At 41.6% G+C, this 452,328-nt stretch overlaps 5 protein-coding genes and 2 long non-coding RNA genes across 12 annotated transcripts; 5 read left to right on the forward strand and 2 right to left on the reverse strand.

Moving 5' to 3' along the window:
• Positions 1-15,999: 15,999 nt before the first annotated feature.
• Positions 16,000-34,523, forward strand: DESI2 (desumoylating isopeptidase 2). 2 transcript variants are annotated; one of them, XM_068676366.1, is made up of 7 exons: positions 16,000-16,125; positions 22,791-22,863; positions 24,706-24,799; positions 25,527-25,668; positions 27,566-32,488; positions 33,274-33,399; positions 33,527-34,523. In XM_068676366.1, exons 1-5 carry the CDS (start codon positions 16,015-16,017, stop codon positions 27,797-27,799), a joined length of 654 nt encoding a protein of 217 aa, XP_068532467.1. In that variant the 5' UTR covers positions 16,000-16,014; the 3' UTR covers positions 27,800-32,488; positions 33,274-33,399; positions 33,527-34,523. The 2 variants fall into 2 exon arrangements, with proteins under 2 accessions (XP_068532467.1, XP_068532468.1); XM_068676367.1 differs by lacking the exon at positions 16,000-16,125 and adding an exon at positions 16,462-16,867.
• A 13,811-nt stretch (positions 34,524-48,334) lies between these two features.
• On the forward strand, positions 48,335-51,874 carry COX20 (cytochrome c oxidase assembly factor COX20). 4 transcript variants are annotated; one of them, XM_068676371.1, is made up of 4 exons: positions 48,335-48,489; positions 50,221-50,335; positions 50,473-50,536; positions 51,120-51,874. In XM_068676371.1, the coding sequence occupies exons 1-4, from the start codon at positions 48,457-48,459 to the stop codon at positions 51,259-51,261; spliced, it is 354 nt and encodes a 117-aa protein (XP_068532472.1). In that variant the 5' UTR covers positions 48,335-48,456; the 3' UTR covers positions 51,262-51,874. The 4 variants fall into 4 exon arrangements, with proteins under 4 accessions (XP_068532472.1, XP_068532474.1, XP_068532475.1 ...); XM_068676373.1 differs by lacking the exon at positions 48,335-48,489 and adding an exon at positions 48,998-49,176 and having other exon boundaries at positions 50,459-50,536; XM_068676374.1 differs by lacking the exon at positions 48,335-48,489 and adding an exon at positions 49,204-49,313 and having other exon boundaries at positions 50,459-50,536.
• A 5,749-nt stretch (positions 51,875-57,623) lies between these two features.
• On the forward strand, positions 57,624-66,334 carry LOC137853695 (uncharacterized). The gene is made up of 3 exons (XR_011094663.1): positions 57,624-59,743; positions 59,903-60,026; positions 65,157-66,334. It is a non-coding gene; the product is annotated as an uncharacterized lncRNA (long non-coding RNA).
• On the reverse strand, positions 62,671-76,258 carry HNRNPU (heterogeneous nuclear ribonucleoprotein U). The gene is made up of 14 exons (XM_068676368.1): positions 75,249-76,258; positions 74,557-74,668; positions 74,394-74,467; positions 71,981-72,120; positions 70,388-70,487; positions 69,192-69,304; positions 68,495-68,758; positions 68,148-68,267; positions 67,555-67,683; positions 67,017-67,185; positions 66,241-66,480; positions 65,569-65,771; positions 64,188-64,259; positions 62,671-63,795 (listed from the first exon to the last, which is right to left on the reverse strand). Exons 1-14 carry the CDS (start codon positions 75,979-75,981, stop codon positions 63,742-63,744), a joined length of 2,523 nt encoding a protein of 840 aa, XP_068532469.1. The 5' UTR covers positions 75,982-76,258; the 3' UTR covers positions 62,671-63,741.
• Positions 76,259-96,518: 20,260 nt separating this feature from the next.
• Positions 96,519-128,261, forward strand: EFCAB2 (EF-hand calcium binding domain 2). Its single transcript, XM_068676369.1, has 7 exons — positions 96,519-96,703; positions 115,404-115,488; positions 119,690-119,762; positions 124,402-124,484; positions 126,343-126,385; positions 126,488-126,554; positions 127,574-128,261. Exons 1-7 carry the CDS (start codon positions 96,619-96,621, stop codon positions 127,702-127,704), a joined length of 567 nt encoding a protein of 188 aa, XP_068532470.1. The 5' UTR covers positions 96,519-96,618; the 3' UTR covers positions 127,705-128,261.
• A 1,554-nt stretch (positions 128,262-129,815) lies between these two features.
• Positions 129,816-132,818, reverse strand: LOC137853696 (uncharacterized). Its single transcript, XR_011094664.1, has 2 exons — positions 132,623-132,818; positions 129,816-132,241 (listed from the first exon to the last, which is right to left on the reverse strand). It is a non-coding gene; the product is annotated as an uncharacterized lncRNA (long non-coding RNA).
• A 14,638-nt stretch (positions 132,819-147,456) lies between these two features.
• On the forward strand, positions 147,457-440,518 carry KIF26B (kinesin family member 26B). 2 transcript variants are annotated; one of them, XM_068676375.1, is made up of 15 exons: positions 147,457-148,621; positions 148,697-149,098; positions 237,931-238,464; positions 267,815-267,981; positions 333,391-333,574; positions 373,994-374,200; positions 375,393-375,486; positions 377,581-377,843; positions 380,809-380,992; positions 385,917-386,076; positions 414,372-414,534; positions 415,640-419,075; positions 431,818-432,020; positions 433,304-433,454; positions 434,408-440,518. In XM_068676375.1, the coding sequence occupies exons 1-15, from the start codon at positions 148,559-148,561 to the stop codon at positions 434,554-434,556; spliced, it is 6,360 nt and encodes a 2,119-aa protein (XP_068532476.1). In that variant the 5' UTR covers positions 147,457-148,558; the 3' UTR covers positions 434,557-440,518. The 2 variants fall into 2 exon arrangements, with proteins under 2 accessions (XP_068532476.1, XP_068532477.1); XM_068676376.1 differs by lacking the exons at positions 147,457-148,621; positions 148,697-149,098 and adding an exon at positions 180,469-180,581.
• The last annotated feature ends 11,810 nt before the right edge of the window (positions 440,519-452,328 follow it).

Genomic DNA, 452,328 nt, shown 5'->3' on the forward strand with positions numbered 1-452,328 from the left:
ACAAAATTTGCATTATTTTTGCCTTTTGAAATATTTCATTTATTGTGGTAAGTCTGGAAGTTGATAAATCTGTTGACAGAACAAACTAAAGTGAGTTTGGGGTGTAACAACGTGTTTCCAGTAATCCAGCATCCCCCTTGAGACCACCGAGCCCGCAGACTAATTCAAATTCTAGGCAGCCTGGACAGGGTGATTATCACGGTCTGAAATTTCAAACTCAGAGAGAAAAAGAAACAAAACCTGTCCTAACTGAGCTGCTGGCATTTTTTACTTTAGGGGCCTTGGATAGATTCCTAGTTTCAGTAAGTATTTACTAAACACTCAGCAAGAGGCTCTTAGGCTTCTTAAGTCTCCATTGAAAGCAGCAGCTTCCTAGGAAACTCACACAGTTCATAGGAATAGGAAAAGGTCCTGTCCTGTATCGCATTTTCTCCAGAAACCAAGCTACAAAGCTTATACTCTGCTTTATATGAATTGAATTTTTCAGTTTTTAAGTTTCTGTCAGCCCTGCCCCGATTATCGTCTGCAACATGGTTTTGTGTTAGCTCTTGTTAACCTCTTGTCTTCTACACATTCCAAGTAGCTCAGTGGAGGTTATGGAGGAGAAGGTGTTCTCGGTAATGGTGAAAGCTGTATTATTCCATGGAGCTATAATGTTACAACCATTCATTTTGAAGTCCAAATGCTCTCTTCTCAGTGAGATCTCACAGACAAGTACAGTTTCCAAACACCACCGAGATACAGAATATATGTGGGTTTTAAGCTTAGAAATTAAAGTCCGATAACAGGCACATTTTATTTTTTTTTCCTAGTTTTTGATTTCACTGTCTACCTTCTAAAATTAGAAGAAACTGAAGAAATAATTTTGTACCACCGTTGGTGCAATTCTTCTAAGAGTGTGACACTAATCATTTACCTCAATTTCTTGCAGTCAGTTCAGTAAGTTTTCACACTGCTACCCTCTTTTCTCACATGAGATGATATATGGTAAGACTGCTAGAATTGAAATGCTACATTGAAATTTATAGTCATTAAAATCAAGTTAAAGAGTTTGCCTTCCTTCTTCAAAATGTGCTTCTATCTATACCAAGACTTCCCTTCTGTCCCAATGACATCAGGATTCTTAATAAAAAAGAATTCCAGTTGACAAAGGAAATGATCCTGCAAGATTCATTGTTTGTTCGTTTGTTTTTTTAATGGGATTGAGACTGAAAGAGCAAAAGATATGTCTGTCAGCCACTATCAAAAGACACTGCTCTAACCTGGGGATGTTTTATGAATGAAGTACATGCAGATGCTAGATAAAATAGATAAGAACTATAAGAAAAATAAAGGCAGCCATAATCCCTTGTAAATTAGAATTATGCAAATGTGTATTTCTGCTTTCCTTCTTACTACTTTGGGAATTTATTGATAAAAATAAAACATAATGTCTTACTTGCCACAGGAACTGGCTTGAGAAGACTAGTAAAGCCTCCTGTGTGGATAAGTAGGAGGAAAAACATGATCCTTTATTAGAATCCATCTGCTAATGTATGTATACATGTATTATTAACGGATGGTTCTAGAATATACCACCAGATTTATTCTTGGGACATTGAAATGTTATGGCCTACATTTAGCTCTGAAGACTCTAGCTCAATTGCAGCTTTTCAACACAGCATGGATTTGAATGCCTTCTAACTCGACATGAGAGATAAAGTGACTTTTTGGTCTCTGACGCCGTGGCTGTAAGTACACCTCTGGAAGGGTAGGGGCCTGACCTGCCATGAAGAGAAATTATGACAAATCAGAAGCGTCTGTGTGCAGAAGCAAGGAAAAGACAAGAGACGGGAATGAGGGTGCTGAGTTCCGCAGTCCTTGAACACACATTCCAGGCCTGACAGTGCTTTTATTTGCAGATGTTTCAGGAAATACCTGCATGGCTTAGGTTGACAGTAGACCTCTTGAGTGCTTTTCCCAAAGGAATCTGAAGATCCTAGAAGTACTGAGAGGTTCAGGGCTTAGTCTTTTGTGCTTGGGAATTTGTCTTAATTGCATGAAAGCTCCTGTTTTGTGACATGCACCCATCTGTAGTTTAGGCATCTAATTTGGGGTAGATGAATCCCAGATACAATGTTTAGGCAAGTCATAACCACATGAACAGAGAAGAGATTCAGCCTCTCATTTATGGTTGGTACTGTGAAGTGATAAATGAAAATGATAAGTACTAATTCTCTTATCCTCACTGTTGTTTTGGATTTGCAGACAGGTTTATTCAAATATTTTCTCCGTTTCTAAAACTGCTGTTGACACTCAGGTTACTCAAGAGAAAGTTCTGACTGTCTTCCAGACTATTAACCACCTTGTTCATGGAAGTGCAAATATCTCTTTTACAAGCAAAATGTAAAGGATCCAGCAGGCTTTTTTGTTTGTATAAGGTAGAGAATATGAAGAAGAACTGAAACGATCGATTTGCATTGGTGCATAGCATTGATAAAGCTGAAACTAATACAGTTGTGTCCTGTTCTGATACTCCCTGTTCAAAAGGAATGCACAAAAGTGGGGAAGGATTAAGGATCACAAAAATGATCTGCTGAGTGAAGAAAAAGTTTTACAATGTGAGGCCTAAGAAATCGGATTGTTTCTCGTATTTTGATAAAAGAAACATTTCCATAATGCTTGCAACTTTGCACAAGAAAATTGATCTAATTTAATGCCAGGCTTAGGTGTTCTATCAGCTATGCTGTAGGAATCAGAAACGTGTGGTTTTCCCCAGTACACAATGGCTAAATTACTGTGAGGTGAAGGCCTTTCTTTGACTTCATCTTTGAACCATCAGTGCTGCAATTCGCCGGCTTTGGAATTCTTATCCCAGGATTCAGCCAGATAGTCCTTCACCAGGAGCCACCAGACACTGCTTCATTCTGTTGAGGAAGGCCACCATTAATTTAGGATACCAGATGATTCTGAAACCTTCTTCATCAATTAGCATGAAATGTATACTTTGGCAAGCTGTTGTGTACACTTCTGCATTCTGCTACCAAGACTCACAGGGAACTCACTGCCAATGAATGAAGCAATCTCAAAGCTATCAGTAAGTCTATCATTGGCAAGCCCCTGCATCTTCCATCCCCATTTCCAAAGAGAACAAGTCTCGGCAGAGAATACCATATTCATCTTTAGCTACAGTGGTAATCACCTGTGCCATTGATAGTAACAGTGATGCAGAGAAAATCCAACATTTTCAGGCTGCTTCATGCAACCCGAACTTGGGGAGCAAGTTGTAATCTCTCACTCGGGGAGAAAGTGTAAGGGACTGGATGCCCAGAGTTAGCACACACATTCCTGTGTCCTTTTAAATCAGATTAGTAAATTTATCAAGCCAACTTTATAAGCAGAAATTACTTGTGGTTTTTTGAGATAATTCTGCTTATGTTTTGCTCAAGCACCTCTATGCAGTCAAATCTTTTTGCTTGCAGGCCTGTGACTTCCCTAGTCGCTTTTGTGAGGTAAATCCATGGTTGAGCCCTTCCTTTAAAGATTTGATTATTTCAGACTTCCTCCTCCCTGCTCCCTCCCCACAGCATGCTGCTCAGTTTCTCTTTCAGTACCACTCTCACCTGCAGTGGTGGCAGGGTTTTTAAAATGTCTGTGCGTTTCTGCCATTCCACCAGTTTCTTCCTCCACCCAAATCAGTCAAAATGGATTGCTCTTGGTAAGTTATAGATTTCATGCAGTTGATTTCAGGAGAAGATTCAAGGACAAAGGTCTTGCCATTAATATATTGAAGCATAGAGCCTTAAAAAACCCTGTGTGCATCCGATGATATCATCACTACGCTCTGCATCAAAGCACAAAGTAGCCTGATTATTCCCTTGTCAGAACCAGTTGAGCTTTCAAAGTTTTCAATCAAGCTGCCAATTCAACTCTTAGTATTCTCCTTCAAGGGCTGCTAAAAATACTAGTGAACAAGCCTTGCCCTTTCAGACTCTCAGATCACAGATGGGAAGTACAATCAGGTGTCTTCAGGAGTGTTTTCAGGGACTGATGATTTTCTGGAATTGATTTCTTTATGAAAAACTACAGTAGCAGCACCCAGCTAGGTACTCTGGTTTAGGGCTGCCTGAGTCAACAGCCTCTGACCAACAGATTTCAGATTCAGTGCCACAGTAGGTTGTCTTATGCCTGTCATCTTACCTCAGTACAAGCCCGAGTTTACAAGTTTACAAAGAGTGAAACTGGGTAAGATCTCTGTAATTCTGCTTATTTCCATCTGCCTAATTCCAGGCTGCACTGAACGTGCTAAAGGGTTCAATAGCAAGCCCACATCTCTCCTAACAGTGATCAGTCTCCCCTCCAAACTTGACCTTTCTGCATTTCACAGTATGAGTTGTCTACAAATTAAAAATAAATAAATAAATAAATAAAAGTGTTATTTTCCTATAACCCTCTGAACTGTTTACATTTGTGATGAGAAGTACAGTACTATCAGTACACTACTATCAGCTCAAACTTCATTCTTGTACAGGGATTTCTCACCTATCAAAAAGCTTAGGAAGGTAAAAGCATATCCAGTAGATCTTTTTTGCCTTTAGAATTAAATTAAAGTTAGTCTAAAGTTCACCCCAACAAGCCAGCTTTTTTGTATTTTCTTTAAAACTGCATATCCTTAAAAGAATCTTATCTCAAAGAATAACTGAAGAAAAAGTAAGTTTCTACAAAAAAAAAAAAAAGAAAAAACAAGGTAGTTTGTTAAATAGTCCAGAAGTGGAAGCCTTGGGAACTCTGTTCTAATGGTTTGCATAACAACAAACTGGAGCCATGTTTGCTTGTTACTCGTAATTGAAGCACAGCTTCTGAAAATCAAGATTTAGACATATTTAGGATGGTGTATATAGATGTATATGTAACAGCTTTCCGGCGTTCCTAACCTGAGGTTTGAAAAAAATCTGTTGTAGCATCAATTTTAGCTTGGCTAATGTGGATGGAGCTATTGTAGTTTTTACTTGCTGATGTGAAGGGTTAAGTGGATGTGAGATTTAATTCTTAATAAAATAATTTGATAACATACTGAAATTATTGGAACGGGTTTTTTTTTTTGAATACAGTTCAGAATACTAAAATAATAAATGAGAATTTATTGTACAAAAATTATAATCCTTATAGCTTATAAAAATGAAAAATAATGTATGTTTGTGCAGTGTGTACATATTAAATGATTCATAATTAATTTATGAATACCATATTTTCTTTGTTTTTAGGGCCTCAGGTGTAGTTTGTATAGAAAGACGTTATTTCTCTACTTATTCTCTACTAGGACAGTGGCCTGATAGAATCAATGCAGAAAACTATTGAAATATTTTTTTTCTTTACTCAGATTACTGTCTGAAATAGCTGCAAAAGCATTATTTGTACTTCATCCCAACAGGCTGCTATAGTTGAAAATTTCACCCAATGTGCTGTTAAAAGAAAAAGTTAAAGAAACAAACAAAGTAAAGAAACTGGGGGCTGCAATTTTTCTGTTATCAAAATTTTTAGTTATGTGTTCTGGGTAATGTTGGTATCAGTTGTTGGCTACAAATCTTTAGAACCTATGGTCATCTTTGAGTAAAATTTTTAAAACATAAGGAAGCTTAAACTGTATAATAGAAAGACAGACTTGCTGCTTTTGTTTTTAAGTCAGAGATTGGCAGGTTGAATTCTTTCTACCTAAACAATTGACACTACGTTGTATCAAGATAAAATAAGAAGTTTAACAAAATGATTGTTGATTTTTGCCTTTCATTAGGAAATTTCTGTGGCATCCAACAGGTAAGGACCAGGTGATAGTTGCAGATTTCATTCTAGTTGGGCTGCATATATATTAAAAAAAAAAAGAGAGCAGTATAGCACAATATTCAATGTATGAGTACAACTTCTCTCTTTTCAGATAGCCTGTTATGACTGGGACGAATATAGTTGCCTAATGGAACTTCAAATCAAGAGCATTTCCAACCTGTTATTTCCTTGTAAGTAAATTGCTGATAAGTTGTGAAGCGCGAGGAAAACATATTGTGTGCGGGTATGAAGCTGAAGAAACTATCCTGCTCCAATGGCAAGAGTAATATTATCAAACCTATGTTCCTTCTTGTACATAGCACAAGAAGCTGGTGGGTACTGTTGCACCACATCAATATTGTAATTCCAAGATGCTACTCTAAGCCCTAGGACGTCTTAGAGTAAGGCATCTTGTCAGCACACTGCCTACCTGTCTGATCCTCTGCAGCAGCAGCAGCTCTACATGCTCTCTTCATAGCATGCACAGTTATGAATACAAATGCTGTTTGTGTGCTTATGCTGTTCTACTGAGATACCACCTTCCTTGTTCTACAGATAGGATGGCGATTTTTGTTAGAAATGCAGAAGCGAATTTTATATTATGGGAGATGAAAGGCAGAACTGACTAAGATTATACTTCATCCATCAAAAAAGTAAGTCAACCGCCAAGGATGCAATTTAAACGTTTCATGCATAGTGGTCCACATGCAAAATATCACTGTTTTTACATGTGTTGAGACCTCTTTAGGCTGAATGGATGTATTTAGCAGCTTAACATTTTAGCATTTAATGTAGTGGATTTAACATCATACACTATTCAAAATTAAGCAGTGGGAGGTATCAAAACGATACACTAAACAGAAGAGAAACCTACCCATGAGAATATGGTTTGGGAAATGAAACTTTAAAGATCTCTTTGAAATTTCAGACTTCCTTCTCTCTAAAGAGAAAAAACAAAACAAAACAAAGCAAAACAAAACAAAACAAAAAAAAAACACACACACAAAAAAAAAAAACAATCATGGTCATGGTCTTGTCAAAATAAGTTCTGCCCAAACTCTTTACATCTAAGATGAACACATTGCTTCCTTTTTCAGGAGAATGGCAAAGGATATTTAGGCCAACTCCTCATCTACATACAGTAGTAAGGGAACTTTGATGGCCCCCTCTGACAGCCCAGTTTATGAAAGAAATGGTTGGAGCAGTTCTGGAGGTTTGGACATGATGGTTGATACTTACTCATTTGCAACCCTGACAAAGACAATTATCTCTTAAAGAGAAGTAAATCAAACATACTGAAGCATGATACCGCCTTTTTGTGTACCATATTTGCAAATGATACACATCTGAATTTCACATTTTTAATCTGTTCAATTTCTGTTTTTAACAGGAAGGTTGTCTGTATAAAGCACCGTCTTGGCCCATGATCCTTAATGAAAGTAAAAACTTCACATTGGATGAAGTATGGGTCACGCAGGTACAAAAACATAGGTTTAGAAATAGCTTGTAATACTGTGAATAAAATGTATTGTCATCTTACTTCGTGTTGTTGCATTGCTGATATCCTTGGAGGAGGGGCTATGGACAAGCACTGACAAGGTGGAATAAAGCTCATATGACAATACAGCCTTGATTTAGTCATACTCAGAAAAGATAGTTTTATGCCAAAAATATGTTATTAGCATTGTTATATTGCGACAAAAGCAAAGGTATCACTTAATGCTCAGCAAAGCATTCTTTGTGGGCAACAGTAGGAACAATTAAAACACTTTTGTAATATAAAGAGTAGGACACAAGGAAGAGTGCTAGACAGGAAGCCAGAAGGGGATTACAGAACTAAAAAAAATCCTTAGATGCAAGCACACAGCAAGAAGCTGATAGGAGAGTAGGTTCAAGCCAATGGAAGTGGAATAAGCAGCAAAAACTCTGTACAACTTTCCTAAAAATTAAAGGCAAAGAAAGAGTTATTTTTTTGTACACAGGGCTGGAGTATCTGGCTTGAAATTTCTGCAAAATCCTGTGTTCTGTATGTTGTTCAGAGACATATTTGTTTGACATCTTCTCCACAGTGAAGCCAGAGACAGACTTTGTTTTCTGATGCCAGTTCAGAAAGGACTCCATTTGAATATCCTACTTATCAGTAGTTTCCTTGGCAGTTAGGTCAACTTCATAGTGTATTTCCCATCTGAAAAAGTTTCTTTCACAGGACCCCAAATCTGGGCTTTTGCTCAAAGGGGCGGTAATGTAATTACAAATCAGTAAGCTTTTTTAGTAGTCCATCTGTGGTCTTGACAGTAGAAGCACAGCTATAGCTACATTTAGGGTAAATCTTTTGAAATCTATTTCATCATTAATCTATCTGTTTACAATACTTTTACTATCCGAATTCTAAAAGTGTTTTGATTAGAAAAGGACACTCAATTCTAGCTATTATAATGTAGCTGTATGTAATACTAGCTAGAAAATATTGCAGCTAAACATGTTTTATAGGCAATCGATGTGCTAAGGTGCTTTGCTTGTGCTGACATGTGCAGCAATTTCCCAAGCTAGGAGACCCACAGTTAAAGCCAGACACGCTATTCACTGTTTTTCTCCACTTTGTCAAGTCCTTCCTAAATAAATGATGGACAGGAGATCATTGGCTTTGACTGAGACCAACGACCAAATGATTTTTGGAATTGCCAGAGCCTCTGGCTTTCGGAAGGAGGGGAAAAAAACATCTGAACCCTTTCATTTGAGTGACAGTAATTCCTATACAGAGTCCTCCCCCTAACGTAACAAGTCACCATCAAAGGAGAGTAAGAGAAGAAAGCCTACCTAAACACCAAAAACTTGCATCACCAGCAGCACACGTAATTTGAAAATCCTCAGTGGATGATGTATTGGCTATCACAGACACATACATCTGACCATCCAGACAGTTATGATACAGACGAAGGGTCCTTTAAGTTTTACAGTACAGCCAGAAGTTCAACATTATGACAGCCAATGTATGTAGAGCCTGAACAGTGGAAACTTTCTCTTCTATCTTCTGTAGCCTCACAACTTTCTGATACCTCTTAAAATATAAAAGAACCTTCCTTCAGTATTGGCCTTTTTTTTTTTATCTCCCAATAGGCACAGAATGTTATTAATAAAAAAGTGACTTCACAGGACAGTCATTTGAAGCTCTTTTTGGAAGCATCTTAATCTTTATTTGACATCTTTCATCAGACTTTGATTTAGAAGCCATCATTTCCAGTTAATCCTGTCCTTTGGGATTCCACTCATCTGATCTGGCAAAACTCACTGTACTTCAAAGTTACATCACAAAACATAGAAAACAGTTACTGTATTGCACCACTAGCAAGTGTCAGTTACGGATCCCATTAAGAAAGGCACTTGGACTACTTTAGGTATTGATTAAAACAACATTTATTGGCGATAAGAAAAGGTAAAAGGGGATAGTGTAGATACCCTACATCCCTTCAGATGCTGGGAACCCCAAGTTGTACAGCATTGGCTGGACCTTTTAGTCAGGGCACAGCCTGCTGCACAGATACCATCCGTGGTGAGATGTGCCAGCATGGGAGTCTTTAGAGCTATTATGGGATTTTCTTGGAAGTAACCAACTCTATTTATCATTTCTATTCTCAAGTGAAAAGATACGTGAACATGCTGCTTCATGTCAAGATAAGACGAGACGTGCCAGGCCAGGTGCCAAGAAAAAGCCACGTATAGCCTTCTCTGCTGCAATTAGTAAGTTCATCCAACATCCAAGTGATACGTACAGCACAGCACACGCATGTGCCTGCTCAAGTCAGCTGTTACGTGGGTCATTAACTCCTTGATGTACAACAGCCTTCTGGTTAAGGCCACTACAAGCACCTGTTCCTGCAGGACACGAGCCTGTCTTCACACAGCCTCATTAGCTGCCTCCTTAGTGGCAGGGGAAGGAACATCTGGGACAGAGCCTTCATGATAATGAGGACCTAAAGCACATCGATTGCCTGTAAAATACGCTCCCCCCCACACAGTTCCATATCAATCTGTTCTTTTAATGGAATCTTAATTAAATTTCTGTATCTGTTGAAAAGGAAATCCTTTGACTACTTCTAAACTTGTCCTCTAAGATAACCTCTTCAGTAGTCATTACCTTGTCCCATTAACTTAGGTGAGAGAGTCAGTTCCTCATGGCTAACCTTTCTTTTGTATAAAGACAGTGTGACTTTTAGAACATACATAAAATTCTTATCCTAGATGGTTTTTGACATTTAGCTCAGGAAATCTTTGTATGCATCTTTTTTCCTATAAAGTTCATTCTTCTTCTCTAGAAGCACCCCTTCATATCTTATATGTTAGTGTATCTTATCTATATTAACAGGACAGTTTTCTAACAGATAGAGTTTACGTATACATATGGATGGTATTAATGTAGACATGTATATACAGACAATAATATATCCTGAGAAGAAACTTTGAGTAAGTAATTTTTTTTTATTTTTTTTTTTTTTTTGCTGCTTGATTGATTAGATTCCCACTGGAAGCCATATCAGGAAGTCATAAGCGTTTGAAAGAATGTAAAGAGAATATATGAGCCACTAAGTCTTTTGCTCTTTTTGTTGGTGGTTGTGGTTTATTTTTGTATGTTTGTTTTTTTAACCTTCAAGTAGCCGAGCTGGATAGGAAATGACAGAACACGTTATATAAAATCCACAGAGCTAGTACTTTGTCCTGTCTGCCCAAGATGTTCTTGTCTGGACTTCAGCCATAATTATGAAGCATCTTCGTAACTCTTTCAGATTAAGGAAAATATTTTCTGAAGCATCAGAAGTAAATTCTGAGGCACTTCAAAGTTCCCTGTCTGTTTTATATTCTGTCTTTTCTGTCCAGTAGTAGTCTTGAGATCTGTATAACAGAGACTGAGTATGATACACTGAATGCAGACTGACTTCCAACTGTAAGATCAGCAAGTTCTCTAAGATGTCATCTTAAGGAGAGATACATGTTTTTTAAGGACTGATATTTGTGTTTGGTAAATTACTGGTAGTTTCTTAATAGTGCTGTGAAGGGACTGAATTACATAATTTATGTTCATTGGACATTGAATTTGTGCTCAGTTGAACATTTACATAGCAGAATCCATTTATCATTTTTAGCCACTACCTGTATATTAAATAAAACAACAATAAAAAACTGTGTCTGATTGTTTTTCAGAACTACCTCAGAAGCAACTCTTTTTGTTTCTGTTCAGAATTACAGATCTTGTTTTGAGTTTCATGAGAACAGAACAAATGAAGCAGAAAGTATGAGCAGAATCAAATTTTAAATAGCACTTCTAAGAATTACATTGTTTGGGCTTCTAGTCATAATGCCATTTATGTGTTCAGAGTGGGGATATTAGACCCAAACTACAGGTTATTGTCTTCTTTAATGTGAAAAAGTGTAATGATATGGGGCAAAAAAAAAAAAAAAAGATAAAATGCTGACCATTCGTATTTTAAAAATATTTTTTCCTCGGGATTTCCTTTTGCTTTGGTGTTAACAATGTTTTCACTGTTCCCTAGCTCTAACTTAGAAACGATTCTGGTATCATTCTCAGAATTCTTGACTTCTCCATTTTTCAGATTAGTCCACAGCATAAGTACTTACTACATAGTCTCAAAACAATGAGGCAGCTACAAAAAAAAGAACCATACTGTTCGTAAATAAACACAGGTAATCTGAAAATCTTTAAAATGGCCTGTCGTGTTATGTTTTTCAAGAACTTATGAGAGTATAGTTTCTACTGAAGAATTTTTGCCTTTCTTTTGCATTAAATTAACAATTTTGTATTTTAACATTTTCGTCCACTACCAAAAAAAAAAAAAAAAAAAGTTGATCTGTATAATATTCAGTGTACTACCCCACATTCCATATACTTGGGGGAATATACAATAGATCTGTAAATTCTAATGAGTCAATAAAACAAACATTGTTCACGTTTCCTTGTTGTGTATTTCTAACAGCTACCCTTACACTTGAAACCAAAAAGTTTCCTGTGCCAGTACCTTTTTTCACAACCTGAAAAACGAGAGTTTAAGCTTTTCTTCTCCTTTTTCAAGTGTACATGCTTGAACCACCAGCAGAGAGGTCAGTCTGAAAACAGTGAGGACTGGTTAATGCACTGCAGTTTCTGCAATATTCCTTGCTTACACTAAACCTACAGTAAAGAGATGACTGTTAGCAAGCTTTCTCTAACCTCTCTCAAAGCTGTATGTGTTCCTTTGTATCCTGATTTATGAAGAGACATATTACCTCATGGTTAAAGCCCTGCGGATAGTGCTGGGGTGACTCTTGTAGAAAGCGCTTTTTCCAAGGCATGGCACATGTAAAAATCCATATTTGCACACCCGAATGCTCACAAATGTTGACTCTACTGCAGAAAAATTAATCATAACTGCAAATGTAGTAAAATTTTACAAAATAATTCAAGCGTTACTTATAACTACAGAAGGATTTAAATAATTTTAATGCTAATTCTAATCTGTTTAACAAGAACTCAATTTTTTCATTAAATATGCAAGGATGGGTGATGTTGGGTACTGGACAGTTTCATAAGATTCTCTGCCTTTGCTCTCAATTATGAAAATAACCTAACAGCTTTTCTTATTTCAGTGTTTGTGATTTAATAGCATTCTTTGCAGTCCATGCACTAATAATGGAAAGGCATCAGCTAGTAAACATTTCTAAATATGACTATTATTTAATATATTAAATTTGTTTCCTGTGTTCTGTACAAAAGATACATGGTATTGGTAAGGTTTTTAAACCAAATGAACTTCTAAATACCCCAGTACCTTTTATTTAAAACAGTCTTTATTCTTGAACCGTAATCAAATGAATCTTGTTTATTAAAGGATGGTTTTGTAAGCACTTTTAATATCTCTATAATATTATATTATTTCATTTATTTAGTTTCATATATAAAGGGCATGCTAGTCAATATAACTTTAACTTGTATGTTAAAGGTCAGTGGTAGCTACAGGTGTGAGCCTCGTGCTTGAGTTAGTTTCACCTCTTTATGGCTTTCACTGGCTTACCTGAGATATTAGCATTACTTTTCAATGTAAAGTCTGATAGAACAACTTGTGCAAATTTTCCACTCTGTAGAAGGTTTGCAGCCAATTCAGTTACAAAATTGAGTAGCACAGTGCACAAAGGGAATATTATATGTTCTTGAAGACTTTTTTTTTTGATACTGCATGTTTTACTGATATTTAACAGATGTTAATTCTATCTTAATAACATGTATTTGGATTGTATATCCTCTCAAGCTTATTCACTCCTTCAGTATATAAAAGTAAGGGTTATAATATTTGTTATAACAGTTAAGTCTTACTTGCATCTACTTTTTAATTCCAGATGAAGACATTTTTGCACTTCTAGCCAGAATTTTCTTATTGTCAAGTTAAGGTACCTTGCAGAGCTTATGCTGTTAATGGCATTTTTTCTATTTTTCCTAAAATAGGTTTAATTAAACCCGATAGTGAATAAATGGTGAAATTGTTACAATCTAATTTGATGTTCACAGTTTATGAAAAAAATCATAAAGATTATGAAAAGCTGTAGAAATCTGGCTTGAATACATGCACATTTTTAAACATTGTTACTGATTCATTTTGCATGACTCATATCCCATCTATTTCTGTACAGTTTGTACCAAGACTGAAATCAGAAAAAAAAAATGGTAATCAACTTAGAAATCTCACCTGCAGTGAAAATCTGTTCCTACTGAAGCCAGCCTTCCCTTAAAACAGGTTGGTCCATGGGCTGAAGTACAAATTAGAGCCCTCCAGTTCCTCCTGGAGCATTTGCCCATCTGTGTTCCACCTTACCTGTGAGAGTGTCTGATGTGTGGGATGCACAGGAGGTTTGCAGCAACACCTGTGTGGGGCACTCTGCATTTCTCTGTGACTCTAAGCTGCCTTGGTGTTCTCTCAGTTCTCCGTTACGGCTGAAAACTGGTGCTCCTCCACTGTTTCTGTATCTTTGAAAACAAACCAGAAAATGGCGTTTTCCATAAACACAGGAACACTGACTGCTCTTTTAAATGCATTTCTCCCGTACAAGCAATTTAAAATGTTACGGTATAAACTAAATGTAATAAAACTTCACAGACGGACAGACAATTATTTTGTTTTTTGTTCTTCTCTGAGGAGATTTTCTAGGTTCCAATTCAAGGCCCAAGCAGCTTGGCTTTCAGTTTTACAAAGCAGAAGCCCTGGAGTTCACACATTAACACTTCTTTTGAGGTAACAGTGTCCACTGCTGAACACTACCCCCTAACCTAAGATGCCTAAAGTACAGGCTCAGGGGTCCTGGAAGTAATATTTTGTAGGAGACTTATCCTGAGCAGCCTGTGCTGCATCCTGACATGGAAAGAAGAGCTTGGCCTGACTCCTCTCCACCACCTTCTCATAAGACTTTCCAAACTGTAGCTACTTAGGATCAAAAGTCATCTTCAATGAACAAAGACCCCATGAGCTCAAGAACTTTGGTTACCACAGTTACTCAGCCAAGGTGTCACTGATTCTGTGCATGCCAAAGCAGCAGCATCAGTTTCAGCTCCTCTATGCCATCAGCATGCAGGGCCTGAATAGTCAGCAGCTTTTTTGGGACCTTACTTACTGGGTACTTACTGTTCTATCATTGCAATCTTCTGATTTCTCATCGGTAAATCCTAAACTGACAGCCATTTCTGTAGCACCTCCACTTTGGTACCAAATGTGATAGAAATTTATACAGTAGAAAGAGTTTTTTTGTGTACTTTAGTGCCACGTACTGTAGTATCACAGGTCAAAGTATGTTTTACCATCACCACTGGTGGATATCCCTGGATTAGTTAGTAGTCCTGTAGTTTCCACTGTTGCAGAGTCCATAATATTGTCCTTATCTGCATCCATACTAAGCCTCAGGAAATCATGGTTTTCTACCCCTTCATCACTGGAGAGGTAAGGTACAGGTTGCAGATATGGAGTGAGATCTTGAAAATCATATGCTGTCCTCTGATAATATTTTAACATCCAAATTGCCAAACTGATCATAGTATCTTGAAGTAGCCCCATACCATACTTGCTCACTCTCCAAACTAAACCTATAAATACAACCTGGTATGAAATACACCATGTAAGGCATAACTTTCTGCAGCATTCACATATGTTTAACATTGTGTCTGACACCTAGCTAATCTCCAGTCTTTTTGCTCAAAAGGATTTTCCTGTCTTTCGCAGATAATGGCACGAAAATATCACTGTATCACTGAGGAAGAGAGAGATATAGCATTATGGTACTACTCTGTGTAGTAAGTCTAATATTTAAATACCAAAGTTCAGCTTCCAAGTCAAATAAATGACACCTTATAACTTTATTTTTTCAGCCTTCTTCAAAAAATATGGATTTTATCTCTCTCCTATCACTATAGGCTAGAAGTTATGTTTTCCTCTTTCTTCTTCACATTGCATCTTGTAGACAAGGAACAAGCAGGAGAATGAAGAAAATCATTCGCTAGAAGTCACTGCAGACTTTTGTACTTCTCTTTTCCAGTTAATGCATACTGTTAGCTGGAAAAGAAGTCCCTGCCTTTTCAGAGAAGGTTTTTGACCCCTGCTGTTTTTAAGATACAATCATATTTTCCACAGTATTCCCCGATATGGAAGCAGCCTTCTTTCCACAAAACCTTTTGGTTTCGTAACAGCCGGCTTGTTTCCTAGCTGCCGGCCAAAGGAGCAGATGAAGAACATGACCCAAAGGAGTTACAGGCATCCTGTCCACAGGCTTACGGTTTCACTGGCCAACTAAGGGATTACTGCCAGCAGCCCTCAGCAGCTCAGATGGACCTGAGGTTTATACATCAGTCTCTTAGGCTGGTGTATAAATTTTCGTATTTGACAACCAGCAGCCAAACCTTTGGCAGGTTTTTGCAACGATACCATTTCCTCTAACCAAAGATCACTGTCTGAAGAGGGAATGGCCTCAAGTTGCACCAGAGGAGGTTTAGGTTAGAAATTAGGAGACATTTCTTCTCAGGAAGAGCAGTCAAGCAGTGGGACGGGTTGCCCAGGGAGGTGGTGGAGTCACCGTCCCTGGGGGTGCTCAAGGACAGGTTGGACGTGGTGCTTGGGGACATGGTTTAGTGGGTGACATTGGTAGGGTGATGGTTGGACCAGATGACCTTGAGGGTCTTTTCCAACCTTTATGATTCTGTGGTTCCATGATGCTTTTGTAACTGTTTCAGTCGCCCTGCAGTACTGGAGGGAATGGAGCTGTTCTGCATGCCAAGGGGCTCTCCCCCGGGGGGCACTGCAGGTGAGGGTAACAGGAGCCAGAGCGCTAGTGGGGTGAGGTACATCTTCTCAAGGGGGCACCCTATTGCGAAGGGTGCCTTTTATGTAGCAGTGTATATGCTTGTAAACGCAATTCGCGCCTCAGATTAGGCGCTGCAAGACAGAAAACATTTGTCCTTCTCCAGAAACACGCACCCGGGCCGGGCCCCAGCGCTCCCCCACACAAGATGGCGGCCGGGAGAGGGGAGGGGAGGGGAGGGGAGGGGAGGGGAGGGGAGGGGAGGGGAGGGGAGCCCCCTGCGCACACCTGCGCGGCGGCGGCCGTGCGCGGGACACGCCGGGAGCTGTAGTCCCCGGCGGGCCGGCGGAAGGCGGGGGCGGGCCGCAGCGGCTCCATTTTGCGCCCACCGGAGGGGGCTGCCCGGCGGCCGCCGCCGCTCGCCCCTCGCCGCCTTCTCCCCTCCCTCCCTCTCCCGCTCCCTTCTGGCCGCTGGGGCGGGGCCCGCTCCCGCTCCCCGTTCTCTCTCCCCCCCCCCCCGCCCCGTTCTCCGCCCGCCCGCCCGCTCCCGGCCCCGCCGCCGGCCGCGGGCGAGGCGCCGTCCCCGTCCCTCCGCGGCGGCGGCTCCATGGTGCCCGCCGCCCCCCGCCGCCCCGCAGCAACAGGCAGGACGAGGAGGAAGCGGCCCCCGGGGGTGCCCGCGCCGCGGTAGCCGCCCGGCGGGGCGATGGCGAACCAGCTGGTCGTCCTCAACGTCTACGACATGGTGAGGGGCACCGGGGGGCTCCCCTCTGCTCGGGGAGAGGGAGGGAAGGGGCCCGGGGGGTGCCCCCCCCGCTGGGGGCCGCTGCGGGGAGAAAAGTTGCTCGGGGTTTGAAGGGTTCGCGAACAGCCTCGGTGTGGGCAGAAATGAAGGCACTGCCTCAGCCCGGCTCGTGGTCCTGTGCCCTGGGATCTGCCCGGGACACCGGCGGCAGCTGCGGTGCTGCCCGGGGTCCGGCTCAGCCGCCATGGTAAGGAGTGAGGTGTGAGCAGGGCACAGGCCCCGCGGATCAGCGATGTGAGGAAAATATTATCCGCTAATGCCCGTCAGCCGCTGGGAAGGAGGACGAGCGCCGCGAGTCCTCCTCTGCCCGTGTTTTGGGTCACCTGGTGCGGGGACGGTGGCGCCTCACAGCCAGCTCCAGGTAGCAGCAGTGTTTGCCTTACTTGGCTGGTTTTGGAGAGGCTTTCCCCCTGCCGCTGCCACCATTTTAAAGTAAACTTTTGGTGTTTCGAAAGGGCAAAGGTGTGGAGTGTGGGGTCTGGCTGCTGGCAGAGAGAAAATGCATCTTTGTGCTTGGGAGCACTCAGGCTCAAGTGCTGGAGTGTTTGCTAGCAGTTAGCAGGGAGCTGCTCACATAAAACTATGTGAAATTATAGCAGCTACTCTGATCCCCGTCACTGGTTTCTGTGGTAAGTATTGGAGCGGAAGAAAGTAACGTCCCTGCCAAAGGATTCCCTGTGTCACCTCCCGTGCCGGATTTCTGTCACCAGCACGCGTAACCTGTTAGTCCTGCTTTGGTTTCCCTTCCTCTCCAAGAGTGGGGGGGAAAGGCTGGGGACAGGAGCAACACCGTCACTGTGACCCCTCAGAGGGGCAGAAAGTGGGGTTTTGCTCACCTGGTTGTGCACATATGGGATGCCGTACGACAAAGCCAGCGTGCTTTATTTACGGGAGATTTGGAATGGATGCTTTATGACACAGGTATGCATGACTTCTTTGGGCTACAATTTACAAACGTGCATAGGAGGAGCTCCTCTAGCGTTAAGAGAGCTGTTTTTATGTATATTAACTATGAATACTTGTACAGAGGAAGAAGCAGGACTTTACTTTCAAGACTCATACCCAAGATGTTATCTTCAAAGGCAAAGGCTTGACACACCTCTGACTTGTGAATGGGGAAGATCCAGTGTCCTTGCAGAGACATGCATGGCCGTGCCAGGGGTTGTCAGAGCCCTGCTTACAGGCAGCTGTGAAAACTAACAGAAGAGATGGCCTCATGTGTAAACACCTGCTTAGATGGTGATGTGATGGTCTTACAAAATCTGTTCTCACTGTGAGAGCATTTGCGGGCGGGGGGTGGCTTCAGTGCTGCTTCAGTGCTTTGTCACTTATTTTTGAGACATCTTTGCAGGAATCTGCATCCTCCAGAGCTGAGTCTGGAGGTGGGTTTTATTCACTTCCCCTAGCAGGTCTGACAGGAGCAGGGGAAGCAACAGGAAGGTCGTGCTCGTAAAAACTAGCCCTGGTTTGTGCAGAGGGCTCTAACAGCTGTCCTGTTGTGCTTGGGAGGGCTCTGCCCACAGCAAGAAGTAGAGGAGTCTGCAAAGCCACCACCTCTACTCAGCGCGCACTGTCCAAAAGAAACAAGCAACAAGCGGCCTTACTAGTGGATGTCTGGTCACATAGGGGTGGGTTTTTGTGTGTTGGTCTGCAGCTGTGGTACTTGTCAAAGCTGTACATCACCACAAATTATACACAGTGCAAGCTGAGACCCCTGAGCAAAATATTGCTTTATCCTACTTCAGCTGTGCTTGCTGTTTTATAATGACATCTATGTTATTTGACAGCTAGAGAAACAGTTTTCCTTATAACTGGAAAGAAAAACAGAGCTTCTGACAGTGTCTGAACGCCACTGTCTGTGCCCAGCCTCGAACTCTTTCACAAACAATGTCTCAGTCTGTTTTAAGCTGGTTTGAAGCAGGAGCCTAAACTAAAGCCTGACTTTCATGTTGTATAGCATTTGTTACCGCATGAAGGAAGCCTACTGAAATCATCGGTAATGCATCGTTTGGAGCACTAAGTGCGAGGGGGGAGAAGGGAAGAATCTTTTATTGCAGCCGTTCTGAAGTTCTGCTCCTTCATCAAAGGCCACCAGTTGTGTGTTGAGGCCCTCGCAGGTTTGCTGCTCTCGCTTCTGGTGTTTCACAGCACTTGGAGGAGTTCTGGGGGAGTTTGGGCTTTGTGGGGTTGTTATTGTTTTGTTTTTTTTTTTTTTTTTTTGAACCAGAGAACACTATTAGTCACTTGTTGACAGAACCAGCACTGCTGTAGCTTCAGCAGTTGTAGGAACAGCTTCATGTTAACCCGGGTGCTAGCTGTAGCTCAGTTCCCAAAACAGCCAGGTAGATATGCAGGGGACTCATGGGTGACCTCGCTGCTGCTGGAGCTCTGTACGGGACTGAGTTGGTTCGCTTCAGAGCATGTACCTTCTGCTTTCCTTAGCATTTGAGAAGGAGAAAATCTGGGATAAAACCAGAGGCTGAGGAGGGGTGTGTATGTGTTGTGCTTGAGAGTTTACTTTCTTGTAGTGGCAGCTTCCTGGAGGGAAAGAAACTTAAGGACATGTTTGTGTGCTTCTGTTCATGCCTTTGAAAACTTCTTATAGAAAGGGTCATATGAAAACAGTTACAGTGTTTTGAGAACTGGAGTATTTAATATAGTAAAATTGCTTTCTTTTTTTTTTTTGGGGGGGGGGGGGAGGACTCTATTTTTTTTTTGTGCCCAAAGTAGCACAGTCTTTTTCACTCATCAAGTAAAGCTGTAACAATCTAAAGTATTAACATAAATGAAAGCTCTGAAGAGTGTAACAAAGATACTTTTGAAGCACTAGGATTAATGTGTTTTTTGTATCAGTGACTTGGCTTTATTGCCCACATAGAAAAATGTTTCTAATTTCTGTTGATACGAGCATTAAACACCAATCCCTGTTTCACAGGACTGACTGACTGCAAAATACTGAGGATGTGGGACAGTGCTCTTACACGTTCTACTGTAGTTAAATTCAGATCAAAACTAGGTGAAGGGAGCCTGTTCTGTGTAATGAAAGCAAGGATGTAGCTTTTGGGATCGGTTTGGGATTCCAGAGTTTGTCGTGTTACTGAACCATTGAGCTGTATATATCTCATTTACGGGCAATCTCTATTCTGTAAGTTGTACCTTCCCTTGCCAGCTGCAGCCAAATTCAGCACACTTGAAGCTGCGTTTTCCCGTGTTCCTTTCCTCAGTGAGATAAAGCATTTTGCTCAATGAGAGGATGTGACCCACCTTCCAATAACTGATCCAGATTAAGTAATAATTAGATCTAATTACTGTTCCTAGGGGAAAGTAATTCTGCAGTATTGAAATTCATCAGTTAACCTACTCGGTTCTTGCTGTAAGTGTTAAGTGCAGTGCTGTAGGCACTTCTTTCAAGCTGCTAACACTTGTTAAATTTGCTACCACTGCTCAGTTTTTGGAGCCATATGAGCCCCTCATACTGAAGTGCTGCCACTAACCAGGGCTGCTTACCGGCTCAGTGTGAGGTTACAGAGACTTGGACACATTCTCCCTAGGCAAATAAACTTTTTTCCTGTGCTGACAACTCATGTGTTGAATATTCCTGTAGTTCTGATTGTAAAAAAAGTAAAACTATTTTGAAACAGTGAGCTGCAGAAGTGAGGAAAACTGGCTTCAGAACTGAAGCAGGTCTGCATTTGGGACTCTCTTGCATTCTCCTGTAAGTTTTAATTTCCCTTCAATGAACGGTCTATTTTTTATGCTTGTGAACTCATTAAGTTATTTGGGCAGTTTTACCTCTCTCCTTGCATCCCCTGTTCTTCTCTCCTCCCTGTTCCGTCATTCTGTACAGAGCAAACCTAACCCCACGTGTTTCTGGAGGTAGCTTGACCTGAAAAGGCTGATTAGATGCATGTGGATGAGCGCTCTGCTCTCTCTTCTGGAGAGAGGGAGGAGAGAATTGGGAAGCCTTTAAACAGATTAAGGTGGTGATTTACTGTGGTCATCTATACCATGCTCACTAGCACAGTGATCCCTTAACAAAGCCGAGTGTGAAGCTTACTCTGAAGCAAACTGTGCCCCCAGATCTCAGTGACTGCTAGCTTTCGATAAACACAAGGAGCAAGACCTGCCTGCTGCTAACTCACATTGACAAGATTTCCCACAATTGGCATTTCTGGAGACATGATCATTAAGTCCTTAGTCGCTGAAGTCCCGTGCCTGCAGCGCTGCTGTCAAGTTTAGGCTGGAAAAAATGGGGTGCTGATGTTTGGCTACTGCGGGTAACCGAATGTGGGAGACCACTGCCTCTAGGTTTGACAATCCTCAGGGTAAGGCTGATTGTGAAAGCCAAATGCATGCATTTCTGATGCCTGAAAACTTGTAATATGTGGCCTGACTTGCTCTTTTTGCCATTTAACTTCCTTTGATTTTCACAAAGAAGCTTCTCAGTCCAAAACTTAGTGAGAATGATCCTCACTGGAGGAAAAACGGCTCATTCTCCCACTGCACGTTAAATGCCAGGATGACTAAAATGTCTGTAAATTATGTACCAGCCCCGGCTAGTACACATCAACAGTGTGACATCTGTAACCTTTTACATTTATATCATCGGTTGTGATGTTTTAATAGTGACTTCACATCAGAAAGCGCTTACTGTGTCAACAGTTTGTGCAAATAAGATGGATTTTTCTCCTTCCTGTTTACGAAACAAGTAATAACTCGCTGAGGATGCTGCCTCAGTCTGTATCCTGACTGCCAGCTGACTCTTTGAAGTCTGTGGTGTGCTTCAGGTCTGGGTGACCTGGGAGGAAAGTTGCCACTACTGGAGTAATTGACAAAATAATGTTTTTCATGTATTTTTGAGAGGTTTTCCTTGCTAGCCAATTTCAGCTTTAAGGATGCTGCTTAGACTTTTTTCTTTGAAGCCTTTGTTTGAGGTTCCTCTTTAAATTGTTTCACTCGGAAATTTTTTTGCTCCTTGGAGACTGATATTTTCAAGGTGGTGATATAGCCAAGAAAAGGCAGTAACGTTGAGGTTTTCAATTTTTTCAAACTCTGTATGCCTTTGTGGTGTTGAGGATAATTGTTAGCTCCTGATAGGCCCTCACTGCTGCTACTTTTTAAATAGAAAATAGTGACAAGAAATTTTTTTCTTTCCTTTTCCTTTTTTTGGGGGGAGTGTGGTTTGTGTGTTAGAATTAAAAAAACCCAGGAAGTGATAACTTTGAAATACAGCTGCAATCTGTTTTTTTATCATAGAAGTGATATGCTAGAAACACATACCAGGTGTCTGCAAAGGTCTTGCACTTGATGCGTGGAGACAGATACGTCAGGAGGCTGCTGAGAGTTTAGGCTATTGTATGGTGATTACCAATTGAGTAATCAAAGACGTAATACAAGGTAATTTCATCTTAAATATCTCTGAGCGTCTTATCATCTGGTCATAAGAAAAAACGGTCATTGCTCTAAGGGACAATTGGTGTGTGTATGTTAGTCCTACGTTTTGATGTCCTTTCCAAAAAGAAAAAAAAAGCGCTCCTGTAAAAATTTTTGTAGTTGATTCCAGCATGTAGTCAACTCATGGGAAACTTTTGTAAGCTGTTGACAAATAAAGTTGATCTGGATTTCTCCCCAATATGGTCTCCTTGGTTGACAGGCACTGACAGCACTAAAACATCGAGTAAAACCTAATGGAATTAATTGACTGTGTATAGTTGGGGAATTTTAATAGCGTGTCCTGTTCCTGTTAAAAACTGGGTTGTGCAGTTCGGTTTTGTGGTTGGCTTTTATGCTTTTGATGTGCTGTGAGGAGACAAATCTGTATTGGAAACTAACTAGAGCCTTTTTGTTCTTTTTTTCTTTTTAGTATTGGATGAATGAGTATACTTCTTCCCTTGGAATTGGAGTATTCCATTCAGGTATAGAGGTGTATGGCCGAGGTATGTACAAGAAAACCATAATTTACTCTTTTGTTTGTCTAAGTAACGGTATTATTCAAACAAAAATTGGTTTGGGGTAGTGAGGGAAGGCTGGTCCTGAAACCTGTTGTTTTCAAGTTCTCATCTCTTCTGCCTCTGGGGAAAAAAACAAAAAACACTTGACTATCAGATTACTGATATGCATCTTGCGTTCTTGTGTAAAGCTATATAGCTGTGAAAAAGTGTACATTTTTTTTTCCCACTAGAAATAGCAATATTTGGCTTGGGTTTAGAAATACCTATTGTTTAAAAAAAAAAATGTATGCTTCACACAAGCATGATGGATCATGTTTCGTCAGTATTCTGCCAGCGCTTCTGCAAGGAGTTAATTTTTAACTATAGAGACTAATCTGTTGCGGTCTGTTCCTTATTAGTAGATTTATTTGTTTTAGGGAGAGTTTATTTAAAAAGTATCTTATGCATACTGTTTATTTACGAAAGATACACTGCTGATAAATAGAGCGATATGTCCTGATTTTGCCCAGTGGGTTGTACTCTGGGAGGCAGCTTCCTGATTTACGCAGGCCACTTTCAATTCCAGTCCCGGCCAGAAGGGGTGCAAGCTTCGGTCTTAGACATACATACCTAGAAGTAAAATCCCTTTCTGAGGTGATGGTGTTGCTAAAAGTAGTCTGATTAGATGTATATTTACATATACTTGTTATTTTTCTTTTATTGGAATGTGTTTGGAGGTGAGGAAAAGCAATGGGGGTTGTGAGCTGATCCAAAGGCCCCATTGTGCAAGTATCTTAAGCTGTAGGTGTTGCAGCCACCATAATAGTAGCGTTGTAACTGGGTTTGCAGGTGTTATCAGAGGAACGGGGAGTTGATGAAATACAATGCTTACAGTTAAAATCTTCTTTGAATTTCTTCTAATCCAAACCAGAAGGGCCTGACTCCTAGTAGTGGTGTGTGTGAAACCCAGTCCTTGCGCTGTGCCAAATCCACGTCTCCCTTCCTGTACAGCTTGTAACAGCTTTCTCATATTAGGTCGTGCCCCTGCTAGAACAATGACTTGCATTTTTCACAGTACCTCAAACTTTATTTATTAACCTGTTTTAAAAAAGGTTATCCACAAAGCTGAATGCTAGGCTTGGATGATGTATTTCAAGTTTTTAGGAAAGGAAGTGTGAAGTCATGCTTAAAGCTTTTTATTATACCCGGGGTGTGGCGTGGTGTGTTATCTTACAGACACAGAAGGAAGTTAAAGCACACTGATACCTTCATGAACTGTAAGGGCTTGTGCCAGCAGATGTTAGGTGCAGACTTCAGATCTGTGCACTGGTTTACTTTCTTCTTAGAGAAGAACACAGGATAGTTGAACTCTTGCATATCAAAAAACTCAAAAACCTTTTAGGCCAATACTAGCTGGCAACACGTACAGCTGTAGTGTACCATCAGACCTTTGAGGATGCTGTACTTTGAATCCCTAATCTCTAAATATTTAAGTAGACTTGTGGAGCTAAGCGCATGTAAAAAAAAAAAACATTGCTTTCATTGTATAAGTGAAGATTTAAAAGTTAAATTGAAAATCCCACCAGTTATATACACTTATTAATTAAGCCTGCATGCTGATATAGCAAGTTTTTTGTCAATTTTCACTTAGTTTTATTAACTTAGAAGTCAACCTATTAGTTGGTCGCTCTTTGCATTTGTTGCCCTGGTTTCTAGGTTTAGGTCCTTGTGAAGTTCTCATCGACTAGAAGATCCTTGCAATTGATATACCAGTTGATGAGGTCTCTTGTTCTTTACTGTCATCTTATGTCATTATTATTTTTTTTTAACCTGAGCTTTCTTTTTCAGAATTTGCCTACGGTGGTCATCCATACCCTTTTTCTGGAATATTTGAAATTTCACCAGGAAATGCTTCTGAGCTAGGAGAAACGTTTAAATTTAAGTAAGAAAAATATCTATTTTCTCGTTTTTGAGAAGGTATGCTAAAAGGACAGCTTGTTGAATATATTTTTAAGGGTAAGGAAATAAGGATTTTTAAGTGTGTTAAATGGTACCCAAGGATTTCTGACTTAGTGAGATAATAGCGTGTTTTCTTTTCTTTGAAAAATGGGAAGAGGTGATGGCAGCAAAGAACATTATTTTTAGCGTACTGTTAAATTCCTTAAATGTGCATAAATTATGTGGACTCATAGCTAGCTTTCTATTATTCTCCATATATACAATGGGGATAACTCTTTCAAGGTAGTGAAATTTTTATACAAAGGTAATGGTGTTGCTTTTCAAGGTTTCCACGTCTTTTTTTTTTTTTTTTTTTGTGGTTTCTCAGTGTGGTTGTCTTGACCCTTCCTTGCATTATAAACCCCTGCCTATTCCCAGCTGTCTTTCGTAAACAATATCCTTTGGAGAAGAAGGGAAAATTGCAGCCTGCACTTCTGTGAGTTAAGCTGCAGAAAACTTAAGTGGAACAGAGGTGGGCAGTCAGCAAGAAAATAATGTCATGTAAGATGGAAGTGGTGCTGTAAAATGCAATAGAAAAAAAAGTATGTTATTCTAGGAGGGCAGAAAGATTTCCCCACCTTCAGTAGGGTAATTTTTGAGCACTTTGAGAACAGTTATCTACTTATTTTATGGCAGCCTAATCATTTTCTAATCTCTGTTTCTCTTTCTAGAGAGGCTGTGGTTCTAGGCAGTACTGACTTTATGGAAGATGACATAGAAAAAATAGTAGAAGAGCTTGGAAAAGAATTTAAAGGAAATGCTTATCACCTAATGCACAAAAACTGCAATCACTTTTCTTCAGCTTTATCTGAGGTAAACAAACACGAGGGTCTATAGAAAGGTGCATCCCAGGTGGCTACAGAGCGTCATCTCCTTCCTGTCCTTTGGATTGTTTGGCATAATTTCCAGTGTCTTATCTTTGTTACCTTGGGTAAATGTCACCATTTCTTCAGATTTTTGGGCTTACGTCCAAAATGCAAGATTATGCTGCCAAAAATGCTAGACGTTGTTATACGTAGTTTGAGGTCCAGAAGGGGGGAGGTGTTCCTGTTTGAGAGACCTGGTAAAGCAGGTATTAACAGCATTGCAGGACCCTGTCAAACTCCTCATAGATCACTACAGGAGACAGAGCCACATGCTGCTTTTACCAGTGTTCCCTCACAGAGCCCTCACACTGAAAATAATTTCTAAAGTTACGATGTACTACTAAAGAACAACAAAAGCCTTGAAGGTTCAGAAGTGAATCTGCTGTCTGAGAGGCTTTTGTCAAGTTATCCCTCTGCCAGCACCTGTGTCCTGGTCATGTAGGTAGCTGTGTGGGTGTGCAAAAGTATCTGGTTGTGGAATTGAATGGGCTTTGCTTTTCCCCCTCAGCTTTATTTTAACCTTACCAGTTTGCCAGTAGGATTGAGTGCTTGATCACTCACGTGCTTGTACCAACACAAGAGGAAGGGTGAGGAACAAATAACCCAGGACAACGAGGGGAATGGCACTTGTGTTTTCATTAGTGGTTGCTAACCTGTGCTTGTCAGAATTTATTCTAATGCTCATTGAGGCCTTCCGAAAAAGGGATGGTTGTGTTTTCCATGGCAATCTTCCATAAAACTTAACTGTTCCAGAGGAAGAAGAAGGGAAAAAAAAAGTTAATGGCATGCTCACTGTATAGCCTTTGCTTTGTGTAGGCTGATCTTCCAGTGGTGCTGGAAAATTTTGAGGTGGATGATTTGCATGCAGCACTGGTACAAATTAGTAGGGTGGCCCACTGGTGAAGCTGCAGTTGACGTGACATCTGGCCCATATGGCCAGGCACTTGCCATACCCTTGAACTGCATGATCATGTCGTTTCAGTTTTATCTCATGTCCTATTCAGTGTTCAAGCTGACTAAAAACCAGGGATATAATTACAAATAAAATGCTATTCAGTTACAGCAGAGTAGCATTCCTGTTAGCTGTGATTTTCTCCGGATTTGCATTGGAATAAGTAATGCTCGAAGTGAACATGGAGGCAGTTAAATAAAATAGGTCACTCCCTCAATAGTGACAATGAAAACATTTAATGACTTGCTGTGTAGTAAAAACAAATATTTAATGCAAATTTATATATTTTTGAGGGGTTGAAGCTAGCTTTGTGTTGTATTGCTTCTCTTGTTCTAGGGATCTTAGCAGCCTGTGTGGTGTGAGATAGTGATCTCTGGTCCAGAGTCATCAGAGACAATCATAGTAAATATCCTGGGCTGTGTGTGTAACTCCACGTAGCTGTAATACTAGCAGTGTTTTTTTGACTGCTTGATTTCAGGGTGCACATCTGTAATAGTGAGCTTTCTCATTTGGCCGCTGTTCCTGAAGGATTGTCTGTGAATACAAAATAAAGCTGAACTCATTTCTGTGCCTTTTATAGAAACTATTCAAAAAGAGCTAGGTGTTTGGGCTTTTCAGAACTCAAAATAAAAATACACCCCCTACTTTCCTTCCTTACAGAAGGAAAGCAGGACCACGTGTCAAACTTAGAGTGAAAAACAAGTCTCTGCAACTTGGGTTGGTGCTTTTACTGATGGACCAAGTTGTCTTAGTGCAGCCGAGTGCTTCTTGAATGGTGTTTGTGATGCATAAATCTAAGAGTGCTGCAGCCTTTGCTTTCTCTTTACAGTCATGTAGCTTTGCTGCTGAACCAAGAAGACAAGTTAATCCTTTCCTTCCCCTCTTGCCCTAGATTCTGTGTGGAAAGGAGATTCCACGATGGGTGAATCGTCTTGCCTACTTCAGCTCTTGTATACCGTTTCTCCAGAGCTGCCTGCCGAAGGAATGGCTAACTCCTGCAGCCCTCCAGTCTAGTGTTAGCCAGGAGCTACACGAGGAGCTGGAGGAAGCTGAGGATGCAGCAGCATCAGCTTCCTTGGCAAGCTCAGCATCTGGGTCTAGAACTGGACGTCACACCAAATTATAAGTCCTCCTCCAAAGTAACAATGGTTTGAAATACTTCAGTTTAATCTCTCCAGCAACTGACTTCCTGACAGAACATGAGAGCTGACTCTAGAACATTGTTTTTATATGCAAAAACGGCTCTCATCAGCCCCTGTTTCAGCTCAGGATTACTTACGTAGTGAAAAGAATTGCTGGGAGGAAAGGGAAGGATCTTATGTGAAGCCACCCTTTTCATTTTCACCTGTTTGATAGACCTGAGTTAACTTAACATCTTGTATAAAGCAGAACTTAAATTATTTGTTTACAGTATGGTGTACTGCTGTTTACAAGTCCTGTAAGGACTCCTACCACCATGGAAGAAGAGAGAACATGTGTTTTATTAACTGTTGGTATAACTCAAAGGCAGTAGTATTATGCCCTGGATGAACTCTCCCCTTTGTTTTCAAGATATAAGGCAGGCGAAGTTTAAATTTCTGAGAAATGTAGAAACTGCTGAATACTATATATGCGAACAGGGTACTGTACACTTAAAGTGGCTGATGTAAACAGGTAGATTCCGGGATGTAGGGAGACTGATTTTGTCGAAGATCTCTTATTGAAGAAGTATGACCTCTACATTAACGAAACTGTGGATTTTTGCACATATGAAGGGAAATTTCTATCTCATTACACTGCACATTGATCCCTAATGTGTTTTTTTTTGTTTTTTTTTTTTAACTTAGCCGTGTAGTTTGCATCCTAACTTCCGTCTGTATTTACAGTCTACTTCAGCCAGGATTTAGACATGTAAATATCACCTGTTGAAAGCATCAACAACTTTTTTTTTGCCATTTGCTTTACTTGATTTAAAACTTGTATATAAAAGTTAGTACTTGTATTCTTTTTTTTTTTTTCCCCTCACGTAGTTTGAACAGTATAATACAAGCCATTTATGGTTGGGGAATGGCCTTGCTTTCTGCTGCTGATTTTTGCTTCATTTGAGTTTGTAAACATTAGTGTTTTTTTTTTTTTTTACTTACATATTACTGCCCAGTCGTGCAGATTCGCACAAATTATAGAGAAATCCTAATTTATTTTCCCGCAGTTTCTGTCTGTGGCATTAACTTTCTTGTCAGATGTAATGAAGAAAAACCTGAAAACTGCTTATGCACCTGCGTGTTTACACAGCAGAACCCACTAATCTGCACACATAATTATATCTGAAGGTAAGAGATGCTATTTTCTAAAACACAGAAGTATGTTTGCTGGTAGATTATAATTAGAGCTAAATTATAATTAGTGATCAGAATATATAATGGAATGCCTTATTCTTGTTCACTTACCAAGAGAATTAATGGTTCTTCCAGTTATTAGTGTAAATTAGTGAGGTTCTATTGTGCACATGAGGATACAGTAGCACAAACATGAGGGAGGTAAGACTTGCTGCCTTAAACTGTAACAAAAACATACCATCTGTAAACTGATCAGCTCTCAAAGACGTGTGCATTACTAGAAGTATAAATGATTTTTACAAGCTTTGGCTTTGATTTGTTGCTGGGTTTAATTTTTCCATTAAGTGAAATACTGACTCTACAGTTTGTTACTTAAAAGGGGAAAAAATATCCTCTTAAGAGGCAAGAATGCTTAATGTTACGTACTCTCCTAGCTATGTGTAGTCAGTGCCGTTGAACCCTTCAGGAAGGCGCAGTAGGTTATATTCTAGTAAGAATTCATATGATGGCCAACTCCAATTCATGTTAGAAATGAGCGAGAAGTCTTTCTGCTTGCAGTTGGGCCGAGTCATTTGTAGGGCAGTTGAAGCTTTCACTGAACTGTGGTACATTGTAGTGACAGAAAGAAATGCTAATGTTTGGTTATGGCGGGGGGCAAAAATCAAGTGCTACTTTTTTCTTGAAAGAGTGGGATAATGGTAGAAGTCTTGCTAACTGTGCTTTGGTACGTGTTCTTATAATCTCTTCTACCAAGTGGGAAATGCTTAAGACTGACAAGTCTATCATGTTATCTATTTGGTCTCTAGAAGTTGGACATACTGACTCTCCCTGATTGTTTTTTCTTTGATCCTGAATCTCTGAATTTGAGTTCTTTTTTTTCCTGTTGTGAAAATGAACATGGTGGTCTCCAGTCAACTCTCAAGCATTACAGAAGGAAAGATCACACTACTTACAGCGAAGGTGACAGACCATAGATAAGTTTTGTCTCTCCTGTGCAGCTGCGGTAGGAGTGTGACTAAGTCTCTTGGTCAAGGCAGGTCCTTTATTTCAGCTCAGGGTTGAGGCCACTGATCTAGCAATGTACTGTAGCTCTTCCTAGGCTTTAGGAAAAATAAATAGAATGAATTTTCATTGCTACCTAACTTTTATGTACCAAAACCAGCTTTCTAGGCTTCTAATATATCCAGAGCTCTAGGTCACAAATCTCTACACCTTCATTAACCCACACAGTTGCAGCATGTACAATGCAAGAAAGCGACAGATCACAGCACAGTTTTTATTTAGAAGTAAAACTAAGAATATTTTTTATAAAGCAGACTGGAAAGTTTGTAACAAAAAATGTTCATTTTATTGGTAGCTGTACAGGTGAAAATACTGTCTTATGCTCCATTTTTTTTGTTTAAATACCATCCATTTGTAAATCCTGTGAGGAAACTGACACGTGAACCCTGAAGGCTGTTGGGTATTGCATCAAAGCAAGTGGTACTGTAACTTCAACCATGTGCTGTGAACTCAGCCTCTGCTGGATGCCTCCAAGAAGTCACCCTGCCAGTGGTTACTCCGATTTGTTAGCAATAGAACAAGTTACCTTTCACCAGCATTACTGCCAAGCAGGGATTACTTTAGTCTACTAACAACCACACTGTGCTAGGACTAGGACACTCCAAAATGCTGTGAGAAAGCTGGACACCTGTGGAGTCTTTTCCATCAAAACGGGTAGAAAAATAATTCACTACTTCAGGGTTCTGCTCTGTTTACTTTCTCATTGTTGTTTAGTTTTCTGTAAGATAGTACTTTTGATACGTAGTATATTCTTTAACTCGGTCGTTTTATTTAAATGCCATTTTCTGTTCAGCAAGCCAAAAAAAATCCAATGTACTGTCAGTGTGCACCAGTAACTTCAGAGTGGCTTGGTAAAAATATACTTGCATTACTTCTAAAATTTGCAATGCAATTCTGATCACTATTGATACATGATAATTTTCACTGTTGGAAGTTGGTTACAAGCTGAATATTCACTGATGCATTTTTGGTAAACTTGTATTCAAGTTTACAATACTACATAGTATTTGTATAAAATTCAAAGAATTTTGACTTTTGTTACCTGTACATGGCAACAAGTTGTCTAGCATCTTAAATCCATCAGTTTATTAAAAATACTTTTATAAAAAAGACGGTTGGCTGTGGTTCTTACTCTCCTGGTACCGATAGCTCATTTTATCAATGCTGTGCAAGCTGACTTGTCGTTCTGATGTTTTATTTGAAAGGTAAAGGTATGAAACCACTGGATAGTTGTACTATAGCTACTTAAGCTATAGGCTATATTCTGACTTGGGTGGCTTGGTTTGTTTAAGGTACTGTTAAAAGCCATTACTTTTTATTAGGCTAAATTCCATTTCTTTCATGTTTGGTGTGTCAACCACAGACACTGAGATATGCAAGCACTTGTGATTCTGTAAGTATGCTTGGGACGTGTTGCTGGTAATTATGTGCCACCTTCCACAAACATGAAGCCCAGATCTGTATCTGGTTTTGTACCAGCCAAAGCAAACAGGGAGTACTGCCTTAAATGGCTCAGCTGTTGGTAATCTCGTGAATTACTGACAGCTAGTGTGGAGCCTGTGTTTTGCTGTGCTGTGCTTGCAGGAAGTGGCAAAGGTGGTCCCCAGACCGTGGTGAAGTGCTAAGAGCAACACCAACCCATTGCAGCCTGCGCTACGCCTGCTCCTGCAGCAGCAGTGCCCCTGGTAGTGTGTCCCAGCCCTGGCACGGGCTGGAGAAACTCCTCTGGCTGTTTAATTAAAAAGCTGCCAAGCTGTTTCAGAGCAGGTCTGGAGCAGGGTCCCAGCATGGCTCCCTGCAGCCTTCTGTGGGGCTGTGGCCATGCCTCTGCTCGAGGCTGTAGGTACCAGGGCTTCTGGCTGCTCCTCGCAAGCCTCGGGGCTGTAAGGGGGCAGCCACGCAGTGAGCCAGCCAGCGAAGCCAGAGCTGGGTTAATGAGACGAGACATACAGCCTCTACTTTATAGGAGGCTGCGGAAGGCAGGTGGGTGCTCAGATTTTAACGGGATGGGAGTGTCTCTGAGCCTGGTGTCTCCACATCTGCTGCTGCTGCTAAGGATGGGTGAGGATGTGAGTTGCTGGAGAAGCTGCTGAGACACAGCAGTTCCTTTGCCCACCTGCTGCTGGACCCAAATAATGGTTAAAGTTGCGGGAGGGTTTGAGGAGCTTTAACTTAGTTGGATTTGTCAAGTTGTTTGTTTTTTTTTTTTTTTCCAATGAGTTCTTCAGCTGAAACTGATGTGAACATAAGGATCTGTCTCGTCTGTGGATTTTCTGCTTTGAAATTTTGAAACTAAATGAGAGTTAGTGTTTGTACAGCATGGCCTGCACTGCTGTTCTAGGCAAACACACCTGCAACATCCAGTGGCCAAGAGTGCTTATCCACTCTGGGAAGACATTCAGTATGCAAAACATACACGCTGCATATTTTGTTGATGGGTGAGTAGCTGAGTTTAACTGAACTGTTCCTGAAGAAATAAGAAATGTCTCAAATGAGATTTCATTTTCTGAAACTCGCTTTGTGTATGCAAGGTTTACATAACAAATTTGTTATTGGAACAGCTGCTCGCTAGGTAAAGCTTTCTTACCTCTAGAGGTCCCTTATTACATTGCTCCACTAGTATAAATGTTTTCCTTCAGAGTACTTAATGCATTGGAAATGGCTATTGAATAGTTTCTGAATTTGCCTAATGTCCTTTGGTTTGATCTAAATCAGATCATAAAAATAAATGAATGAACTTTTCAGTGTGATAAGTTGCCAAGGAATCCCATAGCACTACTTCGAGGAAGCAGCTGTACCCCTTCACAGTTCCTTTTTCTAGTGGACTATGGTAGGAATCCCTTATTTCTCAAAAGATTTGGTCCACAAAAGGTAGCATATCACAAAATAAAACAGGGTCCGCATGGCAAAATGCGAGATTCCTGCACTGGTGCAATCTTAATTTTCTTTGGGGCAGGCAGAGGGCTGCAGGTATCCCCGGTCTCCCTGGGGAGGGAGGTTGCTCTCACCAGCACTGGCCCCGCTGCCCGTCCACCGGAGGGTGGCTTTGAGCAGCAGCAGCAGCCAGGCAGAGCTGGGCTAGCGCCCTTCTTGCCATGGGTGGGTGGCTGGGGGTTCTCCTGCTCTTTGCAAAGTGCTGTGTTAACCCTGTGATCCTCGCAACAGAGCCTGCTGCGCTTGACAATTACTTGCTGTGCTTTCTCTTGCCCCACATGGTTGAAAGCGAAGAAATCGCTCCCAGTATCTTCTGGAAGACGCTGAAGAAACTGAAGGAGAGGGGCTTCACAGATGTCTCATGAGGACTGGTCAAAGTAAACCCAACAGTTTCAACTCTAAGATTCCTTACCAGGTAGCTTTTTTTTTTTTTTTTTTTTTTTTTTTTTTTTTAACCTCCTTATCCCCTTTTACCTTTATACAAACCCAACCAAGATGCCCAAATATTGCAGGACTCAGGATGCTCCTTTCTTGGGTTTCAGGTCTGGTCCTAGCACAGTCTGTATGGGTCTTTGGATAAATGGTGTGTGTCAGCTGTGTCCCTGCTGGGCTGGGCACTGGCAAGTTTGGTTGGGCTCTAGCTAAATGTGGTCAACCCCCAGAGCATATGAGAGGACGGGAGGAGGACACTGCTCTCAGTAAGTGCTCCAGTGCGATGGTGAACATGGGTTAGGCTGCTTCCCTCGTGTTTCCCAGGTCTGAGTGGTCATTGCTGTTTGCTCAAGCAAAGCCAGGGCTTTCCTCCCAGAGTAAGACTGAAGCCCTATTAAAACCACCTAATGATAACACAAATCATGTTTGAAACAAACAGAAAGTAACTTGTGTTCCTTGCTTGGGATTTTGAGGGTTGTGGGTTTTGTTCTGCTTTTCCATTTCCTAATTTGCCTGTGGGAAACTCTTGTCTCCTCCCAGCCTTACCAGCACAAGCACACAATAGCTTGTTGTTTTTTTGCTTGGAAGGAGTTGCTGAGTGTTTGAATAGCTGGAATTGAGTTTATTTTTCTTCTATACTTCAGCTCATTCATCACTACAGCATCCTAAAAGTGAGGATTTCCAAGAGCATTGGAATCTTCCCTCCTTTTTTTTTTTTTTTTCCCTAAAAGATGCTCTGCATCTTAAATTTCAGACCCCGGCCCCTTGTTAGAATCACTAGCTAATACTGCAGTGAAATGCCAGCTTCAAACAAATGATTTCATGTGCCATTAAGCAAATACGAGCTGAGTAGAAAGGACTAGAAAGATCCAGTAATAATGTAGCCAGCTCAAATGCAAATGTAAAAGTCAATTATTTTTTATGTTGAAGAAACTTGCAAAGTTCAGTGAAAACAGTGAACAAGAACTGATGAAGAAATAGGCTGTGCAGCTCCTGTACCCACTTACTATTATATAGGCATACTTTGGGCTTTTATAGTAAGTGGAAATCAAAGTCCACATGGTGCTTAGCAAAACTCAGCTTAAAATAAAGCACTTCCTAAATCTGCCTGCTGTTTGTAATGACTTCCAAGTTGTCTTGTTTCATTGTCCTAGGTTTCTGCCAGTACCAAACCAGATACTTGCCTACCAAAATACTGTGTCGGGAGCTACTTTTTCAGTTTTTCTCCTCTGAACAGCATTGGGAGATAGAAAGAACCATGAGACAGGAGACTGATATTTTTTTGTGTGTGTGTTTGTGTGTGATTCTTTCAGCTTTTGTTCCTAGGTTTAAAAAAAATCAGGAAGATACAGCAAGGCACCCAAACTCCTGCAGGTCTCCCAAAGCAGCTCACCCTGGCAGAGCAATGCCTTGGGGGATTCTTGAGCCTTGGAGGATGCTGTCACCTCTTTAAGCTCCTTTGCCCTTCGGGAGCCTTACAGCTTCCATGCATGTTAAGAGGTTTAAAGGCAAGGTGCTGCTGCCCCACTCACAGCCCAGGCTCCTGGCTGGTGCCCCAGTTACACACCATCCTGCAGGAAGGGGTGCTGCACGCCCCCCATGCTGCAGGGTGCAAGAGTAAGCATGGGAGCATGGAGCCCATCCCTCAGGGAGAAAGGGAGCCTCCAGCTCCTGGCTGGATTGCGCTGATCTTCAAGGGCTTTTTGCTTTGACATGCAATAGGTAATGAGGACAGAAACAATCGACTGCTTTTGGCAAAAAGCACTGTCACTTGCTTCAAGCTCATTTAATCCACCAGGGAAGGGACAACAGCAAAAACAAGTAAGGATGCTACTCCATACACCTTTCTCCTTATTTTGGGGGGAGGCTTATTGAAAAATGTTTTGAAGTACCATGAACAGCAGAAATGGGCTTTTGTTTCATCTCCATGAGTGGCAGCTTCCACAGTGTGTGCCTAGCGGTCAGGAAAACCTTGGAACCTTGGCTCTGTCCCTCCTTGCAGACCTCCTAGGTCACCTTCTGCCACCAGAAACCACTGTTGACTTTAAGTTGTGTCTGTAAGCATGAAAAAAAACATGTGGAAGTAGGTTATTTTTAATGGATCAACTCCATAAATTTTAATCTTCCATTTTTATGGGAGAATACCTGAACAATGACTGAAGATACTTCCTAAGAGCAGTCGCTTTGGTGTGGCAGGGAGAGAGAATGCCAGGAGCATTCACAGATCACTCACAGCACACACCACCCTGGTATTGCTCTGAGATATACTCGTTTAACAGCTTAACCTACAGGAATACGCTGTGTGCAGCACGATGAAAGTGAAGGAAACACCTCAGGTCGAAGGCTCCAAAAAGAGGGGATTTTTTTCATTCAGAGCAGCATTCAGACTGAGCAGTCAGGGCAAAATTCTGCACTGCTTTTCAAATATCTGGACTCGAATCTTCAGGCTGTGCTCTAGGTATGAAAATAATTGTTTTTAAAGGTAAAACAAATGCTTCTGGGGTGGGAGCAGCAGGACAGAGATGGAGGAGCATGGTCCCTTTGCACCCCCCACTCCTTTCTCCCCCAGCATTTCTCAGGGAAGGTGGAGCCATCCTCCAAGCCCACCCAAGAACAGCCTCTGCCTTGTGAAAGTGCAGGTCACAAACCCTGCCATATCTGCTGGGGTGGGAGGGGGTGAAGGCATCTTGGGACCTTCCTCATCCTTCCATTGCTGTGGGACAAGCTGCCTGGGGGGTGTGATGAGGAGGGTGGGAGGCAGGGAGAGGCACGCAGGCTGCTGCCCCCTGAACAGTTTGAAGCCTTTGAACACATCACAGACACGAACAATGTGGGTATGTGAAAATGGAGCAATGAACAGGCAGGGCAAAAGGAGAGATGTGGCCATCATGGCAGTGTGCTGTGGCATGAGGTAACTCGTGTGTAACTCATCTTGGCCCTCCTGTGCTCGCAGCGGCAGGAGCTGCAGCTGTGGGCCCGCCTGCCTGCCTGCAAACCCACACGTGCAGCCACGACCGGATCTTCTCCACCTCCTACGGCATTCTGAGAAAACTCCTGTGGTTGTGCTCTAGGCTGGGTTAGCTTGAGTCACCTGCTCTAAAAATGCTGAAGTAGCTGTGACAAACCTACTGGGGATGATAAAAGGATGAGCTGGTGCCTTTCAGTTGCCGCAGCCCAGCAGTTTTGGGGCTGGCTTTTGCAGGTGGCAGCACCCTGGCCTGGCCCATCCATGACAATGCCTCACGCTGCTCCCAGGGAGCCCTGTGGCCTGCCCAACATGAGGGGCCGGCAAGGGATGGCAGCCCAGCCATCTTGTCGCCTGCTGTGGTGAGGTGCTTCTTGGCCTCACCCAGCAGCTCTGCAGGTCCCCAAGACAAGCTGCAGAAATGGGCACTGCATCGCAAGGCCCAGGCAGGGGGAGAGGAGGAGGAGGGAGCAGGGCCCCAGCACTTCCAGGCCCCCGATAGCCTCTTGTGGGCGTGGGTCAGAGCGATATAAACGGCACCAAACTGAGCCAGGCTTTGATGGAGTAATGGTTAGGAGAAAGTGCAAAATTTATAAAGCTTAACTCTCCCTACAGATCATTAATTACTCAATCAAATTTCACAGAATTGCATTTCAAGCGGAAAGAGGCCACAGAAATACAGAGAAATGTTTCACCTCATAAGAGAAACACCAGGGCACTAATAAGTGTTCACTGCTGAGAAGCTTGCATGTTCCTTCATGCAGAGAACACTACGTGATCATAAATGAACATTTTTCTGCATCTCTTCTGTGAAATCTACTCAGGATGACTCTACCGAATTTACCCCTGACCCCATTTCTGGAGAGACTCCCACAGCGAGGCTCTACAAAACTTAAGGAGATAAAACGAGAAATCCTCAGAGCACAATCCTTGCTCTGTAGTGGAGTGTTTCATCTCTTTGTGCAGTGTTAAAGCACTGCCTTGCAGGCCTCAGGAACATAAACGCTAATTACTATAGCTGTGCAACTGAAGCCATAAAGAAATTTACAGTATGACTAATAAGCAATTAGAAGCTAAATTAAGAAGCAGAATTTGGTGGTCAACAGGCCATCAAAGGAGGAATAAAGCCCCAAAGAAAACAGCTATGGTATTTTATGGGAGAAACATGGGTCTTAGAAAATGCCTCGATATGGCATTTATACACAGTGCGAATAGCCTTGTGGTGCTGGCAATGACTTGTCTTTACATGTATGCTTAGTCTGCCAACAACATGATTGAAAAGAACGTTGGTGGTCATTCCATAGATGAGGACAGCAAAAGAAGAACAGATATACAACATATAAGATGCCGATTAAATGTAGAGAGCTGTGGCTCGGGTTCTTCAGAATCAAGCTGCTGAACAGTGAAGGCATGATTCAGTTGCCTAAACTCAGCTGCACTGGGTCCCTCTTGGTTTAGCCACCCAACCATAAGGTACTTTTCCAGCTGATTTATTACTGTCTTGGTAACAATGAAACTCATGTATACGTGAAAGGAACTTGTTTGGCATGGACAGGGTTTGCAGGATTGAGTAAGCTCTCTGTCAGGTAGCATTTCCCAGACTCCCTTCTGAATTTTCCCAGCTCACATCTGAAGCAGACAGAGCATGAGATTTGTTTCCAAAATTTTCTTTATTCTGTCTCACGTGGTAGTCCAGAGAGTTGTGTTGCCAGACTTAATTACTTTTTTGTTCTAATAAAACGTAACTTAGACAGCCACGTGAAGAGAAGTGAGGAAGAGAGGGGTGACGCTGGCTCACACTCCCCACGCAGGCAGCAGCACCGGCTGGCCAGGTTGCAATGCCTTCTTTCCATTTTGCTTTGCTGCCACAGCCTCTAGCTGCCAGAGTTAGTCAAACCCTTAGATCAGGACACACATACAAACGCTCATGCCTGACACAGATTGTTCAAACAAACACATTGACTTCCAAGCCAAATTTCAGTCTAGAACTTGCTTGACCTGCAGTCCTTATAGGAGTGGGGACAGTGGGTTTCAGAAGTTGTTCCCCGTGTTCTTTTTCAACACCAGCACACAGAGTACAGGAAAATCACCCAGCAGCCTTGTAAAGTGCCTCTTATGCAGTTTGTTAAGTGAAAATTGTCTGAGACATTAATAAATCCAATTTGATCTAAATTACACAGTGATGGGTGAACTCCATCCTGTATCACAATAGTGGGCTTCTGATGGGTCAGTGAACATTTTCTTTGTAGATCTATCTTTTCAACAGTAACGTGGTTTTTTAGTTCACTGATGCTGCTGTGCAGCCGCTGTCCTACAGCATTAAGACTTGAGTATCCTCAGCAATGTGAGAGGAAACGGGCTGGCAGGCCCAGAATTGCTGCAGGCAAACCAAACAAATGAAATATGCAACTAAGGATGAAATCCATGTGTCCTAATGAGTGATAAAACAAGGGAGTTTTGTTTTGTTTTGTTTTGTTTTGAATCTGACTCATGCATTCATTTCCTCTGTGTAGGGCACCATGCAGGTGAGAACAACTTCATTTTCAGTACCTAGAAGAATTTTTCCCCAGATGGAGCTTTCTTGGTCAATTACTGCTGGCACATAGCCTGGGGGATTTCAAATAATTATTCTAAAATAGTTTCTGAAGCAGGAGGGGGCTCTAAAAGGGAATTAAGTTGAATATTTCTGAACAGATGAGCTAAGCCTGTAATAAGTGTGTCACCCCTTAACCATGCAATATCAATGGTGAGATCTGTAGGAGGGCCTCAGCATTGCTGTGAGGGAACCAGAACATTATGGCGGCACCAAGGAGTCTTCATAGCATTTGAATGCTTTTGCTGACCAACCAACCGCTGTAACTATATGTCTGATCTTTGCTTACAGATGCACACTTTCCTAGTATGCTTACCCTTTGGGGGTCCTGGCAAGGGAATATGGTCCAAGGACAAATAGAGACAAAGCCTTTGCTTGTGGTGTGGGAAGAGAAAGTTTCATAGCTGAGAAGGTTCCTTCATACCCTCCAGGGCAGGAGACACCAGCTCCACCTCTTAGCTCTCTGCCTTTATCAAATTTCCCATTTGTGGCTGTTGCTTCAAGAGCCACTGTCGCGCTTCTCTCCAACCACCGCATTTCCCATCAACTCCTTTCAAAGGAGCATTGGAGCAAACAACATTTCAGCTTCTCCTCCTGTTCTGTCACCTCTTCACAAAGCAGCATAACAGCAGTCTTCCACCACTGCCTTCTCCTGAGCTAAACATCTGAGCCTTTTGGGCTGCTTCCTTCTGTCCCATAGGGTAGGGTGCCAAAGGCTGGTGAGGGCAGGATGGTCAGAGCTGACAGGCTTTTGGGAAGACTGGCACCATGGTTGTTGTCTAGGATCCACCCTTTGGCAGGGAGACAACTAAGCACATGTTCAGCCTCCACACTGCATACGGTAAGGCCAGAGGTAAACACAGCATAGGCTTTATTTTTATTATTTTTTTAATTGCATACAGGGGTATGGTCCTGTGAGGTGTGGTGTCTTCTGTGACATAAAGGGGCACTGTAACATCACAAATGATCCCTTCTCTGCTTGGAGACTCTAAGGACCATGTGCTCCTTATAATTCTTATAATCCTTATAATTCTTCTGGTGAAGCCTACCATGTTTCGTAATTTATGTGAGGTGAACCACACAAACATCAGCTACTTTTATCTACTGATCCAGTCCCCCCATTGCCCTGAGTTACTTTCTCATGCAGCCACAGCTCCAGTAGCACAAAGATCACCCAACACCAAGCAAAACTCTGGCAAATATTCTGCTGGGAAGATGGTGGGGAGGCCAACAAAGCAACCTGTGGCAATTCTGCTCAGACCGCCCAGGTTCCTGCTCCATGCTGGCAGCCCCAACCAGCCTGACTCGAATAGAAGACATACAGGTCTTCTATTTTCTTCTAAGAGGTACCTTTCTCTCCAAATCACAGCTTTCCTAGCAGTTTGACTTACTCAGCTCGGACACATTAGCTGGATCAGGCTGCATCAACAGGATCATATACATTGGTACTAAAAATTAAATATATTGGTACTTTAATCTTTCTTTCACATTGGTATTTTATGGAGGCATTCGTTTATGGTGATATCCTGAAAGTGTACTTATGCAAGGAGGATGCTAGAGGCAGAAAGGACTTGTGTGGGTTTTTCTCTACTCCATACTTCCAAGACAACTCTGGGCAAATGACTGCAGCTTCTCTGTTTCTCTGTTCCCCAGCTGTTCACAAAGGGGATCAGAGAACTTCATATATTGTGAGGGCAACTAGGCAAAGTCCAAGAAGAAGGAAGCTGCTGTTTCCTTTCTGGATATTACCAACAGGCTGTTGGGTTTTTATGTTTCTGTGTGAGGAGCTCTTCAGATTGAGCTAGATCCTTAACTGAATCAGCCACATGTGGTTCCTAACGAGCAGAGATGGAGATGGATGAGGATGAGGAATCTGCTTGAGTTCCCAAGCACCCCACTGAAGATGATGAGAAAGGCAATAGGAAGCATTTCTTTGTGAAAAGGGCAGCAGGGAGGCTGCAGAATATCCCTCACTGAAGGTCCTAAGGTGGACAGTAGAAAAACTGCTGTCAGCGATGTGGCAGGAATATTTGGGTTTGCCCTGGGACAGGAAGCAGGACAAAATGAAGTCTCAGAATCTCTTCCAGACCTATTTTTCCCAAGTACATACTGCCATTTAATGCTAACCTCATTGTTACTGGAAGAGAGGCCACATAAAGATTTATTCTGGACAAGAAAACAGGGTTTATTGAATTATGCCGTTCTGTACTGATTACATGATATGATAGCACTTGTCAAAATTCCCAGTGTATGTACTCTCACCTCTTTATTCCCCCGAAATCACCAATAACCTCAATCAATGTGAAGCTATCAGATGGCTACAGGGATATGGAAAGCTTAGTGTTTTGGTGAAATACTGAGTCGTGTATGTTAAAATGAATTCTACAAACTTCCCAGCAACTGAGCTGTATTGATTATGAACAATTTAGGCTTAACCAGAATTTATACAACTGTGAAGATTCTGGACAGTTTGTAGCTGATATGCCTTTAAAATCAACTAAAATCAGTCCATATGTCATTCTTTATAAACAAAAATTGCACATGAATGTGAAATTAATTTAAAAAAAAGCAACACACGTGGATATCAGCAGTGTCAAAATGTAGTGTTTTTCTCACCTAAAATCTGCAGGAGTTCATCAATTACCTGCCTTAGCTTTGGATCTGGTGAGTTATATTTTCAAAGTCAAGCTCACTTAAAAGCACACTGACAGGTGACATTATTAGGTGACATTATTACTAGTTAAGGAGTTGATGGTTATTAAGTTTAAATTAAATCAAAATGCTTAAATGATACTCCTCTGAATGCCTGGCAGCCCCATTTTTTTCTAGAGAAGATCTAATAAACAAATGGTGAGGCTGTGGGAACTGTTTCAGGGTTTGACTTATAAATAACAGCACAATGCCTGAAATTCTTTTTAGGGACTGTTCTTTCACCAGATCTTGTCAGAACAGATAATTATGCCAGTTATAGATAAAATTTTAAAGAGACATCTAATATGTTCCAAATGAATCTGAGACTTGCCTGTATTAGGTTGGAGAAAAACAACTTTGAACAGCATTACTTGGTAATTATTCATGAACAAATATCTGAAAAGATGGTGGGTTTAAGATAAACTGCTCTATCACAACAATCATCGTGATCAACTAATTTAAAGTGTCCTCACAGGAGGTAAACAAATGTAAAACGGAAACCATAAACTATCAGAATGTAGACGTCACTCCCAAGAGCGGGGACGGGGTGGGAATCAGATGGAACTGACACTGTTACTCAGAATTACGCTGTCACATACCCAAGCTAGCACTCTGAAGGACCATTCATCAAAATAAGCACTCCTTTCCCTTCCTCGTGTTAGAAATGGCCCCTCCTTTGTCTTAGAAGCACTGGATTTGATGAAGTAAGCAGTGCAGCTTTCTGCCAACACACACTTCTCCAAAACTGGAAGAATAACTTACCACAACTGCCATTAGGCTATTTTAGCTTTAGCAGACCAGAACAACTCATCTATTAGACATCAATTATATCCAACTCTGTAAGAATTTTAAACAGCTTATAAGTGAAGTAATTAAGTGTATGTTTAGTTTCTATTCTCATTCCTGCAGAGGTACTGAGAAGGCACGAGTTTGACATGCTAGGAAAATAAAACCACCAGCATGGGAAATTATGGGGAAAAAAGCCCTACCAGGGTAAATAAAGAAAACCCTCTGCACAGATCAGCAGCCACAGCATGGATGTCCATGCCCAAGAGCTCTGCAACTGAATTTACTGAGCAGCTGGCTGTCTTGCTGGTGAGGAGAATGGCATGGGTGAGGATAATAACCCTCTGCTAAGGGCAGGAGACTGCGAGGGCTTCCCCAGCAGCATGGCGGTGCAGAGCGCACACAAATCCCACCAGAACCCTGGGAACAGTTCCCCCAGCACCCAGAGAGCTCCGGCTCCTCTACCAGACCTCAGAGCACAAACAGCTTCTGCCCCAGGCTGTCTTGCATCAGGTGGTCTGTAAGTTCATAGGTATTAGTGATTTTAGCCCAGCACCTGATGCTGGGAAGCTAGGAGTCTCCAAAATTGAATTCTGACAGAAGGTCACAGCCCTTTGTAGTCAACCACCAGCAGACTGACTCAGACTTGAGGCCAGGTCACAGCGTGGCATCAGAAAGAGAGAAAAAAATACTGGATTCAAAAACACTAATACCAAGTTTTTAAACTCTGATCCTTCTCAGAAAGCAGGGGAATTCTCATCATATATAGAAATATTTATATGCTAGACATTAAGTCATTCCTGTCACTTACGGAGAAAAACCTTGAATTCTTGCCAGGGAATCTGAGCACCACAGTGGGACACCTGAGGTGTCTGCAAATCTGCAACAACTGTTTGGAAACAATATATTCTGCTATGCTTTGATCTCTCAAATCTCAGCCTTAAGGATGAGCCATTTCTTATGAGATCCTTCTGGAGCCATGAGCTTTCTCTTCGCTACCACTTGCCCAAGGGGCACTATTTGGTATAGGAGATCCTGCTCTAGCATACTAAAACTAGTCTTTTAGCACAATGAAAAAAATGTATGCTGACATTTCTGAATCTCTTAGTGTATTTTGGATGGCAGCTGTCTTAAAAGTACACTTTATTACTTAAAAGTACACTTTCCAGTTATTTCCAGTGGAACAAAGCACTTTGCAGCTGGCATGACTACCAGAGGACAGTCACGTCACCAGGCAAGGTGGGGATAAGCCAGTGAGCGTACTCTAAAGTGTTTGGTGCTTTATTACAAAATTGGAAACAAAACCCAGAAACCCTTACCCTACCCCCACTCACACCTCCTTCCCCTCCCCCCCCCCCAAAAAAAAAAAAAAAAAAAAAGCAAAAATCAGCACAATACCTCCCTGTATAGTGCTGATTATACACCTGCTTTAACAGCACGTTGCATACAAAACGCAGCGTCACAGCAGCTCCTGAACATCACTTCTCTCCTCTTACCCTTTGGTTCAGTGATCTCATTATATTCTAGCACTGTCTGTGTTAAAAATGAACCAGTTGCCGAGACCTTAGTGTATTAATGCAATAAGGACGTTTTTGCCTTCTCCAGGCTTTTATCTCAGGAAAAAGTAAAGAGCCACGGTGATTAATGCAAAAAGTTACTTTAGCTAGTGTTGGATATACAGGGAAAAGTGTAAGGACAGGAGAAGCACGTAGTAATACTTACTCATTGTACCCTAGCACTTGTGGTGAGGGAATTCTTAACCCTGAGAGGGTGCCTGAGTATTTAACAGCCTTTGATAGATTTTTCTTTTCCTCTGAATTTTGCAGTGCTGTTTAAATAGCTTATTTCTACATAAATTTCTTACTGGCGTAATTCAGTTTGTTATGAATTTTCAGAAACCACATCCCAAAAGAAACAATTACCATACAAATATCTTATTAGTTCTAGTCTTCAGTTTTCTCTGAGGAATTAATAAAGATTAAACCTGACACATTCATATGACAGACATGGAACACGAGGCTTAGAGTTCATAATAATACCCCTCCACGCTATTCCTGATGGAAACCTCAGGACAGCTACTCTAGTTTGAAAAAATTAAGATGTGAAGTGTTTCTGGGACTCATTGGCAGGGATAAAAGCAGCAATACTCTGATTTGGAAGATCTAAATATATAATGTTCACAGGTTCAAAACCATGACAAAATACAATTTTGATTGCAAAGGACTGTGATTTCACTGGTAGAAAAATAAGAAATGTAACATATATATATGTATAAATAATAATAATTTTAAAAGTCATATGACCACAATATAGCAGATTTCTGAAATAATTCATTTTCTGCAAATTGGCCAATTGTTGCGATCTAATTGTTGGGTGATCTAAAGCCTATTACAGTACCCCTTTAATAATCTGTTAATATAATTTCAATTTAATTGCAATTAGAAAACAGATTGCTGAGAGAAGCTGGAGAATCCCTGCCTGTGGAAGTGTTTTAAAAAACTTAGACAAGTTCGTCAGGGATGAGACAGCGTAAGTTAAGTACCTGTGGGGCAAAGGAATGGACTAGCAAACCTCTCATGTTCCACACTCCTATTGCTATAACCCCATGATTACTAGGTCATTATTACACAGATTTCTTTCAGAAGTAACACACATCTCCTAAAGTCTTCAATTCCAGAAAATATATTCTAGGTCTTAAAAGGCTGAAACTTAAAAAGAAATGGACCAAAGCAGACAATTAAATACTACCATTGTCTGTGTGAAGGGGATTACAATGTCATATAAGAAAGCTGTCTTTCTGCATTCACCAATAATAAATTTAAGACATGCTTTATAAGCAAAATAGAAAACATTTTCATTATATGAAAGATGTTGTTTAATTAGGAAAATGTTGGTTCTGTTTTTAGTCTGGACTTTAGCATGCTTAAGTCCAGTTGCTACCAAGAAGTCAGGAAATTCTAAAGGTAGCTCTATCTCTGACAGTTTAACTGAAATTATAACTGATAAAGTTTTATATGTCCTTTTTTTTTTTTTTTTTTTTTTTTTTTTTTTATAGAACCCCCTTGTTCTTTTTGAATCATACACCTGAATAACATTAAAAGATCTGGCAGAAGAAATAAAGCCATAGGAGCCTGCCTTCATTTCCTAGGCTTTTAGAGGAGTATGTTGAATTGACGGCTCATGTTGTAGCTAGAAAGACCATTTGTACAGAAACATCATTTGTACGGGTAACTAGGAGTATTGGAACACTGCTCTGCGCTGGTGTGGCCTCACCTCAAGTACTGTGTGCTGTTTTTTAAACCACAGCCTAAGAAAGACATAAAAAGAATAGAGAGTGTCCAAAGGAAGGCTACAAAGATGGTGACAGGTCTAGAGGGCAAGACTTTTCTATGGAGCAGCTGAGGTCCCTTGGTTTGCTCAGCCCAGAGCAGAGCGGGCTGAGGGGAGGCCTCATGGCGGCCTGCAGCTCCCTCATGAGGGGAGCGGAGGGGCGCTGAGCTCTGCTCTCTGGGGACAGCGACAGGACTCGAGGGAACGGCATGGAGCTGGGACAGGGGAGGGTCAGGCTGGGGGTTAGGGAAAGGGTCTGCACCCAGAGGGTGGTTGGGCACTGGGACAGGCTGCCCAGGGCAGTGGTCACAGCACTGAGCCTGCTGGAGTTCAGGAAGTGTTTGGACAGCGCTCACATTGGGGTTAACTCCTACGGGGTTCTGCGTCGAGCCAGGACCTGGACTCGATGGCTTTTGTGGGTCCTTTCCCACTGAGGATATTCTATGATTATATGATTCTGTGTTAGTCAAAGTCAACCTACAGAAGCAATCAGCAAAGCCAGCCTGGAATAAAACTGGCTTGCAGTTGAGCCTTAATTTGCATTAGTATTAATGCTGGAATAAAAAAGGCAATTTGTTTTAACTGCATGAGCGTGGTTCCCGACTGCCTTGGCAGCAGTAGCCTGCACACACTCTTTGTGCCTTCTCCTACAGGGAGCAGTTACTCTGACATAACCTGCTAGATGGTATCTCTACAACCATCATAGTAAATATTTACCACCACAAAACCATCAAATACATAAATCCTACACACCTGAATCTAATAATATGACGTCCTCCTCCTGAAGGACAAACACTCTTGTGAAATCCAAGGACATGAATGGAATAACCATCCTCTTCCTGACTTCTGGCAATGTTAAGTAACCCTTGCTTACACTGCTTACAACATGGTACCTGGTCACCACAGGCAATTGCTTGGCTTCTTTTTAAGCAGCTTCAAGCTGACCATGGAGACAGATAAAAAGTCCTACAAGATTTGTTTCAAGGGTGCCTCCACCGCTAGCCCAGGAATCTGCCAGCCTGCTAACTACCAAGCAATGCCTGTAGCAGAGCAACGTCTTGAGGCGCTTATCTGCTCTCAGAAGAGCAAACGTATGTCTCCCCTTATGTTCGATGGTGACAAGACTGCACGTAGGTTCAGACCCCTCAAGAAAGTGCTCAGCATGATGAAGGAAATTAGCGCTGAAGTCAGCAAGCCAACATCAATCCAATTCTTCCACTCTTTTATTCTTCAAAATATTAACTTCTGCACGCCAGGCCACATCACCACCAGTAAAAGCACTATCTACTTTTTACCAATTTGGCCCTATTAACCCCAGACATATCAGCACACTCCTGTGATTTCTTACTATACTCCTCCATGTTTGTGGTTATGCAATAAAATGCAATTACACAATGATTTTTTTAAACCAACTAAAATAAAAACATACATTACAAATCCAAAGAAGAAAATATGCCAATAATTTTATTTCCACATTTTATTATGGTAAATGCCCTGTGTTTTTACATACATAATACACATTAGCTTTAAAAGGATTAGATACAATTCCAGATATGTTTATTGATCTTTTTAAAATTGCAAATGTATCGGACCAGTTTGTTCCATGAATTCTGAACATTGCCTCTAGAGACTGCAAAGATGATAAAGCAATCAGATTTGGGACTGCTGGGAAGGAGTGAGACTTGTTTCTAATCTGTTAAAGATTTCAAATAACCCATGCAAATGTAAAACAGCACTTTCCAACTAGTAATATATCAATTCTGTGTAAAAGTACGTTGTTTCCAGAATCCTGAAAACATGTAAGTAATATAAAACTCAAACTTAAATCCAGTGAGTGCAAAAGACCATTCTATTCAGCATAGAATTCAAAATAAAACATCCAAAATTACACTTTAAAAGGTCTGAAGATAGCTAATTCCTCCTAGGGAAACAATGTTTCAGGACTTTTTTTTTTTTTTTAATCAAAAAGCAATACTACACATCTCTCGTCCTTGTTTTTCTTTGTTGCTGTGACGTAAAAGGTCCTAAATTGAACCTAGCTGGCAAATTACTACTTAGGAGGTAGAAACTTGTTTTCTTCCAGCAAAACGTGTTTTCACAGTATGTCAGAACTACAAAACGCTGTCCTGAGTCACTTAGCAGCGTTCACCTCTTCAGATTTTACTCGTGGTAACATTTAACTTTTGAAGCATGATTTCCAGTGTGCGGACGCGCTTTGGCACAGGCTGCCCTAACAAACGCACTCGTGTTTTATCCCATTTGGCTGTAATGGCCCAAAGAGTGCCACCATTTCAGAAGCCTATTCTGCGCAGAGTAATTCCCCCACGCATGCCCCCCTAGCGCCGCCATCGCTGCCCCCCCCCCCTTTCCCTTTCCTTTCCTCCCCTCCCCGCTGCGCGCCCTCGCGCCTCCCCCTCCCGCCACGGGCGGGCGCGCGCGCGCACGCACGCACGCAGCCGGGCGCACGCGCGCGCGCCCTCGCTCCGTGACCCATTTCGGCGAACAAAGGAGCTCGCGGGCAGCGAGGCCCCGCACCTAAAATGGCGCCGGCGCCTCCTCCCTCCCCCCCCCCCGCGCGGGCACCACAGAGACGGGGCGGGCAGAGCGGCGCCTCGCCGCGGCCGCTCTAGGCGCGGCCCTTCCCCGTCTCGGTGGTGCGCGGGCGCTGTCGCGTCATGGCGGGCGAGGGCGGCTCTGAGGAGGGGAAGGTAATGGCGGCTGCTGGCGGGACGGCGGCCGTTCGCTCTCCGTATTTAGTTTTATTTATTTTTATTATTATTTTTTATTTTTTATTTTATTTTAGTATTACGCGCTCCTCCACAGGGTTTTCTCTTTTGGGGTTGAAACGCTGTCGTGACCCTCGAGCCTCCCCAACCGCCGTAACGGTGGCTGGAGTCGTGCCGAGCGGCTGCTTGCCCGTGTGGCAGCGGGTGAAACCCTGCTGTAACGGGGCACAGCGCGGGTGCAGCGCGGGCAGACTGGCTTCTTCCACAAGAGAGTACTTGAAATCGTTAGGGCAGGGCTTTCTGTCCCGCTGGCACAAAGGGATGGTGTGGGAGCAGCTGAGGGCTGTTCACAGACAACAGAGATTAAATTATTAATGGAGGTTCCTTACTTGAGTGCAAATCCATTTGCTTGCCATCCCTCTATCCACAGTCGGGCATCTTCTCAGTGACTTCCCTCAGTGTTGCCAGCCCTTTGTGGATGGTTTATGGTGGTATCCCATCTTTAAAATCCAATCGGTCCAACTATAGCAGCTTTCAAAAAAAAAAAAAAAGTAAATCATTGTTAATAACTTCAGCTGGTACTGTTGCACATTGCAGTGTTTAATGGTGTTTAATGATTTAAAGTTAATGGAATGGTTGAATACAGAATTACCGCACCACCAATAACAGGTGAGTTAGGAGGAAGAAGGGAGATTTATTACAGTTCAGGCCCCTTCACTCTGACCATGTTGTCTCGAGGCCTCTGCACATGCAGTTTGCCATTCCTGCTTGTGACACCAACATGCACTTGCAAGGATGTTCTTCAGGTGGGAGATATGAATTGTAATCAAGTTAGAAGATCTCCATCATACTTACGCCAACGTAGGCTTCTCAGAAATCAAAAATATATTTGTCCAGTCCATAGTTGCATGTATGCATGGCAATATGTAATTGCCATTTGAAAAGTAAATAGAAATATGGCAGAAAAAAAGCTAGTGTGGGTTATAGATGTGAGGCAGAATATTAAATAATTAGGGTAATTTTAACCAGTAGATTCATTTTAAAATCTATGTGTAGAATATAGATGAATTTACATGAGTAGCCCCTATGTTTAGGCATACATGGGATTAAGTTAAAAATGGTGGTTTTAGTCTTTGTTTAATATAAAGTTCTCTGGTACCAGCATCATCTTCTCCAATAATTTCTTTCACTCTTTTTTTTTTATTGTTATTATTTTTTTTTTTTTTAATTTTAAACACATTTGCCTTTTCGGATGTTACAATTACGTGGCATAACCTTACCTGGTTGATTGTAACCTCACCTGTTATACAACCTGATGTATGTTGGTTTTAAATAAAGGAGCTGGGCTCCTAAGGGTATTCTCCCTACCTTTTTTTGGGAGAATAAAGGAAAAAATGAAATAATCTTCAATAGGAAGGACAGAAGAACCATAAGCCACCAGGCTTACAAAAATGATGTTGCCTAAATCAATTGCTAACTCTTTTAAAGCAGTTCTTGATACAGCTGTGCATATTCGCTATGTATGGTCATCTTTTGCTCAAGTATAAATTGATTTTGCTCAAATATAAATGTATTCCTGGGAGCAGGAAATCATTCAGTTTTTATTGTTGACTACTAAGATGAGTCAATTTTACAGGGAAATAGGCTACTTTTACAAAAGTAGTTTTAAATTAATATTTTAATGTGTTGTTTTTGTTTTCTTTTTCCTTGCAGTCCTTTAAACTCCTAGGATTTCTTGATGTTAAAAATGTCCCATGTGCACGAGAATCAGTGCTCTATGGCTCTGTGGGATCTTTAGTTGTGGGTCTTGGACACTTTTTAGCAACCAGTAAGTAATTACACCTTTTGTTTCTTTTATGTGTTATTTGTAAGGTGAAATTCATTCTTAATTTCTATTAAGCTTTATTAATAATGGGAAGCCACCCAACTTTTTTCCTCTAACTTTTTGGAGTATTTTTGTTTCAGGTAGAGTTAAAAGATCCTGTGACTTTGCAGTCGGTGGCTTTATTTGCACAATGTTAGGATACTGGTATGTAGAATGTTTCTTGAATTTTGACAGACCTATGTTGGCTGTTTTGTACAACACAATCCTTGTGTGACCTTTCATACTCTTTTTTGAAACTCCATATATGACTTGCCTAGCTAACTGTCCTCTTCCTTCTCCCCCAAATCATTTTAAGGGAAAAGAGTTCCATGCCTTCAAATTTTTATTTTCATATATTTAAAAAAACAAAACAGAAGTTGCTCATTTCTTGAATTCTCAGAGATCAGACCATCCAGTTATCTCCTTTCTTCCTTTTTTTCCTTCACATGTGCCATTCTTCTGCCCTAATTAAAAAAGCAGCATATTAAACGTTCACGAGGTTAAGATCCAAATCATGGAAGTGAGCATTTTCCATTGGAATTGTATATCCTGCTCCTCAGTAGGAGCTGCCTAATGCCTGCCTTAAAGAAACAGCAGGTACCCTGGTATTTCCATTATGCGTTATTTCATACCAAATTTTACTACCATTATTGTATGTGGTTTCAAAATTTCAACTGGCTGAATAACTCTGATTTGATACTGTCACACATGTAAAGAGGGAATCATGTTTTCTTTTTGTCTCCTCTAGGTTTTACTGCAGGTACAATTTAGCCAAACACAGGATCCGGCAAAGAATGCTTAAAGAAGGAATGAGAAACAAAATTTTATTTGAAGGCAGTTCTTTTGATCCAGAAAAAAAGCAAACAGACAGTGAAAGAAGCAATTCATAGTCTGCTCTAGAAGAATCTGTGGGCTAATACAGCTTTGGGAGAAGGTGGTCCAAAAATGGTGGTGTTCCCTGTTAACGTGTGAGGTAACTGATAAATCATGCTGATTTTCCTAGAAAATTCAAGTAAGAAATTCAGTGTTAAATCAGTATACAAGCCTTTCTTTGTTTCATGTATGTATGTATATGACTATGTACACGGTCAGGAATGACCTCCATGGTTTTGGCTTGTTAAACATTTGGGAATTGATGTGGTCTGCTGCAGGGTCTTGGAGGATTAATGATGACATTTTGGGACTGCTTGAACTGTATTATAAACAGAATGGTGCATTTTAGCAAAGTTGTAATTACGTCTCATTTAAATACAGGCAAATATTTCCATCAGCTCTTCTCTGAGTAAATGCATCTTTCAGTGCTGCTGGTAAGCATGCTGTTTGTAAAACAGGAGTATTTAAACAGTCGGTGAATGCTTTGCCTGTGCAAGGTGGATATCAGTAGCTTTTGTAAGATTTCAGCTGCAGAGCAGTGGGCAACTTCAAATAATCTATATATACTGTGAGCTTCCATCTGTGTCTGTGCAAAACGAAGAATAAAACCACGCTTCAGGAGGAACCTCAGGTATTTGTGTAGTATCTTTTGACTTGATCAAAAATCTTCTCTTTGAGACGTTTCCTTAACAATGACTGGAATAATAGTTAATATTACAAGTAGTAACGGTAAGCAGTTCATGGAAAAAGGCATGTTCTGTTAATATATTTCACTGTAAATCTTAAGATAAAAATATATCTACATGCTTTAAAGGAAACATTGTTTTATTGGGAAATAGTGTTAGATCTAATGGCATATGGGCAAAAAGATGAATGATGGCATAGTATTCCTTTGCTTGTATGCTTCTCTTTACACCAGTGAGGATGCATTTATGTTTTTTACAAAATGATTTACCATTTTTGTTTACAAAATGATTTATCATGTTACAAGCACCTTTTTGGTCTAAAGTCATTCACTGAGCACAAATAGTACCCTCTGCTTAGTCTGAGAGAGCTCGTGATCTGTCGGTGCTGGGGTTATGTGGAGGAGTGCAGATGTAAACAGCAGCATTGCTCTACTTAGTTAATTTGGAAATATGCTTGAGAGCACTAAACAAGCATGCTGTTTACACTAAGGTAATTGAACTTTTACCCTCTCTGGTTTAGCCTCTTAGAAGAAAACAAACCTGTATTCTGTACCATTTATTCTTGTTCCCTATTCCTCCTGTTTCTTCTGAAGGGAATAAAAGAATGAAGATAAGTTTTATGGAGAACTTTTAGTTCAGTAATTTATATTAAAAAGTCTCCAGAGAGCTTGAGTTAGTACAATGAAACACTCTCTGTCCACACTGGAAAGTTCAAGCTCAGAATTCAACTCATAGGTAGCTCTAACTCACAAGATAAAATGTTTTCTGTAGTTTTATGCTGGGAGGTGAAGAGGAGAGAGAAGCTCCCTCTCTTTGGATCGTGTAGGAGGCGTTGCCTCATGAAGCCCTTTGAGTGGCAGTGGGAAACTGAGCGAGCCATGAGCAAGTACTTAGCAAGCTCCTATTTTAACACATGGTTGAGTTCTTTCCTATCTGACATAAGAAAAGGAGCTGCAACCTAAGCAGGGGGTCTTTCGGCTGTGAGGCCATAGTTCAGTTGGGGAGTTTAGAAAACAAAAGCATCCGGGTGAAAATCAGGTAAGTTGTTGAGAAAAGAATGTGGCTCTGTGCCGACAGGAAAGGAGGCAACATGCACGGAAGGGCATCCTTTAAAATGTGTAAGTACAGTGACCATGACGAGGGGAAAACAGCAGGATTAATTTCTCTACAGTGTTAATTGGCTGTTGTTTTAGGCTGCTGTATGTAAGGACATGAGCCCAATAGCAGCTTATCAACAGTACTAGTGATTCTGGCCAATAACAACCAAATTCCAGGTGTATCCGATGGCTTAAATCATCAGTCTAATGCTGCCTCCCCATACAAAACATAAAATGAGCGTGCCAAATGGTAACAGAAAAATGGGGAAAGAGATAATATGCAGGCAGTCTGGCCAACGTTTAATTATTGAAAAACAGAGGTAAAATTGAGCCAACCAAAAGTCAGCCTCTGCAGAATGGGGAGTGTGGGGAGGAGGAATCGGTGAGCAGGACTCAGCTGGCAGGAAAGGGGAGGGTCAGCAACAGCAGAGGAAAGAATGCAGATAGTTAAACATGGCTCAAAAAAAAGGCGGACAGCTCTTCAGAGTGCCAGCTACAGCTGCTTCTGCATCGGCTATGGAAAGGGGATTGAAAGTGACTGATGGGTGACAAACCCCTGTTGAAAGGATGAGCAACTTTGTGAGGGACAGGACAAAACCCCAAAATCTCTATTAGCTGTGGTAAATTGAGGTAAATACATAAGAGAATAAAGAGTGTAATAACTTAGCAGAAGTAATTTTAATGTTCAAAAACAAAGTCCTAAGTATTCCTTAAATTAGTGAGCTATATTCTTATTAATACTGTTGGCTTTTTTTTTTTTAAGCTAAGTCATTCATAGAAATATGTAGCATGTACCTCTGTTTTATTATTGCACTTTATATCTCTGTTGCTGCTAGTGACAGATGTGATAGCTCTTGCTTTATCAAGGTTCAAAATACCCCTCAGCTTAATAGATAGCTAACACAGAAGAGAAATAGGAGGACTGAATATGTTTTTCTGCACTCTGAATGAGCCTGCAAAAGGAGAGAATGAAGTGTAACACCTTTAAACTTAGAGACCACTGGAAAAAAATCCTCTTTATTGCACTGACAGTTGCCTTATTTGGTCACCAAACTGTGACTGAGCAGAACACATTTTTTTGCTCTCTGAAGTTAATAAAATCCTCTCTACTTTTAAAGCAATGTAAAATACCACCAAAGTAAACAAATGGGTTTGTGGCACCTTGCTCTCACAGTGACTGGAGCACACTGCACAAGGGAGGGACATCCTCCAAGCCATTCAGGCACAAAGTCTCTGTCCAGGCATCCGGCAGAAAAGTGGCAATCTAAGGTTAATTGCCAACTCTGTTATTGGAGGTGTGTGATCAGGTTGCCTCTGCTCTCCAGAACCGTTTGCTATAGCAAATGTCATGTTTCAGCCATCAACAACTGTGACAGGCTCAGAACCTAAATCTTTTAAGTTGACAAGAGAGGCACTTACAGCTGTTACCCCAAACTTGTCGGTTGCATCTTAACCCAAGCAGAGATTTTTAGGAGATGTTGGCTTTGCTTTCTTGTTTCATTTTTCAGGCTTCCAGGCTATTTTGTGTACTGCCACCCAACCCAAGTCGTAGAGTGCTGGAAAGGGAAGTTCACCTGTCACTCATAAATGAGTCTGGCTTTTGGTGGGGTGATTTTATTCTAGGGTGGGGGGAGTACACTGCTTATTTCTGGTGTAAGCAACACAGCTAACAATGGAGCACCGTGCGAACTTGGTTGTAATGAATTCCCAAGTGAAAGAATTACCTCAGCTTAGTACATTAATTTCCATGCTTCCCTCATTCCTGTATTCAGGATCTTAGGTCAAGAGCTTGGTGATTACTAGTGAAATTTTGAAGCAAATACGAAGTAAAATTACCATGAAAAATTGGTCAGAACAAGGTTCTTAGAGCATGTTCAGAAGATGAAGATGACAAGCTTTTGATCAATTCCTTTGAATTTGAAGAACCAAGAATTAATGTGTCAGACGTAGAGCTGAGTTCTGGTTAACGTGACTCGAGGCCTTGGAACGTACATCATTCTTAAACTGGGAACATTGCACTCAGCAAGTACAGCTGGTGAACCTTCAAAGGAGGCAGGGGAACAGCTGGATGAAGAGAAGGTAGAGCCTTGGTGATGTGAGTAAAATGCAGACTCACGGCTAGCAAAACCCTGCCTAAAGCTGTTCTTAAGGCCCTAACCTTTTCCCGCACTTTCTGTATTTCTTCTGTATGTGGTTCATAGTTTGCTCAGGAACAGTCCAGCGGAGGGGCTGCCTGCTGCCATGTGAGCAGGTCACAGCATCCCTGTGTCTTGTGTAAAGACTGAGGGCACTCCTGCTCTGGGTGATGAGGAGGGTAGTTTAAGCCTTCCAGCTTCTGTCATCAGCAAGAGAGGGCACAGCCCTCAACTGTTCTGGATGTGCCAGGAGCCTGCTGGGAGTACGTCATGTTTACCCTGGGAGCAGACAGTTCCCATTATGGAGCTCTTTTTCCTCAGACTGGCCAAGCTTAATAATACCCAGACTGTATATTGTGGTGATGTATGTAACAGAACCAAAGAATCCCCTTCTGTCTTCATGCTCTGAATAGAATGAAATGCGTTCTTTGATTATTTTTCAAGCTTATCAAATGCTGTTTCAAGGAGCAGCCATGTGCCCTCAGCCTACATAGATTCTCTTCCCTGATCTCTCCACTGATGGCAACCAGCTTGTGATCAACTCCAGTGATCGTGGTGTGTATTTATCTACAAGAAGTCCTGGCCTTCGGGGCCATGTAGACACGCATGACGGGTTTTGGGGTTCACCTACAAGCTTTACAACTCTGGCTAATAGTCATGTTTTTCATTATCTGGATCAAGAGTTCTTACTGTCTTTACCTTTGGCAGGCAGTCAAATCCAGTGAGAGAGATCTTTCTCTACCACCTCATCACTCACGCTTTGCACAGATGCTGTGGAAATGGGGTGAGATCTCTTTGACCTCTTTGCCTATGGCTGCTGCTTCTAAGCAAATGCACTCAGGAGCCCATAGCCCCAGCCACCAGCCTATTTTGGTTATGTTACTTAAGAAATTAAAAAAAAGTAACATTCCCCTATTGTCAATAAACATTCAGGCTCTGGGTGAAATATCAGTAATATCAGTGAAGGTGTAAAGTCGATAACTGATTTATTATTGGGCGGATAAAATGTCACAAACAGCTGTTGCAGTTCTTCAGACCCAACATACAGCAAAATTTTCTAACAGCCTGTTCCTCGATAAAGAGATTCTCTGTTCAGGCACCCCAAGGAAATCTGGAACTACCAGTGCCTGTTACGTGCTTTGCTTACAGCATATTCATCCAGCAGCTGAAGCCCTGGAGGGTCATCCTGAGGCAGCGCTGGGAGACCCTGACAGAACTTGTTCTACTTGGCTTTTAGATCTGATATTATCTAAACGCAATGTTCTTTCGTAGCCCTCTACTCAAACTCTGGATAAAAAGAGCTCAGCTCTTTCTTCCTAAACATCAGAATGTCCCTTCAAACCACTACCACGGAGGGCTTCATACTCCCGCTAGAGTAGCAAGAGTAGAGTAGAAAAAAAAAAAAAAATGTAGAAATGCAAGATGGGCTTTTCAACCCAGAAACCCATTCACTGTTTCTAGTCATCGCTTTTTACATCACTGTTCATTCTGGGAGCACCATGCTTTGGCTTGTATGCCTCTACCACCCATGTTTGTGTTCTTGAGACCTCCACCTAAAGCAGTGGGTGACCCAGGTGCTCTTTTTCTCTATGCTCCCTGTGGTACGAGGAAAGAGGCGTCCACATATTCAGGATGTGGCAGACACAAGGCTCGTAATGCCCCGATCAAGACTGGGCATTTCAGTCTGTTCCTCCGTGGCTGTGTCTGGCCGTGGGGAAGACCGCAACATCTTGATCTTGTCACAGAGCCTCTGAGCAGGTCACACAGTGCTTTCTCTCCTACCACACAGCCAGAAGGCCTCTCCTGCACAGTGACAAGTGTAGCTCAAGCTGCGCAAAGGATGCACGCAGAGGATGCATCCCCACTCCGTTTTGGGAGCTCTCAGTCCCTGGGAACTGCAAGGCTGTGACAGAAGTGCTGCAAACCACAGCTTTTTATTAAATTGCATACTCCTGCAATTGCAAAGCAGACAAAACGGGGAAGAGTTCTGTTACTGATGCATCAGAAACACTTTCCATCTGCCAGGTGTCTCCAGGAGGATCCCTGTTAGCTGGAGCTCCTCAGATACAGCCACCGTTCAAGGAGGAAACCATTTGCTCCCTTCCCCCACCAACACTCCAGTTGCTTTCAGTGGTGTAGTTCTCGCTGTTCAGTTTTGGAACCAGAGGGGGATGCTTGGACTTAGTGCTTGCTGGGTAGCCTCCTTTCCAAGGCAGTAAGCATGTACAACAGCAAGTTCACTCCTGAAAACACCCAGCGCCTTCAGTTCCTGTAACAGAGTCTGCCGAGAGGAGCTGTTGGAGTCCATCATTTCCCTTTCATGGCTGTTTCTTGAAAAAAAAAGAAAAGAAAAGAAAAGCACTGGCAAACTGCCAAGCCATGAGGCACAGCGATATCCCGGGGCTGAGCCAGCGCCGCCGCTCAGTAACAGCAGCAGCCCCTGGCTGAAGAATGCCCTCTGTCTGCGCCCCCCGGACCCAGCCTATGGCCTCCACGTTCCTCTTGCCGCGCAGGAGATTGCAGGTTTTCCTCAACAAAAAGCCGGGCTGCCCCTGCCCTGGGGGCTCGAGCGCTGGATTTCGCTGCTCCTCTTGGCCTCGATCCTTCAGGGAGAAGGGATCCTGCCACAGCCACGCCGGCTCAAGCACCGGAAGCCTGCGTAGTGCGCAGCGGCCCCGCATCTCGGAAATCCTCCCTCCTCTCTGTGGAAAGGAGCAGGCCCGTTCCTACGAAGACTATGGCTGAAAGATTGTCTTAGGTCTGGAACCCAAATGCTTTTTGTAACACTTAGCTATTGCGTTCTCTGGTGTGTAAGTACTACAGCAGTTTTTGTTACTCTAGCGCAGTCTCCTCCTCTGAGGTCTCCCTGAGCCAGAGGGAAAACACACAAGACATGTCACTTGCACAAGTGGTTTATGGCTAATGTTGATTTTTGAGGTGCTTGACTTCCTGTTTAACAGCTCCGTACCACCCATGGTGATGATGATGTGGCTGCTTGTACAGCAGTGCACAGTAGAGGCTGGGAACCAGGCGCCCTGCAGGAACAGCGCTTACAGTGACTGCCAAGTTAACGTGGGCCAGCAGAGTTCTCGCTGCGAACACAGCATGCCGCAGGCTGGGCTGCATCGGGGGGCACGCGGCCAGCAAATCCACGGGAGCACTCACCCCCAGTACGCCACACTGTGTGCAATGTTGCTGTCCAGCTTTGGCCTCTTGGCTGACGGAGATGCTGAAAAGCTGCGGAGGGTGCTGTGAGGTGGTGGTAGAGCCAGAGTGCATGTCCTCTGGGAAAAAGGTGGGAGGAGTTGGACGAGGTCTGAGGAGGAGCAGGCTACGGGGTGCTATATAAGAAATAACTGCCTAAAATGATCCGCAAGGCAATTGCAAGGATGGATCCAACCCCTCTTGGTAGTGGCAGATGACGTAGAGGGGGCAATGACCACAGACTTGGGAGCTTCGGAGCAGGCGGCTGGACAAAGCCATCAAACATCCCTCCAAGAAGACACTCATTTCCTCTCCCCCCTCCTCTACCACCTTCTTACCATAAAGGCAAAAGTCCTTTTATAACACAAGGGCTTATCTTATCAGCTTGCTCAACAGCCCCACAGAGCTGAAAGTTCAGCAGGGCCCAAACATAGCTCCAGCCTGTGTCACAAAAAAAAAAAAAAAAAAGAATCAAGTCCTTTGTGTGTCTCTCACCTTGTAAACAATTACTGGTACTTGAAGCATCCAGGTACAACTGGGGAATTCTTTCAGGGAGTGCTCAGTACTGCTGAACCTTTTTATTTTAAAACTGCTTCAGGCACCTGCACCATTGCAGAGCCAGTGCTCTCCCTGAGCACCCATCTTCCCCTCTAATGCAAGTCAGTTTGCTGGGAGAAAACCTGAGCAGAGTGCTAGAAGAGTTAATGTAGGTGAATGCGGCAGAAGCTAAGGTTTCATTTAGACCAGACAATGCATACAGGTGTTTTTCTGCCACCTCAGTTATCACAGGTGTCCCAGTAAGCAGCAGCAATAATCTGCTGCTGATTAGGCAGCAGATCCAGCTTCATTATTTTGTGTAAATTGCATCTTCCCTTGACATCACATCATGAAACTTCTCTAAGTGTGAAAAAGTTTGGCCGAGCTCTCTTACCCCTGGTTTCAGTAACTTTCAGGACCAAAATGATTCTGCAAAGGTTGTTTACTAAAACATGAAACGGAACAAAAACAAAAGCTTGCTCTAAGGTTATGCTGGTGCAGAAGGGCCAATGGCAATGAGCCAAGCATTAGAAATTGTACTACAAGTTTTCTACCTTTGCCTTTGCTCTTTCTCCTTTGAAGGTGACAATATGTTAAATGTTTAGCATCTTTTTTTTTTTTTTTTTTTTTTTTTTTAAAGCCACCGCTGAGTTTATGTAGCTATTTACTCCTTGCTGAATTTTCCTGCCCCTCCCAGCACTGGCAGAGAGACGAACTGAGGCGAGTCCCGTACAGACGAACTGCTGGCCAAGTCCTGACTTCAGCTGACTGATTCCCTGCAACTGCCAGCTCCAAAAACGGGAGGAGGCACCTCAGTGTGCACGCACTCCTGCTAGCAAGGTACAGCGAGGCCTCCTTCCCCCTCCACCTAAACGCAGCCACTCTGTCTAGGAGTAGGTGAGCGCTGCATGACCGGGGTGCTGCTCTAACTTCACCACAACGGGTCTGTTAACCCTTGAGTTATAAAGCTGCCCTTCTAAATTTCTGCTTCCCTTGCAGTGGCTTTTTGTGATGACCTACAGCTGTCCCCATCCCCTGCAGTGTTTCAGGCTGTAGTACAGGACTGAGGCGTATGCACACTTCACTTGTGAGTCTCAAATTTGGCTGCTGAACATCTGCAGAGGTATTAAAGCACCTCGCGTCTGTAACTGAGCTCTGTATCTTGGGGCATAGTCTGAAGCTGCACTTCTAGAAAGCATTGGTCTGGTTTTCCTAAAGGTCATGGATAGGGAAACCACATCTTAGAAAATGACTTCACAGGCTATTTACATTAAAAACAGATAGTGTTGTAGTAGGAGGTTTGGACAACCTAGTGGCTTACACCACAGTTTGTTTTTTCTTTTAATCCAAGTGGCATGGGCTGCACTTGGCATTGCCAGAACGCTGGTTGCATCACTCCCACTGTCAGAAAGATTGGGCAGTATTGAGGGAGAAGAGCAATTTCTGACAGTTTTAGCTGACCAGGAATTATTCTGCAATGGGCACCCAAAGGAACTTGTCCAATAGAGGTGCCACGTGCATGGATGATGGCACACACACATGCTCACACCCACAGCACTGCTGAGGACATCCCACACAGCCCAGCAGTGTGACACCAAGAAAGGGCAGCTCCTTACAGCAGAGCCTGCTTCTGAGCACAGGGGTCTCATAAGGCACCTCACAGCAAAAGCCAAACCCCGACGTCCCCCAGGGAAGCGTTTGCAGGCACCTGAGCGCTTTGGGGTGAGCCCAGTATGCACAGAGCCCCAGGGACACAGCCCCTTGCCAACACCAGCCCGTCAGGGAAAGGCCCACCCTTACCCCATGTGTACAGGTACTCCAGGGACTGCTACCAGCTAGGGCTGGAAGACCACAAGCGCTTTGGGTTGCTTTGGACATGGGAACTCCCCAGCCCTGACCTGCCTTCAGCTCAGGCCATCCCAACACAGGGCAGCAGCAGTGCAAGGTGCAGGCAGCTTCACGAGGCCGCTACAGCTGCTAACACGAGCATGGGCAGCACCTCCCAGCGCTGCTGCCACCACCCCAGGGCTGAAGCCCTCCAGCTTTGAACAGCTTTCAGAGCCCCCCTATGCCCCCACCCTACACTACGTGCCGCTAGCATGTGCGGTGCCCCTGCCAGCAGCACAGCTGCCGTGATCCAGGCGCTCTGCCTCACGTAAACAAGTCCTTATAAGCTGCAAGAAGTTGCTCAATGTGACAGATGGCCCCAGCCTCCCATCTTGACAACATACAGCTGGGCTTGCCTTGCATTTGTGTAGCCACTAGCTTTCCCTTTTTTAACCCGCAATTACTTTAATATTAGTGACTGCCTCAGTAACAAGCCCTTTTCACACTAAAATAAATCCCTTTCATTTGAGTAAGTGGAGCTAAGGTAACTTGAAGGCTTTTTCCTTCAGGGATGAACCCAGGCTGAGCAAAGCCTTACCAAGTGAGGCTCTGATCTATAGTGATAAAGTGTTTGGACTTTCTGAATTAAATGTACCTCCATGATGCTTAATGTTGGAATGGCTTGGTTTCTGCAACTCAGAGCCCAGACAGCACATACTGCTGAACAACTTGAGGCATCTTTTCCTCACACAGGAGTATTACTACATACTCCTATGGCCTTTGTGTAACTCTTAAAGCCCTTCCTCAGTTGTGGCATTATTAACACCGTATGTTGAATAGAAAACAAAACATCCCAGACTTTTGAATTAAAATACAAACTTTACAAGCACATAGTAAGCGTAGGCTCTTATATTTAAGACTATATAATTCTATAGAGTACCAAAATAAGCAAAGGATCAGCACTCCATACAAAGTGTTAGGTTCTTAGGAGGAAGGCAGAGGGGACATGGAATTTAATTACACTAATGTTGTTTTTGTCTAAAGAAAATTCCATTTCAGCAAAAACAGAGTTGGGTTTATATTTCCCATACTTCTAGTTCATTAAATAATGCTTCTTTAAAGACAACTTACATTTTTCTTGTTCAAAGTAAAGGGATGATTTAAAGCAGTATTAACAAGGAGGTGGTGCTGTTAATGTTTAATGTCAATATGCAATGTCATCTGCTATAAAGGCTAGAAGAGCAACACAACTTTATCTGTACTTCCAAAGACTATAAGAAATCGACTAACATTGGAGGAAAGTTTCAAGCACACTACACTGCCTCTAGGTCTATGCTGCTGCTGGTAAGCCTCTGCTAGTCTGTACACTGCCAGTACAACTCGGCACAGCACTCCCACCTCCCCGCTGCTGGCAGTAATGCCTTCACACGTATACTGTCAGTCCAATTCACAACTGTTACGTCCCTTCCCTGGTGCTAGGATGCAAGTAAATCATTAGCTAACATTGCCACTACAGCATTACAAAAGCGCAAGTCTGAGCAAAGTAGCAGTTAAAACAAATTGAAGCGCTCTGTTCCAGCTCCGGGTTTCGTTCTGTGACAACCCTCCTTCTGTCCTATTCCCGGGGTGGTTTCTTCCCCCACTCCTCCCCTGGCTTCTATTTTACAATAAATAGATTTAAGTGGATTTACATGATGCAAGTGCAACTCAAAAGACTTTTGCCCTACACACATAACCATGTTAAATTGTGAGATTATACATGTGATACATCTCTAACAGAGCAACCACCGGTTTAGATTTGTAAAGAAACACAAGTTATTTCAGCATGTACACAGTAATGAGTTTAGAACTGTCCAACATCAGCACTTCCATACATTCTCTTCCTCTTTATAGCCTTAAAGGGATTTTAGACCTTGATGGCGACAATCCCAAAACAAGAGTAAAATGAATTTATTTTATTGCAAACAAACGTCTAGAGTTAAATTTCTCCACCCACTTTCTTTAAAGAGAAAAAGGAATCAGCAGGCTACGGAGATACACCCATTTGAGAATTGACATGATTAAAAATTAGATATAAAATGGGTGACTCACAGTTTCATTAGCTTACAAAATGGTGGAGTAACTACTACAAGCACACTAGGTATACAGTATTTTGTGGGGAAAGTTATACAGACACACAGCTAACTTCATATAGATCCCATTAGACAACTGGATTTACAACAAGTTTTGTTTAATAAGAAATGGGCAAAGCCAGCTTCTTTTCAGAATCAAAATGCAGAACAAATGGAAAAGAAATTATGGTGGTGTACCTTCACAAGTTTGAGCCTCCACAAGTAATGCAACCAAAGTTTTACAACTTTAAGAGCTTCTACATACACTCCACCTTCCCTATTTAGCTCCAGGTTTCCTCTTTGCCCCCAAAATCTTATTGAGCTCCAAGTGTTACAAAAGAAGTCCTAGTTATTGCCAGAAACTTTTACCTCCCCCTCCTCCCCTCCCCACCCCAAAGCTGTATAGAGAGGATGGAGTGTAATACGGAGCTTTACAGTATCTCATGGCATTCGTGAGGGCTGCTCAGGAGCCTCCACACGAATCTGGTTGCTAACATTTCGATCGTATTGTGACATGACTCACGACTGTTTCTTAGAAATTGGGGAATGGGGAAAAAGGAGAAAATTCTTTAATAAAAAGACACCAGGTACAAAGCAACGTTTTACTTTTGTTGTGGTAAAAAAAAAAGTCACATTTTACAGATAAAATGTAGAACCCTGAAATACTGACACATTCTCTTATCGTGCACAATGCTGAGGTTCTCTTACGAATCACTTTAAAACTGCAATTAAAAATGTACAAAAAAAGAAAAGAAAAAAATCAACCCACAAAGCTTCTAAAAAAGGAACCCGCAGGCACTTCCTCTTGTGGAATGTTTAAAAAGTTAGCCTACTAAAGAAAACAGTCGACTTCTTGTGAAGGTTTTGGAGAAATATGTATCAGTTCATTTATTTGGGTATTCAATAGTATCCTTGGTGATAATGCTGACTCCATGGCTTCTGACCCCAGAATTGCTGCAATAAACGGATAAATAGTTAAAATTAACTTAGCTCCTTACAGAAGGAACATCTTTAACAAACATGCAGTCCTCCTGATTCAAGTCCTCCCAAACAACAGCGAATTCCTGAAGAACTGAAGACAGTTAAGTTCACTTCACAGTAGCAACATGAAGCCAAATACTTCATACCATTAAGACCAATAAGCCATGGCTGATATTTGATACATCAAGACAGATTAAGCTTTGCAGAGAAAACTATTTATAGCAATATTACCTGGCATTAGAAGATTATGCTATCCAGTTCTGATTACACATCTACTTCTGATTCTTCTAATTATTTCAGACAGCATTTTCAAACACTCAATTAACAATCAGCGAAAAGGAACAAGTTTAGTTGTTATTACTTACACCCTGCTGCCACTGGTTGTAGCCCTGAGATTGGTTTTTGTAGCCACGATTATTTCCCCTTCCTCTGAAGTTCTGAAAGAGGACAACAGTTTTGAACTACTACATCTGTGGAGATTTTTATTTTTTTATTATTATTATTATTATTATTATTTTTTTTTTTTTTAGAAATACACCACTACCAAGTCTTTCTATTGCCACTAGAAGATCACATATCATACAGCATCTTCCAAACACAAGGGATCAAGTCTCGGTTAAAGGATTAAAATAAAAACAATGCCAAAAGCCTCCTCCAAGCAACTGATTTTTAAAACATGGGTCAAAACCACTAAAACTAATACGCTAGCTCAAACTATTGTTCCCAGTGGTCTGGAAAGCTGGCTAATCCAGTTTTGACTCACCCTATTTCCAGCTGCTAAACTGCACCAGGACAACTAAAAATACTAGAGCTTGCCTATTTTTAGTTAGGAAAGGCTGTCGTAGTTACAAGGATGTTATCTGATCAGACAAAAGGATACGGCTCATACAACTGGAAATAGTTCATCCACAAAACTTTAGATAAAACACAGCATTTCCCCTGTTTGTCAGCATTAGACAAACCTAATCCATGTTTACTAGCTTGGGCTCCATCTGCTGGCTCTTCAGTAATCAAAATTATGTTTTCAAATACTTTCACTGATATTCCATCAGTTAAGACCGAGGCTGGCATGTCTTTAATTGGTGTTTGACATCAGACAGCAAAACAGACCCTCTCCAGGGCTATTTTCAGAAAGTTCTAAATGCTCCTTGCTTTTCTTTCTACTTGAAGACACACCTTGACCCTAGGGCCAAACAAGGGTTATTGCTATTGGGGGTCAGGTGGGGACTTGTAGGGGAGGGAATAGGCAGTAATAAAACATACCAAGTTTCATGCACAATGTGAAGTTACAGAAATACCTTTTTTTTTTTTTTAACCTACTCATTCTTAAATAGGTATTTGCACACCTTGCGTAGTGGAACAAGCCGTGCCTAGTTCCAGCTCAACTGAAGGTGCGGAACTAAACCAGACCTGAGTGTTTGCATCCTACATCAACTGCAAGAGGCAACTCTCACCTGTCAGAGCACCCAGATCCAGGGACTGCTAAATGGAACCCAAGCCCTAAAAACGTTCAGCTTAACAGAACTCAGGTAAAGTCTTACCAGGAAACCACTGCATCCATGTTAGAGTTTCTTAGACAATGTTTAGAGCTCTAGGCATGTGCACAAAACTAGAAGCCAGACCTTTTACTGTGGAATTAGCGTACCACAACCACCAGGTCTGCCACAATTCACAGCTACCAAGTCTTTCACACAGCGGTGTCCACAGCACTGCCCACTGACTGTTAAGCACTCCCCAAAGCATTACCTGGTTGTAGTTTCCCCTGTTGGGCATTCCTCCTCTGTTATAGTTCCCTCTGTTTGAGTAGCCACCTCTGCTTGGAAAGACAGGGCCACGAGGATACGGGTAGCCAATTGCACCGCTGCTGCCACCGCCGCCGCCACCACCTCCACCACCTCGCTGAGGCATGTTGCCTCCCCTCCGGTTGTATCCACCACGATTGCCAGGGACTGCAGGGAGAAAGGCACTCACATCAAGTCACTGTTAGGTCTTCAGTGTTTCTTATGGGAAGATCATTGTTCAAAGCAAGAACACAACCACGTTATAGAAATATGTAGCCAAGTTCAGAACAAAGACTTCAATGCAAAGATTTCAAGTCGAGCTTGGTCATAGTAAAGAAATATGAGCATGTAAAACCCCTCTAATAGGGTCTCATGCACGAGCAAACACCAAACCTACAACAGAGACTTGGACATTGTGTCTCAAACCACATGAATAGCATTAGAAGTGAGGACCATCATCAAAATCCTGGATGAAGTTGTAAAACTAACTTTGCACTACATGTCAGGGTATTAAAAACTTCCTGGAGTTGAGATCAAGCTTACCACCACGCAGTAACTGCAAATGAAGTACTGCACAACAGGTTTTTTGCACAGCAGGTACCATCTCCAGAATTTACAGGCTTATTTCTAGGCTCACCTCCTCCTCTGAAGTTGCCACGCATGTTGAATCCTCCACGTCCCCTCTGACCTCTATTAAACTGATTTTTATTGCTCTTCTTGTTTTTCTTTGAGCCAGTGTTCTGTTTCTTTTCTGGCGGAAGAGATTTCTTACTTTCTTCTTTATATTGTTCCAAGAGCTTCTGAGCTTCTTCTTTTTGCAACTCTACATAGATTATTTCATCAAAACATTCTGCTACCTCTGGCAGTGTGAAGTTCCCTATAATTGCAAAAACACTGAGTATTCAGCATCTCCATTCAGCTACAATTCAAGCCGTATTTAACCACCTTTCTCCCATCCTGCCTCCCACCCCCTGCATTCCCTCAGCATAGGGACAAGATTAAGTAATTTGAGCATTTTAGGTATGTAAGAGTGACAAAAGAAATAAACGGGTCTCCATGGAGTTGCCAGTACTGTTCCAAACCTTGAAAGCATTCTGCCTATATCTTTTTTTTTTTCTTTTATAAGCCTCCACTCAGAACACCAGTTTCTGCCAAATATGTCACTTAAATAGGGCACTTTATGCCAAGACAGCTTTGTGCATCTGCATGAAGCATATCAGCATAAATGAGTAGTGTTAAGGACTGCAGCAGAGGGAACACAATATAGTGTTGTCCTACAAGTTACAGTAGTCTTCCAGTTTTGTTTAAAGTACAACTGTTTAAGATAACGTGAATTTTTAGATTTCAGGTTTACTTAATCCTTTAAGCAGATACTCAGCATCCTAAAACACAGTATAGGATTATGTTCCATGCCTTTCATTTTGAGAACTGCATGCTCTGGAAGATCTTTTCCCTCCACCTCTGCCTTCTTTTGTGTTCTTTGCTTGTAGTCTTCATCTTTTGGGCAAACAACAACTGCTTTGCGCTGGAAGCCTGCAAACAGGCACATTTTTCTCCTCTGCGCAGCTGCAGACACATTTGTCTGAAAAAAATGCAGTAACTTACTACACGTAGCTGTCATTGTAAGAGTTAAGGAAGTCAACTTATGGTGTATAGACTTCACCTCTACAAGAGCTTGCAATGAAGTTTACATATAACTGGACATAAAGATGCTGCATAATGCAAAGTTACGAGTTCATATCCAAGTGTTACAACACTATGCCTCCCACATCCCATAAATCCAGAGAAGTTCAGACAAGCATTTGTAGCAGTATCACAACTGTGCCCCCGGAACCAATATTACATCAATTAAGTGCAACAACTGCCATTACAACGTAACTTTAATCCCATTTAATTACTACACTAGAGCCTATAACAGAATTCCAGAACAATTTTTTAGTGAAGCTTCTACCTGATCCAAAATGAAATTCCGCTTCTTACGAGCTGCAATCTCAATGAACTTTCCAAGACACTGCGGAGCTCTCTGCAGCAGTGTGTTAAGTTTCCCGGTGTCTGCCATCTGACGCTTAAAACCTGCAACCTACAGAGATTTCCCAGAGTTAGATTAGTCCTTCTATGCATGGTTCACATGGTTTTACTCACTGCTCTTCTGATTTGGCCTCAAAGGTTATTAAGGCCACAGCCACAAACTCATAACTGAAATTCCCAAAGCCTTCATAAGCTGTACAGCTTTATAAAGAATCTAGGTGAATCAATGCAGCTGAATCTAACGTATACTCATTACATTCAAAAAGCTGCATGTTCTGAGGACAATAACAAATAAATGCAAATACTTAAACTTTTTATACAGTACAACAATAGAAAGCCTTCAGAATCCTGCTGAGAAGTAGCTCAGCAAGACAGTAGACTTAGTGGTTACTAGCAGTCACAAGCATCTGTTTCTTTTATTTCTTACATCCAAGAGAATCCCCTGGCAGCCAAAGACCTTGGATTGACTGCCAGCCTTTAACATATCAACATACAGAAGGTTGTACTATCACTTACCATCATTTTGTCCATAATAGTATTTGTCCCAAGAATGTTGTATTTCCCAGGATTTGCTGCTGCATGTTTAGTAACCCATGTAGTCTTGCCAGCTCCAGGCAAGCCAATCATCATCACCACCTATTACGACAGGTTCTATATTTGAGATACTAGTTCACAGATCTTTAATATGCAACTAAGACTAGAAGTGTAATGGAAATTGAGAATGGGGAAGAGATAGTCATGGGATACACCAAGTATTAAAGTATCCAAGCAAAAAGGGAAAATTTCTATTATAGTACATATAGTACTCCACCACTTCTGCTCATCTCTGCCTCAACAACTTGGAAATAAAACAAGAAACTTACCTCACAATCTTTCTTTTGCTCAGGCCCCTTTGGTCCTCGGACCCTGTCCTCCAGGGGGACCTTCTGGATGAAGGTGTACTCTTCAGGTACAGGAAAGTAAGGTTCTTCCTTCTGACCAAAGTTGAACTCAACTGCACAGTTATGGCAGAGAACATGTGGGAAGAGTGGGCGCCCATCAAGAGCTTCCTTACTGATTTTGAATGCAACTCCGAGCTCTTGTCCATTCTTGGAATATGAGAGTTCCACTTCATCACCATCAAAGTTCTGTTTTGCAGACAAAGCATTAGTTTGCACAAAGACACCAACCTTGTGTTGTACAAGCCACATTAGTCATTTCACTATACTAGTTGCATTAACTTAACTTGCATAACCACTTATATCATGAAGTAAATCCTTAAAGGCTTTCTCTCAAACTGGTCAAATCGATCACGATCTCTTATATTGATCATTTCCTCTTAAATTGGTTTTAGTATCTGAGTATTTAAAGCCTTAGAAGACATTGCCTGTGAGTGTGAAAACAATTGAGAGCAGCAACTGGTTTTTATACATTTTAAATACATGCTATTTCTACCTCCTCCCTATGTTAAGCAACTTGTCTTGCTCCATGTTTTTGGGGATTTCATTTACTGCTTCCCACAAAGCAGCCTGAAAATGCAAGGATGTTTTTCCTCAAGAGAAAATTTAAGAGAAAACTTACAGCAAAACATCCAATCACATCATTTTCATCAAACTTCTCACCAAAGTCTTCAGTCTCACAATTGCATGTCTTTATTCCTTTTAGAGAATATCCATAAGAAAACTCTTCTTCACCTGAAGAAGAAATTTAAACTTATTAACATGCATTTTTACCTAGCTGTTTAGAAATGCAGTCACTTTACAGCTACTTAAATGAACTGTTTTTCAGGATGCTTTAATTGATGCTAAAACAAGCTATGACCCCCCAGAAGAGCTACAGCTTATTCTTGCATTTAAGTACTCAACACACTCAATTTGAGATTGAACAGCAGCATTTCCCCCACCCTTGTCTTAAGAGCCTTATGCTACTGGTTCCACATTCACATTGACATAAAGTTGAAACACTAAAGACACGAGTAAGTATTTTTAAACTCTGAAGACCTGTTTATGCACCAGTATACCTGTAATGCAGCTGGTCACAAAGGCTTTCTGAATTAAGTCTCCAGTAGCACTTACCCCTCCCCATTTTAAAGGGAGTTTAGTAGACATTCAGCCTATGGGACAGCTGAGGATGAATGAAGCTGCAAGGAACAAGCTAACAGCAAATGTCAAACACAAGAACTCAGGTGGAACTTAAGTACTTCAGTAACTAGAAAGCTGCTGCTAGGAGAATATCCCTACTCATATGTGCTTCCCACAGACATATCTCAGCAGCAGGTATTAGTTAAAATACCATAATTATCTGTTCCCATTTATCTAATTAAGTTGTTCATTGTTCTAGCTACTTTTAGAAATGAGAATTCTTCCCTTGCTTTGAAAGAATGATAATGTTATCATGTAGCCTTATACATCTTTCTTTTTTTAAAAAAAGCAGAAAATCATCTTCCTATTTATGACATTACATGAAAAGGAGATGCTTAACCTTGTCAAGTCTCCAGGAAGGTTCTCCACAACCCACACTTGACCACCGAAAGAATTAACTCAAATCATACCCTCCTGTATAAGCCTGAATACTTAACCTTGTTTGGTCCTGGTAATAAACTTTCTCCCACAACACTCAGAACGATCCAAACTGAGACCACTTTTCAGAACACATCGATTAAGATCACTAAGCTTTTCCTACCCAGTTAAGGGTAAAAAAAAAAAAAAAAAAAAAAAAGACTACAGATTTCAACCACATACACAATACAGAGAAGTAACCAAATGTTTAAGTCTTACCCAGCAACATTCCGCTTGTGTTCAGTGACCAGCCAACTCGCACTTCATGTATGTCAATGTCTTTTGTATACAGGTGTTTAACAGGGATCTTTTCTGTAACCTATTTTTAAATTATTCATTAAGAAAGTTAATGCACAGTACTTTTTAAAAACGCCAATAAAATGGAAACAATGCAAACATCCAAAAGCTTTATACTTTGGTTAAATCTTGGCCTAGTCTGAATAAACATCTACAAAAATGTAAGATATGCCAAGTCTGTGAGAACACAAACCAATTGCTCAATACTCCCATCTCTTGCCTGATGGAGATGCAAGATAACATGTATACCTTCGGAGATCTTACTCATAGCAGTCCCTCTTAGTGGCCAAAAACCTCAATCCTTGACACTATTAAAACTGCAGTCTACAAAAAATTCTTAATGTAATTTAGAAGAACAAAAGGCCAGAACTTTGGGATTAACAGTAAATTACTTTGCCAATACAGTGTGGTATTAGATGAAAACAGTTTTCTAGATAGATATGGAAAAATATTACACTCATCCCTTTCCACAGCAAACAGAGCTATCGGGCAAGTTGCCAGCTTCCAAACAACATAACTGGAATCAAGCTTTTTTTTTTTTTAAATAGATTTCACCAAATAGAGTGGAAAAACTGACCACTATCCCACCAGTTTCCATGAGTACTTGAGTCAGGTAACCAAGGTGAAACCTTAACCAAGCTTATTTAGAAGTGAACAGGGCAATAGACAGTGACATCAGTTACACTTCATTGTCCTTCCAAAGTTATAAGCACCAACAGGCACAGAAATCTCTCAATGCAATAGCGCAGAGAATGGGATCACTACCCCGTCCTCACGGTAGCAGTTGGGTTTGCAAGTACTGGAGGAAGAGAACAGAGTAAGCGTGTGTACACACATCATACACAAGCAAGGCTTTAACATCACTAAAAACCCAAATCAAGGTTTGTGCATCCTGCTTTTCTTCCCTTACCAGGTTGGAGAAATCTGTTTATTGCAAGGCTGGAAGCTTTTCCATTCTTACCCTTGAAGGGAACTCTTGCTCTCTAAGCTGAAATGCCCAGCTAAATACTCACATTCATTGTGTACACAACCCAGAATCATATGGGTTGGAAGGAACCTCTGGAGGTCAGCTATCCAACTTCCTGGTGTAAGTGGTGCTTTGTAGGTGCTTTTTTTTTTTTTTTTGGTTAAATCCAAGTTTTCTGTGATCTTCAGAAAACATAAGCAAACGTCTGACTTGTGTCTTAAGTCTTTAAGTTCTAATGCATAAAGTGCAAAGTGAAATTCTTGGTTCGAAACTAAAACCAGAAGTTACACATTCGGGTCAAGCACAGCTTTTTTTTTTTTTTAAAGGAAGTCCTTTGAACAAGGAAGCAGTTTCGCTAATTAAGTCATCTTCTATTGAGAACCATTTCACAGACTCATGACAGAACGATTTCAGAAAGCTCTTAAGCTCTCTTTACCTGAATTAGTTCCAACTAAGTAAAAAGAGGACTGAAAGAATGGCAAGTATAAACAGTGTTATTATATTTAACTACTTAAAACAGTCTCCCACAAAACATCAGTCTAACTCACCTTCATCTCAAAGCAGACTTTGCCTTTAGAAACTCCATAGGAGGCTCTCCCACCAGCCCAAAGGAAAGCAAAGCTTTCCATGGTCAGTGAGGAAGCACTAAACCGGTCTCTTGAGATTTTAAAATGCAGGTCACAGTTATCTGTTAACAAAAATCATAGTTTATTAATAAAAATAAAGCAGAACTCTCAAATTTTATGCATTAAGGGGGATTTCAGCTTTCACAAGTATAAGCCTCCACTTATTTTAAGACAAATAGCTGGCATTTGGCAACTGTTCACCATCTTTCAGGAAAAGAAATGAATACACGCCTAAAGCTGCAGCCTGAAGCTCAGCCAAAACCCCGGGGAAACCTAACTAACAACAGATTTGATTTTGAAGGTACTACCATGCTCTGTCACCAAATTCCCACTATTTTGTCTTTGCTCCTTGAGTGGTTTGCTAGGCACGGTTTTGTCAAGTCTTATCCCTCATACCCAAACCTAAGGGCAGCTATGTAGGTAAGTACAAACACAAGTATTTTTCTTTAAAGTACTGAAAGCAGCACCATCTTTGGTGAATACAGTCCTTTAGCAAGTCCAATTAGATTAAGTCAATTAGAATAAAGTCAGTTCAATCAAGTGCCAATAGGTTAAGCATGCAGAATGTGGTAATAGAACGTTTCACTCAGGAAGTGTGATCTGCAATATGAATTCACCCATCATTCTAAGAGAACCCCAGGAACCTTACACAGAACCTTTGTTGTATGGGTATCTTCAAAGCTGGAGCACCACCAAGTTTCTCATGTCCTAGTAGCTTTCAAAAAGTGACAGTGCAAAACAGTCACATGAGGTGTGAGACATGGCCTTGAATGCCATAGAGCAAGGAATCCACAGAATGAACTCCAAACCTATTTGATATTTATAAGAAAGGTGCAAAATCAGGAAGCAGAGACTATCTTCTGCCCTAGTATCTGCATGGTGCCCGAGCACATGCACTAAAATGCAGTCTTCCCGGTATTACTGGTAATTCTCATGCACAAGATCTTGTTTTGTTTGCATGAAGCCATCTCTGGTTACAGCTACCATGTTTGTGACTCAAGTGTTCTCATTAATACGTTTTTGTGTTTTGTAGCACTAATTTGTTGCATGAAAACCAAACAAAAGGAATATACAGTAGAAACCTCGCTCTGTAGGTTAATTTTAGAGCAGCAAATGGGAATCAAGTAATAGCCTTCTTATGTGACAGGTAAAAAAAGCACTTGAGAGCACTAAACCTCTTATATCTGGCCTGTTACAGTCCAGTAGAAGGGAGCCAAACTGCTACACAATTCAGTCTTGAAGACGTGGTTGATTCTGTGCTCCAGACAACCTGTCAACGCTTTTAAAATACAGTTCATCCAGTAACAAAGTTTTCTGCTAGGAATAATAATCTAATAATCAGAAGTAGCTACTAGTCAATTATTGGAAGAATTACGAACTCCCACAGAGATTGCTACTCACCCAGTCTGCAGCTAGAAGGTTGAAATTTAGTTAACAGAATGTCAAGGCTGGCATATACGTGGCTGTAAACTCATGCATCCTTGAATTTCTCAGGAGGAAAAAAACTACTAGGAAACATGCCATGCCAAATAAAGCCAAAGCTTAGAGGTTCTCTTCCACGGCATTTTAAGCCCATGAGTTAACACATTACCTGGGTTTAATTCTGTAATAGTTCCTTATACTTACCCTCAAGAATACAAACGTTTGTCCTGGTCACAGACTGTTAATGTTGCTACTATCGTGATATACTGCCTTAAAACCCTCTTATTGGTATCTTTTTTGTCAATCTGTGTTCTCTGGACCAATTCTCTCTGGCACCCATTTAAACAGATCACTTCTACACCAGTCTCAACACTTGGATTGCAAAAATAGTCTTTTTTATTCCTGAAGGCCTAAGTCATTTGATTAATTTATCAGAAAAAAAATAAAAACAAGTGTTTATTTATTGCTGAGAAATAAGCAGGGCCTCAGCAAACTATGCAGGAAGCTTCCTCTACAGGTTTTACTACTCTAACTATGTATCACTGGTTCTTTGACTTCCCGAAGTGAGTATTTCATGTGCCAGAGAATGCTTCTCACACTGTTGAGTGTGATCTATGCTCACTCTACACTCAACCAACTTAGTTTGTAGGCTAGCTTGGTGTTCCAGTCAAGATTTCTTCAGGAAATTGTATGATGCCACAGGTTTTGTGGAGAAACCTCAACTTACTGCTGTTACTATGAAGACCCACGTGTCCTTTTGTTGTTTTGGATGCTGAGAAGCAGTGAAAACACATTTCTATGTTACTTGGCAATTCAAGTTGAACACATTTGCCCTGCGTTTCACAAAGTGCAGTTTTAAGACTGCAAGCCTAACCCTTATCTCTGCGGACAGAAGGGAAGCGCGGCTACTCACAAGTATCAAGACAAACGACCGTGTCGTCGAAATGCTCATCCTCCTCTTCCACAGGTGGCTGAGGGGACTTGGCCCTGAACAAAGGGAAGGAAGGTTAGAGGGGGCGGGTTTCCGTAGGGTGAGCGCGGGTTGCCCCCCCCGGCCCCCCAGCCCCTCCCGTTACCTGCTGTACTTGTTCTCCTCGATGTACTCGAAGTACCCGCGCCCATGGTCCTCCCGCGGCCTCTTCACGCCCCTCTTCTTCTCCCCGGGCTTCTGCTCCGCCTTGCCCTCTCCTGCGGGGACGCGCGGCCGTCAGGCAGGCACACACCGGGCCCCTCTCAGGGGGACAAAGCCGCGGGAGGCGCCCCCCCCCCTCCCTCCCCCCCCGTGCCGTGCCCGCCGCCGGGCGCGCGCACAGGAGGCCGCTCCCTCCCCCCCCTCCCTCCTCCCCCGCCCCCGCCCCCCCCCCGCGGCGCCATCGTGCCCGCGCGCGCCTCCTCCCGGCGGGCGGGGGCAGGGCGCGAGCCCCGCGCGCGCGGGGCCTCCCCCCCCTCCCCTCCTCCCGCCCCCATTGTACCCGGCCTCCCCGCCGCCATCCCGTGCGGCGCCCCGGCCGGAAGTGACGTCAGGCCGCCGAGCGGCACAATACAGCGCGCCCCAGCGGCCCCGCCGCCTCCCCTCCCCCCCTCCATCCCCTCAGGCTCCGCCCCCTCCCAACGGCCCCTCCAGGACCCCCCCCCCCCCGCGGGCTGAGGGGGGGGGGCACCACGCGCCCGCCTCGCGCGCCCCGGAAGCCGCCCCCCCCCCCCCCCCCCCCCCATCCCGTGAGGCGGGGGGTTAACGGCCGCCCCCCCCTCACCCACACGCACTCACCCCCGGCGCCCTGAGCCCCCGGGCGGCCGCCGCCGCCGCCGCCTTCCGCTTTCTTCTGCTGCTGCTGCTGCTGCTTGGCGGGGCCCGCCGCGCCCGCCGCTGGGGGGCCCGAGGCGCCGGCAGCGCCGCTCTTGGCCGCGGGCTCCTTGGCGGCGCCGCGCGGCGGGAGGAGCGGCGGGGGCTGCTGCTGGGGCTGCTGCTGGGGCTGCGCCTGCTGCTCGCCGTGCCCGTTGGCGTCGCCGGCCGCGGCCTCCTCGTCGTCGGCCAGCTCGTCCTCGCCCTCCTGGAAGCCCTGGTCGTCGCCGTTCTCGTCCTCCTCCTCCTCCTCTTCCTCCTCCTCGCCGCCCGCCTCCTCCTCCATCGGGCCGCCCCCGGCCCCCGCCCGCTCGCCGTTCTCCTCGCCCAGCTCCATGGCGTCGCCATCGGCCGCCTCCAGCCCTTCCTCGTCGTCGTCCTCCGCCGCGGAGGCCGCGGCCTGGTCGGGGCCTCCCGCCTGGCGGAGCTGCGCGGCGCCGCCGCCGCTCTCGGCCGCCTCCCCCTCCATGCTGCCGTTGCCAGGCTCGGCCGCGCTGCTGGCGGGGCCTCCCCCGCCGGCCTCCTCCTGGTCCAGCGCGGCCTGGAGCCGCTCCATCAGGTCGGCCTTGAGGCCCTTGTCGGAGAGGCGCCGCTTTTTCAGCTCCTCCTTCAGCTCCGACACCTTCAGCTTCTTCACGTTCACGGGCGAGCAGCTCATGGCGGCGGCGGCGGCGGCTCGGTCCCTGGGCGGCGCGCGGGCGGCTCTGGGCTCGGGCAGGCGGGCTGGGGCTGGGGCTGGGGCTGGCGGCGGCTGCAGCAGCGGCTGGGAGCCGAGGCCCCGGCGGCGGGCGGCGGCGGCGGTGGGTGGGTGGCGCGGCTGGGCTGCTGCGTGCGGCTGCGGCAGCTGCAGAGCGGACCCGCCTGGCGCCAAATCCTTTCACCGAGCTCGCGAGGGAGACGCGCCTCGCGGGGCCGAGCACGCAGCACTGCCCGCCCCGCCCCCGCGCACGTCGGCCCTGCCCCCCCCCTCCCCTCCCTCTCCTCCCTCCCCTCCCCCTACCCCGCTACCGTAACGGCCGCCCGCGCGCGCGCCCCTACCGTAATTACCCGCCCGCGCGCAGCCGCGCCATGTTGCCCCCCCCCAGCCCGGTTACAGCGGGGAGCGGCGCTCGTTCAGGCGGTTGCATAAGGGCAGGAGGCACGCACGGGTCTGAGCATAGCTACACCGAGCTGCCCCGCAAGCCGCGGGGCTGACAAAGGTGTTTCCAGCGCCTTAACTCGCCGCCACACGGGAAGCGCCAGGCAGCGCAGCGCTGATCAGAGAACCGACTGCAGCCACACTGCTCGGCTTCTCCCGGCTGTCCCTCCGCCTTGGGCCTTCTGGGCCCAATCGAAGCTGTCCAGCGGTTGAATTTTTACACTTTCGCCAAAAGTTACTCGAAAAGAAACACTACAGAGCACTGGAGATGAGCAGAAAGGCACCACTGAGAGACAGTTCTGCTTCTTTAGGGAACCTGAACAAAAAGCTGACTTTCACTCACATAAGTTTAAAAAACAAAACAAACAAAGAAAAAAAGCAGGCCAAGCAACTAACAGATAAGTATAAAGTACTTAAGGTGTGGAGTTGCCTTGTATAGGAACACGTCACGTGCCCTTCTGAACCAGAACAAATCACATTTACCTGCAGCCAGCGGAAGGGAGGAGAGACGAGGAAGTCTCTGTTTAAAGGTAAGTGCTCTTCTACACACACACACTGCTCTGTCTTCAGTCAGGCTGGATGCCTTTGGAGGAAACCTGGCTCACTTTGCAAGGCTAGCTCAACCCATCACTACACAGAGTCTTGCTGGAACAGAGACAGGAAGAGTTCCCTCATGCAGTATGTCCAGATTATGAAATTTTCCCTTAGTATGAAGGCAAGCTGGTGATTTTATCTCAATCTACTAGCTCAGAGTCATCTAAGTAGAGAAAGAAAAGGGTAAGAGTGCACGAGTACCACAAAAAGGTCAGTCTAGCCGCACAGATACAAGTCATTACCTTTCTTCACAAAAGAGCTATCTAAACTAGTCTGCTGAGGTACTATTGATACTGCTGTTCTGCGAAGGTGGGAACATAACCAGGGTTTATCTCGTTAATATTGCAAGATGACTTATAGCCAAAGCTTATCCAAAACTGCATTAATTTAGATGCCATCTGCCCGTCCAACCTGTATGTTTGTTTTATAGATGTAAAAATTTTACACAGAACATACAACACTAAGTCTTTATGACATTTTATCTCAATCTCTGAGCCCTACATTGAAACCTTGATCTGGCACGGATCACATGTTGAGCCATGTTTCTAGAAGAGCTTCGTTGAACTAAGCTGATAATCCCCCTCACCATAGCAAACTTTCTGGGGGCAGGGGGGTACATTCTTTTAAACCAGTTTTGGATCCCAGAATCATGCCTGAAATTAGCACATCTGCACACGTTCACAGCACCTCTGTTGGAAAAAATGGCCTCAGTCAGACTCATCTGAGAGCTGGAATCCTCACATGTAATCCCATTCCTAACCAATGTCATGTCTGCCTACTTCAGGAACACACTCATACTGCTTTACACTCCCGTTACCATGGAGAAACAAAACAGCTAACAGCTTTGAGGCACATTGAGAGCGAGCTTACTTATCCTAAAGCATTCAGGCCTCTATATGAAGGTTCAAGTACATAAACTAAGAATAATATTTTTTACCCCCAGAAATGTAGTGCTACCAGCCTGAAAAGTAGTGATGTTATTGTTGTTTTTGAAGATGTTAAAAGCTCTCTCTTTATTAAACCACAAAGGCGGCCAAACTTTTTTTTAAAGGAGATTAATTCACACTATAATAAAGGTACTATCTAACCCCACGCTATCAAACAGATATTCATAAGTGTAGCAGGAGCATGCTTTCTGACTACAGTATGTTGTTATCCATTATTATAAAAGTGAGAAATCTCAGTTCATTTTTCAGACGCCAGGTGATTTAATTGTTCTAAGAACAACACTTCTTATAAAGCTAAGTACATAAAGTACATAAAATAAATACAAAACTGAAATGGATGAGTACTATTATAACTGCTTCTTTCTGTAAAATGAAAATTAAGGCTTTTTGCTCTTTAAATTAAATATATTTCTTACACATTTGTCTCTGGGAACATTTTGGTAAGATATCTCACTTGCCCTCTTTGAGTCCTATGTTTCAGGAGTTCATATCTTCCCTATTCATACTCTAAAGGAAGAAAAAAGTTAAGAGGGTACAATCTCCTCATTGTTGTACACTCATTTCAGAGGGTAAATCCTTTAACCCAGCATTTCCTGTATCATGCAGATACCAGCCACATCAAAAAAAAAAAAAACAACAGCGTTTGGTAATGCAAACTTCTGAAACAAAGTTCTAGAGGAAAACACTTCAGCTGTAACTTGCAAAGATATTACCTGCATAATGATGGCCACATGAAGAATGTAACATTAGTGGTGACAAACACAAATATCCTTCCATTAAAATTGCCTTTTCTTCAGCCTTCAGTATTGCAGGAGGACCCAGACGTTTTTCTTTGCCTAGTTTTGCTCTCTTACGGCCTTGCCTGTCCTTTTCATGCCTTACCCTACTTCTGACCATTACAATGCGCTCATGGTCTTTTCTCCACGTCCTCAACCCATCTACCCTCAATTAACACTGCCTTCAGAGTTCAACATTCAACACACCATTACTTTTAAAGAGAATATTCTTGCAATACTCTGCTGCCTTTTATGATAGCAGGGAGCATGTGGAGCAAGTCTTTTTCTTTCTCTCTTTTCATCTCTTCTCATGAAATCCTCATTAATCATTATTAAAGCCAGTCAGGACTTTTCAGACATTTTTTAAGTACTAATTTGTCACAAGCAAGGTTGCCTGACAAAGAATCAGTTCTGATGATTTGTCAGCCAAAAACAACTTACGTATCTACATAAATAGAGCCAATAGATTGAGACTACCAGGAGGCTGGGAGTCTGCTTTGGACTGGCATCACTGGAGGCTTGCACTGTTCTCCCCTTCCTGTGACATGCACTACTGCTCACCATCAGAATCAGGCTGCAGAACTAGACCTTGTGCTATCTATAATCTCTTCATGATATTTTAATACCCAATGAGGGCCAATTCATCTCAGAAACAAGAAGGCCATTTGCCATAATAAGGACTATTAACTGTATGAGAACTAGATCCTTATCTCAGCCCTAAGGATGTTTAGTGCCCGATTACAATCAGAGCTGACAGTGTTCAGGGGACTAAACTCCAGGCTTCTGGCACTGGCTTGGTTAGCCAGTTACTCCTTGGTAGCACCTTTCTCCTATTACAGTTCTGCGCAGTGCTTCCCTTCCTGCCATCGCACCCTTTGGGCCTCCAGGTGGCTGTGTGTTATATTCAATATACAGCTCCTTTTTAAGTTACTGATATTATTTTGTTTTTCCCACACTACATTTAGATGAGGGTTTGTTGATGTAATACTTCAGCAATCCCACCAAGCAGCACAAAGGGTGTCAAAGTTACGTTGGGACCACCAGTTGACCCTCGGTCCCTCAGCAGTCCTTCCACATATGCTAGCTTTCCACATTCATCCCCTAAAGCAGCAATTAGCAAGAAGCAAAAAGGTTGAAAATGGAAGAGAAGTAGTGATGTGAAACAAGGAATAAGGGTACATTTGTGACAAATAACGAGGAAGCACTCCCTCCCCTTCAGTGTCAGCAGGAGCACTTCACAATGACTAAAGCAGATGCATTTTCATCACTCAAATTAACCCAAGCCCATGTCTGTCACCCTTCAAAGTTCAAGAACCCAGTGACCCTGTAGAGACAAGAATCCCCCTTTGCCCATTTTCAAGAAGTAGTTTCATTTGGTTAAAAAAAAGAGAAACAACAAAACACCAGGAGTCTGATGAATAGTTTCTCAACTCAGAGCATTCAGATGCTCATACCACTTCTAAGCCCGGCCTTGGAGAAGAGGCTGTATCCTCCAACATCAAGAACAGGAATCATTTTGGCTTTCTTCTGGGTCATTTGGAAGCTTACTGGTCGCGTAGATACCAGGTGTTACATACAATCTAATTCATCAAATACTCAGTTCAGAAAGATCAGACACCTACCATATATAGACACACACTAGAACAGGGCTATGAGCTTGGGAAAGTTATATTAACTAAACCCCTCTGAATAGAGGGCAGACTGTGAAAGAGGAGGTAGCATAGTGAACCAACTTCCAAATGTTTTCCTGAGTGTGTGAAACAACTATTTCAAGAGAGTAACAAAAATTTTCTCTAAGGGACTATTAAGACAATCCAAAGCAGGCTTCAGTGCCAGCTCCAGTGTACCTGAAGAAATACACGGTCAATACATTTACATAGAACTACAGGATCTCACAGGCACAAACTAAGTGGGGCAATTCAACAGGCAGCCAACAGACCAGCTCTTGCCTAATGCAACTTCTTTGATCAACCTTTTAATATTTATGTTTTAAACAGGAAAAAAGCCACATTTAATGTCCCAGTGACTATCTTCTTGGGTTTTCCTTCCCTTCCTCCATCCCTCCCTTACATTTTGGCTGCTCTACAGTACACACACTGCATTCTACACTTCTATCATCATTTCACTCTTTGAATACACATTTCTTTTCCCCATCTTCTGATGCTTTGGACAAAAATAAAAATAATAAAAAAGGAACCAGTGGCACCAGAGCACCATGAGGTATTAAGCCATCCGCCTATTTCCCCTCAGCCCCAGTTCAAAAAATTCTTTTCACAGATTGGGTAAGGTCTTGCTAAACAAACCAACATGAAAACCCTACAGATTAAAAAAATACTGTACGCTAACAAAAGTTACTACCGTGGTCCAACCCCATACATTAAATCTGCAATAGGCAGTTCTGAGTAAGCAAGCTAATTTTGAATATTCACTGTCCCCTGCTAGCATGCTTTCAAGATGGCCGTTTCTGTAGTGTGGGCTTGCCACAGGGCTGAAGCACTGCACATTCATGGATTTACATATCCCAACAACAGGAAGCTTGATTTTATTCTTCCTGAAGCTGTTGGTTTCTTTCCTTTAAGTGCCACAGCCTCAGAAGGCATACATAATGTTAGAGGCAGTCCCTCCAAGTTCTCCCCAGGACTGATTCCTACATAGGAAACATATCCAGTACATTTGGGATGGGGAAGGCAAAAACAAAGTAAAAAGAATAGCTAGATGTCAAGTTTTCCCTGTCCAGGCACTTCTCTGACAGTCCCACAAGGCTGGTGCTACAAAATGGTAAGGTCTGCTGGGGTAAAAAGCATCAGAAAAACACATGGAAAGTACAAAATTGCTTCCCCCTCACAGTCTTGGTCTCACATCTTTTCACTCTTACCTTTGGAAGCAGCATCCTAAAACCTAGCTACATTGCCATTAAGGCCCAGAATAAGCCAGCACAAAAGAATAGGAAAAATACTCAGCATAACTGCTGAAAAAAAGAAAACAGAGACTTCTTTTTTCTGTCCACTCTCCTCCAATCATACATACATTGGCTCAGGAAGCTACAGAAATACCTAACTATGTATGAGCAAGCAAAGCACAACCATTAGTGGCACGTAATTTTAAGAATTTATATACTATATCATCTTTAAGTCAAATAGGATAAAGAAATGAGAGTTTTTTTTTGTTTTTTTTGTTTTTTTTTTTTTTTTTTTTTTTTTAAAGGAAATTACTCTCTATCCAATTAAGTTTACCTCAGTGAAGAATGCTACTTGGAAAGAAAGCCATTTTGTATCAGGACAACTTTACATAGACTGTTTAACCTACTCTGCTGGAGCAAACCTGCTCTGTCTATCTTTATTTTTAGGAGGAGGAAAACCAGCATTATTTCACATGACAGACTAGCAGCAACAGAAACTCTCCATCAAAGCAACAGAAGTGCCTGCTACCAAATGGCTACAGGTAATTTCCTAGGAAAGCATTCGAAGCCGCAGCAAGCCCCCTGCTACCTCTGTCAGACCAAAGAGCACTCGTACATCGCCGCACCCCCGCCAGAACAAAAGCACTGTCACTTAACCTTGGTGCTCCACATCCATAGTCTAGGGCCACTCCTAGGAGCGCACTGCCAGAAGGCAGGCAGCCCTTCCAGCAGGTGTTATAACCCACAGGTTCCCATCAGCTCATGCTACTTTAAAGAAACAGCACCCTGCAGGCCAGGGAGAAGGGTGCCATAAAGAGTTTTCCTGCAGCTTTGTCCTGTGAAGTTGCTAATCCCATAGTTAATGAGCTCCTAAACTCTCCAGTTAATTTTTTTTTCTGATACCAATCATAAAACAAAGCAGTTTTTAAAATAATATCAGGCCTATGTGTTTCATGCAGCACCCTGATTATCGGTATTTACAATCCGAGGCTCTTTATCTTAGGGCTTTTCCTATGTCCCGGGGCCCCGTGACTCTGCTGAGTTCATTACGGGGTCAGGGCCTAAATGAGATTCTGGATTTTATGAGCTCTTTTCATGCAAAAGAAAAAAGAACCGCCTGGCAATTCCTCTATGAGATAAGGCATCTGCACTTGTTTCTCCTGTGCCTTCCCTCTCCGCTTACTAGCAAAGTAAGAGATCACCAACAGGAAGCATTAAAACAAATAAAACCAAATAAATAAGAAGCGAGGTGAGCACAGCATGCTGGTCATAACAAGGAACTGCCTTAGCAATCCTATTGTCATATGTAGGACAGTGTTTCTGTAATAAAATAAGAGCTTGTTGCTAAGTGACAATACCCTGCTTGTCTATCATAACATTTACAAACTCAAAAACTTAAAAGTATAGTTAAAAAGGCAAGAAAAATACACATATGCTCCAAGTATAGCTCTTGCACTTTCAAAACAGAGATGAATCTGAATGCCCACAAAGAATCCAGAAGATTATTTTTTTATTGCCAATGTATTTCACATCGAAAAGGCTCAAATACTCTAGCTATGGACAGCACTCTGAAATTCTAATGCACTGGCGCATAAAAGGCAATTAAAAGTTACAAGCCAAAACAAAACACTAAAGACTTGAAGCTATTACAGGAGAAATAATTAATGTTATAACTGATCAGCTTTAAATGATACAAATGCCCAGTGTTCAGATGGCAAATCTTTAAATGAATGCTTAAAGCCAACTTTTTTCCTTTATCTTCTGTTTCTTCTCTCTCATGGTAGGGAGAATCTGGACTCATCTAAAAAGCCAACAGGTTTTTTTTAACTCCATAGTAACTAGATCTAGCAATCCTAGTTCAAGTTCATAGGCTGGACAATACCAGGGTTTGCGCTTAATGCTATGCTTTAGCAACCAGCAATAAATCAGAAACCAGATGTAGGGAATTTGGTCTATTGTTTATTTGAACAACTTTTATTACCAGGAGATCTTTCTGGTAACATTTCCTTTTGTTCTTTCACATTTCCCCTTTTTTTTTTAATATGTATTTCTTCCCTACTAGTTTATAAATTACTCTATATTCCCTCCCCCACTTGTATTTTAAGTAGTTTCGTATACTCCAAATACGTTAGGTTTATCACACTTGTATAGAATTCCACTTTGCTGGGATGTTGAGATGCCTGGCTGGCACCTGTTGTGTACTTGCAGTGGATTGCAGTGTGTGGCAGCCCCCTTGCAATGAGGTGAAGATCTCAGCCCGCTTCCAAGTGAGCACGGGCTGCTTTGGAGAGCCCTACCCCAGATAAATCCCAAACTGACAGCCAGAGAGCGAAGCGAATGGACATGGGTCCTCCTTCCCTTTTCACCTTTTTTGCTGTAACATCCACAGAAGCCCACTTGGATACACAGAGGTGAAACCTGTATAACACTGAAGATACTCCTCCTTCTGCCATGCCTTCCTCCTCCCCCACACATCCACCTACACAAAGAGTCCTCCGGGTTGGAACTGGGAGCCGATGTGATGGGCACCACAATGGAAACTTGTGCTGGTGCAGCTGGGGACAGAGCACTTCCCTGTGCAAGACAGCTAGCTGAAACCCTTCAGGGGCAAAGGGCTGGTGTAAGCTCATCAACCACAGCAGGAAGCACATTGGGCCTGGTCTGCCAGGTGCCTGGGAGGCCAAAGCCACCTCTGAGCCAAAGTTATAGAAAGTCTGAGGCACGACAGGAGAGAATTGGTTGGGTAGGTGGGGAGGTAGGAGGGCTGTGCCTTTACAGGGAGGCTCTGGCTTGCAGGCTGAGGGTGGGAAGGAAGCGCATGAAGCCCAGGTGGTGAGGCAGCCCACCCTGCATGGGCTGAAGCAGGAGGGGTGACGGAGCAGTGAGGAGCCTGGCTGAACCCACTGTTGGCAGCCTCATGCTTGGGTAACGTCCAGAGCACATCTGAATGAAAGAAAGCCCAAAAAAACACTGAATAAATACCAGTGGTAAACAACGTGCTCTTCCAGAGTGTATTCTGGATTTTAATCAGTTGTGTTGAAACATAAAATTCACTTTGCTTCTTTGGTCAAGTTTGTTAAACTGATTTATTACCACTACTTGTAGAATCTGTTAAGAGATTTAGTTATTCTAGAAAATAACAAAAATCAGCGAAGTCCTTAAGAAAAATAATTTTGCAGAATACAGTATTTCAATTAGCAATTAGGTTGCTTGTTGCAGGGCACCAAGATGTCTTAAAATACTAACAGCCTACATTTTAAAATAAAAACATTTAAAACTGGGTAACAGTATATTAGCTTCCCCCATTTTACCTTTCAGGTACATTTGGAACCACATTTGAAATATAAAGGAAAAGTATTTTCTTTTAGTGTTTTTAACAGTCTGATGTTTTATCTGAATTGGAAATTGCATTTGAGTTCTGTCTTCTTGTCTTTTTTTTTTTTTTTTTTTTTTTTTTTTTTTTTTTCCTCTAGTCTTTACTGTGGCTGCATTTGCTGAAACTGGGGGTGGAAAGAGGGAGAAGTGTGATTTACACTGGTGGAGCTAGCTTACTGCTGAACTCACTGGTGTTACTTGTGTGAGGTAAAGCTAAGCATACATATATATGCTTCATGGCTGGGATTTGAGTATGAATATGTGCCTCAAGACTGGGATTTTTTGATTAGCCATTTAGGTCTGCTGACATTTTGGATCACTTTTTTTTTTTTTTCCGAAAACTTAAAGCTGCTTTTATATCATGCTAACAAATACAACTTTTCTATCCGATTATCTGTATTCAGTTTTTCTTTCATCCTTTTGTTTTCTGATGCTTCTGCTTTCTGTTTTCAAGAATTTGACTATTTTCTCACTTCTGTTCTTTGTTTTGTTCTATTTTGAAATCCTCTCATTTAGGTTTCATTCTAATTCTTCTTCTAACAGTTACCTCACAGATCTTTTCTCTTCCCAGTACATATTATCTGTCTTTCTTAATAGATAACGCATATGCTCTCTCTCCAGCTTCCAGATATTAGCACTTTTATTCTTGATTTCCAAGTGACAATAGAAGTGATTAATTCCATGCAATTACTTGCGATCACTGAGTTGACAAAAAGCAGTCTTACAAGCCAGGTTCATCTGTGAAACCTTATGCTTAAAATAAAATCAACCCTTATGTGCTGCAATCCACCAGATTATTGAAGGATGTTGTTGGGAGGATGGACAAAAGAATTCTTTAAAATGTTCAAAGAAGCCATCTTCCCAAAATCAAGAGCCATTGGGTTGCTGCTGATGGCAGTGGCTTTTTCATAACCAACCATGTCTTATGCAGATCCAAATGCCAGGCCTGGAGCTTTGAGTGATCTGTGAATTTATGGAGCTGCCTTTTTTTTTTTTTTAATTTTCCCCTTCGTAATTCCTGAAAAAAAGAGATGGGTATTTAGTTATTCCAAAGCCTGGAATCATAGATTCTCTGTGTTTCTCGTTTCTCAAATCTATAGGGAAGCCAATAGCTCTAGGCTGATAACTTTATGCATTCATATTTTATGGCAATGAATATAAGTCGGAAAGTGTTAAAAACAGAGCCCTAAAAAGCATCTCCTTCCTTCTACGGCTGAAGCGAAGTAATCCTACAAAGACAGAAAACCTCTCATAGCCCTGCCTGGGACTGTAACATTTACCTGAGGAGGTCCCTTCAGTCACCTCTGGAAACTGGACTTTTGAAAATGTGCTGAAGATTTTGTCTGCTAGGATTGTTTAGGAGAACAAGAGACTCAGGCTTCTAAAATTTTAGATCAGAAGAATTGTGGATCTCCATGGCTACGGGATCAGTTTGTGAGCATCCTGTCAGATTTCTGGTAGCCATTTTGGAAAGTTTCACAGATCAGCTGCCTAGCCATGGCGGCTTCCTAGTGAGACCAAGGCTGTGTATATTTTACTGTCAGTCAAAAGGGAGGACATGTTACTGCACCACCTTGCTGTTTGACCTTGTTAAACTTGCTGGTGTCAGGTTAGAGATCAACACGATGGCCCATTAGTGTCTTGTGACCTGGCTGTCACGGCCTTGTCTACGTCTTTGTGCAGTCTGAAGCAGCGTGCAAACATTGCACTGTAGGCAAATGGAGAAGTGGTGGTGCCGCCACAGGGCGGGTGCCAGGGGTGTGTCTGCTTTCAGGATCATCTCTGGATCTTTACAGAGGCACAGAGGACACAAAATGAGATCCTTTTCAAAAAGCTTGGCACTTGGGTATGCCATCTGCCCTAGATCCCACATTCCTCCCACACGCCTCCCTTCTTGCTGTCTGCTCTACTTTTACTTATTTCTGTGACTACAAGCTAACCTCAGCCTCACCTCTTTAATACTGAATTTTAGTTCTCTCTTCGATCATGTACCTTCAACATATCCCGTATGTTCCACACTATATCTAAAGAGACACGCTACTTGCAAAGAGGGTAGAGAGAGAGGCACAAATGCTATCTTAAAGATACTATAAAATATACAACACTAACACTACTTACTCAGCCTACATGCAATTGAAATATATGATACCACTTTTCAGGTAAGAAATTACAATCTTTTGGAGCTTTGGTCTTAATCCTGTAACTAATTAGAGGTGAAAAATCACTTACATGTGTTAGTGTTAGAAAAATGTGTGTTAAAAGACTTATCCAGGGTCACAGCTGAGGTCTGCTAACAGAGAAACTTCACTTAATAATTTAACTGACAGGATCTGTCTAGTGCAGCTACAGTAGTTCAAGACCTTGTCCCAGCAGCTGCAGCACTTGAGAAGTGACAAAACAAGATGTGTGATCATTCCCCGGGTCACAGCTTAGTTTATCAATTTAAAGGATCAAATGTGCTGTGCTGTGCTGAACAGCCAGGGTGAGGTGAAAGGAGGCAGAAAGAGATGCACCCGGGGCATCCACACCCGTTGCTATCTGGTTCTGCTGTTACAGAGGGGAAGATGGCAGCTGGCGGAGGAAGGTAAGGTCACCAAGTGTTGCCTCAAATCACTACAGCGAGTTTGGTCTTTGGGCTTCCAGTCCCTGTGGTTTAAAGAACTACCTTCCCTCTGAGACTCTGCGCTTGGCTGAGCTAATCTAAGCTGACAGTAACTGTACCTCTCAAGGTGGTGATGAAGTATACAGCAACGCCAATGAATGCTGCTGTATCATGAAGTATGTATAAAACAGAGAAAATACATGTTCTGATTAAATCATACACTTCAGTAAGCAATTCAGAGCAAATAACTGTCTGACACTGTAAGTGATACCACTGTTAGGTGTATTTGCAGTTATCCTATTCCCGATGGTAAATAACGGTGCTAATGACATAAAACTGGACAAGATAACCAATCTACCATTTACTGATCCTCAGTTTAAGATGGGTTATTAAACTTGTATTTCCACTTTGTAAAGTTCAGTTAGCAGCTGAACTTGCAGTTAAGACGTATATATATTAGTAGTCCCTTTTCACTGTCATGCATAATCTTAGTCATAACTTCCTTAAGTGAGAGGGTAGTTGATCACAGCTATCCTAATATTGCAAATATTTACCTTTGCAATGCAGTCATACTCACCAATGATTGCTGTGTCTATTCAGCAACAGCGGCTTAAGCAGTTGTCACTCCCTGCATTACTCTGTGCAAGTATTTATATGGCTATTCAGCAACCGAGAACTCATCTCGTGGCGAAATAACCCATTACTATTTTGTTGTCTATTTGTTTTTCCTGGGTTATTTTTCAGGTTGTTCGTCATTTCCCTGGTGTGGTTCATTGCTCTACCCCATAAATACTTAAGTGATGCAGCACTGAATGTCCAATCCTAAGACAATTTAAATGTCTTAATCAGGATCTTTAAGTCCCTCTTCCTGTTAAATCTTCTTTATCTGCATCTATCTGCCATATCTAGTAGAATCAGTTTATTATGTTGCAGTTTTCACCACTCCTTAGGCCTTTGTGGGTGATAACTGCTTGTCTTTCTGTCCCACAAGGCTAATGTCCTGCACCTTGCAGGTACAACTAGACTTTTCCCTTCAATCATCTGAATCCTTTAACATAATAAAGCTAAATTGGTTTGAAAGCAATTGCTACCATATTCTGTTCAAGGGGTGCAAAATATATTTCAAAGCTGAAAAGGGGTTCATATGTCTAAAACCAGACTTTTTTTTCTTCTTTTTTTTCCTAGCTTTGTCATCTAGTCTAATAAATGATGATGCTTCGCCTTTCAAGCCCCAGTTTTGCTTCCTCATGGGCCTCCACATGAACGGAGCATGACTGAAGCCAGTTCAGAATGGCATGTACCTGAGTGAGAAGAAAGCAAATCAGCAGTGGCCCAAAAATTGCTTCCACCTTCCTGATGGAGGATTGTGTCCAAAATCCCATGCTGGTGCTTGGTGGCAAGTAGGAGTTCCCTCAGCCCTAGTCTTATGCTGCTCCTTCTGCTTCACTGGCCTAGCTACCACAACAGCAAAAAAGGGTATTTTTCACCTGAATCAGTTTCCTGCTCAGATCCTGTCATGGCCATGCCCAGGAACATGGCAAGCAAGGCAATCCAGAAGTAGGTGATGCCACTGCTTGTCCTTGCACAGTGCCACTGAAAGCCCCTGGCCAATCCTATGTATTTGTTACTCCTCTCGTCTTGAGTTACTGTCTCTAAGTGGCTCAGTAGACAAATGCTTTCCAATTCTAGACTTATGATATATCTAAATAGCTACAACGACAAAATTTGAAAGTGGAAGAACCGTTTTCCTGTTCCCTAGAATGAAGAATACAGCAAAATGTCAACTCTTCCTGGTAAAATTGGCTGAACTTCAGCTTTTGACAGTATAACAGTCTATTGTGTTATGAATATTTTACATTCACAGCCAGCATGCAAAGTCTCTGAGCACAGATTAGATTTCCATTAATACAGTTATCTATCTTTTGGCCACAGTGCATCAAACTCCTCTATTCCTCATGAGGGAATCAAATAGGAGTTCAATTTCTTTCTTATCCTAAAGGTAGAGATAATATTCATTGGAAGTGTCTTAGTTCTTTCCCCCCCCCTCTTACAGCATTAAAGTTTATTTTTAACTCAAACTGACTTTCATATTACAATTGTGAGTCTATATAGTAAAGTTTACAAAACATAGTCTGTGCAGTATGTCTAGTTAGATTGGATTTAACATTATTTAAATATGGAAATGAATTTAAGCTCTGCAAATTTAAAGCTTATTTTTAAGGAAAAGAAAATATTGGGAACCTGGAAAACTTGGAAAGAAAAAAAAAAAAAGCTAGCCATGCAATCAGCCCTTTAAATAATAATAATAATAAAAAAAAGACAAACACTGAGATGAATGAGCACTGAGATGAAGCTTATGTTATAAAATTAGCTTTAATCCTGTGCTATTTGTGTCAGTGGAGATGAATAAATTGTGAATCAAATTAAGTACAATCCCACAGACTTCAACCATATTCCCACTTAAATTCTAAGTTAGCATAAACAGGTAGTTTATGTGAAGTGAAATCTTAAACACATTTAAGTTACTGGGACTTGTTATGATTTTCTCCATTACTTTCTTACTGTAGATTTAAAATGATAATGCTACATAAATTCTCAAAACATCATCTTCACAAGCAGATGGTCTAGACTTGTTTTTTAATAAATGAAAACTTGCATTCTGAAAAAAAAAAAGAAAAACAGAAAAATTTTAAATGCTTAAATCAATGGGTTTTCTTATAACCAGATTAATTTTGGGTTTGATTATTAATAACCTGGTGAGTACAGCAATATTTCCCTGTCTAAATCATCTTAACTGAAGATCTAAAAGAAAGTAGTTTTACTACTCATATACTAGGACGATTTTACTGAGTATTAAAAATCATTCCTCATCCCAATTGATTAAGTGCCATATATGATCACGCAGATGTATAACCTTACTTCTTCCTCTCAAAGCTGTGTCGTGGCTGATGGCTTTCCAAAATGTACTTTAGGCCTATTAACTCAAGCTGTGGCCTTTCTTTGCATCCTTAACTTGAATGTTATCATATAACAACAACAAAAAAAAGAGCTCTTTTTTTAAAGGCTAGATTCATGATATTGGTACTACAAACATAATTCCAGTGTTCAATATTCTCATTCAATTGCGATTGTCCAAATGTCAGTCTGAGACCTATGGTTTTGTCTATTTCTGTCATATATCTCTGCTTTTACACAGCTTCTAAAGCACTATGTTATTAAAGGGCCACCCTTAAATATTAAATTACAATTAATGAGCACTTCTCACTTTTAAGAACACAAAGCCAAGCCTTGTAGGTCAGATCAAAGGTCCATCTCTTTGAGTATCTTCTCTCCTACTGTGACCTAAAGCAGGTGCTTGAATATTCTCTCTCAGCCTCCTATAAATGTTTTTTGGTTCAAGGACTGCCTGAGCTAGCATTGAAGAGTATTTCCATATATTCAAATATTCAGTACCAGTCGTGGATTTTTCTTCCTAAGTAGGTTAATTCAGTGATTTAATAGTATTTTATCTGGGGATGTTTTGGAATGGTATTGAAAGGTGTGAAGGACTTTTTCTAAAGAAACAAAGAAAGGAAAAACAGAGTTTGTGTTCCTCAGGGGCTGCCAACGCCATCTCTTTCATCTCCTGTGGTTCCACCGATGAAGACTTGCTGCTCTGAAAGTCCTGCCTCCCTCACCTGTGAAAGTCACGCCACTGCCTGGCACCTTGTAGGGGAATGCAGGTGCCTTGGGTATGGAAACCAAGGTCTCCGCTGGAGGAAGCAGGCTTTCTTTATCAGCACCGGGCCCTTGAACTTGGCTTGGTGTTCAATGGCGAGCCACCGCTGAGCATGGAGCATGGGGAGAAGTACTCATGGCAACCTGTGTTGCTAGGCAGATGGATTATTGTGTTTTGTTCCTGCCACAGTGTTCTCAGGGATCCTGGCTTCATTTCTAGATATAATTAATTGTAATAAAGTCTGAAGGTTAAAATATGTGGATCTCTAGGGCCGTTTCTGTGCCTGGGTGGGATGGGGAACAGCAACCTGGCACTTGCATGTAGAAGTGAGAGCTTTTTTCTGCTGCAACTCTTCAAACATTGTCCCAAAGGCTAAGCACTGTCATTAGTTCCGTGACATTGAGGAATCTTGCTGAGGGGAAGAAGTGCTACTCTTTTCCTAGTAATTCTTTTTAACGTATATTTGGCCACTTTTCCCCAAATGCAACTTTCTTGTAACAGGACAGGAGCATCTAAAGATCCATGGGATCATAGCTGTATATAAGCAACAAGCGGTATTTACCAGGGCAGTTCCAATGGACTGAGAAGGATTTCAGATGCTGCCATTACCAGCAGACTTAGAGCCTATTTTTCCCTTCTGAGTTTTCCTTACAGACTCAGCAAATAACTGAGCTTACAACCTCTAAACCAGCATCTCACCTTTGCTGCCTTCATCCCTATTTCTTCCTCACTTCTAATTGCGTGGTACAACTTCCTGCCTGGGCCACCTCAGATGCTTGACAGACCCTTTGCCAAATTTCTTAACATGGCAGAAGCCTATTCACGTTTTGATGGATTGTTTTTCTACTACTTCGGTGACTCATGTCTTCTCTCAATGAATGGCTCAGCTAGTACAAGGTAGGAGGAGGATGTGTGGCTGGCAGTAGTGAAGGAAGGCCAAGAACTGAAGGAACAGCTGGATTCTTCCTTTTCAGCATCAATGAACTCCTTGTGTCCCATGGAAATACACCATCTGATACAATATTTAAGGGATCAGCTTTTGGGCTTCAGGGTGTAAGTACTTGTTTGTTACCTGTATGAAGAATTAAAGGAACTTTCTTGTCAATTTATGTGCTTTTTGCTGTTCTGTAGGTCAGAGGAGGAAGATTTTTCTTTTTCAAAAAGAAAACAGTAAGATGACAGAAAAGGTTAATAAGAAAATGCCAGCAATCTGGAAGAAGTCAATGGTAGAACCATTAATGGGATGCTTTTTGTCTGGCTCTACCACTCTCTTAGACTTCTTGTCATCTGGTCCAAGGATCAAGGTCTGCGGTAACAAGGCAAACAAGCCAAAAGAGAAGCTGTGTCCCCTACCACGCGTCAAGGAACAAGGTAGCTGCTCCTAATGTAATTTACCCAAAATTTGAAGGAAGGACACAGCTGAGGCAAGGTATGATGGAGTCTTTTTCTTATTTTTATCTGCTTGCTGTATATCGTTTAGGTCAACAGATATGTTTAGATAATACTCTGTTTTGAAGAAGCTGTTTCTGAGTCACTCAAATCAGCAGCTGATCCCAGAGAAAGAGTGGAACAGCTATGCAATATGCACTTGGTGAAAAATGGTTCTGCAACACAGAAACACCTTCTGATTGGTAGGGCTGCGCCCTTTCAGCTGCAGAGGAGTTAAAGGTAGACTCCCGTCACAGAACCATAGCTATTACTTTACTTTCTCTCCGATGGAAAAATTAATACACTTACTTGTATTTTCAGTTTTTCAGTCCCAAAGAACCCACAGAGGGAGTTCCATACTTAAAGTCTTCAGCAACTGGTCGGAGCAAAGATGTGTCCAAACACTGCAATCCCGAAACCATGGGGGAACGGTCCTTCACGAGATGTTACTATTCCTCCTTGAACTACTTTATTATATCACTTCTCCCATTTTAGAGCTGTTTTTTGTGCTGAGCAAAATTTCTGAACATATGCATGGAAAATACACAAAACGTGTGATAAGACCCTGATAGCTGAGAGAAATGTATGCGATGCAATTAGGCGCAGAGGCAAGGGTACCTTACCGCTGTTAGACGTCAGTGGCTTCAGGCTTTGTATCAGCAATGCTGGTGCCTTCCGTATTTTTCCCTGAGATATTTTTTGACATTTTTAAAATGAAAAATTACAAGTTTAAAAGGGTATGTTCTCTTCAGAGGAGCTCTTTAAAGATCTTGCATGCAGCAGCTGATATTTCAAGCTGTTGAATTAGTAGTTCTGGGTTTCCTTTTGTACTTGCCTGTGCCAAAATGCGATTAGTTGTTTCAGCCCACTCATACCCTTGGTTTGAGATGTCTGTGCATTAAGTTAGAAGGGAAACAGTCATGTGGTTCAGGTCCAATATTTGATCTGCATTATAATTGTTAACATTTTTTTCCTACATAGATTTTTCAAGATACGTTGCCAGGAAATTTTAAAGTGGTGAGTTCTCATTTTGAAGTGCTTTCTCATTCCATATTTTGTTCTGCTTCTGGAGACAGACAAGACATCAAAACCTTGTATGTCAGGAATTGGGGGGAAGAAAGGGAAACAGGTGCTGACATTTGGCTGCAAGCTATTCAAAACAAAAGGAAATTCTGGGCTGGAACATGCGATACAGACAAAGCACTTGGACTTACAGTAATTGTCCTGAGTGGAACCCCAACAGCATAGGCTGAGTGTGAAATACTGTTTGCTGAAATTAGTAATAGCTGTAAGGGACAAAAGATTTTGCAGCTAGGCTAGGGGTGTCAAACTTACCAAGTATAAAATTCCAGGATTTGACTAGTACTTTTATATGTTTGGAATAAAGCTCTCCCAAAGGAGCTATTGTAGCAGAGAATAAGGGTCTGAGTCAGCTGCTACAATAGGACATACCGTGGTGAATGCACCATGACATATCTGTTGCGTACTTCACAATTTCCCTTTTCTTTCCGGCTTTTACACCCTGTTTTTGTTCCAATCAGTCTTGGAGGAAACTGAGATAAGTATATATGAAATATGGAAGTCTGGTGAGGAAAGCCAAGTCGAAGCCCTGGTGAAATTGCTGGGAAGATGTTAAAACTTAAGTGTCCTGAGTGGAATGACTGCCTTACCACTTCACATTTGTGACAACTCACATCAAGCCAAAAACTACTGTAAAAACACAGGATTGCTCTTTGCTAAATCAGATAAATGACAGGACAAGGGGGAATGTGTCTAAACTAAAAGAGGGGAGATTTAGATTAGAGGTTAAGAGGAAATTCTTGACTCAGAGGGTGGTGAGGCACTGGAACAGGCTGCCCAAAGGAGCTGTGGATGTCGCATCCCTGGAGATGTTCAAGGCCAGGTTAGATGAGCCCTTGAGCAACCTGATCTAGTGGGTGGCATTCCTGCCTATGGCAGGTGGGTTGTAACTAGATGATCTTTGAGGCTCATTCCAACCCAAGCCATTCTATGATTCTATGAAGACTCTCAATAAATTTACACAATAAGCAATGTCTGTATGTATTCTAAAGCTGAATGTTGTTCTGGGGTATGGGTTTGGCATGAAAACCTAAATGACTGTAAAAGTATTTTTTAAAGCATTTATTAGGGGAATCTGGTAAACACTTTGAATTAACTTGACATTTGTAGAAGAGCTCTAAATGTCCTATGATGAGTCAGGTGATCTGGAAAATGACATAAGAAGTATAATGCTTGGGTGCAATACTGAAGAACATGAAATTTCACATTTAGAGTTGGAGAGGGAAGTAATAAGAAACAATGTATTTTGTACTTCTGTTTGGTTTCAAACATACTGCTGATCAACTACAATAGATCTACAACCATAAAAGATGAAGGTTTTGTGTGTAGAGGTGTTGAGGGAATAAGAAATGGGACTGCAAACTGAAAAATAAGTGCCTTTCCTTCAGCTGCTACATTCTCTACATTTGGCTTCTGTGTTGTTCTCACCAAAACTTCTGTTATCTGCTTGAGAGGAAACAAATCCGTGCTACTCATGTCATCAAACACATACTTTGAAATATATGGTTACTTTAATAAACTGTTAAAGTCTATAGATAACCATTTGGAGTGATCAGCTTTGTTAGAGAGTATAATCATGCGTTTTCCCCACTGAGTAATTGCAAGTTCTCTTGGGTATCTATTATATCCTCTTTACTCTGAGCTATGTTCAATAAAAACACAGAAATAAGTGGCTGAAAGGCACTGAAGGCATTGAGGATTGCTATTTCCTGCAAATAACAAATCTTGTTAAAAAAGTAAGTGATTTTTTAGAGAAAAGAAGCCCTATTTTTATTTTATTTTAATTTTTATTTGTATTATTCTAGTCCTACATTAATACTGAACACCTCGAAGCTGTCTGTTCAAGAGGTGGATGTGAGTGTGTGAGGAGGCATTATCCAAATAGGTTTTACAAAATTTTAACATCTGACATGCAAGCACCTGCTGTGGTGAGGACATTCTAGTTCTAGGAATTTCCTCCCCAGATTTCTGTGAGTGTATGGCTGCATCTTGTTGGAACGTTCATATTTGTATTTTTTTCTACTTTCATAGTTGTTTCAGAGTTGGAAGAACCATGCATTGCAAATACGTCTGCTAAAATACACAGCTATATTTAAACTGCGAAGTTTTATTTAATATCACTGAGAATATTTTAGCTGTTTCAGAGCGATGGTATTTAGAATAAAATGTTCTTTCACTTTGCAAAGCCCAGATACACAGAAATCTCTGCAGTTGCTGGGAAAACGAGCAAGAAAGGAGCGTTGTGAAATGGCAGAGTGCTGGGGCTGGCCCACGGCCTCCCTGCCAGGACAGCAGCGTGAGCACCTGCTCAAGCCTGGTGTAGGTTTTGGTGCTGCTTTCTGTTTTCTGCCACCTTGCATGGCAGGAGCGATGCCCGAAACCCTGCTTGGGATGGTGGGGACCACGGGTGTGGGGTTCCTGGTGGCCGCGGGCCAGTTGCAGCCTGCACGCCCAGGCTCCAAGTTTGGGGTGCGATGGATGTTTTGGGGTGTCAGTGCCTGGGGCTGTGGCTGGCTGCCCTTCAAAACAGGCAGTGCAATATCGGAGCTGTGACACGCGGATCAGCCGTACTTTTTTTCACTTTGCTCTGAGCAGCCTCCATGAAGGCCGCAACTGCTCGCCAGGGCTGGGGGAGGCGAGATGGCCGCGCCTGGCAGCCGACACCGGGGCGGCGGCCGCGGCCCTCCTCAGCCGCCGCTCCCCGGGGGCCGCCCGTCCCCGTCCCGCCCGGGGCAGCCATGGCGAGAGGGCCGCTGCGGCACGGGTCGCCATGGCGACGGCGGGGGGGCGCTGCCATGGCGGAGCAGGAGGGGAACGGCGAGGGTAAGGGCGGGCGGGCGGCACAGCCCCGCTGCCAGGGGAAGGCAGAACCTGTGCCGCCGCTGGCACCGGGGCTTATTTATAGAGGCAGGCGCGTTGTGCTGCCAGAGCCTGGGTTTGTGGGGTAAAGGTGATGCCTCCTGGGGGGGCTGAGTGTGGCGGCGAGAAGAGCACGCTGTCTGAAAAAGGGTGTTGGGGATGCCTTGATCCCTCCCTGCCACAAACCGTGCGAGGCGTAATACCGCAGGGATTCTGAGTGCTGCATTCAAAATATTGTAAATAATGGATTATTTCACATCAATTAGTAAAGGCAGTGCTCTCTGTAGGAAAGTCCTGTGTAAGGCACTGTGGATAATGCTGAACGAGTGAGTTGAGCTTGGTAGAAGTATCTCTACGACATGCTTTGCAATATAGATACACTGGATAAATTAAGAGTTAAGACCGATGCCCCTTCAATGAGGTCGGTTCTAACTATGTTATCTCTTTTGTATTGTTTTTCACGTATGTTTTGTCTTGGAAATGCATATTTTTAGCATCCTTCCAGCGTTACAAAAGAAGCTGAGGCACGGTGCTGGCAGAGGTAGCTAGAGATTATAGGCTAAGAGTCTAGAAGTCTGCTGAGCCATCTGAGAGGAGGGAGTCTGGCCTTCTGGCAGGGTAACAGGGCTGGGAACTTCTGCCTTCATACATATTTTGGGCAGCTGTACATACGATATTGAGCTCTTGCACCATTTTGTTAATCCATGGACAGAAACTCCTGGAGTAAGAAGATGGCTTTTTGATTGCTTGATTAATGGCCTTTAATGTATTTTTTATAGTTCAAAAATACTTTTAAAGAAATTGAAGTACTATATTTGTAAAGACAGACTCTTTTGTTGACTTTTTTTTTTTTTATTTACTTAAAAGTGTTCTAACATCCTGTAAAACAATATTCCCGATAGAGCATAAGATGTAATCATCTAGAGGAATATTATGCTGTCATCCTAAATAGCTGTGACCCCAAAACTCAGTTACCAGCCTTTCCAGACTTCCCAATAGATCATGGGAAAGTGACATACCAGGGTTTGGCTTCCTCTCTGCAGAATGAGGACAATGACCCATGCCACACGGATAATGCAAGGACGAGGCACCTAGCTTACCTTCAGGCACTCGTCAGAATCTCACTCTGTTAGTAGGCAGACCAGTTGCTTATTGCTTTATGAAGGCAATTATAAAGAAGTCTCGTTATTATAAATGTGATTGAGGCAAACTAACAGTCAGTGTCTCATTAAACTGCAGAAGCAATCCCATAAAAGTAAGATGCTCATATCCATTTCAGAATTGCTATTAGTCTTCTTGCAGGTAGCAGTTTGAGGGTTAATTAGGATCCCAAGTTCTGGATTCACGCACTGATCACGCTTGCTTCTGACAAGCATTCCACATATACACAAACTGCAGGTTTTACTTTATGATGTCTCAAACCAAACAATAACATTAGTTGTATTTTCAACTAATTAGTCTTTAGGGTATTCCTCTTGGTTCATCGTAGAACTGCAGTTTCACCAACTTTCATGGTAAAGGTTTCCCTTAGGTCCTATTAGTTTCAAGCTTTGTCTTCTTCAGAGTTAAAATGTCTGCTTAAATGTTTTACAGATGTACAAGATGTACACAAGAAAAAAAAAAAAAGTGAAAGGTCAAATGCTGCAACCTCTTGTGCATAACATTGCTCACATGAGTGTTACTCCCTAACTTACATAGTTCTCATGAATAAAATCTTGCTTGTGCGTGTGTTAACACCATGCCCATACTGTCTGGAGCTGTATGTTTTATGCATGAATTTATGTCCCTACATTTGTGCTTTCAGCATTGTTGAATGTTTTTTTATATCCATCTGATTACATTAGACAGTTTGCTTCATCTTTCTCTTTTACATATTTGTTTGTATCCTTTTTCTATCATTCTATTTCTTTCATTTTTTTTTCTTGCTACTTAATTCAGTCTGTCTGTTCTTCCATTTGCTCTCAGATACTTTCTTTATAATTTGACAGAACATGTCAGATTTTCTAAGTTTTAATATCTCTGATCTCAATACTGATGTTACTGGAACCTGAAAGTAAAATGTCAGACCGGTAGTGCCTGAAGTAAAACTAGACAGAAGACAAGACATATTTTTCTCCAGCTGGGATTTAAGAAATTCCATGAGAGTACATAAAAGAGAGAACGCTCAGTGTTCCTGTATCATCACGGTAATGTTGTGTAAGTGATCAGTATTAGAGTTTTTCTAAGACCATATTCTTTGTGCCAGCACGTACTTAAAATGCAATTTATACGTCACGAATTTTAATCCAAAAGGAAGTAGATTAAATAGTCTGAGCTTCTCTTTCCCACACTTAACACCCCTATGAAACTGAATAACTGTTTCTGGATAATGGAGATCTTCCAAAAAATACCTGATGGTGATGTAAAGACGAGGAGATGGAGAATAACTGTTCTGTGGTGATTATTTTCTCTGGTAAATAATTACTAGTTGTTCTGGGTAATTTAAATTACAGCTGCAGCATGTAATCAGTCCTCACAGATCCTTTTCCCCACTAGTGAAACACTCACACTGAGGCTGTCAGCGGAGATAGGAAAGAATTTTTACCTCTCTTTTAGTGCCTGAGATAAATATAGCAACAATGTGTTGAGTCATACATATATCTGCTCTTTAACTGCCCTGGTTTGCCACCTGGCACGCTGGTGAAATCAGAGATGTACTGCAGTTTACATTTGGGAGGAACAAGCTGCACGGCCCATTCAGCTATTACCTTCTGGCAAAGAGGCAGAGTTGCCAATGCTTCGCTTGCCCCGCTCGATCTTCCTACACTGGGGGATCTAAACTTTCCCTTTGCCTGTATCGCCGTGGTCTGCGTGGAGTCTGTCTTTGCTGCAGGGATTAAAAATGCTCTCTTGCTGTTCGTTCCATTTTAATCGTTGTGAGTCCAAGCGTAAAGGGCCCAGTGGCTGCCACGAGCACTGTAGGCAGTCGCAACCACTAATTCTGCTCAGAGCACACTTAATTAACACAAGAGTTTCAAACCTGACACAGCAAAGTGCTTAAGCTGCGTATGGCTTTGGGGAATCCCACTGAATGCGATAACATGATGCACGTAGTGCTAAGCACATGAGTACATCTAGGTGTCTTGCTATGCTGAGGATTTTAAAATGTTTTCTTTGGTTTTCATGAGTAAGCATCAGCATATGAAAGTACAAAAGTTACGGATTAAGTACTCTCAACAAACCTTCAAGCTAAAGTAGTTCATCAGATAAATTCTTTCTAATTATGAAAGTGACTGTTTCGTTTGTGCCAAAAAATACAAAACTAGTGTAAGTTGTTAAAACAAGTAGCTTTCTTAGGGCTCAAGCAAGGAATATTTCAACTGTAGAAGAATTTCTATGGGAAGAATATATGAGATCACTTAAGAAATCACTTCGGAATTTACAGATGGACACAGTGAATATTTTTATTTCTTCTTGTTGATATTCCTGTGAGAAGCTATTTGAGGAGAAAGGTTTATAGCTTTCATTAGACAGTAATGCAGTTTAACATGCACCTTGACGTCAATTTGAGTTATATTTTGGCATTTTATACTTGAGACTGAAATAAAAAATAAATTATGTCCATCTTTCCTGGACAAACACAGGCGGTAGATCCCTGATCCTCTGGGCTCTACTGCAGTAAAAGTTACCTCAAATGCATGTAGAATAGGTAGTTGCAGATTGACAGGTTTCTTGTTTCCATAGCACATGAAATAGCAGAAGTTTTCGGTTTGGTTCTACTTCTAGCTGACTTACTGAATACAAAATTAGCTGGTTTGCAGAAAGGCTTTAAACTTTTTTGTCTTTTAGACAATGCCAACCAGCAGATATGCAGTGCTGACAGGGAGCTAGAAAACTCCCACAAATTCTCTCTCCAACAATAGTTAGCATGTTATTAAGAATTTCCATGTCTACATACTAATTATTCTGAGATCTGAGTGTTTTTTTTTTTTTTTTTTCTTTTTCTCCCAGTTCAGGAGCACCTATACTGTGTGTGAGCAGATACAGTTTCATTGCTGTTGGCAGTAAGGTTTGGCAGGGGGAAGGCGATGGGAAGTAAATGTGCAAGTGATGTCCCAGCCCAGCCTGTGCAGAGCCTGCAGGGGTAAAGGGCAGGGGGTCCCCAAACCCAAACCTGGCTCTGGTCAGTTTGGAGGCTGGACTGTGTGCTACATGACAGGTCCCACAGGGGATTTTTATGCACGGTCTTTAACTGTAAGTATCAATCTTTAAAGTAGAATACAGATTCTCTCTCTTTGGGTATGTGAGATAGCTACTGCTCAACGTGATGTAGGTGCAGGTAGTACATGATAGCCCCATGAATGTAAGATTGGAAGGGATTTCCTTGTGTCCAGCCTGCTGTTGCAAACAACTTTTACAAGTCACTTTCACAGACTTACCAAGCTGCATCTTAAAATTGATAAGGATTTTTGTGTTGCTGGTTTAAGTTGACAGAAGTTTCTGGACTGTTATTGCTGATGATCAGGTTAAAATTAGACAAGAATTCTGAAATGTATCCACGGACAGCTTGTATTCCTTGGTTTTTATTTTTTGTACTTGCCAACCTTCTTCATTTCGTTATAGAAATGTTTTATCCCCCATTGACGGTAAATGTAAATGTCTTAAATCTGTCAGCTGAAAAGCTGTTCATATTCAAACTATTACTCTTAGGCAAACAGAAAACTGGAGGTTGATGTTCATTCATGATATGTACAGAAAAGTGGTTTAGCACTGCAAGCGATGCTTTCAAGGCAGCTCCTTAAAAGCAAGCAGCTGCACCAAGCCCCTGTAAATCCCTTGCCAGTTCGTTTCACTTTCACACTCTTCCTTTGGTCCAAGTCCTCACCCCAGAGCAGAGCAGATAGAATTGCAACCAGTATAGAGGTGGTGTTTGTTAACCCATTTGAGACCCTGTCAGGAAACTTCGAGGAGCTGAGGTACGTAGCAGCATGGTAGCAGCAGGTCTTAAAAGTCATCCTGAAAAACCCTGGTTCTCACCTTGTATCTTTGACAATTACATGTCTTTCAGAGGGACAAAGTTCACACACTGCTCTATTCTAGCAGCGCTATTGTGCTGCTGTAGTTAAACTTTCTGCTAGTTTATGTTGGAAATAAATTACTTCAAGAGCTCTAATATCCATGTGATTCTCATCTCTGCTTCATGACCACCTCAGCAGTCGGGTCAGCAGAGGCAGTTTGCTGCTTTGCTGCAATTTGGTGTGAATTTGGTCTTGGAGTTGTCCCTTGTGGCTGTGCCACCCGCTTCTGTGGCCAGCCCTGCAGAGAGCCCAGGGAAAACAGAGGCAAATGCCTTCAGGGACCGTGCAGTACGGCAGCACGGGCTGCTTTCTGCCTCTGCTGCAGCCGGTGCTAGCTCTTACCTTTCAGAGGCAGCTGGAGCTACAGCGAGGCTCTGAGCATTGCCAGCAGAGCTATATATCCTTGCAGGGCACTTTGCCGCTGGTGATGAAAGAGAATATAAGTATGGGCGAGACATCACTCTTTCATTAGCTCCCAGGTGTGGCTGAGATGAAAGATACAGAACAAATTGCAGCGGTGGAGATTGTTGTTTTTGCCAGCTCGGAGCTGCAACAGGAGTGCTGACTGGAACAACTGCCAGAGTTGGGAATTTAGGGATGTGCAAGACATCCCTAATGGAGATTTATGCTGAGCTTATCTCTGCCTGATGAAAAGGGAGTCAGCGTGCACCTGGTATTGACTTTAAAATAAGTGTGGCAATTATTTTTGCAGTCTAACAAACCTCAAGTGCTGGCATTTCTTTCACTTCACTCTAGGAAGGATAACATCACGACTTTCTTCAGGAAAAGAAGAAGATATTAATTGTATATTACCTGTGAATCACAGGTGTACAGGAGGCAGTCCAGATCCATGCACAGATAGGTCTTTTCGTGCTCTCTTTTGATGACTGGAAGCACATTTCCACATCTTCTGCTCAGCAGACAAGTAAGGTTTTTATAAGAAAAGGAAATTCCCCCCATTGTTCTGCAGGTTCCTATGAAAATCGTGCTGTTTCACTGCCCTCCATGCCGCCTGTATGCAGTGACAGGTACTTGGCAGCTTGTCTGAGGGCACCAGCTAGCAGAAGGAGAACCATACCCCTAGAGCTGGACCCGTGCAAGCGGTTATGGTGAGCAGCATTACTCAGGGCTTGCATTTTTGGCTCGTGCCGCCCTTGGCTTCCTGAAGGCAAACCCAGCTACCACTTGAGTAGCTGCGGAATTGATGCTATGCCTGGCTGGCTGAAATCCACATCCTAATTGAGACCTGTTAGGCCCTATTTGGCCACGTGTTTCCTGCAAATCCTTACGGTGTGCTGCTCCCACACTCATCATCTGCAGCTGCTGTGGGCACCCAGTGGGTGGGTTGGGAGCAGCAGGGAGCAGAAGGGGCCTCTGGGCCTAAAGCAGCGTGGCTGGGGCCGGCTGCTGGGGAGGGCAGGTGGGGCCTGGCCTGGGATCTGCAGCTGAACACCTCGTGCTGCGTCCTGGCTGGCACTCTAAAAATGCTGCAGATACTCCTGACATTAAATGCTTGACAGCTTATCAACTGAAAATGCGTGTTGTTAGGATTCAGGGCTCTGTAGCCTTTTTTGTGATGTCAGGTCACTCTAAGTGTCTCAACCCAGAGTATTGAGGCCTGTCCCATTTGGCCCTTCTCTCCAAGAAATGCAAAAAGGCTATACAGATACATGTAGAAGGTGAAAAAATGTGAATGGAAGGAAGGAAGGAAGGAAGGAAGGAAGGAAGGAAGGAAGGAAGGAAGGAAGGAAGGAAGGAAGGAAGGAAGGAAGGAAGGAAAAAAAGGAAGGAAAAGATCCTTTTTTTTGCTGCGGGACTCTGCAGCAACAAATGCACCCAGTATGGGCAAACAGACTTGCATGAAAGCTGGAGAAGCCACTAGGGTCACGCTAGGTGCTGTTATGTTTTGAAAGGTGCTCATGAGAACTGCCAGGCATTTCTGCTTTAAGTAACGAAGATTTCAGATTCTTTGAAACTGAGATTATCCCTGCTTCTTGTATAGGGGTTTGGACGCCCACAGGACATACCCTGCCTGCGTTCCTTCTTGTTCCCAGTAGGGCGCATTCCCCAGAGGACAGCAGTAAGCTCCGGGTTACTGTTGGCAGCCTTGCCCTCCTTAATGCGGGGCTGACAGTGGGCTAGGACAGAAGGAGTAAGGTGCTTACGAAGGTCAGGTCAGGGCATTAGCTGTCTCTGTTGACCATTGCAGAGCTCAGAGAGACTTTGTACTCGGCATGAGACAAGTCTGTGAGCTGTAGCTGCAGGGAAAGGAGCAGGGCAGGGCACAGGGAAGGTGCTCGTTGTGGGGCACTGGCAGCAGTGCCCCCAGCAGCCGGGGGCACGGTGGCAGCTCGGGGCTGTGGAGCTGCACACAGTCCTCAGCACCAGCACCGCGGGAGGCTGGACCTGGAGGGCAGCTGGAGGGCACGTATTTGTGCACTTCCCTGCTACTTAAAGGTAGTAATCCTGCATGCTGTCATCCCAGCTGGTCAAAGCAGAGAGCAGAAAACCCGCCTCTGCTGCTGCACACATTGGGGTCCAGCTTGCACTGTCACTTCCTGGTGGAGGGCCTGTGCCTACGGACACCATCATATGGGGATGACCACCTCCACTGGACCATCGTCCTTGCAGATACAAAAGGAATGCTGCAGCGTGGCTTACAGATTGCTCTTAATTTTAACCTGAATTAGTTGAACACGTGGTTTTCTTTTCAGACTTTTTTTTTGTCCAAGGCCTGGACTGGCTGATCTTGGCTGGGTTCTGCCATGGGATACTGTCTGGAATTGCCTCAGGTCGGGAATCCCGTCCTGCCTCCAGAGCCTGTCTCACCTTCATTGCTTGGACTGGGAACATGATGCAGCCCTGACATACCAAGCAGCCAGCCTCTGCATCTCCGCTTTTCCTCCGTGGCTGATGCAGACCAAGGCATGAGTTTGTTTTGTGGAGTGAAAATAGGAAGGACTCCTTCCATACCATCCCACCAAAACCAAAACCAAAACCAAAACCAAAACCAAAACCAATCACTTACATGTTTGAGAAAATTGAACTCCAGTGGAGTATAACCAGGTAGTATTCCTTGATAATTTCCCATGGTTGTAGGCTTCTTAGGAAGATCAGTGCTTCATTACCTGTAGATACAGCATAGATACACAGATTGCGTACAGTAAAAGCATCAGGGTATATTTTTCTGAGCCTTCCCTGAGTTGCACAAAGTGCATTTTGGACGTGGATTGATACATGCCTGTGTTCATCACTCAGATGAGCTGCCTGCAAGGAGTGGGATTTTCTCTAGCAAATCACATGTCTGTAGCATCATTCTCCTGTACGTCCCGGAGTTGTATAGACTTAGCTTGCCATCACCAATAAGCTGCTCAGGAGCTCTTCGAACAGCAGAGAGGAGAGATTATCTTGCCTGTAGGGCAAGGGAGAAACTAATCACCACCTTCTTTTTACTGGAAAATAAGTCTCATCAGCAGGATCTCAGCTGTTAAGGATGCAGGCACACATTGTGCCTGAAGAGGTGAGGGTATGGTGACACAAGTAAGACATTATAATACATATGTGCAACATTATATATATGTATATATACATATATACACACACATATATATACATACATATATATATGTATGTATATGTATATTATATATGTTTATATATATATATAAACATATATATAAACATATATAATATATATAATATATATTGTATATAACATCATATATATATATGATGTTAGCAGGATTCCTGCTGGGACCCAATCCCACTCAGCCACTCTTTAACAAGCAGCCCCTCCTTCCCTTGATATTCAAGGTCTGCTCGGTTGTAAATACTTTCAGTAAGTTTAGAGTATGTTTGGTTTGCATTTCATATGTATAAATATTTTTTATATGTATTAATATTTTATATTTATATGCATTTACTGCTTTGATTAACAAATTACAATCCCCTTTTCTGGTGGCCTCCAGAAAGAATTGTGTAGATCCAGGCAAATTAATGTCTCTATTTCAGAAGCCTGGGCTTAGGGAGGCTGCCAGGGGTCGTAGTCTAGGAAGTGATGCAGAAAATAGCATTGCTCCCCCACAACATATGGACAATTTTATGTTACAGCAAGCACCTGTCAAAGAATTTGCAGAGGTAGCAAGGGTATCCCTCAGTATTGAGGGATATCAATCAATAGTGAGGGATATCATCAACATGGATCCTGGTGAGGAGTGGGAGTCAGGTGTAATACAGCAGCTGCTCAGGCGGCTGTATCGCTGTGAATCAGGGCACATAGGTATGGGTTACTGAGCGCTGAGGACACAGGCTAATACTCTGTGTGGACTGCTGTGGGGGCTGTTTGTTTGCCCAGTGCAAACCAGGCAAAATAATGGCACCTTGCAGGAGCAACCTGAAGTGACAGCAGTAAAATGGGTTTGATGACCCTGGCACAGGGATGTGTACCACGAGGGAAACTTTTTTTTTCCACTGCTGCAGAACCATACGAGACCTAGAGGGGAGGTGACAAAAGATGGCGACTACTTACGGCTTCTTTTCCGGCTTGAAATGGTGTCGGCCACAGGCTGGTCTGTTCTGTTACAGCATCAGATCAAGGATTTTATGAGCAGCTAGGAGCTGGACTTCATAGCATAGCAGCAATGGTTTCTATACATACTTTGTTTCTCAACAGGTGAAGCAGTTTATTAATTGTCCCAGTAGTTCTCTTAGTTTTGGTTCCCACATGTATTTAAACTTCTGAATCTACGGTAGGTTAGAATGCCATAGAATTTAAAATACCCTCTACTGAACAATCAAAATGTAGGGGAATATTCAAGGCAACTTGCTGCATCAGCTGAAGTTACCGGCAACTTGTAGCCCCATTCATTGCTGCCAATGGACTGTCACAAACTGGATATGCTTTGCATTTTACAACTTGGAGGTTGAAACAGTTTTTATCACAGAATCACAGAATCACAGAATTTCTAGGTTGGAAGAGACCTCAAGATCATCGAGTCCAACCTCTAACCTAACACTACAGTCCCCACTAAACCATATCCCTAAGCTCTACATCTAAACGTCTTTTAAAGACTTCCAGGGATGGTGACTCCACCACCTCCCTGGGCAGCCTGTTCCAATGTCTAACAACCCTTTCAGTAAAGAAGTTCTTCCTAACATCTAACCTAAAACTCCCCTGGCACAACTTTAGGCCATTCCCCCTCGTCCTGTCACCAGGCACGTGGGAGAACAGGCCAACCCCCACCTCACTACAGCCTCCTTTAAGATATCTGTAGAGAGCGATAAGGTCGCCCCTGAGCCTCCTCTTCTCCAGGCTGAACAAGCCCAGCTCCTTCAGCCGCTCCTCGTAGGACTATACCATTCTTTTTAAAGAATTATACCATTCTTTTTAAAGCCTTTAATGTATTTCTCAACTTCTAAATGAAATAACTGAAAAATTTCCATTGTGGTTGATCCAAACTTTAATTTTTATTACTGTCATTGTTCTATAAAATAATCACATTTCCATAGCTAAAGCTGGAGTCAAGACAATGCTTAAATTTTCACTTCACTTTATTATATATTTTGCCCATATTACAATTGTCTTGCATAAAGAAGACAAAAAGGAAAAAAAGTGTATTTAATATTTTTGAGTTGGAATTTGATGTAGCTTTTACAGTTCACTTTGCCACTGCCTGTATCATCAAACTGACAGCCTGCATTTTATTATCAGCCATCAAGTTAATAGCTTGAATTTTCTAAAATCTTATTTGCTGGTGGTGGTTTTGTTCTCATCATGGGATGAGGACATGTTCTCATGAGATGTTCTCATGCCACAGGGCTGTGCAAAGATTGTTCTGATTGCTCCACTCTTGAGTTCTCCACATTGTGTATCTGTTTTTGAATATATAGGCCCTCTTTAAAGCATCTTTTATTCATTTTCCATAAGGCAGCCACTGTGATGAAAACAAAATATTATTTTTTCAATTCTCACATATAATGCCATTAAGAAAAGAAGTGTAACAATAGGGTGAGGTTATGCACTTAGCCCAAGGTTGATTACATACATGGTGGTGGGTGTAGGGTTTTGGTTTTGTTGATTCATGCTGGTGAGGGGGTTTGCCTGTTTATGTCGATAGCACATGGTGTGTGCTGTGACAAACGTAAACAACAGGGAGCGATCATATGGCTCGTCCTCAAGAATTCTGGAAGACAAGAAAAAGCTCTTACTGTTCCTGAGATTTAATTTTTACTTCCTTGAAAATGCTTGAAAGAGACCTCTCCAGAAACCAGTTAAGCTTTTTTCTCCTTCTACAGGAGGCAGACTCAAACTGAGTTTGCTAAGTGCCGTCTGTGATAACATGGGATGCTTCTCATCTCGGAGGGAAAGCATTATCCCTTTCCTGAGTCTGCAGACCATAGCTTGGATCCCCATATGGGACTAGGTAGCACTGTCTGTGAAGATTTCAGCTCAAACCTTTCTTGGGACCTGCTGTATACCAAATTTTTTGAAGCTGCTTCTTTAACTCTTCATTCAGTTTGAACAGCAGAACTCAGGAGACGTTTCCCGTTGGTGCCGTGAATACTTGGGGTTGTTCCACATCCCAGTCCTTACATCATGGTTTTCCCTAGAGACTACAGATTTCATAAGACTCCTTAACATCCCAGCCTGCTTGAGGATGACGAGCAGTGTGAAAGTCTTGCTTAATGCTGGAGAGTTTACGTGGCAGCCGTGTGAGGTCCCTGCTGACACGGGGCCCTTGGCCCGGCTCCCTCGCAGTGGGAACCTGCTGCCTGGGAGCTGCACGTTCGAGGCACGGAGATACAGCTGGAGCTGTGCTTAACGGGAAATGCTTCAGCTGCTCAGCTGCAGTGTATATAGTTGCTAGGAAAATGTATTACCGGATCTTTCCCTGTTCTGCCTCACAGATGGCTAGCAAGGTATTTGTTGTAATTATGAGCTGGTAGAAGCATTTCCTAGATTCCCCCTAATTTACTGTCTGGATGGATTAACCCAAATCTTACATATCCTTAAACTCATGGGATGTTAGTTTTGGCTGCAAAGAAGCATTCTGCAGATAAGGTTCTAAGAAAAAAACTTTCTAGTGTCTATTGAACGGAGTCCTGAGTTTTGCTTTGCACTCTTTTGAGTCTAGGGAGTGATCTGATCTGTTTTCTTCAGACTGCAATTTAGGACCAGCCTTATCCCTTCTTTGGAGGAACTGAGGTGCTTTATAAACCTCTTGTTTTAATTCAAAATCTTTTCAGAATTAAGATTCTTTTCAACAAGCATATATTATGTCATTATATATCACAAGACACAAAGACATACTGGATATTCTGCAAGCTTAGAGCTCAATCACATCGTTCCTTCATTTCTCATTATTTACTGTATTTGTATTATGCATTTTATTGGAGTTTAGAGCAGAGAAGAAAATACTTGTCTTGCCCACCCATTTCTAGAGCGTAGCACACAATTACTGTTTCAGCGTATTAGGTTGGCTGTACAATAAGCTTTCTCTGGAATTAAGGTCACTAGCCAAAATCTAATGTACACCTTTCCTTCAGCAGAGAAGAAAGGTCTTGCCAATAAGTCAGATTCAAATGACCTCAAGATTATTTTCTGGCTGTATACCTTTTCCTTAGTAATTTCCTTGAAATAGAATTAGTTAAATGCTGTAAGTTTTACTTCTTTGGAGTGGGGAGAGGTTTCTGATTTATTTTTAAGTGAGTCAAGTTCCCAAATACACTTCATGAGGGCAAAATAAACATTTGTGGCAGAATAATTTAGGGAGTGGCATACTTTGCTTTGGAGTTAGGAGAAAGAAGCAGTAGCATAGGAACACCTTATGCTGATATAATCTCTAAGAATTCATCTTATGAAACTGCACTGGCTTTCCCTTTGTGCTCTGGAAACAAAATGCCTTAATAAAACCAATGAGCTTATTTGAGAGGGTTTGAGATTTCACCTGTGCTGGTGATGCTGGGTGTTATGACCGCTTTTTAAGATCTTGACCCAGGTGGTAGTTCAGTTAATGCTTGCTTAAAAGCCTGATTAGATCTCATAAGAGCTAATTGATAGCCTCTCCTGAATTGCAGTTGTGAAGCCTATCATTATAATTATTTTTTCCCTCCATATCTAGGAAAATATTCTTTTCATTAGGACTACAGTCAGATTTATTTATTTATTTATTTATTTATTTATTTATTTATTTAAATTTTTGTGCCCTTATTACATTAGTGTTGTGGATAATTTTGGAAGAGCTCAGGTGAAACAGTGGCTGGAAACATCAAAAAACAATGATTTTTGCTTTTTTTTTTTTTTGGTTAATTTCTTTCATCCTTCTGCCTTGTACACCTAGCGAATAAATTGGGAATTGCCCTTAAAGGGAATGTGTACAGGTTTCACATCTTCAGGAACAGCACCATTCTCCCTCTGTACTGGGGAACTGTTACTGCATCTTGACACATTTCTAGGATTTGAACTCTGTATTAAAGCTGTTGATCATCAGAGGGGTAAGAGCTGTTTTGGCTTTCTGCTTGTTGGCCAAACCCTTTTGTGGATCATGCTGAGCTCAGATTTCAAGCAGAGACTTCATGCTTACTTTTTTGTACCTTTTCCACCTCCAGCTGGCGGAGATACTCCCCAGAGCCCAACCACCTCCTCACCTCTCCTCTTTCATTGGCATTATGTGGCAAGACAGGTTGAGCTGCTTGTGATTTGGGGGGTGATGGCCAGAGCTGGGATTTGCAAAGGCAGGGGTCTTATGGAAGCTCATTGGAGCGGTGTTAGCAGGGTGGTTGTAAATACCACAGCTCGGATCTGTGAGCAGAAGGAGAAGTCTCACTGAAGATGAGTGGCAGTGGCAGGGGGCTTGAACACTCATGTTTTTTCATGTTTCTGCCTACACAGTCATGTCCCCTCTCATGTCCATTGCCCTCTTAAAAATGTTCTTCTTTCTTCTTGGCCGTCTTCGCATCGCATTCTGAGTGTTTGAGCCTATAGGATCAAGACGGCTGCTATTTTTTGGATTGAAATAATGGCTAGTGGGAGAGAGAAGAAATGGTGCTGGGGTAGTAAGAGGGCTTAGGTGTATCCACTGGTACAATTCTGTATTAAAATATTTGTAGATCAGTGTTTATGAAGGTAGATGTTTCAGGTTTGTTGAGCAGTAACATCGAGGAATAAAGTCAAGCCCGTGGGTGCTTCTGTGAATCAGAATTCAATCTTAGTCTTTATGTGGTTGAGTACCACATTGTATAAATAGGTTCATCAAGCTGCATTGAAATGAAGTCTTTTCCCAGGAGCAGCAAATACTGCTCCCTAGCATTTTTAGAAGTTGTTTAAGGTTGGCCTTCATATTCTTTTGATGCCACTTTTTTCTTCAGGTGGTTTCTTCTCTGTGAAAGGAAGGGTTGGCTTTTTGAACCATCAGAGCAACTGGCCTGAAGGAAGAAAAGAAAGCAAGCTTGTACAGTTAAATGAATGGTAGAATCTAGCAAATTTTCAAGTATTTTCAAGCTTCTAGTATCATCTAGAAATCACTTTTTAAAATGCTTATTACTCAAGGGTCTGGCAGAGCCACTTCTGTTTAATTGCTTCTGTTCCCTACGAAGACTGAAGCTGTGGTCTTTGAAGAAGAAATGTCACAACAGGGACAGGTGTGCAGTTCATGGGCTGGCTTCAAATGGCCCTCAAGTGCTAGGGAACAGTCTGGACAACCTGGAGAGGAAATAATTAGTCTGAAGGAACCAGATGAATTAATCTGGGAGTCCCAGTTCCCTGCCAGTCTTACTTAACTGGCAGTGTCTAGAGCTTTATCTGGTTCATGCTAAACAAACTGGGAAAAATAGGAAAGGATAGTACGGGAAAGGAGACTGGTAGTGAATACTCTTTTTGGTTAATGTATTCGAGGGATGGATTTTAAGACATCCAGTCTTCTCATTGCTTATGTGATAGAAAAATAAATGAGAATGAGAAAATGAGAAAAAAAACACACAACAAAAACACCAGTGGAAATAGTCTGGCTTTCCTAAGCAGAGCATTTGTGGCACTAAGTAGTTGTATGTACTGGAATCTTCTTTGGCACAGTATGTTTCAATGTTTGTTTATTTAAGCCATTAGAAGTAATCAGATTATGTTTGTTTTTGATATGATATATTGTTTTTCTAATTAGAATTACTGAACGAAATCTTTTATTTGACCATAGCTTAGGTATTTCTTTCTTAGAAACTGCTGAAAAATTGCAGTTCAACATGAAATCTTCATTGATTTACCCACGGAGCACAGTCCCCTCATGCAGAAAAATTTCAGTACTATAGGGCATCATATCTGCTGAGATAACTGCATGTTTCATCTGTTGATGGCCTTCTTGAAGGTACTGTTTTAGACCTTTATCTATCACTTATCCTAGAACAGCAATCTGTCTTTTTTTTTTCTCTCCCAATGTGAGGTTTAGAGTGAATCACAGAAGTCTTTCGATAACTAGCTTTGCCATCCTGAACTCTGTTGAACTTTGTTGGCCTCCATTCCTAGAGGAACGAGAGAGATTTAGGCAATAGTTTATTAGGTGTTCACTCAACTTTATGGAGTCTTTGAGAGGACTACACTATATTTTATTTTCTTCCATGGATACCGCTCTTGATCACAACTTTCTCTCAGTTCTTGGAAGAAATATAGATGAGCTGGTATCTAGATTAAATCATCATTTTCGTGTCATTTCAGGACATCTCTTTGCCAGGCCTCTTGAAATGGGTAAAATTAAAGTGTAGTATTTTAATGGATGGCAAAAGCTTGAGAAGGCTGGATGGCTACATTGTTCCAGCACTGGAAATGTTTCCCTGCCCCCCCATGGTTAATTTTTATTTCTACAGAAGGATCAGTCATCAAGCCAAGAATGTACAGCTATAAATATTCCCTCAGCATTTCTCTGTTGCAAGACATACTGTACAACTGAAGCACCTGATCTCATGAGGATTCAACTCTAACAGTGTACACTGGAGACTGGATCCAGGACTGTCCTGGTTTCAGCTAGGACAGAGTTAATTTTCTTCCTAGTAGCTGGTAGGGTGCTATGTTTTGGCTTAGGATGAGAAGAGTGCTGATAACAGGCCAATGTTTTAATTGTTGCAGAGCAGTGCTTACACCAAGCCAAGGATGTTTCAGCTTCTCACTCTGTCCTGCCAGCGGGCAGGCTGGGGGTGCAGCAAGAGCTGGGAGGGGACAGGCCCAGGTGACCCAAACTGGCCAAAGGGGCATCCCGTACCATATGGGGTCATGCTGAGCAATATCTAGGGGTGGCTAGCTGGGGGGGATGAGCCAGCTGCTCAGGGTTAGGCTGGGCATCGGTCTGCAGGTGGTGAGCAATTGCATTGTGCATCACTTGTTTCGTACACATTATTAGTAGCAGTACTATTATCATCATTATTGTTATTATTACTGTTCTTCTTATTATTGTTATTATTATTTTCCTGTCTTAATAAACTGTCTTTATCTCAACTCACAGGCTTCATTTTCCCATTTCTCTCCCCCATCCCAGAGAGGGAAGGGAAGGGTGAGTGAACGGCTGTGTGGTATTTAGCTGCCAGCCAGGTTAAACCACAACAGGTACTCTTTGAAGGCACTGAAAAAAAAATCCCATCAAATTAGTTTGAGAGTAAGTATGTAGGGCCTTTTCCACAAGGAATCAGGTCCTCCTAGATTTACCTCTGTTTTTTGGAAAGGAGCTATATGTGCCGTATGTACTGCTTAGGCACATAAAAGGCAGGGACTATTGTCAAGCTGCGAAAAAAATACAGCTTGTCCTGTGTCTGGGCACTGAGCAGGGCTCTTCTTCCTTGATGTGCTCCAGTCTCCAGCTGATTGCACATGTACCTGCCTATGCTTCCCTCAGGGGACTAAACTCAGAGGGGAACACTGGATATATTGCTACCTCTCTTCTCTTGAATATCCTCTGGGGGAGTTCGATGCCAAACCTGGGCAGAAAGCAGCAGACACCTGTGCCTTTTTAATGGGACACAGCTCTGTTCAGTATTAAAAAGAGCTTTCTTAATTTTGTGTTGATCCATTACTATATTGAAGTTCTTGAAGCCAGTGGTGGGTTGACCATGGCCAGCTACCAGACACCTACACAGCCGCTCTCTTCCCCTTCTCAGCAGGACAGGAGGAGAAAATGAGTTGAGAAAGGTCATGGACCAAGACAGAGATGGGGAGATCACAAAGCCAATGTTGCTTTTAGTTATGTTCAGTTCTGATACACCCTTTGCCCGAAAACAGATATTTCTTTCATGAGGGCAAGAGAGCAAATGGAATAAATGGCTGCATGCTGCAGACCCTGGGATTCCCAAACTGTTGGGATTGTAGAAAGCTAGGTATGAATTTGTTATGTTTGTAGAAACAATGTCCAGTGGTTTAGTGTTGGTTAGAGCTGCTCACAAACACTTTTAACACCAGATGAGCCTAAAGAAGAAAGTAAATCTGTTCTAACACAGAAAAGTTATGGTGTATTATTATGCTGAAAATACAGAAGAGAAGTGTGAAAATGAGAAAGCAAACTCAGAGTATACCAATAGCAGTGTGATATTCAGGCTGTCACTCAGGTGTTCCGTGGGGTGTTTCTGTGGAGGCCATTACAATGGCTCACAAAACACTGCCTTCTGGTCCTGGTCTGCAGGCTAGAGGTTGGGGCTGTATTTTGCCACAGGAACCAAAAGGTTGACTCTATATCACTTTGCTTCCTATAGTCTATTTTTTCTTTTGGAGTCAAACTACAATGTTAATAAATGGGCTAACTGGTTTGCTCTTTATTTGCTCCTCCTTGCCAGGGAGCTTGAGAAGCACCCTGAGGGCATATTTCTTTTTGCTGGAGGTGGAAGCCTCCCTCTCTTCACATTTTTTTTCTTCAGAATTTATTTCCTGATACTTTTCTTACACTAGGAATGCCATTTCTGGATTTAGATGAAGTATAACTGTGATAACTTGTGGTTCTTCTTTGCCCATTCTTTGAGATATGACAAGCAAATGCAGCAAATTACTCCTTCCTCTTCCCTGAGAACTTCTTCCTTTCCAAACTGTTGCAATAAATTATTAACTAAGAGACATATTCACTGTGCACATCTCTGCTGTCGTTGTTCCTGGTTCTCAGCCTTTCATGTTATGGCTAACGTAGTGGGCACGTGAGCACTTACATTTCCTGGACGCAGAATCCTGAACAAAGTGACTTACCCCATCTCAATGCAAGCCTGGGCCCGTATTCTCTCTCCTTGCTCATTCCACTGGCACCAAGGTGTCCAGGAAGGGCTCAGGCACGTATTACAGAAAGAGCTGTTGCACACTTTTAGCAGGGCCCACACCTGGCCAGCCAGGTGATCTTGCAGCTGAGACACACCATCAGCACCAGACTTGATGTAGCTGCAGAGCCATAGCAAGGCCATGTTGCTAATATAAATGTCAGACTCTGCCTTTACAGTAGGGTTTTTCAGAATAACTTCTGCTTCTTCAAAGTACCTCTCCTGTCTGCCCCGCTATCTGTTCTGGTGCTTCTGCTGTCACAGTACTCAAATTGGAAATAAATCAATTGGTAACAGCTCAGTGAATCTTTCTTTTGCTTTTTCTATGTTTCTTTTTGCAGATGGCGCAGTAGCTGAAATTGAGAAGAAGATTATAGAAGCTTTTGAGGTGTTTGACCACGAATGCAATAAAACTGTGGATGTCAGGTTTGTAAATACCTTCACACAGAAATATTACAGGCTCTACTATGGTGATAAATAACTCTCCAAACTTGTGTCTGCTTTACCAGAAAATGTAATTGAAACAGTCTTTTTGGCTCTGATTTTACAAGTATGTCTTTGCTTGTTTAATAAATGTTTTGCATTGTTCTGTAGTTGAAGACTGAGGCTGGCTTGAGAAAGGGACTCACTTGGCTGGGACTGGTGGAGCCAAGAAGCAAGAGGAAAGTGAGCCTAGACAAGAAGTCTAAGGCTATAATTATTAGTAGGAAACCTCTGTTCCAATAGCTCGTTGGTACTGTGTCCTGGTCCCAAATAGATTCCTTCACTTTCAGATTAGTCCCAGCACATCAAGGAGTGTCCCTGCCCGTCTGTGTTACCTGCTCTCTGTAGGTGACCCCAGCTGCAGCTCACCCCACACATCCCTTGTCCTCTGGGGTACGGTAAGGAGCGGATATTGTTCGGATGAGGAGGTGTTTTTAGGAAGCCTGGAAGAGACTTGCATATAAGTTGATTATATAACAGTATGTAATAATGCAGATAAGGACAATCATACTTGATTGTACCAGAAGTCCATCTGGCTGAGTACCCTCACTGATCTACTTGAGAAAGGAATAGAAGGAATTGAGCAAACACACAGTATTTCTTGTTTATTGTACATCTGCCACGTGGATTTGAGTGACTCCTGACTTTCTACCTTATGTTAGATAGTGAATAATTGTTCTCTATCAATCTTATGTATACCACTGATGATTTCATAGCTCTCTGTCACATCCATCCTCTGTCACAGTAGCTGAAAGCCAAAGAGTCCAGATGCATTTCATCTTTAATACGAAGCTGTTCCATAGCTGTTTAATAAGAAGCTGTTCCTCGTCATTTGTTTTTGTGCTTCTTGTTCAGTTGTTTTATTTTTGAAATGGGATGACCAGAACCGGGGGAATGGGCTGACCAGGTGGGAGTCAGGAAGGAGAACTGCATGTGCAATACTTTCAGCGTGCAATGTTACGGAAATACAAAGAAAATATATATCTGAGCAAGTAATAAAAAGTTCAGTGAAAGATAGAAACATGGACTCTTAGACTCCTCAGGGCATAACTGGATAAAAGATAAAGAGATAAAGTAATTCAATTTTTTAAATTCCTAAATAATTTTAATTCTGATATTTTAAAAGTTTGAATATTTGACAGTACTACTTCATTTTAACATAAACATCCACCACATATAGCAATATGGCTTTTGTTATAAAAATATAAAATACATATTTATATCTTATTGAGCAGGTGCTGAAGTTGTTATGAGCTGTTTTCCTTAAAGCTTACTAAAGGAATTTTTCATATTTCGAATTACTATTTGTACAAGAATCTCACCAGATCTTTTAATTATAATTCAGTTAATGAACATAAACATTACAAGGAGGAGAACTGGTGAAATTATGTCATCATTAGACATTCCTCACATATTGTGTAATAAAGCCAAATAGGAAAATATCCTCAAATGTTCCAGAATTCTTTTCTATATATAAAAACAAAAACAAAATCAAAAACAGAGGAGAGACAGGTGCAAACTGTTTATGTGATGGTTTTAGCAATGCATGCTTACTACTGCTTCTAAATTTAAGAAATTATGGTGACTTTCTGGAAGTAAAATGATTATTCAGTTACTGTAGATAGGGAGAATTTCAGGACATGTCTCTACACTTGGCACAATTTTGTTCCATACTTTATTGAGCTTTTTGTGAAGATTGCTCTGTTAAATCTCGTGGCTCATCCCCATCTCCAGGGAGATGCCCAATGCCCACGGACCCAGCCTGGTGTCCTCCTGGCTGCCTGCTCCTGGCTGGGGCGGTGGGACCCCAGTTCATCCTGTGGAGCCCCCAGCCCTCACTGCACCACACCATAACTGTTGTTTATTTGTCTTTTATTTGCATCTGGAGTCTTGTAAAGTCTGCTACACTCTTCACTCTATTCTATAATGGATATAGAGCTTGAGAAAAATATTACATCAATGAAATGATATGAATAGACTTTTTAATTTCTTTCATTCAGTTAGTATTGTATTCTTGTATTCAATATATTTATATATAATGTATTCAAAATCTATTTAACATAGTAAATGCACTATTTCACACTATTTTTTTTTATATATCAAAGAACAGTTTTGACAATGAAAAACAATTTATTTATAGCTATGTTATTCCTACGTTCATACTGCAGGGCTGTATCACAATACAGTGATTATTAATGGCTGACTATCTTGTATCAGAAGGTGGCAGCACAGCACAATTCTTAGCCACGATTGTAGAAATACGAATATTATTTCCTGAAATATTGGATACCTGTGAAGAATATGGAAAACTACCCTGGCTTGATAAACCAACACCAGGATCTGATAATTCCTAATGCAAATACAAATTAGTAAGAACTTAAGCCTGAGGAAGGCAGTCTTGTTTCATTCTGCTTGTGACACACCCTGAGCCAAAGGTATCCATGACTCTGCAAATCTTGTAATTGAAAATATTATATCTGGGGTGAAAACCATGACACAAAATTTTAATGTGTCTGCATTACAAAACCTGTATGAACAGAAACTCATTTTAACCATCATTTTTGTCAGCCGAAAACTACACAATAGAAACCGAAGCTGCTGAACTAAGTCAGAGGAAGTGGCTGAGAGGAAAACATAATTATCTATCCAGGTCCCTTACGCTCCACGCTACTACCCAATGTGGCCTGTAGCTTTCTGGACCAGAGGCACTTCAAACCATATCCTCACGCTGACACAGGCACAGACGGTGCGAAACAGCACCCAGCAATGCAAGCTCTTGTAGGGGCTGGGTTACTTTACTTACATTGCAGTTCTGATGATGTGAGGGCTGAGGCAGGAGTGTGATGGCAACTTTCCTGTCTCTGGCAGTCTGGGATATTGGAAGCAGTGTGGGACAGCTGGGGGGGCATGATTGGTGCTGGGTGTTTTTCTGGGGCAGATAAGAATATTTACAAGAGTTTTATAGCTGGTAAAAATGAAGGAGTACAGGAGTGAGAGCAGTGTATCCGTACTAGAAATAGGATGCATGGACAAGAATTATAAAAAATAGGACTAAATAACTGAGGTCATCGAAGCCAAACTTCCAGTCACAGAGGGCAGGGTTTCACTTAGTCATCTGAGCAGAAGTCTTAATTCCGCAACAACTCTGTGTGTGAGATTGGGTGTTGCTTTGTAACTATTTTGTGCAGCCAGCCTTATCCTCTCTTTTGTGTATCGTAGTGATTCTCACAGTTTCAATCGGAGTGGGAGCTCCTCAGGACCTATCTCAGGAGGCCAAAGACCGACCTGCTCACTTTTACATGTTTGGTGTGCTAGGTTTGAGGTCTTACTGTTGTACTTTGATTTTACAGAGATTTTCTCCTGTCTACCATTTTTGTTCAGCAGTCTGATTTTCCAAATGTACTGGTGAAGGTGAGGAAAAGAGTTTTGAAACGTGGCAGGCACCATTGCTGTGGATAGTTTTTGAAATGTACTTCTCAGTACTTTTGCTTCTAGTCTGCAGTGTTGTTCAGCTTTAACTTTTTTTTGGAGCATGTTTAGAACCAGAGAACAGCTGCACCAGGTTCAGCAGTAAATGCAAGCTATGAATATATTTAGCAGCAGGAACAGTGTGATGATAAGCCAGTGGGTTAGTCTGTTTGACTCTTGGAGCACAGCAGGGGCATGGCAGGGCTGCCTCACTCCTGACCTTTTGTAATTGTTCTCTATAGCAGTTAGAATTTGTATCTTTATAGTACTTAATGTAAACATATATTTTTATTTGTCACCTTTCATCTCAACAGATGTCAAAGTGTTTTGTTAACTACGTAAAGGTAGACTTTACTGAATTTCAGCCTAATATTTAGAAGATACCAGTTGAAAAGTAACGTGCACACAGTACACTGTAACACAAAGGTAATGCAGAATTTTTGGGGAAAGCCACAAGTACAATTATACTCTTCCAAAAAGCTTCAGGATATTTAATGTCTATAAAAGTAGGCATTGCTTAGTGAGACATAATCTTAAAAGTCCACATACAGATGCTTGTGCATGTGTGTGCTTGTTCATGCATGCTCCTACGTGCAAGCTCTGAATCAGTGGCTGTGTTCTCCACAGCCACTTGTATTGCAAATGTACTGACACAGATGTTCTCTTGTTCTTACAGAGAGATTGGTTCAATTGTCAGATCACTGGGTTGCTTCCCAACTGAGGCAGAACTTCAGGAACTGCTTGCAAAGGTAAAAGTTTTAGATCTTTTCTGTACTCTTCTATCTTAAACTTGCACAAGTTTGGCACTTCTGCCCTGCTGTGTGGGAAAGCTAAGCTCTTGTCCCACATGTGAAGTGTCCTGGAAGTGAATCAGGCAGTCTCTCAGGTTGCCCTGAAGCGAACGCTTAGGCTGATGAGGAACAACAGTGATGGATTAAAACAAGGAGTCTTTGACTCTCTTTTACCCTAGAAGGTCACTGTGCCAAAGTGAAGGGCGATTTGTAGAAAATGGAGAAATGTTTTTTGGCTCATTGGAAAGATTGCCCTAAACCACAGCCAGATTAGGATATCCAAATCCTTACTATCTCACTGCTCTGGACATGCCATAGGCAGACACTGGATGACTAAGTAACAAAATCTGATTCTTGTCCAGATGTTAAAAACATACATTACATTCCAAAAATATGTAGAGGGAAGGTTTGCTGTTTTTCTTCACTACATGTTGCCACTACATCTTATAGCCAAATTGCTCAATTTTCTGACCTTCCTGAGGCCTCTCCCAGTCTTGAGATCTCTCAGTTATAGCTAAGTAATCTTCTCTTGCATGATTACTTAAGCTTGTAAGTCAGAATTCAGACATGCAGACTCTCGGGAGCTAGAGGTACTCCCATTCTCCCCATGATGTGCAGGGGTAAGGAACATCAACCATATTTCTCCACTGTTTTTTCCTACACAGTCATTTTTATTTCCTCAACCCATGCTTGTATCAGAAAGGCTGGTGTGATGGTGCCTTGACAGGGTATGGTTAATAAATTGGACAAAGAAGTGGGAAAAAGACTTCACATTGTTTTTACAAAGTGGTGTGCCTTAGAGAGGTGAGAGAAGGATCTTTTCTTTTTCTCATCAGGATGCTGGAAATTGGTGTCTCTTGCTCTTTTCCCCTCTCCAACACAAATTTGGGTGATTACAGGCCTGTCTCTCCTCAGAGGCTTGTCTAGTCTCTTGTAGATAACAATTTAGTGTGAGAAATCTTGTGCTAAGTCTTGTGAAAATGACACAACTGCTTCAGATGATGATGTACAAGGAATGATCAGAGGAAAAAGATTTTTAACATGATGCTGCAATCTGCTGTGGTTCTGTACTCTCAGTACCAGATTGTCCCAGCTTCCACTCACAAAGAGGACAAAGGGGAAAGATAAATTATTGTGTTTAATACAGATATTTTTAGTGGCCCACAGAGTTTTTTGTTTGCAGTAAATGAACAGTGTAACTGACTCAAGATACAGAATTAAGAAAAGGATGTTTTGACCTTCCAGCCAGGGGAACATGGAGATTTTAAGGCCTGCCTCGCTGTCGCAACTTATTTTTCCCATTTTTTAGCATTACTGAACATTTGAGATAAGTAATGTAACAAAGTATGGTGCAATGCAGCTATGAGGTGGAAAATTCTTGAGATTAGTTTGCCCAGAGAAGCTGTGGATGCCCCATCTCTGGAAGTGTTCAAGGCCAGGCTGGATGGGGCTTTGGGCAACCTGGTCTGGTGGGAGGTGTCCCTGCCCATGGCAGGGGGTTGGAATTGAGTGATATTTAAGGTCTCTTCAAACCCAAAGCAGTCTATGATTCTATGAGATGCAGTGGTATAACATCTATGCAATTCTTGATTATAAGAGTAGGAAATTAAAGTGCAAATAATGCAGAACGAAAGAATGCATTCAAGAGTAATGGTTAACCTTAGAGAATGCTGAACTGGAAGTTAAATCTCAAAGAAGGTTTCATGGTGTTTGTAAATGAAACCTTGGCATCAGTTCAGTACCAGAAGCATACATCTTCTTGCAGAATCCTCAATGTATTATGCTAATCACTAATATCAAATTATCTTAATTTATATAAGGTACCATTACCACTGACTATGGTAATACCATTTTATCTTAATCTAGATAAAGTAAAAATTGTCTCTGTAGGCCAGTTTGTAATCATGCTATTTCTCCATTATTTCTGCCCTTTGTAAGCTGTGGTTCATTTCTGTTTCTCATTACCTGTGTCTCTCAGTCATCTATCTTTCTATTAGCCTCATTTTAGCTAACTACCATATGTTGCCTCCAAATTATTCATATCTGCCAAATCGCTATTTATATAAATATTTAATCTCTAAAATTATCATATACTGTTTCCTATGTTGCCTTATGCTAAATACTGTACTAAGTATCGTATATCTAGGCCTACTAAGAGAGTTAAGATTAAATGACAGGTCTAGAGATGGTGAAAGCTGATCCAAGGGTTACTACAATGCCTGGAGTTTGAAATCCCAAATTCAGTTCACTGCTCCACCACAGACCTCCTGAATAGCTCTGGAAGATGGTTTTATTTCTTTGTGACTCACTTTCCCAAGTGTTACCTGGACAATAACTGTATGACTGCGAGAGCTGAGATATGAAACAAATGAACACTACAATGCAGCTGTTAGGGGAGCTGTGGATGTTCGCAAAGGTGGCGAGGTTAATATATATTTGGTTTACTCACATATCTATCTAATGTTAGAAATAAGATTAATTTTTACAGTTTAAGACATTTTTGAGCCTGTAGACACACTGAAATGGTAGCGGTTTTTTCCAGGTCAGAGGGAGCTGAGGTTGCTCATCACCTCCCAGGACTAGATCTGCTGTCAGGAAGGAAATGTTTCTTCACAGACTGCTTTCTGAAGGCAAAATACAAACAGCATATTTAAAAAAGAAAAAAAAAGAAAAAAAGAAAAAAAAGAAAAAAGAGACAGATAGACAAATCTGAGGGCTGACACTTTCACAGGTATTTGTTATGTTGAGTTCTGGAGAGGTCGTTACCAATGAGCTCTTCTGGTATGAAAATTAGGGTAACATTCAACTGTTTGGAAGAGCAGATCAAATGTTTTCTGACTCTTATATATGGTTTATATAACTTAACATCTTAATAGACATTTTGGGTCCTCTTTTCTTGTTGTCCTGCTTTATATAAGATATATTTACTTGTTTCTGATATATAGCTATCCTACCTCTTTTTCTGTCAGTAGAATTGTGAACTAATACTAGTTGAAGCACAGATGTTCCCTAAACCATTCTGTGTGCTGATAGCTCTCAAAATTTGTGATGCATGGGATAGTTCAGTGTATTGACCAACTGTTATGTCATTGGAAAGAAATTTTGCCAGGTATTTTGTTACATCTTTTCAACAGATTGAGCAGTAAAACAAATTACTCTGTAATAGTAAAAGGTACCATTTCATTTAGAAAGAATTAGGCAACAGCTTCATTTCCTACCTAGAGATCCCTTCCAGTAGGCTCACCAAAGTGCTTTTTCAAGCCAATTTCTGCTCTAAAGCAGCAAGAGTTGGTGGCTTCCTGCTTCTGGCAACCAAAATCCTTCAAGAGCACTGGGAGAGAGCAAGCAGCAGCAGTTGCAGCTCTCCGTTGAAGCAACTGGGTGCATCAGGCATCACCCTCTGCTCTGACCCAGCTCCCAGGAGGAAGCTTCTGGTTTTGTCTTTCCCTGGCTCTGTTAGGAGATTTCAAATCAGTGTCTGTTTGAGTCTCCTTTCAATCTGAGCCGTGTTTGTGAAGGCCTAGCAGGGCGTCACTTCTGCCATGTGAGACTGCAAGGCAGGCATCCAGTTTCAACACAGACAGGAATGGGCTAGTTTCAATGAGATGACTCCTTTGGGGAGTAAAACTTTAAATTTTCAGGAAAGAGATGCACTTGAGTTATGGGTAGCAGTTTTTACCATGTTGTTATTCTCCTATGGAGTATAGGAATGCCATGAGAATGCTGCCAGAAGTCCATGATGTTTTGGGACTAATCTGTTAATTTATTTGGGAGGCAAAGGGAAGCTTTTCTTCATGTAGTATTTTATGGGCTGCCTTATGACTGCTTCAGCCTGCCCTGAGTCAGTCTGTCTGCCTCTCTGGTCCTTCCCTTGGCGACTCTCTCTGGCTATGAAACATGTGGAGGCAACAAATTCCATCCTTGAGGTGTACTAAACTGGGGCTATGTCCAAATTAGCACATTAAATGTGCCCAGAAACGTCCTTGGGTACTGAAGCCAGCTGGCACAGAGCAGCCCTTGTCTGTGCTGGCGGATGTTCCACGCGGAGCGGCTGCACCAAACTGCCCGCTGGGGAGAAGGGCCCACGGTCCCAGTGCCCAAACTGGGCCCAGGAGCTAACTGCTGGGGAGAGGGTTTGGTGGTGTGGGCCGAAATCATGCTGGGGGACATGCTGACAATTTGCTGTGATGGACGGTCACATTGCATGGCTTGGGGATGTTCCAGGTCACACTAGGCTTCACTTGTATGAACGCAGTCCAAATGTGTAAACCTCTACGGAGTTCCTGTGGAAGATAAGATCGGTTAGTAGGCAGTTCTTTTGCATGAATGGTTTCTAAGCACAAGAGGGCAATATTGAGTTGCTGAAAGTTCATGTAAGAGCAGGCCTGTTTTGCCTGGGATATTATTTCTTCCTCTAATTTCTTTCTATTTGATCACAAGCATTTCACCCAGATGTTATGCTGATATTAAAAACCTGACATAAATACTCAAAGTCCAAATCTGTAATTTTAATACAGGACTCACCCCCAATTTTCTGGTTTTCCTATTAGTTTGCTAATGAGTCATATAGCCTACCATGCTTAAATTTTATTTTTAGGTGGAAGAAGAAGAAGAACCAACTGGATACATTCATCTGGAAAAATTTCTTCCAGTGATGACAAAAGTACTTCTCGACAGAAGGTAATGGAAAGTAGATTTTCTGTGTCTGTAGTTTATTTCGGACTGACAGGGTTGATTCTCAGTGAATATATCTACAGCAATTTTATGTAGCTGGAAGGAGTACAGACTTTTTTTTTTAAATTTAAACTCAGTCTACGTTAGTGCGATAGTGAGATTTTAGTTCAAAATGACTTAGTTTACATAAAATTATGTTGTACCTTTGGTACAAATAATACCAATTTATAATCATGAATTGTGATATTGTGTAGTTTCTGTATTTCGTATGTGAATCAGAATTAACTTGCTATTTAACGTGCTTTGTGCAACTCTGAAAATATTTTATATGCAAATTAAGGTCATAACCGTTACTTTCTCTGAATGTACGGGTTAGGGTTGCTGAGAAGCACGGTCTGTTACAGTGCATTTTTAATAAGTTGTGTAAATCAGCTACATGTTCATGTCTCAATGTGACTGTCGGATACAGTTGAATATACACAACCAGCACTGATGACTAAAGACTGATGAAAACCAATAAAATATTGGTTGATCTAAAAGTCTGGAACAAGAATGCTGTTCATTTTTCAAAGGTACATAGAAATCTTTCCGTGTACACAGGAACTTGTGCTGTTTTGATATGTTTGCACTAAAAGTAATATTACCTCTAGCAAATGTACATTTCTTTTTCAAGATAGTAACCCAGGGTTTGGGGAGACTCAGTCTGGTCCAATACTGGGAAGCTGTTCTGCTCACAGAGCTCCTTTGGTGTTCTATGCATGAAATAGATATGGGGTTTCCCAAAACTGTCTGGCAGCATCCAGTGTCAGTGGCCACCCATGGAGCTATATCTAAGAGTCTTTGTGCCTATGCCTGGACAGGCAACCAGGAGCATTGGGTCCCAGTGTGGTAGTGCAGGCACGTTGCCTTCCCAGGCTTCTGCACCTTTGCTTTCTCTGGCCTTCATGGCACGTTTCTGGCTCCATGCTGGTGTTTGCCCCTTCACAAAGTGATGCCTTGCTGCTCCGGGCTCTCTCCTCCTCCTCCACCCCCCTTCCACACAAACACACACGCACAAAACCACACTTTTCCCAGGCTAGTGCAGACTTGTCAAGACCCACGTTTATCTTTTGGGGCTGTGTCTATAGTTCACTTATCCAAGGGCACATGAGATGTGGATCAAAAAGAACAAGGTCTCTGCTTAGCACGTTTGATTTTTAGATAATAAGAGTGAGGCGGGTCTGGGCGAAACAGCCAAGCATTTAGAACCTGCCTGGCTTTAACATCTCTTCAGTATTTTGGGATATGGTGAGAGACTGCTAGGATGTGGAAGGTCTCCACTGCTGTAGAGGGTTTCCTTTCCAGCTGTGAAATCAGGCACACATATACATGCACACACGCACGCAGTGCTGCTTTCTCTTTGAAATTGTTAGTGACAGGCCTTTTTTTTATAGCTACCAGCCTCCTTTGCTCATCATCAGCTCATTAGACTGTCAAAGTCCCACTAGGTGATCTGTTGCCTAGCTACCGGCCTACCTGGACAAAACTTTGTTTTCTTGGTTTGGCAATTCTCAGTTTAGTGCATGTGCTACGTGGAGTGATTCAGCTATTATTGATTCCTACTAACCCTCTCAGCCAGCCTGGACATGCACAAGCCATTCATTTGGCTGCTTAGCACAAGGAGAATGAAAGAAGAATAATATGGAAGACACAAGGGGTAAAGGTATGCACAGTTCCAAAAAGTCAAGCTGGAATTAAATGTGTGACAGACTAACTGTAGAAAGTAGGTTTTCCCTTTCTTCTAGTACTCATATTTTGTTATTTCAGAATAGTACAGCAGCCTTGCAAACAACGACTCTTAACTTTTCTGACTTAATGGTTTCAGCTACCGGCCTATTCCAGAAGATGTTCTTCTACATGCATTTGAGGTGTGTAACTAAATATTCAAGTACCTAATTGCTGCAAAGAAGTTGCCGATTCTTGATTCACTGTGCCTAAAACCACAACAGTTTATTCTTTTTCTTTTAAAGGCTTTAGATGAGAATAAATGTGGATATCTTACTAAAGACGAGCTGGTAAAACATATGACTGAAGAAGGTAACGTGACTTTTGTAATATCAGTATTTAAGTAAATAAACATTACATGTGTATATGGCACCTTGATGTCCTGATTCTGCATGCCAAAACTTGTAGGAGTAGATACAGTCTTCAAACAATCCTGCTGCCTCGGTGAGTGGCTGCAGACTAGAACATTTCACTAGTGAATAATGCAGGGAAAGGACACTTATCTGCCTTTTTGCAGATACTATAAAATAAAACTTTTTATTGGGTCATAATCCAGTCTTGTGTGAATATTTTATAATTCTGTGCATGTCTTTGAGTTCCGTAAGGATGTGACTCCTTTTCTGTCCCCCCTGTAAAACTTTAGTTTAGATTTCAAAATGTTTCAGGGAGTTGCAGTGCTCATTCATTCCTACATTATCTTGATCTTAATTCTAGTGCCCTACGCAAACAAAGAGATTCAAAGACCAGATTTAAGTTGTATATCATGTAATCCTCAATATCCCTTGAAGAGCCTGCTTTTCTTGCATGGCTGAGTCATGCTTGCCTGCCTCAAGTACAAAATGACAAACATGCTTTGTGCAAGACTTTCCAAGACCTATTCTCAGATGGGGACCTTGTTCTCAAAGAGGGATGCAGTAGGCCATCAACAGCTTTGAAGCTCCTAAAAGAGCAGAAAACAAGGGCCTTTCATGGTGTAAAATACGAGCAAAAGGAGAGCCAAAAGTGAGAAATAATAGTACTAAAGTAGACATTAGAAGAATTAACTCTGACAAAAAGCCTTGCTTTGAAATCCCTGTGGCAGTGACAAACAGGCTGTTTTGGAGCCTGTGAACTAAATGGAGATCAGAAGATCCAGGTGCTCTGTCTCCTTTCCCTGAAACCAGCTGGCTTGGCATGCAGGGCTTTTACATGTGCAAAAGTAATGGAACTGGATCCTTTTATCCTCTTCATGAGGACAGAAAGGAGAGCCTTGCAAGGGAAAAGCAGGGTAAGTTGCCAGCCCTGAAAAGAATATTTATCAAGACAAAGGGTTAATGTCTCTTCTCTTTCAGGTGAACCCTTTACTGAGGAAGAAATAGAGGAGATGCTCTCCAGTGCTCTAGATCCAGAAACAAATACTGTTCACTATAGAGATTACATTTCAATGATGATAGTAGATGAACCTGAAGATCTTCCCCAGTAAAGTTTGAGATGACATTTGGTAACAGCAATGTAGCTTGGCAGTTGGTTGAAATTTGAAGTATAGCAAATCTCAGCTTGTGACCTTGTGCTTGTAATTAAAATAAAATCTGTGGAGCTATATTTCCTTGGTTCTGTATACGTTCTGAAGTACATTCACACCTCGAAAAAGAGCTCTTGACAGAAATATTGTGTAAGGTCTGGAAAAGAAATCATGGAATTTGGTTTGAAAAATAACAGGAAAAATAATGTTAATGGAGTCAAGAAATGTCCTTACAATTGCTTCTGAAAAAAATAATGGAAAAGTGAGACCTGGGAAATGGGGTAATAAGTAGGTAAGCGAGTTCTTCAGGATGACTGAAATTATGAAATCCAGATAAAACTTTTATATTTAAATGTAGGCCTTTTTTGTGTTTAACTAATGAGGCACTGGGTAGATTACTGCTTTTGAAATAATACCACAGATCAAATAAACTTTCTATAGTTTCCAAATTTTGCCAAATATTTGTGTTTTGTTCACTATAGGCAATTAAACCAGTTAGTTCCATTTTATGTTACTCATCCATTGGCACGTAGTGTTTTGCTTCCATTTTAAACATGCAGGTAACACCCAGACCAATGTTGGAGTCAAATTTACAAACAAAATAATCCTTAGAACATTTCTGTTCAATAATCAGTTCCCCTTTCATAACCAGTTTGAAAGTCGGGAGCTTAAATTGTTAAAAAATTAGGAACATAGGACTGGAATTTGATTTTCATGAATGTATGAAGCAGTGTCTTTTGAAAGATGTTAGTGTAGAATACTTGTCTCCAGTACCCTTGATGAAAGACTGCTGCAGACCTCAGTGCTCTTAATCATTTTCTCGACTGTTTGTGTATTTTAAGGGCACAGCAGTCCTCATGTGACGCCTTTTGCTCTACCCAGTTGTTTCACTTGAGCTGGAAACTCAGAGGAGCTGTTCTCAGACACAAGAGAGCTGCTGTGCTTCACAAGAAGAGGTTAGCACGATCTAAATGTTGTGATGGAAACAGTTTGAAGGAGACCTTTTTTAAAATTCTCTTTTTGTCTCTATCCCAAGTTGTCTTTCACTGACATTGTCTTAAGCAGTAGGGCAGCAAAGAGTTAATGCAAATGAACATTTACCTGCTTCTTAAATGGGTTTCCATGTGGGAACTACTGTGGCACTTGTCCTAAGACTCAGCAACGCACTGTTGTTAACACATTTACTGTGTATTTCATTTCTTTGTCAGTAAGAATGAAAACCAAAGGTAATCATTAGGGCTATAATGTGTGAAGATGCAGATTTTTGAAGATTAAAGCAAGAGCAACAAAGACCCATTAAGAAAATATATTTTTTATGAGTCTTCTTTAGTTTCTCTTTGGAAGCTGTAATTATTTTCCCTAGGTGAATCCTTCTGTTTGATATACAATGTGTTGTTCTGGATCTTAAACGCAGCTGGTGTGCATACAAGTTTCATTCATATTCTGCAGTCTGGGAGCCCCTGTCAGCCTCATCTTTGTCAGCAGGAAGATGCTCATTGCAGGAAATCATTTCGTAGCTCACAGTGCTCCAGAGAGCACAATTTGTGTCTGGTGGTGCTACCCCAGGGGCCACCTCAGCTACTGCTGCATCAAATCAGGATGCCCATGTACAACACAGTTACATTTCATAGTACAGATAGGATCTTAACATACGTCCTCTGATGATACATGTAATTTTTATCCTGCAGTCCTCACATGAAAGGGAATTTGTGCAAGTGAAAAGTGGTATTGTGTCTGAATTTATCACGCAGCAACTGCTCCAGCCCCAGCTTTTTATACATCTCTTGGGGAAAGATAACGTGCAAATACAACAGATAAAGGCACGTTGCAGTCTCGACTTTGGGCACAAGCAACCACATTCAGCTGCCTAGAGGGTTTCCAAGCTGCAGGTGAAAGAAGGGGCAAAAAAACAATCTCAGAATCTGTAAGATCCTAAAATCAGAGTGCTCCCTGCTGGCTAGGATCACAGGGAAGTGATCTGACCAGCCTGTGAAGGAGCTGCCCCGTGGGCTCCCCAGCAAGCAGCCAGGCAGTGCTGCACTTGACTCTTGCATTGCACTTGTCTCCCTTCCATGAGCTGCCAGCCCCTGTTGTGCCCAGGGTTGTTGAGGAGGCTTAGTGAACCATTTTGCTATCACCAAATAAACTTCTCGTCTTTAAATTTGAAGGGACAAAGGCATTACTTCGTTCTTGTCCTTGAGATGGACAAATTGAAGTTCAACTACGCTGCTGAGCGGTCTGGAGCTGTCTCTTGCTGCATGCCTCTCCCTGCTGGCTGTTTTGCCTCTTCCCTCAAGATCAGGAACCAAGATACAGGAGCGGATTGCACTGGGAAGCCTCTGGGGAGAAACCAGCCCAGCACCTGGACTGGATCCACACAAGGAGGCAGAGCCAAGGCTTTGAAGAAGCTGGAGAAGTCAGAGGCTTTTTGACCTAGTTGAAGGAGGGAGAGGGAAGGGAACTCATTATGCAGACATAAAAAAAAATATAAAAAAAGAAAAGAAATCAAAGAAGCAAACATTGGAAGCCATCTACAAATACAACTGAATCAGCAGGCTGTTTACATCACGGCATTGGAGGCTGGACAAGACTTTACTTGTTTAAAACACGAAGTAGGTTCAGCTGTGTCGGGCCACATCTGGTATATAGGGAGGCCTTCTCCTTGGTCTTGCTGATAATGTGGAGAAGCTCCTTCAGCTGCTGAACCTGCATGTGGGAGCCTAGCTGCTCACGTTGCAGGCAATGTATTGCTTCTTATGTTTCCCTCATCACATTCAGAGCTGCTTTTCCAAAACACTTTTCTGCCTGCTAGTGGCAGTCCCATATATATTCACGTTTCTTTATTGGCTTCAATATTTTCCATTACAATGCATACCAGGATGGTATTTGCAGTTCCTGGAGACTCTCCACTGACTGTGGTCAGAAACAGAAGGTGCAGGACTTCTTCCACCAAGATGCTGAAGGGCCAGCATCAGACCTGAGACTTGAGGAAAGGAGCTGGGCTGTTCCCCTGTGCTTCCTTCACACATCTTTTCACAGAGGTAAGAGCCAACAAAATGTTCCCCAGGTTACTGCTCTGTTAAGAAACTTCCTTGAACTTTACTAGTGCAGGTCTTGTTGCCTTGCAGCTCCCTGCAAATTTTATCTCATGACAGGCATGCCTAAACTGTGCCAGGTGTGTCTGGCACTGCTTAGAAGGGCAAGGACTGTCAGGGGCAGGCACCACATTCAAAGAAGATTGAAGGTCTCTGAAAGGGGCCAGGCAGGACTGGTTAGGGGCTGGGAGGTGCAGCAACAGGTTTTCATGGAAGATGAGGCGTGTTTTCTAAGACTGGAGAAAGGACAAACAACAGGTTATTTTGGAGATATCCACTGATTCTTGAGTTAAAAGATCTGTGAGCCTGCACAGCCAGCTCCTGGAGCCAGTGGCTCTGCCTCCCATCCAGAGCTTTTCACAACTTTGTCACAAAATGTATTTTCTCTCCACTGCCCAAGGGGCTGACATTATCCATCGTCCCAGGGGGAAGCACTGCGTTCCTGCTTTCTCCCTCAGCCTGATCATTGCAGCAACTGCCTCTGAAAGGTAGAAAGTGTGGCAAAGACAGGCATTATAAATGTGGACAATTTATAGGGAAGTCCCATCTCCCAGCAGTTTCACTGATTCACTTATGGGCAGGGCTGCCATACAGAGAGACCTAGACAGGCTGGAGGAATGGGCTGACGGGGGCCTTACAGAAATCAGAAAGAGCAAATGCTGCTCTCAATAGCTGGAGAAAGAAAAGCTTTGCAGGTGCCAAACAGCAGCCCCCAGTCCCTACAGGGAGGGTATGAAGAGGGCAGAGCCAAGACCTTTGGTGGTGTATGGTGGGAGAACAGGGGACAGATGGGATACAAGGAAAAGCTTCTTCACCCTGAGGACAGCCAGGCAGCGGAGCATACTGCACAGGGAATTCGTGGAGTCTTTGTCTATGGATGGTTTCGAGACCTAAATGAATAAAACTCTGAGCACGCTGGTCTGATTGCAAAGCCAACCCTGCTTTGAAAAGGATTTTTGACTGGAGACCTCCTGAGGTCGCTTCCAACCTGGGTCATAGCACGATCCTACAATCTGGGGATCTAGTCAGATTCTTCTGACTAAATACAAGCATAAGGAGAAGGTGTGAGAACATGGTCTCTGCTGGCTGGAGACATGGCTTGATCTGGGGGATACTCAACTGGTGTTGCACAACCTTCCAACATTCTCTGGATTTAGCTGACACAGTATTTGCATCTTTTGCTGGGATGGTCTTCTAGCAATAACTGGTAAGTCTTCAAAACCGTTGTTTCTCAAAGGACACACAGCCTTGTGCTGACAGTCTTCCCAAAAAGATAAATCTTTCCTTCAGTGAAGGCTTCTCCTGTCACTTTATACTTATCCTGGGGAGATCCACTTCCAGGTAACATGCCCATTGGAAGTTCTTCTTTATAAGTTCATTGTCATTTACATCTTTTTAAACATCTGAAGATGAAGGAAAGAAGGGATCAATAGCTCAAGGACTACAAGATGTGATGACATTTAGTGAACGGAATACACATCTTGGAGAACCTTCTCTTTCCTAGCTCACCACTAAGGAAAACTTTATGGCTTTGCCCTCACAAGAAGGACTACAGGAAGATCACTACAACTTCTCCCTCACAAAAATGCCCAGCTAACGCCTCCTATAATTTCTGTTCCTACACAACAAAATGTTGATGCCACCACCAGGACAGTTTCCATTAATCACAGTGTTCTAAGACCAGGGAGCCTCCCCATCTGTTGCCTGCTCCTCCATCCTATGAAGCAGGAATTTATTTTGCCTACATCTTCAACTGAAATCCACTGCTGGGTCATTCAATCTACCTGTATCACAGCTCTGTGAAGAAGAGCAAAGGAGCCTGAAGACTGTTCAGGGCCTTTCTCAGAACAGAAAAGAACTTGTGATGTTTTTCCTTCTTTCTCTTGTTTTGGTCTATCTTTTCTCTTGGCTCTCCTTTACCTTATTTCATTAATCCATTTGTGTGACAACCTGTGAGGGTTGAAAAAGCAAGACTTTAGCTCTGACCCCACACTGTTGATGCCCTACTGCTTGTTCTGACAGCAATTACTTAAAACAGTATCAGCTGCCCACATCAGGTGTCATTTATCACTGGGTCTAGACTTGCTGCCACTGAAATCAGCACTGGCAAAACTTGTCACCAGTAAGGGGAAGGACCTGGGGCTTTGGTTTAAGGGGAAGGGTGGCTGGGGTCCTGCCAAGTCTGTAACTGGAATGGAAAGCTATGATTTTTTAAGTCCTGTAATATCCTGTTATCACTGTGCGAGAGGGGGAAGCATAGTCCTGACGGTAGGGCAGCAGGTTGGCAGACAGCTTTCATTCTAAGACTTTAGAGTGGCATCAGGTAAGTCATGTAATCTCTCTCCAGCTGAACTTTCCATCTGTAAAGTCAGAATAATTGCAAGGAGTAGGAGCCAGGGAATCTATCTTATCTACCTGGACTGTCAACGTTTTGTATCACTAACTCTGATGGTTGCACAGTGTCTGGTACTGTGCAACCATTTTTCTGATGAAAATCAGCGTCTACAAACCTCCCTCTCATATCACAAAGTTCTCAGCCTTCAGGTCTTTTGTTTCAGACTGTGCACTCAGGTCACAACTTTGAAACAGGTCAATCTACAGCAAGTATGTTTGTTTTCATTGAACTCCACTGTTTCATAGTGCCTCACACCATGATAGCCTTGACTGTAAAAGAAACTATTGAAACATTTGGCCTTGCTGTTGGAGGGGTTTTTAGGGCACGTCAGTACATGGCACAGGGACTGGGCTGGTTTAAAAGCTGATGTTGTAGGCTGAAACAAAGCAGATTCTCCTGCTTAACCCATTTTGAATCCCTGGGGCTACTATCTGGCTTAATATAGTTCTGAAAGCCAAGAAAATGTTATTCATTATGCTCAAAAGATTGATCACAGCATTTATATCCCGAGGCCCGAATCCTGAAGTCCTTATTCAGACAGAACTCCCATTGACTTCAAAGGGCGTTCTGTCTGCAGAAGGGCTTCAGAAATAGTGATGTACTGGCTCACAAGGCCCTGTAAAAACCTTTTAGTCTCTATAAAAGAAGCCTCATCTGTGGAAGATCTAACAGATGTACAACCAGCACGCAAGTTGTGTCGCTGAAATGACCAGAAACATAAAACCATGGGAGCGGGTAGTTAATTCTTCTCTATATTAATGCAAGCAAGATTCAACAAGAGTCAGCAGACAGAACTTTTCCGTATTGTTCAGACTACAAAAAGTCAAATCTAGGGATGATACTGCATGAAGGCTTAAAATTATGTCTTCCTGCCATTACCCTGGAAACACTGCAGCCATAAAAACACATACATGTTGCTTCTGTGATTTCACAGATTAAAAATTCCTTTTATCCTGGACTCTAATTAGTCCTTTCAGAAGTTCTTTTAGAACAGGCCTTCCTCTTCTAAACACCTGCCCAAATGAGAGCATAAAAGGAAACAGTGTGAAATGAGATGCTTTCTTCTACATGAAAACCTTTGAATATGTCCTGCCAATATGTCCAGCAGTCTCTTTCCTGACAAGGTAGCAGCATCCTTGGATGGAATGGGTCCTAGGCTTTACGTTAAGGTATGCAGCTATGGCCTCCTCTAGAGACCAACCTTGTGATTGAAATAACCTGAGTGGAGTTCTCAGGCTTTCAGAGGCGTGATTTTTGGAGCCAGTGTGCAGAATTTGAAGCTATCTGAGGTCTTCCACATTGGCAAGTTGTCCAAATTTTATGCAATACAAAGTTTAAGTTCTACAGTGATGGAATACTGAGGATGTGGTAGAGTCCAGCTGGAAATTAGTAGCAAAGGCTGAAATTTAGCTTAATTTCTAGTAAGACCATGAAATCAAACTCAATAGTTCATCTTTAAGGGTATCTTTGCTGATGTTTCTGTTTGCATAGAGAAGCTGCACTCAGTATTGGAGAGGCAAAACTGAAAAAAAAATAAACAAACCCACCAGTAGCCAGTTTTCAAACGATGTCAAGGTGTTGCATTGAGAAACAATGCCATTCTTCAGAGCTCCCCCAAACACATCTGAATTCAGCTCAAATTTGGTGGAAAACTGAGAACCTGTCTCAGGGCTTCATCAAAGTTTCAGGGACCATTTGTTAAGCTAAATGCAATGTTTGGCTATCAACTGTTGAGATCATCCGGGCTGAACTACCTGACAAAGTTGTGTGACGAGGAGTGGGAGGCAGAGCACTGCAACTAGAGGGTCCTTGCTCCGTTGCTCCACCGGAGGCAGTTTGTAGATTTTTCAGGACACGTGTTACATGACATGTCTAGCTGTTCAAGTTTCCATTCAGTTTACAGAGGTTGGTTTGAGTCAAACGTGTAGTTGTTTGAATGTAGTTTGCTCTCCTTGAGAGCTTCCTCTGGTGCTTCATTATCTGGCGGCACAGTGCAGTGCTGCTGGTCTTCATCTTTCCTAGTACAGGAGCCCTATGAAGTTCAAATTGGGAACAGTTTCATTGTGGTGTATGCTCTAACAACAAATGTTATCTAATCTAAGAACATATAAGATGCAAGGGAGGGTGGGGCGACAATAAAACCAGTTACATAGTCTTTTTGTAGTTATATCGTTTCATGTAATTACAGTAATTTACAATTTCCATAAACAAGTTATGAGTTTCCTCTGTTGCTCCTTTGCCAAGACAGGTTTCTTTCTGATGTCACACCAAGTATGTACACTGAAAGCATCTGTAAATCTGCACTGGAAACAGAGGCACAGGGAACTGTTGAAAGCATGCAACCACTGGTTTTACACCAAGGTGAAGAAAGAGGTTCTTCCTTTCCTACTGGCAGCGTGCTCTTGGGCTTCCATAAAGGTGTTCTCGCTGAAATCTTGTGACCCAATGGGGTCAAACTGAGTGACCATGAAGAAACGAGGCATGTGAAAATGTGTCCTTTGGATTTTCTCATATAAAGGGCTGAAACTTTTTTCTCCATCTTCCCCAACAAGAAGGGATACAATGCCTTCTGGCGAAGTAGTATAACATGAGTTGCATTTGCTGGTGATATCTCTGCTTTCCTCTTCAGAAATGTACCATCCCTCCTGCATAACACAGGGGATTAGTCGGAGTAGGGGATCTTTCCCAAGAACTTACTCTTTAAAACAGGTAAATGAATACCGGGGACAGTAGCAGACATCACAGAGGTATAAAAGACCAATAGGGATATTTATTTATATGGACTTTTTTAATTGCCAGAGGCACGTTCTGGCAGAGATGATTTAGCAATACACACTGAGGGGATGAGCTCTGGCATGTAGAGGAGAATAATGACAATGCTTCTTTTAGCAGAGATGGCAGAATTTTAACAAGGGATTCCCACAAACCCCATAAGGTCTCTCTGTAGCATCTGTGTTGTGGGATGTGCCTCTTAAATATTCTGAGAATGGCCTATACCCACAGACGTTAGTCCCTGTTTGTGGAAGAAGGTGGTCACTTTGTAAGCCATACTGCCAAGCCCTTGAGAGCCAGAAACCGTTGTTCCCATAGGAGGCAACACCAGCTGGGAGCATACACCTGTGAAATGAAGAGAAAGGACGTGCTTCCATTTCCACATGTTCACATTTTCAACGCAGAAGTTGAGCACCATTGCTTGCTCCCTACCTGTTCTCACTAAGGAAACAAAGGCTTTGCAGTGATCCAGTCACAACAGGGAAACAGTGAATGATAAACACGAGACATTTGGGACGGAGACAGAAGTTAGAAAAAAAAAAAAAGTCCGTAAGTAGAGGTGTTGAACCTGTATGCCTTTTACATGCAAAGATCACACCCAAAGCAGCTAATGTCTATCATATTCAGCTTACAAAAAGATGATTTCAGGAACATACATTTAAATTCGGAGAACAAATTCTTCAAACACAAATCAAGATGGGAAGTAAGGTCCAATTAAGTGGCAATGACTTGCTGAATAATGTCCCTACGAAATAGGCAGAACCGACACCTGCGTTCAGAGTCTGAGACACCCAGGCAAACAGCGTCTGCATGGGCAGAGGTGACAGCTTCAAGAGATCAGTAGCCATGGAAATGTCAGTAAACAGAATGAATTTTAAAGAAACTTTGTCAAGAGGGTAAGCAGTAACTGGAGAACCCTTCAGAGGCAAAAATACATGTACGGCCCTCTCCACGGACATTTATTGTACAAACAGTTCTTATTTTTTAGATACACAACATGTTCTCACTGACATCAATAAGAAACTATCTGGGGCAAAGACTTTGTAGTATCTCCTTTACAGAGTAGCCACAGTTTTGAATTGGCGAAAGCCCTGGTTTTAGAAACTTACAGTCAAACTCACTCTCAGTTCTCATTTAATTAAGAAATAATCTGCTTTCCTAACTTCTGGCAATAGCTTCAAAAATAATAACAACCTGAAAGTAAGTAGCACTGGAAGACTACAGCATGCTTTTCTAACCACAGCTCGCGTGTGTTGCACTGTCCTTTGTTGGAAGCCAAATTCTGATTCCTGCTGTTCAAACATGATTCACATTTCTGCAGTCAGTGAGGTCTGTGAGGTACACCATCAGAAACGGCAGGTAAACAGTGATGGGGAAAAAGGCAGGAGCGTTCTCAGACGCACACACAGAGCTTGCCTGGCCTTTCGTACAGCTGGCAGAGCACCAGATCTATGAATCAGCTAATGAATGTATCTCAAGAAGCAAGAGACGAAACAATGCATTCATCACTGCTAAAATTTAACTTTGTAACTTAGCTTTCGGCAACAAAAATTCATAACAAGGATAATAAAAAGGGCAACAGAGGAACATTCTTCTCCTTTCTTTATTGGAATAACTTGCTGTTTGTCCAGCACTCATGTGCACCGAGCTGAGACCAGCAAGTTCACTTTCCTTTTGTTATACTGCAAACTGAGTATAGACCATAAGGTAAAACCTTGTGCACTAAACGTCTGCTCTGCTGGTGAAATCTTTACGCCTTACAGCAGTTGTTTTAAAGCAATAGATCAGATTCTGTTTGCATGGCATTTTTTAGATAGCATGTGGATTAAATGACTGTTCAGAGATGGCTGTCTCCAACCCCTGCTGATCAAGGAGTGCTCCCCCGCACAGCAGCATTTACAGACCCTGCTGTGACACACCTGAGGAGAAAGCCATGCTCTCTCCACCCTACAGCCCCACTACAGCTGCTCCGGCAGACTCCTGGTAGGTAGAGCTGGCCCCAGTTTTCATATTGCCACTGCTGCTTCACTGACAATGCCAACAGTGACTATCGAGAACAAATTAAAGACAGGCCAGGCTGCAGAAAGTCACATTCTTCTCACTTGGGATTGTAAAAATGATAAACTCTACATTCGTTGCTGCTTTCATAGTACCAATAATGTCATTAATCTGCTGCAGTACTCCACTGACCACCTAGTATCCATCTCACAGAGACAGAACTGTGTTTTTCATCATCCTTCACCCTCTTTCATACTGGGGGTGCATGCATGATTGGAGGCATGGGGGTACCTCTGCGGATGCCAGGAAGGGGTCTCAGAATTCCCCTCTCCCAGGTCCTTGGAAGAGGGGCCCACAATTAACATGATTGTATTCAGCAAGCTCTGTTATCTCCTGCGTTCCCATCATAGACTTGCTTTTCTTACAAGCCCGAAGTCAGATTTGTAATACATATATATATATTGGCCTTATCAGCATGTTGTCTTTTAAAACTATGTGTACCTGGGATGGATGTACAGAGTACAATTTGTATAAGTATTTTCTGGCCCATTAACACTTGTACTATTGAATGCAGGAATAGGCTGTTGCTGGAGGGGCAGGTATGTTATGGAATACAGAAGAGCACCTACACCACTTTAGTTGTTGTATCTCTAACCAACATCAGTGTGCAAAGGTGCAAATGAAGGGATCTGCATGGTGTTTAGCTCGGAGCCTAATTTAATGAGTTGTTGTAAATAAAGTCTGTGCATTGCTAGAGCAGTTTGCTGGAGACAAAAGAGCTGTACCAGAGGCAAAGCAGGTCAATATGGTTAACCTACCGAATTTCATGGTATTGTGTAGATCTTTCTCATTGCTCTAAAAACTTAGTACTTATGTTCCTTTGCGTTGTCTTTGCCTGTCCTGACTTCTGGGATGTGCCAGACCTATGCAGTAAGGGAACACACCGTGCCAACCTGCTCTCTCGTCGTCTCCTACCTGTCCTCACACTGGTGCATCCAAAGGACAGCATTATTTCTGACACTGGAGGAGCAAGGAGCAAGCTGTGCCTTCTTCAGCAGGTACTTGCTTGGGTCAAAGGTTCATATGTAAGAGCATACTTTTGGCTGCCATCTTCCTCCTTCTGGAGAGAATGCCTAACTCTGCAGGAGTTCGAGTGGCGTCAATAGCATACTTTGGATGCCTGCTAATTACAAGAATCTGTAGATCTGCCACGCACTGCTACATTCACAGATTAGAAACGGATCCCATTTTTGCAGAACAGTCCCTCAATTATTCATTAATTGGGGCTCCATGTGCTTGCCAACCTAGTCCAGGGGTCAAAGGAAGTTACTTCCTTGTAAGCAGAGTTGCTTGGTGCGGATCTTTCATATTTATTCCCCTTACTGGCATCTTCAAGACCCTAAAAAGAAGTTGGGCTTGAGAAGGAAGAGAGGCGGTCCGTGCCCTTTCTTGCTATAGGTGTGATGTCAAAGTGCACCAACAAACAAGTGGTATTAAGATGCCACATCCCATCTCCAGCCACCTGGCAGTTGTCCTGAATAAGAAAATGAAGACCCTGTTTAAAAGCAAGGGACTTCTTATCTGCTTGATGAAGGCAAGCAGAAGAATTTCAGGATTAGACTTGCACTCTATTGAAAAAAGCATCTTTGTGGATCTGATGCATGCAAGGTGTCTTAATTTATGAAGACAAGAGCTGTAAGGTCCTTGAGTTTTAAGGATTGCTGTTGTCAGTATGCCATGTACATAAAGCTCAGAGAACTACCTTGAATATATAAGACGTTGGGTTTACTTAGAAAACTGACTTCATGAGTGCAATCCATTAAAATACACCTCCTTGGCCCATCACACAGAGGAGTGTGAATCGCCCATTATTCAAGACTGGTTTACAGAATTATTACTGGTAATGATTACAATTAAGACAGGCATAAAATAAGTACAGATACTGCAAGTATCTGTAATGATTTCTTGTTTCACTTCTTAAAGTTTTCATATCTCCTTAGTAAATCTGAATACAACTGCAGTGCTTAATTAACCCCGGTTTCGTTTCATTAGTATGCTGTAAACAAAAAAAAAGAAACAGGTGTCTAGGCAGGTAGGTAACCTTCATAGTAAACAGTTCATCATAGGAAGAGACGTGTTTTTGTTTCAGCACTGAAAATGGTAAACACAGAGACACACAAAGAAACACCCTCCCCCCCCTTTGCCAGATTCCTGGATGCCATCAGGACCTTCCCCTGGAGAAGCCTACAAGCTCGTAGCCTTCATTTTATTGCAATTATTTGTACGTTGTTATTTGCATGGCAATTAGCAATTATGAGGTTGCCATATGGCCCTAGCTGCCCATTCTTTTCTGGATTGATTCAAGCTACGTGTAGCAATTTTTTCTTCCTGGTTTGTCAGAAACTCATCCAACAAGGCCTCTTCAACTCACGTGGACCCCAGCTCATCAGCTAGCATCTGAGCAGCTTCCTAAAACACTTCCTTAAAAGGCTGCAACTTTCCTTTTAAAGTCTAAGAAAATCTGATCCAGTCAAGCATGTGAAAAAATGTGAACTACTGGTCAGATATTGCACACACAGAAAAAATGTAAGTCATCTGTCCGTATCTGTCAACCAGAGACTTTTTCTTTCCAGGTGATGCTGAGAAGCACCTTCCTGTGAGGTCAGCCTTTGCAAGCAGGAACAGGATGGCTGTCAGGTGGATAGGCTGCCTCTGCTCCACACAGGCTTTCTGAATGCAACCTTGCAGCTGTGTGACAGGTAGGAAGACAGTTTCAACTGTAGAAATTTGGCAATACTTTCAGTTCTGGAGCTTTTTTCATCCTTTTCAGCAATGGAAATGTTTTATCCATGATAACTAACAAGTTTAAAGCCCAAATAAGACGGAGATTCCTTGAATGAAACAGCCTTGCATCCATTCCTCTCCAGGCTGTGATCCTTACATCAACTGTTATCACCATCCTGCGGCAGAAGGCAGCCTTTCCTAGAAAAAAATCAGAATCACTACACTCTTCCTTTTCTGATTTAAGACCTAATATGCTACAGAGACACTCCATTTCTCTTGACATCCTCCACTCACTGGTACTGGTGTGTTTATTTATTTGTATGTAAACAACCTTGAAAGAACACCCCTCCCAGGCTTGCAGTATCTCCTCCACCTAGCAAAGATACAATCATCACACAGACTAGAGCATGAATAATGCGGCAGCAAGCCTCAGCCTCCCACTGGCAACAAGAACACAGATCAGTGCAAAGTCACCTGAGCCTTGGGGACCCAAAAGGCTCCTGTCCTCCGGCTGCCTCCCCAGCCCTGCTCTGTTCCTGCTGGTGAATAATAAAGCCACGGCTGTCCCTGGCAGTGTGGGATGCCCTTCCGTACACGTTCACAAACACAGAGATCTTACAGCTCCAGGGCACAGATTACAGCTCTTTTGGACCAAAAGCCTGTTTCAGTCAGCAGTCGCATTATGAAGATAACTGCGTACATTTACTGGTACTCAAGGCTTCTAAGTAAACATTAAAATTATTAAAAAGTGCCCTCCCCTTGTCAATGTTCATCCCAGAATCTTGCTCTGTGTTTTCAGAAGGGAACGGTCTCAGCCATCACTGCAGCATGTCATGCTGAATACCTGACTGCTATCCAAAACTTCTTGTTTACCCAGTGGTACCTGGACTTTAAATGCAACATCAGATGCTTTCCAGACTCTCACTCTGCCTGAGTGATTTCTAGGAAATGTGGGTGAAATTACTTAATGTAAATTGATGTCATTGCCCTACTGCAGCTCATACTGGGCAATGAAGGCAGTAATGAGGCCAGTGCTGGTTAAAACGCCCAATACGACTAATGGCATGGGTAAAGATTTATTTAATATGGATGAGTTTAAAGAAAAAAATAAAATGTAAGAATACTTGTATGTTTATATGGGTAAACATTTCTTATTATAAGTACTTTGAAGAGCTCTATGCATAAAGAGACATCCTGCTGGGTCTGCAGTGAGGGAAACCTCTGAGAAAGGGGCAGTGAGGAGCAGTGGGGGCAGTGAGTGTCTGCCTCCTCTTCCACCAGCAGACTTTTGCCAAGTATCCATCTTTCTACACTGCAGTTATGACTGTTACATTAAATTGGCCTTGTCAAACCGCTGCAGATTTATGTCTGAGCATTGCCACCAGCTTAAAGATGGCTCGCTCCAGTTGAACTTGCACCTGCTCATACAGGGTTACAAGCTACACAGGCACAGGCTAACCACAGCAAAGCAGCTTTAAATCCAGATAACCACCCAAGAAGGACATGCTGATGACCATTTATGTTAAATTGGTAAAACATTCACAGGTAGATATGCTCTCTCTAAAGAATAAAAGAACCCACTTTCTGTTAAACTTGGGAGCATGGGGAAATGTATTCCAGCCTGCCATGCTTTCCAGCAGGGAGGAAAAAATGTCTATCTGCTGCTGCCAGCCAGCCTCAGAAGCGGTGTTTGTATCAGAAGCTGCCAAGGTGTGGGATTGGTTTCCTTCTGTCATGGTGTTTGACAGAATAATTGTGGTTCAGAAAAGAGCCACATCATGAAGGCAGAGGGTGAGGGCATGCTGCTGAGCACAGCTGCCCCTTGCTCATGTTGCTTCCAGGGACAGAGACTCCTGAGGCTCCCTCACGCTGTGAGTATGCCAGCCCTGAAAGCACACAGCACTTCTTCACCCAAGCCTGCCTGTGAACACGGCCAGGCTGTGGGAGCGTGGAGTCATCTACCCCATGCTGATGTCTGTGCTCAGTAACCACTCATCTTTTTAAACCTGCACAGCTCACCTGGAGCACCAGCCTCACAGTGTCCCTCAAGCCTGAACATCCCTTGGGGGGCAGACAAAAGCGTGGCAGCCCTTCGGGTCCAGCCGTGAATCCTCCTGGACTCCCCTGATGTAGCCAGAGCATTCTGTATTCAGAGCAGGAGGTTGTGAACAAGCCACAGGAAAACTCATTGAGGTGGATGGGGAAGGGCAAGAGGGCAGCCTGCACCTTTCTTGGCCACTGACCTGCATCCACAGGAGGTGCCAGGTCTAGCCGTGGCTCTGCCTCTCCAGCTGCCAGCGAGCTGAAGGTGTGGGTACGGGGACCAAGCTGTGACTTTCAAGGCAAAGAGAAACGAGGGGCAGGTAGCAAAGAGGTGCGAGAGAAATGGCAGGCGGATGAGCCCAGCATCAGCCTGTGTGGCTGCTTTACAAAGAATATGGATGGAGTGACGTAGTGGAGAAAAATGAAACATAAAATCTTTTGGAAATCTGCATGCTATAAAGTTTAACTTTAACCCCAAGCTTGGTGATAAACAGAATGTATGAAATGTTTGGAAAAGTGTTGAAAAGACTATCAGACTAAACGGATGCTCACAGATCTGGAGTGCCTACTGCCACAAAAATCTCAGGAACATAGTGGGGTGAGACCTGTGCCTTAGCTTATGATGAATGTAATTCTCTGTTGTTTGAGCACTGATGAGCTGAGGGGCAGAAAGAAATGCCCGCTGCTTTTTATACAGTGCTTTATTTAAGGCATTTACACATTCAGTACTTCGACAGGCTAGCGCCTGTGATGCCAGCTCGGTTGTTGGTCTGTACTGCTATAAATTGCTCCCGCAGCAAGGCAGGATGCAGCATAAAAATGTGATGATACAAACACTTCGCTGTTTGTTGCTCAGGGCTGCCTGTTCACTTTGCTGTGTTATCTCTGCCTGCCCCCCTTCCACACCATCTGCACCGCGTGCCTGCGTCCCTGGCTCCTGGGGCAAAGCACGCTCAGTAGCTTTGCTCTTGCTGCCCTCCAACAGCCACTTTGCCAGCTTTCTAACTGCGGCACGTGCTGGCCTATGTTCCTCCTGTTAATAATATTTCTTAGTGTGATTAATACCATCTTCTCCCCTCTTCTATCCAAAGATTACTGAGCATAATTCTTTGGAAGACACATTTTTCCTCGCCCCTGAGATAGCGAAGAGAGTGATGATTGTTCAAAAGGACTCCTTTGCCCTCTGCAATATCCAGCTGGCGTCCTGGCATTTGGGACAGCATTGCTGGCGTTGTGCTGGGGCCAAGTCCGAGCAGTTCAGGCTGCCGTGGCCCCCTCAGCACGGCTCCTCAGGCCGAAGTAGCCAGCAGCCGTCTTCACTGGGGGCTTCGGTCACAACCCACCGATGCTGGATGCTGCTATCGCGTTATCCGGGAGGCGGCTCCACCTAGCCCAGCACAGCAAGCAGGCAGTGGCTTTTCCGCGTGCCTGCAGAGACAACAAGGGTTTCCGAGTGAGAAAAAGCTCACGTCTTTCTCCTTTTGAGGCTGAGACTCTGCCTGTTGTTACTCCTGCATTCTCCTGCCCTGTTGCTGTTCTGCGTAAAATTTATATTGGTAGGGCTCAGCACCTGGGGAGCCACAGGTACTCGCCGTTTCATTTTTCAGACTTGTTCTTAGTTTGGAGTTGCAATGAATGCTTATTGTGTCTGAGTAACAGAAAATGGGATTCTGTCAAATTCCAGCATTTGAATTTATGAACTTAACAGAAATTGGCTGCAGACTTGTCGTTGCAATGCATCCCACTGCACAGAACGACTGTAAACGTCTCCATGCAACCCTGCTCTGTGAGTATATGTACGTGCACGACACCGCATCCTTTATTACTCATGAAACACATATCAATATTGTATTAATAAGTAGGCATTGATTTTCTACTGAGAACATAAAGATTTATGAAAGTAGGTGGTGCTGTGTGGCAGAAACTATGAAAGCAGTTTCTAGAAAATCTATGAAGCACTTTATATTTGAGATACAGAAAAATTTTCCATTCCAAATAAATCCAAATAGACAGTCCTTTGTGAATAATAGATTGCTTTCATATCAGGCAAGGGCAAGATTTAAGGGCATCTGGTTTGTGACAGAATGCAAATCTTGGTCCACATTTGAACACAAATGGCTTCCTTCGACATTACGGAGGGATTCAGGGAAGCTCCCAGTGGAGCAAGGAAAGTACAGGCTAAACACCTGCGCAATGGCCCTGAGGCAAAAGGGCCAAGCTAAGCAAGCAGGGAGACATACCCCTGTCAGGCTGACAATACAACTCTCTGGTGGTCTTCAGAGTAGGAAAAAGTGTTTAAAATGTACCGATGCAGATCTGTTGCTAACAGCAAGAAGCAGAAGCTGTAATTAGGACCATTTAGAGTTCCCTGTCCATATTACGTCTCCCAGAGCTAGGGATTGTAACAGGGCATGAGATGTACATGTCCAGTGCTTGTCTTTTTTTATGCTGACACACAGGGTCAGTCTTAGGACTTAGAAATTCTGCTACAGAAATACCTTAGAAACCAGCTCATGGTTTCTGAGGTATTGGTTTCTGGTTCATGGAAACGCCCTGTCTTATTTCTCCATGATATCATACTCAACAGTTGTCAAGAACAAGTAGAAGAATACACCCCTGAAGCCTGGCATATCCCAGATACTCCAAAAGAAGCATTATAGGCAACACAATCAGAAGTACAACTGCAGTCCCTGTATCTGATTTCTTCCTGTACTGCATGAATCCTTAAATCCTGGAGAATATGCAGGCTGTGGATGTGTGTGTTTCTGCTGTGTGCGCTACACAAAAGGATAAAGGACTTGGTGTGCTCTTCACAGAGCTTTCTGCTGAAGTGTTCCTATACTTCAGCAAGGGAATGGGAACAAGAACTGGAAAGGTTTTAGAGAAGAAATATGTCAAACTAGAAAAGTCCTGGTAGTTTTATTTGTAATTAGCTGTTTCTATCTTTACAATTAATTCTTTGTCACTGTTACCACAAATGCCTTCAATTTCCTCTCTGTCCCCCAATGGCCTCTGAGTCATTAATATTCTGCTTTAAGCAAGTATCAGAGCTGTCATGAATTTCAAATCTCCCCAAGGAAGCTTTTTAAAATTGTAAGTAAGACCTGATACTGAGACTTATTAGCACCAAACTTGGAAACAAAGCTTCTGTGCAGGCAGTGATGACTCTTCAACTTACAGTTGCTGTCACCTTTTTTATCCTGAGATTTATAATAAATGTGAACACCTCAAAGGATTTCTTTGATGCAACCAACATTTCCAGCTCTCATAAACTGCTGTTTATTGATAGAACTGGGATGGTGCCAGCATCTCAGATTTGAGTGATGAAGCTGAACTTCTAGGTCAGATTTAATTGCACCCATACTGAGATCTGTTCAGAAGAAATCCATTGAAAGTATCAGAGTGATAGTACACCAGAGCAAACACACTGCTGTGTGATAAAGAAACGGGATATGTGTATACTAGCTAAAAGACAGGTTATAAACTCCAGAGAGGTGCAATATCTAGATTGAGATCTAAAATTATCTACAGGACATAAAGTCTTTCCTTATTAACTAAATGTCTTCTGCAGCCACTGCTTATAGGTGTTTTAAACTAGTACATCAGTCTGCACCTGGGATCACACAGGTGCTAAATCACCTTAATGAGCTCACTCCAGAGAGGGTAAATCTCTCCCCTTGCTTGAACTAGAATAGCTGTGAGGAAGGAAGGTCCCAATGTGAGATGATTACTAGAACCTATAGCAGAAGCTTAAGCGCCATTGTGGCCCCGTCTAACAGCTGTTCTGAACTGCTGGTGTAAGTGATTTGCAGCACAAGATATAGGTAAAATTGAAATAGAGAGGCAGCTTTGGGGGGAGCTGTGTGTCAGTGGCGTGCTGATGACGCTGCTAACTAAACGTCTTTCCTTTACAGAATCACACAATCATCTAGGTTGGAAGAGACCTTGAAGATCACCCAGTCCAACCTCTGATCTAACCCTAACCAGTCCTCCACTAAACCATGTCACTGAGCTCTACTCCTTGGTGACACATGGAGCAGAAGGGGTTACGAGAGGAAACCTCATGAACTTCCACACGAGGGATCCCAAAGAGATGGGAAAAAGCTTGGCTGCTTCTCAGAGCAGGTGTTAACCCAGAGACAGGGTTCTTGGTAGGGCTTCTTGCTGGAGCGACACTATAGTGTCTTGTTCTTTGGCCACCACAAAATAACGAGAGATGCAAAGATTTTAGCAGCAAGATCTCTCCAACTGGAGATTTCGGTGCATCTCAGCTTCTGAAAATCCTCGCAGTCTATTTTGAATGACCCAAACCACCGACAAACACCGTCACCCGTCAGGAGGGAGAGGCAGCTGGCAGCCGAGCCTCCTCAGGCTGGGCAGACCTGTGTGTTTCAGCACACCCCGAGCCCCTTCCCTGCCTGGAGGCGCTATGGACCGAAGGAGCCGGACCTCGCGCCACCAACGGCCAGCAACGGCCGCCAACGGTCGCCAGCAACGGCCGCCCGCAGAGGGCGCTCGCCGCCCGCGAACGCCGCCGGCCCCGCCCGGCTCCGCAGCCGCCCCTGAGCGCATCTCCCCGCGCCTCCCGGTGCTGCCCGCTGGGCGGCACGGGGCACGGCTCGGGGTGTCCGGGCTGCGGCTTCCCCAGCAGGAACGGCCGCGCCGAGCCGCGGCAGCGGAGAGGCAGCGGGGCACCGCTGAGGGCTCCCCGCCGCAGGGCTGCGCTGCTGGGGGTGGCAATAGGAGGGTGCGAAGGGGAGCGGGTCCCGGCGGGATCTGCCCTCTGTATCGCACCCCCCCTGCTTTGGCTGTCCCAGGGGATCTGGGTTCGGCTCTTTATGGCACCCGTTTCTGAGAGAATCAGCAAGTTGAGGCGAGGGGGAAGATCTCTGAGGAGTGGTTGTGCTGTCTGCAGGGCTGGAGGTGAACAGGGAGCTGCGGCCAGATGCGCGTAGCCCACAGCCTGCAAACCGTGATTGTGGGGAAAGATGAACAGCGAAACGAGACCGTAGGGTTTTATTGTTAGGAGCTCAATTTATGACGCCCTCGGCCGCGAGTTAGATTAATACACGCAGGATCGCAACACGGCGAAGGGCTGCCCGTGCCCGTCGCGGGGAGAGCTCGCTTCTTCCCTCGCAGCTCTTCGGGGCGGACTGCGAGCACTCGTGAAAGCCCCGAGCAGCGGCGAGTGACCAATAACTGCGGTGCGAGCAACACGGTCCCCCCCCTACACACGCACACCCACACCCACCGCCCGCCCTTCGCAAGAAAAAGGGGGGCAAAAAATCTCCGGTGCCAATCAGGGCGCACCGCAAAATCGCAGGGACCCTCCCCGGCAGCGCCTCGCAGCCCCCGGCCCCTGCCCGAGCGAGGCTGCGGGCACGGCAGGAGGAGGAGGAGGAGAAGGAGGAGGAGAGGCGGCTCCTCCTCCCGGGGACCGGCTCCCGGTATTTTTTTGGAGGCTTTGCTCGCAACTCGGTGACGGACCTGAAGGGGGGCACAAGTTGCGGCCGTAGCGGGGGCGGGAGGCTCGGCAGCCGCTGCGGGAGCGGCGGGGGGCGATGAGGACGAGGCGGCCGGGGGACAGCCCCGCCGCGCAGCCCCTCGCCGAGCACTGAGGGCGTCTCGGGGCTGAGCCACCCCGCGGCGGCGGAGGCGCTTCCCCGGGACCGCCGGCGCCCTCGGATGCGGCTGGGAGCCCGCTGGCACCCGGCGCTGCCGAGCCACCATGACCTCGGTGGCCGGGACCAAGGAGCGGGGCGCGGGCACGGCGCGGAGCAGAAAATACGGGGTAAGTTGGGGCGCGGGGCGCGGGGGGGAGCGGGCTGCCGGCCCCGCCTGACCCGCTGCTCCTTCTCCGCTGCAGGTGACCGAGCCCTGCTCGCCCACCAAGCCCGGCGCCCCCTTCTCCCCCGAGAGCTGGTACCGGAGGGCGTACGAGGAGTCCCGTGCCGGCGGCCGCCCGGCCCCGGAGGGAGCGGGCTCGGCGCTGGGCTCCTCCGGCACGCCGTCCCCGGGCTCCGGCACCTCGTCGCCGGGCTCCTTCAGCGGCTCGCCGGGACCCGCCTCGCCCGGCATCGGCACCAGCTCCCCCGGCTCGCTGGGCGGCTCTCCGGGCTTCGGCACCGGCTCGCCGGGCTCCGGCAGCGGCGGCGGCTCCTCGCCGGGCTCCGACCGCGGCGTCTGGTGCGAGCACTGCAGCGCCCGCCTGGCGGAGCTCAAGAGGCAGGCGCTCAAGCTGCTCATCCCCGGGCCCGTCAGCAGCAAGGTGAGTGAGGAGCGCGGCTCTCAGCGGGCTGCCCGCTGCTGGGGCGCGGTGCTCTCACCCGTCCCTTCCTCCCGGGTCCCGTGGGGTACGGCAGCACCCTGAGATTGCGCCCTGTAGCCCCCTTCCCCTGCATCACAGGGGGTTTTGCACCGTGCTGTCCCGGGTGGGTGCTGTTGTGCCCGCTGAGGGGTGGGCAAGGGTGGGGATGCCACGCGGGAGTCGTGGGAGCCTTCCCCACCTGCTCCCCTTGATCCCTACAGATTTACAGAATGGCCTGTCACTTGGCAGCCAGTTCAGAGGCAAGGTATGTATGGGCTGGTGACTGCACAGCCAGGTGCGGCAGAGACCCTCCTGTACTTCAGATGAGACATTGACATGCTGTATGAACCCAAAGGCCAAACAGGGAGGCTGTGACAGACCATGACATCCAACCTGGCTTTCCAGGGTGTTGTTAACGTAAGGACAACTTGGTGTTCTTACAGAGAAATGGTAGATGACATTCTTTTTTTTTTAAGAAGACCAAAAAATACTCAAAGCTTCTGGACCCAGAGCATTGGGTTGAATAATCCAGTGCCTAAAAAGCATGGAAGCATTTCTGAAATTCGTCGTCAGGTTGTAAGAGCTGATTGATCAAGGGTAGGAGCTGAAAGTCTTTGGGGAGACCGGACTGCCAACAGAGGTAGAAGGCAGACATTCTAGAATTCCCTGATTCAGTTTTGATTTGCAGTTTTTTTCCTATTTGGTTTGCATATAAAGATCAAGACCAACAGCCCTCGAAGGGTCCCCAGCAGCCAGCCCTTGGCTGACCCCGTGCTACCAAAACAGTGAGCGTCGGGCTCCTCCATAGCAACCCTGCGAGCGTTGTATTGTGAACGGGTCTGCAGCTCCCAGAACATAATACAATGCAATTTTGTTTGCCCTTTTGGGTTCAGGTGCTATCAAATGGTAATATTTACTCTTCCACTTCAAAGAGTTTTCATTAGTGGCTGCGATAAAGAGGTATCGTGGATCAGAGCTGAGTGCTGAGAAAGGGTCCTTGGTATTACTGTTGTTATACTGCCCATTATTTATTTATGTGCTGTTTGAGAGGGAGTTGGTGCTGCCTTGAACAAAAGACTAAAGGGCTGGTCGTTACCTTGTCTCAAAAGCTGGCTTAATTGAATTAATGAAAAGGAAAAAGGAGGAACCATAAAAATTGATATCACTAAATTGATAGTAGTGGTTGGTTCCATGGAAGGGACTCTGTACCAAAATGTTTACAAACTTGAAGCTGTGTGGTTTGGCAGCGTTTACCGAATCCTCCAGAGGCGAGTATACTACGTGGGAAACCGGATGCAGATATGGGAGTCATTGGAGCAACTGAAATTGGCCATGAGGATAAAATATAAGCAGCAAGGCGTTGTATCCCTTGCAAAGTGTTAGCAATAAACCACTTTTGCAGTGACATAAAGATGTGTGTGGGATTTCCTTGTTATAACAGCGGTAGTTGTTGCCTGTCCTAGCCTTCCAGAGATGTTCCCCTCCTGTTACTGTTGTTAATTGTTCTGTTGTTCAGAGTTCAGCTGATGGTGTTGACCAGGCCAGTCTCTATTCACATCAGTACTAATCCTTACTTCTTCATTTTCAGCCACCTTACCCTATGCTCTTTTCTAACACCTCTCTGTGAAGCCTTCCAGTTCTGTAGGTCTGCCCCTTATAAAACTTTCTATCCAGTGTGAAGTTAGGGGGGAAGAAGGAGGCATGAGTAAGTTGGTCTCTGAGGGTTGTGGTGACCCTCTCCCCTGTTCTCTGTTATAATAGTACTTGCAGGCTTAAGCCTCTTGAGGTTCTCCAGCCTTTCCCATGCAGATGGTTGGTACCTGGCTGTGGCTGTTGCAGAAACATCCATTTTTCTCATCCTTTCTGTATTTACAACTGTTAGGAGCTCTTGGGCTTTCTGCCTTCAGCAGTGGCAGCCCAGTGCAGTGAGGCTTTGGTTTAGGTAGTGTAGGATAAAGGTTATTATTATGGCTATTGCCCTGCAGGCAAATGGCCCTGCGTCTGGGGAAAGCTTGCTTCTGTTTGGATTGAGGCTGGAGCCTACTGTGCGGTGCTAGTGTCACTGGTGTTTCTCAGGGTCCTCTGAGGAACCCTCTTGACTGCTGCTGTGGGAGCAGGTGTTGGGGTGGATCTGATCCAGCTGCAGGGTTGGGTGCAAGAAGGAACTGATCATGTTTTTGAGTCTGGGGGTTCCCTCCAAAATTGCAAAGCATCTGACAACTTAAGACTATGGTGTCCAGTATAGTATTACCAATTAGTTGTGTCCACCTTTATTAGAAGGGAGCATTTAAAATGTCAACCTTCTTTCTGTCAGCTAGATCTTGGTAACTTGCCTGACCACTCTTGTTGGTGCTGTTGAAGATGGCCTGGAGATGTCATTAGCATAATAAATCAGTGGCACCTGTTTCACATCTGTGTTGTATTTAGGGATGCATAAAACCCTGGGTACTGTGTATTGCACAACAAGCAGAATGTGAGGGTATCTGTGTTTTGACATATATCTTATAGCAGATACTAGAATTTGCAGTAACCTATCTGAATGTGAATATACATTTGCTTTCCACAGCATATAATCATGTAAAGGTTTGTCTATATCTGCAAGGTATAACAGTACGCTTAATTGCTGCATAAACAGACCAAGCTTTATGCATGAAGCTATGCACCGAAGCTTTTCATTTTGATACAGAAAAACAACACTTAACCTGTCGCAAACCACGCTCACTAGCTCATTGTTAGTGCTGAGGTGTAGAGCTTTCAGTTCCTAATGGAAACGTTTTCTCCTAATATGTCAACAGGATGAGAATTTAGTACTTTTTTTTGAGGGGTGAGGGCAGGATGATGAATATACAGCTGTAGTTGTGCTGCTCCTTTATTTTAACTATTTCAAATGTCATGCTTCCTGACAAACAGAAAAAGAAAAATGCTAATGTTTGGTTTTTTTCCCCTTCTTGTGATACAGATGTGCCTAAATGTTGTACAGCAATTATCTGCATACAGGGGGTTTTGTGTTAGGAGAATGAAATCTTATTGTAACCCCTGTGTGAAGCATGCCCATGGGAAGTGACTGGCACAAGAGGCTGTTATAGTTGCATGTTGTAGTCTGTAACTGAGAGGATTGTAGAGCATTTGGTGGCCATTGTTTGTTGTTGTTGGAATCAAGCACTTGTATGGTAATAAGAGCTGTTTCAAATTACTGTTTTTTTTTTTTTTTTTTTTTTTTTTTTAAACAATTTTAAGCTTGTTCTTGGGCTATATTGTCTATATTTTGAGACAGGCATCCCTCAAAGTTCTAGCATAGAAGCTTATGGCATCACTCTCTGTGCTTATCAGAATTTGTGAGATCTGCTTGCTGTCACTTCAAACCTGTGATAGCCTCTGGCTTCATTGGAAAACTAAACTTGTGGGTGTCCAACAACGAAATGATCAGTGGGTTTAATTGAGGAGCTGCTATATTTATTTACATCAAATTATATTGTGTGTAAACAATCAGTTGAATGCTAATAATGAGTAGTCCCAAGCCACTGCTTATAATTTGTTAATATGGAGTTGGAAAAAATAATGAATGCAGCCTTTAAACCTAGAGGTAATTTTGGTGTGCAGGCACTAATATCTGCTTTGGTGTGCTGTGATTAGTAAGGATGCTGATTAAACACTAGAGTTGGATAGCATTGATGTTGTTAGGTGACGTATTCTGCACCATCCTCTGGCTAAAAGGTCTGTGCTTGCAAGTATAAGAGATGGGCAAATTCTGGCTTAGCACAGTGTGGCTGTGAATGGAGGAGAAGTTGCATTCAGGGTGGTTCTGTTTTTCCCCTGCAAATTTACTGTCACTCTTGCTTGCGTGTTGTTGAATTAGCCTTTTCTGTTCAAGGGGCGTTAAGTAGTCAAAGACTTGACTAATAATTATTAATAATGAAGAAAGCCCTGAAGCTGGCCTAATGAAAAATAGGTTCCTGTTAACTTAGAGCTGCTCTAGAAACATTCCCAGTAGACAGGACAGTAATGAACCCTTCCTCAAAGCTTAGCAAGTGGCAGAATAATGGAATTTCATTTCCGTCCAGACCTTTAATTTGTGAACAAGCACGGCCAGTCTGTATGGTTACTTAATTCGCTGTGCAAAAATCTCAGGCACCTAATCATTTCATCCTAACTCATTGTAATGCAGATAGGATTATTGCATTAGAAATGTGATTTTAAGTGGCCTGGGGCGGTAATTTGTCAGCATTTGGAAGGATTAACTCTATTAAAGTTTAGGCAACAACAACCATTCTTTTGTGTTGCATCACAGGTCACAATACCAAACGTTTAGCATAACTCATCTGTGAATCTTTTTACAATTGTATGTTTCCTGGCAAGTTGGGAAACCACAAGCGACTTTGTTTGCCCTAGAATTACAGCTGCTTAGCAGTCCAGAGTAGGCAAGAGGATATGCTTTTACCTCTGACAAATTCATGTCAACCCTTTTCTAGAGGCAGCTGCAAGTCACCTGTCTTACTGTCAGTGTGTGAAATGATGTAAATATTTATCTCAAGCTTGCAAATGTCTTGTGAGGTAAAGGTGAAGATACTGCATATTAAAGACTGTTTTCTGGAGGCTGTCAAAACTGCTTGATCTGCAGCTTTCTCCATGGGATCATAAGAGTCGCTCTTGCTGAGTGCCCTGGAAACTAGGAACAGGCCTGTGATTAGGTTTAGTGAGTTTAGACTATGGCGTTTTTCCTATCAGAAAAGAAAATACTTTCAGGAGACCATAGGCTGTGTGGTTGAGGGGGGGGGGATATTTAATTTTTTGTCTGAGGTAAATCTCTAAGGGGGAGCAAAATTTTGGTCAGACTGCTCTTTCTAGAGGCTTGTCTGTGCATCTAAAAATATTGCATTCAGAAATACAGTACCTAGTCTGTAGCTGTCCTTTTGGTGCCAGGCTATCATAAAGACAGGTTCTTCAAGGTGCTTCATGCCTGCCAAGAACTCTAGAATGATTTCTAAAACCATCCTGTATTTTCAGGTAGTTTTGTTATCTGCCTGGAAGTATGAGTTGTGATGTGGGTAGTATTCTTGTATAGTAAGCGCAGGATTTTGGTGTACAGTTTTGGAAGGGGAGGAGAAGGAAAGGTAGCCTGTTCTGAATTCCCTGAAGAGCATTAAGAAGAGTGTTGTGCGTCACCAGTAGAGGCCATTGGCATGTAACAGGACTCATGCTGGTGTCAGCAGGTTATTAGAAAGCTACAGTGCTGTGTCTGCAGGGTTGAAAGACGCTTGCAGTTTGCCAGATCAGTGGTGTGTAGCCTTCGATATCGCGTCATTGGGGTGCTTCCAAGCATGGAACTTGCAGCACGCCACTGCAGTGAACTTTACTGCTGCGATCTATGCAATGATGTAGTAGGGACTGTAGCATTTTGTGATATGTGGTCTGCATGTCAAAGGTGTGTGGGATGTTCTCACTTAAAATGCTGGCTTAGATCTTAGCAAAGTGTCATACTGTAGCTTGAGAGGCATGTACATTAGAGTGTGAGGAATACAAGCACGTGGGCTTCTCTTCCAGTATTGGATAAACAATGCCTACTCCATGTTGTTTGTTGCTGAAGCTGCAATTCAAGAGCTATCCCTGATTGCAGGAAAGCAGCTTGCATGTTTACTTTGAATTAAGCAAGCTTCAGTATGTAACGACCACCTGGGGAACCAAATGGTATCCCAAGAGTGAGAAGTTCTAGAAGTGTCTTTCAAAACCTTTCCTATTATTGGTCCAAACTGTGGTTGAACTGTGACACTGATTGAAGCAACAACCGTTAATTAAGGTATTAATTAAGCTCTTCTGGAAAGCAGTGGCAGGGTAAAGCAGTGGAAGGTTAGTAACTACAAACTGCCTACTGCAGTCAAACTCAAATGCTGCTTTTCTTTGGGATCTTTATCTTGCAGGTTTGAAAGAAATGGCAGTGTTTCACTGAGCAGTTCTTTTAACAAGGGGGTGCTTTTTGGAACAAGGTTAAGTTTAAGGCGATCATACTATGGCTACATCCTTATTCGTAGGTTTATAAGACTCAAATCCTCAGTGACTCTTGCTGCCCAGTTTTATTTTCAATTGCCTTCTGTGCAACCTTCTTACATTAAATCAGGGTTTAAAAAAGTGAACATAACTAGGCTGCCAAGGACTGTTTAGAATGTCCAATAAGGACATTCATATGTATTTGCTTATGCTTATTTCTTTCCCTTCACCTTTTTAGCTTAACATAGCTTTGAGGTATAGATTAATAATGTTTTGAAGACATTTTTGAGGTTTCTCCAAGCAAAAGCATGGACCCTCACAAGATATTTAATAAGGCAGTGTGATGTTGACTGGACTGTTCTGATGAGCTTGGGATGGAAAATCTTTGGAAGATCCTGCGAGAAGTGTTGAATATTGAAAACTCTTTTTTAATGAGCTATGTCTAATTATGTGCAGTAAGAGCAAAGAAGTGGGAAGAAGAGGGAAGTGATGGTCCAGATCTGAACTGTCACTCTTGACTTGTATGAAATTGGCACTGGTGGCTGGATTTTGACTTCACCAAAATCAGCAGGGCTACGTTTAGGCCACAGCTCTACCTATTGCATACCTTGATCAGGAAGTGCATGCATTTAAAGCAGCAGACAGATGCCCTGCTCAGGTTGAGCAGGGCTAGGAGATCCTGGACCCTTCCGAGCTTCCTGAAGTGTCTTTTCTTTCTGTTTTCCATATGAAGGTCATAAGTTAGCATCCCTGCCGGTCTCCTCTGTGAATACATGGTGGTTGCTCCCTGCCTTAGTTCTTATCAAAATGATAGATAGTTCAAACACTTTCAGTAGTGCTGCTTTCTAAACTCAGATCCTTTTGATTGAAAGGTCAGGGAGTGACTAGATGTGCTTTTATTACAGCAGATGTGAGGAGGCCATGATCTCTGAGAAGGGTAGTGATGAGAACTGCACAATGCATCCAACCATAACCTCAGTTGCAACCAGTACAGAAGAATACAGGGAGTATTTTTAGTTACTTATGAAAAAGAAATTAAAAGGAAAATAAGAGATTACCTAGATAAAATATATTTTCTAAAAAACTGTTGTTTGATTGCACCTTGGATTTACTTTTATGGTGTCAGAATTAAATTTATTGGTTTTGCTGTGTAGTAAGGTTGTTAAAAGTTCCTTACCGTTTCAGCATTGGTATGGTTCTTAAATTTTATTTTCATGTTCAACTGTTTGTTTAGTCATTGCTAAGACCTTCTGTTCAATCTGTACTATTAAAATGTAGTCTGTGGTTGATCTTGCATTTCTTATTATAAAATGTTTTAAGTTTTCTGGGAGGGAAGAAGAAAAACTTCAATCTGAGAACCCTTCAGGCTGTTTCCTCTTCTCAGCATTCCCCTGAAACAGTATTCAGTAGTACTCTTTGTACAAGGGAAAAAAATAAATGCTAAGGAAGTTCTGTTTCAGAGACCTGAGGGAGCTAAAAGGGCCTTAAATTGGTCTTGGCTTGCAAGTCATGACAAAAACAGAAGAAAATCCTCTCCTCTGAAGGAACTGGATACCTTTAGATTCTAATAAGTAAAGCCTGTGCTGGTAGGAGATTTTTGTATTCCATATTTAAACTTGTAGTACCTTCCTCGAACAAAGCAGGGCTGAGTCTGCTCACTTTCTCCAACAGGTTGGAGAAATTTACTTAAAGACCCAACAGTATGTGTTTTGTTAGTAGGTGGTGAATGATCTTATTCAATGATTTGGTGATTCAGAAAAAGCATCACATGCTTTCTTAATTGTTTTATTCTAAAACAAAGAAACAAAAAAAAACCCACACTACTAAGCCAGTATGAGTTTGGCTATAGAAAACACGTTAAATGGGTGGTGGTGTGTCAGAGGAACTGTGTACGCAGGAGATGCAATGTCTGGCTCCAATGTTATATGACAGACGCGAAGCATCCATCCAGGTCCAGTGTCTATAGGAAAATCTTAAATTAGGAATAGGATCTATTGAAGCATTTGGTTTCCAAGTGAACTTCAAGTGGAATTCGCTTTATTTTTTCTACAAATGTTTCAACCTGCAGATTTTCTGTGATCTAAGAGCAAACTTATAGTTCGGTTTATATCTTGCCATGCACCTGAAATCATAAATATTTTGACATGATCATTTATTTGCACTTGGGTATTCACAACACAGAACTTTCTATTCCATGGGCTTGCACAAGAACAAAATTCTACTCACATGAATGTTTGGGGGGAAAACCAAATGAAAGGGGACTTTGACAGCTGTCACAGTAGATGTGTGGGTTACTTTTTTTGAATGAAAAGTGAAAAGTCAGTGGTTTCAGGGTGTTCAGACAGTTCCAAACAAAGTTGAGCAGACCTACCTCAACAGTGCAATTAATTTTCCCAAAGTTACGTGTTCATTCCCTCTTTCTCTCACCCTCACAATTAACTGAAGAAAAATGAGAGTTCAGGAATACAGCCCCTCAATTTCTGTGGGGCCTTGTGTGGTTCTCTTCGGAATTGCTTGTTCCTTTGATCACCACAAGCGTATTGCAAGATGTGACGGAGGTTCCTGCAGTGCTGAAAAGGATGGTTGTTCTGCAGACTTCTGCTAAAAGTGGGGCAGAACTTGGCCTCTGCACGTTTCTGCTCTGGCTCCTGTAAGAGTCGCTTGGGCAAAATCCTGCCCTACCAAAGCCAGGCTTGGGCTTGGTTACTCTGGACCTACTTGGAGTATGGGCTTTTGCCTTCTAGCTGGTAGCTTGAGTGATTGTATGCTATTATTTCAATTGGGTGCTTTTATTTTTCTGTGCCTTGTAGCTAAATGAACCTCTGACCTGCCAAGTGCCAAATGGTGGAAGAATTACCCACTGACTCCATACACCTGATGGACTCCAGCAGAAAGCCTGGTGGGCAATAAGGCTGTCAGGGCTTTAAGCAGGCACTGAACAGCAAGAAGAGAAGTCATTACTCTTCATTTCTCTATTAGTTTCACTGCTCATTTAATAGTGCTGGGCAAAGAAAAACATTAATATCCTATTCAGCAGCCAAATGCACCGAATTGGGAGTTGTGACTCGTGTGTTTTCCTCTTTTCTAATGGGTATCATTAAAATTTAACAAGTCATCTAAATCATGTTAGTATTCCCAGGGTTAATATCGCTGAAATTGCTGGCAGCATTCCCACAGGAAGAGTTAACAGTTGCTGAGGCTGGTGGCTGGCATTTGTTGCTGGGAGGGAGGTGTGGGGACTGGAGGAGCCCTGGCGCTGGGAAGGCACAATGAAGCCTTTGGTGACAAGGGGCATTTGCAATACACATACATATTCTTTCCTTTTCACCTCTCCCTTTTCACTCCCTTCCCCCCCTTCTCTCCCCAGCAGTCCTAAAGCTGTCATTTCTCTTCATACACATTAGATTTCTAATGGAAATGCTTGACAATAAGCCTGCCTGCATGTGAACCGAGCAGGAAGGCACAGAAGTGTGCTGGTGCGCTAGTCAGCGCGAGTGTCAGATTTAAGAGATTGTTAGACCGTAGATGGCTTTTACTGGAGGTCGAGGAGGCTAACAAAGTGGGAGATGCAATTAAAATGGTATTCCTTGGAAAGGAATAGCTAGCTGTCTGGGCAGACTGAACCTAGGGAAATGATGGGTAGCTGGAAGGCCATTAGTGATGGCTTTGTAAGCAGTTTTGCAGCATGGGTGGTAAACCTAAATCCAGAGCTGCTCTTTTAGCATGCCTAATCAGACCTCTGTTTTCTCCCGTGTGTCAAATCCACTTTTGAATAATGGATTTGACAAATTATGTGAATTTTTTGGGTTAGATTTTCAGGTGGGAGAAAAGTTGCAAGTAGGGAAAAAAGAGGGGAAGCTGGCATAAGGGAGGTTTTGGGTGCATTCTCCCACTACCAATAAAACAAGGTTCTGGATTTCGCAGAGCTAATTTTTTTTTTTTTTTTTTGGTGTAAAGTCGTTGATCGAAAAAGGCAGGCTGATGTAGAATATGATAAATGATTGGACAGGCAGCTCATTAAAATGCCTGCTCATTTTAAATGAACAGTTGGGATCTGATTGCTATAAATTCCCAATAACAATTATGATATTTATGTTTGTATTAAGAAAAGTCTTCTTGGAATTGCTTTCCTCTCTGTGATCCCTCTTAGTTGTCAGCGGGATCTGGTCACATCTCTCCTCTGTGCTTTTCCTGGCTGGAGAATGGTTGGGTGTTCGGTTTCAACATCAATGCTTTTTTTAAATTCCAAGGGGTAAGGCACTTAGAGCAAATTGACCAAACATCTTGGTGTCTTAAGGGAATTCTGATGTCCTGCTCTTCTGGGTGCCTTATATTTCTCTTTTAGGTATGGTAGCTGCAGAGTGGAAGCTTGTAATTCTTCTTCCTTCTGGTGATGGAGATGTGTGGCATGCGCACGTATCCCAGGACAGAAATAGCAGGCAGTGGCACATATAGTTAAGGAAACTGCCTCATGTGGTTATTCTGGATGCTTTAAAGCCTGAAACAGCCAGTTACCCAAAAGGAAAAGCAGAGGGGAAGAGACCTCCACAAAACCAAAGCAGATTAACCAAACAGCATGTGCATTAGTTGTGGTGGGCATGAGCAAACCCACAGCTGTGCTCAGCTGAGCCATGGCCCATCCCTTCAAGCCTGCAGTCAGCTCCTCTGGTGAGGGGTGTGGGATGCGAGATCAGGAAAGGCACACAGCGAGGAGAGGTGCCAGACTTGGAGAGGAAGAAGGCAGGCTGTGGAGACAGAAATGAAGTGGGAAGCAAAGTGTGCCTTGGATGGGCCAGGCAGCAACGGAACAGGGCTTGAACAGAGCTTCTGTGGGAAAGCTCCACGCTGGGGAAGTGGGGAGAAATGGCTGGTAAATGCAAGTTCTGTAAGGAGAGCTTTCTGCTGGGATGCTCTGCTGGCATCCCAAAAGCTTTATGGAAAGGCTCTATATGAGGATTGTGTGTATTTTATTTATTAATTTTTTTTTCCTTTTTTTCTCTGTATTAGTCTTCCTCTCGTTTTCTGAGCTCTAGTCTTTAGTTTAGAAACCAGCAAGCAGCCAGAAGAGCAGAAGGCAGTTTGGGGGAGCTGCCTTTGGTTTAATGCATTTCATATTTTAATTCTGAGTTAAGCCTTGCTATAAGGCACTTGTTCATCCTATGATCTAAAATTATAACTGGATTTTCTTTCTTACATCTAATTCACTTGTTTCTCTTTTTTTTTTTTTCCCCAGTCAGAAAGGACCTGTACAGTCCATACTGTAGATTTGAGGCTTGCTATAAAACAGGGACTCAACCCATTGCATTAAGAGCTTTGCCCAGCACAGCAATTAAATGGCATATGTTTTACTGTATCGGTAGTAGGGTAGGAATTGACATTCTGGAGTGTAGTTATGAATTCAACTTGGTTTTCACTTTCCATACGCCAGTCTCTGAAGGCAAGAAGGCCTGGCTTTCAGATTAATTTAAATCCTTACAGTATTGAGTTTACTAATTTTGTAGTATTATTGTATTGGACACTCTAAGGTCATGCTATTAAGCAGTAACTGTTCCAAATACTTTACAAGCAATATAGAAAAGACGTAAGGTGTGAAAGGAAAGCTCAGGAAAGGGAGGGGGGTTATTCAGGAAGGGAGGGCTGAGTGCACTGGCACTGATGGCTTCTAAATGCAGCACTTTATGGTTCGGAGTGCTTTAAATTGCCAACCTTCTTTGTCACTCCTAGTTACTTAGTTCTTTCTAGCTTGGTCTGCCTCTGTCTTGCCTGTTTAATATTCCACTTAAGTATAATGAGAGATGAAACACGCAGGATGCCGGTATCCTCCAGGAGTCAGCTCTACTGGCATGAATACTTGTGTTAGCTGTTTATAGGCAATGAACTAAACATGGGTATAAAGAGGAGGGGGAGAAGGAGAAGCAAAATTGTTGTGACTTCTCTTAATTTGCTATTTCTTTTATCAGCAAAGGAAATAAATTCTTTTCCTTTCCCACTCCAAATGCACGCACTCTGGATAATAGGAATCATTTCAATAAGCACACACTGGTAAGGCCCAGATAAGGGTTATTTCTGTGCCTGAAATACCAGGGCCCAGAGTGTGCTATGTGGGAAGCTTGTGTGGAATCGTGCTGCCGAGGAAGCAGTGTGTAGTAATGTGCATGGGTGACACTGATAAATGGCTCCTCTAAGCAAGCATCTGCAGCAAATTGTCAGACTGAGACTTCCCAGCATACCCTAAACCTCTGTATGAATGAAATCTCTGTTGTGCCGTTATTTACCCACCTCTGTATGAAATGACAGGATAGGATTCATTACTTCAGTGTAGCTTTTACATGATTCTGCTCTCCTCGTATGTGTGTATATTTTCTGCACCATTTTGGCAGTGATGGCTGCAGAACTCGGAGTGTCCTCTCACTGACTAGCCATACAGTTCTTTGAAATGGGACAAAGCTACTTTCAGCGTAACGTACAGGTCTTTGGTTTCTGGAAGCCTTAAATGAAGTGTTGTATGTATTCTTTGGCCAGACGCTTAAAACTGAGGCAAATAATAAGTCTGGTTTGGTATTGTTTTATTTTGTGGTGGTCATTCTGGTAGTGGTGACTGGGGAAAAAAGAGGTTAAAGCTATTGGATTTTTTTTTTTTTTGTAGGAATCATGATTATTTTCCTCAAAGGGCAGTGAGACAGTCTGCAAATCTCTTTTTTGCACTGAAGTAAAGCTTCTCCTGTGTTACCACTAGACATCATTGATGCATGAAAAGGATTGGACTTGCTCTTTGCCTTTCTTCAATATATATTCTTTTGGACTTGAAACCTTGGTGATTTTGCTAGAATAACTTGTCATTGAAACTCAGTTAATTTAAGCTTTGGAAAGGCTTCCTGGCATCAGGGTAGGATTTCTGACCTGATTTGAAAACAAGCTGAGACTACCTAAGGTTTGGAAGTTAGCATAAACATGCAGTTAATGCAAAGGTGTCAGTACATAAAGATAGGTTCCCTGCTCCTCTTAATTCCATCTGATACATCAAACCTCAGGGCTCTGAGAAACAAACTTCTGTGGACTTAGCTGCAAGGATGTAATATGGGAACCCTCTGACAGAGCAGCAGAAAGGTAATGCTGTCAGGACAGAAGAGCACATCCTGCACACATACCTTAGCTACCAGATTTCACTAACAAGCACCTCAGCTGAAGTTTGCCTTCACTGGGAAAACAAATAAATTCAGCAGGAAGCCTGGGTGCAGCTGAGGTGTGGATGCTCGTCTTGCCCTGTTGTGGTGTTGGTGGCTGTCCACAGCTGTCTGCTCCACCCTGCTGCTGCAGCTGTCTTAAACTGGTGCTTGGCTATTACAGCCCTCAGCCTCTTGCTATAATAGCCTTTGCCCTCAGGCTACTCTTGTCTGCCTTGCTGTTTTTGTAAAAAAAGCCTTAATAGCTGTTTGTTCGTGATGTGGAATGGTTGTTTCCCTTCAGAAGCTTCCACAGTAAAAAGACCTTTTCCATCGGTCAACAGAAGATGACATGCTGCTAGGGGTAGACTCCAGTGGTTTGTAACACTCGTGTTCATGGAAGTTGCAGGACTTCACATAGTTGCAAATACTCATGTTGACATACCCATAGGTATGGAGTACTGGAGTACTTGCATAGATCTCATCTCCTTAAAGTGTAGGGCAGGGCTGCTCCTTCCATTTTTACAGCTGAGGAGATGCAGAAGCATCTTCTCCTAGTCCTGGTGAACTGGTTGTGTAAAACTGAGTCCAGGTTTCTTACATGCCTATGCTCTTGATGAATGGGCTTTCCTCTCTTGCTAATACTGCCGCCTCATTCTGCAGCAACTCTTGTGTACTGGCTCAGTGTTGGTTCTTTTGACTCTGTACAGAGAGGAGTTGTGGTTTGCATTTCAAAGCTGTCAGCCTTAAAGGGGGTGGAATATGGCAGTTGAATATATGGCAACTAATTACCCAGTTATGACAAAGTCTTTAAAAAGACCTTGACTTCTGATTCTGTGATTGGTACCAGAAGCTAGCTGTTAGCTCAACAAAAAAGAAAAATGCTGCTAATGGTGTTGGATTTACTCTTGTGGTATGGCTTTTTTTTTTTTTGGAAGAGTGTTTATTTAATTTTCTTCCTTTTTTCCTTCTACCTTGGACAGTTCATATCTATGAATAATTTAATTGTCCTTGGCTGTCTGCTGTTGTGAATGGCATGCTGTTAAGTATTCTGTATTCATGTGGTATTTGTTAATGTTTGTTTTGTATTCTGTCTGCCTCTCTGCCTTTTCAGAGATCAAATGGATGATGCAAGGCTTGACAACATATAAATGCTATTAAACTCTATCTGAAAGAACAGAATGGGGGCCTTTGTCGTTTCATTAGTTAGGCCGTTAATTGGAACAGATTGTTCAGTGTTTTCCTCTAGTGGAGAAGTAAATGTTTATGATTTCATTTCCCTACTTCTTGAAAAGTTTGTCTTGAACGCATAGACTTCATATGTAACTTGTACTGCCTCATATCTCAGAGGATTCCTCCTCTGTTACCTGTCCCTAGCCATTCTTTATTAATGTTATTTATAAGGTTTAAACTGCAGAAATACAGATTTTCCATTTCTTCTGACTGAGGATTGTATTGTTTTAACACCTTTTGTCCTGAGTCTGGGTAAGCCAAGTAAAACATCTCAACATTTCCTGATCCAAACATAAGCATCACTGTATTCCAAATGTATTCCAAACATTTGTTTAGGTCCTGTCTGTAATCTTTGTGAGCCTTAGGCTGAGACCCTGAGAAGAGCAGGCAGAAAGCATACCCAAAGCTACACAACAGTTTTACCAGGTGAATGAGAAACCAGGCTAATGCTTTACTGCGTTTCTATAGTGTGTTAACTTGGGGATGAATTCCTTCTGAGGAAGTGTCATTCTTCAGATGCATCATGCTAAGAGCCAAAAATATTTGTCATTGTGGGTAAATCACTTAATGTCCTGCTTTCCTGATGGCTGTTATATTAATTGTAACTTCTTATATATAACATCAGTGTTTTTCATCGTTCACAGTTCTCTAATTTTGAGTGCATACTGCTGCTGTAACAGCCTCTATTTTTTGAGCAACTCTAACATAATCTACAAAGTCTCTCAGCTACTGTTTATTTTCTTGTTTCTTCTGGTGCCTACCAGAGTCCACTGCACATTGCTAGGCCTCATAAAACTGTTGAATAGCCCTGCAGTCAGCAGAGGGTCTTCTGTTACTGAATGTGCATGCAGTGTCAAATTCCTGCCAGATCTGAGTAACTAACTAGGTTTCTGCACTTCACCTCAGCCTTGCTGTAATTCTTACAGCAATCATTCCCTTGTAGAATGAGTGTCTAACACAAAACAAATGGCTGGGGAGGAGTAGCTGTTGCAAACAGGATTTGCAGGACTCCTTCATAAGAAGGAGGCATTAACCCATACCCCTCCTTTGTCAGATCTCAATGGCAACTTCTCTTCTAAGAGGAGTGCTCCAGCTGCTGTCTCAAAGGGACTCAGAGGATGGTGCCATGCAAGTCAGTGGCTTCAGCTGAGATCAGCAGTTAGCAGGGTCAGAGTCTCTACTGAAAGCAAGGTGTCACAGAACAGCATCTTCTTTCTGTAAGTGCAAGGGATGAGGGAAGGGGGGCTTGCAGCTGCCTTTGCCCAGAGTGGAAGTTAGAGCTGCTGCCTCACATTTGTGTATCCACCCTGGCATTGCCTCGTTACCAGTCTGTTAGGAAGCAGACCTAAAGCAGAGGAGTAATTTCCTATGAAGCTGACCCCGCTGTTGCTGGGCGGCTGGCTCACAGGTACGTGCGCTTGTTTTGCTTGGCTGATGCCTTGAGAATCCAGTCTTGCAGCTCTCGTTCCTGGATGCAAGCCAGGAGAAGGAAAGTGAGTCCTGAGACTGGGCATCAGCTATGCAGCATGCTCTGCAGTGTGTCTCGAGGCAGGCATGTTTGGAGACACTTCCCACCACGAGCAGCACTGGATGTGCAGCCTCTTTGTGGAATGGCTTATAATGCTGCCTTTAATTTGAACCATCTGTGATAACCTGTGTGCTCTGTTATAATACTGTTCTTGTGTCAGGCTTCCAGCAGCATGCTGTGAGTGAGCTGGAGACCAGCATGGGAATTAAGGTAGAAAATCCACTGGCGACATATTGCAGTACGTGTATGATTAATTGGGAGATCATTGTGTTAATTGTAAACTGTCCGTCCCACACCAGATTCAATCTTAGTTTTTAATTCTGGAAACTGTAGTGACTCCAGTAAAACTGTAGTGTGTTTAAAGGCAAAATGTATTTGTTGGTGTTCCGGTGTTGGGTGAAGCAGTAATGGAGTTTGTGCTTCCCTTCTTCATTGTGTGTTGTAGGATCCTGTCAGGCAGTCTGAGGCTTGTTGATCACCCAAAACATGGAGCTGCTAATTGGCTACAGCCCTGTGCTTTCATTGCATACTGCTGTTTCCCTTCCTGTTACCAACAAACACCTCCATGTACCCCTACACTTTAAAACAAAAAACATTTATGCTGTTTTAACCTTTCTGTTCCATCTTCTGTTCTTGCTTTTGCTAATTTTATTTCCCCTAACTAATGGCTCACCTGCATAGGATTGCCGCTGGCTCTGTGATTATAGCAATTAACTCTAACCCCAAGAAAACAGCTTGCTGTGTTGCCTGGCAGCCAGGGTCTACAGGAGCTGTTAAAACAATGAATTGGACTTCAAGACTGAAATGAAGAAAAAGTATTGCTTAATGTGCAAAGCAAATTATGGAGGATCTCGTCAATTTTCAGGTTGGTTAAAATATTCCAAAATCCATTGCTTTTGTGTGTTTTTTTTTTTCTTTTTTTTTTTCTTTCTTCAGAGTTGCTGTAAATTCCTTACAACTTCTAGCAAGCTGCAAAGGCTAGGTGACAATGCGAACAAACCATCTGAATTGGGCTACACGGCCCAATTAAACCTTTATTGAGCTAACAGCAGCCTACTGAATGGGCTGCATGAGAGAGAAGCAGGTCTGCCTACATACACGGTGCTGGTAGAGCTGCAACTTGTTTTTGTACCCTTATTGCCCCTTTTAATAATTCTCTTACTGAACATCAGCACAGGGGAAATTCCAGCCGAACTCCCTGAACCAGTTTTGTGGAGTGGGAAAGGTGTCGAGCACCAGGGCAGCTCCTCTGGGCTGAAGTGCTGCCAGCAAAGGTGGCAGAAGATTGTGGTTGGAAGGGAACCCTGGAAGATATCTAGTCTAGCCACTTCTTCAAAGCAGGGTGGGCTTTGGTGTTAGATCAGCTTGCTTGTGGGGCTGGTGCAGTCAAATTATGAGCATCTTCAAAATTAGAGATCATGCAACCTCTCTTGCCCCTTGTTGCTCTGCTTCTGCAGGCCTGTACGCCCGTGTGGATGTTTCTACCAGCACTTACCTGTCTGACCTTGTGGTGAGCTGCTTAGGCAGGTAACCCTGCAACCCCTCTGCGACCCCCAGGTCCCTGGTACTAGCAAAAGGGGGATCAATGCATGCAGCGTTACTCAATAAATCTGACCTTGTCTCACCTTTTGTTCTCTTTCAGTCTGGAGGTAATTGCATTTCCTATAGCCAAATATCTACACCCGGCTGAGTGATTAAGACATGCACTGCTCATCTGACATCAGAATACTTGTAAACACTATGACAACACATAGCTACAGGCAAAGGAATTTTTCCCAGCAGTTTGACTGCATCAAAAATGCCTGCTTTATTTTCCCCCTCTAATTATGAGTACATTTCAAATACCTCAGTCTTAGTTATTTACACTTCTGTCAGCATTTTCCACATTTTTTTGGTAGGTGATAGAAAAATAGACAGAGATGCCAATCCGATTAACAGAATGCCTACTTTTAGAGCTGTTGTGAAAGCCTGTGAATTTAGTTTGGCAATGCAAGAAGACAGGCAAGTATTATATTGATAGTACTAAGTCTAAATATAGTGTTTCATCTACCTATGTGTGGCCAGGAGTGACCACTTGCAGTGATAAACAGCGGCTTAAATATCATCTAATCAAAGAAGACTTATAAGAAGGGGTAATCGAAGAAGACTTAGAAGAAGGGGAAAGCTGCTTGAAAAAAACAAACGCATCTTACACATCTATGTTTCCCCCCTACGTAGACTATGAAAAGATGTGATTTCACCCTGCTGTTTGTGAGATATTTGTGCTGGGCTGTCCTGTTGCCTCCTTAACAGCTGGTAAAATATGGATTTTGTTTCTGCAGCTGTACAACATGGAGACCTTCCACTTTAAGCTGCTTTTCCTGAGTGACAAAAGTCTGCTGCAGTGTTCTCTGACTTTGTAAGGGACTGTGACACCAAGTGCATGGGGTTCTTGCTGATTCTGTTCTGGTCACCGTGAGCAGTGAGCTGCTAAGCTCCTATAAGAGCTTATACATTCAGTGTCCTCCTTCACTCCCCCTTTACTGTGCCTGTGAGCAAAGAGGAATATCCACTTGATGGATCAAACACTGCATCTGTGTTGCAACAGAGTGAACTTGTATTTGACTGTGTTCTTGCAATTATAACACAATATTCAGTGTCAGATATTAATCTGCAGTCACAGAAAGATCTGTGGTGTTCAGATCTGCAAGATCCAGATTAATTGGAGAGTATCAGTGGTCCATCAGTGTATGTCCATCAATGTATGGATGGACCTGTCTTTTGAAAGAGGACTAGAGGAATATGAAAGAGGATTCTTCTTAAACCAGAATGAGATTTAGCTCATCTGCAATTTAATTATGGAGGAGTTGCTGAAAAAAGCAACCTATTAGCCACAAAGTAAAACATCCTGCTAATACCACTTTTTCCCTGGGTTGAGTTTACTGTGGGATACCACTGCACTTCTCAAAATTATATCCTGGGCACTTTACTGTGCTGGAAGAGTCAGTTTTATTATAGCTCCCCAGTAGCCACAAACCAGGGTGTTTCTGTAGGCCAAGATTGCTCTACAGAAGTTCATAGCATCTACTGATGCAGGGGGTAGATAGGAAGAGAAGCAGCATTTCTGTCTTTTTGTGGCTTGTGCTGTTAATTTATTTTCTTTTCCCTAGTCTCTGGTGGTAGAAAGGAGAACTAATTACAAGTCCCTGGCTGTGACTACTGTTTGTACTTTAGGGTTTAATAAAAAATATAGGACTGCTTCTACCTGCAGAGGTAATTCAACAAGTTCAGGGAATCCAATGAGTAAACATTGCTCCGTCTCTTGTGTCACCCAGAAAGCTTTGCAAGCTCACTTAATTGCAACCGTCCTGGGCTAAAATATTAACTATGGTTTGGCAAGGTAGAAGTGAGCCTTGACAATGGCTTTCCCCTGCTGAGAGGAGGTGGGTGTGCCTGCAGCGATCCAGCGCTGCTGTGGCAGAGGAGCATGGGTGCTGTATGCCAGTTCTCTACCTGGCTGAATCCTTTAGAGGCTGGTGACCTAGGTTTGCTGGCAGAAATGACTGATGCTCTTCTGGCTGCGTAGGTGGCTGCTGTGCTGTACTGTGGGGATTTGCAAAGTGTAAGTGATGAGAAGAAGAAAGGCATAGGGAGAGGGAAGTACATGTATTTAAAAGCCAACCAGCAAACAAACAAACAAAAAAACCCACTAACTTGTTCGCTGCCATCAATTCAATGTTCTCTGAGGTGTCTACTTGTACCAGTGAAGTCATACTTACTAGGAACTGTCTCATGTTCACAGTTTAATTAGTCAAAATGCATTAGCAATTTTTTTTGTATCTGGACTTAGAACTGCTGTATATTATTACTAGAACTGTTTCAGAAATTCATTGATACTTGTGAATTATTTGAGTGAATTATCTCCAAGGCAGATGAAAGGCTGAAATAAATACACGACTAGAGATCAAAGGCACGGAGGAGTGAAAGGACTTCTCATAGTCTCAAGAATCCTGATAGTTTGATTCCCAGGACCTTTTATAATGACAAGAAGCAATGTGACACGGTGAATGGTTGCTAACTGAATATATGGAAGTTGAAATTCTTTCTTGCAGTAGCACAAACAAACCATATGGCCTTAAACTAACTGTGCTACCTATGTGTTTTTAGCTTTGTTCCTTTACCCTGATTACTTTCCTTCCCTACTGAGACTGTATGTTCTCATTTGGGAAAAAGCTCTCTGGCTTCATACAGAACATGGCATTTTTTTTCTTTATTTGTTAAATTAAAAAAAAAATTTAGCTGTTGCCTCTGAAGTGCTACCAAAACATGAAGCATAAACAACAAATGTGGAAATAGATTTACCATGTTACCCTCTTTCAAACCTTACTTTCATTAATCTATTCTTGCATTTCTTCTTTAGCTCTGTGGATGTCCATAGAGCTCTAGACTGCCATGAAGCTCTACATTCTACATAACTGCATACACAATGATTTTTGCCAGTCTAGTTGTTGCTATTTACAAATCAAATGCTCAGGCAGCAGTCTGAAAGTGTTCTTTTCACTCTCTTACCTTCTTCACCCTGTTGGATTACAGAAGGACCAAGTAAACTCTGTATTGCCAGTTGTGCTGGTCCTGCTCCGTGTTTTTCTTTGCATATACAGCCCACCAACACCATGGCAAGCTTAAATGGACCTCAAATTTAACTTTCTGTTGGGTCAGGACTGACTCTAGCCTACTATATTCTTTAAAAGAAGGAGTGTGTATGTTCATGTCACAAACACATCTTGTCTCTCAAAGCTCAATAGTTTTAAGCCGGCTGCTTGCCTGTGTAATGCTTGCTGACACTCAGAGCTTTGCCTTCTAATTGTAGCAGGGGAAAATACAACCCCTGTCAGAGTCACTGGTGGGTCAGTGGAGTACAAAGGCAGTAATCAATCCAAGGCCTAATTAAAGGCAGTGGTGCCAGGAAATGATAGGGAATTCAACAGCCTGACACTCAAACTTCCCTAATTGGACTAGTGTTCTTTATAAGTGCCCTGTGCCCTGCTCCGTATTGCCCCCTCTATGATAGCAGTGTCTCTCTGTGTTTAGCGTTTTGCTTTGCTCTGAGTTTGAGGCGGAGATGGTTAGAGGGGTCCCTTTGCAGTGACTGCTGTAGCTTCGTGCTCTCTCATCTCTTTGTTTAATCTCAGTTTCTGAATGATGCTCGTAAACAAGTTGATATTTTTTAATAAAAAAGAGATAGTGTACCAAGAGAAGAACACTGAGATGTCTACAGCTCTCCACTCACATTTTAAAACTTTTCTACCTCCCTGTCTCTACTAAAGGGTTTGTTCTGCAGGACAGGTTGTCCATGAGGACCAGCTGCCTTCTGGGCAGTGCAGTAGTCCTGCTTCTGGGAGCTAACAATTCTGTGCAAGGCAGAGCAAATAAAGGAAATTGTATTTTTGTATAGCAGGAATTACTTTGGTTCATTAACAATTTCTTTTTATTAATTTCAATAACAAAAATTCATTAACCTAAATTTGTGTCATGGTCCCTGCTCCATGAGATTAAAAGGAAATTCCTTTGAATAACTTCAGAAAAGGGGCTTAAACAGCATGTCTTTGTGACCAAGAAACAAGACTGTTTTCTACACCCTACCCTGTAATTGTATGACAAACAGTATTCTTGTATGCCACAAGAATATGAGAGAACCTACAAACCAGTTGAGAGTTCTCTATAAGTACAAAAACATCATCTTGAGCTGTGCAATACATTTTAGTTAAATATTATTAACTAAACTTAAGTAAGAAATGCTATTGCTGGCTTCTGTCACTTCTGCATAAAAGGATCCTGCAGAGCATCTCAAGTGTAGAGAAGTCCTCAGCATCTTCGAAGTGAAACGCATTTTGAGCATCAGACTAATTTTTGTACTTCTGTGGAAATCTTCCCATGCCACTTGATATTTTACTGGCTGCTGGAAGTTTCTGTACAATAGTGAGAAATACAGTTAATTCCTTCAGAATTTTATGTCAAGAAGAAACTGCTTGGGAATAAAGTGTAATGAGTGTCTAGAAAAAGAATGGCAAGATCTTTTTTTGGGATATGAAAATCATTTGTTGGGGCCGGGGAGAAGAGAAAATTGTGGGTAGCAAATGGCAGCATGACGAAGAAAAAATAAAGTTAACAGTACCATGGAGGATTCGATTATGAACTCTTGCAATTAAATCACTTCTTTCATTCCTTCCTCAGCTATACAGTAAAATCTCGTAATATAAGCTAGAGAACTATAAGTAGTTTGATGGACTTCACTGGGATGTTGCCATGCGACACATCTCGGCATGTCTTTGGAGGGCTGAGATGTTAGTGTGGGCCTGATGGGATGGGACCGTCCCCTGATGCTAGTGGGGCGTGTGCCATGTCCACGCTGCTTTAGTGATGGAGGAGATGTGAATGGGAGTTAGAGATGTTTCCCCTCTAAGCATAAATGATTTGATATTTTTATTTCCAGAGACATTGCAGGAATAAGTGTATGTATTCAATTACTCGTTGGTGTAGTAAGCTACCTACATAACTCATTTTCCCATGTATTTTTTAATTGAGGGTTGGATGTTGTGGAGCATAAGGGATTCTCCGCTATGAAGTGGAAAGACTCTTATGAAGCCGTATTTAAAATACAGAAGTTTAACATACACGGTGCTGTTTTTGCGTTAATAGCACTTGTTTCATGCCATTTTTTACATCGGTAAAACAGAAAGCGAGTAAGGTTGCTAGTGTTGTCTACCTGACTGCAGAATGAGCTCTGTAAATAAACGTGCAGTGAAGGACCACTGAATGCTATTTTTTTCTCCACCTGGAAACAATTGGTTTTGATGACAATTCTAAACACTTAAAATTACGTGAACCTTAAAGCAACAGGCCATTGCTTACCTACACATACCATTTTCAGCAGAGCTGTTCTCTAGTACCTAATTACAATAATGGGAGTTAATCCAGGTTTGAACTTCAAACCATTTGAAGAATAACTAATAAACACAACTAATGACTGGGTTTTCTGTGTATGCTAGAAACAGCATTTCTTTGTATGTTACTTAAAACACTTGAAAATGTCTCTGTTGCTTTTTATAAGAGGTGTGGAAAACTCTCTGCAGACTTGCCTGTCTCCTAAACCATCCAGCCTCTTGCAAATTATGTACCTTGCAGAGAAACATTATTAATTCCAGCGGACTGGTCTGTGGCACAGTCTGAATCTGTTTATAATCTTTCAGCACTCTGATATTGCCTGCACCCCTAGCAAGAAGTATCAGAGGCATGCGGAGGGGGAGGGATGGGGCCACGCTTCGTTGTAAGTACTTTGAAAAAAGAACAGCGACTGCTTTCTCTTAAACCTCTACTGTTTAACTCGATCTAGTGATACAGGAGTTCAGTCCTTTATGAGAAATGATAATCAAACAGGTCTACGCGATGAGCCACTTATGGGGTGTGGAAGCAGGTTTTTTGGACCTATGGGTGTTTCCTGATGCTCTGAGTTCGGATCCTTTTGCACTAAAGAAGAGTCAAGAATTGTGGGGGAAAAAAAAGTAATGAAATCACAGTCTATTGCAGTCTGTCAAGGGCTGGTGCATCATTATTTATCTTTTTAGACTGAGTTATTAGTATCTTTTAGTGTGCTATAATAGGTCACCATATACTGGGAGTTAACAGTGTGTTTGTGCTGCCAGCAAGTTAGTACAGACCTAGCTGAATACCAAGTCGCTACTGAGTTTCACTGATGCAGTGGTTCAAAGGCATCTATATTACAATTACTACTTGCTATTACTTACAATCTTTAAGTACTGAGTAATGTTTTCTCATCAACAGGCTACATGAGTGTCATACATGCTGTTTGTTTGGTAGCTGCTGTTGTTTTGTGGCATTAGGAGGACCCGCTGTTGCAGAGACCATATTGCTTTCTGCGGTTAGAAGCAGTCGCTAATTGCATTTTGACTATTGCCATGGAAGGTTTGGGTTGTAACTGTATTTTCCTTGGTCTAGTGGCAGTTTACCCGTGTTCTGGTCCTGAATGAAAGTGATCAAGTGAGAAGTCTTCAGTAGCAGAACATGTGAGGTAAAGCACAGCAAAAGACAGCTTTTGCTTGACTTATGACTTGACTTGACTTATGCTGGAGTGAACAACACTTGCACAGGGCTGTCATCTTGGGCCTACCTTCTTCTGAAATGGTCTTTTTGATCTGGGATAATTGACAGAAGTGGTATCTTCTTTCTTACGCATATTCACATTTCCACCACGTGCATTCTAATCCACAGCCATTTCCGAGCTTTCAAGCTCATCAGGTTCACTTAATGTTTCTCCTTGGATTTGTTTGCCATTAAGGAATCAGTATTTGACACCTACGCAGCATTCAAAGCTGAAGTTCGCTGGTGTGAGCTACGAACACTTGCTGTCTGTCAGACACAGTAGGGCATTAATTAAAGGGAAATGATGGACTCCTTAACAATGTTGTTACATTTTTTCGAGGCCAAGCATAATGTTCTCTGGTATGTTGTGTGAGATTGTCACATTCATAATAGGGCAGGTTAGGAGTGCAAAAACCACAGCTCATTTAAATTGTTTACCAAAGTTTGTTGTAGGCAATGTCATGTTCTTTCCTGCTTCATTAGCACTGGTTGAGTTGTCTTTTGCTTTGTTATGCCTTTGCACGCCTCTCAGACTCCATCATGTTGGCCGTTGCACCTCATTATTTGCACCTCACAGTAAAAGCTAGATATCTGTGGAAAGCAGGTCCTATTACGGCATGCACTATGTACACAAAAGGGATGTGTCTTTGCTCTTAATCAACAAAAGCAACTTTTAAATTAAGAAGAAAGTCTGAGGGTGTAGCTCTCAGTGCTTTTTTTCTCCTGCTTGTGACATGGGAACACTGAATAATCACGTTACATTTGCAGTCATCCATAGGTATAGGTAACTTTCTATTCTGATAGGTTAAGATTTTGTTTCTAACACTTATTTAAAAGCTACATAGTCCCAGAGAAGGGAGGTTAACAAACCTAGGGTATAGGGTCTCCCTATATTTCCAGAGGAAGTAGCAAGACTTGTAGAACAATTTTAAGACTGAGGCGCCATGAGATGAAGAGATGCAAGTTTCATGTACCTACCATGCAATACTCTGCAAATACAAATGCCTGAGTTTCACTAAAGGACTGCAAGCAAAGAGCTCATTATACAAGGGCCATATAAGATTTTAGTACTTATGTTTTCTGCAGAAATCTTCAGGTGAAAGGTGTTGAAAAAATTCAATGTGCTGTGGTTAAGCTCTATTGTCACTCTAACTTATCACAATTGTAATAGTTTAAAATGGATTTGATAATTAAGTCACCATGAATAACTTGATATGTTAATAAAAAACAATTCTAAGTTGTGAACTGTAAACACAGCCGCTTATTCTGCTTTTATTGCAGAAGCAAATGAGAGAAGAAAAAAAAAACACAAAAACGTTATAATGATAAAAACTTTTGCCAAAGTCCCTGAACTTTTGACGGCTAAGGTATTGGAGGGAAGGAAAAAATTTCCTCAAACATCTCCGCTCCTTTTTTTTTTTTTTTTTTTCCCTCCTTTTGGCAGCTGTTTTTATGACTGTAGGGAAACTTTACCCTGCAAGGGTTATTCACCACCTGGATCGTTATAACACTATAACCTTTAGGACGTTTCTACCCAGAGGCAAAGGGAGATAGCTTTGGTAAATGGTCTGTAATTCTAGGTCTTAGGTCTTTCACCTTGCCCTGTGCTCATTGCTTTCTGTTGTGCCTATGGATGGGGAGAAGCTATTATACTGAGAAATCAAAAGCAGTGAAATGCAGGTTGTTATCCTGCTTCCAGATTACCTCAGGGCGGCAACGCAATGAAACCCTTGTGTTTGTAATGTGACCGCCTTTTTCTGGGGATTGTTCTTCAGTAAATAGGCTCTGTATATGGCCATGCCTCTGATCTGCAAGCGCTTAAACTGGCAGGCTGGTTCTGTGCCAGCGTGTCTGCAAAGGTCAGTAGTGGTGCCTGAGTGTAAGTGGTTCTCCTGCTGTGAGTGAGTGTGTATCAGCCAGACATGTTGGCAAGCACTTACCTGGCCATCCCTCTCCCATGCTTGAGGTACCTAAGACCTGGAGCATATACGCTTAGCGCAGCATGCTCCTCCTGTAGCAGTCCCACAGCTCTTTCTGGCTCCAGGCTTGCTGGAAGGTTTGGGCTCCTTCATGAAGCACTGTGGTTTATATCCACGTATGTACACCAAATGGATACCCTGTGCTCACAGGCAGCATAGCGTCATGCTGTCTGTTCAGTGAGTTGGTGTGTCAAGAAGGTAAATGGTACATGGCAGTCGTGTGATGCTAATGCACGAGCCCCCTCTCCTGCTCCTCACCTTCACATGATCCCGTGCAAGAAATCTCAGCCAAATTTTGTAGCATGTGCTCACGGGAGCATGACTCTCTTCAGTCTTTAAAAAAGCCATGGTACGGTGACCGCAGGAGGAAATCTTTAATTTGTGAATCAGGAGAGTTCATCTAGAGGCAGACACATGTTGGCCCTTCATTCTCCGTGGTCACTGGGGCTAGAGGAAAATGAATGCGGGTTTTAATAGTCAGACCTGTTGGCCTCTTCTTTCAAAACGTGGAATTAAGCCTTGTCTGACTGCCTTCAGCACTGTGCTGAGCTCAACACCTAGTCTGCAGTTCAAACAATGCCTGGTGAAAGTCTTACAGCTTCAAAGTAAGTTTTGTTTGGATGATAATAGAGGAATTTAGTCTGATGGATACAGCTATAAAATAATTTGGAGGAGAGATCCCATGAATTGGGGATGAGTTGCCTTTACCTGTACTGTTTAAAAGAGTGTTTCAGATGCAACACATCATCTGTGTTGAAAACAGCATTAAGTGCTTTATTGCTGCTGTAGTGTGGGAAGCAGTAGAAAGGAATTAGGCTAGCAGAAGAGAGCTTTGACTTGACTTGCTGTGAATCACTAATCAGGTGTTGAGTACAGGACTAAATATTAACACCTTTGAGGACACTAAGCATCTGTGAACTCTGCCTTTAATCCTCATAAAGGTACTTGGCATGGAGAAAGAAGCAGCAATTTGTTATCGGGGTTGGCATGCATTTGGAAAGGGTTTGTTGATTTGAGAGGCAGTTCCACATCAGGCCATCAAGCTCCACAGTGAGCTAAACTTCGAGTTCAAGTGCTGGTGTGTCAGCGATACTTACCAAATGCCGGATGCTTTCTGGATGTCTGATGAAATGAGCAGGTAATCAGATTGTACGTGTACCTCACTTCCAACCTTTCCTGAACCAGCAGAGCTGCCACCCAGTGGGATGAGGGAGAGAATTGAAGGGCAGAAGTGAGGAACAAGCCCTCACGGATTGAGATAAAGACAGTTTATTAAGTGAAGGGAAAAAACAGAGAGAGAAAAAGGCAAAGAAACCCCCCGGCAACAAACTAATGTAAGCAGTGCAAATGCAGTCACTTGCCACCATCAGACCCTGGGCAGCTTTAATGCAGGGCAGCTTCCCCTGCAGTTTTATTGCTGAGCATGACGTTGTACGGTAGGGGACATCCATCTGGTTGGCACATGCCAGCTGTCCCCTTCCAGCCTCTTGTCCACCCCAGTCCTGCTCACTGGCAGCAGTGTGAGAAACAGAGGGCCTTGGTGCTGCGCTGGGACACAGGCATGTTGTCAATGCCATTTTGGTCAACCATCTAAAACATAGCTCCTTGTGGGCTCCTGCAAAGAAAATTTTCCTCATCCCAGCCATGCCCCGTACACCCTCCCTGTTAACAGGGTGAATGTTGGATTTCAGAGTGCAGTAACCTGGTGGTTTAGCTGATGTCTATTTTGGGAAGAAAGGAAAAACTCAACATCAAGATTGGCAGGCTGTCTAAAGCAGTATGCTTCTAAGAGCCTCCTTCTCCATTTCTTTTTGTATAACTATTTTTTCTTTAGATTAGCAAAACAGAGAGGAAATCACGTACCAAATGCCCAAACAGATGTAAGAGACTGTGAGGAAAGAATGCAAGGCTCTGTATGTGTTTTTTTTTGTTTGTTTGTTTGTTTAACAGTTTTCTGTGGTGTGTTTTACTTGAGGTTGATTGTGGCTACAGACTGTGGATATCTGGTTCTTACAGAATGTAAAGGCTGTAAGCTCGTTTCTTATCTCTCTTTCTCCTCTTCCCCTTTCAAATATTAAATGACTTCCCCCTTACTTCTTCCTTATTTTATCTCTTGTAATTCAGGTAGCTCCCATTGCATTTCTAATTCTCACTGTTGATTGTTAATTGAAAGACTCGATAGAGACAGGTGTCTTGGTCTGTCTGTTCAGGTACTACTTGTGGGATAAAAATGCATATGAACACTTAAATTTGGAGGCACAATTTTATTTTTATCACCAAAAATGTATCAGCAAGTAGAAGTGAAAAAAACAAGGCCAAAGTTCACATTCAGTTAATCTACTTATCCCAAGCTGCTTAAAGTGTCTATTTTGAATGAAGTTGTGGACCCACTCTCATTTGAGCCCTAAGTTTGAAAAATGTCTGAATAACAAAGCTGTAATTGCCATTCCCCCTGGTAACTGAGAACTAGCTGCAATTGCAGGGAAAATACTGAGTGTGCCTGTGGGCTTTCTCAACATGCAAAATAACCCTAAACTATATCCTGCCTTTAAAAACATCAAATACTATTACTGGAGAGCCTATATTCTTTAGAATAAGCAAGAGGGCGTAGGAAAGGAAGAAAAGGGTCAAATTGCCTACAGCAAGTCTTGTGCTTGAGGTAGTGATGGACTGGCAGGTTGTCAAAACACAGACAGACGCTTCTGTAATGTATGAACAACATGGCATCAGAATGAATGAGCAATGCTCTGCTTTTCCAGCCTCCTTCCACCCCCGCTGCGTTATTAGCTGCATTGCATAATTTCTGTGTGTGAAACATTTTATAGAGTCAGTATGGTGCTTGTCAAACTACCTGTCATTATCCCCCTTGTAAGGCAGTTATTCTGTCTGCTCCTGCTTTGGTCTGCTCTCTTCCCTATGGGAAGTACAGCACAGCTGACGTGGATTTCAGTCTCAACCACTGCCTGAAATTGTCCCTTCGGAAATGCATTGGTTGACTTTTGATGGGAGCATCATTTGTAGTGAGAGCTGGGGCTAGGTCTATCAATAAGCCAAGACTTGGTGCTCTTGGACCAATGAGTGAACGCTGCTCATGTTTTTGTCTTTACTTGAATGATTCTGTTAACTTTTTTGAATTAATTGACTGAGGACAGGAGAAATGAATCCAAAGGCAAATGTTCATGGATAAATTTTTGTGAGATAAAATCTGGTCACATAAATGAGCAAATGGCAGTTGACCAAAAACTCACATTCCTTCATATGTGAGGTTGTATCTGTGTGGATGTCTGGGAGGTTTTACTGGTGATAAAAAAGCTGGACACAGAAGTTGCAATTTCAGGCAACGTTTACAGACTGTTCTAGGACCTCACTTACAAACTTGAGGGGTTTAGCATTCTATTATAAGTATGTTCTATGCATCTATTTGTCTATAAATTATACTTATCTTAAAAGCAAAATATTTTGACTTTCTCCTGGAAGTAAAATGCAGCTGTTTAATTTGGTGACCAAAGCTGCATCAGAATAACAATACAGCAAATAGACAAAAAAAGGAAAAAAGAAAAAGGTAAGCAAAACTGGGTTCCAAGTTCATCAGATTTGCCAAGCCTAGTCACCTACATTGTTTTACTCTGCCAGGTTTCAGGTGGCTTCCTCAAACGTAGCAGTGGCTCTGCCAATGCTGCAGGCAAGCCTGTGTGCGTGCACCCTTGTATGTGCAGGAGGTGAAGGAACAGCTGGCTGCTCTCCTTTGAGTTTGTGCTCATTTCTGCTACCCAGATGGGCATAACTCCCTACAGAAAGGGTCGGAAGTGTGTCAGCTGAGGCGATTCTAACATTGCAGGGTATTAAAATCAGAAACATAATTGGGCTGCCACTAATCCTATGCCTGTAAGGCAAACCCGTGACAGCAATGGACGAAGAGGAGGTAGGATGTGAGGGTGTGTGTAATATGGTCGAGGGGACGAAAAGGCTGTGGGAGTCTTCAGGGAGGCTGAAGGGAGTGGTGGGGCTACACTGCGGGTTGCCTGAAGGTGTGGAGTGAGACACAGAGCCAGGATACCTGTGGGAAAAGCATTGGGTTTGGATGCAGGGTAGGAGGAGAGATGGGACATTCAGCAGCTGTAGGGAATTTTCAGCAGCAGACTTGGTCTGCTGGCTTCTGCCCAGACTGCTGTGTCCCAGACTAAACTGTGGCTCTGTGGGCTGCAGGTGGGAACAGACTCATGGCATAGTCTTCATAGTAATCAGGAAAACCGTGTTTAATCTTGTTGGATAACTTCTCTGCTCTCTGTGGGGTTGTAGTAAAGGTGAAATAAACTTGGTGGAAGAGAGCTGACTGCTCGTGAACTGAAGCCCTGTCCATGCTGTTACAGGGACTGAGCAGCTGGGGTGAGTTATTCCTTTGTGCTGCTGCAGAGCTAGTGTTTTGCTTGCCTGTTGCAGAGCAGTTTGCCAAAGTAATTCACAAATGTGTGTACAATGCTCAGTGTTATGAACCAAAACAGAAGATTTAGCTTTAGGTGCAGGTGCCCTTTGAGATTATGACCCAATTACAATAAGCTTCTGAAGTAAAAAATAAGACTGGAAGATGCTCTTCTAGGCCTGCTAAGATCAGGTTATGGAAATGCCCCATCACTCCGTTCATGTGAAATGCTGTCCTTGGTCTTCCAGTGAAGGTTTAGTGGCTTTCTCTAGCATTAAGTCATCTCCAGACTAACATTTCCTTTCACTGGTGTGATGTGTTTCTGTGTCAGTGTGGTACAGTTCCAGTTCTCTCTTACAGACAGGATGATTTCTTGGCAATCTGTGATACAATTATATGTTGAAGCATGCAGTGAGGGATTATTTTTGGCCAGTGATAAAATGACAATGATTGCACATAATTGCTGAAAACAATTTTGAATTTTATTAATGAGATACTCCAAACAACATCTTGTAGACTATTGTCTCAGTTAACAGCCAATTCGTAAGAGTTAAGTGTTGTGTAATTTGCGTTTATTTCCCCTATTTATATTGAAATGACACTTGCTGTCCATAATTACCCACCCTCCAGATACAAGTTGTTGCTTTTTAGTTGCTGTTTCCCTTAAAAGAAGTGGAAATAAACACACAATTTAGAGTTGTATTGATTAGTCTAATCCAGAGTATAAGTAGGGTTTTTGCTGGGCATCTGTTTCCCTACATTTTGGGAACAGTAGCTACCGAATTGGTAAAGGCAGTGCTATTCAGTGATGATGAAATCATCTCAGCTGAGTGTGCTTCCGCCAGCTGGCCCTGCTTTGGGAAGGAGGTTGGGTCAGGGGTCTCCTGGGGTCCCTTCCAGCCCGGGGGATCCTGTGACCCTGTTTTGTGATCAGTGCCTGCTCCCCCCCGGCTTCCAGTGATGCTGAATCCAATCTGAGGAAGGGGGATTGCTCTCCCAGGTTATTCATAATGCTTCCCTTTTTCTTTAGGAAGTTTCTTTTAGGTTGAAGTTGTAGTAGTCATGTGGGATTATAAAGGTAGGAGAAGCAATTCTCCTCCAGCAGATAAATAGAGAAGGCTTTTATGTGCATCAGTTCTTCCAGCCAATGTTCCAGAATATTATAGGTGTGAGGAAATATAGTCTATTTCAGAAAAATGGAAGGAAAATACACATTTTCACTCACTTTTGGCTTTGATCATTATCACTCTGTTTCATGATAGTGAAAACACTGAGGCAAACCTACTTTTTCATTCTTCTCACCCCCCAGTAGTTAGAGATGCTGTAGAAATGCATATGGTTGAGAGATGTCTGGTTTGTTGTTGTCCTCCCTATTCGATTGTTTATCTACTTTGAGAGGTATTACTGCCAGTTTCCTGTAGGTGGTGTTAAGTGTTGTATAATATGATTTATCTGACTGCAGGGAAGGATGGAGAGAAATTTCAATTGGCCAATTTTTCTGCTGTGAAGCCCTGATGTTGACAGATACCTATCCGGTGCTAAAGGAACTCCATCCACATTCTTGATATTACTGTCTACAGGAAAGAGGTTGCCACACATTTCATACACAGGTTTGTCTCAATCACTGAGCCTTCTTCAGACTTCTGTGCCTCTTGGTAACTCAAATTCTGTGTACTTCTTGAAATTATGTGCCTAAATAATGCCATAAGAAATAGTTGGTGGAATAATTCAACTATTTGCTTAATCAAATAAGTGACAATATTCAAATAAAATTTCATCAGAAATGCTGTGATCTTCTGATTCTCCAGCCTCTGCAGGAGGAGCTGATATCTTATTTACTGTGGAATTTGTAAGCTGGGTAGCGTAGGCTGAAGAAAAAGAAACAGAGCATCTTTCTCACTTTCTTCAATGAGGTGTAAATAGGATGTGTCACTGCAGTTCTGGTACACAGGTATGCAGTCTGTTGAATTTCTTGCTTATCTGATGAATTACAGGAGTGTTTCCACAGATGCTACCCAGTGCAGTTTAATCTGGAGGGTACATCTATTCCCCCTTTTTTTCCCACTCTCTCTTTGCTGCTGCTAGCTTTGTATTAGTGCTGACTTGCTCAAGAGGAGCAGAAATATGGGATTCAGAAATGCATTGCTTGAAATGAAAGCTTTCCACATAGCTGTTAAATCTTTGAAGCTGATGATAAAATATTTGCTGTGTCTTCTTTTTTTTTTTTTCATTTTATTTTTTTTTCCCCTGTAAATTTATGAACGAATTTCTGAGGGCTGAGAGGAACCTCATGAAGTTCAACAGGGAGAAGTGCAAAGTTTTGCACTGGGGAGGAACAACCCCAGGCACCAGTATTTGCTGGGGGCTAGCCAGCTGGAAAGCAGCTTTGCAAAAAAAGATTCTGGTGGACACCAAGTTGACTGTGAGACAAAAAGGTGCCCTTGAAGAAATCCCTGAAGGGAGGCTGTTAAGAAGACCAAGCCGGGCTCCTTTGTGTGGTGCCAAGTAACATGATAAGAGGCAATGGGCACAAACTGGAACACAGGAGCATCCCAGAACACTTTTTCACTGTGCAGGTGATGGGGCACAGGCACAGGATGCTCAGAGATCCTGCAGAGCCTCCCTCCTTGGAGATCTGCAAAAGCCTCCTGGACATGGTCCTGGGCAACCACCTCCAGAGGTACCTTCCAACTTCAACCCTTCCATGGTTCTGTGAATTCTTTCTTGTGATTTCTCCCAACAGTGAGTTTAACAGCTCTTGGCCATTTCCCTCTGCTTTGAACAGGACTTGAAGAATAAGTAAATCTTGAATGATTAAAATTGTAGCTCTTGAAATGGGATGAGTTGGTGGGAAGAAAACTGAAGCACAAGAAACTTGAAAATCTGACAATTGGGATAATTTGATCAAACTTTAAACTTCCTGATTTAATCATAGTTTTCTTTGTTTTTTCTAGAAGGCTGCAGTAATCATAGAAATGAAATATTTCTTTCAACTTTGCAGATAACACCGGAAACACGTTAGTTTGTTGGGTCAATTTTGAAGAAACGGTGCTATTAAACAGGTGTATAATCAAACAGGCTTGCAGATAGTAATCACTGAGTGAGAAATTACGGTCTCTTTCAGGCACAGGGAATATCTAATTAATCCCTGAAGCTATGGGTGGGCTAGAACACACCTGCTGTGATGTCTGGAAGATGAGACCTTAGGTGGCAAGGGGCAGGAGAGCAGAGGGATTAACTCCCTATTTAAAAACAAAGCAAACCCCAAATACAAACCACAGTATTTCTTTTTCTCCAAGCTTATTGTAGAACTATCATTTTTATTTTCTGTGTAGGTCTGCCTCTGACACTTTGGATTACTTTCAAATTTTGTGACGGGAAGATCACACCCGGATGACTCATTCACAGAAGGAATATCTGTCCATCAGGCCCCTTATGTATTTTTGTTAACAGACATCGAAGGCTATACATAGCAAGCACACAGTTAGTGGTACTTGCAGGAGGAAATGGTAGTCTTGTCCAGAGGTATCTCTGTGCTCTGATCTTCCTGTAAAGGGTGGATTGGAGTCTTTCGGTCTGTATCTATGCGTGTATGCTTTTTTATTTTTTAGAATCTTTATTATGCGTAATCTCAGGAGATCTGCAGATACCAAAATGGCTTGTGTCAAATAAATCAACTAGCATGTGAAACATGAGTATATACCTTTTCATAGAAAATTTTATTTTTTCCTCTTTCAAGAATAACATTTTTAGTCATCTAGTGTAACATCTCGTCAAAGTTGAGGAATATTTCATTATTAAAGATAAACACCTTTTTACTTGCAAAATGGTTTCAGCTGTGTTGTGGTTGGATGTGAATGTGAGACAAACCAGAAATAAAGTGGAACTTAATTCCTTTTGGACAGTTATGCACTGTTAATTCTGCAGTACACGCCTTATGATTTGTGTGTGTGCATGTCGGATGTTTAAAACAGTTCCTTGGGTGCTTGGATTTGTAAATTAAGCTGAAGCAGGGGAGTGAGTGTGGACTTCAGGGCAATATATTGTCCTTAGTCTTTGTACCGTCTCAGATACATATCTAAAAAGTAAGGTTTTCTCCCAGATAATCCTGTTGTTTTGTATTTTGTTAGGGAGAATGATTGATAGCTTGTTTACAAACACTAGTGTGCTGATTATTACTATCTTAATTTTGCAATAATTACATGCTCTGTAGATTTTAAGAGGGCTGGCACTGAGTAGGAGGTACAACATCTGAAACCAAATGAACGTCACTGGATAGAAGCCCTGTTGAAGTTGGTTGTTCCAAAGATGGACCGGTCCCAAGAACCTAAGAAGTTGTAGGATAAGTGATAAGACTTCTACTGTGCCTTCTGGTTTGCAGCTTCTGATTCATGTATCCAAACAGTATAAAGTAATGGAGTTTAACTTCAGAAGCTTTAGTCACTTTTTTTTTTCTATGTATTCTACATTTTCCTTATTCTATAGATTAAAGTATTGAGTTCAGTACGTGTGTGTGTGTTTGTTCCCCCTCCTGCCCAAAACTTCAAGTTCTGTGAAAGCTTGGGATTAGCATCATGAGTGCTAATTATTAGTCTTACTAATAATTACTAATTATTAGTATTATTTTATTCCACTAAATCTGTGGTGGGATAGACAGGTTGCAAATTAGTTCTCCTTTTAGAATGAGTGTTACATGTTTGTCTTAGAGCCATGATGTTGCATACAGAGAACATTTATCTCCCTTCTTCCCCTGCTTGATTTGCTGCCCCAAGGGAAAGCAGGACCTTGAAAAACAAGATTTGATTACATGAGTGAAGGAGAAACTGACCTTGAGATGCTGCACCTTCTATAATTGGGGGGAGGGAGCATAATGGTTTAAGCATATACTTGGTTGGAGAGAGATGTGCAAATCTTGCTTAGGGAGGCAAAACTCTGGAGCTCAATTACTGTCTTACCTGAGAGTAGCTTAATATTTTTGTCCCTGCTGTTTCATTTCAGGAATGGTAACTGATGTCGCAGGCAGTAATAGGAAAGAAACCTTCACAAAACCTTTCCAGAAGCTGACATTTCACGCTGAGCTCTTTTGTCTGGCAGCAGCTGGCTTGGCAGCTTGCAATCTTGAGCTCCAGGTGTTGGAGCAACCTTCACTCCAAAACCTGTCCTATTATTCTGCCTCCTCTCCTGTAGCTGTATGATCAGCGACGTGTTTTGTGAGGTACAGGAGTGCTGACGGTTGCTGCCCATGCCTGAGAAATGAGATGTTTCCGGGTCCCTAACTATTATCTAGACATAGCCGACACTTCAAATGAAGCTTTGACGTCAACATGAAGTGGTCGTCGGTGTCTGTGAGCTAGTCCTCCGTGCCTAAGGTCAGCACTGTTTATGTGAAAATAAGCACAGGAAAGATGTTTTTTTAAAGCATTCTTTTATGTGCCTTCAGACTTGTTTTGATGCCAGTTTCAGGCACTTTATGACACTTAATGTCTGGATGTCTCTGGGGTCTTGTGAAGCCGTGAGGGTTTCAAGTGTGATGGAACGACTTCTGTCCAAGTGTTTCTGTTCAGGCAGATTGCAGCGCTCCTAATATATGTGCTTGGGCCTAAGCAGTTAATCTATTTGTCAATACAAGGATCAGCTATTATTAACTTTCTGAAACTTACATACTCAGGCTTTTGTAATAAACTGTGACTCAGTACTTAAGTCAAGTTCTTGTTACTGTTGCCTGACAGGAGGACTTCCAGGCTTGAGACACAGCCTGCAGAGCCTATCGAACATTGTGCTTCTCAGAGAGCACCTTGGAAGAAAAACAGCATCAAACCACCAAGATGAAAAGTGCTCGAGAGAGCCTTCGTCTCATTCCTTTCTGAATGCTGCAAGGCTGCTGCTTAAGCACTTGTACTCCTTCCTGAATTTGAGGGTTTTCTTTTGTCATTTACTGGATTAATTGCTGTTACTTGGAGAAACAATGAAATGTCTTTATTTTCCAAATGGAGAAGTGGTGTTGCATGTTAGTCCTGTCCTCTAAGGCTCCTGTAATGCTTCTCCTGGACTGATAAATGTCACAAAAGCTGCCAATATGCTTGGTTTTTCATCAAGACGCTGCTGAAAATGGTCTGGTACTGGACCCTGGAGCACCTTGTACTTGCAGTGCCATGCTTCACGTTTTCTCAGCCTGACAGTGAATTACTGAGAACTATTGATCAAGAATGTTTTTTCAGCCAGCTGTGTGCTTCTTTAGTTGTAATTTGATCTAAACCATATTTCCTTAGTTTACTGGAGAACATCATGTTGTTTAGCTCCATTACATTAAAGCAGTCAAGTTGCACATTTACTACTTTTCTGCCATCTTTTAAGTCATATATTGACTTGACATTTTTTTTGTTGTCTCTGACTGTTCTTACTCCCTGCATGATTCTAAGCCAAGTATTTTTATTTCATTTTAGTATTTTTATGGCTGTCAAAGCTGTACTGACCATACCTTTTCATTGCTTGCTTCCTACTGCTAGTAATTCTGTTTGTCCTTTGGGGGTTCTACCTATCCTGTAAGAACTCATTAAAAACTGCTTTATTCTTTGTGTTCACAGCAGTTTGCATTAAACCATGCAAGCCTAAATATATTCCATGTACCTACCTGTATTATATCATTTTTTTTTTCCTGTTTTTCTATCCCTGGTTCTTAATTATGTTTAAAAATAGAGAAAAACAAAAACCATGAAGACTAAGGCAAAAGTAACAGTCGGTGCTGGTGACTTCAGGTATTTCTCCACCTTTTCCGTTGGTTAACAGAAAACTTTCCTATGCTAACGGATCTGTGTATTCTGCACTCTGACCTATTTCTGTATGTTAATCTAAATTCCTTATAGTCATTTTAATTTCTCTTGGTAGTTGCAATTCATAGCGTGTCTGTGTCTTAGCCTTTTGGACTTTCATATCCCTGTGCTCGTACTAGTCTCTTTATACTTGCTGTTATCAATGTATCTTTGTTTTCATTTTTTTACAGCTCCTTTTTGACTTTTAAGATGGTGAAAGAGCTCTTGATGAAGCCGTATTGAGCTCCCGTTGTATATCTTGACTTTCATCCCCAGAAGAACACTTTGCTGTTGGGTCTTTTAATGTTACCCTCCTATAGAAAAGAACTGCTTTTCATTTTCCCTTCTGAGTTGCTTCCTATGGGATCACAAACTCCCTGGCCTCCCTCCCCTTTCTTGCTCATTGTTTCAGGAGCACTTCAACCTAAAATGCCTTTTATGCTTAGAGTCTGGCAACTGGAGGCATTTGTGACAAAGGGGATTTACAAATGTGATCACTAATTTTGATATAATTGACAAACTAGGGTGACTGGAGGCTGAGGGTAACTTGAGTCCGGAAGGGCTCGTGTTACTCACAATCAGATTAAATATCTAGAAGGGGAGAAACTCTCATGCATCAGGGCACAAACTAACCCCTAAATGAATTGGTATAAGAGATGGATGAACCATTACTGTGATCAGATACAGCTATTTCTGCGCTTTGCTGATAACCTGAGGGGTGGCAGATTGGTGTATGGTCTGTCAGAAAGAAGGGAGAAAAGAACTGCTTCTTCCAGTGTCTGTCAATATGTTTGTATTTCTGGATAAGGATTATATAATCATAATAAACATCAGTGTTGCTACTGGCTGTGATAGGAATTATTTCCTCTGGGTATGTGTGATCTGTGTATGGGATTAGGTGCCAGTATCTCTAATGGTGGTGTCCATAGAGGAATTTCTTTCAAAGTTGGTGGTGATTTTAAATCTACCCTTGTAACAATTAATTTGGTTTATAAATGAAATACATGCAATTATTTCTCAATAAATAAATAAATAAATATATATATATGCAGAGACAGAGGTAGATTCCTTAAAGATAACTAAAATGCTGTAATTTTCCTGTCGTGGTTGGTCCATAGAATGTTTTCTTCTGTATTAGCCAGCATGATCAGCTTCATGCTTATTGTCCATGCCATGATATTCAAGTCACAGATACCTTCAGATGCACAGCTACTTTACGCACAGAGAAACTGAGCCTCCTCTATTGATGTTGTGCATGTGTTAGTGAGGAATATGGCAAACATGGATGGAGACTAGCCATAATTTCACTCTGAAGTTCGTTATTCTGTCAAATTTTTCTGCTTAAAAAGGTCCTTCAGCTGCTTGCTTTTTTGATGCAGCTTAAATCATGTTCCCATAACACCCTTTGTCTCAACACTGTTTATATATATATATATAAATATATATATATATTAATTAATTGAATTAATTAATTAAAAATATATATATATAACTTTTAATTTTTAATCTATCACTTGGTATATAGAGCAAATAACAAGCTTTGGAAACTAGGAAATTGCTTTCCATGGGAGTGCTTGTTTGTTTTGGGATTTCTGTCTGGTTTCCTAACCAATTAACAAAATGGTTTTCCTCTGTTCTTAAAAGCATTGCTGTGGAGGAAGGGGTGTTGAAAGCTTCTTAAACATAGTTGTAACTGTGAGGGAGACAGACCACCCGTTTTCAAAACGTTCCAGAGAACAAAAGACGTTCATACTGACAGATCATATGTTCTGTCATTGTAACACCAAACTATTAAGAAAAACTGTCCCTCAAGGCAGAGCATTTCATTTATTTTCCTTTGAGTGAGTAACTTGTTTATTAAGATGAACTAAGTGCCTAAATCCAGATTGTACTGCACACAAGGAAAATTGATTTATCACAGCTCTTTGGTATTGGATGTTTTATATTTAGAGAAATTATCTTTAGTTTTATATTAATGAGAATATTTTGATAGAAGCAGTGGGATGAAGAATCAACTCCTGCTCTAGAATATGCAGAGGATTGTTTTTAAACCCTTTCATTTGTGAAATTGTGGTGGTGACTAACAAGATCTGACAACAGACACAGGGAGTGAGCAAGAGAGTCGAGGACCACGTGCATACCCGTCTTCATTTGCTCTCTTAAAACAAGTAAGGAGAATACTTGGTATTCTTACACAAGCACTGGATTTTCTTTAGGGGAATAAAGAGAAACGGACATGCTTATACTGATTTTTTAAGCAGGTTCTGCACATGTATTTTAAGTAGGGGTCATATGGTCAACATGGACTGTTCCATCAGAAGACATGGCATTCCTTTCCTTGGAGTGATATCAGTTGTTTCCCTGAGAGGACTGAAGAAAGGAAGGGGAAGAGGATGAACTGAACAAAGCAAAGAAAGGAATTCTGCACAAGGCAGGGAAACATTTGAGAAATTATGTGCTTGTGTGTGAATGAGGAGGTGTGGGAGGCAAAAATGTTCTGTGCCTGCATTTGCATCTACGCCTGGGATCTTGATCTGGCAAAAGAAGGGACTGAAGCTCAGGGAGACAGTGGGCATACAAGAATTAGTGGTAACAGTTAAAAGGAAGTAAAACCCAGCACCAGATGGTCTAACCTTGCGCGGTGCTACTCAGTCATCTCGTGGGGACACATGGTGCTGATTAAGCTTAAAAACTGCAAATAATGATATAAATTAGCTGGCTAGTGCTAGACTGTTTATGATCCCTAGCTTTGCAAGATTTTGTTACCTCATCTGAAAAACATCAACTCACAATCATGTCTTAAGCTTTTGGGAAAGGGTTTAAGGAAAACCATCGGTAACATTGCTAATGATTTCCCCTTCCCGTTCCCCTTGATCTTCCCTTTTTTTCACTTAATTCTCCTCTATTATGCTCACTTTTATGTGCATTGTAGCTTTTAGCACGTTGGAACTGGTCGTGGTTTTTCATTCCATTCTGTCAACTTGGGCTCAGACCCCTCTCGACTCTTCAAGCTGTGTTTGGGCATGGCTTTCTAACTCAGCTATGCCACTGAGACTTGGGAGTAAAACCTTCTCTGACAGGCTGTGAAGCTGAGAAAGCCACAGTGATGCTCAGCCTCACTTCCTCCATCTGTGAAAAGATGAAAAAAGGGTGGAATGAAGTGTGTGTTAGCTGTCTTGTTTTACAGGGATTGCAAGCTGCCCGAGGAACATGTGGACCTTAGCTGAGCGCTTGAACAGTGTGTAGCACGTGTGCTGACTTTAGCTGATTTCTCTGAACCACAAAACAAGCGGTGTTATATAGTTCCTATCTAGCAACAAGGATCATCGAGGGAAGGATTAGATTTAGAAGTCACTGTTTGAGGACAGCTAATGTAGCCACCCCAAATGTTGTTATAAGATCTTTCTAAAACCTGCGCCAAAGTTGACACATAGCTGTGCTGTGTGCTGTATGTTGGAGCCTGTTAATTCTGACCCTGTGTGTGCTGGGTGTCTTGTTCTGTAATCACCCCAGACACCTGAGCAAATAGAGATAAAGCATGAATAATCTGGTTGGCCAGGAATATGTCTACAGTAATTGCATAGAACTCAGGAACACACTCTTTAGATAATAGTATGCTGCATCTCGGCTTCCCAACCAAGATGTTTCTCTGCAGCCCACACATCATTTATTTTTCTGTTTCCCTCTTTTGGGGGAGGGGAGAGGCAATATTCTACAGAGCCTTCTGAATGCAGTCTTTCTTTTTTCTCTTCAAAAGTATCATTCCCCCAGTAGATGCAGACACTGCCGTGTGGTCTAAGCACAAAATAGATTGCAGTCAATTCTGCCATCTGCTGATGATCCATTCTGGCAGCTTGCCACCATACTTGTAACAGGGAGCTAAATCCAAATCAGTTGAGGACCCTAAGAGGATTCTTTCCACTGGTAGGCCTGTGCTATAAGTAAAGAAGGACAAAACTGGGCCTGTCTTTTGATAAAAACAATGATTTTGTGCTACTGGAATTATTCTTGGTTACAAATCAGGACTCACAGGCAAGAACTTTAGTATGACGCTGTTAATAAGGCTGTAACAGGAACATGCAATCTAAATACTGCTGATTGCAAAATGTGGAAACTGGTCAGTGTTTTGAATCTGAATATCCTCAATTGCTGGGGAATTTAGGCAATAAGATGGGATTTGATTTGTAAGGGATTTAAACCTTGCCTGTGTTGTGCTCAGGACATACCAAGCTTGCTTCTGTTGCAGTTTGGATACAGCTAGAAGTCTCAGCAATGTATCTGTGTGCTGAAGAATTGCTGAGGGGAAGCCTTCAGAAACTAAGCACCTTACATTATTTATTATTATTATTATCATCAGCATCATCAGTGGGAAAAAGTAAAGAACAAAGTAAAACTGTTTCCATCTGTTGATTTACATCTGTATGCCTAGTGTTTGCTATGTCCTGGATTCCTAGTACTTTTCTGAATGTATCCAGCACCAAAACTTACCTTTTGAGCCAATGTCTCCCAAAACATTGAACCATCAAGGGGACAAAAGTGAGAGGAAATTTGCAATAAGCCTGCAGTAGATGACTTATGGAACATGCTATGAGGATACAAGGGATACAATACTGAAACAACCTCTCTGAATGCAATTTCTTTAACATTTAATTTGTATATTCATTTTTTATATAAAATAAACTGCTGCAGTGTTAGCAGTAGTCAGGATGCAAGTGGTCTCAGATCAGCCAAATGTTTTTTTTAGGAGTCAGATTAGTCATGAGAGGAGGGAGGGTAAAAAAAATCACTTGTGGTATACTGTACTTCAGTCTGCATTTTTAAGGGGTTTGTATCTTCCTGAGAAAAGTCAGTTGTTTAGAGCAGTTTGTTAGTCCTTGCTGGGCCATGTTTCTAGAAACTGGATGACTTGTGTGGCAGATTTTCTTCTCCCTGTATACCTTTACTTGCTGTCCTCCTTTACTTGGCCTCAATTTCTGCCAGGTAGGCTACAAAAGACTTCGCATAAAAGCAGGAGGATGGCTAGGGAAAGATCTGAGCAGACATCAGATAATGACAAAGTCACTAGAAATTTTAGTCTCCAAACCTGGAAATACTTAACCATGTGCTTTATTTTATGTCCCATGACTAATTCTAAGAAAAGCAGTGGGGCCACTGAGACTTCGGTTCAGTGCAAGGGGGAAGCATTACATAGCTCCAATCTGTAGTGTGGCTTGGTCTGTTAAATGGCACCTACTTGGCAAAAAAGTTCACTACCATGTATCACACTATGTTGATGACTTTGTGTTTTGACTGAAATTCAAAGACAACCTCAACATTAAAAAGTTGAAAGAGGAAGAGCATTTCTCCTCAACTGTGGCTTTCTAAATGCACTTTATACTTACTGCTGTACAGTTCTAGATATTTTTCCTCTCCCCGCTTCTTGACTGGAGCAGCAGAAAGTTATCCATTAGGTAACAACAGCCCACGTCCCCAGTAAAAGGACCAGATGTAAGTTGGGGTGAAGGAAGGGAGGGGAGAGTGAGTGGGCATGAATTGAAGAGGTTCTTGGGCTCTGCACTAATTCAAGCTCTCGCTTGGATTACCGCCAGCCACTGGGAGTTACAGTACTGAGGGAGGGGAGGGAAAGGGTAGCTAGACTGATTTATTTAGCAGTTAATTCAAGTGGTTTGTAAGCTTTTGAATGCTGAGCAATCAGCCCAGTAGGGGAGCTCTTCCACTGTGTCTTGTGATGCGCGCTTGCTATTAAGTGTTTATAACGGAATAAAAGCATGTTGTGTTAAAACAGTGTGTGCTTAACAAGCAGCATGCCTCTTAGCTAATCTAACAGACATCCTGTGTTTGGTTGGAGTAGTATAAGAAGTCAGCATGGCCTTTTTTTTTTTAAAAAAAAAAAAAAATGTTTGAATTCTCGTTGACCTCCCTCTTCTGAGGAAATAACTGAAAAGTTAAACCTGCAAATTCTTCAGCTTTTCTTAAAACCTTAGGTGGTTTGCTGACACAGACATTGAGAAAGAGGACATAAAATGTCTTCTTACCATGCCTGAATGCCAGTCAGCATGCATGGATTTTTATTTCAACAAGCGTCTGAATGTAGAATAGATTTTTAAAGTGGCCTGTAAATAACTGGAACCTTGTGCCTTTTTATTATTACAATAATTTATTTATTTCTGTTTTCAAGTAAAAACCTTTAAGTTTGCTGTCTGTACTCCTGAGTGCTATCAGGAATATCTAGCTAATGAGCTCTTTTATCAAAGCCAAGCTTGGGAATTCATGTTGTGGAGTGGAAACAGGACATGTTAATTAAAGATATTAAATATTAGCCAAAGGTGACTTATCCAAAATTTTAACTGTACAGTCAAATAAATAAAAACAAAACAAAATGTCTTCTAAATTAGCCTAGTCCAAAACATCTTCTGTTCTTGACAGATATCTAAGACTGTCAGGATAGGTGGTGGCAAGATAGATATTTGGCGTGCAAATATCTCCGATCGGATATGTAGTGTGCATTTTTAGTGGTGAAGTAGTAGAAGAGATTTCTAAGCAAGAACGTAAAAGGTACAGCGCTAGAGGTAAATAAGGGGTGGCAAGAAGTAATTTTTTTCTTGCCAATTTGTTTTGTTCTACTATATCTTGCAGGCTCCTGTGCAGTTGCCAGGATTTGTGCGTGTTGTGAGGGAGGAAAGAGGCTGGTGTCCAACTTGAGAGTGTGGGTTTCTGGGCTGCTGTGGGAGCTGGCTGGCAGGGCCTGGAATGTGCAGTCCCTTCCCAGTGGGGCACCCTCACTTCAGGGAAGCTCTGCTGGCTGAAGCTCTGTGCCGCTGGAGTGGGCCAGCTCCTCACCAGACTCTATAGGTTGTAGAAAGCCTAGGTCTTGTCAGCTTGTGTCTCACACCACCCCCACCCTACGTGCTGCAAGATGTGTTTCTGATGTGAAATGAAGTAGTCTTTCACAGGAACAAACGTCACTGTCTGCCACGCCAACCTTCTGCCTTGCCAGGGAATCAGAATGGTCTCTAGGTAACTTTGCAAAGTATAGATCCCAGCCACTGAAGACTATGAAAACAAAGCAGACCTCAATTCTTTGTATTTGATAGGAAATAATGGAAAGGATATCTTGTGTGCTTGGGTTTGGTGAACATTAATTGTTGCTTGAGAAACTTTTGCTCACGTCCTTACCTTTATTTTGATTAATACTTCGCTATTGGTATCGTTTGTGGTGCAAGCCATGTTGTCTCACCTGTAAAATCAACATTAGATGTTAAATATACTGAGAACTATATAATCCCTGCAGTTTCTCTTACCCTCTCATACAAAGCTTAGACTCCCAGGTGATTATAACTGGCTTTTATTTAATCACCATTAACTTATTTATTTATTTCCATTTCTTTCAGCTTAGCTTATTTCATGCTGCTGTTTCTATTCTCTTGCCACAGAAGTCTCCCTAGTATTCCTCCTCCTTCCCTCAGTAACTGCGTACTGTGTCTGAAAATGCTTGCTCCTTAGGGAGGATATTTTACTTGTCCCCTTGATACTGGTTCATGTCTGCAGAGTGTTTCAGCTGCAGTTCTTGCCTGGTACAGGTAAGAACTGCATTTGATCCAAATTTTTGGGAAGTACTACTCCCTCTTTAGTGGATGTTATGTGGGTTCTGTTTTGGTGTAGGTCAGATATACAATGGAAATCATGCAGCAAATGTTATATTCCTTCTAAAACTTAACAGCTGCTGATAATAGACAGGTATTGAGCCTTCCCATGGTTCCTATACAAAGTAAAGGTATGTTCAAGGCTGCCACAGCAAGGCACCAACCATACAGTAAAATATTTGCCTCCTTACAGCTGTGTTTTTTTTTTTTTCAAGATGTAACTACTTCTGCCTTCAGAATCTGTATTTCCATCAGAGTGAATTGCATGTTTCATAGGCTAAAAAAATAAATAAAAAGCTGTTTCAATACAGCTTTACAAACAGTAGGCACCAAGACCACTCCTCCTTCTTTTATCTGTGTAATACTGAAATACCTTCTACGAGTCATTGGTGCCGGTCAGGTCTTTGCACTCTTTAGTCTCTGGAGAGGTTATTATTAAAAGTCTTTTCAGTAGGCATGGCAGCAGCCGTTAAAGTACATTTTTCTTACAATAAATAAATGTTTACCTGCAAGAAATAAAGTCCAGCATTTCTGAGCAAGAAGAGTCTTGGGTGTTAATAATAAGAGTTGTGAAATATGCAGCCGATTTCTGAAATAATTCCAGATCAAGGCTGAACATATTGAGCACTGTTACACTGTATGTAAACAACAGTATTTGTGTTGGAGCTGGATCAAAGCACTTTTTTTTTTTTTTTTTTTCTGTTATAAATGGCTAAAGAATGAACAGGTCAGTGACTAGCGATTAACATCCATTTTAGTCATTTCATGTCTGCATGATTAGCAGCGGGCCTCCTTCCAGGCTTCACCTGTTTCATGTGGCGCTCCCAAACTGCAGGGCCTGCAGGTTCTGCAACTGAGTGTTCAGAAAAGCAAAAGACTGTTCAACAAACACAATTATGGGGATTCATTTGAATGAAAATTAAAATAAGCCAAAGTACTTTTTCAAAACTCCCAGCTGATCTTTTTACTGAGCTGAAGAACCAACTTATTTCTGCCTTCTTTTCGTCTCTTGGCTCATTGCGGATCCAAGATGTTTTACTTCTTACTCGATGAGTTAGTTTCTTTAACAACTTCTGCTGGGGAACTTTCCTGACATTGTTTCTAGAAATAGAAATAAATAAGGAATTGCTTACAATTCATTCACTACATTGTTTGCATGCCGAGGAATTTGAATAGATGACAATGGTAGGCCTTGCACAGTCTTAATTGACTAGCATGTTATGCTGGTTGGAAACAGCTTTCCTGTAGTCTCCTGCCTGCTACAGAATAAATGGTAATGGCAAATGCTTGGGTGCAGCAAACCAGCAAGGAATGCTTTCCTGGGTGAGTGGAGACCTCTGCATCTGCCAACAGAAGGCATTCATTCCCCTGTTTGCTACCTGCCTTGGTCTGAAGTACCCATGCAGTGCAGCCTCCTGTTGTTGAGGCTCAGGACAAGCCTGTCAGCAGGAGGATGGAAGCTGTGAAAGTCGCATAGCACCGATGGCATGCCTCTGGGTAGTGCTACACAGAGGCAGCATCGAAACCAGGATAAGGACCTGGGGTGATGCATGAGACCTGCAGTGCTCCTTGAGGTAAAGCTTTGTGCGCTGACTTTTGTTTCCCTGTTAAAAAGAAAGGAAAATAGCACACATGATAGGTTAAACTGCATGAAGCAACTCCATTGTGGAGATTCGATAGTAAATATTGGCTTTATGTGGGCTTTTTACTTTCTAAATTGTTTGGGCATCAACTTACACTTCAGAGAGAGATTGATCTCCTTCCAGTCAAACCCCAGACCTACCCCAGCACTGATTTAAAATCCTGTTTTTGCATTGTTTTTTTGTTTTCTTCTTCTCCCTTTTTCTTAGAAATTATAAAAGGAGGGGGAAAATCCCAAATCAACAAACAAAATTAAAACAAATCCCAGATGGGCCCTTTTTCTGAAGCATACTTGGCATACCTTCTGCCTTTGAGAAATTTACATGTCCTGTGGAAGGCTACAGATTTTTTATCAACAAGTTTTTTTGTGGTATTGTAACCTGTTGGTCCTAAATACAGATCCTAGTGATCAGTTGGTCTTCGATTATATAGGAAGAAAATTTAGTTCCTCCTGCAGTAGGAACAGAAATATTGATGCTAAACAGAAGCATTATTTTAATGCAATGATTTTGTTAAAAAATGAAACCAAACCAGTTTCTGTCCTTTAGCCAGTTCATCCTCTGTTACTAGGCCTGTCGCTGGGAGCATCAGGAACCCGTTAGTATCCCAAAAATGTGCTTGCTCTCATTTGAAAAAGCAAACCATTCTGCAGCAGTTATCATACCTCTAGCACCCATTTTTTCTGACGTAAATAAGGTGTTTTGGCCTTGGTTAGCAGATACAGGGAAGGTCATAAAGAAGTGATGATGGAATGGGTTTTAATAGATTTTCTTTCACTTGTACCATTCTATACAGGTTTTTAGAAAGGAGAAAAGAGGTGTGCTGTAAGTCAAACATAACTACCAGGTTGTAATCCTCTGGAAAATTCCACTGATGAATCCATTTCCGTATGCAAGTACTCTCAGCTTCAAACGAATCCTGAAGATAAATTTGGCTTCCTGAAGGGAAATAAGAGGACCAAATTACAGGGCAGCCATGAAATGCTTGGGCTTGTAGGGTTTTAAATGTACTCAGAGTTGTTCAAAGATATTTACCAGGTGGTGGCAATGTCTTATGTAGGAAAGAACTAGCAAACTAAAAATGTGACTCATGTCAAGCCATAAAAGTAATCACAGTTGTTTAGAAGAGTTGCTGTTCATAACCTTTCAAAGAAGAGATGACCAGAAGAAAGAAGAAAGAAAATATGTTTACACAAATACAAATGCCCACTTACAGGAAGCTTTCAGTTAGATCTGTTTGGTATTTAGGTACGATTTTGTGCTTTTCATTACTGACTCTCCTCAACATGCTGCTGGGATGTGAGAAATAGGATAATAAAAAGTCATTTTGAAGTCATTTATTTAAGCTATGCTCTGTTCCCTTCTATAGGGTTCAGGAGTTTGGAGTACTTCTGAGGTTGGTTTAATGCAAGTAAGATATTTTGGACATAATGTGCTGTTATAATGCCATACCAATTACTGTAAGTAAGCTGGAGTGGAAGAAGAGATAGCAAGTAGCATGAAAAACATTAAATGTTCAAAGGAAATCTATGAGAAGTTGTGGACACACATTGAAAAATGATGCATTTCTATTGGGTGTTTCTTTTAAGATCCTGTCACTTTCACCTCTCTTTGGAAGAGGCATCCTCCTCTATTTAAAAATAGAGAGGATCTCCCATGGAACACATTGTCTCTACAAAGGAAGAAACTTACGTGTAATGAATGGAGTTTGTGCAAGGAATGGTTTCCTCTAGTTGAAATGCTAAGTCTGCTCAAGCTCACTACGTTGGATTCAGAAAGGTTTTTAGGCATATACTTCACAGCAAACTTGTGGATCTTGGCTGTCTGTATGCAGGGAGTTTTCAATAGGAACCTATATTATAGGGCTGAGTAGAGGTTGGGTTTGAAACCTACCCTTGTGGCTTGTTTTCTTTTCATTGGAGATAAGCAGCAAGGAGCTGCCGGCACCAGTATAGGGAGAGGGGGAGGGGTATGTTCTCTAAAGATCATCACAAGAAACTGCATCTTGTAGGGTTTTTATCACTCAGAAAACTGTTCTGGATCTTTGCTTTAAACTCTGGATGTTATCTATTTAAGTATAGTTTACTTTGTTTGAGGAGAGGAAACAGAAACCTCTGAACTATTGTTTTCTGCTTAGAAGTAAGATCTGTATTTCTTCTATGTTACGATTCAATTGATTTAGCTCCTGATCCACTTAATAGATCATGTGAACACTGCACTGGAGAATACTGTCCCCTGGATGAAATCTCAGACATACTAGTTAAGATTCCCATACTTCTGTTGTTGTTGTTGTAGAAAGTCTTTAGTTCTATTGGTGCCATGTTTTAACATTAATAATTCCAGTTACCAAGTCTTTGGCACATTAATAAATCTTTAGCACATGTCATCTGCTTACCATTTTTACATGTTTTTACCCATTTATTTACCATTTTTACTCTCTCCTAAGGAGTCCAGGTACCACAGGAGTCCAGGTACCACAGGAGACTTCATTTCTGGTTACTCCAGCCATACCCTTCAGCAGCTTCACACCCTTTCTCCAGTAATTTGTGTCAACATGCTGTCTTCTGTGTAGGTTAAAAAGTCTGGATACAACAAAATACTAAACTTAAAACAAACAAACAAACAAAAAAGAAAAACAACACAAGCAAGGTACTTTTAATTCTCTGATCATAGCTGCAAATGTTAGTCCTGCTTTGGTGGCTGAAAGTCTTCTAAATGCTTATTGTTAGTTTCTTGTCCCAAACAACTCGATCCACAGGTGAGTGTTTATTGCAGGGACCCACAGCGTCCCCTGGCTTGTGCTTCCCCAGTCTGCTGCAATTTCTGCTTCCAAGTTCTGAATCCCTGTTCTGTGCGTACCACCTAATTTCTGTTTTGAGCTTTTGTTTGGATCAGCATTTGGCTCTATGTTCATGTGGGCAGCTTGACTGGATATCCAAGCTGATTTTTGAGAGCTCAGTACCATAGGAAGTAGATTGGGTTGAACAGGACATATCTTAAGCCCCCTGCTTGGATGGCAAGCCTGAAGGAGGCTACTCTGCCATGAGAATTCAGTCAAAGCCATTATTGTCAGACCATGTGCTCTGTGTGCATGGTAGAAAAAACACATACTAAAACCTCAGCAAAGGATTCTCCGTAATATACAACATAATGGCTTCAGTAGAATTAACCTTGACTTTTTTTTTTTTTTTTTTAAATCTGAGAACATAACGCTAATTTGTAGAATTGAAAGAGACTTCAATGACCCCTATCTTAACTCAGCTGTCAAAAAGACAAATTTTCCCCTTTCCAAAATCTTTATTATCATTTATCACTTCTGGTTTAGTCTGAGAGCTCAACAACTCACTTTCAGTTACCTACAAACATACTGCCTGTGTATGATAAGGAGGCATTTGCTAAATCGTTTTGGGAAATGAAAGCTAGAGAGATTACATTATTGTTGGTAGCCTTTTGGTAAGTTTTAATACCGAGTATTATTTTTTTCCTCGAAATCACAGGCCACTTACAATATCACAATTTACTAAAAGGTTATGGTAGTTCTTAACCTGAATGCATTCTATATGTCAAGATAAATTAAATTTACTCTTTGGTGACTGCAAGCCCATATTATATTCCTTCAGAGCCTAAGTCTAGTAATAGATCTAGTAATGGGATTACTTTGTTAAGTTCCATAGATGGCTGAGTGTCCGGCATTAGTCATCACAGGCTCTTGATCAGTGTAGTTTGTGTCTGAAGTGGGAGGAAAAATAATTCCCTTGTATGTAACTTTTCTCATTGTCCCTGTTTCTGCTTTAGTGGGAATGAGCTGTATTCAAGAACGGCTTTTGTAGGCACTGTGTACTGTTTAGGTTTCTCATGAATCAGAACTGGGTGCAAGTAGCTCTCTTATTTATTTATTTGTTTGTTTGTTTATTTTATTTACCGTAACGTTTTTTAGTGTGCTTCATAAATGTACACATTAATTGCAGGCAGATGTTAGCTTAGATCTGTTACTACAGACTTACTCTTTTTATGTCCGAACAGTGTATATGAAGGTACAGTCTTTGTCCTTACTGTTCTGGTAAGGAGGCAAGTTGGGCACTGCTTTTTACTTCCCTATGTTCTTTGACTATTTCTGTGCTAGTAGACAGGGAAGCTGGAAGTAAGAACATTCAAATATGCACCATGTTTTACCACAATAAAACCAGCATAAGAAAAAAAAAAAGTATTGGAAATTTAGCATGTGAAGGTGTTTGTTTCTAACTCCAGTGATGAGTGTGGTTTGGGCAAATGACTTGACATGCTCATGAATTGTTGTTTTGATGCATCAGAAAAGAAGCTTGGGAAGACAGTTCAGAGGAAAAGTGAAATTATTCAAGTATGAAAAAAAAAGATGGTATTAGGAAAAATGATTCTAGAAGCAGTTCAAGGAAAAAAAAATATTACTGAATTACAGTGCTGTAATTTTTCAGCCTGCTGCCACAGACTGCTTTTCAGTCTTTGATCTGCATAAATTTTAGTGAAGCACTCTTCATACGTAATTTACGCAGACAGCTTTTCAGTCACCCAAGTTGATTTCATTATCGTGGGATAACATTCTTAGTTCGTTCCACTCACTTCGAAATGCGCCCTTTTAAAGTTCCACATAGCCTTACAGGTAAACAGCAAACGGTGTTTCATGATATCTTTTGCATGCTTCATGCTATACTGATTTCATTGAATCTGCTTGCACAGATAAGTACTTGTCCGCTTAGGCGCTGCTGTAGGTAAGCCCAGAGTAATCAGAATTTCAGATTTCAGACCTTGGACTTCCTCTGATGTATTTATTTAGACAAAAATAATGAATAGTGATTTTTTGAAGTTAATAAGCAAATTCAAATTCATTTAAAACATATTTAAACATTCAAATATATTAAAAAAAAGGGGGGGGGGGCTTTTGCTCCTAGGTTTGAGAACAGGTTGATAGTTATGTATGTATTTACTTAAAAAAATAAAATCGACTGCTCTGTTTTAGCGGATGTGATGTGTTCTCAGAGACTATTGGCACAGTAAAGATTGAAAAGCTCAAATGCCTGTGTTAGAAGATAGACCAGAGACAGTATTTGTCAAAATGGACATGCAGCAGAGCTTGCATGGGATAAAGCTTCTTCTCTTAACTCCTACGGAAGGTCGTAGGTTGTTGTTCAGCCACTTTTGCAATGTTCTACCTTGTAATGTGAATGAGAGAACAAGTAATGTCAACAGCTGCTGCAGCAATGACTTATTTCCTTCTCCATAGTTCCAAGCTGTTACTTTTGTGTTTGTTTTTATTTTTCATTGTTTTTATTTTTGTTTTCCTTCTTTAGTATTTGAATGCATGGACTTGTTCTATTTTTAAACTTTTGAATTTGGAAAATATCCTGCATCATAGTTCAGAGGTCCTAATTTGTAGCTGACAAAAGTTTAAGAGTAGAAGAAATAATGCCGTGAGTTTTGCAATAAGAGAAATATAGTGGGCTCTTATTGATGATGGGTTATCTCAGGACACTATTACTGGAAGAAGTTTTTAAGTTGACAGAATTCTTCCACAGATTGATGCGATGGCAATTAAAAAAGTTGCCACGTTTTCAAAAATCAAAAGGCTGACACTGTGCATGTCTACATCCACAGTATGACTCTTTAATCTCTCTTCAAATCTCTTTTAAAATGTTGTTGCTTATCAATGTCTGGGTGTGCATGTATGAGGAGGAGGCGGCACAGAAATAGTGTTCAGCTCTTCTGGGCGTTTGGGACAGTGATTCTGAAATACCTCTTGCCACCTTCTGGTGATGTCCAGCTACTGGTGTCACCATATTTGCCCGCATTCAAGCTCTAACAAAGGCTGTTTTCTCCTGCTCCCCAACTTGTTTGGACTCTCTCAGGAAGGGCAAGCAGCCACTACTGGTTTATCCTCTGGGCAGTGGCAGGGCTGAGGAGACTCATCACCAGCAATGTTCTGGTGTCCTGCTTCTCCAGGCCTGCTCTGCTCAGGCGGAGAAGAGGAGAGCATGTTCTCCATGCTTGCAAGAAGAGACAAATGCACTTCCCAAAACCTTGACAAGCAATCACGTTGTTGCTGGATCGAAGTGTCTCTATTGACTTAGTGCATTTAGGGGATTAACACTTAACAAACGTGGCTGAGTGAATAAAACAGCTTAAAAAAAGTCACTGAACAACTGCACCAAAGAAGTCTCACACTAGCAAAAAAAAAAAAAAAAAAAAAAGTAATACACTTACGTATTTTGCTTTACAGTTATGTCAGAGGCTGTTCCTTGTCTGTGGCATGTTCTGGTTTCCTGATTAGAAGGCTGTTAGGTGATTGTATAGTGCTTGTTGAGAACTATCTGGTCAAAGTTGCATTTGAAAAAACAAACTTAAAAATGCTTTTTCTCTTCTACAATGAAATGTATCTCTTCTATAATGAACCTTTTTTAAATTTAAATGTTGCTTTTTTAAAACATCATTTTCTTTCTTTTTGATTGTTCTTCAGTTCTGTATTTCAAAAACAAGGCAATAATGGTAGCCGAGACAGTTTAACAAGACTTGCTTGAGCAGTGTGATGAATTAACAAGATGGGCTAAAGAGTCAGTAAATTAGTAGAGGAGTGGGCAAAGACATGAAGAATACCAAGACAAATCTTGGTTTATTAACATCAGGTAAGAGACCGAAATCTATTTCCACAACAGTAGTCCCTTTTTAGGCCTAGATCTGGGGTTTGTTTTTCTTTCCTGGAGATAATTCTGTGATAATACTTAACCTTGTCTTAAAGGAACAGAAGCCTTCAGATACAGTAAAGAAATGGATTTCTCTTTGTCCATAGTATAAGCTAGCTTCATGTAAGTCCATGAAGAGGAAATGGAAGATCTCAGTAAGCGCCAACACATGACTGTTTTGCAGGATACTATGGATTTCCTTGTCACCATAGTTTTTAGGGCCAGAATGTTTTAAAATGGGATGTAACCTGGCACGTGCTGGAGCTAGGCCAGTGAAGTCTTACAGTAGATATCCTTATTTTTTTTTTCTTTTTTCTTGGAGAAAACATTGCTGGAATATTTTTTTTTCACTACTAGACATACTTCTGTTGTATATTTAATGACCCTAAACTGGAAACTTATTTTGGTTTGAGCATGGGCTCTTTGTTCTAGGCAGGTGGGTTGGATTCTGTCACACCTTCTGGGAGCTAGTGGAAGTCTCCATCATGCACTCACTGGTTGGGATGTCCAACTGTAGTTTCTTCTGTGCCCAAGTAAAGCTGCTCTGGTGTCCCAATGCAACCGGGCAGCACTAGTCTGTTCAGTGAGTCCAGCTCATGCTGATGACACAAATCAACGTAGCCACATTTCCTGCAGGATGTAAATTTGGAATCTGAGCTGTTCTCTCTCTTCCATCAAATGCTAAACATTAGTGTGCATATGTGTATGTACTGTGTCTGTCTTTGTGTGTTTATAAAATTATCAAATAGGTAAGAAGCAGAACAACAAAAATACATGTATTTGTAGTCTGAGCAGGGCTACCTGCAAATGGAAGAGCTTGGGATTTTTTTTTCTATTTGTTTGCCATTGATGGGTGTTCTCAAGAGAATGCTGTGTTCTTGTGAAAACCTAGCAGTTGTTTTTTCATATGCATACACATAATTCACTCAAGCTATTCCCTGTTCTCCTCAGCTGACTCTGTTCTCTCCTTCCATTTAGGAAATTCAGTGTTCTCTAAAGCCCAGATAGGGGTTATCAATCATGTTCAATATTAGGTTACTTGCAGAAGAGAGTCATTACCTTTAATGTGTAATAACTGTGCCATGAAGATAATACAATAAAATCCAAGAAATGCAATTTAGAAAGGCTTCCTGCTCAAGCTTTAAAAATAAATAAATAAATAAAAGTTATAATCTCATCCTTAGGGTCACAGAAAATCTTGTTTATTTTATTCCTTCTACTTTGTCTGTGCCTTTTGGGGTTTCTTGCAGGGTAATGCATCTTGTGCCTGGATGGCCTCTCTGTGAAGGTCTGCTTCATTCAGCTATTTCTATAGAAACATCTAAGAATACTTCTGTTGTAGTACAACTGCTGTGCTAAGGGCTGCCGCAGCACAGAGAGCAACTATTGTGTTGTACTCTGATTGTGGTCCTGCTAAAATCTTAGGATTTGATGAATTACAGGGAATAGGATATACTGTACTTTTGACAGGGGTGTGAAACGAATCTGACATTAGGTTATGAATAGTGCCCAAATGGAGATACTGGAAGCATGATAAAATAAGAAAGCTTTTGTGTTCAAGCCTGTCCCTAGGGAAGCAAACATTTTTTTTTTTGGAGTGGCTTCAGTGGGAGGGAGGGTCAGGGTGTAGAGCTGCTGTTACTGCTTTTGTACCTTTTCCTTTGGCTCTGTTCTCTAGCACTGACACATTACTGAGCCTGGATGTCCAACGGGGGGTGAGCAAGATAGTGTCAGCTTTAGAAGGTGGAAGAGTAATGAGATAAGTAGCAAAGGAGATTTCTCACACACGTCTTACCTTGGAAAGGGCAGTACAGCCCAATCATTTCTACCAATCATTTGTGGGACCTTTCCAGCTATGACTGGATTTCTCAGGAATAGTTGAATGTAATGGTTCAAAAAACATTATTATTTTTAAGCAGCAGTGGCAGTTCCTAGTTCTGTGGTTTTAGACAGTGTTTTTCTGTTCCTACAGATATTGCAGGGAGGTGTCCCTGAATGAGGGGATTATTCCTTCTTTCTTCATTACCTTGGAGTAATAATCTGACTCAGTTGCCAGAATTCTTCTATCTTCATTTACTTTATTGAGAAATGTTTACATTTTCAAAATATTGAGTAAACAGTTCATTTTAATTTTATTTCACTATTTCCTCCCCTCTTGGATATCTCCCCACCATGCTATATGCCATTCTAGTTACTATAATCCAAATACGAGCAACAGCAGTTTCTTCTAATTCGATCAATTCACTTTTCCATGGGGAGGGTTTCAATACAGGGATATGGTTTCCATGAGCTATTCTCTCTAGAATTAAAGACTCTAGTCTCCAGTTAGCACGGGTATCATTTCTGTGATATATTTTGATATTAAGCTTTTAATAGGAATCCTACTCTTTTCTGTTGGAATCTGTTTCCTCCTGCTGTTGTCTCCAACTGTACGTATCTTCGAGGGTAAAGCAACTTTGTTAGGTAAAGATGACCTTTTTTTTGGAGTTATTCCTTCATTCCCTTCAGGTTCATACTTAAAAATGAGCAGCCATGCAGGGTAATAAAATTGGTCAACTGAACTCAGGTCCTTTTAGATCTAAAATTATAACTGAGAAGTTAGTGGGGATTACAGTTCCGGTCCTCTGTACTACTAGCAAGAGGTTATGATGGAGGTTTGGGATGGGAATCTGAACACGTACTACTGGTAGTACTACTGTAAAAACTTGGTTGAGGAGGTTATTCCACAGAAGGACAGCAGAAAGCATGACAGCTAACTAAACTCCTGAGCCATTCTTACAACAAAGGCTTCGGTCAGGTTGCATGGTTCCAAGAGGCCTGAGGTAGCTCCCACTGGTGTAAATAAAACTGAATGGATTTGGATTCTATGTAAAATTCCTCATTCCCCCAAAGTTCTGAAACAGTAGGATCCAGTTAAAAACAGAAGCAGGTGAATATATAGAAATCTCCCTTAGCTGTATTTCTCCCCACAGCTGCAGCTAAAACTTGAACTTGCTCCTAACTGTTCTCATGATTATCAATGTAGCATTTTCTCTGGACACTGAAATAATACAGTCCTCTCTGCTGAAGTGTAACTTTAATTTCATAATCACATCCACAGCAGTTCTCAGAAATCCTATTTGAAATTCCTAATAGTGATTGTTGTTTCTGGAAATGCTTAAAAACAATCCAGTCAGATACCAGAAGCTATTTCAAGTGACCTTTCTAGCCAATCTTTGTTAACCAGTGCGGGTCAGAATTTCAGTCTCTAAGTATCAAATAGTGACAACACACTGTGATTAGTCTGTGGAGTAAGAATCCTGAAAAGGCACTATGGAATAAATTCTAAAGGAAAATTATAGTTAATTTACCCTAGGAAAAATGCAAAGTGGATTTGTCAAATTATATCTGTTATGAATTAGTGTTTTGGCTTGAATTAATAAGAGGAATTTATCTCCAAACTATTAACTGGATGACACTTGTTGATGCAATGTCAGATTTGGTCTGTTAAATATCTTTTCCCTAATATTGTACCCCACTCCTCACCAGCACTAGTTAGATGTTTCTTACTTTTCTGGCCTTAAAAAAATATTCTCTGAAATTCAAAGAACCAAATGTTTCTTCTCATAATGTTGCATAAACGAGAGAGTAACTCTGCTGCTTATGTATATACTCTTGTGGTTGGTTCTCAGGCTCGTGTGACTGGAAGTTGCATCTGACTAAGAGCACTAGTGTTTGGACAGATGTCCCTGTGTGATGAGCCCCTGGTTCAGTCCTGACTCAATACTGAGCGGATGGCGGGAAGGACGGGGTTAGGGACACAAGCCAAGATAGCTCTATCTTGCAGCAGATTGAACAGGGCAGTAAGTCTGTATTTCCTTTAAAGATGTTCTGAATTTTGTCCTAAGTGTTTGTTTATATCCACTGCTCTTATTTGTAATGACACCAAGACACTGTAGCCTTAGTCACAAGTTGTTTGAGTGTTTGTGCTGTGCTTTGCTGGAAGTCAGAGGTGATGATGCCATCCAGATATTCCTGCAGCTGGTTGAACTAGCATTGATTTAGCTGCTGTTTCCATACCCTATCTTTAAGATTTTGTATCATTTGTATTAAGCTGTCAACCAGCTAAGATAGCTCATTGTTCCCAGAATGAGTCTCTTTGGAGGTCCCAGTGTTTTGATGGGTGGCTGGTACTCAGGGCCCTGACAGCCAGCTTGGATGGCACAGGGAATGAGAAGCAAAAACCCTTCAGTGAAGCTGTAAGTTGGTGGGAGGTTTAATGCAAGAGCCAAGCATGCAGCTGATTTCTGGCTGATAGCATCTTTCTGTGGAAGTATTTTTTTAAGCCACAAGTTCTTCTGAACATAATCACAGTCAGAAAATCATAGTTAGCACTATAATTTAGAAGTTGTATCTCATATTTCATCACTTCTTTTCTGAACGAGTGGAGTTCTGAAGTGAGGTGTATTGTGAAACCTTTGAATTGTCCATTCATCCCATTTTAGCTGTGATTTTAATGTGGGCTAGGACAGGAGATGGACGTACCTATTTTAGATATTAAATCATTAGTAAAAACAATGAAGGTAACAGTGCTTTGTTAAAGAATGCCAGTATGGAGTTTTTGCCATTTTATGTATTACTGGAGAATTTGCCCATTATGGCTTGAAAACTGGTTTGCAGTGTTTATAGTTTTTAAAGTCAAAATAGCGTGTTACAAAAAACATTTTTAAGGAAAATCTTGTAAATAATTTACCTTAAAGAGACAGAAATCTTTTGCTTTCTTCAGCCTGCCTGCTGACTAGCATTTTAAAACCGCATAAAAACTTTACGTGGATAGTGTGCCATTTCTGAAGTTTATTTTCTGTGGGATTTTACTCACTGTGTATAAATCCGCAGAACAAAACCAAAACTCAAGTAAAACTAGATAGACCTTGTATTCGTGCATGTGCGCTTGAGGTTTTGTGGTTTCCCCTGAAATGGAAACTGGACGTAGAAGTGTATGTTCTGCTGTAACTTGGCAGCAGGGTGTCAGGCAGGAGAGCCTATGAAACTGGGAAACAGAATTTTTCTCTGGGGGGAGAGTAGATCTAAGGGTTCCTGCTCTTTTGTTCTTTTAATAGCATTCTGTGCTTTTGTTTGTTTGTATTAAGAAAAATTTGTAGTCTGTTTACTGTGGCCAGAGCTTCTAGCAAAGAGAGATGGAGAAAAAAAAAAATGTCCATATGTCAGGTGTTTGCAAACTGTTTGGGTTTGTGATAAAACTAAAATGACACTAAAAATGTAAGTGTTGAATCACTTAATCAAAGAGGATGGCTTTTACTTCGGTCTTTTAATGGAACTGAAATGACTTGAGCAAAACTGGTTTTGTTCCATAGTTTATTCTTCTCTCTGCATCATACAGTTTCTTTTAGATTTGGGTTTTATTGTGATAGTTTGGCACGTGGCTGTTTAGGATCTGCACTAGGGCTAGTGGAAATGGAGGCAGAAGTAGTGTCAGGAGATGTGGATACAATGTAATCTAGGGTAGCCAAAGAAATGCTGAGGTGGTTGCCTGATTTTTATGTCATTAAATATCTGTGGCTAGATTTCTGTCAAATATACGCACAAATGAGTTCTACTCAGCTGCGTTGAGGATTTTATGTAGGTCTATGTAATGCATTAGTGCATTGTCTTAAGATCACAGGGATCTTAAACATATGGAGCGCACTTAATGCAACAGAGTGGTGTTAATAAATTCCTCTTTTATCCTTTTGCTTTTGTTAGGTTGAAGTTTGACAGCGGTTCCTAAGCTGTGGGCTCGCAGCACGCTTGTTAGTGGTTTGAGGGGAGCGGTACGGTTCTGTGGCACTGACTGTCTCCAGCTGCCATTCGCATTAAGGGAAAGCCACAAACAGGATGCGCTGTGGTTCCCATCATCACTGGGCTGTTACGAAATTACGGCTTAGAGAGAGAGGCTTTGTGCAGGAGGAACTGGTAGGGCTTGTGTCTTCAAGATTCTTCCAGTAAGCCATGGACTGTCCAGTGAAAGCCTTTTGGAAGCCTTGAATTGCTGCATTTTATGTTTCTTATGATACAGAGGTTAAAAAAAATATATTCCTATGGGTTTCAGCACAAGATTTATTTGAGCTGTTAACTGCTGTGATGAAGGTGATCCCTGAAGTCCTCAGCACAAGCTTGGTAACAGATGACTTTGTCAGGACGGTATATTGGATCTGTTACAAGCAAATGATGTATGACTTGAACAGATCGCATTTGTCTGGGATTTTTGTCCTGTTGTAGTGGAAACACTGCTACACAGTCCTTCACCTGATTATTTAGTAAGGACAGATGCGCTATAAGTATATGCAACATAGCTACTAGCATGTAACACACATTCAAGGCTTAAATTTGTCTAATTTAAATCTACATTTTCATTTAAATCTGTTGGCAGAGGAGTTCTTGACTGGGAAACAAAAAATGAGACGTGTGCATTTGATACTGACTTCAGTGAAGTCCTGCTATTCTGTTGGGCTGAGTGATTCACTTCTCCTGGAGAATAGGAAGTGGAATGGGACTGCAACAAGGAGACTCCAAAATACATGTTTCAGAAGGGAATTTGTCCATTGGAAGGATGTTGAAAGGATCAGGAGTGCAGGTGGCGTTCTCCTCTATCCTTGCAGTTGGAGTCTGGGACCCAAGGAGACAAGTGGATCAGGTGGAAGATTGCTGCCACACTCAGGGCTTTGGAGTCTATACTGGGTGTATGTGGCAAGGTTGTTGTATTGGGGGCTGCAGGGGTGGCCTCTGTGAGTAGAGTTCAGAAGCTGCCCCATGTTAGGTAAGGGCCAGTTTCAGCTGGCTCCGAAAGGGACCCGCTGCTGCACGGAGCTGAGACAATAAGCAGTGTTGTTTGTTCCTCTGTGAGAGTGTGCTTAAGAAAGGGAAAAAAAATGCAGTACTACAGCAGCTGGAATAGTGAGGAGTAAAAGACAGCCCTGCAGCCCCCTGGGCCAGTGCAGCAGGAGGGCAGGAGGTGCTCCAGGCAGGCAGCAGCAGTTCCCCTGCGGGCTGTGCAGGGAGAGGCCCCTGGTGGAGCAGGCTGTCCCCCTGCAGCCCATGGGTCCCATATCGAGCAGATCTCCACGCTGCAGCACCCCCATGGGTGGAGGAGCCCCTGGTGGAGCAGGTGGATGTGGCCTGGAGGAGGGGGAAGGACGGCATCCTGTGGGAGAGACCCTTGTGGAGCAGGGGCAGAGAGTGACCATGAAGGAGCGACAGAGATGAAGTGCTATAGACTGACTGCAGCCACCTTTCCACGGTCCCCTGCACCACTTGGGGGGAGGATATAGAAGAGAGTGGATAGGGGGAATGTATTTTTGTTGTTGTTGTTGTTGTTGTTGTTGTTTGTTTCTCGCTGCTCTAGCTTGTTAGTAATAGGTAATAAATTGTACTAATTGCCCTATGCTGAGTCTGTTTTGCCTGTCATGATAATTGTTGAGTGATCTCCTGGTCCTTATCTTAATCCCTTAAACCCTTATCATCACATATTCTCCTTTCCTTTTGAAGAGGGGGAGTGAGAGAGCAGTTGTGGTGGAGCTCAGCTGCCGAACTGGTTAAAACGAGCACAGGTTGTATGATCTTGGATACACCCTTGAGAGAGTGGATGTCTTGATGCTGATGGGGCTCATCTGACCAGGTGGGGAAAGAGAGTTCTGGGCAGCAAGCTGGCTGGGCATATTCACAGGACTTTAAACTAGACTCAGCAGGGCAAGGGGATGTAATTCTGAGTGATGGAGAACTGTGGAACACTGACACTTCAGAAAGCAACAGGGAAAAGCCTGTGAATCCTCTCAAAGGAGTTAGGGAGGACTCCTCTAAAATGTGATGCGTCTGATAGCCCAACTGAAGCACCTCTACACCAATGCACGCAGGAATTACACCATGGTGCAATTAGAAATCTAAGACCTAATTGCTTTCACAGAAGTGTAGTGGGATGAATCACATAACTGGAACATGTCAGTAGAGGTCGACAAGATTTTTGGAAGACATAGGTAGGAAGGAGGGGTGGGGGTGTTACCCTCTATGTTAAGAAATGGATTTATTACAAAGAGCTGCCCCTGAGAAACAGCCATGAACAGCCTGAAAGCTTGAAGGTAAAAATCAAGGACAGACCAATAAGGACACTTTGTGGTTGAGGTCTTCTGTGGGCTGCCTGACCAAGGAGAGCCTGTTGCTGAGAAATTCCTGCTTCAGCTACAAGAAACATTGCACTTGTAGGCTCTCATCCTGATGGACCTCAGCCACCCGTGTGTCTGCTGGGAAAGCTACACAGCAGGCTGTGAGCAATCCAGGAAACTCCTGGAGTGCATTGAGGATAACTTCCTGGTCCAGGTGTTAGACAAACCAACCAAGGAGAAGCATTACTGGACCTGGTGCTCACCTGTCTGGATGAACTTAGTAAGGAGGTTAAGATTGGAGGCAGTCTGGGCTGCAGTGACCATGCCTTTGTTGAGCTTCTGATTTCGAGGAATATGGTCCTGGCAAAGAACAACGTCAGGACCCTGAACTTCTGATCAGTGAGCTTCCAGCTGTTTAAAGAGCTAGTGGATGAGATCCCCTGGGACACTGTCTGTAGGGACAGAGGATCTGAGAACTGGCAACACTTCAAGGATACCTAAAAGTATCTCTGGACCTAAAGTATCATTAAAATGCAAGAGCTCTCCATCCCCATGTGTAAGAAGTCAGGCAGGAAAGGTAGGAAACCAGCATGGCTGAACAAAGACCTGCTGGTCAAACTGTTTTTTTTTCTCATTCGATTAAACAAAACTTGGAGCAAACAGATGGAAAATATCATGGGATCTGGAATGAATACAACCTTTGGTAGGAACCAAAATGTGATTTGATCTTGTAGCCTTTCTTTTCTATTATTATAATTCTCTGTATTGCATTCAGGGAAATAAATTAGTCTTCCTGTGGTTTATTCATCACCTGTAATTTTCCATTAGCATTTCTCAAAGTCTCCAAGAGTCACTGTTTTTGTTTCACATATCAAAGGAAGTGAGATCAAATCCTGTTATGGTGTACTTTTCCATCAGGTTAACTGAGTTTTCTCATTTTAGAGTAAACCTGGGGGGAGGATGGGCAAAAAAGATATCAAGTAATATCTAATAAGCGATAGTTTTTGTATCAAACTTTCAAAATAAAATTGCATCTTAAGATAAAATAAGAAGAGACACCTCAGAGAAAATGTATTTATCTTAGATATTGACGATCTGATCCAACAAATACTCATGTGTGCGTAAACGTGCTCAGACTTAACATTGCTGATAGTGAGTGGGCTCATGCAAAGTACCTCACCCATGCAAGAGTGTGTAGATCCTCACCAGCCCTTAAATAGCCGATTTGAGAAGAAGCCCTATTATTTTCGTAGCCATGAGGCAGCAACTTGTTCATGCACACCCTGCCCGCTGATGGGGACTGCTGATTTTCTCTTTCATGCTCCGTACAGGCAGAAGTGCCAAGTGATTTTTGAGCAAACTTTCTGTGGAATAGTGCCATCATCAGAGCAAACTTGCTGTGGGAAGTGCCCACACAACTTCCACAAGGAAACTTTTTTTTTTTGGTAGTCTGAGGTGTAACATCTGGGGAAAAATAGAAGAGATGCTGTAGAGTCAGACATGTTGTCAGGGTATTCAGCTAAGTATGTTCGTAACAAAGTTCAACTCGCCTAGCCTTAACAAGGCAGAGTGCCTATCTATCAGTGGCACAAAGACATTTCTTCAGGTGAGGAGGCCAGATGTTGGTGACAGAAACTGTGCGGTGTTGGAAATCACACTCACTGTGGAACCTGTCACGGTAACTGTGGTCACAAGCTCTGCTGTTCTGCATTTCTCCTCCAAGTGCATGCCTTGTGTGGAAGGGGAAGGGTGTTGGATTTTTTTTTTTTTTTTTTTTTTTTTTGCTGGATGCCTTGTAGATACTGATTATAGAAGTTCATACTCAGGAGAAAGCCGTGGAACAACAGCTTTCAAAAAAGGTCTGTATTACCTATGAAGAAAAGTAAATTGAGAATTTCACAGTTGGCTGAACTCTGGTCATTGACATCAATGTGAATTTTATTACTGGCTCGGATTGGCTCCGTCCTTTCATGATTCTTATTCTTAAAAGAAGCACAGAAGCCTAGATTTCTCTTCAGCTCTGGTCACTTTTGTCCTGTTCTTGTGACTCAGAGCTATGAGCCAAGTTTAACTCGCTGGTAAAATTGAGTTTGCAACTGCATTGTTGAGTTGGTGTGATGTGCTAGCAACGATGTCAGACTTGTTCCTTTTCTTACACAGCCTGTTCAGAGATTCATTGTTATGTGGGAAATATTCAGTGAAGAATTGGAGGGCATACGTCAAAAGAGTGCTGTAACCATTTCCCTCAAAGCTCCGTCTTTTTCCTTTGATCTCTTTTGGTGTCTTGCACAACACCTGTGGTAGAGGAAACCAGTTCCTTGTGAATTAAATTTTGCTTCTCATTAGCGAGATATTCTTTAAATTTTCATCTGATGAACGTATCCAAAGAAGATCCAGTCTCATACCCAGTTGAGTCCTGACCTGCACATCATAAGCTGGTTGTTACAGTTAATCTGCATTGGGACAGCAGCGATTCACAAATATTTAACGTTTTGAGAAAGGTCAAAGGGCCAGACCAGAACATGTAAGACAGAAATGTAGGCATGATTTTAAAGGCCCTATGGCAGAATGGTGAGATGTCTGCTGCATGGTGGTGAGAATGAAATTGCAGTTTAGATAACTTGTTGACTTTCCCCTGTGATTTTGCCACTTTGTGTTGTCCCACAGCTAGGGTGAGACCCCCTTCCTCCTGAGGCCGAGACACATCCACAGGTAGCTGGGATCTGTTCTGCATGTGGAGGAAAACAGATTCTGTGGGCTCTCACGGTACTGCTTGCAAAGTACGTGCTTTAACTCCGAGTTGATGGTAATTCACTGCTAGTTCTTAAAGTGGAAGTCTTCTGACATTTAAGTTTACAAGAAGAAACCTCTGAGACTGGCTGTCAGTTAAATCTCCCACCCAAAACCCAAGCATATTACAGCTAATCTTTCTGTTTCCGTATCCATTCGTTCTCTCACTTCAGAGACAATCGCTGCCAGATGCTAAAAAAATTGAAAGGGATGGTGATGCTGCAGTGGCATCCCATTGGTACAACTAGTGCATTCCAGGGGTAGCAATAAATGCTATCTATGAGAGGCAGAGAGCCATTTTGCAGTAGCACAGATGGTTTAGTGTCCCTAAAGGAGAGGGGGGAGGATAAACCCTGCCTGAGGGCTGAGGAGGGAGTCATGGCCATTGCAGCCTTCCCATTGGGATATACATGTAGGATAGAGCATCCTCAGAGAGACCTGTCCCAAATAATGTGCCTAGACTTCAGGTGGGATTTACAGCTATGGGTGTATTGTGTTCAGTGAATATAGCAGCATACTTAACTGCAGGAAACTGTGTCATTTGGCTATGCTATTTGCTTAGTTTTCATGGGGAAAAAAAAAAAAAAAAAAAGAACAAAACCCAACCAAACAACCAACCACCTCCACCAAAAAAACCTCCTCTTTTTGGCCATGTGCCAGGCATGACAATCAGCCTTGAACACAGCTTGGCACCAAGGGCTGAGGGTTTTCTCCTTTTCTTAACGTTGAGGTTTCTTTACTGTAATGCCTTTTGTACTCTCTACAATAATTGCTACACTGACTTTGTTTTAAAAAAAAAAAAAAAAAGAAAAAGAGACAAAACAAAAAAGGAAAATTCACACAGTGGTTCCTTTTAACAGGATTACAAGGAGCAAGAACACTTCCTTTTGTGCCTGAAAGCACTCTTAGTAGCCTGCTTCTCTGCCCACTCAGAGAGGACAAATTTAAGAACATCTACCAGGCTCCATACACCCTTCCCTGATGTAATCCCTGAGACCTCTCTCGTGACCTACTGCGAAGCGGTTCCCTGCTGAAAGGGAGCCTGATTGCCCTGCAGAAATTGCTCTGCAGAAATTGCCTTATGCTTCCAAAGTCAGGTGCTATGTCTCCAGAATTGTGGTTGGTGACAACTTGAGACAAACACATTTTTAGTTACAAAAGATGGAGATCAGGCTGGTGGGGTTTCATTTTTATACCCCCTCCCCCCTTTCCCTATTTTTTTTTTTCTGTCATTATGACCATATCCAACTGGGATTTGTGAATAATTTGGCTAGCTGTCAGCCCACTGTGGTAGGTACTGCTGAAGCCAGGAGGAATGATTAGAGAAAGGTTGCAGTAAGAGAAGAGGCTGGCATGTACTGAGTGTTTTTCAATGGGACTATTTCTTCTCTGCTTCTTCCTTGTGTCCCCTTCCCTATTTCTCTCTTACTTTTGGCAGCTAGAGACTTATGTCTTTAAAGCCACATACAAACATGGATGGCCTCGCTACTCTAGTAGCAATTCATGAAAGCCCTCCTCATGGTGCTGTATGATTTCATTGATAGACTTCCCTGATTAATTTTCCATTTCTGAATTTCAGTGGAGCTGCAGCTGGGCGTAGATGGTGGCCAACTTGGAAATACTTCTCCTGCATCCCCATATATACTAGAGCAGGTCTATCTTCATTTACTTCACTACTTTTTACCATATTTTATTTAGAGTGCAGCCTAACCCTGCAAGTCCTGTCACATCAGAAGTGATGTGCCTCCTGACCTCCTTTCTCCCTCTTTTTTTTTTTTTTCTCCAGGTAGCTGAACTCTCCTTGGCAAGGACCCATGGTAGCTCCTCTGTAACAGAGGCAAGCTTTGCAACTAAACACATGAGTTGTAAGACCTTGGATTGCTGAGTTTACAATAGGGCTGTCTCTTAGGAAAGTGGTGCAGGCTGTTTATTTCTAACTTGTAGCATCTCATCCTCAGCCTTCTCAGCACCAGTCAGATTGCCCATGTACCTCTTTGGAAAAAACACAGGAGATAAAAATTTTAACTTCCTGCTTTTTCTGACCATGCCATCTATCCCTAAAGACTTGAAAATGAGTAGAGTCTTGATTCTTACTATTGCTGTGGGTCTTCTAGTCTTTAACAGTGCTCTTTCTCTTCTAGTTTGGTAAAGGTGGTAGGTTTAAGTTGTAATGTGTTTGTGTGCAGTGCTTGTCTCCCTGTAGTTAAACATCCCACTTCATGCAGTTTTTCAGCTTTAATTCCAATTCATTAGGTCTGCAGTGGTTCTTCAGTAGCATCATTTTTGCAGTACCTTGAGTTCCCAGGTTATTTCCCATCTAACTATTAGCTAGACCTGCTCTAAGATGAGGTAGACAGAACAGATATACATGTTTTTGTAATGGAGGGCTGAGGGTATCCTCAGAATTATTTTGGGATACGGGAAGGCTGGCTTGATTCAAATCTCTGTGAGGTCTGGTCTCACTGAGTTTTAAGCGAAGATGCACCAGTGTACCCAGGGTGGCAGGACCTCCCCCTGCCAACACATACTTGCCACGAAACGTGGGCCTTGACTGTTCTGCATCACATGCAATCACGAATCTCTGTATCAGATTTGGTGCAGATTTGCACCAAAGGGTGATAATGTTTCTAAATAAGAGCAGGAACATGGAAAATCTGCCTTGTCAGTCAATAGAAAGGTGCAGTGAGATAGATGAGAAAGCCTAATACTGTGTATTCAGAAGCTGATAAAGAAGATAGAAATGGTTAACTACTGAGCAGAAACTGGGAAATGCCAGTGTGAATCAGAAATGGGGTGCCAGGCCAGGAGTATGGATATGTTTCTTAGAGCTAGTTATTTACCTCTCTTCTCTCATTCCCTTGATGTTAAATCGAGGTTTGGTCTTAGCCTGATCTTTCCCGTCACATGGATTCCTACTTTGGCACACTGCCTTTGAGGGTGGTCTAATCCTCTCATGACCTAAACTTTCCTCTGATCTGCATCAGTGCAGTAGCTGTCTGAAATGTGTGGGTGTCCACAGAGCTTTTAAGATTAGGATCCAAGCCTCTAGTCTGAAGGACATCAGCACTTGTTGGTATCCCTGCAGCAGAGGCATGGGAGTGCTGGCATCCACATGTGTGGTTCGCAGGCTCAGCAATCGCATCGAGAGGAGGGAGCAACACAGAGCAGGGGTAGGCTGCCTTTGACAAATGTATTAGGCCAAGCTGAGACTGTGGCAGTACAGTGAAGTAAAGGGATGGCTGTACCTGAAATAGCGTACCTGCATTGGTTTTGAGCTAGCTAGTCTGGAAAATGGTAACCAAGAAGAAGGAATAGTGCAGACTTCAGTGATAACTGCCCAAAGGTGTATGTGGAGATCCTGGTATGTGCTTGGCCTTCTACCCTGATTAAACACTGCAGGTCCATTAATCATGCTAATTCGAGGCACGTAACTGCATTCTGTGCCTACATTAGTAGGTCATGCTGGCTTTCTGCAGTCAGTGGGGAGGAGCACGTCTGTCGGATAATTGAGATTAAGGCACCTCCCGAAATGATTTAGATGACCTCACATCTCTGTGGACTGTTTGGGGAGCCTAAAATGATTGCTCTGCACCTCAGTGCACGTGTCCAGATTTAACAGAGCAAGTTTAGACTGAAGCTTGTGCTGCCACATCTTTGTCACAGGGAAGGCCTGTTTCGTTAGCATGAAGGCAACATGAATATCTCACCTTTTTTGCTATGAGCTGCTGCAATTAGCAGGTGGGGTATGCATGTTATGAAACAGAGCTGCCCATGTTTTTATCAGGTGTTGTGTGAATGGCTTCATTTTCTGCAACTGGGACAAGGGATTAGGGGTTGCTGTTGAATTTGTGAGCTCAAGTTTGGTGAGGTGCAACCAGCTGATCAAGAAATTTCAGGTCAAAACACTGGTTCTTCTCACGTCTTTCTGTGAATAAGTGTTTAATTGCCAGCATTTTTAAGGGCCCCTTCCATAAATGGTGCTGGAGCAGATTCATTGTGCCAGAAAACTATGATAGGCTGTTAATCCACGGCTCCTGGGGACAGGTGGGAAAGAGAGGCCCATTCAGGAAAATAAATTGTTTTTGAAGATATGCCAGAGGAAAATTAATTAACAGCTAGCAAAGGCCACTTCTGTGTTTCTTGGAACTGGGTTCGTCCTAGAAGTTTTAGGTACAGTGGTCTGTAAATTACTTTAAATTTTCAATTTTACTGATTCTTTTTATACTCTACTGCTGCTTGCTTTATCGCCTTTTTTTTTGTTTTTCCTATGCCCCTGTGTAACATCTGTATAACTTGGTATTGTGCTTCCACATCCCAGGGAACCACAAACATGTCACACGTCAGATTTGCTCTGAGAGTATTGTTCATTTCAAAATTCAGAAATCTGTATTTAATCTTAAATGTATCCACTGTTTTCACAGCAATCATTTCCTTTTAGTAAATTAAATGACTTTAAAGTTAATGAACAGCAAACAACGAGAGGACAAAGAACAGAAAAACTCAATTTTCTTGTTCAGTATTAACAGAAAAATGTTGAAGGCATCCTCTTAGCTTAGCTAGGAGGACTGTTGATGACCTTTTATAGGAATTAGAATATATGGGTTTGGTTGCTGGCTCTGTCCAGGCTCTCAGTTTAATCTGGCTGTGATCTCAGTGTGCTCCTTGGATATAAATAAAGCTGTCACAGCAGTGGTGGGTTCATCCTCCCATGACAGGGACTGTGTTCCTTCTCCCACACTTGTAATATTTGCTTGGACCAGTGGGGCAAGGATGCCTGACCGTGCTTTATCTTCTACTCTTGCTTTTGAAAAGTCCAAGACTAGTATCCAACCTGTGGGTTTAGGGAAAAAGGCAATGACAAACATGGTGTTTTCCTGCCATCCCAGGGGTGCTACTCTACTTTAGTTACTTTGCTTGTTGTTCTGAACACTTTAATGGGTATCGTTCTTGGAACAACCTTTGCTTCATTCAAACCATTTGATAGATTTGGAGTATTCTTATAGTGAGTGAGGGAAGACTGTTTTCCAGAGGTGATTTAAGCAGGAGGTAAACTTTACAAACTCAGACACTTTCTTCAAAGTAACCTATCTTCCTCCTTTGACTATGTGGGCATAGTCAGGCTCAAGTAATATTAGAGTGCTCTATCTTTGCATATCCATTATTTTTATGACTTTCAGATGTTCAAACACCATTCAGGTATAAATTGAATTGAAAGTTTTTGAGTTGTATTGCCATTTTGAATAATAGAATATCCTGAGTTGGAAGGGACCCCAAAGATCATCAAGTCCAAATCCTGGCTCCACACAGGACTATCTAAAAATTAAACCATATGTCTGAGAGCGTTGCCATATGCTTCTTGATATCCAGCAGGCTCAGTACTGTGACTACTTCCCTGGGGAGCCTGTTCCAGTGTCTTACCATCCTCTCATAGGTGTCTGATGTTTACTTGTGCAAACTCTTAGTTATTGTGCTGTGTCAATGCGGAGATGCTAATACTATTAGTTGTGACTTTTAGAGGATATATGTAGTTGATAGCCTTCTAGGAGAGGTAAATCTGTGCCAGCAGAACTATGCATCACCAAATCATTCCACTTGACCCGTGATAGTGTCCTAAAGCCCACTGAGCACGAGGACTGCTGTGCTATAAAGACATGGTTTTCATAGACTCAGTGTTGATTCCTTAAATGCAGAGTCTGCATCCTCCAGTAGAAACCAGTCCCAGGTATTTATCTTTTAGTAGCGCTGATAAAATCATATCTCCAAAGTAGATAGACTTGTCATTTAGGGATCCCTCAACATGAAGGAGCTTATCACAGATTCTGAATCAGGAAAGCTAATATGTTCTATTCTGAACGTTTTATGTAATGGATGAGCCTTTTCTCAGTGGATAAAAGTTTCACTTAGCTGGCTGTTTTCATTTTCTTTTCCATTTATTTCAACTTCCTGCATCAGTTCCATTCACACTCACTTATTGTTTTTCCCCTTACCAGGTTGTTTCTGGTCTAATATTAACAGCCTGCTTCACAGGACACTATAAATCTTACTCTGGATGGACAGAAATGGGTATCTCATCAGTTCATTGAGGGAATCTTGGCAGGGGAAAAAAATGTACTCATTCCACACACAAGTGCTAGCTGACTACCCAAGCTGGGCAAAATCTGGCTTTCAAGTGATTTGTAATTGCTTCAGAGTAATTGGGCTGGAAGCTTCTGGTTTTGTGTTTAGTATGGTCTCCCTCTGTTTCCTGATGAGGGCTTTGGCCACTTATCAAATAGAGCAAAGATCCAAAGATCTGTATAGATCTATATATGAGGGAAGAGAACTTGCAGTGAGCCCTTACTAGTCTGTGGATTTGTAAGGCACTTAATGTTATGTGAGACCAAAGCAGAGGACTAAAACTTTTTATTATTTTTTTTTAAATGAAGAGTGCTAATTCAGTAAAGGAAATAGCAGAATTTGAGGGATGTCTGCTAGCTAGTCTGTACTGCATGGGAAATAGCTTGGGAGGCATGAATATCTATCTTTCAACTTCCATATAAATCTTAAATTAAGTTAGGCTTGATTTACTTCAGATTAAAAAGGGAAATGGATATGCATAGAGAAGTGCACAATGCACAAAGCTCTTTGGGCTGGAGTATTTCTGCTGTTGTGGAAGCATTTCTAACACTGCTGAAACACAGCTCCTTGGCAGTGCAGCTGTCTTCCCCTCTTTGCAATGACTTCTGATGAAATACCCGGTCAAACCTGGGGTGCAAGGAGCTTAGATTTAGCATAACCAAAAAGTTAATTGAACTCTGGAATAAAAACCGAAGATGCAATCTTACTCTTCAGAGTGAAACTACAAAAAAAAAACACTTACTTTAGAATGAGACAGAGACTTTGTTGCACCTATGGTGAGGACGAGTATCAGTAAAATCCTTTGCAAGTCTCTATATCTTGTTCAACATACAAAGTCATTTGACTTTGTTTTCTTTAACGGGTATATTGTGATTTGTGGGGTTCACTTCTGTTGACATAACTACCCGGTCTATCCCTCTCTACCCACTCTATTCCATGTGCTTCTGCATCTGGAGGAGATGAAAACAGTTCAATTTACAGCCGAAAGATGCTTGCATTTGGCTGAGGTGAGTGTAGTAGAACATAGGCAGAACAAAATATCCCCTTTCATAATGTTTCACTGGTACTTCTATTTCATTTAGATCAACACCCTCTGTCTATTAATGATATTGTTTCTGCTCCATACCTTTGCTCCTAGCTGAACTAGCAGGAGGTTGGTTTGAAGCTCTGTTGGTAAAAATCAAAATCTCGAGCAGCCAGCGTTTTGAAAGTGGAGATTTTCGAACGATGCCCCAGCTGTGAGATTGATACTGATGAGCTGTTTTGGAGAAGCGGACACTGAGGAGACAACTAACTGGATAGTATAAATCTGCTCAGATATCTGATCAAAAGTTGCTTATGTAAGGAGAACATAGTAAAAGAGAGAGCTTCAGGAATTTGCTTTTTGTTTCGTTCTGGAAAAGGAAAGAAAATGAAACACTCAACCTATTTTTTCTTAATTTGAATTTATCTTATTTAAAATTACATGACTTTCCTCTTCACCTGCAAAGGGGAGAGAGAGTGTTAATTCTCACCATGCAGTGATCTTCTAGCATTTCCTTAGCAGTGACTTGTGTATGTGTTCACTGATAATAGCTTGAAATGCTATGTACCACACAATGCTATGTTATACAGGAGGTTTTTTTTTTTTTTTTTTTAATTGACAAAAGGCTGAAGAAAGTAAAGTTGTCGCATATTTGTGAAGTACTTCTGGAAGACTGGAGGAGAAGAGAAATATTGGGGGACTTTGTGAAGGGAAAAACATAAAGAGAGGCATAGTCCTTTTGGAATTTGGTCTAAATGGAACTAGTGTGAGCAGGACCAGCCTTGAACATTTAAAAGGCAATAGAGCACTTTAAAGACCTAAAGACATGCTTTTGTTGTCAGACTGCAATGCAAGTTGTTTATAGTTAGAGGCAAAAAAATGGGTTCTTTCTGGCTCTTGCAAGATTTAGTTACTTTTGGTTAGTATTTTATATTAGAAAAGCCTAATGTGTTTCAAATTAGGGTAATTTGAGGTTTTGGATAGGAGCTCTCTAATAAACATAATCAAGAAAAGATGTTCCATGGGGTAAGTCACATAATATCTGGGTTTGTTAATGTTCTTTTCTCTTCCCTGTCTCTACCACCCAACCAATGTGAGAATAGTCTACAGTTATTTTTAGCTTTATATGGTTTTTATTTATTTATTTATTTGCCACTTACATATTGCAGCATTATCTTTACTTCTTCTAAAAAGATTTAATAGTTGGAAACTGTAGAGGTCTCAGAGAGGTCAGGAAATTGTTCAGGGAGAAAATGGGGTTCTGGAGGGAGAGGAGGGGTGCCCAGCACCCCTTCTGTTTGTGCACAGGCTGCCCCTGTGAGAACAGAATTGAGAGAATGGTCTAGCAAATATCATTTGAAAATAATTAAATTGCACTGGTGTAAAGGCTTAATGAGATCCTTGGTAGCCCAAGTCAGGGAGCTCCACAGCCATGAATGGGATGCCATGGCTCTGCAGCATGGGCACTCAGGCACATGTTTGTTGGCCAAGCCTCTCCACAGCTCAGTGATAGGTATGACATCCATTTCCCTTCTGTGGGATTTTCTGCACACAGGACTGCTGTGATACCACTTACTATCTTGGCAGTTTCTTATACTGTTTTCTTCTGTTTTCATGGATTTATTTAACGTGAAATGAGTATGTCCTATACATGAAATTGCCCTATACAAAGGAATATAATTTCTGTAGCACTGCACATTATAAGCCATTACAGGTAAAATATGTCCCCACCAGTGGAAGTCCTTCTCAACCTTGTATGGCTACATGAGGAGCTGCCAGAGTGCAGACTCTGGTTTACCCTAAAAAATCCTTTCTGGTTTAGACACTGCACTTAGTGGCCTCGGCAACTTGTTCCTTGGATTCATCTCATAAGTAATGTGCTGAAAGCTGCAGATGAAACGTGATACAGGAATTACTTTCTGGGACCTGAAAGGCATTTTAATATATTGGAAGAAAGAGTGACTTTACGTAGTGTTGGTTGTTGTGATGAGTCTTCACATCGACTGCCCAGGTGCCAGCCTAGTGAGCATGCATGAAGACAGGGAATCTCATGTCCGAAATGGGTTCAGCACCCTGCTCAGTTTGCTGCATCTGTTCTGCTGGGTACTGTAGCCCACACAGGGAGCTGGATTGCTCCAAAAGAAACGAGAAAATGTGTTAGGAGGTTCCATCTGAACATCAGAAAACACTTTTTTTTTTTCTTTTTTCCTGCAAGGGTGATAGCAGCACCACAGGTTGCCCAGAGAGTTTGTGGAGTCTCCCTCCATGGAAATATTCAAAAGCCATGTGGACATGGTCCTGTGCAATGCTAGGTGGCCCTGCTTGAGCAGGACCAGGTGACCTCCAGAGGTCCCTTCCAACACCAGCCATTCTGTGATTTTGTTGCTCTGCTTTCCTCACCCAAATTCTGTGAAGCACTCCTTGACTCAGTCAGAATGGGCAAGGAGTGCATTTTCTGCATCCTCTATCTGGGTCTGATGTTGTCAGGAAGAAGAGAGAATTATTCTTTTTCACTAAACTGTAAATTCTCCTCTTGAGCTTAGACACCGTTCTAAATGTGGTAATTTCTGTCTTCAGACCTTTGAGATTTATTTTCATATTGTCCTCTGAGAGCTGATTTTGCATGTTGTTTTGTAACAGAGAAGATCTCTGTCAATTTTTTTAAAAATGCTAATATGAACATGAGGAAACTAGCCACAGCAGTTCAGGACAGAGACATTTCAGAGCTTAATTTGTGTGTTAGAGTGCTTGGGCCACCTTATGCATCTGACATAGCTGACACTTGCTGCCAAGAATAGATGTGAAAACAATTGCATGCAAAGCCTGGCTGGGAATACAGGGGCAGGAGGTGGGGTGGAGAATCAGAGGTTCACATTTATTCTGAAACCTGGTGTAAAATGTTTTGGCAGTGCAGGCATAACTGTCCCTAGAAATAAAATGACCTTAATATGCAGTAGTGTATTCAATGTTTAATTTAAAAGAAGAAGCAGAGGAAAAAGCCATAAAAAACTCTGAACGTATATACACAAAATCAAACTTCATTACAGTTATATTTGCACTGGATACCAAGTGATATCTCTGTAATCCTTCTCTTTCCGTGTCCCCTAAGTTTCACATAATAACTCACAAAGTGCTATAGAAGTGGATGCCAAAAAAGGTCTCTGGTGGAGTTTTGTGATCATGCCAGAAAGTATTCTATGGACGGTGACATGGGAGAGTGAGTTAAATTACAATACTAAATGTATGGTTTAGTTGAGAGAACCAAAAGCATTTAGAATTGGGGGGAAAAGGGGAGTAGAGGAGTAGTTGGACTTCCCAGCATCTCCAGCTTGCCAGTCCCAATGGTAATCAGTGCAGACCCTGTAATCATTAATAAAACAGAAAAATCCTGGTGTTCTAGCATCAGTTCTGGAAAAGCCATGAAGACCTTACATGTTGCTTGTGTAGTATTGATAAAATGTGTGAAATAATTTCTGATAGAGGCTATGAGCTGAAGGAACACTTCTGGTTATTAATATCAAACTGCACATAAAAATAACATGGAAAAATAATTAAAATGACTAATTAATTTAAATGTAGTGAGATATTTGAGTGTACATTGAAACTGTTTCCACCCATAAACTTGGGAGTATGGTTAACAAAAAAATATAACAAGTAGGGCAGCCGTATGGTTTTAAAACAGTCTTGTGTAAGGATTGGGTCCTTACAGCTCCCAGTGTGCAAGGTTTTTTTTATTGTTCCTTATGAGACATATCTAGTGTTCTTGCTAGATTTAGCAGTGTAGTTATTGTAGGGCTTTTGTGCCTGTGTTAATCTACACATAAAAAAGAGTAAATACAAAATAATGAATACAGAATAATGAGTGGATTGTTGTCAGTCTGGAAGTCTAGTCTTGAATGTCTCAAATTAGGTCAGCTGAACTGGGGGACCTGTCCATGGCTTCACTGATGACCAGTCACCATGGTTGATGACCACGATGATTTTTTGTCTTGGGGTGGTAGGTGCTGATGGCCTAAAGGGCATTCTCCTGGCAAGAATGTTGCAGCCACCTTAGCAAGTTGGGAGGGTCTAATGAGTTGAACACAGCTCTGGGGCTTTATTACAGCAAGATATAACCTTGCGTTTGGCTGTTTTTCTTTGCAAGATTAAGTGGTTCCTTTTTCCAGGTGTCACTGCTGAAGTGTCCACGTTGCTCCTCTTGGCTTAAGGGCACTGGGCACCAAACTCCAGTTTGCAGATACTGCTGTAGGAGCTTGCTGCAAAGGACAAGCACAATGCTCAAGATTGCTATGCTTTGTGAATCTTGCCTAAAGCCGTAGCAGTATGTTTCATTTCTTCTGATCTGCTCAGACTCCTTCTACCCTCCCATTCTTGCTCTGTGCCCATCTCAGTTTGGCTCTTCTGCTACAGTGCTGCAAATAGTGAGGTTTGGTGCTTATTCCAGAGCACCGTGTTCTTTAGTCCACGCCACATCTGCTTCAGAAAAGAACACAGCAATTTCTTTGAAGGAACTGTTCAGGTGTATGTGAATCAGGAGTAGAGATGCATGAACAATAGAGACTAATTTCAAATTTAAAGGAATAGCACCCAGACTCTGCAAAGGAAACTTTAAGGAAAGTAAGGCAATGCAGTGGTAGGACAGCTTTCTGTCTCATAACTGAAGCTGGATTTCTTTTTTCTTTCTGGATATCCAGCTTTCAGCCATTCAGACAAAAGAAATTTAAGACAGTAGAATAACTGTCTTGTTTTCCCCTTCCTGCACTGTTGTTCTTTCAAGAGGCTTTTCTGAAGATGTTGACACTACTTTTTTTTTTCTTTTTTTTTCTTTTTCTTTAATTTAAATCCAGATGTCAGGTTATCTGTCAGCGAATAACAAAAAGTAGATTTTTTTAATATTTGGATAAATTCTGGACATTTTTAGGTCATAACTTGTTTACATGTCAGTAGTTGTTGGAATTCTGACAAGGTGCTTCAGGAGCCCACTGGTTTTCTCTGCTTATTCTAAATCATTTTTGTATAGGGAGACATGTCCAATTTTTCTTAAACTGGGCTTGATTTCTGAACTTACAGAGCTTAATTCAGTAGAGAAGAACCTGGAGCCCGAGTTTACAGAGGGTTGCTGTCTTGAAATGATAAATTAATTGCAGGAGGTGCCTTTGGTAGGGGGATTTAATCAATGCATTTCAAGAGCACTGCCATAGTGGCTGCACCAGTGGCTGCCTCTAGAGTTAGCAGTTTCATCCTTTCAGATGTCGTTCCCATTTCCCTATCGATTATGCTGTGACTGGGTACACAAGGAGCCCTGTATTATCTGAAGTCATAAGTGTCTTTCATCTTTACAAAGGTTGGAAGTCCATTTTCCTCCCCGCTGCTTAGAGAGCTTTACAGCTGACACCGTAACCTGATGAACATTGTATTTTGATTTGAGGCTGGGTAGTGTTACCAGGCTCTACTAGAAGCTTTTTCTTCCCCTTTTTCCCTTCTCTCTCTCTCTCTTTTTTTTTTTTCTTTTCAGTTTTTCTTTTTCTTTCGCATGGCTCGCTTGGGGACTATTTGGGAAAAGATTTGTAATCTTAGCCTTCATCAGACCACACAAGTCAAGAGGCTGATCCCCTCTTGGGCTTGTCAGCAGTCAGCTTATTGAGCACTGAACGTGAGCTGTGCTGGGAGTGGGGGAGGTATGTTTTTAGCCCACACTTGTAGATCAGTGTCACGGGGGGCCACAACACCGTGCTGTTTAGCAGCGAGGGCTCATTATGTGCCTGTCCCCTGTGGTCCCTCAGCAAGGGCTCGAGGCTTCTGTTGTCAGCGGATGCATGAGGGGAGGGGACGGGCGGGGAAGGGAGTGCTTGGCCTCCCTCGGCTCTGAATGCTTTCATTGAGACCCTGATGAGAACGCCTTCCAACTGAGCCCTATTACAGCCTCCACCCTTGGAATTGCTTGGGATTTTGTGAGGGTGTGGAGAATGGGATACAGGCTGTGGTGGCTGTGACAGCGTGGTTGGTTTTGAACAAACCTGATAGTTCTGAACTGAAGCTATGCCTACTTTTCGGGTTTGGGTTGTTCCTATTTTAATCAGTGACAATAGCAGAAGTGTTTATTAGCTATGCCCCAAAGTTTCCTTAATGTCATGTCTTACTGTGAAGATATGTATTGCAGCAGGGCATTAACCAGCCCGGAGAAGTGCAGTGGTAAGTGTTAGGCCACGTTGCTGGTCCTGGCTCTAAGTCTCCAGAAGCAGCACTGTTCCCAGAGGACGCATCAAGGCCCACAGAATCATATTGCACTCTGCTTTGTAGTTACAGCATGGATAGGCTTCAAAATGGTTACAGGAATGCTTGGATATCTCTTCAGGAAGGTATTTATAAACAGTGTCCCATCCCTCCATCTCCCAGGGCTAGCAACTTAAGGGCAACGTCCTTCATCTGTGCAGGGTGGCCAGCCAAATTCCAGTGGCTAACACAGGTTACCTAACTCATATGATGCTTTTTTATCCTTGGCAACTCTGTCCAAATAGTTGCTTTTTCAGTTGGCTTCAGATCCACGAAGGTTTCTGCTGTACCTAGACCACCAGCTGCCTGGCAGCCAAGTGACCCAGCAGCCTCTGGAGCCGTGCCCTTACATTGTATGGGACAGCTGTGTCAGCCTGGGCCAGAGCTGGTGTGGTGAGTGCCTTCGGGGTGCCTTGGGAGGGAGCAACCCAAGGCAAGTCCTTAGGTGTCTCCAGAAGCCACAGTGAGTGGAGCTGGAGCTCTGTCCTTCTCACGTAAAGCTACACTCAACAGCCCCACAGCTCCCATCCTGACCACAGCTTCTTATCTGCCTCGGGCATCTTTCTGCACTCACCAGCCCCTCAGCCCCAGTCTCTGTCACCTGCCCTTGGTGCAAAGTGCCAAATCCTGTAAAACCCTTCCCCCAGCGCCACTGCAGCAGATGCAGCCAGAGTCTGCTGAACTGGAGCTGAAGCATATGCTAAAGCATACAAATTAGCATATAGTCTGCGTACAAAATCACACAGAGTTTAATGAAATTTAGCAGGTTTGTAGCATACTTCAGAGAAAAAGACTGCTTGTTGAGGGCTTGTCATAACACACATTCTACCACTTGAGCCATGTTGGCATGGTTAAAACAGCGCAGCTGCCCCAAGGCTGGAGAACAGAACAGAGCTTTGCCTCGTGCAAAGGTGGCCCATTCTCATGCTGTGAAGTGGTCGTGTCTGTAATTCTTTTCCCATTGAGAGAGCTGGCAGATTCTTGGTACTTCCATTGTTTTTTTCATGGACTTGTTTTTTTCTTCCACCTCCTCTTTGCATGCCCCAAACATTTATACCGTGCTAAACAAACATAAGTTGATCTAGCACATGGGTGGAAACCTGCAAACAACTTTGTTCCTGAAATTATTCCCAGCTGAAAAGCTGAGGTGTGCTTTAACTCCCTGCCCTTTATACTAAGTGGAATAAATGTTCTTTCATGACTGCCCTAATGCCCTTAGATTACTCTGACTGCATGGAGTTGGGGGCACTCAGCATCCTTTAAGATAAAGATTTTAACTTTGTGGTGCATTTTTCTTGGTTTTAGGTTGTTTTCATGTATCTGTAATTTTGTTTATGTAGGCATAAAAATGGTATACATTTATCTAAAGTACTTTACATGAGAAATTTGTAGACTATAGGAGTCTCTTGGATCTCACTGGTGTGAGTCATCAAAAGTGATAAAATCCTAGAGAGAGAAGTATATTTACATACCCAAATTTCACTTCTAAAGAAAAATGTCTTTGATATGTTACATCTCATTTTAGGGGTTCCAGGGATCACAAGCAATAATTACAAGTTATCACATGCACACAAAAGAAATTAAGCAAAAACATAATTAGACAATTTTGATAATTAGATCATTAACATGCTCTTAATATAATTGTGTTAATGGAGATGGCTATAAATACAAAGCTATATCTGGTTAATGTCTGGTATTACATCAAAGCTGAGAAGCTTTCACATGCAAGTGTAACCCACCCTGAGATAATTTAAAACTGTTAAAATGAAATTTCAGTGCTTGCACTGGGATTTTTCTATGCTTGGTTCACATTATTGATGCTAATAACAATAATGAATAGTGTCACGCACATCCAGTGTGATCAGTGTGGTATTGATTAGCCTGAACCTGGGATTAGCAGAGCACAGGGTGAAGGGGAGCAGAGGGGCTCAGGGGCAGGGGGGACCTGCTTGGTCTGGGGGCTGTGCACACCCGTTAGCCCCAGTGAGCCAGGGGCAGGACTGCAAAAGGCTGTGCAAGACAGAGGGGAAGTGTAGGTACTGTTTTCCTGGGAGGAGAGAAGCAGGATGGTGGCGTTTTGCCCTTTCTGTGGAAAAAAGGGGGATTTCCAAGGTGCTGAGTCACAGAAATGTACATGTAGTTTCTTGGACACAACGGGAGTTTGTGAAGACTCCAAAGGCAGGACCAAACAGGACGGCCCTTTTATGGGTGAAGGGCTTGGGGTGAGAAAGAGGTGGTAAATGCCAACAGGCCCAATACTACTGAGGGAAGGGATTTAGCAGGTGAGATTGAGGCCGTGAGAGCCTGCATGGCTAGATAGAAGGGAACATTAGCTGCCTACAGAGCAAGTGGCTGTCAGCACCTCATGTGTGGCTACTATTTAAACCAGCAGCTCACCTCAGGCCTGCTGTGCATCAAGGAGGATGTTCCAAACAGGTGCTGTCAAACCTCAGAGCAAATAACAGGATGCCCTTGTGCAACTTCTTTGCACCTAAAATGCAGCACAAGTCTTTTGGGAAATCAGAGCAGGGTACAACACATTAACAGAGGTGTGATTCTCTGCCTGGGTCAGCAATTCTGAATCTTTGCTGATCCCATCAGCTAGCCCTTCAAATTATTTGTATCAGAAATCAGTTTGGAAAAAATATATATTCTTCCATAGATCATTCCACTGCTTCCCCCCCCACCCCCCCTTATTTCTCACCATCAGCTTCAAGTCGGTATCTCATCTTCTCACTCTGTAACCTCAGGGGTTGCACAGTGATCCTGGGACTGTTCTCTGTGGTCTTAACCAGCCCTCCAGATTTCACAGTGCCCACTTCATCCTGGGTCCATTCATGTGAAGGAAATAGCTCCTGAACGGGGCATGTAACAGCTCTGCAGATGCTGAGGTGTATGCTCTTTAGTTCAGTTGGAATAAAAAGCTGGTAAAAATCTCCAGTCAGTGCTAGTTTGAGATATGACTGCTGCTGAGTGATAAGAGCAGGTCTGTGTGCAGCTTGGAACTCGCCACATATGCAAGGATTTGAGAATCAGTGCAGAAGGGAGACTTGCTCCTATTTCTAAATTACGTGTTTTTAACAACGTTATCTATCTAATGCAAACTGAAAACACAGTGAAGAAGCAAATATATTTAAAATTTTCATGTGTCTCTGACTGTGAAGTTGCACGGAGAGACTTCATTATTACTGCAAAGTGGATATTGTCTTTGTGATATACTTTCCCAGAGGTCAGGAAGAAAATGTTGTTTCCTAGCTGGCACACAGATGAGCTCCATCTGATTTGAATAAAGTGGGCAGGATTTTACTTTTACTTGCAGTTTTGCTAAGATTAAGATTAGTTGGGTTGTCTGGTGTTTTCGTATTCAAGGACATGAAACAAAGTCAATTTAATTTAAAGTGTGAATTTCAAATGGCTTTGTTAAATTGCAGTAAAACTCTGCAGGTTTTAACAGACCATAATAAGTGTTGCACTAAGGCTTGCGATGCGCTGTGTCTAGGCAATTCATACCCTTGACCTTCCCATCTCCTCACCAGTCAAGCTGGGAAGGAGGGTAGAAATCTGATAGCAGCAGCAAAGAAAAGATCCTGAATGAGTGTTGCTTGAGGAGAGCATATCCAAGATGGAGAGTTAGCTCAGGTCAGAATCTCTGCATGAAATTCAGATAAATGCGGGTAGAATTTTATTCATACAGCTTTTTGGAACAAAGAAAACCAAGTAGAGAAAGGAAGATCAGACGTGCAAAAGCAAATCTCTTTACCCGGTATAAAATAACCTCTGTTATTAGTCTATTGGTATTTTTTTTTTTTTTCTGCAGAACAGTGATCTTAGTTAATATGCCTGCTCTGTGAAGATACTTATGTTTCTTCATATGGAGAGAAAAGCTCATGAGTGAGCATGCAGGAATGGTTTTCAAAAACAGGACACAAAAGTAAGCTGAATAGGACAGAATCTTTTTGATTTTCTGATGCACGTCAGTTGTAGATGTGCTGAAGCTGAAAAGATTTGATAAAGTTACATTCTGAATAGCTCTTCTGAGAATGAGAGGGCCATGAAATAAACAATAATTCTGCTAATAACTGCTTAAAAGAAAAGGAATATGATTCTTGTGTTTGAATAGCACTTACAAGAGATTTCAGCTTGCTGCAAATCCATTTATAAATCATGAGTACAGTAAGTATGTAGGTGTCACAGATAGTGTCTTGACCTTCACACTTGTGATGTTTAGTTACCATTCTTCAGGTATGACACCTATTTGAGAAATCACAGGTTACAACGTCAATACTTGCTCAGTGCTGGCATTCATCAAAGGACTGCAGTGTTCTTCTCACAGGAAAAGCGAGCTAAGCTTTGAAAATCTGGAGTTGTTTTATAAGAATAATTGCTCCTGTAGCCTGGTTACTTAGAGGTTCATGTGATCTGTTTATTCAGTGCTTACCAAAGCTTGGAATAATGGGAAGATTTGAAAAGATCAAAGAAAAACTAATGTTATTCCTGTATTTTAACAGGTCTGGCCCATGTAGTTATAGGTCAGTCATGCTTCGTGCTTATCCCAGATGGGTTTGAAAGGGTGGGTACAGGATGCCAACAAGAGCAGTATCTTTGTGAATGGCATTCGGAAGGTTTTTGTGGATAAAAAAAAATAAAAAATATATATTTGCCACCCTGGTGAGGAATGAGGCCAGACATCTGGATGATAAAGCTAGCAGTTTGTAGGCTCTAGAAAGCATCTCATTCTAGCAATAGCTAGGTCAAATTTGAGGCTGGCAACCAGTTTAGTGAAAAGGCAACTATAGCAAGTGAGTTCTGTGGGGTGACTGGAAACTTGAGCAAAAATACATCTGTGGTACATCGAGGTTTTGTACATGACACAAGACTGCTTACAGCAGTGACACAAAAAAGTACTGGGGGGGCCAAGGTGAGTAATCGGTTGAACACAAGCTCATAGTGTGCTCTGGCGGCTAGGAAAGCAAATGCAATCTGTCAGCATTTGGGCAGGAACTCACCGGGCTGGAAGGAGAGAATAGGCCCACTGCTTTTTCCAGCACAAATGAAGAGGCCAGTGCTGCTTTGTGTTTGTTCTTTGTGCTACAGAAAGGCAGCTGACAATTTCTGCCCTTTTGGCAAGGGCTGAGTTGGTCTACCATGTAGCTACAGAAGAAATACTCTTCCAGGACACCCTCTGCATGCTCTGGTCACAGATTTAGGTCTGGGCTGCAGAGCCCCAGACAGCTGAACAGAAGAGCTCATTGGGCAAGGCTTGGATTTGCACCATTGAGTGTATATTTAGATTTTCCTGCTGCTATTCCATCTCTTCTTCCCAACCCAATTAAAAATCTGGCTGCTGTCTAGCTATCAAATGCGAACACAAACACCTGTGTGCCAGATGTGTGCAGCTGTAAGGCTGTCAGTGCTGATCCATCATCAGAGCCATAAGCTGATCCATTGGGCAATTAGAAAACACTTTTTGTTTTGCCCCTTCTTCTGTTCCTCCTCCCCCTTTTTAATCCATCTATTTTTTCCAGTGTTTTCTCTCCCCTGCTTCCTGCTGCAGCAAGTTACTGAGAGGGAGTCTCTCTCAGACTTTATCTGTCTCTTTCAGATAGGAAGACAAAGAGCCTAAACCGAGGGAGTGCATTTCTCTGGCTGCAGAGTGGCTGGTTTGTACTGACAAATGTTAAATTATTAAAGTCCAAATGTCAGTAGTATCTGCCAGCTCATGAAAAACTCCTTGAAACTCTTGTGAGGGCTATACTAGAGAGGATCATGATATGATTCTCCCCCTCCCCTGCTCTATGAAAAAATTGCTCCTACATCCCACAGATGTATTCTGGAGATGCTCATTGTAGGGCAAGGAGCATTCTTGTGGCCTCTGTGAAAGTGAAGGCTCACATCATCAGCAGAAAGCAAATTCTGAAGCTTGAGAGACAAAAATGGTATTAGCTAAAGAGGTGGGTTATGATAACACCATGAAGGTTTTTACTGCAGTCGATGAGAGAGTCTCTCTGCAAGGGCTTGTTGGAAACAGGGTCATATAAAAAGCCTCTTCCTTTACTCCCTTTCTCTTCCCTTACAACCTTTGTCTCACCTTTTGTCCTCCTTACAATCTTCCAGTCCAGGATTCCTCCCTTCTCTGCCCTCTCTCTGCTCTCTCTGCCGTCTTCCCAGTGTGCAGTAACAATGCTTGCAGGGGGATGCTGCAGCTGGGGAGAGGAGAGGGTTCCTGAATGACAAGAGGGAATTATATTCTCCTTTTCTAGCAAAGGAGCTGAGATGTGCAGAGCAAAAGAAAAAGGGAGGCCATCGCACTGCCCTGTTGGTCTTCCTCATGTACAACTTCTGCTTTTACTCAGCAAAGGCTGCTTGTGCTAGCAGAGATCCTGTCACCTTAGATAATTCAGATGGTTCAGTCTTTACTTAGCAAACCAACTGGTTTTTATCTGAAGGCTCCCAGCTCAGTCTGGTGATACAGTCCTACTAATTTATAGTCATGGTCTCTTTCCTGTCATCCTTATTTGAGGAAAAACTCCCACTGACTGAGGCTTATTTGAACATGCTTTTGCTTTAACAGAAGTGGTGCCATTGTAACAGTGAGAAGCTGTTTTTCAACTGTTGGGGCTCTGGAATGCTGAAAACAGCAGATCTCTGAAATGTAGCCTCGAAGACGATAGGATATGTTTAAGTTAGGATGCAGAGTCACTTGGAAAATAGCCCAAGTGCCTCTGGAAAGTAAATTTACAAGTATAATCTTTTTATTAGGTTAGAAAGTGAGCCCTCAAGAGAGAAAAGAGAACAGAAAAAGCTGACTTTATTTATTTATTTTTTAAATAGAGACTAACCGTGGACTAGCCTGATTGTGTTTAGAGCAGAGATGTTTGCACAGTCATGGAAAAACATGTGTTTTTTATCAGGGTTAAGGCTTCCCTCCTACTTACATTTCTTAATTAGTTCTTTTACTCCCTGCCTGTGGAGAATGCGAATCTGGAAAACACCCTTTCCAGGGCAGAGCTTTGATTGTTGTGTTCCCCCTATTTCTCCCCTCTCCTTGTGTGATGGATTACACACCAGCAGTCATTGCTGCCTGGACCCTCTCAGAAACAAGGGAAATCCATGAGTTTTTTGTGAGCATCTCCAAGCAGAGGCTGACCTCTGTGATCTAGCTGGTGTTGACTGCTTTGTTCTTCCCTGAAGAGCAATGAATAATACTGGTGTTGAAAACCAAAATTTGATAAGCAGGTCTTGAGATCCGTTGTAAAGTTGAGTTTTCTCTGAGGTAACGACATAGGATTGGCTACAGTTGGCAGAACAAAATTTAAGATTTCATGCACAACTGCATGCCCTATATTACTGTCGACCTTCTTGGTTTGTGAAACAAGTAACAGGCATATGAAACATTTGCTTATGAACCTCTGATCAGCTGGGTGCCATGTAACATGGAAGTGCAAATTGCTCATCCTATTTTTGGCCTGCTCCTCTCTGCACCAGTTGAGCTCTGTCTGCTTGTGTCCTGTCGCCTTTTGAGCTTTGTATGAGTGTGTGTGTGTGTGAAGCACTGTCCTTCATGCTAAAAGTGTTTGCTTTCTCTGTAGAGGGAGATGGGCACCGTGCAGGGTAGCAGGAAGGAAAGAATTGCTCTTCCTGGTTTGCTTTCCAGTGATGGAGTTGCAATGTCATGAAAATTGTAGAGCAAGGTACAGCTTTATGAAGGCAGACAAAGAGAGGATGCTTCTGCATTACCTTACATGACCTACAGTTGTGCGGTCCCCCCTCCTCCATGAGGTCAGGGCTGCATTTACCCTGTTACAGCTGTGAACTTCAATGTTTTTTAACTAGTGCCTGCTTAATGGGTAAAGCACAAATTCCTCAGCATCTCTGTCTGTGATGGCTCTAAAAAGCAAAACTTTCTTAACTCTACTGTATTTCCAACGTGGCTTTATAATTCAAGACCAAAGAGGAGGGATAAATTAATAGATGGCCAGAGTAGAGACGATGAACAGCCAAGCATAGCTGGCATTGGTCTTTACTTGAGCTTGAAAACTCAATGCGAAAATGCTCCTTGCAGACAAGTTCAGTTCAGTACTCTGTTTAGTTCAGTGCTTGCCTTGTGCATTTTTGCTGTGGTCCATGTTGTGACAGATCTCCTGAAGCTTTCAGACCTCTTACACGTCTTCATGTGTTTATTCTAGGAATAGGAGTTTATAGTAATGCTGTTTATACTAAAGATGGGTGAACCATTAGAGCAATAAGAGAAACCATCATGAACCTTTGCCCTGAACTCAAACCAAACTCTTATGTGACTTTTAAAGTTCTGTTTCAATTTCAGTGTCACTGTACTTTGTTCTGTCAGGCCTGGAAATGAGTGCCAAAATATAAATGGTATTTCCAGTGTCAACCTCAGATTTCACAAGCAAATCTGCTCTCATGACAGTGTGTATGGGGTTTCTGAGACCTCACAGGTTTTAGTAGTGAGTATAACCTTTCCAACTCCTGCTGCTCAGTGCAGCTAGCACAAACCACATATTCATGGGGTTTGCCCGTCGCTATTTCATACAGGCCTATGGGACAAGATCCTGTTTATTGAACTAATAGGCATTCTGTAGGGGAATGTGTGCAGATGATTGCTTGCAGATGATATAATGAAACTTAGTGTCATGTAGCTGCGTTGCCCTGTTATTCAAACAAGGGTGCTGTGACTGTCCAGCCTTGACCTTCTCCTAGATGTGTTGCAAGTCTGTCCACTAATTCTTCTGCGAAATTACACTGGAGCTGCCCAGTGCAGAATAACAAAGTAAATGGGCTCTAGCATTTTTTGTTGCTGTTGAGAACAGACTATGACTAATGTTTCTGGAACCTGTGTTTCTCCAAATTTATTCGCTATCCTGTAGGATTTTGTTTCATATCCTAGACCTGGATCCAGTTTTGAACTATCCACGTAGGGGAGTCTGATAGATAAGTAGGGCCAGTTGTAACAGTAATCAATTCAGGTGGTGTCTGTTTTATTCCTTTCTACTCCCGAGAAGGAACAGTATTCCTTCCTCTCTCTCTGTTTATTGTTGTATCAGAGAATGATCTGATGTTTGTTTTAACACTGAGATGAAGCTGAATTCACTGCTGTCCAGCACTCCTTAAAGCTGGTGTGCTACTTGAATATTTATATCATACTGACATTTGCTTACTTTAAGAGAAGGCTTTATTTCCTTGGAATATTTATCATAGTATCCAGGAATTTCCATGTTAAACTGCTGCTGGATCTGAATGCTGTGTATAAGTACCTGGGTTCGAGCCCAGTTGCCTAAGGGAAGTTAACTTTCAAAGAACAACCACCAGCTCTGTGGCATTAGCTAGCTGCAGGAAGAGCTGGCGAGGATTTTTCCTGGACTGACATTGAGCAGCCTGGAGAGAAGACTCACACCTCACTTCAGCTGTATGGATGGCTTTGTCTAGTGCATTAGGGGAACAGTAGAGTCCTCTCCCTGCGTACCTGGCATCATGGGTGGGGTGCCTGTATCTGATGTGATCTGTTGACCTAGTTGTGGTCTTGGATGGAAAATAGGATTTGACATCTTTTGCTTCCTGTTTTTTCCCCCTGATTTCCATCAGCCACTTTTCCTGAAGGTTAAGGGGGGAGGGCTGATGCAGGATCCAGTTCCTGCCTCCCTGACACACTTTGATGCTCTGACCCCCTTTGTGCATGGAATAGAAATGACCAGTTTGAGGCTTGATCACATCTCAGCCTCCTGTTGTTTCCCATCAGCTTATATGGCTCTCTTGGGCTTCTGGGGCTAGAACTGCTCTTTTGCTGCTGTGCATAAAGAGGCACCATGATTTATGAATCAATTAATCACTGCATGCTGAGGAGCTGTTCACGGTAGTTAAACAGTGAAAATAAAATGCTTGAGTATATAATAAAGATGGATCATAATGAATGTGACCCTTTACCGATGAATTTTCTCCCTCCTTATATGATACCCCCTACTCATTTTTTCCCAGTGCAGCTAAACTATCAAGACATGAAATCTGTCCATCTTTGATGGCATGGGGCTCATCAAATTGCTTGATAAGGGTGGTCTCTATTTTTGGATTTTTTTTATTTCTACTTTTCCGGTTTGATTTCATTTTGCTGCTGAAGCTGTTAAAGTCTCAAAGAAAAAGAAGAAAAAATAGATTCTGATGCTACTGCATGTAAATCTTTTTAATAATTAGAACAAAATCCACCAATAAGTCCCCAAAACTTAAGGAGGGGAAGCCTGGCCTGTAAAAGTGCTAAAATATTGTGTGAAATTTCCATAACCAGTGACTTGAGTATAAAGCTCTTTTTCCTCACCTACCTTATCATATATGTACATATATACATATATGCACAGAATATATACATATGCTCCACCACTTCCAGCACTGCTAGTCTAGAACTCCTGTTTTTTGCATGTAAAGAGAGAACCTCAGATGAGTGCATTAGAAATGTTAGTTTCCATCACGTAGCTGTCATGGTTTGTTCTGCATAACAAACATCATTGCTCTGCATTTCTAAGACCACACAATACTGCATAACTAGGCAAGTTTGGTGATAAGCCCTGCTATGACTGCTGGTTGGCATCACAACTTGCTGAAGCACTTGCTGTGCAGTTTGGGCCAACATTGTAGTCAGATTGGGGTGGCTCCACAGAGAGCACCACTGCCATTGAAAACTCTACCTACAAGGCAAAGATATGAGGTAGGCGGTTTTAAATCATACACGGTTTTGTCTCAAAAATACACTTTCCAAGGAGAAAATTGTTCGCTACAAATGATGAGTAGATAGCGAACCTTGCTATAAGCCCATTGATTTTAGGGGAGTTGCCCTTGATCTCACCTGTGTAACTAGAAGTAGATTTCATTCAAGTCAGAAATTAGGTGCAGTGGTGTGTGTGAAGCAGGTTAATTCATTCTCCCTGCCATGCACTGAAGCTTGCATTGGAATTATAACATTTGTCATTTATCAGTAAAAGTAAAATATTTTTTTTTCTTTCTTACATGATCCAGTTTCTCATTTTTGTTTAACTCTGCTGCTGGCATGTGTTGACTGTATCTAATGGCTTTTGTTTGCATTCTAAGCTTATCTCATAAATTGGCTTTTGAAATGCACAATCAGCAGTAATAATGTTTCACTGTGGTGACAGTGGTTAAATATTTCTCTCCTGTCCCCCCCTCCCTTCTCTGTTTGCTCTTTAGGACCCGTGTTTCTCTTCAGTGATTCATGACAAGCTCCAAGTTCCCAATACCATTCGGAAGGCATGGAACGAGAAGGACAACAGATGCGATGTTTGTGCCACACACCTGAACCAGCTGAAGCAAGAGGCCATTCAGATGGTGCTGACCTTAGAGCAGGCTGCCAACTCAGAACATTACGATGCCTCGCCAGGATCTCCCCCACCCCTCTCCAACATCCCCACGTTAGTGGGTTCCCGGCACATGGGCAGCTTGCAGCCCAGGGACTGGGCATACATGCCTGCTCCTTATGCTACGTCTAATTATACAGGCTTTGTCACCAATAAACACAGTGGAAAACCCAACAGTCTAGGAATTGTCAATGGGGTGGAGAAGAAAAATGGCTCTCCTGGACACCAAGCCAAGGTCAGCTTTCAAATGGCCACCAGCCCCAGCAATGGTAACGTTCTTAATTCTGTGGCTATCCAGGCTCATCAGTACCTTGACGGCACCTGGTCTTTGTCAAGAACGAATGGTGTTACTCTATACCCCTACCAAGTAAGTAATTTAAGATAATAAAATGCGTTCCTTTCTTTTTTCTTTCCCCCCTCCCCTGCCTTTTTTTCCCCCCCTCATACAAGCTTGCAGGGGCATGCGAACACTGCTTGTTCCTGCTGGGGAGAAGTAGAGCCAATCACATAGTGAGGACCAGAAAAAAAGAGTGCTACAAATTCTCTTTTCCTTGGTAGGGAATTGAGTTGGGGGGAAGACACAGATCACAACCAGTGTTAATTAAAACACCTTTTATTAATGCAGCTGTTATTAATAATAGAAACAAGCTGTTGTTACTAGCTGATAATTAGCCACATTGTCTATTTATTCCTTCATACAGTTCACCAAACTCATTCACTCCCTCATAATACTTGGTTAGAGCAACAACTGGGAGGTCAACCACATTTGTCTATTCACAAGTGGAAAACAGCACTGATGTACCAATAAATTTTGGCTGGGTATATGTGAAGTTTCCAGAGGGACTTTTGGTTTATCGGGGCGTATATGATCCTATAGTCCTTGTTGAGCAGCCACCAGCTGTGTTGATGTGCCCGAAGTTACAGGTTCCTGTTGATGCTAGTATGTGCTGGTGTCCTTCTGCACATTAAACTGATTCTTATTGTTCTGATTTGTATTAATTCTCATGGATTCAGAAGGATCAGTAGTCTCCAGAGTTGAGCAGTTTGGGGCTTGTTTCCATATACTTCTCAGTAGTTTTTTTCCTCCTTTTTGGAGGGCTGACTTTTGGTAACTGTACACACTCATAGGTAGCTGTAGAACCCATTCACATTAACTTGTGCAGAAGGAGGAGGCAGGCTTTCCAAAGCACTTGCTTTTGCAGGTAGTGAGATTTTTAGAGTGCCCAAGCTCTTGCATATTGCAATACAAGGCTATTCTTTTTGAATTCTCCCAGCTATCCCTATTGGCTTCCTTAGGCACATGAATCTTTGGAAGTTGGTCTTTCTACAAAGTTATGAACAGATTGCAAGATACATCCCTACATTAATATTTAACATTTTTTTGTACGAGTGACTGGTATTATAGCCAGAAAAAAAAAAAAAAAAAAAACACAAAAAAAACCACAACCCACAATGTTATTCATAAGCATTAAGATACAGCCATGCACCAAAGAAGAGTTGGTAAAACTAGAAGTGAATTACAGTTATTTTATCTGGAAAATATGTGACCGTTGTGTTGTGGATCTATGCTCTAGTGAACCTGAGTCACATTTGGGCAGATCACTATGTGATGATAGTTTGATCTAAGACAAAAGCATTTGATGTAAGAAAAGAAATAAACAAAGAACGCATATTAAGAAAACTGAATTATTATTTGTATTAGGAAAATTGGTTCAGTCTCATTGCTTTCACAATTGTTTAGCTCATCTTCTACGAAAATGTCTTTTGTTTACTTTTTAATAACGTTCATGGTTCCTAGGCAGTTCATTTTGTCTTAAAAATATTCACTAAGGAGAATCTATTACTCAAAACTTTCCAGTCTGATCCTGTTCGGCTCCAGTTACCATAAGGACTGCTGTTCCCTGTCATTTTCCTCTCCTTTTGCTAACCTGGAAATAGAAAAGATAGTGGCTGGAATCTGCTAACAGATTCAACACCTCCCTTCCTGCAAAACAAACAAACAAACAAAAAACCACACACACAAAAAACCTACCATCCTACAGATGCTGGTCTGTAATGGGCTGTTTGTTGATAGTAAGTTTTATAGTCTCTTTACAACCTTCAAATGTTGAAATTCTCGCTTTACTTAGAGGGTCACAGTTAATTGTCCAGTCAGGGAATAACGATGATAGCTTTTGTCTTTAAAAGGATTTTAGTGTTTGGTTATGTAGTATCTGTATCAGACTGGAAATTAATCAAGTAGGAGGAATAACTTTGATTAGTGATCTCTGCAACTTGAGATAATGAGATGCAAGCTTTGCTTCTTCTGCTTTAATGTACAGAAAACAATGTTGCTGTATATTTTTCAGAACATTCTCGATCTCTCTACCCCATATACATATAATTTTCATTATGTACTTACTGTTAGAGTTACAAAACCCTGCTGGGGAAGAGCATTAGGAAGATGAATCTGTTATCCCATCTTAATTAGAACTCTGATTTTCATGATTTTTGGGGAAAAAAAAAGAAAAAGGCACTAGTTACTTACTTGCAAACATCTATTAATTAATTTTTCTTGCCTTCCCTTAAGAATAGATTAAGAATAGAAGCCTCACTGTGTATTAGCTTAGAGGAATAGGAAAGAAGTAAAAGAATTCCTTGGGATGGAAACCTTGTACTTCACACAGAGTTATAGTACCCTTCTACATTATAACTTTGTCAAACTGATGTCCAAGGAGAAGTCAGTCTCATCGCTCTAGACTTAATGGCGCCTGTTTGTAGACCCCTCCCACTGTAAATTAGCTTTTGTTAGACACCCTTAGATAACTTGACAGCAATGGTAGAGTACCTTGAAGTGTGACTGTATTTTCTTACTGAAGTACCACCAAAAAAAAAAAAAAGAAACACATTATTCTGGAAGAGACACACCATGGCTCAGAATAGACTCATGGTAATTTTAGACACTAAAAAATATTCCTGCTATTGTAATTTCTAGGATATTGATGCCTTCTTAGGATCTTCCCCTCCAGACTGCCTTCAATAGCACCTTGTTGTGGGGAATGAATTACAGCTTTTATTTGAGTTCTGCTGAAATAAATAAAAAGTGTTGTGATATTGTAGGGCTCAGCTGCTGCAATAGTGTAGGGCATGTCTTAAATAACACCCTACTATTCAAACAGTTCTGCAGAAAAAGCAGTTGGTATCAGGAGTAAGTAAAGCAAATGCAAATTTATATACTACCAAATTTAGTAATTTAGTATATGTCTACAGCCAGAAAAAATAGAAGTAATGATGTCTTTAACTGGAGCTGTATGTTAGACATAAAAGAACCTCTCTACTGATACAGACAGTTCAAATAAATTTCGTGGAGGCATTATGGGAACTCACCAATGGAATCTCCAAAGAGTAAGTCAGAGAATTATCTGCTAAGTAGTGCTTAGACAAAATAGTCCCTACCTGGAGATTAGGAGATGGAGTACATGACCCCATCTGTCCTCACCATCCCTGTTTTATATCATTCTGTGTTTAGCCACTCTTTGAGTAGACAGAAACAAAGATCTGGTTCCAAAACCCTGTGATCTTCCCTAGGCTTGGCTCACAAATGAACAGCTGATGCTGTTTTCTGTAAGGAGCTGAATCAAATTTTGCTGGTAAGCAGCCCTCTTGTGAGACAGGGAATCAGAGGCAGGGAAAGGGAACTGATTAATCTCAAAACGTATGGCCCATTAAGACCCTCCTATGAACACGGGAATGCTGAAATGCTTACTTGAAGAGGGTAATTGTGATCCCTTTCTGATGATTACATATTGGAAAATACCAGCTGAAATTCAGTAGAATTGAATAGAGTCTGAAAATTGTGCGCTTTCAGTCACCAGCAGGTAGCATTTTTATGCATGCCCTCGGGATCAGACTGTGTTTTAACACTTGTAAAGGCTTCTGTTGATCTCTCTATCACTCAAAGGAATTTCAGTCCTTGCTTGCTCAGAGAAAACTCCTTGGAATTGGTCAGGTTTTTACTTGGGAAGGCCTGTAATTGTATGTGCAGCTGTTAATGTGAATTACAGGATATCACAGTGTCAGCACACCTATGTTACATACCAGTTGTCACAAAATGCTTTTAAAGAACAAGAAATGGTTGAGCTATTGTAGGAGCTGCAAAGTCCAAATACCTTAATGAGATGACTGCTTCTACTAATTTTATACAAAATGTGATAGCAAATTAAATGCATAATGTTTTTAGTACTTATTATCCAAAGCTGCTAAAATATCTGAAACAAAACCACCACATTAATGAGCATGAGATAGATTTGAGTCTGTAGTAGTTCAGGCTGATGTAGGGTTAGCTTTCAAAGGGAAATGAGTGGAAAATAGGCGACTGGATTAAGGTGGTTACAGTAAAACACTTTGGAGTAAAATTCACCACTATTTAGGAGTAGTTGTTCCTAAATGATCAGCATAGTTCTCCTGTTTTAGTATGCCTCTAAACCAAAAGGATGGTATGAACTGCCGAACATAAAATGGTGGGCATTTCCTTGGTCCATGGACCACCTCTGGTTACCTTCCTGAATCTGCAAAAGAATCTTTTAGTGTATCTAATTTTTAAGTAGGTTGTTTAAAAACAAAACAAGATTAACACAGCATGGTTTGCAGATCCATGGGAACGGGGTTAAGCTGAGGCAGGGGAAATTTAGGCTTGACATCAGGAGGGGGTTCTTCACAGAGAGGGTGGTTGCACACTGGAACAGGCTCCCCAGGGAAGTGGTCACTGCACCGAGCCTGTCTGAATTTAAGAAGAGATTGGACTGTGCACTTAGTCACATGGTCTGAACTTTTGGGTAGACCTGTGCAGTGTCAAGAGTTGGACTTGATGATCCTTAAGGGTCCCTTCCAACTCAGGATATTCTATGATTCTATGATTCTATGATCCGAGTGACAGAAAGGTAAGAGAAAAAGCAGAGAACTGGGAAAGGCCAGTTCCTCCAGGAATAATGTGGGCTTTGAAAGGGAAGAATGGGGAGGAGAAAACCTGGCTGTTGATGTGGATAGGGTGAGTACCTCCTGCTTCAGACCTTGAGATTGTCAAGTTTGAATTAGGTGTAGAAAAAATGATACATGTAAGGATTTGAGTGATTATGATATTCAAGGAAAAAGTGTTCCTTTCTCTGCTGCACTTAAAAAGACCCTTTTGACCAAAAGTTTGGAAAATGAGATCTTAAACTGCAGAGCATTAGTTGGCCCTGGGCATAATGATCTCAAGCCTATTCAGAGAGTTATCAAAGGCTTTGTGTACAATTGATGAAAGCCTACAGTATGTGCTTTCTATTTCCTCTTTATGTATAATATGTGTTTAGAAGAACACTGTTCTCTGAGAAAGAACCAGTTTGTTCTGGAGTTTTGTGGTGATGAATGATTTGTTTGGAGTTTACTTAGGTCACGGCTGTCTCATAACACATCAGTTCTTTCAGGCACAGCCTTTTAGAAAGAAACTGGTAGTGATTAGAGTTGGGCACAAGATGGAGAGTTCAGATACAGAGCCAAAGCCTGTGTGTGGGGTATCCTCATCCAGGATTTTGATTCCAACCTTATTTTCTAAGTGTCTACTGTCTAATTTATTTCTCTTCCACTTGCTTCTGCTGTCACTTCTTAAAGTGTTCAGCAGGATAAAGCTAAAATGTTAATGATTGCTACAGCAGTGCCAGGATAATTTAAGTAGCTTCTGAAGCATATAATGCAAGGTACAGAAATCATGTTACTTGCTCCATCTGTAGATTAACGGGCGTTTTCTATAATTATTCCATGCTTCTTAGAGCCAGACCTATTTTGTCAAAGCATCTTAGCAATAAATGAAAAGGAAATTTGTGTACTGGCCCTTCTAGTACCATGTTCTTATGTGACCACACTCAATTCCGTACAAGATCTGTAATGCAGGAGGTATTTTGCCCATGTGCAGTTAGGTTGTGGCCCAGAATATTTTGGATGGCTTGCATTCAGTCATGAAATGCGTGAGATTTTAATTGAGTATGGTGGCTTCCAGAACAACATAGAAAACTTTGTTCTTGTTACTACAAGCTCATAAGTGATGATGTTGAACAAATGCATGCAAACTCTTGTGCTGATTTTTTTTTTTTTTTCATTCTTTGGCCAAAGTAACTCATAGTGAGACTGTAGACTGAAAGTGCAGGAATTTTATTTCCAAAGTTTGTTTGACTGGACCAAAGAACAGATTGTCAAACAAATTCATTGGCACTAAAATTAATATCCCCACTTAATTATCTCTGTTGCCCTTGTTCCTCATGCATTAGTTGTTATCTCTGAAGTAGCTTTCCTCTAAAAGCCTTTTTAAACCACATTACTAGTAATTAGATATGACCCTACTGAAGTCACTGTATGTCATGAGCTGACGTTTTGCCATGATTGTTTGATCATTCAGTTTGTATATTACAGGAGTTGGCTATTTGTATTTTATTCCTCCTGTCTACCTTCTCAACTAACAGCCCAGCTGTATATGGATTTTCTAATACCATCAAGAGGGAGAACTGAAGTCTGTGCTAACTAAAGGAGGAGGTTCTTTTTTTTTGCATTACCTTGGTGTGATTTGATCTCTTACGGCATTTTTATGCATGGCTTAATGACCTTAGAATCATTACTTTCCCCCTTCATGATACCAGGGTGACCAAGGGAAGAAGGAGGTAAAGGGTATCCCATGGACTGAAAAGAGCTAAGTAGGCTTATCCTATGAGTATGAAAACCCCATGACTCAGCTGTGATGTGAGGAAGAAATCTGTGGACTATTACAGGAGTGAGTTAATCCTGTAAATTAGTGAAAGCCAGAAGATCACAATTAGTGAGGATTTGTAGTCTTGCTTTCCTCCCCTGCTCTGTTGCTTAAGAATTTTGTCCAAGTGTGAGACTAGTTTCTTTTCTGAAATAATAGCTGTGCTAATTGCTTGCATCATTGAACAAAAGAATAAATTGAGAGATGGCTGAACAGTGAGAAAAAATGATGTGGAGATGAGATGGAGAGAGGGAGATGACAAATTAATGCATTAAAATAAAGTTCTCCCTTTGTCTCCCACACTGTAAATAAGGTGGCACAGAATCAGAGTAAAATGGTCAGCTTGTCCTTACACTTTATTTCATAGTTCATGAACACAGGAATTCAAAAGTTAAGACAGCCAATTTGGAAGTGAGAAAAGGAAATATGCTTTTTATGCAATATACAGTTCTGTGGAACCTATTACCATGGAAATAGCGCTGAGGCCAAAAGCTTAAGAAAATTCATAAAAAGGTTGTATGTTTATGTGAGCAGTTAAAAACAAACAAAAGAAACCACCGCCAAAACCTTTCTGCTGTTAGGATAATAAAGTTAAGGATAAATTTCCATATAGCATAAGACAATTGGTATCATATTCTATGGAGAAAGCTTCCTTTGAATACATCCAATACATTGCTAAGGACTACAATTCCTGAAACCAGCAGGGAAGCTTTCCAGCACGGGAGTAACTGGGCTGACTGGGAGTTGGGTTCTGATGTACTTAGTCATCTCTTAGACTCTTTGTCCCTCTGTTCTGAAAGTGGCCCTTGAGTAGCAGCTGGAGAGAGAGCCTAGATTAGAGCCTGAACCTGGTGAAAGATAAACACCAGATGACAACAGATGACTGCTGCTGCGTTTTGGATGGAGGCCTGTAATAAACAGATTAGTGAAGAGTGCTTTTCCAACAGTTCCAGCAACATTGCCAGAGCTCAATGTAGTTGTTGTATGTTTCAGAATTCTTTGTCTATTTTTATATTTATTTTTATTTCTTACTAAAGTGTGAAGATTCAGGGCTTCTAAAAACAAAAGCAAAACAAACAAACAAAAAAACACCATTGGGTTGAATCATTCCTATAAGCAATGTGCTGGTCTTTAAAGCTGCATAAAGATTCAGTCCCATCGCTGACATTCCTCCTATATCTTGCTATTGTTCTACATCCTTTGCAAGAAGAGACAAAATAGAGATGTTTGTACAAAGGTAACTCAGTCTGATTGAGATGTGGAAGGATGGAGTGATGGCAAAATAATTAGAAAGCAAATTTCTAGTAGTTTTCCTTTAGATTTCTAACTGGTACTACTCAAAGAAGACGCAAATCAATGTATTGTTCACTTGACAGAGACATTTGTTTTACATCATAAGTGAGACATTAAGATTATACTTAGTAATGTCATAGTAAATACATTATGCTGTTCCTTTTATTTTGCTTAGGAAAAGTGTTAGGCTTTAAAATGTGAAGAATTGCATTACTGTGCAAAATAAAAATAAACTGACAAGGCTTTTTTTCTTTGATACTATGATGTGCTTTTGGGAAGTAAGGAACAAATAGCTAGAGGCTGATGTAACTCTGAAAAGTGATTCCACATAGCTATCATGTAAAACCATTGTTTTTCTATAACGAGTTTCTGAAATGGCACCAGAAATAGAACATCAGACTCTCTGCTGGAACAGTTATCTCTTTAATTCAGTGAATTTGAGTTAAAGTGGTTGGATTTTCCCCTGTCATGAAATAGCTGAGTTCAAAATTTTTGGTGCAATGACAAAAAAGGTCAGCAGAGTTGCAACCCTGGGCTTTAAGAGAGCAAACTTTAAGCTACTTAGGGAGCTAGTTAGCAGTGTCTGCCGAGAATCTGCTTGAGAAGGTTTAGGGGTCCATGATAGCTGGTGATTTTTTAAGAACCACCTTTCAGAAGCACAGGACGAGGCAATCCCGTTGTGCCACTGTCCTGGTTTCAGTTAGGATAGTTAATTTTCTTCTGCTAGCTGGTATGGTGCTGCATTGCGGATTTAGGATGAGAATAACATTGATAACACACATGTTCCAGTTGTTGCCAAGCAGTGCTCACACTGTCATAGTAATTTAATACAATGGTATGGTAAGGTCACCCACTTGGTGGATGAAGGGATGGTGGTAGATGTGATCTTTCTGTATTTTTAAGGCCTTTGATACTGTTCCTTACAGAATCTTTCTGGGAAAGTTGTCCAACTGTGAGCTGAACAGGTGCATGCTACACCGGGTAATGAACTAGCCTGATTGCAGAGCTCAAAGGGTCAGAATAAATGGAGCTGCATCTGGCTGGTGGTCAGTCACTAGTGGGGTTCCCCAGGGCTCACTGCCAGAGCCAGCCCTGTTCAACATTGTTATCAGTGATCTGGATGCTGGAGGGAAGTGCATCCTCAGCAGGTTCGCTTCTGATACTAAACTGGAAGGTGTTGTTAACTGTCTGGAGTGATGAGAGGCCTTGCAGAGAGATCTGGATACGTTGGAGCCTTGGGCAGTCGCCTATGGCATGCAATTCAACAAGGGTAAGTGCAGGGATCTGCAGCTGGGATGGAGTAGTGCCAGACACAGGTACAGATAGGGAGGCGAGTAGCAGTAGAGCATCCCTGCAGAAAGGGATCTGGTGCTGGTCACAGCAGGCTCAACATGAGCCAGCAGTGTGCCCTGGTAGCCAAGAGAGCAAACTGCATTTTGGGATGCATTATACATAGCATAACCAAAATGAGGTGAAAAGAGGTGATTCTCCTGCTATATTTAGCATTGGTGCGGCCTCACCTGCAATATTGTGCACAGTTCTGGGCTCCACGATATAAAAAGGATGTTAAGGTACTTGAAAGTGTCCAGAGGAGGGCAAAAAGCTGTCAAAAGGGCGGGGAGGCTGAGTTCACTGGGTTGTCCAGTCTGGACAGAAGGAGGCTGAGGGGTGGCATTGCTGCTCCCTGCAGCTCCTTGAGGAAAGGAGGCGCAGAGGAAGGTGCTGGGCTTTGCTCCCTGATCACCGATGGCAGGATGTGTGGGCCAAGGGAGGTTCAGACTGGGCTTTAGGAAACATTTCTGTACCATGAGGATGGTCAAACACTGCAACAGGCTTCATAGAGAGGTGGTTGATGTCCCATGCCTGTTAGTGTTCAGGAGGCATCTGAACAACGCCCTCAATAATATTCTTTAACTTATGGTTAGCCCTGAAATGGTCAGGCAGTCAAGCTAGGTGATCTTGAAGGTCCCATGCAACTCAACTATTTTATTCCAGACCACTGCAAATGTGAGAGATGTGTGCTGTCATATAAAATACATTTGGGACCAAACTCTTCTCTCTCACTCCAGGATAATTGGCTTGCAGCTGACATGGCTGCGTCGGAGTAGTAGAGCTAAGAAATCTGTTGGAGTTGCTCCTCTTGACAAATGAAAGCATAAGGCTGATTATCCAGCAACTTTTGAACTTTGACTGTGCCTAGCTCTATTCTGTGGAGAGTAAGGAAGATTACATTTGCATGGCGTGAGGAAAAAGCCACTCCCAGCTAATGAAACCATCTTTTTTTAAACCCACAGTCTTTTCTGAAAAGAAATGAAAGTGCTCTTCACCTTTCACACCCACCTAACCTTTCTGTAGCTGAACTTAGAATTGCTCCAAAGGTTGAAGGGAAAGGAAGGGTAATGAGCCCTCATCTTCCAAGGGGTTGGTCTGTGCTCATTGTGCTTTATGTCACTAGGAAGTCTCAGCAGGAGCATCTGTAGCTCTGCCTTGCATGGGAGCACGACAGTTGTCATCACTTGTATCATTAAAGAAAGTATCAGAGGACTTTGGTTTAGTAAGTCAAAAAAAAAAAAAGTCTGACTTGTAGATGCAAATGTCCCATGACTATACTGCAACCAGTGCAAGGCATTAGTTGTGTAGGTAGGAGTGTAAGTGAGGCGTTTCTGTTGTGACAGCTCTTTGAATCAAGTACATGCATATGTTATAGGTGTGCTTTGCTTCAAATAGTGAGTCTTAAAATCTCTGATAGCAGCATGTACTTGTGTTTATTAAATAGCTGTTGAAGTGTATGCGCAGGCTTTTGGCTAATGGGAAAGACAAAAAGAACTAAAGGTTAGAACTATCCTTGATGATGTCACTTCTGCTTCTCTAGTTTCATTGTGGCTGCATTGATCTACAGCAAGTATGGTTCAGAGTCTCACTGCTTAATTGCAATGCATTCTTGTGATGTGAATTCTGCAATTCCTTTATACCTTTTACAGCATTATTACTTTTCAAGAAAGTCAATGCTATTAAAAAAAAAAAAAAAGTGTTTAGGCTGAGTTTTGAAAAATACTTCATATTGAATGCATGTAGAGTAATATTTTCTTCCCTGTAAGAAAGATATAGCTAATAAATAAATATAAGCCAGTTTGAGACTAAGATTTTTTTGTCACTAATTTATTTCCTCAAGTGTCAGAGGAAGGAAAAATTCCCAGTAAATGTTTAATTTTCATCATATAATTGCTATTTCCTTTTCTGGCCTCAAATACTTTAGGTTAGATCAGAACGTACAGTGGCCTGTAGCCATGCTAAATTTTGAAGGGCTATTGAAGATGATGCTCTCATTGCAACAGAGGGCAATATAATGCCATTAAAAGTACAAGAAGAGACTGTTAGTTACTATGACTTTTGCAGGAGGATGTATTCAGCTCTTCCATCTTTTCAGGAGTTTATAAAGATGTAACCAGTGTCAAGAAGGAAAATTGTGAGGCTTTATTTTTCCTTCAGTCCTGACAAGTTTAAGGCCACTGGAGGTAGGCAGTGTTGCTTGTTGGAAACCCTAAACCATGAACACAATCACCTCTGTTTTATTCTTGTATATTTTCTCAATTGCAGTGCAATATAGAAGATGGAAAATTAATTCAAGTATTATTAAAGAAATTGTACAGAACACATCAGAAGAAAATCTATAGTAGTGAGATAAAAAAATTCTTAATTGATCAGTTTCTCTCATCTGTGAAGGCTTTGTGCAAAGTTTAGTGGCAATGTGCAGGAGGTAAAAAAAAAAATAAAAAAATGGATGCGACATGATTCTCAATTGTACCATGAAGGTATATCATGGTGGTGATCACAGACAGGACTGACAGGGCAAGTGTGCTCAGAAAGCTTTGTCTGTGTTTGGATCAGCTTCTAGGAAATGCACCGTGAAGAGCCTTACAATGTTAGGCAGGTTGAACTGATGCTTGTTTTGCAAGCTTGTGGAAGATTTCTCTTTTTTTTGTTTGTTTGTTTGTTTTGATGAAAACCAGACATATCATCATTTGTCCTGATCAGCAAGTAGTGTAACCAGCTACTGTTCATGTGACTTACGAGAACAGCACAGGTAAGGGTTCTTGACCACCAGGACTTCTTGACGAATCATAAGAGTATCAGAGTGTCCTAAAGCTTTTTCTTTTTTCCTTTTAATTTATTTTTATTTTTTAAATGAGGGCTTTGGAGGAAAAAAAAAAAATCAGTTCTTATATTACCAGCTTTGTGATTCTCTGCCCTATTCAGCCATCACAAAGGTCTTTATCTGTGTAATCTTGAATTCCTGGAAGTGCCATTTAGCCAGAATTTAGCAGTTGAAGCTGATTATCTCCTGTTGTCCTCTACTTCAGCCTCTGCAAAGATCTCTTTAAACATTACCAGAGATCATCTCATCAAGATTTATTCCTACTTACACAAACGGAGGTAAAATGTGGACACTTGATGATAGCAGCAAGAGCAGGATTCCTGGAAAGGAACTTGAGAGAGGGGTTATGCAGGTTATGAGATATTACAGGCTCAGTGATGTGGGTTTCTTTGTTTCCTCTTCCATTCACTGCTCAGTGATTTTAATCAGATATTATGAACATTTTCCTCCTCTTCCTGCCTCCTCAATCCTTTGCCTCTGAAACGGGAACAGTCGGCAGTGCAAGGAGGCTCTAGACATTTTGTGGTATCTATGATATTCATCTTTGATGAAGATAAATAGTATAGCACCTTATTTCTCATATTTGCTCCAGTATAGGTGGCTTATAGCATGGCAGTGGAGGCTTATTATGGCTTGGTTTCCATTTGTGTAAGAGAGGAGGAGGGTACCTATTAGTTGCTTAACAGGAATACTGTAAAATAACTGATTGCTCTTAGGTTCCCATTTTATCCACTAGACATTTTTATATCATCTGTGAGGGGAAAAATTTTTTGTGTAATGCCTGTAAGCTATTGCTGCTAGTATTGTGCCTGATTTTATTTCATTTAAGTAGAAATGCCTCTTTGTAGTTTCTTGGAGAATCCACAGGTGATACCATAGAAAGGCAGTCAATAGCCACAGCTCCACTAGAGCAAGGTTTGTGCTTATGTAGATAGAGAATTTGCTCCCTAGACATTTTAAATGTTGCACTGACATGGAACGGGGGAAAAATTAAATTCTACTGGGGGAATACTAATATAAATCTGACTGAAAGATCTGGAGCAGTAACTGTATAACATTTTGCAGACTTGAAAGTCCATTCCTGTAAAAGGACTCAAAATACTTTGTACATCAAAATTAAACCTTGGCAATAGATTTGAATGAAACAAAGTTTATTATCCCATGCTTTATATGTTACAAATCCCATTTACAGGAAAGTGAAGGGTGTGCCTGAGATGAGTGCCATGAGTTTATGAAATGTTGAGAAAATTACCTTTTCTTCTGTTATTCGTGCTCTGGACAATAAGGGTCACCTTGTGATTTTATTTGTGGAAGTTAAATTTGTGGCTTCCTGGAAGAATCAGTATCAGAGTGGATTATAAGATGGAGAAATTCTAAGGGTTCACAACAACTTGGAAAATCTTCAGAAGCAGAGGAGACTGGCCAGAAGTCGGTTTCATGAAACTGATGTTGATTTCTTTAATCTTCAAATACAACTTGAGCCGGAATTTTTATCAACTGCACATATTTCATGCACTTTAGCATTTACAACAAGTTGCTACTGTGCTTTCTGGAAAAAAAAAAAAAAAGAAAAAAAAAGAAAAAAGGATTGGAAACAAGCTTGTTTTAGAGGGATTCCCTTGAAAGTGTGCTCTTGGGAAGATCAAGGCTATGGAAGTTTTAAATTGACCTCTGAAGTTTTTAGGTTTTAGCATTATTGAAAATAATTCTTTCAACAAGCTTCTGAGTCCAGGATATATCTCCCCTGTTGTTTATTCAATTCCTTATAAAAGCAGTTGTTTACTCTTTAATTCCTAGTAAAAGTAGCTCCAGCAAGCTACAACCCTGTCACCCTCATACAATGTTCTGTTTGCTCCTAGGGAATGTTCCATAATGCTGTTCTGCTGAAAAGTCAAGCTTTGAAACTGTAGACTTTTTTTCATACACTTTCATAACCATCTGTTTCTTCAATAGGACCGGACACTGTGTGCATTGAAATCCATTGTCAGTAGGGGATGCTACGCAGGAATGTGTATTTCAACCTCCGGGTTGGTCAAAGGGCTACGCTGCCCCCATTTTGTACAGCTTCTGTAGCTGTGACTGTTATGAGCAGAGCAACTCAGTGGTGGGAAGTATTGGAGAATTAGTCTACAACCTCCTGAATTTTTGGTTTTAGTGCATACGTCTATTGATTACACTCCTGATGTTTTGGGCATCCATGTTTTGGTTTCTTAATTTTTGTACACACGTATTTTTGCTTGTACACGCACAAATATATCTTTTTATTCCTCTTCATTTCCTCTTGGTAAGACTCCTTTCCTTCTTTTCCAAAGGAAAATACTGAGAAACTTCAGGATAGGTTCTGATCTAAAATCAATGTGAAATCAAGTTTACTTCTCTGGTGACAGACCAGCAATCATAACTCTTGCTATTAGTAATCATATGCCATTCTGCTGACATTAAAAAAATAAAGAATCAGCATTGATTTTTTTTTAAAAGGAAATGTTTGTAAAGGAAATGAGTGGGGAGTGTTTCAGCCCATCCTAAGAATACTTCTTAAGAAGCAGTTCTAGAGAAATATTTCAGGAGGTTTTTTTTTTATTGTTATTAACCTGCATATAGAATGGTACTGTGCTGTTTGGAGCTAGTTCATACCCATGGTGTATTCCCTTTGTCCTAGTGTAAATGACTTAGCAAATGTCTACAGTATACATTGCAAAGAGACAGGAGACTTTTTTTCTCATTCATATAGATTACATCACTGCACTCCCACTGACCTCTAGTCAGCAATCCTTCTTTTGGCATGTCACTGTGGAGCAGAAAATCGGTTCATGATGCTCTATTAAAATTTAATTAAAATAAAGACTTCCTTTCAAAAACTGGTTTAAAAGTAACTTCTGAAACTTCTATGTTACAAATTGAGTAAACAAGTTGAAGGGGAAAAATCCAAAACATTTCACGAGCAAATAAAAATTCTCTGTGGGGTGCTGAAAGCCAAAATGAAAATTGAAGATAAACATGAGAAATTTATTACAGTTCAGAATGGTTTGCTATATTTCAGATGATGAGCCTGTTTGTTGTTGTTATATTTGGACTTCATTAGATGCATTTAATTAAATCTATTGTAAATCTGTTTTATTCCCAGTGGGCCAGTTAATGTAATCTTGGTGTTTGCCTATAAAAAATATCAACCGACAGTTCCTGCACTAATTTTAATCGCTATTTATTTTTAGATCAGAGTGGAGTGTGTTTTGTCAGTTTAGGTTATTGTGTAAACTCCTTGGGGCTGTGACTTTTTGTCTGTGTGCTATGTAGAAGAAAAGAGATATTAATTGCTACTGTGTAAAAAAAAAATAAAAATAGAGAAATAGCCTGTTGAAGCTTATTTAAGTTGACTTTTTCGAGAAAGAACTAAGTATAAGTCTTGACTGGGTACTTCCAGACAATTATTTTAAGCTGATATTCTCTTTTAATCTTCTGGACTTTTGTTATAAAGTTTTCCAAATGTCTGTTTTTTTTTTTTTTTTTTTTTTTTTTTTTTTTTTTTTTTTTTTGTGTTCTTGTCCTCTCCTGTCTCTTAGGCTGCCAACAGAAAAAGTGACCAGGGTGTGTAAAAGAGTGAGAATAAGCATTATCAGATGTTAATGTTAAAGATTAGGAAATAATAGGCCTACAACGAGGCAGAAATTAAGAATCACAAGGGTCTTAGATATTTCACAAATTACGTGTCCATCTGAGATTAAGGTACTACAGAGATAGGTAATAATTTATAGCAGGAACTGCAAGTACATGCTGTCTATGTGCTGTGAGCCACTTCTGCTGTGAAAATATACACAAGGAATGAATATGAATAAAACAGCAAATAACTAGCAGTATTTACTGTGAGCACTGCCTTCCAAAGTTAAATGCATTAGGTGGGAAAATGCGTAAGACTTTGTATATGACTGTCATTTGTCTTTTACAGCCCTTCTTCTATATAGGAAATGGTTGAAACTGCATTGATCATTAAGGCTGCATAAAGTCTACTTCTAGGTTGATCTGGGTTCTGTTTTAAGAGAAAATAATTCTTTATGAATTCAGTGGTGATTATTTGCCCATCCAAAGTTCTCAGTATTGGTTATACTGTCTGAATTTGAAAGAATATTCTCTTTCAGAAATGTTCACCATTTATTAGTGCTTCAGGTTGTGAATGTTCAACTGTTTTCCTTCCTGCCTTTTCAGAAAGTGCTGCAGAGCAAAGCCAGACTTGAGCCAGTGCCCCTTTTCCCTCTATTATTCACTTTTCAGAACTGTTCAAGTTGGAAAACGTCTGTAGTTTTTATCTTCAAATTGATCACTGATCTTTTAAATGCTATCTTAGGGAAGTAAAGGGGTTGTATTGCCTAAACAGAAGAAGCACCTTAAATCGGTGCTGTGGAGAAAATTTTGTTCTTCATCTGATGTTATTTATCTGGTCAGGAGAGATGGGGAATGGTATTAATTAAACAGACTGCAAGTGAGTGTGTGCTAAATTCCATCTGGGAATGGATAGTCAGCATGCTTGAAGTGTACAAGGGACCTAAAGGGAAAAGTGGGAGTGTGACTTTCTTACTGTAAAGCTGTCATAGTGAAGATGGATTATGATGGTTCCTGCAGACCAAAATGCAAATTACTTGAACTGGGGAAAAGATCATTGCATGCATTTGAATTAAATGTTTGGCCAGCTTCAGCTAATGTGGTGTTCAGCTAGCTCCTGGAAAACCACACTCAGCTTGGATTCCGTCAAGAAAAAGACCTGCAAATTGAAAATGGCCAACCGAAACAAATGTGCTTGAAAACACGATTGAAGTTGCATGCAATGACTGGATGCAAAATCACAATTAGCTTGGAAAACAGAAGCAAACTAGGAGTATACATAGAAAGCCGAGAATGTTTGGTGTTGCATAGGAAATGCTTATTTCATTCAGTGGAGTATCATAGCACGTGCATAGCCTGAAGCTTGCAGGTTGACCTCTTTGCTGAGCCTCTGAAAGGGGCCAGAAGAGAGCTGCCCAGTCCCTAGCGGTTTGCAGCACACACTGACAGGGCTTAATTTGGTGTTCAGTTGAGGATGTGCTCCTTCTCTTCTTGCTTTCATTAGCTGAGATGGCAGTAAATCTAGAGCAAACAGAGGAGAATATAGCATAACTCAGCACCTAGTCAAGTCTATAGAATTCACTGCAGGAAGAGGCCTCCAAGTCAAACACAGTTGAACGATTTTTATGACTGCTAATAACAGCTGTAGCTATGCAAACCAAGGTAATAAGGCAATCAAACCTGTGCCTTAAGGCATTCACCTTCGGGGCCGGGAAGAAGCTCTTTCTGTCTGGCTAGTGGTTTTGTTTGAAGGCTCTTCTGGCACCTTTTGAATTCGTTTCATGTATTGCTGTTAAAACTGACGGTTGCTGCTGTCATAAAATAATTTTAAAACCCCAGCAGGACATTTTTATTATTAACATGAAAGTAAGACAGGTGTGCAGGTATTGTGACAGAGATTAGAAAGACTAACCTTGTTAAATTTATAGACAGGTCACTCCCGCTGATGCATGGCTTTTTTTTTTTTCTCTTTTAGCAACTGCGTAGTGACTCCTTCGGAAATGAGACAATTTCACGGCATGTCCCATTAGCACTGATAACTGTGAAATTAGCTATTGCTACAGCTCTGCATTGGTACCATGAAAGAAGGAGCACCTGCAAGGGACTATTAATATTAAGGACAGAAAAGGGTGAGGCAGCTACACAAAGCCAAAGGGCAGTGCAATTCAGCATGACTTACACTGTGGGATGGTAGATTAGTGCGTGGTTTGTGTAATTGACCAAAAAGAGGGAGTTTTCAGCATGTAAGTTGAAGCTAAATGCTGTTTCCATGTGGGGAAAGAGGAACACTATTGTTATGCTTTTTGACTTGAGAGGTTGGCTGGGATCATGGTCTCGCAAGGTATTTGCACTGAAAGGATACGCTGTTTGCTTCTGAAGATTGTATCAACATCTCTGCTTTGGGGAAGGAAATACGAACGTTTCCTAGGCAAGTGCAAAGCTTAGCTCTGAGCCTTTTCCAGCTGGAATTCAGCCCCCTAAAAGTGCCTCTCTCGTAGCACCACACTGTTGGTGCTTCTCTCGTTTCCACTTCTGCACATCTTCCATGGATTTTTGAACTAAGTAATGGCCAGTTCTCGGTGCTCACATTTTGCACCACAGACCCCTTCTGAACATAGGGTGTAACTTTTGAGCAGCTCTGCATTCAGCTTTGCATAATGGTTCCTATTTTAGCTATCTAAGGCTACATCAGAATGTAACAATTTATTTTGAATGAAAACTGGATGTCACAGCATCAACTTCAATACAGTTTCATCCAGATGCCACTGTAATATTATTCTAATCTCCTCTTAGGGCTCTGACGCGTGATCAGCTTGATAAGTTCTCAGCAAGTTTGCTAATACCTGGTAAATGTGAATGCATGGTCTTGGCTTACAGCAAATTCGAGATGATTTGAATTTGTCTCTTTCACTTAGGTCTATAAAAAGAGACTAAGATAAATCACATTACCTTGCACTTGCAACAGGCTAAGAGTGTACATGTGGACAGCTGTTATGATGAAGTACAAAAACTTCTGTGCCTGAGTCATCATAATCTTTTAACACAATGTCAGGAATTCAGAAAGCAAACTGGCTCCTTAGGCAGCATTACAAATGATGCGTTGAATGGGTCACCTGAACAGGCGCAACTTCAGTGACATTAATTCATTGTGAGCACTTAAATGGTTATAGCAGCATTTTAAGAACTAAATTTTGTGCAGAAGACTGGATATTTTCATTTCTGAATACTTCACATGGAATTGAGCCCAAACAAAGAAAGCAGAAAAAACGCTTTCTTCAGAAAGGAGGCAAATTTCTCTTTTTAAGAGGAGAGATCTTATTTCAGTACAGGTAACACACTGGAAGATATGCTGCAGTATCTGTTAAGCTAAACTGAAATGCTGAGAAGGGACATGTCAACATAATGATCAGACAACAAGATTTCAACACAGTATTTCTTTCTATAAAGCTTTTTTTTTTTTCTTTTTTTTTTTTTTTCTGCCTGAAGATTTCAGTGGAGCTTTCAGAATAACTGAGAGCACTTGGAGCCTTAGACCTGTCCTGAAAGACATCAATTTAACAAAGCATTCAAATATTCATTTTAAGTTTTATTTCACTAATGGATGAATCATGATATACAAGATTCTCCTTAGAGTCCTTTCAGATGCTGAGTGGTTAATATTTCATAGCAGAAGGAAAAGAGAAAGCTTCATGAGCAGTTTTAATAATTGTTAAAGTGTCAGAGGTTAACTTTTATTTAATCAGTTTTTAAAAATGTACTTCTATGTAAAGATGATTTAAGAAAGCGTATGGAAAAAGATACGACAGAATAAATCTTCAAACTTAGAATATTTGATGAGTCAAGGAGGATTTCCTGTTCTCTCTCAACTTAAGCTTCCTAGACTTCTGTATTGCTTGGTCTAATTGCTTGCTGGCTTTTAAACAATTTGACTCTTGACTGCAAACAGCCCTTAAACAGTCAGAAACTTGCTTCATTCACCATCTCGGGCTGAAGTTTATACAAACTCCTAGGTCCCCAAAGAACCACTCAAAAAAAACCCAGAAAATCAGATCATGTGTCTGAGAGCATTTGTCCAGTCAAGTCTTCTAGTTCCTTCCTTTGTAAGGTACTTTATGAATAGTTGTATTAGCTAACACACGGACGATCTGTACCACTGTGGTATCTGCCAGTACTGCTATAGTTGTATCTTAGGCTGCAGTTTACAGACGTCAGCTTTTCTATAATTTCTTTGTAATGGGGAAGCTGGTGGAAAGGTACCAAACTCTGAACAGACTCAAGACAGTTGCTGGATTTCTGAGGGTCAAACCCACGCAACCTTCCAAGAGCAGCTGGGTAAGAGGCATGTCAGACATGTACTGGTCTTATCTCCCCAGAAGGTGAGATCTTGGGGTGATTGTGTGTGTTGCCAAATTTGTGTTACGACGCATTTTTATGCAGTATTCAATATGGGAATCTCTACGCCTGTCATTTTTTTCGTCCTGAAAATGAAGTAGTTTTTTCCCCACATTTTAATGGTAGAACTTGATCATATGTCTTTTAAATAAAGACTAATGATCTAGTTCACACACCTATGTGTGGAAAAAGTAATGGTGTTTTTTATTGCTTACTCTCTTGCTAGCTAGAGAAAGAAGTTGCTTTCTGGGTCAATAATGCCATTTAAGATAAGCCCGCATGCTGACACACTCTGGTAGCTTCTAGAGCTGCTCTTGTCAACTGACAGTGAAAGGTCAATGGCTTACAGATTGCTGTTTGCGATAGGGAAGCAGCCACAGCAAGATTTGAACTTCTTATAATGCCTTGACATTGCTGGCAGGATAGTAGCTGATCGGAGAAATGAAAGTTTGTATTCATAACAAATGTATTGCTCCTGCACACAGTGAGCTTGAAAGACTTCTGCCTCAGCTTCAAGAGCACCCTCACTTCGTTTGGATGCTGCTCTGTGTGCACAGACAGACAGAAGTCAGGTGTGACTGCCTTTCATGGTCCGCACACACTCTTCTGCCCTTCTTATTTTAGCACAACTAGCCTGACTACTGAAGTCTTAAAAGGTAGTTGATGCAGCAAGGGTTTACAGTGTGACCACTGAATCTGGATGTGTACACTCAATTTTAAGTGAGCCGCGCAAAAGAAAGTCCTTTTCTCTTTTAAGAGACTTCCTTTTGTAATAGGGTAAAAATCTGATAGGAAATAGAAGTGATAGTAAAAAAAAAAATCCAATTAATTTCCAGCTGCACAGCTTTATGGTGCAGCAGGAGGATACATAGGTAATTAAGAGAACCAAAAACTTTAATGAAGTAGACTTAAAATAAATTCCGAAAGGTGGGGGCAGCCTCAGCTTTCCCACAGATTGCCACATTATTATTGTCTCCTTGATGAGAATGAAAGCAGGTTTATTGTGTAACTGTACAGTATCATTTTTATTATTTTATTTTATTGTATTTCACTGCTGAAATGCCTGGGGACCCAAAATTGAGGCTAGAACCTCTTTGCTAGCTGCTGCTCCTATGTTTCATTTGCAGGGTAAGTGTGGGAATATGCCAGCTGGGAAACCTGCACTGCTGTTCTGCCCACAGAGACTTGGCTGGTGGAGCTTCAGGAATGAGAGGGGTGTGTGGGTCTCGCTGAAGGTGTTTACTGCTTTCCTCATAAGGGACAGCTCGCAGCGCTGCTGGGGTCTGTCCACGGGGTGTCTGCTTCTCTGGGGCATGGAGTCTGCACCCTGGGGCAGCTCTCCTGCCTGTGGCTTCCTTGGGGAGGACCAGGAGAGTCTGGTATGATCCCGAGTGGAAAGGTGAGTTAGGAAAGCTGTTGTGTTTCTGTTACGAGGTAGAGACCTTACCGTTCAGAAAATAGATTGATAACGAAGTAGTAGCCGATAAATAAAATTAGCAGGTCAGGTGACTCAGGCTAAAGGAGCACTGCAGCCTGGAATCTGCAACTTCTATACCAAGATATGTTTGCTGTAGGTAGGCATTTGCTGTCTTGAACACTTCAGATCATGTAATTTCCCCTCCTTTAATATTCTTTTCCTTTTTGTTTGGTTGCTCCATAAATACATCAGTACCAAAGGACAGAGGTAGAAGCAAGCTTGGCCAATATTCTTTCAGACCCAATATAATGATTCCTTCCCATGTAAATCGAGTACTAATTATTCCTCACATGGATTACTTAGTTTAGGAGGGTATTGGCAAACTGAGAAAAGTGAATTCATTGCTAAGCAGGATCCAGCAACCTATATCCCTCATGCCTCGGTGGTGGAGGTTGCCTGGGAATGTGCGTCAACTTACATTTACCAAGTTATGGTCTGTATGGGAATTTACTGATTGAGCCAATGAACCATTGTCACAGGCTTAATAGAGCAGATTTCCTGTTTTATAATAAAGCTTTCATTGTTGCCAGAAAAAAAAAAAAAAAAAAAAAAAAAAAAAGCAGTTCTAACTAGGTATTATTTTGAAGAATTTGAGTGCTCAAGAAGTAACTTACGGGTTTTCAGGCAGTACTTGTTGATTTTTTTATATTTTTTGCTTCATTTTGCTTTTCAGTTCAAAAGCTAGGGCAAGAATGTGCACTCAGTGAGTGGGTGAAAGTAAGGGAGAATACTGGATAGCTGAGCAAATGCTATCATTATTTACTATGGAAAAATAGAGCATAAAAAAATCAAAAATACTGTTTCATAAGACAGAACTCTTGAGGAATCGGAGGTAAATGTCTTACAGCAGAGATAAATCCAACATTAGTTGGATGTCTGATCAGCTGATGGATCAGCTTCTAAGTAGCTGATCTTAAGACATTCAGTGATTTGCTGTAAAATATTTCATTTAATAGTAGTGGGCTCTTGGGTGTGAGAATTAACTGTAGCATGGCACTTTCGATGGGAGGATGTGCATGTGTCTGCACAAATTGGGATTTTGTCTTTGCTGAGGAGTGCTAGACCTGTGTTAAATAGCTATCTTGTTTATAGAGGGACATGGGATGTGGCTGCAACAGTCAAAGGTCATCTCTCTTCTGGACAGCAGGAAGCTAGAGACTGCAATTAAGCACTAGGTGCTGTCATGGTAACTAAGTAATGTTTAAGTAAAAATAGTTTATGCTAAATACAGTCTGACTATTCCTTGTTGGAAGTAAAGCATAATTAGCATTCTTGCCATCCCAGTGATTCCCCCTTTGACAAACCTTGCTCTTTCTAAGGATGCATTGTTTTATGTTTCAATACAAAGTCAGTACCACTACAGTAGCCTCTTCTGCTGAATCAATATTTCAGATTTTGTGTGGAAACTTGAATGAAGCAGGAGGAAAGCATGCCTGAGGACCCTCCCTTTGAGTTTATTTTTTTCCGATGAACAGTTGCCTTTAGCAGCAGTATTTGGATTGTTTACATCACAGACTCTAAGACAGAGCCTGAATGCAGCAGTTGTGCATGTCCTTTTTCAGTCTTTTCCTCATGGAACACATTCTTTTGATAGGAAAGGACTATCAAGAACTGCTCACTCGGTCTCTGCATCAGCAGTTAGTGATCTCAAGCTATAGCAGCTTAGTGTTCTGCTGTGAGAGAACACTGTGAGGTCATAATCAAATGGCAAGATGCTATGAGTGCCCTTAGCTACAGGAGCTGGTTACCGTTCAAAAATGATTTCTTCTACAGGTGGGTTTTGTGCTGAATATTTCCTGAAATATCACCGTTGCTGTAATGAGTGATTTGTGGCAGACGCAGTGTGTGTCCTTCATTCTCCATGGCATGTTTAAGATGACTGCCTTCGCAAATCCCTACCATTTTCAAGTTGCTCTGATTCAATGGTGTATTGTTCCTTTTTGCCCTGCAAAGGATGTGTTAAAATTAATTTTTGAGTTGTGTAGGCAGCAAAAAATTCCTCTGTCTCTCTACCCTTCCGCTCTCAAAGGCTCCCTTTAGTTTCAGTAAACACTCGACCCAATTTACCTCAATGTATTTTTGAATCTGTTTAACAGTGTTAGTTGAAACTGACTCTGAAGTATTTCCCTTTTCTATTTTCACATGATAATTTATCCCAGCAAACAATTAAATTACAAAAATTAAGTATATTAAATATCAAATTACCCACATTTCTCTCTCTATTTTTTTTTTTGTGGTGCTGAGCACAGTGTATCCTAGCCGTTACCTTGTCCTTTGAATATTACCGTAGATGATTTCTTTCTGTGCTTTTTTTTATGAATGTGCAGAACATAATGCAGACCTTGCATGTTCAGCAAAGGGGATGAAGTCAGTGTTTTCAGAGGGGCGCAAATAAAGGAGCCAAACTGTAGGAAGAGGACCTACTGCTTATTGATACGTCTCTTGTTGAGAGAAGCTCTTCTGCATGTACTTGATTTTGCTTGAATAAGCAAATGATTTACTGTGAGATGCCTCTCTCATCGCCTGTTTCATCACTCCCAGAGAGCAGAAGATGGGCCCTTTGAGCCAAACAGGAAGAATAACTTTATCTTGTTATGACTGAGAGTAAACTCCGATGAGCCAAAAGGAGTTGGACAGAAGGTAAAAGATGAACATTTTAGAAGAGCCAGAACAGAACACCTGATTGTGCGCAATGGAAAACTTGAAATTAAGCTGCTAAACATGTAGTCTAAGCAGATACATAAGAATTTATGACGTTTTTGGTGTGTGAAAGCTTTGGGAGAGGAATCCTTTAGAGCTTCCATCATGAACTCATCTTTGAGAGGGGAATCTTTCACAAGAACATGTTTCTTGGTAAATGTAGACATTTGCTGTCTAAAATATGTCAGGAAGTTATTTCTTCAGTATTTATTGGGCGGAAAATTCAGTGCTGCTCTGAATCAAGAGTGGATTGCCAAAGAAGTCATTTATGAGTCTGCACGTATATGAAAGAGGGCTTTCTACTATCAGTCTCTTCTTGCTAGTGAGCTTCTCTCTTCAGGTTAGGATCTTTGGAAACTGAAGATTGCTTTATAGTGACTTTGGACACACAGATTTTTATCTTGAATTGGGCTCCAGACATGGATACATTTCATACATTTCTGTGCATCTAGTTCATTCATCAGTCATTGAAGTTTACTAGATTTCAGGGATGTTCCTGGGTGCATCATGTCCTCCGGAGCAAAGAATGTTTCACATCTTTCACAAATGTTAAATTCCATTTCTACAGTACTTCCAGTTGGACTCCTCAGTTAGGAGCTTTAGAAACACGAATGAGCTTGGCTGTAAAATGCCCTTACATAAATATAATTAACCTCATATTGCAGATGGCAAGTCTTATTCACAGAGCAACACTTTAATTGGAACAGGAAGAGAATCTAGGCTGGTTGACACCTGTGGTTTAACTGCAGAGCAATCTTTTTCCTATGAAGTAGAGAATTTAAATCATGACTTATCTCTAGCTCTTGCTGTATACTGTCAGAAAGCAGTGAAAGAAGAGGTTAATGGGTGCCTCGCTTTTATGAGACAGGAAAAAAATGGAGCCTGGGGAGGGACATCTGTCTTGTTCCATATGCACTTAAAAGGTTTTTATTGAGGCATGAAAGGTTGTGTTGTTCCATGCTTTGTCTTTTTGTTGCTTATCCATGCACTGATGTGCTGCCAACAATTCAATAAAGGAATTTCTCAAAATATATCCTATTAACCTATCTTAAACCTCATGTATATGGTATGTGGGTACTAACAGAAGAGAAGGGAAAGAGAGTCGAGAATCAGTCAAGAATCTGGGCTTCTTTTCCCCATTAATTCCAGAAACTGTATCTAGTGAGAGAGCAGTGACACTGAAGAGGCAAATTTATGTGAAGTGTACTCAACAAGCAAACATAATTTACATTATTCTGTTGTGTCCATCTCCTTTCTGCAAAAGCTTAAGTTCAAACCACGATTTTCAACTGTGTCTTTTGAACTAGGATGGGGAAAAAGAATTTTTTTTAAGATTTTCTAAATTTTTAATTTATTTCATTTTACTCATGTTTGTATCTACGTGAAATTTAGTGAGGAACGTAAGAGTAGAAGGGATTATTTGGTTCTGTGACTGGAGGACAAGACAGATGGGATGGTACGATACCTCCAAAGCCCACCCTTCAGTTTGGTATAACAGTGTAAATTATTTCTATGCTCTCTGGCCTATGAAGCAAAAGAAAGAAATACAGTAGAACTAGTTACAGTTTCAGAACACTTGTATATGAATTTTCTGGGCTTATTTCTGTCCACTGCTTTATGCATATGTATTGAACTCTGAGAATAAATGAGGATTTATTAATCAAATATTGTAGGCATGTATGCCGGTGCCTGGTGAGGTGCTTAGCCTGTGAATTGACCCAAGTGTTGAAATTTCTGCAGCATAAGCTGAACTGAACATAAAAAAAAAAAAAAAAAAAAAAAAATACTCCCAGCCTGGCCTAGGATTTGGAAGATTTGGAATAACACTTTGCCCTTCATCTCTTCTGGCTGGGTGTCCAAAGGGACAATTCCATAATTAATTGTCATGTTCTAGTTTGTTCTCCAGTTCTTGCCTTGATGTAAGGAAAAGATAGGAACATAGTGACTTGAGAAGCTCCTTCAAGCAAAACCTGATGTTCTGTTTGAGGCTGGGTGTTGCTGTATCACAAGGTACTTCTGTGTGTTTTGACCTCTAGCGTGAAGTGGTGATGAAAACTTCCTGGATGAGGAACAGTAGAACCTTTGAAATTCCAAGTAATATTTCAGGTTTCATTGCTTCTGGAGACATTTAACTGTTGAAAAACCCCCAGTTTGGCAGACAAAGGAGGCAAGTGCTAAAACTGGAAACCATTCCTCGTTTGGGAGATTCCAGACTGTGATTTAAGCCAGTTCTTATTTTGTCTTAATTTGTCTATACCTTGTGCTAAGCAAAATAACGTGTCTTCCCATTTCGGTATCCTTGCAATACACTGTCAGCTAACAAGTGTTCCTGCTGAGGCAAACAGCAAATTAACAGAGCAGAAGGACAGACAGTATATACGTTTGGGAGTTTAATTCTGAGAGAGCTCATGCTGAGAAATGGATTTTTGCCCAGGAAGCGTGCCAGCACGAGTAAGGAAACCAAGCAGTGATGCTGGACCCTCAGGAGCAAAAGGGTATGTAACAAGCCCAATGCGCCCCGTTATGAGTGTCCATCCAGGGCAGCTCTGGGAGGGCTCTCTGACATGGCTGTTTACACTGGAATGCAGCTTTTCACAGATAATGCATCATTATCGATGTCAATCGTCGCTTCCTGCTTTCTGCAACAAAGCGAGCTTATGTTATTGAGCAGGAAGAAGTGCTGCAAGGAACTGCTGCTGCCTTTTCAACAGGCTCTGGTGGTCAGTGCCATGCAGATGTTTCACAGCTTGAGCAACTTTACCATCCTTGTAGTATTTGTGTTGTGTTAGTATGGCATGATAACAATAGCAGTACTACTGAAAAACCATAGAAGCAACCTCATTCTGCTTTAGTCCAGGAGTGGACTAAATTTTTTTTCTCATTTTCCTAAAATGAGAAAAACTCACATGTTTTCTTTCTTTGTCCTGTGGATAGTATGGTGCTCCACAAATACAGAATATGTAAATATGTTTGATTATTTCCAGCTTCTTACTCAGTTCCTCTACATTTTTAATATAAATTCTTGTACTCAGGTCATACTTTCTTAAGATCTTCATCCCCATTTGTAAAAAGGCGTTAGTGTTCCTTTTCTTGGGTAATACCTATTTCTGTTTGAATGCGTATGTGAGGAGGAGTGGTCTATATTTGTATCTTTTTAAAAGAATCTCATGTCTCCTTGGTAAGAGAGTATTTGATTTTGTGCTAAGTATTCAGAAGTTCATGAACCAAGCATCTCATCGGCTTTTGAGGAAGCCTGAGTGTAATACCTTTCAGGAAATGTGCACAATCTGTGTGGTACTCTTTATTTCTTCTGTCTCGTTCTTGTTAATAACATTTGTCAATATGAGTATGGCTCACATAAAATTCTCCATAATTGGAGGAACCATTTAGTTACACCTTTTATGGCCATAGCATGATGCTGCAGTGTATGTGGAAATTCATATTTGGAGCAGCAAATCTTTATTTGGCAGTAGATGGGGAAGTTATGATTGCAATTGAGACTGCAGTTGAGATCAGTCAACTCATTGGCTTAACTGCTCTCAGGTTCCCGTGGAACTGAGCTTCACTTCCCACTTCCCCGTCAGCACTGACAACTGAATAATGATCACAGAATCACAGAATGGGATGGGTTGGAAGAGACCTTTAAAGATCATCTAGTTCCAACACCTCTGCCGTGGTCCATCCCTGACTTCACCGATATGAAGTGGATGGGCTAAGACAGAATCAAGTTCATGTGTGTATTCTCCTCTGAAGAAAGAGCTTTTAAAATCTGACTGCTTAGCAGTGGTCATTGTGGCAGATTATGAAATTGCTTTCAAGGTAATTTGAGGTAATAAGGTAGAATCTTATGCCAGTTAATTCATCGCAAATGTAAAGATCGGAGTTAACAAAAATTATGGAAAACTTCAGGAAATTATTGGTTATTGAATTCAAGTGTATTGGATGCCCCAAGTGGGCATGTGTAGGTTAGCAGCACATTGAAGAGCAAACGTCTGGTTGCCTGCATGCTGGAAACACAGGGAGGTACTGGCAGCTAGCCTAAATTCCTGAGTTTTAACACTAAGTAGTATGAGGTGATTTAAGTCCAGGATTTCAGCCTTCTGAGACCACTGCTCATTCATTATAGTGAATTGCTAAATCAGAAAGGCTCAGTGTGCAAGTGACATGATTGGGGTGCTCTCAGCAACTTTAGTGGTTCTTCATCTAATACAGTGGCTTAATTTAGTGCTCCTGTAAGTATTACAGTTAATTGCCCTCAGAATAAGTACAATAGGGATAAACTCTTAGACTGTCTTCTTAGATGTAGCTGAACAGGTAACACTTTTCTATATAAGAAGCAGAGGTGGATTGGTGGTTGGTCAATGCCTATGGAATAATCTTCTGCAGAATGAAAGGATGTTAACCGTATTGCATGTTGTTTCCCCGTCTAAATGCAAATCACAATTCTTCAACTTCGCATTTAATGACCAAAATGTCTAACAGCTGAAATAAAGCAAACCTAACTAGAAAGAGATTTAACTACAGGATGATCTCAAGTACTTTTCTTGATGTACCTCACAAAGATATCCTTTTGCTGTTGTGGTGGTATCACCACCTTACTGTGATGATAAGGAAAGGAATGAGAACTGAAATAGAACACGAGTTTAGCAAACTTTTTGCAGGGGGAAGAAAGCTATGCTTTGGAAGATTGCTATCATATCTGTTTTTCCCAAAGAAGGACTGAGATGGGGCTTCCTAACAAACGAAACACTAAATGGGCCATCAGAAGAATGAAATCATGGAGTGTTTAAAACCTTTTAAGAAAGCTAATGAAAGTGAGTGGTGATGATCCCAATTTTCCAGAGAGATGACAAATAGTCTAGGATCCCAAGGGACTCCTTGCTATGCTTTTGTGTTGGCCTTTCAGAAGAAAGGTCAACAAGACTGTTTAATACACTAGTGCTGTGTTATTTTACAAAGGTAAACTTTCTTTTTTTTTTTTCTGAAGTAAAATGTAAGTATCTTACATGTTTCTAAACTCTCTCTTGTGTACCATAAGAGGAAATCCAGTAAGGATTTTGGTTTACCCTTTCTTTTCCATATGGATGGAAAGCCATTGACATTATTGACATTTCTAATGATGGGATGAATTTACCCCATTAGTTTTAATGCAAACAAGGTTAGGTCTGAGCCAAAGTACTGTAGATTAGCATGACAGAAGCAATGAGCATGTTCATAGACGAGCAAAGATGTAGTGAATGAAATGCCTCTCTCACTCCATCTGCAACCCAGAGGCACTTCTGGATGAGGAGGGGTCAGCAAGTGAGTTTTAAGCTGATGACTCTCACTGCTTTCTTTTTTTTTGTCTTCAGATATCTCAGCTTATGACAGAGACTAGTCGAGAGGGCCTGACTGAAGCAGCACTGAACCGCTACAATGCAGATAAACCCTCCTTGTACAGCTTCCCCGCCTCCCAGAGCACGTATGTTGCTACTGATGTATCCACAGGCACTTCGGTGGCAGCATCATTTTTTGCCAGGTAAGAAAGACTTCTCAGATTTTACTTCTCTGGAAACAATTTCTTTCATAGGAATTTCTTTCATTTTGTAGTGAAGACATGGGGCTGACTGAGTAATGTGCACATGACAAGAGATATGCTATAGATAAAGCTCATCAGAAGCCTACTGAATTACCATGAAAATGTTGTTTGATGCATCTGTGTACATTTGTCTCTAAGATGGGGATGATACTTCTACCTTCCTCCGTAAAAGATCACTTAAATTCTTGATTTGGGATAAAATATGATTGTAATTGCAGAATAATACCTGATCTCGTGTGATTTTTACAGATGATACCCTGAGTGACAAGAGCCCATCCAAGTAATTTTTTTTGAGATGGGCAGTTAGTAATACAACTGGAGTTGGATAGTTGTCTTTGCAGGCAACCTTCAGGTTCGGAGAATTTTACTTCTATCTAGGCAAATTGTTAAGATTTTTATCTCCAGACTAAATATTTTAGGTTTCTGATTTCAGTTTCTGTCCCCATCATGCTGTTGAATTGACCTGACGGTCTAAACTCATCCTCAGAACACCCTTTCTGTTGATCACTGAGCCAGTGTTTCCAACAAAGTTTTCAAAAATCTGATGAAATTTTCATTTAAAATCTTATGGTTATCTCTATTAATTTGTTAGTAAAAATGGTTTGTTATGTGGGCATACTAGCTGATAAGTGAAATATTCACTATTGACAATGGAAACATTTTTCTGTGCAGAAATATGCTCTCTACAGAACAATCTTCTTAGCCTGCTTGAATTCTGGTTTAACTGAAGAAGTTGAAATAATCTTTGTCTTTTAATGCTCTTCAGTAATTAGAAGATTAACTTGGAAAGAGTTGTGGAAGCAATGAAACAACAAGAGAATAAGCTATTTTCACAACACTTCCAATCCAATCTAGTGAGATATCTGAAACATTGAGTGAACTTTTGAGTAAATGCCTCAGGCATACTCAGATTAGCTTCTTACCCTTTAGTGAGCCAACTATTAGTAATTCCACATGATTCTATTTCATTATAAAGGAAAATGGAAAACTTATAAAGTTGCTGAACTTTGAAGACTGTAAATCTGGAATGAAGATTTTCCTATTTTTCCTCACATGAGGACTGCATATGTTCAAGCAGTGTCACACAATAAATGAATCATGTAAGAGGATTAAAAGCGGTATTTTAGAGGAGCCAGTGAACGCTGTTTCGGACATCTCTGCCTTTTTTCTTTACAGATGTGATGCTGCAATAGCAAATGTGAATGAGGACAGTGGTCTTGATTTGCTGCCCTTTTCTGTTAAACTGCAGGCAGTTTAAATTAAAATTGCTGAATGTACTCTGATGGTAATATCTAACTGGAGTGCAGATTGGGATTAGCACATATTTAACATGATTTGATTTATGAAGATTGCTTAACTCATTTGCTCTTTATTGTTGCATTTTTATGCTGGTAGAATTAATTTTCTCTTAATATACACTGCTGAAGTGCAGGAAACTAATTAAGTTTACTCAAAATCCCAATATTAAGTCCCAGCATTTTAAGTAATACTCTTAGTTTCTAGTTGATGGTGTCAGTGCTTGGATGTCCTTGGCCCAGCAGAGAGACCCCGTGTTTAGGCTGTTTATTTTTAAACTGTACTTAGCAAAATGAAAGTGACTAGTTTAGTTTGGAATATTGCGCTAGATTAATGTCACTTGGGTAAGTCAGTTTAGTTTTAGACTTCAAATTGTATCATCTGCTGATAGTTCAAGCAGAAAATCAAATTCAGTCATTTGATGCTTGACATTTTAACAAGAAAGTCCACAATTTGCTTTGAAAATGTGGACCTTCTGTTAATTTTTGTTTTGCATCTTATGTATCTTTTTGCATTTTTTTTGAAGTTGGGATATGAAGTAAGAACCTGCATGTTGTATGTGTTTAAAAAGTAGAAGGCAGTCGTTGTTAAACTTCTAAGTTGTTTTGTTTATTTTTGAGTATAAATGTATGCCTGTTTTTTTTGAACATGTGTGTCATGTCATGATTAGATGGATGATCAGTAAGAAATTATTATGCAGGGAAATTTGCTAATATGAAGCTGAGGTTGGAAGTAGAGGAATGGAAAATATTCTTTAGAAATTTGAATCATGTAGCACAGTATTTCACTATGTTCCCTAACAAGCAAAGTGATCTTCAGATGAGCCTCAGATGTAAAAGTCATCCATCATCACGAAAAAAATATAAATAACTAAGATGCTATAGTATGAAGGAAATGTCAAGGCATCCATGGGAACTTTTGGTTGTAATTACTTGAGAAGCATCAGGAGTGGAACAGACTAAGAACTAGGAGCTTATAATTTTTTTGTTCTCAGGCACTGCTGGTCCAATAGTGATACTCACTGACTGGCCTACAGCTGGCAATGAGCCATGGAGAAGTTTCTGAAGGCCACAGCGACTCTCAATCTTTTGAAAAGCCAGCAGATTTATCAGTTATCTCAATACTTATCTGTCATGTTTCATGATATATAGCTGACAGATTTCCAACCAGTTAAAAGGGTTGCAACTTCTGTGAATTGTCATTTGTCAGGATATCGCCGCAAGAAAACTTGTATGTAGAATTCCCATGGGATTGTATGTGACTGTTTTAAAGGAACAAACAATGAAAATTTTCCAAAGAGCTGTTCTGGAAAGCTTATGAATATTAGATGATACAGGTATGAATAATGAATTTCTGACAGTGATTCTGTCATAGAAAATGAATTGAAATGATAGCATTTCTAATACAGGCACCAAATTTGCCTTCCTGTTAGGGGCTATCATTCATTTTAGCTTCAGATATCCTCCAGTCCATGGTAATTTAGCATCATCTTGGTTCTTATAAGTACTGTATTTGTGATAAAAAATAATGCATTTAGTGGATGTGAAATAATGTTAAGATTCTTTACATAATATTTGGATCTTTTTCATGAGAAGCACTCACTGCATCTTTGGGTCTTGCGTCCTCCAAGCATAACGTAGGAATGTGTCACCACCAGCAAAGGGAGAAGAAAAAGCCCATGCTAATGCTGCCACCAAACTGAGGGAAGGACCTTCTTTTGCTAGTCTTCATAGTGTCTCTGTGAAGCTCTAGCAGGACATGGGATGTTGTACTAAACCTTGCTGCTATCTCTGCTTATTTCTGCGTGGGGAAAGCTTCTGCAAAGCTTACTTCAGCTTTGATCTGGCTACTCTATGAATAAATCTGGCTTTATGAATTGAATTTTTCTGTTGTGATCCAAGCTGTGGAGTCTCAATAGTCTCTTGAAGCATGATATTACAGTGCAGGAACTAGAAGTCAAAACTGGACCAAAAATCCTTAGAACACTCAGGTTCTTAACGTTGGTACTGTTCCTTTTTTGCCCTGTCACAATAAGCTGGCTTTCTAGGAGAAGAAAAACCTCTACTACTTCATGACAAAGGAGAACTGTAAAAGCCTGCCCCTCTTTGGACCTCAAAAAGGGTGTTAAAAATATATTTTTTATTATTAAAATTTTAAAAAAGCAGGAGATAATGTTAAGTTTGAAAGTTCTTTTCTCTTGCTGGTCACAAAGTGTAACAGTGTATCCTGAACAAAAGCCCCTCACCCTGGGAAATCTGATATAGTTGTATTTGGCTTAATTAAGCCTAATGGGAATATAGATAATCTTGAGCGTAACCTGAAAAAATCTTTTCCATGGATCGTCTTCCATGTCTTTGTAGATCTTAAAACATGAGGCAGGGCCACACAATGCTCCTCCTGTAGATGCAGCAAGTCATCTGTGTGTTTTTCAAAGCAAATGCAGAAGTATCCAGATTTTTGAAATATTTCTTATTTTAAGCAGAAATGAGTATAGAAATACTTAGCTTCATGTAACTGACATGTAGCTAGTCAGCACTGGATAAGCTATACTAACAGTTACCTCCTTTCTTGGAAAACTGCTGGTGACCCTTTTGACACTCATTCCCCCTCCCAGTGTGGTTTGGCAGCTGTGGGAGGAGGTAAGGCAGTGCTGTACTGGAAAGGGATATTGTGAACATCCTATTCAAAATGCTCCAATTTCCCTTCCACTCATGCAAATGCTTTTTATTTTTATTTTTAATTATTATCATTTTTTTAAATACTGGTACAGTTTCTGTGGGACCCTCTTGATAAAGCTGTTGTGCTAGCTTTGACCTAGCAATCCAGAGGACCCCAGAACCTTGAATCTCATGTCTCACAGATTTTTGCATGCATGTGAAAAGCAATTAGCTTATCATATAGCTTTTGATGTTTGCTGTTTTTTGTTTTTGTGTTTGTTTGTTTGTTTTTCCCTTATAGGTACAATATTATGTGATTTTTGTTGAAATTCATAAATTCCAGTGCAACTCTGCAAAACCTTTTAAGGTCTTTTAAGACTTTTAAAGTCTTTGATGCCCAAAGGCTTAAAATCCAGGAACAGTCAGGGTTTTCTCCTTTTCTTAAAGTTTGGGGGATTGGTTTAAACTAATCATACCATTCTAAGGTCCTGGCTTGAATGTTTTGGAGGTCTGTGGGAAGCTCACAAACATGAATTTTTCCTGCTGTTTGGGTTTGTATGAACATGTGCAGCAAAAGGGTGTAAGAAACAGGCAGAGGCTAGTAGAGAAGGATATCACTTGGAGTGGCGGGGTATTCCTGTACCACAGAGCAAAATATCTGAACTGTGCCAGTGGTCTGTCTGCAACCAGTGTGGTTGAAGCATTAAGATTAGCAGATGAGCCAGGCCAGGAGTCTCTTCCCGCTACTGCTGTAGCGTGTACAGGCACACAGCAGGTGGTGTAGGCCCAGACCGCACCTCCATGCTGCTGGGGCCTGGGAGACCTTTCAGAAAGAGCCTGTGACTGCTGTCAGGGCACAAAAACTGTATGTCCCATTTTCTGAGCCTCTTCTGAAGAAGGTTCTGTTGAAGTTCTCAACGTTTTTTAATGATCTGACTGCAGATGACGTGTGACAGTGTTTCCTCGTGCTGAAGAGTGGTGGACACAACTGCATTTTCTAGCCATGTGGTAGTTCCCTAGTTTAGGCACTACTTAATAAATCTTTGATGGCAAATAGTACTTACCTCAGCATCCCTAAGAGAAAACTATATTTCTGAGACTAAGGTGAAAACATACTTTGTTTTCTTGCTGTTCAGAATGTGCAGAACCTAAAATTTTATTTCATTAGCTGAACAAACCGCATGTAATATTTAAATTGTGGACAGTCTCTCAGACATTTTGAACTATATATTAACAAACCTGTTCAGAATTTCTGCTCTTTTCCCTCATCCTCATAATATACTGCAGAAGAAATACATAAAAAGAATAAAGTTAAGAGCAAAGATCCATAAGCTGTCTTTCAGTAGGAATGCTGGCAACAAGTTTTAAAACATCAGTAAGTCATTTCCACAAACATTTCTATTTTCAAAGCCTGTCTTGGGGCTGACAAGTAGGGGAAATTTCAATCACAATGATCTCAGTCATTCTGAAAGACCATGAAATAAGTAATTACATTTGGCACCTAAGTTTGAGTGCACAACTTCAGGGTCTGTTTCTTCTTACTTGCTCAGTATTCATCAGAAATGCAGGAGATACGTGTTCATAATCATTGCTTTTCTGTGCTCTCCATTGCTGTAAGAGCCCTAACAGATACTTGAGAATGCCTCTTCCCGTTATTGGTGTTATTTCATGTGTATAAAGTAAGTGCCAATCAAAAGAGAATCTTGACTCTCACAATGCCAAATGGGGCTAGTGGTTGGGACATGAAGAGTATTTTCCCTCTTTTTCTCTGATTCAATGTGATTCAAATTCAACAAAAATAAAAAATGTCCCAGCAGAAAAGACTATGTGCTCCATGCAAGAATAGCCCGTGCCTGGTAGTTGAGTCAATGATCTGATATGCAGGAAAAGAAAGTTAAGTGTGACATCTGGGTGAGGGAAAGCAAAGATACATCAACGATCTCAAATTTTGCATGGTAGTTCTATCTTGGGTCCCAAACAATTTCTAGTGACAGTTTTGACTGTCAAAGCTGACACGCTCCCAGTGGCACTTTTGTTTTGATCAGATCATATCTTTTAATTACAGAAAAGTTTAGTAAAAAGATTCCAGACTAGGTAATTTTCTAACAGGAATTGCACAGAGTACACGTCTGAAACTGTGGTGCCTGAATCTTTGGATATTACACACCACTGTTACTTAAACAAAAACTTAAGAAACTACATGCACATTTAGCCGTGGGTTGGAAATCTGGTTGTGATATGTTTAATTTGGCATTGGGCTGTAAACAAAAATAATTTGAACCTTCATGCCAATTAGATACACTATATGCTAGTGGCAGGTTAATGGATGTTATTCAGAGCTTAAAATAGAGACAATAAACCTTGATTTATAAGCAGGATTTTGGGATCAAACAGTAGGACTATGAAAAGAGATCGGCTAAAAATTATGCTTTGATTATCAGAATCCTATACTTGCAGGGACGTGCTGTCTGCGTAGCCTCAAAGCAAATAACTGATAAAAAAGACGTAAATCCACTCCACGTTCCTATTATCAAATGAATACAGGATATACAGGGGGTTTACCATAACAAGTATACTTTTCTGGACTAAGCTTGTTTTAAAAATAATTATTTAGAACAGATTCATAACCTAAAGTAAGAGATAACTATCCAGCAACAATTTATTGATGGTTGAACAGAGAAATTAAAATTCCAGTCCATGAAAGGTATGTTACTTTGTTGTTGTGCCTTGCATTGAAATATGCTACACCTGCTTCTGTGCACTGCACAAGTGTTTTCTCATCTGCACTTGCCCCACATCTGGTATGTTTTGTAGTGATGGTAATGGCAATAAAGTCATCTATGAATAATGTTGTTATTGAAGTGGTCATCAAGATTTGGAGTTTCTTGTGTAATTAGCTTTTCACAGCCTTGAGAAATCTTGATAATGTTCTAAGTAAAGCTCCCCATTCCTGCCTTTTTCTTTGGATAGTTTTGTGACATGATGTTTCTTCTCTGTGATGCAATCCCCAATTTAATTTTATTAGTATCTGATTCTGCAAAGCAAAGGGGACATAGCATGGAAGTTCTTCTGCTTAAGAGATTGTTTTAAAACAGATGTTTTCTAAGTGTATCAATACATGAGTTCTTTTTGGTACATATTACCTGAAATACAGAATCTTAACTCTTTTTTTCTGATCTCTGTAAGAATCCATGGTACTTACTAAGTTTGTGGGCATGTCTTGAGAATTCATTTGTCCTATTAATTTTTATATCATCGGTGGTTTGCTAAGGAAGGAGGAAAAATTTTATGGATGTGTATTCCTGATTCTTATAGGTGATTTTGAGTGTTCGGTACAAAAGTGTCTAGGTGTATGAAGGCTGAATTCATGCTGCTCTCCATATACTATGTTAAATCAGTGGTAACTCCCTTACTTTAGTGGTAACTTCAGCCACATCTTGTGATTTCCTGCTGATTTCAAAAGACTGCAAAGGGAGAGGCTAACTAAGGATAGTTTTGGCCTTTAATTTCTAATGGCTTTTGAGTACCAGAATATTTGCTACACACCTGTTCCCTGTTGATTTCAGGAAAACTTAAAAGGAAATGAGGCTATTTCCTTTCCTCACAGCTCCTTAGCACTGCCTTTTCCTGCACCTGACATCTACATTAAGAAAAACTGCAAGCAGTATATGCAGTAATCCTGCAGCACCTGTTACCAAAGACTCCTGGTGTTTAATCTTGGCTTTTACTCTTAGGGCAGTGGAAATAAAAATGGACAGCATTAATCTTCTGACTTCTAGTATAGCTGTGACTGCCAACTATAGTTAGATGCAAACTCATGTTGATTTACTGTTTTGCATATTTCTTGCTTCTCTTAAACCTTGACATAAGAGATCTGATTTATAGTGTATCTATCTTGCCTTGCAGAGGGAGAAAGATGAATCGGTGTAGTTGCACTGTCTATAGCAGAAAATTATATGCAGTACCAGTTGTTTTCTCCCTCTGATTTTAATGCCACCAAACTAACCTTCTCTCAAAGAGATCATAAATCCACAGTAACAAGACTTTTTCCTAAACACCTGGGAGTTCAGAGTGGCAAACTTTTTATTCTAATTACTGCTTTCCTGTTGCAAGAAGTACTGTTACAGTGCTACCCCAGTAGCCTTGAAATTCCAGCTGTGATCTGCCCTGTCTGCAAGAGTCCTTCACTCAGCTGCTCAAAGAGCCAGTTTTCTTAACCTTAAGAGAGCAATCTGTTCAACAGCTGATGGCTTTTCCATATGATTACCAATGAATACATACCATTTTATTTTTCTTTGCTCATAGAGTAAGATCTCTAACAACAAAACTGGTTGAAATGTTGAAGCATTTGCTTATTCCAAAGAATTTAACATTAGGTAGGCAACTGCCAGTTGGACTTGTACATATTCATCCCTGTGATACAGTTATAATATATGAGAAGACCATAGTACCCCTGTTTTTACATGACTAGGTGGATGGTAGGAAATTTAGAACCTCACCTCTTGATTGAACATGATGCCTATCTCACAGATGCTGTCTGTTGGTAAATTTCAGCAAAAAATACTGGTTTGGTCTCTTCTGAGTACCTCAAGTTCAGCATTACGTGCATGCATTGTATTCAGGACAGTGGCTCCAAAGCTTTACACCACACTTCTGGTTTTTGACCAGGTTACATGCCTTTCAGGAGACAGACCTGTTAAAGTAGAAAACAAGAAATAAACATATACATTTAGGAAGCAAGTAACTAAAGGAGCAGTGTGGTTAACAGAGACTTTTCTCTATGAATCAGTTTCCTAAGACTTCATGACTTTGAGGTGTGGCTTTAGAAGCTTTTTATGATTAGAGAGTCTTCCTCTCCTATTCATTGGTCTATTTTCAGGAAATCAGGAGAGATTCAATTACTTTAAGACCTCTTTTTCTGGTTAAAGCTGGTCAATGGATTCAAATGCCCTCATAGTGTAGACAAAGAGATTCACTTAGATCGTGTATTAGTCATCCTCATTTGAGTAACCTGACAAAAAACTAGTCCTGATAACTGCTAAAGGTGAAGCAGCCTTTGGTTTTACTACCCTAACAATACTGACAGAAGGGGACCAAACTACATGTATTTACTCCATTGTGAGAATTACAGCAATAATCTCTTTGAATCTAAGCAAGAATGATGAAAAAGTGAAAATTATGGAAATCTTAAGGCTAAGACAGAAAAGACAATATTAGCAGAAATTATTTCCATTTCTTTTCAGAATAGCTCTTTGTATGCAAATATGGGGAGAAATCAGACAGCCTTTCATTAGAAAGGAGAAAGTACTCAGAAATTGGATGGCATCATGTCTTTTGTTCAAGCCATCTTTAAGTAAACTGAGTTACGAACCCATACAGGGTGGAGCATATCAACACAGCATGAAAGATTAAAGTTGCCTATTTCTGCTTTTGTTTTTTATTACTGAAGTAGAAACAAAGGAACATGAATCTAAGCTTTCTCATTACAATAGCTAATCCTTTTCTAGTTCTCCTCTTCTGCCATGATTGTGCCTTTCCACAGCAGCATCAACCTTTTATTAAGACAGCACTACTTTAATTCAGCCATGTGAATCACATGAAATCATGTTGAGAACTGACAGGAACGAGGAATAAATCTATCTTCCATGTTTTTCTTGAGGTTATCACAAGTTAGTAAAGTACAGTTAATATAACACTGTGTGGATTTCATTGAGATGTTTGGGTTAATATTGTGAATTCTTGATTAATACATTAGAGCAATGCAAACCAAATGTGGAATGCATTAAATAGACTAAACTAGATGAAATTACATATTATGTTAAATGATTCTGCTCCTGTTGGGATTCTGTAGACGTGCAGAATGCCATATGACATTAACTGGAAAAATATTATTAAACCTTTCAGGTGATTCTGAAATGACGGTGTTGGGAAGATAGTTAACAGATTGCTTAGTCATCTGGGCCAACAATATGTGTTATATCACTGTCAAATGTAATATTATAAATCTAGGAATAAAGAATGTAGACCATGCTTACAGACTAGGGGCCTGTGTACTCAGAAGCACTTACTAGAAAGAATCTATGTGTCATAGTTTATTAGTTGCATATGGGTATACAGTGGGCTGCTGTGGCCAAGAAGGCTAATGCATCTCTTGAATAGCTGCAAGAATAAGAACGTGCAAAAAGAGGTCGGGTTGTTACTTTAACTCTGCATTTGGAGTAGATACAATCACAGCTAGAATATTCTGTCTAGTTCTGATGTCCACAGTTGAAGAAAGATGCTGAAAAAATGAAGAGGCCTCAGAAGGGGCACAAAGATGATCAAAAATTTGAAAAACATGCCTTCCAACAGCTTGACTTCTTTAGTTTATCAAACAGATTTAGAGGGATGTGCAGGAAACCTCTGCAGGGAACAGAAACGTGATACCAGAGGACTTCAGTCTAGCAGACAAAAGCATGTCAAGACGTAATGGCAGGAAGTTGAATCTAGACAAACTCAGAGTTGTAATGAAATGTGCATACTTAAGAAAGGGCAATGACCTGTTGAAATGAACAAGAGTAGCAGCGAGTTTTCTTTTAGTATGTGTTTTTTCAATTAAAATGGGTATTTGAACAAAAAAAGGCTGCAGTTAACCACAGTTTAGGGGCTTTAAGAGATTTAACGTAGGCAAAATCCATCGTTTTTGCTACACAGGAAGTTAAATATTTTAGAGAGTCATAATAATCTCACTTAACAATCTGGGAAGACATTCATTTTTGTGCAAGTTACAGCAACAAGGAGTACTATTTCTGTTCCTCTATCAGACAAACGCTGTAACAAAGCATAAGATAAAACTGCAATGAAGAAAGGAGTAAACTATTAATTTTCTTGATTTGACTAGGAGTGATTGACAGGTAAGTTCTTTAATCTTTTTTGTAGATGAACAAAGGATTTATGTTTTTATCTGCCAGAATGTGGATTTTTTTTTTGCCATTTATGCAACAAGACGTGGAAATCTGTGTGGATTTTTTTCCATGGCTTCCCTGGGCACACATCTGGTTTAGTAGTGCATTGTTTTGCTGTTCTTTTGAGATTACATCCATTTCTTGTCTGTTTGAGAAAGTACACCAGTATGCAGCATAATACAGCATAAGAAACCAAACCAATTCCCCCCCACCCACCCCCACCCCCCCAAAAAAAAAGCACTATTTATTTATTTATTTATTTATTTATTTATTTATTTATTTATTTATTTATTTTAAGTTATCAATACTACTTTTCTTTGCCTTTTGGGTTGAGGTTGCCAGTCAGCAAAGGTGATGGATGTTTGTTGCTGGTAAATGTTGCTGGTAAAAGTGCATTAGTCAAAATCATGATTGGGAAAAAAGCATCTTAATATTCTGATATTAACATTAACAGGAGAAGTTAGGAGTCAAAGCTGAAATAAAAAAACATCCTGTATCTGAAGGCAAAGACTTTGGGGCAACTGTCGGAGCTTTAAAATTACTGGGATAAAACCAATGTAAAAAAAAATACAGCTGTTCCACTTGATGGCTCATAAAATCTGAATAAAGTCCTTCAAGGGCTTTTTTTATAGTGAGAGACTATTTTTTGTATGTGTAGTTATGGTAGCATCTGGTTCCCATCTCTGGGAATTCAGAGAATCCACAGGCACCGACATGCTGTCTGCTGCAGAGAAGCTCTACAACACAGATAAATGCTTCAGACAAGTGCTCGATACGTAATGTAATTGTCTGCAAGCTGGAAAGATGTCGGTGTTTGCTGGGAGGAGGCAAAATCTGAATCAGTGAAGTTTGATTAACATAAGCAACAGGATCAGCCCTTGCATAAAATTTCCTTTGTTCACCTGTGAAGAGTGGACTGATAAGCTAGCAACACCTGAGTCAATAGGATTAATCAGTCAGAGAAGGTAAGCAAGGCATACCAAGAGGAGTCAGTGGGTTTTCACAGAGGCTATATCCTTCACAGATGGTTCAAACAATGGGATCGATAAACTAATTGTCAACAATTTTGAGCAGGAAATATATAAGGGACCTTTTATGAATAATGACATTGGATTTAGTTATTGTTGAATGATGAAGGAAAACACGATTTGTCTGTTATTTATGGTTCGTGACATTTTTCATTCTAATGCCTTATCCTTTCTATACACAGGATTTGTGTATTAGTAGTCATATCGTTATCTTATATGAAATTATATTACATTGTGGTAAGAGTTTGTCATACATTATTGACATATGTATCACAGAAAACAAAATCTTCAGCATGCCTTGAACATGGGCACAGACAGCACAGATTTTCTGGCCCATATTGTGCTCAGCGTGTTGTTGCTTAACAAGTAATATGCTAGAGCTAATGGAGAGGCTATGTAAATATTGTACTGCTCTTACAGACGGAGATAGGTTCAACTTCAGTAAGAGCTAAATACGAAAGGCATTTAAGTACAACTTTGTACATGAATGAAACGTCCCCGAACTTCAAAAGAGTCAAAAAATGACATCTCATGCTACCCAAAGGAATGCCTTATAATTGTAAGCAAGGATGGAATAGATCCTTGCTCCAGTAATGTCAGCTAAGGATGCTCCACTGTGTAGAAAGCAGTGTGGGACCCATGGGACTGTTGGCAAGGAGGGCGAGCTCTTCCCGACGCCCGGAGAACAGGGCTGGGCAGGCTGTGAATGCTGTTCCAGCAGACTTCCTCCAGCAGCCACATCTAAAAGAAAAGAGAGGTGCCAGCTGCTGTCTGTGACTTTGCAACTCAATCCCAGAAAGAAAGCTGGAGCTGTGACTCCGAGTTCCACACAGGTGCCTAGTTCTAGAGAAGTGCTGTGGTCTAGGAAAGAGACAGTATTTCAGAAATTTATTTTCAGCTTTTCTTATGGCTCAGTTTATATGTTTGTGGTGTGCCAGGCTGGGGTGGTGGTGAGCAAAATGCCTGAATCTTCCTATTCACTGTGTACAGAACTTAGGTGAGATGAGGTTGTGACTTCACCATTATCTGAACTGCTGAGAAATCCTTGTGACTAAGGCCCTTTCTGGATCTAAGATGAAGTTTACATCTGAATCTGAAGAGGTGTCCAGACTAACAATTTTGGTTTTAATTTGCATTACAATGAAAAGTACATAGTGAATACAAGAACCATACATTTCTAGAGCAAAATTTTCAAAATTGCTGAAGAGACTGGGTTTCCATGAGCAATGAAGTGAGAATGATTTGGGAACCTAGGTCCCAGTTTCAAAAACTGAGTGCTTAGGAACTTAAGTAATGGTGGTTATCACCTAGATTCCTGAAATTCTAGGTAACTTCTGAAAACCATACCTTTGTGATTACAACTTTTTCAATGCTTCCGGGAGACAGATTTTGTAACTGTGTTCTGATTCAGATTTCTCTTTGGTTCTGTCATAAAGTACTATTCTTGTATTTTGAAAATTGTTTATTTTTAATTCTTGACAAATAACTATACTTAAACGGCAAACACATTATACAATATGTTAGCTCCAAGGGACAATATCTTAAATAGAAACAGATCCTTTCCTTTTTCTTCATGCCAGCTCTTTGTTTAGCAGTATGGCAATTGCACACACACATCCCAGATGTTCATGGAAACAAAATTCCTTTTTAATTTACAGCAGAATATGGTTTTATCCCTTGCTGGCTTTGTATTTGTCAAACACACAAATGTTTAAAGCCTTTTACTCAAATATACTACAATAGTATTGTGCATGCCTCTTTAAAATTTATGTCTATGAAATCACAGAATAATTCAGGTTAGAAGGAACCTCTGCAGTTTATCTAGTCCTACTCCCTACTTAAAGTAGGCCCAGTTACATCAGGTTGCTTGGGTTCTTGTCTCGTGGAGCTTGGAATATCTCTGGATGGAGTTTGGACAAATTCCCTGAGTCCCTGTTCCATTGGTTGGCCGTGAAAAAAGTCTGTATATAGAATTGGAATTTCCCATGTTGCAACTTTCTTTCGCCCCTTCTTTCCTTGTGCATCTCCAAGAATGCATCTGGCATGGTCTTTAAACCCTCCCATCAGTTGTAGACAGCTCTAAGATCTCCTCGCCACCTATTCAAGGCTAAGTAAACCCAGATGTCTCAGCATATCCTGGTACTTTACATGCTCCAGCCCACCATTATCCTTGATGTTTATCTCAGTGGACAAAGACAGAATTGTCTCATTGGACAGAAGGTCATGGAGATGCATGTTCAGTGAGACACTGTTCTAGAAATGTAAACTTCTTATCTAGGAAACCTGTCTATGGTGCAATTCAATCAGATTTTGCTGGGACTTAAGTTCAGGTTTTGATTGTGATATCCAAGATTCAGGTTTTAATCTCTGAAGCTCAATACATTTTCCATTGCTTTTACCAAGCAATATGTAAATACATAGTCAGGAGACACTGAATTGACAATATATTTTGTAAGAAGATGCAGGATTTTATATTTTAGGTGTAGTAATTTCTACAGGTAATTTCCTCTGCAGTTCTCATAATGAATGTGGATAATAAAGTGGAGCACCCAACAGTGGTTCATTTGTATTTGCTTTGCAAAGTCTTTGGCTGACAGCCAAACAGCACTGACAGCCCCAGAGTCTGCTTCATACAGTCAAGAACCATTAAATATTGATGTTTCATGGAAAAAGTCATCTTCACAGACAGTGCTGATTTGGCCACCAGATGATGGCATAGACTACAACAGGATTCCTCCTTAGATTGCTTTTTCACACAGGCTGGTGCTGTTGCTTTGGGTCATGGAGGATAAAGGCTCAGACAGTGCCAAGGTCTTCTCAGGGCACTACAGGGGCTCCTCATGGGGGCTCAGGGCAGGGCCTGTCTCAGTGCCCCAGCCAGGCACTGGGCCACACACCCATAAAGCACTACCCTGGGGCTAGGCCCATGGGTGGGCTGGGCCTGGAGGGGCCTGCAGCAGGGCAGTCTGCAGGGAGCTGGAGACTGGTCCTGCTGTGGCCTTGCTGGCGCAGGAGCCGATGGCCCCAAGGGCTAAAATGGGGTCCTGGGCCATGGGCAAGTTTGGAGAAAGGCCCAGGGGGCCAGGGCAGGACCTGTAAGGTCTGGGGGTGCCCTCAAGGCCCTGGCAGACCTGGAACTGGCCTTGGGGTTAGGAGGAGAAGGGCAAAGCCTGGACTAGCAGTGGGTGTGAGGCTGGAAAGGGGATGCAAACGGCAGTGCAGGCAGTGAAAATGTTTCTCCTCTACTAGGTTGTTCATGTGGGCCTTGGCTCTGGGGCTGGGGAGCTAAGTGTGACCAAAGCCTAGTGTTAGGATTAGATGGAAAAACCCTGAGCAGTTATCTGGCATGAGGCTGAAAACAGTCTGGAAAATGACAGAGTAGGCTGCAAAAATTGTCTCGCCCTGAATTTCTACCTCGATGATCTGCAGAGTAATTTGGCTGAGGAGTCAATTAATACAGGAGAGGGGAGGAATTGATGTGTTGCCTGCAAAATTACTAGTGTAAACCTCTGTCATATTCTCAGTGTGGATCTCAATCCTGTGTACATAGTATATGAAAAACAAGCCAATGACGAGACCTGTGTGAACTGTAATTTTCATTGGACTGCTTAGTTTGTTCTGCAGTCTTTATTTTTACGCTGGAATCAGACTAATTTCAAACTTATTTTGACTCCCATTGTGGAGGGTCAGAAGGGACGTATACAGTAGTGGCATCTATCTCTGTGAACCTTATTGCACTGAGAACTAACTAGCACAGCCATCACGTTCTTACTGCTTCAGCTATTAGTGAAAGGGGTAATACAGAAGAGTCAGGGAATTCAGTCCAAGTACAATTCATTTTTCACACAAGCCACAGAAAACCAGCAGCAAGTGCTAATTATGGGTTTTAAGTTGAACGTTTCCTCTTTATGCGTCTGTTTGCAAACAGCAAATTCCCTCCACACCCACATGTTCCAGACACAAAGATACTGGAGCATGCAAATATATATCTTACTGTAAACCAATTTCAGATTTTTCTCTTTAGTATGGGTATCAAAATAGAAGATTGTTTAGCTTGGTCAGTCAGTCTTTCTTGACTAGCTGGGTGTTCCCAGCTTTATCCAACACCCTCTGACCTGAGCGGCAAAGGAAAATAAATCTCAAGTGATAGTGCTTGCAGAGTGCCCTGTTCAGCCTTGATCCTCTCCTTCCCTACTTTGGGGAAGCCACTGTCTTCTGACACTTGATTTTCTATCTTTGAGTTTACAAGGCTTAAGACAGTGCCCCACCTTGAGCTGGAATTTAATTCTGGATAGTAACGGGGATAATACTGTTTACAGTTTCTCCCTAAAGGGAAAAAAATGTTCTCTTCCTCCAGTTTGTTGGTTCAAGGTTGATGCTGGAGCACCTAGTCAGTTGTACTTGTGCCCCAGAGACCTGGCAGGCACCATTTCATTGCTATGTCCTGGCTTCTTCAGTGCACCGACTTCACAGTGTGTATACTGATGTTACCAACAGCATTTTGTTATGGGACAATACATATCTAATGATTTATCTTTTCTGATTTGAATGATAATCCTGTTACATACACTTTCCTGCTCTGTAAGGATTTTCCACCTTTTAAGGTTTCCTATGGCAAGTTGGGATTTTTCGTTCTTCTGTGGTTCCCCAGTACTCTTAATTGTTTTACTGTTTGTTTCAGCTCTCTTATTACCTTTCCTTGTCTTCTTCTCCCATTGGCATTTGCTTCCGCATGACTCTTACTTCATGAATTTTGGGATACTGAGAAACAATTTTGGGAGTGTAATAAAGTTAAGAAATTTCTATCCCTCATCCTCCCCAGATGTCTTGGTTTGGCTCTGTGCCTTCCCTTTGTGCCGATGAAACCTTGGGCCTGCCTAGCGTGGTGTACCGTTGAATGACTATCCTTATGAATAGCCCTCCAGCAACATAAAGTTCTTTTAACCTGAATCATCCAGTGGTCTGGTTTTAGAGAACTGGTGGTTGTTTGAGCAGAGCTTAAAAGGGCAGCAGACCTGATGAGAAGCATGTAGGAGGGAAGAAGGACTATTATCTCTAACTGCACACTGAGTTATCCTGTTGTACCTTCTAAGGCTTGAAGATGGAGAGGTACTGTGTGCTAAAACATATGTTGTTTTTTTCATAAAAACAATACAAATATTTGAGTGGGCATTTGTATGTCTCAAAACACAAATGCTGTTTAAGTACTGAAGTGTAGTAAAAATTACGCAGTTGCTTAAATTGTTGACACAAGCTGCAGCAGAAAGGATGTTAGTTGCCAATCTCAGAGTTAAGATCTAGGTTTCTCTAGATAAGGAAGTAACCAAGACTTGAATCCCACAGTGCCCAATAATTTCTGTCTGTAAAGAAAGGCACCTTGGCTCAATTTGTTCAGAAGAATGTGTAAACCATTATATGCAATGAAAGTTTGAAAACTGGTGCTTTGAGTCATATGTGAATTCTCATGGGCTTGTTCAAATTTATGGTTTCGAAATGTGTGCAAATTATGACTTGTAAACAATTTTCTATGTGATATGTGAGAGAAAAGAATGAACTATTATCTTCAATAAGCCTCCATAGAACTTACTGAATTAGTCACTACAAATTGTGTATTGAGCAGGAAAGTCTCGCTCAACTAACTTAATTTCCATTCACAACAAGGTTATTCATCTAGGTGATGAAGAGAAGCTAGTAGACATGATTTTTTGGGTTTGAGCAAAGCTTTCAGTATTGTCTCTCACAGTGTTCTTTTGGACAAAATGTCCAGTGTACCACTAGACAAGTACATAATATGATGAGTGACCAATTTGCTGGTGGGTTGGATTCTAAGGATTGTAGTGAATGGGGTTACATCAGGCTGGCAGCCAGCTGCTAGTGGCGTACCACAGGGCTCCATTGTAGGGCCAGTTCTCTTTAATGTTTTCATAAATGACCTGGAGGCAGGACTTGAATGCATGCTAATTAAGTTTCCAGGTGATACTAAATTGGGCTAGACAATTTAGTATTCCCCTGAAGGGCCAGACATCTGAAGTTTAACGAGCCAGTGCTGGATTCTGTAACTGGGGTAGGGCAACCCTGGCGATACATACTGACTGGGGGATGAGAGGCTGGAGAGCAGCCCCACAGACATCTGTGGGTTTTAGTAAATGGCGAGTTTGATATGAGTTAGCAGTGTGCCCTGGCAGTCAGGAGGGCTAACTGTACCCTGGGGTGCATTAGGCACAGCATTGCTAGACGGTCAAGGGAAGGGATTGTCCTGCTCTGCTTGGTGCTGCTACAGCCTTACCTCGAGTGCTGGCTGCAGTTTTAGGCATCGCAATATAAGGACATAAAACTATTAGAGAGCATCCAAAGTAGGGCCATGAGGATGGTGAAGGGTCTGGAGGGCAAGATATTTGAGGAATAAGTGAGGTCTCTTGGTTTGTTCAGCCCAGAGCAGGCTGAGCGGAGGCCTCATGGCAGCCTGCAGCTCCCTCAGGAGGGGAGCGGAGGGGCAGGCGCTGAGCTCTGCTCTCTGGGGACAGCGACAGGACCCGAGGGAACGGCATGGAGCTGGGACAGGGGAGGGTCAGGCTGGGGGTTAGGGAAAGGTTCTGCACCCAGAGGTGGTCGGGCACTGGGACAGGCTGCCCAGGGCAGCGGTCACGGCACTGAGCTGCCAGAGTTCAAGAAGTGTTTGGACAACACTCTCAGATACAGGGTCTGATTTTTGGGTATTCCTTTGGGGACCCTGGGCTTGGACTTAATGATACTTATGGGTCCTTTTCAACTCAGGATATTCTATGACTGTGTGTGTGTCAAATACTGAAATTTGTAATTCATCTGTCAAGACAGTGTTACCTTGATTGTTGGGGGGGGGGGGGGGGGAAGGGGGGCAGGGGACACACACTGTATTTTAAGTGATTCTTTTGATATGTCTTTGTAGTCATGGGAGGTTTGAAGAGTGGAACAAACTAGGTCCTCTGTGGAATCAAATTTCATGTCACTTTGCACCAGAAAATCTCACTTTTGTTTTTTTTATTGAATATTCAGTACGGTTCTACCCAACAATAGCAAACCCTAATGAAAAGGTGGAAGTGACCATTTATATGACAACAGAGTCTTTAGGTCATATTGTGAACGTATTCAGCATCCTGGTGCATTTTGCTGCAGGGATATGGCCAGGGGAAGAGCAATTCAGGATGTGCTGCCAAGTCCTTGGGGACATCTGCACATCAGGTATTCTGCAGGCATGCAGGGATTCACCCCCCTTGTCCTGGTGGCACATACTTGCCTCTTCCTTGTGCGTGATGCTTCCCACTCCTCTTTCGTATCTTCTCCTAGCTCAGGCCACCCAGCAGCTACTCCTGCAAGAAGCCATGTGCCCTGCTTTGAGTTGCTTTGTCAGGATGGAAACATGAGGTTAAGGGAAGGTGATGTTTGGTTTTAACACTTACCATTGCAGCTTTCACAATGCAATTCTTTGCCGTTTTTTAAAACTTTTTGAAAGCATGCTTGCTCATACACATCCAGTTATGCACCTTGTGAAACAGACCAGCACATTAAAATTAATAAAGATTAATTAATAAAGAATTAAGGCAATATAATTAATGCCAATCAACAGGAACTTATGGAAAATAGCTCTTGTCAAAATGACTTGTAATTTCATCAAAAAGAAATATCAAGTAGAGCTGATTAAATATAATTGCATTAATGTGAAATTTGGTAGTTGAGGACTCTTAAGTCTTGTGGGTGTTTAAAAAGTGGCAATGGCTAGGAAGTGAAGAAAGAAGAGCTTAGAGCGGAAATAAGGTTTTTACTGTAAGGACAGTTAACCATTGCGGGTTGAGGAACAGTAAAAGCTTTTTAAGTATGACTAAAAAATATACAGTGCAGATCTGTGGCCTGTTACATAGGAGGGGACGCACGGTGATGATGTTGTTCATTTGCTCGGTGTATAAACCAGCAAACTTCAAAATGGAAAAACTCTTAATGTAGCCTGGGGGCGAGTGAGGAGGATGGCGGGTGTTTCTTGTGAAAGAAGCAGCAAGGAAGTTGTAAATGTGAGTCATAAATGGGTCCAGGAGGAAGAGCCGAGCTGAGAAACTGTGAACTCTAGGGAACAATGTGAAACCTGGGGAGTGGTGTGTACTTTTTAATGAATAAGTATGTTAAAATTTATTAAATAATTGGCAAAAATGTTTTCCTAAATGTTTGTTAATTGCACAAATTTCTAGTTAAAAGGTCTCAGTCTTCCACCTACTGTCATAATGCACAGAGCTTGATATTTGACCATTTGACCTTTTTTTCCTTTTCAAATAATGCTATTTATACAAAATTTTCTGTTGAAATAAGAGGCATACTGGTTGCACTCAAAAATAGAAAAATATAAATATTTGACTGCTGCCACTTATTATTTGTATAAATAGTGTATCAATGGACTATTTAAATTCGTGAAAAGACATTGTTCTAAGAGATGGGTATTCAAGTTCCATCGCTTTGAGAACAGTTACAGGAAGCGTTTTACCTTAGGTTAAACTTGAATGAAATTGAGCTTGGGAGAGCTATGGAGATTCTTCCAGGGCACAATTCCTTCTTTTCTATGCCCTTATAATACATTACATTTAGAAGCTTGTAATTTACTTCGAACTCACAACATCATGTTTTAATATCCCTTAAGCTTTTCAGTTGCACTGACAAACACAAAAGGGATAAGAAGCCAAGGAAAGAAACCCTTTCTTCCACCTTCCTATCTAGTTCTTGTGTACCTGGTCTGGCACCAAGGGGTCAGTTCTGATGAAAATTTATGTGTATATATAAATAGATTTAAAAAAATGCTTTGTCAACAAAAGTGTCTTGTTCTGAATCCTGATTTTGCATCAGTGTGATGTTACTTAGGTGACCTGAGAAGAAGAAGCCTGGCATAACTGGTGCGTACTGACTAGGAACCCTAAAAATTGTGGACTGACTTAATGTGTCAAGGAAAATCTGAGACACAAACAGTAACATCTAAAAATGCAAACTGATAGACTTGCTGTGTTGTTTTGCTCAGTGTGATTGCCTTTACTGAAAAGTTCAGAGGGATGGCTCTCAGCTGCATGCGCTCTTTGCTTTTAGCAAGTTTGGCACCTCAGTGCCACACCACTCAGGGTGAGGGGGTGGGTGGGATGTTTTTGTTTGTATTTTTTTTCCCCACTGTGTCTTCTACTCATCTGTAATGTGAACAGCCTCACTCAAACATTCAGAGAGAAAAATGTGTTTGTCTGTGGGTCTGTCAAACAGTTTAAGCCAGGTTTGAATTTAGAAACAGTGTAAAGCCTTTCCTTATTTATGATATTAATAAATTACCAGATGAAGCACCTGGGAAGTATCAAGCCTATCTTTAGCAAAGCTCTCATGCTCCTGTCATGTTCCCAAATGTTGTCCCCCACATGTCCTCCCTCTGGTGCAGCTTGCGTTATTACCCCGTTGTCAGAGTGCCTTCCCCAAGGACCTTGGCAGAAATACGACAGGATGCTGCTGAGCTTCTGTCAGAGCAGAAGAGCTATAGTAGAAGTAGAGGCTGATGGAGATGCTAATTATAGATTATTAGTTGTAATAATTAGGTAAAATCTTACCCCATTTTGAAACCTATGTGAGTTTTGCCATCAGCTTCACAGGTCAGCCTGTAACCTAACAAGGAACCAAACCTGCTTGCTTTCTATTTCTTAATCCATAAACAGCAATACTGATTGCAATGAAAGGGCGCCTTGGCTAAACAAGGTGACTAAGGACACAGACATCTAACAGCAGAAAGGTGATGTGAAATGCAGTTTATTAATGACTTATTTACAACATCGTGGGCTCTGCTACTGGAGTCAATGAGGAATGATTGAATCCTTCCTTGGCATTATTGTAGTTCCCATGTCAAATTATGTGTCTGTCTTACTGCTAAATTTTATACTGGTTTTGTATTATTGCTATCATTTCCTTGCTGTTAATTCATGATTCAGAAGACTTCCTGTAACAACAGGTTTCCTGAACTTAGAAGGATCTGAAATGTGATAGTTGGTCAAAACAGTTCTGAGATGTGTTTGCATATTTTGCCAGCTCCCCAGTTACCTATACAGCTTCTGTCCCTTTTTCAACTGAATGAATTAAAATATTAGTAATCTGATCAACATTTGGAGCTAGTTCGATTTTTATCTTCTTTAAGCATCTTAAATCTTTGTTCCTGGGGTTTCCCAAGTAAAATCAAGAAAATTAATTCTTGTGGTAAATGTTTTTTTCTTTCAAGTATAGCTATGCACAAAATTGCACCTCTGGAATAAATACACAGTTTGCCCAATGATATTCTGTGCTCGTCTCCAAAAGAAAGGAGCAGAAACATTCCATCTGGACTCTGCACTTCAAAAGCTTCAATAAAAATTTATATTAGACTGTAACCTCAACCTGAAGGAATAAATACACCGTGTAGCCCTTCTAAACCTATTTCTTTTAATCTCTTGGCAGCATATGCATATAGAAATATCCTGACAGCTGATTCAGCTGCACTCTTTAAAAAAAATATATATATGAAAATGCTGAAGGCTCTTTTTCTTTTTTTTTTTTTCTTTTTTTTTTTTTTTTTAAAGAACGCTGCATTTAGTTTTCATAAATAACTGTTTAGTATAGGAATGTGTTTATTCTATGGAAGAAAACGATATTCCTGGTTTCAGTATTTTTGTTTCTATTTGAAGGCTTTTGAGTCACTCCACAAGTATGGCTCTAGGTATCTGATGTCAGGGTAATTACACACCTAGGACAAAATTTTACCCAACTCCCTGAGTGGTGTGACTGGTGACGTTTTCTTTATCATCAGCCTCACTGCTAATTTCAACTACTTCACATTTATTTCTCTCTGAGTGGTATACTGGTGCAAGTACAGATGTTACTAGATCTGAATTATCACCCTGGAGATTTGATCATCAGGGTGAGAAGGCTGATTCACTTATCTTTGATGGTTTGCAACTGGCAGAACATCCTACAGTGATAAAGACAACCGAGTGTGGTCAGGCATTACTTCTCTTCTTCAGCCTAGATGAACATCGCCTCAGAAGCAACTTTTACATGAAACTTTTAGTAATAAGGTATGCTCAGGCATATGTGTTGATATACATGTGTATGCAGTGGGCTTGGGTGTGAACAAATGCATTTCACTTCTGTGAGAAGTGAGCAAATATTGTTTTATTTATTAGATTACATTCAGAGTTTTAATTGAACAAGTATCACAGAATATTTTGGCAGTACGTGGACAGGTTGTAGAGACTGATCCAGTTCCCACTGAAGCCAAGAAAAGTCTTTAATATGATGGAAGCTGGATCAAGTTCTTTTTAAGGTATCAATTGTTTGGTTGTATTTGTCACTTTTAAAGTAACTAGAACAGATATTTCGTTGTCTGGATTTAAAAAATAGAAATTTGTTTCGATACTAGTGGAAACTACTTTGACTTGTTTTCCATAAGTATTTTTACAAAGAGATTTTGTCTGCAAAACTGTTCACAGAAACAAGTGTCTGTTCATCTACGTGTTTACGACTGAAGTGGATATTTTGGAAACCTTCCTTATGTGTTTGGGAGTTAGACAGAAAGCAAAACGTATGTTGTGCAATTGAACTCACCAATCAATTCATTTTTTTTGTTGGAAAAGAGCAATGATCAGTATTTAATTGTCTAGTGACTGTTCTATGTGTGAAAACATGCTTTTGAGTAGCCTCAAATAAGGAAGTTATTTATAATAATCTAGTTATTTCAAAGGTTAGTAAATAGGTCATAGGACTTAATTTATATCTATATCTGTATGCAGTGTTCAGATCTCAGTACCAGAACAAGCTGGATTTGTAGATCAGTTATGAAGAAATCCCCATCAACAACCCAGATACAAAGAAATTCCCCTTCCATTGCTAGGTTTCTAGGAAATGCATTTACTCGTAATTACACTGGCTTTCCAGTGTAATGGACAGGAAGGAGTAGATAACCCATTCAAGGAATGAACCTAAGGAACAAAACTGCAAGCCAATCAGAAATACTACAGCAGTTGATAGCTGGTACGTCTCTATACCACTAGTTGTTTTCATCCACTGGATTTGTCTCCTGCAGCTGGGATTGAAAGAGTGGAGCTTTTCTTGTGCCAGGGAGGTTGGGATTACGGTCCATGTGAACAGTTTTTGCAACGTGAAGGCACATACAAAGTCTACAGTGCTGTACATGAAAGTCTGGCTTTTGACAGTGACAATCTCTTCTACAAACAGACAAACAAGGGTCTTCTTTTTTCTGTTCTACAAATAGGCAAACACAGGCTACAAAGATTTTGATGATAAATTGCCAGCCCTTCATGCACGACTTTGGCAACGTCTTCCCACTTGTTGTCATCTGTCTGCTATGTATGGCACTGCCAAATGGATCTGACTGCGCAGCCAGCACACCTGGGCCAAGAGGGCTGTCTCCACCGGGAAGGGAATTATCTGGTAGCGCTGAGGCTGTTGTGTCCTGTTGTGTCTCTGTCCCTGGGATAGTTAAGTGAAGGGATCTTGGCTTGGCTTTCTTGTGCTGCTCCATTTCTCAGCCTTTTGAGACTTCTGTAACGTGGCGTAGAAGGGCTGATTCTTCTGCTCGTGTCAGATAAAGGGCAGTGTGTGCTAGAGATTGTGCAATCTTTATAAGCATACCATAAATCTTCCGAAGCACCTTGTGTGAAGATCTTGTGGCCTTTTTAATCTCAGAGGTAACCTCTTAGCTTGGGGTTTCATCGTTGGTTTTCTGTTCTAACCTACATGGAATAAGTCTTTCTTTATTTGCAGAGTTAAAGAAGGCTTTAACTTTGCACAAACTTTGTACGAGAACCCTCTCTGTTTGAGGCTATAGCTGATAATTAACTGGATGCCAGACAAGGTAGTTTAGGTAGTAACATAAGAAGAATTCATACTCATTAACTCCATATTCCTATCAAAATCAAATTTATTTTCCCTCTTTCTTTTCTTTTCGTCATTTGGTTTATAAATTGTACACAATGTCATGGGCCACCGGACAGTCATCTGAGTGTAGCTTGCTCTGAATAAATGATGCTGAACAGCACTAGGCAAGCCTCGTTCCTTTACAGAGATAATTTTAATTAAATTTCAATTGACCTAAAAAAAAAAAAAAAAAAGGAAGAAACTAATTAAAATTATTAAGAGGTATTTCAGTTGACGTAATCTGTCAGTAAGAAAGAGGGAAAATCAATCTGCCACAGAGTTTTCTGGCACCATTTGTACACAAAGCCTTCACGTTATGATCTTTATTGACAACTGGAGTGGAAGGAGTTACCTAAGCAGTAGTATCGAATCAATACTTTACTCACAAAGCAGTTCTGAATAGCAGAAATAGAGAGCCTTTCTCCTTTAAATAAATGTTAACTCAGTGTTTTCTTAATGCGTGATTTTCATCACGTATATTTAATGCTGTTGACACAATTCCCTTTACTGTTCTTATGCATCTCCGAAACGTCCCTGAACCAGTGGCCATGGTAACCCTCGCTGCTTGTACATTAGGTTACCTCCAAGATTGCCTTACTAGGGCTGGTTGTTAATGAGCATCATTTGCCAGTTCCCTTGTTCAAGGTCATTCTTAATTTCCTTCTGGTTTTAGCATAAGTTCAGCGTTGATGAATCCCACCCCTAACATCCCTTGTGATTTTTTGTCTGGGGGAAAGAAAGTATTTAAATATAAATAATTATTTGTTTAGCATTTTGCTGATGTGGCATCTTATCCATTTGCTATTTATTTATTAATATTTTTATTGTTGAAATACGAAATTTTACCAGTTCATGGCTCTGCACAATGTATCTGGGGCCTCTCTGTGCATACTCTAGTTATGTGGATAAGATCCTAAAAATGCTATGTATTTATTGCCGTCTGTCTGCCTTTGAGCTGGTGTATGGTAAATAGCGTGCTGTTTGCATACGATTACATAGTTGTGCCCTTGTTGTTAATACATTAATTGTGCATCGTTGCTCTACTAACTGACAGACCCCTACCTGACTTCTGAAATGCCTTCTGCAGGCTCATCCAGACAGCGCTGTCTGTATCAGTGTGGCCTTCAGCGGAGCTTCCCTTGCAGCTGAGAGGTGACCAACTGAGCAGCACGGAGCCATGGCCAGAACTGGGTAGCTGGACATGGTGTGCTTGTTACTCAAGTAGTATTTTGGAATTAAGACTAAGACTATTAGCAGTTTTCTGCTGTGTTGGGAACTTGGTTCCAGTTTTGTGGGCCAGGCTCTTGCAGTTTAGTAAGCTGAAGTGGAAATTAAGGCAAAGCGTGAGAATTTGGGCCAAGCACTTTGTTATTTGAAGAGTCATTTTTCCTCCCACAACCAAAAGATTTGCAACTGACCATATAGGAGATCACTGCTGAAAGGGGCTTTTTGGCTCCTGTATCAGTTTACAAATTGAAAATATTTTCGTGGAATTGTGGACACTGCAGTTCGTGATGTTCTTAGAAGACTGAATCTTACTCTAAATGACAAATTTTGCACAGAGATGGAGACAGATAGAGAGTACAATTGTTTGTCTGATGGGATTGTCACTTCTTTTTGACTGCCTTATAAATAAGGTGGGCTGTGCTTTACATTAACAAACTTTATTCTTGCTGGACTTTGTCTTTCTCTTTTTCAGAGCTTGCTTTTTGTGTGTATTTGAAATGAGAGCCATTAGCTTTAATCACAGTAATATGATTTTACTACTTTTAAGTCCTATCAGCATTACAGAACCCATAAAGCCATATGAGGAGAGGGTTTCCTTGGCCTGCACATTCCTATTTTCCTTCAGAAGGCCTCCTCTGCATGAAGGCAGGTAGCACGAGGCAGCTCACCTGTACCAGAGCTCCCCTTGGCGATGAACATCTGAGGCAGAAAGGGCACAGTTTCCGTTCAGCTTGAGCATTTTGGTCTGGCAGTAGGAGAAGAAAAATCTTGTGAACCTGAAGCCAGAGTTAATTTGCTCAGGATAATTGAAAGACAGTGGAAAGGGAACTTCATGCTGCCTCTTTTAGCAACTTTTCAGAGTGAAATCAGCTGGAGGGTTCAGGGCTTACCAGTTTGAATAATAAGCAGAGGCCATTAAATAGTGCTAGAAACATTCTGGATAGTTTGTCCTTTTGCTGTACAGGATATTTGTTTGGAGGTTATTTACTGGGTTTGCTTCTCAAACATTTCATTCCCAAGTCAAAAATTACTTATGTAAGCATTTCTTGAAGGGAATAAGAAATCACTTTTGGAAATTAAATTCCTAAACAGTGTTGCAGATGGTTGGGTAAGACTTTCTGGATTCTCTAGTTCTGGCAGGGTCATGAAACCAATTAATTCTATTGCAAATGGCATGCCAGCTGGAGAAAATAGCACTGAAAAGCTAGTTACAGGTTAAATATTTTTTATCCCTAAACATCATGACAAACCTGCAGTAACATGAAGTAATCAGGCTGGGATGTTTCTTGTCTTTCTTTGTGAGAAATAGAAATGTGGTTTCTGGAGCAAAGCAGAGGAAAAGGCAGAGGAAGGGTAATGTTTAGACCTGTTTTTATTGGACCTCAAAAGAAAGCTGCAATTATACATTAAAAAGTCACTTTTTTTTTCACTTTAATTAATAGCTGAAACTGGTTCATGCTTCTTCGCATGTCCCGTGGTGCAGCCATCATGGTTTTTAGTCTGTGACCTTTCTTTAGAACTAAAAATGCTAACTGTAGGTCAATGCGACCTGACTGGTTTGTGAAGTCACTTTGCAGGAAAGTGGCTAATTCTCTTGACAGAGAAAGGGACAGATTTCAATATATAGATAATGTCTACTCGAAAAGAAAGACTGTGGAAAACTTGTCATATTTGTACAGATGAAGTATCTGGAATGGAATCCCTGAAGTACTGGTCTGGGTTTTTAGAGAATAGCCATAAAACGGAAAAAAATCCCAACAGGCCGCTACTTCGTGCTGTTTCCACCCATAGATGGTGATGGAATACATCTGCGATGTGCCAGTGTTGGCACTACATTCTTTATCACTCTGTTTCAACCACCATTGAATTAATTGATATAAGCATTGTCAAGAATTGGTTTGGGAAGAATCTTCTCTATGTCCAGAATGTGCCCAAAGAGTAGGTTTAGATGTCTAGAAACCCACAAATCTATGAAAGGCCAAGCCATAAATAATAAAAACTATTTGTTGTGGGGTAATGAGTTTTTTAAAGACAAAGGAATCACAGAATAGAAGTACAGAGTACTATATTATTTTCTCACTATTATTAGCATTGAGCCATGTTAGCAGAAAACAACAGTGATCTCTGAACTGGTGATTTCCAACATCAGTAGTCTTTCTTTCAAGGGGAAGCACCAAATGAAAAAGAGTGCCAGGCAATGATTTCACAAAGTGGTGAATTTGTTCTGAGGCCATCCAGAAACAGGTGAGAGCCACCAGATAAGTGGTACAAATCACTGTACTGATGCCAAGCTACTCTACCAGTTCACATTTGTTTAAGGTATGTAAAGGGTTAATTTGCCCTTGCAGTTTTTTTCAGCCACATCAAGTAAAATCTGTCATCCTACCATTCACAGAAAAGCCAGCAGGAACACCCTTTCTACTGAATTAGCTAGGTCAAGATAAATGCGATTGTATGTTTTTCTCCCAATCAGAGCAAATTGTACTGCCAGGTAAATTGGGACAAGGCAGATGTGGTATTAACAGTTGTATAACCATGATGGTAATCTTTGAGGATTAGCGTAAGAAAATATGGAGGCTCAATTATGGCAGAAGTCATAAACAAAATTAACTTGATGAGTGGGCTCAAACTTCTGTGTTGTTCACCAGTTTCCAGCAGGGACTACATGCTGTCCTGGTGGTACCCACCCGCACAAGAAGCTGGGTATATAACAAAGTCTGGGCTAATAAATCTGCTGGTTTTATTAGTTTGGGCTCTATGCTGGCACCACAGGAGGCAGCAGGAGGGATGCAGGGGTAAAAGGATGCTGATGAATCAGCAACGTGTCTTTTGTGGGATGAGGAAAATATCTGTAAAGCCCTTCTGAAAAAGGTGAGAAAACCAATACCGTCATGGATATTTGCTGACATTATGAACTTTCACACACCCTTATGCTTTTTCTTTGGTGTGGGTCATGGTCTGCTGCTAGCACAGTAGGGGTGTTTAACAAGTTGTAGTAAGAGAACTGTGTGTATGGAAGCTGCTGTGCAGATTTGATAGGATGTTAGGATGGAGTAGCAGAACAGTCAATACACTGAGACATATTGTTAGGCAAAAACTAAGGGAAGATACATATATATTTTCTCTTTGATAAGGAGTGAGCTTTTGTACCGGGGAGCTCTGCTGTTAAATAACTAGCAGGGTACTTCCAGGATAATGTTTGCTTCTGACCATGTTGGTTTCAGAACAATCTCCCTGATGCACTGTAGCAGACAGTGACTGCAAAGGCAGTGTTAAGGAATTGGTAATCCTCTCTGAATTGCAGCCCTACTGTGTCAGTGGTTAGCACACCACTCTTGGTTTACATTTTTTCCTTTGTAATATACGCTTCAGTGGATTTTGAAAAACGCAGCAAAACCTTTGAAGACGGATAACAGTTCTTTTTTTCACAACACCACAAGTCTGCATTGTGGATGCAGGAGGCAATGAAGTATTCAAGCAGGAAAGACATTTAGGGGATAAATGGGCAAGAGATCTGTTCAAATGCATTTCTAAGAGTTGTCTAGAAGAATGAGGACAGTAATACCATAGAACTGTGACTTGTATTGCAATCTGACCCCATTCTACACAGTCCTCTACTTCTGGTTGTTCACAGTGGATTTTTGACTCAGGTGCTTCATAATAAGTCAAATTAGTTGTGAATAAGACAATGAGAAAGTGTCTGTACTGCCAGGTGGATTTCCTGGTACTCAGCCTTGCATGTTCAGCACAGGTGACTTGTGTGGGCTCAGAGTCTGGCAGAGGCTGCTGAAGGTAAGGCTAGCAGTTTCAAACACCAGAACCAAAAGTGTTGGATGTATATATATATATATATATTCTATTATAAAGCTATAGCAATTTTATTCACGGTTTATTTAAAGCATAACTTAAAGAAAACTGCAGTTTGATTTCCAAAGTTAGACTAAAATGAGAATGCTTGATCATTTTGTCAATTTACATGAGCCTGTCAATTATTAATATACATGGAAGAGAAATGTAGACATAGAGAAATATACTTGTACACTAACTGAATTACTCCCTTCTGACTTCTTTTTGGTGGGAAATTATACAAGATGTAATGAAGTCTTAGAGTGGAAATCAAAGAAATGTCACCCTGTATGATTGGGTGTAATGGCACCAAGGGAGCCTGAAAGTATTGTCTCAATTTATCATTTCCAAGACAAGCACCTTGCATTTTAAATGAAGCAAGGAAGCCTTCAGAAATGTTCATTCAAAAAGCTCCACTTCTGCATTTGTTATTATCCTAGAATCTTTGAATTCTTGGCATTTAAAATATCCTTCTGGTGTCATTGATTTTCTGCTGGTCAGTCATATTTTTCCAGCTGAAAAAGGAAACTAAAAAATCCCTTCCCCATTCCCTTCCACTATCCACAAAATAAAGACCATTAAAGAAAACTTGATTTTTCCCCAAGAGTTCTGTAGAATAAAGGCCAGCATGAATGTCTCTGGTTTTTGCCAGCTCAGTATTTTCTTATGCTAATATACCTCATATCTCATTGTGTCCCTCTTTTCGCTGATAGTTTTCCATCCTGTGGTCTATTATAATAAGAATATTTACATTATTCATTCCTTTGCTTTGTGCTTCACTATTTCCTATCAGCTACTAAAGTGTAAAAACTGAGCTTGCATGATTGTCTTTTCCTGCCTGCTTCCCTCCTGCCTTGCACCACTGTTTGTAACAACCTGTTAAAATACAAAGCTAAATTGAGGTTCTTTTTTCTTCTTCTTTTTTTAAACTTTTCACTGCTCTTTCCTTCATGCTCCTTTTAGATTGCTCCTGGGGAGAGCTGGGGTGTTTGTTTCATTAATTAAAAGGTCCTGTAGTATTTGGTAGAGGGCTATCTCCTACTGATAGACTTAAAGCAGCTTATAGGATTTAAAAGGGTAATGCTGCTCTGCTACAGAACTCAGTTACATAAATATTTCTTTGAACTCTCCTATGACCCGTATGTAGTTTACAGTAATTTCTATAGAGTTAATTTAATTTATTTCAGACTTTTATTGGTTTGATCCTTATTATATTTGATGGGAATTTCCCAAGAGAAAGGGATAAAAAAAATTATCCAATGAATTATGACTTGAAAAAAATACCCTCTAGTTGTATGCATTCTATGTAGAAGAAATGTAGAGCTGTGTCCTTAATTGGTAACATAATAAATTAATGTATCTGCCTGCATTCTCAATTTTCTTTTTGGAAAAAATGTGGTAATACAACTGTTTCTCAAATTATAAAAAGCTTTCTATAAGACCAAGTAAAAACATTTCTAAAAAAAAAAACACAACAAAAACATAATATAACCCTGAGGTGCTGCACTATTTTCTTCCACTTCCTGAACTTCAGATTTACATTATGATATTAAATATGCCACATTACAAACAATAGGTACTTTGTAAGAGAAAACAGTATCAGAGTAAATGAGGCAGGATAACAATACAGACCCTAGCACTAGGTCTGTAGTATCAGTTGCTATTTTCTGTATGTTTCAATATAAATGTAAATAGAGAGAGTACATTTTCCACAGGTGGTGAGTTTTTTTGTCTGTTACACATGCCTCTGAAAGCATGCAGTTTCCCATCCGGTTTTAAGCTATTACTGACTTTTTAAATTTAGTGTGAGCTTTTGATTGCAGATGGGAGCACAAGGGAAAACTTTATCATGCAGCCCCTCAGTCCCTTGGTACAAATAGTCTTTGTCTCCTCCTGTACAGGTACTTTGTATTGCACCTTTGTTGTACATTCAAGTAATATATGACCAATCTGCACCTCTGGAGCTGGAAGTGCAGTATTTTCTGTTAAAATATTTCACTTATATTCATCCAACCAGTGATATCTGTGATGCAATAGTTAGCACTTTGCATTCATCTAAGATACGATAATCATATTTTAGAAACCATTCATGTAAAACCCATATTTTTTCTGATGTTGCCTTTTTTTCTGAAGCGTACTAATCTAAGGTTGGTCTAACTTTATTTGCAACTTGGACATTTTACAAAGCCAGCCATTTGACTGCACATGGGGGTTGAATTAGAGATGAATATCCACATAAGATTTGAGCTGTAAGTATGGCATTCCCCTATCAGGTTGAGATTTTCCAAGCCACCCCTGAGCACTGATGTCCAATGACCCAGTTCCCCTTAGAGTTGTCATGCATTCAGCAGTTTTTAATACCTTCTAGAAACATAACTAGTAGAAGAAGACATGCAAACTTTATGTTTATTCCCTTTGTTTTCTGTTTATGTTGAGACTCTAAGATCTATGCTTCTCAACACACTTTTTAAATGACACGTAGATGGTGTTTTCACATAATTTACAGTCCTGTCAAATAACACTGTTGTGCCTCAAGGCCAATTAATCTGTGAGGGAAATGAAGAAATTTACAGAACATTTAACAAGATGAAACATTACCAAATTTACAGTAATAGGATAATGCTCAGATTTCTAAGTGTGTAAGATGCTAATTCCATAAAAATGTGGAAGACAGTTTTGTTTTGTTCCATCCTATGTGGAACAACCAAGCAGAGGAAGATCAGCAGTTCAGTTTACAGCCCTTCTCTAATGGAAAACAAGGCCTTGGGACAAAGAGAAATGCAGTGATTGCAACTCTGCTGGTGCTTTGTTATGGGCCAAATAGGTGACAGAAATGAAAATGCATCTATATTCTGTTGGTTGAAGTTTTAGGCATTCTCCCTTGATGGGATTTTGTTTCTGGCACCTAAAGCTCACAGTCAGTACTGCAGTAGAGCTGAGGACGTGTGCCATATTGAACTACTTGTGTTTTCAACCTAATTATTCTTGTGTGATTTGAGAAGCTAGAAATTGAATTGGAAACCTCAAGGGCCTCTAAAGTGAAAAGTCAGCCAGGGATGCTAAGGTTATCACTATCAGCTCGGTATGCTTAATTAGAAGTTGAGTAGCAGATTATCATTTACTTTACCAGTGTCAAAACCTTCATTAGAAATGAAACCGTGATGAAGAGGAGCATGTGGTGAACAGAGTCTGTGAACCATAACTCAGGCCTGTTTATCTGGGGCAATGATTGGAAAGAATGAGAGGAGAGAAACACTGGGGCTGGCATTACCCTGGGTGAACAAAATAATGAGTTTTAGCTGGCACTTCTTTGGAACTGTTAAAACCTTTTATGTTTTTTTATGGTGTGGGGGTTGGGGAGAAGGAATGGTTTGCAAGCCATTATGCCGTTCAGTTGTTGACATTGCCTTTTGACTTAACAAATGTAGAGAGAAACAAAAAGAGTCCAATATAGAGGTCGTACCCAGATACAAGCAGTGAGGTTAAGGTGAATAATGTTCTGTGTCTGTGGACCGAGGGTGGGTTTGGGTCACTTCCCTCACTGCATGGATGCTACAGCACTGCAGAACCCTTGCTTAAAAGCTCAGCTCCTCATAGCCCCCTATACCTTGTTCAGAGCTGGTAGTGAGCTCCATCGTACCTGCTTGGATACACTCAAATCAGCCTAGGAAAAATATCCAGAGGTTTAATTGCCCACCTCACTGTTGCGAGGATGTCGGTGTGCAGCGTGCTGGGGCTTAACGTGACGGAGCCTTCCCAAGCCTCGGTGAACAAAGTTGTTCCTGCGTGCATGCGAAGGCTTGCAGACAGGCTGGCTCTGGCAGCTCTGATAACCACAGCATTTGCATTTTCACCTTCAACTGCTGATTTACTCCAGTGCTTTTACATCAGATAACCTACTTAAACAGAGCTCACAGACAGGTGAGGAGCAGTCACGAAGAAAGCTGTAATGGCTTAGGTGGGCAGAGAGAGATTTGTGGGTAAAGAGGTTTAAGGAAAGCAGATTTTGGTTTAAATCATTAACCAGTGGGTGCAAAAGAGGTACACTGCAAGAACAATTTTTTCTGTGCTTTTTAACGTCTCTTTTATCTGTGGTAGATCTCTGGTGTGTGTAAGCGACATCAGGAGATTCCCATTTTTCCCTCAGCACAGACTGTTACATAGCGAAGCAGTTCTGAACAAAAGGAAATACTTCTTCAGAAAATAGTGAGTGGCAGGAGTTACATATCTGATTTGGATTTCAGTTCTGCTCCTAATGCTAATGCTGCCACCAGCTTCAATGGGATCATTTTAATAGAGACCAAAATAGAGGAGTTAAATTGTTTCTTCTTCTGAATGGAGCAGTACAGGTGAACAAAAGTCTTGTAGCAGTGTTCTGTTAGCTTGTTCCCCTCACTTGTTCCAGAGAAAAGCAGACAGTTACATGCCAAGCAGGAAATATCCTTTACCTGAAAACATTAATTACATCTTGCCTGAGATGTTTCTATCCCCAAATCAGCCTGTAGGTTGCACCCACCATTTCACAGTGCTGACCTGTGTCTTGCTCGTGTAATGGGTGTGCACCAGGCCAAGTGGCAGGGGGAGTCAGCAGAGCCCTTGGCAAGAGAGTGGCCAGGAGCTGGCTGATGCTGCTGGAACAATTTGTCTTCCTACAGCCCACTCCCTGTCCCTGGCTAAAGGCCCTGCAGGAAAACAGGGGTGGCAGGGAATCATCTGTAGGTGGGTGAATTGTCTTGACAGCCTGTGGTCCGTAGGTAGAGCCTACATGGGTGCCTGGGGATCATTCCTTGCTTAGGCTTTTTGAGCTTTCTGGATTGGTGGTGTGATGACAACAACGATGATGGTGATGGTGATTCCAGTGAGCGGAGAATATTTTTTGCTAAACTCCTAATAGTGTCAAAGGTAAGTTCAACAGTAGTAGTGTAGCATCTGGTCTGCTACCTGTTAGCATATTGAGTGCCTTGGGCATCTTGGCAATGCTTTTATGTATTATTGCCAGCAGCTTGTCAAAGTTGGCTTCATTTTCTTTTAGAACCCACCAGAAAAATCTCTAACGGTGTCTGGCGGCTTATGTCGTCCTCAAAGCCTACTAGAGCAGAGAGAGGCTCATGTCCAGCTCTGGGATAATGCTGAATGAGGGAAGCTAAGATGATGGTACACCCTCTAGCATCTGCGAGCTATGAAGGAGCATAAAGGCGCTCTAGCATAGGAGGGCTGAGGGAACTGGGCCTGCTCAGCCTGGAGAAGAGGAGGCTCAGGGGGATCTGATCAATGTGTTTAAGTATCTGGAGGAAGGGCATCAAGGGGATGGGGCCAGGCTCTTCTCAGTGGTGCCCAGCAACAGGGGGAGAGGAATGGGCACAAACTGCAACACAGGCAATTCCAGCTGAACGTGAGGAAAAACTTTATCGGGAGGTGACTGAGCACTGGAACAAGTTGCTCAGAGAGGTTGTGGAGTCTCCTTCCCTGGAGATACTCAAAAGGTGTCTGGGCACAATCCTGGGTAATGTGCTCTAGGTGGCCTGCCTGAGCATAGAGGTTGGAGCAGATGACCTCCAGAGGTCCCTTCTAACCTCAGACATTCTGTGGTTCTGTCCAGTGGACGCCAAGGACGTCAGCTTTTCTGGCATGCCCATCCCTTTATTTATTTGTTTACTATTTTTGTTGATGTTGTTACTGCATGCTGCAAAACATTTACGCACCTGGGACTACTAGCGATTTTTCTTAGTTGTTAAAGCAAGTTTTTTTAAATGAAACCTTGTATTAAATACTTCCCCTTTCATTATCAATTTTTTTGATTTTTCCACTTAATGAAAAAAGTTCCTACATGTAGAGAGAAAAAATATTCCCCATGCCAATGTATTTGGTATGTTTATATATATATGTATTGTTAATACAACTATAATTTTTTAATTATATAAACTTAGGCAAATATTTGAATGCTTTTAAATGCATGTATAGTGCATTTTATGGTTCATACACGGTAAAATTGGGTTCTACAGTCATCTTCTGTATTGCAGTGGGAATTACTTGTGCTCGTTGGTGGTGTGGTATTGCTACCGGTTGGGTTTACATACTTCTAGTTAGCCACTTGGTCACATACATACCCAATCAAAATTCTGAATAGGTGCATTGGGAAATAGGAGGTTTAGAGCTGTCAGCTTTAGAGGCAGGAAGAGGCTTCTGTCATGAATGATTTTTTTTTCTCTAATGTGTTTAAATGATACCTGATACCTGAACAGAAGGTATGGGCTCAGTGCAGTACCTGCTGAATGAGTTTCTGTGGCCTGTGTTATGCAGGAGTTCAGACAGGATTGCAGGATGATGCTTTTGATTTTAGTATCAAAAAATATCTTCTATAATATAGCTTCTTCAGAAACTTACTCAGCTCTTCCCTTCTCTTGTGCCAGATTTCACAAATTAGGCTTGTATTATTGCATCCCACTGTTTTTATACAGGCTTTAAAAAGGCAGATTCAAGCAGAGGCTGTGCTTTGAAAAAGAGTGTTTGTATGTTTTTATACATTTGGTGGTTGCCATGGTTAGTTATTGTCAGTATAACTCAGTTTATATTATAATGAGTATTTCTGAGAAACTTCATTTGCTTCAGAGCATGAGTAGGTGCATACGAGCTTGGGCACACACATGCATGCCAGCACAACCATTTACACCCAACTGTGCTCCTGTCCCAAGCATCCAATTTCAATAAGTTCACTGAGTGGGACTGTTACTTTATGCATACATATTTTTAAAGGAATAACATTGCTTGCTGCTTTTGGAAACTGTCCCTATTTTATAGCAAGAGATATCATGTGGCTCCTGAATTCTTTTACCAGCATTTAATGTAATTCCACGTTATAGTTTATTCTCCATTATGCAGGACAAGTGGAGAGCTGAAACAACCTGAAAAAAACAGATGATGCAGTATCGAGGGGAGGCAGCTAAGTGACCACTACAGCCAACATGTCTATAATTTGGCCACCATTGCGCTGCAGCTACTAATCCAATGCTGACTTCTGCAGATCAGACAGGAGTCCAGGATTATTGTCTCAGCCAGAGCATCCATCTGCGCTGCTCTTCATTGCATGATGAAGATCATTTCCAAGAACCTACGGATTGAGGAAATGTTGACTGAGTGGCTCCTGTGGAGTCATGTCAACTTGGGTCTGCCTTGTCTGCAGTCAGGTGGGTATGCCCATGCAAAACCCAGCCTGTCCATGTGCAGAGCTGTTTGGAGGTACAGCAGCACACATAACATGTCCCTAGTCCAGCAGGAGCTAATTTTTTGGACTCTGCTTCAGGGGTGCTTGTGGCTGCTGTTGTGTATTTAGTGGAGCACCGGGGCTTGTAGCTCGGGTGGGTCCTGAGAAGAAAGCCACTTTGGGAGTCTCAGTGTCTGCACAGCTGTTGATCTCAGATGGTTCAATTGTCCTGGGATACTGGAGGACTGACAAAACTTACAGAATGCTCTGTAAGACTTCGGTCTCAGCAAGCATATTTTGTTACTTGAGTTAAAGGAATTAGTCCATTAACTGTGCATAAGTTGTATGTTTTAATACTTGATCAGTTCAGCCATGGAAGGAGAGAGAGAATCTTGTAAGATTCTCTTAAACGAGACTAGTACATAAAAGATCACACTTTTGACTCATTGTAGCATGCTTTTATTTCCAGAGCAGCTCTGAATAGGGTTTACCCTACAATGTGTGTAGGTATTTTTTATGAAAATTTGAAACATTTTATTGTTGTCTAAATTTTCTATCATGTTTTACATTGAGTTTTACAAAAGAAGTAAGTGTTCCTCTCTCCTCCTTAAAAACGCTGTAAAAAGAAAAATCCGTGTCATAAAATGGAAGCTGGAAACTACCTGCAACTTGACTTGCCTTATCAGAATTGTGATTTCTTCTTTATGCTTTTCTGTGAGCTAAGTTCTCTACAAGACAAGGTGTTATTGGTGGTGCGAAGTGCCTTCTGTGAAGGAAAAATTATCCAGTAAAAGACTCCAACTATTTCTGTTTTCTTAAAACTTTCTGTTGCATTGCTTCCACGACAATTGTTTTGGACTAGCTGTGCTTATAAAGGACACAGAAAAAATTTTAGAACCTCTGCAATTTCAGGGAAGGGGTAAAGAGCCCTATCTTCAGGACAGGGCCTCTTGAGCACTTTAGAGGCTTGTGGATATGATGCCCTTGACAGTCCTTGACCCTTTAGATATTCCCAGCACAGACAGCCTGTTCTGGAGAGCCTCTCTCTGTGATAACTGCTAAGGATCCTGCCAGCAGTGTTCAGAGCAACAAGGCCTATAATGAGGAAGTTTCAGACCATTTATCCATATGGATCATTCTACTGTATTGGTTAATTGTGGTCTAGCGATGTAATTGGAATTCTGGAAACATAAATTAGTGTCATCCTCAAAAAGAACCAGACCGAAGTGACATGTTTTATTGGTTATTCCATTTAGATGTAATGTAATTTCAGATACTTGTAGGATTATAACATTGAGGCCTTATATGATAGATTCTGTAATTGGCTAGATTGGCTGCTTGATAAAAATTAATAGTGAAGCAGGCCGTTCTTATTGTATTTTGGTCTGAGGCAAAGATCTTTTCAGTCTTACGTCTGAAGATTCCCCAAAATACGACTTCACTGATCAATTAAACAAAAATCAGAGTATTTTAAAATTTGAATAATTAGGAGTAACACAAACAGCTTAAATACATTTTTTCACTACTCTTCCTGTTTTTATCGTGGTATGTACTCCATGAGCTCTATGTGTCTACTGGAATAGATGCCCATGTATTTAGCATGAGAAACAGAAGCTGTCAATCCTGCTTTGGAGAGATTCCTGCTCAAGTTAACAAAACAGATAACTTTTCGTATTTTTCTTCAGTTGTAAAGTAGATGATGATGTGCATTCCTCTGGTTAGTTCCCTTAGTTTCCTTTCTGCAGAACATTTGATGGTGCTGTCCATCAAGCATGATATGAGAGGAATAATGGGAAATGAAAGAAGAGGGAACCTGGAAGCGCTGCATGTGAAGGTGATTGGGAAAGCTGAGGCTGGGGAGGCGAGTTCATTATTGTCTTCGTGTGTTTTCTATCAAGTGGAGTTCTGCTTCATGTGGCCATGCTAGTGACAGCTCACGGGATTCTGCTCATTCTCATCCTAAATAGGTTTTTACAGTTACAAATCCAAGAGGAAAAGTAAAGCTACTAACTGAATGTAAAGGCTTTCTGACTTGACTCACAACTTACGTGAGGGCTGCTGAGTGCCTACTTATTAGTTGTAAGTAAGAATGAGCTCTCTGTTTACAAACAGTGCATATGATATTTAACTTGGCTGAGGCTGCCCATCAAAAAAAAAAAAAAAAGTTGAAAAGGTAGTCTAATGACTTATTTGAAATTTGAAATCCATGGAGGTAACAGTATGATTTTACCACAGTAAAATCCCGAGGCACATTATCAAGGGGAAAGGTGCGGGGTTGTTTTGAATCTGAAGAGCAGCAACTGTGTTCTGCTTCTAAGATTTACTGTCCTAAAGCCCTGGAAAGTGCAGGTAGCGTTTCCAGAGTCAAAACAGCTGGCCTGAAAGAATAAGAGAACATTTCAGGAGAGGGAGTAAGAAGAAAAACAAAGGGGAAAAAAAAAAAGGCAATGAAGAAATGACATCAGGGTTTTGCTTAGTTGCAGTTGAAGTGTTAGGTCTGATTATAGGTGTTCAGACTCCCCTTCGCTGAGCTTCCTGTTGAGCCCAGCGTCCTACAGCGAGGGCAGGGGACAGGTGAGTGACTTTCCAGGGCAGCTGCCCCTTCCCCTTTCCTGCCTGTCATTACTGCCCCTTCTGATGGCAGCAGCTGTCCTGCTTCTGGGGCAGAAGAGGCAGCCTTCAGCGCTGGGGCAGCTGTTCCCTGTCAGCCAGGCTGAGTTCTCTCTCTGGGTGACCCACTGGGGACATGCAAAATGGATGGGAATGGACAAAAGCAGTATATCCACATGCTTAGCAACATGTCCATCTTTCTATTTTTAAGCATACCTTACCAAATCCTTAAAACCTGCTGTCAACCCCCATTTCCCACAGTGTGCTGTTCCCGTATGGGCCTGCTGACTGTAACATGGCTGGACATGGGCCCAAGCAGGGGTAGGCAATTGCCCGTGTTGCTCAGGAGTCATTGTGACTGCTGGGTACCCTCTGAGATAAAGGTTGAGGCATCATCCACAGCCTAGCGTGGAGCACAGCTGTTCCAAGGGGCTGTGTCTGGGTACAGACACCCTGTTTTAGGGGCTGAGAGGATTTAGCTAAATGCTCTACCAGCTGGTCTTGAGGCCAAAATACGGTTCCTTGCCCATTTTGGGTACTGGTATAGGCACAGCTGTGGGTTTCAGCTAGTGCCAGGTAACAGTGTATAAAACTTATCCTGGTGCACCTTCCACACGTGCTGCGGGAGGTGACTTTTGTGCTGGAATCGATCAGATGGTCCTGGCCTCATTTTGGCTCTTGCTTTAGTCTCTGGTGAAATTCCCTTTATCTTTCTTGTGAAAGCAAAGCTGTACTACAACCAAAAAGTTAAAACAAAATAGCGCCCTTGTCTGTTATGCTTGTTACTAGAAGGTTTTTGTTTTTTTAAAAATTCCAAAGGACTCCCAGGGTGTTCTCCAATAGTCAGGCGTGGGATAAGCATCTGATCCGAATAGGTGGACGCCGCTGTTCAGTAAAAAGTCCAAAACCATCCTTTGGCTGAAAGAATGCTTCACTTAAAAGATAAAGTCTAGATTTCTAAAGGTCAATGGAGTAAGGGCAGTGGAGTGCCAGAATAGATGTCCAAGGAAAGCTGTGAAGTTGCCATCATAGGGAGTCTTTAGAAGTAGGGTGGGCAAGCATCTGTCAGAAATGGCACAGGTATGGTCAACTGTGGTCAGAAAATTTGGATCTGTCAGTACAGGTTCAAAATTTTTGAGACAGATTTTCACAATAGAGTCAATAAGTGGATTCTGTCCACGGAAGCTGAAACTGTTACTTGTGTACGGAAGTGACTGGAATACAAGAATATAACTGAGGGAAACCTGTGCTTGAAAATAACATTACTGCAGTTTTTCTTTGGCTTTGAGTGGTTTTACACTGTGGCTGTTGACAAAGAATGATTTAGATAGTGCAGATAATTGCAAATGGAATTTTCTGCAAACTTTTGGCAAATCTGTTCATTCACCAGGAGAGGCTTTTGCTGCTGAAAGGTTTTTCTGTGTGCAAAGGGAGTTTTTGATGAAAGATTTCTGTGTGAAGGAGTTTATGCAGAGGGGCTGCTCTACTTTTGTGTTTTGGGAAAGCTCTGCACAGAAAGTGTCTTCTGACATTGCATTGATTGTGAATGCAATATACATTACAATTTCAGCAGATAAATCATTCTGGATCAGGCAGGTAACGCCAGCTCCATTGGACTGCAGGGTGCTCACTGTGAATTGCATTTTGACACACTTCCAGTGCTCCTTCATGATTTCTTTTTCAGTCAGTTGCTTCTATTTGTCTCACTCTGATTTATAATTCACATCACTACACGTCTTAGCCTGACTCTATTCACATGGTGGTGTTTTCTCCTCCTAGCCCTTCTTTCTTTTCCATGTCCCTAGTGTAGTAGGCTCACGTCACTGGCATGCCAGATGCCATGATTCCCCTGCTCCCCCACAGCCATTTCCTCTAAATACTGCCTAATTCCAGTGCTAGTACCCACAGTTCTAACCTCAACAGGACTGGAGCAGGCTGCTGAAAAACATGCACTATATGAAGGAAATCCCTGTTTATTCTGCTGTTTTGAAATTATAGAGGGTTCACTTAAAATTTCAGTGATTCATGAATGGAAATACTAAGAGCATAAAAATTAGTGGCTATGTATGTTCCTGTTCTTGGTGGTGCACTAATTAATAAATATTTGGTTGTCTAATCATGAAAACTAAATATTGTACCTCTTAAAATGTGGTCATACACTTGATTAAGGAGCCAGTATGGAAGAAAAAATCATTTTGAGTCAGAAGAAGAAAACAGATTTCGTGGAAGACAAGTTTTTGGAAAACTATTATAAAAAACAGTAGACATATGGAGGTGCTTCTGAAGTTGAAGACGTGGAGAAGACCTGCATGTGAGGAAGAACAGAAGTGAAAGCAAGTCCCTCTTATGCAGGTCTCCCGAGCAGGCCTTGTCAGTTGTAAGCTGTAATACTAAACTAATTTATATGTAATGGGGGATTCTTATACATGTAGTAATCAGCTGATAAAATTCTCAATGTATGGAGAAGCTGAACTGCTACAGGCATCAGCTTAGCATCAGAACCTAATACAGGTGCTCTCAGTTGTCTTTTAGAGGAGCTTCTTTCTCTCCATAGACTGTATAGAAACTAGAGGTACTATCTGGGCAGGTAAATCAGGTTCACATGGCTCAGAATTATGTATAAATTTAATTCTTTTCTATGTGCTTTGTCTCACCAGAGATGACATAAATATGAATTTAAACACGGATCTGTGAAGAGAGAAGGAAGTTACTGATTCAGCATTTGGCACTCTAATTATTTGTTACTGTTGTCAGAACAGCCCTTGTGAAAGGAGCCTAACTGTGACTTCTGCTCTAGGACTCCCTTCTGGGTTAGAGCATGTCTGTGCTGCCTGAGGGATGCCCCAGGGCCCTCCTCTAGTTACACACAAAACTCTTGCCCAAACAGCACTTTTACTGTTTGAAACTCTGACACTGTAATGAACTGTATGGGTCTGGTGAATTCATGAGTAATAGACTGACCAACATACAAGTAGTTGCTAAGTCCAGTACAGTCATACAGTGTAGCTGCTGTTTCAAATGAAAATGTTATTAATTTTAATGAAAACTCTTAAATAATGTTCTCCACAGATTATAGTTAGAATAGTTGCCTCCAAACAGTGTCTTCACTGATTGTTGCTGCACGACTTATTGCAAGGCTGATTTCTTTTCCCACATTCTTGTCAGAATGTAAATTAATTTAGATTAGTATAATCATTTGCCTCAGATTCTGCCAATTAAAAAAGAAGAAAGATGAAATAGTAGTATTGCTTTGCAAGTGACAATTAGATATCTTGCACTGCCTTAGGTTGTGTTTCTGTTTGTTTTCCTAATTTCCTTTGGATACAGTTTCACATTTCTCTGTCTTTTCACCTCTTTTATCTTCCAGGAGGATTGTCAGCAGAAAATTCTAATCTAATTATTTGTGGATTGTGTTCTTGCCATGGAATGCCTTTCTTGCCACAAATCCCCTTGATAGGTTCCCTGTGGTATTTCTGGCTGGCATCCTCCTAGCCCTGGAGTTTTCGTACCTATATCCTGGTCATATTATCGAGGAGAATGTGTATAACAACCCCTTTCAGTAAAAGATGAAGAACTGTACATGTTCGCTTTAATTTGGCCTGACTGGTGAGCACAAAATGTTGTCTGTTCCCTCATGCAACACAAAATGCCATAGGCCTGCTAGGAGCTGTGGTTTAGAACAGTGTGTCTGAGGTGATGGTCACACTGTCATGGCATGGTCATGTCTTACCTAGGTACTTATGTGGCCGTGGCTGTGGCAGTCAAATCAAAGATACGCTTTTAAGGAACAAAAACTGCATCTACTAATGAAGCAATGGTCACACGACTGTGGTAGGCAGAGCTGAAGCAGGATCAATTGCTAGGAGTTCCTGCAGAAGAGGACATAGGCTGGCATGTCACCCAGTGGTGATGAGTTGGTGCACTAAGCAGCAGTTGTTGCAGAACAGAAATAAGTTCAGGATCAAGTTAACTCTCGCTTAGTTCAGTGTCTTCTTCCTAACCAACAGCTTGCAGCTTCTGGAGAAAAGCAGGAAATTCTGTGGGGGTCAGGCATAAGCACATCTGATGGCTAGTACAGCACTGCTTGCCACGTTTTATCTAGGACTCCTGGATAAGGAGCAAGCACAGCATCAGCTGGGCCAGTCAAGTGGTGCACCGTGTCCTTCTGGCTCAAACCAGTGGTTGCACACTGTGAATGTTCCCTAACAGGCCAGGGCAAGGAAAGAAACATCCTGCAGAAATGAAGGAAACATTGTGCATCCAAGTCCTCAGCTAAGTTGAGATGGCATTTACTCAGTAGTCTGGATTTTATATCAAGGTCTGCCATTTCAGTTGCTCGACTTCAGAGAACATGTAAAATTGTTAACAAGACTTAAAGGCTTTTCTTCTTGTTTCTTATGGTTTAGCCTTTATTAGTCAATATTCTAGTCCATACTAGATTTTCAGTTAACAAATTACAAAAAATCTCAATACAAATGTTCGGAAAAAAAAAGGTAAACATTTTAATTTGGGGAAAAGGATTATTTTTATTTTTTTTAGCAACACCAAGGCCCAAGTCCCTTTGTCAGAAGGACTTCTGCAGCTACATCTGATTGCAATACCACAATTTTAAGCAATGCTGGAATACATCATTGTTATGTATTACAGTCTGACACTTCATACTTGTAGGCATCTCCAATCAAATTGGAGAAAAATAAGTAGTAGACATGGAAGGAAGAATCTAAAAAAACGCCTTTGAAGATTTTTTGCAGAAACAGAGACTAGCATGTGGACAGCCTGTGAAAAATAAAGGGTGGCATATATCTCAAGCAAAGTCAGAGGTTACTGATACAACTCCTATACTCTTAGTCCATGCTACTCTGTAGAAGTGGAGAGTTGTCTTTCTGATAAATGTTTTCCATTAATCAGTAGGGCTGCAGAGCAGATGAGTGTTTAGGTCACCATTTCTTGTCTTGCCAGGCTTGTGTCTTGCCTTCTCTTGCTGCTTACATTGCACAGGACTCGCCTAGCCCTTATTTATGTAGGTGCCTGCAGAGGCAGTGGGAGGAATGGGACAGAGCACTCCTCTGCCTTCACACACTGGAAGGATAGAAGTAAGCTCACCCTCTCTGCTCCCTCTTTGGGCCTTCAAGACGTGCAGAGCATCCCAATGGGTGGAGAAAGGGTTATAGATAGGTTCTTCATGTACTCTCTTGATATATGCTGTAGCCTGCTGAGGAGGGTTGATTCTGTGGGAGGTCAGATGTACCCTGTAAATATGTGCTGCACCTGCTTCTCAGTCCTTGCCTCTTTACCCATCTCCCAAGCGATTCAGAGCCATCTCCTCAGCATTTCAGAGCTTTTAATTGTATAAGCTGAAGCCACTGATACCAGCAATGAATCCCTGTTGCTTCATTGAGGCAGTGCCTCAGTAATTATGCAATAGTCAGAATCTGTATTTTTATTAAATGCTAGCTCAATATTAAGAGTATTAGTTGCAGCAGAGCCCTGCTGCTTTTTTTTAGAAGCCAGTTTATTTTTACAGCCAACATTTACTGAAAGCACCCATGGTGACAGAACAGTTGCATTTCTAAAAATAAAATAGGACAGTAGTGAGAGGTGATTATACCTACCTTGTTAGAACAGCACCGAAAATACAGCACTGGAAATAAAGTTGATTCCTAAATCCTAATACATGGCTAATAGTATTTAAGTCAGATTTTAGGTATTTAGATACTTAACATTCAGTAGCTTTACAATACTACTGAAACTACAAAACCAGGTAGAAACTTCCAAATTGGGCCATTTTATTACTGCAGAAATGAACATTGTACTAAACCTTGAAAGAGAGAGCAATTAATTAAACAAACAAACAAACAAAAAAACAACAACAACAACAACAAAAAACAAAACAACAAAAAAAAGGAAGTGAGCACAGTTTCAGATGGTGGAGAAAGCCAACTCTTAATCCTTTTTGTGGGCTTTGCTCCAGTCGGGCTAGCCATGTGAGTAAAGGAAGCAGGATTTGGCACTGGGAAGCAACAATGCTGAGGAAGACATAGGCGCAGAGAGATGCAGTATGCAACAGCTAAACTATATTCTATACTTCCCGAAACACTGGGCTGTAGAAAGGGGGGTTCCTCTCTCCAGTCTAGTGATGCAGGAACATGGGGAATACTGGCGGCATTGTTTTGAGAGAGACTGAAATCTTGGGGAGTTCAGAGGAGGGGATTAAGAATAATTAATGAGTTGTAATAAAAAGGACTAAATATGTATAGTTTGGCTAAGTGGTGACTAAATGTGGCCTGAGGGATAGAACAGCCCACAAATACTTGAGGGATGGGACTCCCTCAAAGAGGGAGGGAAGAAAAATTATTTAGCATAAAGGATAAGTTTTAGCTATAAGTAAATGGCGGAAATTAAACAAAGAAAATCTTAATCTGAGTATTGGGAACAATATCCTGAATGTGAGTTCTGCTATTGCCCCTTGGAATAATCAGCCCAAAGAAGCATGGGAGCCTGACTTCTCCCTGTATTAAACACTTGGCTGAAAAAATACCACAAATACTACTTGGAACAATCTCAACCCTAGCGAGAGGGAAGAGAGGAGGTGGCATCATCATTGGTCTACCACCCCTAGGTTCTCTGAAGGAATAAAACATTTCTGGACCTCTTCTTCTGCCAGGATTTCAATTTTCCCCTGAGAAATCGGTTCAGGTGTATTGATGCAGTTGCCCTGGGCAGGATGGAGCCTATGCAACCACACAGGCTCTGCAAGCAAAGGCCCTGGGGTCCTGCGAGGCAGTGACAGTGAGCAGGCTGGGCCGTGCCCACGCCATGCCCCGGCAGCAAGGGAGGGCACCAGCAGCCCAGGCTGTGCTGCCAGGAGTGGGGCCATGTATCAGCGCTGCGTCTAGGCCCTGGGTCTGCTTTGAGCCTCCCACTACAAGAGTCGTGGAGAAGCCGGAGGGAACTCTGTGGGGCCACCAAGAGCCTGGTTTGAGCAGGAGGATGGAGCAGAGATCGCCCACCCAACCTGAACCAGCCTGTGGTCCTATGCAGTATTGGTTTGGTTTTGCTTGGAGCCAGCAGTGCACATCAGACAATCTTTAGAAGTTTTTCTAAGAACATTTTATTCCAGTTCATCCTACAGGAAAGTATAAGGTGATGTACAACCTTAGGGAGAAGGTGAAGGATGTTATCAGAGTTTTAAAAAACAGCACAAGCAGTTAGCACACCTAGTAATATGTTCAGAAGTAATGTCTCTTTTTATCCTGTTCACATTTTTACTTTGAACAGAACCTGTGCCATTGGGTTACACTGATACACTTTTTCTCCTGGGTAAGAAGGAAAATAGATATAGAGAAATTGTAAACAGCATAAAATCCTTGAGATGGCTCTACCTGTCTAAGCCACGGTTGTGTCTGAGGAGCATGTGGCATCCCCACTGTCCTGGTGCTCCCTTAATGACATACTCCTGTTGCTGCTTTAGCTCACATCCCCTGTTAGCAGGTGATGCCACTGTCAGTGCCTGTCTTCTGTGTGGGTCGCGAGGTGCTGGCTGTGCAGGCTGCATGCGATGCGATACCGCTGGCAGCTTATGCAGATGCCGTCACTCTGGGCTCTTGCACACATGTAGGGAGATGGTGTGGCTCTGCTCAGAGCATCTCTTTGCTGGTAGGAGATCATGCTTCGCTTGCTCTGACATTCTGCCACTTGTGCAACTGTTTATACCCTGGCCAACTGAGGATAAATTGCTTTAACATCTGAATTTCATGCAGGTATAAACAATTAACGAGTTTGCAAGGTAGTGTAAAATTGGGCCTCAGGTCCTCAGCCCTGCATGGCGTGTTATCAACCCTGAGCAGACGGCACCAGTATTTGAATGAGGAGGAGACATGCAACAGTGATTCTAAAGTCTCGGTAGAGCTTTTGCAAACACACATAAACCGCACTTTGAAAACTGAAATTGAAAGGTATGTTATGGCAACAGCAGGGTGAAAATTAAGAGGCTGGGGGGAACACAAAGGGCCATGGTGGCACAGGAGAAAAGGGACAGAGGAGCTCACCCCACTTCTGGCTATACCTTGATTTCATACCACAGCTTACTACCTGCCTCCCCCTTCCTTCCCCCCATATTGTGTGGGTTGGTGGTGTGTGCTGGATTGATGTTAGGCTAGAAAGGCAGCTGGCTCTTCTGGGCTGTGCCTGCACTCCTGGCTGAGCAGGCTGTGAGCAGCAGGGCTGCAGAGGCAGCTGTGGTTCAGCCTTCCTGATACATGTGAGCCTTGGCTTCTGCACCAAATTGGACCTGCCCTTCCCATCAGCTTTTCCAACAACCTAGGTTTGAATATGTACAAGATAAACATGTGTGACGACCACATATATTTATGCATCCTTTGCTATGTGAATTATGCTTAGTTAGTGTCATGACAGAGTTAGAAACTACATTTTGTGCACATCTGTATATGAAAAGAGCATATATTTTAAAGGCATAATTCCTTCTGCTCTCTGCAAGGGAATTCTTGAGTTACGGGTTAAATGAAGTCCCAGCAAGTGTTTCTGCCTCCCCAGTCACACAAATGCTGCGTGCCTCAGTCTTTCACAGCCATGCCTACACATTGGATAGCAAGGAAGGGAGAAACAGATGCAGTTTCTTTCAGAAAGCTGCAGGGAGAAGCTTGCAACGTGCTATTCAAAACCTGCTACAGAAGAGAGACGTATTGCTAGAGCAGGTACAGGTTGGGATGAGACATTACCATGAAATTCAGTGGAGCCACCTTCTCGGATGAAGTTTGTTTGGCAGTGGTAGCATGTGCCACGGGAGCTGTGACTCTTTCATTCCATCTGGCCTTGCACCATCCTGGTAGATTTGGGGATCTTTATGGCTGTCTTTCTTCACCTCCATGTTGTGCTTCCATGAGGGAAGCTGCAGCTCTAACCAGGAACATCTGAACAAAACGTTTTATTATTGACCATGAAGAAAAGTTTCTTGCATTTGATTATTTAGCCATAATGTAGTAATGATAATGATGGATTGGAAGGCAATGTAAGTAATGTGATTATAGTTATTTGGATGGTGAATCAGAGGATTTTTATTGCGTTCTTTGCTTCTTTTATAACTTTCAACATGCCCATTTTAAAGTGTAATCAAAACAGTATGCTTTCTTGGTTTATACATTAGTCACTATGAAAAGTTCTAGCATTGAACTATGCAGATGTTTTTTCATGAAGGAAAGGCTTAAAGTTACATGTGAAAGACGTGCCTAAATGGGTCTGTCTTTCTCTTTTTGGATCAGCGCAGCAAGAACTGAATGAATAAAACCCAGTAAAACATTACATTAGCCTTTAATAATATTCACCATTATTTTAATTTGCTTTATTTATTTATTTTATTAGCTGACCTACCTTTCATCCTTTCATGTTTTTTCTTCCATTTTAACAATCATTTGTGGATTAGAAGGTTTTTGGTTTTGCATCTAAAGAGGCAATTTCATACTAATTCAGGATAAAGAGTGGGACAAATTTCAAGCTCTCCATAACCAGCTGCTGTGAAATCATACAGAAGTACATGGAGTGACCCTGACTTAGACTTCCTGAAAATTTGCCCCAGATGGACTAAGCATAATTATGTTAGCATCAAATCTTTTTTTATTATTATTATTCCTAAGGTTGGCAAAGTTTCTTTTTGGCAGTGCATTTCTAGATACTCTAGTAATTCTGAGCTATACACCTGAGCAGCCTTGGGAGAAGCTGGAAGTGGTTTGTTGGGGTAAAGCTCCGTGCAATTGGGTAATATCAGCAGAATTCCTCCTCTAATTCTCGTCAGGTCAGTAACTAAAGCTGTATGAACAATTGTTTTTTGGTTTGGCGGCAGAAATAAAACCAACAAAATTCTGTTTTGAGTTAAATGCAACCTTCTTTTCAGTCTGATACAGATGATTTTATTTCTCTTTTCATGTATGCTAAAGCTTAAAAACTTATGCGTATGTGGTTTTAAGACATTTAAATGTTTCACAGGTCTTTTCAAAATTTCAGTACATCTCTTCCTTCTTCACATTTTTGCGACCAAAGCTATTTGCCAAATTCTGGTTTTCCTGTCTATCTGACCAAATGGTGCAGACCTTCCAGCTTCTTTGGCAAATGCCATTAAATGCCTTCTGCTCACAAGTTTCAGGTTTCAAGCCGCTGACTGAGCAGGAAAAATAGTAAGTGCCATAGTACGTGTAAATGAATCATAGTAAGTGCCATAAGAGAACCCCGAACCTAGAAGCCTAAGAAACTGAGGACCACATCCTACCCTGTCCTATGCGAGAAGAGAGAAATGGCAAAGGGAGTGTTAGCTCTCTCTTCTGATAACCGTGTAGCAGTGGCAGGCTAAGCTGATGCTTTACTCGTTAGCTTTTGGGCAGAAAAGTCCTTTGACAAGGAGCAGCCACTTGTCCCTTGCCACTTGAAGATGGTTCTTCCTGCCCCAAGGGATTCAGACCAGCGTGAGGGGTAGTGCTTGTGAGCACCGCACACTGACTGCTGTCCTTGCCTCTGGGCTTGTCATTCAGAGGAAACACCGCTTGGTCCCCTCAGCTTTGGAATGATTTAGACGTTATGGAGGCTTAATCTCCTTGGCACTTTTTCTCTAATTCAGCCTACGAGGATTTATGTAACCAATATTATTACATACTAATTAAAACTAATAATCTTCAAGTGGTCGCACATACTTATTTATACTTCCTTAGCTTGTGGCAATGTGACAGACGGTGTTCAAGCATCCAGAATAACCGTGCGTGCTTCCTGTTATATAAGATGACTCCTTAAAATAGAGGCTGAGAGACTGTTTTATTGGTGCTTTTTCCCCCCCAAGCAGCTTCAGAATAGCACAGCATTGTCCTCATATAAGCCAGCGTGACTGCCCTTCTGCTGAAATCTTTTTAAAGGCTGGTGAAAAACGTGAAAATAGACATTGTTTTTTTAATCGGACTTTTCTTATGACATCAGATAGAGAGAGGGGAACGGCATAGTCATCATAGATGCCCTGTGTTTATACTCCTGTAATTCCTGAATGTGTTTTCCTTGAAGTTCTCCTGATATTGGGTTTGTCTGCAGCAGAGGCAACCAGTCTCCGTGTGCTTGCGAGCCATTTTACTCCCAGCCAGGTGCTCACAGGCTGTTGTAATTCAGTCATGCTTGATAAAACACCGTGGCTAGCTTGGTGAATAACGATAGTGTAATGATGTCTTGCCCTCCTGGTGCTCACTGGCTGGCTGCCAAACCAGACAACTTTTCTGAGAGCCTTGTAACAGCGCTGGTTGGCGTACTGACCAGCTCCCTTCGCGGCCTGGTTGTCTTCTCTTCCAGCCTTGGGGCTTGCTGTAGTCTGCTCCTTCAGGTTACTGAGTATTTTCTGCTTCTGCTTCCTTCAGCAGCAATACAGGGCGTGCATCAATGTGTGGGATCTGGTCCACAGACAGGAATCCCCTTAATAACTCAGAAAATGCCTGTTCTTGAAATTTGTCCAGCCCTTTAAGATCCCATTAGTCTCAGCGGGAGCTGAGCACACACCACAGCACACTTCACAGGAGGTACTTAGGTCCTCGTAAAACTGAACTTGCATGGCAAATTTATCATACATTTAGAAACAAGTGAATCTGAGATTGGCCTCAGTGAGCTTCAGAGCACAATCCTCTCTCCCAAGATTCATTGAAACTGCCCCTAACTTTATTGATTTGCATTTAATGTGATCAGTGTGTCTCCATGCGGTGTTAGAGCTGTGAAATATAACTGTGCAAAAAGGCCCTGTGGATATGCTGTTCCTCCTGGTTTAAAGATGCTGTCTAATTGTGTATCACATACTCCATGTTTTTTCTTTTTGTATCTTCATTTTCAGAGGTAGGTACCTAGAACAGAAAATAAATCCGAAGGGGAATATCAGTGTGCTCTAGCCTGGGGAACAGAATGGCAAATGAAAGCCTGACTGAGTGCAGTGAGTGGGCAGGAGCTGATAATAGAGCGAGGACTGTAACATCGCTCCCGAACGGCCAGCAGTATGTGTTAGTGGTGAGCTGTGTGCATTTCATGCCCCTGCTGTGTTTCAAATATTATTTGATTAAATGAATTGATGGAACAGTAACCAGACAAAGCAAAAAATGGATAACAAACTGTATGTAAAATAGCTACAAGAGCATCTAATAAAATGACAGAAAAATGAAGCCAGTGACACTGATGACTGGAAAAAAGAGGTCTGTGGGCTGGTAGCTTTGTCTGGCACGGTATTGTGCTGTCCCTGCTCTGGTGTGGAGCAGTGTGGTGAGGTTTGCCCACGTAGCAGGGCCCATCCCGTGTGCTGTGCTCTGCAGCACTTCTCTTCTTTGGTTTCTGCCAGCGGGACTGGTGTGGATGGTGATATGTTTGGGGGAAAGTTAGCTGGTGGTACTGCATCTGTGTGTGTGTGTGTATTCAGGCATAGAAAATAAAGACATTTTAGTTGTGTGGCTTATTTCTTCTTGCCAATCTTATATAATTGCAATTTTATCATTAGGTGGTACTTTACATTATATTCCCTTATTCCCCTTTCTGTATGAGAATAAAATGTGCCAGAATAAATACCTTCACACTGAGAATGCTATCTGCTATCACTGTACTGCTGAAATTACAATGGCATAACTTAAATATATTTTTTAAAGTCTGTGGCTTGGTGAGAGGGTGCAGAGTGTTGTTTTTTTTTTGGTCTTGAGAAAGGAACGTGCTATGATATGCTACTATCTGCAAACAGCCTTTTAGAAAGGGTTGATTGCAATCTCAGTTTGCTGGGTATGAGGACACGGAAGAATCAGGGTGGGAGGATGGAGGGGGAGCCAGCCTGAAGCTCCTCTGAGTTCTGAAGTTTTGTTTTGAGCCCAGGAGGCCTAAACTGATAAAGCTAGGCAGCTTAAGTAAGTCCCAAATGGATCGATACCTTACAGATGTAATGAAGTTTTCATTTTGATCTGAAGCTTCAACAGGAGAATGTTTTACTCTGGAGGAGATGGAGAGTTTAATACGAGGAGGCGGCCCCAGACGTGCCAGATCACCGTCGGGTTCCTTCATTTTAACTACACTACCCATTCAATAAGGTTGCAGTCCTCTCTTGTTTAAATCAGATAAAAGCATTTCAATTGAAAGCAGAGTCTCATGACATTGGAAACTGAATTCTGAGTTTTATCTCCTGGCTAGCCATTGTGTAAAGGGGTTTATAGTTATTTAAAATGACCAACAGGCTGGGTGTATCAGCAGTGATCAGATTTTCAGAATGGAAAACAAGGGCAAACACAGGGTGAAGGAGCATTTTGACTGCTTGTGCCTTGCTGTAGATAACTGTAGTAAAGCAAAGGAAAGAAATCATTCCTCTGTTATCCTCTGGTCTGGAAAACAAATTATATTCAAATTTTTCTGAAGGCAGGATTCATTTTTTTGGATAACCAACAACACAGACTGTAAGGCATCAATATACACAATCAATTTGTTCAAAAAGATGGGAAAAATTACTTTGCAGATGTTTAATTTGCCCATATGAAATGGGAAATGCCATATATCAGGATATCAGACAATTCTAATACTGCTTATGGGTTTTGGGGTCTTTGCCCAGGGTCAAACTGACCATAGCTACACCAGGCATATATACTCTAGGCCTTTTTCCATAAACCCCTATTCTGAAAAAATGTCCTAAAAAGCTGAACCAGAATTCTTGAGAGAGGAATCATAATGAAAGCAGAGAAAGCCCTATACATAAGATGACGCAACCAGCTTAGGAGATGGCCCGTTCTGGAAGGTGATTGCATCCATTTGCCTCTTGTAAATAGGAAGAAAGAGAATGCTTCAGTTTTAAATGTTAACGTTAGCATAAATTGTGCAAAAATGATTTTTTTTTGGGTAGTCTCTGTATAAAACCATTTAAGATAGTTGAATCATAACCTCTTTGGTGGTGGGTTTCTCAGGAAAAGTTGCAACATCATCTACCCTGTGATGGGATTCCTGGTTGGGAAATGAGTATTCATTCTGGCTGCACTGCATGAAACGTTCACACCTAGCTCTCATTAGAGCAAATGGCAGTGTTCCAGCTTGCAGATGACAAAATTAAATCTCAACAGCAAGGTCTGTATCGAGAAAAGAATAAATAGCTTAGTTTTCTATTCATCTGAAGAGGGAAAGGAGTATTTTGACTAATACTGCTGCTTGCATTTGTCATACCTGCCATGATCCTACGGGACTCAGATACTGCAGTACCTGTAATGATCCAGAATTACAGAGAAGACCCTTAATAATTCGTCTGATTCATGCCCCTCCAGTCAGTTTCAGCTGTAATTTATAAATGCTTAACATGAGCTAGTGACACGGTATTCAGATGGAACAGAGGGGTGCATATGGGTATTAACTAATCAGTTGAGGTTAATTTCCAAGTTAAATCAAACAACAAATGTATTTCTCTATCTTCTTTATATACGACAGGATGCATTTAGAGGAACTCTTTTGGCCTAAAATTTTGGACCATTGTAAATAACTTTTTTGTTCATTTTTAGAGGTATTTTTTTTCTAAAAATATTTTTGGTAAGTAAAAAAAAATGTCAAATTCTTGTTTGGCTTAGCAGTTTGCCCAACTGTGTAAAGAGTGCCCTCAGAACCGAAAATAAATGGGCTTTCACTGAAATTTGTATAGGTAATAAGCAAAAAGCTGTAGATTGAAGTCTTTATATCTCTTACAAATTCTGCTTGTTGGTGCCTGTACCACACCTCTCTACAACTCATTTCCTCTTGGGCATGGTTTACTTCTTTGTGTGATGTGTTTAATTCCATGTTGTTTTTCATTTCACTTGACTGGAAATAGAAAAATAAGTACAAAAGGGTTTTTGTAAGTAGTAACAATAAATACCAACAGTAATAGTGTTTTCCAGTTTCATAATTTTTCTCAGTAATTCATTCTGCAGCATGATTTAAGTAGGTTAAATATTAAGGTCACCTCCCAAAGGAGGTGGGGTCTGAGCTAGCAGAATGCTGAACATTCTTGCAAAAGGCTGGGCATGTATGACTTGCAGGATGAGGACATTCAGTGCCTTGCAGAGTTGTTTCCTAAATCTTCAAAAGTTAGAGAGAGAAGGTCTTATAACAAGTCACTGAAGGTGGTTTGGGTGAAAAATTTTGTCTAACTTTTTACCCAGCAAAAATGTAGATTTCAGTCAAATTAAATTGCTCCATCAGCTTCTGCTGATTTAATTTCCTCCCGGAAATTAATCTAGAATCAACACATCAAGACTTTTTAAAATGTGTTTTGGTTACACACTTGCAAAAAGTAGTAGTAGTTATTTTTTTCCCATTTGGAATTGTAGTTTAAAATTTGCTTCAGTTATATTTAAATTAAATTCTAAAACTGAAACCTTTCATTTTGGATTGAATAAATTGCTGAGATTGATGCTAAGTGATTTTGTAGAAAATTTTCAGAGAAAAGATATTTTGAAAGACTAAAAAAAAGTGTCATATTTTTATTATTCTGCTCTCAGAACTGCAGTAACATATATTTGGATCACAGAGGCTGGAAGGAACCTCAGGACGTTTCTTGTTGAGCCCCCTGCTCAAAGCAGGCTCAGCTCTGAGGTCAGACAGGTTGCCCAGGACTTTTGGGTCCTGAAACCCTGCATAGGACAGACTTGTCAATCTGGCTTGTCTGTCTACAGGGTGTAAAAGCTTGTCCTTGTAACTCATCTGAACCTCTCATGTTTCAGCATATGCCTGTTACCTCTCTCCTGTCCTGCACCGCTTTGAAGACCCTGGATCTGTCATTTTTGTGCTCTTGTGTGTATTGGAGGGATGCTCTTAGGCACCCACAAAGTAACCATTGGCATGATTCTGCTGAAAAGACCTAAATTAAATTACTATTTGCCACAGCCTATTAATTTCTTTGTGTTTTGGCATATCTCTGTAAAGGCTGGATCATAATATTTCTTTCTTTGTCTTGTCTTTTTATAAGCTGTTGGAGCTGGACTGACTGCAGCAAGTGTGTAGGCCATTAAGAAGATGACCTCAGTCTGGGACCTTGACATTTTATGGATAGTGGTGGTGACAGGCTCCAGTAGTTGAAGAGCTAATTTATTTCAGGAAGGTGTAGTTGGCTTATTTAATAAACCAGAGCTTCTTTTAAACATAATGTTAGGAATAAATCACGCGTTTTAAAAGCCATGCTGTGCTTTAAGCTCTTATCGCCTTGAATCCTTGTGCCTTATTATTCCTGTGCTGTGTGTGTCTTTCCAGTATGTTTCTCTGTGCTCAACAGAAGAAAAGTGAATTTGGAAGGACCGAGAGAATGCTGAGGACAAATGCGAGCCTTGGCTGCATGTTAGAGGTAGAAAAAATATCACTAATTGAAATATGGGTATGTGTTTAAATGGTCTTCCACAGTGGTGCCTGTTTTAGGCCACCACTGGGGAAAGCAAAACAAAACAACACAAAACTGTCTCAGAGAATTATCCCTGTCTCACGGTGGTGACCTAGGTACCAGGCAAGGCTTTTGGGTACTCCCACAGGAGGTGTTTTTGACTATGAGAGGAGATTGCCTGTCAGAGCTGAGTTTAAGTGCATTGAATTTCAGTGCATCTGCGTTGTCAGAGTATTTTCCCATTTGTATGCTGATGTTAGTTTAAATGTATTGGCCTCTGAAATAGTGATGAGGCAAAGAAAACTATAAAGCTTACCCACCTTTTGGCCTTTTTATGCATCTCTTTAATTGTTCTGCCAACCAGAAAGTTAAACAATGACACAATGGGCTGTGAATCTGTGTGCTGGCTGCTTTTCCTCCCGGTGTTATGAGAGGCTTTTGCTGGATGGGCCAGAGATGAAGCAAAATAGTTTTCCGCACAGTGTGTGGTCATGCTTTAGCACTGAAGGTAATAAAATAACCTCAATCTTATAAGCCTCATAAAATTTACAATTAAAAGAATTGCTTTATGCGATTTTAAGGACTGTTATTAAATGGCCTCTCATTTCAGAGCTTCTGTTGGCCACATCTTTGAGTTGTTGTCACTGTGACTACTTGATCATGAGGAGAGTCAGCTACGGGCGGCCTGACCGTCAGTCCTGTCCCAGGGCTGGAGGTTGGGTAGGTGAATTCAGGCACTGGGAAAATCTGCTTGCCAGCCATCCCCGCTGGTACTTCAGGAGAAAGCAGTGTAACTGTACATCTGCGCCCCTAATATTTTCCAGCTAACAGTTGAAGACTGACAGATCTGTGTGTGTTTCTTGTTTTACGCAATAACAGTGCAAATATAAAACAGCGCACGTCTCCTTTCCTATTACTTGGTGGCAACGCTGGCGTTTTACAATCTAAATCTTAAGTATATGCAGGCAATACCTCTTAACACCCAAAGCCTGAGCTGGACAGAGCTTGTTTTGGGCCTTTCCTTGAAAGGTACTAGTGCCCTCACCCTCAGCAGGGCGCGGTGGAAATTAAAGCTGCTCTGGTCTGTGGCTGTCAGGCTCGTGCCTGTGCAGTTTTCCTTTGTGATTTGAGGATGCATTGCCAAGTAACCATAGCAGTAATTGGTAAGTGCTTACATTTGAATTCGAGTTATAGTACATGTAGCTGTTTTTCTTCCTGTATTAAACTAGTGCTAAACATCTGATTTTATTTTATCTAAGTGTAATGGTTCAGCTTGCTTCATGCATTAAGCATGCAGTGACACGTATCCAACTCATCCTCAGAGCTTTCCAGGAACAGGATGATGCTGTGAGTACCGTCATCTCTCTGACTACCATTTCTTATAAAAGCATTTTTTAGAGACAAAAATAAGTCAGATTAATTATAAAAGCAACCTCTACCCAGTCTTAAAAAAATAAATAAATTAGTGACTTGTGATTTGTCTTCTGTATTTCAGTGCTGAAGATTTTCTTAGAATGGGGTCCTTCTGCTGGTCACCAGAATCCCTCCTTGCCCTAAAAATGCAGGTTGCTTGTGTGTCTGAAGTTAATAACACAGCAGGAAAGGTGGCTCTGGTCATTTTTACAGTTTGTAAAAAAGGATCAGTAATGCCTGAAATTTGGAAATAATAAAAAGAACAGAAGAGAAAGGAGAAAAATAAATGAAAAGAAAGGGAAGAAAGCAGAAATGGTTTTGTCTGGCTAAATGCATCAAGCTATAGAGTCAACATGTAGTTTTCTTGATGGGTACTATTTATGGACAAGGGCATCATCTCTTGTAGAAATTTCAGATTTCATTTATTACTTTTTTTTTGGCCAATATTATACCCATGCATGAGAGCTAGTTAATGATTTTGTTGCCAAAGACAGAAGGAAGTCTTGTCACCGAGTCCAGGCTTATCAGGGTATGTGAAAAGCTCTGTGCTGGGGTACAATATTATCTGGTGAAGGGAATCATGTGGATCAAACAGCAATGGCGTGAGAAGCAGTTTGTTTCATACCTCATCATAGCCTTGTCTAAAACTGAGTTTCACCCAAATAACAGCAGTGTAGAATATAAGTCCTCTGTCCTTCAATATGCATTTGTGTATGACTTTGAGCTTCCCATTAAGCTATTGATCTTCAAGCATATTGATCTTCTTCATCTTGGAGCAACTTAAGAGCAGCTTTGATTTACACGAATTTGAACTTGATATAAGAGGCGGTCTGAGCAGTTAATTTCGCTGAGATTACCTGTGTACAACAAGCCTCAGGTTTTATAAGGCATGTCCTGAATAAAGATCGAAGCCCTATTTTGACTGTGTGCTAGAATTAAATAATAATTTAAAAATAATGAATTTCTGGACATTTATAATACAGTTCCAGGGGAGAGCAGTCACTAAGGCATTGTGGCCAAAACATCTGAATTAACCACCCAAGAAGTAAAAGATTGCAGCCTGGGATAGCTTTATTGTTGCTATGAAATTGAAGGCATGCATACAAATAAAGAGAACAATAAGGGGCAAGTGTTTACTGGGCATTAGAGAGATGTTTATTATACCTTCTACAGCATAAGCAGAAAGCGCAAATTATCTCCAGATTTTAAAGGCATTGTAAAATAATTAAACACAAATACTAAGGATCTTCCTGGAAGTACAAATGCAGAAAATGTTCCTCTGAGGATTCTTATTTCATTCTTTACATCTCTTACTAAGCTGCAATGCCACAGCCCTGCATTTGGCCACCCAGAGAATTAAAGCTGAGTGAGTTGCCCTGATTCTCATTCTTAGCTCACAAGTCCTGTTGGAGGGCAGGGAGTGTGGGCTGTGAAGCTGAGTGCAAGATTTATAGCCCTGTCTTTTTACTTTCAGTCTGGATAAGAAAAATTGTTCCATGTAGAGGTATGAGAAAAGGCCTTTGGAGATCATTCTTGCTTTGCTCAGGGAGCAAGCTTCTCAGGTGGTGTCTTCCATTTGCAGCAGATAGTGAAGAGGCAGCCTGGCCCCTTGTACCAGAACATGGTTCACGTGTTGGTAAAACACTCAGTAAAGCTCCTCTCTTCTCTTTCCTTTAAAAGATGTGAAGAAATGTCTGGTAGAAAGGAAGCTATGTGTCCTGGCTAGATTATTGCCCTCCAATTGGAAAGATGAGATTTTGCATAAAACCACATTTAGTACCATACATCTCAGATTTTAGGGTTGAGTAAGTGCTTGCCATATTAATTTGTGCATATTAGCCATTTCAAGTAAGTATGATTTAGAGCACCCTTTAGTGTGATGCAGTTCAGAAGGTTAAAGCAGTAGCAACCAAGCCAAAATAAATTGAAGAAAGGAGCAGGGGAGGGGAAAGAGTTACACAGACAGAACACTGGCATGTAAGGGACCTTCCCTTTTGGTGGTGGTACCTAGGTCTTAGCTGTATTGTCATCTCAGTGAGCCTTTATGACCTCTGCAGATGATTGAGAGAATCACTTTCAGGTAGGTTGCGTCTCTATCGTTAGAAAATGTGTACATCTGATTTAGTGCCCAGTGTCCAGCTTGTGTAGGCAGAATGTAACTGATAAAATTCAGTATCTAAAAATCTTGGAGAAGAAGCAGCTGTAGAGTGACCCTGTGTAGCCAAAAATCAAGACTGGCCTTTTTCATAAGAAAACAAAACAAAACAACAACAACAACAAAAATGAATGTAATTTTTCTGTATCCCAGTGGTTCTTACCATACAGATAGGTGAGGGCCTATATGATATGATGACTCATTTTACATAAGCATGTTTACCCAAAATGGAAAACATACCATGAACCCATATTTGCGAACATGACAGTTGGAAATAATAAAAAATAATGCCAGGTTTCCAGTATATTCTTGTTTGACATTCCATCATTTAGCTAGGATACTATGCAGATTATATTTTGCTTAGTAGGTGACAGTCAAGGACTTCTTCTTTTTCTAAAGAAAGAATTATGTCCTGGTTTAAAAAAAAAAAAAATCATCAGCAGGCCTTAAGTGTTGGGGGTGAGGCTGAGGAATGTTAATTTTCACTTGTAGGTGCACAATCTGAGCCCACAGGAATTGCCATATATGAGTGTTTCACACTGGGTAACCAACACTGTTAGTCACAAACGTAGATGTGTGTTACCACTAGTGATATAGCTGCACAAATACGCTTAGGGACTTTTTTCAGAAGACTGATTTCCAAACTAAACTTCTGTCTGTTTTCCAACCCAGCACTAAGAGACAGCAGGCAAGGCAGTTTTGGATAGGTAAAGGTAGCGTTTTGATTATTAGAGAGGACCATTGATTTCCTGTAGATTTATAAAACAAGCCCATCTTTTGGTAAGATGTCCTTTGCACATATGAAGTTCATACCGTGCTCCCTGGAATTTTATTATTATGATTATTTTTTTTTACAAAATGAAATATATGCTTCCAAATAAAAAAGAGAAATAGATTTTTAGTTTTAATGAAAATTGCAAATTAGAATTAGCTAGTACCTGACTATTTAGCCTTCCCCAGCTTGAGAGGCATTTACTGTGTGGAAAATTCAACATGAAAGTGAGCTTATTTTCAATTTTTTTTTTTCCGCACAGAAACTGATATACCAGCTCACTGGACCCTATGATCTGGAATTCTGTTTCCAAGGGCGATAAGTACTAGATACAATATAGTGTAATATAAAACTCCACTAATGAATAATTATACAGATATATGCCCCAAAGGAAATTTCACATCAGTGCTGAAGGGGTGTGTCAGGTACTGAAGCATGAGAGTCAGTGCTGCTCATCAATGATGATCTTTGCTGACACAAATGTGATTTATATTTTAATTATCCACAGAGGCGTCTACTCTCTTTCTGAATTTCATGAACCTGTTGGCCATGCTGACCTCTTGGCTGGGATGATATGTAGTTGAAAAAAATGTATCTTTTATGAACCTAAATAGGTTCCCCTTGAATTTTATTAGCAGTGCCTGTTTTCTTACTTAAAAGAGAGGAAGCAAATATGCCATGAGCTGCAACAGCCAATCCCCCCTGAAGTTCATAATCTTACATGTATTTATGCCAAATGAGCTTCTGCACGACTCGGTTCAAGCTGAAGACATGAGCATTTTGTATCGCAGGGAGGCTTTATTTTCAAACAAAGTGAAAACCAAAGTGTTTGTTTTCCTTTTCTCCCCTGAATATTACATAGCAAAAAGTGCATGTATGGGTGTCATCCTCAGTTTCTGAAACTGCTTTTTGTAAACAGACAAAGTTAATTTAGATCTCATGAATGTTCGAACTGTTCCTTCCACCGTTTCCTTGTAAACGTTGTACTGCAACTGTTACTCAGTTATCTCTCTAAAGAAGCTATTTACAGTTTTCCATAATGGCTTTTATTTTGTCTGAAGTGTTTTATCAGCTTCATTGTTCATTCATGTATTGCTTACGAGTAATACAAATAGCTTAGCAGAGATGTTTGGGTTACCCATAGCAGCATCTTTCTTCTGTATTAAAATTGGATTATTTAATCTATTTCTGTTCATTCGTCTCTCTAGACAAATTTCCAAAGAATACACTTTGCCACCAACTTCTCAGAATTACCTCTCAGTTGGCTTACTTCCATTTCTTCAATAAATCCCATAGAGGGCCTTCAGCTTTCAGAAAATTCGTATCAATCAGGAACTGGCTTCCACCATACGGGAGTTTCCTGTGCAGTGAATGTGTCTGACAATCCCAACCTGCCTATGGAGTTTTAAGGGAAAAAATGTACCCATTTCTGCATAGGCAGGAGGTAAAAAGCCTTCTGACTGCCCAAAGATATCCTCTGTTAAACTTGTATTTCTCTAGACAAAAAGCAAGGAATGTCATTTCAAGAAGTAAACTCAGCCTCTTTTATGGACCAGCTGGGCTTTTGAGGTACTTCCCCATTCCTGCCAGCAATTCATTAGTTTTATTTATAATCAACTTTAATCAGCTTTCTAACACCCCTTCTGCAATCTCAAATCTTGATCTTGTGATTATTTTCTCTGCCACAAATCTCTTAAGCTTTCAAAAAGTCTACAGCTGCTTGTTTACATAGGGACTTTCAGGAAAAATAATCCAAATTAACTGAAGGTGTGAATCCAAAGTGTATTATTAGCTAAACAGCTTTAAATCGGTCTTCCTTTGGAAGATAATTCAGTTAAATCACATTAAAGACACGTTTGTGGTGAACGAGTGTGGCCACACAGTGGCCAAATACAGGTTAAGTTACCCACTTAAGACGTTTAATTTGGATCCAGTTTCTTGTGTGCTTCTGTGGGCAATATCCCTGCCACAGCTGTACCCCACGGGGTGGTGAAGTGGTCTGCATCATGCTGGAGCCCACTGTGCACCCTGCTGGTATCTGTAGCTGGTATCACTTGGCTGAAACGGGATGTAACGTAACCTGGAGCATCACCAACTTACTGTCAATGCATAAAACCAGGCTCCCATCATTAGCGTTGCCGGTACTGCAGTGGTACACATAGTCTCAAGTGGGAATCAGCCCTATTATAATAGCTATTAAATGAAAGCAAATTAGCTGGCTCCTGTACAAAGAGCAGAACCAAAGGGCTGGGCTGGGCAGGCAGTGAGCTGCAGCAGTATTGGGTCTCCCAAGGTCCCACCTGGTGCTTTGCCAGAGAGGTCTTGGTGGCCCAGGGAGTCTGTGTGGGAGGGCCAGGCCTCTGACTTGCCTGGAAAAGTAAAATGTGATAATTTCTATCCTATGATAGATCACATGGCCAAACTCAGCTGCAATTTGCATGACTGGCTGTGCTCAGAGCAATGCTAGCCACCCAAGCTGAGTGATTTTATTCATGCAAATGTGCTCACGAGAAAGCCACGTTGTACAGGTTTGTGCCATTTTGCAGTCTACATCTGGTTGAAATATCCTTCCTTTCCCAGTTAAATGCTCTGGGAATTACCTGAGGCTTATTGCATTTTTGATCCCTTTCAAAATTCAGTAAAGTCTGATAGGGCTCGTAAATGATTTTCTAGCCCTCCATCCATTGATTTTCTCTCCTTGGGGAAAAACAGAAAACCCCATGAAGTTGTGAGATATAGTTCATTGCTTTTTCATACATTTTACCAGTTGCAGGCCAAAAATATAAAGTAATAATGCAGGTTCTTCCATTTGAATGCAATCTCAAAGGTTATAACTGTCAAACTAGAATATAGTTCCAAAGCTTTGAAAAGGCCAGTTGCCTCCAACAGTGCTTTTTCTTTAAGAAAAATGCCAGCCACCAGCTTGGTCTGTTCAAGAAGTGGTTTGTATTACACCATCAGCTTCGTAAAAAGAACAGCATAATGTTGTTAGTGACAACGGAGAGAGAATGGCTTAGTCGACTTAGAAAATGCTTTTTAGGCAATGCAAATTCCCCCAAGGTGAGTCAGTGAGACCAGATGTGTGACCAGAGAGGGGGGAACCACTGCCTTTATTTAAGCCTGGACTACTGAGCTTGACCATGTAAAGACCGTAGTAAATTTTTCATTGCGTGCACTCAACATTTGTATGTTCAGCTGTTGCATGTACTAAAAGATTTGGCTTAGAATAATGTTCTATGAAGCTAAGACACATGGGAAATCTCGATTCAGCATGGACAACTTTATAAAAGCATTAGTAATGGACAACGTGGAAGCTGAAATCAACAAACCCTATCCAGTCATTGATATGTCGCTAGGAAGAGGAAAAAAATGGTGCTTTTCGCTTTGGTTTTGACCAACTCATTCTGATTATGTTTTCTGAGAAAAAGCAGATAATCTTTAAAGAGAGGGCCAGGTTATGCACTGCAGTCTCTAAGCCAGAAGGAAGGGGCAGGTCAAGGGCAAAGAGGTAGCGAAGAAATTTCTGAGTTGTAATTGTGTCAGGTCAATTAAAATCTCGTAGTGCTTCTCTTTTATTAAAAACTAATTTATCGAGAACTGCTTTGCATTTGCCATAGGCTAAAAGAATACACTGGGGTTGCACACAGTGCACACGTGATCAGCTGACATATGGCAACTTCATGCCCAGCAGTAATTTGTTCGTGTGTTTGAGACATCTGATACAAACACAAGGTACTTGCATACTGAAATAAGTGTGTATATATTTATGTATACACACTCAGGTTTTTTTTCCTTAATGCTTTGGGATAAATAATTAAATCACTTTTGGAAGTTTAGATTTGGGTAATGTATACTAATACCAGTGTAGTAGAGCTAAAGTTTCTTAAAACTAGAGTGTTTGACTGGTCTTGACTGTCACACTTCAGCAAGGTAAGGAGATCTACTGTCAACATAGCCACAGTTCTTTGCCAAAGCAAACAGCAGGACTGTAGCTTCATGAATTGTTGAGCTTCATCCTTTGGGATGGTGCTTCAGTTGACCTGCGCTGCTTGAAGTGTCCATTTTACAAAAGGGAAGCTCTAGGACAACATGATGAATATCAGCTTTATCACTGAGCATTGTAGAATGCACGTGTGTCAGCTGCAACAAAGGCTGAGTGTTGAATTGCCTCTCAAAACATTTTGCAAAGCAAGGTATTGAAATGTTTCTGTTCCAGAAAAGCTTAGCTTTTTAATGAAAGCCTATACAAACTTCAGCATTCTTAGCTAAGAATACTGCATCCTAAAAACCATCTTTGTTGTTTTCCCTGCTTAGTGGTTAATGCAGCTATAGATGCTATGATTGTCTCATTGCAAGCAGCAATATTTTCATTGGTCATCACTTCTTAAACTTTTAGACTGTCTTGTGTTTTAAGAATTGATAGAAATTTAGAACAGCTAGTGCAAGGCTTCTTATACCTCAGCAAATTAACCTGAGCGTTTAATACTGATTGATGTAACAGTGGCTGCTTACATCCAAACATTGCACACGTATTCATTTTCTAATCAGAGGCTTATGAGTGACAGGTAATTCTGTGTCAACCATTTGGTGACTGAACTTATTTTTGTAACAGAAATTGGCACATTGATTTAGTTGGAGGTTCTGGAGCTTTTTTGCGGGTTGAATTGTTTCAACGGGTGAGACAGTGACAGAGACCTGATTCTGACCCTACTTAATGAGTAAAGTACCAGAATTGTAGATCTGTTGTGATTGGTGAGGTCAAAATTGAGATCCTATATAAATCCTAACCTGATAATTACTTTTATTTATTCTTGACTGCTTGTCTTGATGAGTTCGGGATTGTTTTAGCTTACTCTTGTCATTTTTTCCCACAGAGCTGCTCAGAAATTGAACCTGTCTTCTAAAAAGAAGAAGCACAGGCCTTCTGCATCGTCTGCTCCTGAATCTCCGCTCTTCTCTACCAGTTTCAGCAGTATCCTTCAGACCTCCCCACCCCCTGCACCACCATGTTTGTTAAGGGCAGTCAGCAAAGTGAAAGACACCCCCGGTGTGGGCAAGGTAGGCCTTACCTTTATCGCTGAAACACTTATTTTCTGTGGGAGGATATTTTTTTCCTTGTGCAAAGCATCAAGAGAATTGGTAAAGCACATTGTTTCTTGTTTGGCTTTACTGCAGTTGGTCCCTGCATATGCACAAAGGCCTGACAACACAGACTACGTAGTGCATGCAAATTTTTAATAAGGTTGAAGTTGATCTGAGCACAGGCAGCCCTCACTGTGCAGCAATAATACATTCCAAGCTCTCAGGCAAAATGCACTGGTACTGGGGTCACGGTGCTACCCAGGGGTGGCACTGTCCATTCTGCCAGGGTTTCTGGAGCAGGCTGGTCTCTGTAGCTGTGTTTCAACTGTGTAGCGGGTGCTTGCTGTGGCATATTCTGGGTTCCTGATCCCTTTGTTGTCCAGGCTGGTATCTTGGCTGGACGCACTGTAATTTGCTTCTGGCTCATGTATCCTGGCTTTCTTCCAGTATGGTCAGGACAAGGCTGGACATACCTGATCGGCATACCTGAACAAAGCATATGCTGATAATGATGAATTACTCTGTTTTCCTTCTGTCATGTTACTTCCTTCCATTTTCCGCAATCACACCCCTTAAAATGCTGTGTAGGTGCATACTCATGATGGAAAATGGTGGAAGCAATGGAGAAGGTGGCTATATAGTTTGTTGTTGCTGTATTATTTGTCTGAGTAGCCCTTTTTCCCTGTTAGAAATGGAGAGCCTGGCACATTACATCTGGGAATACACACACGCGGTTGCTGAGGACAGCAGTTTGCTTTAATCAAGGTAGTTTCTTATGCAAGCATCTGTGTGTGCGGCTTTTCCATATTCATTGGATACGAAGCAGAGACAATGAGTTTGTTGCAAATCTTTTTATTTAGAAGAGAAACTAATGCATAATCTTGGAGTACTGAGCATATGATGTGCTTCAGTATTTCTGTTGCTGGTTTTGGATATTCACTTTGGGAAACTGTACAGTTCCATTTTTTTCATAGAACAGTGGTGTTACTTTTGTGGCTGGTTTATGCCCATTTGAAAAGGGCCTGTAGGATTCCCTCCAGATAAGGCTCCCTTCCTTTCCTCTGGCTTGGTAAATGGGAAGAAATGTACAAATCTGTCATAATTGGATAGAAGGCAGTAGTGATGCCTACTCTGGCTTCAGTGGGAGGGGGAATAAGCTTGAACGTGTTATATTTGGTGTAAGAACCTGCTATGGAAAATATTTACAATAGAAGCTCTCTTCTCAGGATTCCTGCATTGCTGTGCTTGAGACAGGTTATATCTCAATACAAATAAAATTTATGCTGAGGAATCATGGAGGATGTGGTTGTGAAAACAGGGGGCTAATTTCCCGTTGTTGAACTATGTGGACACTTACCCTGACTGTTGGTTTTAACCATTCCCAAGTAAAGGGTCTACATGCATGCACTGATGGAGCTCCGTGAAAACACTGTAAGCTTGACCTGAACGCTTCTTTCTCATCTGATCTTGGGTTTCTAATGAACAGGTCTTGGGGACCAGTTTTGCAGTATGCCCAAACAGAGATACAGTTTACTTCTCCATCAACACCATGTACCAGAACAGGCTCCGGGCTTTATAAGTAAAACTGAAATGTTGCAGTCCAGCAAATGAAGCTATTGGAGTATGTGAGATATAGCTAAGAGGCTCAAAAATGTTTTAACACACGCTTCTCCAAGGTAGCAGGCCAAATTGGATTAATTCATATAGTCAAAATAGAGAAAGTTCCTTTTTTCCACGACATTCTCATTAGCAAAAATACATCTATCCTGCAGTTTCTGGAATTCAGTTCCATTTTTCACCTCTTTGATTTCTTCTAGGAATCACCCTATAATTATGACTGAAAGCTCATATGGTTTCATCAGAGTTTCCCATCGGAGTTTCCCAGGGTTTACCTCTATAGCATAATTTACATTTCAATAGGTGAGAGATGGGTGTGAGGCATAGTAAGTGGGCAACAGCAGTATAGCAATGTCATTTATCTGTCAGAATGGGAAAACTTCTGATGAAGTACTGGAATTTTTGGCTTGTTTGCTTTTTATTTATTTATTTTTTATATATATGTTTAGTTTGGTGGGCACATGTTCTGATATGAAAAGGAAAAAACTGTTAATTTTCTCAGCATTTCCTTTCACATATTTTTTCTGTAAGTTTATAAATCCATAAATTGTGGACCCATGGGGAGGAATTGGGTTCAGGGAAGCCAAACTTTATTTTCAGTCACTTAGTTTTTTTCTGGTTTCTATTTAAATACCATGTTATGAACAATCCCAGTGCGATAAAACTCTGGTTCATTTTGGGCTTGAATGGGCTGGGAATTTTCTGGCAGGGCAGTTTGTTACTGGAAATCCTGGCTCAGCAGAAATGGAAGGCAGGCCCTTGCCAAGGTATTTGGTTTCCAAGATGCCTGGGTATGGCATCGTACAGGCAACCTGGGGCTGGCTTCCCAGCAGGCAGGCTCTTGGCTGTAGGGCTAGGAGCCCCAGCACAGAAGCTCTGTGTTACTGGCTTGGCATCAGCTTGAGAGCTATTTCCCAGGGTAGATACATATCCAAGAAGCTGCAGGATGGGAAGTCAGGAGCTTCAAAGCATAGACTTTGAGGTTAAATTTCATTTTGCAGTTTTATGAAATGGGCTGGGCACCAAAGAGCAGACATTTTTTTCACATCTGTTAGTAGAATTTTCAAAGATTCTACTTCTCGTTACAAAATTGATGGGAATACTTCATTTCAAATTCCAAAATTTCTGAGGAATAGATCAACAGTCTTGTGCAGGCATATAATTTATTGAATTAAACTGGGAGGATTTTGCTATCAACGAGATATTTAAAAGTTAACTAGTCAGCTCAGTTAGTGTGGATATGGGTACAACTGAATAGTCTAAACAAACAAAGAGAAGTGATTTCTAGAGTTTATTTCCAGATTGTGTGTTTCCCACAAAAGCACTTACAAAGCAAGCTGTACTAGCCTGGAATTTGGAATAAATATTATTTGATTGCTAACTTTCAGCTTTGTAGGAGGAGGCGGGTGAAATAACAGAAAGCAGCATTTTATTTCAATGTTAGACACACCGTTGACCACACAGAAAAACAGCAGTGTCAAGGTGAAGTAGTAAGGGGTCAGATCCTTTGTTGGTCTCATTTCCAATTATCTCTCCCTAAAGTAAAGTAAAAGGGTTGCGACTATATTGAAAATAAATTAGCAGTGGTGCTTGTATGGGTTGTGACATACACGTGTGCTTTGGGTTTGCCTTTGCTAGCAGAGGGAGCTGATCCCCGGGGAAGGTAGTCTGTTATTTCCGCAGTTGTTTCTTGATAGCAGTTTTCTTTTGGGCTGAACAACACTCTAGCTCTGTAAACTGACATAGCTTGAGCATCACTTTTTGTTCTCTCTGTGCTGTCTTTGAGTCATTGTGTTCTGAGCTACTGTCCAAAGGAGAGTGGCAGATTGCTTTCGCTGGACTTAAACACAGACAAAGAGTGCCACTATCCTGGATGACTGTACTTGCGGCTTCCCCAAGACCCATCATTTTCCAGAACATACTCCTTAAGTCTGTTCTTTCTGACAACGGGCCGAGAAGTAGGGAAAAAAAAAAAAAAAAAAAAAGGCTTCCCATGCAGGAATAACAAATTATTCCATGACTAAGATTTCCATGGATTTGCTCCCCAATCTGCTTCCCTCCTTCTCTCCACCCTCTGTGTTATGTCAAACAAAAAGGAAACTAAAACAGATTTTTTTTTAAGAAAACTTGAAATGTTCTTTCTGTGAAAGATGATGTTTTGCTGAATCTCACATTTCCCATGAAAAACAGTTTAAATGAAAAATTTGCTGCCAGCCTTAACAAATAGGTTGTTTTCAGGTGGCACAGGGTTTAGGATGAATGGATGTGGTCTCTGGGCTTTCTTTAATTTATTATTTTTCTGTGTGTAGTCTTACAGAACTCTGCCAGTGAGAAGTATTTGTTATGTTTGGACAGAGATTAATTTACCTTTACTTACATATTATTTTTGTGTGTGTGCGTGAGTTGTTGTTTGTTGGTACTGGTTAATATGAAAATAAAATAGCAATGTTTGTATCGGGATGATTTCTATTAACAAACGAGAAGCATGTCATCATGAACTTTCTTTGGCAAGTCATTTCAACCTGCTAACGAAATGCACTTTAATTGTGTTTATTTTTTGTGTGTTTGTGTTTTACTTACACAATATTGTGTTTATTTTTTATTTTTCTGTAGCACCAGGATTTGCTTGCTTGCAAAGCCTAATCTTATTTTGATGGATAATATATAAATTCAGAAAACAAACAAACAAACAAAAAAACAACAAAACACCCCATTTCTGTCCCAGAGCACTTACAATCTCAATGTAGGGAGAAAGATGAGACAGATGGGAAGCAAGAAGTAGGAATGAGGTATTATCACTCATCTTCATAGTGGTGTCAGCCCATCTAGAGTCCAATATTAGATAGCCCTTTTCAAGTTTTGGTAGGTGTTGTAGAAGATGAGATTATTAAAATCTTTGAAATGGGAGTAATAGGTTACACTGCAGATGCTTCTGAGGAACCCTTGCTAAGTGTGTAGGGCAGAGTAGGAGGCAGCACAGATGAATGTTTTTTTTTTTTGACAGTCGGTGAGCAAGTGAGAGATGCGGGAGATGGTCTTTTGGCAGGGACTGAGCATGGAGCCTGGCTGGGAAGGTCCATGAGTGAGAGCTGGCCTGTGGCTGTGGCCAAATGCCAGGCATGCTTGCAAAATGCTGGCAGGTGAGCTGGTGGTGTGATAGACGCCCCTGAGTCACAGTACTTTCTTCTAAGTATCTGTGCCATGTACTGCAGAAGGTTCAATTAAAAATAGTGCCTGGCTTGTAAGAATTTAATCTTCCATTAAAGCACAATACTTGATTGAAATAAGCCTAAAGCTTACTATTCACTTTACATTAGTCTGCAGCTTACCTTTCCCTCACACTGACTTGCCTAAAACTCTATCTAGAAGCATCAGACAGATTTTGTCTGACCTCACATTGCTTCTGCCAAAACAGCAGAAGATTTTCAGAGGCACTCAGCTGTGTCATTCCTCTCACTTGCTGCAAATGTCTCAGCAAGCTGGTACCAACTTCCCCGAATCCCACTGCGGGTTCCCACCATGAAGGCTGGCTGGTGATTACCTCAGTGAAGGTGAACACATTTGTGTGGGGAGAATTGTGATACTCCTTGCTCCTTTGAAGGCAGGAGGTCCACAAAGACAGGATACCACTGATGTTTAATGGGCAGAGTCTTAGATCCTTGGCCTAAGAAACGCAGTGGTGTGTTGTTAAAATCAAAAGATGGTCTTATATCATCCCACTTGATCACATAACATACTAGTAGTCTTTTGATCCAAGTGGCTAGCAAAGAAGCATTGCTTTGCAGAGTTTTTCCATATTGGGGAAGTGATATGAAGGGAACAGATCAAATATTGTTTATGCAATTCAGTTCCTTTACTAAGAAATACAAAATCTTGCATGATAATGAAGAGAAGCAACCAGAGGCTTCTTACACCACCAGGACCTTTCAGGAGGTACTTTGTTATCCCATTCCTTTCCCGGTTTAAGGGCATTTCTTATTTCTACTGTATCAGTGTTTGTTCAAGTTTTTTTTCTTGTCTATGTTGTTCTTTCTGTCCCTGCTTCTCCATTTGAGCTGTTTCTTGTTTATGTGTACCCCTGCCAAAAGTAACAGTGAACAAGCCCTACTGCCCAGGCAGTTCAGGTTTCTCAGTAGGTTCAGAACTGTCTTTTGGGGTAACAGAACATGCCAGTGCTTTGGCTTTGCAAACTGCTAGTTTTTCAGCTATCCACTGCCTTAAAATAGTTTATTGGACTTTTCACTAATTAGGCAAAACTTACTGCACTGGCCTCGACATGTTTTAATCCGGACTGTAACAGTGCAATACGTTTGTTAATGGTGAGTTTGCCTATTGGCCTGTATGAATCATGATTTGAATAGTCTTAGCCAAAAGATGTTTTCAATAGCTGTGTCTCCTCTTTGTATCAGTACAGTGGAAAGTAGAGAGACATTCTTAGATTTATGTGATTTGCAAAGTTGATTTGAAGGGAACAAAATGGATGCACATCTTGACTAAGCCCAGAAGATAAAGAAAACTTCCCTTTTTACTCAGAGAGTTTTATTTTGACTGATTTGTGGATGTGAGGATTTTTTTGACAACATTATTGTGTACATTAAATGGGTGTTTATGAAAACCTGTGTGAAGGTCAGCAAAAAAAGCAGCACAGCTTGCAAGATACGTTCTGTAGTTCATTTCACTGCCATCCATCTTGAAGCGTTTTCAGAGAGAAGCAGAAGTGCCCTTCCCTTTGCGAAGGAGAGGTTCTCTCTCCTTTATCTTTCAGGTGTATAGGGAGAAAAAGTTAACTGTTAGGCGATAAACCCTTTATCACAGAAAGCAATTTCTGAGGTGGAAGCTGTTTTTGCCCAAAGTTACCATGGTTACTGAAATGGGGAAAAAAGGATGATCCCTTGAGGCATTTAAAGGAGACATATGTGTTCATCATTGTTGTCAACATGATCGTTGTATAAATTAAATAGTTAGTTCCACTTGGAATTAAATCCAGACGGCCTTTTGCCGTCCAGAGTTGCGCAGAACTGGGATTTTCCTTTCCAAATGTATTAGCTGGACCAGACAGAAGCCTTCGTGCACCTCAGCTAGATTTCTGCTAGGTGCACTTTTCTCAGAGGAGTTTTAATACCTCAAGCTGCTTTAAGAAAAAGGTAAAATTAATAGAATTTGGAAGAATTACTATAAACAGTAATCTCTTACTACCCTTAGTCATATTTTCTATGCACACATTTTTTGTTTTTTCTCTAAAGCCAGTTGTTGTGCAAGTGCCATCCCAGGAGCTTGTCATTGCATTTTGGTTGGCATTTTGTGAGGTTTAAAGAAAGATGGGTTTTAAAGAAATTTCTACCCAGCCATGTTTCCACAATTTAGAGGATGGACATAATTCCCGTTCCTTCTATTTGCAAAGTGTAGAAGCTGCAGCTTCATGGAAAGCTAATAGTACCTACCATCCAAGCTTGCTACAGGAAAACCCGTCCAGTTGCCTAAACTACACAGAAATTCTGTGCGGAAAAACAAGGCTTCATTTCTGCCATATAATCTAGCCAGTCCTTTTGGGAGGGAGGATTAGATCTCAGCCCTACTCATTAATGAGCCAGATTACGGGCAGTCTGTCTGTTTTGGCCCACCTGCAAACCATTGAAAGCCTGGGAAGTGGTCTGACGAGTTGTCACTCCTGGCATCGGGAAAATTCCTTCTTTTTTTGCCTCAAAGAATTGAAGAGAAAAAAAGAAAAGGTGTTCCTCTCTTTATTGACATTTTCCTATATGTATTTAGAAATTGTACCTATGGGTGAACCTGTGAACACAAGAGGTGGGTAGAAGATGTTTCCAGATGGAACTGAACCAGACAGACAAAATATGAAAAAGGCTGCACCTCATTTTGATAGACTTTTCCTATTTTTTTTTTGGAAGAATCAATCCTTTCTGTGATTCTTTTATAGTGCACTTCACCCAGGGAGAGAGCTGTAAGTCCTAATTTTGTACTGTTTACCTTGGTCTGTTTTGTTGAATTTTTGTGTAAACATTGAGGATCAAAAGAAAAATAGCTTAAATCACTTCAGGCTGGTGCCATTAAGTTTTATACATTCCTGAGTGACTTTATTTATACAATGCCCTCTGCATTGTCATGGATATATGATTTTATGTGCATCAGTCATTGACTTTAAGGTTACTTGCCTGTGTTCTTGAATTGAAGCCTCTTATTGGTGTGAATGATCATAATTTATAGACGTGTAGTTGACTAGGAGCCTTCATACATAATCACATGGCTCAATTAATTTGGCTGTTCCAAATGTTGTCAACCTTCATTAGCTCTAGAAATCTTTAATATTGGTGACATATTAAGTATGTTTTAAACATACTCTTATGCTATTGAAATAGTATCACAGTAGAGTAGCCACATTTTAAAATCCCTTAAATATTAATTCTTATGCAATTTGAGTGAAAATTACTGAGATTTTTCTAGAATATAAAAAAACCATTGTTTTTAAGACTTTGATTTCTTCAAACTTTGTCTGAGCTATTGTATTTTCCTTTACTCTGCTTTTCAGTTTAAATTATACTGGTTGTTGATATTTTGGGGCATTATGATAGGCCTAGTTAATCCTTTCCAGTTCATTTCAAAGACTTTCAGTAGTGCCTCTTGAAATGTCCCCTTCTTCCCTGCCCTATCCCCCCTAAATCTCTCACCCCATTAAATTCATATTTAAATCCATGAAGAAGAGGTTAATATAAATCAGGAAAGTCAAGATGAAAGAAACTGAAAATTACAAGGGTGTTTCTCAGACAATGCTGAGCAAGGAACTTAAATGCTGAATAGCTTCTTTAAACCGGGATCATGGTAAGTTTTCTGAGATCTTATGTAAATTGAAGGCACTGTACTTTAAACTCTCAATTGTAGACCCTATTACATTTTTTTTTCCATAAAACTTCCTAAAGCTCTTCTCCTCCCAACTTTTTCTTTTGTGTTTGACTCCTCTCAGCATGTGTCCAAGAGCAGTGCTCAGTGGCGCAGGCAGGATGGGGACACTGCTGGAGGCTCCTCTCTGGCGCTGCTGTAACATCACGGACTAATGATTCAGCTGCAAGGCTATTCTGATTTCCATTATAATAAAACCCTGAGCTTTGTCTCATTTCTGTGGTACAACATTGATAACCAGCCCAGCTGAGGAAGAGTCGAGTGTGACCTGTAGCTTAGTAGTGCGAATACCACTCAATGTAGCTTTTTTCATTCACCAACTCTTCCCTTTTCTGCCTCTTTACTTAGCGATCAAACACATTTTGGGGGGAAGATCTCTCTGGATACATTGACCCTATTTTTGTGCTTCTTTTTCGAGAAACCTGTGTCTCTATGCTCCAAGTCATTATCTCTCTGTCTTTTTCCTCAGTGTTCAGAGACACAATTATTGTGCTTTCTTTGGCTGGCATTTCAGTGACTGCTACACTTCTGATCTAGGCTGGTCATATAAACTCCTCCTATGGATGAATAGAAAAAAATGTTGCCTCTGTTAGGATGGGCTGACTTGCCTACCAGATCTAATTTTTTTTCTACATTGATTATGGAGCTGACATAGACATCTGTCTTGGAATAAGACATCTGTGTTTTGGCTTGCTCAGATAAGGTGAAATGAACCTCTCCCTGAGTAGGAACACAGCCTCTTCTTGTGTTCTACTCTGAACCTTTAACTTTAGTATGAAACCAGCTACCAGGAGAAACAATAAGATGCTTGCACAAAGTTCTAGATGCTTGCAACTTTCCTCCAGATGGAAGTCTGCACCCCCTGCTTTCCAGTCTAAGAAACATTGAAGATTCACTGTACTGCACCCGAGTCTACCCAAGGCAGCACAGTGACTTCAGAGGCTCCACCATTTATGCATGAAGTCATCAGACTTTCAAAGAAATGACCAAGAAGGCTTTTTCACATTTGGCCTTCTGCAAACCAAGGGAAGGCTGAATTGTTGTTCATTGATTGAAGGGCTGGAGATGTTTAGCGTTACTTCTGCCAGGATGGACCTGTAAAGCTGATGACAATGCACACAGCCATTAGACGAGCCTCTGGCCCTCAGATCCCCAAGGGGTCATTGCTCTGTAACCAGAACAGCAAATTGCTTTCAGTGAGGGCTCCTTCCTAGAAAGGTAGGTAGTGCGGCTTGGCATTGAAACATTGCATTAGTGGATCTGAATTCTTGATAACCAAATGCCATTTAATTTTCCACGTCTAAATAGGTGTTTTCATCTATAGTGCTGCTGAAGTGATTAGCAGTTAAAAGACCTTTAATTGGATAGTGAGATATTAAATGCCAGGAATGAAATGCAATACATCAGCATTACCACCTTTCATTATGAAAGAATCTGTCTTTTCTATACACTAAAGGTAAAAGTGAAATTTGAAAACATTGACCTGATTGATTTTGCAAATGAATGAGGTTAGTTAATACAATTTTTAAGGTCTATGACCATCAAAGCTACTTCTGTAGCACTCAGAAGTGAGAAAAGGAGTGGGTGAATCTGAGGGGTGGGTGGTTAGGTATATGTGCAATACACAGTATACACAGTGTGTATATTTGTATCTACAAACATACATAGGTGCATGTGTGTATATATATATATATATATATATATTTACCTCCCACTTCACCTAGCACAGTGGGAATATATTGCAAAAAGCAATGCATGGTGTTGCTGAATGAGTTATCTGAAAAACTGAGAGGATAACTTGCCAAGACTTTATAGACCAGATGATTTTTGTAAGAGTTCAACATTTTCTTAAGATATTCCCAGTAACTTGATTTTAACCGAGAATAATATTCTTCTTGCTTAGGTCCATCCGTCTATACATTGTATGACTTTTTTTCTCCTTTGGGGTGATTGAAAATGCTCATACAAATGGCAGCATTTTACATTAAATTCTCTAGATATCTGTGAGGCTCTATTACATTTCTTTGGATCCCAGTTGGTCTTGTCCATATTAATTACTGCTTGATTTTTCCACAGATCTGCTCAATTTATAATATTTGTACTGAAAGGGAGACACTTAGTTAGAAAAAGATGTGGTGTCAAAATGTGGTGTGTATTAAAATGCCAGGATAGCTGTACAGTAACCTTTACAGCAGCACATATTCCATTACAGAAACATAAATGTGGGAAGACTTAAAAACTGTTGATCCTTTCTTCCCTGCCCCCTCTTTTTCTCTCTCTCTCTCTTTTTTTTTTTTTCCCCACAGAAATAATGTAACACATGTATTTCCAACTGTACACTGAGCATAATTATTGTCATAGAGTTGTCTTTGCTGTAATGTCTTTCTCCCTTCTTTCCACCATTGTGTGTTGCTAGAGGATTAGCCAGACAAAGATCTTGATTTCCAATAGACTTTTTTTCCTTCACTAGCTTGGCACCTGGGCCCAGATTCTGGAAGCAGTGTGGCCAAAAAAGCTGCTATACCCCCCCACCAAGAAAATACCTTAAACATTGCATTTTTGTCTTTAACTTTCTGTCAGCTCTGAGGAGCGGTGCTAAGGTATGTGCTGGCAAGAGATCTGACAGAGGCACCAGGGCTGTGTGTTGCCTGGCCACACAGAGGGAGAAGGCATGCACCCTGATTGATAACAGTGTGTGCAGATGTGATAAACACGGGGAGGCCCAGGCTGCTTTTTGGGAAACCAAATAGCAACACGGATGAGGACGTGGGACTCCCCTGGGGCCTCGTGCCCCGTGACCAGCAAGAATCGTGAATCTCTTCAGATGGGAGGGAGCTATTCGTCGTAAAGGCTATTAAGCCAGGAGAGGCATTGCTGAAATGGACCACCACCATGCTATTTCCTATCTTATCAGGGTGTATTAATAATGCAGCAGTAATAATAGAAGTACAAATTAAAAATAACTGGATGGGCAGATAAGTGGAGTTCTCGAGATTAAGGGGATCGGGAATTGCTTCAAACAGTTAATTGCAGAGCAGCACAGGGAGGGAATTTGCCTTTGCTGTTTTGCCTTTATTATTTTCTTACTCTACATCTTATCTCTGTGAGCATTATTTCTAGGGCTTTTACATAGAGACTAATAGGCACAATATTTCCTTACAATTTTAGACTGTTCTGTTTCTATCTCCAAAGGAATGAAGAATCTTTCACTGATCCATCTAATTCAGCAGAGACTAATAATGCTGAATAAGAAGAGTATTGTGATTATTAGCCTTCCTCTACATAAACCTCTTACCATTTTCTCCTCCCACAATATAAAGCCAGATAAGACATTACTAGCGTGAAATATTCAAGCTTCAGGATGAATTGATGCAGGGTGTTCCCTGGAGGTCTGTAAGCTCCTTTTCACAGCGGCATGAAATCCCTGGCGTCCCTGAGTCTCCTGGGACATAATAGCTGAGCTGGGCAATGAGAAATGTGAGCATCCAGTTGTCCAGCACCTGATGACTGTGCTCTCCCTCCATCCTTTCCTGTGCAGCCCATGGCTGTCTGTCAATGACTGGCAGGGCTTTGCCTGATTTGGGGATTCTGCATGATACCTTTCAATACTATTAAAATAACAACTCATAGCTACTCTTTGGTCACCTGCTGGATACCAAAACGTGCTTTTACTTGAGGCATGAGAGAGTACTGTCACTCTGATTTCAAGTCCTGTTTGCTAAGCAGTTTTCAGGACACTGAAATTCTGCTCTAAATGAAATAGGTAACACAGCTGGTGCAATGTGCAGCCATTTTGCAGTTCCGTCCAAGCAACACTGCCCACTGAGAGATAAGGCTATCAAGGGAAGCCCATTTGATTAAGTACCTGGTACGGTGATGGAGTAGGAGCTTAGCAAAGAACTGCAGCATGACCTTTAATCCACCATTTTTCTGGAAAGCAACTGCATTTGTGAAACAAGCAGTATAGGAGCTCAGTGTTGAAGACTGTAAATCATATGTTGCCCTGCTTTTAATGTAGTTCTAGTAGTCCAAAAAAATAAAGTAAATGAAACTGTTCTCCATTTAATATTGGTATTAGTGAAGATTTCAATCTCCTGTGCAGACTGTTTTATCACAGGTGGTTGCTGTGGGAATATCCTTCTTTTTTCATTAGACCAAAAGAGCAGAGAAAGCTGCTGCTGCTTAAATATTGGTTTCTTCAGTAGCAGAAGATACAATGTGTAAGGAGGTAAAGTGCACGATAAGTGCATGCGGTCCTTCTGCCTGTGTTTGTTCCTGTCTGAGCACTGCATCTTAATTATTGATGTTTCTTCTCATTCCAAAAGCCTTGCTTTACCCTGATGTGATTTGCATATGTGTCGGTAAATACTTTATTTTTATATTTTTTTCTTGCATCTAGAGGGTGGAAAAGGGGAAGACAAGCAGTCAGTTACCAAAAACTGGAGTTAAAGTGTACAAAATGAAACTGTTCTTCTTGTATCTCTGAATCTCCCCTAAACTCTCAGGCAGTAATCCCCAAACAAAGATTAATCAAACGATCCTTGTTTTAAGGCATTGTCAGCATCCGCTGTCTCTCAAGGCTAGACTGCAGAGATTTGGTCAGATCTGCAAAGAGTACCACAGAGGCAGGCTATTAATATTTTCTTACAGATTTCCCAGTTACTGTCTAGACAGATAATATACAAGGTGGGTGCCTGCCCTGCATTTATATATATTTTTTTGCTTTTTTAAGGAAAGTTTGTTTGAGCCAAAAATACCTCCTGGGCTGTGGGTGTTTTCATAGCAAGTCTTTGCATCTCAGTGCTTGTTTTTGTGTGTGTGTGTGTGTGATTTTCTGGTTTTGCGTGTGCATGTTGCACGATGATGTATATCAACTCATCTCTGCTAGAGAGTAGTCCTAGAGCATCTGGATAGAGAAGGATATGTCTGGATATGTCCTGTTTAAAGTATGAGACTGTGGACAAAGCCCACCTTTCTTTTCTCTGCACGTTTCACTTATTTTTATCTCTCTGAAGCACCCTTCCACTTGTTTTTAACGTGCTCCCTTATGACCCAATTGTTTTTCCTTTATTTTTTGGTTCTTTTACTACTGTGAGATAGAAGAGTATTTGCCAAATTCTCTGCCCCCCTTGGAAATCTTTTAAAAATACACTACTAAGTAAACATGTTCATTGCTTAGTCCAGGATCAAATGACCTGACGAGAGATAAAGCTGTGGTTACATGCTCTCTCCCTCCCTTCTTCCCAACACCTTAATCCTACAGCACTGCCCACCCATACTCTTCCTTCATCTCCTTGGAGGATTGTTAGCTTTATTCCCTAGCTGTCAGGGACAAAATGCACACAACCTTACACTGAAGTGCATTTCCTTGTTTTGAAGTAAGTCCAAATTTGTAATGATTGTTCAAAGTCCAGCTGATCAGAAAATCAGACTGTGAATAAAGGCTGATAATGGATTTTGATACTTCCTAGAGAATAACTTTCATGCCTCATAGTGAGCAATGGTTTAGTAAGTGTGGTAATAGAGCAAGTAACTAAGGTCTGAATTGGATGCTGAGTCAAGTATTTGTCATCTAAGTGTTACCATATGAAGCCACTTTCTTTAAGACTAGATGGCAAACAAGCCCCTTAATGGAACATAGAAGTGCTGTAAGAGCCTTACAGAGCTTTCTGAACCAAAGTGAACCAAATTCAGCTATGACTCTCACATGTAGAAGGCAAATGTTGAATCAAAATGGCTGTTTCCTGAACACAGTGTGCTCCTTCTGTTGGGAGTTTAAGAATGGAAAGATAAATTATAGCTTGCTTTGCTTGGCCGCGCAAGCCTAGGGGGGTGTTTGCATATCTGCTGCCTACCACTCATCACAGCAACATGTGCAGTAACTGAAGTTCAAGGCTTATTTAGGACAGCCGTCACCCCACAGTGAGCAAGGGACCCTCAAGCAACTGCCTCTTCCTCTGTGGGGTTGTGCAGGAATTGTGCTCTTGGGATTCTCAGAGATGTTTTGCTGGAGATAATTGTTCAGTGAGACCATGGAAGCCTGCTTCATTTTAATAATTTGTATTATATCCCAAAACAGAGACTGAGTAGAAAGATACTTTCTTAAAAGAAGGTGTTAGAGGAGAGTTTTCAGGCCTGACATTTTCAAAATCCAGACAGATTAAGATTCAGAGTGGTGGAGGGAAGGCTGTTGGTGGTCTCTCAGTGAATTGACAAATAGATCAGAAAAAACAGTATGTGAATTAGCAATCTTGACTGAGAGCCCAAGGTTAAACAGGCACAGACACTAAACAATTCTTTTTTCCCTTGAAATGGCCCTAGCCAAATAGAGCTGAGGTATGTTAATAGGTAAACCGATCTGGATACAGTTTATGCAGTACATGGTATGTTTAGAGAAATATTTTGGCCTCAAAAACTGTCAACATGGCATCTTCCATACTATTTAATTCACTTCATTAAAAAAAATAGCAAAAATAAATATTGTTTTATGCACGGTGGGCAGGTTGTCCCCAGCAATCATGCCTTCAGTTCAAATCCTAGCCTGTGCTTGCAGAAGTCAAACAAAAACACCTCTGTCATGCAGTGGTGCCTTTTAATTTACACAGCCCAAACAGCTGCCAGAGACCGCATCAAGTTCAAGAGTACCAGGGAGGAGGAGGAAGGATGAGGAGGATTATAGTCTGGCGTTAAGTGAGACGTTAATTTGCATTTGCTGATACTTAGTCAAGCTTGGAAGCAAAGGCTATTGCAGCCCAAATATACAAATATTTTTGCTTTGCTTGTGCTTTTTTTCCCCCCATTAAGAAGCCAGTTTGTCTGTGTTTTACTGATCTTAGAGATAACACAGATATGGAAAGAAGTGAACCTTCCTTTCAATTCAGACTGAAAAAAAACAACAACTACCAATCTTACTCCTAGCTCCATCTAGACATGCCTTTGTCATCATGGTTCAGATCTGATCCCTTTGAAGAATTTCTTTTGAGTTGTTGTTAAAAATGTCACAAAAGAATGAAAGAAGGAAAGTAAGAATGAACTGTAAACTCTTAGACCTTGCTTGGCTTGGTACTTTGCCTTAGCAGAAAGCACACAAGGTGGTAGATAAATCATTATCACAGACCAAGCAATAATTTTTACATTGTTGAGTAAATGGCTTTATTTTACCAGGTATCCTCATCAGGCCGTCGTACTGGTAGATCTGTAAGGATGTTGCGTGCAATTCATGGGTTTTCTTTCTTTTGATTTATCAAGGAGCAAAAGCAGTTGAGCTAATACTAAAAGACTCTACTGATAATAGAAAGTAGTATAATTCAGTCTAAATCAGATAGAGAGTATAGATCAGAGATTAAAGCAGTCTATTATGATTATGAAGAGCTCCTTGGAAATAATGCTTCCTTTTCTTTTGACTGTCTGGTTTTTGTCTTTTAAAATAATTGTAATTAGTACAGCTGATGAGATGCAGAGGGAAGATGGCATAAGCAAAGGAGACTGACAGCAGCAGTATCAACACTGTAAATGGAGATGCATAAGGACTAGTGTCCTGTACTCACCTGCTTTCTTTTGTTATTGTTTTCAGCTGCTCCACATCACAAATACCCATTTTTTTGTTTGTTTGTTTGGTCATAGAGAGGTTACAAGGGTGTTTCTGATGTATTTGCATTGATTCTGTCTTAAGCTCCTGAATATGGTTCTCAGAGGACATTCATTGCTATGTGCTTTTGACAGACAAAGAAAAATAATTTCCAAGTGAGAAATTAGGTGCTTCCGAGGACTAGCCTTTTAGAATAGCGTCTGCAGTCAGAAAGGCTAATCGTCCAAATGATAGACATGCATGGTTGACTCTCCTCTTTATGCTGCCTTGATTGAGACACGATGAGCATGCTGCTGGCCTTTACAGTGGATAATTTTGTTAGAACAATATCCTCCGGGAAAGGCTTTTATACAGCAAGGATGACAAGTGTGGCAAATTGCTTACAAACCCCAGACCTAGAGGCTTCTCTTTCTGAAAGCTGCCAGCCCACAGTGCAGTAGTGCTGCGAAGCTGGAATTCAATAACAGTTCCTGCTGCTGTAAAAAGTATCACTTTTTTTTTTTTTTTTTCCTAAGCTGTTTGCTTATTTTCTCAGAAGGCTTGTTTTCACAGGGCCAACAGGTTTGGGAAGCCCAGAGTATATGAAAACTGAACAGAATCAATGGTTCCCAATGAGGACTGCTTGTTGTTAAACTAATAATGACAGAAATGATCAACTTCCCATTAAGTGAAGTAGGGCACTGTCTTCTCTCTTCCATTCCATTTCTGATACAGAAATTTTGTCTGTGGTAACTGCAGCCTCTTCTCGTCTAGTAGTTTTGCTTTTTATCTTTCCTATTTTTGATTTAGGCAGAGCACAGCTGCCAAAAACATCATATTCCATGGCATTTCTTATATACTTTGTAGTAGCTCCAACACAAATACGTAGTTTGTGATGTGCTTCTCTTCCGATCTGTGTGTCTTCCGATATATTTTATGAAGGTGAGGGCTCTGGTGCTAACTGCCTACAGTCTCATAAGCAGAATGGTCTCCACAGAGAAATGAAGAGGCAGGGCAGCACATCATTACCACAGTGGGTGACAGATCTCAAAGGATTTATAATCTAATTTCAGTTCATTAATGACTGTGATATTTAACTCTTCCACCCTGCCCTTTTGCTGGCTTTGTCTAGTTTTCAGGACCACAGTATCACTCTTACTCTACAGAACATATCCCCTGACTACATCTTGCTGTCTTTGCTTCCAGGAATATGGTCTGTCTACCTTGTCTTCACCAGTGCCACTTTTACACCCTTCCACATTCATTTCAGGGCTGTCTTCTGTTTCCCCTTTTTGGAACCCATATTTTCCTCTTACACCAACCAGTGTCTTCCCTCCCATCCAGCTTTGCCTGTGTGTCCTGCTGACACTACTCTGTTATAAAAAGGGAGGAAGATGTCTGTGAGCCGTAGTGGAAGATGGTGATCAAGCAGATGAGGGCAGAGCTCCGCAAGAGCAGCTTCACTGATCAATGCTTACTTACATCTGGTAAAGATCTAGTGCCTAAATTTTATGCACTTCCACCTAACTCATCACATCTTACTTGTTTTATAGATAGATAGGACAAGCAGACAAGTACTTGGTTCCACGCTGATTACGTGAAAAGAGGAATACAGAAGAACTGTAATCAGTCCAGATGCCATTTATACAGTAACAAATATCTCTATTATCTGATACTTGAGATATTGCTTGCTAGAAACAGCACTTTATTGGACTTACCAGAGGCAGAAGCTTCCCGCATGCTCAGCTAATGCTGTTGCTCCATCTGTGTGGCCAGAGGGGTGCTACTAGATCCTCCTCAGCCTCCCTGCCTGACCTCTATCCACTGCCTTCTAATGGGAGGATCTGCTCCCATTTCTCCCATAACACTTTTTATTTCAGCTGATGCCATGATCTTTATTGTACCTTTAGGATGTATTTATATGTTATGAATTATATTTTACTCCCACACTGGTTTCTCTTCATAAACAAGCCTTACAAAAATCTCTGCATTGGGCAGTTACAGATAAATTTGAACCTTTGTTTTGTTCATGCAGAGGATAAGGTAAATGATGGATTGCATTAATAAAATATACCAGTGTATTGCTGTATGTAAACTGGTCCCTCTTGGTATAATATACCTCTCTTCAGCCCTGTATCAACAAAGCGTTCAACAAGGCATTCATTTAGAAAAGGGGAAAAATATCACCTAGCCTGAAAGTTCAAGCCCAGAGTTAGCACAATGTGAGGGTTAGTGAAGCATACAGACGCTTCTTTGTCTAAACAGTGTGCCAAGGAGAAAAAGGCCAGAAACGACCCACCTGGAATGTGGAAGCTTTGGGACCATAAATGAAGAACCTCGTTTGCACTTTAACAAAGAGTGTGTTTAGAGGTATGCTCGTTATTTATTAGTATGTGCTCCCAGAAAGCAGCACAAAAGCTGAATAGGCTGTTCTGGCTTATATGTGCAGCGGGACATGACAGAGTTCTCATGCTTTTCCAGTTGAACATAACCGTGGATGTTGTGTCAGGATGTATGATAGTAATTCTAGAGAATAATCCAGGCAAATCCTGGCCTTGCCCAGCCCACCCCTCCATCAAGAGAACTGTTGTCATGAGGAATTAAAGTGCTCCTGAAATGACTTACCATGGCTGTGACATCGTGTTTCTATTTGCAACTCTCTGGAGGTTATCAGCCTTGTTAATTCATGTGTCATGGATATTGTTGAAGTTAATATCATATCACAAATCAAAGTATATTTATAATATTGGTTTAGAAGTCAGATGGTTAGAAACTTATGCATATTAAAAAAGAAAATTCTCATCATTCAGCCAAAAAAGTAATGCTGGATTTTCTGTCATTAAACTGACAGGATGTTATAGCTGCTGTAAATAATACTGACTGCTAAAATCTTTTGGCCTCCCCAGTGTACAAATCAACCAAACATGGATTAACTAGTTTCCTCTGATGCGGTTTGCACTAATCCAATATCCTCTGATAACAGAAGAAGGCCTTTAATTAGAACATTTTGGTTTCTCTTCTGCATATGCTGTGGTTTCTCAGAAATCACTTCTCAGCTTGATGGAGTTCAAAGTCAAGTAAACTTTTAAAATCTGTTACCTGAATGATGCCTTGGGACATCCGTGCAGGGCTTTTGATGGTGCATTAGATGCATGTCCCTAGGAACACGAGTTAGATTGCGAGTAATTTGGACATTGCTAGTAACAAGATGGTCAGATTGCCCCTTAGACTTGAAAGCCTGCAGATAGGCGGTACTGTGCCACATTTATTCCCCCGTGTGCTTCACTACATACAGGAATGATGGGAGGGATAATGGGCTCTAGGTGGATCCTGACCTTCCTCTTGTGTTTGCATTTTTTGTTCTCAGTTGCAGGAGCCGAACAGCTGCAGGGCTGCTCTGGTACCCCTTCAATGGCCTTTCTAGAAGTCTTTGCTTTTGCATGAGAGGTTTTGGAGTGTTACCTATTCTTTCAGCATTTCCTTTGCTCCTGACATGCTTTTACCAAGTGGTCCCATCTGGGGCTGAGCAGTGGGAGTGCAGATTTCCCATATACGCTGCTCTGCCTCGGGAGCCCCCTACACTGTGGGTATTATGTGAAGGTTGGAGCCAGCAGCTCAATGACTTTGTCATGCTGCTGCAGAGAAATACAGAAATGGAGCTGCTTTCCGGGGCTGACAGGCAGACAGACTGGCAGCAGCCATCTGAATTGAATGGTTTCAAGTTTTAACAAAAAAAGAAGAAGGAAGTTATTAAAGGTGGCAGGAGCAGAAGGCAGGCTGTCTGCCCGTCTCTGCACTTTCATCCTTCTCCAGATGACATTGTGATCTTCAACCAGTAACCACTTCCCTTTCTGGTAATGTCACCTTTGCTCTCTTCTGCCCCTTTCGGTCATTAAATTTAAAGCAAAACATTTAGGGGTTGACGAGAGAGAGAAGGAGAGACTGAACAGGAAAAGCAGTCATAAGTTACTTTAATAGAATACAGGCAGGCTGGTGCCTGAATAGCTTTGCTGAAATTTTCTTGTAACGAAGCAGAAAACTGCCCATCAGCACAGATGCCTGAAATGCCTCTGCTTTCTAGTTAAGTTTGGGGAGCTCGTTTAGTGTCTACTACCTAATATGGTCTCAAGAACCTTAAAAAATTGACTCAAATAGTTGATGCTTTGATTGGTTAGGATTTTTAGTGTGTGTGATTAACTGAACCCTTCGAGGCTGGTGTTCCCCCAGAAAACCAGGCTTGTTCCTATTTAGCAGTTCAAGAGACTTTCCCCGTCTTGGAGGAATCTACGGCTAGTCAGGTAGCACCTTAACATAGTTGCTGTGCCAGAGATGTGCCAAATAATTTTAATGAGGCTTAAGATCTCCACAAGCTTGCCAAGTCTCACGAGGTGTGTGTGAGACCGGCTGCAGCTGTACCTCATCTCACGCTCCCCTGTGGTCAGGTCTGTATCCCCTGGTTTTGAAGCCTAGTGAAGCCTCCTTCCTGACCTGCTGTGCTCACTGTCCGTGCCTGGTGTGCTGGGCCGAGGAGAGGTGTGGCTGGGGCAGTACACATTTTGTGGGCTGGCTCTGGGCCCTTGCACCACGCGAAGGGATGTGCAGCTGTCCCGCACGCACAGAGGCTGGTACACAGCTTGGCACGTGGAATTTCATGCACTGGAACAGAAGAAAGCTGGATCTAACCAGGCATCTGCTTTTGACTCCCTTGACAGATGTTTTACGCCCTCAAGAAGTGCGTTATACCCATGTAGGTTTTCCCTTGCCTCCCTCAACAGTTATTTACTGATGGTCCTTCAGTGCATAAACCAGTCTTCCGCATCAGTTGTGGATTGGCTCTGTCACAGAACATTAATGGTTTGAGCAGCTGAGAATCAGAGGAAGGAGGAATAGTGAGGAGAGAAAAGGAAGCTAAAGCTCTGTGTTAATGAACATGGTTGAACATAATGAATATTTTAAAGTGCTTTATTTGGGGGGGGGGCAATGTTTTGTTGATGCACAGTAATTTTACTGTGTAAATTAACATCTTGGGTGAACTCAAACTAGAAAAAAAACTCAATTTCTTTTTTTTTTCCTCCTTTTTTAATACATTTGGAACCTTTTGAGAAGGTTGTACATAAAGGTTTTGGAGATTCACAGCTTGGGGGAGAGAACATTGATTTTATCATTTTGCATAGACACACACATCCACAGACAGACGCCAAGTCACTGTAATAGTTTATAACAAACCGTTGTGATCCAGAGAGGTCTGTGTAATTAGATTAGCCTTTGGCCTGGCAAACACTTCATAAAGTTCTGTTAATACAATGTGAGAGAGCTAGTAAAATAAAAAGAGGAATTTATCATGGTCTGAAATTGAAAAAAAAAAATCTATTCTTTTTTAATTTCATGGCAATGAATCCACTCGATAAATATATTTTCCAGCTGGTCACAATAAGGGTGTTAAACTAGGAATACTTAACCAACACTCAGTCTCCATGTTTTTTAAAGCAGTATTTTAAAAATCTCTACAGGTCTCAGATGGGACAGATTTCCATTCCATCATGCACTGAAAAATTGATCTTTAGTGGCAGTTATTGTTGTTGTTTTTATCTTTGCCATCAGTTTGTTCAGCGCTGATTCAATGATCCTGTCCTCTAAATCAGACTGAGAAAACAGATGACACACAGCACCAGGATACAGACAAAGTCCAAAATAGAGGAGAGAGCCTGAGCTCTGGCATAGCACATGGATGAGAGAGAAGCTTTTGCAAAGCACAGCAAGGGTCTATCCCTGCACCCATACCTCTAAAGGCAACAGGAATTTTATCACCAGGTTCAGTGGCAGCCTAATTAGGTCCCTGAAGGCATTTGGAAAATCCCTCTCGACATCTGATGACTGTTCCCTGTGGTGTCAGTGGAAGAGGATGCATCATCTGTCAGTACAAAAGATGGCCCTACGTGGAACTTTTTTTTTAGAACAAATTAGTATTGCAGCCTTGCTTTTGTCACCGTGTGGCTGAAGCAAAGTGCAGCCTTGTCAATGAAATACAGCATGAGTTTGTTGCGAAAGCAGACAAATGGCACGGTAAGTTAAAGCAATAGTCTATCTCTAGACATCTGGGTTCACACCCATGCTCAGGCCTTGTGTAAAAATGAGTTTGTAGTCCCAGTGGACTCTTTAGCACACCTCATTCACAGTATTCCTGCATGTTTTGGCAGGTTTCCATCTCTGGCCAGAAGAGGCTTAGTGGTAGAATAGCTGTGGAGCTTTTTCAGGTGAGAAATGAAGAGTGCTGATAGACAATTGCAAGAATATTGTTCAGACTGGGTCTGTGGTGAATAGATAGAGATACCGCCAGTGAGGTGCAGCATTTTTGGTGGTTGTGTGGACACTTCCACTGTGCCATTTGATCCTGGCAGTTACAGTTGTGCACTTTTATGCCTTCCCTGTGAACCTGAATGGTATTTTAAGGAAGGTTCTGCAAGTTCTGGGACTACTTAGCACTTACTTGCTCAGTAATTTAAGAGCTAATTTTGAAATTTGAGGCTATGTTGCACAATGCCTTACTTTTACAAATCTCATTCCTCAGAATTCATCAGGAGAGAGTAGCATTTGGCCTGATTAAGTGTTGAATTTGTCAATTGCTGAATGCTCAGGGCAAAGAGCCGATCTTTTCTCCTCACGATAGTAGAGTATCTTGCAAAGTAATTAAGAGCATACACCTAATGAATCATAGCAATAGGGCCTGAAGAACCGAGTTATATATGAATATATAATGTAGTGGAGGGAGCGAAGGAGGAGAAACCCTGCTTTTGAAGGCATTGAGTACTATGAGGTAGAGATCCAAGGACATCAAATTGTTCCACACAAACTAATCTACATGCCTGGGTGTATTTAGCAAAGATGAAAGCAGTGGTCCATACAGTCCAGTCTCCTGCTGCCTCTATCGAAGGCCATTGCTTGGTGATTTAATGGACATTTTAAACTAAGTTTCAAACTACAGCAGCATGGGTAAGGGAAAAGAGGAGGAAGGATTCTTTCCTTACACCTGTGGACAATTAGGTGACACAGTCTGGCAGGTGGTTTGATTGTTCGTAGCATCCCTGTGGAACCATAACTGCAGAACAAATCCTGTTCAGGTCACACCATCGTCCAGATACCAAAAAAAAAAGCATAAATCCAGTTATACAGCATATACCTTAATAGCCTTATGCAGCAGTGTGCTGCACATTGAAGGAAAGTGCTTGGTATTATCATTCCTAGAGTTCCCCTGCTTGAGAATTCAAAGTGATTTTTTTATTTAACCATTTATCATGGAGAGTTAGAACTAGAAAAGCCAGCTTCATTGCCTTGAAACTTACAAACCTTTCTGCTGTAGTCCCCAGTATTAAAACTGCAAAGTTCCCAGTGTACAGAGGGCAGCTGAGCTTCAGCATAGGGATTTTGTCCCATTTGGGGAATTATCATACCAGCTGTTTTGATGCAGAAGTTGTTCCAAGTGCTTGGCCAGGCATGGACTTTCTTCCTTCCTTTCTCCAAGGGTATCAGCAAGGTTAAAGTAATTGGCTGTGTTCAAGCCTTGGGGCAATGGTTCTGAGGAAAAAGATGGTGGATGAGGTGGAGGAGACTTGCAGGCTAGGTCAAACTTTCAGTCCCCAGCTCCAGGCACTCTTTCCAAAGAGTTTGACTTCTTTTGCAGGAGTTGTTAGAGGAAACCACTTTTGAGGGATACTCTGGTCATAATGTTCCTTTTGTATTTTTGTTTGTTACATCTAGTGGAACCTTTTCCTTCCAGTCTGAAAAGATCTTGTTAGTCTTCAAGACTTAGATTGATGAGATCCTATGATTACCTAACCTGCCTGAAAGATACTACGTGGATAAAGTCAGTGGGACCAGGATTTCATCTTTTATATTGTGCACTTGTCTGTCAAATATCATCAAACATTTTAAAAGCATTTTAAATATCTACCCTTACATTTTTCTTTGCAGAAGTTCTGCATACTACATTTTTATTATTGTGCAGGAACTATTTGCAAAGGCTGTACAATTCAGATTTCTCTAGGTTTATAAATGAAAAGCACGTTTGTCTTCCTTTTCAACCTCTGGAAAATGAAGGTTCTGGGTAGTGTGCCATGTATGCCTGCTCCTATTCAAAGTTTTCTGCACAAAAATATATTGTCTTTTAGGTTGGATTTTGGGGATTTTTTCTTTAACTCATGTTGTCTTATACAAAGATGATAAATTGGTTTTACTAATGGGGAAATGTGCTGGATATATGTAGACTTTGAGTATGCATCTCTAGAGAGAGTAACGAAGTGTAGATTAGCTTTATGAAATACATGTTAACACTACTTCAAAAAGATATAATTATGTGCTTAGAACTTTTTTTAGAGACACCAATTTGCTCAGTCTTATTTTCCTCATTTTTTTGAAGTCTGATGTGAAATTTTAATAATATATATATATATATATATATAATGCTAGGATTTGCTTTACTTTTTCAGTACTTAAGTGCTTAATACGTGTCCAGTTAGTAGGTCTAGTTCTACTACAGCATGAACTTAAACATGTTATTCTTTGTACTTGTAGCTATATTCTTGGTTAGCTCCTCATTGTCATGTCATGCTACTCCCCAGTAATCACCAGATCAGAATATCTAAAAATGGACTGAATTGATTGAAACTTGAACCAATGACTGAGCTAGAAATAGCTGTTTTTTGTTTGTTTGTTTCCAATTGTTTTTAATTTATTTTCTGGATCAAAACAAATACGAGATTACGGTAGTCCATAGGTATGGAGAATTTTCATTTCAAAATAACTTTCTGTTTATGAAAATATACTTTACATTACACATTATAATGTATTTTGACAGTCAGTAAGAGGAAAGTATTTTGTTTTATCAACACAGACATTTAGAATTCATCTCAAATAATGTAAGCATTTCTCAGAAAATTTCAGTCATGGGGATTTTTATTCCTATGCAAAAGAAAACTGTATTCTGGTCAAAGTCTCTGTTATGACAAAATAGAAGTTAAGAGTCTTCATTTTTTTTAAAGATGTATTTGAAAGTTGTTAAGTTAAAATGTTTGTGATTTCTTGTAACCAAAAGAGCTTCAACTGCTTATGTTGCAACAAGATAAAGAAAAAAAAAGTAAAAAGAAAAAAAAAAAGTGTAATTGAGAGTTCTTCTCTTACCAAGAGAAAAATAAGGCATTTTACAAAATTCGCTGGCTGATCTGAGTTTGCAATGATAGGTTCAGGGAAATAAATGCCACACTGAAGAGGTTTGGCAAGATAGGCTTTGAGTGTACTGTCCCTACTGTCTAGAGGAGAGGAGATGACATTTTAATGCCTTCTGTAAATATTTGCAACAGTGAGTGTCAGTTGGCAGAACTGAGTGGCTTGAGTTTCGTCTGAACGGGCTGTAGGGGCTGAGCATCATGTAAATCCAGAATGCATTCTTCCCCTGCAGTGCCCAGGGTTTCCAGCCTGATGAGCTGAGGTTTGTTCCAGTCTACAGAGGTATTTAAAGATGATTAAAATATGTCCAGATAAGAAGTTTGGACTCAAATGTTTTTTTGAGGCTCCAGTTAATAGCAGTTTAAATGTAGTCTGCTAGGTATTAGAAACATCTTCTCTCTTAGGGCTGTAGAAAATAATGGCATACTGAAGCAGCAAATAAACCACCTTTTTCTAATGAAATCACTGGAAAGCCAAGCTGGCTGATGCGTAAAGTAGATTCCATGTATCATATTCAGGCACTGGTGTGCCTCGTTAATTGCAGAAACTATTCCGCCAGGTGAGCTAGCAGGAGGGATTCTGAGTTACCTGGAAGTCATTATAGATAAATGACATCTTCTTCCTCATGCCTTTGTCCCTCTGGTCACTTGCAGTATTTCAGAATCCATTTTAGAGGATGTTGCGGTCTGTGGATGTTCATGCAGTAAGAGACACACTAAATTAGGCTCACTGTGCATGTCAGTGAGCTGTACAGAAAAGATTTGAACCATAGACCAGAATAGTTTGGAAAGAGTTATTACAATCTGTCAAGTCAATAATTCACATTTTAGAAAAGCCCTCAGTATAAATTTACAGTTTGGATTCATTTTACAACCTATCAGGTCATTAATCAGGGCTTTGTGAGATCCCCTAATGTAGTTTTATATAATCTGTATTTTTATGTTTTGACATGATGGACTGTAACAGCTTAATTAAAATAATGTTAAGAGGTTTACTGAATCCTACACTACCGAGGACATCCAGAGTTAGTCACTGCATTGAAAATATACCCTGCTCTGTCTTGTTAGTACACAATGAATGGGATATGTCCTCAAGCATCTTGACAGAGAACACGTTTCTTGCAACATGTAGACAAATTGGTAGGAATTAATGACAGAGTGAATTTCCTTTACATTGATGAGTTTATATGCAATATTCTTACTCTAGATTGTTTTGAATATTAGCTAATGAGCATTCACATGCAGTCAGTTAAGATATGTAGCATTTAACAGAAATACAATAAGAGTAGTGGAATAGACAAGGTGGTGTATGAACCATGATAGATTACCATTTATTAGAATCTACATTAGGAAATAATCTGAATCAAAAGCCAGATGTAAATATACCATAAGTGGAGATGCATTCTTTCCAAAGCAAGATCTATATCTTAATTTTGCCTTGTGTAGATACTTTGTAAGAATGAAAAATACTTAGCTATTAGAGAAATAAGCACAGAGATGCATGGTTTGCCTCCCAGATGAGTGTTGCTGTGATGACAGTCTTTAAAAAATGTAGGGCTAATGTATAGCTATAGTGCTGGACGACAAGGGATAAAGACGAGTGCCTCAGAAGGCCAATTAGAAATCCACAATACTTGCCTTAATGTCTGTGACTGTACCTGAGACTTTCCAGCTGGACCGATCTTTGGTCCATTCTGTCTAAATGTGGTACACTGTCAATTCCTGGAACTATTTGGAAGGATTTTGTGTAGTGAAAGAAATGAGGAAAATCCAAGTTGATCCAAGTTTTGGCTTTGGCTCCACCAGTGAAAAATCTGAATATTGTTGTGGTTGGCATGACTCTCCTTTGGATCCTGTCCCAACCCTGGCCACACTCTCTTTCTGTGCTTCTCACATTTCATACTGATGTATATGATCAGTCTGTACTCGTGCAGTCTCACTTACATCAAGACATACCCTGTTCAGGTTTTGTGGTATAAAACCATCCCTCAACAGACAGGCAGGCAGTAGAGCTGTCTCCTTGTCTACCACACGGTGCTGACTGAGGATCACATTTAGATTTGGAGTGTGAATATTTCATCAAGCTTCCTTCTATGCTGCACATAAAAAATCCACTGTGCTTTATTTGTTGTAGTATCTTCTCCATTTTATCTTCCTGGTATATTTTACCTTGCTTATTTGTTCTGCCTGTGCTCTAAAATATTGTGGGAAGATGCTTCTAAAAAAATATATATATATATATGTATGTATGTATGTATGTATTTTTTTTGGTCTTCATTAATCTTTCTATTTTGTGCTGAGTGACAAAATGTTACAAGGCATCAAAGATCATTTCTTCCCTGATACTAAGCTACAATAGTGACAAGCATGGAGGATAAATTATCTTAAAGTGGAAGATACTTTTATTGCTCAAGAAAAGGCTAGTTGCTTCAATCATTTGTGAAACCTGTGCACTGACTGCTACTTTCATAGCCACTGTATGGCACGCAGTGCCACCTGTGACAAATAGCAGTGTTACCATAGACATTTCTGTAGTAGGTGGAAAAGGGCTTTTTAAAGAGATGGATTTAAGAACAAATTCCTCGGTGTAATAGCTAGGATACCTCCGCTAGTGACAACAGTGATGTAGTGTCTCTGCAGGAATTGCTGCCTGCCAGAGGCACTGTGTGATCTCAGTTTTGAGAATGCCAGGTCTCGTTGGTGACCCATGGTGACTCATGGTGGCATCACGGTGACTGGAGTGGATTTCATGAGTGTGGAGGAGATGAAGCAGACAGCTCTGTCTCCCACGTCCAAGAGTCCTGGAATTGTTACCTGCTCAGCCTCACTGAGGTCTTCCACTTGTTCCTATCCAATGCCAGGTTGTTCTTCCTGTCTGCATCAGAAAAGAGAGCAATCAAATTGTCAGTGTAGTTCAGGCTAGCTAAAGGCAAAGGCTTCTTAGGCTGCTGATCTGTGGATAGGAAGCTTATATGGCTGACACAATTCCCATCCTGGCAGTAGGTGCAATGGAGGGAGCCTTGCTTGGATACAGAGTCCAGAATGAGATTACACTCTTAGCTACTCAAATAAATAAGATATCTAGAAAACTGATCGCTCCAGGTTTAGGATTTGATGAGGCAGGATCGTTTTAGCAGCTACAGTAAAATTTTTAAGCCCTACAGGACTGCAGAAAACTTATTAAACTCCTGTTTTCATCATCTTGCTCATATCTGTCATAGGTGATTATGTACCTTAACTGTTGCTACTCTGTTTACTGCTGGATGTAAATTATCAGCAAAGGAGGTGGAGTTGCCATATGCTTCTCTATTAGATCATTTACTAAGAAAAATGAAAGCTTTCCTTAACAATTAAAACTACTTACTCCTTCCATACATGCTTCAGGATGAGGTAAAATTCCTACCATTTTCTTTGTTGTAATGCTTGTCTGATTGCCTCATTAATATGAGGTTTTGAAACCCAAATATAAATGCATTTTTTGCGTCCTGTATAACTAGTGGCTTAGGGACAAAGTACTATTAAGACAAAGTTTGCTTTAATACAGCTTTTGTAATGACCATTGCATTCATACTCAGTAAGTCTTTATTTTGTGTTTTGTGGAAAAAGCTAATTACACTCAACACAAAAAACATATTTGCAGGTCTCAGCAAAGTTGTTTTTTATAGCTCTTGTGGACAGCAGCTGCAGGCTATCAGTCTGGACCCTTGATAAATGGTTTTGACATTTTGTACAGACACCCCTCATGAAAAAGGATTTTTATTTATTCTCAAATGTTGAATTCTGCATTATTGATCAGGTGCCATTCATTAAAGGCTGCTACTTGCTAGAAAGAATTACACAGTCCCTAAGCTACACACAACATAATGAATTATTCTGCTGGTGAACATCAGCATTAAAGCAATGCTAAGGTTGCATGGTTAAGCGTGCAAAAGTCAGGAAATGGCAGTTAAAGTTGAAAACAATGGGAGTTTTGCCTGAATTAAGATTGCAGAACTATGTCTGAGAGCATGTGCAAAGACTACTAGCAAGTGGTAGATATTAATTCCAGGGCAAGTGTTTATAGTTACCCAGTCCATTCACAAACACTGCCGTTATTTATTAAGGCATTTAACAAGGCTGCAAGCAGTGGATGAAATCATTAGTGGTAAGTGGCACCAAGCAGATGGGTACTTTGCGGGCTGTTTCTTGGTTGAACAATGCTACGGAGTTGAATTGATCAAGGTTGAGGGTCAGTAGTAATGCTATGCCATAAACCACAACCATGGGTGTAAGAAGTTAGTTGCTCACTATGATGTGAGGCGAGTTTCATTTGTCAAAGTACTGTTTCTATTTAGCTTTCCCCTGGGGATTCCTGTTTAGTTTTCTTTCTGTCTGTTTATTTGTCTGCCTTTCTGGTTTGGTATCATTTAGCTAGTTACACTTGGTACAAAAAGCACATTTACTGCGCTCAACAAAGTTGGATTTTCTGGTTCTTTGCAGTTGCTTCTGACAGCTGGCTATAGCCGGGTGCTGCACTGTCTGTGTCTGTGCCAGGAGGAAAGATGTACAGTCCTGGCGTCATGGTTCTGTGATCAGACAGACCAGGATCAGTGCTAGGTACACCATACCATCCTCCTTGTCTGCATACTTGTGTTTCCTCCCATGGGAACACAGGATGTGGTGGAGATGAGCTGCATTGTTCCTGTAGTCAGATGCATGCCCAAGAACCAGTGCTGTAGAGTACAACACAGAGATCATTTGCAGTGGCAACATAGACTTAGATAATATGTCTTTGGAATTTTCTGAGTTAGTAAGAGCATCTCTGTGCCACCAGAAGCTGCGTTTGCTGATCTCCGTCATTAGGAACAAATTTTCTCAGACATGAGAAATTTTGTTGGCTTTACTTGCCTTCAGGGACAAGAGTCAGGTTGTAGTGCCTTCTAGTGGCTACTGCAAATTTCGGCTCCATGATCTATACTGGTTGGAAAGCAACTGGATGTTAGAACTAGTTAAGAAAGGCATAAAGCACAAAGTAAAAAGACTCTGTATGCTGCTTTATTATTAAGAAATCTATTGAACGTTTGCACCATGAGTGCTGTGCACCACGTCAAAAGGGGCAGAGTGGCGCTGGAAGAGATACAGAGAAGAGCATCAGGAGCAGTAGGAGATATGGAGTACGTAATGAGAATCAACGAAGGCTTTGCTTACATCATGGGTGGCTGGGGGAAAACATGAGGAGTGCTGTGCAACTCATAGGGACCCAGAGAGCTTAAGACAGCTGTCTCTTCGGATTTAAAGAACTGGGCAGCATCAAATAAAGTAAGCAGGTAGCACACTCTTTAAAAAAAAAAAAAAAAGGAAGATGTTATTTATGAGAAATGTATATAAGGCATGGGAATCCTTGCCAGAAGATGCTGTGGGTGCTAAAAGCTTACAGAGGCTGGTAAGATTTGGTTCAGGCTACAAGCTGGATCATCAGGGCCTGGGGCTCTCCCCCGTCTCGGAGGACAGAGGGTGAAGGAAACAGACCATGTTGGCACAGTGAGCCAGGCAGGTATAGTCAAGCCACAGCCATGAGGGGACCAGTGAGATGTCAGCGCAGCCCACAGCGTGGGAGGCTCGCAGGGTTGGTCCCTTTTGGAGATGGGATATTACAGATTTATGTGAACCTTTAGATTCAGCTTGTAAAGCCTTTTGTTTTCTTGTCCCAAGCGCAGTAAATAATCCTGTTTATTTCAGAGGCATGCGGAATCAAGCCCACCATAAAAATTCATTCCACATATTTCTTTTAAGTCTCAACAAATGTATTTTTAATTATAGATAATATATAGCATTACAAATGGATCTCATTAATTCTAAGTGGCTGTCTGCTAAGGCTCTGTAGCTGTTGTACTTCCCTGTACCACTGCCAAAGTAGAAGCATGCAGGTAGTGTTAAATGTGATATAACATGAAAGAAAAGGTAGATTTAATATTATATTTATGCCCTTGGAAATACTACAATTACACCATAGGAAGAGGAAGAACTAGAATTCAGGTAGTCTGTTTAGGTAAAACAAGCATTTCCTGGGACCTTGGATGATTTATTTATTCTTATACTTTATTTCTTCAGTTGGAAAATGAGCATAACTGTAAATAGGTCGTAATCCTGTCAGAAGCTTTTGCAAACCCCTGCAGGATCTTCGGATGGAAGGTTTACTAACCATATAAATAATTTCCTTGCTTAGATACTGAACCTTGGTTTTATCATTTCCTCCTTTTTTTTCCTTTTGTTCATGGATGTTCCTAAAAAGGGTCAAATTCAGATCTCATATGCTTCCAGGTAAATAAGGAATTATTGTTGATAACACTGACATTTTACTATATTAAATTTATTGCTAAAGCATCTAACTCTAATCCTTGAAGTCTCTACTGGATGTTTCATGCCACATATAGCACTGGAGGGTGGTTATGCTCCCCTTCTGGGGACTCTACTTCTTCTCTGAATATTCAAATGCATATTAGATATCTCATTTAATATGATGACTGTATCTCCTTCCATTTATGTGGACTCTTTAGCAATGCCAGCCCCTTTCTTTCTTTGGGCTTCTTTTTTTTCCTCATGAATTCCCAGATCTTTTTCCTAGTAAGTACCATGAACTGTCCCTTTTATTTACTGGCTGTCATTACCAACTGCCACTCCAAAGCTCTACACATCTTTTTCCACACTTATATACATTAAATTGTAATTTTTCACCTCTTCCAGCTTGGTTTAAATAATGTAAATCCTTCTTATTTGATTGCATTGCTACTCATTATTTATGGTGCTATGCCATACAATGTTATGTGCAGACTGGGGAATCTTCTTTTGTATGCAGTCATGGAGATCATCTTTATAAATAATGAAAAAGCTTACAATTGTGATTATACATCTTCTGTGCAATACCTGTATATACTTTGTCTCCCTAGCACTGAAAAGACGTCTCAAAGGCACGCGTAAGAGAAACTTTGTCTTTTATCTGCATTCTTTCCACTGAGATTCTTGTTTCCTGAGACAAAAAACAGAGAGCCTTGTTCATCTGGGAGCTCCTGCTCTCCTGAGAATGTAAAACGCGAAGCCCTCAATGCTACCCTCTCTCTAATTAGGCATGAGATGACCTGCCGGCTTACACTTACCAAGCCACATCGTGTGCACCATTCCCATAGCTTCACAAAAAAGGAAACTGAAACTCGTAGAAGTACTACAGCACACATAATTACCAATGAGCATGTTTGAGACACTGCTACTGTTGGTATTGCTACTGCTTTCTATCCACACCAGTGCTTTCAGCAAACACATCGGTGCAGCTCGGGTGTGCTGGAAGGGAAGGTTTCTAAGAGGGAACTTCGGGTGGGTGAAGTAAAAATCCCTTTAGTCTTTCTGCACTGCAGTGGGATATGAGCATAGCCTGTGAGAAGGAGACAGCTAATGTGGTGCTGCCTGCTCCTTCCTGCCCTGGAGGCTGATCATAACCCCGTGTAGGCAGCCTTGTCATTGATCACGAGAGGGAGGAAGGGAGTTGCTTAAGGGAGACTCGCCTTACTGGTGTCAGAGATGTGCTTCTTGGGCTTTGTTGATTTCTCTGTATGATCTGCAGATGCCAAGCTGTGTTGGAATATGAACAGAGCAACATTTGGCATATTGCTTGCGTGGGGAGCCAGTGCTGTACCACCTGAGCTTCTTGTATTAAACTTAAAACGAGGGATAGTTTGGCCAAGCTGTACAGTGTTCTGTGGCTAGGATCATAATGTCAATTAAACAGCACCAGGAAACATTCCCTGGGCACCGGCACTCAATCATCTATACTCCTGCATTGATAACAAGGTATCATGGCATGATATTGGGCTGGTAGACCACTCTCCCAGACAGTGGTTGAAAAATCAGCACAGGCAAAGAACCACCTTAGTACACCATTGGTATGGCCACACTGTATCAGAGGATGAAAGTTACAGGAAAATATGCTGGCCATTTTGTGCCAGAAGACAGGTTTTGACACGTTTCATTGCTAGACAAGTATTCCCTATCTGAAGACCCTTGTGAAGTGGTTGCATTAAGATGAGAAAAGGAAGGGGGAAAGGGATGGAAAGCTGTACTCTAAAAGGTCACTGAAGTGAAGCAAAATATTGGTTTGATTTTGAAAGGTAAAGAGATCTGATGCCAAGGAAATGAGGAGCACTTGAAATTCATGGCAGACATCTGTACTTGCTTCTCAGCTCAGAAAAAAATAAACTCTTATTAGAGTGAGAGGGTCAGTGCAAATTTTTGTCGGTAGTAGTATGCTAGAGGCTTAAGGAAGGTATCTGTGTACTTTACCAGTGGGCACATGGTTATGTATCTGCAGATCCACTGCAGGGAAGACGATTTGCCAGCTGATCCTGTCTTGTTCATGCTGGGACCGCTGAAGGCTTTTCTATGTTTTTCAGTTCTTACGAAAGTATCTGTAACAGTGCCACTTATAGATATTCTCCAAAAAAAGGTGAAATTTCATCCCCACACGTGAGCTCAATTAGTCTGTTGTTGGCTGCATCATAGCTGCAGATACGGTTCTGTGGATGCATGTGGAGAGTGTCAGAAGCTGGGAAAAATCCTCCTGCTTGAGGCAACACACAGATTGCCCCAGCTGTGCAGGTCTGAAATGCAGACTTCCCTCAAAGAGATCAGAAACAAACAAAAGGAAAACAAGGAACACAGAATGTCTTTGGCATGAGGGGAAACTTAGGGAAGGGTTGTTTCCATGACAGGGTGATCCTTATGCCTTTTTTTTTTTTTCTTTTAAGAAGAGAACAAATTTGCAATGCTCTGTGTTATCTAGCAAATGCTGAAGTAGCAGTGTGGGAGCTGAGTAACTGGGCTGCTGGGATGGATGTACACGCTGGTTTCAGATGGTGTAGGTGCTCAGCACTGTCTTTCAGCCGTACCAAATTACAGGGACAAAACTCAAAGCTACTGCTGACACAAACAAGACAGAGGTCACTGAGCCATGCCCTGTGACCTGAGCGTATTTCACACCAGATTTTACTGAGTTCATTAATAAAGTTACATCAGGTAATCAACAAAAAGATACAACCCTGATAAGGGTAAGTTCTTAAGATAAGAACAATATCATTGGTGTTTGGTTACAGCGCATGTAAACTACTCCCCTTTATTGCTGGAAGTGCAAATTAGTTCTGCTGCTGTGCAGGATAGGCTTGATGAGCTAGTAAAGGAAATGTTTCCTTACTAGTTTTAGCAATGGCACAAGAAAGAAACAGAGGGATGGAGGGATGGTTGTTAAAAAAAAAAAAAAAAAAGGACCTGTGAGCCCAATGATTTTTTTTCCCAATTGTTTTCATTGCTTTTCCAGAGTAGTATTTTTTTGCTTGTGGTGATAGTGACAGCCCTTCCCACACTGAATGTGAGTGATCTGGCCTGATTGTTTTCTAATTTCTGCTGAAGTGAGGCACTGATGCCTACAAGAATTACCTTTGTGAGAACAGAAAGGGAGGAAGGAGAATGAGGCCCATGTACACATGCTTTCCTGACCAGTATAAATCAGCATAATTTACCCTAGCTTTTTGCCAAATGTGACCAGCAGACTTCTATTAAAACACTGTCCACCCATACAAATCTTTATTTGTCTCGTTCTTGCTCTGTTTATCTTAACTTTCCAAATTTCATTTTAGCACTATCATTTAATTGTCTCATGATCTGTAGGAAAGACCCTTGAAAATACTTAAGAGACTGTTTCTCTATTCTCTGGGCACTGTAGAAAGGTTTCTAGCTTTACATCCATCATGCAAAAGCATGTATGTGCTTAAGCACTTGGGATGCCATAGATTTTCCTGTGCTGTAGTGTTTTGTGGCTGACTACAACAAAAATGCATGCCTGCCACCATTATTTACAACTGTAACAGTGAGAAATTACAAAACCCACTCTTCATTAACCTCCAATAAGGCTGTTCCTGCAGCCAGTGATTGCCATTACATTGATGGAGTGCTAATACAGCTCAATAGCCCCGGTTGGCCCGTCTCGCCCATGAGTGCATCACAGCTCCTGCCTCCCACCACTACCCAGCACACGTCCAGCAGAAGCTGCTCAAATGATTGATGAGAAAGGCAGCTCATAAAGGCAAGCACAGTGCCCAAAGCAACAGCTGTCTAGCCCTATCCCTGCAGTAATTAGATAAATGAACCCCAAATGAAATCTTACAGGCAAGAGTAGAAGGAAGTGATAATATCCCCATTGCCTCATTCCAGCCTCTGCTTGTAGTTATTCTTCTTTGGTATGGATTTGACAGAGCTTACCTCTCCCCTCTTCCGCACTCACTTCACTGCCGGTCCTCCAGACAGACCCCTGCAGGCACAGGAGACATGGGAGTGTCAGTGGCTGGGGCTGCACTCAGTTTTTTCTCTTTTTTTTTTTTTTTCTTTTTTTTTCCAATGGCACCAGTTGTTCGAATCTGCAGAGCTTGCTGAACCTTTGTCCTTCTCTGCAGAGGAAGAACATAACAAAAGGTCCATGGCAGGTCACAAATTGAGTTTACCAAGAAAAAATCCTGCAATTAGCAAATGCCATCTTCAAGAAATAGTTGATGTATTTGTAGGGGGGATGCACTAGGTAAAAAACGAGAAGACAAAGGAATATGGTTCAGGCAGCTGAAATTGCAATGGAAGCTATTAAAAGGTCTGTGTTTATTTTTATGGTACAAAAGCATTGTGATATTACAGCAATGTTCCCTTGATGCTACTGAGTAGTACCCATGAATGAACAGCGACTACTTAATGCCCATATTTACCACATAGAGATAAAATTATGAAAAAAAAAAAGCATATATATGGTTATATATAAATTCAGAAAACACCTATACATCTATGCATTTTTAAAAAATAGTTCATATAATTATGCACAGAAAATAAATATAAATATGTATACAAGAAATATAAAGAAACCATGCTGAGGAAATCTAAGCAGTACAGATCCAATTTTGCTTTTATTTATGCCGTTGCGTATCAGGCATAATACTGTGGAAGTACATGACTGTAAAACTCATTCAAGAACAGAACAGTTCCTCCCAGGTAGGAACTGATGTCCGGAGAAGTAAATGGGAGTCCTGTTGGATTTAGTAGTTGTCAAATCAGATCCTGTGATCTCACAGGAGAAAATACATTAACAAATGTTTCCGGCATGAGCAGAATTAAGAAGTGAATTTATGTCCTAGAAGAGGCACAGTAATGATGCAGAACAAGTGACCTTTTCTTTTATTCTCTCTCTCCACTCTTAAGCTAGGGTAATTCTTGCTGAGTTCAGCCAGATTTGCAGGAGTGTAAACTTAGATCAAAATTAGACCCCAGTTGTTTGTTTTACCAGCAGCCCATGTCTCAAGAGAGGGCTTTCATCTCTCCCTGTAGAAACAGTCAGAGGTGCGTCTAAGGCTGGGCGCTGCCAAGACCCGATCACTGGGATTCAAATAAGAATTTCTGGCAGACAGAGTGGTCCCATTAATCACAAGTGGTATCTCTTAAACCCTTCAATTACAAGAGATTAGTGGAGAATTGTAGCATTGGACTAAAGCAGTAATGACACATAGGAAGTGAAGCAGAAAACCTGCTTTCTTCTTAAGAAGAAGTTCAATTTACAGTTTATTTAAATATAAATTGCAAGCATAAAGTAATAGAGTTCTTAAACTTCACTGTTCAGTTAGTTTCAAATTAACCATACTGTACTTCTGCCTTCCCCAGAGCGTCACTGTGATCTTCAACCTGTCTGTTCCTTAAATTGAACCGAAGTCTTTTAAGTCCATTAAGTTCCTGTGCTATCCCCATAGCTGGCTGAATTACATTCTCCTCTTCTCGCACTGCCTCCCCTGTGGCGAGGATTGCAGGGGTCAGCACGGACTCCAAACCTCCCCCAGTCATAAATCGCCTGAAAGACTGAGAAATGGCCGTCTTCTCCCATCGTTTGTACTGCTGTAGCTTAGTTGATTTACTGTCATCCTAACTGCTATTGGGAAACATTTTGCATGAATCCTTGGGTTTAAGTTACATGCATAATAATATTTACTAATAGAGTGCCTACCTAACGGCAACTGCCAGTCCTTGGAGGCCCAGGTGCACAGACCTCTTCATACCAGCTGTAAACAAACTGTCTTCAGAATAAGAAGTGGCTCAGTTATCAGGATACCCACGTATAGTCCTTGCAGTATTCCTCTGCCCTAACACACAGGAAAAATTAGATCTGAAAATAAAACTCCCCAATGCACAGGAAATCAGAGGTTCATGGCAATAGCGTATTTTTCTTGTGAATTGTCTGTATTTGCTAGAGCTGAGGAGCCGAATGGTCAGAAAGTTTATGTCATTAGACATCTCCTGGGACTTCTGAGATGAGCTCCTTTTTATAGTGGTTCATTCGTTTTATCTGATGCTGCTAAATTTTTAGGATTTCAGTTAAATTGATCTTTTACTCCAGGGAAAGACAAACCTGATGCTTGAGCTTCTATCACTATAGCTGTTGGAAGTAAGGAGGATTTGCAGTATTACTTCAGTAAGAAGTGACAGGTACTAGTCTGATTTTGTGTAAAGAGGTTTAAATCAGGGCTCAAAGCTGGCGATGTTATACTGGTACAAAACTGGTAGAGGTTGAAATGAAGCGTCCGTACAGTTTGAGGCCAGAAAGAATGTATTCATACCTGTATATGTAAGGTTGTTAGATTTAACCTATTTTCCTTCTAAAAACCAAAACAAAACAACAACAAACTTACCCTTGGGGTATTCAATTAGCTCTCCTTTGCACATAATGATCAAGGATCTGAAGGACATGGACTCACAGCAGCCAAAGGTGCACATAAACTTATAGGGAAGTAGATTTGTAAAGTAGAGTATTTTATTTGATTTAGTTGAAGAACAGCAGTTAATTGAGTTTCTAACAGATCAGTCTAATATTTTTACAAAGTGATATCTGTTTTAAAATAGGATACAATAGAAAAACACAACTCATGTAAAATTGAAAATAGGAAAAGAGGTGAAGACTAATATAGCTGACTTCATGGCGGCCTGCAGCTCCCTCACGAGGGGAGCGGAGGGGCAGGCGCTGAGCTCTGCTCTCTGGGGACAGCGACAGGACCCGAGGGAACGGCATGGAGCTGGGACAGGGGAGGGTCAGGCTGGGGGTTAGGGAAAGGGTCTGCACCCAGAGGTGGTCGGGCACTGGGACAGGCTCCCCAGGGCAGTGGTCACGGCACTGATATGCAGGAGTTCAAGAAGCATTTAGACAATACTCTCGACACATGGTTTGAGTTTTCGGTGGTCCTGTGTGGAGCCAGGACTTGGACTTGATGATCCTTGTGAATCCCTTCCAGCTCAGGGTATTCTATGATTATATGTCTTGTTTTTTCTCCTCCAGGACTCAGTGTTGCCCTCCCTCCCCTTTCTGGTTACTTGACGAGTGCCTCTCTTCTGAGCTGCCAGGACAACTAGGGCTGAAATAAACCAGGGCCAGGTCATTACAACTGTCTGGGGGTGTTGATGGTCTTTGTCCTCAGTAGAAATTAGCTCTGCTAATTAAATTAATGCCTTGGGCAAAACGCTGGAAGTGGCTTTTTTCAGTTAGGTGTTAGGTTTCATAACTGCTGAGCTGAGTGGTTGAAAAGAGAACCCGTGCACACCCAAGCTGCATTCTTCCTCTTTCCCCTCAGCTAACCATGTAAAACTGAAATCAGACTCTTGACCATTTCACCATCTAGTGACAAGTTGTTTTCCTGGTTTAAATTTGGGTTCACATTACCAGTTTGACTCACAAGCATATAGAGACAACATTACAAAAATACTGAACAATCTTGATTGATTTCTGATCTCATTCTGTTGTCTTCAGAGGAGTTGTTTAAAAAAATGAATTTTCCCAGATTTGACCTCTCAAACCAGATGATTTATTTACATGTGGGATGAGTTTGGGCAAGCATGAAATGAGGTCTACATACGAAAAGCACCAGTCTCAACGAGGCTGACAGGAGCCACAGCCTGGCCTGACTTTTGGGGCTACAATACCTCCCAGTGTGTTTCTGCCATCCCAGCAGTGGCTGAGTGCCCACCCTGTGCTGAAGTGCCTCTTCATGGTGACTTGCATGCCAGCCATGCATGGGTTTTAATACAACGGAGGTATAGTTAGAACGAAACAATTAGATAAAAGTTCTGGTTGGCATGAAAGTCAGTCTGCCCTAGGACAAAGTAAATGAATGTGTGGCTAGAAGGCAAAAGCTGGCAGAGAGGTGAGGTTTGCCCTGTAAAGTTCAGGAACTGATTTGTCTGCAGGTAGTGAATTTATGGGGAGAACCAAAACAAGACCGATTATCAACTGTATTATTTACATCTAAATTGCCTACCAAGTGGGCTAATGATGCAGTATAATCTCATTAAATCCATGAAGATGTATTTTTGTCTAGAAATAACGTCTTATGTAGCCATTTAATGAGTTGTGAACTAACATGTTTTAACAAATCTTTTATCACTTACTACATTTCACTCCCTTGACGATGATTTCAAAATCTGACCATTAAAACAGGGCTATTTTCACAACTCTTTGATGATGACACTTAGATGTGAGCAGTTCATCTTTTTGCATTTGGATAGAATCAGAAAGGTGTAAATTACAGATCTGGCTTTTATGTGCTTGTCTTATTGATCACACTACCGTGTAGAAACCACAGTAGTTCTGATAGTTTAGCAGCCTAGATTACATTTCAGCTTTCTTAATTGGGCCACTAGGGTACAGTTACTTTTCAATTTATACTGAGAGTAAGACAAGGTGATGTAATACTTCATCGTTGTACTTGAGTAACACGGGCACTAAAACACCATGAGGTAGCTTGTAATTCTAACTACATGAGGTGCTTGTTGAAGTAGACAGAGATAAGTTCTGGCTTTGTGCAATGTGCATTGTAGACCAAGTTCTATCTATAATCATTCCCGTGTCTTCACTGACTTCCATGGAGCTACAGCAAAGTGAATCGAGTGGCTTGGGTCAAGTGTTTTGGAAAGTTCATTCAACATATAAGAGTCTAGTGCATCCAACAGTCTCATCAAATGTGGTCATCTTTTTGTGTTTGCTGACAGGTCAAAGTCATGGTGCGCATTTCTTCCACGCTTGCCAGAGACACATCTGAATCCAGCTCTTTCTTAAAAGTCGATCCCCGTAAGAAGCAAATCACACTCTATGACCCAGCGACCTGTGGAGGTCAGAATGCTTTTCAGAAAAGGGGCAACCAGGTTCCACCCAAGATGTTTGCTTTCGATGCAGTTTTTCCCCAAGATGCATCACAGGTAGGCAAAGTCTGATCAGAACTGTTATCTAACAATGGAACGCACCAGAGCCAGATGGATTTCAGCTGCAACAGCAGTACTTTCAGTAGAGTTAGACCAGAGTCAAATTTGATCCATCAGTGTCATCAATAGTGAAATCAATTTATTAAATCATATCTAAATTGATTGTGTGCTTTCTTTATTCTTTACTGTAAACAATTGGTCCTAAAATTATACATGCAATAAATGTGCTAAATGGTGCCTAGAATGCAAATACTCCATATCAACAATTTTTATATATTTTAAACGGATTATTTGATGTATACAGCAATCTGATCAGAAAACTAGTTCTCTAATACAATTCTCTATTCATTAAGAAGTCAAGGATTATTTGTACACTGTTTTATTGTACAATTTACAGTAGAAGGTTGGAGATTTTAATCCACAAATCTCCAATCATAAGTATATAACCAGATTTCTCATTTTTATTAGGCTTTGGTTTGGTGAACTGTTACACAAATGCCATGAGGAAGACAGTAAAAGAGCAAAGTAGACCAGAGTGTCTGAACCTTAACTCTAAGAATGCCCTGGGTAAATTTGTGTGTTGTACTTCTTAACATACTTCTGCTGTTGTCAGGATGGAGTCTACTGCTGCTAAACGCCAGGAAGACTCATAGCAAAATAGAGAAAAATTAAGAAATGTCACCTAAGTAATACCAAACATTCTGTTTTTCCCCCCTACATTCCTTACCCACTTGCTAGTGGAAATTAATTCAGTCCATAATTGGGGAAATAACAGAACCTGTTAAAATTTCTCAGCATTTCCTTTTCACCAACAAAAAAATATTTTTATGACTCCTTAATAGACAGATCTATCAAACCAACTACATGCCCTTCATAGTATGTGTATTTTGTTTAACACCATGCCAGTTGTTGATAGTCAGGAAATGAAACTTCCTTGAGAGAGCAAATATCTTATTTCTTGTGCTTACACAAACAATGTCATTACCATCAATAGTATTGGTCACACAAGTGAAACAAGCAAGATTAGACTTTTTGATAATTTAGCATGCTATCTGGAGCACTGATGACCTTATGACTACTTATACTGAAAGTACTCTGTTGATTTTCCTATTATTGTTGATAATTTTCTTTAATTTCTTTCTCTCTCTCTCTTTGTTTTTTTTTATTTTTTCTTTAATACCTGTTACAGGCTGAAGTATGTGCTGGGACTGTGGCTGAAGTGATCCAGTCAGTGGTCAATGGTGCAGATGGCTGCGTGTTCTGCTTTGGCCATGCAAAACTTGGTTGGTATCGCTAAATTTCCCTATTTGAACAGCAAAATGAATATTTGTAACCAAACGTTGTTAATGTTTGACGTTAGGGAAAACAAACCATCATTTTTCTGTGCATAGTAATTGTATTTGAAAGTAGTACACTACATGTGTGGCCTTATACTACACCTTCACCTTTCATTAACACATCTCTCATCTCTGCATACTGTCTAAATGATGGACAACATGCTCTTTGAAGCAGAGGTTGTTTTTGAGTTCTTGCTTTATTCAGTCCCCTGAGCACTACAGCAACTGTTAGTATTCTCCTCAATTGTTAATGAATGATCCAATAGGGATCTATAGTTTTACAAATGTGCCTAGTATTGGAGACTCTTTGCCAAAACACCACTTCTATTAAGCTGAGAGTATCCACTCAAGTACTCTGTGTTTGTGGTGACACTGTTCAAGTGCAGTGACTGGGCACTCACATCATACGCTTTCTATTCGATTCCCAGATTAGACAATTCTTTAATTACTGTTCCCTGTTCTGTCTCCAAGAAATCCTATTCTAATGGTTATCTGAATATTACCAGTGGATTAAAACTCACTCTTTGCATCAACAGCATTTCAGGTGTTCACAGAAAGACAATAAAAAGGAGAATCATTATCATTAACAAACTTTTCTTTTGAAATAACTGAATTTTATGAGCAATCATATTTTTTGTTCATGTTTATTGAGATGTATTTTGAAAATAATATCTCTTTAATGAAGGGGGGTTTGTTGTGAATGGGTGCAATGATCTCTATTTTTTACTGTCCCGAAGAAACAGATAAACACACAAAACTGAAAAGGATAATTCCATTTTTCAAGTAATAAGGAAGATCGAACTGTATCAGGCTATGATTATCCCAATTTAAAGGCAACAAAAGCTGGAGAATACAACAAAAGCTGCAGTACCACCCACCAGCTCTGGTACAGTAAATAGAGCAGGGCCATTTGTCCAACTAACCACAGGACCCCTCTGGACCATACAGGAGTAACAGTGGGATGAACACTTGGATATTTAATCCTGTGTGACCTGCCAAACACTAGATGACAATTGGAAAAGAAAGCCGTCAGATGCTGGTGACTCACAAGTGCTACATGTCCTTCAAAGAGATGGCTTAGTTGCAGCTCTACTGGAGCACAAGTTGAGTCTCTGCAGTTGCATCACCATTCCGCCAACTGTGGACACACACAGACACTGCCACAGACATGTGCTTAAAAATATCACCGATCTTCTTCCACATAGATTCAACATACGGAATAAGACAAGGCAAAGAAACCACAAGCACTTGCCAAAAATTATGTATACCTTAATAATTTGGCTTGAAAATTTAGAAAACTCGTCTCTATATACTGACACCTAAAGCAGCACAAGATAGAACTTGGTGCTTCTTGTTCAACAAACTTTTACAGGAGAGACAAGCTAGAATTATAAGTGCAGAATAAAATAATAGTAAAGTAGGGGAAGCTTTAGGTCCATATAAAATATTTATTCTTGTGGACCCACTTCTGCACCAAATGATCACATGTACCTGTTTTTTGTTTGTTTGTTTTGTTTGTTTTGTTTTTCTTTTGTTCTCTGTATAAAGTTACATCTCTGTGATCCTGGGACCAAGGTTATGTCAATGCCAGTCCCAGTGTGTGACACATAACGTAGTGCTTTTGATGTATATGGTATACAAAGTATATATCGCACTCACAGTATCTAGAGCAGGGAATTTCATAAACCATGGTATTCCTGCTCTGCTCAATTCACCTCGCTATTCACCCATGGTACTGTCTGCAGTGTTGTGTGATAGGGACCTGCAGACGGTTGCCTGGGGCATGGAGAATGTCAGAGGAATACACGAGGTTACAATTCTTGAAAGTGTTTCAAGATTTCATCTGTTGATTTTAAATGCTCTCCATTTTCCATGTATTATTTGTCTGCCTGCCTGCCTATCTCCCTTTTTTGGCTGTCCTTTTGGTTGTGAAGAAGTTGTTTTCATGAGGCTGATAAAGGATAATATCACTTAGCAGAAGGCTGTGAAGGTCCTGGAAATGACATTGTTATTTTTTCTCCACCTCCCCATTCCTGACAGGGAAGTCATACACCATGATTGGCAAGGATGATTCCATGCAAAACCTTGGCATAATCCCTTGTGCCATCTCCTGGCTCTTCAAGTTGATTAATGAACGCAAAGAGAAGACAGGAGCCCGCTTCTCAGTCCGAATTTCTGCAGTGGAAGTGTGGGGGAAAGAAGAAAATCTTAGAGACTTGTTGTCTGAAGTGGCTACAGGAAGCTTGCAGGATGGCCAGTCCCCAGGCGTCTACCTATGTGAGGACCCCATTTGTGGCATGCAGGTGAATCCAATCTTAATTTTACACTAAAACAAGCAATGTGATTTTTTTGAGCCATTGAGATGGTTCAAATTCAAGAACTACCCAGAGCACAAAGTTTATAGACTTGAAAGTGTTTACTTTAAAACATGCAAGAACTTTATGACCTGCAGCTGCAGGGCCATCTGCTCTCCTGGCCTAAATATTTGTACCTCTGGTATAACTGATGTTGAGCAGGGGCTTGTGTTTGCAATAAAATGTGAAAGCATTCAGTGCAAACAGAAATTCACCTCATTTAAAAAAAAAAAAAAAAAAAAAAGAAAAGAAAGTGTGATCTCTTTTTTGTAAAACAACAAGATAAAATATTTACAGTACTGCACAAATAGCTGGAGGCCATTAATATGGCTGTTTATCTCTTTATAAACATTATTTATAGCACTTGCATTAGCAATGTTGTAGGAAGCATTAATCGCTACTTATTAATTGCTGCCAAGACATAAATTCCTGAGCTGGGCAAGCCAAGAATAACTCCAGATCTTCTCAGGTTTAGAGGTTTAGCAGGAATGAGTAACTGGTCCATGTATTTCCTGGGAAACCACTAGAAAGTCTCAGAATTTATTTATTTATTTATCTATTTATCTATTTATTTATTTATCTGTCTATCTATTTATTTATTTATCTATCTATCTGTTTATTTATTTATTTATTTTGCTGGGTGGAGGAAGGGCCTATTTTTCAATTTGTTGTCTGTGTAAAAGTGACTCTGATTTTTGTATGAACAGATGATGGGGGAAGAGGGGGCAAACTAGCTTCAATACATTCTTTCAGCCTTAAAGGCAATGGCTACATCCATCCAGGAACTGCAGAGCAATTCCCTCCAGGAGTGGGAAAATGGAGGGAGGAGGGAACAGACTCTGTCTGCCTGCTCCCTGTTTCCAGCTGCAAGCATCTAGGAATCATGATTCACATCCCCAAAAGTTGTGAATCATGAGATTTTAAACAGCAAGTAGTAAACTTTGTGTTTTATCTCTTTGTGGTTTAAGCCTTTTGGACATACTGAGAGTGTATTTTCAATCCTTTCTGTTTTACCCAAGGACTGCAAAGTTTCTTCTTGGTTTTAAATAATGATTAGCATTCTTATTCTCACTTGACTCATAGTTTTAGTGCCTCATGAAATACTGGCATTATCACAAGAGCATTACTGGCATTATCTCACCCCCTGGTATCTAGTAGTGGGTGTAGTTCAGTGAGTATAGATGGGAGACTCAAGTCTTCACAGTTCCCACTGGGGTGATAGATGGGTTGGTTTAGATCTGAATTAGAATATGTATGCATGTTATATATGTTGCATAACTGTGTGACAGATAACCCCTCCTTAGAGCTTAATTCTTCACTAAGGTATTTAAGCACAGCAGCAATAAAAATAAATAATCCACAATAGTAGACTATTTTTACATACACTCAGACGTAATAGCCATATACAATGTGAATTGTTTTAGATCAGCAGAGAAAAGGTAGCTCCATGGGAGGGATGCACAGGGCTGTGCATCTCTACAGTGTAAAATACTGAATTAAAATAGGAGCAAAACCTCTTTTTATGTGTGTTTGCAAGACATAATAGTGTTCTGGAGTCGTGTCCTACACCTGAATTCTCAGAATCCTCAGTTGAAGGGAGGAGATTATGTTATAGCCATACAGATATGCAAAACCAGCAGCGTGTATAGCAAATGAATAATCACCATATGTCATACTGTCTGTCATTGGGCCTTTCCAAGTGTGCACATTTTTTTGTTGCTTATATTAGTGAGATCCGTCCACAGACTGGTCTGCCTTCTGCTTGCTGTGTTAACTCCTTCTTGCCTCCCTTTCTCTTTCTAGAGAGAGCTTAGCACACAGCTGTGTTACCCCATCCCGTGCAGAGCGTTGGCATTATCCCTCCTTGCGCTGATTAATGATCACAAAGGGAAGGCAGGAGCACTGTCGTCCTTAGGGAGAACTTAACTTTTAGCTGCATTACCCAGCAGTGGAGCAAACTCCGAGAATGGGAATTCCTCACCGTATTTATGCCAGACCAAACAAGCCTATCCTATGGGCTGTGGGCCAGCTCTGCATACTGCCAAAACTAATGGCATCGGATTGCACAGTCACGTGTCCTTTCCACAGGCAGGCTAGTCTTAGGTGACACGAAACACAGGTGCATTCCTAACATTATGATGGGTTAATAATACCTGCCCTCCTATGCTGTCGATCACTCTGGAGAGATAAGAGCAGGCTGGTGGTGGCGATTGGGGTCCAGCAAGTATGAACATATGCACACTACCTGTCTTGCTCCAGTTAATGCATTGCCCTATCTTGTGAGCAGGTGCACAGGCTGGTGGTGTGAAGGGGCATGGAAGTGTCTTCTCTTCTGTGCTCCTCTCCACGCGCTGTGGGTCTGACCACAAGCTTCAGTCCTGTTATCTCACAGATTTGGCTGTGGACTGCTCCCTTCTAACACTTCCTGAAGAATAACACGCGGGCCTGCCCCCGCCAGTCTTCACCAACTGTTGGGCTTGACGTGTTATCCACAATAGCTTATTTATCTTCTAACTGTCAGGAGGACACAGTGATTGCCAAAGTAGGAAAAAACAGGCAGCAAAAATAACAAACTTTAATGAATGGCTTCAAATTCTGGAAAAGTAGAGGAACAAATGTGTGCATCTGTGTCCAGCCCATAGGACAGACGTTAGGTTTATTTGTAACAACTGCCACCAGAGGTACCGCAAGCAGCGACCCTCAGAAATGGGGCCTGGATTCAGTAGTGGGGCGCCTGGAGGACATGGCAATGTCCCTGCCAGTGCCAGGAGGTCTCATTCAACAGGGCGCTTCCTCCTCCCCAGCCCCATCAGAAGCCAGCGTATCCACAGCGTTCATTGACTGCGGCTGTTGTCTGATAGTGTTGACTCCTGTGGAAGTTTGTGGGTAACTTCTTCCCTGTGTTAACCCCCAGCTCCAGAACCAGAGCGAGCTCCGCGCCCCCACGGCAGAGAAGGCCGCCTTCTTCCTCGACGCCGCCATCGCCTCACGGCGCAGCAGCCAGCGGGACTGCGATGAGGAGGATCACCGCAACTCCCACATGCTCTTCACGCTGCACATCTACCAGTACCGCATGGAGAAGAGCGGCAAGGGCGGAAGTAAGCTGCTCCCTCACTCCCTTCCCTTGGCGCTGGTGGCTTTGGATAAGCCTTTAAGCAGTGTTCTCTAGTGGTGAAAATAAGCAGTGGTCTCCGATGGAGTGGGTCCATTTAGACTGCTTGCCCATCTGGTGAAGATCCAGCAAAGGCCATTAAAGGCCACGAGGGACTATTGCTATCAATTGTCAATTTAGCTGCTGCCTTTGTGGAGGTATTAACAGTTAGTGCTCAACACTGTGCGGATGTCTGTGTTTAGATGCAAAAGTACTCTTCAGGCTAGCTTTTAGTGTTATCTTTGCTGATAGTTGCAGGGCTGAGATCATGGATGAAAATACTGTGGCGAAGGGGATTCCCTGCCACCCTCACGTTGACTGTTCCAGTCCAGCACCTCCATAAGGCAGAGTGTGTGGGAGCTGATTTTGCCAGTGCATAACCTGCAGCTTTCCTTGAGGGAGCACAACGTTTTAGTTGCTGGCCCTCCTGCATGTGTGCTCGTGGTTCTTCATGTGAAGACTCCAGGCTGTAGGTTTGCTCTCTCTCTGTGCCATAGGTGCTTTCACTGACTTGTGTCTTTATTCCATTTCCTATTTGTAAATGAGGAAAAGGTGCTTCCATATTTGCTGTGTTTATTCATACATTCTATAATTTTCAAAGGTTTCTTTTGACTCTCACCATTTATATTTTTTATTATATTTATCTTTTGTTTCAAGTCTCCAAACTGTTTATAGCTAGAGATATACTTTTTTTTTTTTTTTTTAATAGCAAATTCCAGTGATAAATGATTTGTATAATATAAGGAGCACCCCCAACCAAAAGACAAACTTCCCTGTGTTTTTTTTTTTTTTTTTAATAATTTTTTACAGGGACAAATTGCTTGAAAGACACCTGAGACCTCTGATTTTTTTTTTTTTTTTTTTTTTTGAATTGGTGTCTTAAACAGTTCTGCAGATATAACACATATTCCAGTTCCTGGCTCTGCATAGGTCATTTGTCATAAGGAGTAGATTGCAAGTAATGATGTGTAGTGGGTGAACACCACTGCAGTATTAATGTCTGATGTTTGAATGCAGAAAATTTACATTTACTGTACTTATAATGTGAGAGAGAAAACCAGAAAGTTGTTCTAAATGGAAATGCAGTTTGCATGTGTTTAAGTAATAACCCCAGTGGAATTGGCAGGCAGAAAACTCAATTAACTAAAGGTTTATTAATTAACCACCCTGCGGTGGAAAGGAAGACTGTGAATGCTCAAACGGATTGGTGCATAGGAATAAAGATGGCTGATTTTGAGGGAATTATTATTACGATTATTTAATACTCCATGTTTTTTACTACAGGCAAAAATACTACATGTACACACAATCCTTTTCTACTATTTTCAAATGCAATTAATAAAAGAGAAAAAAACATTTTCCTGTGGCTATAATGACTCATTTTAAAAAGCGAAGATGACACGATCCTGTAAGATTATAGTATGGCATGCTTTCCCAACTGCCTGTAGTTATATTTTCATCTCTTGGCCATACCACCTCCTGTCTTCAGGTTTCCATATCTGAGTGGCCTCTTGAGCTGGGCAGGGTCAGATCTGGCTGATAATTGAATGAGGGGGGAATTCCAGCTGCTCAGAAAAGGCGCCTAGTGATTATCAGTGTCTCCTTCTGTAATGAAGGACTTCTCAGAAAAAAACGTGCAGACAGTAGAGATATATAGATTCCAGTAACAGGATTAAAAAAGGCTTGGAAAAAAAAAAAAAGAAAAATAATTAAAAAAAAAAAGAAACCTGCCTTCTAAAGGATGAGATTAAAGGGAAGGCTAATGCATGATTTTGGTAAAAAATGACAGTTAGAGTAATGCATCAGTACTGTACTTAACTCCTGGTCAGATTCATTACCAGGAATGTCATGAAGCAGGCTTAGTACCACTGAAAGAAATGGAATTGTGGCAGAACTGGCACCACCATTTTTCAGCTGTCAGCTCTGCAAAGTCTCCATGGCCACTGAGAAAAACAAGTGCTAGGATGTTCTACTTCTCTTCTTCTCTCTATAGCTGCCAGGTACATTAATGGAGAACTTGCCTAAAAAATAATTTAATTTTCAGGTCAAGCAAGTGGATCTGCCGTCCTAAAACATGTCTTATTTTGACTTTTAAATTAAATAAGAATGAAGGATCCAGTCCTTTCTCTTGTTCTGGATTTCTTCAATCTGTATAAAAGGACTATGTGTGCAAACAATATGACTGAAGTTTGAAAGGCAGATTTTTTTAAATAAATCATAATTTATAAAAAAATAATTATTATAAATTGTCTTCATTTTGTTTTGTTTCCCCAGTGTCCAGTAATCCTAGCAACAGAAATATTTATTATATATAATCCAGTAAAGACACCTGCAGTCATTTTTGGTAGCATCTAAACACATTTCCTTGTTTTTCTAAGCAAAATCATCTGGGGGTGCTCACAAAGGGTAACTTCAGCCTTCTGAGGGTAGCAATCTTAGAGGACTTAGGGGATCCTAAGTCTAAGAGTTTAAGGACAATTAGAGGCCAAGGTTCAGAGGCAGTGAAGGTGCCGCTGCCTGCATGGTTCTCCTGGGGAGCCTGACTTTTTTCAGTGAGCTCAGGCATTTGTAGCGTGCGTGGATACTTCCCTGTGAACACCTCAGAGAACACGGTGTTGAAAATATCCATGGACGTTTAATGGGTTGTAGTGTAATCTGGGGAATGTTACGGTATTTTGAATGTCTGGCTACTTGTATTAATTTTAATCAGACATTTATTCTTCACTTCTTTTTCGTCATATTCAACATGACTTAGCCGATATTGCAGTATAATTTGATATGTGGAAGTCTTCTTGCCAGATACCTAATGTAGCTGGAGAACTAACAAGACCTAAAAAAAAAAAGCAGCAGTTACTGTATTTTGGTAATTGTTGAGAGAGATATTGGCTACATTATTTGAATATTATTGTCAAACTCCATAGCATAAACCGCTTTCATAGAAATATTAATCTTTCTTCTTTTTTCTTTTATCTTTCTTCTTTCTCTTTTTCCTTCTATTTTCTTTCTCTTATTTGCTCTTTTCCTTTCTTACTTATCTTCTCTGTTGTTTCCTTCTCTTTTTTCTCGTCTTCATTTTTCTCCTTTCTTCTAATTTATTTCCACTTCTTCTTTGTTCATTTTTCTTTTTTTTCTTCTTTTATCATAAAAATCTATTTCTAGTTGTTTATTTTAATTAGCCATAACCTACAACTGAATAGAGAATTATAGTGTTATATATAATGCATTGTCATGGTTTCTACAGAAAGGCTTTGTATTTTTAGAGTTGTGTGTCATGCAAGATACCAGGTAGTAGCAATAAGCAGTGAGCCTTGTGCTTTGCAGTGCATGCAGAATGAAATCTCTTTCCCTCCTTATTTTTTGAATGTCGGTTAACATCTTCTAATTTACATATGCCTTTAGTGTGCTGATGTTTTATATGCCTTTGGTAGCTGTATGATTTATATATTTAGATATGTATTTCATACTAAACTTTCTCTAAGTACATCTGCAAAATGATATGATCATGTATCACCTTTTAGTCAACACGCAGCGTTTTACAAGTTTCTTCTTCATATATCTATGTGCATTTATTCTGTGGATTTTCTTCTACCTCCTGTGGCACCTACGTGCCATGGTACCACAACTACTCAATGCAGGATCATTGAAAAATGTGTTTGTGGTTGTTAAGGCATTACCAAAGCAATGAAATGTATCTGAAAACTTATTTTCTAAGATCTCCATCATATAGTTGCTCCCATTGCCATCTTTTCTTGTGAGCAGGTCTCCCCCAATTCCAATATATAAAAATATTTTTGATTAAATGCGTGAGTTAGGGTGCTATGTAGAAATGGCTGTGAATTTAGTTGCACAGAGGTAACCTCAGAAGTGAAAGTATTTCTACTTCTGTTTATGTTCAGATCCTCAAAGAGTGCTAACTTTTGAGTTATGATTCTATAACAAAACTGTCTTTTCCTTCAGTCGCTTTTAAACTAACTCTTGAGAATAGGGACAACTGGTCAAAGATCAGATGTAAAACAACAACAACAAAACACAAAAAAATGAAAAAGAAAGCAGCTAGGAAATTGTCTTCAGAAAACAGAAAATTAGAAGCACTTCTGTAAATTCTGCGAAGTCCCCACCCTTGGGTTCATAAAGGAAACATAGATTTTTCATAAGAGCAAACATTTGTTAATCTTGGTATTTCAAAGGTAACATCCTTTCACTTTCAGTGTAGTTGTGTTGATACAGAGTAAACATGACAGAAAACAGGCACCCACTACCAGTTTTACAGAAACCATTTTCAGAACAGAACAGCTTTCTAACAATCCACTACACACAGCATGGAAAACCTTTTCTTAGCCCAAATGATAATTTAAAAATATGTAAACTTAAAGCAAAGTTTAATATCCCATTGATGCCTTTGTTCCTATGAACCTTCAGTATCCCAGATGGGATGGATAAGAGAAAAACTGAAGCTATCACAAAACCACTGCTCACCAAGCAGCAATTCTCAACCTGTAGTTTTCCAGGCAGAGAAACAGAAATCTCAGAGACAGAAACAGAGCCAACTAAGGTATAGGCTAAAGGAGTTATATTAAAAACAACAACAACAACAACACATTGATGACTGCCTGCCACAGGGTTAAACTCGGAGGAGCAGATGATTAATGAAAACCTCATCAATTTTAAAGCAAGTCAGTAGTGGACAGAAACATATAGCAATACAGGCTGAAAGTGAACTCACAGGATCCCTACAGTTTGCTGCTGATACCACGAATTAGGAGAGGTTTCTGGTTTGTTTCCTCTTCACAAGTCGTAGCTAGCCTTTAGCTTTCCTGGGAAACTGCTTTTGGAGGCACATGCTAACCATTTGCTTTCTTTGTTTATGGCAGTGTCTGGAGGTCGCAGCCGCTTGCACCTTATTGACCTGGGGAGCTGTGTGAAAGTGCTCAGCAAAAACCGCGAAGGAAGCTCTGGCCTCTGTCTCTCGTTGTCAGCACTGGGCAATGTCATCCTTGCCCTTGTCAATGGAAGCAAACACATCCCGTACAAGTAAGTGATATTCGGTGTTACACCTAATGAGAGGATGCTTGCAAGCAGTTTACTTGTCTCACCCCAGACTTGTGGTAAGCAGGAAGACAGTCTCCTGGGGTTGGTGCAGTCCTCTTGAGGCAGTCTGCAAAGCCTCCCTCAAGTTGAGTGAAGCCTGATCTAGCTGTATGTCTGGTAGCTACACTGTATTTCGTGTTCAGGTTTCAAAGGAAGAAGCCTGACGATAGAGAATCTGGTTGCCTTAAAGATCTTATGGATGAAAGTTCAACACATGAGGATTTTGTTTTCTAGGGTTGTTAGAAGATTTTTTAATCCTTTAAAGCTTCAGAGATCCAGTTTCGTATTTGCTCCATGGAGCAAAAGTTCCTTTCATAAAAGAGAGAAATCATTATAGAGAAAAATGTTTTACTGTTCATTATACACATTTTTGTTTTTCAAAAATATCTGTCACAATGTACATGAATCTTTACCATGGGATTGTTTCTGTGATGCAAGGTTACTTTACATTTTATTTTTGTGTAGTTTGAATCTCTGTCAGCCTTTCACTTGCAAAAAAAAAAAAGTAGGCCCTATTTGTCACACTAGACAAGTGGCCTTTGCTACTGCAGGTGGCTTCTGGGAAATTAGAGGAGATCCTCAGCTAGTACGTATGTTTTTTACTCATTTCTCTTCATTGTTGTCTCAGCCCATTCATCATGTGTACAGGTCTGAAAGCAAGTTTGGACTCATTACCCAACACAGACAGTCATACAACTTTTATTTTAGAGAGTTTTCTTATTTTGTGGGGAGGTATTGCTTTTCTGTAGCCTAAATCCTAGGGAGTAGCAACCAGCCTCATAGGAATGGCTTATGTAGCATCTTGTAATTGAACTGCTACTGAATGTACATCTACATCTGTGGAAAATGTGTGTATCAGATCTGGAGGTGGCAACAATAGGGTGACATGAAAAATGAACTAAGAAAGTCATGTACAGAGTTTGTTTGAGTCCATATATTCTACCTGTTTTACCACTTTGAAGATTATAAACGTGCTTTTTCTCAAGTTCATTTAAGAGTATAAGATATTGATAAGTTTTACTTTGTGGTTTTGTCTTCATTTTAGAAAATAAAGATGAAATGAGTTTTTGGCTTTATTTTTCTTTAAATATTTATTTCCCAAAATTGTTTGGCAGTCTTGGCTTAAAGCATGCTCTTCAGAAATATTCCTGTTCCTTGAATTCAGTCAGACTGGAATTCAGTTGGCTAACCAAATTTGTACATATAAATATTCATGAATTTTTCTGTGGCTTGTTCACCTGGTTGTAGTGTGGAAATGGCTTAAACACTGTACTTCACTAAATGCAGCTCAATCTATGCTTATCAAAAAAAATCTGTCCTTCTTCTTTTCAGTTTTTATGGGAGAGAAGAGAAGGCAGACTGTAGAAATAGAAAAATGATGTTAATGGTGCTCCCTAGGCTAGAACGGAACACACAAGGAATAGTTACCACATACAACAGCTGTTTTCCCTGGCAGTGCCTGGCTGTGAGAAAAGCATTACCAAACACGTCTCCCACTTGCTGCACTAGCGATCCCTTTCTGCAGAGGTTCCCAGCTATTGCACTTCTGAGCTTCCACAGCCAGTGGTGCCAGCACACTTGCTCATCAATGCCTCCGTACTGCTGAAAGAATATAAAAGCTCTCTTCAGGCCAGCATCTCCTCTTGTGTCTGCTCCCATAAGAAGAGAAGCACAGTATACAGCAGTGGTTTGTTGTCTGGAAATCAGAGGCAATATCTCTGTCTCCAAAGAGGATTTTAAAAATGAAATTTGCTAAACATGCTGGTGTATTTTGGAGCAACTTCTGTCCACTTCTTGCTGAGAAGAGTGCAGAATGTATTTTTTCCCAAGGGTGATCTATTCATGAGCAGTGGCTGTGGGAGCACACAATCTGGCAATGCAGGTGTGTGTAGCTCGTGTGGAGGAGAGAGGAAGGAGATGTCTGTGTGTGTATGTTTGTGTGCTGCATTGTAGAAGAGGCTGTGCATCCCATAGACTGAAGTGGTATGTGTTCAGTAGCACCTCTTGTGTGCAGCAATGGCTAGCCTATCTAGCTGAGATCATATCCCTTTGTTTAGGGTTATTCTCTTTCATCGTTAAGGATAAAATTAAAACTTTGTTGACTGCCATTTGTGAGTGGTACTGAAGGAAAACAAGGGAAATGTTTCCTTTATGCAATAGCACTGTGCATTGTGTGTGTGGTCTCAACAAATTTCCACATCGCAACAGACAAAATGGAGCATCTTTTCTCTGCCTGAGCTATTAAACAGCCATTAGGTAGTTTGTGGCAGCCTGTTGGTGGGCACCATACAGCTTCCTGGCAGCCCTGAAATAATGTCTGAGAACAACAAGTAAAGGTTTTCTCTTACTGCAGAAATGTTTTCTGAACTTGGAGAAGCTGCAGTCTCTTAAACTCCACCTAGTGCTGTATTCAGCCTTGTCTCTACAGGTAGCAGTTGTATGGAAAAGCTTGCTCAGATTCATTGTTGGTATAGGCAGATATTACTCCATTGTCTTCAGCAGGCAGTGTGTTTGTGCCAAGATGAATTTGCCTCTTTGTCTGCAGTCTCCATGAAACATGCTGGTGTTCAGCACATTTAACATTTTTTTCTTACCCATAAGGCTAGGAAGCCTTGGAAGCCAGTACATTGGAATTTTTCTCCATTGAGAAAAGAGTTTGGGAACTGTAACACAGATTGACATTATCTTTAGCATGAACTTGTCTATTAAAGCTGTAAGAAAGTAATACAGAAATTCTCAGACATCAAAAAATACAGGTTGGGATCTTGTCCTGCAATCGAGTTAAATTCTACTTGGGTCTGAAGAATGGGCAAGAATCTCTGTAATGGGCAACCACATGCAGCTAATAAGTGACTATGCCATGATTTAAGGGAGCTTGTGACTTTCATTTATATGCTTATAATCTCTTTTTTTAATTTATCAGTGGGTTATCTCTTTGTCATTATTAATGTCCAGACCAATTTTGAACATTTTTAAGCACATCACTCTGTCATAGTGTGATATGAACCAGTGAGTTCTTCTAGCTCAATATGTGTCATATAAAAATAGAATTATTTATTTGAATTAAATACGTTGCCATTTCATGTCACCATTTTCTGTTGCTCTTGAGTTAGGAGCAAATCCCTCAGAAGACGGCAAGAATGATTTCCACCACAGGATTGTCAAACATCTTCATGAAAATTGGAAAGGGGCACTTGCTACCCCTAGAAGAGCAAGGAACTCACCTCCAGCCTTGACCAAGTTTGACAGAGCTCAGCTCTGCTATAGGAGGAGGATTTTGCTTAGCTGCAGCAATTATTAGAGCTGTTTTATTTTCTTAAAAGTGTTTCAGCTTTACATTAGTGCTGCATTTTCTGCATCTGATTTCTATGAGGAATGTGTTTTAAGCCCTCAGATGAATACCCATTTGCACAAACTCCAGATACTGGTTTATGTAGCTCACTATTCAAAAATTACTCCAGTTGCTAGGCAACAGTAGTGGCGATAATTCATGGTAATGCTGTTTAGGAAATAATCATTTTTATACATTTTAATGGCTATGAGAATGTAAGAAAACTGTTTAGAAAAGTGCAAGGCTGTATGAATTTCTTTTTCAGAAATTGTTGCTTGTTTTATCTAATAGGCTTTTCTCTTAATGTGCTATCCCAATGTGTTTGTGTTTCCGGAGGCATCCTGGATTTTGAACTAGATGCTCACGCATATCCAGAGGTGGAGTCTTGTTCATAAGACAGATGGGTGTGAGTTGAAAGCATGAATGTTATTCTCTGAACTTCTGCTTCTCTCTCAGATGTTTGCAGATTGTCCCATATATTACATGCTGGTATTTTTATTTTATTTATTTATTTGTAGAAAATAAAAGACACTAAGTGTTTGGTATAAGGTTACACAAGAGCCAGAGCCAACATGTTTTAAGATCTAATATGGTGCTTAAACCTTAGGCTAAAACTTTCTTTCTTTCTGCATGACCTTTGGAATATCATCTATTTATGTATATATTCACATTTATAATACTGAGCTAGAAAAAAATCAAGCAGGACTTTGTAAAGGGCATTCAGACTTGACAGAAAGCATGACTTACATTGTAAGTGTTGCTAGGACTCTGTTACCTTTATTTCAGAGCTAAAGACTCACACAGATTGTTCTAATGGGTTGGAAAATCTGGCTTTGTGCTTTTCCCAAGGGCAGACTATTACTGCTTTTAAGTGAAAAGGAGAAAAGGGAAAGTGATGTATTATGGTATTGCGGTATAAAAGATGAGCTGAAAGAATATGCTTTATGTCAGGTATTTACTTAAATTGCTAGTTGATTATTGGGGTTAAAACAAAAATGAGGTTTGGATGAATCCAGTTATTGAGATTTGCTTCTTGGTTAAATGGGTGTACCTGTCTGCAGTTTTTTCATCTGTGTGAGGAATTGCAAGAGAAAAGAATAGGGATATCTTTTGTTTATGCATCTTGCCTTTGCATTTGTAACATAAGTTAGAATATTCTCAAATGAAACATCAGTGAAAACTTTTCAGGAAGAGATAAGGAAAGCTAAAAACCGCTTCACAATAAACTTAAAACTGAACACAGCACCTGGAATTAACTGATAAATAGCACGGATGCTGTACTTTTCAAACACTACCTACATGTCTGCCATTTCTTTATCTATTATACTAAAAAAAAAAAAAATATGGTCTGGGGGCTCTTACACAGATGCCAACTGGGAGAAAGTGCATGTGGAAGAATAGGAAGAATAGACCAAGAGTTTAACTGATGTGAAGACAATATAATTGAAAGAGAGGCCATGGTGGCAAGTAAACTACAGTAGTGGTAATTTTCCTACACTCTCTTCCATCCCAGCATAAATCAGGAGTACCTCCACTGTCATCAGTGGAATTGCAGCACTATAAAAATGGTACAGGCACAGAATCAAACACAATATGGTGTTTTTTTTTTACAGCGGTGAAAGACTCTGACAGGGCTTCCAGTATGCCTGCTACTAAGCATGTAGTAGCATGATTGGTCCGACTCTGGGATTATCCTCATTGGTAGTTGCTCCTACTAACGCTCAGAAGATGGAACATCACAAGGGATGGTTCTGCTAGTGCTGTCCTGGGAGGGTTTCTCTGCACAGCAATTTGAGCAGCTGCTGAGGAAAGAATTGGCAGTAACACCCAATCAATGAGAAAACATTCTGTATAAGGAAAATGGTACGCTGCTTGGTGGAGTCCTTGTTTCCAGGAGGACTCTTGTACAATGACTCGTATGAGTACTGGAGATTTTATCCTTAGCTACAGGCTTGTACTAAGTCTTAGTTTAGTTGGATTCATAGAATTGAGTCTGTTTTGTAAGTGTAAGAAGTTAATGCCAAAATTGAACTATATGCTCAATGGGGAATGTGTTTATTGGTGACTTTACCCACGCCTAAACCTAAAATCACATTACTATTATTTTTTTTTTTTTTTGAGTGATTTCAGTTACTTACGCTTTTCACTGCTGCATTCCTATTTTCTGTTGCTTGCTTTTGCTTCTTCTCAATGAGAATATGGTACAAAAGCCACAGAAAGCCTCAGAAAATAAAATCTTGTGTAGCCTTTGAAATCCGTGATCTTTCTGTGTTAATTTAATACTTAATATATTAGAAGTGGGTGAAGAACTGTTTCGCTGGTTTCCTTCCATAAATGTGAAAGCAGATAAATGGGGAATAGAAAGGGAAAATGAGGACATGAGTGACAGCTGAAACAGAGCCCCAGGACTGGGAAATGGTCCAAAATGAATGGGAGAGCTCCAAGAGAGACTGGGAGATAAGGCATAGAGGAGGCAACAATCCACAGAGAAGAACTGGGAAGCAAAGGAGGAAATGAGATGAGCCCATTCAAATAAAGGAATAAGCCTAAGAAATACCCCCAAGTGATCCGGTTGTAGGAGAGCTGTCAATTGAGATTTTGTTGAATGTGAAATATTTCCTAATTAGCTATCAAAACCATGAGCTGCTCAGGAACAAAGGAAGTTTTCCATGACGTTGGCAGCCAGGTCGCACGGGCCAGAGCTTTGGCTGGCAGGCACTTAAGCCCTTGGAGCTTTGCCATATTATACCAGCTGAGGACCTGGCCTTAGGTGCACGCTCTTTGACACTTGCCAGAGTGCTCTGGCAACTTGGAAGAGCGATGCAGTTGCTAGCAAGAGGTGAGCACAGAAACACTGTCAGCATGGATATAATGAGGATTTGGAGCATCTGGCAATTACTTTCACCTTTGGGGGTTTTCTGTAGCTGACACTTTTACTAGGTTGAGTATCTGTCAATTTTCTTCTTTATTCCAGGGAACTGTAGATGGAATCAGGGATGCACAGTCTGTGAATGTAGGAAAACTTTTTACATTTTATTAATTTAGTCTGCAACTTAGGAGCAGGAGGGTAACAGATTTTGCATGCTCCAGCAATCACTGTTGTAGTTTTCATCAGCAATGCAGTTTATTGTAGGATGGTTTGTACAGCTGATAGTGCAGATTTGAGCTTTATCTGCATGTCCTACAGTAGTGTGTTTCATCACCAAGTTAATGAGAGGTAGTAGACAAAATCCTCAAGGAAAGCTTCAGTGGAGCACAAAGCCACAGCATGCCATTCCCCAGCTTTGGGTTTTCAATTCAGTTCTGCCAGACTGACAGCACGTTAATTATTGGAGCAGGGGTGTCTGCATGCATGTGGGGAGGATGCAGGTGAGTGTGTTGCTTTCACTGAGCCCAATCCCATTACCCCAGTTTTACAGCAGACCTCAGCTGACGTGGCTCCACTCTGCACAGATGTTCACATGGGAAGAATCAGGCCTTGTGAGCTCGCTCTTCTAATGCTCTTTCAGCCACTCAATGAATTGCTTCTTTACAGATACTGTAATAAGCAAATAATGATGAACTGCAAAATGAAATGAGAAGGGAAGTGCTTTTGGCTTATAGGAAGATTTAATAGCAATTACTAATTGCATTTAAATAGCCATTCCTATCATCAGCAGATAGCTGTATCAGGGAAGGACACCACGTTGGTCCAGGGCCAGCACAGCCACGACTGGTAATGAACAAGCAATCCGGTAGCATGCAGTTATTGTTGAATTATAACTTGACTGGGACCCAAACAGGCAGTTGTGGTGATTTCATGTACAAATGAATCTATACTTAATTCATTAAAATGCCATTTTGAACCTTAATATTGCTTCAGTAAGGGTATCCAGCAGTTTATTCCCACCTGTTCCCTGACTAGTTCAGGCTCAATTGAACACTAATACATTTTCTCCCATGGAAACGTGGTGGTAATTCATTTCATGTATAATTGAACAATTTTTAAATAGTCATATTCTTGGAATAATGAGATCTTTTGCAATACAGCAAATTATCAAAAAGCATGTGGTAATTTTTATTAGCCTTAGTTCACATTTTTGGTTATATTCAGTTCCTTGAACAGTTGTACAAATATTATCTGTGAAGCTAACTTTCATTTCCCTGCTGATCCTTCTTTCCCTACACAAAACTGGGGTGACTTGGGGCAAGAAAGCACACACATGCCACTGCAGACTACCAAAGAAAATTGATTTTCTTTGCATAGTGCCAGCCCCTGCAATACCTCCTTCAGATTTGAGCACCTCATTGCTCAGAAGATGTTACAGGCTGAAGAGAATTTAAAAGAGGAGCAAGAGGAATTATGAAAGGTCTGAGGTGAGAGGGTTGCTTACCTGGAAGAACACCGTAACAGAAATGAAGCTACATAGCTTGCAAGGAAGCTCCTTTCTGAGAGGGGAGATGACAACTGCTCTGTAGTATTTCAAGGATGCAAGTACACATAGGAGGAGAGAATTGCTCTGGTGAGACAAGGTTGCAGAATGATTATCCTTCAGTAATGAGGCAGAGGGATATAAGCTTGAAAGCATGCTAACAGTGCTTCCTGTTAGTTAATGGAATAAATTCCCAAGAATCAAACTTTTCATTGCTAGAATGAACCTGTTTGCACATGGCAGGTGGTTATATAAATAAATAAATAAATATTAAAGCATGTTTTAGTGTGTCTACTAGAATCTCCTTCTTTTAGGAGTCTGAAAACTAGCACTCAGCTGAGTTGTTACACTCGCATGACTTCCAGAAACTTTTAGTGATTTCTTTCTCAAGACTCATCCCTAGTTACACGAGACATCCAGACCATTTAACTCAGTTAACTGCTTTTCTTCCTTTGTCATTAGTTACACTTTTTATTAAGGTCTCTGTCTTTGAAATGCATAATCAAGTTCTCACAGTGCGTGATCCAAAACTCAGTGTAAGTCAATGGAGGTCTTTTTATTGGGCTTTGACTTAAGCCCAGAGATTAGAAAACATGCTTATATCTAATTAGATGAGATAATCCTCAAATCCTTGCTAAGGGGTATTGTATACAGTAGTTCATGTTCAGTATTCGATGATTAACAGCTTACTTTTTGAGAGAAGCGGTATGGGGTTAAGTGTTACCTAGTGATGGGATTGTTGGGGATTGCAAGGGATGAGCTTGCTGGTGTGAATCAGTGAATGTGAAAAGTGGAAATGTACGATCATCTGATGGCTTCCTGCAAATGGGTCTGTGACCATGAATTTTGAGCTCAAGGAGATTATATAGGAACTTGCCTCATAAATAGGAATTTGTGACTCCTGAAGTGGCACAGGCAGGACTATATGATTTTCCTTTTCAAAGGCGGAGATGTACATACATCTTATTTGTGAACTCAAAAGTAAACAAAATCTTAGTATACATTCTAAGGGCAAATTGTTGAACAATGCTTCTTTAGACCGTGTCTTCTCTCTGACTCTATTTCACCAATATGAAACTTAACTGAACCCCCTCAATGGAGTGACAGGCCCATTTTGAAGAGCTTTGAAGAGAATTAGGGGCTTCAAAATGCTGAATTTTTCAGCCAGTTTTCATATTGCTTCAGGAGCATTTGAATGGCGTTGCAGCTGCAAGATGTTTTTTTTTCCCTACAAACTTTTACTGAAGTTGTTATTTTCATAACACGTTTGAGAGGAAAGCGACGAAGACAATCCTCTCACTGCCCTTCAGATACCAACTAGCTTCTGCTGGGTGATCAAAGTTTTCTGGATGGTGCTTGCCTCCAGGCCTGTACACAGTGAACAGATGTGAAGTGAATTTTTTAAAATATGCATTGACTTTTCCGAGTTGAGCAGGCTGGTGAGAACTAACTTCTGAAATATTAAAATGAGCTCCCTCTCCTGCTGCAGAACCAAACTTGTTAGAATATTTTAATTTTTAAATTTTAGTTTATTTATAAATGCCATCAGGTGACATGTTTTCCAGCAATATGTGACAACACTTAATAAAAGTAATTTCAGACAGCAGGAACTGATTTAGATGTATTTTGTCCTACCTATCAAAACAGCAGAAGTGTTCTATCTGCCATATTTTAAATTATGGGTTATTTTTTAGGGGGCTTGAGTTAATAAATTGTTTCTCTTTCTATTCCTAAGTTTTGCTCTTGGGCAGAAAAAAAAGCTTTACTCGTTTTGAAAATCAGTGATAAAATGTACATCAGTACTGTCAGAAATATCAGCCCTTCTGCCTTCCTTTGATTTCTGGTTCTACAGAGCAGAGAGCTGGGTTAGCAGAATTGTGGCAGCGGCTATTTTGGGTGCTGCTACCAAGGTGGGACCTATGGAGATGCAGTCTTCAGCGTCTGAAGAACAAAAGGAGAAACTGGGAGCTGAAGTAGATGTGAAGGGATTTTGGGTCTCAGAATTGAAACAATAATGTGTTCAGAGAACCACAGAATGGCTGAGGTAAGGAAGGGACCTCTGGATGTCATCTGGTCCAACCCCCTGCTCAAGCAGGGACACCCAGAGCAGATTGCCCAGGGCCTGGTGCCTTTTGAAGATCTCCAAGGAGGGAGATTCTTTGGGCAACCTGAGCCAAGGCTCTGTCCTTCTGTGCAGGAGTGGGTGCTCTCACTGAAGTCTCTGCCCTGCTCTCGGAGCTTGCAGCCCTGCTGGGTGTCCTGCCTGCCTTTTGCAGCAGCTCGAGGGGACAGGGGTCTCCTGTAGCTCCTGTGCCAACTGTGCCAGTCCCTCAGGGCAGCCCAGGCTGCAGTAGGCACCTGTGCTGCTCATCTTGGAGGCAGCTGGAGAGCAAATGAAGGAAACCACTTAAAACAGGAGCTACTAAAACAACGTCATCACCTCTCTGCCAGTAGGACCTGAAGCTCCCTGAAGCAGTCTTATAAGGACTGGACACAATTTTCATTTCTGCCTCCAGATATAAACAGGGTAAGAGAATCTTTTGTGCTCCTAGACCACATTTTTGCTGTGTTGCAAACAAGGTTTTTCACAGGCTTCCTGTGATGTGCTTTGAAATTACACACCTGTGCAAGAAGACAAGAATTAGATGCTGTATCCAGATCTGCTACCCAGCTGGCATACAGTGCATGGGGAAAAAATGTTTCCAAAGGTATGGTGTTACAGAAATAACTGCACTTCTGCAGAAAGACAGAGAGAGTGTGCCAGGAGCTCTATGCACTCAGACCACGCTCACATGCATCTCCTGATTCCTGCTCACCTTTCACGTATGGGCACTTGTGGAGTGGTGAAAGATAGTTGTCCTTGTGCAAAAGGGGACTGAGGGTAACTGTGCTGTAGTTGCTACAGTCCTGTGTGTGTGTATATATTTATATGTTTATATATATTATATAATGTGTATATATATTTATATATTTTTACATATATAGACACACGTATTTATAATTTTATATATATATATATATACACACACTGGTGTGAAAGAGGGGCTGGTGGAAGAGCAAAGCTGAGTAAGATTTCACTGAAAATGCATGTCTGCGAAAGAAAACCTGTTGGCAGGCTACAGAGTTTTGCTCCAGTGAGATTTGTGAAACCCTCCCATGTTTTTCTCAGCCAGGATTTGAGGTTCTTTACTGTGGAGTGTGTTTTACAGAAAAATTGAGAATGTTCTTTGGTAACCATTGGGATTTTTGCATCATACAGAATATAAAATAAGCCTGTTAAACTGATAACAGATTTTCTTTTCTCTTGTTAGATGACTACTGCCATTTTAGATGTGTTGTGTAATGGTATTTTAATTGGTAGCTTTTGCTGGTCTTGAGCTACATTTGGTTGCAATGCTTTATGGGTTCCTTCACCAGAAATAATTTCTGTGTGTGTCAGACAAACCTCAGGTAGGTCACAAACCAGTGAAATCCTGAGCATCCATTTGTAGGTGTCATGCCAGTTCCCCTAATGTTCCTCTCAGCACAGCAAGCCTCAAGGCAATGAGGGTGCTGTTTGGTGAAAGGCTCCTGCTGTTGTGAATCTGAATGCGATGCTTTGGGTCTCTCTCCTGTACATGCTCCTCGGGGCTGTCACCTGTGTTCCCAGCAGGGCTGAGCCTTGTCCAGCCAGGGCCACAATGTTTATGCAGTGCTGTGGAAGAATTTCCCTGGTTACTCCTGGTATCAAATACTTCTGTTAGGTGTGCTGCGAAAATTGAAATGGATTTTTTTGTCCTCCCAGAAAAATTCACAGTTTAGCTTAAACTTTTCTGCCTTTTTTTTTTTTGTTGTTTGTTTTTTTTTATTTTTTTTTAATAGAGCAATAAGACAATGAAAATAAATTTTTAATTCCATTGTCCAGGTCCCATCCATCAGTGGTGCTTCTCTATAGGATGATGCTTCATTCTTTTAAGGAATCTCAGCTACACACTAATAACTATTTAGATGCCTAATCAGAGAGCAAACTGTCCTGTTGCTAAACATGTCCCTCTAGCCAAGGACCAGAGAACAATGGGTACCTGAAGAGAGCAGCAACAAAACAGCACACTTTTTCAACAGGGAATGTTTAGCTGAGTGAAGAGTGTTGCAGGCTGTGTGTGAAATTGTAGTAAGGTAATATTCAATATAACAGTGGGGATATGTGAAAGTCATTTTGACTAGCGATATCACATTTAAGTACTAAACAGTTATTTTATCTGTCTCTATTGAAGGTTGCTCCCAGTGCAGAGCACAAATAAATTTCTTAATAATTTTATGGTCCATACAGATACAAAACCCGTAACTGTTGTGCTTTACATTAGTTCATCTCACAGGAATATAAAAATCCAAATTTTTCCTATTAATATCTGATTCTGTAATCCATATTAAATCTAACAATCTTTTTATTCTTCTCTGTGTATTAATTGTGCTGGTAACTGGAGCTTCATATCAGTTCCCTTCTAAGACTGTACAATTTGGAAATACAGTTCTATTGTGCCAGAAGCAAACTAATACTATTTACCAATGATTACTATCTTAATAAAAAGGGACTGAGTTAACTGACCTTACAGTTGATATGCTGCCTGTATCACTTTTCACATTACTTGAATGCAAAAGTAAGTTCTCCTTGGTTAACCTCATAATATGCAGTAGGAATATGTATGGTGCTTTTTCCTTCCAGCTCCTTTTCCATAATAAATGAACATCTCTCTGCCCTGTGGTCTGATTATGTTCATATAGAGATGTTTCTTGCCATTAAATCTGCAAATCTTTTTGTTTTTAACTAGAGAACATTCTTTTGGGAGATCTAGAAAGATGGGCAGAGAGCGGCAATTCTTCATGCCTCTTGCTTTTCAGATTCCAAAACAGGGAGTCCTGAGGAATGATTGCTCCTTTTGTCCATAGTATGAAGAAAAAATCTCTACCTCTGTTTAGGAAAAGAGTCCAGGTTCCTGCAGATCAGAGACCGCTTGCTTATCATCTTAAGGTCAGGACTAGATGAGTGTTGAGAACTTTCTCTGGCATTATCTAGTTTTTGAATTGGACAAGTAAAGAGCAGCAATGTAGGTGTTTGAATCATTAAATTATAGCCATATTTTGCTTCTCAAATCATTAATATGCATTTTAACCATCTCTATCTTCAACTCATTCAGAGTAGAGTCCAGTAAGCACAGGGCATGATTATTGGTATTGTTGAGTAAATCTCATAATCTTCAGAAAAGAAACTCCAGCAAAGTTAGATTACAGGGAATGAGATAGCATCTAAATGTGATCTTATGCTGCTTCCCAAATCTTTATGTCATTGCTCTCAATCTGTTTATATTAGTTATTAAATACAGAACTTCTATATCCTGTAATACTCTTAATTTATACAAGCTTTACAGAATGTACATTGTTTTCCTACCTACATCTCATCATCCTTTATCATCCTTAAACCTTCATATTCGTTAACAAGTGGATATTATGAAATATCATTTTTTCTTTATCTTCAATGTATTTCAGAAGTAATTCTTGTTTATCATATAATTCTATGTAATTCCAGCAAATAAATATGAAGCACTCATTGTCACTGCTGCGGCATCTGTAGTCCATGGTTGTTCAGAATCTGTACTCTGGAGGCAGCTCCTCAAACACTTTCATAATCTCGAGAAGAGTAGAAGTAAAGGAAGCAGACATCAATAATAGCCACATTTCTGGTTCTGGGCCATTCCAGGGGGTCACCTTCCCATGTGAAACCTGGAGGCTTAACTGGCAGCAGGCACCCCAGGATGCCTCTTGGGCCACCCTCCTGCCTGATGTCTTTGTGAGACACAGTGGCCAGTGCTGTGACCCTATCTCTGACATGTCCCATCTCTTATCTGCAGCCACATCCTTGGCAATCCACTATGTTAGACTTGTAGGAGACCCACGGGAAATAGTATCTTGACTGCTGTCTGTGACTGTGCTCTTAAACATTCTCTGCTATCATGTGTATGATATATATGATGCCCTGTCTCATGGTGGAGAAGGTCTAGAGACATGTGAAGCTCTCACCCTTTTATGTTTTCTTTTATATTTGCTAGGTCTGGATTGGAATGAGGTGTACTGCTGTGCTAATTGATTAAATGGCATCTATCATAACATAAAGAGATCAAATAGAATTATTTTCTCTCCTGTGTTACAGTTTAAAGCTCTCAGTTCTGCTCAGATCATTAGCGTATAATTTTCAGATGAGCTAGCCAGAAGGTCCCTAAATAAAAATTAGTAGAAAAGATTAGCTAGGAAAGCTACACTGGTAATGAGCTGTTGCACTATGGTAATGTGCTAGGTTTATAGTTCATATCTAGCCCTAATCAGTGATAAGTGCAAGTTGTCAGCATTTGATAGCTAATTGGTGTTTCTTGGAATTACATTGCAACAAAAACATTGAAATTAATATAAAGCTTTTCTTTATGTATGACAAGTTAAGAGTTAATTATAAATGCCTGGGTCAAATACACCTCTTAGCTAAACTATATGCAAATGTGTTGCGCTGAGGGAGTATTTGTGGGTTGACAAATTTCTTTGGTCCCTTTTGCGTCATAATTTACCGTTTTTGGAAACTGATACAATAGCAGCTTTGAAAACAGGGACCTTAAAGCCATTTGCTATGTATTTAATGTGTCATACATCATAGGAAACAAAAACAAAAAACTAAGTCTGTCCTACTGGAAGATGTTAACAACACCGTAGTGACTTGAACTCTCATAACAGCTCATTTGTTATTTATTGTATTTACTCCATGTTCATCTGAGAACTGCTATCCTCCCAGAGAATTAATTGGACATAAAATCATAATATGGATCTGAAAAATTATAAAGCAGGAATAATCTAAGCCACAGGACATGAAGAACTTAAAAGCCTGGCTAACTTGACATCTGTGTGCTGAGATTTTTGTCGTTGCAGAGTTATAATTAGGTGGCTCTAATCACTCTCATAATGCTAATATGGGGAACGTCCTTTCTGTCCTCAGTAGCTGGTGGGGGGAATGACTTCTCTGTGCTGTGTTCCAGAACTGTGGAGTCTGACAAGCTCCAAGAGCAGGACTAACTGTGGCATATATGCTGCAAGAGATTTTTAGCCACTTTCTAAGACACTGAAGGATACATCATCACATCTCTCTTTCCAGTCATCTCAGTAGATCTTTTAGTTGGCCATTTAATTGACCATTTCGACTCAGATTTAACAGGCCATCAGACATCTGAAGCCTCCTCAAGGCTCCTGGGCCTGGGCAAGGGAGGGGGCAGAAGCAGGTGCCCGCTCAGGCTGGGCCAGGAAGGCTGCAGCCCTGCGCTGCTCTGTGCAGCTGTATGTCTGTGCTGGCTCACACAGGGCAGCAGGGAGAGGAGGAGATGAAAAACTGATGAGACGAGCTGAGTGGGATGCAGCAAGGTGAGGTGATAGGAAGCATGGAGAAGAGGGGACAGCAGAAGGGTAGGAAAGGGAGGAACATAGGTCACAAACCCACAGGAAACTGGTCTTCATTAATTCCTCTATTCACAGAACAATCTGTTTCATTTATTCAAATCCTTACCATTCAAAGTGCAATTAGATGAATATATTTTCGTGCTGAGTAAAATCCATGCAGTCAGCAGACAAACCCCTCTCTAAATGATTTGCTCATCAGCGTGTATGGAAGATGGAGAGAAGAGAGGAGCTGAAATGAGTTCACTGCTAGATCGTCTGAATTAAATGATCATTTTTTGCTATTGTGATAGCTGCAGAAGTTAACATTGAAATGTTAAGAAAGTCCTGCTATGACACACATTCAGAATTAGCATTCACATGTTGGAGGGACAAATCCTGAAGGTGTGAGTGAATTTAAACTCACTTTAGAGTAAGTACAGACACCAGATATTATCTTCATGAAGGGGGTGCCTTGACATTTCTTGGCTGTTCCAAGAAGTGGAAATGTGGAATAGCCACTTGTGCATTTAAATTCAGCACTCCTCCGTGACAACCCCGGATACAACCCTCACCATCTCTTTTGTGCATGATGATACCTAATGTCTGATTTTCTAGGTGAAAGAACAGTGGTAAATGTCATCTGTCTAGACTTGAGTAAATAACTGAATTGGAGCCCCATGAGGAATTATTTGTTAAGCTGCAGAAGACAGGGAGCTGTAAGATGCATCTGATAGTGAAGACTGATGAGGCAGCAGTTGCTTGCATTGAAGTGGAAGCTATCAGAGTAGAGGAAAGGCCACCAGGGAAGTTCCTCAAGGATCAGTTTTGGGAGAGATTTTATTTCATGTTATTATCAGCAGCCTTGACACACAAAGCAGGAGCATGCTAATCACGGTGGCTGGTTGCACAAAGCAAAGAGCCATCGTCTGTACAAAGGAAGAACATCAGCTGGGAGCAGCTGCAGGACCTTGAGGGCTGGAGTAATAGAAATGGCATTAATGGCCTGTGCAAGGGCTTGCTCTGACAGACTGCTAACAATTTCTACTGAAATCTGGGAGCTCATCAGCTAGACAGAGGAGTGTGTGTGGGGGGGCGTGTGCTGATTTAGGCATGTCGGTTAATGACCACGGGTGTCCACAGGCGATGCAACAGTGAGAAGGTAATGAAGTCTGCAGACACATGAGGAATGGCAATAGAAAAATATTAATGCCCCTATGCATAAATATTAGGACTAGCAATTCCTCTCCTGGTTAAAGCTCTGGTCACCTACATGGATGAAGGATGAATTCAGTCTGAAACAAGTACAAGAAAGGCTGGTGAGGGGACCAGGATTGTCAGGGAGTGTAGTGATAGGACAAGGAGTAATGGCTTTATACTAAAAGAGGGTGGGTTTAGATTAGATATAAGGAAGAAATTCTTCACTCAGAGGGTGGTGAGGGACTGGCACTGATTGTCCAGAGAAGTTGTGGATGCCCCATCCCTGGAGGTGCTCAAGGCCAGGCTGGATGGGGCTTTGGGCAACCTTGTGTGGTGGGAGGTGTCCCTGCCCATGGCATGGACTGGATCCAGGTGATCTTTAAGGTCCTTTCCAACCCAAACCATTTTTATGAGAGAAGACTAAATTAATTTGCTTCCATACCCAAATAGGGTGAGGCAACAGAGAGAGGGTGAGCAGCAATGTGTTGCCTGTTAATGCAGCAGGAGTATTCCCGTTACTGGGGAGTGAGAGCAAAGGAAACCAAAGGGTCGTGCTGGAACACGAATAAACAGGAGATTTGATGGCTTCTAGCATTCTGCTCTGAAATGGCAGTGGTTGTGGGCAGTGCTAGGAAGCACTAATGTGTTCAATGATGGGTCTTGTAAATGCTTATGGAGGATGATACATATGATTCTCTCTACAGGACAGGATCAGGAGGTGATAATTCGGTTTCTTCCCTCCCCAAGCATCACCCCCTTCTGATGACTGTCTCACAGGAACACAGAACAAACAATGTGTTCCTTTTTCCTCCTTCTCTGTGGTTGTTGGCTGTGTGCTGTCCTTAACACAATGACCATCTTTCCCCTGGGCCTCTCCTATGCCTGCAAACCCAGCGACTGATGGGATTCTGAGGAACGCATTTCCCCATCGTCAGGAGAGTGCGGTGGGCATGCGGCGGGGATGCAGGAGGGAGACTGCAGAGCCTTGCTATAAATCACAGTAATACGAAGTTAAGAACATCACAGTAATACGAAGTTAAGAACATAATAGTGGCCATACTGCTTCAGGCCAAATGTCCCTCTAGTATCCTCTCTAAGTAAATTCAACAGCAGATGCCAAGTAGAGAGTATAAGACTATGACAAGAACTTTGCCAAAATATTCCCGCAGCCTCAACTATTTTCAGCTGCAAGAATTACCGAGCTTCAGCAGCAGCTCTGTAAACAGAACAGGGCCCTTCCAGGCACGTTGTAAATGAGTCCAGTTTGAGGCTTTCTGAAGATGGTTGAAGGTTGAAAGGGGCTTTTTGTGAAAGACTGGCTCAGCTTGTGTTTGAAATTTTATTTTAATGCTTCTGGGATTTTGAACAGCTGATTCTTTAATAGATATCTTTTTATCATTTAAAGCTAAATACATACAAACATTAGTAGTTGTATTTTGCTTTTTGGCACTCACAAGTCTGTTCTGACTGCCAATCTTGTGGAGAGGCAGCTATTAGCATGGAAATACTCAAATTTACAGTTGATTTTCTGGGTGTAATAGATGCCTATTGAATTCTAAAACATGCTCTGGTTACCTTAGGTAAAACTGCAAGCTATGTAATGGTTACAAAACACCAAATTTAAAAGAGTTCCTTTTCTTTGCTGTCACAGGCTATTAAGAGATCTCTGAAGTGCTGGAGATATGAGAGTCTGTTGAAGAGGTTTTCTAATTAATGGCATTACAGTGGGCAAAATAAATCCCACGAAAATAAAGAATCCATTTAAAGGGGGAGCACAACTTTACATAATATGAAAAATGCATGTGCATCATTAATATTTTAAATTGCTGCATAGATGAAGATAAATGTATTTCATACGGCCAATCTCCAAATGGTTTACATGACAAACACATATACATTTAAAATCATTATATATTGATTTGGCCACTTTTGCTTACAATAAGAAATATTTGCATGGAGACTGGGGTCCCTCAGGTTTTATCTCGCATCCTCTATGAATAAAGTATGATGAAGTGTGAGGGGGGTAAGAGAACCAAACATTTAGTTTTCTTGTGCCTGTGTTTATAGATGAGAAAATTCCCACTGCCCTGCAGCAGCTGCTAGATTTGGCCCTGTGCTGCCAAAAACTTTTAAACACATCATAAAACTGCCTGTGGTTCCATGGTTTAACTTCATTGCCATGTATTTGACTTCAAGAAGGGATTATTCAATTCATCATCTCATGCATCCAATCACTGAATCTGTAAAAGCCCAATTCAAATCCTGCTGAAGCCTTTCTGTTGACTTCAGTGACAGCTGGGTTCGGACCACACTACCATGGTTTTCAGCTCATAAAAATCTCAGTTTTGAGGCTTTTTTTCAGACATCACCAAGCCAGTCACAGATACAGATTTTTTTCATCTGTAATCTTTAATTACAGTGCAAGATAGCAACATCACTGTTGTCGTTCAGTCTGTTTCATCACATCTCTCAATCAGCCAGCCCATTGTGAGGATAGCTCCGCCCATCTGTAGACAAAAGTTGTTGCTGTCTGATGGCCATTAATTTTTATGTGAAATGAGTTTTTGGTCTCTCTCCAGTTCCTAACAAGCTCAACCCACCCCTGTTCGTTGTTGGAAGTGCAAATATAGAGGCAAAGGACTTAGGGGACAGAGAACTCTGCCATTCATCTGGTTCTTCAAACATCATTGCAGATGTTAAAAAAAACACTTATTTTGACTTGAAAAAAGGCAAAATGGAATCTGTGAAGTGAAACCAGCTTTCTAGTCCATTTTGCTTTTTGGAAGAACAGAGATGTAAAGGAGAAGCTGTGTAGATAGACAGCTAAGTCCAGATTTAGTTACTTACCCAGATTTTTGGAAGGTGATGGACTCACATGATATTTGCTGACTTCAGTGGGATTTTCCAAGTGTCTAGGATCTGCATGTATCACCTGTACATGTCAGTACAGAATTCCAAAATACCTGTCCTGAATTCCTAGATGGTTTGGACCTCAGGCATGTGGATCCCCAACTGACAAATGGGAAACAACACATAAAAATTGCCCAGTTTTGGAATTTGCTTCATCTGCTTGATTTGAATCCTAAATTAGCACATCAATTGGCTGTAGCTGAGTCCATCTTCACTGCCAATGAAAAGTTGTTGCTTCTCTTAGCAGCCTTTAATAATTTCATGCTTCTCTGTGAAGGAGAGTTTGGAGTTGTATGTGAAAAGGAACTTTAAAGAGCTAATAAACTGACTACCAGGGATAGCACTAATTCTTCAGGTATCTGAGTGTATATTTTGCTCTAATGTTGTTAATAGTTGATAGCCAAGATCCACTTTCATATGAGTGGATATTTTTGGGGCTGTTAATCTAAATGAGCAGTTCTGCAAGGATCAGCACCAAGAAAATCACATTTCTGATAATGTGTCTCTTAATTTTGGCATCCAGAAAGGTATAAATACTGGCTGAAAGTTGACACGTAGTTGGCAATTTCTCTTACCTGTGTACCTTCCCCTTGTGTGTTCAAGGGTAGTGTTTAAGGACTCTCAGACACGTTGCTGTGGGAGCACAAATACGATTTCATCCATCCACCCAGCCATCAATTCTCACAATACTTATGGAGACTTTGAGGCTTTTAAATTGTTTTCTCAAAGCTTCTTTAAATTAGCCAACAGGCTGAAAGTTTATTGCTGGAAGTGATAAGGCAAACTTGTGCACAGATGCATGGGCGGAATAAGCTTCTAAACCTAACTTTCTTTTGGAATAGGTCTAGTGAGTAGCATAGGTGAACCGTATAATTTTCATGATATTAATGACAGATTAAGTCTGGGTTTTTTTCTCCTTTTTTTTTTCTTCTTTTTTTTTCTCTCTTTCTCTCTTTTTTTTTTTTTTTTTTTCTGTGCAGGAGTGTTTGTGTTCTCCATCCGCTATGATAATACTGTGGGTTGAAGACTGCAGGGGGCTGCCATATAAAATCTTACTTATCAAAATGCAAAGTATTTTGCTGAGTGACCTTCCAGTTTCCTGGAGATGTCATCTGTTTATGCTAGCAGCACTTCCAAGTGGAGTGGTTTCTAAAACCGAACAGCAGTCAATTTATTTTCAGGTACCACTCCATTTGGGATTGCAATTAGGATAACTAGAGCTGCTCTCCAGCACAGGAAACTGGGAAGGTCACGCTGCCAAATTGTTGGCGTCTTGATGAAGGAGTGTAAACTACTGCTGTCTCTACTGCAGATCAAATGAGTCTAACCAGAATGAAGTAATTATGAAATCCTCCCAAAAGATCATGAATATTCATGGATCAATTACAAACATTTGAAGTTAATTTTCTGTGTGAGGAAATAACCCTGGTATTCCACTCTCGGTACATATGAATCATAACACTCCTTGAAAGCAAAGGGCAAAGTGCTGTTGTTCCTTGCTCCTCGGGCTAGCGGGTGCCGCTGTGCACAGCAGCGAGCACCGTTTCTGTCCCCCTTCCAAATGACCACACTGTATTCACCAGGGAGGCAGCCGAAATGGTCACCCAGCTGCCTGGGGTGTGCACAACACAAGGGTCGTGCCGGTCTGCTTGCGCTGAGGTGAAAGCCGAGGTGGCTGCTGCCCTTGCTGAAGGCCTCTCCTCGCCATGCTCAGGCCGTCACCCACCCGAATCAGCCACCAGAGGGGCTGCTGTGAAGGTGGCTTCCAGAACGTGTCCTCAGCAGATTGCCAGGGGACATGTCCTTGTGTTCTGTTTTTGCTATGTGATTTCCCCCACCGCTGCCCTGTAGCAATGGTGTTGGCCGGCCGCTCTCCACCTTGTTTGCTCCCAGGACGAAGGCAGCCCAGCAGAGGCAGGCAGGCTCCTCAGCTACTCCAGGGGCTGTTCAGAAGTGGGTACGGCTGTTGTCCTCTCATTCAAAGCAACCAAATCGCTTCACAGTGATAAGCTGAGCCCCTGTGATGCTTCCAGATAGGGAGCCAAGCAAGAAAGGATGGGGGATTGAGGGAGGAAGGCTTTTTCCTTCCCTTTGTGAGTGTACTTTGGTGGAGGTTACGACAGGGCCTGGCCATATGCAAAGTCTTTAAATGGTTTAAAATCTGTGTCATTATTGGTTTTAACTGTGGGGATTTTTTTTTCTCCTGTAAATCACAGTCTATTTACTGCTCAGGTTTTCCTGTGGCATGGCTGGTTTGGGGGAATCTGGCTTTAAGTCCAGCATACAGTTGCACAGCCTAATTAGCTCCCTGGATTAATTGAGCTTCTGTTTTTCAGCCGAGAATTTATTTGGAGCTGGCACTGTAATGCCAGCTGGGCCAACCAGGATCCTTTTCTTTTGATTCGCGTTGTGCTTTGTCTATGTCTTTTTAATGGTTCCTTGTGAGTGGAGCTTGGCTCTGTGCTAGGAGCTGGAGGATGGAGCCTGTGCTGGTTCAGCTCTGCTGGCGGCACAAGGGAGCATGAGATGATGGAGGGGACATCTTTCTCTGGGCTTCCCCAGGGCTGGTGTAGAGGTGTGCAGTTCAGACCCTGGCTGGAAGTGTCAGAAACCATGAAAACTGCTTTATTGTGAGGTAGATCTACTGTGGATAAGCACGAATTGCTGAGAACAGTCAGTGGAACCTCCAGTCTGGGGAATTTCTATGTCATTTGTGGATAACAGGCTTTCTTTGGCTATTTTGTTGACTATTAAAGTTTCACCAGCTTTGGGATCTACTTCTATACAAAGTTACAGCTCTTAAGCCATCCTTTTTTATGGTCAGAGGGACAGTCAGTTTCAAGGAGTCAGTGTAGCTGGAGCTATTTGGGTTGTCCTATTATTAATTTCTGTCTTCTGTGAAAAGAAAGAAAAAAATGCCATTTTGTGCACCTGTCATGTGCTTATGTGTTGTCACATGCACAAGGATCGTTCTGCAATATGAAATTTGCACAGTTAGGCTCCTACAAGACAAGAATTGTGGAGGGAAAACCTATATTTCATATACCTTTTTTTAATATTAGAATTCAAGTATAACCCCCTGCCATCCCATACTTGACTGCAGCAACTCCTTTTTCCCGCCCTTGACTTCTGCAGTGTCACATCCTTTCATACCTGGTTTTGATGTTCCCAGCACATGAATCTGACCACAGTATCTCCCCAGTGTGCTCCTTTCAGCTGGCTCCCCACTCCCCTGTGCAGTGAGGACAGCTTTCTGTTTTGTGCTGGTGTGCTTCGTACAAGACAACTAACTGTAGTGTCAGTGGAGATTTTCACTTTGCTTAATTTTCCCTTTAAGGCTAGTTAGCCTCCATCTGGAACAAGTTTACAATTTCCCCAATGCCTCATTTTATCAGGTGAAGGATTCCCCAGGTTAAAGGTCCAACATGTTATCCATATTTCTTCAACTGCCTTGCTTTGTTCTGCTTACACAGCCAGGCTTACATGGTTGAATCACCGAGTGGCTTTACTGGCCACTTTACTGGCCTCATTTTGCTTGTGCCTACACACATTGCTCCTATTTCCTTGCTCCTTCTGTAAAAATTAGGAACAGAAAGGAAAGACGTGGCTAAGCAAGCTATATTGGTTCTTCATGAACTCAGTTGTTACCTACCTGTAACATCCAGTGTTAGTTTTGTGCCTTTTAAGTTTTGAACTGCCCTCTATAGAGAGTATTTCTGTACAATAGGAACCAAAACCAAATGGAGTATTTATATGATTCTCTCATTATGCAAGCATTTATTACTACAAATAAAGCTGTGCATTAGCACTAGGGAGCAGAGTTAAGACTTTGCGATCAAAAATAGCTGCCATAGTTCCAGAGATTTTTCCTTTGACATACCCCTGTAAATAATTAGATTACAAGACACCTGAGGGCATACATCATCTTATCCTGTAACAATAACACCTTGAGGGACTTGACAACATTTTTCTTTTGGCCAAGTGCCTAGGAAGACACCAAGGTGTATGATTAATAGAGAGCACAAACACACACCCGTGCACGTCCTAAAGCTTATTTATAATAATATTGTATTATAACTCTTATGCAGTGTTATTACTTCTACTCCTGATGGTGCTGCTTTTGTCACTGAATAGCCAAAATCCTTATAGTAGGAGGGGGAGTGGAAGGGGAAGACAAGGAAAATATTTTCATTAAGGGGATGGGATGGGACGGGACGACAAAGAGTCTAATAGGATTGGTTTAATAATTCCACAGAAAAATCATGATTCCAGGACTTTAGCTGGATCTTCCTCTCCAGCATTCCCTCCGTTTGTGGAAAAGCTCTGTCCTTGCCTCTCCTATACAAAGAATGAGATGCTGGGCAATGAAAATTCCGGCAAATTTACTGAGCATAATATTTGTTCTTACTGCTTCATTTTCCATTCATGAATTCTATTTTGCAGCCCTAAACAAAAGCAATTATCATTTGCCTCTTTTCTGTGAAACACATTTTGAACACATTACTAGCACGAATTCTCATAAAGCTGAAGGATCTGACAGATGCTGGAAGATACAGGAAGGCTCCGTCCATGCTATGCCCCCTCACCTATGTAGTATGGTGCAATGAGCCGTGCCAAGTTATGTGGGGGTTATGGGATGCCTTTGATGGGTATCAGTGAGCAGCTGAGGGGATTCAAGTGGGGAGAGGGGCTTTGGTGGTTGTACAGTGACAGTAGAGGACATTAATGGGAGCAAGAGGTAAAGAAAAAGGAGATCAGTTCTAGGAGAGGTGCTAGCAATGATGCTGGAGACTGGCGAAGTCTGGGTGGTTCGAGCAAAGCAGCATAAGATGGAGCAGTGTTGGGCCACTTCAGGAGGGAGCAGGGGGTGAGGATCGTGGTGTGGGTATGAGAATGATTAAGAAGGGTGGATGAGAAAAGCCCATGGTAAACACTGGTAGAAGGGAACAGAAGTATCTGATGAGAGAAAAGCATGGCAAAAAGGGTGTGAGAGGAAAACTATCCTGTACTGCAGGAAAGGGTTGTAGTACTCCTGAATCTCACTGTTCCTCACCAGCAGCAAATACTAACAAAACCTCAAGGTAAATCATGAGTCACCTCCTCCTTCCCTATTGCTTTTCCATACAAAAGGTGGCAGCTGGGTGCTGCTGCCAGCTGATCAGCTTGTTCAGCAGTTGAGGCTTTTTAATACATGGGAAGGTTTCAGGCCTGCTGATGCCTCATTGAAGTGTAAATATAAATCCATTTGAAATGACATAAAATATATGAGAAGAATATACAGATTGTGAAATCAATTACTACAGGGACGGAAAATGCCAGTAATAAGGTTATATTGGCAAACTTACTATGGCTCCATGGGCTATATATATTGTTTTCTCTGCAGGACTTCATTTTCTCCATAAAATTATCATCTCTTTCAAGGCAAGTGAAGGACTGTCTTTGGAGATGAAGCGGGACTGTACTGTGATGTGGTCGTTGTCAATAAATTCCTGCCTTGACCTATGACAGAAGTTGGAAGGAGTATAGAAATTGGAGCTGTGCAAGGACAGGGAGGTATTCTGAAGGCAGCTGGTACCACCTTCAGAACTGGTTTGGCTAATGCATTACTGCTGTTTGTAGGTGGCTGTTCCTGGTTTGTTGGGTACCCAGGCTGAGAAACAGCTGCACCATTTTCTTTGCAAAGGAAGTCAAAGGAAGCTGTGCTTTGAATATGAAAGACTGTATAATGCTCAGTACTCTGAAAGATCAGTGCTTCACACCAAACACCTATGCTTAGTGAAGTCTTCAATGCTGCAGGTATTAACAGGGGATTATGTACCTCACCTCAGAGGCATTCATCAGATACTTCATTGATGAGCTCCACAGGAAAGAGAAAAAAAGCCTTTGAAGAAATAAGTAATTCTGGATGCAGAGCTGAGTTTGTGTAGTCCTAACAGTAGATAAGCACGAGTCCACACATTAAAAGGCAGAGATTAAACGAAAGACTGGATAACGTCTTGTTCAGGGAGCAGTGTTTATCCTGTACAGTGATTCAGTATGGTGGAAAAATAGTATCCAGTCATGAAATTAAGGACTTGTACTTAATGCACATAGTCAAGTAGGATTCAGGCAGAGTCTGAGCAAACTTTTCATTATCCTGAGTACTTCATTCTTCTAATGTATGATTCTATTTTGTTTGATCTGAGTATAATTAATCATGAGGAAGGAAGATAGATATGTTTAAGAGGAACGTAAAGATGTATGCTTTTTCCTTCTTGCTGAGCCAGTGAAAGGACTAATTCACACTGATCCCAGTTTGTATGGTGGTCTCAGAAGACAAGAAATAGAAAACAGTTCACTATGCTGCTGTGAGAAATCTGTAACCTTCTACAAACCAGCCTTTGCTCAATTTAATGAGCAACATGCACCCAAGAGCAGCAGCCCTTCTGTGAGCTTTCTTCAAAATTTCCTATGTCTTTGTTTTGCACAGACAGAAGATCAACAAAGTTCTTCCTTCTCAAAACTCTTTCAGTCCAGACCTTCTCTTTGTAAAACTTAAGGCTTCACAGGAAATTTTGCTTTTGCAAATACCAGCTCGTGAATCACCTAATGAAGCAATTCAAAGCCTTGCCTTTTTCAAGCTGAAATACCATGTCAGCACTCAGAAGAGCAAACCATCTACTTCTCATCTCACACTGTGTGATCTGCACAAAGTATTTTGTCAATAATTTTACTTGCTGAGGATAGGGTGAGTTAAAAACTAATAGTTGCTAAGCCACATGTTTGTGTTACTATGTTCCCTTTGTTTTTCATTCTTTCTTTTAGAAGTTGGTAGGTGCTATTGTGAGAGATCAGTGAACCACGAACAGGTGAAACTATGACAATGTCTAGCATTGACAAAATATGAGGCTAGCAAATTTCTTCCTCTTAGTTTTATTTTTCAATATACAATACTGACAGGAGAGTAGTTTTTTTCTGTGTCTAAAGCTGACAGTCAAGATACAGGCAGTATTGAATGTGGAAACTCTGAAATTAGAAATCAGTATCGGTTGGGCTTTTTTGCTGCTAATTTTCCTGCTTCAATCCTAAAAAAAATCTGCCCTTTAGTTTCTTTCTGGTATATGTCATGGAATTTGAATTATAGAATAAGAATTTCCTCTGTCATTCTTCTTGCAAGTGTGCATTTCAATGCAAGGCAGATGGCACAGATTATTTTATATTCATAATGCATATAGCTCTAGGAGAGCCACGCCGCAGCGTGCTGATGCTGGCTGCATGGGTTATGTATTCCCAGGAGACCGACATGTTCAGAATGCATTCTTTTGCCCTTTCCCCTGTCGTCTCATGTTTTGCTATGATAGAAGCACTAGCAAATGAAAGGCTTGTTATTGATTTCTGTGCAGATGTTAATAATTTCTGTTTAACTCTGCATTGGAGTGGCAGTAACTGATGTACAAAATTTGACATCTTAATTATTCCTTGATGGAAAGGAGGGCCACTAACCTGGGGTACAGCAGCCTATTAACTCTGGATCTGTGGATTCAAAGCAGCCTTAGGTCACAAGTGAAATGAGTGAGGCTGTCTCAGTGTAGTCTTTATGGATGTTTGTTTGTTTCTCAAAGCTGCCAGACTGTTTTCAATGAGTCTGGAGCAGAAGGAAGCAGAAATTCTGAAACAGAAAATATTTTCTATCCAGTATTGCTAGCCTCGCTGAAATTACGAGTACTAGAAAACTCAGGAGAAGCACCATTTGGGAGCTCCCCAACCTTATTGCTAGATGCATTGAAATACGCATACAAAATGCTATTGTTTTCCCAATCAAAATAGAGGTTTAAGAATTTTGATGATTGTCTGTCAGTCCTATCCAGTAGAAATAGGTTTATTTCCCACAAATTGCAGCTGTTTTTTTGATTCCCATCAGCTGGGAATGTTAAGTGGATGACCAAGGGCACACATGCACCCTAGGTATTAGCAGATACTGATCAGTGACCCCCCAAAATCTGATCCGTAACCACTGACAGTATTGCTATTATTACAACAGTGAAAGCCATTCATTGAACAGGAGGTAAATATTGGGCTATTGTCTTTACTTTGAGCTGTATGTAATGATTATCCACAACCTTTAGTGTAGGAGATGCCCTCTTCAAAAAGGAGAACTAGTCAGCTAGTCAACCTGTGCATCTCGTAGCTAAAGCTCCCTTAAAAATATATTGTATGTTTTTGACTACAGAATTGGATGAACACCACAGAAATGTTATATATGCATCATTATGCTGTTAAAATTGTCATGCTTGACAATTCCCATTCTTAGTCCAGTCATAGCCCCTCAATAAGGCATCAGCATTTCAAAAGCTATCCTGTTCTGAACAATAGAGTAAATGGCAAGAACAGAAAATTTGATTCCCGTCTCAGCGGAAGAAAAGATCTAATATGAAAGAACAATTGTGAGAAGTCTTAAGGCTTGATTGTTTTGTATTTCACCAGTATCGTCCAAAATTAATTTCAGTGATTTAACTACTAGTGTTATTGAATCATGCAGTGCCCCAGCAAGCAAGAAAAACTTTGAGTCCTCAAATCTAATAGTCTACATTCTTGTCCTCCAGAGCTTGGCCAGAGTTTGCTTGTACACTGCACACTGGAAAAGGGCAGCAGTCTGCTGCAGTGGCTCCTTAACAGTCCCCAGTGCTGGTCTGCAGCTCTGTATTCACAAAGATGACAGTGCTGAAGGAGTGAGACCAGAAGACAGAGGGGGAACTGGGAAGACAAAAGAAGTTTAACTCGTAGTCTAGGGTCTTTCAGTGTGCTCAGCTGCAGACACAAGATAGTGCAAACCTGAGGAACAGAACTAATTAGGATTCCATTAAAAGGAGGGGAAAAAAATCTTACTGAGACCCAAGTCACATCACAATGGTCAAAGTGAAACCTCGATTGCTAATGCAGCCTTAATTCATTTTATTTTGCAGAGACAGCAAGCTCACCATGTTGCTTCGAGAGTCCCTGGGGAATATGAACTGCCGCACCACAATGATAGCTCACATTTCAGCCGCTGCGGGGAACTACGCTGAGACGCTGTCCACTATCCAGATTGCATCAAGAGTCCTCAGGATGAAGAAAAAGAAAACTAAGGTAAGGCAATGTATAACTTCCTTCTCGTAAATGCTGGAGGGGGGAGCAAGGAGGACTTTGAAGGTTCCTTAATTGGGTAGAACAGCAAATACAACATCAGTAATCAATTCCAAAGTGCAGAGGTTATATGAACTGTCCTAGGCGAATGGCTCAGAGCATGTATCAGAAACTAGGGGGGGTAAACACTTCAGCTTCAGATAGAGGAATGACTTCAGACATATCTGTTATAACAGGTACATAAGCTGGCCTTGCTTAGTGATACAGCCAAGAGCATAAATTTTCAATTATATTCTTAGTACTAATGAAATAATAAGGAATGAAAATACTGTAAAGAAAATTGGGATTAATGAAGAATTAGATTCTCTGTGCTTCTCACAGAGAGCAGGAACAAAATAAATGCAAAGCAATGTTTCCATTGCCAGTACCAGTGCTCCTTTTATTCTGACTGCTTCTAAATATGGGTGATTGATTTTCCAAGAAGTAAAGAGATGGTGAGCCGTATCCAATTCTGTGCTTATGGAGGCCTGGTTCCTTCTGTATAGCTTGCATTGGGAATTGGGTACAACCAGTGAATGTCTGATTTAAATTGACTGCCTATGGATTGACAAAAAACTTTGAAGAGAGACAAGAGAAGGAAATCAGTCCACACACCATCACAGCAGTGTGCCTCCAGAGACTCTGCACACATTATACAAATCCACACGCTGGTAGTATGACCAAAAGGGATTGTCTGTATTTTCTGTGCCTTATTTGTGTAACGAGTTTTCTTGTTCCTCTTCAGACACACAAAATCAGGAAAGCCTTTGGCAAATACCTGACTTCTTTGGTTGGGCTAAATTAGAAAAGAGATACTGATTAATTTATTCAGTGCTTTTTATTTTTGAAATCTCATGACTCTTAAAATGGGACATTTAGAGCTGGGGCACTGTGTTCTCTGTTGAACACTGATGTGTGTTTGCTGTAAGACTGAATATAAGAGGCTTCAGAGGCTTCATTAGAGATTTCCCTGTTTAGATGTGACTCTGACTTTTTTGTGTGTGTGCTTTGTGTAAGGAAGTGCTTGCAATATTTAAATGTCATGGTTGCTGTCTCTCTGATGTTGCAGTACACATCAAGTTCTTCTGGAGGAGAGAGCTCCTGTGAGGAGGGCAGGATGCGGCGGCCAACCCAGCTGAGACCTTTCCATTCCAGAAACACCGTTGACCCAGACTTCCCTATTTTGCATTTGTCAAGTGATCCTGATTATTCATCCAGCAGCGAGCAGTCCTGTGACACAGTGATTTATGTCGGCCCCAATGGCACTGCCCTTTCTGATAAGGAACTGACAGATAACGAGGGTCCCCCTGACTTTGTTCCCATAGTTCCTGCACTGCAAAAGACCAAAAATGAGGGAAGGCTGGAGGAAGGTAATGAATCAGGGCCCAGCACATCTGAAAGAGATTGCCTGAAGTGCAACACCTTTGCAGAGCTCCAGGAGAGGCTGGATTGCATAGATGGCAGTGAAGAAACCGACAAATTTCCCTTTGAAGAGATGCCTGCTCAATTTAGCTCAGACCAGATGTCTAAGTGCTCTGTCTCAAGCCAACTGGCAGAGCTTAGCCACTTACCAGAGTCAGATAAGGAAGATACAAAGCCAGAATGTCAGCATCCTGATAGAGAAGCCAAGGAAAATATAAATGCAACACCCAGCAAAACTAAAAGAAATCACTCCCCCATTCCTTCTGGAGCTCTTACTAATGTTTCAACTCCTTCTTCTCCCAGGAGTGTAACAGGGAGCTCTAGTAAAGAGCTGAGCTCTTGCCAGTTAGCACACAGCACCAGCTTGCAGAGCAGTAGAGAAGGTCTCAACACCTGTGGATTTGTGGAAGGCAAACCTAGGCCAATGGGTTCTCCTCGGCTTGGCATTGCAAGCCTCTCCAAAACCTCTGAGTACAAACCACCAACTTCTCCTTCCCAGAGGTGCAAGGTCTATACACAGAAAGGAGTCCTGCCCAGCACCACTCCCCCGCCAGCTCCTCTGAGTAAGGATACTGGGGTGATATCTAGTGAATCTTCATTACAGCCAGAAATCCGGACCCCACCTGTAGGAATGAGCCCTCAGATCATGAAGAAGTCGGTGTCTTCCAGCAGTGGGGATTTCGAAGAGACCATCCTCGATGAAGATCAGCAACAAAGCATTTCTCCTGAATCCAAGAAGGAGATACTGAGCACCACCATGGTGACTGTGCAGCAGCCATTGGAACTGAATGGAGAGGACGAGCTGGTGTTCACCCTCGTAGAAGAACTGACCATTAGCGGGGTCCTGGACAACGGGCGCCCAACCAGCATCATCAGTTTTAACAGTGACTGCTCCGTGCAGGCGTTGGCCTCTGGGTCTAGGCCAGTCAGTATCATCAGCAGCATATCTGAAGATCTCGAATGTTACTCCAGTGCAGCTCCTGTGTCTGAAGTCAGCATCACACAGTTCCTGCCACTTCCAAAGTTGGGCCTGGATGACAAATCCCAGGATGATGGCAGCAGGCGCTCATCTATCAGCTCATGGTTGAGTGAAATGAGCACAGGGAGTGATGGCGAACAGTCATGCCACAGTTTCATTGCCCAGGCATGCTATGGGCATGGAGAAGCAATGGCAGAACCCCCTGTGTCTGAGTTTGCAAGCACCATACAAAGTGCCAGCATGATCTGTGTAGGTGACAAACAGAAGCCAGTGACAGACAACATGCTCATACTGTCAGAAATGGGGGAGGAAGCTTTCGGCAAAGTGCCACCCATCAAAGGCTGTAAAATATCAGCTCTAGGGAAAACTACTGTCACAATTAAAAACACTGCAAGCCTCAGTAGCTGTGAGGGCTACATCCCAATGAAGACAAACATTACTGTTTATCCATGTATTGCCGTTAATCCCTTCAAAGCACAAGACACTGATGACGCTGTATCAGCAGTAACTGCAGACCCAAAGGCTGCCCATTCCCACGAGGGGAAAGAATCCAGTGCTAAGAAGGATATCAAATTTGAAGATCCTTGGCTGAAGAGAGAAGAAGATGTTAAAAAGGACAGCTCTGGGAGCATTGATGGGCCAAGGCCTGACATGGCCACAGTTCCAGCCAAGCCTGAGCATGGCACAAAGCAGCCCTCAGCAGATAGGTTTAGCAGCAGCAGTGGTGGGGATGCCTCTGTCTCCCCAGGATCTGACAGTCTGAAGAGGATCGTGGATGGGTGTGAGATGGCAGCATCAGGCTCTGCAACCCAAAGCCCCGTTCATTCCATTGATGGCCTGAAGAGCCGCAGCCTCCCTCGAGGGCTCCCAAAAGCAGGCAAGCTGGAGGAACCTGACAATCACCTCCAGCCTACGGTCACCGACAGCAGCGGAGCCAGCTCTCCTGCCCACCCTCAGCTTTCTAAGGCTAGCCTAGACAAAAAAATGGCCTCTCCCAAACACTGTGTCCTCACTCGCCCCAAAGGGACCCCTCCTCTGCCACCGGTGAGAAAGTCAAGCTTGGATCAGAAGAACAGAGCCAGCCCCCAGCACAGCGCAGCCAGCAGCACCACCAGCAGTCCCTCCAGCCAGCCTGGGCCCTTCCTGGCCAGCTTCCCCGAGGAGCTGAATGCCAAACCCAAGGGCCCTGGCATTGACAGCAGCAGCAGCAACAGCAGCAGCAAGCTGTTCAGTGCCAAGCTGGAGCAGCTCGCCAGCAGGACCAACTCCCTTGGAAGGTCCACAGGAAGCCACTATGAGTGTCTCTCACTGGAAAGAGCAGAAAGCCTGTCCTCTGTGAGCTCCAAAATGAACCCTGGAAAAGACACCACCATGCCGAGGGCTGGGAGGAGTGTTAGCCGCAGTGTCATGTCCTCACCAACCAACTCGGGGCTCTCGCAGTCTGCAGGGGCCTCCCCAAAAGCCGGCCAGTCGAAGATCTCTGCTGTCAGCAAGCTCCTGTTGGCGAGCCCCAAGGCCCGAAGCCTGTCTGCCTCTGCCACCAAAACACTCAGCTTTTCAACCAAGTCTCTGCCTCAGTCCGTCGGGCAGAGCTCCAGTTTGCCTCCAAGTGGGAAGAATATGTCCTGGTCAACACAGTCCCTCAGCAGAAACCGAGGCTCCAGCCTGGCTTCCAAATTGCCGCTTCGGGCTGTCAACGGGCGGATTTCAGAGCTGCTCCAAGGCAGCGCCGGCTCCAGAGGTTTGCAGCTGCGGGGAAACTCGGAGGCAGAGGAGCGCGGGGGCCTTCACGGAGAGGAGAAGCCAGCCGTTCACATGCTGCCATCCCCTTACAGCAAGATCACCCCTCCAAGGAAACCTCACCGCTGTAGCAGTGGGCACGGGAGCGATAACAGCAGCGTCCTGAGCGGGGAGCTGCCCCCCGCCATGGGGAAGACGGCCCTGTTCTACCACAGCGGGGGCAGCAGCGGCTACGAGAGCATGATGAGGGACAGCGAGGCGACGGGCAGCGCCTCCTCTGCACAAGACTCCATGAGCGAGAATAGCAGCTCTGCCAGCGGCAGGTGCCGAAGTCTCAAAAATCCAAAGAAACGCTCAACTGCAGGTAAGTTTGCAGTGATGTGAAAGAGGGACACAGACCAAACCAGCTAACTAGTTCACGGTGGGGAGGCCAACCCTGAAGATGAGCTAGTTCAGTGCCAGCCGTATCTAGTAGCAGAGAAGCCGTGCTAGGTTAAGTGTCCCAGGCTCTGAGCTTCTTTTGGTTTGCACTGTGCCCAAGTCTGTATGTTTGCATTGCCTATGCAGTGGAGTCTCCCCCTCACCCTTGTCACTTAGGTTTATTGCACATTAACAGAGCACATATCCCTAAAGCTGTTTCATGTTGTCAGTGGCCACTGTATTCAAGTATTTATTTGTACAAATATTCTTCTGATTTTATTCCAAAAAGATGCCTTCATGAGGCAGTGAAATGTAATTGTTACTCTTAAGCACTTTGGGCACAGACTAACCTCTTGGTATGTGTGTGTTACAGCGGCACAAGACCAGAGTCTTGCTCAACAGCAGTATCTGTTGTGAGCTCACTTTAGCTCCTTATGCCATCTGGATGCCCAAAGGGTACAAGATGCCCTGCAGCTGAAACTGAGCTCCTTCCCACCCATATTAGAAGGTGGAACAAAGCTGTGGCCGTGCCCCTTGTAAGGTCATATCCTGCCTCTGAGTCTCTTGTTTTTTAACTTTTTAGTTGTGAGCCCTTCACTTCCAAGTATTTTTTTATTAATAAATAATAAATTATATTAATAACATTATAAATGTGGGAATTACTTCACTGAAGTACTTAAAAATCTGAGAGCTTTCGAGTCATCACAGAGCGGATCAGAAAGACTTCGCCTTTGTTCAGCCATAATCCCCAGTAGCTTTCATGCTGCATCAACGCTTTTTAATCAGATAGCAAGAGCCTCCTGGACCATGCCAGGAGTCTCTGCCGTTGCAGCTGGTACATCTTCTCACCAGAACATTAGAGTTTCAGAGGCTTGCAGGGAGGGGATGAGGAGCATCCACCAGCTGGACACCTCACCTTTTTCCTGGGTGCTGCTTTCCCAGCCTGAAGTGTGAGCCATGCCTAGTTTATTTTTTTAAATAAGCATGTTGACATTGGAATGGGTATGTACAAGTATTTGTAATATCAGTGGCTACCTACCCTGCAGTAGCTCTGGCTGTGCAAAACGTGTTATTCTCATATAGTTCCTAATTCACCAGCCTTTCCACTTGCTGGGTTACTTGCCTCTGGGATTCATTTAGAGTGAATGAACTGAGTGATGCATTACCCTCTCTTCCCTCACGCTTTTGACTGCAGTAGCAGGAAGAACATGTGCAGCACAGATGTGAACACAATAGATACCACTATTAAAACCATATCCATAAGTGCATGGCTGATTTTACCTGTTCAGAGAATACGTCTGAAAGTGATAGCTGTTCATTGTGCAAGCAAGGGCCAAGTGATGAAATAATCTTTCTGATGCTAACTTTGCATCCTATGAGAAAGACTCTCTTCTATCCTTTCAGCATATATGGCAATGAATTGATTTTCCTCTTTCTGAGGAGCTGGTCCTCTAATGGCTCCTTTCAAATACGTACTTTTTAATGGTAATGTGCAAGAAAAAGAAGGATGATTTTGTATGTTGTGGAAAAGGAATCCAAAGCTGACTACACAGATTGCAATGAGGGCATACAGGAAAGCTGGGGAGGTACTCTTTAAGGGAGTGTAGTGTTATGGCAAGGAGTAATATCTAATCAAAACCCACCCTCTTTTAGTTTAAAGCCATCAGGATGAAATTCTTCACTCAGAGGGTGGTGAGGCCCTGGCACAGGCTGCCCAGAGAAGCTGTGGATGCCCCATCCCTGGAGGTGCTCAAGGCCAGGCTGGATGGGGCTTTGGGCAACCTGGTGTGCTGGGAGGTGTCCCTGCCCATGGCAGGGGAGTGGAACCAGGTGATCTTTAAGGTCCCTTCAAACCCAAACCATTCTGTGAGTCTTTGATTTCTGGGATTGTAATGCTAACTAGATTGTATGTTATAGAGAAGTTGCCCATACAATACGGAGTTTTTCCACAGGACATTTGCCTTTTTTTTTTTTTTTTTTTTTTTTTTAATTCTGTAGCAAAAGCTGAGCCTCTTGATTTCTAATTGCCTTGGCATTGATATAATGACAGGCACGCAGTAAGCATCCTTGAGAGATGTCCATCTGCAGTAGACAAGTGGCTCTGTAAAGGTCACCATTCCTTTTTTTAGCTTAGAAATAAAGCTTAGACAATCCTCCTCTTGTGACAGCCTATAATACCTTCCAGTTACTTCTGACACAGCTGGACAATTTCAACAAAATTTTACCCAGTAATAGAGGCAGAACTTTAACAATTTTGTGAAAACAGGCAGCTGTGCAGGTGAGGGAGCGGAGAGAAAACTGCAGTGTAGATTCAACCTTAGCAGACACCAGAGTCCATCCCTCTCTCTTGAATCTAGCCAACTTCGATCCTACCTGTCAGAGCTGTAATAGTGGTTTGTCATGCAGTACAGATATGCAAAGACATGAGTGATGGGACGAGCAGGAAGCTTTCCTTACCAGGGAACACGGAGAGTCAGCTTTGCCACTCTTTCTTTACTGCTGAGTGAAATATGACCTTTTTCTCCAAATACAGCTCTGTCTCTGGATGACAAATTCATGTCTTTAGTCGAATTTCTTTTTAGTTTTGTTCCTGTCTCCCTATTCAGCAATGGTGTGGGTGCCTACCGTTGCTAGATCGGAATGTCAGGAGTGAAGGGTGTTTAGTGCAGGGCCAGCAGCCCTGCAAGACACCTGGCCTGGTAGGCTCAGCATGGTGTGCCACATTGACATCCCTCAAAGTACTTTGCAAAGCTTCTCTTAACTCAGTCTGTTACCTGACACGGAGAGATCATGTGAATTAATGTTATTTTTGATACTTTAGTTTTGAGAATGATTCCCTGTATCTGCAAGTAATTCCTGTACTGTTTAGAATAAGTTGTATTTGTGTTTGTATGCAACTGCAATCAATATTTTAAAGCAATTAAGAAAAAAAATAAATCTTTCCTGCCTTCTATATCTTTAGCAGCAAACCAGCACCCAGAAATTATTAAGGTTTCACTTTCTTATAACCCAGCTCCTTTTTGCATTTGGTCCTGCAGCAGGGAAGTAATAATTCTGTTTTGATGTGTTTGATAATAGTATAATTTTTCACATGTCAGCAGATTTATGATGGCATAAAACCAGGATTATGACTTCAATGTAGGAGAACATGAAGGAGGACCTGAGATATAAGGGAGAATATAGTTGTTCACAAACATATTTTTACTGCATAATAAACAAAAAAATATGCAAAGATCTGCAGCCTTTCATCCTCTGTAGTATTTCCTGTCTATAGGTCTGCTCTCACCTGAATGATCTCTCTTAAGGAAAACTTTTTAATGAAAAAGCATACAAAGGTTCTGAGCTCTCAGAAGACGGATATTATTTTAATACATAGTGTCAAGAGCATTGGACCTTTCCTGATTTGCGGTCACAGATCCACTGTGCTGTAATGGATATGGTACTGTAGATATGCTCATTTCGGGTCAGGCAACCTTGTCCACTTTATTTATGATTATTATTAGCAGAAATGCTAGCTGTCAGACACGATCAACATGAATCAGCCCAAGGCCCCTTTAAGAGGAGCTATAAAGAGTCTTTAGGAGAATCACCAGCAGCGCTGTCAGATCTCACAATTACTTTTGAAGTCCTGACACATTGGAAAGACATCATTTTTTCCTTGAGATTAAGATCTCGTCTTTCAGTGCTCTTAAGTGCATTATTTGTATGTGTAGGTGCTTCTGCACTGGTTGTCATACATGAAGCATCAGACCTACATTGACAGCTTTGGAAAGATAAAGCTAGCTGATATCCTTCAGTTTTAGCCTTAGGTTAAATTTAAGTCTCTACATAGGTATGTACAGTTCACAAACAGCCCAGTACAGTGTGAACAAAATAAATAAATAGTTTTCCCATTATATTCTGACACCTATTTACATCATGAGCCATGTAAGCCTCCTCCCTGTAGTAACCTTACGGTTTAATGAACACTTCCATCTTTCCAGCAATTAGCACTGGTCCTATAATACCACATCAGCATACATTACCCCAAAGTGACTGCTTATCACAGAAACAGCTATTTGGCCCTGGTATACAGCTGTACATTTCAAAGCTTCCCTTTAATCCACCTTGTGGTGCAAGTATTACTCCAGACCCCGTTTTACAGGTGCAGGGAGTTTTACTGACTTACCCAATGCTTACAGCTAAGTGGGAGCCAGATCCAGGATTAAATTGCAGGCACCCTTGACTTCTGACCTTGACCCCCAGCTGACTTGGCCCACATCCTCCCCTGCCCTTAACTGAGCAGCAGAGAGGAGGGTTTTATCTGCTGTTTTATTTTTGTGGCAGCCCCTCCCTCCCTCTCCACCCACCCTCAAGCATCTGTGCAGCTGTGTTCGCTCCAATTTTCTTCACTCACTCCCTTAGCCTTTTCCCTGCAGGAAACAATTGGCATCTCAACCATTTTCCTGGCTCTCACTCCACCCTCCTCTCTCTCAGGGAGGCAATACCGTCTCAAGCAGGGCGCGGAAGTTTTAGGGCATAGTCATCACCAGCCCCAGTTACATATTATTTTTAATACCTTGGAAGTTTCAAGTTCAATGGCCCAGTGCTGGACCACGGAAAGACAATGACAAGGGTGCTTTTATAGTACAGACTCCGTAGTGTCATGAGGAAATGCATTCAGGCTTACCTCCATTTTAACCAAGCCATATTTGTATCCTGGGAACACAACAGGGACAAGAGGGAGGCTGGCAGGGTGGCAGATTAGGACTTGCACCATCTGTGTTGTGTTCTCAGGGGTGCTGCTGGTTCACTCTGTCACCTTGGGCAGCTCATGTAGTGTCCGTGTTCCCTGCTTACCAGCTCACAAAACTGGATAGTGGCCTTGTGGAAGAAGTAGCAGAGCAGGATCCTTAGATCAGAAGTATTACGTAGCTGCTTGTTACTCTTCTGCCTTGTTAGCATCTTTTCCCCAGTTCAGTTTGGGTGTACGTGGCCTTTACTCTAAACAACTCTCAATGCAAAACAGGACTGGGTGATTTCAGTCGCGCAGCTTTACTGCTCGTTTCCAAATGCGTGATCCCCTCAGCTCTGAGATAGCAGCAAAGTGATAGCCCAGGCTCTAATGAGGTTTACCCAGCAAAGGCAAACAGGCCCTGTTTGCATTCCCATGTGATGCACATGAATGCCTTGTGCCTGCCTTTTGCCTCTCTCCTACAGATGATTCAGGACTGCCAGGTCTGTGAGGAGACTTCCCCTGGGACAGCAAAATGAGAGGGGCTCTAAGACAATTTGTTACAAGACGGGGCTTCCCATGGAAATTGCAGAGATGTTCCTGAGGCTGTTTGCTTTCCTGTTCATTTTGGGAATGGGCTTGGGTGCCTGAGGGAGCCCCCAGCCCACATGACGTACAGATAGGTCTAAGGGCTGTCATGCATCATTGCTTGCAGTGCTTTGCCAAGCTGGGAGGCTCCTCTGCCACAGAGAGTGTCTCCTCTGACTTCTGCTTCCTTCTGGATGAGGTTTTTCAGAGCTGAACCTGGAGCTTTACTGGTGCTGTCAGAGTGAAATGCGCAACGCTGCATGCTGTGGCCCTGCTGGGCTAGGGAGAGCAGCCGGCCTGTGGCAACCAGCACAATGCACTGGTGGAGAGCAGGGACACAGGAGGAATTGCAGAATGGTTTGGGTTGGAAAGGACTGTAAAGATCACCTGGTTCCACCACCCTGCCATGGGCAGGGACACCTCCCAGCACACCAGGTTGCCCAAAGCCCCGTCCAGCCTGGCCTTGAACATTTCCAGAGATAGGGACTCCACAGCTTCTCTGGGCAGCCTGTGCCAGGGCCTCACCACCCTCTGAGTGAAGAATTCATTCTTTATATCTAATCTAAACCTTCCCTCTTCTACTTTAAAGCTATTACTCCTTGTTCTATCACTACACTCCCTGACAGCTTTCCTCTAGGCCTATTTCAAGTACTGGAAGGCCACTATAAGATCTTTTAGCCTTCCTGAACATGGGCTATCACAGAACATTGGAAAACAAAAAACTAAGGGATCCTATCGGTAGTAAAGCCAAGTCTCAGCAAGACTGAGGAAAAGCCAAGGTTTCCAGATGCTGGCTTCCTGATTTAAACCTATGCCTAGGGCTGCAGTTGTATTTCCCAGCATTTGCAGGACCCTGCTCCTACCAGTTTAGGATAGCATTTGCCTGTGTATGTATATGTGTGTGTGCCCACATTTTAATCATCTTTGCACGGGGAACCTGTCTGCCTATAGATAATTAAAGTTTCTTGCTGCAGCATTTTACTGCTTTTGCAGTAAAGTTTCATGACTTCTTATGGCTCTTTCTCAGTACTAAGTTTCACCACCAAAGTAGAGCAAATCGCTATGTGATTTGAAGTGCTTTCATAAAAAGAGAGACCATTAAGACGTGACAATGATTATCTACATTTAGAGTACCTGTTTTGTTTTTACCTCCGTACTCCAGATTTCACAGCTGGGATGGTTTTAAAAACGGAGATTTCAGGGTTCCTGGAAAGCCCTGAAAACTCCATATTCACACACATTGTCCCTCTGAAAGCATTTAGCTCAGCCTATGAAAGCAGCAGAAAAAGCCAGAGGCTGAATCTGTGGGCTGTAAATTATGAAAGTCCATCTCCAACCAATATTACAAAGCAACACGATTTGAAACGTGGCCAAAATGATAATGCTGAAACAAAACACCAACCAAAAGAGTCTGAGCTTTTCTTGTTGAATCCAAGTGAAAAGGAATTTAGTTCATTTTTAGACTGCCTAAGGCACTGTGGGGAGCTGAAAATTGCCCTTTGTATCACAAAGCCATTGGGCATCTCCAGCATTTCTACTTTAACTTGCTCACAACTGATGGTAGCTAATTGATATCCTGCATTATTCCTTTAGCATGACAAAGGATGTTTAGCATTATACAGCAAGACGCTGTCTGCGTGCAGGTGACCCTTTATGAGTGTGACTGCTGGCAGGATGGCCCTGGGGGGGGGAGAGGAAGGAGGGGCAGTGTGAGCTTCAGCTCCAATTTTAATTTTTTTTTTTGTTCATTAAAACAACAGCATTGATTTTCCCAGGTCAAAGCCAGGCCATTTCATGCAGCAAATCTCTGTTGAAAGGGATCAGAGTAATCATTTTTTACACGCTTGACTACTGCATGCCAGCACTGAGCTTTCAGCCACATGAACATAGGAATGATTTAATAGAGGAAGTGGCAGCAGGCTATTGTGCGCAGTGAAGGCTCCATGTAACATGCATGACTGAGTCGTACACCATTAGGCCGGGTATAAATAAAACCTGCTCCTTGCACTGCCACAGAATTAGCTCACAGGAATGCCTCTACCACTGTCCCGTCGGGAGCTAATGCTCTGGCTGCAGAGCCCCTTCCTCCTCCATCTCTGCCTTTGCTGGCCAAGCCACAAGTGCAGCTATTCAGTGCAGTACTGCCATAACAGTAACTGGCTCCTTAAATAACGCCCCAATGCTGACAAATCCATTTTAAACCACAGTCCGGACCAAAGGGAGATGAAGATTTAGAAGAGACTCCAGTTGGTTTTTGCTAGGGATCGTGGGTGCTGAAAATGCATCCCCTGTGATGTGCTGGAGTATCTTCCCTGGAGCGTCTCCCAGATTCCCTGTCAGCCTGCCACACTGCAGGAGGGCTGCTTCCTCAGGGCTGGTGTCAGCAGTGCTCATTCACCAGCTCTAAACTGCCCTGAAAGGCTCCTTATAAAGTGAGACAGTAACTCGGGAAGCATGGGTAAGAAATGAATGGGAGGGGTAGAAAAAAATTAGGTGTAGGCTGTACCTCAGCATATTCCTCATACCAGTATAGAAGCAACATGTCTTGTATAGGTATGGATGGAAAATAATAAACAAAGATTGCTATATTCCTGTGTACAGCAAGCAGTTATTTCTAGCCTCAGGTGTCCTTTTACTTCTTACTGATTCACAATGCATTAAAGCCAACACAGAATATGGTCTGAATTATTTTGCAGTGAGATGGGCATGGAAGATTTTTCTTCTGAATGACAAATCACATCAGTGTTTCCTACTCCAGGTTTTTAGTTGTGGCATGGTCCTTCCTATGCCATCTGAGTATTTTTTGGTGTTTGGAGCACTGACCTCAAGTTGTGTGCCTAAATACTTCTGATGAATTCTCCTCACCGTCAGAAGGCTTTTCCACGGGAAAGCATTGGCAACGTCTTTAGAAACCGGGAGGGGAGCTTAGCACTGCACATACTGCGTGAAAATCCAAGGAGTGATGGCTGTGCTCTGCACTGAGGAAAGGGCACTGTAAAATAAACTAGGAGGAGGGAGGTCAAAGGAATGGTGAGGAATTGGTTCAGTCACGGATAATTGCCCAGCAGGGCAGATCCTGTAGGAAATGGGGAAGAGAGGAGAAGTCAGCATTGCATCTTCAACTCAAACAAAGCAGGAGCCCCCTTGTCAGACAGTGAAGAGCAGCAGGGGAACAGGACAAGTAATCTTTACCAGTAAGCAGATAGTTTGGTGCTACGTTGGAGGTTGATGCTATCACTACTGGACAGTATTTCTTGGAAGTGAAGCCACAGAAAGAATGGGGTGAGCTTAGGGGTACTGCTCTACTTAGCCAGGATTAGTTTGTTGTTTTTTTTTTTTTTTGTAATCGCTTTCAGTTTGAATGGACTGTATTGTGAGAAAAAAGCAAAATGCTGAACAACAGGTTCTGCACACAAAGGCAGTTTTACCTCCCACAGCATTTAGTGCAGTAGGGAATAGCTTTGGCTCTACATCCTGCCTTTAAGCACACACTATAAACTTCTGGAATTATGATATATCAAATTACAGTTTCATCTTCTGCTTGAAACATCTTGAAATTTCTAGGACAGCAGTTGTTTAACATCCCATTCAGCCGCATCCTGCTTTGAAGAGATACACATCATGCTTCTTTTCGTGGAGATTTTGCAATTGTACTTTGTGCTTTTACCTTTTCCACAGAAAAGATGCTCAGGCTGGAATGTGTGCTTGGAAAGCAATAGAAAGGGAATGCTGCAAGCTATACAGTATTTAAGCAAAACCAGACCTCTAGGGTTTCTGCCCCAGTCAACACATGCTTTTATGAGCACATATCCATATGGAGTTGGGTAGTTTTGCAGAGGTCAGCGAGTCTTATCCTTGAAGTTACCCTTACATACCTACCTAGCTAGCTTGGTCTGTTTCTAATACCCTAAAGATGAAGGCTTCTCCAGACTTACATCTGCTGCAGTAGCTTCAGTGCCACCCTTGAGTCAGATCTGCTTTCACACTGCACACCTTCACTGCTGTGTTGCTCCTTTTAGCTTAATTTTAACCTGGTCCATCACTGGCAGGGCTGAACCTGCCGAACCTTAATTAATAGCTCCCTGTAGAGCAACTGATCTGTTGCTAAAACAGATCTTGTAATCTGTGGGTTTTCAGGGCTATTTCATAGTGTGGTTAATCATGCTCAAGATAGACTCAGGAGGGTTTGTTCTGAGTTGTGGGTTTGTTCTGAAGCTCTGACTTCAAGCTAAGTGAAAAATGTACCCTGCCTTCCTGCAGGTAAAGGGAGGGAGTGGTATGCTGCAGTTCCTACGGAGCACTTTATTTATTACCCAGCCAAAATATAGGGCTTCCTAACTCCATCACATGCTAGCAATAAATATGTGACTTCAGATAGGTATTTTCTGTGAAAATGGAAAACTGCGTGCATCTGAGCAGTTCAGTTGTTGCCTCTGTGTGTTGATACGGATGAGCGAGCTGTCAGCTGCTTTGTGACACACTCTGCTTAGGCTGTATCTCCTGCCTGATCCCAGTTAATGTGAAACCAGAAAAAGCAGAGACAAAATGGAGAGGTCAGTGCCAGGAGTCTCCTGTCAAAGACACCCTCGTTTTCTGTGCCTGGCCTAATAAGCAGCCTATTAATCAGTGCATATTTAGAATAAAGTAGATTCAGTTTTGCCTCCCTACCAATGTGCAGGTCTTTCCTTTCTCCCAAAGCACACTAAACCTCAGATAAATCATCCTGAGTCAATGTTCAAGGCTCAGACAGACTTCCCTCCTTCTGCCTCGTCTCAGCCTCACACGCAGACATACAGCTGCAGTGGGGCAGCAAGACCTGTGTGGTGTCCCCTGTGTCCCTCAGGGGATGTGGTGGCTTCCCCAGGCCCCCGGCAGGCAATGCTGTTCCCACCTCAGGCAGCTCTGCCCTGTTGCATTGCCTGGATGCGCTGTGAGCCATCAGCCTTGCTGTGTTGTGATAGCCCACGGGCTATCCAGACATGCGCTCTGACTAGGAAAACATGATGGGCATACGTTAGTGTGTCTCACCACTCCTCTGCCTCTTCACCAAAGGATACGAGCTATTAGCCAGAGCCTCATGTTGGAGCCCTCCTTCTAGCCCCCAGGCTTCTGTTTCTCATTGAGCCAAATAGCTGCGAAAGGGAACTAAAAGCAAAATCATTTACCAGCATCCCTGTAATTCACACCGTGGTGACATCTGTTTTGTTTTGCTCCAAGTGAAAGCCTGATGCTGTTCTCGTGGCAAGGTGAATCAGATTCATCCCCCTCTCTGGGTGAATTGCTGTCAGATGAAATTTGGAAGACTACTCCTGTGAGAGACCATGGCCAAACCCCTAAAAACTGTTTTTAGAAGTAGTTAGTGCCTAAAACCTTTTGGTCTCGAGTGACACTTGGGGTGCACTCAGAGCCCTTCACATCCAGCCAAGCAGAGGGCTTTTTTTCCAGGAGGGGCCGAGCCTTTTGCAGGATCTGCCTCTGCACATAACAAACGGTAATGGTCTGCCACCCTGCCCCACCTACCCTCATGTACGCAGCTGCTGTCCCCGTTTGGTTGCCTCTCTCTAACATCACAGATGAGAGTCACCCTTAGCACTACAGTTTGTTGGTCTGTCGTTGTTGCCATTGTTAGCTGTGCTGGCATTGACTTCCAGTGGCCGTTGCAAAAGGTCTAAAAAAATGTGCTTGCTGGTATTTAAAGGCTTCATTTGTTCTGGCCTGGGCTCGTTTGCTGGGCTGCAGCTTGACTAGAAGTACAAGTGTGATGTGTGTCATGGGGTGGGCAGGGCAGGTCTGAGGCCATCGGGTGCAAAGGGCTGGTAGAGCTCCCTGTCTGTCTGACTTGGCTCTGCTCTCCTTTTCTTGCATAGAGTTATCTGATGCATTGGAATAAAAACTCTGTAGACCAGGTTTTTGAAGGTGGACAGCATGATAGACCAACCCTTCTCCATGTTAAAGCTAGCATTTACAGGTTAATTGCAGGTTGCTGTGTTCTGGTTTCTAGCAAAGACTGCTGCACTCAGAAATCAATGGGAGAAAATGTGGTAGTTTGCAAAGTCAGCAAAGATTGCAGAAAAATAGACTCCCATGAATGAAACTGGCCAATAAGTTGTTACTTATAAATCCAAAAAACAAATAATCAATGGATTTTTATTTTATTTTTTTAGCATTGAAGCACAGAGTTGGCAGACATGTTGAAGCTATTTGCAAGCAAGTTTCAATGAATGTAGTGTTAGAGATTCCTGTAAATGATTGTATCTTGTTTTTAAAATAAAATCTGCATGATCATTCTGCATCCCTTCCCTGCTGGCATCAGTTTTGTTCCTGCAGCCAAGAGAGCCAGTTAATAGTTTCATTCAAACTTTCTGGCTCTGGCTTTTGTTTTTGGTTTCTCCCATCCCTTCTATTCCTGCTGTCTCCTAGGGGAGAACAGGCAGGAGTTGTCGGCCACAAAACTCTTATTTTTTCTGTAACCCAGCCATCGCTCTGATTGTACTAAACTGAGCAGGGAAATGTAACCAGTTGTTTTTCTTTTTTATGTTGTGTGTGTCTGTTCTTTGTCCCAACAAACCATATGCTCAACTTCCCTACTGCTGCCATCAGGCCAGTGACGTACTTCTTCTCCCTTGCTTTACCTGAGGCCCTGACTTGGCAACTCACATGGCAGATGCTTTCCATATGGCATAGGCTTTATCAGCCATGGTAAATTTTCAGCTATTGCAGTGCTTTGATGCGCTGTGCTGGTATTATAAAGCAGAGGGGCGTGCGTGAGCGCAGCTCCTGACGCAGGCACAGTGACGAACCCTGCTGCCAGCCCGGCGTTCTTGCTGCTGTCTCACCCTTCACCAGTGCTGGAGTAAGAGTATAAGTGACAAACATTTTAGAAAAATGCTGTACTGAACAGAGACAAGACTAATGTAGCTCTGTGGCATCCACTAAGCTTGGACGTACTCCGTGCAGATATTTTGTCCTCACTGGTGCCACTGGTGCTTTACTGCTGTAGCCGCTCTACAGGGCAGTTACAAAGGACTAGGGGGGGCATAGCATCGCTCAGCCCCAGCACAGTAGGGAACTAGGGCATCAGAGAGCTTTTTTGTGCTATGATTAAACAAAAACAAGACCATACCTCCCCTTGAGATGGTCCAAGGAGAGGCTGGCTAAGTAATGCTTGTTCTTAGGCTGTAGGAGCCAGTGCCAATGGAGTGAGAGGAAAGCAAAGCTAGCCCAATTGCAGCCTGAAGCTCTGGTCCTTCACTGGCATACCCGCATACACCGAGACCTGAGCAAAGGGAAGCAGGCACGGGCTCTGGAAGCTTTAGGGTGCATATGGCCTCTGCGGATCAAACCTAAGTGTGCTAATGCAGCATGGCAATTTCTGCATTTGCAGGCTCGCAGAGACGGAGGCTTATTCCAGCTCTATCCCTCGACACCTCTTCCCCTGCAAGGAAGCCTGCCAACAGCCCCGGGGTCCGCTGGGTGGATGGGCCCCTGCGAAGTGGACAGAGGGGGCTGGGGGAGCCCTTTGAGATCAAAGTCTATGAAATAGATGATGTGGAGAGACTCCAGCGGCGACGAGGAGGGGACAGCAAGGTGAGTGCAACCCCTGCCATCTGTCTGCCTCCTCTCGGAGGGAGGAATTCAGATCATGCAGTCAGCAGTGTGTAATATAATATATGGTTAATTCAATTGGCAGAAAACCCCATATCTCATTTAAGAGCAGTTGTAATTCAAGTTACATCTTCTTCAGTAGCAGCTAACAGACATTGGTCTTGGTGGCTCCTGTGTTCCAGCACCTCCTCACATCTGTCAGTCCACACAGCAGTGGTGCCTCAAGTGCTTTGATGAGATTGTTTCCAGAATAGCTTATTTCTTCCCACCAACAAAGTTTCTGTTCCCAACCTCACCCATCAAAACTTAAAAGTAGGCCAGAGAATTGTACAGGTCAGCTCTTGAGAGGTATGACTGGGAAGAGTATCTGAAGTTGGTGGTTTTACAATAACCACGTATGTAGCCTTTTTTATTATTTTAAGGCATTTTTTCCTCCTAGACTCCCATCATTTGGTTAGGCTATTAATGATGTTGCTGTCTGATACGGTTTTACATGGGGAAAAACATCACTTTTTGGGGTGGCGTTTCCACCCTCACACAGGTTTGGAGGAGGCTAGTTCTGGTTCTGGCACCACTCCCACCCCAGTAAGGATAGCACAGCCCTCGCCATGAGTTCCTTACTGTACATCTTGATGGGCGCCACTACGCAGAGGTTCAGTGGGGTCAGACAGGCTGCCTCTGGACAGCACTGCAGCCTGTGCTGTTACTGTGCCCCTTATCTTTACAGAAAATACATCTTCATTATTAATGACTGTGAATTGCTAGAACTTTTCACAACATCATCCTTGTTTTGCTTCAGAATGTTTTAAATTTGATATTGCTACCAGTTTCCTTATTTAATGATGTGACTACTGCATTTCTCATGCGCCAAGCACAGAGATATACTTAGCATTTTAATACACCAAGCTTTGCCTCCTTCTCCCAAGAGCATAGTTGTTTCTTAGCTAAACTTGTGGTGACAAAATCCAGAAATGTTTTGCTACAATTAATCTGATTTCAAGATGCCGTCTGTTATTAATTATTATGGTTTATTATTAACTATCATTGCAAAGTCTTCAAAGCTCACTGATGGAAAACATCAAAATCTAACAAAAGCAATAAAAATAAAACAGATGATAGATGATCTCGTGTGGTAATTCGTATGCTTGCAGAGTGAATGGCTCATTGTTAGTATTATTGATTGGAAGATCATTTAGCTGAATGGATCTGGGTGTTTCTTCATCTCTTCACCTATTCCTTCCCTGCTCATTTTTCCTGGTTGGCAGGAAGTCATATGTTTCAATGCCAAGCTGAAAATCCTGGAGCATCGCCAGCAGAGAATCGCTGAGGTCAAGGCCAAATACGAGTGGTTAATGAGAGAACTGGAGGTGACGAAACAGTACCTGATGCTGGATCCTAATAAATGGCTCAGTGAATGTAAGGACATTGTTTTATTGCCTGAACTCATAGGTGTCTTTGGTTTATTTCACTGTGGGGAGAAAGGGGAGCAGAAAGGTTTGCAGAGAATGAGATGTGAGCTACTGTGTTTGTAAACTAGAATGAACTGACATATGACCTAAAGGCAAGATTTAGCTTGACTGTATTTCTAGAACTAGTCCCTATAATTCTTATTAAATGTCGACAGTAGAACTGAACAATCCTTTTTGCCTGAGAGCTGAATGTTAAAATGGTACAGCATTGTAGTGGTGAATGTTGCCATTGGTAGATAAACGTTCACACTTTTCAGTCCACATCTACTGAAAATGAGATTTTTTCTTTTGGCCTCATATCACTCAGACATATGAGCAATTTTATAAATCTGCTCTTCTACCACAGAATAATACCATGAAGCAAACTTGTCCCTTGGAACTAGTGGGCTTACATGAAGGATGAATTTGGCCCATTCTTCATTACAATATATTTGTAAAGTTTAGTGAGCTTAAAGGGCATTTACATTCAAATGCAGAAGGACCTCGAGGGAAAAAGATATTCTAGTTCCTTGTGGGAGCAAAGGTTCACCTGAAGCCTACATGAGTTTTGTGCTGGCTGGTTTCCTCACAGTCAGCCATGCGGTTGCTGGAGGAATAGTCCTGGTGGCTTTGCTGAAGGAAAGGTGCAGTATGGTGAAACTCACCTGCACAGGATGGCAGAGCATATCGCTCAAGAAATCATCCAATGCGATCATAACAATATTTTTCACTATCAGTAAGCTGATGAGTTATTTTAATAGCCATTATATAGAGAAGGCAAATTTTAATGGCAATAGGAAGCTAAAGATAATGCTGTATACAGTACCAATGGGTTTGAAAGCTTGAATTAGATTTGTCTCTCCCAGTAACGAGTATTGGGTTTTGTCTACTTTTTCTACCTGTGTGTTTTCTTTCCTACAGTTGATTTGGAGCAGGTATTTGAGCTGGATTCTCTGGAATACCTGGAGGCCCTAGAATGTGTGACTGAACGTTTGGAAAATCGTGTCAACTTCTGCAAGGCCCATCTCATGATGATCACCTGTTTTGACATCACCTCTAGACGCAGATAAAGAGCGAACCTCAACAGAGTTTCAATGGGCATCTCTGCCATCCTCCTTTTCCCTTCCGAATAGCATCCCAAAGACAACAGAATGAGGATGAAGGTTGGAGTCAAGTCTCAACTGTGTGTATGAGAGATTTGCTTTACTATACGGAAGAGTAGTATAAAAAAAAACACAGGACAAGCATGAAAAATGGAGATATAAGGATGTTGATTCTGTTAGCCTAAAAGAGCACTTTGAGGAACCTTTAAGGACATGTCTGTAAATAAGAACTGCTGGCAGAAGAGACTTCTTTCCCTGCATTAGCTGAGGGAGGAGGGAAGGTGGTTGTAGGACTTCCACAGAGAGGTTCATTAAAAGAAAACCTATCCAGAAAGACTGTTTAAGTGCCTTGCAAATCTTTATTATCCAAACATTTATGTTCATACTTTCTTGTGTACAGATGGTGCTAGTCAAGAAAAGAAAAAGGAAAAAAAACAAACACACTTTTGAAATGTATTTACAGCTTGTTTTTCTCTTGGTGTTTTCTCCTATTTCAGACTTGCTGTTTCTAAGTAACTTGTGTTTGTAGAGATATTTCCTAATCAGTACAACATATGAATAAATGTTAACTGTCTTTTATTGTTACCAGAGTAAGGCCACTCAAAGAGAAATTCAGCTTTTCCAGATAACACACAAATATTTCTAGCAGTAAGCAAGGTTTGCTTATGTGTTCTTTTATACTACCTTCCACCTTAGAGGGCACAGTAATTTTCCCAACCTATAGATTCTGCAACATGTGAGAGAGAAGAGGTGACGTTACGGTGAAGTTAATATCTTTTCCATTTGTTTCAATCCCCATAGCTTGTTTTCTTGTTCATGTATTTTAGCTTTGTACTAGCTAGAGCTATGGATGAGGAGGCCTAGCTCTCCTAGCTCCTAACCCTCTTTTCTGGGACTAATAACTCACTGGAAACTTACCATTTAGGGTGATTGTTCCTGTACTTATCAGTCCAAAATATCAGTTCAGTTTATTCTGTCCTCCTTTCTATAACTGATAAAATTTAGCTTTGCCTCTTTTTGATACACACAACTGCAAAACATGTTTTGGCAGCTTTGGGTCCCTGGCCTGGTCTGTCCGTAGTCACAGACATACCTGAGAAGTGCAGGCTCTGTTCAGCTCAGCTGGTTCAGAAATAAAGAGGAGTCCTCAGTGAGCAAATATAACACTTCAGGCATGTTATAGAAATGCTGTCTCAATTCCATTCCAACCCTCTTTCCATGGGCAAGGACATCTCCCACTAGACCATGTTGATTGTGGCATTTTCCTAATCAACACCTCCCTTATTGGAGCAGTGACAAAATTCACATTGACATCAAAAGGATGAGGGTCTGGGCCTCAGTGCATATCCAAATGTTGTACTTGTTTGCGTCTTTATCTATAAACGGTATGTGGGAAGGAACATCCTTTGTGTTACTTGAAGAAGTGTGTGAGATTTGCATTTTAATTACGAATGAGCATAAAGAATTGTTTTGTTGTATGGGTTTCTTCTTCTTTATATTAAAATAAGCCCATTCACAAAAATTCTTCTAGCATACACTTGCATGACCTTCCTGTTGCTTATGAGAAAATAAGAGCAGCGTTTAACATACTCAGTATGCATCAATTCATGAATTTATTGTTCTTAAATGCAGCTCCTCCTTTGCCTGCATCAGCACATTAATGCCATCTTACAATACGCCAAGCACTAACTCCCAGTGGAAACACTCTGCAAAAATACTGATAGATTTATATAAGGGTTACCTGAAAAAAAACATGTACCTTGTATGTTTGCCCTTTTTATCAGGATGGACCAAAATTTATTTGTGAAGCCAAATGGATTACACCAAGGATGCATTTGACACACTGAAAATTAGGTAGTGAAAGAGCAAAATCACAGTCCTTACAAATATTTTATCTATGAGGACTTAATTATAATGACCATTAACACTCATAGAATGGCTCAGGTTGGAAGGGACCTTAAAGTTCCAACCCCCTCTGCCACATAGCTCCTATCACATATTAGTATTCATATACTAAAAACAATAGTCATCTTTTTTTTTTCTTTTTTTTTTTTTTCTGTCAGTGCATTTCAAAATTTGCCACTGTAATTTTGGGAATTGTGGTGGCTTAATGCATAGAAGGGAATGTAAATTTGCAGAGATTTGACATCTGTGGAACATTTTCTGTTAAAATAGCTTTTTACTTTAAAGTTTATATTATTATACTTCAAATATCTTCAAAACAGATAATTAAAAGCATCATGACCTTATTAAAATTGCTTTTAGTCTGTAGTAGCCAGCATTTTACAGAAGACTCATACACTTCTGCAAGTCATCCAGGAAATCCCATTATTTTAGCAATGTAATAACCAGTGTAATGCTGCTTTTATCCTGTATTTTTTAAAAGGCATCGTTACCCAAAAGACATACCAGCGATGTGAATGGAATCCTTAATTGTTTGCATATTCAGAAATCAATCTCATTTCCCTGGAACAGCTTCAGTAGGAAACAGCGGTGTTAACGCAATTAGGCCTGAAGGTTAAACCTTTGTTTGCGTGTGCAACAGAGGATCACGGTTCTTTATTGTCAGGTTCTGCAGTGAGTGCAGCGCATCAGCCATTAGCTTCCATTAGAGGCAAGAGTTTCAGGCAAGAGCAGGTGGGGTAGTTTGGGCCTAATTCTGAAAACTTTTCATCTTGACGTGCTTGAATATTATTTCTACGAGGGACAGGACTTGTTCTATGACCCCAAATTCAGGTGCACCCTTTGACTTGGGAGTTTGGCTGTGATCTGAGTCCAGCCATCCCGCTGGTCCCTGTGAGCATCGGCAGCGGGCAGAAAGCCTGGGTCATGCACAGCCAGCTCGGGCGCTCTGGGTCCCTTTGTTTTGTAGAGCGTGTGGGAGAGCCCTAATTCCTGAAGCATTTGTCACAGCTGGCTTCGCTCCCACCGTTCATGCCTTGTATCTGTTTCAGAATGATTTCTTGTCAATTCATTCAGATCTGAGTAATCAGAGGTACTATTTTGCAGAAGGCAGGCAAGCAAACCGATACCCAAGCTGTCCTTTCTTAGCGCTATCCTGACTCTGTTCTCATCTTGTGTGTTGCTATAACTGTGTGTAACTCTGTGTGGTGAAGCACAACAGCATCAGGAGTTATGAGCTATAGCAGAGTAAACCCAGTTGTGAAGAAAAGGAAGAGTCACCTGCCACTTGTTTGGTATTTATTGTGCTGCCAGCTGTACGGTTGAAGAATGAGCTCCTCATTTATTTGATACCCTGACGCAGCCCTGATTTTGCCTAAAGGCCATGCATAGGTTTATCACTGACCATTCACAGGCTTCAATCCATAGTCCAATCCATAGGAAGACTCTCAGTATCACACCATGCAACATCTGAAACTTGCAGCTACATAAAATACTTACTAGTAAAGAGCAACGTCATGATCCTCTGACACAAAGCAAGCTAAAAGTGAAAACTGCAGATAATGTCTAGGTTTTTCTTTCTTTCCCTAAACATGGGAATCATAGAGGCAGAAAACCTGGAGTAATGCTGGGATTAATACACATCAAAATGGACTTGGTCCTTTAAAAAATACTTTTCTTTTTCATTTATCTCAATAGTATGGTTTGTCTTAAAATAGCCACTATTATCTGCACTGTGGAATTCAAATTTTATGACAGCTGAAGGAAGCGTACTTTTTGACAAACATTGCCTTTTACAAATGTTTGTGATTTTTTTTTTTTTGAGCCAACAATCATCAAAACTGAAGGGTAGTATATACATACAGACAAATGCATACGTACGTAGCCTGAGGGAGATAGCCCCCACATACATTATTTTGGAGAGGTTGCATAGCTTCCTTTTGCCATTCACAAATGGCAAAAGCCCCACTCCCTCCCTCTTCCGTGCAGTGACTGTAAAACCTTTCTCCTGTCACTCAACAAGATGAAGCTGACTTATGCCACACTACAGGAAAAAGGCTTGAAAGACTTCTGAAGGCTTCCTTTAAAGGTCCTTTATTCCCCCTGTTCTGCATCCTGTAGGCCAAGTTGCTGCAGTTCCCATGTTGAGGCTGTTACTGAAATGTTCAAGTCTGTAAAAGTAATCCAGACGAACTACTCTGTATTTCAGGGTGTCACGAATTGAAGGCAAGATAGCTCACGATCATTGCTGTTAAACACAACAATTTGAATTTATGCCATGATGTGTACACCCTTGTCACGTCAGTTGAAAGCCTGGACAATTAACTCCATGGGAGATAAAGCTTCCTGTCAAGTCCTCACAGATTTATAAATTGTAACCTGAAGTTTTTGTCTTGCAGATGACTATACAAAGCAAATACTCTCATAAATGGGGGGTTTACTGAACCTCTGGTGCCTGTTCATATGGGTGGGATGGTCACACAGCATCAGGGATGCAGACATAGAGCAGTTGTACCACTGCATGCTGATGGGAGTAAATGATGGCCACACAGAGAGGTACTATTTCTCACATCCACAGGTGGGTGACATGTCTTGCTTAATCCCGCTGTCATCATGGTCGTTGTTTTGTTACCCCATAGGCTTCTGCATTGCTGACACCCAGCAGTTTTTGGAGACACAAGGCTGGATGTTGCTAGCTATTGCAAGACTTGAAATAGGTTTCCAAATAGCTATGGCAAACAAAACTGTGAATGATCTGTCAATCCAAAGTTAATTATCTCTATCTCTTGCATTTATTGTGCGCTCATCACAGGTTATCTGAGCTTCCATACCTGCTCTTGGAAATAATAAACCATTTTACTATTGGTTTTATCTTTTCTTCTTTCTCCTTCTCAAGCAAACTTTTTTTTTTTTTTTTAAAAAAAAAAAAAGGAAAAAAAATTAGTTTCCCTTGAAAATGTAGCACCCTTATCTTGACCCCTTTGAAGTCAATATGGATTTTGCTACCAGTTTCACTGGCAGCAGACTGAGGCTCACTTATGCAACATTTTGAACACAAAGGGCATGATTATTCATCAAAGAATGGAGGTGCTGGCAGTGAAATAGTAACAGTCATCAATAATATTTCAAACTATCTTCAAAACTCAAAACTCTCTCAGACACGAAAAAATATACAACCCAAACCTTCTTACTTTGAGTGGTCCTACTTAAATATTGAGCAAACTTTATAATAATGGTTAAAAATGGTGCTTGAGGCAGTTTCAGCTATATTACATATTCTCTATATACTATAGATATGGATTGTATTCACCCTCTCTATTGTATATGTATGCGTGTGAATATTTACATCTAGCACACATACATATATGTTTTATGTATGCATAGATACTAACTTTTCTGTTTGACTTCTTTCTCTCCCATAGCTGAAACTGCTGGTTACTAACATCCACATCATATTCTATGTATGAAGGATATAATTTATTTGTAAACTCAGGATGTTCTTGTTTTATAGAGTTGCTTGTATTTTATAATTTATTTACACATCATGGTTGGAAATGCTTATCTAAGTGCTATGCATTGAAGTGTATGTTTGCTAAATCCATTTCACTCTGTCCGTGGCTATGTTCTTTCTCGTTATAACAATGTTATAAGATAGGGCTAAGGAGGAGACAAAATGATGGATACATATCTTGTGCTGGTCCCACCAATGGGTGATTCCAGAAGAGGATGTATCAGTAGTAGATATATATATATTTTATCAACTAAATTTTATGGGGAAAAAAAAAAAAAAGAAAGTAGAAAGAACAGCATGAGGACAAGTTCAAAATGTGGAAAGTCACAGCCATTTCCAAGTTGGTCAACAAATGCATTGAGCCTTTTGCCATTAAAATTGTAAAGTTTATTGTTTGCTGGCTTAAAAAATATCCCTTTTGTGGTATCTGAGGTGTGAAACATTGTCAAAAATATGATGTCTGGAAAAAAAATCAAACTATAGTGGCATTAAATGTTTACTTTTATCTTACCGATATATCTGCCTCTACCTCCTGACTATTTCACTTTGGATGAGAACATTTGTCAGATGGCAGAGAAGATGTGTGTGACCAAACACAAGATGAGATGTGCTGTTCATGAGAGTGAGCAAGATCAAACCTGAAACTAAAACTCCCAAAGGGGTTCTACCATGCAAGCATTGCTGAGAAGCAAATTCACCAGAAAACCATAAGGAATCACAGGGTTTGACAGCAATGGCAGAAACACTGCAACCAAGCATGGCACCATTATCCTCTCCCCTGCTACTGTCCAGAAACAGAAAGCAAGCACAGTCACCAGGCCCAAACTGGTTGTGTTGGTACATAAGCTGGTTATGGATACATGCCTCTTCATATTAGCAGTGGTTGCTCAGTTGGCATTTGTAAGCGAGGGAACAAAATTGAGACCAAACAAATGATAACAATGTGTTTATTTATCATCTCTCACTACTGCATCAGATTTCCCTTGCCCACTGTGCAGGTATTTTATGCAACGTGAAAGTAATAAAAAGAGTTTACTTCCTTTCCTCCAGACACATTACATATAGCTCAGGTTCAGCTGCCCCCTGAGCTTCTGCTAAGGTGTCTGCAATTTCTGCTTGGCTTTTGCTCACGTTTATGATGTTCCCTATTGATAATCACGAGTGCCTTGCTTGCAGGGCAAGACATGAATTAGCTCTCCAGGCAAATCTCAAATGCCCATTAACCATTGGGTAAGTCCCAGTAAGGACACTGTGCTCTTTCCATTGGAAGAAAACAAAAAATCCTATTTCTTGTGGAGAAGACAAAAAAGGAAGCAATTTAAGATCTCCTTTAAGACACGTGGTATGCTGGCAGATGATTCTGTCACATGGCATGCTTTAGGAAGGACATGTTAGCACACTACAAGCCTAAATATTTGGTTGATACTTTGGTGTGTATTTAAATAGTCCTTCCTTTGATGTTCCTGTGTCAGCCCAGTGTCAGAGCCAACAGTCACAGTGGCAGGGGATGCCATCACCTACAGTGACCATCGCTTCTGAACAAAAAAGCTCTCAAGGTGGCTGCAGAAGTGATGTCTGGCACACAGTGAGATGATGTGTGGCAGAGAGAGGCCTCAGGTTCTCCTCTGCCAGCAGCAGACCCTCTGACTCCAGTACAACTTCAGCTGTTGCCCCTGGGCCAATGAATTTACATGCTGGTGCCTCTCCACAGTAGCTGCAAATGAAGATAAACGGCTATTTCTTTCATCTGTGGGCTGTTCAGAATAGCTCTGATTTGCTCTAAAGAGCTAAAAGGCTTATTGCCTATTTTTGAGGTAATTTATCTTCATTGCTGTTATCATGCAGCCACATCAGTATTAAAAAGCCTGAAGTGCCTTAAAGTGACAAAACCAGAGAAAAATGGGTTAGAGCAAGACCTACTCTTTGTCTGAGGCAGAACTGGTGGCGAGGAGCTCTATACAAGCTGAAAACAAAATCAGATCACTGTTGGTCAGTTCTGAAGCCTTAGGGAGCTCAGTGCTACACACCTCTGGTTTGGGGCAAGACTGACAGGAAAGGTTTCAGGCACGAGGTGAGAGCTGATTAACACACCTGGCAAACAGCTGGTGACCTGGTGTGGCATGGCTGAAATGGCTGGTACCTCTTGTCTTTTCCTAGCCATGCCCAAGTCTTACCTTGTCTTTGAAGCTAGTAACTTGCCAGGCCGAAGATACATTGCAGAAGAGGGTTTAGCCTGTAAACCTGATGGGGATCCTGAGTAAGCTGCCCAGCTCCTGGAAAACCTGGGGAGAGGAGCCAGTTGCTGAAGCTGCTTCTTCTCCCACACCTGCCACAACACACTGGGGCCCTGGGCTCTCACCTCATTTTGATCGGCAGCTCTGGCTGCCATTGAGCCACTGAGAAGGGAGATGAGGGAGGGGAAAAAAAAACAACAACAACAACAAAAAAAAACCAACAACTCGCTCTCTCTCAGACAAGCACAAAATTAATATTTAGTTCCTCTAGTAAAAGGCCATCTGTGAGTGGATTTTATGTTTCATGGTGTCTGTTAGTGTTCATGACAATTGCCAATCTGGCAGTTTTGGAGGCTGACATCTGCTATTTAACCACCAAGCAACACTATAGTGGGTACGACCATGCAAATGCTCTATGGTGCCCAAAGGCCCATCTCAAAATCTTTAACAGCAAATAGATAGCTTGGAGGTCCAGTCTGTTCTCCCTTCAAGAACAACCCCAGCAAGTGCTGACTTGGGAACAGCCCTAAGTGGTTGAAATGTCCATCCCCAGTGGTCGCTTGTCAAGGGAAAATATTTGCTTTCCATTTCACGTACATTTACATGTGGCTCTTCTACGGAACCTTATTGCATGGGTTTGGCACCCATGTTTTGCATCAGATTGTGGATGGCATGCCAGCCAACTGGCAGCCAAAAGTATGCAGCTGTGTGCATTTGGCACACATCCATATTCCCATTTCTAGCTCCTGGCTAGCCGTGGACAGCCAGACGTGTGGGTGTGGTGTGCAGGACTCCCGGGCATGCTGCAAAGAGAAAATCTCACACCTCTACACATGGAGGACCTCTCACTCACTTTAAAATGATCAAGAGCTTCCCCTGTCTTGTCCCTGCTCAGCTTCATTCTCTGAATGACTTGAAACCAGAAAATCGGGGAAAAAAGCTGCCATTTTTCTAAAAGAGCACGGAAGCCATGCTGTGCACTGGGCTGTGCTCCACAGGTTCCTTCACACCAGTGCCTTCAGCATCCCTGTGCTGCCCAACACAGTGCTGTGCAAGCTGCCCCTTGGTGCTTGCTTAAAACAAGAGCATGGCGTAGCAGTGCTTTTACCCACCTTGCCCTTCAGCACCCTGTGGCCCAACTCATGCCTGTCTCTGTGCTCTTAGCTGGGTGTTCCTGGACTCAAGTGTGTCTGAGCAGCTGCAGGAAGATTCACAGCCCTGTTTTCACTAATCATCTCCCAAACCATGCTTGAAGGAAACGCCACAATACCCAGCAAGCTGCACCTCAGGAGCCAAAGAAAACACTGTGAACATCATTTTCTCCTAATTTCCAAGGACAATGGAAAGCATCGCAATTAGGTAACTAAAGCGAACACTAAGAGTTCAGCTACTAACCCTGCCATCGGTTATTCACGCTGCCCCGGGGGCTTGGGCTCTTGCCTGCCATGAGTTTAAAGAGGCTCAGAGAACATTTCTGAAGGTTATATGTAAAGCCATTAAGTGCTGTGAAATCCACAGAAAAGCTTCTGGAAAGCATCTAAGCCCGAGCATTGCATACTTTGCAGCCATCGGCCTCTATTCTTTCTGCTGAACGGGCCAGAACAATGGACGCACCAATCCTAGTCCTATTTACTTGACAATTAGCATTGCAGTGGCATAAAGTGTTCTGCGGAGTGGGTTACTCACAGGAACAAACACTATGTGTGTACTAAATAAAAGCCTAGCCTAGCAAGAGTGCTTCTCACCTGAAGACCTGTTGTCCCACCACCCAGAGGCCAGGGCTGATGGAGAGGCAGGACCCAGGGGAGGCCAGGGGCAGCAGGACCAGTCCCCATCCTTGGGACAAGTGACACTTGCAGCTTGCCAGTTCTCCCATGGCAGGGAGGTGCCAGGTGAGCAACGTCAAAACTAGCTGTGAAGATTAGTTGTTTTTTCTTCCTTCCTCAAACAGGAACCTTGAGTAAAATTGGCCCTCATGCTAAGCCATTTCGATCTCTTCACAAGCTGGCACCATAAAGTGTGGAGGCTGTTACACTGCCTTATCTTGCTGGGCTTGTAAACCTTTGAGCTTTGAATTGCCTCTATGACCCTAGAAATTCTTCCCTGGACAAGGCAGAGGAGACCTTGCTCTACTTTTTTTTTTTTTTTTTTTTTTCTTTCAAAGCGCATACATGTAGTAACTTATAATTGAAACCAAAATAAAGTCTTTCAGATGGGCAAGCCATAAACCAGCTTCTCTAAGAAATCATACACCTGACCACATCCTGCAGGCTTTCCTCAGATGCGAGGCAGCACAGGCTGGTGAGGAGCTGGCCCAGTAGTTGATATTTGCTTCTTGCATAAGCTTTTGCTACAAGACAATTCAGGTAAATTTGGGGCTGGATGAACCCTGAGGAGGGGGCAGAGGCTGACAGCAGTGCTCTATCCAGCTGGCTGAGTGCATCAGCCAGCCTTGGGCCCTGTGATGGAGGCACCTCTTGTAGGGTCAGAGCAAGGCCTCAGACAGCCACGTGCCCTGAGCTGCTGCCCTGGCTGGTGCACTCCACACATGACGGTGGCAGTGAGATGAGGGAGTCTGTGGTGCCCAGCAGGACATGGAGACTGATTTCTGGGGAAGAATAAGTGTCATTTGCCATTTCCTTCCCTCACCAACAAATCTGTGCCTGGGACCATCTGCAGACCTGAGGCAGTTTGGGGTTTCCACCATTTCAATTTGGCAGGCTGCTTAAGGTTTCCCAGAGGAGTTGCAGATGGCACAGGGAAGCCATGTCTAATGGCAGGTGGCTCTGCAGAGCGACGGGCACAGAGGAACGGCCATGGTGCAAAGCCAATACAGTAGCTGAGGGCTTGTCCTGCCAAACTTGTTCTCCACCATTTGCCAAGAGTGGAGCAGCAAGCAAAACATTTACGTGCCACCTCAAAAATGGTTACTTATTGCCTCTGAATTTATTTTTTTAAGTTTATTTATTAATTTATTCTCTGCTCCTCCCCCCACACACACAGACAGAGGCTGAACATGTGACATCTTTGTACAAGGCTAAAACCTCAGTGGCTCTAAGGCTGATGGCCCCGATCAGCGTGTGCTTCATGGTCAGAGTGCAGCCAGCAAGGCACCGCTTTCTCCCAGGCACAGAGCTGGGACGTGGAAAGCTCTGGGCTGCTCCCAAAATGTTGGCTGCAGCACAACAGGGAAGGCCTTGTGACACCTTTTCTCTGGACTGTGAGAAATGCGGTATGCTCTACAGCTGGCTTTGGCACCTTGCTCTATTCCCTACACGTAAGGAGAGGTGTTAGCTGATGGCACTGAGTCAAGCAGGAGGAATAAATCCCTTCCTTTGCCCTCCTTGGCTCCTCACCAGGCTGTGCTCTGAACCGAGACAGCTGCCTGGCTGAAGGACGCCCTGATGGGTCTCAGTCAGAGCAAGAACGACTGGGTGAAATTCAGTCTGGGTTTGGGCCAGTTTATAGGGAGTTCTGCATGTCAGCAGAGGTCTAGCCCTATGTTGTTTCTGTAGCTCTGCATACACCAGCCAGGAGCTTGCTGGCAAGCTGGCCCTTTTTTTTGACACAGAGGACAAGTTCCCACCACCCCATTAGCCATCATTTCTTCTGACCTAGTAGCAGATTTCAAGGGGCTATTCCATAGCAGAGAACTTGTTGGTCTCCTAATGAGCTTCGCCACCACCTTGGAGGGACTCATCTTGCCAGGGCTTTAGATTTGAATAGTGAAGCAAGCAGTTTTGTGGCCTGGGTATATCACAGTTGCATTACATGAACTGCAAGAAGAGCCTCATGATGCTGATGAAGTGAACTCAGATAATGTCCGTTTAAGGGATTTTTATCTATCTTCCCATCTGCCAGCCATAAAGCAAGGAGGCATCCTTGTCTGGTGGCTGGCAGGAGGCCCCATCCCAGGCCTACAATCAGCATTCCTCAGGTCTTTCTGGTTTGCAGAGGCTTTCTATTGGCCTGTTGCACCTCTGCCAATGCTTTCACGTTGTATTGCAGGTTGACATAAGTAAAATAAACAAACAATCAAAAAATAATAATAATACGCCCATGAATCATCACAGACCTATTTGCAGAAAATACAAAATCAGGTTTCTGTCTTTTTTTTTTTTTTTTTTTTCTTCACAAGTTATATAACAGTCACCACATAAACACGTGGTAAGGGAAAATAATTCTTTGTATACCCACATTATACTGACCTTTAAAATACCATTGCAACCTGTGCCTTCAGCCACAGATGTTCAGAAATTAACATTCCCAGATTATAATGATTACCTTCAGCCAGTTAGCATTATGGGGAGCATCACTCCCCAGTAAGTGTACTTTGATCACGTAGGGGATCAAAACGGAGGGGATAAGCTGGGTACGAGAAGCTGTGAATAGAAAGTGAATGGAGAGTGAATTAGAATGAATAGAAAACCACAGACATTGCCAGTACATGGCTGAAGAATTTTTCCCCACAGCTGGAAGTAACTTGGAAAAGGAGACTCACTAATACCAAGGGCTCAGAGAGCCATGTGGGAGAAAAGGGATTGCCAAGGAGAAGCAGAAAGCAACCCCCAGTGGTCCATGACTGCTGCCTTTTGCACAACCATTGCACAGAGCCTGCTACACCCATACCCAAGCACCAGATGCCTCCTGGCACTGAGGCTGCTGCTGTAGGCTGAGAGGCCAGTGGTTCCCCGTGGCAGTGCCCAAAGACCACAGTGTCCTTCCCGTCCTTCACCGCAGGATCCTGCCATGTGGCAGGGGCAGCAGTGCGTATTTTGCACTCACGGCCTTGGTGTCCCCATCTGAGCACGGGGCAGCATGAAGGATTGGGCCAGACCTCGGCCTATTCCACCACGGGATGCTCAGTGCCGCACCTGGCCCCTCCTACAGCAGGAAGGAAACACTAAAATGGCTTTGTTAAAAACAGTGTCATTAAATGTAAAGAGTCAAGCACAGAGAGGAGCACAGCAAAGGCCCTGGGGGAGGGGAAGAGTGGAGTTCTGATAATTTCCTCATCAGACACCTTTCTCTGTTACTGTCTCCTGACTCCTGCTCTGAAAGTCAAGTGGAATTGTCAAGAGGAATCACCTGTGATTTAAAGAGCAGTTTTCCTCCAAAGAGCTGTGTAAAATTGCCACCTTCCTATTCGGAGCCTCTGGGGACAGAGAATCAGAGCTGCTGAATTGAAGGGGCGGAGGCAGAAAATGTTGCTCTTTTCTTCATTCTCACCAGCCCTTGGCTGAAACACAGCTGGGGATCAGGCTCCTTAGCTCCAGTGAAGGAGACCACCAAGTGCCACCTGCCCAAGCCCAGGAGATGAAGGGGAACTTTAAGCAAAGAGGCTACATGGTAATCCCCTTCCTCCTCTCCTGGGGGCAGGCAGAAGAGGAGACTGTGCTCTTTTCTCGTGTAGGCTTCTTTGGAGTTAGAAAGGACTCAGGCAGGTTGCTTTGGCCCTGCCTTCTTGCTGTGAGCCCCATCAGAATTGGGTTAACAAGGAGCTGGAGCATCTGAGACTACTGAAAAGCTTGTGTGTATGTGCGTTCCTGCGCGCGCGTGTGTCTGTAGCTATATAGAGATATATTTAAAAGAAGGTTAATTGGTCTCCTGGGAACTATAAAGAACTTGTTAGGTTCCTCTGTGTGAGCAGTGACTGTATGAAGCCTAATTACTGAGGCTGAGTTATTCTTTTTTTGGGGGGAAGGAATCTCTAAGGTCCTTATTAAAACCTACAAAAAGTCTAAAGAATGATGGAATTAGAATTGATTTGTCCGTGTTGATCACAAGCGCACAGCAAATAAAAACGTTGAACTCACCCCATGAAATACTAATGGGGGTCATATAGGCATGGTTTACACATCACTATTATGGGGATAAACAGAAATCCCCTTGTGCTGAATGACAAGACTAAGGAATAGAAGGCCACAGATTTTCAGGTAACCTGCATTCGTTATTCTTAGGGCAAGAAAAATACACTCAGCTGTTTTTGTAGGGACCATTTTATGAAGCATTCATCTCAAATGTATTTTCAGCCTGATTAACTTTGTAAAATCAGAAATGAAAAGGCCAATGGGAAAGAGAAAATAGCCATTATAAAAGCAGAAATAAAACAGAAGAGGACCTTTAACTTGGCAACCAGCTGTTGGCTGCCCTTCCCAAAACATGAGTCTGGCCAAATATTTCTTCCCTATAACCAGTAGTTTCTTTAGCTGTCATGTAGTTCAGTGAGGGGGCCTCTCTGCAGCACACTGTTTCATGGTGCTGCTGCTCACATTGACACCATTTTCCATGGGTGACGCCACCGACCCCGAGGCTGCAGATGCCAGCCTTTGCTCCAGGGCTTTTTGCAGTTGTGGCATCACGCAGCCATGAACACATCGGTGTATTTATCCTGGTGCATTTATCCATGGGCCTCATTTTCCTCAGCTGTGACATAATACTTTGCCTTCTCTGGAAAGTTTCTGGGGGTATTTTGGGAACTACATCTTTTTCTGCAAATAGCTCTCCTGCTGTCCTACAAATAAGGTGCTAAGGGAAGGCATGTAGAGTTTTAAAGCCCTTTTCAGTAGGGAAGTAGTGAGGCAGATGTATGGAGAGTGTCATACCCAGTTCCTTTTAAATTTTTTGTGGGTTTGTTTTACCAAAAAGAAGGAGTGAGTGGAAATTTCCCAAGGATCAACAACAACAAAGCCCAGCTATGCAACTACACACATGTGTTTCAGCATGACCCTAGGTGATTTGCTCAAGGCCACAAAGTTTCTGGTGCAGCAGAGAAGCCAAACTAGAACTCCACATCCATAGCATTAAGACCGTCTTTATCCTTGTTTTATGTGAGATTTAATTCAGAATCAGGAAAAAAAAAATCCTTATTGGCACAACCTCTATGAAAAACAACTCTGTTCACTATGAGTTTTGCTGTGGCCAGGGACTATTTGTAATATACTCTGCAGGGAAATAACCTCTGTATTTCATTAATATGTTAAAAAACAAAACAAAATGTAAGAAAAACTAGCTTAAAAAATACACAGCAGAGAACAGGGTTACAGCTACAAGCACAGAAAATGCTGAGTAGTGGGAGACTTTTGCTGGCACAAACCTGCACACAATAGACTGCAGACACAGGGTGATAGCCTTGAGAAGGTCACAGCTCACTGCATTTTTCTTACTAGCGTCTTTCCTTTCTACCACCTCTGCTATGAATTGTAAGCTCTGTTTGCTAAGGACCCAGAGATTTTTCAGCTCTAACATTATTAGCACACTTTGAGGGTTATGGATACAAAGAGTTGCACCATGCTTAAAAAAACAACAGACAGGTTAAGGATCTGTTTTTATTTTATTATATTTTTGAAAGAAGGTTTTGTTCTATTGCTATCAATTATTCTCAGCAAAAGTGTACAATTTTCTATTATTTTTTTGCCTCTGTTGGTACTGCTTTTCTTCCAAACATATACTCCAATGTAGTGCAATTGCTGTAAGTGCAATCTAACATAGACTAATAGACTAATTTAAAGGAAAGCGACAAAAAAAAAAAAAAAAAAAAGGTAACTCAAAATGTATTTCTGAGCCTTGAGGTGAACCCAAATTGTCATTACTTTCCAAAGGTACTGGAAAAATCTCTGAGTTGGTCTGCTGAAAACAAGTAGCAAGCCTGCCAGTATTATTGATAATGTTGCGGTCTGCTTCTTTCTGAGTTTAGACTTCAGCATTTTTATCTATCAGCTTGCAAAGCTGATAGCATCCAAAAACAAAACAAAACAAACAACAACAAAAAAACAAACGCCACAAACCAACCAACCAGAAAAATTGAGAGAGATTATTCTAGAGGGCCAAAACATCTGTGCATATATACTTCCAAGTACTTTGAGTTCAAGCTGAAAAAGTAAGACTACCTTGAAATGAAATGTGTTTAGCCAATGTGCCTTCCTCCCTGGTGCTCTTGCTTCCTACTGCACTTTCAAAATCTTTCTGCAGTCACAGGCCAGCCTGCTATGCAGAAAATAGGCTGGAGTGGGAACACAGAGAGAAAATCTGCCAGTAACAATCGTCCATGCAGTATCCGCAGCCCTGGTGGTGGTGGTGGTGGGAGATGCAAGTCTCCAAGGGAAACCACGCAATAAATGTCTGACACCAACCAGATAACTTGACTGTTCATTTGACCAAGCTGAAAGAAATGCAAGTTTTGTATCAGCAGAAATGAATGTGAAGCATGAATTATGTCCCTGTAGTAGGGAATCTCTGCAGAAGAGCCCAGAAAAGCAGGCCAGGCAAGGCAGGCAACGTGGTGGTGCTCTCAGGACCCTGACCTGAGTGTAGGTGGCTCCTTTAGCTTGCTGTAATCTCACCTTTCTCATCCAAAGCCAGGTAACTCTGACTTTGCTCTAGTACCCGTCTTTCCCTGTTGTTGTGCTTGCATAGTTGTGTGTCCTTGAACCAGAAGGCAGTGCTGCCGTTCGTACATACAGCTGTGTGTATGCATGAGAGCTGGTGGGCATCTCCCAGCATGTACTGCGTAAACTGATGCACGATCTCATCTCACACTCTGAAGTCCTTTCCATTTGCAAATCTTCCTATCTGATTTGTAATCATAAGATAAAACAAGTATCATCTTTATGTAAAACCACATAATGTCAAATACAGATGTGTCCCTTTAAAACCAGAAGATAGCTCTGGAAGACTGAGTACCTCTCACATTTTCTGATTGTCCATCAATGATGCTACTGCTTTGTCAGAAATCCCAATAAATGCAAAGGTCTGACCTTTTCCCCAGATAATTTCCTTTTCATAACAGCAAGAAGACCCAACCAAGCAGTGAATTTCTGTGGGGATTATTGCACATCTTGGGTGGCTGATACGGCTTGGCCTCTGGCCTCAAGCCATGCCTCGTACTCCAGAAAGGCACTGCATTTCATAGGTTATTGCTTGCATATTACTGCCGGGCAAGTGAACGCTCCATACGGTGGAACAAATTCAAGCGCCTTGAAAGGAGATATCTTCCTCAGCGCTGGCACTCATGTGCTGGGGCTGTAAATTATGCCCAGAGTGTTCATTTTCTTTTTAAATGTGCTCCCATCTCATAATAATTAATGGTGTCAAGTTACCGGTGTGAAAAAAGCCTGACTTTACAACAACTATGGATTAATGAAATAACAGTCATGGCTGGAGTAGCAGCAATAAATTGTTAGAGAGGAGCGACACACCTGAAGCGATACTTTCAGAGGCCTTAAATTATTTAGGTTTCGACGTTCCTCATAAATATTTGGCTGTTGTTAACATTTGTTTCTGTGTTAAAAGTGGAAGTCAGCAGCTCTGGCAATAACAACCCTCTTGCTGAGGAGTGTGGGGAAATGGAGCATATGCTTTCCAAGAAAGGCTTCTCTTCCCCAAGGATGATCTCCTAGCTCATCACAACTCTGAAGGTCTTAGAGCCCCACCACACAGCCATGTCCTAACACCCCTGCCTGCTTGGTGGGAGGGAGAGGAGGGCGGGTATGGAAAAGAGGGAAGAAGGAACATGGTTGGCCTGGCAATCATGAAACTGAATTGGCTTAGAAAAACTGTTAACCACTGTGTTGCACTGCTCACTTGTCAGAGCCCCAGGCTCCAGCCTGTTGCCTGCCCTGAGTGAGGAGGAGGTGACCATACCTGGCTGCAGTCACCAGGGTGAGCATTTCCCTGGCTGGAAAGAAACTCCTAGCTAGTGTTGAACTACAGGATTAAGTAGCCCAAAGCTCTATGCTCTGGAGTCCAAAATACTCTTTGGGGGACTGGAAGCAGTAAGTCCAAACACTGCAGGCCCAGAAATGTCTAAAAACCACAGCACCATCTTCCTGGGTACACGCTCAGTGCACTTTGCTGTGTGAAAGCAAAGCTGGCACCTCACTTCTGTTTCAGTTCCTTACTGAGCGGGTAGGTGCTGGAGGCCCAGGGGTATCTCTGGGCACTAGCAGAAGGTTTGACTTCAGCCCTAAAGCGATTCAAAGGGGCTTCCAGAGCCTAGTCACCTTATAAACCAGGTTATTCTAATTGTTTCTTGAATGCTTTCTTAAATTGAGACACCTAGTGGCAAGTATAATTTCACCTCTAAAAATCCAA

This window comes from Anas acuta, chromosome 3, assembly GCF_963932015.1.
Source record: "Anas acuta chromosome 3, bAnaAcu1.1, whole genome shotgun sequence".
NCBI lineage: Eukaryota > Metazoa > Chordata > Aves > Anseriformes > Anatidae > Anas > Anas acuta.

Bases quoted from the DNA above. Each gene is read 5' to 3' on its own strand.
- DESI2 (XM_068676366.1), top strand. From the start codon at position 16,015: ATGATTCTGTGGTTCCATGATGCTTTTGTAACTGTTTCAGTCGCCCTG. The intron at 16,126-22,790 runs GTGAGGGTAACA...TTTTCTTTTTAG, and splicing joins TCCCCCGGGGGGCACTGCAG to TATTGGATGAATGAGTATAC. The intron at 25,669-27,565 runs GTAAACAAACAC...CTCTTGCCCTAG, and splicing joins TTTCTTCAGCTTTATCTGAG to ATTCTGTGTGGAAAGGAGAT.
- KIF26B (XM_068676375.1), top strand. From the start codon at position 148,559: ATGACCTCGGTGGCCGGGACCAAGGAGCGGGGCGCGGGCACGGCGCGG. The intron at 380,993-385,916 runs GTAAGCTGCTCC...TGTTTATGGCAG, and splicing joins GAAGAGCGGCAAGGGCGGAA to TGTCTGGAGGTCGCAGCCGC. The intron at 386,077-414,371 runs GTAAGTGATATT...TTTATTTTGCAG, and splicing joins AGCAAACACATCCCGTACAA to AGACAGCAAGCTCACCATGT.
- COX20 (XM_068676370.1), top strand. From the start codon at position 49,233: ATGTTGTCTCGAGGCCTCTGCACATGCAGTTTGCCATTCCTGCTTGTG. The intron at 49,314-50,220 runs GTGGGAGATATG...TTTTCCTTGCAG, and splicing joins CTTGCAAGGATGTTCTTCAG to TCCTTTAAACTCCTAGGATT. The intron at 50,336-50,472 runs GTAAGTAATTAC...TTTTTGTTTCAG, and splicing joins TGGACACTTTTTAGCAACCA to GTAGAGTTAAAAGATCCTGT.
- EFCAB2 (XM_068676369.1), top strand. From the start codon at position 96,619: ATGGCGAGAGGGCCGCTGCGGCACGGGTCGCCATGGCGACGGCGGGGG. The intron at 96,704-115,403 runs GTAAGGGCGGGC...TTCTTTTTGCAG, and splicing joins GCAGGAGGGGAACGGCGAGG to ATGGCGCAGTAGCTGAAATT. The intron at 126,386-126,487 runs GTGTGTAACTAA...TTTCTTTTAAAG, and splicing joins TTCTTCTACATGCATTTGAG to GCTTTAGATGAGAATAAATG.
- HNRNPU (XM_068676368.1), bottom strand. From the start codon at position 75,981: ATGAGCTGCTCGCCCGTGAACGTGAAGAAGCTGAAGGTGTCGGAGCTG. The intron at 70,488-71,980 runs GTGAGTTAGACT...ATTTAAAAATAG, and splicing joins AAGTCTGCTTTGAGATGAAG to GTTACAGAAAAGATCCCTGT. The intron at 66,481-67,016 runs GCATGGAACATA...TTGCAATTATAG, and splicing joins TGCAGTTCTCAAAATGAAAG to GGAACTTCACACTGCCAGAG.